Below are 576,716 nucleotides of genomic sequence, written 5' to 3'. Positions count from 1 at the left end.
AAAAACTAGGAATAGAAAGGGACCGCCTCAATTTGATAAGGATATTTATGGAAAACTACAGCTAACACCACCATGCTTAAGAGAGAAAAACTGCTCTTCAGTTAAGCCTGCATAAATGCTTAAGTAAAGTAACACCCAAGTTTTACTTTAAGTTAAAGTATAAATAAATACTAGTAAATGTCATTCTTTGAAATTTTTCCTCTTTTAGCTGAGTTAGACAAATTTGTTTGTGCTCTCCTGGCATTCTTCATTTATGGTTAGGCATTGACCTTATTATATAATTTTATAAGTAATTGTTAGTATATTTTTGCCTGACTACTGTGAGGTTCATGGGGGAATTGCATATTATTCATCTTGATGATTCTAACAGTACCAGGCACATAATGTAGATTCAACAATTATATATTGACCAAAGGGGCACCTCAGAGCTTTGCAATTCTGTTTTCTTCCATCCTTAAGATACTTTCTCAAGACACCAGTGTTTGTGAGAAAGTGGAGGCAAGATTTTAAGTTCTAAAAGCTCTATACACAACTATTCTAATACCTAAGAAAGACTATCTTTACCATTACTCTTTCTCCACATGCTGCACTCATGTTTTGTCTTGCAATATGATACGTAAGAAACAAGATATTGGGGATGTGTATGTGTGTTCATGTCTGTAAAGAGAAAAAGGAGAAAGGTGGAAAATGATTTGGCTTTGACTTTCAAGTTGAAGATATGCAAACCTCATGAGACAGCACTTCTAACTCTTACATGTCCACCACTAAGAGAATTATACCACACATGTACCAGACGCCATGCACAAACATATCACACTAGCATGACTGTAATAGCAAAAACTTAAAAAAATGTAAATTTTGTCAAGAGAAGAATGGGTAAATCAGTAGTAGCATATTCAGGCAGTAAAATAATCCATATCAATGAAACTTAATGAACTTCAGCTATACACTGCAACATAGTGCAATGGTTTTACAATGAATAACCTCAAGGTTGACTTTTAGGTTTATGGTCCTATCTCAAATGTAAAGGGGAAAAAAAAATATGCAAAACAAAAACAAGACCAAAAGGTGAAAAAAGGAGAAAAAGGCATAAGAGAAGGGTAACTAATTCTTTTCAGCTACTCCAAGGCTGTCTTCCCTGAGGCACTTATTTGGTTGATGGGATAAAACAAAGCAAATATAAAACTGAAAGTAGAAGCATTAAAAAAAAAAGTCAACTTCCTTATAGTCTAGAAACAAAGAATCTGGAATGAAAAATCTAGAAATATTTGTTAGTTTATTAATCCCCACTTGATGCTAATCCAGATTCTAGGGACGTGGGTGGTGGAGGGCTGGGATCGATGAAGAACAGCTAACCCTTCTTTGAAAAGGGCTATATTCATGAAGAACAGGAATAGAAAAAAGATAATGCCATGACTGAGAGAAGCCAACAAGGAAGGCCACTTGCTGTATGATTCCAACCTTGATGTTCTGGAAAAGGCAAAAACATGGAGACAGTAGAAAATCAGGGGTTGTCAGGGATTATGGTGTGGAAGGGAAGAGAGAATAGACAGCACAGAGGACTTTTAGGAGACAGAAGTTATTATTCTCTATGATATCATAATAGTGGATACATGTCATTATCCTTTTCTCAGAACTCATAGAATGTACAGCACCAAAAGTGGGCTCTAAAGTGAACTATGGACTGTGGTTAATAATAACATACTGGCATTGCCTCATTAGTTCTAACAAATGGACCACATTAATTCAAGATGTTAGAAATATGGGAAATTGAGGGGGCAGGCAAAGGAGGCACAAGGGAATCCTCTTTACTTTTCACTCAATTTTTTCTGTAAAGCTAAAACTGTTAAAAAAAAGTCTATTAATCTTTTTTTTTTTTGTAGATAATTATTTTTTATTGAAGGGTAGTTGACACACAGTATTACATTACATTAGTTTCAGGTGTACAATATAGTGATTCAACATTTATATACTAATGCCATTCCTTTCCTCTCCCCTTGCCCTCCTACCATCTCCTTTCTTCTCCACTTCCACACACCTGACCCTCTTAAAGTGGTCAGGGTTAATGCCTGATAGGAACAGAGTGGACAGAGACAGTTTTCAACCAATCAACAAATTAACTTTTTACTTCTTCTTAGGTATTATTAGCTCTTAAGCTAAACTCTAAAACACGCTAAGAAGCTCTCACAATTACATTCAAGTAAATTATTGTGTAATTAGGTATTAATGTAACCTCAATAAGAGCAGGGACCTAATAAATTTTATTCACTACTACGTATCTAGCACTGAGACAGTGCCTGCCACATAATAGATGCTCAACAAACATGTGGTTAATGAAGAAAAAATACAAAGAAGTCAAGGACTATCAATTCTTATAATGAAGAAAGGACAGAAAGAGTTGATTTTAAAAACATACTAATAAATCAAATAAATGATAAAGATTTTTACTTTGGGGCAGGAGGAGACAGAATTCCTGTATCTGAAATAGAAGCCTTTAGTAGCCACTCCTGGACACTACATGTTTACCTACCAGTTGTTCTTACTTGTACCTAGAAAGGGAGTACTGTGGGCATGTCAGTGTCTAGAACCTCATTGGCCAATACAGCAGCCGTTTGCCACATAAGGCTATTCAAATTTAAATTAATTAAATTAAAAAATTATTTAACTCATTTACATTAGCCACATTTGAAGTACCCAATAGCCACACAGTCTGACGGCTACAATATTGGACAGTAAAGATATAGAATGTTTCCATCATCATAGAAAATTCTATTGTACAGCTCTTTTCTACACAATGCTGCATTGAAATATTAAAGTAGACAGAATTTCATGAGAGTAGACACAGCTCACTCTTTCAACACACATGCACACACACAGTCAAACAAACTGTTCCACATCACAGCATCTAGAGGAGCCAGATCAGTTTTCTCATAAATCTTATTACCACCAAATATTTTCATTTATTAAGTTAGTACAGATAATGTATAATTAATACACATAGGTTTAGCAACCATTGTGCAACCCAGGCCACATTTGATACTATCAGCAAAGCCCAATACTATCTTATCAAGTGATTTATGCCAAATCCAGACATTTGTAGAGTTGTATATTCCTCTTATGGGCCCTGGTTGAAAACCTTGTAACTAGTTGACAATTTACCTTTAGAACTATCTCTGTGCTGGAATTTAGTGACACATCTGTCAAGCCACCATTACCAAGCCAAATTTACATTCTATTTCTAGATGCCCTCAGAAGCATTTTTACCCAAACTGGTAAGAGTCTCCATTATAAAGTTATTCCCAGGACTCTGCACTTCATGAAGTTACCTAATAGACAGAGATTGATTCACCAATTAGAAGAAATCTGCATTTTCCTAAATCAGTAAATAAGCTGGCTGAGAATGTTTTAGCTGGAAATCCTTTGTTAAATTATAAAAAGTGAGATATAAATAGGGCAAACACCATGGCATGATGACTAGTTACAAAAACAAATGACTTTATGTCAAAATAAAAGTTGATTAAAAACCTCGACTGGATGAAAAATAAAACAAAGCTTAAAATAGAAGAATTACACCAACTTATATAAATGTCCCGAGGTGTGCTATAACATCCAGGATTTGATAGCTCTATTAAATACAAAAGGTAAAAAGAGGCATGTTAAGTAAACTTGGAAATATTGGCATATCCTCTTTACCTTAACTCGTCCCTATTGTGGGTATCAAAGATTTCCCTCTTCTTCATAAGGATTATACAGGGCCAAGGAGATAAACTTTAGAGAAAATAGCACTGAATTATTTACAAACTCCCAAATTAAAAAGAGTAGAAGAGAGAGAACTCTATTTATGCAAGAGGTCAGTAGTTCCTTTGCAAACATGAACATTAAAGGACTTTAACAGGATTAGAAAATCCCTGACTATTAAAAATTCTCCTGAAAACCAAAATCCTTCAGTTTGCAGAAGAAACAGAGTGGCTGCTCTCAAGACACAAGAGATCACACTTTCAAATGGGCAATGTAATGAATGATACAATCACAGTTTTTCATGCCTCACTAATTTTGATGATAGAAGTCACATTTGATTAGTCTGGTTAAGTGTCCATTGCCAAGAGTAGCTTCAGTAGAGGGAAATGTCCTCTCTTGTGGCCAAACTGTTACTTAGATTTATTTAGAACCTCATCTATGTTTAAGGTTATCTTTTCAGGGTAAAAATTAACTGTTTTATAAAGGCCTCCCCAAAATGCCTAAATACTTGAAGGGAGCTTCAATATACCATTATTGCAATCAAAAAACAATTTTAGTAACTTATTTTCTGAAACTTTGACTCTGCATTTGTATCAAGAGGCAGAAGCAGGAACTTTTCCCCCAAAGATGTTTTGTTAAAAGACAGGACATGTGGAAAAAAAGATGGCAGAGTAGGAAGACAAGGAAGAACCCTCCTCCCAAAAACACATAAAAGAAAAAAATATGACAAATACAACTAAACCTGAAAATGACTTGAAGACTACAGAATAAATCATGTACACCTGAGGAATAAGAGAAGACCACACAGAAAAGGGTAAAGTGGCAGAGCAGAGATGGAGAGGGACCCAAGTCCTCCCCCCACCTCAGCCTAGAGGTGGGAAAAAGAGGAAGGGAGTAGAGAGGGGATAGGAGCCCAGGAGCACTGAACACCTGACCCTGGAGATCTGCTCCAGGAGCATGAGCCCACATTATATCAGGTTCTGGTGATTAGTGGGGCTGGAGACCAGGGACAGGCAGGCTGACTCTGGCTGCTTGTGGAAGACAGGCACGCTCTGCCAGTCCTGAGACCCAAAGCAGAAGTAGCAATTTGAAAGGCTCACCAGCAGTGGGAGGGGTGGCAGAGGAACAAGGGTTGGACAGGACACTCTCCTCAGGAGAAAGAGCAGATGGAAAATATCTTTCCAACCTTCCCTCAGCCCAACAGGTCAGGAACTCTCAGGATCCTCAGATGCTCCATCCCCCTTGTGGACAACACAGCCCCAAGCCACTTCCCTGTGCACACAGCTGGCAAGCCAACCCACTTGGCCCAGGAGCAATGTCAGATTTTGCTGCCGGCAGGCAGAGGGAGACTCCCTGATTTCTCAGGTCCACTTCAGCCAACTGGGGAGGTGCCTGCAGGAGCCAACCTGAGGGCTCCTTCCTCTCCATGGGTATCCAAGCCAAGGGCTGCACCTCTCACCCTGCCCCAGAGCCACACAACCACCCTACCAGCCCATTAACCCTGCCTCCCCGCCATTGGTGGGCAGGCAGTGGGTGGCCCTGTCCACAGCAAACCCAGAAGAGACTTCTGCTTTGAACACAAAGACAGCTGAAGTAAACTGTCAGCACTGCAGACTCAGACCACAACAGAAAACACACATAAAGGCAGCCCTGCCCACTGCACAACAGCAGCTCGGGCTCCTGAAAGCAGAACCAGACCCTGGAGAGTAAAGAGCCTTAGCTTCTGGGCAGCACAGGATGCCTCCTTCATAAAGCTATTGTTCTATAGGCCAGGAAGCATAGCAGAGCCATCTAATACAAAGGAAGAAACACAGAAACCCTGACAAAATGAGTAGGCAGAGGAATATGTTCCAAACAAAACTGCAGGACAGGACACCAGAAAGAGGGCTAAATGAGACAGAGATTACCAATCTTCTTGATAAAGATTACAAAATGAAGTCATGCTCACTGCTTTACAGAAAAACATTCAAGATTTCAGTGAGGGCTTTAACAAAGACACAGAAGACCTGAAAAATAGATAAACCCCTAGACAGATTTATCAAGAAAAAAAGTACACACATAGACAAAATCAGAAATGAAGAATGAATAATCACAATGGATACCACAGAAATACAAAGAATTATTAGAGATTACTATGAAAAATTATATGCCAATAAATTAGACAAGTTAGAAGAAATGGACAACTTCCTAGAAAAATACAACATTCCAAGACTGACCCAGGAAGAAACAGAAAATCTGAACAGACCAATTATTAGCAATGAAATTTAGTTGGTAATAAAAAAAAAACTTCCAAAAAAAAACAAAACTCCATATCCAGAGGCTTCATTGATGAATTCTACCAAACATTTAAAGAAGGGCTAATACCCATCACCCTTAAAGTGTTTCAAAAAGTAGAAGAGGAGGGAATACTTCCAAACTAATTTTATGAGGCCAGAATCATTCTAATACCAAAACCAGAAAAAGACACCACAAAAAAAGAAAATTACAGACTAATATCCCTAATGTACATACATGCAAAAATCCTTAACAAAATATTAGCAAACTGAATTCAAAACTACATCAAAAAGATCATCCATCATGACCAAGTCAGATTTATTCCAGGGATGCAAGGATGGTACAGTGTTTGCAAATCAATCATATCATACACCTCATTAACAAAAAGAAGGACAAAAATCACATGATCATCTCAATAGATGCTGAAAAAGCATTTGACAAAATTCAACATCCATTCATGATAAAAATTCTCAACAACACAGGTATAGAGGTTATGTACCTCAACATAATAAAGGCCATATATGACAAATTCACAGTCGATATTATACTTACTACCAAAAAGTTGAAAGCTTTTCCTCTAAGATTAGGAACAAGACAATAATGTCCACTCTCACCACTTTTATTCCACATAGTACTGGAGGTCCTAGCCATGGCGATCAGACAACACAGAAAAATAAAAGGAATACAAATTGGTAAAGAAGAAGTTAAATTGTCACTATTTGCAGATGACATGATATTTTACATAGAAAACCCTAAAGACTCCACCAAAAAACTGTTAGAACTAATACCTGAATTTGGCAAAGTTGCAGGATACAAAATTAATATACAGAAATCTGTTGCATTCCTATATACTAACAACAAACTAGCAGGAGAAATCTGGAAAACAACTCTATTTACAATTACATCAAAAAGAATAAAATACCTAGGAATAAACCTAACCAAGGAGATGAAAGACCTATACTCTGAAAACTGTAAGACACACATGAGATAAATTAAAGAAGACACCAAAAAATGAAAATCTATCCCATGCTCATGGACAGGAAGAATTAATATTATCAAAATGGTCATTATAACCAAAAGCAAAATTTACAGATTCAACCCAATCCCTATCAAAATACCAACAGCATTTGTCAATGAACTAGAACAAATAGTTCTAAAATTCATATAGAACCACAAAGACCCCAAATGGCCAAAGCAATCCTGAGAAAGAACAAAGCTGGGGGGATTACACTCCCTGACTTCAAGCTCTACTACAAAGCTATTGTAATCAAAACAGTTTGGTACTGGTATAAGAACAGACTCACAGATTAATGGATCAAAATAGAGAGCCCAGATATAAATCTATGTATATTGTCAATTAATATATGATAAAGGAGCCATGAATATACAATGGGGTAGAGATAGCCTCTTCAACAATTGGTGTTGGTGAAACTGGACAGCTAAGAGAATGAAATTGGATTATTGTCTAATTCCACACACAGAACTAAACTTGGAATGGATTAAAGGCCTGAATGTAAGTCATGAAACCATAAAACTCTTAGAAGAAAATATAGGCAAAAATCTCTTGAACATAAGAATGAGCAGTTTTTTCCTATACACATACCCTCAGATAAGGAAAACAAAACAAAAAATGAACAAATGGGACTATGTGAAACTAAAATGCTCTGTAGAGTAAAGGACACCATCAACAGAACAAAAAGGCATCAGACAGTATGGGAGAATATATTCATAAATGACTCATCTGATAAGGGGTTATCATCCAAAATATATAAAAAACCCATATGCCTCAACGCCAAAAAAAACACAAATAACTTGATTTAAAAATGCGTGGAGGACCTGTGACATTTCTCCAAAGAAGAAATACAAATGGCCAACAGTCATGTTACAAGATGCTCCACATCACTAATCATCAGGGAAATGCCGATTAAAACCCCAATGAGGTATCACCACATACCAGTTAGAATGGCCACTATACAAAAGACAAGAAATAACAGCTGTTGGCAAGGATGTGGAAAAAAGGGAACCCTCCTATACTGTTGCTTTGAATGTCAAGTGGCTCAACCACTGTGGAGAACAGTACGGGATTTCTTCAAAAAAACTAAGAATAGAAATACCATTCAATCCAGTAATTCCACTCCTAGGAATTTACCTGAAGAAAACAAAAATCCCTGATTCAAAAAGAAACACATGCATCCCTATATCTGTTGCCACACTATTTGCAATAACCAAGATATGGAAGCAGCCTAAGTGTCCATCAATAGATGAGTGGATAAAGATGTGTTACATATACACAATGGAATATTATTAAGCCATGAGAAGGAATCTTTGCCAATTGCAACAACATGGATGTATCTAGAGGTTCTTATGCTCAGTTAAATAAGCTTCTGTACAGCAAAGGACACTCACAAGGTGGAGAAAGACAAATACCATATGATTTCACTTATATGTGGAACATACAAACAAAGCAAAACAGAGGGAACAAAACAGCAGTAGACTCATAGGCACTGAGAAGTGACTAGTGGTTACCAAGGGGTGGGTTTGCAGCTGGTGAGGTGGAGGGTAAGGGGTATAAGGGAAACAATAATTCACAATCATAATGTAAGTTGGTCATAGGGATAGTAGTACTGCATGGAGAATATAGTCAATGATTCTGTAACATCTTCCTACATTGATAGTAACCACACTAGAGGGGGTGAGGATTTAATAATATGTGTAACTACTGAACCACTTTGCTGTATATTTGAAATCAATATATGATTGTATATGTTTACAATAGCCAAGATATGGAAGCAACCTAAGTGTCCATCAGTAGATGAATGGATAAAGAAGATATGGTAAATATAGACAATGGAATACTATTTAGCCATAAGAAAGAAACAAATCCTACCATTTGCAATAGCATGGATGGAGTTGGAGGATATTATGCTCAGTGAAATAAGCCAGGCAGAGAAAGACAAGTATCAAATGATTTCCCTCATTTGTGGAGTATAACAACGAAGCAAAACTGAAGGAACAAAACAGCAACAGACTCACAGAATCCAAGAAGGAACTAGCAGTTACCAAAGGGGAGGGGTAGGGGAAGGCAGGTGGGGAGGAAGGGAGAATGGGATTGAGGGGTATTGTGATTAGTACATTTGGTGCCGGGGAGATCATGGGGAATACAGTGTAACACAGAGAAGGCAAAAAGTGACTCTGTGGCTTCTTACTACACTGATGGACAGTGACTACAATAGGGCATGGGGGGACATGATAATATGGGTGAATGTAATAACCACATTGTTTTTTCATGTGAAAATTTCATAAAAGTGTATATCAATAATACCTTAATTTAAAAAAGATTGTATATGAACAACACTTTAATAAGAAAAATACAGAATGTGTTATTTTCCTGGCAATGGACCTACCTAGATGGCAGGGGAAAAGAAGTAACTAGACCTCCCGACATCCAATATTTGGATGCCAGTAAATATTACTGGCATATAATACAGTTTGATGCTTAATGCTCAACCACTAAAACAACTCAAAAATAATAACTACCATTCATAAGCAGTTAGTTTATGCCAGGCACTACACATTACATGTGTATATGCCATGCCATCATGCACATTACAAGTACAATTAACATCTGTAATAGATACTATTATTCCAATGTTCAGATGAAAATATAGAGACTCAGAGTTTCAAACATATGGCAAGTTTAAATCATTAAGAACCAGCAGACATTGGACTTTTAATCCAGTCACATCCTGACTCGCATGCTTGCATGTTTATATATTGCTTTTTATTTGGATGGAAAACAGATTTTTATTTCCCAGTTTTCTCACTTTTAAAAAGGTATTGCTATGGTCTTCTTTGATTGATTTACATAGTTGTTGTTGTACAAAAAACTGAAAGTAGATATGTAAACCTGCTTTGAAAATTAAGTTTCTTATAGATTTTCTGGAGGTCTTCTATTCTTCTTAATTCGCCTACAGGAACTGCTAACATTGGTCACCTCTAGGAGGGAACCAACTTGACGGTAGGAAAGGATAAAATGAAGAATTTTCATTACATACCCTTTTACTCTTTTGAACCATGTAACTACATTAACTTATCAAGTAAATAAAATTCAATTAAAAAATAATTATCTCCTCAAATGATCCATGTAGTAATGGATTATAGATGGAGATATCAGTATGAGTTCATGCTTAGCTGAATATAGATACACTGTGGTCTTCCTCCCAATAACACATAACCCAAGTCTTATTATGAGAAAAATATTAGTCAGACTCCAACAGTGCAATGTCCTACAAAACATCTGACCAGTACTTCTCAAAAGTGTCAAGTTCACCAAAAACAAAGAAAATCTAAGAAACTGCCATAGCCCAGAAACTGTCATAAAGAGACATGGCAACTAAGTGTAATATAGAATCCTGAATAAGACCCTAAAATAGAAAAAGCACATTAGGCAAAAACTAAAGAAATATAAATAAACTATGGACAATAGTTAGTAATAATGCATTAATGTCAGTTAATTACTATAAATATATTGTATTAACATATGATGTTAATAGAGGAAACAAGGTGTGGGGTATATGGGAACTCTCTGTACTGTCTTCTCAATTTTTCTGTAAATATAAAACTGTTCTAAACGAATAAAGTCTATTATATTAAAACATGAAAAACTATATAAAACAATGGTTTTCAGACATTGGAAAATAGTCATCACAGGCAGAGGTCTTTGACATAGGGTAAACAAATAGTGTGGACCCCAAGATTACCCCCAGCTCACTGCCTATACAGTATTTGCAAGCTGCAGCTCAGGAAGTGAGTCCCTAAACAAACCCAAAGATCCCCTGAGTTGAAGAGAGAAAGTTCAGAAATTGGGAACTCCAGGACAGCTAGGATTTACAGAGCAGATAATCATAGAAGAGTTGATAAAGAGAGCTCCAGATATCTGTAAAGGTTTGCCCTTGATTCATTAATTGTGTAGTGATTAGCACATGTGAGTAAGAAAACTACCCAGGGCCAGGGAAAGAACATAAGAAGGAAGTGGAATAATACTACCCAAAGCCATCTATAGATTGAGCACAATCACTATCACAGTTCCAAAGGATTTTTCACAGAAATAGAAAAAAAATCCTAAAATTCATATGGAATCACAAGAGACCCTGAAGAGCCCAAGCAATTCTGGGAAAGAAAAAGCTGGAAGCATCACACTTCCTGATTTCAAACAATATTAAAAAGCTACAGGAATGAATACACTATGATATTGTTGCAAAAATAGACACAGAGATCAATGGAGCAAAATTGAGAGCCTAGAAATAAATACATGTATATACAGTCAACTTACATTTGACAAGGGAGCCAAACATACTCAATGGGGAAAGTATAGTTTCCTAATAATTGGTGTTGAGAAAACTGGATATTCAGATACAAAAGAATGAAATTGGATCCCTTTCTTGAACCACTCACAAAAATTAACTCAAAATGGCTTAGGGACTTAAACATAAAATCTGAAGGTATAACACTCCTAGAAGAAAATGTAAGAGAAAAGCTCCTTGACATTGGCCATGGCAAATATTTTTTGGATAGGACATAAAAAGCACAAGTAACAAAAGCAAAAAACAAGCAAGTGGGACTACATCAGACTAAAATGCATCTGTAGAGCAAGAGAAACAATCAGCAAAATGAAAAGGCAACGTACTGGATGGGAGCATATACTTGCAAACTATGTATCTGATAATGGGCCAATATCCAAAATATATAAAGAATGCATACAACTCAATACCAAAAAGTCAAATAATCCAATTAAAAAATGGGCAAAGCACCCAAATAGATATTTTTCCAAAGACATAAAGATTGTCCATTAGACACATGAAAGATGATTAACATCATTAATTATGAGGGAAATGCAAATCAAAACCACAATGAGGCATCACCTCACACCATACAGAGTGGCTAATATCAACAAGACAAGAAATAACAATATTGGCAAGGATGTGGAGATAAGGGAATTTTCATACACTGCTGGTAGGAGTATAAACTGGTACAATCACTATGAAAAGCAGTATGGAGGTTTCTAATTAAATATAATTGCCATATGGCACTTCTGGAAATTTACACAAAGAAAAAAATCACTAATTCAAAAAGATTCCAGAACTACTGTGTTAAACACAGCATGATTTACAGTAGTCAAGATACGGAAGTAACCTAAGTCTCCACTGATAGCTGAGTGAATAGAGAAGAGATGGTACATATACACAATGCAATATAAATTAAATTACTCAGCCAAAAAAAAAAACAAAACCAGTAATCCTGCCATTTGTGACAATGGCACAATGGACCTAAAGGGTATTATGCTAAGTGAAATAAGTCAGACAGAAGAAAACAAACACCATATGACTTCATTCACATGTAGAATCTAAAATAAAATAGAAACAGACAAAAAGAGCTTCAGTAAATTCAAAAAAATTGAAATTCTACCAACCAACTTCTCAGACCACAGAAGTATAAAACTAGAAATAAATTGTACAAAGAAAGCAAAAAGGCTCATAAACACATGGAGCCTTAACAACATGCTCCTAAATAATCAATGGATAAACGACCAAATCAAAATAGAGATCAAGCAATACATGGAAACAAATGACAACAACAACACAAAGCCCCAACTTCTGAGGAACACAGCGAAAGCAGTTTTAAGGGGAAAGTATATAGCAATCCAGGCATATTTAAAGAAGGAAGAACAAACCCAAATGAATAGTCTGAAGACACAATTATCAAAACTGGAAAAAGAAGAACAAATGAGGCCTAAAGTCAGCAGAAGGAGGGACATAATAAAGATCAGAGAAGAAATAAATAAAATTGAGAAGAAGAAAAGAATAGAAAAAATCAATGAAACGAAGAGCTGGTTCTTCGAGAAAATAAACAAAATAGATAAGCCCCTAGCCAGACTTATAAGAAGAAAAAGAACACCTACACACATCAACAGAATCAGAAATGAGAAAGGAAAAATCACTACGGACACCACAGAAATACAAAGAATTATTAGAGAATACTATAAAAAACTATATGCTAACAAGCTGGAAAACCTAGAAGAAATGGACAACTTCCTAGAAAAAAATAACCTTCCAAGACTGACCAAGGAAGAAACAGAAAATCTAAACAGACCAATTGCCAGCAACACAATTGAAGCGGTAATCAAAAAATGACCCAAGAGCAAAACTCACAGGCCAGATGGATTTACCACGGAGTTTTATCAGACATACAGAGAAGACATAATACCCATTCTCCTTTAAGTTTTCCAAAAAGTAGAAGAAGAGGGACTACTTCCAGACTCATTTTATGAAGCCAGCATCACCCTAATACCACAACCAGGCAAAGACCCCACCAAAAAAGAAAATTACAGACCAATATCCCTGATGAATGTAGATCCAAAAATATTCAACAAAATATTAGCAAATTGAATTTAAAAATACATCAAGAGGATCATACACCATGATCAAATGGGATTCATCACAGGGATGCAAGGATGGTACAACATTCGAAAATCCATCAACATCATCCACCACATCAACAAAAAGAAAGACAAAATCCACATGATCATCTCCATAGATGCTGAATAAGCATTTGACAAAATTCAACGTCCATTCATGATAAAAATTCTCAGCAAAATGGGTATACAGGGCAAGTACTCCCACATAAAATAAAGGCCATATATGACAAACTTACAGCCAACATCATACTGAACAGCAAGAAGCTGAAAGCATTTCCTCTAAGACCGGGAACAAGACAGGGATGCCCACTCTCCCCACTGTTATTCAACATGGTACTGGAGGTCCTAGCCACGGCAATTAGACAAAACAAAGAAATACAATGAATCCAGATCGGTAAGAAGAAGTCAAACTGTCACTATTTGCAGATGCCATGATATTGTACATAAAAAACCCTAAAGCCTCCACTGCAAAACTACTAGAACTGATATCAGAATACAGCAAAGTTGCAGGATATAAAATTAATACACAGAAATCTGAAGCTCTCCTATACACTAACAATGAACTAACAGAAAGAGAAACCAGGAAAACAATTCCATTCATAATTGCATTAAAAAGAATAAAATACCTAGGAATAAACTTAATCAAGGAAGTGAAAGACCTATACCCCAAAAACTACAAGACATTCTTAAGAGAAATTAAAGAGGACACTAACAAATGGAAACTCATCCCATGCTCTTGGCAGGAAGAATTAATATTGTCAAAATGGCCATCCTGCCCAAAGCAATCTACCAATTCAATGCAATCCCTATCAAATTATCAACAGCATTCTTCAACGAACTGGAACAAATAGTTTAAAAATTCATATGGAACCATCAAAGATCCTGAATAGACAAAGCAATCCTGAGAAGGAAGAATGAAGTGGGAGGGATCTTGTTCCACAACTTCAAGCTCTACTACAAAGCCACAGTAATCAAGACAATTTGGTACTGGCACAAGAACAGAGGCACAGTCCAGTGAAACAGAATAGAGTCTCCAGACATTAACCCAAACATATATGGTCAATTAATACATGACAAAGGAGCCATGGACATACAATGGGGAAATGACAGCCTCTTCAACAGCTGGTGTTGGAAAAACTGGACAGCTACATGTAAAAGAATGAAACTGGATCATTGTCTAACCCCATACACAAAAGTAAATTCGAAGTGGATCAAAAACCTGAATGTAAGCCAGGAAACCATAAAAGTCTTAGGAAAAAACATAGGCAAAAATCTCTTGTACATTAACATGAGCAACTTCTTCATAAACATATATCCCCAGGCAAGGGAAACAAAAGCAAAAATGAACAAGTGGAACTATATCAAGCTGGGAAGCTTCTGTACAGCAAAGGACACCATTAACAGAACAAAAAGGTATCCTACAGTATGGGAGAATATATTCATAAATGACAGATCCGATAAAGGATGTCATAATGACATCCAAAATATATAAAGAGCTCATGCACCTCAACAAACAAAAAGTGAAAAATCCAATTAAAAAATGGGAAGTGGAGCTGAACAGACAGTTCTCCAAAGAAGAAATTCAGATGGCCAACAGACACATGAAAAGATGCTCCACATTGCTAGTCATCAGAGAAATGTAAATTAAAACCACAATGAGATATCACCTCACACCAGTAAGGATCGCCACCATCCAAAAGATAAACAACAACAAATGTTGGTGAGGTTGTGGAGAAAGGGGAACCCTCTTACACTGCTGGTGGGAATGTAAATTAGTTCAACCATTGTGGAAAGCAATATGGAGGTTCCTCAAAAAGCTCAAAATAGAAATACCATTTGACACAGGAATCCCACTTCTAGGAATTTACCCTAAGAATACAGCACTCCAGTTTGAAAAAGACAGATGCACCCCTATGTTTATCGCAGCACTATTTACAATAGCCAAGAAATGGAAGCAACTTAAGTGTCCATCAGTAGATGAATGGATAGAGAAGATGTGGTACATATACACAATGGAATATTATTCAGCCATAAGGAGAAAACAAATCCTACCATTAACAACAACATGGATGGAGCTGGAGGGTATAATGCTTAGTGAAATAAGCCAGGCAGAGAAAGACAAGTACCAAATGATTTCACTCATCTGTGGAGTATAACAACAAAGCAAAACTGAAGAAACAAAACAGCAGCAGAATCACAGAACCCAAGAAAGGTCTAACAGTTACCAAAGGGAAAGGGACTGGGCAGGATGGGTGGGAAGAGAGGGAGTAGGGGTGGAGGCAGAAGAAAGGGGGCCTTACAATTAGCATGTGTAATGTGGGGTGGGTGGCACAGGTAGGGCTGTGCAATACAGAGAAGACAAGCAGTGATTTTACAGCATCTCAGTACGCTGATGGACAGTGACTAATGGGGTATGTGGGGGCTACTTGGTAAAGGGGGGAGTCTAGTAAACATAATGTTCCTCATGTAATTGTAGATTAATGATACCAAAAAAATAAAATATAAATAGACTCAGATACAGAACAGATTAGTAGTTGCCATAGGTGAGGTGATTAGGGAGATGGGTGGAATAGGTGAAAGGGAAAGAAGAAAATTAAGATGTTTGATACCTTGATCTGGATGATGGCTACATGAGTGTATACACATATCAAAATACATTGAGCTGTACTCTAAGATTTGTTCATTTTATTACATATACCTCATGTGTGTGTATATGTGGAGTTCTCAAAGCGTAAAACAAACAAAGAAACATAGATAATGGAAACATTGGGGAGATGGAGAGGTGTTTATCTGGGTCCCATCCTAACCCACTGATGCATAAGCCAGCCAATACTTCCTAAATTCCTTGATGAACCTGGCCAAAAGGAAAAGGAATCAGCAGTACTCCTCCTGCCTGAGTCAGTGGGTAACAGCATTGTTACTGTTCAAAGTCCTTAAATACAACTGGTCCTTTTTTGAAAATTACTTGTGCAGCATTTCATGAAAAAGACGCATCATCTGTCGCTCTATCACTTAGATTCCAATGTCTAATTGCATTGTGTCCCTTATAGATTTAGCAACATCAACAAAACTTATTCCTTGTATGGACTTTCAAATGCTTGTGTCTCTGCAAAAATCCATGTTGAAACTCTAATCCCCAATGTGATGGTATTTGAAGGTGGGGTCTTTGGGAGGTAGGTAGATTAGGTCATGAGGGTGGGGCCCTCACTATGAGATTAGTTGGCTTATAAAATGAAGAAGAGACAGAGGATAGGCCACATGAACACACAGCAAAATGGTGGCCACATGAGTGGCCAGGAAGAGTCCTCACCAGCACTCTCCGTGCTGGCACCCTGATCTGGGACTTTTAGCCTCCAGAACTGAGAAAATAAATGCCTTTTGTGTAAACCACCAGTCTATGGTTTTTTTTATGGCAGCCTAAGCTAAACAAGCCATTCCTTTTCCCTCCTTCCTTTTCTGATTCAGGATTCAATTCAAGATCAAGTGTTGTTTAGCTAGAATGTCTCTTGGAATATTTCTCTGTCAGTATTATGAACCAATGAACTAGAAAGGAAACTACTACAAGGAAAGTTTTACAAAAAAGTCTTTTTATTTTAACTACAAAATAATAATAGTAATAATTATAAACAGAATAGTAATGGCATTTTTTTAAAAAAAGCACTAAGTACCAGCCAGTATGTTAAGGGGTGTAGAAGGTTTAAATCTAATTAGAGCCTCCCAACAATACATGAAGTGGGTTCTACTATTATTCCCACTCCCCTCATTTACTAAATGGCTTAGAGAAGTAAAGTTAGTTTTCAAAGTCATAGGAATATTTAAGCAGTAGAGCTAAGGAGAATTCTCTAGAATAATGCCTCTTAAATGTGCATACAAGTCACTGAAGGATCTCGTTAAAATGCAGATACTGATTCTGTATGTCTGAAAGAGGACTAAGATTCTGCATTTCTAATAAGCTCCCAGGTGATTCTATGCTGTTGTGTTCCATTAAACCACCTCTGAATAAGAATCCACTAAATGTACACAACAGCTAACTATGCCTGGCACACGAGTGCTCACTAGATATTTCTTGAATTATTAAACAAAGGGGAAGAAAAGAGAAAAAGATTGTAACTATGGGGAAAGGAATTCCTGGGACAAAAAACCAAAATCAGTCAAAGGGAGAAATAAAGTTTAAAACCCATTTATTGCTTATAGACTGCAGTCCGGGGCCATTTCTCTTTCCTGCTCTGGCAGAAGCAAGCCAGCCCTCCCCCTAACCTCTCAGGTTCATATAAGCCCTCAGTCACACAGGTAATTACCCATTGATATGGAGATGTACCACAGTTCTCAACCCCTGAGGAACACCTGTTGATATGCAGATGCATTAAAGCCAGGTGCAATATTCTGGAAATATTACAATTTTACCCACAAAGATGTTTAAAAATCTGTGGTTGACCTCACTCTTAATCAGAAAGTCTTGATTATTATGCCTTTTCTCCCGAAGGATGTTGTAAAATATTCATGGAAGATCTAGAAAATTTTCAGGCACAAAATGCTGCACAAGTACAGAGAAGTCAGTGGTAGAAAGCTAAGAACAGACCATCACCAGGTAGGTAACACTTTACCTGTAGGTGTATTTACTGAGTTGTAGCATAATTTCAGCAAGACTTTGTTCCTTTCTCCATCCTTCTTTATGTTGACCTGGCTGCTGAGAATATGATAAGTTAATGAACTGTCTCACCCTCTAACTGTCATATGAGGCTACAGGGGCTGTATAATTCCTATCAGGAAGAGAAGATGCAGGGGAACAAAAATGAAGGGCAATGCTGGTAGGGTATGTGGGTAGAAAATCTCCACATCAAAGCAAGTCACTGATAGGCAACTGCTTAACAGTGTTTTAAAGAATAAATTAAATACAGGTTAACGTGTAACAGCTTTCAGAAGAGATAAGTTTTGAGACTCCTAAATGCTCCTTTTAATAGTTACAGCCTTTTTAAAAATCACTTGAGGTATAATTGACATGCCATAAACTGTACAGCTTATATTTAAAGTGTACAAGATTGTAAGTTTGGGTAAAATTGTAGTATTTCCAGAATATCTTGCCTGGCTTTAGTGCATCTGCATATCAACAGGCATTCCTCAGGGGTGGAGAGAAGTGGTTCATCTCCATATCAATGGGTGATTACCTGGGCAATAGAGAACTGATCTGAACCTGAGAGGTTAGGGCGAGGGCTGGTTTTGCTTCTGCCAGAGCAGGAAAGAGAGATGGCCCCAGACTGCAGTTTGAAAGCAATAAATGGATTTTAAACTTTATTTCTCCCTTTGACTGATTTTGGTTTTAGAGGTATTTTGCCCTGTGATTTCCTTTCCCCAGAATTACAGTAAGTTTTGGCAAATGTGTACACACATGAAACTATCATCACAATCAAGATAATGAACAAATCTACACTTCACCCACCAAAAATTTCCTCATAACCCTTCATAATTCCACCCTACTTCCGTCCCAAGGCAACTGTAATTGCTTTCTATCACTGTGGATGAATTTGGGTTTTTGTATAAACTCTTTTGATCTGGTTTCCTTCACTTGGCATAATTATTTTGAGATTCATTCATGTTGTTGCATTACAAAGTAGTTCAACACTTTTATTGCTTAGTATTTTCCCATTATATGGATATTCCAAGATTGATCTATTTACCTGTTTATACATGTGGATATTTTCCCACTTTTTGGCTACAAATAAAGGCATTATGATAATGTCATTCTCATCTTTAGAAGTTCACTTTGGGTCTTTAAAAAAAAGGATACCTTCCATGAATCTATTTTACTATATTTCATATGATCAAAAATAAATTGCTTGTAACGTCCTTCTAATTTTTAATATGGTTCAACTGATTGATTTTTCTCATTTTGCACAGATTTTTTTCTTGTTTTATTCATGCCTGGAAAAAGAATTCTTTTGGTCCCACCTTGTTGGGTCCTGGATAGTTTTGTATGTCTTTTTTCCTTTTTTTTTTTAATTAGTTTTATTTTGGTATCATTAATCTACAATTACATGAAGAACATTACGTTTACTAGGCTCCCCCCTTCACCAAGTCCCCCCCACATAACCATTAACAGGCACTGTCCATCAACATAGTATGATGCTGTAAAATCACTACTTGTCTTCTCTGTGTTGCAAAGCCCTCCCCGTGCCACCCACACATACTTTACATGTTAATCTTAATGCCCCCTTTCTTTTTTCCCGCCCTTATCCCTCCCTTCCCAACTGTCCTCCCCAGTCCCTTTCCCATTGGTAACTGTTAGTCCATTCTTGGGTTCTGTGCTTCTGCTGCTGTTTTGTTCCTTCAGGTTTTCCTTTGTTCTTATACTCCACAGATGAGTGAAATCATTTGGTACTTGGCTTTCTCAGCCTGGCTTATTTCACTGAGCATAATACTCTCCAGCTCCATCCATGCTGTTGCAAATGGCAGAATTTGTTTTCTTCTTATGGCTGAGTAATATTCCACTGTGTATATGTACCACATCTTCTTTATCCATTCATCTACTGATGGACACTTAGGTTCTTCCATTTCTTGACTATTGTAAATAGTGCTGCGATAAACATAGGGGTGCATCTGTCTTTTCCAACTGGGCTGCTGCATTCTTAGGGTAAATTCCTAGAAGTGGAATTCCTGGGTCAAATGGTATTTCTATTTTGAGCTTTTTGAGGAACCTCCATACTGCTTTCCAAAATGGTTGAACTAGTTTACATTCCTCCCAGCAGTGTAGGAGGGTTCCCCTTTCTCCACAACCTCGTCAACATTTGTTGTTGTTTGTCTTTTGGATGGTGGCGATCCTTAACTGGTGTAAGGTGATATCTCATTGTGGTTTTAATTTGGATTTCTCTGATGACAAGCGATGTGGAGCATCTTTTCATGTGTCTGTTGGCCATCTGAATTTCTTCTTTGGAGAACTGTCTGTTCAGCTCCTCTGCCCATTTTTTAATTGGATTATTTGATTTTTGTTTGTTGAGGTGTGTGAGCTCTTTATATATTTTGGATGTCAACCCTTTATCAGATCTGTCATTTATGAATATATTCTCCCATACTGTAGGATACCTTTTTGTTCTATTGATTGTGTCCTTTGCTGTACAGAAGCTTTTCAGCTTGATATAGTCCCATTTGTTCATTTTTGCTTTTGTTTCCCTTGCCCGGGGAGATATGTTCAGGAAGAGGTCACTCATGTTTAGGTCTAAGAGATTTATGCCTATATTTTTTTCTAAGAGTTTTATGGTTCCATGACTTACATTCAAATCTTTGATCCATTCCGAATTTACTTTTGTGTATGGGGTTAGACAGTGATCCAGTTTCATTCTCTTACATGTAGCTGTCCAGTTTTGCCAGCACCATCTGTTGAAGAGACTGTCATTTCCCCATTGTATGTCCATGGCCCCTTTATCGAATATTAGTTAACCATATATGTTTGGGTTGTTTGGAGTCTCTATTCTGTTCCATTAGTCTGTGGCTCTGTTCTTGTGCCAGTACAAGATTGTCTTGATTACTGTGGCTTTGTAGTAGAGCTTGAAGTTGGGGAGTGAGATCCTCCCCCACCGCGTTATTCTTCCTTCTCAGGATTGCTTTAGCTATTCGGGGTCTTTGTTCTTTCCATATGAATTTTTGAACTATTTGTTCCAGTTCATTAAAGAAAGCTGTTGGTAATTTGATAGGGATTGCATCGAATCTGTATATTGCTTTGGGCAGGATGGCCATTTTGACAATATTAATTCTTCCTAGCCAGGAGCATGGGATGAGTTTCCATTTGTTAGTGACCTCTTTAATTTCTCCTAAGAGTGTCTTATAGTTTTCAGGTTATAGGTCTTTCACTTCCGTGGTTAGGTTTATTCCTAGGTATTTTATTCTTTTTGATGCTATTGTGAATGGAATTGTGTTCCTGATCTTTCTTTCTATTAGCTTACTGTTAGTGTATACGAAAGCCACAGAATTCTGTGTGTTAATTTTGTATCCTGCAACTTTGCTGAATTCCGATATTAGCTCTAGTAGTTTTGGAGTGGAGTGTTTAGGGTATTTTATGTACAATATCATGTCATCTGCAAATAGTGACAGTTTAACTTCTTCTTTACCAATCTGGATTCCTTGTATTTCTTTGTTTCGTCTAATTGCCATGGCTAGGACCTCCAGTACTATGTTAAATAACAGTGGGGAGAGAGGGCATCCCTGTCTTGCTCCCGATCTCAGAGGAAAAGCTTTCAGCTTCTCGCTGTTCAGTATGATGTTGGCTGTGGGTTTATCACGTATGGCCTTTATTATGTTGAGGTACTTGCCCTCTGTACCCATTTTGTTGAGAGTTTTAAACATGAATGGATGTTGAATTTTGTCGAATGCTTTTTCAGCATCTATGGAGATGATCATGTGGATTTTGTCTTTTTTTGTTGATGTGGTGGATGATGTTGATGGACTTTCGAATATTGTACCATCCTTGCATCCCTGGGATGAATCCCACTTGGTCATGGTGTATGATCCTTTTGACGTATTTTTGAATTTGGTTTGATAATATTTTGTTGAGTATTTTTGCATCTACGTTCATCAGGGATATTGGTCGGTAGTTTTCTTTTTTGGTGGGGTTTTTACCTGGTTTTGGAATTAGGGTGATGTTAGCTTCATAGAATGAGTTTGGGAGTATTCCCTCCTCTTCTATTTCTTGGAAAACTTTAAGGAGAATGGGTAATATGTCTTCTCTGTATGTCTGATAAAATTCCGAGGTAAATCCATCTGGCCCGGGGGTTTTGTTCTTGCTAGTTTTTTGATTACCGCTTCAATTTTGTTGCTGGTAATTGGTCTGTTTACATTTTCTGATTCTTTCTGGGTCAGTCTTGGAAGGTTGTGTTTTTCTAGGAAGTTGTCCATTTCTCCTAGGTTTCCCAGCTTGTTAGCATAGAGGTTTTCATAGTAGTCTCTAATAATTCTTTGTATTTCTGTGGGGTCCGTCGTGATTTTTCCTTTCTCTTTTCTGATTCTGTTGATTTGTGTTGACTCTCTTTTCCTCTTAATAAGTCTGGCTAGAGGCTTATCTATTTTGTTTATTTTCTCGAAGAACCAGCTCTTGGTTTCATTGATTTTTGCTATTGTTTTATTCTTCTCAATTTTATTTATTTCTTCTCTGATCTTTACTATGTCCCTCCTTCTGCAGACCTTAGGCCTCATTTGTTCTTCTTTTACCAATTTCAATAATTGTGACATTAGACCATTCATTTGGGATTTTTCTTCCTTCTTTAAATATGCCTGGATTGCTATATACTTTCCTCTTAAGACTGCTTTTGCTGTATCCCACAGTAGTTGGGGCTTTGTGTTGCTGTTGTCGTTTGTTTCCATATATTGCTGGATCTCCATTTTGATTTGGTCATTGATCCATTGATTATTTAGTAGCATGTTGTTAAGCCTCCATGTGTTTGTGAGACTTTTTGCTTTCTTTGTACAATTTATTTCTAGTTTTATACCTTTGTGGTCTGAAAAGTTGGTTGGTAGGATTTCAATCTTTTGGAATTTACTGAGGCTCTTTTTGTGGCTTAGTATGTGGTCTATTCTGGAGAACGTTCCATGTGCACTAGAGAAGAATGTGTATCCTGTTGCTTTTGGATGTAGAGTTCTATAGATGTCTATTAGGTCCATCTGTTCTAGTGTGTTGTTCAGTGCCTCTGTGTCCTTACTTATTTTCTGTCTGGTGGATCTGTCCTTTGGAGTGAGTGGTGTGTTGAAGTCTCCCAAAATGAATGCATTGCATTCTATTTCCTCCTTTAATTCTGTTATTATTTGTTTCACATATGTTGGTGCTCCTGTATTGGTTGCATATATATTTATAATGGTTATATCCTCTTGGTGGACTGAGCCCTTTTTCATTATGTAATGTCCTTCTTCATCTTTTGTTACTTTCTTTATTTTGAAGTCTATTTTGTCTGATACTAGTATTGCAACACCTGCTTTTTTCTCTCTGTTGTTTGCATGAAATCTCTTTTTCCATCCCTTGACTTTTAATCTGTGCATGTCTTTGGGTTTGAGGTGAGTCTCTTGTAAGCAGCATATGGATGGGTCTTTTTCTTTATCCATTCTATTACTCTGTGTCTTTTGATTGGTGCATTCAGTCCATTTACATTTAGGGTGATTATTGAAAGGTATGTACTTATTGCCATTGCAGGCTTTAAGTTTGTGGTTACCAAAGGTTTAGGGCAGCTTCTTTACTATCTTACTGTCTAACTTAACTCACTTGTTGAGATATTATAAACACAGTCTGATGATTCTTTATTTCTCTCCCTTCTTATTCCTCCTCCTCCCTTCTTCATATGTTGGGTGTTTTGTTCTGTGCTCTTTTTAGGAGTGCTCCCATCTAGAGCAGTCCCTGTAGGATGCCCTGTAGAGGTGGTTTGTGGGAGGCAAATTCCCTCAACTTTTGCTTCTCTGGGAATTGTTTAATCCCTCCTTCATATTTAAATGATATTCGTGCTGGATACAGTAGTCTTGGTTCGAGGCCCTTCTGTTTCATTGCATTAAGTATATCATGCCATTCTCTTCTGGCCTGTAGGGTTTCTGTTGAGAAGTCTGATGATAGCCTGATGGGTTTTCCTTTGTAGGTAACCTTTTTTTTCTCTCTGGCTGCCTTTAATACTTTGTCCTTGTCTTTGATCTTTGCCATTTTAATTATTATGTGTCTTGGTGTTGCCCTCCCTGGATCCCTTGTCATGGGAGTTCTGTGTACCTCTGTGGTCTAAGAGGCCATTTCCTCCCCTAGTTTGGGGAAGTTTTAAGCAATTATTTCTTCAAAGACACTTTCTATCCCTTTTTCTCTCTCTTCTTCTTCTGGTACCCCTATAATTCAGATATTGTTCCATTTCGATTGGTCACTCAATTCTCTTAAAATTCTTTCATTCCTGGAGATCCTTTTATCTCTCTCTGCATCAGCTTCTCTGCGTTCCTGTTCTCTGTTTTCTAGTCCATTAATGGTCTCTTGCATCTCGTCCATTCTGTTTTGAAGTCCTTCCAGAGTTTGTTTTACTTCTGTATTCTCCCTCCTTAGTTCTTGCATATTTCTCTGCAAGTCCATCAGCATGGTTATGACTTTTGTCTTGAATTCTTTTTCAGGAAGATTGGTTAAATCTATCTCCGCAGGTTCCTTCTCAGGGGAAGATGTAGAAGATGTTGAAGCTGTCTCTCTTAGTCTTGTCTGAATCAAATTTTTTTGCCTTTTCATGTTGATAGGTGCAGTGGTGTGCTATTAACTCATCTGTCAGCTGGGAGAGTCAAGTCTCTTTCCACTTGCTCCTGGCCTTTCTTTTCTGGGACAACTGTGAACCCTAGTGGCCTGTATTGGGCAATTGCATGTAGATTGGATCTCTGTATCTTGCCTGCCAGTACGGAGGAAGCTCCCTTGCTGTGGGCATGGCCATCCTCAGGTCGTTGCTCTGCTATCGCGGGGCCCAGAGGGGTAATGGATAGGGGGCTGTTTGGCTGTTCACCTCCGTGAGGGGTCTCAGAGCTGTTGCCCAGTGGGTTAGTGCACCCAGAGTTCCCTGGAATTTCCAGCTTCTGGACTGTGACCTGGGATGCTTCCAACCAGCTGTGGGGTCCCTGTCCCTTTAAGACTTTCAAAAAGCACTAACTTTTCTTTGTCTCAGAGGTGCCGGCTTCAGGACCTGCTCACAGGTCTTACTGTCCTGCTTCCCTTGTTTCCAGCACCCCACACATGCACTGTGTCTGCACTCTGGTGCGGATGTCTAGGGCTGGGTGTTTAGCAGTCCTGGGCTCCCTCTCCCTCCCCACTCTGACTCCTCTCCTCCCGCCTGGAGCTGGGGTGAGGGGCCTCAGGTCCTGCCGGGCTGAGGCTTGTATCTTACCTCTTTCACCAGGCGCTGGGTTCTCGCAGGTGTGGATGTAGTCTGGCTGTTGTCCTGTGTCTTCTGGTCTCTCTTTCAGGGATAGTTGTATTTGTTGTATTTTCAAAAGTATGTATGTTTTTGGGAGGAGATTCCCACTGTCCTACTCATGCCGCCATCTTGGCTCCGCCCTCCAAGACTCTCAGTTTTGTATTTCTTAAAATATCCTTGGGTTTTGTTTTGGGATGCCTCTCAGTTAACTTGGAAATGGTTGGGTCCTTGTTGGCACTGTTATTGAGATTTACTTGGAATGATCAGAGCTCTTTATTCTAAGGTTAATTACTTCCAGGCACTGAGTCAAAGTCCTCTGAATATTGTCACCAATACCCCAGGGTTTATGAGCTTTCCCAGCCTGGCTGGTGAGACAGGCACTTTTTCTAGCCCTGTGTGAGTGCTATGTTTTATTGTCCCCAATCCTTTCAGTGAGTTGTTTCCCCAGCCCTGGATCCTTGCCTTACATGCATGTGCTGACCAGTATTCCTTGGAATACTCAGGGGAATCCACCTGAAGATCCTGAGTTTTCTATGGGTGTAGCTCCTTCACTTCCAGCACTGTCCTGAGACTTCTAGCTGCCTTGATATTCCCACACTCTTGGCTCTGTCTCTTTACTGTCAAGTCTGCCAGGCTTTGCCACTACCTCAAATCTCAAATCAGTAAGTAAGGGCAATCAAAGGGCTCACCTCATTTATATCCTATTTTTCCAGGATTACTGTCCTTCATTGCTTGATGTCCAGTGTCATAAAAACTGTGTCATATATTTTTATCCAATTTTGTGTTCAGACAGGAAGATAAATCCAGTCCTTCTTACCCCATTTTAATAGAAGCCTTTGTTTATATCTTAAATGTATGCTGTGGATTAGGCTTCTGAGCTCAGACATTCAGATCCAGACTAATTCCCCCATTTCCTTAAAGGTCTGAGTTTAGCTCTACAGGGCCATTTCTCTAAGCCCTTAATAGTTAATAATTCCAAGCTCTTCTTTCTGATTCCCCATCCTTAGGAGTGTTATGGGATGAATTGTGTCTCCCCAAAATTTGTATGTTGAAATCTTAACCACAGTACTGTATTTGAATGTGACTGTATTTGGAGAGAGAGTCTTTAAGAGGTGATTAAGTCAAAATGAGGCCATTAGGATGGGCCCTAATCCAAAATGGGTGGTGTCTTTATAAGAAGAGAAAGTTTGGATATAGACAGGTACAGACGGAAAACCACATGGGGACAGGGAGAAGATGACAGTCTATAAACCAAGGAGAGAGACTGTTGATACCTTGATCTCAGATTTCTATGCTTCAGAATTAATAAATATCCACCATTTAAGCCACCCAGTCTGTGGTATTTTGTCATGGGAGCCCTAGCAGACTAACACAGAGGGGTTCCTCTGGTTGCTGTCTTTGTGTTATCTTAAAGTTTTTTTTTTTCCCATCTGTTTACTTAGTTACCTAGTTACCAACTTCATTCCCACCTAACAATTCTTTGTGTTCTTTTCCAATAACTGTTGTGGTTTCTGTCCCCTGACTGGGCCCTGACTAATACATGTGTAGAGCAGCCACCAGTGGCCTTCACTGCTATCACCTACCTGCTAGCAAAAAGAAAATGGACTGAGTTCATAGTAAGTATTCATTTTTCACTAAGGCATACATTCTCTCCCCAAACTACCTGAACCTCACTCTTCTCTGATGTGTGCACGAAAGTCAATGATCTATAGAAGTCCTCTTCATTTTCTTTTTATTGGGGGAAGAGTAGTACATCTTTTTCAGACTTTATATCAAGGTTTTGTGTTCTTCATAAAATGATTTGCAAGTTTTCCTTTTCTGTGCCCTGGAACTGTTTAATAGTCTATCAATTCCTTGTGATTTGCATATGTGCCCATGTGCGTGCATGCACACACACACACTGCTGTTTTACTCATCTTTTTCTTTTAAACAGAGAATACATTCAGTATCTGATTGTGGATGTTCACCAAAGGATCTAAGTAGGAAACTGAAGCATTTTATTTAGGAAACTCTACAGTTTTTGCCTATTGCTCATTTTAGTGTGCATATGGCCATATGGGGCTGTTATACTGAACCAAAACCATGAAGTTACAGTAGTGTAGCAAAACTAAGAAAACTGAGCAGGATCAGAAAATGGTTACAAAACTGGTAGTAACAGAACCTCAAGTCATGACTGTCTCAGGATCTCTACTCCCTGGTATAGAGAAAACACAAAAACCAATTTATATATGAGTTTTAAACATTATCATCAAAGTTGCTTAGAATCTAGAAATTAGAACCTAGAACCTAAAGTGCAGAAAATAGTAATGAAAATGTTGCCATAAAATTATAAATATGAGAACAAAGTATCCTTTTTGAATCCCCAAAACACCTACTCTTTGAGAACATCCAAAACCATCTAAAAGTAACCCAGAAGGAGTAAGTCTCAGAAACTTGAAATTATGTACTTAAAAATTTTTTTAATTTAGTTTAGGATTCTTATGATTGTCCTCTTATTTAAATAAAGTCATATATTTATGAAAAGCCACTGCCATAAGAAAAAATGATCTTTCATTTCAAAAAGTTTACTCAGAACCAAGTCACTGTACCTCCTTGAAAGATAAGTCCTGGTTGAAAGTACTTGAAAGGCTTAAAGCTGATGGATTTTTTTTAACTATTTGGGCAGGAGATAAAGTCAAATAGTAATATGTTTGCTTTGTGTCTAGCAACTGAAGTGCCCTCATTCAATGGACTGGAAAAGAACAAAAGGTTCTCTCTTTACCATTTAATAAAAATCTTCAAAAATAAAAGATGTGTGGAATAGAACATAACTCATAAAATGTCTTTCATTTTTAAGGAAACAAGGAAAGCTGGCTTAAGAAAGGTGACTAAATCAATTTCCTATCAATATTAAGTTCATCTTTGTCTTCAAACAATCCAAGTCTAGGAGATGACAACCACGTTGTATTATAGGTTTGCTGTGCACTGAACTGAGTCTCTCCAAAATTCAGTGCATGATGAACCTTCTGGGTTTCTGGAAATACTCTATAATTATATCTGAACTGTAGTTAAGGGGTATGTATATATGGTAAAAATTCATGGAACTCTTGTGGTTAATGTACTTTGTTGTACATATGATATAACTCAGAAGACAAAAAATGGTTATACATTTATTGTATAAAGTACACTATGGACTCCTGGGCTGGTTAGTGAACTCTGGAGCCTGCCAGTTTGTAGCTAAGAGGGTGGTGTTAGTGGACACACCCAGGACTTACCCCTGAGTGGAAGCAGCCATAGCTGCAGCCCAAACCTTCCCTGGATAAGTTCAGGGCCTACTTAAACCTCCCCCTCCTGCCTCACCCCACCCTTTCACCAAGACGAGATCATCTTGCCTGCAGCCAGAGCAGGAAGCAATACTACTGCCAGCACTAATCCAGGTACAAATTCTTACTCAGACAGAAAGGCTTTGAAGGATGGCAGTCATGATATATAACATGTTCTACAGAAGAGTAATCTCAACCTTCTCCCAATTTTCTGTACACTAGGCCTGACAACACCCCTCTCAGGAACATTCAACACAAAAGTAGGGAGTGTAGGTAGAAAGAAAGAAGGCATCGTGTAACTCTGGGGGGAAAATCCCAGGGCAAAATACCTTTGAACTGAAATAAGTCAAAGGGAGAAATAAAGTGGGAGAAACCGGTTTATTTCTTACAAGCAGTAGTTCTCTTCTGTTCTCCGGGGTCTCTGGTGACCTGGCTGCAGAAGAAGAGGCCCCACCCAGTCTCTATGTTCCAGATAAGCCCTCCTTCACCCATGTAATTACCTATTGATATGGAGATGCAGTAAGGCTAGGTGAGAGATTCTGAAAACAGCAATTTTACCCACACATCCATAAATATGTGCATGGATAAAAAAGATGTGATACATATGTGTAATGTAATATTAGCCAAAAAAAAAGAATGAAATCTTGCCATTTGTGACAACATAGTTGGACCTAGAGGATATTATGCGAAGTGAAATAAGTCAGATAGAAAAAAGACAAATACTGTATGATTTCACATATATGTGGAATCTAAAAAACAAAACAGAAATAGACTCAAACACAGAGAACTGGTTGACATAGGGAAGAAGGGTGGGAAGATGGGGGAAATTGTTGAAGAGGGGGCAAAATCAGTGAAATTTTAAAAATTTGTTTGATATCTTGACTTGGGTGACAGTCACATGAGTGTACACACATCAAAATTCATCAAACTGGGCGGAGCCAACATGGCGGCCTGAGTAGGACAGTGGGAATCTCCTCCCAAAAACATATATACTTTTGAAAATACAACAAACACAACTAGCCCTAAAAGAGAGACCAGAAGACGCAGGACAGTGGCCAGACTGCAGCTACACCAGCGAGAACCCAGCGCCTGGTGAAAGGGGTAAGATACAAGCCCCGGCCCGGCGGGACCCGAGCGCCCCTCCCCCCAGCTCCCGGCGGGAGAACAATAGGCAGAGCGGGAGGGAGACGGAGCCCAGGACTGCTGAACACCCAGCCCCAGCCATCCGGGCCAGAGCGCAGACACAGTACATGCCCAGGGGGCGCTGGATACTGGGGGAACAGGGCAGTAAAACCTCTGAGCGGGTGCCGAAGCTGATGCCCCTGTGACAAAGAAAAGCGGGGGCTTTTTGAAAGTCTTAAAGGGACAGGCACTCAACAGCTTGACGGAAACAACCCAGGTCACAGTACAGCAGCTGGAAATTACAGGGAAAACCAGGCGCACTAACCCCCTGGACAACAGCTCTGAGACCCCTCACGGAGGCAAACAGTCAAGCAGCCCCCCCATCCATCACCCCACCGGGCGCTGCGAAAGCAGAGAAGCAGCCTGAGACAAACTCCGCCCACAGAAAGGGAAATTTCTCCCTTCCGGCCAGGCAAGACACAAAGACCCACTCTACACGCAATTACCCAACACAAGCCAGTAGGGGTCGCAGTTGCCCCAGTAAAGAAAGGCCAGTAGTAAGTGAAAATTTTGGCCCTTCCAGCTGACAGTCAATAGCACCTGTCAACATGAAAAGGCAAAAAAATATGATCCAGACAAGACTAACTCAGACAGCTTCGGCATCTGCTACATCTTCCCCTGAGAAGGAATCTGGGGAGATAGATTTAGCCAGTCTTCCTGAAAAAGAATTCAAAACAAAAGTCATAACCATGCTGATGGACTTGCAGAGAAATATGCAAGAACTAAGGAAGGAGAATTCAGAAATAAAACAAGCTCTGGAAGGACTTCAAAATAGAATGGACGAGATGCAAGAGACCATTAATGGACTAGAAAACAGAGAACAGGAACGCAGAGAAGCTGATGCAGAGAGAGATAAAAGGATCTCCAGGAATTAAAGAATTTTAAGAGAGCTGAGTGACCAAACGAAAAGGAACAATATACGAATTATAGGTATTCCAGAAGAAGTAGAGAGAGAAAAGGGGATAGAAAATTTCTTTGAAGAAATAACTGCTGAAAACTTCCCCAAACTAGGGGAGGAAATGGCCTCTCAGACCACAGAGGTACAAAGAAATCCCATGACAAGGGATTCAAGGAGGGCAACACCAAGACACGTAATAATTAAAATGGCAAAGATCAAAGACAAGGACAAACTATTAAAGGCAGCCAGAGAGAAAAAAAAGGTGACCTACAAAGGAAAATCCATCAGGCTATCATCAGACTTCTCAACAGAAACCCTGCAGGCCAGAAGAGAATGGCATGATATACTTAATGCAATGAAACAGAAGGGCCTCGAACCAAGACTACTGTATCCAGCACGAATATCATTTAAATATGAAGGAGGGATTAAACAATTCCCAGAGAAGCAAAAGTTGAGGGAATTTGCCTCCCACAAACCACCTCTACAGGGCATCCTACAGGGACTGCTCTAGATGGGAGCACTCCTAAAAAGAGCACAGAACAAAACACCCAACATATGAAGAAGGGAGGAGGAGGAATAAGAAGGGAGAGAAATAAAGAATCATCAGACTGTGTTTATAATATCTCAACAAGTGAGTTAAGTTAGACAGTAAGATAGTAAAGAAGCTAACCCTAAACCTTTGGTAACCACAAACTTAAAGCCTGCAATGGCAATAAATTCATACCTTTCAATAATCACCCTAAATGTAAATGGACTGAATGCACCAATCAAAAGACACAGAGTAATAGAATGGATAAAAAAGCAAGATCCATCCATATGCTGCTTACAAGAGACTCACCTCAAACCCAAAGACGCGAACAGAATTAAAGTCAAGGGATGGAAAAAGATATTTGAAGCAAACAACCGAGAGAAGAAAGCAGGTATTGCAATTCTGGTATCAGACAAAACAGACTTCAAAATAAAGAAAGTAACAAAAGACAAAGAAGGACATTACATAATGATAAAGGGCTCAGTCCAACAAGAGGATATAACCATTATAAATATATATGAACCCAATACAGGAGCACCAACATACCTGAAACAAATATTAACAGAACTAAAGGAGGAAATAGAATGCAATGCATTCATTCTAGGAGACTTCAACACACCACTCACTCCAAAGGACAGATCCACCAGACAGAAAATAAGTAAGGACACAGAGGCACTGAACAACACACTAGAACAGATGGACCTAATAGACATCTACAGAACTCTACATCCAAAAGCAACAGGATACACATTCTTCTCAAGTGCACAAGGAACATTCTCCAGAAAAGACCACATACTAGGACACAAAAAGAGCCTCAGTAAATTCCAAAAGATTGAAATCCTACCAACCAACTTTTCAGACCACAAAGGCATTAAACGAGAAATAAACTGTTCAAAGAAAGCAAAAAGGCTCACAAACACATGGAGGCTAAACAACACGCTCCTAAATAATCAATGGATCAATGACCAAATCAAAACAGATATCCAGCAATATATGGTAACAAATGACAACAACAACACTAAGCCCCAACTTCTGTGGGACACAGCAAAAGCAGTCTTAAGAGGAAAGTATATAGCAATCCAAGCATATTTAAAAAAGGAAGCACAAGCCCAAATGAACGGTCTAATGTCACAATTATCGAAATTGGAAAAAGAAGAACAAATGAGGCCTAAGGTCAGCAAAAGGAGGGACATAATAAAGATCAGAGAATAAATAAATAAAATTGAGAAGAATAAAACAATAGCAAAAATCAATGAAACCAAGAGCTGGTTCTTCGAGAAAATAAAAAAATAGATAAGCCTCTAGCCAGACTTATTAAGAGGAAAAGAGAGTCAACACAAATCAACAGTATCAGAAACGAGAAAGGAAAAATCACGACGGACCCCGCAGAAATACAAAGAATTATTAGAGACTATTATGAAAACCTATATGCTAACAAGCTGGGAAACCTAGGAGAAATGGACAACTTCCTAGAAAAATACAACCTTCCAAGAATGATCCAAAAAGAAACAGAAAATCTAAACAGACCAATTACCAGCAACAAAATTGAAGCGGTAATCAAAAAACTACCAAAGAACAAAACCCCCAGGCCAGATGGATTTACCTTGGAATTTTATCAAACATACAGGGAAGACATAATACCCATTCTCCTTAGAGTTTTCCAAAAACTAGAAGAGGAGGGGATACTCCCAAACTCATTCTATGAAGCTAACATCACCCTAATACCAAAACCAGGCAAAGACACAACCAAAAAAGAAAACTACAGACCAATATCCCTGATGAACGTAGACACAAAAATACTCAGCAAAATTTTAGCAAACCGAATTCAAAAATACATCAAAACGATCGTACACCATGACCAAGTGGGATTCATCCCAGGGATGCAAGGACGGCACAACATTCGAAAGTCCATCAATATCATCCACCACATCAACAAAAAGAAAGACAAAAACCACATGATCATCTCCATAGATGCTGAAAAAGCATTTGACAAAGTTCAACATCCATTCATGACAAAAACTCTCAGCAAAATGGGAATAGAGGGCAAGTACCTCAACATAATAAAGGCCATCTATGAAAAACCCACAGCCAACATTATATTGAACAGCGAGAAGCTGAAAGCATTTCCGCTGAGATCGGGAACTAGACAGGGATGCCCACTCTCTACACTGTTATTTAACATAGTACTGGAGGTCCTAGCCACGGCAATCAGACAAAACAAAGAAGTACAAGGAATCCAGATTGGCAAAGAAGAAGTTAAACTGTCGCTATTTGCAGATGACATGATACTGTACATAAAAAACCCTAAAGACTCCACCCCAGAACTACTAGAACTGATATCGGAATACAGCAAAGTTGCAGGATACAAAATCAACACACAGAAATCTGTGGCTTTCCTATACACCAACAATGAACCAACAGAAAGAGAAATCAGGAAAACAACTCCATTCACAATTGCATCAAAAAAAATAAAATACCTAGGAATAAAGCTAACCAAAGAAGTGAAAGACTTATACTCTGAAAACTACAAGTCAATCTTAAGAGAAATTAAAGGGGACACTAACAGATGGAAACGCATCCCATGCTCATAGCTAGGAAGAATTAATATCGTCAAAATGGCCATCCTGCCCAAAACAATATACAGATTTAATGCAATCCCTATGAAACTACCAGCAACATTCTTCAATGAACTGGAACAAATAATTCAAAAATTCATATGGAACCACCAAAGACCCAGAATAGCCAAAGCAATCCTGAGAAAGAAGAATAAAGTAGGGGGGATCTCACTCCCCAACTTCAAGCTCTATGATAAAGCCATAGTAATCAAGACAATTTGGTACTGGCACAAGAACAGAGCCACAGACCAATGGAACAGACTAGACAATCCAGACATTAACCCAGACATATATGGTCAATTAATATTTGATAAAGGAGCCATGGACATACAATGGCGAAATGACAGTCTCCTCAACAGATGGTGCTGGCAAAACTGGACAGCTACATGTAGGAGAATGAAACTGGACCTTGTCTAACTCCATATACAAAAGTAAATTCAAAATGGATCAAAGACCTGAATGTAAGTCACGAAAACATTAAACTCTTTAAAGAAAACATAGGCAAAAACCTCTTAGACATAAACATGAGTGACCTCTTCTTGAACATATCTCCCTGGGCAAGGAAAACAACAGCAAAAATGAACAAGTGGACTATATTAAACTGAAAAGCTTCTGTACAGCAAAAGACACCATCAATAGAACAAAAAGGAACCCTACAGTATGGGAGAATATCTTTGAAAATGACACATCCGATAAAGGCTTGACGTCCAGAATATATAAAGAGCTCACATGCCTCAACAAACAAAAAACAAATAACCCAATTAAAAAATGGGCAGAAGAACTGAACAGACAGTTCTCCAAAAAAGAAATACAGATGGCCAACAGACACATGAAAAGATGCTCCACATCGCTAATTATCAGAGAAATGCAAATTAAAACTACAATGAGGTATCACCTCACACCAGTAAGGATGGCTGCCATCCAAAAGACAAACAACAACAAATGTTGGCGAAGCTGTGGAGAAAGGGGAACCCTCCTACACTGCTGGTGGGAATGTAAACTTGTTCAACCATTGTGGAAAGCAGTATGGAGGTACATCAAAATGCTCAAAATAGACATACCATTTGACCCAGGAATTGCACTCCTAGGAATTTACCCTAAGAATGCAGCAATCAAGTATGAGAAAGACCAATGTACCCCTATGTTTATCGCAGCACTATTTACAATAGCCAAGAATTGGAAGCAACCTAAATGTCCATCGATAGATGAATGGATAAAGAAGATGTGGTACATATACACAATGGAACACTACTCAGCCATAAGAAAAGGGCAAATCCAACCATTTGCAGCAACATGGATGGAGCTGGAGGGTATTATGCTCAGTGAAACAAGCCAAGCAGAGAAAGAGAAATACCAAATGATTTCACTCATCTGTGGAATATAAGTACAAAGGAAAAACTGAAGGAACAAAACAGCAGCAGAATCACAGAACTCAAGAATGGACTAACAGGTACCAAAGGGAAAGGGACTGGGGAGGATGGGGGGGTAGGGAGGGATGAGGGGGGTGAGAAAAAGAGGGGTATTAAGATTAGCATCCATAGCGGGGTGGGAGAAAGGGGAGGGCTGTACAACACAGAGAAGACAAGTAGTGATTCTACAACAGTTTGCTATGCTGATGGACAGTGACTGTAAAGGAGTATATAGGGGGGACCTGGTATAGGGGAAAGCCTAGTAAACAAAGTATTCGTCATGTAAGTGTAGATTAATGATAAAAAAAACAAAAAAGCAGTTCCTGTGTGGTGACCTCCAATGAGTTCTACACAATTATATAAAGGGCATATAAAAGTGTAGGCAGAGGGTCTGTTTGTGTTTATACAGAGGATCAAAGCCTAATTTGGCTACCCTGAAAATGAACTAAGATACGATATGAAAAAGAACTTCCAACATCAGCACTCTCGGGAAGACTCATGACAGAAGATGATCAGCAAAAAAAAAAAAAAAACCCCAACAAAGATCCACGCACTGCCACAGGTGTAGATACACTTATCCCACCAGTTCCTGGACTTGCCATGGGAATGAGGAAGGAGATATCTAAGCCGGCCTGTGCATACATTAAAACAACAAATTGGACTGGATCTATACTGTTGGAACTCAACCAAGAATTAAGAGAAGTGCAAATTGTAGCACTCCAAAATCTTACAACCACAGACTATTTACTGTTAAAAGAACATATGGGATGTGAACAGTCCCCAGGAATGGGTTGTTCTAATTTATCTGAATTCTCTCAGACTGTTCAAGTTCAGTTGGATAATATCCACCATATCATAGATAAGTTTTCACAAATGCCTAAGGTGCCTAACTGGTTTTCTTGGTTTCACTGGAGATGGCTGGTAATTACAAGTATGCTTTGGTTATGTAATTATATTCCTATTGTTAATGTGTGTGAACAATTTAATTAGTAGTTTAAAACATATCCATGCTGAAGTTACTCTACAAGAAGATATGTCAAAGAAATAATCAATCTTCCCAGGTTTTCTTCTGCCTGCTACTTCTATAGCTTTTCTTCTTCCTACCTAATCACAACCTTTAAATAGAACTCGTGCCACATGTCGAATTTACCGAGTATCATAATTCTTCCAAGTGGTAAAGACACCTCAAGACAAATGCTGGGCATAGAAGCCACAGGGCATAAATATGCAAAGAAGTAAAAAGCTAACCTTTTCAAACAATAAGGCTTCTTTCTCACTTACCAACTTTACATTTCCCTGTATAGCGCCAGAAGATGGCTGGTTAGCCAGAGATGGGTAAGATTCCTCAAGGGAGGAACAACCTAAGACAGGCACAGTCGCAGGGGGCCATCTGGTAAGAAAATGGGGAGCAGCAGAGGTGAGGCTTAGAACCTCCCCCCTCATGTTCTGAGAGAAATCTTCTGCATACATGGATGTTTATTGCCCTCGTCTAGCTCGGATTAACACATAGTCTACAGGCACACACCTGATCATCTACATTTGCTCTCTTACAACACTAAACTCTGTTTTCTACCTTTATCTCGTATCTACCTACCACTTCAGCATTTTATTAAAAATAATAATAATAGAGAAATGTGGTATCCACATATAAATCAAGTTTAAAAATCAAATGAGTATTCATATTTGAACTGACTGTTTATAGTTCATAATGCATGAACAAAACCGAAAGCTTCTGTGATGACTGCCCTTGTAATGTTCACCATGTAACTTATTCACTATGTAAGAATTTGTACTCCATGTAAGAACTTGTTCGTTATGCATCAGAAGATTGGAGACTGACGAAAATTAGGCTTGGGGTGGATTAACGATTGTGCATTGAGTATTGACCCCCCTATACAGAAATTTATTGTTGTTAACAACTATTTGATCAATAAATATGAGAGATGCCCTCACAAAAAAATATATATATATAAATACACTTCCAATTGTAAAATAAATAAGTAACCGGGATGTAATGTATAGCATATGGAATATAGTCAAAATATTGTAGCAACTTGGTATGGTGATACCTGGTACCTAGAATTATCATGTATATAAATGTTGAATCACTGTGTTGTACACCTGAAACTAATGTAATGTAATACTGTGTGTCAACTACCCTTCAATAAAAAAAAAATTCATCAAACTGTACACTAAGATTTATATATTACAGGTACCTCAAAAAAATTTTTTAAAGAAGGTATACCCCTTCAATACCTCCATTTTATGGTCCCTATGTTCCATCTGTTGAAGTCCACGTCCCTTTATGAGTGGAACAGGATAGTCTACACATGGCACAATCTTGCTACTTGTTCCTACTTTCTCCCAGGGCTTTTCTAATTTATAAAAGACACACTCTTTTCTCTGTTTCGCAGCTTGCCTTCTTTTGGTTCTTTCTATAATTCCTCCTTCAGGACTGTGGTGAAGGAAGGGTGGGGAATGTGGGAATAATAGAGATGCTAGAACAGCCCCAGAAGATGACCCAAAAATTGTACAAGTAACAGCTTTAAAGGAGAAAATTGTTCCCATTAATTTGAAGTTTATGGCTCTGCTATTCTCAGAGAGCATAATAAAACAAATGTAGTCATTTGCAAGAGAAATGATAGCAGTAAATCTCTGGAAAGGGTATTACAAACAAATCATCCTGCTTTAGTCACTGACGTGATGCCCAACTGACTCTTAACTCCCTGAGGACAGTCTGGAAATGATACCAACATCCTAATCTGAATATGGCCTTATGGTCCTGTAGGCTTTCAAAAATAGAGCCTCTAAGAACAAGCTTGAGAACTAGGAATGGCTCTGCACCACGTGTAGGGGCATTTATTACTCTCTTCTTTCTTAGGAGTCATCCCTCAACTCCAGTTTCATTTCCATTACTTCCCCTCTCTGAAGATTTGCCCTCTTCATCATTTCCTAACCACACCACTTTCCTTCTCCTGCCTCTGGCTTCTCAATGCCCCACCTTGCTTTTCACGTGAAGGGAGGCCTCAACATAGAACATTTGATTCCCTGTCTGGGCCTTGCCTGCCATGCCATAAGGATGAATCCAGCTGTTGACTAGCTGGTTAGCTGTAGGAAATCTCTTTAACCGCTGGAAGCCTCAGTGAACTCATCTAAAATGATAAGGATATGATTAAGATTTAGAATTACTGTAAGGTTTTTCTATTACTGCATTTAATCCTCACAACCATCCTATGAAGTAGGTATTCACAGATGAGGAAAGAAGCACAGAGAGGATAAGGACCTGCCCCAAGTCACACAGCTACACATTGACAGAGCTGGGATTTGGACAGGTCTGTTCCCAGGTACACAGTGCCTGAGTACAAACTTTTTCTCTCTCTGTTCTGTTGCTTTATATACTTACCCACTTAACATTGGCTATAATTTTTACTGCTTGGCAATTTAGAGCAGTGGTCAGATTGTAACTGAAGTAAGCTGTAGATAGGCCTGACGCTTATATAGAAAGAAAAGTAAATGAAGCTCCTGATCATCACGGGAGCATTTAATTCACTGATACATTCATTTAAGCAATATGAGGGCTAGCATTATTTAGGGGATGAATATGTAGTTGTGGATGAGAAAGTTTTGTGGCTTAATCTCTGCACCTTTTCACATGCTGCTCCTTTTGCCTGGAATGTATATACACACCCACATGCGTGCACGCACACACACACACACACACACACACACACAGAGTTTGGTGAGTCTTCACTTTTTCCCCTCTGTCTGGTAAAAGGTAGCGACTGCTTGGTGTAGTCTGGATTCCTACCTTCTGCACACATCTCAGATTCTGCAGTTAAACTCAGAGTAACAAAAGAGTGAAAGAAGAATGGGAAAAAAGGAGAAAGAAAAAGGATGAATTGGGGAGATGCCAAAGGAAAGAAACTAAAAACAAAAATCAGAGATTAAAACAGAGTATTAAAAGAGTGAAAAAGATGAGAAGAAGAGGCAATATAATAATAATTTTTAAAACCTGAAGGACTTTTACATGGATAATAATAATAGGCTCTTCTCCTTAGGGAGTTGTAAGGGAGGAAATCATTTTCAGTGAAAGTGATAGAGACAGAGTCAGCTAGCTTTTATTGGGCACTTACCTAGGCAGGGCATGATCACTACTATCAAGGGGCTTACAAGTTAACAGGAAAGACAGCTGTGCATAAAAAGATGACTTATAATCAATTTAATGGAACAGGTTACAAGAGCAATGAATTCAGAAAAGGGAGAGATCTCTATGAATTCATGAATTTTTTTCACATCCCCACTAGAACCTGTGCCAGGTTTAGCAAATCTCTTGTGTTGTATTTTTTTCTCTCCTCTTTCCACTGGATAATTATATCAACATTTGGTTTGTTCTCCTATCACCTAAAACACAAACACCAAACTACTTCTGCTCTAGTTATTGCCATTTTTCTCTCCTTTTTTCCTTTTCTTTTTTATGGGAAAATTCCCTGAAATCCTCCTCTACGCACCCTGTGCCCTGTCGCTCTCCTGGCACTCTCTAGATCCTACTGTAGTCAAGCCAACCTCCCACCGAAATACTCCCCTCAGGCCTCCAGCGACATTCAGATGGATAAATTCAGGGGTCAGTTCTCAGTTATCATAGTGATTTGACTCAGTGCCTCTTCTCCATGAAACTTCTTCTGACCTGGCTTTCAGAACACCACGCTCTACTCCCTTGATATTGTCACTCAGCGTCACTGCTTCAAATGCCATCTGTATACTGATGACTCCCACATTAATCTCCACCTTAATTATGTACATGTGTATCCAACTGCCTATCTGATGTTCAAATGCATCTCAGATTTGACATATCCAAAACATCAATCCTGATATTCCTCACTCTCTTCCCCAATTCTACTCCTTTCACAACTGTTCCCATTGTTATCCCTGATAAGCAGCTCTTTTTCAGTTGCTCATGCTAAGAAATCTTACAGTAATCACTGAACTCACATTACATCCAGTTCAGAAATCATGACAGCAGTCCTCAAAATATATCCAGAATTTGGATTTATTTTCAACACCTCTCCTACTACTACCTGAGTTTAAGACATTATCACTTCTTAGCTAGTTTGTTACAAACCTGCAACTTGGTCCTTCTGTTTCCACTCCTCCAGTCTATTCTCAACACAATAGCCAGAACATCTATGTAAAATGTCAATCAGACCAGGGTGCATCTCTGCCTAAGGCCTCCAGTGCCTTCCCATCCTACTCATAGGAGAACCAATGCCCTTTCTCTGACCTACAACACCCACACGATCTGCTCTGCCTGTTTTCCTTCTCGAACTTAGTCTAACACAGTCATATCTGTTGACCTTTGCCAACCCTCTGACCTCCTCCTGTTTTGAGAACACACCAGGCACTGTCCATGGGTCTTTGTCTTGCCATTTGTTCCCTCTGCCTCTCTCCACCTGGGTAGGTTTCTTTCTTTAGAGCTCTGCTTTTATGGCACCTTCTTAGAGAGGCCTTCCTTGGCCACCCGACCTAAAATATTTGAACCCTTTCCAAAACTTCCTATCCTCCATGCCTCTTTATTTTTCCCCTTTGCACTTACTAGTTATCATACAATAAAGCCCCTATTATCTATCCCATTAGAATCTAAGCTCCTCAATGACAAAGTTTTACTGTTGTGTCCCCAAGCACCTTGAATAGTAACCAGTAAATATTTTTTGAATGAGTGAATGTTGTCAAATATTCATCGTAGGCTTTACATAGTCGATAGAATGTCAATTCAGGAAGAAATTGTTTTATGTAGAGTATAGGCCACTTGAAATTGAAAAGTTTTGGTATTTTCTTTTTGTGGAGGAGACATCTTTTTTATTGTGTTTTGTAATCTGTTTTCTACATAATATATTGCAAATATTTTGTATTTCCTCTACAAACTGATTGATAGAAAACAGCATCTTGGTTAAGAATTATTGTAATTGTGCCTGCTTTCCAGCAAACACCGTTTTGAAAATACAATTTTGGGGGTTTTATTGATGTTTTTATTATTTATGATAGCATCTATTTAAAGTAGGTCTTGTTATTTTCCAAATTTGAATGATAAACATCTCCTAAACTCAATATTAAGAGTGTATTATTTCTTTTTTATCCACATACACCTTCAACTATAAAGGAAAATTTTAATGCATCTTAAGGCCACAAAAAGAATAACCCTTATATAACTTTATTGTTACATTCACATTAGTGCCCACTGAAAGTGATAGAATTTTGTATCATGCATTTCAAAAAGTCAGTGGTAATATGATGTTTATATTTCAATGGCTTTTGGTGATATAGTGCATATGGATAAGAAATTAACTGGATATGAAATTTGGAGAAATCTCTTCAAGAAAATAATCCACAGCATAATCCACATACTCTCAAGAATAATGATAGTGTATTAGATTAAATCTAAGGTGCCACCAATAGTACAGCTCACTATTATATTATATTAGCCACTTTTAAGATTAAAAAATACCACCTATTAAACTATAACAAAATGTTTTTCTATCACTTAGAATTTTTATTTTATGCCTAAGAAAAGAAATTTATGTCTAAATAAATCTGAAAGGGCTCTGTAATATATAACCCTTATACTTACATGAGGGAAAATAAAAGTGAAATAAGTCAATTAAGGTATTCCTAATACTTCACATTCAGAGGCTGATTGATATGAATCACTTCTCAACTCAGTCTCATTGATTCCGATGTTTTCTAACCACTTTTGTCCATTATGCTATCACAGCAAAAGAATACTCCGTGATCTCTGGGGCTTTTCTAATCTTACTCTAAAGTGTCAATGGATGGTTTCCAAACCACATATAGATTTAGTCTTTCTCAAATGTTTCTGAAATGGTCTGTTGATTGAAATTTTAAGGAGTCGCAATTTTTCAGTCATGCCACAAAGAAATAACAAGCTAGGAGTTTCATGTCCCAGCAATGGTAACTAGGTCATGTCTGCTCCCCTGGTCGGCAGGTATTATAAAATGCCCTAGATTGTAAGACACATCCCAATTTCAGAAATGTTGGATGTGCGAAAATGTGACTTCGAACTTACATGGTAACAGACTTCACCTGGGACAATCACTGGGAGGCTGCAACCCTCCCTGCTGAGGGCTCTGATACTACCCCATAGCATGGGAAGATTTTATTTTAGGCAATAGACCTCCAAACCAGTGTAGAGTCTGCTATCAGAAGTTAATAGAAGAAAGCTAAGGTCAGTCAGTAGGAACAGGAGCCCTGTTCAGGCTGGACCATGTGCAGAGAAAGTGGCAGAGGTTCAGTTAAGAAGCATGTTATGGGTCAATTTGATTTTGCTTGATCACTTGCAAATTTAAGATTTTGTGACTTTTCCAGATTTTTTCCTACTGAACTCAGTTATAAGAGTAAATGGCTAAGAGAGCCAAACTTTGGAATTAACAGTTTAAAATGCTTCTGTAAAGAAAAATCTCACCTTGGATAGATATCATAATTTATCATTTTTAAGTGCCTTAGATTTTATAACAGGTGTTGAGATATAGTATTAGAGGTAATCCTATAATCCTCAGGAAAAAATGTTGGCTATTTCAACGCTACTATGAAAAGAAGGGGCTGCCTATATAAGAAGTCAATTCACACTCTTAGAAAAACCATTAAAATAGCTGGATGTTATACTCAAATCTCTTAGACTCCATTGATACAAAATTAGGACTGGAAACCTGGCTATAGAGAATGTTTCAGACTTGTTCAAAGTTCAACTTACCTTTAAATTTGAGACTGTAAGAGTCTTCCCCTAGGGAAGAGAGCATTGCAATTTTTTTTTTCCTTCTAGCATAATAATGCTAAAACAAAGCAAGAAATAATAGTTAAAACAATTTATCTGACAAATAACTAAGTGCCTCTTGGTATTCCAGGAGAAGAAAAGAAACTAAAGATGAATAAGTGTCAGCATTCTGCTAGGCTTTTGACAAGGATCATCTAATTTTCAGAGTATACTTGTGAGGCAGGTGATTTTGGACAAGACCTGGGAAACCAAAGTAACATGCCTGAGATCACAAGGCTAGTGGAAGTGGAGGTGAAATTAGAACCCAGTCTGTTTACACCCTCACGCTTGCTAAAAGATTATTAGTCTACCCAAACTGATGATTTCTGCCTCTACGTAATCCTGGATTTTTCTAAAAAGAATCACTAAGAAAGAAGCCAGTCTACACGGAGACACAAGCAGAGATTTGGTTTTTATCTGCCTGGTAATAAGCTTAACAGTCTATTTACCAAACAGTTTCTAGAATGCTCTCTAGCTGCAGGTTATTTTATATACACCACTCCCAATCAAGACCATTTTGGAACCCTCAACTCTAACTCCCTCCTCCCCTACTCCTCTCTACACCCCTCCCCTCCACCTGTGCCTGTCCCCCTCTGTCTTCTCTAAAACTGGACGATTAGAAATAGAAAACCAAATGGAGAAGACAATATACCTGCCCCCTGGTTTCCTTGCCTGGAGTCCTGGAATTTACAATTGGGCTTTAATCTTGGAAAGATTAAGCAGCTTCCTGCAACTTCACCCATAACTATGAGGAGTCTTGCAACTGCAACCTGAATTCGGGGTGTTTTAACTACCATACACTCCACCAGACCCTGTGGCAGCCATGCTACCATAAAACAGCCCTTCATTTTTTTCCAGATGTAATTTTTTTTTCTTCTTTCTTTAAAGACCTTCTCATTCAATGAATTGAGACAGCAACAGGAAATCTTGCTTTCTTCTTGCCTCCCTGCTACTCTATTTATAGTGCCAAATGTTGCCAGGTGTCAGCAACAAAATTCAGGAGGGACCATTAAAATCTCTCCAAGCTGTTGTTGTTACTTAGGTGCATCTAATATTTTATATTAGCAAGTTGCAACCAGTTGCATTTATTCAAATATTCTGGACATTTTAAAGATGCTGAATGATTTACTCTTTTCCAGGCCCCAAACAAAGCCGCTCTCTGTACTTGCACATTTAAGCTGCTAATACCTAAAGAATTGAGCCTCGGGGAGTCATGATTCAAGTGGAAACCCTGCACCGAAAGTGCCTTTGCTAGCTGGAGTGTACTCAACTTCTTGTTGTGATAAAGCGGATTAAGTAGCTGTGCTTTAACACCAAAGAAATGGAGCAAGGGCTTAAGATGGTAATTCCCATGCCTTTAAAAGCAGGCATACATGTTCATCAACAGGTTCAACCCATTTATCCAGAAAATGGGAATGGTTTTAATTAAGAGATAACTTCTGGAGGAAAAAAAGACTGCTTTCTGTATTGTTCTTGCTTAATTAGCTTTATCATGAAAGAAAGCTAGAAACTCATAGCCTAAGTTTCATTATCACGGGGTGGATGTGTGGAAGGGTGGCATAGGGGGTGGGGGGGCATAGAACACAAAGCAGTTTTGCTGTATTTCTCATAATAACCCATTATGAACAAGGTTGTATTTTGACCACTGGGTTAATTAGGGAGATGAGACATATAACCAGGTGCTATCATCTCCTCCCAATCCTGCCAGTCAGTAGAAATAACAAGTAAAAAGAGAAAGAACCAAACCATAAAAAGTAACTGATTTTTCTTCCAAAGTATAAATGGTCACAAGAGCCTAATTATAATGGAGACAACATATTTGGAATTGAAATAACCAGATCTGGTTTGAAAGTTAGCATGACATTTGTAAGACCAAAAAATTGAGTGGGAGGAGGGGAGAAAGATGAGGAAACTAGATTTCTCTTCTACTGTTCACTTTGAGCAATTCTATGTGCTTTACAGTTAATTTTCACCAAACCCTTTGGGAGATAATTTCACACCAACTTAAAAGATGATGAAAATGGGGTATACAGAGGCTCTGAATTTGGTCAAACACAAATACAAGGCTAACTAATCCCAAAACCATATACTAACCATTATATGCAGGTGGAGTAGACAGTCAAACCCAAATGTGCCTAACTACAAAGCCTATGCTTTCCACTCTGCATGTTGAGTTTTGCTTTTTTTAATCACTATCCTAGGAAGCAAACACATTTAACCTGTATTAATGTTTGTGTATGTTTAGTTAAATGTGTTTCCAGTTCAAAAAATTATAGAAGTACTAATAGCAAAGAAGACATGACTGGATATCCAGGAATGAAAACAAATCAGGGCCCTTATGGATTGGAATCAGAAGAGACTCAAGATCATTTTGTGGCCCTTACAAAAATTATCAGTTTATCAAATTATCAATTTCCTTTACAGCATGACCAGAGACAGATGTCACCAGTTACTATTAAATATGCTCAGGTTCCCCCCACTGAAGCAGGAATTATAAAATCAAATACAATCTCTCTCACATATTCCAGCCCCCACCCACCCCAAGCTGAAAGTCCACTATCCAAGTCCACTTGCACCCACCCATTTTTGAGTAGCCAAGGCCACTGTTTAGTTCTCAAATTTCACTCAGCGGAGTATTAGCATAAACAGTGGCCTATCTAGAATCCAACGACATTTTAATTCCTCCAGCCTTAGCAACCCTGGGGCATTTTTCTATTCCTTTTTCATGGTGGTAGTGCTGTGGGTGTGGAAGAGGGCTATCAATGAAGGATGTTTCAAATGTGGAACTTTACAAAATTTTGGAATGCTTTTTTGAACAAAAAAAGATCTTTTAGACAAAATAATTTCATTGTCATGGTCCTGGGCTTTTTATAATTGAATTTTCTCATCTCCTTTACAGCTCCAATCAGTGTGTAAATACTTTTTACTAAAATGCAGATGATTTGTGCAGTTTGAGGCTTTTCAAGAACTTAGACAACAGGTTTATTTGCAGCTCTCTCATATTGATTTTTCTGTCCTCTTCAGGATTAATTTATTTGTTTCAAATAAGATTTCTGTACTATTGCATTAGAGGAAATTTCAAAACCTCGGTGGGGAACTTCAATAGTATATAGAAAGTATCAAAGCAAATATTTTCCTTTGAAAGTCATTCCAAAGAGACTTCTAAGGCATATGAATGAAACACACAATATGGGAATAAGCCAAAACCAACCAATGAGAAAAACAAAAGCTCTTCATTCAGAATTTGCTAAGGTATGTTGGATCCTAAACCGAGAGCTCCCTCGGATGAAATCTAAACCTGGACCCTGTAAACAGAGGGCAAGGAGACACTGAAGAGGCAGGCCACTCAAGATTGGAAGTTGGCAGGTTTAACAAGCAAGGGAACTTACCTAGGAGGCTTGTCTTGGTCTGCAAGACAAGACTCCTCCTCCACCCACCAGAATCTTAGAAGTTTATTCAGAGACCTTACCTGGCTTCAGTCACGTACTCAGTCCAGATGATCCCAATGCATTGCTCCTCAAGGCTGCATCCTTGAAAACGGCTCTGGCTGTGAGAAGAGTGTTCATTCCAAGGACGGGGATGGGAGGGAGGTGCCTCCAACTGCAGATCCATCTCTTGGGTCAACCTGTGGTCATGTCCTCTGGGTGACCTCCTCTACCCTCCACCTCCTGTGACCGGCTTTTACAATTTACAGGCCTCCCTCTTGTGCAATGTGCCCCAGCAATCAGTAAGAAGTAGAATTCACCTATAGAGGTTTATAGAGCTTGATTTTGTAAGGTATCAATGCCTAATATGTCCTCTGGTATTGGAGAGATAAAAATCTCCATTCCCAACTTTCAGTGTCAAAGGGACCTTTCTGACTGTAATTATTTGCCCTTCATAATCACTGCTGCACAAAGAGGGCCAGAGAGCTTCTGAGGGTTACCATGCACGAGAACAGATTCTGCTCCAGTATCAACCAGAAATATCACCTTTTATTTCTGGGGGATCAGTGAATAATAAGCTCAACACGAGGCCTCCAGTTGCCTCCAACAGCCCCCACCTGGAGGCAGTCTTGGCCAGCATCCTGTTCCAGAGTGTGAGAGACACCATCCTAAATGGACTGTAATGGGTGAGGCCTCCACTGGAGCAGATGGAGCATCCGAGGTGGTAGGAGGAGGTGGGGCAAGTGTGAGCTGTTGTTCATGTTTTAAGGCTTTCCATAGGCCAACCAACACAGAGGTGGATTGCTGATCTGTCTTTTCAGTTGGGGTCCTGGCAGCAATGCAGTCAAACAACATTAGCTTCTAGGTGACTTTTACCCAACACCTTACAGCTGATTGGAACAGCCTTTTGGCTTTCGAGCTTCCTCATTGTCTTAGGTTTTTCCCACAACCAATACCTGTGACTGGGATTTGTCAGTTTCCCCCAGATCAGCAATGGACTGCTGTCTAGCCAATGGGTTTCAGCCCCGAGCAAGTTCACTATGGATTCAATGTGACCAAAAATGACAGTAGGACGTTCTTGGAGTGAAACTTTATTTCCACAGTGTCGTGTCAGGTCAATCACTAAAATCCCGTTCACTCAGAGCAAGAGTACATGCAGTAAGCCAGTCTCCACCTCTGGGCCTCTCAACTGCACAGCCATCCTGTGGGCCTCTGTCCTCAGAGCTGCCACCACTCCAGGCTCTGCTCTGCTCTCCTGTAGCCTTGCAGCTGTGCCACCATGTCACCCAGAGCACTGGGCAGGGCTCTTTATATAGAGTCAGTAACAACGTATTGCCCACAGGTGTGCAGTGAGCTAGCCAGCCAGGGCCAGGTGAGAATCCTGGCCACAGGAACCTTCACTTTATCCACAACTGCCCAGCATCATAAATGTCTTGTCCCACAACTGGCTCAAGCATAGATATCAGCATCCCATACCAGGTGCTGGAGCAGACTGGAATATCTGGGCTTTCATTGCTGCAGTGAAAGTGGCCTGATCAGGGCCCTCAAAGACAAAAGGTATAGATTGCCTGTATCATTCCTAACTCCCTAAGGATTTATTATACCTCCTCTACAGATTTCCAGGGTGCCCTATACCCAGAGAGATTCCCCTCCTTGGGCCAAGCACCCCTGCAGACTGGGATAATCCAGTCTACAAGGAAGTGAGTCCCTTGAACCCTGAGCACCATGCAGGTGCTGCCCTAGGGCAGGGTGTAGGGTTCTGTCACTTGTATATTCTCTGCCTCCAACTGGTCAGAGAAATGCCATCACCCCCCGTTTGCACATACCCATTCATGGATGCTTTCCCTGGCCTTTGCTAGAAATTGGCAGCTATATCAAGAAACTCAGTGGGTATATGATCTCTCATCATGAATGTTTCCTGATCTGGGGGCTGCCCAGCTGGCTGGGGTTGCTCTTGCCATGCTTTTGCTATCCCTTGTATGAGGGGTGGGACAGCTTGGGCATCTATTTCACTGTCAATCACCACCACATCTTCCTCTTCACTCTCCTCACTTTGATTCCACCTCTTAGTGTCCCATCCAGGTAGCCTCCTTTCCCAGAAGTTGCTCTTTTAGCCAGACAAAGGAAGCTCCAAGAAGGGTTCTTTCTGAATCTATTCATCTCAAATGTCTTCAGCTTACAAAACTCTGGAGTTCCAAATGGGTCTCACAATGTATAGTAGGCTGGCTTCCTGAGCTCTTTATTATAAATAATGGGGTTGGTTTCATGGACAGGTTGCTGCAGCTTGTGAGTTAGAGTCCTATTTGTCTATGTGGTTCTGCCATTCTGTTTGTATATGGCTTTTTGCAGGGAAGGATGGACAGACCTTTTTCTCCTACTTTTCTTGTAAACCATATTGTCATGGATGTAAGCATATGTGTCTGAGGAATTCAGATTGAATGTGGAATACTTTCAGCATAGTCAGCTTATCCTTTTTGTTTCCATTTTAATTGTGCTTCAATTAGACTGTATCTGAGGAAGAACTGCATTGCTTAGCTAAAAACCACAAAGAAAATGTAATGGAGATGGATATAAAGGAACAAATCCTTTAGGCAAATGGAGACAGACTCAAGAGAAGGGGTCAGTGCTTTCATTGGGAAGGATTCTTACAGTGACTAGTTGGCTTTAACTCAAGAAAAGAGTTATGGGGATGCTCAGCAAGGTGACAGAAAGGGGAAAAGAGAAATAAGATAGATAGGAAAAGACAATTAGCATTTAACTTTTTAACCACCCAAAGTGGATAAAATAATCTTCATCTGCACAAATCAATGTCCTCTGTCTTTTCCTCTACAAACTCTAAATTGGGATTTTCTACAATTCTGGGACTAACCACAAGATCTTACCCTCATTAAGAGAAGGTACAGAGACAGGACAAAATCAGCTGACCCAAACAAAATAGTATATTGCAAAAAAAATACAAGGTAGATAGAAAATTAATGGTATCAGGAAAGACAACTGTGTTGAAGCTGTTGCCCTGTTTTCGCATGGAATACTCCATAACTAATATCTCTAAGTAGAAGTTTTCAAACCTTAATCATAACTTTTTTAAAAAGTAACTACAATGTAATTCATTTAATATGTACCATCTGTACCAACAGAGTGGCAGACAAGACTGTCTTGGGAAGAAAATGTTGAAATGTGCTTTAGATAGGGAGGGCTAATTGGCACCCAACTGAAAATATTTAAAAAATTAGCCCACACTGCCAAGCCATTAGCTCTTACTAAGAAACATTGGAAGACAGGGCATATGTGCTACATTTGAAAGGGCAGAAGCTATGTTCATTTTGGATGAAAAATTGTGATAGCCCTGCAAATTATAGACTATTCACCTTCACTTGGAATCCTCAAAATATAATGGATTTAATCTTCACATAATCAATGCAAAAATATCAACAATGCCAAATATGGAATAACGCTCAGCCTGACTCTGTGAAGAGAAATCTCGTCAAACTCATTTACTAGTCTATGACAGCCTGCCAGGCTATATAGAGAAGGTGAACACAACTGATGGAATATTGTGGACTTGAATTAAATTTTAATTTTATAATACCTGATTTTTTTGTCAACAAAAAGAAAGTTGTTATAGAGTTTGTAAAACTTAGGTAAAGGCTTATATTCAAAGGGCTCAGAAGCTTAAGACCTCAAATGTCCCAGAAGGATAGTTCAATGAGTACTCCACTTAAAGGCACGTCGTTTGTTTACCACGTGCAGCCTCCTGAAGCCCAGCCATGACTTGTCCATAAAAGGTACCTTTTTCCCCGGCAGACTGGCTGAATTTCAGTCCCTACTTAAGCCTCCCCAAACATCTATGTGCAGAACACAACTATACCAGCAGTTAGCTTGATGGCAATTCCCTCCACCCTCTGATCCTTTTCTCTGCTTTATTTTTCTCCACAGCATGTAGCAGCTTATAATATACTATATAAATTATTTTATATAGTATAATATTTAATTTTATAAATTACTATATAATTTATATGTATCTATTTTTGGTCTCACCCTAGAATATACGGTCCATGATGGCAAGGCTTTTTGTGAGTCTTTTTCACTGTTGTGTTACCAGCACCTGGTGTGCCTGAACAATCATGATAATGCTCAATAAATATCTGTTGAAGAAACGAGAGGAAATGAATCAGTTCTAATTAAATATAGGCAGCTAAAATAATATTTGAAGGCAAAAAAGAAGAGGATATCCTTGTTATCACCCGGCTTGTCAATAATGGCTTACCATGTTAGCCAAAGCCAAGAAATGATCAATAGGGACTCACTTCTCTAGACCTGAACACCAAGGCATAGCATTAAATCTTCCTTTTCCTGTCTTTGGCCTTCCGCTTTGCTCTGTCTGAATTTACCAATACGTATCCTATTTCTAAGGCAGTGTGACAAGTCTGCCCTCTAGTGACTCACCACTCTGCAAAAGTCTGACACCAGGATGAATTGGGGAGAATGGGCTCATCATTTCTCCTGGCTTAAAAGTAGCATCCTTGCTGAATGATTTTACAGAAATGCTCATAGCAAAAGTTAAAACTAAATACTACTATTTTGAGGGGAGGATGGGGAAGAGAGAGGTGATGGTTTGATTCAGGGAGTAACAAAGGAGCTACCACTTAATTCTGTGCCAGTCATCTTAGAATCTAAGCATGCCTATTCTAAAGTGTGCATTTTTCTTTTCTTTAGCAAAATAAACATTCTCAACTGTCCTCCATCTTTAAAAACATCAAAAAAAATTTTTTTCCTTGAGCTTGTACCCTACCAGCTTCCCCAATCTCTTGCCTTCCTTTCATAGCCACACATCAGGATGAATTGGCCTTGAGTCACTCATCTCCCCTTTCTAACCTCCAAATAATCTCCAGTTCAATTCACTTCAGTCTGGTTTCCAACCACACACATTCTCTCCTGGTTCTCCTTCTTTCTTTTAGGTTTTTCTTTCTTTAGCCTGTTGCTGGATCTTTTTGCTCGACTCTTAGATAGTGGTTGTCTCCTCTCAGCCCTCTTTATATTACTATTCTTGGACAATGACATCCACTCCTTTAAGTCAGCCCATGACCCCAGCCCACACCTCTCTGCAGAGCTTCAGATTAATATCTCATAAGTGGTCATCTCCTGGGTGGCCTTCAGTCACATCAAAATTAAAATTACAAAACTGAAGTCTTAAAGTCCAATACCACAACCTCTTGTTATATTTTCCCTCCCTATAAAAGGCTCCTCTTTTTTGTGCCTCCTACCCTATGAATGGCATCATCACCCACTAAGTCAAGGAAAACCATCTCAGAGTTGTCCCTGATCCCTGTTCTTGCCCTCAGCTCCTATATTCAAAATGTCACATTTGCAGGTTGAGTGTTCCAGGAAGCAGACTCTGAGATGGAGCTTAGTGTGCAGGAAGCTTATTAAGGAGTCCCCTTGGGAGCAACATCTGTAGAAGAAAGGTGAATGGAGCAAGATTAAGCATAAGGAAAGTGAAATCAGCTTTAAAGCAAGTCCAACAACTGTCTCAACTGACACCATGGGGAGCTCTGAAGCTAGAAGTAATTTTTCAGAGTTACCCTGCAATGGGCTTAAATGCCAAGGCCTTTATACTCACACATCAATACCAGCTCCATGATTTGCAGGGTCTAGTGCAGAATGAAAATGCAAGGCTCTTTATTTGATAATTAAGATTTCCAAGGGGGTGACAGTGGAGCATTAAACCAAGCACTAGGCCCCTTCTGTCATGGGGCACTGTGAGACTGCACAGGTTGCATGTACATGAAGCTGTACCTGTTCCTCATCAGTCACTGGATGTGGACAAGATCTTGCTACAACTGATACAATCCCTGAAGGGGCTGGTGGCAGTGGAAGACTGTTTGCCAATGGCACTCCCACGAACTGGAAAAACTGAACACCATTCAAGAGGGATTTGGGCATGGATCACTACCACCAAGCCTGTCAATTTTACCATCTTGAATTTCTTGCATCAATTCTGTCTTCTCAGTTGACCCTGCTATTCAACAGAATTAAGGTTCTCATCTCTTGCCTGAACTACTGAAGCAGACCCCTGTTATTTCTCTACTTTTCTTCTAGCCTTCACATCTGCCACAACTGGAAATGAAATTGTCATTCCCATTCTTAAAAATGGCTTCCCATTGCCCATAAGATTAAAATCTAAACCAAATTTTCCCTAACTGTTCCATAAAAGACAAGTCTTCAAAGGAAAAATATTTTTTCTGAACTATTTTTCAAACATTTCAGTTTGAGAAAAAGAAAAAGTCATTTTCAGAAAATAATTTTTCTGAACTATTTTTCAAACATTTTGAGTTCAAAAAAGAAGTCTTCAGAGTAAAAATAAAATATTTTCTGAAGTATTTTTAAAAATTTATGTAATAAAAACACTAAGCTATTTACAGTTGTTTCTTATTATTTCATGATCGATGAGTTATACCCCATAACTCCAGAAGTAGCAGGAAAAATCTCCTGATCAAAGAATGTGTTATTCAATCTGTTTTATTCAACTGACCCAGAAGCAGCATTTACTAACTGATGCATAGATATATATCTCTTGTTGATAATCACTAAGCATTTTTGTATGTTTATATCTAATTTTAATAATATCCATGATATTCTTCAATATTTTTTACTGTATACCTGGTTTTTATGAAATATTTTCCACATTGGATCTGTGGATTACAGAAGTTAGTCTGTCACTTCTTTTTAGGATCCACTTTTATTTTTTTAAGATCTTTTATTATTTTTATCTAATAAGCATTTAAATATTAATAACAGAAGTAGTACATGAAGAAAGATGCAGGCATCATAATTGTACAGGCTGATGAATTATCATAATGTAAACATGCAACAACCACCAAAATCAAGAAACAAAATCTTAGCATCTAACAGCCTCTCTTTGCCCTTATTAGTCACTACTTCTTTCCTCCTCCCCAAAGTCAAACACTACCCACCTCTACTTGAATGTCAGTTTGACGTACATGAGCTCCTGTTGACATTTCATTATTGTGCCAGTTAATGGGGGCACTGGGTTTCAAATGTGATTGTTTACTTATAAAGCCTATGCTTTTGCAATGTTCCTAACGGTTGTTTCCATTCCCTACTGACATATAAGAATTGCTAAGAAAAAGAAAGCATAATTATTTCTTCAAATTACAGAAGATCCTGCACTGTACCTTGACAGGGAAAAAAGTGTTCTTCACAAGCCAAGCAAAATTATCTGAATGAAGATTGTTTATTAAATAATGAAGTTACTAATGCTAACATCTTTGGATGGATGTAAGAACTGTATATAGGTGAGTGTGTGTGTGTGTGTGTGTGTGTGTGTGTGTGTGTGTGTGTGTGTGTGTGGAAACACATACATGTGTGTATATATATGAGCATATAATCCTGTATCTGCAATACAATAAAGTACATTTTCTAAGTTTGGCATAAACTTATTTGGCAGTAGCACCTGTCTTGAACCTATACAAGGCTAGATATATTGTTTAGTTATTTTGTAAATATAATTTATTATGTAAATAAATTTAAAAACATATTATGCTGGTGAAATGTTGATGTGTTTGCATAAGGTGTACCATCCTAGACCCCCTGGGCATGTTATGGAATATGGCATATGTATTATATTACCTGATTCCTACAATCAGATGATTTCTAAAATGAGATGATTTCTAATTTCTGAAACATCTGGCCCCAAAAGTTTGGGCAAAAGTTGAGGGATCTATACAATGAAGAACCTTGTCATTGGTATAACAAGTGAGTTCTCCTCTTCCCCCAGTCTACTTCAACCAAAAAAAAACAAAACAGAAAGAAAGAAAAAAGAGGGAAAACAAAAAAATCAGAAGAAATCTGGTAGTATATGCATTTTTATATTATTTTTAAAAATCCTAAAGGAAATGGAGGCCTGTTGAACTGTCACAGGCAAAAGAAAAGTAATGCAACCAATAACCTCTTCCACTAAGAAATGACTAAAAATTAAAATGTTGAATGGAAAACAATAACCTAAGTGGAAAAGCTATGAGATTTCATAGTTTAAAGCTGCCCTCTTTCATTATATCTCCCTAACAAAGTACTAAACAGAAATGTCATTGAAATACCATATACACTTGATGTTAAGTCATTTTTCACATTGAATCATTCTGAAATACAACTGTATCTTATAATTAATGTGTATACATTTAATGCATAAGAAAATAGCTATTAGTAAGTAAAGGATGGACTTTATATAGTTACAGATATCTAAAGAAATAACATGGCTTGTCATACTTAAAATATTCACCTGTTTCTACTAGTGTACCATGATTCAATAAAATTGCAGTGTCCCTTTCTTATACCATATACAAAAATAAGCTAAAAATTGATTAAAAACTTAAATGTAAGACCTGTAACCATAAAAGTCCTCAAAGAAAACATAGGCAGTTAACTCTTGGACATCAGGCTTAGCAATATTTTTTTGGATCTGTCTCTTCAGGCAAAAGGATATTTGCAAATTACATATCCAGTAAGGGGTTAATATCAAAACTATATAAAATTCATACAACTCAACCAAAAATGATGATAATAATAATAATAATCCAATTAAAAAATGGGTTGAGGAACCAATAGAAAATATTTCCAGAGAAGATATTCAGATGGCCAACAGACACAGGAAAAGATGCTCTGGAGATTATAGTCAATAGTTCTGTACTATCTTTCCATGTTGACAGATAGTAAATACACTAGTTGGGGTGAGGATTTAATAATGTAATCAAATCACTATGTTGTATACTCGAAACCAAGATAATATTGTATACCAACTATACTTCAATTAAAAATTTTTTTAAAAATAATAAGATGCTCCACACCACTAATCATCAGGGAAATGCAAACCAAAACCACATTAAGAATCACCTCACACCTGTCAAAATGGCTAATATCAAAAAGACAAGGAATAAGTGTTTTCAAGGATGTAGAGAAAAGGTAATCCTTGTGCACTGTTGGTAGGAATGTAAATTGGTACAGCCACTATGAAAAACTGTATGGAGTTTCCTCAAAAAATGAAAAAAAAGAAACACCGTACTGTCCAGCAATTCCACTCCTGGGTATTTATCTGAAGAAAATGAAAACAATAATCCAAAGATACATGCATGCCTATGTTCACTGTACCGTTATTTACAATAGTCAAGATGAGGAAGCAATCTGAGTGTCCATCAATTGATGAATGGATAAAGATGTGGCATATAGATACACAATGGAATATTACTCAGTTATAAAAAAAGAATGAAATTTTGCCATTTGCAACAACATGGATGCACCTACAGGGTATTATGCTAGTTGAACTAAGCCAGGTAGAGAAAGACAAAGATTGTTTGATTTCACTTATATGTATAATCTAAAAAACAGAAATCTGTTTTGTTTCAAACACAGGTACAGACTTACAAATACAGAGAACCAACTGGTGGGTGCCAGAGGGCAAAGGAGTCAGGATAGGAAAAACAGGAGAAGGAGATTAGGCAGTGCAAACTTTCAGTTATAAAATAAATAAGTCACAGGGATATAAAGTACAACACAGGGAATATAGTCTATAATATTGTAATAACTTTGTATGGTGACAGAAGGTAACTACACTGTGGTGATCTTTTAGTAATGTATATAAATGTCAAATCACTATGTTGTACACCTCAAACTAATATAATATTGTATGTCAACTATATTTCAATTTTAAAAAATTGCAGTGTCCATAGACACCCTGTCAAAGATGGTCACATAATTCCCAATTATGTGTTAGGGTCTAAGGATATAAAATCAGAGCCACACATCTATTCAGCAATCCTATCACAATGTATAAATTACTTTTAGAAGCAACTCTCTCAAGTTAGGAGACAAGGAAATACATTTATTCATTAAGCACACTGTTATATCATTGAAATATAAATATTTAAAAGATTAGATTAGATTGTGAAAATACCACAGTAAAGAGCACCTAATTTTTAATCATCAGATGATTATAAACATGAAATTATATATTTATAGACATAATATGTATATGTAAGTATATACATATATATGTAACATTATTATGAGGGTTTAAAAGGAAGATATTACAATGAGCACATCATTATGCAACTTGCTTTTTTAATTGCTGCATAGCATCCAAAGGGTGTCTATTCTACATCCACTTTTCCAAACTGATAGACATTTGATTGCTTCAGTTTTTTTCCTATTTCAGATGTGCTTCAGAATATCTCCACAATTGGTATATCCTGCTTACCCCTGTATAGAACAAACAACAGAACAGACAGGTGGGCTTGAGGACACTTACTTTTACCTGAACATCCTTTTATATTATTTGAATTTTTTCCATGTGACAATAGTAACTACATTTTTTAAATTTAAATAAAGCTTTAAATACAGTATCAGTACCGTGTAATTATTTAAAACAAAAAACAAAAAGGTAATGCTACAATGAACTTGCCTTTTTGGGGCATATTGTTTTGGTTACAATCCACCAGGCACTGTGTTAAGAGCTATTTATAGATAGCCTCATTTTTCCTCATTTAATCTTTATAGTACTCTTACAAGAGAGGTATTATTTTCCCCACCTCACTAATAAGGAAACAGTGTGAACAAGTTAATTTTCTTGAGTCACAGAAGAATGACAAAACCAAGATTTAAAACAGATCTTTCTGCCTCAAAACCCATGTTCTTGGCCACAGAGACAGTTTCCTCTCTGGAGACTTCCCCGAAACTCTACTGTCTCTGGCTGTGCCACAACTTTGAGAACCATTCGTAGAGTCCAGTGAATTAGGTTTCCTCGTGCTTCTGGGCTCTTGCACATCCCATCCCTCCTGTTCACATACCTCCCTCTCCTGGTTAATTCCTACCCATCTTTGGTGACCAACCCTTTTCATCTCCTCTTGTAATCTTTCCCTAAACCTCAGCCTGAGATTAATGCCTTTTGTCAAACTTTTGCCACATCCAGGGCTGCCAGTGTGTTCAAAAGCTATTAGATCACTTATGTGTCCCTCAGCCAACAAGTCTTTGGGTTCAGGAAATCTAAATAATCTTCTTATGAGCAGTCCCAGTACTATAATATTTAGCATATATTAGGCCTTCAATTATGATATTTTGAACACAAGTCAAAAACTAATACAAACAAAGTACAATTGTTAGAACCAATTCAAATTTTCCAACCCTGGCTGTACACCATAATCTCAGAAACTTTTAAAATAGATTATCTAGACTTACCCTTAAACTAATAAATCAGAATGTCTATATGAAGAGCTCTACAATCTGTTTTATTTAGAAGGCTTTCCAGGTGATACCAAGTTTGGGAATCTCTAATCTATTCTACTTGTCTCATTTTATGAAATACGGAGACTGAGACTTAAAGAAATTAATCACTGGTCAAGGTCATAAAGACCAAGGTAAAGACAGTATGACCAAGGTAAAGTCTTTTGACTCACATTTGCTTTACTTAATCACTCAAAAACTATTTTTTAAATGCCTCTTATGTGAAAGCATTGTGCTATGCACTAGAAATAAAGCAGTGGATAAACTAGACATGGTACCTGTGACAGAGCTTGCACTGTAATGGGAAAGACAGCATTAAGCACATGACCATGTAAGTAATTAACTCTGAATTTTTAAAGGAGTACCTTGTGGTACACATACATACAACTTGGCCACTTGACTTAGTTTTGGTGGTTGAATGTTGTCACATAAATCTTACTGAGCTGAGTCCTGAAGAGTACATATAAAAAAATAATTAGGCTTGTGTTTCCCAACCTCAGACATTCTTGGGCCTACAGGTTCTCTATGAGACTCTTTTTTATTTTGTATTTTCATTTTGATGATAACCTTAAAACAGAAACATTTTCTGCATTTCTTTTTATGAGTGCTGCCCAAACTTCAAAAGCTCATGTTGAACATGTGTGGTTTTGGCTGAGTTGTCCACAAGGAGCACAATTCTAACTGTCTAGGGCTAATGTGAAAAGAACAGAAACTGACTCAATATGTGTATGTTGTATTCCTGCCAAGGGAAGATCAAATGCCCACCATGAATGCCTCAAGAACGAAGGTTTCATGGTAGTTTACCATGAAAAGAGGGAAGTGGTAGGTGAAGTGTGTCATAGCACAGGACCTGTGGGCTGGCTGTGCTGGACTCAATGGAGCTCAATGGAACAGGCAGTGGGAGGCAGGGGCAGGCACAGTGTGCTTGTGATTTCAATAAAACATAATTTATCCCAGTAAGTTAATAATGTGAATTGTTATTTGAGAAAGAATGCAGCAAATGTGTATAAAAATAAAGAGTAAATAACCTACACATCTCTGTGTATATATACATACATTATATATTATACATATACATATATAGAGAGAGAGTTCCTTTTGAAAAGGGGAATTGTAAGACAGACAATGGGTGGGAGGGAAAATTATTTTTTATTATATATGCCTTTCATCCATTTTTAGTAATTACATGTGGTTCGTAATATAATTTTTACTTGGACAGTACTGAAATACAACCTTCATACTAGTATATGCCTAATTATGATTTTTTAAAATCATGAAATTCATGATATATACCTGGCATGATGGTAAATATTTTCACATGTGTTAATGCATCTAATCCTCAATAAATCTGATGAGACAGGCAATTATCATTATCCCATTTTGCACATTAACACATTGAAGCACTGTTGCTGCATAGAACATTTCTTGAAAGGTACAAAAGAAACAGACAACCTGGGGAGGAATTGGGGATTAAAGTGTTGAAATACAGTTCTAGGCCTAAAATGGAGCCACTCCTGCCAGGGGGCTGTGTCAGCAAACTAAAACTTAGGTAATATTCATGTCCGTGAAAGCGCTCCACTTGACCAAGATCACACGATGTCCACTCAGCCTATTCCAAACGCCACAACAGCTCCGGGCTCTGTACTTACTCCTTTGTTCCTTATTCTTTGTCTTCTAGAAGCTTCCTTCTTTCCACACCACATTTTGCAAGGTCTCTGCACCCTTAGGATAAGACCGCCTGCTTCATGAAGTGTGAAATAAAATAAAGTTTGTTTGTTTATATCACCTAAATTGTCTTCTTTAATCATTTTAAACAACAGTCAGGGATAAAAGGGAGATTGTCATATTTATCTTTATATTCATATGAGTTTTGTAATAATGTGAACACATCATCTGTTACCACTTCAATTTAAATATAAAAGTTAGACAATCTACAAAACCAGTGTTAAGAGCACAAACTCAAGTGCAATTAAGTACAATGAGTACTTACTCAATTCAGAGTAATTGAGAAAAGATTAGCTAGAAATCAAAACATAAAAACCATCTAAGTATTTGTACCTCCCAATCTGATCACAGACATGTCTTCATTACTTATTACCTGTAATCTGCCAAAGGGACTTTTGGTGAGAATTCAATTGGTCTAAGAGCCAAAATTTCACACAGGGAAGCCAGGCTCAGCAAATGCTTCCAGGGATAATAGTTTTCAACAAGACAAAAGGTCTGAAAAGAACATAAGTATCTTGCTTTAGTTTATGCCTGCAGTGTTTTTTCATAACTGGGTAATGTTCTCACTGTAAATGTGAATTCAGCTTCAGCAATGTGTATGAATTCATTAAAATTCTCCTAAAACCATGTATTAGAAGTCCTGTGTGCACCACAGTAAGGCACACAATGGTGAGTAGATGACCCCATTGTTTCAACGACACTTCTAATCACCAATTATCAGAAAAACCCAGATCATTATGATCATTATGATTTCTTAAGCAACAGCCTGTATTTACTGAAAATTTATTCTCTTGCTATATGTGTGTGTGCATATATATATGTATATATGGCTGATTTTCCCATCATCACTCATTTTCACTTTCTGTGTGTATGCATCCATCTATGCATCAGGTTCTTCCCAGGAGCTGGGAATGAAGAAGTGCCCTAGACTGACAGCAGCTTTTCTTTCATAGCTGATATTCTGGTGCAGGTGGACAGAAAAGCAATAAGCAAACACATCAGCAGACCAATTTCAAATAGCGATCACTGCTCTGCGGGGGCGCGGGATGGGAGTTAGGCTATAGGCGCAGGGAAGGTTGCTTATTTAGAATGGGTGATCCAAAAGGGCTAAGGATGTGAATTAATCTGAAGAGATAGCAGTCCCTGAGGCTACAGAGGGGGACGTAATCCAAGAGGCTTTGCACGGAGGATAGGTCTGGCCTGCTGCAGGAGCTGCAGGAGTCCGTGTCACATTAAAAGATCTGTGAGCCGTTGTAACTCATTTAGATTTTATTTGAAATTTAATGGGATTTTCAAGATTTATATTTTTAAAAGTCTGGAATTCAGATGTTGAGTACCAGCTTAAAGGTAGGCAAAAAAAATCATTGTGCAGAATCAGCTGTTGTCCAAAGTTAAGGTCACAGGCTTTCCTCCCACAGGCCCTGCCCCCGCGCACTGGGATGGCCTGGGAGCCGCAGAAAATGCGGAACCTCCGGCACTATTGCAGACACCCAGAATCCCAATCTGCATTTCAACAGGCTCCCTGGGGGATTCGAAAGCCGGTTGAATTGGAAAAGTGCTCCCTGAGGCAGGGGTCAAGACCTTGACTGCACCCTGCGACCACTTCGGGCTCTGGAAGAGACCCTCAGGGCTGAGTCGCCCCAGAGAGGCTGCTGGGATTGGTCTGCGGCGCCCACGGCATCAGAGTTCTGGAAGCCACTCCTCTTCCAAAGGCTGAAAACCACTACCCTAAAGTGGTAGCGGGCAGCCCGCAGCTTTTTCTCAGGCTCGCTGATCGCCTCTGCTCCGTCCCTCCTTATTCCAACGCCCCTTCCCCTCCCCAGGCAATTCCCAGGGATGGTCGCTGGCTTCTCTCCCTGGGGATTTTCAGAACTGACACCCCACTGAAAAAGCGTCTGACTGGCTCTGCACACGGACACACTGGCTTTTAATGTTAACGATTAACTGATCCCTGTACATACAAGGCCACCAACTGTCAAATAAAAGAACCCTGAACAAGTTACGAAACCCACAATATTCTTACAAAAGTGAACCTGAGTCTTAAGTTCCTAATGCCCTTCAAATGGGAGGCCTAGAACGAAAAACTCAGCTCTGTCAGTCCCCTGCTATTCAAGTTACCAGGCTTCTGGAAAGGCCTTTTCTTCAAAATGACTAAAGGTTTAGAAAAAGGACTGGTATTCCAGTTAATTTGCATCTCTGAGGACTTGGTTCCTCCCAAATCCCACCCAGCACTGGTATGAGCCCTCTAGGATTTTGTGTCAGCCCTCTAAGTCACTTTCTTGGCAGACTTCTAAAGCAGCCACTGAGGGTCCCCTGATCCCTACATGGCAGTAGGCAGCTTTCCGTCCCTTAATACAGTGATTTCTTTACACATTAAACTTCTCATATGGAGGATGGGTGTAAAGGAAAAGGGAAAGAGGCATTCCAAAGTTTCACACTGTCTTAGCCTCACAACAAAGATATAACTGGAATCACCTTTCTGAAGCATTGTAACTCTAAGAGGAACACTGAAAACGGCATCTCATTGTCTTTTTTGCTAAACTTTGGGCCTCAACAAGTAGTAGTTATTTTACATCTACCATTTGACTACTAGTCAGCAAAAGTATTGAAACCGCCTATGAAGGATCCATGTAGAATGATAAATAACTTCATGAACATGAAAACTTCACTCAAAATTACTAAAAATAATTAGGCTGGGAAGAAGATGGCAGTTCAAGACTTATTTCTCTTATGATAAATATTAATATTTGCTGACCAACACTGTAAAGAGAACTTAGACATTTTATGACATTTCTGCAGTGCTTTTTCAGGAGGCCTTTGCAAAGGGGAGAAGGGAGTCACCACAAGCCACAGCCTTTTACAGTGGTGATGTTAGTCTGCCTTCTTTCCGATATTCAGTGAAAAAATATTCCGCTCTGAGTCCATTTGGATCGTGTTCTTATGATGGCTTTGAGACTAGGCCAAGAGTTATGGGACCCAATTCAGGAACTCAGCTGGCTCATCCTGTGACATCTGGGCCTTTGTCAACCAGCCTTGCTTGTTCTTGCTGCCACATTAGGATCATCAGCATCACTCCTGGACACTTTGAATTTAATCCCCCTTCTAAGGTCTAGTATTTCTACTATTAGTACTGTCATCTTAAGCATTTAATGCAATCAGTAACTTCATTACAAATGCATTATATTTTCTATGTGTTGTCCCTGATCAAATCTGTTCCTGCCAGAGGGCTGTAGCACTAGCTCTGTCCTCTGCCTAGAATGTTCTTGCCTCAGCTCTTGGTATAACTGCCTCCTTCTTGTTATTTAATTTTCAGTTGCTATGCTCCCTCCTCAGAGAACTTCTGCCTGACCACCCCATCTAAAGTCCCCCTGACAGTCTGTATTGCATTTCCCTAGGTTCCTTTCCCCCAGCACTGGGCACTGCCTGAAATGATTTGGATGATTTCTTTGTCTCTTCTTCCACTAACACTAAACTTCCTGTGTTTGGGGTCCTTGTCTGTCTGCCTACAGCTATATCCCTAAGCACCTAAGATAGAATTATATCTGGGATATGGTGCACAATAAACATTGCTGACTGCTTTTCAGAAAAAAATGTTGCAGATTTGCTGTTACCAAGGAACTTGGAGTTGTCTGCACTTGCCTCCCAGGACCCTCTGGATCTTCTCCCATGATACTAAAAACATCACAGTTATAATACTGACATCCCATCATTAAAGGAAGACAGTTCTGCAGCTGATTAAATCAACTGGGATTATATCCTACTTCCAAATTCAGCTAGGCACCTTGAAGAGCTTTAGAGAAGATGTTTTTTTTTTTCTGAAGAATGCACATAGCTTAGGTATGCAAACTAAGAGCAAGTCAAGCTATACTAGCATCAATGAATGATGAAAGTATGTTTGTTTTAAAATCATTTCCCAAGCCCCAAAACCCATTGAAAGTATTTTAATATCATTAACAAATGATAACAAATGTCATTTAACTTAACTGTACTAGAAGAACCCATCATTTAAAAATTTATTTAGACAATATCCTTACTATTAGTTAATATCTCTTTTTACAGATGCTTCACCTGAGAGGCAAAGAAAGTAACTCCTGATTCACTAGAAGGACAGGAAAGAAAAACAATTATTTATATAACAATTGTTTACTGAGTGGTTACTATGTATCAGACTCTGTGTAAAGAGATTTACATTCACTATCTCTTCAAATCCTCTAAGGACCCTGAGGTAGATTATATATTAAGAGCTTTTAACAGGAAAGTAACCTGATAATTACTTTGCCCAAGGTCATATGGTAGATAAGCAAGGTAGGCAAAATTCTAAATAGATTATTAGGATGATGAAAATTTACTTCAAATTTGAACATTATAAAAAATTAGGATTAAGAGAAGAACAGCTTTGGAAGCTGCATTACTCTTATCAATATTTTTTATATTATGAAAACTTTTAAACACAAACTGAGGGAACACTATAACTCATTTCCATATACGCAGTATCTGGACACTACACTTACCAAACTTTTGTCACTTTCCTTCCTCTATTCTTTTTTTTCCTCTTTGTGAAACTATTTTAAAGCAAATTCTAGGTATTATTTTGTATCTACATATTTCAGCATGCATCTTTTAAAATGTGGCCATTTTTTTACTGACTGAAATATTAATATCAACCTAACAAAATTAAGAATGAAATTTTGGTGTTGGCTAATTAATACCCAGGCCGTGTATTTCCCTGTCTCAAAATTTTCTTCTTACATTTAGCTTGCTCAAACAAGGATCTAAGAAAAGGTCCACATATCACATTTGCTTGTTACATCCCTTAAATCTCTGAATCTAGAGTAGGCTACTCTAACTTTTTCCCCATGTCATCGATTTGTCCTAGAATATGCCATATTCTGTATGTGTCTGTGTTCTTCCTTTTGCTGTCACTTAATTTATTTTTCTCCCATAGGTTTTTTAAATGGAGGTGAACAGAGTCTTGATTAGATTCTGGCTCACCATATTTGGCAAGAATATTTAGTGTGTGGTGTTTCCATGGTGTCATATCAGGCACCACCATGTTGAACTGTTTCTCTGTACTTAAGGTTGATCAATAGATTTGTGTAATAACTGCTGAATCCCTCCATTGTAAAGACCACCATCAGCCTTTTACCTACTGGTTTAATCCATTGATGGTTGTTACCTGAATTACTACATTAGGAGATGCAATATAGTGACTTTCTCATTCTATTATTCTTTCCATATTCACTATCTGTAACTTTTCCATAGAGAACTTTCTGACACTGGGGCTATTGCTTAACTTGACATACCATTTGTACAAGGAAAGCTTAATTCTTTCCACTTAATTGAAAAATTTAGAAAAAAGTTGAAGGAAACCAGTGGTGTTCTGACTATGGATCAGAAGATTCTAGAATAAAAAGTTGATATATTAGCAACTACCAACGCTGATCAATGAGTTGAAGGAGATAAGGTTGGTGGGGACTGAGACTGGGGGTGGGAGTGAGGGGCTCTCTCCCTCTTGATAGTTCCATTATGAATTTATCATTCTCAATTAATAAATATACATCCATATCATTAATTTCAATGTCTAGTGTTCTACTGTTTGGCTACATTAATGGTTCTCCAAATGTGATCCCTGTACCAGCAGCATCAGTATGAGCTGGGAACTTAGTAGAAATGTAAATGTTCCTGCTCTGCTTCAGACCTACTAAATCAGAAACTTTGTGGGTGAAGCCCAGAGAGATGTTTTTTTAATAGACACTCAGGGTGTTTCCAGTAGGCACCAGTTTGAGAACCAGTGGGCTAAACCATACTTGAATTAACTTTTCATTTACTGTTGCTATCATAACCTTGCCTCACACCGCTTAGCCTCATCTGTTTCACTTTTGAGTGACAGATTGTTTTATTTCCTTTTCTAGTGAGCCCATGCTTGCATACTGGCTTTTTTTTTTTTTTTTGGCTTTGTTTTGTTGCTGTCTCCAATTTCAATGAACTCATCTCAGAGTTTGGCAAACTCAGTCTTAGTTCTTTTATTTTTCTTGCATAATTTCTAAGTTTTAGAATGTGAAATATTTATAATAATCATAAAAATAAGAATCCAATTTTCATGTAAGAAAATGTGATGCATTTATTTCTCAAACTGGAAGACAATGACAAGGGACAAGGAAGATGGAAAGAGTTCATTTGTACCTGCTGCTTTGTTCAGCAGTGAACTAAAAACTGTTGCTTCCCTAAGTGCTTTTAAAAACATGTATATAGAGGAACAATCTAAGACAGGCACAGTCGCAGGGGGCCATCTGGTAAGAAAATGGGGAGCAGCAGAGGTGAGGCTTAGAACCTCACCCCCCCCTGTTCTGAGAGAAATCTTCTGCATACGTGGATGTTTACTGCCCTTGTCTAGCTCGGATTAACACATAGTCTACAGGCACACACCTGATCATCTACATTTGCTCTCTTACAACACTAAACTCTGTTTTCTACCTTTATCTCGTATCTACCTACCACTTCAGCATTTTATTAAAAATAATAATAATAGAGAAATGTGGTATCCACATATAAATCAGGTTTAAAAATCAAATGAGTATTCATATTTGAACTGACTGTGTATAGTTCATAATGCATTAACAAAACCGAAAGTTTCTGTGATGACTGCCCTTGCACTGTTCACCATGTAACTTATTCACTATGTAAGAATTTGTACTCCATGTAAGAATTTGTTCGTTATGCATCAGAAGATTGGAGACTGACGAAAATTGGGCTTGGGGTGGATTAATGATTGTGCATTGAGTATTGACCCCCCTATACAGAGATTTGTTGTGGTTAACAACTATTTGATCAATAAATATGAGAGATGCCCTCACACACGCACACACACAATATGTATATATATATATATATATATAAACACACTTCCAATTGTAAAATAAATAAGTAACCGGGATGTAATGTATAGCATAAGGAATATAGTCAAAATATTGTAACAACTTGGTATGGTGATAGCTGGTACCTAGAATTATCATGTATATAAATGTTGAATCACTGTGTTGTACACCTGAAACTAATGTAATGTAATACTGTGTGTCAACTACCCTTCAATAAAAAAAACAAAAAACAAAACAAAACAAAAACATGTATATATGTAAAATAAACGACACATATTTAATTTTAATCTGTTTTTTTAACCAATGTGTTATTTGAGGTCACTGTCAAACCCAAAACAGATACTGTATCTACATTAGAATCACAAGGAAAGAGACTTGCTTCAGAATATTAAATATCAGTGTTGAAACTTTGCTGAACTTCACAATTACCAAGATGCCATTAAATTGAAAAAGAAATTGAATACATATCCTACAACTAGTAAAGACTCAAAGTTAATTTTTAGTAAGATTGAAACATTCTCCACATGAAATAGATGATTGTTGAGAAGAATAAAAAAAGAATGAGATCGATTTTTAGGTGAGATAGACTTTATTATGTGTTTCTTTAAAGTGTGGGAACTCTCTCAAAAACAAATAAAATTATAATGGGATATCATATAGCACTAAAAAGCAAGAAGGTTATTAAAGACTCACTGGGCACGCCAGCATGAGCTATAAGAGAACAGTGAAGACACCATGGATGGGATATCTTGCCCTCTAGGACTTGATGTTTGTATTTTACATCCCAACATTTAGCACAGTGCCTGTGTACATATTACCTCTTAGTTATAGGTATCTGAGAATTAGGAAAAGGAAAATCAAAATTTGATCAGAGTAACAGGGAAGTAGAAAGACACTAGAAATTAATGTACCTACTTAGATGTCTTCTATTTTACCTACATCCATCATCACAATTCCTTCTCCTGACCTCACACTACTGCCACCTCTGCCACTGTCACCACCACCTGCTAACCAAGCCCTGACTGTCACACATACCCAATATCAGAAGAGCCCACCCGCAGGAGCAATTTGAGACAATGGCCAGACGCCCAAGCTCAGTCTCAGCAGCAATACGGAGGACCAAATGGAATCCCTAGAGCATGCTGTTTGTTCATCTATTCAGTCATTTACTCATTACTTAGCCAATATTTGTGTGCTAGCCCTAAGACTAGGGCTGGGGATACAAAGTTAAGTAAGCATAGTCCTTTTAATCAAGGAACTGCCAATCTAGCAAGTAATTATACTATAGAATAAAAGTTGTGAACAATTTGTAAAACTCAAGAAGGGAAGAATTAGCTGGGATAAATTTGTCAGATAATTAACTAGGACATTTTATCAGGCTGGCTATACTTTGGACCACTAAATGGACTCCAAAATCTGCAATTCCAGGCTCTTTAATAAAGAAAGCTTTAGTATGGTTCTCTCCTCTATGCTGCCTCCAGAATCTTGGCCAAAGCCTGAGAGATACCTGTTTACATACCTTTGCAATCATTTTCTGCTACATTTGGGTCATGGTAGGAAGTAACACCTATCAAGAGTTTCAAAGTGCTACAATCCTTTAAGGCCATGATACATCTCTCATCCACATGTTCACTTTGGTTCAGATGTGGTGTTAGTAATTCCATCATCACCCTGGTACCAAAATTTAAGCCTCACTTTTTTTTTTAATTAAGGTATCATTGATATACACTCTTATGACGGTTTCATATGAAAAACATTGTAGTTACTACATTCACCCATATTATCAAATCCTCCCCACACCCCATTGCAGTCACTGTACATCAGCATAGCAAGAGGCCACAGAATCACTACTTGTCTTCTCTGTGCTATACAGCCTCTCCCGTGACCTCCATACACACCATGTGTGCCAATCATAATGTCCCTCGATCCCTTTCTCCCTCCCTCCCCACCCACCCTCCCCTACCTCTCCCCTTTGGTAATCGCTAGCCCCTTCTTGGAGCTGTGAGTCTGCTGCTGTTTTGTTTCTTCAGTTTTGCTTTGTTGTTGTACTCCACAAATGAGTGAAATCATTTGCTCCTTGTCTTTCTCTGCCTGGCTTATTTCACTGAGCATAATACCCTAGGTCCATCTACTATTGTTGAAAATGGTAGGATTTGTTTTCTTCTTATGGCTGAATAATACTCCTTAAGCCTCACTTTTATAATGAAATTCAAGCCCCCCATATCATATAAGTTCCATGTGATTCTACCTCTGCAATCTTCACACCACCTTCCTTGCCTATCCAGTGCCACCAACAACTGCCTCATCCTGGTCTTCACAGTCCCTAGGAGGCAGTCCCACAATATAAGTCCCACAGTCTTGCCAGAGTCACTCCCCTAAAGCTCAACTTCCATCATGCCTCTCTCAGGAACACAGCAGTGCTCATCAATAAATTCTCATCAGCACTGACACAAAAGGAGTCAATGTTTGTTAGAGGCAACCTCTGGCTCCTGCTAAAGAACTTCCCAAGGTGAGCAGAAGGGATTTAATATACTTAGTATCTGCTTCACTGTACTATCAAGGATAATTATACCTACTGGCTAGAATTTCTCTCTCAGTTGTAAATAAATTCAAGCACTAACATATTTTCGTTTTCTCCATCCTACTGTTTGGTTTAAAATAGGACATGACTACAAAGCCTCTCTTCAGTTCCCCAACTTTCAAACCAGATGACAATTTTAAGTTTACAGACTCTTTTACATTCATTGCATTTCAGGCTGGCTACTTCCTAAAGTGCCATCTTGTGAGGCAATTGCCTTTGAATCACATCAAATGAGTTATCATACCTATATGTTCTTACATGCTTCAGAAAAAGTATGTGTCCTGTCAGGAATTTTTGTGGCCTTTTACCAATTCATATCTAGGTCAATATTTGTGGGATTCATCTTACTATGCTTCAGAAGCACTGTTCACTGTCTATAAGGAATCATTTATATGTGTAAACAACCTAGTAACTGCATTTGGTATTGTGTGGCTAGTATCAGGGACATGTGGGTTGAATGCTCTCCTCTATTCTTTCTAAAACTACCTCTACACATAGAAAAAGTGGAAGCTTTCTGGATAATGTGTCCTACACAAGACAGCACTTACCCAATGTAGGTGAAACAGTTCTGCCCTAATTGTTGCTACATGATGTGTTAGTAGCACTCCTTACTGTTCAGGGATGATCTCAAAGAGAACCATAGTCCAGGATATAAGGAGACAATAGCTGTGCCATTCAACATAGTAGCCAGGAACCATTACGTGACTTTTAAAATTTTAATTAAAATAAATAAAATTTAAGATGTAGTTTCTCAGTCACACTAGCTGCATGTCAAATGTTTAGTAGCTACATGTGGCTAGTAGCTACCTTACTGAACACTGGATTGTATAAAACATTTCCATCATCCCAGAAAGTTCAGTTGGATAACTCTGCTCTATAACTTGAGGCATTAGTGTACTTTATTTTACTTTTTTTAAAGTTTTTAGCTTATTAATTCTCTCATGAAAAATCTGCACTAATACCACAGATAAAGCCCCTGGAGAATACTTCCTCCTTTTGCTGTCCAGTCTCTAGCTCACGGTTTGCCAGCACCAGCATGGGCCTTTCAGTTCCGTCATTCTTCATTCTGTTCCTATGCTCCTTTTGCTGTTTTCTTGAGGTCTTTTCTTCTCATACAGTCCATCTCTTGCAAGTCTATATTTGGGTTCATTTTTCTGTGCATAATCCAAAGAATCATAAATCATGCCAAAGCCAGTTGTCCCGCCACCACCAAAATGGGTTCCAAATCCAAATACAAAGATGACATTTGGTGCGGTCTGTACATTTGGCTAGATTTCCCAACTTTCTGTCTTAGATACTGTTGTCTTCCCAGGGTGAAGGATGTCAGTGACCGTTTGTTTCCACCCAAGTGGTCAGTTGGTCATGGACGTCCTGGTCCAGATAGTTGCCGAGTGTAGCTCCAGGATGAAGGGGGTTCCCAGCTCCCAGCAAGTTCACTCTGGATTCACTGAGACCAAAAAATGACAACAGAACTTTGGAGAGTAAAAGGGTTTCTACCAAGCTTCATCTCGTGGTGGCAGGTCAAGTGCTAGAGTCATGTCTGCCCAGGGCAGTCTGCAGGTAGCAAGTCATCTCCGTCTCTGCTCCAGCCTCTGCCTCAGGTCCAGGCTCTACTCTGCTCCAGGCTCTGCTCTCCTCTGCTCTTAGCACCCAGTGGAGCTCTTGTTATAGTAACACAGGTAGTAATAGCTAATTGTCAATAGGTATACAAGTATGCACCTGTGCAGTAGGCTAAATATTATATCATTGCATGAACATCAGGATCGGGTGAGAATTCTGAAAGTGGAACTTTCATTTTCCCTACACAATGTTGTTCATGATGGCAGTGGATCTTCAAATTGACATGGAGAAAAAGTCCATTAGTGTACTTTAAAATCACCGGCAGGATATTTTTAAAAATAGCTTTTTAGGCCCCAAAGTTTCTTATCCAGTAGATCTGGGGTACAGATGGAGAATTTGCATTTCTAATAAATTCACAGGTGACCTGCTGCTGCTAGTCCGAGTCCACATTTTGATAACTACTGGCTTAGGGCTGTAGGGTGCCAAGAGCAGACTGCCCCAAAATGTGCCACTTTGGCATACTACTTAGAATTGAAACAGCTGGAGAAACAGCCAACAGAGGAGCAATTCTCTGACCCTGCTTCTGTCCTCCTTGCCTGGAAACCAGGAAATAAATCTCCCACGTGGAATGTACCAACCCAGCCTCCGGAGCGCAGAAGGCATCCTTGTCATCAGATAGGGAAGTCAGAGCCAGGAAGGCTGCATAAACAAATCTTGCTCCTTTTTTACTAGTCTACTACCCCAGCCCAAATGCTTTTTTAGAATTGCTTTCTAACTGAAGCTCCCAAAGCTAACTTTTCTTTGTCCCATCAATTCCTCACAGATTTATGTTTCTTTGTCTAAAATGTATAAAAGCTGCCTGCCTTGGTCACTCCTTTGGGTCTCAATTTTGTTATTGGGCTTCCATATGTATGTAGTTAAACTTTGGTGTTTAATTCTGTTAATCATCTCATGTCAATTTGATTCTCAGATCAGCTAGAAGAACCTCCAGCAGTTGAGGAAAATTCTTCTTCCCCATCAGGGGTTAATAACATCTCAGGTTATGGAGAAAGAAACATCTGAGTTGGAATCTTAAACGCACCTCTCATTAACTGTATGACGACTGTTCAACCTTCTGATCATCAGTTTTCTCACCTGTAAACAGGAGTAATGATTTTAATGAGATAAGGTAAATATAACAGTTAGCACATAGGTGCTTAATAAATACTAGCTGCTATAGTTATCTATATATTTTTCCTATTACCTAATACATTCCCACACAAAGAGCATGACTAGAGGAAATCAGTCAAAAATCGGTTTTATGAATGAGTAGGAAGCAAGTAATAATGATCACTCTCAAGGTTCGCAGACTGATTCTTCAGAACAGTGCCTCTGTGTGTAAGATTCTGGGCTCTTGGGTGCTGCCTGTGTCACTGGGTAAAGAAGGTCAGAGGATCCCAGGCATGTCAGGGAGGATGGCAACACTGAATACAAACTACCAGGCTCCCCATTTCTGAGGCTGTCCCGACCTCTCATCCTGCCTGATGAATTGGATAGTTATGATTTCTTTTCTTTCACTCTACTGCACAATTGTTAAATGTTGTGCAGAATAAATTAAATTTCTTTTTAGTGTAGTTTGAATGTTAGGTGGTTATAATACTTTTAGGTAAAAATATACTCTATTGTAAAATGGAGTTTCAACACAGGAGACAGGGGGTAATCCTTTTTAATTTTTTTAACTAATTATAGAAATAGCACTAATTCCAAGAATTTCAAACATTATACAAATGTCTGACATTGCCAATAATCCTTTCTCCCATTCTCCACATAACTGCTGTATAAAAATGGTATCATAGTATGCACATTGCTCTGAAATTTTCTTTTTACTCCAACATATGCCTAAGTTTCTTCACTATGTAAGAATACATTACTCTAGCATTATTTTTACTGGCTGGAAAACGGTGCATTATATGAATGCATCACAAATTTACCTATCTAGTTGTTTATGGCTAGATATTTGGACTATTTGAAGTTTTTCACTATTTTATATTTTCTAAAGCCATTCCTATTTTGGAATATTTTTTATACGTTTTCTTTCCATGAAACTTTCACTTTTCAAATTGATGGTACTTTATGTCTTTGCGATGTATTATCTTTGAAAATACACTAATTTTCTTTTCAATATTCTGCATTTAAGACTTCATTCACTGAACTGATGTTATTCACTAAGTCTGATTGCAGGTGGAGTGTGAAGAACACAGAGGGAGCAAGCAGACTGCAGTCGCTGCCACTGGTGGATGACTTACGGGCACAGAAACCTAGGGCTTTATACTCCAGCTTGTAAACCTGGAAATCTGAATTCTTCAGCTCCAAGTGAATTATCTTAGTAAATAACATCATGGGAGACAGAGGCGTAAAACAGAATGATGCCAATTTGCAAGAACAAATATAATTCTCAAGTGAATCAATTAACTCCTTTGGGATGGGCCCTTTCTTTCTAGCCAAATGTTCATAGGAAGACAATATTTAATTGGAATGTAATTTGGTGAGTAAGAAAATGCAGCATGAAGAGTTAGATGGAGGTTCTCCAGGGTTCCTGTCATCAGGCCGTAACAGTAAACAGCACCCTTCTTTCCTTGCTGTGCAGCCTGGACTGTACTGGACAAACAGAAAAACACTCTCAAGAATCAGGAAATTGCATGGTTATAACACTCATCTGTCATTTTCAGTGTGTTCATCCTAGGCAGTTAAACAATATAGAAATATACAAAGTTAAGATCGAATACTTAGCCCCTACCCTTCTTTTTCATATTTCTCTCTTCTTTGCTCCTGTTTATATTCCTCCCTGAAACTCTCACTTCGTGCTGCTTTTCTTTTCCTGTTTAGTGTCTTTGAGTTTCTCTTGCTTTTCTTTCCATCTTCCCTCTCCCTTCATATTCCTTCCCTTTTGCTGATATTATTGAAATACATTCTGTAATTATGAGTAAGGGTTCTGTACCCCTTTCCACCCTGGAGGTGAGGGGGTGTTCCTCACACCAACAAACAACTCTCTGACACCAGCTGGGTGTCCCACAATTGAATTCAAATTTGACACCATCTTCTCAGAACTAGAGCATCAGATCTTACAGGTTAAATGCTCAGTCCTGCAGGACTGCTCCCCTCCCTACTACAGAGGCCAGTCACACATCCAGGTTGTCACCTGTGTTTCTGTTACAGGCTGAGATGCTGTTTTTCCCAGGATTGTGTCTTGGAGGCAACGAAGAATGAAGCCATCAGACAAGAGTATGGAGCAGCCAGCAAGGTTTTTATTGAGGAAAGAAAAGGAAAGAACAAGCTTCCCTCTAAACAGGAGGGGCTCCAAGAGTGGAGGCTGTTAGAGCAGCTCTTTAGGGTTTGTAAGCCAAAAGGAAGGAAGTTTACAGGGTTGGCAGGGGCTTGTTGCTAGGAAGACCCCTTTGTTTTTAAGCTGAATTCTCCAGATGTTCAGGATACAGCTGCTGATTTCTCTAGATGCCCAGGAGGTGGCTCCTTGTTTATTGCAAAGCCTTAACCCTAGTCCCCTCCTGACTTCCCCTTTCTGGGGCCATGAATTCTAAGGCTACCTGCATCCCCCTAATTCCTGCCTCACTTCTTACCTACCAGCTACAGATCAGGGATTCCAATGACCCACTCCTTGGATTTGATTAACGTGGCTGAATGGGTCACAGAACTCAGAGAATATTTCACTTATAGATCCCTAGTTTATTATAAAGGATATAAATCAGGATCAGTCAGATGGAAGAGATGCATCAAGCAAGGTATGGGGAAGGACATGGAGCTTCCATGCCCCTCAAGAACCTTCACATATTCACCAGCATGGAAGCTCTTCAAACACTTTCCTTGAGGGTTTTTATGCAGGCTTCATTACATAAGCACATTGATTAAATCGCTGGCCATTGGAGACTAGTTCAAGCTTCAGCCCCTCTCTCCTCCCCAAATATCAGGGTGGGACTTAAAGTTGCAACCCCCTAATCACATGGTTGGTTCCACTGGCAACCAGTCCCCATTCCTAGGTACTTTCTAAAAATCACCTCATTAGGTTAGCAAAAGACACCCTTACTGCTCTCATCACTTCAGAAATCTCAAGGATCTTAGAAGCTCTATTACAGATATATATTTCTTACTACAAATCACAATATCACCATTAGAAAGGCCCAAGAGACTTTCATTCTTTGACCTTCCATGTACATTAGAAAAAGAAGAAATGACAACATAAATCTAAAGAAAATGTTGCAGAAAACATTAATTTCTAACAAGGTCACATGAATGCCATATTTTTCTTTTAATCCTTATACTGTATTGATGGCTATATGGATAACCTCATTTGGAGATTATTTGAAATGTCTAAATGTAAGGCTATCTAAGAATGTGTAGTCTGGCCCTTTTGGTTCCTTTAATGGGAAGACTTGGTCTTACTTATCATGAAAATTTTAATTACCTTGGGAAAAAACTTATTGTTTACTTTTTGCTTGCTTACTTTATGTCTTCTGTAAGTGATTAACCTCAAAAAATGTACTTTTCCTATCTATTCAGAAATTTAGAGGCTCACTGTTTTAACTTCTTTCATGTCAGAGGTCAAAAATTCATGTGCCTTTAGAAAGGTATTAAAGAAACATTTCAAAGCCACCAAAAAAATACAGGGTTGCAACCTCACAATAAAAAGTGTGTAAAGAGGATCACAGCAATATATTTCTGGAAATTTCCACATCTACCATTAATATACAGAACATTTATAGTATAGAACACTTTTAGTAGTGTAATTCGGGGCTCTAATTGAAATAATTTCCATTTATACCGCTGAGCACATCCTGTACCTCTTTTGCAATGGCAAGAGAGACAGGCCAGCTCTCTGATGCGTTCTTGAAGTGTTTTTTAGCACCATGAGTGAATTGATTCTGGGGGGAGCAGGAATGTTCTATCTCTATCGCCATATCTACATTATTCAACCACAACTTTAAAATAGCTTAGAAAGATATCCATCCATCCCTTTTCATTATCTTTTTCTCCAATGATAGCAAACACTTCAAAGCCACAGAGCAGTGGTCCATCAATGCTTTTGCAACTTGGAGTTGATGTTAGAGAGGTAGAAAAAGAGAAACCTGTGCTCAAAATCAATACACATTGAATTCTGGAGATGCTTTAATTCAGTATCACATTTTAGAAGGGAAACACTCAGGAATAAGGAAATGACACAGTTGTAATTTTCAACCATAACACAGCGCCCGCTATGATTTGCCTGCCTTTGAGATACTCAGATGAAAGGCAGGCTTGTATGAATGCAAAGTGTTATTATCTACCTTCTCTTTGAGGTTGCCTTTAGTAATCATTCTCATTTAAGTTACTCTTACTGTTCCATGGATGGTTATGCATCTAGCTCAGGAGGAAAGCAATTTTTATCATAAAAATCTCCCTATTTCAGAGCCAGGTATAATTTAAAGCCATAAAAAAGTGAATCATATTTAACAAGAGTTAAGTCTTCTGAGCAAAAATGTATACATGCTACAGAATTAAATTAAACGTGCTTTTATAAACTCTCACTCCTGAATTCCTTGGATGGTTTATATAAAAAAGCCTCATGTACTCCTGTTTTCCATTTCCCAAGTCACTGGCACTAGAGCTGTAAGGACTACAGGGGGCGTCATTCACATCCTATCTTGTCCCCCAGAGGTGGATGCCCAACCTTGCAAATCAGGCCTCCTGTGGAGGATCCTTTGGAAGGGGGACACTGAATGAAGAGACATCAATAGGAGGCTATTATAGTGGTGCAGGTGAGAAGAAATGAGACCCTGAACGCAGGCTCTACCTGTGGTGAAGATGAGGAATCAGCACTACATAACATTCAGGAGGTACACTTGGTGGGTAATGAGGAAAAAGTAAGGATTCTGACCCTCACACTGGGAGCCAATGGAATGGTCTCGGTCACCACAGCTTGTATAATCTATGAGTTCTACTTCCTTTACTTTTAAGTAGGTCATCATAGCTAAGTTCTTTCGGTCACAGAAACTAGTACAGTGCCAGATATTTGTCCATTTTTGAATGAAATCAGTCCACTAAGGCCTGCAGGCTCCCAGCTGCCTCTCCCCTGGCCACACAGCCACAAACAACTTGGAAAGTGAACACTAATCAGTCCATAAGCACTGTCGGTTGCTTGGTGAAGAACAAACTTTGGGAAACATCAGTGTTCTCTATGGCAGTAATGAATCTCCTGGAGTGTTAATAGATATAATTTATCTTGGTTTCAAACATTTGAATTTGTACTCAATAACATATTTGAAATAACCTAGGGATACAGAGCTGCATCCCTAACTGTACAGGTTGTGGTCTCCATGTGGACACCCCAGAGAAAGGACATGAATTGAAGCTGAAAAAAAGCTCAGGAGCCACTTGCTGAGCCCTGTGACATCCTCACTAAGCTGCATATGCCTCCATGAAGTGGCAACTTTTTCCAAATTGTTTCACCTGAGTGGATGCTTTTTTGCAATCTGTCAGTCTCAGAGCGTCACCTTTTTGGAATGTTCACTGACTTTTATATGTGTCAGAGGAGGTCCTAGAACACAAAATGCTTTGGCATTTAGCACCTACAGGAGGATCAGAAGCTGGAAATCTAACAACTGAGGAATGGGAGTAGCTGGTAAGGTGAAGCATAGAGCAGAGCATATGGGTGAGATTTTTAAGGAATGTTAGTGTTTTCTACAAATATTTCAGTATTTACGTATTATCACTGGGGCAGATCTGTTGAGCCTGAAACTTATACAACTTTGGAGGTCCCTCTTCAAGAAAAAGAATATAAACACTATGAATGCAAGTTGCTAAGGCCCTCCCAGGAACCTGGTATGGGACATTAAAGGACCTGAAGCTTAAGCTTCAGTAGCCTCATGGAAAATATGCCCCTGATTAGCATGTCCCATTCTTGAAAGTACTAGATGTCTAGGGAAATCAGGCATGTAATTCAAAGTGACGGCACAGTTTGCTCACGTTTTTGAAACTCCTCCTAGTGTTAGGTAATTAAGAACTAAAACCACCTTTTTATCACTAGTGCCTGACATAATGGAAGGAGTGGAGGGAGACAGTTTATAAACAAACAGGCTGTGGGTTTTTTTTTCTTTTTGTTAGGCAGAAAGACAGAAATGAGCAGGATGAAAAGGAGAAAGGGCCCCCAAAGATGACTTAAGGAGTTGATCAAACAAAACCAGAAAGCTAAAAATGACTCAGAGAGTTAATCTGATGAAGCCACAGGGTCCAAGAGTGACTCAGGAAATGTCCAGGGTCCCCCACATAAGAAACATCAGAGGCACAGGCACAGCACAGCCCCTGTCCCTATTTCACTAATCAGAACAAGCCTAGAGAGCTGACAGCTGTCAATCAAGGACCTCTCTGCCCTGCCAAAAACCACCTAAAAGAAGCCTCAGATTGAGCACCCGGCCCTGTCTCACCTTAGGCAGGTCCGCTCTAGTACTCTCTGCAGAGTGCAGTAAAACTGACTTTGCTTTCTTGACTTTGGTCTCTCGTCTCATTGTATCTGACGTCCCTGCAATACTGAGCCAAGTCCTTTCCTTCCTAACACTTTCAATAAACTAGCTCCACAATCTACCTCCAACTTTTCTCTTTTTTAACCAGCGCTATTAACTAACCTGATAGGTGTGCTTACCTCTAATCTTTACTTCTAAAGATTTACTTTACCAAGATTTACTTCTAAAATTTACTTCTGTTTCTTAAAATAGCCCCGCAAAGCAATGATTTCCCACTACAGGAGATACTTAAAAATTAGATTATAATTAGTGTTCTTGTTAAGATACCAGACTCAGTTTTCATATGAAGAAAAAGGTGTTCTTATACACTGTTAAAAATTGGTAAAACATTCTGCATATGAATTGAACTATATTTAAACCTTAAATAAGCTTAGTAGGTTTTGACCCAGCCTTTCTAGGAATAAACAGTGCAGAGAGATTCAGACAAGTGCTCCACCCAGCCTCCGCAGTCACACCTCTTACCAAACTGCTCCATTCCATAAAGTATTTCTGTGTGACACAATCCTGGTTTTCTTTTGTAAATATAAAGTAATGACTTTGGAAGACTCATTACCAACTGAAAGCCTCATTAAGTCCAGCGACTTTGATTCCATGAAAACTTTTTTAGAGAAGAAAATGCACTCCAAAAACCAAGAAAAAGGAAAACCTGGCAGGAACACTCCACCTCTCTCAAGCCTGTCTTCTCTTCAGCACTCTAATAAGAGAAACATCCCTGAAAACACAGGCACTCATTTGAAATGGAGTGGGGAAACCCTGACGTAGGTGCTCTCATGCACGAACTACTCAGTGCAGCCTGCACAACTAGCAGGAAGAAGCCCCAAAGGAGGTCATTTTTCACACAGGAGTTTTATCTCCTGCTTTTGAGAAAAAACTCATCCCCGTCCCTTCCCAGCAATGATGTGCCAAGCCTGCTTGCAGCCATGAGCAGCCACAAGCTCGAGCTCTTGTTCTCCTCCAATAAACCTGTGATCAAAACAATCCTCCCCAGTTTCCTCTAAAAACTAATAAAGCCGACCTACTCTCTTCTGACTTGCCTATGGTCACCAAGCTTGCATGTTCCGAATTGCAATTTCTGTTAGTCCCGACTAAACTCTTTGTTTTTTACTTACATAAGATTGCTCTTTGCTCTGTTTCAAAGTTAACCATCTAACATCGATGCAACGTGCTGTTTATTCGGGACACTTGAGTGCCCATTTCACCACCCCCACAACCCCCTGAAAAGGGCTATTATTTCCATGACTCTCATTTTACAGGGGAGGAAAGGGAGAGACTTAAAGGTGTGAGATATCTTGCCTGAGGTCACACAGCTACTACAGGGGAAGTCAGGGTTCCAATGCAGCATGGATTTGGAGTCTGTGCTCTTACCCACAACTCTAGTTACCACTACGACTGCCAGTATCTCAGGCCTTAAACCGCCGCATTAACCTTCGCACTCACCTTTCTGTGACTGCCCACTTCTTTCTCTTCATGGCAGGTGAGACATCTTTACAAAATGCTCATCAGCATCCACCCAGCCCGAACTCCCACCCACACTTGAATTTTTCAGTAGCTTTCATTGCTCTCAGCCAGAAGTTCAAAGCCAACCTACCCAGACCCTGATTACACTTTCTCACCCGCCTCCTAGTGCCAGCCCCACAGCCCTTGTTTTTTAAGATTCTTACCTTGTTCTGAAGTCAGCAGATTTGGGGCTTGACGGATAGGATCAGGCTGAGCAAGATTTGATTTCTGGTTCTCTCGCTTCTGTGCCATTGAGCTGTAACCACCACAATTTTAAACATTGCCATCTATGATGAACAATAAAATAATGGCTATGAAATTTGAAATCTAGAGTTTGATACATGTACATACTAGACTTAAAATTATTAGTTGTCGGCAGAAGGAAAGCTGCTGGTTATTATTAGTATACGTGGAAATCTGGAGTTTTAATTGGTTGAGTGTCTTAAGAAATAAAATATGTGGTACTTGGAAACGGTTTTACTTTCTTTGAGCCATCAGTCTGGCCCTGGGATTCTATTTCCACAAATTCCATCATTAAAACCTTTCACACATCCTTTTCAGAAGTCTCTTGCAACTTTTGTTTTTCTCTTGGAATTTTTGAAGTTTTCAACTTCCCAGTGTGTCCTGAACCACACACACTGTAGATGATTATGTTAAAAAGCTCCCCAAAAAAGTAAGGAATGGTATTATTAATCCACAGATACATTAACCACCTCGTGAATAAGAAAGCCCAGAACCAGCATTCACAAGTTGTGGGGGAGGAAACAGGAGGAGAAAGCAGAGCGCCTTGGGTGCAGGAAGTGGGAGGAGACTTTAAAAGAGTGATCTTCAGCTTGGGGCCATTCCGGAAGTCAGATGAAATTTGTTTTTCTCAGCCTTGACTTGTTTTTGGAGTATGGAGAATGCAAGAGGCAAGAAGGTAAATACAATTATAGTGGGTTTGTTTTCTGTCTTCATGAATCTTCTCATGTTTCTCTCTCCCCCTGAGCACACTGGATCCTTCTTTTGAGGAGGAAAGAATGTGCCTTTGAATTTCCTACTCTTTACTTGTTTGAAAGAAAAAAGGAAAGTCCCGGATATGATTGCTGTCTGGTATACTGGAGTGAAAGTAAGAAATGGAGCTTTCTCTTTTGGTTTTGGAGACATGCTTTATCCTTAGAAGGGTCAAGCATTAGGGATGGAGGGAAATGGTAACAGGAGAAAATGAAAGACTTTGGGAAGAAGTAATTGATCTAATGTTGGAAAAGAATGCAAACATTTAATTTGCCTTTGACAGACAGAGGTCCAAAACCAAGGTGCTGCACTGGCCTTGTCCCTTCCGCAGAGTTCTTAGGACCAAGGAATAATCAGAAGCCAAACATGTTGACAAGTACAGCAGACAGAAACTAAGAGGTAGAGAAGCTTTGAGACTTGTTCAAGAAGAACTGAATCACCATATCAGGGAAGCCTGCGTGCTCTCCACTTTTTCCAAGAATGGGGTCATTTTCACTTTCTCAGTTTTAATACTTTCATGGATCCCCAAAGTGGGTACTTTGTGTAAGGGCTGTGGAAATGTTCAGATTGAATATATGAATGTAAAATTGCTACAGAGATGTAAAAATATCATACAAATGTAAATTTGCCTAGTTTGCCCACCTTGGGGATTTGAGAAAGGAATTAGATATGGGAGCAAATCTGAGATTTCTAAAATTCCTGTGTGCCATTTGTTATATAACTCTGAGCCTCAGTTTATGTAAAGTGATAAATTGTCACCATATTTGCTGTGAAGATTAAATGAAAGAAATAAGGAAGGTACCAAGCAATATATAAGATAGAGACTGAACAATTGTTAGCTTCTCTGTATCAAACAACTTGATCCCAATTGTTTGATTTATTGAGTGCTTAAAATGAAAGGGAAAGAAATTCTGCCCTGTGGAGTTTACAATCAAATGTAAAAATGCAATTGACAAGTGGTAGGAATGAGGCAATATGTCATATATCCCACTTTCTCTGTAAAGAAAGGATTGCTGGAGGAACTAAGTGACAGTTATGGAAGAAGGGCAAGATTTAAGAATGTAAATAGAAAAGGGTTGGGAGGGTGGAGCCGAGTGATATCCCCTCAGGCCAAAGTAACCAGGGTGGAAAGAAAAGGAATTCTGTGACAGGCTTGGGCCAATGGAAGGTACTTACTATGAGGAGAGGTCGGCTTGCTGGATTAAAGACATCTGTTTATGTTGGGGACTAGAGTAGTTCACCGCAAGATATTCCATTGTGAAGTACAAATTATTTTTAGCTGAAAACCATCAAGACCCAATAGACTTAGGAAGACACTTTGACCTCCTACTCCCAAACTGCAGAAAAAGCATTTAGATGGAGGAACTGCTCCCAGATAGTGTTGACCATAGACAGTTATAATCTAATGTAAACGAGGAGGTGACAGACAGGAAGGAATGTGATAAAGCCTAAATGTTAAAACCTCTCTCTCTGCCCTGTAATTTCTCTGTGGCCCATCAAGGATTTCGTTTATCAACAATTTACTCTTCACAGTTTTGCGAATTGCTTCCCCTTTCCTTTGAAGTTTCAGACCCCTACCCTCTTCTCCTTAGTTCAGGTTGACATGTATTCCTCATTCTCCCTGACTGACTTTGAGATCTATGTCTATGGATTCCCCTTACGAGCTTAAAATAAACTTTGGGGTTTTTCTCTGTTAATGTGTCTCTTCCCCACCCCCAACATTCATCTCCATATCATCATGCTACAAACAATAAACCATTGAATGGATAGATAGCATCCCACAGGCAATAATAAGGAGAGGTTAGGAAGAGGTCGAGAATAAAGTGATGGGAAGAAAATCTTTCAGGTAAGAGGTAATGAATGTAGTGGGTGGTATAAGGGCTTCCCTCCTGAGCAAAGCCTAATTTCTTTTCTTACACTTTCTGTCTTTTCTCATATTTTCAAGCTGGCCTTTCCCTATTTCCCTGTAATTGCTTCCCTATCTCATAAATCTGGATGTTAACATGATACCCAGGGAGAGTCCGCACTGCCAGTGGTGCCTTGTCTGTCACTTACCTCAAGGCAGGTTGGGTGCACTGTGGTGTCAGACACCAGAGGAATGACTGGGTGGCTCTTTATCCCCAGAAGAACTCCACAAAGCAGTCAGAGGGACCGCAGGCTTCTGGTGTACCAAATACACAAAGAACCTCAGGAAAGGGGACCAAACGAAAAAGTTCTGAGAAAGTCACTGAAGGTAAGAAGCCCCATATCCTCAGGTCTAGGAAGACAGGAATTTTCTGAAAGAGAAAAAGTAGGGAGGAGGTTTCTGTCCTATATTCTGCATATCCTATGCTTCCCTGGAGGCTTAGCTTAAATCTCACCTCCCTGAAGCTTTTTTTAGGTCACCTCTGTTAAAACCAATCTCCTGTCTCCAGACTCCCGCAGTATATTTAGTCTGATCATCATTTTGCCTTCCACTGACTGCTGGGAGGATCTCAGTGGGCAATGATTTGGAGAAAGCTGTAGACTTGAAATTCCATCCATGAAAACTTGACTTCCTGTTCTAAAAATTGAAGACAATACCTACCTTGCTAAGTGGGGTGGGGGAGGGGGGCGGAAGGTTGGTTGTGATGTACATAGAATGATTAGGTAAAACACCTACACCATACCTGACTAGTAATGTGCACGCAGTAACTGTTGGTGGTGGTGTGGGCAGCTGTGTCTGGAGGAGGTCTCCCTGGGCACTAGGTGAAACTTCAGCCTGAATGGGGGAGGTTTCTTGACTCTGAACGAGATTGAAATCTTGAGAGGTCAGATGAGTGTAGTAAGGAAAGAATTTATTCAAGCAAGAGTAGCAGCAAATGGCAGCTGCCATGCAGGCAGCAGAGAGCAGGGAAGGACAGAGTGAGGAAAGGGAAGCTCATTGAACTGTTCAGTGTAGGGCAAATCCCTTGCCAACTCCTAAAGCCAGGGTCACTGGCATCCAGTGTCTACTTAAATCTGCATGGCCTGGGAACTGAGCCCCTAACACCCCAGGATTGTGGGAAGCAGCAGAGCACTGGACGGAGTGAGACTACATTCTGAGAACTTCTACTTCCTACTGGTCTGAAATAAAACAGGGAGAGAGAAAAGGACGGTGTTAAGACTAGAAAGCTGAATGAGAGTGCAGAGTGACACGTTTACCACCAGAGGTGGAGGTTGGTGAATTCTTGTCTTTATCATGGAGAAGAGTTCAGAGACAATCATAATCGGTTTATGCAGCAAGAAAGTTTATGTGATACTAGACAGCACACACTCAGACAGGAATGCAAGCAACCTCAAAGAGGACGTGTGTGGAAGGGTTTGGGGTTTGGGGTTTTGTAAGGCTTTGGAGTAAGGTTCAGCATGAGGCAGGATGTATACAGGTGAATCATAATTCCTTTGAAGTTTTGTTTCAAGAATAGGATTATTTAGGGGACTGTGTTGACCTGGATCTCTGCATTCTTTATCCACATAGATTCATTTACACTTTGGAGGTCTATCTCATGTCCTGATTACAAAGCTACTTGATTGATTAAGGGGCTCTAAAAAGAGGAAGGACAACATATACATTGTGTTAAAGAATAAGCTGGGCCATTTTCTCAGGCCAAGTAGATTTTACAATGGCATGACCCTTGTCCCATGTCCCTGCCCTACCTCAGAGTCATAGTTAATGTCTGTCCTGGAGGTGTGGTCTGTAGGTCTTAACTGAATGGTGGGAGTGTGTCAGAGTCATAGCAGCAGGGGACCTGCCTGCAGTGCCCTGACAGGGCTGGGCTGAGTATCATGGGTACTAGTGGCTGTGAGTGCAGCAGTGCCAGGTGGTGTATTTTCTTCTGTGGTGAGAGTACAAGGCTCCCCTAGGAATTTACAATCTTGGGTCTACAGCTTCTATCATTCCTCTGGAATCGAAGTGTAATCTCTAGTAATCTCTAGTGCTACTTTCTTGGAGTCTGTGGGTCAAGATGCTCACAAAGAACAAGTGTGGGTGAGTAGTGGGGAGTTTTAGGAAGTAAAAACTGAGGAACTCAGAAGTATTGAGTCAGTCCTAGATTTAATGCTGTCCTTTAGAGGTGATGTGGTCTTTGGCAAATCAGTTGGTTATGGGCCAGGGGTTTGTTCTCCTCCATTCTTGTCCGCACCACAACAAAGAATTGAAGGGCAGAGACACAGAAAGAAGTTGAGTGAAAGTTTTATTTGAATACACTCCAAGGGAGGAGCAGGCCAGAGTCAAGGTAGACAAAGGCCCTGATCCATTAGGTGGGAGGCTTATATATTGCATTCTGGTTAGAGGTGCCTCTTTGACTAACAGGTGGGGTTATTTGATTGCCAGGTCCACCTATATAGCCATCGCTCTCAGTGACCATGTCCCTTCCCCACGCTGAAGTGGGATCTAGGCAGTTGTTAGTTCCTTTCAATTATGCCCACATTGGGGTCTGGTTGTGAAGGAAGTTATCTCCCTGCAAAACCTTTGTTGTTTTCACATGGGTCCCCCTCCCTGGGCAGAGTTTGGGCAGCTTTTTCTTTGAACATTATCTTCTCCTTTTCCAGCTGCTTGTCTTATCTTTCTACTTAACATTCCTAACAATTTAAGTCTAGCCTGGGAACTATACTGTGAGAACTAAAAGTGATGGTCCATTGGACATTTTAAAAAAGCTGCGCACAGTTTATTATTATTAATCTTTTCCCACTCTCTTTCAGCATCCTGTCCAAAAAGGAAGGTCCAAGGCCATGACAAAGTAAAACGTCTAAAGAAGAGAATTCCACCATTACCTCCCAAACTGCCACCCGTCAACCTGATTCACAGAGATACTATACGGGTCTGGTGCCAACAGTTAAAGTTGAGCACCAAAGGCCAGGTGAGGGCCCACAGTAGGAGACATGCTCCTGGGAGGAAGAGTAGGAATCTTACTTTGATTATTAACTTATTTTTCTCTTGTCTTAGAAATTAGATACATATAGGCGACTCTGTGAATATGCTTACCCTGATCAAAAGGTGAGTAATTTGTAGGGAATTTGGCAGTGGAAGGTTTAGTTTTCATCCCAATTATCTATTAGAGCATCAAAAAGTGAGTCAACAAGTTCCCTTGGCCCCTGTACCCCTCCCCCATCCACTCCCTGTTCTAAGGAGAAACAACATCCATCCCCTCTTCTCACTTTTCACCAACTCTGTACAAAGAGCAATAAAAATGAGGCTGCACTTCTAATAGTGCTTTAATCTTTTGAACTCTGTTTGTAGAACATTCCTGATACAGCAGAGGAGGCCAAGATGTTGTCCAAATCGCGGAGAAAACTCAAGATAAACAAAGGAGAAATACCCCCAGAAACTTTTGAAAACAAGATGTTTTCTGAAGGGACTGATCCTCCAGAAGTGGTTTCCCCACCTGAGTCTGGGACACCTGCCCTTGCAACATCTACTGCTTGCCTTGTGGGGGGTGGTACAGTTGTGGCGGCAACGTCCACCCCAGGTGCTGTGTTTGACTCCTGGGCCACAATGGCAGCCAAAGCCAGGAAGACGGCGGCAGTGGACTTGCCACGAGAGCCCTGTGGTAAGCCCCATGTTAAAGAGTTGGTTCTGGTCCTGATGAGGAAGTGAGTTGACCTCTTATTAACCTCTGACCAATTTTAGGGTATATAAGAATCACCTGAAGGATTCCTGGGCCCTACCCACAGTTTTTGATTTCTTATTTGGTTCTGAGGTGGGGCCTGGGAATTTACATTTCTAATAATTGTCCAGGCACTGATTATGTTGCTAGTCCAGGGTTCACACATAGAGAACTAACTGCACTAAATTACTGATGTCATCAGAAAGGGGTAGCAATATCTTTGGCTTCATTTCTTTCCCTTTCTTTAAGAAATTACAAGTAAATGCAGGCTCTAAAATCAACTCCCTGAGGTTTAAGCCCTGGAGCTTCCATTTGTAAGTGAATGACATTAACAATTTGTTCAGTCTAGTTTTCAATTTCCTCATAGGATAATAATACCTGCCTCATAACATTGTAAGAATTAAGGAGATACAGTTTTGAATAATCATAAACTGGTTAGCACAGCACACCTATCAAGAGTTGAGACCCCTGAACATATTTACGAAGGCCTTCCGAGACCGCATCAGCTTAGTCTTTTTATTGAAGGAAACCGTAATGTCACTCCAAAACATACCTCTTTGGCAAGAGATTTTTTTTTTGAGCTGAAGGCAATTGCAAAGCGCCAAACTCAGAAAGAGTTCCCCCTTTTCTGCCTGGAGATAGGTTATAATTCTCCTTCCATTAGCAGGGATGGCACCAGAGGGATGTGCAAACAAACCTACCCAATTAGTGCCTCCTGTTACCTGCCTACTGTTCACCAGCCTCGGGACCTAAAACTGCTTTCCTTTGTCCTCTCATTTCTCTACAAATTCATTGTTCTTTGTTTTAAGATGTTACACAAGCTGCAATTCTAAGGCTACAGTCTGAGTCCTTTCTCCCTGGCGGTTTCCTCTGCTTGCTGTGTGCGGCACACATTCATAACTTGTTTTTCTCCTATTAATCCTTTTGTGAGAGACCTGGGGTGAAGCAGGTAAAGCTTTGTCTCCCCTACACTATTACGTACCTGCTTGAAGCTATCCTATCTCCAACTAGATTTTTTTTATTTTCAAAGTTTTCACAGGAAACCATTTTGTATTATTTTCTAAGAGGCAACAGGATAGAGTAGGTTTGACATTCCATGTCTCGGAGCTGCCTCCTGTGAAACAGTAGAATCAAAGGCCACGTTGCAATATTGAACATTAGGATTCGGTAATGTGGCATTCATTCTTCTCTCTGCCTCTCCAGGCCTCCAGTGGTGTGTGGTCCATGGGAGAAGCCTCCCGGCAGACTCACAGGGTTGGGCTCGCCTGCAGTTTCACGCAGGACAAGCCTGGGTTCCTGACAAGCGAGGGAAAGTGTGTGCACTATTCTTGCTACCTGCCTGCAGTTTTCCACCCACACACCTGGAGGACAATATGCTGTGCCCCAAATGTGTTCATAGGTAATTATCTGGTGCTTTTCTACAAACTAAAGTGGCATGGGGTTGTTAGTTAAGGAGAGAGGGGAGATACATACTAATCTTAATTAGCACTGTATTTCAAGGACAAGTTGTCAATAAAGAGTTTCAAGAAAATTATTACTCAGATAAGTGTATTCCTAGAAAAAGTATTTATATGTCAGGGCTTAATGATTCTATCTTGGAGACCCATTACTCTGGAGATACAATTATAATTATATAGCAGTATGTAATTACTATATTACAAGTATATACACTACAGAGAAATAATGATCAGCCAAAAAAAAAAACACCTTTTAGTAGACTACAAGTCTATATGAATAACTAGTATTCAACAGTTAGAATACCACGTGGTGCCTGGTATTAAAGAAGAGGTTTCTTAAGGGAAGAATTGACTAAATGGAAAAAATTAGTAAGATCGTTTCTAAGGCTGAGTTTTCTCACTTATAAAATGGATGTGATAATGACTGTCTGAAGATATTGTGAGAATTAAATGGATTAATGTATATAAAGTTCTTAGCACTCTTAAGAACTTGGCACATAGCAAGCTTTCATAAAAATTATGGGTATTATTTTGGCCAATGGGATTAGTTTGAGCACAATCACAAAGATGGTACAGTGTATGCAAAAAGAAATATTGGCTCAAATTGGCCCTTACAAATTTGAGTAATTTCTTTAGTTTAGGATCAAATTATAGTCAGCTTTGAATGTTTAGAATTTACCTAGGAGCCAATGGTGTTCTTTTGTTTTTATTAGTTGTGTGATAATGATCAATGAAATATCTGTCCAATCACCAACAGCCAACTTAAGAAGCACTAATTGAAGAGAACATAAGGAAGGCTACAAAAGTTTTTCTCTCCAATTTAAGTTCCAAGCCAAATTGAAATCAATATATTAAAAAATAATAGGCTGATGAGGAACAGACCTGGGGAAAGGGCCTGATAAATTTGTTTTATGCATTAAATTATACTAGCTAATTAATTACGATTTTTATTTCTAAAGAGGAATGGGAAATACTTTTACTAAAATAAGCCATCAAATTTGGAAAATGGGGCAACAGTTAAGTATGGTTTTGAAGCAGCAGCAAGGAGAAAGTCCTACCAGCAACCACGTCAATAATGTTACACATTGCCACTTCACTTTTCTGGACCTGTTTCCACGTTTCTCATAAAAAGAGCCAGTTGGACCAGAGGGTGTGCAAAGGTCACCTCCAGTATTAAAACTAAGTCACCAGGAAGTTTTCATGCCTGTAAAGAAATTTGCATTCCCAAAGGCCATTCTGTTTACTTTTATGAACTCATTGAGGAAGCTTATGAGTAGCTTTAAAGAAAAATACATGTATATAAAATTTGGCAAATAATTTCTAGGAGGAAAGACAAGGTGTCTGAGGTCAGGCAGCTCTTCTCTGGGTAATGGGTCACTGAAAGGTTTTGAGGAGATAAATGGACTAAGGCTTACAGTGCTGAGAAGGGAAGGGTGTAAAATCTGTTAGAAGAATCTTGTGGGAAAATTCAGTGTTTAGTATTTTTAAAGGGCCTGGCACCCTCTCTAGGTGCCCAAAAAGAAATTTGACTTCTAGATAACCATTTGGTGGTGGTTTAAATATTGATAAGCATAATAGGAGTTTCATTGGGGCTGAGGACCGAGTTTCAAGGAACAGCAGTGTTTTACAGGACTATTAAAAGAGGTAGAAAATATACAAGGAGAAAAGCAAAAGTATGAAATCAGTGGGGAGAATTTACATGGGGAAATTGTCTTAAGTAATATCAAATGAAGCTGAAGAAGGTACAATTAATAGACTTGGTTGGATAGTAGAGAAGGTTGAAAGCAGTAAAGAGACTGTAGTTCGGTGTTGGTTTAATACAGGGAGGAGAGAAGGAGAGGCTGCAGTTTATTGGAGGTATTTTCTAAAAGTACAAGTGGAGAGGTGGAGCAGTAGGATGATTAAAGGAATTTTTGTTTGTTATGTATTGTAGAGGGTAAGACTAAGCAGGCCTCTGGGCTTCATTTGGGAGAGGTGCCTAAGGGAAGGGTGTATGGGAAGAAGATAGCCACTGAGTAGAGGGGCTTGGTGCAGCCCGCATGTGGCTCTCAGGGATCTGTCTCCCTACCCCTCAGTTGTCCAGGAACCATCCTGGCTCCATCTTAGGCTCTGTGTTGCTCTGCTAGGGGCCTACCTAGGGTGTCATGATTACTGAACACCAGAGGTCTACGACAGCTGGCAGAGAAAAGAAGCCTGAAGTGGGTGGGCCCCTGAGGCTACATTCCCCCTCCACAGCCCTGGGGTCTGCCCCCCTGGGCCTTGGCACAGTTCCCTTCTCCCACAGGAAGGAAGTATGTGGGTGTGCACTGGTCTTTCCTTCTGGCTATTGAAGGTCACTTTGGATAGCTTTAATGGTGTACTCTGATTGCAGACAAATGGTAAAGGCCTCTCCTGCCCATGGTCTGCACAAGACAAGAACATTACAGAGACGTGATCACTTGGCTGCTTGTCATTCCTTGATGGCATGGTCACTTCCCACCCACTATCCGAAAGTTTAAGGGCAAAATTATTGGCATTCCAGCAGTTGGTTTCTTGGCTCTTTTCAGGGATGCAACTTGATATTTCTTCTGTAAGTTCATCTTTTTTTAAACAAACATTTTATTTGCTATATAGAAATAAGGTGTTAATAAAAAGTCTCCAGTGAGCATTGCAAAACCAGGAAGAACGATACAGCTTTGAGGGAAAGGAGCTGCCATCAACACCATGTGCCACTGACACCTATACACCAGGCTACTCCATATCCACCGTGCTTCCTGCTCAGGGCGCGCAGGCTGCTGGGTTACAGCGTTACCCTCAGAACCCCAACAGTGCCCGCTGCTTCATGGGTTGGAATAAAGAGACTCTTATGTTTTAAATTGGAAAAGCAGTTCACAAATCACCGTTCCAGTTAATAATATAGAAAAAGTCTTTCATGCTACCAACTGTTTACCTCCTTGAAATAGAAGTGACACTAACAGCTCTTTCAAAGTGGGAGCCCGGGCTGAGCATTGTGGAGTGTTGAGTGAAGAAATGATAGTAGCTCCATGGATTTCCTTCAAAATTCAGACTCCTTGGGGGACTGATGCTGTCTTAAAGTTTAATGACTTCAAACTATTGATTATTTGTAAGCCAAAAGGAAAGCTGTAATTCTCTCCCCATCCTGAAATGCACAACTTTAAATACATAACACAATATTTTTGAAGTTTCCTCAATAACTTGAGACTGCTATGGTGTGTCTAAAATAAAAACACAGGACACTTTGCTGGTATTATTCCCACTTAGAACTATTTGTATATTTTAGCGCTTGAAAATGTTTAAGATTACATCTGAATCATGAATACATAATATGTTGAATCTTGAACATGTATATAAAATCATTTATTGTATCTGAAGGCCATATTCATTGCATGTACATTATTAATGTTCTTAACTCAGGATTAAGTCAAAAAGCATAATTTTCTTCTGCATGATTTTTTTAAACCAATTTATTGAGATATGATTGAGAATACAAAAAGCTGTCCATATTTAATGTACATAACTCGATGAAGTTGACTCATTTTTAATTTTTTGTTTACTTCCTAAATTTGTGGTCCTGTGAGTCTTGGGAAAGATCTGATGTTTTTCACTTGACTTGTATTTTCATGACAGTTTCCAACATTTTTTTATTATGGATTTTTGAATTGTGGGATTTTTTCTCCCCTTCCAAAGTGGACTAGAAGGAGTGATAGAGTTGCAAAGTGTAACCATCTTGATAGAGATTGATTTGGGCTAGAATCCTCAGTGAATGTTAAAAACTAGAGAGGAAAGTTTGTTGATAACAACATATATACATGTTCTTGTAGTGTTTCCACAGTAATTAACTCATTATGGTCAGAATTTTTCAGTTTAATAAATACATTGTATTCCTTATATCATTATTTTATTTTATTTTATTGTTTTAATAATCAAATGTACATCACAGTTGTTCAACACCCCTGCTCACTCCCCTCTGCCTTGGTAACCACTAGTCACTACTCAGTGTTTGTGAATCTAATGCTGTTTTGTTCCTTCTGTTTTGGTTTGTTTCTGTATTTCACAAATAAGTGAAATCATATGGTATTTGTCTTCCTCCACCTGGCTTATTTCACTGAGCATAATATCCTCTAGATTGATCCACATTGTCAAAAATGGCAGGATTTCTTCTTATGGCTGAATAATATTCCATTGTGTATATGTACCACATCTCCTTTTTCCATTCATCTATTGATGGACACTTAGGTTGCTTCCGTATCTTGGCTACTGCAAACAGTGCAGCAATAAACATAGGGGTGCATATGTCTTTTGGAATCAGGGATTTTGTTTTCTTCAGGTAAATTTCTAGGAGTGGAATTACTGGGTCAAATGACATTTCTGTTTTTAGTTTTTTGAGGAAACTGCCATACTACTTTCCACAGCTGTTGTACCAATTTGCAGTCCTACCAACAGTGTAAGAGGGTTCCTTTTTTCTCCACATCCTCACCAGCATCTGTTTCTTGTCTTTTAGATGTTGGCCATCCTAATTGGTGTGAGGTGATATCTCATTGTGGTTTTAATTTGCATTTTCCTGATGATAAGTGAGCTTGGCCATTTGTATTTCTTCATAGAAGTATCTGTTTAGGTCGTCTCCCCATTTTTTGATTGGGTTATTTTTTGGGTGTTAAGGTATTTGACTACTTGATATATTTTGAATGTTAATCCCTTATCAGGTGAGTCATTTACAAATATATTATCCCATACTCCTCAATGCCTTTTTGTTCTGCTGATGGTGTCCTTTGCTGTACAGAGCTTTTTAATTTTATGTAGTCCCACTTTTCATTTTTTATTTTCTTTCCCTTGCCAGAGGAGATGTGTCCAGGAAAAAACTGCTCATGCTTATTAAAGAGATTTTTGCCTATGTTTTCTTCTAAGAGTTTTAAGGTTTCATGACTTACATTCAGGTCTTTGATCCATTTTAGTTTGCTTTTATGTATTCCTTATATCTTGTATGTATGATATTCATTCTAATTTTGTTTACTTTTTAAACTTTTCCCTATTTCCCATTGATTGCTCAAGTTTCTATTCTATTTCCTTCCTCTCTCTTTTTAGTTAATTTGGGAATTTTACTTTGCTTTCCAATTCTGCCTAAAGCTCCCTTTTCCTAACGTACTTAAATAAGTTTAAAGTTCTCTCTGTATAAAATCAATTGTGTTCTACCACATAAAATGGTTAATTTTCCCCCTGCTTTCTGTCCCTGACAAAATGGAATCTCTCTCTAAAGGCACATTTATTCCCCAGCTCTCTAATTCCCTCAAGCCTCCCCCAAAAGTCCTATAAAGTTTTAACTATCCTACTCAATCCCCATTATTACTTTGTCCCTCCCATACTCCCAGAATACTATTATGAGGAAGAATGACAAGCTGAAGCTATTTATAACATACTGTGTGCCTCACATGAATTTCACTGCAAAGACCCTATGGTATGCTTGGTGTTTGTCAGGGAGCCAAGAGATGAAATTCCCAGTTTCCCACCTGGAAATTAAAGTAAGCCATGCAGAACTGTCTGTGCCTACAATGCATATGTGGTATGTGTTCACGTGTGTGTAAGGTGTGAGGTGAAATAGAAATGCTGTGAGAAATCTGGAGCCAGCCCTCCAAATTTCCCTTGGCTCCAAAGGGCCATGTAAGACTCTGAGAGTTGGCACTTCTTAGCTGTTGGTTGATTTGGAGTATCTGTTGCCTAAATGGCAGTGGTCATAATATTTATCTCATAGAATTTTAAGATTTGAGAAAAAATTTATAATACAAATCACAAATTGAAAGTCTGCTCAAATATTATTTATGACTGTTTCATTAGATTCTTAGCTTCTCTTCTTCAAAGTTAAGTTACTCCAAACAGAATATTCCCTGGCTGACCAGCCTGCTTCCCATGGATGGGCTATCTTGAGACTGTTTATGTATCTGGAACCAACAACAAAATTTGAGTTCTGATAGAAGGGTTAGCAGATTGGGAGTGTGTGCTCCTCAGAACAAGGATGTGAGTATAGGTCCTTTTATTAACTTATTTCCCTCTTGATCTCTGCAGAATAATTATGAGATACTGTGTAAACATACATATTGAAAAAAATCATTAGAAAGGTAGTCATGGTATAAAGTCATAATTACATTGAACAATTGTGCCTAAATTTGGTATGAAGCAAGGCCAGAGAAAGCAGCAGAGGGTTAGAGAAGGGGAGGACAGACATCATTCTTGGTCTCTACTCTCATACATTACTCCCTCCATACTCCATCCTTCTTTCAACTGTTTTGAATTATTGAAATAAGTAACATTCCCTTAAGATGGAGCAGTACCTCACTTTTGGATACTGACAATGAGACCTGTTTGCAGAATATATTCATCTCAGAAGAAATGATCTCAGAATTGTCAAATTCAAGAAGAGGCTTGTATTGGCCAATTGGGCAATGCCTCAGTGCACACCTAGAAGAGGGAAGTAGACTGAAGTGGCCATTACCCTTGACATGGCTAGAAGGCGTGTGATAAATAACAGACCAGAGGGCTGCACAATTATATTCAAGAAAAGGACAGACATCAGACAGCCTTATGGCAGTAGGCCTAGCTAGTGCTACCATTTCTGAGTCATGGACCCAAGAAGTGTCTGATAAGTAAGACTGATAATACTGCTAGTCAGAAATAGGGAAGCTCAATTTTAATTAGCTTCAAATGGAATGGAAGTGATGGATTAAGTCAGTTACCTGTAAGAGTATAGGCTGGAAAATGGTTTCCCATCAGATATCTCTCTGCTTGCTGTAACTCACTCACTACTGACAAATGTTAGTATTTTTCCTAAACTGATCTCTAAGCCAAGTGGTTTGCCCCTGTTCATTTACCATTGAGTATAATTATAATTTAAAGGAAAGTGTAAAGTGTTGATGTGCTCACAAGAGGAGTGCCACAACTTGAGTGTACCCTATTTTAATCCCCTTCAAGGCAGTCAGGTAAAATAAGTACAGTTGACCCTTAAGCAACATGAGGTTTAGGGGCACACCCACCATACAGTGGAAAATCTGAGTGTATATAATTTTGAGCCCTCAAAACCTTTTTACCAATAGCCCACTATTAACCAGGAGGCTTACCAAGAATATGAACAGTTGATTAACACATATTTTGTATATGTATTACATACTGTATTCTTAAATCATGGGGAATAAAATGTTTTTTCAAATTGTTGCAAATCTCCACAAAATTTTCCAATGCATTTATTGAAAAATATCTACATATAAGTCTACATGTGTAGTTCAAACCTGTGCTCAAAGATCAACTGTATAGCATTATGATGTGGTGAACGTGCAATGTACCTTTCATGTCTACCGCAGGGAGAGCAAATTGGTCAATGGCTTCAACTTCAACTTCACCATTACAAAGGCCAGGTTTATGCTGTAACTCCCATCTCGTATTCCCAGCCACTAAGGGGAAAAAGGATTCTAAGACGGGGCCATTCTTGTGTATGAAACTTGAGGACCCTTCATCAGCCTTGCTGAAGCTTTCTTAAAACCGCACTGTGGTCCAAGATTCTTCCCACCCAAACAGCTTTCCCTAGCTTTCACCGGGTTCATGCCTACATCATGTTCTGACATTTCTCACCTCTTTCTGGTCCCTTCTTATTTTCCTTCACAGTTGTTTTCCACAGTAAATCTTTTGCACACCCAATCCCATCTTGGTATCTGCTTCTTGGATGACATAAACAAATACATATGGTGCCAGTAGTAGAGAAAACAGGCAATAAGATGGGATTCTGGAACTCATTCCTTGACCTGCTGGTGAACACAAAAGGACACAATTCTGAGTGCTGTGTTAGGGATGGGTGACCCTAGCATACAAGAGTGCTCCAATTGCAAAAGATTTCAGTGGAAGTGAACTGGCAAAGTGTCCTGGGAGAGAGGAATGCCCTTGCAAATGGAATGATTCAGGCATTTGGAAAATGTAGGTGTTAAATGATCTGCAAAGATCGAGAGATTGACAGGTAATTGGTAAGTTGTAGTTGTATTAATTGTTCATCAGTGAGATAATGAAAAACTGAGGGTCCTTAAAAGCTTTGAAAGACTAAGCATAAGAGGCAAGAGCCAAAGAGCTTCTTACAGTTTACAGAGCCCCAGAATTTTTAGAAGAATGGACAGCTGAGTAGCAAACAGAATCTCTAAATAGAAGGTGCAGAGCCAAAGAGGCTTAAAATTTTAACAAAAGCAGGTCTGTTACACTAAAGTCAGCAACCTGCTTGGGAAAATCTTGGACCCTGAAACATCAGGGGTGGATATTGGAATGGATGTCCCTGAGAGTTTTGGCCCCATAGATCCATATAGTTCTCAGAACTCGCAGAGGTAATTTTCAGTTCCCTAGTAAGAGCTAGCACTACCACTGTGCTGGAAGATGTCACACAGGCCCTTCCCCATCAGGTAACAGATGCCTTCTTCAAAAATTCCTACAAATTCTTCTCCCAGCTACTAGGCCAAACTGAGAGTTAAATTCAAGCACAGCACAGCTGGGTGAGTGATGGGCCTGGCAAGTGAGGAAAGAATATACACCAGTTAGCAGATATTAGCCAACATGTACTGGCAGGAGTTGGGAGAAATTCTTGGGTTAGATTTTATGAGCAATTGATCAAAAGGACTGGAATACAATAGTCGATAAGCAAGAATTCATTGTCTTGGGGAGCACTTTCTCCTTGCAAAGGATTTAACATCCTAGCAAGGATCCTAAGAGATGGAACAAACTCATTGCCAGGATGATTCTTAGAAGCCTGGAGAGGGTGAGAGCCAGTACTGAGCAAAGTATGAATACCATTCAACTACATGATTACACACTGGGAAAGAGAAATGAGACATGTTGAAGCCCACTGGACATAGGGTCTGAATGGACATTGATCCTCATCATGTCAAATTATCATCATGATCACCCCCTCACCTTTGCTGGATTTGGGGCTAAAAGAGCCAAGTAATAATTGGAGTCCTGGCTAAAGTTTAGCTCAAAAAAGCCCACTGGTTTTATGAACATACACAGGGATCATATTCCCAGTACTTGGATGTTTAATTGGAATTGATATACTTCACAGTTAAAGTTAACTCCTGCATTGAGTCCTTGGCCAATGTGGTGGGAAGGCCAATTCAAAACCCCTGAAACTGCTTCCTATCCCACCCTTGTGTACATAGATGCTAAATTCCCTAGTTATGAAACTCAGCTTGCGGTAGCATATAATCAGCATTTTATAGCATCAAGAACTATCTGGCTAGGAGGTAATAAGACCAGTTAGAAATTTCAATAGCTGTTAGAGATGATTCCGACAAGAAATAAAGTGATAGCAGTAGAATTACAGGAGAGATAAAATCAAGTAAAATGTGTACATGTTTGACTCCATAGGACTTTGACCCTTTGGCATTTAAGGAGAAAGTGTATTTAAGGAAGTTGTTATGCTTCCATTTTTAGATGACTGGGTGATGATAATACATCTCAAAAGAGAAGAAATACCAAAGGAGATTGAAAGTTGGTGGGGAAGACAGTAAGTTAATTTTTTAAATATGTTTGAAGTACATAATAGGATATGCCAAAATTTGGGTCAGTAAAGCTGGTAAAAAGATTGGGCTAGAAATATATATATGAGAGTCATCAGCCTGTAGGCGGTAGTTGAAATTGGAGAAATGGATGAGGCTGCTGTATCTAGAATGAGGCATGAACCATGACCAAGTGCAGATAAATGAACCATATGGGACCTCAATGTTTTAAGAGTTAGGTGGGGAAATTTGGGGTGTGTGTGTGTGAATATTAGACCAGAGTGGAAAGGAGCTAGGTGGAGTAAGAAGGTAATGTTCAGAAAGTTGAACCATAAAAGGGGCAGAGAATAGTAGTTAAATAGAATGAGTCAAAGGAGGTGTGTGTGTGCATACATGTGTGTGTGTGTGTTTTGTTTTGAGTAAGACAAGCTTTGTGTGCTTCCAGAGAAGAATCTGCAAAGAGGGAGAGGTAGAAAACTCATGAAGGAACAAGTAACTGAAGGGGAAAAGAAGAGAGTAGCTTGAGTTTACTTTACATGGCCCGAGTCCCCCTCCTTCTTCATCCACAATCCTCAAATAGTAGGGCATTGCTCCAGAAGTCCAAAAAACTCTTAACACCAAGCTTCAGTCCCTGAAGAGGACAACATGAATTAAGCTTTCCAACTCCAACATGTTTTAACCCAGTGTCCATTTGTCTCATAGGAAATAGATCCTAATGAAGATGCAATATGCAGTTAGTATGAAGGAAGAAGATGAGGAAGGACTTGGTTTGACTAGCCAAGAACACCTGCTGGTAAGGTTATATACCTAAGTTTGAAACTTTTATTGGAGAACCTACAGTCACATCAATTCCCTGTCCTGTCATCAAAAGTTGCCCCCGCCACCTCATCTCCCCACAGTGGTCATGCTCTCTCCTTACCACATCCTCTGAGTTATACAGAACAGAGGAGGACAGACCTTACTAGTCTAGATTCTAATTTAAGATTCTTCTGATAGTGACTGTTCCTACATGATACAGAGGATTTTTTTTCAAGAGAAAAAAAAATTTTAGATGCCCATTTATTCTCAGACAGAAGGTGAGGATCTGTAACTATTGTTCTAAAGTAAAAATGAGTTCAATAGTCCTTTTAAGTGGGAATTTCTTAAAGGATGTAGCAAAGTTGGGAACATCCTGCAGTGCAATTTTCATCTTCCTCCTCAGAAAACCAAAGGACCATTAACCAATTATCCCTTCCACCTGGTAGTGATAGGGAACCAAAATTTTGAAATGATTTCTTAAGAATTTACAGCTCTGTGAGACATCTTAAAGGCTTTTATTCTCAGAGTTGTTTCACTTTTACCTACTATATATTGGTGAATCATAAACATTTATTCTTATACAGCGTGCTCCTCTGATTTAAATTTAAGAAAGATTTTGAAAAGCACTTATCTGAATAAGAAATACAAAGTATTTATATTTAACTTAGAGTAAATAAAATATATTTCAAATAGGTAATCCATTTTCATTTCAGAATTATTGGAATAAATTTTAGAATGCAAGCATTAGAATGCAGGATCAGATTCTGGATGTCTGGGTGGAGTCCTGTAATTTATTTTTCCAAGCAGTTCAATTTTTTCTTTTGCTTTAAAAAACTTCACCCTATAGCCTAGGTTATTATTTTTTTTTCCAGCTTAGCATCCTTTCGGTGGCTCCTTTTGAGTCTAAGGTGTATAATGAGTCCCAAACTTAAGTTGGTAAAATATGTAATATCATTTGCTGTACCTTATCAAGACCCTTCTCCGAACTAGGCGCCATGCTCAGCACCAGGAGATAATGATGAGTCTGAAAACTTCCGAGCGTCGCAGTATGGTAGGATAGAGCCATGTCAGTCTGTGATTCTGCATTTACCCCCTATCCTTTAGCTGTAGCGCAGAGAGGGACTTTACTCAAAAGGGGCTGGGTGAGTTGAGGGGGAAAGGTGGAGGCTGATGCAATCTGACTGACTAGCATTGATTGAGCCTCTGCTCCAAGCCAGACACAGGGCAAGGGTCTGGGTAGACCAATAGCAACCCAAGCACATCCTGCTGTTGTCCTCTGAACCTTGCTGGCTAACTGGGGAAATAAAGTTAAATAACTAAAATCCTAAATATATTACTCATTACATTATCTGAATTACACATTCAAGTGAATTCTGTGAAGGCAACGAGTGAGAGTAACAGAAGCAAACCCTCTTAGGGTGACTCCCAGAAACTGGCATTTAAACTTAAAGTGATACAGGTGCTGATGAGAGCTACAATGGCAATAGCATTACAATATGTAAGTGTATCAATGAATATCTTGTACACCTTACAGCTGCACAATGTTACATGTCAAATACACTTCAATTAAAAAAAAAGTTTAAAAAATGAGTCCCATGAATGAAGAGGGAGGGAAAGAGTGTTCTTGTTTAAGAAAAAAAAAAAAAAAGCCATCCCTGAATCTGATCACACCAATGTATAATAAATGCAGCAGATAGAAGAATTGGTTAAATGGAGGAACAAATGAAACTGGCAAAATCTAGATAGGAAGCTACAGAAAACTCACACAATTCTTTAGACAATAACATGAACAACAAAAATCATAAGGAAAAGAAAAGATGGGGGAGAATTTCAGATTGAAGATAATTTAAGGCACATATTGAATAATCACAATTTGTAGACGTAATTGAAAGAGTGTTTGAAAAAGAGAGAAAACATAAGAGACAATTGGATATTTAAATACTGCTGGATATTTGGATTGAATTGTTTGATAATATAAAATAATTACTTAAAATTATTTTTAGATATGAAGAAGATATTGTAATTACGGTTAGAAAAAGTCCTCTTTTATTTCTGAATTTATAAATGAAATTATATGAGACCTAGTATTTCCTTCTAAATAGCCCAGATAAGGGGGAATCGGTGATGTAGACAGAAAGCAGATTGGCTGTGAGTCAATAGTTATTGAAGCTGGATGCTAGATAAGTGAAGGATGGATATGTGTTTTTTTACGTTTGAACTTTCCCATAATACAATATTTTCAAAAAGCAGTGGAAAAACCCAAGAAAACAAATAAGATTATTATATTGTAATAAATGCTAAGAAGAAAAGTAAGTTACTACTGAAATGGTCTTCCCCCTTGAAGTTCTGTCATAGCCTAAGGCCTGGTATCTTTTCAGGATCCTAGGTCAGCTTGCCTGTAAATCATCCAGAGAAAGCTGTCATGGGGGGCCACACCCAAGTAGGTAGATGGAGTGCTTTCTTGGCTGAATTCCCATGGGGGGGGTTCAGTTTCTATCAAGAAAGGGAAGAGTCAGGATTCCAACTATTGTCTGCCTAATTCAAGACCATTTGGTCACACCCTGATCTGGCTGAGGCCTCTAGACTTTAGGTGGTGCATAAGAATTACCCTGAGGGCTTGTGGAAGCCGATTCCTGGGTCCTGCCCTCTAAGATCAGATTCTGGAGGTCTGGGTGGATTCTTGTAATTTATTTTTCCAAGTAGTTCAGTAAACTGGAGCTGTACCCTTGCCGACCTCCTTTTGAATATAGAATATGCTAAATTAAACTGACCTGGTCTCCCCGGGTCCTGGGACGGATGGACCAGACCATTTTCCTGGGGGCAGAGAGGCCCCTCATGAGACCAACTGGTGCTAGTGTTGCCATATTGTTTGTATTTTCCTTTAGTAGCTCTGGCTTCTTGGAGTGACTTATGAAAAAGTGTGACATCTCATGCATTTTCTCTTGTCACATCCTGCCTGCAACATTATGCTCCAGCAATTCTCAGTGCTTACAGTTCCCTCTCCTGTATTCATTAGCCCATCACTTGCCTTGGTGTTTTGACTCTTGCTGCTCCTGTTCTGAACAGCAAAACCCTTCCTTTCTACCCAGATCACCCATAATACAGGCTTAGTATTTGTGTTAGGAACTAAGTCTAAGAATAGTTACATTATCCAACCCTGACAATTTAAATGTGATCTCCCAGTAAGTGACACATCCACGGACATAAATTAATTATAAAGTATCTTTGAATCTTTTTTTCTATTCCCTCCATAATACTATTCAATCCATCACCAGTATTGTCCTAGAATTATTTAAAAGTATTTATTCATTCAATTGTAACTCGTCAGCAAGAGTCTGTCACTTCCAGTTTTCTCCCAAGCCTTACCTTAAAAAAATAAAGACAAAGATCTCACTAAAAAATATATATATGTTAGGAATGATGTTAACTGCCCAATAATTCAACCCTCACCTAATAAACAAGACGGCATAAAACTGATGATGTTATCACAGTGTCAGAAAATAAGGGAGGGGAAAAAAGAGGAGGAAGGAAAACAGCTCTTCTGGGAAGGAGAAGGAGACATTTGTTTATAAAAGGAGAAATCAGGCTAGAGCCCCTCAGGTTAAAAGGAGTAAACTGCAGGTATCTTTAACATTGCTGGCTGGCTTCGGTTTCCTCCGGGTGTTCCTGGAAATGGCATACTCAAACTGTGAAAGCAGCGAAAAGGTAAGTTTAGTTTGAATACAATTATTAATTTCCCACAGATTCATTTTTCAAAGTCTTCCTAGAGCTTGTTTATATTTCTTTCTTGTCACAAATCTTAATTTCTGTATGTTAAGAAATCTCTATCTTGGAATCTCCTCTTTGCAAGCAGATTATTACTTTCCTTTCATGTGACCGTGGTTCAGTGTTAAGAGCAGAGCAAAAAGGAGAAAGGAAGATTCCTGTTCCTAGTCCAAAGTAAGAGATTTATTGCATCCAGACATGTAGCTGAGCAAGATAATAATGGTGAAGAGATAAGGAGATAAGGTCAAGAGAAAGTGGAAAAGGGTAATGTGGATGAGCTCAGAGAGTGAAGTCACCAATTAATTGGTTTCTTTCGTCCGGGAGTAAGAAGTAACCTATTCCCAATGGCTTTACTACCAAATGAGTTTCAGACTAGGTTTGGGTAATCCTGGACTGGAGGAGAAAATAAATTGAGGAGGTTTCATAGGTGTTTGCAGGGAACGCTGTACCAGGCCAGGCTAGAGGGCTGAACCGACCAATATTAAGTATGTGATCGTGGGAGTGTCATGGAGTTGCTTTGACACCTCCCCCTTCCCCCTACTGATCTCTACAGGGGAGTAATAGTTCCCAGTGTCAGTTTTTTTTTTTTAAACTGACCCTTGAATGTGTGTGGCAGTGTTTTCAAAAAGTATACAAATGCAAAATCCCTAAATGGGAGCTAGGAATGTGAGAGCCCTGGAAAGCCACTTCAGGGATTTCAATAGGGGAAAGGGCCCGGCAACCTCAGGCTCCCTTGGCTGTTCTGGGAAGAGAGATACTTAAAGATGGTGGAGTTTATTCACACTTAGATATGAGAAGAAAAGCTAAATTCAGAAATTTGAGCTTTGATACTCTATGGCATCAGTCACTTAATTTCTGTGACTCAGCTGCCTAATCTGTAAAATAGGAAATCTACCTAAAATATTAGATGAGGATTAAATGAGAGAAATAAAGAAAACCCCTAGCACAGTGTATGTGCTGTACAAACCCAGTGATTAGCTCTTTCCTTCTTATCTCCTTTCGCTTTCATTCATGGGATCATTAAAGGATCATGGACCGCCTATTCTGAGATGAGCACTGTGTGTTGCTGTGATTGCAATGGAAAGTAAAGCAGATAGATTTGCCCCCCTCAGGTCATGGGGATGAAATAAGACCAGAATGGTTGGAGTTCAGAAAACTAAGAGGTCTTAAGCTGGAGTGACAGGCAGGAACAGACTGTTCAGGAAATTGTAGGTTACCTGAGGGAGTTTTGTCCTTAACCTAAATAGAAAAGAAAAGTCCTTGAAGTATTTTAAACAAGCAGGAGAGCAATCTGCAAACAGACTGGTGTTAGAATGGGTTTGGGAATAATAGGAGATAAATGCATTTGCCAGTGAGGGTTGATGATTGCTTGAATAAAGAATCATGATAGTAGATGGGAAGGCAAGAGCACATTCTCTATAGAGTTAGGAGATAAAATGAAAGTATTTGGTGTTTTAGCTGATGAAGAGGAAGACCGTGAGAGAAATGGCTTCCCCAAACCCACAGCCTACCCTTCCATTTCCTCTTTATCACTCACCTGTAAATCTGCTTTTGCTCATTTCATTGGTTGTTTCTTTTATCTAATAAAAGTTCTGTTAATCAACATCAAATTCCAGGAATCAAGTCTTATCTCCATCCACCTATTGTTTTGTTTTCATTAGTTGCACTTTGAGACTGAGCAGGTTCATTGGACGGCATCGAATACAAATCAGTGACTGACCCTTTCTTTCCCAGACTTTCTCTGAGGAGAAATTAGATGAAGAAAATGTGTTTCTCACATTGGTTCCAGTTAATGAGGAAGCTAATGAACATCAAATGGAACCAAGTGTTTCTTCAACCTCAGAGATGGACATAAAGATGCCTGTGACAAACAGTAAAGGTAAGAGGGTAGGGCTTGCTCGGTTTGCTGGACCTCCAGGGAAGCCTAGGAAAAAGATTTCTCTTCCCTGTCCTTAGACCATACAAACCCCAGCTAAAATCTCATTTGGTTCCCAGTGATAAAGGATTTCTCAGACTTCCATACTTTTCATTTGCTAAGCACTAAGAACTCTCTTGCTTTTAACACACAGAAACAGGCATGCCAAGTGCTTTGGACTGAGCATAGTCTTATTGGGGCAGCTAGATGTGAATTAAAAATTCCCAACCCATGGAGCTCAGTTTTCTCTTCATTTTGGTTAATACAAGCCTTATAAGTGTTATGAAGACTAAATTATTTTCCCCAGCTTTATTGAGATATAATTTACACATAACATTGTGTGATTTAAAGTGTACATGTGATTATTGATATATATATATTTCACTAATTTTTATATACACATATGCATAAAATAGTGAAATAATTACCAAAATAAAGTGAACTGACACATCTAACCTCACAGATCCCCGACCCACCCCCCGCCATGGGAATTTTTACGATTTACTGTCTTAGCAACTTTCAAACATACAACATAGTATTGTTAACCAGTCACTATACCATATGTCACATCCCCAGAACTTACCCTAAAACTGAAGATTTGTATCCTTTGATCAGCACCTCCCCTTTTCCTCCACCCTTCAGCAAATATCAATTTACTTTTTTCTGAGTTCAGCTTTTTTTAGATTCCACATAAGATCCTGTAATATATTGGAAGACTAAATAATTTTGAAAAACATCTAGTGTTTTTGCTCTGGGAGTAATTACTGATCAAATATTTAGCAGCTCTTAATATCATGTCCTTTAGTGTATGTTCTCAGTGCATAAAGGCATCTGATATGTATTTTTAGATTGATTCTGTTTTTCTGGGCCAACAACAGAGGACTTAAAGATGAAGTTAGACAGTGACAGGTTGGAACTAGCAGAGTGTGATGAGACAGGTGCTGTAGAGAAAAATTAGGTGGGCTGACAGAATGGAGAACCACTGTTGGTTAGGGTAGTTCCTTTGATTTCTGTAGGAACTGCTGATAACACGTGGTCCAAAATCTAGGTGTTTTGGAGGAGCAATCCACTACAATGTCCTATCCAGGTGGTTGCTTATGGTCACAAAAAACGACAGGTTGCTCTGTGTAGTGTATAAAACATGCAATTTAGAATTTCAAAATTGTTGAATTTGAGGTTTGAGTACCAGGTTTGCTCTTTTAATGGAGGTGTAATCTTGGTCAAGTCTTTTGTTTTCAGAGTCTATTACCTTATTTGTATTATGAGGAAAAATATGTGATAATGTATATGTGCAAATTGGGTTATGAGAAATAAGTGAGAGCTTCATGAAGTTAACAATGAATCTTATAAGCATTAAATTATTATTTGGTGCCCTTTTTTTTCAGTACATCTTCCTCAAACACATGAACAGTTCCAGACCTGCCCAAAACCTAGTCATACGAAACCACCCCTTCCCTTGCCAACCGTTTTGCCTCCAATCAGGAAAGTGAGGTGGGACACTTTGCAGAACTGGTGCCGACAATGCAGTTTGAGCACCGCTGGCCAGGTGAGTACTCTGATGGGACACTCAGCTGCTCAGAGCAAGGATGGGAAGTTTTGTCGACTTGTAACTTTTACTTCCTTTCTCAATCTCCTTAGAAAATGGAGGTTTATCTGAGGCTCCAGAAACATGCTTACTCTGAAAAAAAACAGGTGAGTGAGGAATGTGGTGACTGAACGCAAGTTCTGACGGTAAATCGTTCCTCTTTTCCCACCATCTTTATATACGTTGTACCTCAAAGGCAAGGTTTCTCAACCAAGACTATTGACCTTTGTGCCAAGTAATTTCCTTTGGAGGTTGTCCTTTGCATTTAGGGTGCTTATCAGCCTAAATGTCCCTGGCCTCTACCCACTAGGTATCAGTAGCTATACCCCTCCCCTCACCACACTAATTTTAACAATAACAAATTTCTCCCGTTTGAGAACCACTGCTCAAAAGGAACTAACATTCCTAAACCCTTCTCACACATTCATGGGTTGATGTATAAAGAATGATAAAGATGACACAAAAATCCTTAAGGCAGTAAGTAGCACTTCACTGAATACTCATTATGATTGCCGTTTGCAGAATATTCCTGAAACCACACAGGAGTACAGATCTGAGTCATGTACAAGGAAATTCAGAACGGCGGCCAAGAAAGCAGGGACTCGGAAACATAAGAGTAAGAGAGAGGAAGGGACTCACATCGTTGAAGTGGTAACTTCAGCTCAGGAAGCCTTGCTGGCAGCATGGGCAAGAATTGCTGTAAAAGCCAATCAACCTAAGTCTGCAAATTCACGTTCCATTGCTGCTTCCGCTGAGACCTTTCTGGTGGAAGCCTCTGGTAAGAGGATTTTGAAAGAGTACAATTCTAGGGGAAAAAAAGGTTAATGTATTAGTCTATACTGAAAGGTTGTAAAAGGGAAAGAGTTGAAATATCTATAGATTGGATATTAGGTTCAAATAGAGCTTGTCTTTGATTGATAGACACCTAAGTTTTGCCTGGATAGAGACTGATTGGTGACCGTTTCTCATCACAAAGCAGAAATCCAAGGTAGAAAGAAAGTATAATCTGATAATAATGGTCAGTCACAGCCTGAGATCTTCTCTTTTGTCTCTCTCCTCAGTCCATTAGTATTAGTTTTAGAATTGAACAGCCTTGGTTCAGATTTTTGTCTTAACTGATTTCCTAGGTGTGAGGCATCGACAAGTTACTTAGCTTAAGCACTGGTATCCTGATCTATAAAATGAAGATTACAACTATTCTATGTTGTAGAATGATCTGACAGTTATGAGATACAACTTGGCATGTTATAAAACTAGGCAGTAATAATGAAAACTTTTGGGGTTCCTATCCTCTTAGAAACCTAGAGAATAACTCAGCCCCCACCTTTCTCCTATTCTTTCTCCTTAATATTTTTGTTTTCATCTCCAGCACAGAGTTGCCCTCCCCTTTTTTTGGCTTCTTTTGAATGAATTCTTTTTCTCTCTCCACCCCATTGCCAGGACTGTTCTGGACACACTTTAATTCAGTGCTGTCCTGTATGGTAAGACCTGGTGTTCACTACAGAAGGAACCCAGCCAAACGGTGAACTTGGCTTACTCTCTGCTCCCCAAGGTGCACTCCCTTTTGTGAGGAAGAATGGACACCTTTTGCTAATAGGCAAAAGTACTGTCCAGTCTCAAAGCTCGCTCTTCTTCATTCAGCAGTTATTAAGTACCTACTGTGACCCGGGGTGTGCCTAGTCAGCCAGGTATACTGTGCTGAACATACATCATTTCCACTCTTGTTTTTAGTCTAACTGGGGAAATTTTAAAGATATTGAAACCGACAGTCACTGCTCCTTTCCCTTATTTTCAGACAACTGATATCTATAAGACTTACTGTGTTTCTCTCAAAAATCCCATCTCCCCAGTTAGATTATTCCTTAGACTTTGCAAGATCCTTTTGTCTGTTTTCTATAGTTGCAGAATAATGTGGTTAGGGAAATAGTCTCTGATCAGAATGTGTGAATCCATGTCCTAGTTCTGGGGAAATTATAGTTAACACCTTAGGCTTCCATTATACCTTACCTGTAAATAAGAAAAGTAAATAGAGGTGAATATTAACAGTGTTTTTAATTAAAGAGTACATACATTAATACATGTAAACCACTTAGCAAAATCCTGGACACAAAGCAAACATTCCAAAATGTTCATTGTTGTTATATAGTGTCTTTCAGTCTAATTGATTCATGCTTCTCATTCAGTAGATTCATAAACAGAATATAGGGCATAATCAAGGGACTTAGTGAGAGGTTGGACTGGGGTACAGTTACTTGATCTTACCTGTTTACGTTTGTTTCTCTTTCCCTCCCTAGGTGTCAGGTGGTGTGTGGTCCACGGCAGACCTCTCTTGGCAAAAAAAAAGGGTTGGGTACGCCTGCAGTTCCATGCAGGTCAGACCTGGGTGCCTGACACTCCCAAGAAGATGATCTCTCTCTTCCTGTTACCGGCCTGCACTTTCCCATCCCCAGACATGGAAGATAATATGTTATGCCCTGAATGTGTCAAGAGGTAGATTTCATGTATCTTCCTAGGAATGGCATACAGAAAGGGAGCTGTCTAATGGGTTCTTGAATAATTTAGTAGCAGAAGGCAGAGGGCAAACATGCTGTAATTTGCCATATAGATCAGTTAAAAATAGGAAGCAAAAAGAATTTAGTAGTGGATTAGAACTCAGAAAATCATAGTTTCTTCTTACCAACCTTAAAGTATCTGATAAGTTCTAATCTTAACTGCCTGTATTTTAGGGACCAGTTATAAGGAAAACAACAAAACATTAGAGTTCTTACTACATGTCAGATAGTTAGCTGGGGATAAAAAAATTAGACAAAATCCTCTAGCATGCTGGAATGAAAATGAAACATATGGGTAATACCTAAATAGGAGTATATTAAGGAAACTTTCCTCTACTGAGGAAGAGCATATCAGCTGGAAAGTAATTTGGGCATTTTGGTAGTGGAAACAGCCCAGACAAAACATGGAAATGAAAGAATATGACATTCTTACAAATTATGAATAGGTCAGTATGATTGAAACTTATACTGACAAATCTGGGAGATGGAGGAACAAATACTGAAGGTTTGGCATCTGTTATAATGGTCTCATATGTTACCCTATAGGTTATATAATGTCTCGGTCACTTCCGGGACACATACTCTGATGACTACATACCCTCCACCCACAAAAATACATACATTGGGTGTGCACAGGAGACTGCTTTATATTTCATATAGACCTTAGAACTAGTGTTTATCCAGGAGTATGAAATCCAGCCTTTGGTGATGGAAATGGGTGGAGGTGAGAGATGGGTGTGAAGAGATTCTCTTGAGGTTTTTTTTAGGAAGTAGATTGAAATCTTATAATAGATACTATATTGGTGAGCAAGTAAGAGATTACTATAATTCTGGAAAGATAATTTATGACCCTGGCAAAGAATTTAAAGAGGAATGGGACAAGTTTAAGAGCTATAAGAGTAAAAGGAACACGATGCTGTCTTGTTAGATGGACGAATGGTAGAAGTCCCATTGATTGGCGAAGAATATGGTATGTGGACATGCTTGACATGGGTCTAGAGTTCTGAGAGTATAGATTAGAGAGAAACATCTTTAGGAATCATTGTCATATACATTTTACATATAGTATAGAGGAATTAGAGCGAGCTGAGAAAACCCCTAAAGAGAAGCAGTATGTCATGGCAGGTGAACAATGGAGACTGAAAAGGTACAGTTAGAGGTTGGGAGAGAGGTGGGAAAAGGAAGCAATGGGCAGAGAGTCTCAGAAGGAAACAATTGGCAGGACAGTGCCTTCTAAGTTACCAATGCAATGCTTTTGGAAATATCACTGTAGGACGCCAGTGCTGGTTTTTTTGGGGCTAGGTTGAGGGTCAGTAGAAGCAGAAATGTGATGGTGGTAAATTGGAGTAGAGCCTGTGAAGGACTAAGAACAGGACACAATGATAATCTGTCCTGCTACAGAGGAGAGAGCAGTTAGTTGTGAAGTAATATCAAGGGGTTAAGTCCTTCCTGCATTCCTTCTTTGCTCTCTTTTTCTTTAATGGGAAAACCATGAGCATGTGTGAACAGAGAAGGGATGTGGGAAGGGAAGGGAAAAGTACAAAGAAAAAGGAAATAGAGTGATACTAAGTGGATAATTTTGTTCCTTTGTTTACTAAAATCTTTTTACCCACCATTCTTAAGGTGGTAGGGCAAACTGCTAAGGACCTCTAGAAGTAAATTCTTCATTTTGTTGGTCATTTCCAGGTGGTTCATAGAGAATGGTCCATCTTACTCTAACAGTTTTTTAACATTCTTTTCAAACTTGCTTTGCAGGAATAAGAAAATGATGAAAAGATTGATTATAATGAGGAGGCAGAAACAGCCTGGTTTGAACACGCCGGCATTGTTCCTTTTGGATAGGTCATATCTCAATAAAGAAGAAAAAGTGGAGAGTCCACCGCTAAACTGATTAATAATCCCAGTGATGTCTGTGTTCTGTCTTGGTCATCCTCAGTGTTGCCTGATACCTAAAGATGTGAATGTCTGTATTCTGTACTTGAGGTTTGCCAAAAAGTGACTGCCACAGCTGCTGCAACTCTTTAGCTAAGCTATATAGAACATAACTTGGTTTTGTATTAATAGGTTTTTTAATTCTCTTAGTAGTTTTAGGCTTTCAGAAAAATTCCATAAGTACAGAGTTCCCAAATACTGCCCCGCAGCCCCCAAACTTCCCATGGCTTGATGGTCACTTGTTTTTAGCGGTGAACAGCCCATTGTCTGGATGTACCATGACTTGTTTGTTTATCCAGTCCCATATTGAAGGCCATCTTGGTTGCTTCCAAGTTTTAGTCACGAACAAAGCTTTATCTAAGTAAACATCTAAAAATAAACATATAAACAAATGTTTATTTGTGTGCAGGGTTTTGTGTGGATGTAATAACATTTAAAAATCATTGAGGTAAATAGCAAGGAGCTTGATTTCTGGATCTTGCCGTAAGAGTGTGTTTAGTTTTGTAAGAAACTGCCAAACTGTCTTCCAAAGTGACTGTGCCATTTGCATTCTCACTAGGAATGAATGAAAGTTATTGTAGCACATCCTCACCAGCATTAGGTGTTGTCAATGCTTTGGATTTGGGTCATTCTAATAGGTATGTGCAGTAGTGTCTCATTGCTTGAATGAACAATTCCCTGATGACATATCATGTGGAGCATCTTTTCATGCTTTTTTGCTATTGTGTATCTTCAGTAAGGTGTCTGTTAGGTTCTTGGCCCATTTTTTTATCTTGTTATTTTTTCATTGAATTTTAAGATTTCTTTTTAATATTTTGGGTAATAGTCTTTTACCAGATTGATGAATTGCAAATATTTTTCTAATCTATGCCTTATCTTCTCATTCTCTTGATTAGTTGGTATATTTAGATCATTGATGTTTAAAGTGATTGAAATAGATGGATTATGATCCATACTTGTTTTCACTGCCTTCATCTTTTATTTCATTTTTTTTGTCTCTTCCCATCTCTGGTTTTAATTGAGCATTTTGTTATTCCATTTTTTCTCTCTTCAGCATATATATAATACTGCTTTACTTTTTTAACTGCTTGCCTGTGAGTTTGCAACATAGTTGCAAATAACCTTGTTCTCTTTCTAATGACCATACACCAAGTGATGTGTATTGAGAGTGCCTTGTAATATAGCATTCCCAATTCCTATTTTGTCCCTTAAAACACTGCTGTCATTTATTTCCCTTATCCATGAGCTATACTCATTTTTTTGAACAAACCTTATGTGTTAGAATAAAAAAAAGATTTATTTTAACATCATTTATTCCTTCTCTAAAATTCTTTTTCTAGAGCCAAATTTCTGACATCATTGTTCATTTATGGAGCTTTCGTTTAACATTCTAATATACTGGTAACCAATTTTCTCAGCTTTTTAATCTAAGAGAGTATTTCTCCACTTTTGAAGGAGAAATTTGCTGGACATAGAATTCTGTTGTTGTTTTTTTTCCTTTAGACACTTTGTCACTCCCCTCCCTTCTTGCTTGCATATTTTCTGAAGAGAAGTCACACATTTCCCCTTTTTCCAAACCTTTCATTATGGAAACATTAAATTGCAGAACTTAAAACATATATATTTTTCACCTAAATTCAGTGTTAATATTTTTCCATATTTGATATATTATTGTAACATATAAATGTATTTTCCACTAAATCATTTAAAAGTTATAGAGATAGAGATAATGCTATTTCACCAAGAAACATACATGCATTTCCTAAGAAAAAGATATCTTCATGTGAGCATAATACCATTATCACATTTTTTAAGAAAATAACAGATCCTAATATCAAAAAACCAGGCATCTTTCAGATCTTCATGATTATCCTAGATATTTCTAAGCAAAATCTAATCAGTGTCTACACATTTGTATTGCAACTTCCAGGGTCAGTTCTTCCATTATTTTTCCATTACAATATTCTTTTGAAGAGACTAAACCAATCTGGTAGAAGATCCTACATTCTGAATAAAAAGAGTTTCTTCCCTTTCCCTTGCTCTTTTATTCCTATTATAAAATAAAGTTGTGCTCAAATTCAGAAAAGAAGGGTAGAAAGTAAAGAGTATATACCCAGACTTTCCAAGAGACAATGAAGTAATTATGTATTACTGGTTGGGTTCACCACGAAGATAAAAAAAACGTGCACCCAATAAAGGATCTCCCAAACATGAAGCAAACAATTGAAAGGATAAATACAGTTCTATAATAGTTTGTGGCCAATACTCCACTTTAATAATGTATAGGAGACAAGATCAAGGAAGAAATAGGGAACTTGGACAGCTACATGCAAGAGAATCAAACTGGATTATTATCTATCCCCATACACAAAAGTAAACTCAAAATGTATCAAGAACCTGAATATAACTCATGAAACCATAAAACTCTTAGAAGAAAACATAGGCAAAAGTCTCTTAAATATAAACATGAGCAACTTTTTCCTGAATCCATCTCCTCGAGCAAGGGAAACAAAACAAAAAATGAACAAATGGGATTAAATCATGCTAAAAAGCTTCTGTACAGCGAAAAACACCATCAGCAGAACAAAAAGACATCTTACAGTATGGGAAAATATATTTGTAAATGACATATCTGACAAGGGATTAACATCCAAAATACATAAATAACTCACACACCTCAACATCCAAAAAGCAAATAACCCTACTCAAAAAGGGGGGAGGATATGAACAGACACCTAGAAAGATGCTCCACATCGCTAATTATCATGGAAATGCAAATTAAAACCACAATCAGATATCTCACACCAGTAAAGATGGCCAACATAGAAAAGACTAGGAACAACAAATGCTGACGAGGATGTGGAGAAAGGGGAACCCTCCTACACTGCTGGTGGGAATGTAAACTAGCTCACTCATTGCGGAAAACAGTATGGAGATTCCTCAAAAAACTAAAAATAGAAATACCATTTGACCCAGGAATTCCATTCCTAGGAGTTTACCCTAAGAATGCAGGATTCCAGTTTCAAAAAGACATATGCACCCCTATGTTTATTGCAGCACTTTTTACAATAGCCAAGAAATGGAAGCAACCTAAGTGTCTATCAGTAGATGAATGGATAAAGAAGAAGTGATACATACACACAATGGAATATTATTCAGCCATAAGAAAAAACAAATCCTACCATTTGCAACAACATGGATAGAGCTGGAGGGTATTATGCTCAGTGAAATAAGCCAGGTGGAGAAAGACAAGTACCAAATGATTTCAATCATCTGTGGAACATAAGAACAAAAACTGAAGAAACAATACAGCAGCAGACTCACAGAACCCAAGAATAAACTAACAGTTGCCAAAGGGAAAGGGACTGTGGAAGGTAGGTGGAGAGGGATGGATAAGGGGAATAAGGGGGCATTACAATTAGCACACAAAACAGTGGGGGGCGCAGGGAAGGCAAATAGTGACTCTATAACATCTTGCTACACTGATGGAACAGTGACTATAATGGGGTATGTGATGGGGACTTGATAATGTGGGAAATCTAACAACCACAGTGTCCCTCATGTGACTGTACATTAATGATACCAAAACAAAAATAATAAAATACACTTTATATTATAGAACTAAAAAAAAAAATAGGGAACTTAGACTATAAACCAACTAGATTGAACAGACATCTATAGAATATCCAACTACAGAATACATACTTTTGTCTAATGCATCTGGAACATTCTCCAGGATAAAAAGTATGGTGGCACAAAATCTTGGTACATTTAAAAGTATTGCAGTCATGCAAAATATTTTTGTTAACCAAAATAGAATGACAGAATAAATACAATCAATAATAGAAGGAAAAAAAATAACAGAAGGAAAACTAGAAAATGTGGAAATTAAACACACGTTATTTTTCTTAAATTTTTTTAATGAAGTCTAGTTCATATACAATGTTACATTGCTTTCAAATATACAAAATAGTGGTTCAATAGTTATCTTTATTATCAAGTGTTCACCCAAATAATACAATTACTACCTGTCAACATAGATGTTACAGAATTACTAACTATATTCTTTATGCTGTATTTTCATCCCCATGACTATATTATGACTGAGATTATCTGCCTCCTATCCTTTTCACCTATTTTACCCATCCACCCCAACCCTTTCCCCCTGTAACCATCAGTCACTTATGAGTGTCTATAAGTCTATTGCTATTTTGTTTGGTTTGCTTTGTTTTTTTTTAGATTCCACAAATAAGTGAAATTGTATTGCATTTGTCTTTCTCCACCTGGCTTATTTTGCTTAGCATAATACTTTCTAGGTCCATCTGTGTTGTCTCAAATGGCAGGATTTCTTTTCTGTGACTGAATAATATCCCATTGTATATAAGTACCACATCTTTTTCCACTCATCTATTGACGGACACTATGGTAGCTTCCATATCTTGGCTATTGTAAATAATGCATCAATAAACATAAGATGCATACATCTTTTCCAAACAGATTTTATTTTCTTTGGGTAATTTCCTAGAATGGGAATTACTGAGTCCCGTAGAATTTCTATTTTTAGTTTTTTGAGGAATCTTCTTATTGCTTTCCATAATATCTGCCCCAATTTACACTCACACCAACAGTGTGGGAGGGTTCCCTTTTCCCCACATTCTTGTCAACACTTGTTTCTTCTCTTTTGGGTAGTGGCCATTCTGACTGATGTGAGGTGATATCTCATTGTGGTTTAGATTCATATTTCCCTGATATGTGGAGTTAATTCCCTGGTTAGTGGAGCACCTTTTCATGTGCCTGTTGGCCATCTGTATGTATTCTTTAGAAAAATGTTCAGGTCCTCTGCCCATTTTTAATTGGATTATTTGTTTTTTGATTGAAGCAAATGAATTCTTTATATAATTTGGATGTTAACCCCTTATTGGATATATCATTTACAAATATATAATCCCATATTCTAGATTACCTTGTTCTGTTGATGGTTTTCTTTGCTGTACAGAAGTTTTTTAGATTGATGCAGCCTCACTTGTTTATTTTTGCTTTTGTTTCCCTTGCTTGTGAATATGTATCCAGAAAAAAATTACTCATGTTAATATTGAAGAGATTTTTGCGTATGTTTTCTTCTAAAAGTTTTATGGCTTCATATCTTATGTTTAGATCCTTAATTCATTGCAAGTTTACTTTTGTGCATGGTTTTAAGGAGTAATGAGTAATCCAGTTTCATTCTCTTGTATGTAGCTTTCCAGTTTTCCCAATGCCATTTATTGAAGAGACTGTCTTTTTTCCATATATTCTTGACTCCTTTGTCATACACTATTTACTATATAGGTGTGGGTTTACTTCTGGGCTCTCTATTTCTGTACCATTGATCAAAGACTCTTCTTATGCTAGTACCATGCTCTTTTGATTACTATAGCTTTTTAGTATAGCTTGAAATCAGGGAGTGTGGTATCCCAGCTTGCTTCTTCTTTCTCAAGATTGTTTTGACTATTCAGGGTCTTTTTTACTTGGTTCCATATAAATTTTAGGATTATTTTCTCTAGTTCATTGGAAAATGCCATTGGTATTTTGATAAGGATTGCACTGAATCTGTTAATTGCTTTGGGCAAGAGGGCCATTTTGATTTGATGATATTAATTCTTCCTGTCCATGATCATGGGATAGAGTTCCATTTATTTGTGTCTTCTCCAATTTCTTTCACTGGTGTCTTGTAGTTTCAGAATATAGGTTGTTCACCTCCTTGGTTAGCTTTATTCCTCAGTATTTTACTCTTTTTAATGCAATTATAAGTGGAATTGTTTTCTTGATTTTTCTTTCTGCTAATTCATTGTTAGTATATAGGAACAGAAAGGATTTCTGTATATTGATTTTGTGTCCTATGACCTTGCTGAATCCAGTTATTTGTTCTAATAGTTTTTTGGCAGAGTCTTTAGGATTTTGTATGTAAAATGTCATGTCATCAGCAAATAGTGACAATTTTACTTCTTCCTTACTTGTTTGGATGACTTTTATCTCTTTTTCTTGTCTGATTGCTGTAGCTAGGACTTTATGTATTATGTTGAATAAAAATTGTGAGAGTGGACATCCTTGTCTTAATTTTGATGTTAGAGGAAAAGCTTTCAGCTTTTTACCATTGAGTATAATGTTTGCTGTGGGTTTGTCATATATGGCCTTTATTATGTTGAGATATGCACCTTTTACACCCATTTTGCTGAGAGTTTTTATCATGACCAGATATCAAATTTTGTCAAATGCTTTTTCAGCACCTATTGAGATGATCACGTACTTTTAATCCTTTTTATTGTGGTGTAGCACATTGATTGATTTTTGAATATTGTACCATCCCCATCCTTGCATCTGTGGAATAAATCCCATTTGATTGTGATGGATGATCCTTTTGATGTATTTTTGAATTTTGTTTACTAGTATTTTGTTGAGGATTTTTGCATCTATGTTCAACAGGGATATTGATCTCTCATTTCCTTTTCTATAGTGTCTTTGGTTTGAATTTTAGAGTGATGCGGGCCTCCCAGAATTAGTTTGGAAGTATTTCCTCCTCTTCTATTCTGTGGAATACTTTTAGAAGCATAGGTATTAATTTTTTTAATGTTTGGTAGAATTTAGCTGTGAAGCCATCTGTTCCTGGAACTTTTGTTTTTTGGAGTTTTTTGGAGTTTTACCAGTTCAATTTCATTACTGGTAATCAGTCCGTTCAAATTTTCTGTGTCTTCCTAAGTCAGTCTTGGAAGAGTGTTTGTTTCTAAGAATTTGTCATTTCCTCTAGGTTGTCCAATTTATTGGCATATAATATTTCATAGAATTCTCTAATAACTCTTTGAGTTTCTATGATGTTAGTTGTAACTTCTTTTTTGTTTCTGATTTTTTACTTGTGTCTCTTTTTTTCTTGATAAGTCTGGCTATGGGTTTGTCTATTTTGTTTATCTTCTTGAAGAACCAGCTCTTGGTTTTGTTGATTTTTTCTATTGTTTTCTTATTCTCAATTCTATTTATTTCTTCTCTGGTGTTTAATATGTCCCTTCTTTTACTAACTTTGGGTTTCATTTGATCTTCTTTTTCTAGTTCCTTTAGTTGTGATTTAGATTGTTTATTTGAATTATTCTTGTTTCTTGTACTTTCCTCTTAGAACGACTTTTGTGGCATCCCACATATTTTGAACTATTGTGTTTTTATTTTCATTTATCTCCATGTATTGTTTGACTTCCTTTTTTTATTTGTTCATTGATCCATTGATTATTTAGAAGCATGTTGTCTAGTCTCCATGTATTTGTGTTTTTATTTTATTTTTGGCTTTCTTCATGTACTTGATTTCCAGGTTCATAACATGTGGTCTGAAAAGATGCTTGATACTATCTCAATCTTTCTGAATTTTTTGAGGCTCTTTTGATGTTGCAATATGTGATTTATCCTGGAGAATGTCCCATGTGCCCTTGAGAAGAATGTGTATTCTGCTGCTCTGGGGTGGAATGTTCTGTATATATCTGTTAAATCTATCTGATCTAATGTGTCATTGAATGCCTCCGTTTTCTTATTGACACTCTGGATGATCTATCCATTGATGTAAGTGGAGTGTTGAAATCCTCTAATATGATTGTGTTGCTGTCTAGTTCTCCCATTAAGTCTGTTAGTATTTGTTTTACATATTTAGGTGCTCCTATGTTGGGTGCATAGATATTTACAATTGTTATATCCTGTTGTTGGACAGATCCTCTTACCATTATGTAATGTCCTTCTTTTTCCCTAGTTATTTTCTTAGTTTGGAAGTCTATTTTGTCTGTCTGAGTACTGCTATTTTTGATATTTTCTCCCCATTATTTGCATGAAATATTTTTTTCCATCCTTTCACATTCAGTCTATGTATGTCTTTAGGTCTGAAATGAGTTGCTTATAGGCAGCATATAGATGGGTTTTGTTTCTTTATCGATTCTGCCACCCTAAGTCTTTTGATTGATGCATTCAGTTCATTTACATTTAAGGTAATTATTGATAGGTGTGTATTTATTGCCATTTTGTTAATTGTTTTCTGTTTGTTTTTATAGCTCCTCTCTTTTCCTTCCTCTCTTATACTCTTCTCCTGTGATTTGATGGTTTTCTTTAGTGTTATTCTGAGATTCCTTTTATTTATTTGTTTGTTTGTTTGCTTACTTACTTACTTACTTACTTTTGTGTGTGTATAGGCTTTAGATCTGTGGTTATCATAAGGTTTATAAATAGTTCCCTAAATATGTAAGTCTATATTATGTTCATGGTTACTCAATTTTTAGCACATTCTAAAGGTACTACTTTTTCATTGTTTTTCCTCCTCTACACTTACATAAGATGTCATAATCTATACCTTTTTTGTATCCCTTAAGTAATTTTGTGTATAGCTGATTTTACTACGCTTCTTTGTGTTTTGACTTCATACTTTCTTAGTAAGTAATTGGTCTACTATCTTTACTGTAGGTTTATTTTCACTGATAAAAATATTTAGGCTTAAGTACATTCCCTCTACAGAAATCCCTTTAACATATCTTGAGAGGGTGGTTTAATGGTGGTAAATTCTTTTAACTGGGAAACTGTTAATATTTCCTTCAATTCTGAATGATAATCTTGCTGGGTAGAGAATACTTGGCTGTAGGTTCTTCCCCTTCAATACATTAAATATTTAATGCAACTTCCTCCTGCTCTGTAATGTTCTGCTGAGAAATCTGCTGACAGCCTTATGGAGTTCCTCTTATAGGTAACGTCTGTCTCTCTCTTGTTGCTTTTAAGATTCTCTCTTTATCTTTAACCTCTGCCATTTTAATTATTATGTGTCTTGATCCTGTATTCCTAGGGTTCATCTTTTTAGGGGCTCTCTGTGCTTCTAGGACAAGGATATCAATTTCCTTCCCTAGATTTGGAAAATTTTCAGCTATTATTTCTTCAAAGAGACTTTCTACTCCTTTGTTTTTCACTTTCTTGAGCTCCTATTATGCAAACAGTTTTGTTTGGAGTTGTCACACAGCTCTCTTAGCATTTTCTCATTTTTAGAAATTCTTTTTTCTCTGTTTCTCAACTTGATTACTCTGCTATTCTCTATCTTCTGTCACACTGATTCTTTCCCTTACTTTCAGCAGTCTGATATTCATTCCCTCTAATGTATTTTTCATTTCAGTTATTGTGTTCTTCAGCTCTGAGTGGCTCTTTTACTTTTCTTTTCTTTATTAAAAAATTTTTTTATTAAGGTATGATTGATATACACTCTTATGAAGGTTTCACATGAAAAAACAATGCAGTTACTACATTTACCCATATTATCAAGTCCCCACCCATACCCCAATGCAGTCACTGACTTTCAGTGCAGCGAGATGTGAGTGGCTCTTTTTTATATTCTCTATCTCTCTGTTGATGTTTTCATTGAGATTGTCCTTTTCCCTGCTCAGTGAGCATCTTTATGATTGTTATTTGAATTTTTTTTTTTTTAGATAATTATTTTTTATTAAAGGATAGTTGACACACAGTATTACATTACATTAGTTTCAGGTGTACAACACAGTGATTCAACATTTATATACATGATAATTCTAGGTACCAGCTATCACCATACCAAGTTGTTACCATATTTTGACTATATTCCTTATGCTATACATTACATCCCGGTTACTTATTTATTTTGCAATTGGAAGTGTGTGCTTTTTTTGTTGTTGTTGTTGTTGTGAGGGCATCTCTCATATTTATTGATCAAATGGTTGTTAACAACAATAAAATTCTGTATAGGGGAGTCAATGCTCAATGCACAATCATTAATCCACCCCAAGCCTAATTTTCATCAGTCTCCAATCTTCTGAGGCATAACAAACAAGTTCTTACATGGAGAACAAATTCTTACATAATGAATAAGTTACATAGTGAACAGTACAAGGGCAGTCATCACAGAAACTTTTGGTTTTGCTCATGCATTATGAACTATAAACAGTTCAAATATGAATACTCATTTGATTTTTATACTTGATTTATATGTGGATACCACATTTCTCTCTTTATTATTACTATTTTTAATAAAATGCTGAAGTGGTAGGTAGATACAAGATCAAGGTAGAAAACATAGTTTAGTGTTGTAAGAGAGCAAATGTAGATGATCAGGTGTGTGCCTGTAGACTATGTGTTAATCCAAGATAGACACGGGCAATAAAACATCCACGTATGCAGAAGATTTCTCTCAGAAAAGTAGGGGGTGAGGTTCTAAGCCTCACCTCTGTTGATCCCCATTTTCTCACCTGATGGCCCCCCTGCAACTGTGCCTGTCTTAGGTTGTTCCTCCCTTGAGGAATCTTACCCGTCTCTGGCTAACCAGTCATCTTCCGGGGCCATACAGGGAAATGTAAAGTTGGTAAGTGAGAGAGAAGCCTTATTGTTTGAAAAGGTTAGCTTTTTACTTCTTTGCATATTTATGCCCTGTGGCTTCTATGCCCAGCATTTGTCTTGAGGTATCTTTACCACTTGGAAGAATTATGATACTCGGTAAATTTGATATGAGGCACGAATTCTATTTAAGGGTATTTGAATTTTTTATCAAGAAGATTGCTAATACCCATTTAATTTAGCCCTTTTTCTGATGTACTATCTTGTTCTTTTGTTTGGAGACTCTACCTGTTCATTTGTCTTGGTTTCTGTGTTTCTTCCTTTGTATTAGGTAGATCAGCTTTGCTTCCTGGTCTTGAGAGTAATGGCTTTATGAAGTGGGAATCCTGTGGTGCCCAGAAACTCAATGCTCTTTGCTCACCATGTCTTGGTTCTCTTTTGCAGCTGAACTGCAATTGCTGTTGCTGGCTGTGGGTGGGTGCTGCCTTATTGCCAGTCTTCTGGCAATTGGTGATCCCCACAGCTTAACCCTGTGTGATGTGAGGCACCTGTGCTGGGACTCACTGAGCAGGGCCATCCTCTGCCTGCTGGTCATCAATGGTTGACCTGGGCTGAGCCTACAGGGCAGGGAAGGCATGCTGAGGGGCACTGGGGTTGATCCAGTGGGGCAGGTGGAGAGTTTACAGCTGGATCCTGCAAATGTCTGGCCAGCTGAGCTGAGGGAGGGCCAGAAAAACTGGGAAATGTCATCTTTCTTTGGCCTGCCAGTCAGCAAAATCTGACCACTGCTGGGCTGAGTGTCCCAGGTGGCATGGGTACATAAGGGAGTGCCACTGCAGGGCTGAGCAGCCAGTGAGGGTGATGGAGAGTTTCAGAGCTGGCTCCCACAGGCTTCTGACCAGTTGGGCTGAGCGAGAGCCAGGAAATCTGGGAAATGTCATCTGCCCTCTGCTTGCCAATCAGCATGGTTGGACCACTGCTGGGCCTAGTGTCTGGACAGGGCAGGTACATAGGGGAGCACCTCTGTGAGGATAGGCAGCCAGAAATGAAGGTGGAGCATTTTGGAGCTGGCTCCCATGAACACCCAACCACCTGGGCTAAGGGATGGCTGAGAAAGTGTTGTTCCTCTTGCCCTTTCTCTTCTGGAGAGAGCACCCTCTGCCCCCCACACAACTGGCACACTTTCACTGCTGGTAAATCTTTCAAAGTGCTGCCTTTGTGTTGGGTCTCAGTGGGACCAACAGAGCATGCCTGTCCTCCATTGGTGATAGGAGTCTCAGCCCCCCAAAGTGTTCTAACTCTCCCTGGTGTCCAGCCACATTGATAGCCAAAGCCCAATGCAATGTTGACTCATATTCTTGGAGAAGATCTCCAGGGACAGGTGTGCCAGATTCCTGAGTGTTTATCCCCTCCTCACTCTATTCCTCTCTCTCTCATTTGTGGGCTGGGATGGGGGAAGGGACTGAGTCCTAATCAATCATGGCTCTGTGCCTTTACCATTCTCAGTGTGGTCTGCTCTTCTTCACCAGGTGTAGATGGTCTGCTCTGCAGTCTTCAGGTTATTTTCAGGGTTGGTTGCATTTGCTTTAATTGTTTCCTTGGTGTGTATGAGGGAAGAGGTTTTTGCTTTGCTGTCCTATTGTGCCATCTTTTCACTGCTCCTCCTAAGTGCACTTTAAAATAACCAATGGGTCAAAGAAGGAATCACAAAAAAAAATTAAAAATAGCTTAGAAATTAAACAAAATGCAACGTTTTAAAACTTCTGGAATGCAGCAGAAGCAGTGTTCATAGCAATAAATTCCTATTTTTATAAAGAAGAAAGATCTCAGTAATCTAATTACATATCTTTAATTAGAAAAGAACTAAACTTAAAGTTAGGAGATAAGAGGAAATAATGATTAAAGCAGTTATCAATGAAATAAAAAATAGAAAAACATCAGAATAAATGAAAGAAGAATTTTCTTTATTGAAAATAACAACAATATTGATAAACTTCTAGCTAGATTGAAAAAAAACTCAAGTTAGAAAAAGGGGATATTACTACAAACTTTACAGAAATAAAGATAATTATAAAGAGATTATGGACAGTTGTAGTCATATGTAAAGAAATCAGACAACCTGGCTGAAATGTAAAAATTTGTAGAAATCGATAAACTACCAAAACTTACAACAGAAATGCTGAATAAACCAACAATGAAGAGATGGAATCTGTAATCAAAGCCTTCCAACAAAGAAAATCTCAGGACCAGATGGCTTCACTGATGACTTCTACCCAACATTTAAAGAATCAACACGTCTTTCTCAAACTCATTTTGTAAGGTCAGCATTACCCTGATACCAGAGCCAAAACCACTGTTAAAAAACTATAGGCAAATATACCTTATGAATATATATATATACACACACACACACATATATATATATATGTATATGTATATATATATAAATTATCAACAAAATACTAACAAGCTTAATTTAAAAGGATTATGGGCCAAGTGAGATTTATCTTTAAAATACAAAGGTGGCTCAATGTGTAAAAATCAATGTAATACCTATGAATAGCGTGAAGGAAAAACGCATCTCAACTGATACAGAAAAAGCATTTAACAAAATCCAGCACCCTTTCATGAATGAAAGCATTCAATAAGCAAGGAATACAAGAAACTTCCTCAAAATGATAGAATTGATATGTGAAAAGCCCACAGCTAACATCATAATCAATAGTGAACTGCTGAAAGTTTTTCCCCGAAAACCAGGAACCAGACACGGATGCCCATTTTCACCACTTGTATTCAGCATGATATTAAAAGTTCTAGCCAGAGAAATTAGGCAAGGAAAATAAATGAGTGTTATCTGTATTGGGAAGGCAGAAGTAAAATTGTTTATATGTAGATTGACATGATATTACATATAGAAAACCCTAAATCATACCTCAAAAAATTGTAAGAACTAATTGACAAATACAACAAATTCACAGAATATAAATATCTATACAAATCAGTTGTATTTCTATAAACTGCCAATGATAATCTGAACAAGAAATTAATAAAATGATTCCACTTACAACAGAATAAAAAATACCATAAACTACTAAGGAGTAAACAACTAAGAAAGTACAAGACTTGTAGACTGAAGACAAAACAAACTGATGAAAGAAACTACTTTTCCCCTTTACATCATTAATGTGGTCAAAAACACTAATCAATTTCAAATGTAGAAACACATTCACATTTTTATACTGCTAGCTTATCATGATTCATTTTACTATTATACTTTATTTGAAAAATTTACACCAAAAAAAGTTGAAAGAATAGAAACAATTCATTATTTGTTAACATACTTGCCACATTCACTAAACCACTTTCCACTTGTTTTTTATCAGTTATCTGGCCAGATAGAGTAAGCAGGCACATTATTTGCCTCTAAATACTTCAGCAGGTACCTTCTAACAATAAGGACATTCTTCTAAATAATCACAGTATCATTGTCAAACCTAAGAAATAAACCATTATTTCATAATAGCATCTAATATATCTAGTTCATATTCAAGTATGCTTAATTGTCCAAAAAATATGTTTTGTACTTTTCTTTTGAAACTCCAAGATTCAGGAGAGTTTCAGGCACTCTGATTATAATATATTTCTAGTTACTTTTAATCAAGAGATCTGCTTTTGTCTTGTTTTGTTTTGTTTTTATGATATTGACTTTTGGAAGAGGAGAGGTCAGTTTTCTTGTACAATATACCACATTGTGGATTGTTTGTTTCCTTATGGTGTTCTTTGGCTAATTATTTATTTTTCCTGTAAACTTGAAATTTAAGACTGGAGGCTTGATTAAATTCAGATAAAATTTTTTGGCAAGAATACTTCATCTATGAGATTGAGGACTTTATAATGCATTTCATGAAAAGGCACATAATTCAGAGTGTCTCATCATTATATTAAAAATGTTATCACTTTATTGAGGTGATGCCCACCAGATTTCTCCAAGTTCTAGGTGAAGTTTTACTTTATAATTTATAATTACTCCCTAGGGTATTACTTTGACACCATGTGACAATCTTACCTCATTCCCACAACTCTTTACCAATGAATTTTATCATCCAATGGTCACCCGTGCCTGAATCAATTATTATATTGAGGGTTGCAAAACCTTATCAGTCTTTATTTGGTTTTTAGCTGGCATTTTACTGTAAAGATCTTTCCTCTCCTCTCTCCTTTGTAAGTACCATTATGACTTCTTGGATTAAAAAAGCCTTTTAAATTAATTATTTTTAATCTTAAAAACTGTTTTTCATTTTCACTTTTAATTATGTGCTATGACCAATTAATACTATTAAAATGCACTAAAGTACTTTTGTATTCAGTTTGCTCATATTTTATTTCAAATTGTTGCATTACATGAGTTACTACCTTTTTCACATCCTGACTTACCTGACTTTATAATATAGGTTGTACTGGTTTAATGAACAGAGTTTGGGAATGTTATCTCCTTTCTATTCTTCTGGAAAAAAATTGTATAATAAGGATATTATTTACCACTTGGAAGTTTGTGATATTCTTATTTAAAAATACCTAAGGCAAGGATTTATATTGAGGGGTTGAAGTATGTGATTATCATTTCAGTTTCTTTAATTGTTATTGGTTTTTTTCAAGTTTTCTACATACTTTTTTCATCTTACATTTTCCCAGAGCTTGCTTTCTTCCAAGGTTTCAAAGTTATCACACTTTTTTTGCCTGCTATCAATAACTTCTTTTTTAGAATCTGTATTTTCTTGATTTGACTTTTTTTATTTTCTTATTCAGTCTTGTTAAAGATTTACTCATTTTATTAATCTTTCCAGATTAATCTATAAAGAACAATGTCCAGATAGGGTTCCTCAGGAAGCAAACTGTGAGAAACAGTGTAGGTACCTACACTCACAGAAAGAAAGGGGAGAGGGAGAAATTGGACTGCTATACAAGCCAGAATCAAAACCTTGGCCATCTTCTGGAGCTAAAATGTAGGGATTTTCCCATCTTGGTTCAGATGTTTGTGTCTCCTGCACAAACACTAGCCCAGATAGACAGTAGTTGTAGGCTGCTCAGGGAAGGCCATGACCTTAGGCAAGAACATCCCTCTGCGACTGCTGGGCTCTCCGAGGGGCTGAGTGCTGGATGCTGTTTCCTGACAATACTCTCCTTCTGCAAAGCAGAATCTGGGCAACTCATATTTAGTCTATTACAGCTCATTCCGATTTTGGTCATTCTCTTCCTTGATGTTTTGTTTTCTACTTCCTTAATTTATGTTATTATCATTATATTTTTCCTTCCTTCACAGTTTTTTGAATTTATTCAGTTCTCTTCCTGGCCAACGTTATGATCTTCCTTGAATTAAATTATTGGTTGATTTGTATTTAATCCTTCTGTTTTCTGATCAATACATTTTTTGAAAATTTTTTAGTAAGTTATTATTGGTATACACTCTTATGAAGGTTTCACATGAAAAAACAACGTGGTTACTACATTTACCCATATTATCAAGCCCGCTCACATACCCTAATGCAGTCACTGTCTATCAGTGCAGCAAGTTGCCAGAGATCCACTATGTCTCTTCTCTGTGATACACTGTTCTCCCCGTGATCCCCCACACCATGTGTACTAAGCATAATACCCTTCAGTCCCCTTCTCCCTCCCCTCCCACCCGCCCTCCCACACCCCTCCCCTTTGGTAACCACTAGTTCCTTCTTGGAGTTTCTGAGTCTGCTGCTATTTTGTTCCTTCAGTTTTGCTTCATTGTTATACTCCACAAATGAGGGAAATCATTTGGTACTTGTCTTTCTCTGCCTGGCTAATTTCACTGACCATAATGTCCTCCAGCTCCATCCATGTTGTTGCAAATGGTAGGATTTGTTTCTTTCTTATGGCTGAATAGTATTCCATTTTGTATATGTACCACTTCTTTTTTATCCATTCATCTACTGATGGACACTTAGGTTGCTTCCATTTCTTGACTATTGTATAAAGTGCTGCAATAAACATAGGGATGCATATATCTTTTTGTATCTGTGAAGCTGTATCTTTGGGTAAATTCCAAGGAGTGGGATTTCAGGGTCAAATGGTGTTTCTATTTCTAGTTTTCTGAGGAACCTCCATATTGCTTTCCACAATGGTTGAACTAGCTTACATTCCCACCAGCAATGTCAGAGGGGTCCCCTTTCTCCACATCCTTGCCAGCATTTGTTGTTCTTAGTCTTTTCGATGCTGGCCATCTTTACTAGTGTGAGGTGATATCTCATTGTGGTTTTAATTTGCATTTGCCTGATGATTAGTGATGTGGAGCATCTTTTCATGTGTCTGTTGGCCATCTGAATTTCTTCTTTGGAGAACTGTCTTTTCATATCCTCTGCCCATTTTTTAATTGGGTTATTTGCTTTTTGGGTGTTGAGGCATGTAAGTTCTTTCTATATTTTGGATGTTAATCCCTTGTCAGATATGTCATTTACAAATATACTCTTCTATACTGTAGGATGCCTTTTTGTTCTGTTGATGGTGTCCTTTGCTGTACAGAAACTTTTTAGTTTGATGTAGTCCCATGAGTTCATTTTTGCTTTTGTTTCCTTTGCTCAAGGAGATGGGGTCAGGAAGAAGTTGCTCATGCTTATATTCAGGAGATTTTTGCCTATGTTGTCTTCTAAGAGTTTTATGGTTTCAAGACTTACATTCAGGTCTTTGATCCATTTTGAGTTTACTTTTGTGTATCAGGTCAAACAATAATCTGGTTTCATTCTCTTGCATGTATCTGTCCAGTTTTGCCAACACCAGCTGTTGTCATTTCCCCATTGTATGTCCATGGCTCCTTTATCATATATTAATTGACCATATATGATTGGGTTTATATCAGGGCTCTCTAGTCTATTCCATTGGTCTATGGGTCTGTTCTTGTGCCAGTACCAAATTGTCTTGATTACTGTGGCTTTGTAGAAGAGCTTGAAGTTGGGTAGTATAATCCCCCTAGCTTTATTCTTCCTTCTCAGTATTGCTTTGGCTATTTGGAGTCTTTTGTGGTTCCATAAGAATTTTAGAACTGTCTGCTCTACTTTGTTGAAGAATGCTGTTGGTATTTTGATAGGAATTGCATTGATTCTATAGATTGCTTTAGGCAGGATGGCCATTTTGACAATATTAATTCTTCCTATCCATGAGCATGGGATGTGTTTCCATTTATTGATATCTTCTTAATTTCTCTCATGAGTGTCTTATAGTTTTCAGAGTATAGGTCTTCCACTTCCTTGGTTAGGTTTATTCCTAGGTATTTTATTCTTTTTGAAGCAACTGTGAATGGAATTATTTTCCTGATTTCTCTCTCTGCTAGTTCATTGTTAGTGTATAGGAATGCCACAGATTTCTGTGTATTAATTTTGCATCCTGCAACTTTGCTGAATTCAGATATTAGATCTAATAGTTTTGGAGTGGATTCTTTAGGGTTTTTTATGTACAATATCATGTCATCTGCAAACAGGGACAGATTAACTTCTTCTTTGCCAATCTGGATGCCTTTTATTTCTTTGTACTGTCTGATTGCCATGGCTAGGACCTCCAGTACCATTTGAATAGAAGTGGGGAGAGTGGGCATCCTTGTCTTGTTCCAGATCTTAAAGGAATAGCTTTCAGCTTCTCACTGTTAAGTATAATGTTGGCTGTGGGTTTGTCATGCATGGCCTTTATTATGTTGAGGTACTTGCCCTCTGTACCCATTTTGTTGAGAGTTTTTATCATGAATGGATGTTGAATTTTGTCAAATGCTTTTTCAGCATCTATGGAGATGATCATGTTATGTGTGGGTGCACACACACACACACACACACACACACACACAACCACAGGTACCAAGAGAATCCACAGAAGAGAACCTAACTGTACCTCAGGTACCAGAGTAAGGAAGGACATTTCTTAGAGGGGAAGCCCTACAACCAAGTGGTATTTTGCATGGAAAGACAAATGGAAGGTGCTTTGATAGAGGCAACAGTGTACAGAAAGCATGAAAGTGAGAGGACTGTGATTTATTTTAGCAATTCTAGTATAACTGGAACCTGGTATAGAGTGGTAGTGGAAGGGTAAAGAAAATCATAAATGTCTTGTGGGCCAATTTAAAAATCATTTCTGGGACTTAAACCCCTTTTGATAATTTGATGAAATTTATATACTCTTTTGCAAAAAAAACAAATATACACTTTTGCACAAAATTTCTGTAGAGGCCGGCCTACGGCTAAGGCTGAGTCCCACTATGGCTGAACACCGCCCTTCCACTGTAGCTGACCAACGCCCTAAGATGGCGCCCACTTCCTGGGTGCCACCCTTCCTGGTTTGGTGGCATTAGCATAAGGAAGTTGCTCCTATAGGCTTGCCCCATGCTTCCGCGCTCGTGCTCAACTCATGCAGAAGGCATGCTACCAATCAGCTTAAAGGTCACGCATGATCTTGATCACCATAGGCCAGCTTCCTTTATATAAGGCATAAGCAGGAAAGAGAAGGAGACTCTCTCTCTCCTCTCATTCTTCCTCTCACTCGCTCCCTCCGGCTGTTGCTTCTTCTCACTCACCTTCTCCCGACCTTCCGAGCAACAATAAAGAACTGAAGTGAACCAGGTCTGTGTACGTATTGCTGTTGTCACCGCCACAAGGAGCGAACGAGATAATTTCGGCTTCTAAAGAACTTCTGTGCATCCTGCTTGTGACACTCAGCTACAGGTCTTAATAAAGGGTTAGGTGATTACAAGGGTGTAAATTAATTTGGCTTGCATTCTAGAGGAAGACTAGAAGAAATAAAAGAAAATCAGTTAGGGTATGGATAAAGTGAATCTTCACTCTATCCCCATTGATCAATTGAAAATAGATTACTGCTTCCACTCCCATAGACAATAAGCTATTATTGACTGAGTCACTATGTAAAGAGCTCTGCCCAGTGCTCTGGGTGGAGGCAAAGACAAGGAGGATTACAAGCCAGCAGATTGTTGGATACAGATATAATTCTAGTGTTCGACCTATCACAGGGAGAACAAGCCAGGTAATGAACCCTTTCACCACAAGAATGTTCCATTGTCATTCCTCAGTCTCACTGAATCCATAGTGAGGAATTGCCTAGGGGTGAAACCCAATGGCAAGACAGGGGGAATCAACTATTGAGGAATCCAAGTAAGGAATAATTTAGCGTCTAAACTAAGGAATATGGAAGGGATAAAATTTAGAATCACCAGACTTTTGACATACCAGGTGTGCAGCTGGGGCTGAGATGGCCTCATTCTAGGCTTAAGTGGTGTGGGTATGTGGATAAAATGAAAGTTCTTGTGGCCAGGATTTTCACCTGGCCCTAGTTGATTAAGTCACTACACACGTGTAGGCAATGCATTGATATTGACTCTATATAAAGAGCTCCGCCCAGTGCTCTGGGTGACACGGTGGCATGGTTGCAAGGCTGCAGGAGAGTAGAGCAGAGGCTGGAGTGGTGGCAGCACTGAAGACAGAGGCCCAGAGGAAGGCTGTGCATGCAGAAAGGCCCAGAGGCAGAGACAGGTTTGCTGCATGCATACTCGCTCTGAGTACATGAGATTTCAGTGATTGACCTGCCACCATGGAAATAAGGTTGGGTATAACACTTTCACCCCAAGAACATTCTACTGTCATTTCTTTGGTCACACTGAATCCATAGTGAACTTGTCTGGGGATGAAACTCAGTGGCAAGACAGGGTGGTTGTTACTATTTTTGAGATAGGAAATAGAGGCATAAAATCAGATTTGGTGAGAGGCACTGAATTCAAGTTCAGATCTATTGGAGGTAATTTGGTCTGGAACTGAGAAGAGAAGTTTGTGTTGAGCAGCCTTCTGGGAGATGCAGGCAAGTGCTGGTAGCTGACACTTGTGGAATGGATAGTATTACTTAGAAAGACCACACAGACAGGTTTTGTCCTAAGGAAAAAGTCTCCTCACCCCTGTAACTTAGAAGCAGGTGAGCAGAAGAGACTGAAAATGGATAGTGATAAAACTTGGAACTATGATTGTCTTAACAGTGGGTTTCAGCCCCGGACAAGTTCACTATGGATTCAATAAGACCAAAGAAATGACAGTGGAACGTTCTTGGGGTGAAAGGGTTTATTCCCAACTTTATTCCCATGGTGGCAGGTCAGTCACTAGAATGTTGTCCACTCACAGCGAGTCTGCATGCAGCACGCTGGTCTCTGCTCTCCTGCAGCTGTGCAGCAGCTGCACCACTGTCACCCAGGGCATTGGCGGAGCTCTTTATATTGAGTCAATAATCATGTATTGCTCACCAGGGGGCGTGTTTAGTGAACAAGTCGACCAGGGCCAGGCGAGAGTCCTGGCCATAGGAACCTTCACTCTATCCACAATGATCAATTGAGAATAGGTTTATCTTAATTTGGGCTGCCATAACTAAATACTATAGACTGGGTGGCTTATAAAAACAAATAGAAATTTATTTCTCCATGGTTCTGGTGCCTGGAAGTCTGAGATCAGGGTGTCAGTATGGTTGGGGTCTGGGGAGGCCCTCTTTCAGGTTACAGACAACTGACTTCTGCTGGTGTCTTGCCAATGGGTTTCAGCCCCAGGTAAGTTCACTATGGATTCAGTGTGACCAAAGAAATTGACAGCAAAACGTTCTTTGGGGTGAAAGGGTTTATTACCTGGCTTGTTCTCCCAGCGGTACATCGAGCACTAGCATCTCTGCCTCCATCTACAGCACTGGGCCGAGCTCTCTCTGTAGCACAATAATAGCTTAATGCCTAAAGATGTGGAGGCAGTAGCCTAGCAACAGGCCAGTTAAATCATCAGGTGGTTTAAGTTCAGTGAGGATCCTGGCCATAGGAACCCCAACTTCCCCACAGCTGGTAACCTCACATGGTGCAAAGAGAGTGAGTTAATTCCTTGACCTCTTCTTATGAGAGCACTAATGTCATGTGGGCTCTATCTTCATGACCTAATTACCTTCTAAAGGCTCATCTCCAAATATCATCACACTGGGGATTAGATTTCAACCTATGAATTTTGGAGGAACACAGATGTTCAGGCCATTAGAGTTAATGAAGATGTAGGAAAGGGCATCATCCATCCATAGTGGGGTAGGGCATGAGAACCCTGAGTGAAAAATATAAAAGGATTTCTCTCCTTTATTACATTCACCCCCTCCTTCCCCACCAACCACTCTCAGGTGTTGCTAAACAGCTCAAGGATCTCATAATTCTGTTTCTTATTTAACTGGTCACTTTCAAGAAAGAGACCTGCATAAAATGGTCCCACTGACTCTACTCTTCTTTAGCAAAACATGTCATTTGCCTCATAGGCCTCCTAGGTTAGTGGAAGTCCTCAGTCACTATAGATGAATGTGGATAAAATGAGAGTTTCTGTGGCCAGGATTCTCACCTGGCCCTGGTTGACTAGTTCACTGCACAGCTGTGGGCAATACAAGGCTGTTGAGTCAATATAAAGAGCTATGCCCGGTGCTCTGGGCAGGACATGGTGGCAGGGCTGGAAGGCTGCAGGAAAGCAGAGCAGAGGTGGTAGTGGTGGCAGCACTGAGGATAGAGGCCCAGAGGATGGCTGTGTGGACAGAGGGGCCCAGAGGCAGAGACTGGCTTGCTGTATGAAGACTCACTCTGAGTGAATGGGATTCTAGTGACCGACCTGCCACCTGGAAATAAAGTTGGGTATAACCCTTTCACCCCAAGAACATTTTGCTGTCAATTTCTTTTGTCACATTGAATCCATAGTGAACTTGCCCAGGGCTGAAACCCATTGGCAAGACAATTGGCAAAAGTTGCAGGGTTCATTGTTGACTAAGGAAAAAGACAGGCTTCCCTTATGGGAGGGGTGCTTCAGTGGGCTGCCTCTGTGAATGGGGAGACAGTGGATTGTCCCCCAATGGGTATGTGATCTAAGGTGGCTTGCCTCCTAGAGGTCTGGGCCACACCCCAGGACTGGAGGCAAGTGGAGGTGACACCTGGGCCAGTAGGGGTGGCCCTTGGTATACTAAGTAGATCCTTTGAGAAGCAGAGTGCCCAGGAGGCAGCAGGGACTGTGGGTTGGATGCTTCTCAGTCTTAAAAAGGTCTACAGAGGAGACCCAAGAAATGGCGGCATGAGAACGTGAGCTGCAAACTTCTGTGGATTCACTGAGGAGGGAAATGGCATTGATGCGAGAGGAGGCAGCACGAGAGTGCCGGCAGCAAGGTGCCATTGGAGATGAGACGGCAGCACTGCCACGTGTTCTGAAGGAGGAAGAGGCCATCAAGGAAAAAGACAAACTCCTGAGGGAAGCACAGGCGGAGGTAGTACAAGTACATCAGCTGCGAAGCATTGAGGTTAAGGTAAGAGAGCTTCTGAAGACTGAGCTGGCATTGTTGCGAGGCACTGCAGCAGAGGAGGCACTCGGGGGAGTGGAGAGAAAGGTGCCCTCAGCCCTAGAAATGGAGGAGCTGGGGAAGGATGAAGGGGTGGTGCCTGAGGCACTGGCCCCTCCTGTATTGAAAGCACACCCAGTGGTTGTAAAGAAAATAAAGACCCAGCAGCTGAAAGTTCCCCAAGGAGAGGAGAAGCCCCCTCCCCAGGTCCTGGAGCACTCTATGCTCCGCCCCAATACTCAGGCTGAGCTGGTGGCTGTGGGACTTAGGGGTGAATAGAATTGTTCTGTCGGGATCAGAGTTGGGAAAGCTGTCTTCCCTGACAGTGCAGCCCACCTTGAGGCAGTGATTACAAAATTTGAGATGACACATACAGTAGCTGAATCAATGAGAACCCAGAAGAAATAAGACCTGTTACAGGAGGAATTTGAGGGGCCCCATGAGGGTTATGAGGACCCAGATGTGGGTTGATTTGATACGGGCAGGAGTAGATGGAAGGAAATTAGACGGGAAGCCAAATAGGATCTTACTGGAGCTATGGCAACAACTGAAACCAGAGCAGCAGTTCCAGCCATTAAGACCAAAGAGGCAGAGGTCAGAGACAGAGCCACGAGTCTGGCCTGTGTGTCTGCAAGACTTTTTGCTGAAGAGGCTGGAGAACAATGTTAGAGTTTCCTTGCACAGGGACCATTGCAGAGGACTAAGGGCCCATGGATTGAGAGGAGAGAATCCTGGAGGGGTGGAGTGTGGATAAAATGAGAGTTCTTGTGGTCAGGATTCTCACCTGGCCCTGGCTGATGAGCTCACTGCACACCTGTGGGCAATACATGGCTGTTGAGTCTATATAAAGAGCTCCGCCCAGTACTCGGTGTGACATGGTGGCAGGGCTGCAGGAGAGCAGAGCAGAGGCTGGAGTGGTGGCAGCACTGAGGACAGGCCCAGAGGATGCCTGTGCAGACAGAGGGGCCCAGAGGCAGAGACCAGCTTGCTGCATGAAGACTCACTCTGAGTGAACAGGATTCTAGTGACTGACCTGCCACCTGGAAATAAAGTTGGGTATAACCCTTTCACCCCAAGAACGTTTTGCTGTCAATTTCTTTTGTCACATTGAATCCATAGTGAGCTTGCCCAGGGCTGAAACCCATTGGCAAGACAATGAGCAAGAGAAAGAATTGACAGAAATAGCCAAAAGCATTTCACTAGTGTAGAACCTTTGTCTAAATAAACTTTAGGTTTGTTGATCACAATTTTGTCTCAATCACAGCTGTGTATCTTGTCCTCACAAACTCATATTAAGTGGGAGAAAAGCTTTTAAAAATAGCTCCAAGATTTACTCAAATGTATTTTCTAAATGAATCTGAATACATATTGCAGATTTTATCAGTTAGCTTTTGCTGCTTAAACAAAACCAAAAACACAGTTTTTGGAAACAATTCCTGGGGAGTTATTTTGGTCTAAGTTCTTTAGGCTGAGTTGGGTGTCTAGGATGCCTAACTCACACCCTGAAGATGACAGGTTAGTTGGCTTACAGCAACCTACCACTCACAGATTTAGAGGTTGGCTCCATGTCAGGGGGACAATGTATACATAAGTTTCATCACCTAGCAGGCTCACCCAGGCTCCTTCCCTTGATGGCCAAGAGAAGGCAGGTCCCAAAGCAAAAGCACTTATCAACCTCAGCTTATATCATGTTTACCATTTGTCTTGCCAATGGGTTTCAGCCCCGGGAAAGTTCACTATGGATTCAGTGTGACCAAAGGAATGATGGTAGAACATTCTTGGGATGAAAGGGTTTATACCCAACTTTATTTCCAGGTGGCAGGTCAATCACTAAAATCTCATCCACTCAGAGCGAGTCTGCCCGCAGCAAGCCGGTCTTTGCCTCTGGGCCCCTCTGCCCACGCAGTCATCCTCTGGGCCTCTCTGCCATCACAGCTGTCCTCTGGGCCTCTGTTCTTGGCACTGCCACCACTCTAGCCTCTGCTTTGCTCTCCTGCAGATGTGCCACTGTGTTGCCCAGAGTACTGGGCGAAACTCTTTGTATAGAGTCAATAGCAACGTATTGCCCACATGTGTGTAGTGAGCTGGACAACCAGGGCCAGGTGAAAATCCTGGCCACAGGAACTTTCACTTTATCCACAGTGGCCTTCCTCTTTCCACCATTTTGTGAATTTTATTTTTATTTTGTATAATTAAAACAGAACTCTTTAAATCTAGATGTAAGAATTTTAATGCTACTGCAGTCCAGTATCAAAGACTACTTTATCAGCAGTTCAATCTGAAGGTGAGAATAGGAAAAACACATGATTTATTTATCTTTATTTTTATTTTTTGAGTGTAGAATTCATTCACAGAGTTCAAAATTCAAATGAAAAGCCTTTGTCCTTTTTCCAATGGGTCCTCTCTTTAGAGAGAATCAATATTGGGAGTCCTTTAAATGGCCTTTTAGAGATGATTTACATATATACATAGGAACATTTATATTAATTCCCTTTCAAATATGACTTTGAACTCTTCTTAGCCTAGTTCTCAATCAGGCTTTCAGGAAGTCATGAGAAGGAATGCAAAGTGCCTTATGGTCTGTCTTTTGAAAATTGACAAGTAATTGAAAATGAGTGTGACATCACAGTTGTGGTATTATTGGTCTGTAATAGGAGGCATGCACTATCAGGGAAAGAGATTAACAACTCAATGAAAACTCACCTGACCTGCTATTTATGATCTATTGTATGAAGGAAAATTCGTGGCTATATGGCCAAAATCATAAATTATCTAGCATTATTTGAAAGTGATTTTTTATTTAAAAAAGAAAAGGAGGCTTTCTAAAAAGCCCAAACACTTTCCTGTTAGTGAAACGTACTTTCTGAAACTAAATATAAGCAGCAAATGTTGCATAAAGTTTATATGTATTTTAAAAATTTCAAGTCAGAAAATGGTCTGTCAGGTAAGGAAACATACAGTTCCCTACTCTTTGCATATCAGTGTGTGTTACTGAGACATGTCAAGAATCTTCTCCACATTCCCCTTCATATTTGGATCTCTCATGACTAGTTGAAAGCAGATATTCAATAGCTATTTCCTTAATGAGTGAATGACTAGCTTATATATAAAAAAATCAAAGATGAGGTTTAAGGGGCTGGATTTCTTTTTTTTGTGTGTGAGGGCATCTCTCATATTTATTGATCAAATGGTTGTTAACAACAATAAAATTCTGTATAGGGGAGTCAATGCTCAATGCACAATCATTAATCCACCCCAAGCCTAATTTTCGTCAGTCTCCAATCTTCTGAAGCATAACGAACAAGTTCTTACATGGAGAACAAATTCTTACATAGTGAATAAGTTACATGGTGAACATTACAAGGGCAGTCATCACAGAAGCTTTCGGTTTTGCTCATGCATTATGAACTATAAACAGTCAGTTCAAATATGAATATTCATTTGATTTTTATACTTGATTTATATGTGGATACCACATTTCTCTCTTTATGATTATTATTTTTAATAAGATGCTGAAGTGGTAGGTAGATACAAGATAAAGGTAGAAAACATAGTTTAGTGTTGTAAGAGAGCAAATGTAGATGATCAGGTGTGTGCCTGTAGACTATGTGTTAATCCAAGCTAGACACGGGCAATAAAACTTCCAGGTATGCAGAAGATTTCTCTCAGAACGGGGGGGGGGTAGGTTCCAAGCCTCACCTCTGTTGATCCCCATTTTCTCACCTGATGGCCCCCCTGTGACTGTGCCTGTCTTAGGTTGTTCCTCCCTTGAGGAATCTTACCCGTCTCTGGCTAACCAGTCATCTTCCGGGGCCATACAGGGAAATGTTAAGTTGGTAAGTGAGAGAGAAACCTTATTGTTTGAAAAGGTTAGCTTTTTACTTCTTTGCATATTTATGCCCTGTGGCTTCTATGCCCAGCATTTGTCTTGAGGTGTCTTTAAGGGGGCTGGATTTCTAAGTTCATGTTTTCCTCAGCATTATGACTGACAGTGTCAGAAGAAGGTGCTGTGAAGATGTTTACTCCTTTCCTCTTCAGTTCCCCTGAATTTTAAAGGCATATAGTAGAAAGAGTATTGATAGTGCAGTTGAAGAGAGGAGTGGTCAAATTCTGGTTTCAGCATGTAACAGCTATGGGATACAGAGTGCCCCTTCCTCTTCTTCATTAGTAAAATGTTTCTTACCAGGCTGGGTAGTTTTGCGAGATAAAGAATGCCTACCAAACAAACTCCTTGCAAGAAACAGATCCTTAATAAATGGCAGCTAGTATTGTTATTCTGAGCAAGAAGAAGGTGTGGAAAAGGTAGGAGAACCTACACCAGTATTAGGCAGGATGGAAAATTATGAAGAGTGTATAGCAGGAACTGAGACAGCACTTTGTCTAGTACCCCTAGCAGCAGTTTTCTCCCAAATGTCCTGGCCACCAAATAAATAACCCTGAGCTTTTCTCCTCATTTGACTCTCCTGCTTGAAATCCCTCTTATCCCTCTCTGCCAATGTCTTAATAGGAAGTCCATGTCTGTTCATAACCCATTATTTTATTTCTTTCAAATATCCCAGTGCAAAATCTCTATTTCTGTTGACAGGCACTGCAGAAGGTCTTTCATCCACTTCTAGGCTTTAGTTGCAGCTAAGTCTTCATGTTTTATTCAGCATTATGACTAACAGGGACAGAAGTAGGTGTCGTGAAGATGTCTATCCCTTTCCTCCCTGTCCCCTTGCCCCGTCATCTCCACTTGCCATTCCTTGCCTCCGCCTCTCCAATATAAGGATCAAACAGCAGCACCTTCTCCACTGAAGAGTCGAGAGCTCCCTCTCTTGTTTTCTGCATTCTTATTGTATGTACTACCTTGTTGGAATTTAACTTTGCATTAGGACTGTCACTTGTCTTCAATAAGAGTGTTTCCTCAAGACAGTAATTGTACTGTTTTTTTGGTGCCCAACCAGGATGCTAATATGTGTAATTTATGTTCCTTTGAGAATTCTACAAAAGGAGTCTGCTGGTCCAATTACCTTTCACTGATAATTTTGATAATATGTTTAAGGAATTAGGACTTTCTTATCCAAAAACTGCATGGACCCGTGGTCCCTAAGCTTTTCCTGCCTAAAGTACTGTTTTCTCCCAGCGATTATTTCACTGAAAATTATTCTATTTTAGTAGCGCCCCCTATTGGGCAAGTGTCTGTTAGGTTTCATGTGCTACGTGGATTTTAGTGACAGCCTAATTTCTCTGTACCAAAGTATCAGTCTAGAAGCAAACACAGATGCTTAAAGCAGTGATGCAATCCAAGCGCAAGTAAATTAATGTTTTTTTTTCCTCCTGATCCAACTATGCCTCAATGGCTTTTGATGATTTTTAAAAGGGAACATTTCAAATAATGTCCTTGAAACACATGGATTCCTATCCTTGTTTAGTTATCTTGGCTTCAAAAGTTGATGCAAGTAAAGCCAGGATAGCATTCTTACACTGCACTTTCAGTCTCTTAGGAGTATACAGTCAATTAAGCTATACTTCCAGAAGTGCTAAATACTCATTACCATTCTTAATCATTTTTAAGATTTAAAGTACCAAAGATTTCCTCTGGGGAATTCAGTGTAGTGCTTTTGAGTGTTTGTTATATTGGGTCTGCTACAAAAACCTTTCCTATGGTTGCATCCTTCAGCTCTGTTAACAAATTTGCCAAAACTAAAATTTTCCTGTTGACGGAATGATGACTTCAGGTTTTAGGTACAGCTTTGTGACTTCATAAATCACTTGAGACTCAACATCTGGATGTGGTTCCATTTTAAACAAAATTACTTTAATCATAACTGAGCATAAAAATGATTAGTGACTATGGCTAGATTAAATCAGACAATAAGACACTCAATTGTTAAGAGCAGCAAACAGTCATATAGTCCTTCACACAACCCCTATTTTTCTGACAAGGAAACTGAAGCTCAAAGAAGTTAAGTAATTTACCCTGGGTCATCAAACTATAAACAGTAGCTGCAGGTCAAACACAGGACACTGTGAACCCAGAGTTATTTCTATTAAAGGTAAAGGGCATATCTGTGAGATAAAAGACCTCTGCAATTTAGCATGTACCATACAAAGGTAATATTGAAGCTATCAGCTCTGCCTCATCTTATGAACAGAGATTAAGTAGCTTCCTCTCTAAATAAACTGATTTAATTAAAGCATCTATTTTTGTTCATGGCCCTGCCTTTAAATATCTACAAATAAACGCATTCGAGTATATACATTTCTAGTAATTCCATGGAACCAGTGGTGAGGTTGCCTAAGTCTGTGAGTCCTCCCTCTCCTCCACACTCAATGCCAAATTAGCACAGGTTTCCCAGTTCTCACTCTAATGCTCTAAGTCAGATCTTAAGGCATGCAGAGTTTTGTAGATAATTTGCTTTTTGACACATCTAATTTCTGTATTTGTTTGCTAAATTAGTTTAGGAGATTATGGTAACTATAGTAACTTCTTGTTATTCATTTTCCCTTCTGTAGGAAGATTGTTTAGGAAATCATATTCCACTCTGTTACACTATAATATCATGCAGCCATTAAAAAATACTGAAGTATATAGATATACACCCTATTACCACTACCCACCTCCACCTCCACTACTGTGGTTACTAAGAGCACACACTTAATAAGGCATTTCCTTTGAGTTAGGCAATGTTCTAAGCACTTCACGTGTATTAACTCATTTACTCTGTAGGCTATCTCTAAAAGAATACACAAGAAACTGGTAATTTTGGTTCCCCTGGAAAGGGAGTCTAGAGCAAACAGCTGGCCTGGGAACTTGGTTTTTACTGTCTTCCTTTATATTGGTTTAAAATTGCACACATGTGTTGAATTTAATATTGAAATAATTTTAATGTAATAAAACTTCATTAGTATTAAAATAATATGGAAATAAAGGTAGAACACAGGCAAGTAGAAAGTAAACATCAAGCAGTGCATGTGCATTATGGCTGCAAATTTGTTAATTTTTTAAAAATAAATATATCACTCCTAGGAATTTACCCAAGAAAACAAGATCCCTGATTCAAAAAGACATATGTACCCCTATTTATAATTATAAATTATACAATTAACACTGCACTATTTATAATAGCCAAGATATGGAAGCAACCTAAATGTCCATCAAGAGATGAATAGTAAAAGAAGATGTGTTACATATACACAATGGAATATTATTCAGCCACAAAAAGAGAAGAAATCCTGCCATTTACAACAACATGGATGGGTCTAGAGGATATTATGCTCAGTGAAATAAGTGAAGTGGAGAAAGACAAATACCAAATGATTTCAGTCACTTGTGAAGTATAAAAATTAAGCAAAACAGAAGGAACAGAATACCAGTAGACTCATAGACACCAAGAACAGACTAGTGGTTACCAAAAGGGAGGAGTTAGGGAGGGTGGGGTGGGAGAGAGAAGGGGATTAAAGGGCACAATAATTCACAATCACAATATAGGTTGGTCATGGGGATGGTAGCACAGCTTGGAGAATACAATTAATGACTCTATAACATCTCATTACTTTGATAGACAGTGACCGCAATGGAGGGGGTGAGGACTTGATAATATGGGTGAATGTTGAACCACTGTGTTGTGTATTTGAAACCATGATAAGATTATATATCAATGACACTTTAATAAAAAAGAAATATGTCAACACAGAGATACAGCCCAAATCTCTCTTCCAGACTCACCAACCAGGTGCAAGGAGAGGATAGCTGATGGTCTCCAACTAGGTGTTCAGGCTGAGGTCATCCTCTTTCCAAGCCCCCTGCTGGTAATGGCTGAAGGAGGTGGTGGAGTGGGGCTGGGCCACATCCCCCCAGCATGAGATTCTTCCTCTCTTTGCTCCAGGACTCCACACTAGGCTGGGGGAGATTGCAGGCTCTGTGCAAAGGTCCAGGGGCTCTCTCAGTCAATCCTGAGCCTCCCACTCTATTTCCAGAGGTTTTCCTCCCCTAACCATCAGTGTCCCCACTTCGGACTCAGTTCTTGCTTTCCAAGAAACTGAGACAACAAATCATGGATGCAGAGAAGGAAAAATTCCCTCTTTTAAGAGCTCTGTCTGGGTCCAAGAATTAAACTGATATAAGACAGATTAACAGGAGAACAGCATACATTTTATTACATTTTTACATGTACATGGGGGCCATCATAAGAGAATGGAGCCCTGAAGATGTGACCAGAGTAGGAAGTTTTTATACCTTTTAGACAAAGAAAGAATGCATTTGAAGAAAATGACAGGACAAAGGAGTTTGGACTGGGGAAGAAAATTGATGATGTATGGAGGAGACCAAACTAGTGGAAGATGAGGGTTGTTTTACTCAGTTTGTTTGTACAAACCCACATCAAGGTTGATTCCAGTTTCTTGTGGTAAGAATGTTCATCTCTTCCTGGTACAGGGAAGGCACATTTCTCAGAAAAGTTTATGACCAGTTTTTAGGCAGAAAAGTGTGAGAAACTCCCTGCATCTGCTGTTTCTCAGTGCTTCAGCTTGAAATATGACAAGAGGCTTTTGGGGTGACATGTCTTGGACAAGGACAAGGACAGGACTGGAAGAAAATGTGCCCTCCCTGTACCAGGAAGAGATTTTAGCCTCCTATTGCTAATTAATCTCTGTATTGCTGTTTTTTTATTTTTCAGGTTAGACTTTACTGGTTTTCTACTATGAAAGAGAAGACTTTAGTTCTCCTCTCTCTCCCTGTCTTTCTTATGCATGAGCACCCTCCAAATATCCAGTATTTTAAATATCATTGTATCATGAAATTAGTTAGATCAATATTTAGTACTCATATTACTGTGTTTCTGAAAATGCCATTCACAGCACAACCATGTGAAAACTATATTTACTGTAGAATATTTCATTCTTTTTGTATATAATTACTATGGGCTTCCAAAAAAAAGTACACTATTCCTGATAGGTGGATGTTATGGTAAGTGCCTGTTTTTTTATCTTTCTCCCAAACTCTATCATATGGAATATTTATAATTTATTAAGCCTTTATTTTTGAGGTGATTAACACATATATTGTCTTATGCTGCATATGGCACTATGCTAGAGCTGTACAACAGAGCTTCTTAAACTTTAATGCACATTGAAATCATTTGGAGGTTTTTTTAAAATGCAGATGATTCAGTTGGGGGTGGGGCCTATGAATCTGCATTTCTAATAAGCTCCCAGGTGATGGCAGTGGTGTTGGTCTGTGAAGAACATGTTGAGTTTTTTGGCTGGGACGCCAAGAAGTGCACAAATCTGGCATCTGTTCTTAAGAGATTATACTATAGTCAGGGAAGAGTGCAATCATGAATAATTAAACACCCCAGATTCATGTGATTATCTCTCCTGTTTTAGTGTCCCTATAGTCCCATTCTCCTCACGGCCCCAATCTTTACCTACCCTCTTGGACAGCAGCAGCATGTACTCTGCTTTTCAACCTGCACCCCCTGAGTACACACTTCCTGAGGATTTTGCTATTTGAGAATTGATATATTAGTATATTACTTTAAAATGGGTTAACATCTATTCCCTTTCAGGAATTATAATGAAACTTGTACCAGTTGAATAAAATTTGGCCAATAGCTCATGGTGCATTTTTCAAAGGTTATGTGTTATCAAGCGACACAGCCAAGAGTGTTCCTGGTAGGAGAAATTATAAGGACTGGGCACATGCTGGAAAATAGATTGTGGCATAGTCTAGGAGTTGGGACAAATCTACCATGCAGTTTCATGATTAAATACTCAGGAGCTATATACATAACATCATCCCAGAATGGAAATATTTCTGAATGAGCAGGACTGTGGGCCTGAAAGACAAAGAACAAAGAATGCAAGAAAAGAGCTCTGTTAACCTCGAAATGGACTCGTGAAAGGATTAATCATCAGTGATAAATGTTCATGGTCCCCAAAGAGCTGAATGTGTTGTGCTATTCTGAGCAAATTCCATTCATCACTGTTGACCCATAATAGCTATCCATCTATTACACTGACTGGTAAGGATCTGCCCCCGATGAAGTCAGCTTTATGACTTGCTTGGTTCCAAATCACCACAGTGGCTGTCACACCGGCACTGTTACCAAGCATGCTTCCCTTCACCACGATTGCCAACACACAGATATACTCACTTACCTCTTCCTCATTCTAAGCAGAAAAGAGAAATAGCGTGGCATTTTTTTTTCTTTCCAGGTCTGCCTGCTAAATTTAACATAAAATATAGCCTTTCAAGTCTAATCAATTACTGAACATTGATTGAGCACTGACTTTGGAAAAGCATTCTGGTAGGTTCTTTGGGGAATATAAAGATGCATAAGACCTGGTTCCTATCTTCACAGAGCTTAATTCCACTTGTTCTGATAATACATCACCTTTTGAAAAATTGGCTGAATCAGTTGACCAGGTTTTATTCACCTTTGTGTTTTTCTACCTAGGAAAAGTGACTGGCAAATAGTAGGTGACCAAAGTGTGTACTGAAAAGTAAGAAGTAAATGATGAAATGAAGTAACAGTTTTAGGCAATAATGAAGAACTATCTCATGAAAATTAACTTCAAAATGAGCTGTGCGGACAATGATAGAGGAACAATGTTTCTCAAACTGGGTCTGGAGGTTTGCTTCGAGAATATTTTTTATTTTATAGATATATGACAGCCATACCCTTGAGGAATTTATGTCTGATTTCATGTTTCTATGTATTTAACCAGCAGTATAATTAAAATTATTTAAAGTAATGTTAGGAATCCTCAGAAATATCCTTTTAGCAGAAAATTATTCAATGCCATGTATGGATCTTACTTGAATTCCCTTTCAAACAAACTGCAAAATGTTTTTAGAAATCATGGTATGATAAGTGAAATCTAAATAATTACTGGGTAATTAATGTTCTTAAGAATTATCATTATTTTTTAGGTGTGATAATTTTCTTTTTAAAATGATACTTATGTTTTAAAAATACACACTGAAATAGCTGCTATAGATGAGATGATATGATGTCTGGGAATCGTTCTGAAATAATCCAGGGGGTAGGATGATAGTATGTGGAAATAGCGATTGTGGTAGACAGAATAGTGGCTCCTCAAAAACTTTCATGTCCTAATCCTCAGGAATTAAGGTAGCAGATGTAATTATGGTTGTTGATTGGTTTATCTTAAAATAAAGAGTTTCTCCTGGATTAACCATATGAGGCCAGTGTAATCGTAAAGGTGCTTCTGTGTGGAATAGGGAGGCAGTCAGAGTGATGCAATGTAAGACTTGATTGGCCGTTGTTAGTTTGAAGAGAGAAGAAATCCACTTCCATGTAAACTAAGGAATACGGGATGCCTCTGAAACCTGGGAAAGGAGGGTGAAGGGATTCTCCTCTACAGCCTGAAGGAAGGAAGGAAAGTCCTCCTGATGCTCTAACTTTAGCCCAGTGAGAACTATTTTGGGCTTCTGACTTCCAGTTTTAAGGCCAGCTTAACCATGATATTAAATTTAGAGTGTTTCCTCTATTATAACTATGCTTAGAGCTTTTGTTTTTTCTTTTCAATGATGAATAATTGCTGAATTTTGTCAACTATTTTTTCTACCTCTATTGACATCATAATTTTATCCACATTTTTTGTTATTTTGATTTTCAAGTGTTAAATCTTCCTTATATTCTTGGGATAACTCCAATTTGGACATCATATATTATCCTTTTTATACATTGCTGATTTTAATTCCATTGTAATTATTAAGGATTTTTCTGTGTGTGTTATGGGAGCATTATGTTGACCTCATAAAATGTGTTGGGACATGTTCCATCTTCCTCTATTTTTCTGGAACAGTTTATGTAAAACTAGTATATATCTTACTATGTAGTTGTTTAATCTGATGTTTCTGAGAGGGGGTGTGTGCTAGAAATTCCTATACGAACATCTTGCTAACATCACCCTCTTTTCTCTATTGGCTTTTAAAATACTTATTTCTATTTTATATTTTAGTAGTTGTTTAGGGTTTTCATTATATATATATAACTTGTCACAGTCTACCTTGAATTAATATATAACTTGTATGAAGTTACGTGTAATGTAAGAATGATATAACACTTTATTTCCACTTACCCACACCATCCTTTGTACTATTATCATCATATATTTTAAACTGACATATGTTGTCATCCCCCAGTTACAGTATTATAATATTTGCATTAAACAATTGGTTATCTTTTTAAAAAGAGCATTTTTAGGGCTCTTCATTTTATCTTCTAGAATTAAGTTTCTATCTGGTATCATTGCCCATCAGTCTGAACATTTTTCTTTAGCATTTCTTGTAGGACGGGTCTGCCCATAATGAATTCTTGTAGTTTTGTTTTCTGTTTTTGTTAATTCTCCAAATATAAGCTGACCACAAAATTTGGCCAAGGCACTAAATAATTTTCTAACATATTTTTCATAAGGAAAGTGGTTGTTTTTATTTTATTTGAAATTCTGTTTTAAAATACTTTGCTTCTAGTATAGACTGAAAAATAGCTATCAGCAAGTCAGTTTGAACTAAAATTATTTAAAAGCTATGTAAAAACCTTAAATTCAAATAATTTCATAGAAAAGAAAGGGAATTTATCCAAAGAAATGTAAGTAACAACAACAACAATTTGGGTTATTAACATCATCACTATCTCTATGCTTAGACTTTATGAATTAAAATTATAACAATTCTTTAACAAAGTTATTTGCTTTTTAAATAAGTTTTTTTAATTAAGGTATCATTGATACACTCTTGTGAAGGTTTCACATGAAAAACATTGTGGTTACTACATTCACCTTAAAAGTTATTTTCAAAAGAAAGCAGTAAGTAGCACTTGATTTAAGGGTAAAATGGCAGATGATTGGTTCAATATTTGTACAATTTAAAAATTCCTTAAACAGGTTCATATAAATACGATATAAGCAGAAATTTCAAATTGTGTGTGTGTATGAGAGAAAGAGACAGAGAGAGACTACTCCTCAAATGTGGAAGGGGCAAAAAATATCCCTCTAACACCTATGCCTACATTATGAAAATTGTGTGTATGTGTAAGTTTTAATGAACATATTTTTGCAAATTTTGGCTTTTGTGCCCTCCTAGTCACTGGAGAAAATGAACAAGCATGTAAGAGTCATAGCAGTCACTATCAATCTTTTTTGGCCTTATCAGTGTTTTCTTAAGGCAAGCCTGACACTATCTGTTATTTTATCTTGTCAGATATAATCCAGTTTGAGGAGGCATGGAAAAGGTTTATGATGCAAAAGTTTTATGATATATTAACCCCAAAATGCAGGCTCCTTGCCACTACAGAGAGTTTTAGGAATAAGAAGTGACTGGCTTGCACAAAGAAGGCAATAATATATAATGGGGAAAAGACAATCTCTTTAATAATTGGTGCTGGGAAAACTGGACAACTATATGTGAGAGAATGAAATTGGATCACTGTCTTATATCATACACAAAAATAAACTCAAAATGGGTTAAAGACCTAAATGTAAGACATGAAGCCATAAATCTCTTAGAAGAAAACACAGGTAGGACTCTCGATCATCAGCATTAGTAGTTTCTTTCTGGATACGTCTCCTCAGGCAAGGGAAACAAAAGCAAAAATTAAAAAGTGGCACTACATCAAACTGGAAGGCTTCTACACAGCAAAGGAAACCATTAATAAAACGAAAAGATAACCTACTATATGGGAGAATATATTTGCAAATGATATTTGATAAGGGGTTAATATCTAAAATATATATAAAGAACTCATACAACTCAGCACCAAAATAAAACTACTGTGATTAAAAAATGGACAGAGAACCTGAATAGACATTTTTCCAAAGAAAACATACAGATGGCCAACAGACCTATGATTAATTATCAGGGAAATGCACATTAAAACCAAACCTAACCCCAGTCAGAATGGCTAATATCAACAGGAGAAGAAATAACAAGTGCTGGTGAGGATGTGGAGGAAAGGGAAACCTCATACACTGCTGGTGGGATTGCAATTTGGTGCAGCCATTATGTAAAGCAATGAAGGTTTCTCAAAAAACTAAAAATAAACATACCATACAACCCAGCAATTCCACTTCTGGGAATTTACTTACAGAAAACAAAACCAGTAAATTGAAAAGATTATGCATCCCTATATTTACCTCAGCATTGTTTGCAATAGCCAATATATGGAAGCAACCAAAGTGTCCATCAATAGATGAATGGATAAAGAAGATGTGGTATACCACACACACATGCACACACCATACTGGAATATTACTTAGCCATAAAAAACAATGAACTTTTGCAACAACTTGGTTAGACTTAGAGATTATTATACTATGTGAAATAAGTCAGAAAAAGACCAATACCATATGATTTCACTTACATGTGGAATCTAAAAAGCAAATGAAAAAACAAAGATTTCTGTTTCTACAGAACAACTGGTGGTTGCCATAGGGGAATGGGATGGGGAGTTGGGTGGAACAGGTGAAGGGGGAAAAAATTAAGTGGGGGTGTTTGATATCTTGATCTGGGCGATGGCTAGTGTATGAGTACATACACATGTCAAAATTTATCAATCTGTGTACTGTGATTTCTGCATTTCATTGTATGTACCTGAATAGAAAAATAATAATTAAAATAACAATAAAATAAGAGGCTTAAAATTATGGTCAATAAGATTGTAAACTAAATTCATCAGTATCCAATAATCATAGACACATGTTTATTCATTCATTTATTTACAATGAAGTCTGAAGTTTTGGAAGTATCTTTTAAATTTCTCTCCTCATTTTTATGATCATCCAATTATCCATTCCATTATTCTTTTTGGAGCATGAATGTCGAAATCTGATTTTAATTTATATATAAAGACTGATCCTGAGTATTCAAATGGATGTGTCCTCTGACATGGGGATAAATTGTACCACATAGTGACTGAAAATAGAACTAATCCAGAAAGAGATTTTGACATACGATCTCATTTTTTTCAGTCCTAGGCTTTGAAGATGAGACAAAACAGCCCAGGGAATGGGTGGTGGCAGTGGTGGTGGTGTAATTTTTTTTTTTGAATTATTCAATAATTTTTATTGGTACAACTGGTTCACCATCTAGGGAAAAAAAATGTGTAAACCAGACTTCATCACAGTATGTTTCAAAAGACTCAACTATTTACATGTAAAAAATGAAAAACAAAAGTACTAAAAGAAACTGTGAAACAATTCTTATATATATCCAGAGCAGGAAAAGCTTTCCAACCATGATAAAAAAATCCAAGTCTTTATTAAAGGGTGAATAATTTTGTTAACATTAAAAAAAATTCTACATGAAAAAAACACACCATAATTAAAGATAAAAGACAAAGAACAAATTAAGGAAAATATTTTTCAACTCATAGAACAAAGGGCTAATTTCTATAATATATAAAGAGCTCTCACAAATCAATAAGAAATGAGAGCAATAACCAAATGGGAGAAGGGCAAAGTTCATAAAGAGTTCACAGAAAAGAAAATACAAGCTTATATAAAAGAATGTTCTACATTGTTCATAATAAGGAAAATGAAAATTACTACTACCCTCACCCCCCCAAAAAAAATCCTTTATCTCTCATTTTGGGAAATCAAAAATTTAACATGTCACTTTCATACACTATATTATATGTCCATTGAAGTGGAGTGCACTTCTGGGAATTTGTCTCACACATGTAAAAATATTCAGGAGTGAGATTATTTCAAGAATATCTCTAGTAACTTAAAAGTAGAAAAAAATGACATATTCACAGAAGATAGAGTTGACACATCCATGAAATGGAATGCTACAATCTCGTTAAAAATAAGGATGCTTTTTAATGTACTAACCTGGAAAAAAAATGTTTGACAAGATAAAAATTAAGTCTATAATGGGTGTTTATAATATGAGACCATTTTTTAAGAAATAGGTAGAAAAAAATATATATTTGCTCTATGGAAAGAAAACACTTTTAGAAGGATATATAAGAAAATAATAATGTTGCTTGAGGTAAGATGAGCTGGATGAAGAAAAGATTTTTGAAGTGTTTCGAAAAGATTCTTACATATTTTGAAACTTGACTATATTGTCTACTCGAAAAATTAAATACATAAAAAACTTCTACAGAATTATGTTCTAAGAGATCGATGAAAACACCATCCACCATCAGTATAAAGGCTCTGAGAAGTCCTGTAATGAATAAACTTGTTTAACTGTTCAATCCTGTGTTTTCCAAACACATTTGGCTCAGAAACTCTTCCCACTCAATAACTGTTCATATCCTATAGCACACACTATAGTAGGAAACACTGTTTCAAGGCCTTGAACTGCCCAGAGTTGCCCCAGACCCTATGTCGTAGATGGAGAACCCTACTCAAAGGACCCTATTCAAAGAAACTAACCTTTAGATGGAATCTTAATAGAGAGGGAACCAACTGTCATTTCATCTTAGCCTCTGAGTAATATGGGAGAAAATTTCCTTCTGTTCTCAACTCCATCTTTTCTGAATGAGCTCAGAATGTTCAGTTGTATTTTTTTTTAAGTGTAATTTACCAGATCATTTGAAAAGGAGGATGAACATCTAGCCTTTGGCCATGTGAGCTTACGCATGCAAAAGTAAGGCTGTTAAACAATAAACATTAAGTGGCCAGGTAACTTAAAGCTTTCTTATTTATTTATTTATTTACTTATTTATTTATTTATTTTTATTTTTTTGAAGAACATTATGTTTACTAGGCTCTTCCCTACCCCATACCCGCCACAAACCCCATTACAGTCACTGTCCATCAGCATAGTAAGATGTTCTGGAATCAGTACTTGTCTTCTCTGTGTTGCAAAGCCCTCCCCTTTCCCCCACCCCCTACATTATGCATGCTAGTCATAATACTCCCTTTCTTCTTCCCTGCCCTTATCCCTCCCTACCCTCCCATTCTCCCCAGTCTCTTGGTGGTGTAATTTTATACTGGATAAATTCTCCAGTATCCAGGAAGATCAGTGTTAGCGGGAACTTTTGAAAAATCAAATCATGTTTGTCAATCAACAGATATTTAATAAGCATCTCCTTTTTTGCCTGACACTGTTACAAATATTATGTCAAATACAAAAATATCTGTAAGACAAATAGAGGACCCGTATCCTGCTATAGAAACAGAAAGAATTACATGCTAAATTTTGTAGTAATATACTAATCATAGGTGCCATAAAGAGTGACCCTGTATATTGGAATAATTAATGAGATTTTACTGAAGAAATAGGGGAATCAACTGAAGGCTTATTAACCTAGGTTCTACTTTGGATGGGATGACTATGAAGCCAAAACAAGCAAACAAACACCCAGAGTTGTTGGTAGAAGTGACTTAGAAAATCTAAGTGATGCCGGGGTTCTTGTTCACAAAGCCGAAGACTGAGCTTCACAAACACTTAAGGTGGGAGAGCAAGGTACAGGTTTGTTTTTTTTTTACTGCAGACTTAATTCCCTTTATTTATTTATTTTTATTTTTATTTTTTTTATTTTTTAAATTTTTTATTCAGGTATGAATGATATATATTCTTATGTAGGTTTCATATGAAAAACAATGTGGTTACTACATTTACCCATATTATCAAGCCCCCACCCATACCCCAATGCAGTCACTGTCCATCAGTGCAGCAAGTTGCCAGATGTCCACTATGTCTCTTCTCTGCGATACACTGTCCCCGTGATCCCCCACACCATGTGTACTAAGCATAATACCCTTCAGTCCCCTTCTCCCTCACTCCCCACCAGCCCTCCCACACCCCTCCCCTTTGGCAACCACTAGTTCATTCTTGGAGTCTGTGAGTCTGCTGCTGTTTTGTTCCTTCAGTTTTGCTTCATTGTTATACTCCACAAATGAGGGAAATCATTTGGCATTTGTCTTTCTCCGCCTGGCTTATTTCAGTGAGCATAATGTCCTCCAGCTCCATCCATGTTGTTGCAAATGGTAGGATTTGTTTCTTTTTTATGACTGAATAGTATTCCATTGTATATATGTACCACATCTTCTTTATCCATTCATCTACAGATGGACACTTAGGTTCCTTCCATAACTTGGCTATTGTAAAAAGTGCTGCGATACACATAGGGGTGCATAGGTCTTTTTGAATCTGAAAAGTTGTATTCTTAGGGTAAATTCCAAGGAGTGGGATTCCAGGGTCAAAAGGTATTTCTATTTTTAGTTCTTAGAGGAAACTCCATATTGCTTTCTACAATGGTTGAACTAGCTTACATTCCCACCAGCAGTGTAGGAGGGTTCCCCTATCTCCGCATCCTCACTAGCATTTGTAGTTCTTAGTCTTTTTGATGCTGGCCATCCTTACTGCTGTGAGGTGATATCTCATTGTGGTTTTAATTTGCATTTCCCTGATTAGTGATGTGGAGCATCTTCTCATGTGTCTGATGGCCATCTGAATTTCTTCTTTGGAGAACTGTCTCTTCATATCCTCTGCCCATTTGTTAATCAGGTTATTTGTTTTTGGGTGTTGAGGTGTGTAAGTTCTTTCTATATTTTGGATGTTAACCCCTTGTTGGATATGTCATTTACAAATATATTCTCCCATACTGTAGGATGCTTTTTGTTTTGTTGATGATGTCCTCCACTGTACAAAACCTTTTTAGTTTGATGTAGTCCCATGAATTAATTTTTGCTTTTGTTTCCCTTTCTCAAGGAGATGCGTTCAGGAAGAAGTTGCTCATGCTTATATTCAGGAGATGTTTGCCTATGTTGTCTTCTGAGAGTGTTATGGTTTCATGACTTACATTCAATCTTTAATCAATTTCTAGTTTACTTTTGTGTATGGGGTTAAACAATAATCCAGTTTCATTCTCTTGCATGTAGCTGTCCAGTTTTGCCAACACCAGCTCTTGAAGAGACTGTCATTTCCCCATTGTATGTACATGGTTCCTTTATCATATATTAATTGACCATATATGTTGGGTTTATATCTGGGCTCTCTAGTCTGTTCCATTGGTCTATGGGTCTGTTCTTGTGCTAGTACCAAATTATCTTGATTACTGTCACTTTGTAGTAGAGCTTGAAGTTGGAGAGCGTAATTCCCCCTGCTTTATTCTTCCTTCTCAGAATTGCTTTGGCTATTCGAGGTCTTTTGTGATTCCATATGAATTTTAGGATGATTTTTCTCTAGTTTGTTGAAGAATGCTGTTGGTATTTTGATAGGAATTGCATTGAATCTATAGATTGTTTTAGGCAGGATGGCCATTTTGACAATATTAATACTTCCTATCCATGAGCATGGGATGTGTTTCCATTTATTGGTATCTTCTTTAATTTCTCTTATGAGTGTCTTGTAGTTTTCAGAGTATAGGTCTTTCACTTCCTTGGTTAGGTTTATTCCTTGATATTTTATTCTTTCTGATGCAATTGTGAATGGAATTGTTTTCCTGATTTCTCTCTCTGCTAGTTCATTGTTAGTGTATAGGAATGCCACAGATTTCTGTGTATTAATTTTGTATCCTGCAACTTTGCTGAATTCAGATATTAGATCTAGTAATTTTGGAGTGGATTCTTTAGTTTTTTTTTTTAGGTACAATATCATGTCATCTGCAAACAGGGACAGTTTAACTTCTTCCTTGCCAATCTGGATGACTTTTATTTCTTTGGGTTGTCTGATTGCCGTGGCTAGGACCTCCAGTACTATATAGAATAGAAATGGGGAGAGTGGGCATCCTTGTCTTGTTCCCCATCTTAAAGGAAAAGCTTTCAGCTTCTCGCTGTTAAGTATAATGTTGGCTATGGGTTTGTTATATATGGCCTTTATTATGTTGAGGTACTTGCCCTCTATACCCATTTTATTGAGAGTTTTTATCATGAATGGATGTTGAATTTGACAAATGCTTTTTCAGCATCAATGGAGATGTTCATGTTTTTTTTTCCTTCCTTTTATTGATGTGGTGGATGATGTTGATGGATTTTTGAATGTTGTACCATCCTTGCATCCCTGTAATGAATCCTACTAGATCATGATGGTTGATCTTTTTGATGTATTTTTGAATTTGGTTTTCTAATATTTTGTTGAGTATTTTTGCATCTATGTTCATCAAGGATATTGGTCTGTAATTTTCTTTTTTTGTGGTGTCCTTGCCCAGTTTTGGTATTAGAGTGATGCTAGCCTCATAGAATGAGTTTGGAAGTATTCCCTCCTCTTCTATTTTTTGGAAAACTTTAAGGAGAATGGGCATTAGGTCTTCACTAAATGTTTGATAAAATTCAGCGGTGAAGTCATCTGGTACAGGAGTTTTTTTCTTAGGTAGGTTTTGATTACTAGTTCAATTTCGTTGCTTGTAATTGGTCTGTTCAAATATTCTATTTCTTCCTTGGTCATCCTTGGATGTTGTATTTTTCTAGGAAGTTGTCCATTTCTTCTAGGTTATCCATTTTGTTAGCATATAATTTTTCATAGTATTCGCTAATAATTCTTTGTATTTCTATAGTGTCTAGTAATTTTTCCTTTCTCATTTCTCATTATGTTTATGTGTGTAGACTCTTGTTTTTTAAATAAGTCTGGCTAGGGGTTTATCTATTTTGTTTATTTTTTTGAAGAACCAGTTCTTGCTTTCATTGATTCTATTGTTTTATTCTTCTCCATTTTATTTATTACTGCTCTAATCTTTATTATGCCCCTCCTTCTACTGACTTTGGGCCTCATTTGTTGTACTTTTTGTAGTTTCATTAACTGTGAGTTTAGATTGCTTATATGGGATTGTTCTTTCTTGAGGTAGGCCAGTTTGCAATATACTTTCCTCTTAGCACAGCCTTTGCTGCATCCCACAGGTTTTAGTGGTGTTGAATTATTGTTGTAATTTCTCTCCATATATTGCTTGATCTCTGTTTTTTATTTGTTCATTGATCCATTGGTTATTTAGGAGCATGTTGTGAAGCCTCCATGTGTTTGTGGGATTTTTCATTTTCTTTGCATAATTTATTTCTAGTTTCATACCTTTGTGATCTGAGAAACTGGTTGGTACAATTTCAATGTTTTTAAATTTACTAAGGCTCTTTTTGTGTCCTAGTATATGATCTATTCTTGAAAATGTTCCATGTGCACTTGAGAAGAATGTGTATTCTGTTGCTTTTGGGTGTAGAGTTCTGTAGATGTCTGTTAGGTCCATCTGTTCTATTGTGTTGTTCAGTGCCTCTGTCTCCTTACTTATCTTCTGTTCTGGTTGATCTGTCCTTTAGAGTGAGTGGAGTGTTGAAGTCTCCTAGAATGAATGTATTGCATTCTATTTCCCTTTTAATTCTGTTAGCATTTGTTTCACATGTGTGGGTGCTCCTGTGTTGGGAGCATAGATATTTATAATGGTTTTTTATAGATATATATACTCCTTCTTTTTTCTCTCTGTTAGTTCCATGAAACATCTTCTTGTTGGATTGACCCCTTTATCATTATGTAATGTCCTTCTTTGTCTCTTGTTACTGTCTGTGTTTTGAAGTCTATTTTGTCTGATACAAGTACTGCAACTCCTGCTTTTTTCTCTCTGTTAGTTCCATGAAACATCTTTTTCCATCCCTTCACTTTTAGTCTGTGTATATCTTTGGCTTTAAAGTGAGTCTCTTGTAGGCAGCATATAGATGGGTCTTGTTTTTTTATCCATTCAGTGACTCTATGTTTTTTGATTGGTGCATTCAGTCCATTTACATTTAGGGTGATTATCAATAGGTATGTACTTATTGCCATTGCAGGCTTTAGATTCGTGGTTATCAAAGTTCAAGGTTAATGTCTTTACTGTCTAAGAGTCTAACTTAACTCACTTAATATGCTGTTAGAAACATAATCTAAAGGTCCTTTTCTTTTTCTCCTCCTTTTTCTTCCTCCTCCATTCTTTATATATTAGGTATCATATTTTGTATTCTTTGTCTATCCCTTGATTGACTTTGGGGGTAGTTAATTTAATTTTCCATTTGCTTCGTAAATAGCTGTTCTACTTCCTTTACTGTGGTTTTATTTCCTCTGGTGACAGCTATTAAACCTTAGGAACACTTCCATCTATAGCAGTCCCTCCAAAATATACTGTAGAGATGGTTTGTGGGAGGTAAAGTCTCTCAGCTTCTGCTTATCTGGAAATTGTTTAATCCCTCCTTCCAATTTAAATGATAATCTTGCTGGATAAAGTAATATTGGTTCCAGGCCCTTCTGCTTCATTGCATTCAATACATCATGCCACTGCCTTCTGGCCTTTAAGGTTTCTGCTGAGAAGTCTGATGTTAGCCTGATGGCTTTCCTTTGTATGTGATCTTATTCCTCTCTATGGCTGCTTTTAATAGTCTGTCCTTATCCTTGATCTTTGCCAATTTTATTATTATATGTCTTGGCATTGTCTTCCTTGGGTCCCTTGTGTTGGGAGATCTGTGGATCTCCATGGCCTGAGAGACTCTCCCCTTCCCCAGATTGGGGAAGTTTTCAGTAACTACCTCCTCAAAGATACTTTCTATCCCTTTCTCTCTCTCTTCTTCTTCTGGTTTCCCTATAATGTGAATATTGTTCCGTTTGGATTGGTCACACAGTTCTCTCAACATTCTCTCATTATTAGAGATCCTTTTTTCTCTCTGTGCCTCAGCATCTTTGTATTCCTCTTCTCTAATTTCTATTTCATTTATCATCTCCTCCACCATATCCAACCTGCTTTTAATACCCTCCATCATGCTCTTCAATGATTGGATCTCCAACCTGAATTCATTCCTGAGTTCTTGGATGTCTTTCCGTGCCTCCATTAGAATGTTGATGATTTTTATTTTGAAGTCCCTTTCAGGAAGAGTCACAAGGTCCATGTCATTTAAATCTTTGTTGGGAATTGTATTAATAATTTTATTCTGGACCAGGTTCCTTTAGCATTTCATATTTGTGTATGGCGCCCTCTACTCTCCAGAAGCTCTACTCTGGAGCTGCTCAGCCCCTGAAGCAATGTTGGGTGTCGCAGGAGAGCAGTGTTGGTGCTTGGGGGGAGGAAAGAGCTGTTTCCTGCTTCCTAGCCACTATGCCTATCTCCTCTGCCTGAACCAGTGGGCCGAGCTCACAGGTATAAGCTTTTATCCCAGAGCAGCTGGATATGGATCGCTGCTTTCCACAAGCAGCTGTATTCTCAGTCTCTCCAGGAATTCTGCCTGTATTAGCTTTCCAACCCCATAATCACATGAGTATCATGAAAGTACCATGAAATGTAGGTTTGTGCTCCCAGAGCAGATCTCTGGAGCTACATATTCAGCAGTCCTAGGCCTTCCACTCCCTGTCTGCTCCATTTCTCTTACTCCTGCCAGTGAGCTGGGGTGGTGGAAGGTCTTGGGTCCTGTCGGACCATGGCTCTGTTACATTACCCTGTTCTGTGAGGCCTGCTCTTTTCTTCAGGTGTGTGCAGTCTGGCACAGTCCTCTTTCCTATTGATCTCTCAGGATTAGTTGCACCAACTATATTTTCTAATTGCATATGGTTTTAGGAGGAAGACTGTCTCTCCTCTCATGCTGCCATCTTTAATCCTCCCCAACACTGGTACAGGCCTTTTATTTAGAGATAAAGTGAAAGGACCAAGCTTCTGGCTCACACCAGGAGGAGAGTGGTGCATTGTCTTGGGGTTTTATAGGCAGTTGAGGATCTTTGAGAACATGAAAAAAAGCTTAGGGGTGTGGACTTACTAAGTGGTCCCTGAATATTTAGAATTAACTTAACATAAGCAACTTCCTGCTCTGATGATTTCTTCCTGAGATACCAGCATCTTGGTCTGGGGGCATATGAAACAAGGCCACCTGCTCAGCCCCCAAGGTAGGCTAAGGTATTGTTTGCTAAAGAGTAAGTTAATTTCTAACACCTTAACTTCTTGGGTATTAAAATGCAATCTTATCTTTAAAGGTGTAATCCTTCTTTGCCTTTTACTGTGTTGTTTATGGCTGGACCTGCATGCTAAATTAGTTTGCCCAGTTTGCAAAGTCGAAACTTCATCAGATCTGAAGGAGTAAAGACAGCATATAGGCCTGGGCCTTTTAGCATGTTAAAGTGAATCTTACACATGATTATAAATGATTAGCATATTATAAACACATGCTACTCTTCTTTATCTGGGGTATATTAACTGATCTCACTGAAGAATGATGCTAGAGCTGAATGTTTAACACAGAGTTTTAGTAGGGGGTTTCCTTGCATGTAGTTACATTGCTCTGACTGCAAATATCTTGCCTTGCTTTTTCCAGAGGCCCTCACCCTACTCTGACTACATGCACGGTCCCTGTCACATAAGCAAAAATCTAAGTGGGGTCAGCATAAGTCTTAAGACCTCCATAGTAGAGTCACAGGATAAATCTCAAGAATATCTGATTTCTATTTCATTAAGATAGAAGAGGTGTTCAACAGATTAAATTCTGGTCTGTGCTGAGAGATTGCATTAGTTTTTTATTGCTTCATACAAATTACAACAATTGTATCAGTTTAAAATAGAACATATTTATTAGCTCATATCTTCTCTATTATGAGTCTGGGCACAACTTAGCTGAGCTCTCTGCTCAGCATTTCAAAAGGCTGCAATCAAAATGTTGACTAGGCTTCATTTTTGTCTGGAGGCTCAAGTAAGGATGTATCTATTTCCAAACTCATTTAGGTCATTGGTAGAATTCTACTCCTTGTGGCTGTATGACTGAGGACCCAGTTTTTTGTTGGCTGTTGTCTAGAAGCTGCCCTTAGGTCTAAGAGGACACTCATAACTCCCTGTTGCATAAATCATTCCATAGTAAGTCACGATATTGCAGTCAGGGGTCCTGTCCTTGGTCTACTAAGAGTCATGTAAATGTGTATATATGTGTGTGTGTATATATATATTTGTGAGGGACCTATGGCATACATATAGATAGATAGATAAGGTAACCTAACCATGGGAGTGACATCCTATCACCTTAGGCATACTCTTTTGGCTAAAACCAAGTCACAAGTTCTTCCTGCATTAAAAGAGAGGAGCCTGACTCCTTAGTTGTTACCCAACTTAGTTGTTACCCAAGTGTGTGTCCATTTAACTACTGAATATTCAATCATATGTTTATATTATATATTCATTAATTAAGAACTCAGAATTTTCATTTTTGATCTTAAACAATGTCTTTCTCTTTACTAAATCTCAGTGTTGGGAGACAATCCACCATGGGTCTTTCACATTTCTGTACATCTTCTAAGCAAGAAGCACTTACATCTTTGTTCTGTTCACATAAATGTTTGTATACCTAATATCTCCCTCCAAGGTAGATGAGATTTGTTTCCTGACCAGAGCTATAAGATAATTTTTCTCCCTGGAAAACATTAGGCAGGTTTGCTAGCATCCTCCCTATAAAACCAAGGGTTTCCCACTTAAGTTTTCTCAGTTGTGACACAGATCTACTGCATGTGCAGCAATCCATTAGACCTCATAGATTCCATGAGCCTTGGGAAAGCAATGGGATTCAATTTGGGTATGAAGTTCCTGTTACCTGCTGTGCCCTGAATACTGAAGTCCTTTGTCTCTGACCCAAGGTTCTTGGGTCTTCTGCTAGCCTATGTGAAACTGTCTGTAGGCTAATGCATTAACTTGCAAGTAGGGCAAAATCTCAGATCCCTCAGAATTCTTGACACTTAATTTAAGAGATTAGTGTAATAGTATTCCTAAGATATTTTGTTTAATCTTTGATTTTTCTAATACTCTAATTTGCATTGGCATTTTCATCATTGTTATAGAAGAATCAACCATTTTTGTACCCTTAAAGGGTATTTAATGGAATACTCAAGAATAGTCTGGAGATAGTCAAGATTATTTAAAACCACCTTTCGCAAAAAAAAAAAAGGAAATTAAACTGACTTTAATTTGCTGATACCACTGACATGATTCATCGAGCATTTGGGAAATAAATCTGTTAGGATACTGGTTTGATTGGGAGTCAGGTGCTCATCCCTTAGCTCATGCCTTTGTTGTAATTATTTTGTTTATGCCAATATTATGAAATTACATTCTTTGCATTTCTTTGAGTCATGTTTACATAGAGTCACTGTAATATCCCACATCTTGTAGTTTGTCAAACTTTTCCTTTCTCACACTTGCAAACATTAAATTGTCTGTTCTTGTTAATTAGCATTTCTTAATGGATCTTTTTTGTTTATCAGGAAAAAATGAAGAGCTTTGGCAGGAGACTGAATTGTGGTGAACCACAGAACAGAGTTGCGAACCTTACAGGGGATTCTGAAACAAAGTTGTCCAGGCAGGCAAAGTGCACAGATGTGACAAGTGATTTCCCAAAAGTCAGCAAAGGACTCATGATTGCAGGAGAGACCAGCTTGGTTTCACTATTTTGTTATTTTCTTCAGCTGTAATTGAAAGTAATAAGCTCAAAAGTTAACTTTTATTTGCATGAAACTAGCAAAAAGAGCTTATGTAACTTGCCCAAGTTCAAACAATTTTTAAGTAGTATCAGAACGTTATCCTAAGGATAAATAGCTTCTCAGTGGACTGGGAATTTTTTTTTCCAGTTAAGAGCCACACAAGACACAGAAAAACAACAAAACAAAACAAAACCCAGTTGAGGGTCAAATTAGTAAAATGAACCTAATTTAGATTTTGAGAAAGCGATTAAATATTCCACTCATCATTAATGTGGAACACTAGACAAAAGAAGAGGAAAAAATCATCAAAGAAAGAGAAGGTTGAACAGGGAGTGACAGAGACCATCTCAGACGCTTCTGCTCTGTCAGCTCAGTTTCAGCAGCATTCAGAATACCCAGCTCCTTTCTTGATTTAAACCCTCTCTCAGTGCACATCCCTCTTCAAATACCACACCACCACTCTGCTTCCTTTGCCAGAAAAAATTGTCCAAGGATGCCCATGCCGATGCCTATCTCTATCTCTTTTATCTCACACCAGCCAGGTTTACCATTGATACGCTGCTGAAACTGCCTTCAGCAAAGTCTTCAGTGATGTCCTTGTTGTCTTTATCCTAGATAATTTTGGTTCTTATCTTACTATACCCTTCACCATTATCTAACCAAGTTGGGTATCTTTTTGTTCATGAAATACTTCTCCCTTTCTTTGTAACTTCATCCTTGGCTGATTGGCCTACTTTCTTGCTGGTCTACCTTTCCCAGTTTCCTTTCCTGGCCTCTCCTCCATGAACAAACTCAAAACAAGTTTGTTCTCTTTATCTCTGTGCCCATCTCCATGCCGGGTCCATGAGAATATGGAATGAACGATCATATGGATGGTTAGATGAATTAGTTAATAAGTGCAATGTTACAGAAGTATGTAGGTAGGAAAGCTTTGCCTACGGCAGTCAGAAAAGTTTTTTCTGGAGAAGGAAATAATTGATCTGTCTTGAGAGGTGTGTTGAGATTTTTCTATTGAACAAATAGGCATTTGTTTCCAAAAACTTACAGTGCACCATTTCTTAGGAAGCTGTGGGAGAATGTATTATTCTGACAGGTACATGGAAATCCAGGTTAATTAAAAAAGGGATAGCTATTGAAAGTATGCAAAATAAAAAGTTGTACAAAAAGAAAAGGAGCATCATGACTCAGGTGTGGATAGTGTTTACATAGTCCTAATAATGAAAACAATGAGTATTTATTTTATTGAAATTATGTTTTCTCTCTACTGGGGGGATGGAAGAAAGGGAAAATCAATGTTTTGGGGAGGGAGAAGCATGAAAGAGAGCTAAATTCTCATGTTCTACAGAGGAAATTCACTATAAGTGGCTAAAACTAAAAAAACATTTCAGTAGTATTATCAATATATTACTGAGAAATGATGAGTTAAATGCTTAAAGAAAAAAACTGAGAGAAAAAGCCAAAATAGTTGGAAATGGCTGCCTCTATGGGAGAGAATAGGGGGGGTCAAGTAATTACTGCTTTTCATAGTAAACCATATAGAAGAACTTGGCATCAATTATACATTAAAAATGATGAAATTAGGCAGAAGGTTAAATAATGTCATTAAAATAAACAATCTAATCTTCAACACTGGTTTCTCAGTGTTGATGCCAAAACTTTTGCTTCAATGTGGGAAAGTATTAAAAAGAATTGGTGGAAAGGATGAGAGCTTTGTATTTAACAAATTTTTATTAAAATCATTGTCTGCTAATTGATGTAATCTCAGAAGGTGATGATGTGGCCATAGGCAGGTCTAACTGAGAGAATAGGGTCCCTGGGCCATAATAATCGGCAGTTGATGAATACCATAATACAGCTTTCAGGGTTATTTGCAATTGTCTCTTGGTGGTAAACTCAGAGTTCATATTCTTAGTCTAATCTGGTTCATAATAAACATGAATTGTGGTTATGGTCAAGCTTATTGTAGGAAAATGTGTTTTCTCTTACTGAAAGTCCTTTGAGGAAAATGATTCTTTCTCCAAAGAACTCTGTAATTCCCTAGCTCTTATGTTACAGAATTCATTTTTAATGAGGAAAAAGTCATCCAGCAGAGGTAACCTATTAAATAAAGTTATAACATACCTGGAAAACTGTGTCTGGTATTATTATAGATGTGTTGTCACAGGGCGATAGTAACACAGACCCAAGACTGTAAGCCCACAGACTAGATTTAAATGACTGCTCCCAGAGTCAGATCTTAGATATTAGTGTTGAAAATTCCTTCTGTTAAGAAAATGAAAGTGCAACATCAGACAGTTTGTACTTGGGCAGAAGTTAATTTTCCTATAGCCTGTTTATGTCTGTGTGGTTTATTTTGGAGATGAACTGAATTTGGATAGAGAAAATTATTCTGTGTAAAGAATCTTGCTTGGTTGAGTTTCTGCAGAGAAGAGCCTTGACAGGGAGCTAGGCACCCATTTCCAAAATGCTTCTATTCCTTTGTTGCATCCTAAAAGTCTTCTGGTTGCTCCCTTAAGAGCCTTGAAGCATGATTATTTGAGGAAAGAACCTTGCTTTCCAGCCAATCTTGTTGATTCTTCCTTGAGGGGAGGGAGAGCACAGACAGAACCTGTAGTGGGTTGAATGGTGTCCCTTAAAAGATACATCTGCTTGGAACCTGTGAATGTGACCTTATTTGGAAAAAGGGTCTTTTGGAGCTGTAACTGAGGTAAGGATCTGGAGATGAGATCATTCTGGATTCAGGTGGGCCCTAAATCCAATGCCATGTGTGTTTAGAAGAGAAGAGAAGGGAAGGAGATACTCAGGGGCAAAAGTCATGTGAAGACAGAGGCAGAGATTGGAGCATACAAAGCAAGGAGCTCCAAGGATTGCTGGCAGCCCCCGGGAGGCACGGAGAGTCTCCCAAAGTGCCTCCAGAGGCACAACCCTGCCGAGACCTTGATTTCAGACTTCTTCCCTCCAGGGCTGTGAAAACACAAATTTCCATTGTTTTAAGGCATCTAGTCTGTGGTAATTTCTGTGGTAATTCTTACAGCCACAGGAAATGCATACACAGAGCCCCTGCCTGGCTGGGACTGCCCTTTCCTGTGCCCAGTCCACTTCTCTTCAGGAGAGGGGAGAGCCAGCCAACAGTTAACACTCCCCTAGATGTGTATATGCTACAAAAATGCTTTGTATTTTTTCAGGCTTTCTCCCAATTTGACAAAGATTATTAATTCAATGAACATCTGTTGCAGTAGTTGCTTCATCCGAGGAAGAAACCAGATCCCAGGGAAGCCTGCAGCTAAGGCCCTGGGTGCTAACAATCAGAGGGAGATCAGGGATGCATATTCAGCTAATGTTTATTGTGGATCTGAGATGTACCAGGCACCAAGGGAGACTCAGGGGTAGCTCCTGCCTTCAGGTTATTGAGTTTTGTAAAGGAGGGAAGACAGGATCTTAAACAACTTTCAGGGCAGAAAGGCATTGATGTTATCAAGGACAAAAAAAGGTTCTATATGAAAGAACTTCTCCGATGGAGGCCATTACAAGGTTGCTTTGTGAAAGAAGTTTTGTTACCTATTTATTTATTTATTAACATTTCAGTTGACTCTTTAAGAGCCAGGTCAATCACGCTTTCCACCGGAAAGCCCTGTTGCCGGCTGATCAGTCTTCTATGACTTGAGATGTTGACGTTTCTCTCTTTGAGCAATTAGCACATTTGACCATGAGAATTTATTTGTACATCTTACTTCTCTCACTAGACTATGACTAAACCTTAAGTGTGTGTATGTGATTATTTTGTGTCTGGCACATAATTGCTACATTAACAAATAAAATAATGCTTGTTAGCATAGATGGTCAGAGGACAGGACAAATGAGATGGAAGAAATGGCATGAACACAGCACAGAGGGTGGGAGAGGAAATAGTTGTCCATACTGAACACTGTCATCTTTATGGTTTTGCTGGAGGCTGATTCCACTTAGAGATATATCATTAAAGATGCCCTTCGGTGGCAGGTACCAGAAGCCTAACACAGTGGCTTATAAAACAGGGAACTTTTTTCCCCCTTAAATGAGAGTCTAGATATAGACAGGTAGCTGAGGGCTGAGCCATCAATATCCCAGTCTCCCTTACTTTTTATTTCACCATCCTTATTGAGCAGCTTTACTTCAGGATGACTTCATGGTAATAGTCCAACTTCACATCTGCATTCTATGCAGCACATAGAAGAAAAAGGGGCAAAAGGAAGTCATGCCTATATCAGGAAACTAAAACTTTCCCCAACAATTTCTACCTGTGTGTCATTAATCAAAACTGTATACATGGCCACTTCTAGATGCAAGGGAGGCTAGGTATGTCCATTTTATGGTGGACACTTTGCATAAATATTATTGGAATGTTTGATGTGGAAAATGAACACTGGATAGGGCTAGCAGAGTCTGCTACTATGTGGATGGAAGGCAGTGAAAGAATTTCATTGTTGCCTAGGATCCCAGATCAAAGGCACCACTTATTTACCCCATCCCTGTTGGGACCAGTTGCCAATGCCTCTTGAACCCCCTGGCCTTACTTCTGCAGAATCAAGACTTTTTGACCCATTGGAGCTACTTTTTTTTTTCCCCCTCAATATCATGCATAACGGAATAGAATTATTGTGTTTCTTTTAAGGAAGTTTCTTCTAAACCGCCACACTACTGAACAGGAAACAGCACACAGACCAAAGTTGGAGGGAAGGATATAATCCCATGCACACTAAATTTCTCCAGTCTATCAGATGGATCACTATGTAATGACTGAATTTCCTGGCCACCACTAGGCTTCTGGTATTATTCAAGAAACTGAGTCATTACCTTAAATTTCCAGAATGGATCAGAAAACAGCTGATTTTCCAGATGTGGTATTATTAAGCTAGGGTAAACCTGGTTTCTCTGGTTTCTTGGTATCTGTTAAGTATTTTTTCTAAATTTAGAAAATTTGAGAGTCTTAGCATAAGGACTTTTGTTTATGGCACTGGAAAATTATTTTATTAATGAACTATGGGAAAATTCTAAAATAATTATAGAACCCTGAAAAATGTCAGAGATAATTATTTAGATATATTTTCCTTTACATACGTGGATTCTTGCCCTTGGATTCCATTATTCTTTAATAATTGTATTCCCTGTCTCTAGACAATATATATGGCCCTAGGAATCCTCCTAAGGCAGAAATTTATTCAAAGCAAGAATAGAGCAGTGGAAAAACAGAATTTGTTGTATTTCTCTCACAAGTGATACACTTCTCAGGATGATGCTGTAACATCACAAAAGTTTATCAAAATAATTGTAAAATGTAATGTCAGATTATATATATATTTTTGCTTTAATTTTTTTAGTCCTATTTATTTTTTATTAAGGTATCACTGATATACAATCTTATGAAGATTTCACATGAGCAACAATGTGGTTATTACATTCACCCATATCATCAAGTCCACCCACATATTTTTCTTTTTTTTAATTTTGGTTTTATTAATGTACAATTACATTAGCAACATGATGGTAACTAGACTCCCCTGTTATCAAGTCCCCACCACATACCCCATTATAGTGACTGTCCATCAGTGTAATAAGATGCTATAGAATCATTACTTGTCTTCTCTGTGTTGTACTGCCTTCCCCGTGTTCCCCCCGCCCCCCACCCCCTGGGCTACATTATGTGTGCTAATCGTAATACCCTTTATCCTTCCCTTCCCACCCATATTCCCCAGCCTTTTCCTTTTGGTAACTGTTAGTCCATTCTTGGGTTCTATGAGTCTGCTGCTGTTTTGTTCCTTCAGTTTTTGCTTTGTTCTTATACTCCACAGATGACTGAAATCATTTGATACTTGTCTTTCTCTGCCTGGCTTATTTCACTGAACATAATGCCCTCTGGCTCCATCCATGTTGTTGCAAATGGTAGGATTTGTTTTCTTCTTATGGCTGAATAATATTCCATTGTGTATATGTACCACAGCTTCTTTATCCATTCATCCACTGATGGACACTTAGGTTGCTTCCATTTCTTGGCTATTGTAAATAGTGCTGAGATAAACATAGGGGTGCATATGTCTTTTTCAAACTTGGCTGCTGCATTCTTAGGGTAAATTCCTAGGAGCGGAATTCCTGGGTCAAATGGTACTTCTATTTTGAGTCTTTTGAGGAACCTCCATACTGCTTTCCAAATGGTTGAACTAATTTACATTCCCACCAGCAGTGTAGGAGGGTTCCCCTTTCTCCACATCCTCACCAACATTTGTTGTTGTTTGTCTTTTGGATGGTGGCCATGCTAACTGGTGTGAGGTGATATCTCATTGCCGTCTCTAGCTGTTGTAGGTGGGGCCTCCCTCTGGCTGGCCTGAAGCCAGCGCAGTGTCTGCTGGTTTGCGATCCAGTGCCAGCAAGGAGGAAGGCGCAGCAGGCTGCATGTCACAGTGCGGGTGCCTCGGAGCTGAGTAGGCAGCCAGGGGGATGGAGCCCTGAAGCTCCTCAAAGTTCCCAATCTGCTGGGCAGAGTGTGCCGGGACAACCTTGTGCAGCTCTCCCCTCTCTTTCATAGCAAGCTCCGTGCAAACCCCGCCCCTTCAGCAGCCCTCTGGCTGTTGGGAAGCCTCTCAGTCTGCCTGCCTTTCCCTTGTCCCAGAGCAGCCAGGTGTGGATCCCCTCCTCCACAAATGGCTGGAATCTGTCTCTCAAGCCCTCTGCCTGTCCCAGCTCCCCAACCTCCAGAGCACCGCACAATGTAGGTTTCTGCTCTCAAAGCAGACCTCCAGGGCTGGGTGTTCAGCAGTCCCAGGCTTTCACCCTCTCCCAGCTCCATTTCTCTTCCTCCCACCTGTGAGCTGGGGTGGGGGAAGGGCTTGGATTCCCTCCCCATCAAGGTTTTCCTATGTTACCCTGTTTCGTGAGGTCTGTTCTGTTCGTGAGGTCTGTCTGGTGCAGCCTTCTTTCCTGTTGCTGTTTTAGCGTTAGTTGTATTGACTATATTTTCGCACTATCTGTAGTTTTGGGAGGAGTTCTCTGTCTCACCTCTCATGCTGCCATCATGAATATTCCTGTCAGATTATATTTTGAACAAAAATAACATCTAGATGTGCACTAGAGGACCTTGCCCAGCCTCAGCTGTACCTATGAATTCCAGCCATAGGTGTATGGTTTATCCTGCATTTTCAGTGGTGCTGCATCCATTCGTTCAGTAGAGCAAGCCTGAATTCCGAGGTCATCCTTGGCCTCTCTGTCATCCCCACATCTAATCAGTCACCAAATTATGATAATTCTGTTTCAATATCATTTGTATATATCTTTATATCCTTAAAACTCTTCTATGACTTTAAATAAGGGACTTATTTATTTCTTCCCTGGATTATAAGCTTCCTGTGTACAGTGTTTTTCTCTTCAAACCATCTCTATGTGGTAGCCAGTGTACAACATGAAGCTGATCCTTCCCACTTACCATCTGTCCACTCTTTCTCAGGACCTCTGGGATAAGGCCCAGTGCTCCTTTACAATCTCACCCCGGGCTATTTTTCCTGTCTCATCTCTTGCTCCTTCACCATTCATGCAGCCATGTGCTCTCACACACCATCTTTAGCCTATGCTGTTGTCTCCCTACACTGAACACAGTCACCCATCTTCTTTACTGGGTGAACCCTTATTTATTCTTCAATATTTAAATCATGTGCAATCTGATCCTTTAGATTTAGTTAGGCCTCTTTATTTTTGTTTCTTTGTTTCCTGTCATAATTCTTGGCAAAATCCTTTATTACAGGGAAAGGAGAGTTTTGTTGAGAATCTACTATGTGTCAGACATTAGGTTGGGTACTGTACAGACTATCTCATTTAATCCACACAACACTGTGCCATTAGAATTATTACATATAAATCCCATTTAGCACAGGGTGATTTCATTTGACATGGAAAGGATAACTAAATCTGGACTATATGGCATCTGTATAGCAAAGGGCTATAGGAATGTTTCTCCCAGTATACATAACTCTGGCAATCACCATTTGCTTCTTTTCAAATCAGAAGTTATAACATGTCTCCAGGCATAATTTCTGCAGGCTACTATACAAACAGCTGTTGATCACTGTCTCCAAGGCTATTTAAGTTGTCCTTCATATGTTAAAGTACCTCCACCAACCCCTGATTGACTGCTGAACTTTACCATTAGTTACCTCCATCAGTTTTTTGAAGGTGCTCAGTTACCATAAAATGTGCATTCTAACTTCCTTTGTCAAACTGTGAAACTCTGTGTAATGTCTTGCAGCATTTCCACCACTATCATTTTGTTTGTCATTCATCAGCCATTAAGAATTCACACTGCTCAACAAAACACGAAATAATAACAGAAAGAAAGATCATGTTAGCACAAGCAAATAAATTGGCTGGGAGCACATGATATTGCTTATTCTGTGTGTTGGTTGATGGATCATAAGAAAAATATATATTAATTTCACTGCTCAGTGGAGTAATAAATACATTCTTCTCTTAAAAAATATAAAACTCTTTCTGAAACAAACAGCCTATAACAATCCGGCACTATACAGGACAGAGCTAAATTAGGAATGTTGTGCTTAGAGGATATATAACTGAGTCAGAGAGATTAAGAACTGGCCCAAGGCCACTTTCCTAGTATCAGAGCCAGGATTTGAACCCCAGTCTGCCTTGCCCTGTGGTAGATGTGCTTTTCCATTATACCATCCTATCTATAGCACATGACTCATGCTGTTGTAATCATTACTTTTTTTTCAGCTATCTCCCTTTTTGAAGTTGATTGAGGAAATCTCGAATGTCAAAATTTTTATGGTTTCCAAAGATGTATTTTTTAACATCTGACCAGTCTATTTTTTTGTTGTTTCATTGTTGCGGGATTAGAGAGACTGTCTCCAGCTAGTCCAGAAGGTAGGATCATGGCCGAGAGGAGTAAAGGAGAGGTGCTGAACAAGTCCAATAAAAGACAGTTGTATTTTGGGCTACATGACAGCTGAACTGGCAGTTATAGCTTTCAGTTCCAACTGGTGCATTGAACCAGCACAACCTATGTTAGGGTCCAGGGCTCCGGGGTTTCCCCAGAGAACAAACCACACGGACACGGAGATGTAAATCCAAGCAAAGTCTTTATTCAGCCAGCTAGCTGGGGCCGACAGCACCTCCCCTGACACGCAGGCCGAGTCCGAGCTGCCGACCCCCAGGCAACTTTAGGTAGGGATTATATAGGGTTTTCACAGCCGTTGCACCGAAGCCCGCGCATTTCTACAACCAATAATTTTAAAACACATTCTATATATTCTATATTTTAACCAATGGAGTTGAAACGAGAACGCCCCGGTTACCTAACCGCTTCCCGTAATCTCTAGCTCACACAAGCGTGTCTACGTGACTTATCACGGGTTATGTCCCGAGGCTACTGCCCACCTCTGGTTATCTAACTTAGGGCAGGCGTGTTAGCTTCGGGCAGTTTCTACGAAAACTGGGTGGCTCTTGCTCTAGGGTTTAGCTAGGTTTTATTAGTTCTTTTTCCTGACTTTTGCTGCTCTTTGCACTTCTTGACACCTACAGGTTATAATGATAATTGATCTTCAATTAATGTACTGATCCATCTTTAATTGCTCCATTACATTTTCTTTTTGCAGCTGCTCCTTTCTCTTCCCCTAAATGAAATTTTGGTTGCACTAAAATATTTCTGGTCATTCATAGGTAATAAAGGTCATAAATTAAACATCCACTTTTATTTAATAGTACAAATTCCAAACTTGATTTAAAATCAAGGTTCTCCCCACTCCTGCTTGGGTTTGTTTCAGCAGGATGTCTAAAGTCAAGAAGAGATACATGGTTGGCTTGTTTTATCTTTTCTTATAGAATGCCTCTACCTTTCCATTACTCAGCTACATCCCTGGGGTTTTTGATCCCTGGGGACTGACAGAGGGTGAAGGAAAAGATATAAAGAGATAGAAAAGTTTGTATTTGATTAACCTCTCAAGGATGCGCTTCTAAGTCTATGGGGTCAGCTGTTATTCTACTTCCTTGAAGCTTATTTTTTGAATAACTTCATTGGTAATAATTAAAGTGCCAACTGCTGGTCTCTCACCCCCAAATCCCAAACAGAAGGATGTATACTTTAATCATGAACTCACAGCAATATTTCATATTCAAATTTAATAATATATTTTTTTTCTTAACTCATTTGATTTTATAATTGTGTCTTTTTTTGCTTGCACTGTAAATCTTACTAATTACATGAACAAATTATATAATTTGCTTTATCCTAAAACATAAAGAAAATTGTTTCAAACTGCAATACCAATGACAAGTCTATTGAGTGAAATTTAAGGTTTATTTACAGTTCTTTTTGTCCTTAGGTCACATCCCACTTGAGATGAAAAGACAGATTACTTTCTTTACAAAGTGACTTGGAATAATTTCCCTGTATGGTTATTTGACCAATTTAATGTAGAGTTGGGTTCATTCATTTTACTTTTGCCCACTGTAGAGCTTGCATTTTAAGTGTAATTGATTTTGTAAATATATAAAATCTTTACATAATTCAAAAGTCAGAATTTTATTATAGGGTATGCTTATTAAAGTCTTGCTTCCATCGTTATCCCCAACACCCCATTCTCCCCAACCTGAAGTGGGGAAAACATAAAAATGAATGTTTTTATTTTTGTTTATTCCTCAAATATTTGCTTTCTTTCCTTTATAAATTAAGTATATAATATATATATTCTTATTTCCCATCCTTTCTTATGGTACTATGCTTAGTGATTTGTAGTTTTAGCAAAAATGTAAAGCTTACTGTTCTTTTTCTTCTAAATTTCGTTTTGGAAAATTTCGATGATCTACAGTTATAGAATAGTTTATGAGTCTCTCTGTACTTTTTTATCATTACCAATTAATTGACAACCATTTTTTCCCTACTTCCCCGCCCCCCATATTCTTTTGAAGCAAATTCCATATGTATCATTTCATTAATAAATATTTCAGCATATTTCTCTACAAGTGGAGTCCTTTTAAAAACATATATAACCACAATATTTTCTTACTTAAAAATTGATTTCTTAATATGATCAAATATGCAGTCAATATTCAAATTTCTAATCATGTTGCTGATTCGGCCAATTGTGAGTACTTTGGAGTCCCCATCACAAGGGATCTCTCAGCTACGGTGCTTGATGGTAGTGCATCTCCACTTTATTGGTGGGTTTGTCCTTCCTCCAGCCACACAGAATCTGGTGATTCCTCCAGCTTCTCTTTGGTGAGGCCTGTTAGTTCCTCCAAAGACCTTCATAGACAGATTCTAAGATGACCCTGCACTGGTTCTATTGCACATGACCTATATCAGTTCCACAGGAAACACACCTGCATGTTTGCTGTGAAAATTTGGGCATTTTAGTCTAGATCTCTTACATCAATGCCAGATTCTCTTTGGCTTTTCCACTAGGCTCTAGACAGTGACCCCTCCCTACTTAGATTCCTCAGCTGAGAGTCTGGTACTAGTTCCTTGGGTTCCCCAAACTGCAGGGACATGTAATAGGCTCTCCAAGTGGTTCCTTGGAGCCTTCTCACCAGACTTGATTTGAGGAGACCAGTTTACACCTTTCATGTAAGTTTAGGAATATCTACACAGATTTTATTCTAGATATTACAGTCTGACCTGTTTCATAACTGTCTTTGTTATCTGATATCTCTTATCTGTCTTAAGTCTCAGCAGAAATTTCCATCTTAATATCCTCTTACAGACTCAACCACCAACTGGACAATTCAAAGCTTAAGTTAAATAAAGTGATATCTTCACTTTTCACTTCTGTGCACTGAAGTGGCCAAAACTGAAGACTGATACATTTTATATTCCCTTAAATTTTATAATCTTCAATTTATGATATGTGAGTTCTAGGAATTTGCAACAAAAATATTCAGCATTCATTAGAGCCCCTGTTAGATGGTTTTACACTTGATTTTGCTATTCAATCAAACTTTTCTCTTTCAAGTGGCTCAGAGACTGGCTGCAGTTTGCCCTGACACATGGGAACTTCAGTTGTTCAATCATGCACCTCATTCTTACACACTGAATTTCAGATCTCATGATAAGAGTTTTCTGTTTGGGTGAGGGGAGTCCTAATATTACATCTTCTTCCAGTTAAATGGAGATATTTTATTTTTACAAGATTAAGATTACTTTGTACAAAAATAACTTCCAAATGCATTGATAACTATGAGTCCTAGATAATTGTGAGGCCTCTCAGTACTGGTAAACTATGTCACTGCTTGTTTCAGCTTTACTTTCTGGTGGCATGAAGTTAACAGTTTCCACAGTATATCATTACAAGTGCTTATTAGCAATATTAGCAGCTTTCTTTTCCACTCATAGAAACACTCTAATATTTGCATTTTTTTGTAATGAGAATTAGTGTTGCTTAGAAGAGTTTTGCCTTTCAGAAAAAGCTTTTAACAGATTACCCATAAGGCAAGAGTGCAGTGCATAGAGAGAGAATTAGACCAGGACTCCAGAGACCTGGTTTAAAGTTAAGGAATGCTTGCAAGAAACCAGGAAACTGTTATTATCCTAATTCTTAATGTTAAGTTCAATGGTTTTAAAATATTTTTTCTACATAAGCATGTTCTCTTTCAGAGTATCTCAGAATTGTGAGGAATGTGATTCATCACTAAAACAAATAGATAATTCTGTAATTTATTTAAGGCTTTACAGTTTTCAAATAACATTTATAAATATAAAAACTAGAAATGTCATGTCTTTTTTTGGCACAGTATTTATAAATCACATCATCTTGGTTTAACAGTCTTTCTTTAGAAAAAAATCCAGTCAGAATTATTACAGAAATATTAACATTTCAGAAATATTACATAAAAGACAAAAATAATCTGTAGTCATTGTATTAACCACTGTTTCTAGTTTGGTGTGCCTTTCCCTGGTATCTATTTTTCTAAACATGTGCTTGTTGTGGTGATTTCCTCTTTAAACAAAGATAGGACCATATCATCCATGCTGTTTTACAACCTTTTTTCACATATCAACAGCTCTTGAAATATCTTCCCATGTTTGCATTATGTCAAATCTACTTCATCTTAAATTGCTGCACCATATTCTATAGTTCAGTCATCACTTATTGATAGACATGTAGATTGTTCCCAATGTTTCTCTAATATGAACAACACTGCAAGAATCTTCTCATCTATCTTTGGAACTTCTACAAGTACACTCAAAGGATACATTTCTGTTTAGGGTAGCTTCATCAAAGAATAAAAACATCTTCAAATTTAAAAGCCATTCCCAAATTGTCTTCCAGGAAAGGCTATACCAATTTCCACTCCCATCAATTGTATACTAAGAGTTTGGCAAATGAAGTATTTTCTTATTCTCTTTTCCAGATGTGTAAAATAAGTAGGCTGCAGCCTATACATTTATATTCTAATTGCCTGATTGTCTCCCACCACTGATGACAAACTCCTAAGGTCAGGCACTATGGCTGACTTAACATTATTCCTTAGTGGGTAGCACATTAACTGGCCCATAATCAGTCATCAGACAAATGCGTGGATCCTTCCCGGTCTTGTATTTTATGGTCCAGTAATGATATGATGTTGATGACATATTTTAGTATGCTTTCATGGATGGCATAATTTGAAGTATTATAAATTGCCAGCAATAGGTTATCAGGATATAATAATAGGAAAAAAATATATATATGGGTCTCTGCCTTTTATAATGACTCTTGTTGGGCTCCTGGATTAGGCTGGTCACCAGAAAATGCTTAGAATTTTTAGCCCAAATCCCATTCTCCAGAAAAGGGAGAAGGGGTGGAAATGGAGTTAATGACTAATCATGCTTACATGGTGAGGAATCCATAAAAACCCCTAAAGTACAGGTTTGGACAATTTACAGATTAGTGAGCACAAGAGATTTGGGGATTTAAGGAGACAGAGGAGAGTTGTCCTGCCGGAAGAGGGCCTGGGAGCTCTGCACCACCTCCCAAATATTTTGCCATATGCATCTCTTCCATCTGTATGTTCATCTGCATTCTTTATCATATCCTGATATTCTTCAACACAGATACCTATTCATCAAAGAATATGTGCTCAGTAAATGTTTGTTGAGTGAATGAATAGCATGTTTCAAGTGCTTGTCCAGTACTTCAAACATTGAAGACATTCAATAACTTGCTCCTGAATTCTCTTATAAATTTTTGTCCCTGAAGTTTTATCAAGGAAAAGATTTACCTCTTGCCCATGATGCTTTAAGTACTAAAATGAAGAAGGACGGTTTCTGGATCATTCTAGGTAATTAGATACACTGTGACAGACATGGTTGATGGAAGGTTAAGATTTATCAAACCTGATGAACTACAGGATGAAAATTGCTTCAGATCTTTAGCCATAGCCTATGCACATACATCCAGAAAAAAAATTAATTGACCTTTGTCCACATATTTTGTAAATATATGACTTGAGAGTGTCAATTTAGATTATCAAAGCAATAATGTGTCAGAGACCTTTTTGTATTTGTCTCAGCTAACTTATTTCATTGCCTTACAAATGATGTTAATTCTGTGCTTAATTATGCTTAACATAATATATATGCAACTCTGTGTTTATCAGTTGGACATAACAAAAATGCTGTTGTTTCTTCCCCTCTTCCTTCTGCTTATCAGTTGTTGATATTTGAAAGCAGCTGGAGTTGTTCCATGTGAATGGAAACAATTACAAAGCTGTATAATAAATGCTTTCTCTCTGGAAACCATCTTATATTAACTATAGTCTACTTTTTAAAGAGTTGGTACATTCTCATGCAAACTTTTAACCTCACTCAGAACAGAAGACATCCCACTTAGATTGAAAAAAAAGCTCATATTACCCAGAATTTTCCAAAAGCATGTGTATTTCATCCATTGAAACAGGAACTTCTGTATCTCCAAATTGACTGCCATAGTCCATTAGATACGTGTTGATTCATGTTATATAAAGACAATTTTAATATAAAGATTGAATATTTGTGGCTTACGTTCTTGTATTTGCAACTATCACATGAACTGCCAAGGGAGTAGCTTTTGGTTAGTATTTACTTTAAAATATTCATTTCAAATAGCTTGACCATAAAAGATGAAATTTTTAAAATGTTCTTTTAAATTTTTTTCAGTGGAAGATCAAAACTACAATTACATCATAAGTGTAAGGATTGGAAAACATTGTAGCATATGTGATTTTTTACCCCAAGAGTTCTAAGATTAAAATTCATGAAACATATTTTTGGTGGCTATCAACACTTATTAAAAATTAACATCATTTTGATATAGTTTTATAAGTTAAAGTCATCATAAAACATGACTTATGCTCTCATAATAATAATAGCTACATTTATTATGTAACTACTCTGCGTCAAGTGCTTTACATTATAATGATCTCATTTATTTCTCAGAACAAGCCACTTAAAAGGACAAGGACCAGAAAGTTAAGAATTTTATTTAAATTTAGTCATTGAAAGGTGCAGGATCAGAAGCCATGTTTGCCTGTGCAAAATTCCTGCTCTTCCTGTGTCTGTTATTTTGCACATCTTCCTTCACCCATTCTGCCATAAGGGGGGCCAGGAGATCAGCCAAAGGAAAGCTCTAGCCAAGTGCCCACTCTATTCTGAACAGTGCTGCCACCCTACATTTTTGCCATCTTTCCTTTAGTAAACAATGCATCTAGGAAGGAATTTTTGGGCTCACTTTGTTTCTTTCTTGTAACTATCTCTTTTTGTTCTAGCAAATTCTAAATGCTAAAAAGCCTCTTCCATTAAAGGTGGCAAGAACAATTAAGTGCCACAAATTCTTTCCTTTTTTCTCCTCTCTTCCCTTCTGATCCTCTTTCTTCTTTGTCCACACAGATTGCTTGGCATGTAATAGGTGCTCAGTAAACGGTGGCTGCTATTACTTTCCAGGTTCAGGGCTTCTCTTGGAAGAGATTTTTAATAATAATAATAATAATCTCAGCTTATATTTATTGCACACTATGTGTCAGAATCTCCTCCAAATACTTTAAATGCATGTGTTCTGTTATTATAATTATACTCTACCAAGCAAGGAAAAAGGTGAGGTTCAGAGAATGCATTACGTGTCCAAGATAACATGGACATCTGGTTGGCAGTGAGAGTTCTGGAGCTTAAGGTCCCCGATTTCTAGTCCTTTATTGACTCATGTGGTGCCCTCAGAAATGTGCTGCTCAAATCTCCTTCAAGAATCTGCTATAAGGAGCATAGTTTATGACATTTTCCAGCTGTCTGTCCTTCAGATCCATCAGCGTCTTACCAAGACTATACTTTCATCCTCTGGGATGCCCCCTAGACAATGACTGAGCACAGTAGGGATAATAGTACTGGCTTGTTCCAGCAATGGGAACATATTTCAACATTAACAACTCTGTGAATATAACTCACCTAGAGGGCAACAAATAATAGAAATCATGTAATCATACCAATATGAAGTGTTGAGAAAAGAAACCACAATAAACTAGGGACTGTATGGCAACATTTTAAACTAATAGTTACTATTTAAAGCCTGTATCATGTTTAGTGTAAATACAGTGGGAAAATCCCCATTAAAGCGAAGAACAAAACCCAAGTGTCCACTATAACTACTACTTTTTATACATGGTTCTGATGCTACTTGCCAATGAATAAATGAGGTATACATACTTGAGAGAGAACATAAAATTATCATTATGTGCAAATGTTATACTTGTTTACATGAATATACAAAAGAATAAACAGAAAATTTACAACAAATAATAGAGGAATTTATAAATGGCTGAGTACAATAATAAACAGTAATCAACACAATAAGTAAGGTAACAAGTACATAAATACAGACAATCACTAGTTTGAAGAATAATGGAGGAAGAGATCATATTTATGACAGCAAAAAAAATTTTATAGAAATAAATTTTAAAAGAAATATGCAAAATCTATACAAACAAGGAAAGCATACATTTTCTTAAATAACAGCCAATATTGTAATGATGTCAATTCTTCCTAATGTGAGTAATAAACTTAAATCTATGCTAATAAATACAGACAGGAAAAGTGTTATGTATTTATTCATTTGTTTTTTTTTGAACTAGAAAGGTTGATTCACATGGACAAATAGAAAAATATATTCAAGAAAATTCAGGGAAAAGAAGACTAACAAATTACAAGCTCTTACATATCTTAAAATATATAGTAATTACACTAGTATAATAATAATGAATGAATAGACATGCAGATAAATAGAACAGACAAGAAAGTCTGTAAATAGATCCAAATATGAACTGGATATTGGTGTATGACAAGACTGGCATTGCAAATTAATGGTTAAGTGATGAATTATTTAATACATGGTGTTAGGACAATTGGTAGTCATAAGGAAAAGAAAATTATTTTTGGATATTTACTTCATTACTTACACCAAATTCCAGATGTTTCAAAGATTTAAGTAGAAAAATTAAAATACAGGTCAGTTGGTAAGAGTTAGGTTTTGGTATCGCAGAGAAGCCAGAGTGAAACTGAAGTCAAGAAAGCAAGCAAGCAAGTATATACTACACTTTGTATCAGAGTGTCCTGACCTAATGTCTGACAGGCCCCCACTGTTCCAGGAGGGCTTGAGGTTTTAGGCCGAGAGATCTATGTTAACAAGCGCTGATTGATAGTTCAGTAGTTCTGTCTTCTTACTGGTTAGAGACACCTGTGGTTGTCCGACCCCTCCTCCTGCTAATGTCTAGCTTCCTGTCTAACAGGTATACTAGGAAAATACTATATTTGTTTGCACACAGATGTATTGTACATGTGTTTCTGTGTTTGTGATTCATTTTGAAATTGGGAAGACCTTGCTAAGGTTAATCTAAAACTAAGAAATCAGAACCGTAAAGATAGATTAATTTGACCATATAAAATTAAAATAAAAATTTCATGGTATTAAGACGTTGTATACAAATGACCACAAATGACAAACCAGGGAAAAATAGTTGTCAGCAACTCATGACATAGACCAAACGATGTGTTCCTCAGTTTATACAAATAAATATGTAAGAAAAAGACCAATAATCCTACAAAAAATGGATAAAGGATAAAAATAGTTCATATCAAAGGATACATAAATGGGTCCTATGTGAAAAGATATTCATTTTATATGTGAGAAAAATATTAATTAAAAAATTCAAACTACAATGAAATATCATTTTTCCTTGTCAGGTGGACAAAGATAAAAGAATATTGATAGTGTGCTGTAGTGAAAGGAGTATGAGAAAATAAGCATGTACTACACTGCTCTTGGAAATAGAATTGGTGTAAACTATAAAAAGCAATTTAGCAATACCTTATCAAATTTTCAAATGTACATATTCTTTGATTCTGTAATACTACTTTAAGAATTTATCCACAGATTTCTTCACCATGTCTTAAGTAACAAACATACAAGGATATTCATCATAGTATTCTTTGAAATAGCAAAAATGTTGGAAGTACAGCATAAAGATCTATATTAGGGTACTGGTTAAGTAAATTATGTACATGTATGTATGACATGGGATACTATGCAATCTTGTTAATGAATGAAGCTGTTCTATATGTACTGATTTTGGACAATTTCCAATATATAATGCTAAAACTATAAAATGAAGAATATCATGATAGTATGTGATTTTTTTTGTTTCACACATGTATTCAAAAGTTTTTTTTTATTGAAGCACAGCTGATATACAATGCTATATTGACTTCAAGTATACAACAGTGGTCCCATTGTTACCCATGTTATTAAATCCTCAACCCAGCTAGTGTGGGTGCTATCTGTCAACATAGGAAGATGTTACAGAATCATTAGCTATATTCTCAATACATGTATTCTTTTATATGCACTGAATATCTGTAAGTACGCAAAGTTACCTCTAGTAGATGAAACTAGGAAACTAAAGGAAAGGAGAAGTAAAATAGGCTAAGTATTTAATCTGTAATTTTTAAATTTTTTTATTGTGTGATGTATTATATATATGTCATACTCAATTACAACACTAAGCTTACTGTTCTGTTCAGCTGATCTGTTCTTGGTACAGAGACATTCTCAATGGAAAATGTAATGTTCATTATATATGGCACAAGCTTTTTTATCCTGGCAAATTATAAATTTGCCAAATGGCTGCTGGCCTGGATTGTTTCTGAGACAAGGCATTTATCCCTCTCCTTACTGGGACTCTGGTGACATGAACTGTGTTGGTGATGCTAGGGATGAAAACCTAGAGAGGACCAGGAGGGTGGGACTGGGAATTACAGTGGGTGAGGTGGACACAGCTGCTGGACTTTGGGATAAGGAGGTGAAACTTGCTAGCAACTTTCACTCCTTTTATTAAAGTATTTCTCTTGGATGGAAAAAGGCATTCCAGAGATTTACTTTGCAATCCACAGAAGTAGAAAATCATGCCAGAAAGTTAACCAGAACCTGAAGTTCTCTCTAGGGGAGGAAAAGGGCTAAGAAAGCATAACAATAATTTAATGTTTATAAAGAATGGACTGAAATAACTAAAGTATATCAAAAGCAAGTAACTGCTGAGGAAATTGGCATATTTTAATTTGGTTCAGACTATTTTTTACATGTTCTGGGTGTGCTGGAATGTACAAGTTTGTATGTAGAGCTTAAATGTATAATTAATATAGCTTTGAAGCTAGTTCTAGCTACATGATTAAAATTTATCATGGAATTAGCTTTCAAATAGAGACTTTTAACAAGTTTTCATGAATGCTATGAATTAGATCTTCTCTGATGAGCTCTGAATAAAGGATTATAACTTATTTCGGTGGTATTTTATTAGATATATTTTAATTGCTGTGGCAGGTGAAAAGCACCATCCAATATCTTGGCTAAACATTTTTGTTAATGACATCCTCCCAGCCCTGTTGGTGTAAAGAATATTCTGTTTTATTGAAGATGAACTAAAAGTCTTTATTCATTTTATACACATGATTCAGGATCACATTGAATACAAGGCAAATATACTTTGTGGGGAGTTTACTCCATAAAGGACAAAAGGAATTTCTTAACATTTGTGAAGGGAGTGATAGACTGTATCTTGTAAGTGGAAGTTAAAAGAGAGAAATTCTAAATTATCCTTCCGGTAATCAAAAAGTAGAGATCTGGGGATTGATTGCTGGTGAATAGATTATGGGTGTGGCATTTCTCTTGCTTCCCAATTATTTGTATCTTTTTAAAAAATCACTCAATATATACTTAAAAAAGTAAAAATTATAGAAATATGCAGTTTAAAATGTCTTCAATATTCCTTTCCCTAAGACATAATTGCTATTAACAGTTTGACATATCTTCTTCCAGAAATTTTCCAGGTTTTTTTTCTTCCTTAAAACTGTGGGTCTGTTGCCAACAATGTCTGAATTCTTCCTGTTCTGGCTGCTGTATTTTATCAAATTTGCCCACCCCTGCAGTTTCAATCACTTTGTTGGAATGACATATTTTATAAATGTAGCCCAAATGCCCAGTTTCTGGGCCTCAGAACAGATTCTGTGCCAATGCATCTGTGCCTAAGAGCAGAATTTGGATTGTGTGCCTGTCTCCAAGTAGGAGCTGGGTGCCAGTTCGTTCAAAGCCTAGCAGACTACAGGTGGCCACATGGAGTGAGGCTGTTTCTGCAGCTCCATTTCCTCTATCACAGACACGAGTACTGTGTCTTTATCACACTCCTCATGTTTGGTTCAGTGGATGAAGCAAGGTTTCTTAGTTCGATTTCGCCCTTGTCAAAATGATTACCAAGTTTCTTCCCTCTTGGGTGGTATGCTTCCCAGCTTCTAATAGATAATTTTTATGACTTAGCATTTGACCACTATTCAGTAGATATCAATGAGGTTTAAAAAGTGTCTTAGAAAACAATCTTTATTCAATGTGATCGGTCATTTGGAGTAAATATCCACCATTTAAAGAGGGGTTGAATTTAAAGTCTAAATGCTATGCTGTATTTAGTCTGTGATTGAATCTTAACATATCGAATAGATTTACTAAAACTTAATACAAAATTCTATGGATGTTAGAATGTTAATTCTGTGAAAGCTTGCATCAGAATGCCTCAGAAGCTGTTAAATGTCTTACTGGATTTTATAAATTTGCTCACCCTCCTTCATATGCCATCTTCAGAGTAGCAAAACAGGAAGTGTGCATAGTTAGGGAGGCCAAATCTGTGCCTCTAAATTATTTTTCAAGGCTGTCTGTGATGTTTCTTCTTCAGACAGAATTGGGGTAGAAAATTTGAAACACCAGCTTTTCCTGCTTTCTATTTTTTAAGGTTTTCTTTGCAATAGACACTTCACTAAGCATTCATGTGAGCTATATTACAGCCTATAAGCACCTTTACATATGATCAGTGTTTACAAAGTACTGGCAAGTCTTCTATTGAGATCCAGCACCCCGTTTTCATGTCAGGATAGGCAATGAAATATCACTCGGTTTTCCAAATGCAAGGGAGACAGGAAGACGACATTGTTATGATGAATTATTGATAACTCCTCTACCGCACTTGAAGGACTAAATTTGCCAGGAAGCTTCCAGGGACAGACTCCAGACTGTGGCTCTACATCTTGCCTGCCATTTAAATATTCATCTGATGGGATGTTCAGGAATCTCAAAATTTAGAGCTGGAAGGAACATAGATATTATCGTACTCATTTTATTAATGAAGAAACAGAAGGCCAGAGTAACTTGCTCATTCGTTTATGCATCCATTTCATTGTTATTTACTAAAAACAGTCTATAGGCGTGACTCTACTGGGTCCTGTGATCAAAAGTAAGTAAGTCATGGTTCCATCTAGTGTTCAGAATTTTGAAGCTGTTTCTTTTAGTGGGAGAAGTAGTAGAAGTAACACTGGGTCTGTTGCCATGGGATTGGGTTGAACCTTGATTCCACTGTGGGTAGAATCCATTATTCACCATTAGTTTTTTAAGTCTCCACTATGTGTCAGGCCTAGGAGAATACAGATTAAAGAAAATAGGTAAGGCCTCTGCTCTCAGTTTGCAGTCTAATTGAAGAGAAAGTTGAAAGGGAAGTAAAAAACGAATGAAAAAAATTACAAATTGTGCTGAATAAACAGGATGAAGTGGTAGAAAAATGAAATCAGTTTCCAATTAGGTGGTTTTTTTTTTTTTTGAGAAGATGTCATTGAAAAATGCTGAGACCAAATAATGAGAAGGACCAAGCCAGGGCTGGGATGTGATCTGGTATCTAGATTGTGACTGTGAAAAGTGTAGTGACCAGAGCAGGCAGAGCCTGAAAACTACTGCATGGAGTTGAAATTACATTTGAAAAGCAATGAGAAACCATCAAGGAGTGCATAGCAATGCGAGTGACATTATGTATTTTTAAAAGGACTTACTGCCTGCTGAATGGGTTAGAAGGGAGCAAGCATGAGAGTGGAACATGCAGTAAGGAGGTTCTTTGTAATAGTGCAGGTGAGAGATTACAGGTAGATGACAGTGGCATTGATGAACAGTGCATGAGTTGAGATATTTTGGAAACCATTTACCAGGACGTGTTCCTGGATTGAATGTAGAAAATGTGGAAATTTATCAAGGACGATAGCCAGTTCTCTGACTAAAACCTTATGGATGACAGTGTTGCTGAATTTACTGACATGTAGAAAATGGGGGGAGGATGGAGGCAGTTTGGGTCTTTAGTGGTCTCATACAATAAACGGCTGCATTGCTTTCTTTCTCTAAACATTATACAAAACGAAAATAATACTAAGTTTAACATAAATGAAAAGATATGTAAACAAGTCCTAACCCTGATGACTACCCATGTAGTTTTATTTTAAATTATTAAATTATTTCCTTAAATCTTTTTGAGTGATTCCCTTTGTTTGTTGTGCTTTATCCATAACTTTGGTCTTGTTCAATCACTAAGCCCTGGGAAAAATCAAGAGTTTGTTTTGTATGTTGAAATATATATAAAATGGCTAAGAAATGTTCAGCAGGTAGTTGGGTATACAACCATGGGGGCTCAGTGGGTGGAACAGATACATAAATTTGGAACTTGTCAGCATAGAGATGGTTTTAAAAGCTACATTAATAGATGCGATCACCCAAAGAAAATGTGTAGAGAGAAGAGAGGAGATCTGGGTGAATTTATAACATTTAGATGAGGAGCAGGCAAAGGAGACTGAAATGGGGTGGCCAGACTAGGAGAAGATGACGTCAGGGAAGCTAAAAGTTGAGTAATTCAAGCATGAGACAGATACAGGGGTGTCAGTGCTTCTGAGTGGTCAAGTAAGATGATGTCAGAGAGTAGATGTTATCAGTGACCTTTGCATGAACGAGTTCCAGGTTATTGTTGAGACTGAAGTAGGTTGAGAAGGTAATGGAAGGTGAAGAAGTAGAAATGATGTGTGCAGAAAATATTTATAACCTGTTTTACTGTAAAGGAGAAAAAGAGAATTGGTGCAGTAATTAGAGAAAATTATTAGGCCAGAGGGTGTTTATTTGATTTTGTTTTTAAGGATGAATGATAATAGTATATCTTTGCAATAAGAAGAATGATCTAGCAGGGAGGAAAGCTTGGTTGATGAGGCAGAGAGGAAAGTTAAGTGAAGTAGCAAAATTCTTGAGAGAATGAGACAGGAGGAGATTCAGAGCAGAGAAGTCAAAGATGGGATGCTTCCTATGCTATGCTTAAGAATGGGAAAAAAATACTTCAAAATATTCAATCTTTGTACTCCCCCCAGCCAATATCTTGTGTGAAATCTTTTCCTTGATCAGAGCATATATGTTTCCTTCAGAAAATAATAATTTTATAGCATCAATAAAATTCTAATAAATCATAAGGAGTCAAAAGGGAAGCCCTGAGGAAGGATACAGAATTTATGTCAGAAAGATGTACCCAGAGAGTAGATAATGAGTCCGAACTTTTTCCTGGGGGAAGCCACAAAGGCTTGAAGTCTGAGAGGAGGTCTGTGGGTAAGAGACAGGGGGAGGAGGAGACCTCAGAGAACCACACAAAAGAGGAACAGGTTAGAATTCCAGGACTGCTGAATGCCCTCTAGTAACTCAACATCAAAGTTTGAGGTCCCTAAAAACCTGGGTCCAGCCCTAAGAGGGAAAACTGAAGCCATGCCACAATGCAGAGGTAGACAGTTTCGAGTCTGAATAACCTAACGTCATTCTTACCTTGTTTTTTGCTTTTAATTTTAAACTAGAATTTCTCTATTTCTCTCAGTGACTCTGGGGTCATTTAGGAGGTAGATAACCTAGTATATATGCACCATTCTGGAAGGCCTGCTGAGTGTGTCATTACTTAGGAGAATGAACTCCAAATTGTTAGAAAGGCAAGTTCATAGTGTTAGCAGCAGGCAGACCTAGTCTAATTAGATGTACTTTTCTACACATATTTATTTGCTGCTATATAAAAAAAAAAAGAATGGACATGCTGGCCAGAGATATATACCATAATCCCTGCTTTCCTAATTAGAGTTGCATCCATAATATCTCCCAAATTAAAGCCAACATATTTAGGTTTTGAAGATTTCTCATTATCTAAAAAGGGTAAGGAGAGAGTATGAAGAAAGCTTTTTAAGATGAGCAATTTTTTTTGTTGAAGTCTCATTGATATACAATCTTATGATGGTTTCACATACATAATAGTGGTTCAACATTCACCCATATTTAAGATGAGCAATTTATGTCCTTTTATGAATGAGAAATATGTTATATTCAGAGTGACAAGAAAGAATAGAGCAAATATGTTCCACATCCTTTCCAGAAAGATTCTAGATAGGTTTTAAAGTATGAAACTAAACACAGTTGTGAGAAAATTAAAGAGTTATCCACCAGCAACATTGTATCCAAGTCCTAGAGTCTTATGTATGATCCAGCATGGTGGTATGAAAGAAATCTGGCAAAGCATAATTCCATGGATATGGCATTCTGAATAAGTGCATGAAAATAAATTAGTACTCTGTCCCTGGAGTTTGTGTCACCTTGAACCATCTGCCACGGAGACATTGGAGGTAATATATGGACTTGAGAAATAAGGATGATCAAATATCTATGGCTGAGGAGGACCAAGAAAAAATTGACTTCGTCTTCCCTGTGTTTGAAAAGGGGGTGGAATATCAATTTAAGACCATGCCCAAAAGTGTTTCCAGGGTCTCTGCCAGTTTTTAATGTTTAATGGAGAAGGTAATTGGCGGATATAAATTACCTAGAGGCATTTATCTATTTAGATGACATAATCAATTTTGGCAGAAGTCTGGAAAAACCCGAGCAAAGACTTCTTAAGGTCAGGAAGGGTAGGGTTGATGATGTTCCCTGATAAGGATTAATGCTGACAAATCTTCATGAATTATGATGAGCAATAAAGACACAGCAATGGTGTGCACTCTTCCTGAAAAATATCTGATTGCCCCAATAACATAAAATCAAAAATTTTCTTTGAGGTCAGAGATGACCACAGGACACTGTGAAGAGTATCCACTAATTGCGAAGCCATTTAAATGTGACAGATAACCCCATCAAAAGAAGGTCAAGGCAAGGAAGGTCATGGGCACCCAGTATGGGCCAATGTCCAGCGGATTGCAACTTGATGTATTACTCACACATGACTGTTTTCTGTCCCTAACATGGACCACTGCTGAAAATTTCAGTAATTTGTAAATGGGATATGTAAATAAAGTGGCTTTTGAGGACTAGCAGCAATATGCTTACATTCATGCTTGTTCAGGCCAACCTCAACTCCCTGGTGATGGGTGATCTAGCTGACAAATTCCAGTGTTTATCATAAATCAAGTCTTAGCATCAAGTTGTGTGGATGTACACCTCTAAAGATACTTTATATAGGATGGTAAAAGTATTGCTCAAAAAGGAGTCAAAGCAATTTATGATTCAGAAGGGGGCTGGAGGTCTTTTCAAAAGAGTATGGCCAAAATTTGGGTGCTTCTTCCCCTCCCTAATAGTTCAGTGTCGAAATCAAAATGTAACTATCGTGTTTAAGGTGGGTGGGGTGGAGAAAGTCACCAAGGGGTTCCAGTTCATCTCTAAGTGGGCCTTCAACATTTTCTGCCATCTAGACCAGAGAACTGTGGGGAGCCACACTGAGCACTGACTCTGCCCTAGCCAACGACAACCAAGACAAGTGGGGCATTGCTCCAGTTTTTGTTTGTTCTTTAAAAAATGTTTACTATTACAAAAGTAATATGTACTTGTTGTAGAAATTTAATACAGGTCGGCATAAATGAAAACTCCATTCCCTCCATCAAGAGGTCCTTTTGTAATATGTTAATGTCTGTCCTTTCAGAAATATATGCTTATGAAATATGTACATAGATACACTCATATATATATACAGTATACACTTCCATAATACACTCATACTGTGTACCTGCTTTCCTTTTTTAAATTTTACTTAGAAATAATTTCAAACTTACAGGAAAGTGGCAAAAATTAAAAACATAACAAATTTAATACCCATATACCCTTTACTCAGCATCACATATTGTTAATATTTTATTTCATTTGCTTTATAGTTTGTATTATCTACCTGTCTATCTAGATACCCCCTGCCACCCCCCCACCCACTGTGCAAACCACTTGAGGGTAGCTTTACACATCGTGGTCCTTCGTCCTTACGTACTTCCGAATGTACTTTCTAAGACTGCTCCCTGGTTTGAAAAGGTCTAGATGGCAGGTAGCTTGGATTATTGAGGAAGGAAAATACTTTAGAACTAATCTAGACTTGAGATAAAATGCCAGAAGACATTAAATTCAAAAGTAAGACTTGCAGTTTGCATCCTGCAAAAAGTCAGCCCATTCTGCTGCTTACCCAGAGACCATTCAAAGCAGGAAGCCACTGAAATCAGTGAGCAGGGATGACCTTCGACCCTAGTGCTGTAATCTGATGAAGGTGCTTGCTTTTTACAGGCTATTTTACCTGGGAACAAATATCATAACAAGAGTGCCTAAAGTCCAGGATATTTCAATTTCCTTTCTTAAAAGCAAACACTTCTTTCCAGCCTTTTAGACAAGGCAAGATCTAGAATGCTTCTTGGAAATAAAGAGGAAGGACACATTTACTTTGGGTAGTGAAAAAAGGAAGGAAGGAAGGGAGAAAAAAGGAAAAAAGGAAAGAAAAGGAAGAAGGGAGAGAGGGAGAAAGGAAGGGAAGGTAATGACATACAATATATATATATATATATGTACATATATAATTTCTAATTTTTTCCTAAATCAGTTTTTACAGTGTGCCTTTATTTTCTGATATCAAACACTAACTTCCCAAAAAGCCAGTTTCACAAAAGTAAATTAGCAATCCTTAAACCAAGTTGAAACTACTTTGATTATCTGTATTCTTAATTATGTCTGATCGTGCCAATAATCACAAGCTACAGAATGAAGGCAAGCTCAGATTCTTCAGCTGCAGAAAATAAGGCCCGGGAAAATGCAGCCCTTCAATTAAGGTCTCGTGGTGAATCAGTAATAAGGCTAAGAACAAAACGTTCATGTTCTAACTTCCAGTGTTAGGGTCACTAATGTATACTACTTTGCTTTTAATTAGCACTGATTATTTTTAAAATATAGAAGCTCTGCTTTTTCACCATGCTAAGCACACTGCTGCCTGAATTGTATTCATGGTATTACTGGTAGTAGAAATGAAAAAGTCCAATTAGGTCATCTTATCCACTTCCTGGAGACATGACTGTGTCTATTCAATTGCAATGGCTCTGCTGATGAAAATTTCATTGAGGGGTGAGAACTGATTGCAGTGGGAAAATCACGCTGAATAAGGGCTTATTAAAAAAAAAAAAACAGCAAAAGCAGATTGGGAGAACACCAGAGGGATAGATCATTTGCAAGACCACAACATTGTAAGTGACTGTTAAGGTCATAATTCATCTGTGGACAAGGTTATTGAGTTTATCCTAAATAGAAATGAGCAATATTGCCTGTCTTCCTTAGGAAGACCTTTCCACAGAGTTCCTGGAAGTCCCTGAAACCAGTTCTTTTTTGTTCTAATCTCATAGCCAACTTTCAAAGTAAAAAAATTCTAGTAGAAAATGGATTTTTTCTTAACATATAAGAAAATTTAGCTCTCTGATATTTGGGCAGCTTTTCACAACCTCATTCTGACAGTCGTCTTCAGCTTTTGTAACCTGTTAAGCCATTAGAAAAGACAGTTTATTAGTTTCCTGAAGGATCTGAGGGTAAATCCTCAGGTTTCACACCTTTGACCTTAACCCCTGCTCCCTTGTCTCCACTTTCTTCCAACTGTATTGGTCTCCTCACTGTTTCTCAAAGACATCAGGGACTGACATTGTGCTTGCCATTCCCTGGACCTTGGGACTGGAATGGCAAGTCTGGACCTACCTGGCGTGCTCTTCCTCTGGGTCACACCCCTCAGGTCACACTCTTCTCAGCGAGACCTTTCTGGGCCATCCTGGCTGCTGTTTTAATCTTCCTCTGCAATACCTACGATCCCTGGTCCCTGTAGTAATTTTTTCTTCTTAGTACTTATCACTGCCTCACACAGAATATGTAATTTACTTATTTATATTATTATCCGCTTCTCCCTACTAGAATATAAATTCCCTGAGGGTAGGAATTTTGATCTTTTTATTTTCATTCCATTTCCCAGAACCTGGGAGAATGGTTGGCACATGAAAGGCATTCAGTACACATTTATTGAATTAATGAATGGATGGATGGATGGGTGGAGTTGGCTTTATTGGGACCCCCATGGCTGGAAGGACCCTCTAACACCAATTCAACGGATTTGAATCCATTGAATTGAATCCATTGAATCACATGGAAGCCATGCGATTTTCTGGCCACAAATTTCTCCCCTCTCTAATCCATCCTCTCATCACACAGTTTCCTTAACATACCAGATTTAACAAGAACAGAAAAACCCTTGCAGAGAAATTCAATTGTAAATCTCAAGGAGAAAATGCTCGTAAGAAATACATATGGACTGAAAGTGCTGGAGTCTAGATTTAGGACACTAGTCTGGCAAGACACAAATGTCAACTCCCAAAATTTGGTCACAAGTAATCTACAAAATCTGAGTTTTATAACTAGAGACTCCGTGTTAAAACTTTATTTCAGATCTTTTCTAATAATGAGCAGAATGACAAATGTGAAGATAATCTATTAATCTCTTTGACATCTATTTGCATAATGTATTTTCCACCCAGCCGTACTGAATGAGCTAAACCATGTTTTTCTTAGGAGCTTCAACTTTTGGAAAATTGGCTTAATTAATCTGTTAGTCTGTTTACCCTATAACTTGTATGAATCCATTGCTTAGTTACTAAAACAAAAGGGTAACTTACACAATTTAAATAAAAGGGAAGGATCAACTAAATGTTTGTTGGATAGTTGCTCAGATGTCTTGCATGAGCCAATCACATCCTGGGATGTTGACATGAGTGAATACCTTTTGTCCAAGATGTCACCTAACACAGCACCTTGGGAATTTGTCTATTTTGTGAAATCATGAAATGATCTTCTTATAAAAGAGCCATGGACATCTGAAGTTCTCTGTTGCAATCTGTTCCTTTTGCAGGTGAGACTTGTGGAAGTTAAGTGATTTGCCTAATGTCACAAGACAAAGGTTAATAGTAGAGCTTGACCACAACCTGCCTCCTACAGTTTCCCAACTTCATCCTTGTTTTAGCTAACTCTGTGACCAACCACCAAGGAAAACTCAGGAACACCACTGGGAGGGGTCAGTTCATTCTACCTTAGAGCTATCTCCTGAACTAGTTACATCTTTTCCATCCTTATTGTTTCTACCCTTTCCTCACCCTTTGTCATCTGTTGTCTCAATTCTAGCAACAGTGAGGACATGATGAGAGATGATGGTTAGAGCTCCAGAAGCCATCTTGGGTTATGAGGTGTACTTAAGTATGGATGCATGTGATTTCCTTGCCACAAATTTCTCCCCTCTCTAACCCATCCTTGCATCACAGTTTCCAAAGAAGAAATTATGATCATTTCCCTTTTACAAGTAAAATCGTCCAAATCTCGTAGTAAAGCATCCCAAAATTAATCCATCTGCTTCCAGAATACCTATCTTTATTTTTTTACCATATCTTCCCCCAACTAACCATTATGAATGTTATATCATTTTTCCAGTGCAGGATGCCCTTTTAAGTCTCTGTCATTAGGATTAAACTTGGATTTATGGGAAAGGAAAAAATGTTATAAGTGACTTACCCAAGATATAAATTTAATTTCTATCACATAAAAGAAGTTGTGAGATAGGCAGTCCATGGATGGCATGGCAGCCCTGCATTTATCTCAGCCCCAGACTCCTGCCTTTCTGTTTTACAATATCAGTACCTAGCTCTGTCCTTCTTGAGTACACCTTGTAGCCCAAGATGGCTTCTGGAGCTCTAACCATTGTATTTGAGTTCCAGGCTGACATCAAAAGGCAGAAGAAAAACATTCATTCCTTCTCCTTGAGGAAACTTCTTGTAAGTCTCACATCATCTCCTCATATCTCATTGTATAAAACTTGGTCACATCACCATGCAAATCTGTTTGAGAAGCTGCAAAATGTAGATTTTGAGCTGGATATGTTGCCAAACCCCCATAAATATAAGGTTTCTGATAGATCATGATTCACTTAACTATTTATCTTGGCACCTAGCACAGAGTATCCCCTGAGAAATGTTGAATAAATGAGTACACACATGCAGAAATAAACCATGGCTTTGAGGATCTTGGATGAATGACGGAGTTACAGGAAACAGGGAAGGGACAGCATGCTAACCTGCAGAAACCAGAGACTGAATATCTCATCTTACCTCTTTCTTTTTCTCCTGGCCCCACTTAAGTGGACATTTATTTACATTTCAACTTCAGATTATAGGTACTTCCACCACTAAAGAACTAGAGATTATCACCTCCACTGGGGGAGCCAGAAATTTAAGTCAAAAGGGAAAGCATCTGGAAACACATGGAGTAACTGGACTGAGGTTGCAAGTGATTCCTTCTGGAACTGATTCTTAACTCAGAGGCACTAAGGGCAGCTGGAGAACCTGGAGACTGAGAGACAAATGCTAAGGGATGCAGGATCCCACATGGTGTGTGTGTTGTCCAGCCTGCAGTCTGGTGAGAGGAAAGGCTTTCTGCATTCTCTGTGCCTTCTTCTCTAGTGTTCACAACACTGTTGTGAGTCACCCATTGTTTTAGTGGGGCTGTGGAGTCCTGTGAGCCCCTGACCTCTGGAAGCTGTCCCCCCTCCGGCGCCCCCTGCCACACACTAGGAAGGTCACTGTATATACACTTGAGTTGTGTTGCTTGGGATTGTTTTCCCATCAGCACCTGAAGCAGATCTTCCTGGGTTCCTCCCTGGACACAGCACATTGTAAAACATGAGGATCAGTTATTTATTACCTGAAGCTTCCTCTCCAGGCGGCGGACTGATTTCCTGTTCTCCAGATGGCTCTCACAGGCCAGCCAAAGAAGGCACTGCTGGCCATCTGCTTCCTGTTGCCTTTTCAAGCTGGTTAGCCACTCAGCGAGGCTAGCAAAGCCCAGTGCACCAGCTGTCGATCTAGGCTGCCCCCGCTGGCCTTGCACCTTGCCACACTAGGCACAGTAGGGCAGGGGCCATGCAGAAATCAGTGTTTAACACTCATGAGGTGAGAAAGCTTCCTTCCAAACCTATGTCAGCCAGCCTCCCTGCTGGGAGATGTAAAAAGATGCCTGCCCTGGGACTTCCTCTCGACAGTGGAGCTTCCACTGACTTAATATGAGATTAAAGGGGATGCCTTAGGGTAGAGGAAAGGCAGTGTTTGTGGTCAACTGACAGGACAGAATGTAACATAATTCTAAATCCCATATGAGTCAAATTATTCAATCATAGTTTCTAATTTACACTCCCAGTTTTGTTTTGTTTTCTATTTTTTCTAATTAGATATTTGTTTATTTACTAACAGAGACAAAATAAACATTGGCTCATCACAGAAAATCTGTGAAGTGCTGCTGGAGATTAAAAAAAATCACCTATAATTCCATGAACCATTGAGACAACCACTATTTATTTTGTTGAATAACTGTTGTCTTTTTTTCCTCCTAGCAAAATTGAACTCACATTCCATATACAATTTTTCTATTTTGATTTTGAGGCTTAATGTTATAATATAAAAATTTGAAGTCCAACAAATAAAAATAATTAATCTTTATAAAAATATTTTTGGTGACAAATATTACAATGCATGGTATTATCTTTTTTTTTTTTCTGGATAATTACTTTTTATTGAAGGGTAGTTGACACACAGTATTACATTAGTTTCAGGTGTACAACACAGTGATTCAACATTTATATACATGATAATTCTAGGTACCAGCTATCACCATACCAAGTTGTTACAATATTTTGACTATATTCCTTATGCTATACATTACATCCCGGTTACTTATTTATTTTACAATTGGAAGTGTGTGTGTGTATATATATATATATATATATATACACACACACATATATATATATATTTTGTTTGATTTGTTTTTGATTTGTTTTTGTTTTTTTTGTGAGGGCATCTCTCATATTTATTAATCAAATGGTTGTTAACAACAATAAAATTCTGTATAGGGGGATCAATGCTTAATGCACAATCATTAATCCACCCCAAGCCTAATTTTCATAAGTCTCCAATCTTCTGAAGCATAACAAACAAGTTCTTACATGGAGTACAAATTCTTGCATAGTGAATAAGTTACATGGTGAACATTATAAGGGCAGTCATCACAGAAGCTTTCGGTTTTGCTCATGCATTATGAACTATAAACAGTCAGTTCAAATATGAATATTCATTTGATTTTTATACTTGGTTTATATGTGGATACCACATTTCTCTCTTTATTATTATTATTTTTAATAAAATGCTGAAGTGATAGGTAGATACAAGATAAAGGTAGAAAACATAGTTTAGTGTTGTAAGAGAGCAAATGTAGATGATCAGGTGTGTGCCTGTAGACTATGTGTTAATCCAAGCTAGACACGGGCAATAAAACATCCACGTATGCAGAAGATTTCTCTCAGAACAGGTGGGGGGAGGTTCTAAGCCTCACCTCTGTTGATCCCCATTTTTTCACCTGATGGCCCCCCTGCAACTGTGCCTGTCTTAGGTTGTTCCTCCCTTGAGGAATCTTACCCGTCTCTGGCTAACCAGTCATCTTCTGGGGCTATACAGGGAAATGTAAAGTTGGTAAGTGAGAGAGAAGCCTTATTGTTTGAAAACGTTAGCTTTTTACTTCTTTTCATATTTATGCCCTGTGGCTTCTATGCCCAGCATTTGTCTTGAGGTATCTTTACCACTTGGAAGAATTATGATACTCGGTAAATTTGATATGAGGCACGAATTCTATTTAAGGGTTGTAATTAGGAAGGAAGAAGAAAAGCTATAGAAGTAGCAGGCGGAAGAAAACATGGGAAGATTGATTATTTCTTTGACATATCTTCTTGTAGAGTAACTTCAGCATGTATAGGTTTTAAGCTACTACTTAAATTGCACACACACATTAACATAATAGGAGTATAGTTACATAACCAAAGCATACCTGTAATTACCAGCCATCTCCAGTGAAACCAAGAAAACCAATAAGGTACCTTAGGCATTTGTGAAAACTTATCTATGATATGGTAGATATTGTCCAACTGAACTTGAACAGTCTGAGAGAATTCAGATAAATTAAAACAACCCATTCCTGGGGACTGTTCACATCCCATATGTTCTTTTAACAGTAAATAGTCTGTAGTTGTAAGATTTTGGAGTGCTACAATTTGCACTTCTCCTAATTCTTGGTTGAATTCCAACAGTATAGAGCCAGTCAAATTTGTTGTTTTACTGTGTGCCCAGGTCAGCTTAGATACCTCCTTCTTCATTCCCATGGCAAGTCCAGGAACTGGTGGGATGTGTGCATCTACAGCTGTAGCAGTGCGTGGATCTTTGTTGGGGTTTTTTGATGATCATCTTCTGGCATGAGTCTTCCAGAGAGTGCTGATGTTGGAAGTTCTTTTTCATATCGTATCTTAGTTCATTTTCGGGGTAGCCCAATTAGGGTTTGATCTTCTGTATAAACACAAACAGACCCTTTGCCTACACTTTTATATACCCTTTATACTCTTGTGTAGAACTCATTGGAGGTCACCGCACAGGAACTGTTTTTTTTTTTATCATTAATCTACACTTACATGACGAATACTTTGTTTACTAGGCTCACCCCTATACCAGGTCCCCCCTATATATCCCTTTACAGTCACTGTCCATCAGCGTAGCAAAATGTTGTAGAATCACTACTTGTCTCTGTGTTGTACAGCCCTCCCCTTTCTCCCACCCCCCATGGATGCTAATCTTAATATCCCCTTTTTCTCCCCCCCCCTTATACCTCCCTACCCACCCATCCTCCCCAGTCCCTTTCCCTTTGGTACCTTTTAGTCCATTCTTGAGTTCTGTGATTCTGCTGCTGTTTTGTTCCTTCAGTTTTCCTTTGTTCTTATATTCCACAGATGAGTGAGATCATTTGGTATTTCTCTTTCTCCGCTTGGCTTGTTTCACTGAGCATAATACCCTCCAGCTCCATCCATGTTGCTGCAAATGGTTGGATTTGCCCTTTTCTTATGGCTGAGTAGTATTCCATTGTGTATGTGTACCACATCTTCTTTATCCATTCATCTATCGATGGACATTTAGGTTGCTTCCAATACTTGGCTATTGTAAATAGTGCTGTGATAAACATAGGGGTACATTGGTCTTTCTCATACTTGATTGCTGCATTCTTAGGGTAAATTTCTAGGAGTGCAATTCCTGGGTCAAATGGTATGTCTGTTTTGAGCATTTTGATGTACCTCCACACTGCTTTCCACAATGGTTGAACTAACTTACATTCCCACCAGCAGTGTAGGAGGGTTCCCCTTTCTCCACAGCCTCGCCAACATTTGTTGTTGTTTGTCTTTTGGATGGCAGCCATCCTTACTGGTGTGAGGTGATAACTCATTGTAGTTTTAATTTGCATTTCTCTGATAAATAGTGATGTGGAGCATCTTTTCATATGTCTGTTGGCCATATGTATTTCTTTTTTGGAGAACCGTCTGTTCAGTTCCTCTGCCCATTTTTTAATTGGGTTCTTTGTTTTTTGTTTGTTGAGGCGTGGATGCTCTTTATATATTCTGGACGTCAAGCCTTTACCGGATGTATCATTTTCAAATATATTCTCCCATACTGTAGGGTTCCTTTATGTTCTATTGATGGTGTCCTTTGCTGTACAGAAGCTTTTCAGCTCAATATAGTCTCACTTGTTCATTTTTGCTGTTGTTTTCCTTGCCCAGGAAGATATGTTCAAGAAGAGGTCACTCATGTTTATGTCTAAGAGGTTTTTGCCTATGTTTTTTTCCAAGAGTTTAATGGTTTTGTGACTTACATTCAGGTCTTTGATCCATTTTGAGTTTACTTTTGTATATGGGGTTAGACAATGGTCCAGTTTCATTCTCCTACATGTAGCTGTCCAGTTTTTCCAGCACCATCTGTTGAAGAGACTGTCATTTCGCCATTGTACGTCCATTGCTCCTTTATCAAATATTAATTGACCATATATGTCTGGGTTAATGTCTGGACTGTCTAGTCTGTTCCATTGGTCTGTGGCTCTGCTCTTGTGCCAGTACCAAATTGTCTTGATTACCATGGCTTTATAGTAGAGCTTGAAATTGGGGAGTGAGATCCCCCCTACTTTATTCTTCTTTCTCAGGATTGCTTTAGCTATTTGAGGTTTTTGGTGTTTCCATATGAATTTTTGAATTATTTGTTCCAGTTCATTGAAGAATGTTGCTGGTAGTTTAATAGGGATTGCATCAAATCTGTATATTGCTTTGGGCACGGTGGCCATTTTGACGATATTAATTCTTCCTAGCCACGAGCATGGGATGCGTTTCCATCTGTTAGTGTCCCCTTTAATTTCTCTTAAGAGTGACTTGTAGTTTTCAGAGTATAAGTCTTTCACTTCTTTAGTTAGGCTTATTCCTAGGTATTTTATTTTTTTTGATGCAATTGTGAATGGAGTTGTTTTCCTGATTTCTCTTTCTGTTGGTTCATTGTAAGCGTATAGGAAACCACAGATTTCTGTGTGTTGATTTTGCGTCCTGCAACTTTGCTGTATTCCGATATGAGTTCTAGTAGTTTTGGGGTGGAGTCTTTAGGGTTTTTTATGTACAGTATCATGTCATCTGCAAATAGTGACAGTTTAACTTCTTCTTTACCAATCTGGATTCCTTGTATATTTTTGTTTTGTCTGATTACCATGGCTAGGACCTCCAGTACTATGTAAAATAACAGTGGGGAGAGTGGGCATCCCTGTCTAGTTCCCGATCTCAGAGGAAAAGCTTTCAGCTTCTCGCTGTTCAATATAATGTTGGCTGTGGGTTTTTCATAGATGGCCTTTATTATGTTGAGGTACTTGCCCTCTATTCCCATTTTGCTGAGAGTTTTTATCACGAATGGATGTTGAACTTTGTCAAATGCTTTTTCAGCATCTATGGAGATGATCATGTGGTTTTTGTCTTTCTTTTTGTTGATGTGGTGGATGATGTTGATGGACTTTCGAATGTTGTGCCATCCTTGCATCCCTGGGATGAATCCCACTTGGTCATGGTGTCTGATCCTTTTGATGTATTTTTGAATTCGGTTTGCTAATATTTTGTTGAGTATTTTTGCATCTACGTTCATCAGGGATATTGGTCTGTAGTTTTCTTTTTTGGTGGTTTCTTTGCCTGGTTTTGGTATTAGGGTGATGTTAGCTTCATAGAATGATTTTGGGAGTATCCCCTCCTCTTCTATTTTTCAGAAAACTTTAAGGAGAATTGGTATTATGTTTTCCCTGTATGTCTGATAAAATTCCGACGTAAAGCCATCTGGCCCTGGGGTTTTGTTCTTTGGTAGTTTTTTGATTACTGCTTCAATTTCATTGCTGGTAATTGGTCTGTTTAGATTTTCTGTTTCTTTCAGGGTCAGTCTTGGAAGGTCGTATTTTCCTAGGAAGTTGTCCATTTCTCCTAGGTTTCCCAGCTTGTTAGCATATAGGTTTTCATAGTATTCTCTCATAATTCTTTGTATTTCTGTGGGGTCCGTCATGATTTTTCCTTTCTCGTTTCTGATACTGCTGATTTGTGTTGACTCTCTTTTCCTCTTAATAAGTCTGGCTAGAGGCTTATCTATTTTGTTTATTTTCTCGAAGAACCAGCTCTTGGCTTCATTGATTTTTGCTATTGTTTTATTCTTCTCAAATTTATATATTTCTTCTCTGATCTTTATTATGTCCCTCCTTCTGTTGACCTTACGCCTCATTTGTTCTACTTTTTCCAATTTTGATAATTGTGACATTAGACCATTCATTTGGGATTGTTCTTCCTTCTTTAAATATACCTGGATTGCTATATACTTTCCTCTTAAGACTGCTTTTGCTGTGTCCCACAGACGTTGGGGCTTAGTGTTGTTGTTGTCGTTTGTTTCCATATATTGCTGGATCTTCATTTTTATTTGGTCATTGATCCATTGATTATTTAGGAGCGTTTTGTTTAGCCTTCATGTGTTTGTGAGCCTTTTTTGCATTCTTTGTACAATTTATTTCTAGTTTTATGCCTTTATGGTCTGAAAAGTTGGTTGGTAGGATTTCAATCTTTTGGAATTTACTGAGGCTCTTTTTGTGTCCTAGTATGTGGTCTATTCTGGAGAATGTTCCATGTGCACTTGAGAAGAATGTGTATCCTGTTGCTTTTGGATGTAGAGTTCTGTAGATGTCTATTAGGTCCATCTGTTCTAGTGTGTTGTTCAGTGCCTCTGTGTCCTTACTTATTTTCTGTCTGGTGGATCTGTCCTTTGGAGTGAGTGGTGTGTTGAATTCTCCCAGAATGAATGCATTGCGTTCTATTTCCTCCTTTAGTTCTGTTAGTATTTGTTTCACATATGCTGGTGCTCCTGTATTGGGTGCATATATATTTATAATGGTTATATCCTCTTGTTGGACTGAGCCCTTTATCATTATGTAATGTCCTTCTTTGTCTTTTGTTACTTTCTTTATTTTGAAGTTTGTTTTGTCTGATACCAGAATCACAACACCTGCTTTCTTCTCTCTGTTGTTTACATGAAATATCTTTTTCCATCCCTTGACTTTAAGTCTGTGCATGTCTTTGGGTTTGAGGTGAGTCTCTTGTACTCAGCATATGGATGGATCTTGCTTTTTTATCCATTCTATTACTCTGTGTCTTTTGATTGGTGCATTCAGTCCATTTACATTTAGTGTGATTATTGAAAGGTATGAATTTATTGCCATTGCAGGCTTTAAGTTTGTGGTTACCAAAGGTTCAGGATTAGCTTCTTTACTATCTTACTGTCTTACTTGACTCACTTGTTGAGCTATTATTTCTCTCCCTTCTTATTTCTTCTCCTCCCTTGTTCATATGTTGTGTGTTTTTTTCTGTGCTCTTTTTAGGAGTGCTCCCATCTAGTGCAGTCCCAGTAGGATGCCCTGACTAGGTGGTTTGTGGGAGGCAAATTCCCTCAACTTTTGCTTGTGTGGGAATTGTTTAATCCCTCCTTCATATTTAAATGATATTCATGCTGGATACAGTAGTCTTGGTTCGAGGCCCTTCTGTTTCATTGCATTAAGTATATCATGCCATTCTCTTCTGGCCTGTAGGGTTTCTGTTGAGACATCTGATGATAGCCTGATGGGTTTTCCTTTGTAGGTAACCTTTTTTTTCTCTCTGGCTGCCTTTAATACTTTGTTCTTGTCTTTTATCTTTGCCATTTTAATTATTATGTGTCTTGGTGTTGCCCTCCTTGGATCCCTTGTCATGGGAGTTCTGTGTACCTCTGTGGTCTGAGAGGCCATTTCCTCCCCTAGTTTGGGCAAGTTTTCAGCAATTATTTCTTCAAAGACACTTTCTATCCCTTTTTCTGTCTCTTCTCCTTCTGGTATTCCTATAATGCGTATATTATTCCTTTTTGATTGGTCACTCAGCTCTCTTAAAATTCTTTCATTCCTGGAGATCCTTTTATCTCTCTCTGCATCAGCTTCTCTGCGTTCCTCTTCTCTGTTTTCTAGTCTATTAATGGTCTCTTGCATCTCGTTCATTCTGTTTTGAAGTCCTTCCAGAGCTTGTTTTATTTCTGTATTCTCCTTCCTTAGTTCTTGCATATTTCTCTCCAAGTCCATCAGCATGGTTATGACTTTTGTTTTGAATTCTTTTTCAGGAAGACTGGCTAAATCTATCTCCCCAGGTTCCTTCTCAGGGGAAGATGTAGCAGATGCCGAAGCTGTCTGAGTTAGTCTTGTCTGGATCATATTTTTTTGCCTTTTCATGTTGATAGGTGCTATTGACTGTCAGCTGGGAGGGCCAAACTTTTCACTTGCTACTGGCCTTTCTTTACTAGGACAACTGCGACCCCTAGTGGCTTGTGTTGGGTAATTGCGTGTAGACTGGGTCTTTGTGTCTTGCCTGGCTGGAATGGAGGCATTTCCCTTTCATGGGCGTGGTCTGCCTTGGGCTGCTTCTCTGCTTTCGCAGCGCCTGGAGGGGTAATGGATGGGGGGGCTGTTTGGCTGTTTACCTCCATGAGGGGTCTCAGAGCTGTTGCCCAGGTGGTTAGTGTGCCCGGTTTTCCCTGTATTTTCCAGCCACTGGGCTGTGACCTATGCTGTTTCCGTCTAGCTGTTAAATCCCTGTCCCTTTAAGACTTTCAAAAAGCCCCCGCTTTTCTTTGTCACAGGGGCATCAGCTTTGGCACCCGCTCAGAGGTCTTGCTGCCCTATTTCCCTAGTTTCCAGCCCTCCACGCATGCACTGTGTCTTCACTCTGGTGCGGGTGGCCGCGGCTGGGTGTTCAGCAGTCCTGGGCTCCGTCTCCCTCCCGCTCTGCCTATTCTTCTCCCGCTGGGAGCTGGGGGGAGGGGCGCTCGGGTCCCACCAGGCCGGGGCTTGTATCTTACCCCTTTCACCAGGCACTGGGTTCTCGCTGGTGTAGTTGTAGTCTGGCTGTTGTCCTGTGTCTTCTGGTCTCTCTTTTAGGATTCATTGTATTTGTTGTATTTTCAAAAATATATATGTTTTTTTGAGGAGATTCCCACTGTTCTACTCATGCTGCCATGTTGGCTCCACCTCCAGTATTATCTTAATTCACTTACCCATTCCCTAATTGCTGGACATTAAGATTTTTCCAACTTTTTACTATTTTAAATAATTCTATAATGAACATCTTTGTGTATAAAACTTATTTCTGTATTTTATATTATGTCCTTTGGATCATTTACTTGAGAGAGAATGCACCAATTTTAAGGAAAATTTACTATAGTGCCAAATTGCTATAAAAATGTATTCAGAGTGCTGGATTTAGTTCCTTTAGCACCAGGCATTTTCTTTTTTTCTTTTTGAAATTTCAGCTGATTTGGTATATTTCCAATCTCAAAACTGTAAGTATTAAACGATACGTATAGGCAGAGGCACAAAACTTGTTACATTGCCCCAGACCTTCATTTTACCAAGTTCCAAGCAGTGGACTTAGGAGGCTAACCTGAGAATTAATTTATAAGTAAAGATGTGTGATGAATCACTGCACCTGAAAGGGATCTGCTGTGCTCAGAGCTCCAGGGCAGTGCTCCTCTTTGAACAAGGCTTTCTCATTGGCTCACATCCATTAGCTGGCTCTGTGGCAGTCACTGATAACCCTGGGCCTTTTAATGGCTCCTTCCTGAGACCAGGTGGCCCTGCCGCAGGGAATAGCCCAAGTGCTCTGTGCAGGGGTGAGGCTGTTGGCGCCAGGCATGGTTCCATGGTTCCTGCCAGTGTCGGGGCCTTGTTCCGTCTGCCTGTGGCCTTCTCCTCTCCTGTATTTCACCAGCTTACTCTTCCTTGCCCTGCAGAGATCTTCACTCAAGGTAGCCTTTTCTGACCTACCTGAGTCCAATGTCCCTGTGTAGGGTCTCAGAATACTGCATGCTTCTCTTTGGTAGGCTTCATAACAGTTCACATTTCTACTTGTCTTTTCCAGAAGATTTAGGATTTCATAGATAGGATTTATAAGGGTTTTCACTCACCTTGAATCTGTGGTTCCAAGCACTGGTGATGACAACTGGTAGATACTCAATAAGTGTTTATTAAAGGAAGACAGAATGAAATAAATACATTTTTTTTCCATGAAGCCCTCATAGATCTTATAATAGTCCTTGGTACATATACATAGATTTGATAGTATTTGCTCACATCAAACTTCAAATTAGCCAACATCCATTTTATTCTGAAAAAATAGAATGTAGAACATCAAAAGAAGAAAAGCATGAGTTTCAGGAATGCAAGAGGCAATAATAATCCAAATACTTTTCTTTAGAGAGACAGCTGTGACTTTATACCTGCTGGGTGAGATACCCTGGGTCAGGTGCCAGGGGGGTAGTGATTAAGAAAGAGCATGGATTCCCCAAGACATTCAACACTTAGTTATCATATAAACCAGTAATTCCACTTCTAGGTGTATACCCAAAAGAAATAAAAATACGTGTCCCCACAAAAGCTTGCATATGAATTCACAGCAGCATTACTCATAATAGTCCAAAAGTAGTTCTTCAACTTATGAATGGATAAATAAAATGTGGGATAACCGTACAATCCAACAATAAGAAACAGAGTACTGATAGATAGTACAACATAGATGAACCTTGAAAACATTGTGAATGGTAAGTAAAAGAAGCCAGTCTTAAAAGAACACATATTGTATGATTCCATTTATTTGAAAGATCCAGAAGAGCTAAGTCCACAGAGATGGAAAGCAGATTAGAAAGTAGTTGCCTGAGCTGGAAAGCTCAGGGGGAATGTGGAGTTGTTGCCAGTCACTCTTCACGAGTGATGTAATGTTCTACAACTGATTGTGGTGATAGTTGTGCCACTCCACAAATATACTAAAAGACATTGAATAACACATTTTATAGGGGTGAATTTTTGTGGTATATGAACTATGTCTCAAAAAAGCTCTTATTAAAAAAACAAAGAACATGGGATCTGGAGCCAGGCTGTCTGGGTTCAGCTTCTGGTCCTTTGGCCTCTAATTAGTAATAAAATGCCGATTATATGGCCTTGGGAAGATTCCTTAATCTCTCTATTCCTCAGAGATAATATCTACTTGATTAGGGTATGGTGAGAATGAAGTAAATTAATACAAATAAAAGGCTTAGGTAAGGACCTGGTACATAGCAAATGTTCAATAAATGTAAACTTTTATTAATGCCTTTTTCTCACTACTCTAGGATTCCTCTGGAGGTGCTTAGATCATCAAATGTGCTCATTAGTTTTGAGCTACTGTGCCTGTGGAAAGGTTCATGCACCAGTGATAGCTTTTCTATTGTTTTTCTTGTTGGCGGCCAGTTTCCCTTTCCCCCTGTGTCTTAGCAGAAAATTCTCCCTTCTGATTTTAACCTAAAGTAGGTTTTCTCTGGTGCTATAACCCTCATTTATTAGGACATGGACCTCTGGAGGACATTTCCCCTCTCTCAGGGCTAGTTTATCTTTTTACACATGAGTCCACAACTACTCAGGAGATGGGGATCCAGAGATAACCCTGAGGGCTGAGTCATGTGTATATGGTGGCAGGATTAGTAGCACAATCAGAAAACTGCTGTGTGACAGTGAAATAAGAAATCAAGAGTCAGAGTACATTCCTCCTTCATCCAGCCTCAACTGCCTTTCCCTGGCCATTCAGGAAATGTATAAAGACTAAAGAGACTTGGGTGAAAAACTATTATGCCAATGATGTAATAATACTAAACATTTTCAGATATGAGCTCTCTCTAGGATTTACTTATCTCAGTATGCAATCATTTATGTTAACTTTGTTATACTATTTAACCTCTTTTTTTTTCTTCAGTCAGGCCCATCACAATTCTTAATGAACATTTCCAGATTCACATCTCCTGTGATAGACAAAAGTCTCTTGCTTAGCTTGCCTTCTTTTTTTCCCCCGGTTTATATTTCTCTTCCTTTCTTCTTTCTTTTAATAGATATATGCTGAGTGCAGGCACTGTTTGGGGACAAATTCCTACCATTATGGAATTTACCTTCTAGTTGAGAAGAGTCAGACCCCAAGTACATAAACAGGTGTATAGATATTATGTCAAATGGGAATAAATGCTAAGGAAAAAAACCCAAGGCAGACCAGGAGGACTGGGAGTGCTGGTGAATACTTGTTTTGCCTGTGCACTAGCAATGTGGAAGTGATCTACTTTTTCTGCATTCTTTCCAGCATTTGGTGTTGTCACTGTTTTGTTTTGTTTTTTAGCTATTCTGATAGGTAGGTAGTGATATCTCATTGCAGTTTTAATTTTCATTTCCCTTAAAAAAAACCTTAACAAAAAAGAATGACTGAAATGGAATTAGATGGTGATGATGGTTGCACAATCTCGTGAATATACTAACAAACACTGAGTTGTGGGCTTAAAAAGAGTGAATTTCATCACATGTGAATTATATCTCAACTGAAAACTAACAATTACTCTATTGTCAATTACCAAGAGAGGAAATACGGAGGCCAGGGAACCAGTTTGTGTAGAATGGATGAAGAGACTAGGAGTCGTAGACCCATTGCATTTGAGATGCCTTCTAGACAACTGTGTGGAAATGTTTAGTATGTAGTTGGATATATGAATCTGAAATCCCAGAGAAAGTGTCAGTTTGGGGATAGAAATTGGATATTGTCAGAATGTAGAAGGCATTTAAAGCCACAAGACTAAGCAAATAATGTAAATAGAGAAGAGAAAGACTTAGCCTGGGGCACTCCAACATTTAGAGGTCAGAGAAATGTGAAAAATCAGCAAAGGAGACTGAAGAAGAGGAATTGGTAAGATAGGAAGAGAACTTGATGCTCCAAATAACCAAATAAAGAACATTTTATGAAGCAGAAGTGATTGTATACTGCTGATGGGTCAAGTAAAAGAAGAATTGACAATTGACAATTCGATTTACAAACTGTTAACCAAGACAGGAACTATTTTAATGGTATTGAAGAGCAAAAACCCACTGGGGGTTTCATGGGTGAACGGGAGGAGAGGAATGGGGATTAATAAAAGCAGAGAAATGGGGGAGAGGGAGGGAGGGAAACACATATGAGAGAGGATTCTTTTTTTCTTTTGAAGTGGGAAAAATAAATGAGGTTATTAGGAAGAATCATAGAGGGAGGGAAAATTGATTCAGGAGCAAGAGAGACAGGAGAATGCCTCTAGTGATATCCTTGGATACAGAGGAAGAGGATGGGGTCCAATGACAAGTGGGGGGCTGTCTTTGCATAGGAGTCTAGAAAATTTATGCCTTGTCTAACAGGAGGGGTGTGAGTGTATAGGGCCATGGGGTTAAGTAGGCTGGTAGATATGATTACAAGTATGTAATTTTCTTCATATCAATTCTGTTTTCTGAGAGAAAGAGAAACCAAAGCCAACCAAACAGTGAGGGTGGAGGAGGAGATGGTGGAATTTTGTCAAAGGGGAAGGTACTGGAAGGAAGGGATTAGGGAAATGTAGTTGACTTTTTAGGCAGTGCCAAGAGCCCTTGTTATGAATTTAAACTGAGATCTGTCAGCACAGTTGTATGTGTTTTTTCCTGACTGCAGTATAGATACAGGTGTGGAATAAGCAGAGAGTAGGATAAGCACGTGGGGTGTTGTGGGCATGCATAAGAAGTGTTACAATGATGGATCATGGATCATGACCTCTAAGCCCAGTGAAGAGGGAAGGAAGGACCCGAGTGGAGGGAAGGACAGCAACAAGTGTTGGGCATACCGCCTCTGCTTCATCCCCATTTAAATCCAGCAGCACAAAATGGTCCAGTAACACCTCAAGTTCACTGAAATATCCTTCACGGAAACTCAAGTAATGATTCAAAGGTTTGAAATGTGAAAAATCCCTTTATACACTTTTTCTCTTATAGGGAGCAACAATTGAATGTGTGTTATCATTCCTCAGAGGCAAGAAAACAGCAGTAGTCTGTTCATGACTAAATGTGTCTGTGCTTAAAAATATTCCAAGAGTCAGTATTTAATTAATGAATTACCATGCTTATTTCACAGGCAGCATGATTTGAGAAGGTTATCTGTAGAATGAAGAATTATTGAATCTCTCTCAGCAAAGCATGGAAATTTAAAATATATGTATATAAATACCAATAATCAAAATCATAAACAGAAGAAATTTAAAAGATTGAGGAGCAGTCACTGGAAATATCCTTGTGTCAGATGATCTGAAAAAAAAAGCAGCTTACATAGAATGCAGACTTCTCTTCTGTGGTCTAAATCTGGAGTATAATAAAATATTTCATACACAGTAGGCATAAAACAAATATTTGTTCAATGAACTGAATGAGTGAATAAATAAATGATGATATTTAGTCATCTCTCCCACATGATGTTTGTATATACCAAGTTCTTTCGCACTTCACCTGCTGCACACAGGCTCAGTGTCTGGTTGGTAACCAGCGATGGTAGAATGACTGTTGAGAACGCAGAGGCCTGTGATTGTTCATGTGCCATGATTCCCCAGCCAGGCAATGCTTGAAGGTCACCAGATTGATGATCTTCCTTCACACCTGTGCCTTTGCAAATGCTATTCTCTCGGTCTGAAAATTGCTTGTTGTTAACACCCAATTGTCAGCCCCACAACCTCTCACCTACCTCCAGCTTGTCTATTTGGAAATTCCTTCTTTCTTTCCAGTAGCAATTCAAGCATAGCTTCCTCTGGGAAGCTTTTTCAATTCTGCCTTACTCCTCCTCTTTGGCCCCAATTTATGTACCTCTTCGGATTCCTTGACTTATCTACTTTGCAGGCTCAGTCAGTTGCTTAGTGGAGAGCACCTGCTATACTATCTCCCCAAGCCCTTACCTTGCCATTTTCCCTGAGCCTTGCCCAGGTGCAGGCTGGGCTCCAGCATAGCTCCATCACACCCACCATGGTGGCACCGCAAAGACCCGGTGTCCAGTCTTGAGCCACTGGCCCCCTGAGTTTCAGCTGCCCTAACCACTCCCAGAGTCAGATGAAGCACAGGGCAGCAGGTCTTGGTGTGGCCACTTCATGTAATCCCGAAATTCAGGGAAGGGATTCCCATTACAAGATGAACGTTGACCAGTGAGAGACAAGTAGATTCTTATCTCTTCCTCCCTGTGCCTATACCCCATTCAGACTCTTCTAAAGCCCAGAGGTGTCCATACAGTTGTCTGGAGATGTCCAGTGTGGCCAGGATATCAGCCATACTTTATTATGAATGCATTACCTTTGTTTATCCTCCTCTCCTTTTTGCTGCTCAATGGAATTAACACGAGGGCTTCAGCCTAGGTTCTGATTTCTACGGGTGTCTGTCCTCCACCTGTACCCGTGTTGGGATTGTTGGTTTGCTTTTAGAGAGACTCCAAGGGCAGAGACTTGCTTTCCCTGAGTAGTCTTATGACCTAGCACTGTTTGGAACATGGCAGGTGATTTAATAAACAAATGTTGGTTAATTAATGGCTTTACTATTAAACTATTGTATAACACACTTATAAAAAAAAAAGCTTCCATAGACATTTTTGTTTTAACTCCTTGGCATATGGAGGAACAAACCTGGGGTCAAAGGAAATCAAGAGACTTCTCCAAGGCCGTGAAGCTATTGAGTGGCATGACCAGAACCAGCACATCGGTGTCCTGGTCACATGGCACCACTCTGTTATTTGAAAATGATTATTTCCACTTGTGTGGAGGAAAACAACATGAGGACCAATTTGAAGGCCACTTAAAGCCTCTGGATAGGATATAAAATTGGCTAACACTAAGGAAGCAGGGTTTCTGTGGCTCTGCCCCCACTGTCTTATAAAGTTCCTGTGGCCTTTTTTTCTGACTGTTTCTAGGTTGTGTCTTACATGTGACTGTAAACACAGTGCTGCCATTTCCCACTTGGCACATGTCATTGCATTCCTCTTCTACTTCCATGCTAGCCTCATGTCCACAGCCCAGGCTTCCCAGATGCACATCTGCAGAGCCTCAAGTGGCTCCTCCTGCTGCGCACATCCCACCAGCACTTGTTGTGCCCCGTTTCCTTGAGTCCCCCGTGTGGAGCTGCAGTCACCAGCCTCAGTTGCGAGATGTAAGAGCAAAACAGGTCTTTATTGCTAGTTCCAACTAGGGTCCCAGCAGCCCATCAAAACACAGGACTTGGTCTGAGACCCTGAACAAAGTTCCCTTTTTGCTTTTATACTTTTGGAAATTGGGCCTGGCTTGAGCGGGAAACTCTCAAGATGGAGGACACAGAACAAAATGGAGGCACATAGTTATTCAAAATGGGGGACACTAAATGGAGGCACATAGTTATTCAAGATGGGGGACACAAAATGGAGGCAGGGTCCCACACACTGACCACTAATTCCTGCTGAGGCCTCCGTTTTTCCTCTGGATACCTGGACACTGGTCAGTCCCAGCTCAGGAACCAGTGTGTGTAGTCCCTGTTCTGACAGGAATCTGAAGTGGGGAAAATCTCCTGCACCTCCACAACTCTACCACCATGTCTGGACCTTGGGGGATAGAGCATTGCTGCCCAGGGCCCCTGGAGAGAAGCTGAGTTATCTGTTTATTCATTCTTAATCACAGCTCCAGGTCTCAGATATGAATCTCTGGGATTGGGTAAAGGCAGCCAGACAATCTAACCAAGAGTCATTAACCATGGAAGAGGGAGGATATAAGGTGTGAGGGAGGCATACTGAGCCCCCAGCTCCATCAGAATTCCTCCAAATACCCAATGTCCTAGCTCAGTGGTCAGCCCATGGTCTGTTTTGCTTGTCCTATAAGTTAAGAAATATTTTTACACCTTTAGAAAGTTATAAATGCAAAAACAAAGAATATGCTATAGAGACCCATGTGACACAAAGCCTAAAATATTTCCTATCTGTCCCTGTATAGAGTGTTGGATATTTTTGTCTCAGAGGGAAAACAAAATGCAATTAGAAATGGGAAATACAGCAATGCTCAATATTGTAACTATAAACTATAGTTTTATATGTATTGTAAACTACAAATCGGTTCTGTTTTGTTCTGCAATTGTTATTAAAATATTGCACTTTTCATTATGATGGGAACCAAAAGCAGAAAAGAGTTTGATCTGATGAGGATTTGTCACTGCCAATGGCTCTGCCTCCAGCCCTCATGACCTTAGTGCCTGACCTGGCGATGGAGGGAGACTCTGTCCTCTCACTTCCTGTTCCATTAGTCTTATTTTTAACATGTTTGTTTTCTGTAAATTTTCAGGGGAATGGTTGATCACATTGCTTTTCTATTTATTAATTGAATATAGTTGAAAACCAAAAAAGAGAAGATAAAAATCACAAATATCTCCATAGTCCAGAGATAACCCATGGCTATACATTATTTTCAAAGCGTGTTTCTATCCATATCACAGGTGTTTGTGTGTGATTTACATGTGTTCATATTTTCAATCCTACAGGCAGTTTAGTAAGTGGAGCTGTGGGAGCACCTAAACAGGGGCACACAGCAGCACCCAGCAGCACGCACATGGGGGAGAGCCAGGGTAGGCTAGCCTGGAAATGGGGGAGCAACCTCTGGGAGAGCTGGCTGTCCCATTTTTCTTTTTTTTCTTTTTTTTTTATAGATTAATAGATTTTATTAAGATTTTTATAGATATGTTAATAACATAACTTGCTGTAGACATTAATGTCTTCTATATACTAGCAATACATACAACAAAGCAATACACTTAATTTAATACTATTTGGCCATACTTTTGTATTCTTTTTTTTTTTTTTGTAGATAATTATTTTTTATTGAAGGGTAGTTGACACACAGTATTACATTACATTAGTTTCAGGTGTACAACATAGTGATTCAACATTTATATACATGACAATTCTAGGTACCAGCTATCATCATACCAAGCTGTTACAATATCTTGACTATATTCATTACATCCCGGTTACTTATTATTTTACAATTGGAAGTGTGTACTTTCTTTTTTTTTTTGTGAGGGCATCTCTCATATTTATTGATCAAATGGTTGTTAACGACAATAAAATTCTGTATAGGGGAGTCAATGCTCAATGCACAATCAATAATCCACCCCAAGCCTAATTTTCGTCAGTCTCCAATCTTCTGAGGCATAACAAACAAGTTCTTACATGGAGAACAAATTCTTACATAGTGAATAAGTTCTTACATGGTGAACAGTACAAGGGCAGCCATCACAGAAACCTTTGGTTTTGCTCATGCATTATGAACTATAAACAGTCAGTTCAAATATGAATACTCATTTGATTTTTATACTTGATTTATATGTGGATACCACATTTCTCTCTTTATTATTGTCCCATTTTTCTTGAACCCAAAGGAAACCTTCCTTAGAATGAGGAACCTCTCCTCTCAGAATAGGGGTCTTCAGGCTTGTCTGCAGACAGACTCTTAAGAGTGCCACAGATTCTTCAGCTCTGCCAAGACAGGAATGAATCTAAAGACACAGTTGAGACTCAAACTGAGGCCCCTGCTACACATGAAAATAGATTTGATTTCTGCTTAATTTCATCTCAATTTGGTTTCAAACAGACCAAAAGTATCAATATTTGCTTTCTTTTTGCTGCATATTTCCTGCCAGGCCTGACCTAAACATAAAATTTAATAAAAACTTCTTGGAAATGGGAGGATTATTATTTTTCATCTGTATTTTCTTTGCCTTTGAAATTTAAATTCCTGTGCCCTTTCTGCTGGTTGTTTGGTAGCTCATCATTGGCAGATGAAAGTTCTGAATGCCAGGAAATATTCCAGAGTGCCAGAAACAGAAGAAAAATTAGAACCCTGCCATGTGCTACTGGTTTATTTATTCATTTGAGTCTATCACTCATTTCTGTTTTCCAACTGTTAACTAAAAACAGCAACAAAGTGGAGCCAAGATGGCGGCATGAGTAGGACAGCGGGAATCTCCTCCCAAAAACATATATATTTTTGAAAATACAACAAATACAACTAATCCTAAAAGAGAGACCAGAAGACACAGGACAACAGTCAGACTACATCCACACCTGCGAGAGCCCAGCGCCTGGTGAAAGGGGTAAGATACCAGCCCCAGCCCAGCGGGATCTGAGCGCCCCTCACCCCAGCTCCCAGCGGGAGGAGTGGAGTTGGAGCGGGGAGGGAGAGGGAGCCCAGGACTGCTAAACACCCAGCCCCAGCCATCTGCACCAGAGCGCAGACACAGTGCATGCATGGAGGGCTGGAAACTAGGGAAACAGGACAGCAAGACCTCTGAGCGGGTCCTGAAGCCGATGCCCCTGTGACAAAGAAAAGCGAGTGCTTTTTGAAAGTCTTAAAGGGACAGGGACGCCACAGCTGGACGGAAACATCCCAGGTAACAGTCCAGCAGCTGGAAATTCCAGGGAAGTCCAGGAGCACTAAACCCCTGGGCAACAGCTCTGAGACCCCTCACGGAGGTAAACAGCCAAAAAGCCCCCATCCATTAATCCTCTGGGGCACCGCCAAAGCACAGAAGCAGCCTGAGGCTGGCCACGGCCTCAGCAAGGGAGCTTCCTCCATACCGGCGGGACAAGATACAAAGAGCCAGTCTACACGCAATTGCCCAACACAATCCACTAGGGGTCACAGTAGTCCCAGTAAAGAAAGGCCAGGAGCCAAGTGGAAAGCTGATAAATGCATCAATAGCACTCCACTACACCTATCAACATGAAAAGGCAAAAAAATTTGATCCAGACAAGACTAACCCAGACAGCTTCAGCATCTGCTACATCTTCCCCTGAGAAGGAACCTGGGGAGATAGATTTAACCAGTCTTCCTGAAAAATATTTCAAAACAAAAGTCATAACCATGCTGATGGACTAGCAGAGAAATATGCAAGAACTAAGGAGGGAGAAAACAGAAATAAAACAATCCCTGGAAGGACTTCAAAACAGAATGGACGAGATGCAAGAGACCATTAATGGACTAGAAAACAGAGAACAGGAACACAGAGAAGCTGATGCAGAGAGAGATAAAAGGATCTCCAGGAATGAAAGAATTCTAAGAGAGCTGAGTGACCAATCGAAACAGAACAATATCCGCATTATAGGGTACCAAAAGAAGAAGAGAGAGAAAAAGGGAAAGAAAGTGTCTTTGAAGAAATAATTGCTGAAAATTTCCCCAAACTAGGGGAGGAAATGGCCTCTCAGACCACAGAGGTACACAGAACTCCCATGACAAGGGATCCAAGGAAGGCAACACCAAGACACATAATAATTAAAATGGCAAAGATCAAAGACAAGGACAGAGTATTAAAGGCAGCCAGAGAGAAAAAAAAGGTCACCTACAAAGGAAAACCCATCAGGCTATCATCAGACTTCTCAACAGAAACCCTACAAGCCAGAAGAGAATGGCATGATATACTTAATGCAATGAAACAGAAGGGCCTCGAACCAAGAATACTGTATCCAGGACAATTATCATTTAAATATGAAGGAGGGACTAAACAATTCTCAGACAAGCAAAAGTTGAGGGAATTTGCCTCCCACAAACCACCTCTACAGGACATTTTACAGGGACTGCTCTAGATGAGAGCACTCCTAAAAAGAGCACAGAACAAAACACCCAACATATGAAGAAAGGAGGGGGAGGAATAAGAAGGGAGAGAAATAAAGAATGATCAGACGGTGTTTATAATAGCTCAATAAGGGAGTTAAGTTAGACAGTAAGAGAGTAAAGAAGCTAACCCTGAACCTTTGGTAACCACGAACTTAAAGCCTGCAATGGCAATAAATTCATACCTTTCAATAATCACACTAAATGTAAATGGACTGAATGCACCAATCAAAAGACACAGAGTAATAGAATGGATAAAAAAGCAAGATCCATCCATATGCTGAGTACAAGAGACTCACCTCAAACCCAAAGACATGCACAGACTTAAAGTCAAGGGATGGAAAAAGATATTTCATGTAAACAACAGAGAGAAAAAAGCAGGTGTTGCAATACTAGTATCAGACAAAATAGACTTCAAAATAAAGAAAGTAACAAAAGATAATGAAGGATATTACATAGTGATAAAGGGCTCAGTCCAACAAGAGGATATAACCATTATAAATATATATGCACCCAATACAGGAGCACCAACATACCTGAAACAAATACTAACAGAACTAAAGGAGGAAATAGAACGCAATGCATTCATTCTGGGAGAATTCAACACACCACTCACTCCAAAGGACAGATCCACCAGACAGAAAATAAGTAAGGACACAGAGGCACTGAACAACACACTAGAACAGGTGGACCTAATAGACATCTGCAGAACTCTACATCCAAAAGCAACAGGATACACATTCTTCTCAAGTGCACATGGAACATTCTCAGAGAAGAAATAAATAAAATTGAGAAGAATAAAACAATAGCAAAAATCAATGAAGCCAAGAGCTGGTTCTTCGAGAAAATAAACAAAATAGATAAGCCTCTAGCCAGACTTATTAAGAGGAAAAGAGAGACAACAAAAATCAACAGTATCAGAAACGAGAAAGGAAAAATCATGACGGACCCCACAGAAATACAAAGAATTATGAGAGAATACTATGAAAACCTATATGCTAACAAGCTTGGAAACCTAGGAGAAATGGACAACTTCCTAGAAAAATACAACCTTCCAAGACTGACCCAGAAAGAAACAGAAAATCTAAACAGACCAATTACCAGCAACGAAATTGAAGCGGTAATCAAAAAACTACCAAAGAACAAAACCCCCGGGCCAGATGGCTTTACGTCGGAATTTTATCAGACATACAGGGAAAACATAATACCCATTCTCCTTAGAGTTTTCCAAAAACTAGAAGAGGAGGGAATACTCCCAAACTCATTCTATGAAGCCAACATCACCCTAATAACAAAACCAGGCAAAGACCCCACCAAAAAAGAAAACTACAGACAATATCCCTGATGAATGTAGATGCAAAAATACTCAACAAAATATTAGCAAACCGAATTCAAAAACACATCAAAAGGATTGTACACCATGACCAAGTGGGATTCATCCCAGGGATGCAAGGATGGTACAACATTCGAAAATCCATCAACATCATCCACCACATCAACAAAAAGAAAGACAAAAACCACATGATCATCTCCATAGATGCTGAAAATGCATTTGACAAAATTCAACAACCTTTCATGATAAAAACTCTCAGCAAAATGGGTATAGAGGGCAAGTACCTCAACATAATAAAGGCCTTATATGATAAACCCACAGCCAACATCATACTGAACAGCGAGAAGTTGAAAGCTTTTCCTCTGCGTTCGGGAATAAGACAGGGATGCCCACTCTCCCCACTGTTATTCAACATAGTACTGGAGGTCCTAGCCATGGCAATTAGACAAAACAAAGAAATACAAGGAATTCAGATTGGTAAAGAAGAAGTTAAACTGTCACTATTTGCAGATGACATGATATTGTACAAAAAAAACCCTAAAGGCTCCACTCCAAAACTATTAGAGCTAATATCGGAATTCAGCAAAGTTGCAGGATACAAAATTAACACACAGAAATCCGTGGCTTTCCTATACACTAACAATAAACTATAGAAAGAGAAATCAGGAAGACAATTCCATTCACAATAGTATCAAAAATAATAAAATACCTAGGAATAAACCTAAACACGGAAGTGAAAGACCTATACCCTGAAAACTATAAGACACTCTTAAGAGAAATTAAAGAGGACACTAACAAATGGAAACTCATCCCATGCTCCTGGCTAGGAAGAATTAATATAATCAAAATGGCCATCCTGTTCAAAGCAATATACAGATTCGATGCAATCCCTATCAAATTACCAACAGCTTTCTTTAATGAACTGGAACAAATAGTTCAAAAATTCATATGGAAAGAACAAAGACCCCGAATAGCTAAAGCAATCCTGAGAAGGAAGAATAAAGTGGGGGGGGGGATCTCACTCCCCAACTTCAAGCTCTACTACAAAGCCACAGTAATCAAGACAATTTGGTACTGGCACAAGAACAGAGCCAACAGACCAATGGAACAGAATAGAGACTCCAAACATTAACACAAACATATATGGTCAACTAATATTCGATAAAGGGGCCATGGACATACAATGGGGAAATGACAGTCTCTTCAACAGTGCTGGCAAAACTGAACAGCTACATGTAAGAGAAAGAAAATGGATCACTGTCTTATCCCATACACAAAAGTAAATTCGAAATGGATCAAAGACTTGAATGTAAGTCATGAAACCATAAAACTCTTAGAAAAAAACATAGGCAAAAATCTCTTAGACATAAACATGAGTGACCTCTTCTTGAACATATCTCCCTGGGCAAGGGAAACAAATGCAAAAATGAACAAGTGGGACTATATCAAGGTGAAAAGCTTCTGTACAGCAAAGGACACCATCAATAGAACAAAAAGGTATCCTACAGTATGGGAGAATATATTAGAAAATGACAGATCTGATAAAGGGTTGACATCCAAAATATATAAAGAGCTCACACACCTCAACAAACAAAAAGCAAATAACCCAATTAAAAAATGGGCAGAGGAGCTGAATAGACAGTTTTTCTAAGGAAGAATTTCAGATGGCTAACAGGCACATGAAAAGATGCTCCACATCGCTTGTCATCAGAGAAATGCAAATTAAAACCACAATGAGATATCACCTCACACCAGTAAGGATTGCCATCATCGAAAAGACAAACAGTAACAAACGTTGGCGAGGTTGTGGAGAAAGGGGAACCCTCCTACACTGCTGGTGGGAATGTAAATTAGTTCAACCATTATGGAAAGCAGTATGGAGGTTCCTCAAAACGCTCAAAATAGAAATACCATTTGACCCAGGAATTCCACTTCTAGGAATTTACCCTAAGAATGCAGCACTCCAGTTTGAAAAAGACAGATGCACCCCTATGTTTATTGCTGCACTATTTACAATAGCCAAGATATGGAAGCAACCTAAATGTCCATGAGTAGATGAATAGATAAAGAAGAGGTGGTACATATACACAATGGAATATTACGCAGCTCTAAGATAAAAAGATATCCTACCATTCGCAAAAACATGGATGGAGCTAGAGGGTATTATGCTCAGTGAAATAAGCCAGGTGGAGAAAGACAAGTACCAAATGATCTCACTCATATGTGGAGTATAAGAACAAAAGAAAACTGAAGGAACAAAACAGCAGCAGAAGCACAGAACCCAAGAATGGACTAATAGTTACCAAAGGGAAAGGGACTGGGGAGGGCGGATTGGAAGGGAGGGATAAGGGCGGGAAGAAAAGAAAGGGGGCATTATGATTAGCATGTATAGTGTTGGGGGGGTGGCACGGGAAGGGCTGTGCAACACAGAGAATACAAGTAGTGATTCTACAACATCTTACTATGTTGATGGACCGTGACTGTGAACAGGAATGTGGGGGGAACTTGGTGAAGGGTGGAGCCTAGTAAACATAATGTCCTTCATGTAACTGTAGATTAATGATACCAAAGTAAAAAAAGAAAACAGCGACAAAGTAATGTCTTCTTTTGGTGTAGGAGAAAGGGGCTTCAACATTAATTCAATAAATACCTCTTAGTTTATTGATGTTAGATTAAAACAGTGATTGCAGCACCAATGTCACAGATATGCTTAACTTCGTCCATGTTTTTATTTTCCTGTCGTTTTTTGTAAGTGGAAAGAGGAGGAGTTTACATAAAAAAGTGTGTCTGTTGTCTGTGAACTCCTGTTGCCTCTGTGGTGGGGTCCCTAAATCAGCCAGTTTCCTCTCTGAGCCTGTTTCTTTTCTTATAAAAAGTAGCAGCAATCTGTCATTTATCTACTCCTTTTGGAGGAGATCTGAAGAGAAAATGAGATGCAATGTCTACAGTGTTTTATGTTTTATGTCTCTTGGAAAAAAGGTTCTTTGTAGCATTTTAAGGAAGTTTTCTAGAAGAACATGAGGATTCACCCTGCATAGTACAGGAAATGCCCCAGAGGAAAAAGATGGGGAAAATGAACCTGCCTAGGTGGTTGGTGGGCATAAACAACTCAAAGCCTTGTATTATTTGCTTTTCACCTCAAATATCTCTAGTGGTTCTTCAGCCACAATCCCATTTTAAATTTTAGGTGAAAAAGGAAACTTTATTTGATACAACTTTGATACTACAGATTTGGAACAACCACATCTCACAACAGTCCCTGTACCTTCCTTTCAGCTTTCTGGAGACCTACTTTTAACTTCTCCGACCTGTTCTGTAGTAGAAGTACTCCTATTTAAGCCCTATAGAACTTAAGAATAAATCAAACAGAAAAGAATCACATTGCAAGGTGTTTTCAAAAATAAGCAAACAAAAACTAGAGTGGAAGTTTTCTTAGGTGACTGGATGAAACAATGCTCATGAACCTTGTGTAATATATGCCAGATGATGCCCGCAGCCTGCTGAACACCCACTGTTCTCCACTATGCTGATATATTTCTACTTCTAGTTGTTATATTTACCAAGATTCTTCTGTTTTTACCTTCGAACTGGATTAGGCTGATTGTATTTGCTATTGCAATAATCTGATTTGACTAAAGTTTGCCAAAATGTTAAAATTATGTTTGAAAGAAAATTATTTCCCCTAAAAAAGCTGTGAATACTTGGGAAAGGAATACAAAATGAATCTCAAAAAATTATTGTTGAATTACATATGGGCAAGTAACTATAAAAGATTGAGGAGAAGTAACAAAAATTGGGGGTAATTTTGCACTCAGATCATTTGAAAACATCTTTAAGTTCTTGTTCCATTAAAAAAAACTAAGCCTGGAAATTGTAGAGGTCAATATTCAGTATGTTTTAAGAAAGAAAAACAATATGAAACTCTAGTCAATAGAACCATAATTTATTAAAGGAAATACCAGTAAAGGAATAAAAAAAGATATAAATAACTAGATATGCACACAGTAATGTTGTTGGATATTAAAAACATCATGCAGAATGAAGGAGCAACAAATGAATAATAACTGTAATACAATAGCACATACATAAATTTAAATTCATATACATGAAACAAAATACACATTTTTAAGAACCCAAAGAAACAAAAATATATGCATTAAACATACAAGGTATCACTGCCCTTGCAGAAAGAAGGCAAGAGAAGGGAATGGGAAAAGGATAGAAGAAAAATAAACATGCATGTAAAAAAATACAAGAGAAAACCCTTGTATTGGAAAATAACGTTGATGTATCATGCACCAGGAAATAAGATGAGTTCATCCCTCTTTAACAAATGTTCTTTTCTCTCCTCTTTCCCCAATACTCTAAAAAACTAGACAAGATAGGTGATGACAGCATTTAAGAGAGGCCTACTGAATTTTACCATTGGAAAAGCGGATGGATTAGGGTAGTAATTATCTTAGACCAGAAAAATTTGAACCATCAGTGCTTACAATGGGGGAAACTAACAAGAAACAAGCTGATTTTTGCTATAGAAGTTCAACAGACTCAACAATAGAAGATAGTAGGTGTGTCTGGAGGCAGGGGTGCAGGAACATTTGGAAATAGAACTGATTGAAATTCTGCTCAGGGACTAGTTAAAACCTTCAGCCCCTTTCTCTGACCTGTGCATCAGGCAGCTTCCCCTCTTTCACTGTCAGGGAAGTGAAGTTTACTTTTCAGAGTCGGGGACCAGATCTCAGGAGGACTGGGAAAAAGGAATCTGAAAATTGGTGAATAGAGAAAACTAGTCTATACTGAATGGTGCATCTCATTAGCTCCTCTTTTCCTCTTGTTTCCCAGATCCCTATCAACTAGGTTTATACTTACGCCTACCTCCCCAGTCAGGACATTGGAGATTCTGACAGACCAAGATAAAAGACCTCTGGATAGTGACAACTGGGTGTCCCTCAATGAAATGGTCAAGGTCTTGCCCTCCCATCTGCAGTGAGCAAGCCAGCTTGTTCTGGAAACACAGAGCTTTCGGTCAGCTTCTTGGCAGCTCACTCTTGTGTATGCATGGGCAGTGAAGGACCACCAGAAACCAGAAATCAGTTTTGAATAGTTATTTTGCATTAATAAAAATGGATTGTGAATTTTTTTGCTGTTTTGAATTATCCATGGGTTTGTCCTCTTTCCCTCATCTAAGAATTTTGCCTATGATCCTTAGATAAACAAGGACTTGGGCAACTCTTCATCACATTCCCTAATAATAAAGTGTCTTACATATAACTGGCTAAAAGGATCTCTAAAGTGTTTCCTCCAGGAGAAGAAAAATGGATTCCTTTGACTTCAGTTCTGTTACAGGTACCGTCAACTGGGCACCTCCTGTAACAATATGAGGCTTCTACTTGGACTGAAAGGGAAGAAAATTGCATTTGGTTCAGACAGTCCTGACTGGGATGTAGGTCAGAGTATTCTGTTATGCGCTGTTCTGAGTGTGGGTGCAGGTGTGTGTGTGTATGTACATGTGTGTATGTGTTTGTGCACCTATGTTTGCATACACACCCATGTCCCACTGCAAACCTGTGAACTTACCAAATTTTTTGAAAGGAAATGTGCCAGTCATTGGCTTTTCCTCCTGAGAAATGAAGAATTTGGCAAAGCACTCCGAACCCAGAGGAGATGCTCTGAATGCTAAACTCAGAACCATCTATGTGACCATCCAGCAGAAGCCTACCAGTTTTGTCATTAGCTAACATCTTGGTTGATAAATTAAAGCCTGTATACAATCTTGAGAGAGCATCTCTAGCTTTACTATAGGAAAAAGGGAGAGTGAGAGAAAGAGAGAAATGCTTAGAGAAGGACTTTCTTATCAGTACTTTTGGCTTTCCCATTAATCTTCCTCCTGTACCCATGATGCCCTTGTGCATTGTTATCTCAAGAGTGTAAGCTGGAGGTACTCTTGCAGTCTGATTGGATTGTCTAAATTGCCCTCTCTCAGCCTGCTATGGAAAGTACAAAGACAAATGTTCCTGCTGCAGACGAGGACAAAAACATTCTTGAGTTTCTTAGCAAGTGTACTGACCATGTCTTTTATTTTTGTGTTCTGATAACATTTGGGGCCTTGCTGACCCTGAAGGGACTTCCCTTTCAGGGCTAGCCAATTTCTAGACATGGTGAAAAACTTGTCCGTGAAAATACTTCTTAAATGCAAACTGACTAATCCAGAGCCCATATCCCCAGTCACCTCCTTTCTCAGGTTCTCAAACTCAGGTCACTATCCACCAGCCTAATCACCCCAGAGCCAGGCTCCAGACAATTAGGGATAGCCCTACACCCCAGAGTCCATTGGCGTTATTCAGTTTAGCCAGTACTATGCCTGCTTACTCTGTCTGTCTTCTTCCTTCCCATGGACAGCAGAATAAAGACTTGCTCATGGCTTCCCCCACTCCTTCACCTCCTGTCTGACTTGGTGCTTCTCCATGTGGCCTGCCACAATGTGGCACGCCCCCTCCTCTTGGGAACTGGAGGCAATAAACTATTGTTTCAATGGTGATTGTCTCCTGATCGGTTGGCCTTACCACACCTAAATAGTAATAAAACCAATTAAAACAGGGAAAGCATGCTATACTGAGTGACAAATCACAGGACGCTGTCCCTTGAAATGTGCTTCTTACACAAGACACTTCCTGACTTTGCCAGTTTTCAATGAACTTATCGCCTATGAACCAGCCTTATTGCCTATGACTCTCATTTAACACTTGGACATGTTACTTCGGAATAACATATGCCTGTTGTTTAAATTTCTTGTGTGTGATCTTGTTCTTCCAACTAAAAAAGAAATGTCCTCAGGGAATAATTTCTTAGGTGTATAATTCTCAATGCCTTCCAACAAGAACTAATTAATTAAGAATGAGTAAAAAGATGTAACTTACTAAATTTTACCCAAAACTCACAAAGGTCTTACTTTTTTTTCCTTTCTGAAATTTTCTCTGCAGATCACTTTATATGACTGTGATGAGCCCCAAATTGCAAACCTGGCTAAGAGTTTTCTTCTAATAAATACATTTATAAGCCTAATACTGAATTATTCCCTGGACTTATAATCACATACAATAAAAAAATTTTCTTCAGCATCCATACCTTATTTGCTGTCTGTAGGAACAGGAAAGCAATATTGGGTTCTGGTTAAAAGCCCTGTTTTTGATTCAGGCAGGCCTAAGTTAAGTATTAGCTCTATTACTCAGTTGTGTCTTTGGGCAAGTTAATTGACCTTTCAGATTCTCAATTTCTTCATCTATAAAATGAAGATACAAATACTTATCTTAATTTCATATGCATTACATATGTAAAGTCATTAGTGTAGTACTGGCAAATGGTAGATGTTCAGTAAATAGTATGACTGAGACACTGTTTATTCCTGTTTTTATAATTATCAACAGCACATTCTTTTCCCCCAAAGTTGTAAGTTCAGACAATAAATTGTCCTACCAATATATATTTAAATGTTTTATGCCTGTTATTACTTAAACATATATAAGATGACTATGTATTTATGAACAAATACATAATTATGTGTGCTGTAATCCTTTCTGATAAAGTCCACCCCATCCATTTGCCTCCATTGTTAAGAAGCAAAGTACAGTATACTGCCAAGAGCAAAGACCTAAGAGCCAGACAGCGTGGGCTTAAACCTTAGCTGTGCCACATTACCTGTGTAACCTTAGACAACCCACTTACCTAGTATGTTTCAGTTTCTCACCAGTAAAATGGGAACAATAAAAACAGTACTTTTATCACATGTTGTCATGAGGGCAAAAATCAGTACGTATATGTAAAAATGCTGACAGCAGTATATAGTGCATAGCATGCCCTCTGAAAATGTGAGCAGGGATTGACACTGCCTCTATGGCAGTGGCGCCTAAGCTGAAATCAGCTCAGTTCTGTTTCCTGTGACTTGTTACTGGTGTAGCCAGCAACCCTAAGACTGCATTCACTTCAGCTATCAGATCTGTGACTGTTTTAGAAGGTAAAGTCTTGGAGGAATTTATACAATAATATGTGTGATTCTTCAAGATGTAAGTGTATTTTGATAATGTTATGGACTGTATTGTGCTCCCCTAAATGTATATGTTGAAGCCCTAACTCCCAATGTGATAGTATTTGTAAACAGGGCCGCTGAGGAGGTAATGAAGGTGAAATGATGTCATAAGGGTGGGATCCCAATGTGATAGAACTGGTATCCTTATTAGAAGAGGAAGAGATACCAGCGATCTCTCTCTTTCTGTATGCGTGCACAGAGAAGAGGCCATGTGAGGACAGGGCAAGGAGGTGGCAGTCTACAAGCCAGGAGGAGAGCCCTCACCAGAAACCAACACTGACACCCCCTTGATCTTGGACTTCAAGCCTCCATAACTGTGAGAAAATACATTTTTGTTGTTTAAGCCTCCAAGTCTGTGGTATTTTGTTTTGGCAACCCAGGCAAATTAATACAGATAATAAAGATTTTGGTCAAAGATTAAGTGCAGAAAGAAAAAATCTTGTATAATTGGGCAATTGGACTAAAAACATTAAAGGAGCCCTTATTTATGAGAGAATTAGTAGGTCAAGTAATGCTAAATGAAAATGTGTTATTGTGAGTACATGAATCTGCTCAAGGGTGATGAAAGAGGGAATGGTGAGGACTGTGGCTGAACCACACAGTGCACATCCTGTTTCAGGACACTGGAATTCTAATTTTCTAAAGCCCTCATACAGACTAAAGAGAACACATCAATAGGACACTGGTCCTTTGTCCCTGCTCTAGCAAATGTCTTTGGAAATACAGGTGAACTGGATTGTCATCTAGAGAGCACCACGATGGGGTTTTGTGGGTGAAGAGAATCTACACAAGTAGAGAGATAAGGAAAGGGGGTTCTAGAAAGGAAGCATGAAATGGTGCAGGCTGCCAACAGAACTGACCTCTGGAGTTGCTGTGTGACACTGGTAGATCAATTTTGTTGAAGAAGAGGCACTATATGATCTCTAGAAAATAAGGATGGAAAGGTTCAGATTGCATTGGCTACAAATTCTGGACTGATAAATTTGGACAGCAGATGTTTCATTTGAGTGAGAGAAAATTATCATTAAGCAATATTTCCAAGTCAATTGCAGTTACTGTTTAGGATGTTTTAGAGGAAAAGGGGATTGGGATGAGTTCCTGTGACACACACACTCAAATTAAACCGATTTGCCACTTAGTTGGAAGAGGTATATTACAGCTAAGCAAATCACCTGGGGATCTTGTTAAATACAGACTCTTATTCAGCAGGTCAGAGATGAGGCCTGAGATTCTGCACTTTGAACAAACTGATAATGCTGATCCTGCTAGTCCCTACCCACACTGTAAGTTACAAGGAAATGACCTCTAAATTTACTTCAAACCTGTAGTTCCTTGATTTTACTATGTATCATGCTGAGAAAAAAGGCTGAAAATTTACATTCCATACCAGCTTGATTCATTCAGCTTGTCCCTCTTCGTGAAATCATGCATTCCAGCAATGCCAAGTCAAACCATGCAAAAAAAAGCATTATACACACCTCCTTGCCCTGTAATTACCTCACCACACACTGGAGTTAACAGGAACAAGGAGAAAATGAGTACAAGATTCTGAAAAGACTGAAACTAGACTTGAGTTTAGTGATAAAATAAAGTTTGAAATCTCCAGAAAGATATAAAGGGAAGAATTGGTGCACTTAATCATGGATTAGTTTTGTTTTATTGAAGAATGTAGTTTGGCTATGTGAAATCTAAAAAAAAAGGTCTAACTCATAGAAACAGAATAGAAAAGTGGTTTCCAGTAGGGGGGATAGGGAGAAGTTGGTAAGAGGATACAAACTTTCAACTGAGATGAAAGCTGATGAAAAGAATTACTCTTTTTTTTTGGCTGCTGATACCTTAATTAATTAATTTAAAATTGAGGTACAAGCAATAAAATGTACAAATCTCAGTATACTGCTTGATGAATTTTGACATGAGTATACACTCAAGGAAACATTACCTGGATCAATATATCAAACATTCTTGCTAATTTTTTTTCCCCTTTACCTATTTCACCTCCACCTCCAACCCCTATGGTAACTACTAGTCTGTTCTTTGTGTCTATGAGTTTATCTCTATGAAAATAATGACTCTTAATATGAAATATTAGGAAAGGGTCACTATAAAATAAAACATGGTGAAACTGACTTTTTTCAAACTCAAAAGGACATTGAATTTTAACAGTGGGAATAGGTCATGTGATTTTTGTATGTAAAGTAACTTGACTATAAAATAATGGAATTTAAGGAATGTAAAGTATTCTTTGAAATCATGTATTCCATTACCTTTATTGTATCAACAAGAAAACTAAAGTTCAGAGCATGGAAGTGATTTGACCATGATTACTCAGCATATTAAGAGAAGAGTTAGGAGCGCAGTTCTCTATGCAATACTAAGCAGTTTCCATATCATGCTGATATATTTCAGGTAATATCAGTACTACCAAGATTAAATTGTATCCCTGAACATGCCCTATCATTTTAGAGAGGAGACATGAGTGACATCTTTGTGTGTTCAGAGAAGATTTTATGGAGGAGGAAGGTTTAGTTTGTCCATAAAAAACTGGGTATCAAATGAATAAGCAGAAGGGCGAAGTAGGTGGCTATGTCAACTAAAGCCCCAGGTCACAAGTGGCAGGAGAATGTGGGGACCTGAGGATAGGGGCTAGTTAAAGAATTAAGCAGCAAAATTGGGTGATAAGTTAAGGCCAGCAATCAAAGATGTAGGAAAGCCAGGCAAGTTGTTCAACCTAATGCTAGAAGCTAGCACAGTATAGGGTGTGCTGGGAACCAGTTCAAACTTGCTCTGAGAGCCAATTACATGTTTCTGGTCCCAAATGGAGTTGAGTGATACTACAGCAGCAACTTGAAATTGGCTTTAAAATACAAGAAGCTATATCAGCAGCTTGAAATACGAGAGTATTTACACCATGGAAATCAACAAACACTACTAACAAGGAATTTTTTTCATCACAGAAAGCCAGTGGACCAGCATATCTAGACAAAATGAAAATCTCTGTTCCAGCAGCCGGTCTAGACCATGAAGGAGGGAGGAGGAATTGAGAGCAGAACTGAAGAGATGGGAACCTCCACCACCCAGCCTACTGCCAAGTTTTTAAGGTATGTTCTCCCACTCAGTTTTCTCAGTAAAGATTAAGTATATGTCCATGGCACCTTGCTTTGGAGAATTCAGAGCTCCCAACTCCCAGATCATGCAGTCTGGCACTCTACATAATACTGACATTTTTCAAACCCTGACTCAATTCCAAATTTCTTCGGGTGGGAAGAGAATGAGAATTCCCATCAGAAAAAGGGTAGGCTAAGAGAAAGAGAGTCCAAACACTGCAAATAAATTTGTGCTGCATTAATCTCTAGTTCACATCTGTCATGCCTAAGGCAAGGCAAGGTTTCCATCAAAAATTGCAGTTAATATTGACTCTGATAGGAGAGAAGGCTCTCAGCACACTTCACATCTTGATTTTCATCACCACCATCAACAAATCACCACTACCAGGAGCAACAGTGCTATCATTTACTGAACAGTTACTCTAAGCCAAGCCTTATGCAAGTCATTCAATGACTATTTATTTATTAAGTGGTTACTATGTGCCAGACTTATGCTAAGATTAGTAGTTCTCAGTTTTCTTAGTCCCAGGATCCCTTTATTCACTTAGAAATTGTTTAGGGCCTCAGAGACCTTTGATTATGTGGGTTATCACCATTGATATTTACTGTATTAGAAATTAAAACTGGAATATTTAAGAATATGTATTCACCAATTCAACAATAATAATACAAGTCCATTACATGTTAACATAAATACCATATTCTTTTTTTATTTTTTATTTTTTATTTAGATATCCTTAATATAAAATCACATGAGCAACATTGTGGTTACTAGATTTCCCCCATTATCAAGTCTTCACTACATACCCCATTACAGTCACTGTCCATCAGCATAGTAAAATGCTATAGAGTCACTATTTGTCTTCTCTGTGTTATACTGCCTTCCCTGTGCTCCTCACCCCACATTATGTGTGCTAATCATAATGCCCCTTTTTCCCCTTATCCCTCCCTTCCCACCCACCCTCCCCAGTCCCTTTCCCTTTGGTAACTGTTAGTTCATTTTTGGTTTCTGTGAGTCTGCTGCTGTTCTGTTCCTTCAGTTTTTGCTTTGTTCTTATGTTCCACAGAGGAGTGAAATCATTTGGTACTTGTCTTTCTCCACCTGGCTTATTTCACTGAGCATGATATCCTCTAGCTCCATCCATGTTGTTGCAAATGGTAGGATTTGTTTTCTCCTTATGGCTGAATAATATTCCATTGTGTATATGTACCACATCTTCTTTATACATTCATCTACTGATGGACACTTAGGTTGCTTCCATTTCTTGGCTATTGTAAATAGTGCTGTGAATACTGTATTTTTATGTAAAAGAACTGTTTTCCAAAACAAAAATAGTGAGAAGAGTGACATTGTTTTACAATTTTGCAAATTTCTTCAATGTCTGTTTTAATAGGAGACAGCTGCATTTCCTCATATCTTTTTTCTGCAATATATCTGCTGCAATATCTTTACATGTAGTTTCTGGGAAACTTCACTTTACACTTATGTGACAGTAAGAGTGAAAAAGTAAAATTATGTCCTAGTTATTTTTACAAAAATAGTTTTGACCTCATGGCTCCCTTGTCAGAGTCTTGGGGGACTCCTAGGAGTCGCTAGACCACACTTTTAAAACTGCTGTACTAAATTGGATATTTAAGACTGAAGTAAACCTCCCTCACCCTCATGGATCTTACATTATATGGCTGTCTCTTATGTGCATTATTTAAGGCCACAACAGCAATCTGAGAGAGCTACTTGATTGCTCCATTTTCCACGCAAGGAAACTGAGGAACAGAGAAATAATATTGAGTTATTCTTGGCAGAATTCACAGTGGCAGGGCTGGTACCCAGTCTTGGCTTGTATGATTTTGGCAATGATGCTAGTATCCACTGCACATCTGCCTCCTAAGACACCACACCAAAGCAAATTTCATTACCTGTTTTTTAAAAGTTCTTCCTTGTTAGGGAAGTTTAATCATCTCTTGACAAGATCCTTCACAAGACAACTTCCAATCCATTAGTTATTACTATTGTCCTGTGAAAACTGAAAACATTATCCCAAGGCAGGCCTTTCATTTTTGGAATGATGACAAGTGGCCCGGCTGGCTGAGGCACTCCAAGAATTTGGAAGCGAAGGAGAAGAGTGTGTACAGGAGATCTCTCCAAGAAATTGCAGTCTTGGAAATGAGCTCTTCTGTGTTGGGGGTGAAAAGGGAAAGTTTTGGTTTGGTGTTCCCAGTCAGCCAGAATAGTGAGCTGTCATGGCCCAGGGGACTCTCTCCTTCCCCACAAATTCCCTCCTGATGGCAGAGATGTGGTGGCACAAATTAATAGTTTTTCTCTGCTGAGATCAAACAGTAGATCTAGTTGCTGCCTATCACTGTACTGATGGGAAATAAAGGATTACAGATGTCAGTATTGTTAGATGACTCAGGGATCGAACAGACAATAGCTGACATCATCAAAATTAATTGAAATAAATTCCTCAGGAGTTTTATAAATATAAGTCTCTTTACATAAACTCTCTACTATCTACTAAGTCAGTACCATGCATATGAGTTTCTTAGGTGCAGCTGCTCTAGAATTCTTACAAAAATTACAAGGTCTGGAAAGAATGTCCAAAGATCACCTGACTTTTCTCCAGTATTCAAATACTACAGTAGTAGGAGCATGAGCTTTGGAGTCATAGAGATGAAGGTTTAATCTAAGGATCTGTCAGTGACTAACTGCCTGGTCTTGCGTAAATGAGCTTTTGAGCTTCAGTTTTTCCGTCTGTAAATTAGGGAAGGCATAATCATCCTCATGGGAACATTGTGAGGCTTAAATGAGACACCAAAGAAAGGGCATAGTCCAGTTCCTTGTATTCAAAGACTGGTGTTAATAAGATGTTATTAAGATGTACTTCTAAGTACAGTGACTGTGTAATTCATCATCCCAAATAGAACATTTTTGAGAACAAAGAGAAGTCCAGTTAATAATTATACCTGAACAAGCCAAAATAAACTGGGACATCCCAGGCAAACCAGGTGAATGATCACCCTTTCTCCAAGTTTTCCGGAAGGCAGATGGGTGGTGGCACTCATGTAGTTTTGCAAGATTGGAGTCATGGTATTTTTTTTTCCTTTCATTAAAAAAAATAATATACTTTATTTTTTAGAGCAGTTTTAAATTTATAGAAAATTGAGGAGCTAGTACATGGAGTTCCCATATACTACCACCCTTACACCACAATTTCCCCTATTAACATCTTGCATTAGTGTAGTACATTTGTTATATGTGATGCGCCATGTTGATACATTATTATTAACTACAGTACAGAGTTTACACTAAAATTATGTGTTGTACACTTCTATGACTTTTGACATATGCAATGTCATGTATCCATTATTATAGTATCATATGGAATAGTTTCACCCTCTGAAAATCCCCTGTGTTTCACCTATTTATTCCTCCCTGCCTCCAAACCTCTGGCAACCTTTTATTCTCTATAGAGTTTTGCATTTTCTAGAATGTTATATAGTTGGAATAACAATGTGTGGCCTCCTCACAGTGGCTTCTTTAACTTAGCAATATGCCCTTAAGGTTTTTCCGTGTCTTTTTGTGGCTTGGTGACTCATACATTTTTATTACTGAATAATATTCCACTATATGGATGCACCAAAGTTTGTTTATCCACCCACCCACTGAAGGATATCTTGGTTGCTTCTGATTTTTGGTGATTATGAATAATATTGCTATAAACACTCATATGCATATTTTCACATGGATGTAAGTTTTCAACTTAATTGCATAAATGCCTAGGAACATGATTGCTGGATCATATAATAAGAGAATGTTTAAGCTTTGTAAGAAACTGCCAAAGTGTCTTCCCAACATTGTACCATTTTATACTCCCAACAACAACAAATGGGTTCCTGTTGCTCTACATCTTTGCCAGCATTTAATATGGGCAGTTTTTTCATCCCTTTTGTTCCTTTCAGATCATCATTAATTCATGTAGACCTTAATATACAAACAGAATGTCTTTAGTTACATAAATCACTTGGTGCTTACGTCAAACTAGCTGAATTATCTTCCTCAGCTTGAGTCCCCTAAAAAGCATAAATTGTGATTAATCTCAAGAGACGGTCTTAAACAACAACAATAAGAAAAAAGGTCTTGATTACTTTTGGTCAGGTAAAGAATTACACAAAAATTTAGTGTTCTCTATGAAACTATCATTTTAAAATAATTTTTCTTCTACTGGAAAGTCATAGAATCTATAACTTTTAATATGTAAGTCATTGTGTGTCAAATGCCATTTTTTGTTATTTACCTGTTTGATGCTTTGTCTGCTTTGCTTTGCCAGATTAACACCAGCTGACTGTCTTTTTCATATAAAAATATTCACTTAGGAAGTGGGTCCATAATTTCCCAAACTTAACACTGTATGTGTACATGATATGATCTGGATAGAAAGTAGAGTCAGATGAGAATGAAGCTTGATATTAAAGGTTTAAAACCAAACACATCATCTCCCAACCTCGTGAACCTATTAGATTTCCCTGCTGTCATCTCTCTATTCTGTTTTTGAAAGCCTCATTACCCATGTCACCCACATTTGAAACTTTGATGTCATCTTTGACTCTCTTCTCTCTCTTACCACTTGGTTTTAAGCCCTCACTACAGTGTGTTTTGCTGTGTTTATACCATTTGTACAGTTGGAGCAAGTGAGGAAACGACACCTGAAATATCTTGCCGAATATAACTTTGAATGACATTGTTGACTGGAACACATAAAACTGCATCTCCCAGAATATTTTTTGTTTTTTAGAGCAGTGGGCTGCAGTGGGCTTTTATATAACCTATCCTCTCCTCTTAAAGAGTTCAAGAAAATGTTAAGAAGGCAGCCCAATATGCTTCCAAAAATCTTCTACACTTGCTAGGGAAAAGTATAAAATTATCTCAAGTGGTCAACTATTACAATGCACAGTACCTAGAGGGAAAGATGGATTTTTTACTAATAATTTTCTATTAACACTTTGGCATTCATTCATTTTTCAGATTAACCTGCTAAAATCTTGGAAGATAGGACAAAACTCTCTTCCCAGCCTTCTATTTGGCTTTCCTCCAAATAATTTTCTTTGACAATGACAACAGTAGCATAGTGTCTTCCTAAAGACAGAGCTAATCAAGTCACTCCTTCATGTAGAATCCTTCAGTGCTCTCATTACATGCAAGATGAAGTCTGAAAAGGTTTTGGTGATTTGGCTTTGATTCAGTTTTTCCAGCTTTTCTCATTTTTGGCCATTTCTTCAAAGGTGTGTTCTTCTACAGTGACTGCTCTCTCTTGCACTTGCTGAAAAATCCACTCCCTGATTTTCCACTCCCAAGGATCTCCTTGCCTATCTGTAAGACTTAATTTAGGCAGTATCTCCTCTCCAAAGCTTACACCAGTTATCAAAGTTGAGTTTATTTATTCATTTAACAACAATTAATTGAGTGCCTACATCAGCCACTCTAGGGGCTGGGGATGCTGCTGCAATTAAAGATCAAATTCTTATTCTCAAGATTGATTACAGAGTAGTGTAGGGGAAATACACAGAATGCGGGGGATTCATATTATGAAGAAATACACAATAACATGTAAATTATAAGAAATAAATAAGCAAGCGAATGTCACATAGTGCTATAAAATATAACAAGAAAAAATACAACAAAATAGAGAGAGACTAGGGGAGGGGTAGGTGTGGCAGGTAGGATAATGAGCCACAAAGATGTCTATATCCTAATCCTGGGAATCTGTGGGTATTTATCTCACATGGCAAGTGGGATTTTTCATGTGATTAGGGATAAGGACCTTGAGATGGGGAGATCCTGGTGGATCATTCAGGGGATCCAATCTAATCACAAGTTCTTAAAAAAGAAGTTTTCCACATTCTGGTCAGAGAGAAAGGATGATAGAACAAAGGGTAGAAGATGCAACAGTGCTGGTTTTGAAGATGGAAGAAAGGGACCATGAGTTAAGGAATGAAGTGTCCTAGAAGCTGGAAAAGGCAAGGGAACAGATTCTCATGAGGATTATCCCGAAGGAACACAGACAGCCCAGCTGACATTTGACACCTGTGAGACTGATGTCAGACTTCTAATCTACAGAACTGGATGATTATAAATTCATGTTGTCTAAGCAAGTTTGTAATAATTTGTTACAGCGGAAGGAGTAAACTAATACAGTAAGTTACTGAAGATCAGGTAGTCAGGGATGCTTTCTCTGAAGAGGAACATTTGAGCTGAGATGTAAATGACAGGTCAATCTTGTGAATTTCACAGGAAGAAGAGTCCAGGGGAAGTGTAAGTGTCTAAGGTTGGAGCAAACTTGGCACGCTTTAAAGTAATAGTGAAGGCAACTGTGACTGGGAAAGGTTAGTGACAGGGAGATCAGTCCAGGATGAAGTCAGACCTCCAGGCAGGCCCTGGGCCTTTGAGAGCCTTTTGTTGCCGTAATTTCCATTGTAGCACTTCTGTCATATATAATGAGCACATATGGAGCCCTCTCATTATGCTGTGAATCCTTTGGGGGCCATGGATAGAATGAAGGTTCCTGGGGCCAGGATTCTCACCTGGCCCTGGTCAGCTAGATCACTACACACGTGTGGGCAATACATTGCTATTGACTCTATAATAAAGAGCTCCGCCCAGTGGTCTGGCTGACATAGTGGCACTGCTGCAAGGCTGCAGGAGAACAGAGCAGAGGCTGGAGTGGTGGCAGCACCAAGGACAGAGGCCCAGACGACAGCTGTGTGGGACAACTGTGCAGGCAGAGAGGCCCAGAGGTCGGCTGTGAGGACAGAGGGTCCAGAGGCAGAGACAGGCTTGCTGCATGCAGACGCGCTCTGAGTGAACGGGATTTTAGTGATTGACCTGCCACTGTGGAAATAAAGTTGGGTACAACCCTTTCACCCCAAGAATGTTTTACTATCATTTCTTTGGTCACATTGAATCCATAGTGAACTTTCCTGGGGATGAAACCCATGGGCAAGACAGAGCCCAGAGAGCAGGGAATGGTCTCATTCAACTTTAACCCCCAACACAAATTAGCGCCCCAAATTTAGCAGGGCCACAAATATGTAGCTGTGGGGTTGATGTTTGTGATTCTTTAGAAAAACAGAACAATGGCAAGATTAACTTCTGTTACTTTGGAAATACCAATTTCTGGGAGGTCTCTGAATTTTAATTTCTTCCTGGGTGTCATCATTTAGGTAACTTCTTTATGGTATATTAAGGGAAAATGATTTATGGTATGGGAGTAAAAAAGCAGCAATTCAGATGACAAAATAAAATTGTTGACTGGGGTCCCTGGTGGAAATTTCAGCACTGCTTTCATGATAAGGCATATTTCTAGCAGTAAACAAAAAAGTAGTCCTTGGGTGTTTATAAGATGAAAAATTTCCCTACAGTTAAATCTGTTTTGGAAACCAAAGTAGGGTATGTCCATTCTATTACTAGAAGCAAGTATCTGTAGAGGGCCTATTGTGTGCCCGAAGCTCATTGCATGCAAGTGCCACTTCAATCATCAAAGAACCTCTTTTATTTTATTTTTAAAATTTTTATTGAATATACAATATTACATTGGTTTTGAGGATACAGCATAGTGATTTAACGGTTGTAGACATTACTAAATGCTCATTGCAACTAGGCTAGTTACCATCTGTCAACACAGAAGCTGTTACAGAATTATTGACTATATTCTCTATGCTGTACTTTCATCCTCATGACTAATTTATATTATGATTGAGATTTTGTACCTCTCTATCCCCTTCACCTATTTCATCCTTCCCACTGTGGTAACCACCAGTCACTTCTCAGTGTCTGAGTCTATTGCTGCTTTGTTCATTTTGTTTTGTTTTGTTTTTAGCTTCCACATAAAAGCAAAATCATATAATAATTGTCTTTCTCTGCCTGGCTCATTAACACTCTCTAGGTACATCTATGTTGTTGCAAATGGCAAGATTTTTTTTCTTTTTTACAATGGCAAATTTTTTGGCCCTTGGCAAATGGCAAAATTTTTTATGGCTGAATAATATTCCATTGTATACATGTACCACATCTTTTTTACCCATTCATCTGTTGATGGCCACTTCAGTTGCTTCCATACTAGGAATATAAATTGGTGCAGCAATATGGAAAACAGTAAGAAGTTTTCTCCAAAAACTAAAAATGGAAATACCATACACCCCAGTAATTCCACTTCTAAGAATTTACCTGAAGAAAACAAAATCTCTGATTCAAAAAGATATATACACTTCTCTATTTATTGCCACATTATTTACAAGAACCCCTTTTAAAATATACTTTTAATGGAGTAAAAGGAGGTAATGCTAAGAAGGCATGCCTTTCGTGAAATTACCTGTTAAAATTAATTTGTTTTCCAACATTATGATCAGAAGGAGAAAATGCTTGGCTTCTGTCACTGTGATGAATGGAATCAAATATTTTGAATTTAGATAATTTATTTAATTTTTACATTTGAACTGCCTTCCAAGACAGTTCCAATTTGTGATGTAATCTCTAGACATTCAATTTTGTTTCTAATTTGAAGAAGCCTGGCAATATCTTTGCTTCAGATTAGTAGTTTGTGTAGTTAACCAGTCAATGCTAAATTATGTTCAATAAAATTCGATCTTGGCTGTCACTATCATTGAAGATAACAGTATGAGATCTATATATATATTCTCTGCCTGGCTCAGTTGCTTGAGATGTTTTAGATCAATCTGAGGAAAATAAATTGAACAAGTAAAATCAACACATGAAAATAAATACCTTCAAATTAAATTTGGTCTATGAGTACAGTAATCCCAACTGTTAGTTATTCTGTTTAAATTATAATGAATTGGTATAGGAGGATGGATGTATTTTAAGATTGGGTCTGCTGTGTGGATAAAAACTAAGGACCAGAAATGAAAAAACATTATCTAGTTCTTATTCAGTTCTCTTATCAATTCACTGAAGAGCATGTGAGTAAATTATATCACATTTTTGTCCTGTGCCTGATATAAGGTATCTTAGTTTGTTTGGGCCACTATAAAAGAATACCATAGACTTGGTGGTTTATAAACAACAGAAATTTATTTCTTAGTTCTGGAACCTGGGAAGTCCAACATCAAGCTGCCATTAGATTCAGTGTTTGGTGAGAGCTTGCTTCCTGGTACACAGATGGCTGTCTTCTGGCTGTGTCTTCAAATGGTCGAAGGGTTGAGGAAATTCTCTCAGTCTTTTTCATATGGGCACTAATCCCATTCATGAGATTAGGGCTTTCTCTCATGACCTAACCATCAACCAGAGTTCCCACCTTCAAATACCATCACACTGGGGATTAGGTTACAACATATAAATTTGGGGGAGACAAACATTCAGTGTGTAGATGCTAAATATGTGGTACCTGGGTTTTTTAAATCCTAATAAACAAATTACTTTAAAAATCTGAATGCTCATCATTTCCTGCTCAGCTGTGTGGAAGTTTATCACTGGATTTCTAGATAAATTATTTTACATAAACTGAGGTTGTTTTTGGTGTGTTCGCTTTCTGATCACATATATTTCCAATAATTTCTCATAAAATTGTGTTTGGATAAGAAAGTTTCTTTCCATGCTTGTTTGATCATAACAACCTCGTAGTGGAACTGCTTCTTAGTGTTATCTAGTCAAAATCAACTTGGCAGCTAATACACAATTTCACATTAATAGTGGCCCACAATCCCCCCAGCTTCTTCCTTGTGTTATACTGAACAAAATGCATGAATTAAAGCCTTTTTCTTTTCTCCACCATATGTTACTTTGAATACAGTGTGTGTGTGTGTGTGTGTGTGTGTTTCAACTTAAACATGTAAAATAGGTTGTAATGGTTAATTTATGTGTCAATTAGTCTAGACCACTGTGACTAGGTGTATGGTCAAACATTATTCTGGGTGATTTTGTGAGAGTGTTTTTGGATGAGATTAACGTTTAAATTGGTAGTTGCGGTCTGTAATGAGGGTGGTCCTCATCCAATCAGTTGTAGGTCTGAATAAAATAAAAAAATGACCTCCCCCAAGAAGGGACTCTTCCAGCAGACGTCCTTAGCACTTGAACTGCAAGATCAGCTCTCCTCTGGTTTTCTAGCCTAATGACCTTTGGACTTGAGCTACAACATTGGTTCTTCTCTGGTTTCCAGCCTGCTAGTCTGCTCCACAGATTTTAGATTTATAAGCCTTATAATCTCATGAGCCAATTCCTGAAAACAAATCTCCTTAGACACACACACACACATTCTGTTGATCCTATTTCTCTAGAGAATCCTAACCAACATATAGGCATTTTCTATTTTTTTATTAAAGATCAAAGAGTGGAACTTTGTGGCAGCAAAATGTAGACTATTATTGAAACTCTGAAGCTACATAGAGAGAAATTGACTTTTGAAGACAAAAATTTCACTTATCTGTGATTTTGGTATGCAGTCTTGGTGATTGGTTACATCATCTCAGTACTTCTCAAACTAGAGTACTTAATGGTATTCCATGGTTATGTAAAATAATAGTATAAGTGTAGTCCACTGTTCCACAGAGTCAATTTTTCAGTTTTATTGGAAAAGATTAATAAGTGTACAGGGCCAGTAACTCAGAACCAGCATTTCATATTGAAATAAACATAAATATATTATGGACTAGAATGTAAAACTTGCACAAATTCAACAAAACTTATAAAGAAGTTTGCACTTACAGGTGAGTGGCTTCCAGTGAGTTCCTAGTCATGATCTTTTCCACCATGTGAGTTGATCTTAAAACAGATGGGATTCAGAAAGTGAAAAGGATTATAAGAAAGGAGAAGAGAACCAACTCCATTTCAGAGGTCCCTCTTCCTTTAATTAGAAAGTAAACTAACTCTCCCAAAGAAGAGGCAATAGACAACAAAAACCATGAACAGGGAATAGAAATGATGCCATCTTTTTGTTTTTTATTTCCTTTTCCCATAAAAGCCCCTTTCTGATAAAAGTTAGTACTGCAGTCTTTATTTTCAAGTTCTTGTTTTAAGACCTCCCATGTATTGTGAACTTCTAATTCTAGGTCTCTACATGCACTTTCACATGAGATAGACGTAATAAAGAATTGAGCAAATGGCCAGGACTTGCTACCAGGTCTGCAAAGACCATGGTTTTGGTACATTTCCATGTTGAATCCCATCATTTTTGCTCCCCTGATTTAGCCAGCAAAGCACGTTTACTGGGCAGTAAACATGTCAAAAGTGAAGGTACTCATGTCCAGATAATACTGTGCTGTTGTTCTCAAATTAGTCCATGTTTCACGAGCCTGCAACAAAAGGAAACTCAAGTCATGATCTCTGAGTATGTAAAGTAATTACATCAATTGTTTTGATGATCATATGGATATTTCCAAAAGACTGAGAGAAATACAGTGGAAGAATAGTACCAAGTAAGGTTTGGTTTTCACTCTTTTAGTCATCTGTTTACTTCAATGCTCAAATGTTTTGTCATATTTGTGAGATCACTGTAGGAACCCATGTGGTAGAGCTTTGTCTCATTACAGTGTCTATTAGTTGATCACAACATTGGCCCACAGTTATAGGCAGGAGTGTACTTGAAAATTTCAATATTTCAGAAAGAAAACACAGTCTACCAGCTTCTGTACCACTTAACTTGCCAAATAAACAAGTGCCTTGCTTTAATACCTCTAAATGATGCCTGTTAGAGAAAACAGGCATAAAACTGGATACATTATTCAAGCTGGTGGTTTTCACCAGCAAACACTGAGCAGAAACAAACCAATCCTTGTATACTGGTTAAAATTCAGCCACACAGAGTAAGAATAGGACCCAGGTCCAGGAAAGAGATTGCATTCAATTCTTTCAGACTTTATATAACCCTTGAGCTTGGTGATAGTGAGAGCCCATGCATGTGAAAAGAAAGAACAAACAAATCATTGAGGAATTAATTAATTAATTTGTTATACATTTTTGTTTTCTAAATTGCTAAATGTTAAGAGGGAAATCATGAATAATTGAAATCTTCAGATAATTCAGCAATTTCATTTGGCCCAGAATTTCAATGTCTTCTTCCAGCAAAAAAGTAAATATGGAATAAAACTGGCTAATAAAGTGTTCTTCTTTGTTTCTCTTGGAATGAGATTTACAAGTGAATAAGAAAATGTACAAAAGGCAAGCAAGGAATGACATCAGGGCTTGGGTAATTGTCACAGAGAAAAATGAATTCTGAACAACTTAGAGGGAACTAAAATGTGACCGCAATCCATCCATCCACCTACTGCCACATGTAATAATTTAGTGAGACTTGACTACATAACGGTCATTCTGCTAGGTCCTGAGAATAATGACCTTAATGGATAAGACATGCACCTTTGTAGTCTAAGCAAGGAGATTGGGTGCATGAGACAAATAATTTCAGTGTGACATTTACAGAGCTATTCATGTGTGAACAGCATGCAAAGAGGAGAAAATAAGGAAGGACAAATGTCGCCTTGTAAGAAAGGAGGACAGAAGGGAAAGACTTCAGAAAGGAGGGACATTTGACCAGAGTCTTGAAGGAAGACTGGAGTTTACCAGACAAAAGCCACGCTATGGAAAGGAAAGATCAGGGATAGCTCAGGGCAGCCAAAGAGGAAAAATCATGGGGTGGGCTGGAGGTGTGTTAAGCATAGATGGTGAAGGGGCATTTGTTCCTAATGCAAATACCTGATCAGTCAGCATGTTTCCCCACATATTTGGACTGTGATCTGGGTCCCAGTAATCCTGCAAATACATGTGTCTTTTGAGATGTAGGAACTGGTTTGCTGAGTCGTCCAGCGAAAATGGTGCTCCCAACACTCCTGTAATTCAGAGTCCAAGAGCACAGCGTCTTTTAGAGCATTAATTTACATCTCAGTGTTTCCTCTTTAAGAGACACAGCTGTGGTTTTTGGGAGACTGGCCCTGGAAAAGAAGGAAATCCTGGAAAAGCTATGCCCTGAGGGAGATGGCTGCTCCTTAGTCCTTTTGCCACCATTGTACTGTCACAACCTTATGTGACCTAGTATAGTACAGCATGAAAACCAGTGCTGTGTGGTGGATGGAGAGTATTTTCAGAGCTTCCATACATGTATAAGAGCCTGCAGACCTGGACTCAAATTCCAGCTCTATCACTTTTTTGGGCAATTTGCTTAATTTCTCTGAGCTCTAGTTTTCTTGCAGGTAAAGAGATATAATAATTACAAAGTAAAGATATATATTTATATATATAAAATCCTACATTATAATATTATTGTAAGGGTTGGATAAATCAGTGGCTACAAACTACCTGGCTCAAACCAGACAGTCAACAGGGTTATTCTTGCTTCCTTAGCCTTCCAAAATAGAACATATCTTTCAGTTGCATTTTAATGGATTAACAGGTCCATCCTTAAACTGAACAGGCTTGCATTTTGTATTTTCTTCTCATTTCAAGGATTAGGAAAAAAAGAGATAATGTATATATTTAAAAATTTTATCAAATGTACATCACAGTGGTTCAACAGTCCCTCTCCCCATCTTCCATCCCGACACACTCTCCTCCCTCTTGATAACCAGTAGTCACTTCTCAGTGTTTATGAGTCTAACGCTGTTTTATTCCTTTTGTTTTGCTTTGTTTTAATATTTCACAAATAAGTGAATTCATATGGTATTTGTCTTTCTCCACCTGCCTTATTTCACTGACATAATACCCTCTAGATTCATCCATGTTGTAGCAAACGGCAGGATTTCTTTTCATTTTATGGCTGAATAATATTCCATTGAGTATATGCACCACATCTTCTTCACTCATTCATCTACTGATGGACGCTTAGGTTACTTTACTGCAAACAATGTGGCAGTAAACATAGGGGTGCATATATCTTTTTAAATCAGGGATTTTGTTTTCTTCAGGTAAATTCCTAGGAGTGGAATTACTGGGTCAAATGGTATTTCTATTTTTAGCTTTTTGAGGAACCTGCATATTGTTTTCCACAGTGGTTGTACCAATTTGCAGTCTCACCAACAGTGTAGGGGGTTTCCTATTTCCCTCAACTCTCTCCAGCATTTGTTATTTCTTGTCTTTTGGAGAGTAGCCATTCTAGCTGGTGTGAGATAATATCTCATTGTGGTTTTAATTTGCATTTCCCTGATGATTAGTGATGTGAAGCATCTTTTCATGTGCCTGTTGGCCACTTATACTTCTTCTTTGGAGAAGTGTCTGTCCGAAATGATAATTTTCTAAGTGTAGACCTTCTAGTATTTGAAACTTTAGTAGTCTATATTGTGTTTTCACTCCTAAATAAAACACAGTCAGGTTCAGAGTTATAACTTGAATGAATGTAAAGGAAGAACACACTTCTGACCTATTTGTGGTACCGGTACAATCTATTCATTGCTTGTGATAAAGAAGCATTTATTATGAAATTTAATTGTAAGTAACATTACATTAGGTACTTCACAGCTTCATCATTAATAGGCTTCTATTGACCAATACTCTGTATGGACCGGGTTTACAGTGAACTATAAGATATGAAACCTCTCCTCTACAGGGGACGGGGATGAGGGATACAGGATAAAGCAAGACAACACAGAATTTGATTGTGCTAAGGGACTTCAGGAGAAGGTCTTGTTACTGAGCACTGGGGCCCTGAGACATAGCACTCCTTTTCATGGTCAGGGAGATGCTTGATCTATTCTTTGCAGAAAAGATGAAATAAAGCATAGCTGAATGGGAGAAGGGCACTACCTTTAATTTTCTGCTAGAGGAATGATGTGAGCATATAGCATTGGGAATCTATAAGACTGATGTCTGTAAACAATGGTTAGAGGTGACTGGATTATGTGTTTTTGTTTTTTGTTTTTTGTTTTTTTTTTAGATAATTATTTTTTATTGAAGGGTAGTTGACGCACAGTATTACATTACATTAGTTTCAAGTGTACAACACAGTGATAAAACATTTATATACATAATTCTAGGTTCCAGCTATCACCCTACCAAGCTGTTACAATATCTTGACTATATTCCTTATGCTATACATTACATCCCAGTTACTTATTTATTTTAACATTGGAAGTCTGTCCTTTTTTTTTTTTTTTTTTTTTTTTTTGTGAGGGCATCTCTCATATTTATTGATCAAATGGTTGTTAACGACAATAAAATTCTGTATAGGGGAGTCAATGCTCAATGCACAATCATTAATCCACGCCAAGCCTAATTTTCGTCAGTCTCCAATCTTCTGAGGCATAACAAACAAGTTCTTACATGGAGAACAAATTCTTACATAATGAATAAGTTACATAGTGAACAGTACAAGGGCAGCCATCACAGAAACTTTCGGTTTTGCTCATGCATTATGAACTATAAACAGTCAGTTCAAATATGAATACTCATTTGGTTTTTATACTTGATTTATATGTGGATGGATTATGTGTTTTTGTGTGTGTATGATATATTGTTAGTTAACATTTACTGAGCATCATGCTAAAGACTTTACCAGAATTACCTTCTTTAATACTCACAACAACCCTAAGTTGCGCTGTCAATCAGTTCATTTTGCAGTCAAGGATACTAAGTCACAGAAAAGTTAAATAATATGTTCAAGGACACACATCTAGTGGGAGGGGAAGATGGAATTCTCCCTTCAGAGCTACTGCACTACATTATAATTAAGAGACAGGAATGCTTGGGTTCAGGTTACAGTATTAATAATAATAAGTTTTCCGCACTTATAGAAAAAAAAAAAGGAAACAGTATTTACACATTCCCTGATCTCATGCTTTTCCAAGCTTGGCATTGAACTTTAAGAGTTCCAGTTATTAGCCCTGTTATTTATAGTTTAATTTACCAACTCAGTAAGTTTTATTTCTAAATGCTACCTATTAAAAATGAAAATCTCGGGAGTAGAGCCAAGATGGCAGTGTGAGTAGAGCAGTGGAAATCTCCTCCCAAAACCACATATATTTATGAAAATATAACAAAGACAACTCTTCCTAGAATAGAGACCAGAGGACACAGGACAACATCCAGACCACATCCACAACTGGGAGAACCCAGCACCTCACGAAGGGGTGCTTTTTGGAAGTCTTAAAGGGACAGGGACCCCAAAACCAGATGGAAGCATCCCAGGACACTTAGTCCAGAGGCAGGGAATCTGGGGATCTCTGAGCACTCTAACCCTCTGGGAAGCAGGGAGCATGGAGGCCCCACACGGAGATAAATAGCCTCTCGGCCGCTCCCCCTCCAACGCGGCTCCACCATTTTGAAGCAGCTGCCCGAGGCAGGCCCTGCCCACAGAAACAGCAGAGATAAACTCCATAGCAGCCGGGCAGGAAGCAGAAACCCTGTCTGCGCACAGTTGCCCAGCACAAGCCACTAGAGGCCGCTGTTCTCCCAGGAGAGGAGGGCCACAAACCAACAAGAAGGGAAGTCCTTCCAGGCGTCACTCGTCCCAGCTCTGCAAACTATTCCTGTCACCATGAAAAGGCAAAACTACAGGCAGACAAAGATCACAGAGACAACACCAGAGAAGGAGACAGACCTAACCAGTCTTCCTGAAAAAGAATTCAAAATAAAAATCATAAACATGCTGATGGAGATGCAGAGAAATATGCAAGAGCTAAGGGATGAAGTCCGGAGGGAGATCACAGATGCCAGGAAGGAGATTACAGAAATGAAACAAACTCTGGAAGGATTTATAAGAAGAATGGATAAGATGCAAGAGGCCATTGATGGAATAGAAACCAGAGAACAGGAATGCATAGAAGCTGACATAGAGAGAGATAAAAGGATCTCCAGGAATGAAACAATATTAAGAGAACTGTGTGACCAATCCAAAAGGAACAATATCCGTATTATAGGGGTCCCAGAAAAAGAAGAGAGAGGAAAAGAGATGGAAAGTATCTTAGAAGAAATAATTGCTGAAAACTTCCCCACACTGGGGGAGGAAGTAATCGAACAGACCACGGAAATACACAGAACTCCCAACAGAAAGGACCCAAGGAGGACAAAACCAAGACACATAATAATTAAAATGGCAAAGATCAAGGACAAGGAAAGAGTTTTAAAGGCAGCTAGAGATAAAAAGTTCACCTATAAAGGAAAACCCATCAGGCTATCAACAGACTTCTCGAAAGAAAACTTACAGGCCAGAAGAGAATGTCATGATATATTTAATGCAATGAAACAGAAGGGCCTTGAACCAAGGATACTGTATCCAGCACGATTATCATTTAAATATGATGGCAGGATTAAACAATTCCCAGATATGCAAAAGTTGAGGGAATTTGCTTCCCACAAACCACCTCTACAGGGCATCTTACAGGGACTGCTCTAGATGGGAGCACTCCTAAAAAGAGCACAGAACAAAACTCCCAACATATGAAGAATGGAGGGAGGAGGAATAAGAAGGGAGAGAAGAAAAGAATCTCCAGACAGTGTATATAACAGCTCAATAAGCGAGCTAAGTTAGGCAGTAAGATACTAAAGAGGCTAACCTTGAACCTTTGGTAACCACGAATTTAAAGCCTGCAATGGCAATAAGTGCATATCTTTCAATAGTCACCCTAAATGTAAATGGACTTAATGTACCAATCAAAATACAGAGTAATAGAATGGATAGAAAAGCAAGACCCATCTATATGCTGCTTACAAGAAACTCACCTCAAACCCAAAGACATGTACAGACTAAAAGTCAAGGGATGGAAAAACATATTTCAGGCAAACAACTGAGAGAAGAAAGCAGGGGTTGCAATACTAATATCAGACAAAATAGACTTCAAAACAAAGAAAGTAACAAGAGGTAAAGAAGGACACTACATAATGATAAAAGGCTCAGTCCAACAAGAGGATATAACCATTCTAAATATATATGCACCCAACACAGGAGTACCAGCATATGTGAAGCAAGTACTAACAGAACTAAAGGGGGAAATAGGCTGCAATGCATTCATTTTAGGAGACTTCAACACACCACTCCCCCCAAAGGATAGATCCACCGGGCAGAAAATAAGTAAGGACACAGAGGCACTGAACAACACAGTAGAGCAGATGGACCTAATAGACATCTATAGAACTCTACACCCAAAAGCAACAGGATATACATTCTTCTCAAGTGCACATGGAACATTCTCCAGAATAGACCACATACTAGCCCACAAAAAGAGCCTCAGTAAATTCCAAAATATTGAAATTGTACCAACCAACTTTTCAGACCACAAAGGTATAAAACAAGAAATAAATTCTACAAAGAAAACAAAAAGGCTCACAAACACATGGAGGCTTAACAACATGGTCATAAATAATCAATGGATCAACGAACAAATTAAAATAGACATCAAGGAATATATGGAAACAAATGACAAAAACAACACAAAGCCCAAAATTCTGTGGGACGCAGTGAAAGCAGTCTTAAGAGGAAAGTATATAGCGATACAGGCACACTTGAAGAAGGAAGAACGATCCCAAATGAATAGTCTAATGTCACAATTATTGAAACTGGAAAAAGAAGAACAAATGAGGCCTAAGGTCAGCAGACAGAGGGACATAATAAAGATCAGAGAAGAAATAAATAAATAAAATTGAGAAGAATAAAACAATAGAAATAATCAATGAAACCAAGAGCTGGTCCTTCAAGAAAATAAACAAAATAGATAAGCCTCTAGCCAGACATACTAAGAGAAAAAGACAATCTACACATGTCAACAAAATCAGAAATGACAACGGAAAAATCAATACAGACTCCACAGAAATACAAAGAATTATTAAAGACTACTATGAAAACCTATATGCCAATAAGCTGGAAAACCTAGAAGAAATGGACAACTTCCTAGAAAAATACAACCTTCCAAGACTGACCAAGGAAGAAACAGAAAAGTTAAACAAACCAATTATGAGCAAAGAAATTGAAAGAGTAATCAAAAAGCTACCCAAGAACAAAAGCCCCAGGCCAGACGGATTTATCTCGGAATTTTATCAGACATACAAAGAAGACATAATACCTATTCTCCTTAAAGTTTTCCAAAAATAGAACAGGAGGGAGTACTCCCAAACACATTCTATGAAGCCAACATCACCCTAATACCAAAACCAGGAAAAGACCCCACCAAAAAAGAAAATAACAGACCAATATCTCTGATGAATGTAGATGCAAAAATACTCAATAAAATATTAGCAAACCGAATTCAAAAATATATGAAAACTATCATGCACCATGACCAAGTGGGGTTCATCCCAGGGATGCAGGGATGGTACAACATTTGAACATCCATCAACATCATCCACCACATCAACAAAAAGAAAGACAAAAACCACATGATCATCTCCATAGATGCTGAAAAAGCATTCGACAAAATTCAACATCCATTCATGATAAAAACTCTCAGCAAAATGGGAATAGAGGACAAGTACCTCAACATAATAAAGGCCATATATGATAAAACCACAGCCAACATTATACTGAACAGCAAGAAGCTGAAAGCTTTTCCTCTGAGATCAGGAACTAGACAGGGATGCCCACTATCCCCACTGTTATTCAACACAGTACTGGAGGTCCTAGCCACAGCAATTAGACAAAACAAAGAAATACAAGGAATCCAGATTGGTAAAGAAGAATTTAAACTGTCACTATTTGCAGATGACATGATATTGTACATAAAAAAACCCCAAAGACTCCACTCCAAAACAACTAGAACTGATAGTGGAATACAGCAAAGTTGCAAGATACAAAATTAACACACAGAAATCTGTGGCTTTCCTATATACTAACAATGAACCAATAGAAAGAGAAATCAGGAAAACAACTCCATGCACAATTGCATCAAAAAGAATAAAATACCTATGAATAAATCTAACCAAAGAAGTGAAAGACCTATACCCTGAAAACTACAAGTAACTCTTAAGATAAATTAAAGGGGACACTAACAAATGGAAACTCATCCCATGCTCGTGGCTACGAAGAATTAATATCGTCAAAATGGCCATCCTGCCCAAAGCAATACACAGATTTGATGCAATCCCTATCAAATTACCAGCAACATTCTTCAACGAACTGGAACAAATAGTTCAAAAATTCATATGGAAACACCAAAGACCCGAATAGCCAAAGCAATCCTGAGAAAGAAGAATAAAGTAGGGGGGATCTCACTCCCCAACTTCAAGCTCTACTACAAAGCCATAGTAATCAAGACAATTTGGTACTGGCACAAGAACAGAGCCACAGACCAGTGGAACAGATTAGAGACTCCAGACATTAACCCAAACATATATGGTGAATTAATATTTGATAAAGGAGCCATGGACATACAATGGTGAAATGAAAGTCTCTTCAACAGATGGTGCTGGAAAAACTGGACAACTACATGTAGGAGAATGAAACTGGACCATTGTCTAACCCCATATACAAAAGTAAACTCAAAATGGATCAAAGACCTGAATGTAAGTCATGAAACCATTAAACTCTTGGAAGAAAACATAGGCAAAAACCTCTTAGACATAAACATGAGTGACCTCTTTTTGAACATATCTCCCCAGGCAAGGAAAACAACAGCAAAAATGAGTAAGTGGGACTATATTAAGCTGAAAAGCTTCTGTACAGCAAAAGACACCATCAATAGAACAAAAAGGATCCCTACAGTATGGGAGAATATATATGAAAATGACAGATCCAATAAAGGCTTGATGTCCAAAATATATAAGGAGCTCACCCACCTCAACAAACAAAAAACAAGTAATCTAATTAAAAAATGGGCAGAGGAACTGAACAGACAGTTCTCCAAAAAAGAAATACAGATGGCCAACAGACACATGAAAACATGCTCCACATCACTAATTATCAGAGAAATGCAAATTAAAACCACAATGAGGTATCACCTCACACCAGTAAGGATGGCTACCATCCAAAAGACAAACAACAAATGTTGGCAAGGTTGTGGAGAAAGGGGAACCCTCCTACACTGCTGGTGGGAATGTAAACTAGTTCAACCATTGTGGAAAGCAGTATGGAGGTTCCTCAAAAAACTCAAAATAGACTTACCATTTGACCCAGGAATTCCACTCCTAGGAATTTACCCTAAGAACGCAGCACTCAAGTTTGAAAAAGACAGATGCACCCCTATTTTTATCGCAGCACTATTTACAATAGCCAAGAACTGGAAGCAACCTAAGTGTCCATCAGTCGATGAATGGATAAAGAAGATGTGGTATATATACACAATGGAATATTACTCAGCCATAAGAAGAAAACAAATCCTACCATTTGCAACAACATGGATGGAGCTAGAGGGTATTATGCTCAGTGAAATAAGCCAAGGAGAGAAAGAGAAATACCAAATGATTTCACTCATCTGTGGAGTATAAGAACAAAGGAAAAACTAAAGGAACAAAACAGCAGCAGAATCACAGAACCCAAGAATGGACTAACATTTACCAAAGGGAAAGGGACTGGGGAGGATGGGTGGGTAGGGAGGGATAGGGGGGGAAGAAGAAAGGGGGTATTATGGTTAGCATGCATAATGGGGGGTGTGGGAGAAAGGGGAGTGCTGTGTAACACAGAGAAGACAAGTAGTGATTCTACAACATTTTGCTATGTCGATGGACAGTGACTGTAAAGGGGTTTGTTGGGAGGACCTGGTATAGGGGAGAGCCTAGTAAACATAATATTCTTCATGTAATTGTAGATTAACGAGAACAAAAAAAAAAGAAAAGAAAAGGGAGATTACTCCCTGATAGGATAAAACTAACTGTAAATCAATGATTAATGCATGCTTTAAATATCCTTAATGTTGATCATTTAAAAGGTGTCAGATGATCAGCTATGGAAATACATTTTTCTGATAATATTCCTTTCTCTTTAAAAAAAAAAAAAAGCAGTTCCTGTGTGGTGATCTCCAATAAGTTCTTCACAATGGTATAAAGGGCATATCAAAATGTGGGCAAAGGGTTTGTTTGTGTTTGTACAGAGGATCAAAGCCTAATTTGGCTACCCAGAAAAAGAATTAAGATACGATATGAAGAAGAACTTCCAACATCAACATTCTCTGGAAGAGTCATTCCAGAAGATGATCATCAAAAAACTTCAACAAAGATCCTGGCACTGTTGCAGTTGTAGCTGCCTTCATCCCACTGGTTCCTGGACTTACCATTGGAATGAAGAAGGAGATATCTAAGCTGGCCTGTGCATACAGTAAAACAACATATTTGACGGGATCTATACTATCAGAGCTCAACCAAGAATTAGGCGAAGTGCAAGTTGCAGCACTCCAAAATCTTGCGACTATAGATTATAGACTATCTATTATTAAAAGAACATATGGGATGTGAACAGTTCCCAGGAATGTGTTGTTTTAATTTGTCTGATTTTTCTCAAACTATTCAAATTCAGTTAGACAATATCCATCATATCATTGATAAGTTTTCACAAATGCCTAGGGTGCCTAACTGGTTTTTTTGGTTTCACTGGAGGTGGCTGGTAATTGTAGGTCTGCTTTTGTTATGTAGCTGTATTCCTATTATGTTAATGTATGTGCACAATATAATTAGTAGTTTAAAACCTATACATGCTTATGTTACTCTACAAGAAGATATGTCAAAGAAATAATCAATCTTCCCATGTTTTCTTCCATCTGCTACTTCTATAGCTTTTCTTCTTCCTTCCTAATTACAACCCTTAAGTAGAATTCGTGCCTCATATCGAAATTACCGAGTATCATAATTCTTCCAAGTGGTAAAGATACCTCAAGACAAATGCTGGGCATAGAAGCCACAGGGCATAAATCTGCAAAGAAGTAAAAAGCTAACCTTTTCAAACAATATTGCTTCTCTCTCACTTACCAACTTTACATTTCCCTGTATGGCCCCGGAAGATAACTGGTTAGCCAGAGACGGGTAAGATTCCTCAAGGGAGGAACAACCTAAGACAGGCACAGTCGCAGGGGGACCATCAGGAGAGAAATTGGGGACCAACAGAGGGGAGGCTTAGAACCTCACCCCCACTGTTTTGAGAGAAATCTTCTGCATCCGTGGATGTTTTGTTGCCCTTGTCTAGCTTGGATTAATACTTAGTCTTTAGGCACAGACCTGATCATCTACATTTGCCATCTTACAGCACTAAACTATGTTTTCTACCTTTATCTTGCATCTACCTACCACTTCAACATTTTATTTAAAAAAATAATAATAATAATGATAATAATAAGGGAGAAATGTGGGATTCACATATAAATCAAGTATAAAAATCAAACAAATACTCATATTTGGCCTGATTGTTTATAGTTTATAATGTGTGATCAAAACCAAAAGTTTCTGTGATATGACTGCCCTTGCACTGTTCACCATGTAAGAACTTATTCACTATGTAAGAATTTGCTCACCATGTAAGAACTTGTTCGTTATGCTTCAGAAGATTGGAGACTGTTGAGAACTAGGCTTGGGGTTGATTAATGATTGTGCATTGAGTCCCCTATACAGAATTTTATTGTTGTTAACAACCATTTGATCAATAAATATGAGAGATGCCCTCTCAAAAAAAAAAATGATGTTGTATACTATGACTATAATGGGCCAAGTCTCTATGAACTATCCAGAAAAGGACTCCAAATACATTGCTTGTTGGAATAAGCAATCAGGTTACAGTGCAAAATGAGAACAATCTCATTAAAAAAAAAGCAAAACTGAAATCTTATGTCTAGATCTGCACTAATATTTCTATATAAAAGTGAATTAGGAAACTGAAGAGGTGTTACCTCTAGAGCAGTCATTAGAATCAGTGATGGAAAGTAAGCAGCCATGAATAGAGACAGAACATTTTAACTTTATGGATTTTCATATTGTTTAAATTGCTTACAGTGAGTTTCATCTGTATATAACTTGTATGTATGTATGCATGTAAAGATAAATATAGAGAGTATGGAAGGTTGTCCTCAAGACAGCTTAAATTTATTTTAAATATTTATGCATGTAAAAATATAAATAAAATGTTATTTGAATAAAAAAAAATGACAATCTCTGTGGATATTATACATTAACTAGGCCGCTTCTGGTGCAAAACACTGTACTACTAATGGTAGAAAAAAAGTGACTCAGACAGATTCCCCATTAATAAGAAGTTAACAATTTTACTGATTTAAAAATAAAAGACAAGAGTCAACTTCAGAAGATATGAGGATGCCAGGAGTAATGGCCTGCAGCTAGTTAATCTAATTCAATGCAATCAAACCAGAATGTCTGCAGAAGCCACCCTCTAAGATGGCCCCCAAAGATCACTGTCTCCCCATTTTCGTATCCTGTGTGGTCCCCTCTGTCATTTAGTAGGTCTGACCTGTGTAGCTGTAGGATACTGTGAAAATGACAGTGTGTGATTTCTGTGGCTAAGACATAAAAAGACATGTAACTTCTGCCTTGCCCCTCTCTTAGATCCCTTGTTTAAGGGAAGTCACCTGCCATGTTGTGAGGACCCTCAAGCAGCCCTGAGGAGATGCCCACATGGTAAGGAACTGAAGCCTCCCACCAAAAGCCATAAAAAAGCCACTGGGAGCCTGATGCCTTTGTTCTAGTCAAGCCTTCAGGTGACTACAGCCTCCACTGAGATCTTTACTGCAACTTCGTGAGAGATCCTGACCCAAAATCACTGACCTAAGCCACTCCCAATTTCTTGACCTTCAGAAACTGTGAAATAATAAATACTTACTGCTTCAGCTGCTCAGGTTTGGGGAAATTAGTTATGTCATACTAGATAACTAACACAATGCATTCTCAGCATCTATTAATGTCAACATAACCTGCTAATCTTTAGAGTTGAGACTAGGATGAGGCAAGGGAGGACCCCAGGGCATAAAATATAAGAAGAAACTCATTCTCAGGGGTATGCAAACTTTGAACCGTAAGACCTCCCTTTGTCTCACCCTAGTCCTTGTTCTGGTTATCACTGTAACCCTTGCACTAAGGAACTCTCATTACATTCAGAATTCATAAACAATTATAAGAAGACATATTGTGGCCAGACCATTTGAAGAGGGAGGGATAAATTCTGATATTGGCATGGAGGCATAACAGAAAAATTGGTTTTGAGTTGACCTTGAAAGTATATATAACATTTCCAAGCCAGAAAGAAGGGAGTAGGAACAAAGAGCATGTATTCCAGGCTGAAGGAGATTGGAAGTCTGAGGAACAGAGGGCAAGTAAGGCTTGGGCTCAGTGACCCTCACTTTGCCACTGTGATTGCAAGGTAGGAGATGTGGTCAGTAACAGGTTGGAAAGAAAAGCTGGAGCTCAATTCTGAAGGATTATTACTGTCATACCAAGGAGTTTGGACTTTATTCTGTAAATAACTATCATTTCTGAACAAGAAAATGATAGGACCAGATTTATTTATTTTTGTTTTATTATGATAAAATGTACATAACAAAAAAACTTACCATTGAACTATTTTTAATTATACAATTCAGCGGCATCAATAACTTCACAATATTGTGCAACTATCACCACTATCTCCAGAACATTTTCATCATTCCAAATAGAAATTCTGTACCCTTTAAAAACAAAACTTTCATTATTGGAACTCCAGCCTTTGGTAACCACCCTTAACTTTCTATCTCTATGAACTTGCTTGTTCGATATTCCTCATATAAGAGGAATCATGTGATATTTGTCCCTTTGTGTCTGACTTAATAATATCTTCAAGGTTTATCCATGTTGTAACAAATGTCCCCAGTGCATTCCTTTTTAAGGGTGAATAATATTATATATTATATACCAACATTTTGTTTATCCATTCACAGATTCACTTTTGAAAACTCCTTTGTCAGTGGTGTGGAGGGCAGAGGGTAAAAGGAAGCTGAGTGAGAGACATGAGCTTGGAGATTCCTCTAATGGCTCAGATGAGAGAGAAGTAGGACCTGAATCAGGTAAGTGACAGCAGAATTGGATGATAGGATTGATTGGGAGAAAATGGGGAATTCTCATTGGTCTGGGCTGACTAATAAGGACTGACGAGCACTGAAGTTTTGGTTTTAGCTGAGATGTGTTAATAGGTGACTTTTTAGATTTCTCTTCATTTTCTTTGAAGAAAAGTTGTTAATTACGGTGTTACTTACTAATGTTTATTGTGTACTTTTCTGTCTTAAAAGAAGTGTTTTTCAAAATAAAGGGAGAGTGGGTAGGCAAAGTAGACCAATACCATAAATATCTAATAAAAATTTCTGAATAAATTACGTTGAGGATATATTTTATAGCTATGTAATGAAAGCACAGTAATTGCTTAAGAAAGTGTTACTTGGAATCATCCAAAAGTAAAATCAATATTCTGCATCATGATTATCCTGGTGCATGGTACAATCACTAAGAAAAAAATGCTATCACATAAATCTTGACAGAAAATCATGCTTTAGAATATAAACCATGCTATTTTAAGCTCTAATAATTCTGTCTTTTGTAAATGTCCTTTTTGCTCATGGGAAATGTTTCAGTGATACAGTTCCCCCTGCTCTCACCCAGAACAAAGCACCTACCTCAGCATTATGTGCCCAATAGGCATCCAATAAATATTAACTGTTTGTGATAATAACACCACTTATGAAAGTGACAGAAAATAGTATTTATTATCCTACTTTACAAATGAGAAAATTGACACACAGAGATGAAATGACTCACTCAAGGTCACATAGTAAGTCAGCGGCAGGCCTGGAAATAAAATGCAAGTAATACAGAAGGACAGGCTATTATCCTCTCTGCTTGAGAAATTTCTCCTTCCTTTGTCATTCTGCCTGATCAGCCTTGAAAGTTAGTGAGAGCAAGATCAGAGTTTTGTGTTTGTAAGCCTATGTAATACTGCTGGGGTTTGAAAACTGACCTCTCGATTTTATTACTATGTTGGTTTTCAAATGGCTGGCTTTTTAAAAATGTAGGCACTATCACCCAGGTTAATGTCTTTTTTAAACTTTATAATCATAAGCTATAAAAAAATCTTCCTCTTTTTCTTTCCAAGTCCCTGTACACCCTCCTTCCTTTCACTCCATATCATAGTTAGTTTTAATAGGATCTGTCAAGCTTAGTTCTCCTACCCAAATATTTCTTGAATATCATGTGCAGAAAATTCTGTACAGTAGAAATAAGGCAGACACTTCAGGGTACAGAGACATTCATGACCACAGCTCTCCCTCCACAAGCCAAGAAAGATCAGAGATTTGGTGTCTTATCCTGGCCCTGCCAGTGACTGACTAGGTCACCAGCCACTTCTTACTCCTGCACCTCCATTTCCTGTTCTGTAAAATGAGGCTGGCTCATATGATCTCTAAGGTCTCTCCAGCACTAATATTTTTAACTGAAATGTATTCATAACAAATAGGTCATTAAACAAAAATTACTTTCTCTGCATGGTATTATATCATTGGAAGCAAATCAAACATGCTAAGTGGACACAGCTCCTATGACCATCAAGGAGCTTACATACTGAGAAATTCAGCATAGAGACAAAAAAGTACAAGAGTAGTCAAAACAAACCTAGCCAATAATAAAAGCGAAACAGATAAAAATTTATTCATAGTATACATAGAGATGAGTGGGCAGGATGGGAGTATCAGAAGCTGTGTAATGAGAAATGCAGACTCCCTATTTTGCCATCAGCCAAGGAAGGTTGAAAGGAGTGTGTAAATTTGATACTGGAAAAATGACTGAATGGTCTACACTATGCACATGATCATGAAATTGATATTTGTGGTGGGAACCTATACACTAAAAAGAACAGAAAGCCTAATGTGAAACTTAAGGATTAAAGAACAGAGTCTAGTGACTGATTCCTATTTTCTTCCATGTTGAGGAAACTCATTTAGTTATCCCAGGCCTCTCTTTTCCCCTTTAGGTACTCTGCTCCTCAGGGCAGTGCCTCATTATTTGGTAAACCCAAGAAGCATAACTTGGCATGTCCTGTTAACTCTCCTTTCTTCCTCTTGAGAGTGAGCTGGTCTCAAGGGCACACTCTCTATCCTGGTTCTGCAATCTGCAATTGGATGTGAAATTTGCCAAATTCTGGGTCCAGTCCTTCAGGCCCTTTCCATCTTAAAATTATGTTTCATGTTCCAAGTTAGCTTTCCTCGGTAATAAAGGAAATGGGTTGCTTCCATAATCATCCTTGGATTACTTTTCAACTTGATCAAAACCGGGCTAAAAAGGGGATGCTACGTGTCAAAAGGTGGCTCAGAGAATCCAACAGGTCTGCTGTCTCAAAGCCTCACTAAGAAACAGGAAAAAGATACACAGACCAGGGCTTTCCAACCACTAGGAGCTCGTCATCCTTGGGCTGCCATGACTGTGAATTCCTTCCCTCATGTTACCTTCAATGTCTGTTGATCTGTGAAATAAACGTGGTAGGATTTAGTCGGGGTGGAAGACACAAAAATGTCTGGTACTTACACAGGACAGGCCCACAACTAGCTATTTCCTTTAGGGGCCGGCGATACTGACATGTATAGTGTTACCATGTACCTGGTACTGGAGATGTAGAATAAATACTATAGTTCTGTCACAAGTTCAAAAATTCTTAGGTATGAGATACCAAAAGAAAAGCATCTAGCACTGAGTATAAACAATTAAAGAGTAACATTTATTATTTACTACTTTTATTTGACTGAGTGCCTGTCTTTGCCCTTAAAATGTTTGTCTTAAAAAAAAAGATGAAATAAGTGCCTAGGCGATTATGTGTGCACACAAATTAAGTACTAAAACAAAGTATAAATGATTACTAGGAATTAAGTACAAAAGAGGGTCAGGAGATGTACAGACATCTTGGCAATATGGGGAAATTTTCAAAGGTTTCTAAATGTAGGAGAAAATCTATAATTTTGTGAGAGATCAAAATACTCATGTTTAGTTTCATATTTTGTAGACTTGAATATTTTATCCTCTGGGTTAAGTAACTAATTTTCTTTACAAATAGTGAAATAGTTGTTTTCTTCTTTCCAAACTTTGATTACTGAGCCAAGAATTAATGGTGGGGGATAGAAGGGTTCTTTTGGTTAAACGCATTCTCTCACTTTGCTGTAAAAATTAGTAAGAGAATGAGAGAAAAGAAATTTGCTTTGAGAAAAATAAATGTGAAGAAGAAAAAGAAGGAAGAAGGAAAAGACACTAGTCAAGAAAAGAAGTCAGAGGAAAAAGAGATGAAATAAGGGAGGCTGCAAAAGACAGAAAGTTAACATGTTGAAACGTCATGAAAAGGAACAGGGCAAATACTGGTGGGGAAAAGGCAGAGAGCAAGGGAGCAGATGGAAGAGAACTGGAAAAAAAGGGAAGAGACACTGACCTGGAGGACCAGCCCGCTGATCCCTGTCATTTTATTAGGCTGTCTGTTAATAAAATGCTTTCGTAACTGAACTTTTAACTTGGAAACCTCAGCTTCATTGATGCCACAATTGCTGATGTGTGAGTACTTTGAAAAGTAAACAAACTGGTATTACTTGAGTTTAACTTCAATCAACCTTTAAAACAACCTGCTCTCAACACCCTGCTGTATGCATCCCACATACACATTCCCACACACGGCCATGTAATTCTCCAGAACATACCTTTAGAACTGGTAGATCCTTTATTAGTTTTTAATCTTGTGGACAGAGATGTTTATAACTCATTGAGACAGCATTTTATTTGGTTCAAAGGTGATCTGGGTCACTGCCTATGTGAGTTGATGGAACTCCCACCTCTAGTGCCCTGGCCAGACATGCCACGTGGGTAGGAAAATAGTTTTCCCACAACATTCAGTGTGCTCAATGGATCTAGTCACAGACCCTGACACTTTTTATCCAACCAAGTTATTTCCCCGTGTATTTTCACTACCCACTTTCTTGAAAGCATCAGTCAATCACAAATCAAAGTGAATAGTAAAATTAAGAACAAAATCTTATAAACTAAACTAAACCTACATCTGGAAATACAGACTCTTCAAGGAATTGGAAGGAGACAGGGGTGACTGAGAAGGGCTGTTCCTTCTATGGCAGAGATGAAGGCAAAGAGGGAAGGATCTGAGGTCCTCACAGGCTCATGGGGAAGAAAAGGTGAGTTTAACAGCTCTTGTCAACAAACCAAATGAACAACAACATAAAAAACTTCAAGACCAGTTGGTCTTGGTTACTAACTGTGCAGTGAATTTTTCCCCATCCAGAACTAGAAGACATACTCATACTGTGTGGGTGATGGGCATGAACCACCACACTGTTTCATACATGGGTCCACTCCAAAGACTGGTTTACTTACTCAGGGAAACACTTTTCAAATATATGGATTTATCGTGTTTCTCCTTTATGTGAAATGGGGCTGTTTGATTTTTAAAAGTGCCTTATTGAGGTCAAAGGGAAGTCCTAAATGTCCCTTTGCCCTCAGCACAACTAGGAACTGTCATGGATGGTCCATGGTTACGTCCTGGTTTGGCTGTTTTCTCAGGTAAAGTTCTCAGCTCCCTAATTTCTGACTTTTTCTTGAACCAATGGCTGCAATATTGGCTGCATTATTTTTTCAGGAGGAGATCTTGATGTGTGCCTTGCTGCATATCCCATACCTAGTATTTCAGTGACAGAGGGGACAGTTTGTATAGCAGAGAGAAGAGTTTTGTTCTTGGAAGATGTGGATGTAGAATTTGGGTGTGAATCTGACATCGAGCATTGATTAACTGTGTAACTTAGTTATTTAGCTTCTCCAAGCCTCAGTTTCCTTTGTAAAATGGATATCATAATACCTGTTTTGAGAGTGATTATGAGAACTGAACGAAGATAACACATGGAAAGCCCATGACAATGAATAAAGACTTAAAATAGTAGTATTAATATTTGCTGGTTTTATTATGGAGAAGGCAATTCTTAATCTAAATGCTAAAGGGAGGGGTTTTTTGTGATGTTGTGTTGTATTGTTTTGTTTTTAATCAAATCATGACACTGGACTTCTAATACTCTGACCAGGAAATCAATTCCAATGTGTATAAATTACTATTTTGACAAAAATCAATAAAATAATCTGAGGACTCTGCTCATAAATTCAATTACTTGAGTAAGGCTCTTCATCTTTTCTGGCTTCAGCATTCCCATTAGAAAAATGGATAATGAGATCTTTCCCTACTTACTCAAAATTAAATTCTGGATAAAGGTAATTTGTTACACAATTAATTTGTAACAGAGAAAACTTTTTTTTTTAGTAATTGAAATGGTTGCTTTCTTATTCACCAGTGAAGTGCAGGTGAATACCCTGCATTCTTAAATGAAAGAGCAGAGGGGAAAGGAAAGAAAACTGATTTGAGCTATGATTTCCTATTTTGGAGCTGCATGATTTAGACAGTATCAACTAAGCTAGTTATTAGTGAAACAAATGTATCTTATTCTAAAGACTTCAGTCTCCTCAGCTCATAAGCAGTAAAAGACTTCTTTCTGAGATCTGAAGGGCTCACCCAGCAGCGTCAACATTCCTGTCCTTACCTTCTGATTCTCAACATGTTATTCCATGAACTTCAGAGACATCATCTTATTTAATTATCTATTTATGATGTGAAGTCAGTCAAACCAATTGTCTTTATAGAAAGACATTATTTCTCCAGTATCCAACTGGAGTTAAAATTAATTCCAACTTAGTTCTTAAGACAGTCTCTAAAAGTCGTTTTGCAGGAACGTTTTCCTTTTGCCAAGTATTTCTGCCCCTGCAGTGTTCACAGGTGAATGTGAGAGAGCGATAGAGTGCTTTTAGCCTCGCAGTCATACACTGCCACCCACTCTAAAGTCAATTGCATGGATCAGCAGCCAAGGCGAAGCATTATACTGGATTATAACCAGCCCATGACTTCAATTTATTGTGTGCCCCCAGATACTCACTTAAAGTGAACCAGTCTCACATTCTTCATCTGGAATGTGGGCTGTAACTGAGTGTGATCGTATATATATATATATATATATATATATGCCTTGATGATAATTGGTTAATAGTAACTTGGCTAAAATTTTCCAAGTCATTTATTTAAACATCCTAAATACAATATATACTATTAATTATTAAAACTCTTTAATAAAATTACACATATGCTAGGGAATTAAATGCTAATTATATGTACACACATATCTCGATTTATATTCTAGATATCTATCCCTGTGTGTGTGTGTCTCAAGCAGAATGCATAGGTTTTTTGCATGGGTCTCAAGTTTATCAGAAAAGTAGAAATTTATTCTAATTTAGGCATTTTCATCAGAAACACTGATACATTCTAGAGATTTAACTGTGAAAATAATTTAAAGCTTTGTAAGTATTTTCAGTTTGGGTTACCAGAAAATCAAATGACCTCTCAGTTCAATTCAGATACAAGCCTCTGAATTACTGGGTCGATTTGGCAGCAGATTATCTGGCCTCGGGTGCCTTCCTTGATCTGTCTTTAAAACAACACTTCTCTGAGCTACAGCTTGCCTTAAGGGTTAATGCATTCATACGCTCAAAATACCTTCAGGTCTCCACATAATGGTACTATGCACGTATTACAGTTTCTAAAAGGCATTTAATATTTTCTTTGTTCAAGGACATAAGAGCACTTCTTTGGAGGCAGCAGTTAAATAGACTTTTTAGCAGTAGTAATATGTTCATATATTAACACATAATTGGGATAAAATGATCACACACACAATTAATGGTAACACGTTCAAAACCACAGCATGACATAATATTTGGTTTTCCCAGCACTTTAGAAATGGTCTATGAATGAAACACATTTGTCCATTTCTTTGAAAAGTCAAAAGGGGTTATCTATCAATCTAATAATTATAAAACACATGATAACTTAAAAGAAATAAATTCTTACCTATAAGCAATGTTGAACACAGGGCCACTTGAAGCATTTTATAGGCCATGATCCTGTTTTGGAAAGAAAAGATTTATTTATTTACATTTAGACTGGGCAAAGCTTTAGGGCATATTAGGTATATTCCAGGGGTAAGAAGCACTTGTTGTATACCTAAAAGCCCTATGAGCTGAGGCAAGTCAGAGAGAGGCTGTTACTGAGATTTTTTTTTTTCAGATATAACTCCTGCCTGTTTACCCTTTGGACTTTTCGGAGTGACTTTTTACAAGCTGCTCTTATATGGCCTATGTACTTATTTACTAATTTTACTACCCACCCAGACTAAGGTAATGCTAAAAAAATAAAGGTAGAAAAACTGAATCATTCATACATTGATGGTAGGCATAGGGATGGTACAGTCAGTCTGAGCAATTTTTTATAAATCTGAGCATGCAATTATAGAACAACCCAGCAATTACATTACTGTGCATTTATTTATCTCAGAGAAATGAAGACTTTTGTTCATGCAACAATGTATGTAAGAGTATTCTATAGCAACTTTATTAGTAATAGGCAAAATCTGGAAATAAGCCAGATGTCCTTCAAATGTTAAACAAATTAAAGTATATCTATGCCATGGATTACCATTCAGCAATAATAATACAGTAAAAATTATTGATAGACACAACAACTAGGAGGAAATTCAAGGGACTTATGAGTGAAAATACCTAGTCCCAAGTGGCTACATATCTCTATGATTCCATTATTATAACATTCTTGAAATGATAAAATTATAGAAATGAAGAATAGATAGTAATTGCTAAGGGTTAAGGAGGGATGAGGGGAGGTGAGTGTGGTTATAAAAGAGCAATAAGAGGGACCCTTGTGGTGATAGGAGTGCTTTGTATCTTGACTCTGGTGTTGGTAGATATGTAAGCATAAATATGTGATCAAATTGCATAGAACTAAATACAGATATCTCATACACATACAGGTAAGTACACATAAAGCTGGGGAAATGTGAATCATATCAGTAGATTACATCAATGTCAATATCCCAATTGTGATGCTGTTCTATAGTTTTACAAGATGGTACTATTGGAGGTAGCTGGGTGAAGGGTACTTAGCATCTCTTTGTATTCTTTCTTATTAGCATCTCTTTGTATTCTTTCTTATAAGTGTGTGTGATTCTACATATCTCAAAACAAAAAGCTTAAGACAAAGGAATGTTAACTCCATTGTAAAATTTGTTTTGTTTCCAACAAATGTATATAAAAAATAAAACCAGAACCCTGTTTTTTCCATTTTGATTTTTTTAAACAATTACCCTTTTCAGTAGCATGATTTACAGTTAACTAAATAAATTCATCATCATAGAATTTATTCTTTATTTTAATTGACGTCTCATTGATATAAAATCTTTTACTGGTTTTAAGTATGCAACATGGTGGTTCAACAGTTACCTATGTTATTAAATCCTCCCCCCCACTAGTACAGTTACTATCTGTCAACATAGAAAGATGTTACAGAATCTTTGGCTGTATTCTCTATGCTGTACTACCATCCTGTGACCAACTTATATTATGATTGAGAATTTTTGTGCCCCTTTATTCCTCTCAGCCTCCCCACCCATCCAAATCCCTCCCCAGTGAAAATCATCAGTCACTTTTCAGTGGCTATGAGTCTGCTGCTATTTCATACAATTTATTCTCAGTAGAAAACTATGCATCTGTTAGCCAGTCCAATCATGATTATATAATCTGTAACGAGTATGTATAGAGATACAAAAGTGGTAGAAAATAACTTGTGTTTCTTTGAATTGCAGAGGGTGTTTAGAAACTTGAATCTACCTAGCTGGGTGTTATCAATCACTGGTAGAAGGCTTGGGAAGGCAGATGCCTGTAAACAGACATGGCAAAACCTAGGCAGCCTATCCCATGTGTTCATTTTGTTGGTGCAATATAGGAAATTTTGTTGGTGCAATAGCCATTGCCGCATTTCTATAATTCTTCCTTGTTTTTTAGTTGGTGGAGAGGTATAAATATGTAGTTATGTGATGGGCTAGAGAAAATCAAAGGGAAAATACTGCTTTGTTACTTGAAGTTCATAGAACCAAAGGAGAAATGCATCTGCTCCTCTTCTCCAACGTTCTTCAACTTCTGGACCAAAACTGAAGCTTGTCTGGAGCAGGGATGAGAGCATGGTTGCTTCTTATCCCTTTTACTTTACTTTTCTCATAAAATGGGTTATTAGTATGTTATTTTGAATGGGATGTATAATGCAAGTATAAAATAACAATAGCTCTTCCATGAAGTTTATATATATTGTCCCATTTAATCCTCATGACAATTCAATGATGAGGGTATTATCATTTTACAGAAGAATAAACCAGGGCTCAGAGAGGTTTTACAACTTTTCCAAGGCGCAGTCAGAAACTGCAGGGTGAAATTTTCAGTAGAAGTAGAGTGACTGCTTGTGCTTAGGGGTACAAACCAATGTGATGAAACAACTTAGGTCAACGTGACACCAATTTGGTCAGGCAAATGTGACCTGGAAAACTCAGTTTCACGGGGGAGGTAAAAGTATGATACAAGATTCTTCATGGGCAAGAAAATGTCCTTAAGTCAAATTTGGCTGTTCTTTCTTTCATCTGCATACCTTTAATACTTAAGCCATGTCTCCCTGTATTATGGTTATGTATGTACATTTCAGCGTTCCTGAGTAGGTGACAAGCTTTCTGAAGGCTGTTACTGTACCTTATACCTGTTTGGATGTCTTCAATGCCTAACACGTGCTTATCATATAATAGCCCTCAATAAACATGATTGAACTTAATTGAATCAACTGTTTCAAATTAAACTGATCTACATTAAATTGAATAGTATTTCCCAGTGCTGGTCTATCAGTGTACAGCCTTGTCTTACTGACTGCAAAAAAAATAAGCATAATATAGTAGTTTTTTTTTACATTGAAACTTGGGTGTTAAATAGTGTCTCCACAAATTTGTCCCTTTTTATGATCTATCAAAGAGAAAAGTTGGAGCCATAATAATTGGCAGTTTTTAATTAGAAAGTTAGAAATGAAATTGGAGTATCTATCTTTGAAAAAAAGATAGCTCAGTTGGTATGAATTAATGAAGCTCATCAATGAAGTCTTCTTACAACTTTGATGCTTAGTTAGAAATGATGACTTTGATATGATGGACCTTGGTAAGTTCACATGGTCTCTTTTACATCAGTGAAATATAAATGTTAGAAGAAAAACATGTGGAATTGGATCCAAAATTATTCTTAAAAATTTTAAAGAAGAAACAACTTTCTTCTACCAAGAAGCAAGTTGAACTTCGTTTCTGCTCTGAGTCATGACACCAGTGCAGACCTAATACATTGCAAAACTCTGGAGAATGCAGTGCTCATGTACAAAGGTCTGATAAGTGATGGAGGGCATGGTACAGCCTGGCATGATGACATCATCAGCATCAGTAAAAGGTGGAGGGTCAGACTATGTGTAGGAGGAGGACAGAGTATTAATCCTTATAGATATTGTACTGAACTTTCAACTGCATTCAACCTATTGAAAATAAGCTGGTGATAGCACTTATGTTTATGCAGTTATTTGAGATTCTTAAAGAATTGCTGTGTTGAGAACAAAATATTACCAAAGCACCTGGTAAGGGAGTCAGTTTTAAACTTATTTGACTGCAGACAGGTTTGCTGTAATTTAAATGCTAAGGTAGAGTATAACACGGCATCATTATCAGGTCAAACCTCTTGAGGGTACCATTTCCTCCTGGAACTGAGGTAATATTTCAATACACCCAGAGCAATTGTTAAGCAAAGAATGATACAGCAACTGCATCCTTGTCTGAGTAAGGGTTTCTGTAAAGTCTTGTGTTACATGCAGAAAGTATTGTTTAGTAAGGAGCAAGATCAGGCTCAGACCCTGTTGGTATAATGCAGAATGTACTTTTAAATTACTATAGAATATTGTTTTGCCTGTGAAGCTGGAGTTTTTGTTTTTATTTTATTTTTTTTCAGTTTATAGTTAAATAAGCCTAGCTAAGGGCAAACAGGAGGTATACTCTTTCTCTAATTTTTCCCTTCATCTAAGTGCACTGTTTTCTCTCTTACCATTATGACTACTGAGCCTCAGTGCTGCTGACATGGACCTGGGGGCACACACTCACCATCTATTAACAGTAGGAGCTGGAGTAATTGGAGAAATTAGCTAGAATGTTGGAGAAATGATTCTGATTATATATTATTTTTTAGTGTGACTGCTGGAGATTTAGAAACTTGGTGCAGCTTGAGATGCCTTGGGTTTCATGTGGCTTGGAAATGTAGTCTAAGGACTTGCACAATAGCCTTCTCTTTTACTAGATGTAGGCAGTTCAGGGTCTCTGAAAAACTGAACTGATCCTACCTGATTTGGGGAGAAGGGTGGCTGGGAGCTCACTGTCATCTTGAGTTCTAGGCCACCCACTTGTCCAGGGTTCCCTTCTGCCCCCTGTTTCCATTTATTTGCTAATTTTGTACATCTACCACAGAGAATTATATAAAGACAGAAAATGAGGAATTCACAGACTTATCCTTCAGTTTTTATTCATTCAGTCAATGGCTCTTTACTGGGCACTTCCTATGTTCTAGGCACTTTTCAAAATCCATCCATTTTGAACACTCAATATACATTCAATATATGTCATTTGAACTGGTAGAGTTACTGAAGAAATATCTAACATTGTTTCTTATGTGGGAGAAGTGAATTTGAAGGAAAGTTTTCCAGTGAGGTGAGTTGCTTTCCCTGAAGACAAATCTAGCTGGGGTGGGGGAAGAAAATTCCAGGAAAGGAAAGAGCATGGATAATGACTGAAGGGCTTGAATGGACAGGATATATTAGTCAGCCATCACGTGAGCCTATCACAGTAACTCTTGCGAATATTGTACTGGCCTGCTTTAAAAATTCTTTATCTAGTGATATTTAATAATTTCATTGATTTCTACTGGTTGTCAGTATAAACAAATTGGAGTAATTTAACACAAATGCATATGGTCTAGCAGTTTAAGTAAAAATGCCAGTCTGTTTTATGATGTGGTGTTAGAATCACACAACTTCTTGATTAAGCTTTGAGATAATGTGTGCCAAAGCATTTCCCTCATTAAATGCTGAATAATTGATAGTAAACAATATGTGACATTTATTGAGCATTAGCAATGTGCTAGCTAGTGTACAGGGAACAGAACTGTCAGAGGACCCTGCCCTACTGGCTCACTGTGAAAATGCAGTCTGCAACTTGTAAGTCTTCTGGGCCTCACTAAACTAAAAGCAAAGGGAACATTTCTGGAGATTCGCTGCAGAAGTGAATGGGGCCAGATTTTCTCTGCAGGTAGCTCTATGGGCTTTAGTATTAGTCCATAGGGAAGCAATCTGTTCCCATGGTTCTTGTAATCTCAGAAGATAAACTTGATGCTCTAGTATAGATTTGAAGTAAAGGCTGTTCTATCATTTTTTGATGCTTTCTCTGCAGCAATCTGTAATTGAGTCCTTACCAGTGTGACTATCTCAGGATCAAAATGTGAGTACATGTGTTTCACTCTAGTGCATATAAAAACAACAGAAAGATTCTCCAGGGAAAGATTTAGTTTTAAAGGATTTAAAGTATTGCTTGAAATTTCTGATACTCTGAGGAAAACAATGGGAGATTTTAGATAAAGAAGAGGGAAATGGAGAAAGACATATGAATTGAAATGCCATGGGTGGGTCGGAGAATTGGGAGAGTTAACTGAGAATTTTGAGTCCTGGGTTGGAAGTGGCAAGAGACAAAAAGGAGAACACAGGGATGACAGAGCGGCTGAATAAAAATGGCAGATAGTGCTTCACATTAATTGTTGTTGGGTAGCTGTGTCAGTCTGCTGGCGCTGCCATAACAAATACCACAAACTGGGTGGCTTAAACAATAGAAATTTGTTTCTCACTGTTCTGAGGGTAGAAATCCAAGATTAAGGTGTTGACAGCTTTGGTTTCCTCTGAGACCTATCTTCTTTTCTCTTTTTTTGGCCTTCCTCTTGATGGCCCTTCTCATGGACAGCCCTCTGTGCATGCGCACATCCCTGGTGTCTCTCTGTGTGTCCTATTTCCTCTTCTTGTAACTATACCAGTCAGATTGGCTTAGAGCACACCGTAACAACCTCACATAACTTCATTATCCCTTTAAAGGCCCTATCTCCAAATGTAGTCACATTCTGAGGTACGAGGGGTAAGGAATTAGGCGTTAGGCTCAGGGGTGTTCGAATTCAACGCATGAATTTTGGAGCGACACGGTTCAGTCCATGACAAGTAGCAGAGAAACTCTTCCAGTGTGGGTGGCTTTGCCTCTCCCAACTCCTGGTTCTCTGTAGGGAAGAGGAGTGTTTGGCAGGTTGATAGAGAATGAATATTGGAGGTGAGCAAGAGACCCTGTCAGGAACTGTCGGCTGATGATATTTTTGGTGAAATTGCCTTTCTCTTGTGGATAGAAGAGAGGTTTAAAGCCAGACAAGAAATGTTCTAGAATCCTCCCTCTTCATTTCCTCTCACTCAGTTTCCATTGCAGATCTGAAAAATCGTTAAATGATTTGTACCTCTGGGTCAGTGTGTTGAGGCTACTGTAAAATTTTAGTTTCCTCTCCCACTGAAGGTGACCTCAAAAATGGATTCTTTATTTATTATTTTCCCCATCAAGGAAGATGTACCAGGGCAGGTATAAATGGGCAAGGATGAGTTAGGGAGCTTGGCAAGAGGGCTTTTATACCATGGCAGTGTTGGTTTCATTTTTAGGAGGCCATTCAGATAGAATTTTTCATGAGCCTTAAAACCAGATTATTTGGTTTATTCCTGGTCATAAAAAAGGCATTAAATGCATTATTACAGCCCCTTTTTTTGTTATCCATTGTAATATATTTCTCAAGTAAATCTGAGAGTATTATTGGAAAATCAAATTTAGTGCATGTTCCAAGTCTCCTGAGAGTGTGAGTACTCCCACACAGAGGGTTCCTATGAGGAACAGAGATTTAACTTTTAATAGAGAAATAGTGTTATAGAATTTCAGCCTCTTTCAATGAACGCCCCTGTCCCTTTATGTTGATAAAGTAATGTGGGGCAAACTTTAACAAATGCCATCAGGTCTAACGAGTCCAGTCCCTTGAACTCCTTGACATGTGATGGCATGCCTCTTTCTAGGGAAAATCTTGCTAGGGGGAAGTTGATTGATAATAATAATTATCCATCCCCTTTGAGATTTATAGTGACTTTTACCTGTAAGAGTTGGTTGCAAGAGGAGAGGAAATACGACCATGGAGTGGCGAGAGTCACTCCAAATATCACTCTTCATTGGTGAGAGGCTGCTTAAGGAGGAGGGTCTCTTAAATGAAGGGTGCTTAGCTTTGGCAGGAGGTGATGTTCTGAATAGAGATAATAACCCAGTCTACCGATTCTGTGGTAGGAATGGGGAAGGACAAGTGGGGGAATTACAGAGAAAGAGATAGCCCCCTCAGAAGAAAGAAAGACTGAAAGAAGAGTGGTACAGAGACTGATGCAAAGTCAGGGATCCAGTGTAGCAAGGACTCGGGCTCTAAACAATGACTCATTCCCCATCCACCACTTCCCCGTGCCCCCCAAACCTGAATGATTTGGGGTGAAAAGGTATGGAATGTGAAAACCTGAGAGATGTGGACTTTCAGTCTCCACATGTACACTTCGTATCAAAGCCTGCTGGCATTTTTTGGTTGTTGTTGTTGATTTGATATTTTCTAGCACCAGGATGTGTTAAGTCACCAGCCCCAGGAAGATGCTCTGTCATTAATCACACCACCATGATAAGCTCTAAGAGCAAGTTTCCCCTTCTAGACAGTGTTCCAGTCCCCACCCAAGGTAAAGATACCCAGCAAATGCCTCTGAGCCAGAAGAAAAGTATAACCGCAGTGTTTCAACTTGTTATCATGAAACTAGCTATTTCTACATTCAGCCCACACTCAGTAATTCTCCCCCACACCACCCCATTATTTCTCCCAGCAGTATCTGTGAAATGAATGGCTTTATGTCTTGTTGAAGAAATTTCAGGCTTCAAATAAAAAAATGGTGAAGTGCTGCGCTGCTGGTAGAAGATCACATCATAGGCTCATTTTTTTACATGTTGGATTTTTTTCATTCCTTCCTTGTCATGTTATATTTATGGTGGAACAAAGATAATTCAAATTCAACAGTAAAATAAATAAAGCCAGAAACTATTCTAAAGTATTTGGCATCTTTGGCTGTAGACATAAGTGCCAGCTCTAAAAAATTTTCATTACAACATTCTTTGAACTTACCTCAAATAACAAGTCTGGCAAATAGACATGGGAGGGATACAATAATAGCAAATATATATATATATATATATCAGATAGTAAACTTTACATTACAAACCAAAGTTTATTGGAGTATCTAAAATATTCCAGGCATTGTCTGGACATTGTTGTGATATGAGATGAGAGAAAAATAATATAATTAAGGGCAAGAAAGGTCCCCAGATGGAAAACTGTCTGTTGGAGAACAGACACAGACACGTCAATTTGTTTCATTTCAAAGGTCTGCAGCTTGAGTTAGATAAGGAATTTTAAGATGGTGGTTCTTTTTGCCACAGCAGGAAAAATGTACTTACCTCTTCCTTTGGATTACCAGTGAGTCACTGCATGTCTGTTAAGTGTCGTGTGCAAAGGTCAGGGTACGAGTCTTCCTTACATGTGTTAGGTTTTTTCCACCTTTGAACTTTTAAAAAGACTGTTATTACAGAGTGCCCCAGAGATCACTGTCTTGTTTCATCACTTTGTATTCTAATAATATACTAAATTTGGCTATTTGCAGTGGCTTTTAAAAGGGTTTTGTTGAAAAAAGATGGCACAAGTTTGAGAGGGCTCTGAACATATTATTTTCCCTTCATTTCCTATGGACAAATCACAGGAAGTACAATTACAGAAAACACTGTCTTGTCTTTTCAGGTCAAGGCTAGTTTGTAATCCTTGGCAGCCTATTGAGTTGATATACAGTCCCTATTCAGAAAGTAAACGTTAGTATCTAAATGGGAGTTCTATAAAGAAAATTTTCTTTGCAGATTTTTTTGGGTCAATCTTGACAGATATTAACTTATCAAAATTTGCATTTCCCCATACATTTATATATGGTGTCTCTCTCATTCCTGATATCTTTAATAAAATTCTCCTATTCTTATAAGCTTTTCAACTGATTTCCGAGGCACATAAGGCTCAGTAACTTCACTAATACTTTCTGATAACACAAAATTATATTTTATTGACAAATGACAACCCATTGTTAGCTAACTCTACTGAAGACAGAAAAACCATGTATTTATTTAAAGTGCATTGACAGTTCTCTATTTGGATGTGCTATTCAATGCTATACCTTAATGTGACAGCAATGAACACATTCTCTTCTACCTTTCAAACTGGTAATTTTTTGACTGGCTCAGTACTGTCAAGGGCAATACCATCTCTCTAGGATTTCAAACTTAAAAGCATGGAGCAACTTTTGTCCTCTCTTTTCTGTTTCTCTCTGACCCCTGAAGAACTAGATTAAGCCACCCAAACTTGTATTTCCTTCCTGTATTCACTATTATTTGCTGTTCTCAATGACAAATGCCCCCTCCTGAGTTTTCCTAATCAAGACCTTTCATAGTCATCTCTTTCTCTGCATTGGTACCACTCCTGTACTCATCTCCATTGTGTCCTCCCCACTTTATTGCAAGTCTTCTGAGAGGACCTTTCCAGCTAACTAAGCTATCAGGGCATCTGGCTCATCTCTTTCCCCCTTAACATCAAGATTCCCCCAGTTCAGGAGTCTATTTCAAACGTTCTACGGCAACACTCTTGAAATGGGTCTTCTGCTGCTAGCCTTGAACTCCTCCAGTCTGGTATTCACATGCATCCTGAGTGATCCTTAAGAAGCATAAATTCATTCATGGCACTCCACCACTTAAGACCTGACTCTGCTTTCCCACTCCTTACAAGTGCATTTTAATTCTGCAGTATATATAGCCTTCAGGGCCCACTGTGATCTGAGTCTCAGTTCTTTTCCAGTCCTCTCGAAACGTACACCCCCTCCCTTGCTGCTCCACTTTGCATCCCACACTCCAGACATGATGAGCTACTTTTCCTTTTTTCCAACTGAACACTTGACATAGAATGCTAACCCCAATTCTGTTTACCTAGCAAATGCCAGCTCATCTTCAAGGCTCTGTGCAAACTTTGTTGCTTCTTTGAAATCTTTCCTAACCCACCCCACTCCTTGGAGCCTAGACTTCTCTCTAAGGACCCATAACACCTTAATGCACTCACTGATGCTTTAAAAGTCCATTAATGCAGTCGAAGCAGTATTTTATCTCCCTCAGTCTCCAGTTATAGAGAGATCAGAAACTATACTTAGACTAGAAAACTAGAAACTATACTTAGACATCTTAGCAGCCAAGCATCTGGATGTGAAAAACTGTTATTTTGCTGCTGCAATGCAGGACATGGAGTGTGAATGTGTTGAGCACCGGCCACCTTAGCATGCTAATATAGGGAAGCCGTCCTCATGAGTGACCAGAGGCATTTATAATAGGAGCACCAGCAGACTGCTGCCCTGTTCTGCAGCTTCATGGGGTGAGTCTGAGTTCAATTGTCCAGTGGTGGGCCCCTGATCTTTGCGGTTCTATCCCTTCCAGAGGTTTTGTAAATTCTGATTTCCCTGTGTCTGATGTACCTGGAATGGTTTCGTTTCCTACACTGAAGCCTGATACAGTCTGCCTCTATTGAACTCTAACACTTTAAAGGCAGAAACAAGGTGTTTTTATTTTTATGTTATTGGAACCTACTAAAGAGCTGGCTCTCACCAAATAAATGGTTGATTCACTGGATGAGCCAATAATGACTCCAAATTACATATCATACCAAACATAAACTTCACCCTGACACTCCAACTCCTCTTTAATGCTCTCCTTCATTATTTGGCCAACCTTGTCTCTTGCTGTGCCTTGGTATAATGATTCTGGTTATTATATTCTGTACATACACACACATGTCTTACCCCTTCCTCTATTTCTTTGTTCTGATGGCTGCTCCTGTCTGTTGTGTATTCCTTCCTCTGAACTCATATTTACCACCTCTGGCAGGAAAGGATAATAAATCATAGTCCATACTAAATAATCTGCTAATGCCCTATGATGGAAAGAAGGTCTGCTTCTGGTACTTCCTGGCTTTAAGCTTTCTCTCTATATATTGGTTTGGAATAATTTGGCTACAAGTAAAAGAAAACCCAATTATAATTACTTAAACTAATAAAGATTAATTTAAAATTTTGTTTTATAACAAACAATCTGGAGATGAGTGACTGCTGACTTTGGCTAAATAATTGAAGAATGTCTGGGACAGCTTAATGAGATTTTCCTCCTGACCTTTCCTTCATGGATACAAATGACACCTCAAAATCCAGGTATTGTGCCTGTGTTCAAGACAAGAAAGAAGAGATGGAGCCAGCCCTAACCATGTCTTTTATCAGGAGAGCAAAATCCTCCCTAGAAACCGCTCAGCATGCTGCTTCTATCTTATATGAAGACTGAGTCAGATGGCTACCTCTTGCTATAAGGTGAGTCCAGGAAGCTTTGATGGTGGAAAGAGGAAAGTTGAGAAAATAGTGGGTTAGCTAACCCAAAGTGGCTACTATATTTTCTAATTCATTTAATACCATCACTATTCTTTGCACAAGTTCTAGGTCTTATATTTTTTACAGTCTCCAGAAGTGCTTACTATAATGCTGTATACCTGATGTATAAAGACTGCCTGTTCTATGTATAACTGAGAATCAGTGTAAGGAATACCCCACCATTGTCTTACATGGAGTAGATGGCAAGAGATGAAAACATACTACCCAGGTTCAATCTTGCACAAAAGCAAGAAACAAGCAAGAAGGGTGGGAGTTGCTTTCAGAGACATTTCACTAGTATCAGTTGAGGGACATTAGTCTCTTTCATTATTAGCACCTTAACACAATTTGCTTTCTGTGTTTATTATAATATGAAAATTTCACTTCTTAATTATAGTTTTCAGGAAATGGCATACCGTTGTGCATGGTTGGTAGGTACAAACATTCATTTTTTATGTTTGTAAACTGTCTTGAGTTTAAATGTTTTTGTGAAGTGATGAAATGTTGGTTCATACAAAGTTATTTAAATGCAAGGGGGATAGTGTAGTTTGCAAAATTTGAGCTCATTTTGACAAGTACATGAATGTTGTAAAACTGAGATGCTAGAGTCTCTTATCCCAAATTGACTTTCCTTAAAATCAGGATCAACCATGAGATGAGCAGATGATGTTCTCATTTAAAATTTCCCCTCCATACTCTTTCCCCAGTATTTTTATTATGAAGTCATGTTAAAATGGATCTTGAGGCAGAGTTGAGGGAGGTGGCTAAGACAAGGAATCCTAAAGGGTACCCTGAAAAGGAACAAGATTTGCCTTTGTGGCTGGAGAGAGAATGAGCAGAGCAGAAATGGGGAAGAGGAAAAGGCTATGATGGATTGTGCACAATGACTCTCAAGCCTCTTTGTTAGTACCATCTAACAAACACCCTGTGTGCATATCATCCAGGCCAACTCGTACTGTCTAGTACTTTGGGGCTGGCCATTTACTGGAGGATGACTCTGTTCAGATTACTAGGAGTGCTTCTGTGATAATCACACCCTTCCTTATGGTAGAAATTACATATTACAGTCTTTACTAATTACAGGCTAGTGGCTCTGGTGCCCTCCCAATAGTAAATTGCTTTGAGATGGCAGCTGGAAATTGGAGTAGTAAAATAAACCCCAGAAGAGGCTTGTTAAGCTTTTCTTGCCCATAAAATGAAAATAAATATCAGAAGGAAAAATTGAAAAGATAGCTCAAGTTGCTTATGAGAGAGAATTTTGCTATCAAAACACCACCATATCAGGTGCTATTAAAACAAAAATGCTATCAGAAAATTACTTGAAATGTTTGTTTTCTTCCAGTTTTCAAATTAAAGTAGAGCATCAGGTTCCTTTGGGTTTTCATTAAAAATTTCTCTACCTCTCCTGATTCCTATAAATGCAGTAGCTGATAAGCTCCTTTCTTCAGAAGTAGAATAACTACTCCAAAACCGAGAAAAAAAAAATTTTTTTTTCTTTTCTGAGAAGCTCTTTGCTTGGATGGTATCTGGAAATCAACAACACTTCTAGTTCAAGTTCTTTACTCAATAGACACTCATTTCTGATTTTAAAACTATCATCTAAAATCTCTACTGAGTACTTTTGAAATATCTTGGTTTTCACATTATGTAGCTGTGTATTGCATGAGTTTAAAAATTTCTTATATGTTAACAAGGTCATCGAGTTTCTCATCTCAACCAGGACCTCTCCATACAGCAACCTTGACAAATTCTGTTCCAGCTTGGGTTTTGGTCAAGACTGGGTTCTCTGTGCTTTTTAAGTATCACCATTTGGACACCTGATTTCGCAGCCCTTCCTTGAATTTATTTCCAACCCCCTTCTCTCTGCCTTCCGTCTGTCTAGTCTATCTTTTGGAGCAATGCAGAGTGTTTGCACATCAAATAGCTGAATGTCAGCCGACTGGTGAAGAAGGTTCTCATAGAACTTAGCCCTCCACATTACAGTCCAAATTCTGTTCTGATTGCCTTTAGTTCTTCCTTTCTCTCTCTGGCTGTGTTCTTTCTTTCAAAGGGAGAAAACATGATCAACCCTAGATACAGGAATTAAGTTCTGGGGCTGGGACACAAAACACGCTTACCCTTGGTGCCTCCGAACAAAATGTGCAAGTAAAGGGTAACTACTGATTTTCCTTCCCTAAACTCCCCAACCTGGCCATCCGGATTCTTCACATTCTTCACACTCCTCCCAGCCAGGAAAAAGGTTCCATAAATCTGAACTGGCTCTTAAGACTAGCAACAAAAACTCAACTCATCTTTCCTGACACTTGGCCGACAGGGGAGGGCAGGCTTCGTGCTCCGGCCTCCAGGTGGGGCGCGCGTCCTCCCATGGCGGGTTCTTGCGCGCGGACGTGGGCGGGGCAAAGGCGTGGACGTGAGGGCGTGGGCGGAGCGAAAGCGTGGACGTGAGAGTGTGGGCGGGCATGGGCGCCTGCAGGACGGTTGCAGTGTGGTGTCTCCTAGGGCGCGCTGGTCGCGTTTGAGGAGATGGGTGGCAAGTACGATGGCATGGGTGGCAAGTACGCTGACCTGCAGCGGGCCCAGCTGCATCTGGATTTCATCCACGCCAACTCGTGAGTACCGGGTAGAGCCGAGCCGGGAGGGTCTCACACGTTAGAGAGGAATTTGGCATCTCACCTGGCTAGAGACCCAATCCAAAAAGTAATGAACTTGGTATCCTTGAGTTATGGAAATGTTGTTTTAAAAAAAGTGGTAAGGATATATATTCTGAGGCAGACTAAACCCTTTTGGTGTTCTTCAGTTAACACCCACTGCTGGGAGGGCCCCACATTTAACGTTTAACAAAGCTATTTAATTGTAGGTCAGAACCTTAATTCTACCAACCTGGCCCATCTCTGGATTTCTTTGACCAACACACTGACATTTTAGAGATTAAAGCTGCCCTTCAGAGAGTAATTTGTATTTGTTGATTCCAACCTTTCTGGCCTCTGGCATCTGTACAAAGAACAGACTTTCTGACGATAGAATTCTCACATTTTAGTTATTACTAGGACACTCTTGCTTCTCTCAGGCCCAACTGCCTTTAGGCTGCTCATTAGGTGTTATTTCAAATACTCTGATTGCAGAGGCAGATGACAGAGGTTTTCTGTTCCAGCTGTCATTTCCAACACTGTAAAGTGTAGTGTCATTCACAGTGGCATGTGGGTATTTTGGCATCTTTAGTAATTTGGTTTATTGAAAGACCAATTGATAAAAGGAATGCAACCAGATTTGAAACCACAGAAATGGAGATGTAAAGAAAGCCAAGGCCAGCCTTGCTGCATAGGACAAACTGTAACTTTTACAGAAAACAGAGTAAGATGGGCACTATTTAGCAGATGTTTAGTTTTTATTTCTGTGTCATGGAGAATATGTTTAAGCTGGACAGGATGGGATGAATGGTTAAAAGTTAGCTGAAGTGGAAGACAAAGCTGACTTCAGTTGTGATTAGTGCAAGTTTAAATTTCCAAAAAATGGATATGTATATATATGTATTTTTTAAAAATGAATTTTCAGCTCATGTCCTGTGTGGCCTGAAGTATTTGGAGTCATTAAGACATTGTAGATGATCCTTCCTCCTGTACAAATGGGCAGATGTTTCTTTTTATTAAGGTATCATTGATATACAATCTTATGAAGATTTCACAGGAGAAACATTGTGATTACTACATTCACCCATATTATCAATTCCCCCCCACACCCCATTGCAGTCACTGTCCATCAGTGTAGTAAGATGCTATAGAGTCACTACTTGTCTTCTCTGTGTGTAGGTGTGTTTTGATAAATGGATCTATCTTGCTTCTGCTACCTGTTTATTAAATATAAAAAGAAAATTGTATACTGATTCTTCCTTTAATGCTGTGACAAGGTTGTTGATCGAAATGTCCACATTAGAAAATGAAAAGCAAGTGTAGGACACTGAAGGCAGCCTGATTTCACCCATAGGTGAACATTCCACCTTAAAAGTGTAAATAGTGATGGCTATCTACTATATTCTATTCAGGACCTAACATGAGGAGTATAGAGGAGAGTGACTGCAGGTAATTCAGAAGCAAAAAGTTCCTACAGAAAAATACAAATTAGCGGATAATCAGGGGTCCCCTGCCAGTGTCTGTGCCTGCAGAATGAGTGGAGTCTTTAAGGCCTTTTAGTGGGCTAGGATTTTGATCAAGATTCTACAGATATAATTTGGCTATATGTAATACAATTTTACTGAAAATTTCTCTGAAAAAACTTGAATAAATGCTTATAAAACAATTTAAAAACATCACCATTTGCTTGCTCTATGTACAGTAAGGTCCTTGAAGTCTTTGTTTTATTACTCCGAGTAGACAGGGTATTTTGGCAGTTGTGTTCTTAGACCCCAGCTTTGTAATGGAGTGCATCTACTTCAGAATCTTGACCATGCTGAGAAAGCTGTTTCTAGAATAACTCCTTAATTGATTATCTGTCTAGAACTGAAGAACATTTGTCTGCAAGTATCTTAAACCTTTTACACTGATTACAGAGTTGGTTTAACTTTCGGTTTTCTTATTTCTTCATCAGCACCACTCACAGTTTTCTTTTTGGAGCACTGGCTGAACTGCTGGACAATGCAAGGTAGGGCTGATCTGTGAACACAGGTTATTGAGGGGAAGTCACTACATAAATCAAGTCTACTTACATTTAAAGATGAAAAGATAATGTCATTTTCCTTCACCAGAATATTTTGTGACTTAATTTCCTTCAAAATCAAGATACTATAAAAAAAAGAGCAGGTGAAAGGAGAAGTTATTCATCTTTATTCAGTGTGTATTTATGGTTAAACTTGAAATGCAGGTAAATTGGGTGTCTGTTCTTGAGTTAATAATCATGTAATAGCAGATATTCATTTAGATATTTTTTGAGTTACATATCAATGTATACTATGCTTTGAGAATTTAGATTTGGGTTTAGGCATTTATTGAAGAGTTCATGGAAGTGAATTGCATAGTTAAGGAGAAAATAACTAACTTGTTGATCTCCTAGGATGTATCAGACCCTGTTCTAAGTACTTTATCTATGAGTAGTGACTCATTCATCTTTACAACAACACTTTGAGGTGGGAGTCATTATGCCAGTTCTACGGATGTGGAAATTGATTCACAGAGGTTGGATGACTTATTCAAGGTTGTACAGTTAATATTTGGCAGAGCTGGAATTCAAATTCATGCCATCTGGCTGCACAACTCCTTTACCCCATTTTACTGTCTATGCCAAAGGTATTAATGTTTAAGGAAAGCTCTTTAACAATTTAAGGCCCACTCTGTAGTATATTTGTGGGGGCTTATGAGGGAATCAGTTTTTCAGCTACTTGAATATGGTATTTGATTTGTTTTATATTTGTATTTCCCTATAACAGAAGGTTTTTCCAACTTTTTCTGCAGAAAGCAAAGTTCACCCTATAAGTAGTATGTGGTGTTAAATCAGGGATCTCAGTAGGGAGACTTAAATTCTCTGCCATTGAATGATGACTGTATTTCAACATTTTTCACTACCCCAGCCCTATCCGTGGTCTTGAAGGCAGATGACTGAGTGTGACCACAAGATGTAGTTAATTAACTAGCCTTCCAGAACTTTCTGCACAGCAGTGTTCATCACTAAGTGAAAGTCATTAGCTTCCCCTTCTGTGAAACTCTCTCTGTAGAACTGATGGAATCACAGTTATCAGAGAATGAGAGGGAAGAGGAGAAAAAGAATAAAGTTGGTCAGGAGAGCTATGAACTCAACTTGAAAGGAGCTAACAAGGATGGGGCCCTAACATATGGATGTTCATGGTTAGTCTCTCTACCAGGGTTTCCACTGTGCTGCTCAAAGCTCTGAAGCAAGGCTCCTCCCGTGTCCATTAGTCCTACCTCCTACTAACTGCCAGTTTTAGTAACTCAACATCTATAACTCCGAAAGAATACATTTGTCTGTTTTTCCAACTGTCTTCTCTCTTCTGAAGTTGTTTCACTCATTCATTCAACAAAGGAAAGCAGGTCAAGTCAGAACATAGAAGAAATAGAACAATGGGAACAGTTTGTGTAGTAGAGAGTGACTGGGGTGATTGGCAAAGACAGATTGGCTTCTGAGTCAGGGGAGTGAGGGAAAGGTGATCAATGCAATTCTTCAAGCAGCATGTATAAACTGGCAGCCCCCTGACCAAGTCCAGCCTGTCTCATGTCTGTTTGACGCATAACCAAAGTTTGCAGTGTTTATAAAGAAAATGATGAAAAGAGTAATTGTTTATAAAATTTAAGAAACAGGAAGAGCCAAATAAAAAAAATTTGGATCCTCTTCTTTTTTTAAGATTAGAAGTAGCAACAACCTTGAGGTCACATTCCTCAGTGCGATAAGGTGCACAGCACATGCTTCTTGACATCAACCTGTGCCTTCAGCTTGGCCATTCCCAGTGTTCCCCATGGCTACTGTGAGCAACTCAGTTCCTCTGTCTTCAGTGGACACTTGGATTTGCCACCACTGCTTAGATGCTAATTCATATCAAATGAAGTTGGTTAACAGACTTCTGTAAGATGTGGTTGATTCTATGAAGAAAGCCTTTCAAAGTCTCCATGTTATTCTAAGAAATTATTTTGTATTATTATATTCAAGATTTGGGTGATTTCCTGTAGTTGTCAAAATTAGAACTGGAAAATGTTAAAAGAATGTGGTAGAGAGAGGTGGAAAGCATGTGGCAGTATAGGAAAGGATGGCTAAGGGTCTTCCTAGTACAACAGATGGTCATAGAGAAAGTACCTGGGCCAAAGTACAAAGCTTATTATAAAGTATATTAATAGCCTGTAAAGGTGGATGACTGTTCTATGCCTTATCCAATGGCACTTAGAATCTATGAAGAAACTATTTCTTTGAAAACTTCCACTTCAGTACAGTAGCATTTATTGATCACCTATTATGTACATGGTACTTTGTATAATGTGTAGTTATATAATATATATAAAGATATATCGTGTCATGAGATTGTAGTTAGGATTAGAATGAAAATACTTCATTCGGTGCTTGCTTGACACAGAGAAAATGCTCAAGAAATGGCAGGGATAATTTCAGAATTTATGTATAGGAAGAGCATAGAAGTAGCAATTGGCTAGAAGAAGGAGCTAAGGAGCCAATTTTGAAACTAGGATTTTAGAACAAGTGCAGTAGGTACACTTTTGTAGTTTTGGATTGGGACTAATGGGAACTTTGAGAAATACTCGGATTTCCCCATCAGAGTCCTGTTGGTTGTTATTATTCTGGAGCTTCTGTTAAGATCTCATTCCCTCAACATACCCACTTCCTCATCAGCTAAGACCTTCTTCCTGATTATCTTCCTTCCTTTAGAAGAAGATAATCCTTCCTCATCCCCTTTATATTGCAACCAGGATCTTCTGGCACTTTCCCCTTTCCTTTTTAAATTTTTACTTTAAAAATAATTTTTAAAAATGTATAAATAATATCTGAATTGTTGAAAACTGAGAAAATAAGAACAAAAGAAAAGTCACCAATAATTTCATCATATAGAGTAAGAGTTAGTAAACTTTTCTGTAAAAGACCAGATACTAAGTATTTTCACCTTTGTAAGCCATGCTTGACAGAGAAAATGCTCAAAAAACTGCTCAACTCTGCCATTGTAGCAGAGGCTGTAGTAGAAGCTGAACAGTTTTATTTTAAAAGTTATTGTAGAAGGTAGCTGTAGACAATAAGTGAATGACTGGGCGTGATTGTGTTCCAATAAAACTTTATTTACAGAAAACATCTGGTAGGCCAAATTTGGCCCAGGGGTCATAGTTTACCAACCCCTGGCTTAGAGAAAACCCCTGTTAATATTTTAATTTCTTTCCTTACAGATATGCACATGTTTATCAGATATGTTCTTTAAAAATATGATCGTACAGTACATATTACTTTGCAATTTGCTTTTTTTTCCTTTTTTTTTTTCCTCTTTGTACTCAAATATGTCAAGAAAATCTTTCTTTGACTTCTGGATTATTCTCCAACCAGCTCATTTTGTTGAGCTTTTTGTGTAATTACCTCTAAATAGCATCTCTTCAAGCTTCTGAGTCTCAGGCTTTGTAACATTCTCCAGTTATGCGTGATCATAGGTCTTAGAATGCAAAGTGAAACATTTTAGTACTTGTTTTTGAAGCAATTTAGGTGAATTTCTCTATTGTTTGCTGTCTGACAATAGGTTATACCTCACATAAGCAATTCAGATTAAAGTAAGTTTTAAAAACATAATTTTATATTGAAGCAATGATATTTTTGTATTGTTTCCAGAGATGCAGGGGCTGCAAGACTTGATGTGTTTTCAGGTGAGCAGATTTGCTTGCTTTTTTTTCTTTTCTTCTAATGGAAAGCCTGTAGTTATTTTCTTTAATTTTACTTCATATTATCAAATCACAATCTATGGATTTTTAATGTAATTTAAGTGCTTCATGAGTACAGTGACCCTGTGGGGAGCCAGGTTGAGAAAAGTACAAGCCGAAAGTGAAACTGTTCACTTGTTAGAGGACCCATTTACAGAATTTGATCTTCTAGAGTTCTGTGAAAGCATCAGAGTTGTTTGGAGTAGTCAGTTTGTCTGTCATGAGAAAACTAGTTTTATTTTAAAAGTCATATTAATTTAATGGTCATTCATAATTAAGTATATACCATTCCCAACTTATCATAGTTTAAAAATGCATACGTGAATGTGCAGTATGAATGTTTGAGGACTATAAAATTCAGACCCAATATGTTTTCTTCAGTGACTTCATTTTTAGTCACCAACTATTTATTGAATGGGTTAGTTCATTTCATTGAAATGGGATGCAAATGAAGTTAAGTTCTTTGATCTATTCCTGTAACTAGCACTACTTACAGAAATGGCTGCAGTGTTTAAAGTGATGATCCCTGACCCTGATTCTGTCAGGTCTCCTGCAAATATTGGCTGTTGATCACTCTCAAGGGGATATGATCTGTAATGTAAATCTATATCTGTATTTAAAAAGTAACTGAGTTCAATTCAATTTTCTAAGTGTTTAAGATCCTGGGTGGCAGGTGTTTCTGGTTCATGAGGGAGAAAGACATGGACATCTCAAGAGGTTTGCAGAAACATAATAAATGATACTTTTCTTCCCTTTCTACTCTTCACATTCTGAAAAGTTTGAGAAACAAAACAAGAGAGTCTTTATTAGTGATAAGTGCTAGGTTGGAGTATGGTGCTTGCTGTAAGATAGTGAGCAGATTTGCATAACTGTTTATAGAGTCTGTTATGCATGAGCTGAGCAATTTTTCTTGGTGCTGGGGATGGAGCAATGAGCAGAACGTTTGACAAGGTCTGTGTTCTCATGGGACATGCATTCTAGTGGAGAGAGAGAGACAATAAAGAAATAAAGAAGTAAATAATATACCAGGCAATGATAAGTGCTAAAAGGAAAAAAAATGAAATAAGAGAACAGAGAGCGATAGGAAGGATTTCCTATTTTTGATGGGTTGATCAGAGAAAGTTTTTCTAAGTGTATGCTGTACCAGCAAGACCTGAATGACTTGAGGGGCAGAGCCACATAGATAATTGGAGAGAAAGTATTCAGGGAACAAAGACTAGGCCAGGTTGACTAGAGCTAAGTATTAGAATGAAATGGATGAGCACCTTCAATACCACATTAAAGTTTTTTCTGCAGATAGTGGACTATTGAAGAATTTTAAACAGTGTCATTTGGCAAATTAGGAACATGCTCTTTTCTTTTTAAAGAAAGGTACTCCAGTCGTAGCCTGCAGGATCATCTGTAGATAGGCTTCAGAAGTGTGAAAGAAGGGTTGGCATAGAAGTAGGACAGTGGAAATGACCTATGCAACACATTGTGAGAATTTGAACTAGGGCAATGGTCCTAGAAATGGAGAACAGAGAAAAGATGTAAGTTGCATTTCATTCAGAACACATACTATTGATGAAGGGCTGAAGGGTTGAGAAGAATTATCTGGAATCACAAAGTAAAACAAATGTAACCAGAATCCACATATTATGTTCTTGTGGGTATATGGCAGATACCAGTAGGGCATGACAGTATTCACTCCCCACCCCCACTTTCTCTAGCACATGGCACTGTCACAAAAAATTAAAAAGAGCCTTTGCAATTTGAGTTGAGAATGGCACTTTCTTTACTTAGATTATATGGTTTTGTGAAAAATTGAATGTTTTGGTTTTAAATTACCTACTCATATTATAAAAATGTTTATTGTAGTAAAGCACAAATGGCTATCGACCCAGTAAACTGATTTTTCTTAAAAAAGTTAGACGAGGACCAGGGTTTATACATTGATAGAATTGGTATGGTGATGTACAATTAATCTAGGCATTGGGCTAGTTTTCAATTTACTGAGGCCTCTGAATTACTTCCTATTCTTAAGTTTTCTTCAAGTAATGTAAGGGTTATAGAATTCAACCTAAGTACGTTTAGTCATGGGTATTTTATCTGTCTGTGTGTATTAATTTTAGTAAACATGGATATGCATTCAGTACATTTTCTTGGTGCTTATCAAGTGGCAGGCAGGCACTGGGCTGAATACTGAATAACATAAGTTCCTGATTTTAAGGAACTGGCTCACTTGATGCTGGCCAGTTTGAAATCTGTAGGGTTGGAAATCCAGGTAAGAACTGATGTTGAGTCTTGAGTTCTATGTCTTTAGGGCAGGCCAAGAGCCTGGAAACTCATTCGTATGTTTCAGTCTTGTGGAAGAAAATTGGTGCTTCTTTGAGAACCTCAGTCTTTGTCTTTAAGACCTTCAGCTGATTGGATGAGGTCCATCCATATTATGGGGGTTTCTGCTTTACTTACAGTCAATTGATTGTAGTGTTAATTACATCCACAAATGCTTTCTTAGCAATATCTAGACTAATGTTTGACCGAACAGTTGGGCACCATAGCTTAGCCAAGTTGATACATAAAATTAATGATCACAGAGAGGTAGGAGAGCCAAGTCATGAGAGGCAAGCAAGATTTGTTAACTGGTTTGTGTTTCATCCTAAGGGCAGGGGGAAGCTATGCAAGAGTTATAAGCAGGAGAATAGTGAAATGTGCAGCTGGCTGCAGACAAGTCTACATTCTCTGATTTTAGTGGAAATAAGGAATTAGGGAGCTGCTGTTAAAATCTAGAAGAGACATGATGGTTTCTTGGACTAAGGTATTATTGTGGGGATGCAGAAAGTTGTCAGACTTGAGAGACACTAAAGAGATGGAACTGAGAAGACACGGCTGTATAGGGGCTGAGCAGATGGAACACTTGACGATCCTGAGGTCTTGACTTGGGCAGCTGAAACCTAATGGCAAAGTGATGTTTATTGATTAGGAAACACCAGGGGAGGAGTAAGTCTGAAGAGGGTGGTATTGTGGTTTGTTTTAGACATGCAGGCTTAAGAGATAATAGAAATCTATCTGAAATCCATGTACCAAGAGCTGCAACATCAATTGCTACAACTACACAGAACTGCCTGAGGCTTGGACCAGGTGGTTTCCAATCCTGAGAAACAGTAGGATGATGGGGGTAGCTTTTATTCCTGAATCCATCCAAGACCACTTAATTCAGACTATCTCCAGATGATTCAAATGTGCAGCCAAGGAGGTTGAGAACAACTGCACTGTGCACAGAGTGCAAGAAAAGTTGGATTCCCCTTGTTGATTAATGGAGGAATGTCCGCTTTAGTCAGAGGGAGGGCTGAACAGAGCAAATACTTAACTGGTGGTGCCAGGAGGGTGGGAGTGGTGAGGAGGGGGGGCACACTCTTTAACACAGAAGTTGAGATATGTAGACCATGGGACCAGAGAGAGAAGAACTGGGAAAATGAGAGGGTAGGTAAGATTCAAAGGATTTATAGACTGTGAGTGAATTGGAGAGAAGAGAGGGGATTAGATGTTGGCATATGACCATAAAATTATGAACCCAGAAAGTTTAGGTATGTTTTATAGATATTTATTTATAGATTATCTTGAACATTATTAAATTTTTAAAATGTGGATTAGAGTTGACCATTGAACACTGAGTTGACTTAACAAATGTGTTCAGATTGAAGCTATAAGGACAGAATTAACAATCATTAGCTACTCGGGGATGTGTGTGTTGGGGAGCAATGGGGCATGGAAGGGGCAGAAGGGAGAGACTACAGAGGGGCAGAAGGAAGCATCTGGGTGATGGGTATGTTTACTACTTTGATGTGGTGATAGTTACATGGGTATATGTCAATACTTATTAAATTTAAACATGCAGTTTTTTATGTGTAAGCTACTCCTCAATAAAACTATTATAAAAAAAAGAGATATGTGCTAGAACTCATGTATCTAAATGTTGAAATGTTTTTCAGAGTCAGATTACAAACATGCATTAAAATTACACTCATTTGGAAACAAAAGCAAAAATGAACAATTGGGACTATATCAAACTAAAAAGCTTCTGTACAGCAAAGGACACCATCAGTAGAACAAAAAGACATCCTACAGCATGGGAGAATATATTCATAAATGAAATATCTGATAAGGGGTTGACATCCAAATTATATAAAGAACTCACACACCTCAACAAACAAAAAGCAGATAAGCCAATTAAAAAATGGACAGAGGAGCTGAACAGACAGTTCTTCAAAGAAGAAATTCAGATGGTGAACAGGCACATGAAAAGATGCTCCACATCACTAGTCATCAGGGATATGCAAATTAAAACATCAATGAGATATCACCTTATACCAGTTAGGATGGCCACCATCCAAAAGACAAACAACAACAAATGTTGGCGAGGATGTGGAGAAAGGGGAACCCTCCTACACTGCTGGTGGGAATGTAAACTGGTTCAATCATTGTGGAAAGCAGTATGGAGGTTCCTCAAAAAACTAAAAATAGAAGTACCATTTGACCCAGGAATTCCACTCCTAGAAATTTACCCTAAGAATGCAGCAGCCCAGTTTGAAAAAGACAGATGCACCCCTATGTTTATCGCAGCACTATTTACAATAACCAAGAAATGGAAGCAACTTAAGTGTCCATCAGTAGATGAATGAATGAAGAAGATGTGGCATATATACACAATGGAATATTATTCAGCCATAAGAAGAAAAAAAATCCTACCATTTGCAACAACATAGATGGAGCTAGAGGGTATTATGCTCAGTGAAATAAGCCAGGTGGAGAAAGACAAGTACCAAATGATTTCACTCATCTGTGGAGCATAAGAACAAAGCAAAAACTGAAGGAACAAAACAGCAGCAGACTCACAGAACCCAAGAATGGACTAACAGTTACCAAAGGGAAAGGGATTGGGGAGGACAGGTGGAAAGGGAGGGATACGGGGGAAAATGGGGCATTAATTTAGCAGTGGGGGACACAGGAAAGGCAGTATATACAGAGAAGACAAGTAATGATTCTATAGCATCTTACTATGCTGATGGACAGTGACTGTAATGGGGTATGTGGGGGAGGACTTGATAATAGGGGGAGTCTAGTAACCATAATGTTGTTCAAGTAATTGTACATTAACAATATCCAAAAAAAAATTACGCTCATTAGTTTGTTACACCTTTAAGTTGTTTTTAAACAAGGGATTATATTATGTAACTTAATGATATCTCTTAATCATCAAAATTGATTCCAAGAAACTTAGCCATGTTAAAAAATCAAAATGCATTTCAAGAGGCAAATATTTGCTGCCACCCAGAAGCATGCACAAATGGCTCTTAAGGGAATTCATTACTCAGAAGAGTGCCTAATGAATTTAATAAGAATGGCCTGGATTGACTTTAGAAATTAGTACTTTGGTGAAAGGGCAAAAAGACCGATCAGTTTGACAGGGAGAACCTGGGGTCACATCACCTTATACCTTTATTCCTTCCCCAGGGAGAAAATACATGAAGTTTAAAGGACCACATTCCAGAACAGGGCATGTCATACTATATACATGATTTATTAATGTGTAGATGTTTTATGTTAATTTAAAACCTTTTTGTTACATGATTGTTTTACCTCTGCAGTTTCTTGTGAAACTGTAGCCAAGAACCCTTTCTGGCTCCATCATTGTGCCATAAGTCTGTCACCCAGTGGCCGCATTTGAGAAGGGTGAATAATTATGTGAGCAGCATAACTTTCTGATAAACAAATTAAGCCTAATATTTATTAGTAATAACTTCTTCTGTTACAGTGGATAATGAAAAACTGCAGGGTGGATTCATGTTATGCCTCCTGGATGATGGATGTGGTATGAGCCCTGGTAAGTTAATTATCTAGATAACTAACTGGCTGTTAGAGCAAACAGTCTAAAAACCCATAAAATAAATAAAAATAAATTGAGCTATCCATAAAAAAGCAGGCATGGAGCTATTAGGGAAAATAAACCCCGGACTTAACGTATTGTTGAACTTTTTAGATATAAGTATTCCAGCTAACAGAGTATATTCATTGTATAATCATCTAAACCAAGATAAAAGGTGAATATAAATAAATATTGCCAGAGAAATGAAAGGCAGAAGGTACCGATTACTTGTAAGAGAATCCATTTGGGAATGAATGGAAAATGAACAGTAACTGGATAGTCTCAGATTGTTTTTAGCCCACTTTTCAGGTATTGCTTGCAAGAACCCTGAGGCAGTTTCCTTTAAGCTATTTTTAAATTTTCTGCTTAACCTTGAGATAGAGGTCACCTCTTCTTGTTTTAGCGGTTTGTGTGTTTCATCTGCATGTTGAAGGGTTTAGTTGCTTCAGTTGAATGTTCTTATCATAATGAATACATCCATTATTCATTGCATGATTTATCTTTGTATCTTTAATGCTAACAGGAAGGCAGTAGGTATGTGCACAATACCAGTTCGCTGTGGACTTGAAATATTCCCTCTGATAAGGGCTTTGAGTGTTTTGGGTTAGCTTGTACCTGAATTAACACTTGTCTGTGTCCACAATTCAAGTGTTTTGACCACTAGGCTTAAAAAATGGTGAGGAAGTTCAAGTAATATGGAACTACTGTTCTGGTTCGTTCCACACCAGGGGAAAGAGTGATCATCAGTGTTGCAAATGCTAAGAATACAAAGTAAAGCAACTACCTTCTTCTGGGTCTTTGAAGCTCCCCCTTGGTATGAATAGTCAAATAATGCTTCTTAGCAAGTTTAAAAAGTGATCAAATAGCCTACTCAGTTCTTATTCTGAGTTTGTTTGAACACTTTTGATTTTTTCCAGGTCATCTAGATTAAAAGTATTGCTGGTTCCTTAATGTTTAACTAAGAGAAAGAAACAGAGTTTGAGAGAAAACTATTAATGAAAAAAAAGTTTTATTTTTCACTTCTACCTGAATGTTTAGTTCATTTTCCTGAATTCTTAAATAACAGAATATGTGATATATTCTAAGACATTTCCTTAACAAAGAAATGGTTCCACAGGCAAAATGATCAACAAAGTGACAAAAATTCAGATTTTCAGAAGAGCCTATACTTCTGTTGACATTTACAGTAGTAGTTTAAAAATACTCACCAGTGTTGAGAGAGCAATTCTTTATTAACATTTATTGGGAATCAAGTAATAAGTGAGAAGAAAGAGTTTATCTGATGACTGAAATATGATTTATCTGTCATCCACACTGAGCCAGGTCAATCTTGATCAGAGGATGACTACAGTAATTTCTTAACTCTTCACTTCCAGCCTTGCCCCATTACAGTCCAATTCCCACATAGCAATCCCAAGTGGATTTTTTAAAAATACAAATCATATGATATCCATTCCCCTGGCTTAAAACCCTTACTGGTTTTCCATTACTTCAGAATAAAATTCATACTTCCCAGTAATGCTTCCAAAATCTTGTGCTGTTTGGGCTTTGTTCACCTTTTTGACCTTTTCTGGCACCTTTCACTTCCTTGCTTATAGCACTCCAGCCACACATGGCTGGCCCTTCATCATTTGAGTCTCATCTCAGATGTCACCTTATGAAAGAGGTTTTCCCTGATGCCTCTATCTTCAGGCCACACTCCTCTTAATTCTCTGTCACACTACCCTGGTTTTGGTTCCTTCACTTAATACTCTCAGAAGTTATCTTCTTATTTGTCTGCTTTTAATCTCTTTCTCCTACCATGACATAAAGTTGAGGGCAGCGGTCATATCTATCCTGTTTAGTGTTCTGTCTCTATGCCTGGAACTCTGGCTGCTACGTATGGGAGTTTGTATGGTATGTGCTGAGAACCATGAGATATGATCTCTGATAACTCTGGATTGTAATCCTGGTGATAGCATTTATCAACTGGTGATAAATGTAAACTTGGGCAGTTTACATAAAGTCCTTAAACTTAAATTTCCTCATCTGTAACATACAGATCATAATAACAACATCTTCCTTATAGGTTTGTTAATAAGTATTAAACAGTGCATGCAAAGTATATGACATAGTACCTAGCACATATTAAACATTCAATAAATGCTAGCTAATATTGTCAATATGTATACCCTCACCTAATACCTGACCCCTTAAGAGAACATGTGACAGAATGTCTAGTTGGCTTCAGACAAGCAGTGTCTGGTAGCCTTTACATACCACATACCAGGTGCCACTGAACTATAATATGTCTGCACCTAGACTGACACAGGATACTCAGGACAGTTCGAGCATGTTTTCAGGTAGGGCAACTGGGAGATTCATTTCTATATTTTCCTGTTTCCTTGGGAGCATTCTTGTTTTTGGAGGTATGTATATTCTGAAGTTCAGAGGATTCTTATCTAGAATTCCAGAATACCCTGTGGAGGTCGGGAGGTTGACTCTGAGAGTCTGAAGTCCTTCTTTCCCAGCCAGTGTCAGACTAGAAGTCACTCTGCCCTTCTTAGTCTCACAGCGGGCTTGATAAGGGCCAAATTCATGGAAAATTGCTAGTGGTATAAATCATTGTAACACCTATAATTTAGAAACACTTATCAAATAGCACATACTGTGTTCAGGATTTCATAAATGCATCAACTAATATAATTTCTGTTCATTAACAACCCTATGATATAAGTATTAGTAGTTCACTTTCATAGATGAGGAAATTAAGGCTTAGATTTAAGCTCTGTTTATCCAAGGTCACACAGCTAGTCCTGTCTGACCACCTTAGAAATATTGCTATTAAGATCTTGGTCAGAGATTATGTATGGAGTCTGACCCTGGAGATACAGATTCATCCTTATGTCCTGAGATACATGTGACATCCTGACAACTCAACCTCCAACCAGCCAGTGTCAGTTACTCATAATTCCTAACTACTTGAATATCTCTGTTAATTACAGAGGAAGCTTCAGATATCATTTACTTTGGAGCATCCAAGAAACGATTGTCAACCTTGAAGTTTATTGGGCAATATGGCAATGGTCTTAAAAGGTGAGTTTTTTTTCCTTTAATTCATATATTATTGATATTGTGAACAATTTTTAGTTAAAGGCAATTTTATACAGAATGATGCAAATTTGTAAAGCTTAATAAAACCCCACAAAACTTGAGAGTCCTATCTTGTTTTAGAATCTCCATATCCTTAACTGACTTAGATCTTTACAGCATTTTAAAATTTAATTCTCAAATAGATGTTTGAATCATCTTTCAGAGATTGCTGAAGCACCACCCTATACTTTAGAGCTTTATTGCACCTCTATGTTCTGTTGTTTCTTGGAGCATAATTTAGCGTCGGTGAATATGTGTCCATAGCTTATTTTATCAGTCTGCCTCTATGAAAGGTGAGGACCCAAGGCTGCTATCACTTCTGTGGCAACTGCCAGGGACAGATGATCACTCTTTTCTTGAGCCCCAGACAGAACCTTACCTCCAGCAGTCATATCACAAGCCAGAGTATGGGGCTGGATTAGTTCAGATCTGTCTGTTCTACTGGGAGGGAAAAAAAACCTCTTAGAGATGGGTCAGAAAAACAGTGAAGCTATTTCTTTGAAAAGAAAAACCTGTTACAGTACATAGTATCATGGCTGCTGTTTTTTCTTTTTGGTATTTAAGATATATTATATTCTTGATTTTTAATATAGCGGATCCATGAGGATTGGGAAAGACTTTATTCTTTTTACAAAGAAGGAAGAAACGATGACCTGTGTGTTTTTTTCTCAGACATTCTGTGAAAGAGAAGGCCTTAGTGAGGTAAGAGTTGAGATTTTTCCTTCAGTTCCCATGGTAACATTTATTTACAATCTGAGGAGGTGAAGTCTATCATGGGTTCTTTCTGATTATGATTTCGAAATTTAGGAATATATTTGGGGAATGGAGAGAGATGGCTGGACATTCTGAGTTTCCTGGAGACCTGTCCTACTGATCTTTCCTTGAGTGGGTTTTTAGCTTATAGACACCTTTCAGAACTTAATCTTCATTATACATGTACCCTATCTCCTGGAATAAAGGCTCCCTTTGGCACAATGAGCCTTTTGGAAGAAGCCTGTAAAACATTTCCACCACTTGTACCATATGGGTTATCATTTAAAAAATACATAAAATATTGGGTTAAAAGTTTTGGAATACAAAATCTAAAGAAATTGAGTGCAAAATAGTTAAAAATCTAACTCTAGTGATTACAATTTTAAGTCCATTTCATGACTTAGAAACATTTCATCAATTTGTAGTGTCTGTTTTACTATTAACAGCATCAGTCAGTTAGAACTCAATACAGAAAATATATGTTGAGGTACTGTTGTCTGCCCAGCACTGGATAGACCCTGTGGAAGGTAGAAAACAAGCAGAGACAATCTGACCATCAAAGTGGTAACTGAATAGGGGAGACACATGCTAACTGGTAAATAACAAAATGAAGATGTTTAAAAAGAATGCTGTTCAATGAATATGTGTTCCTGCTATTACACAATTGTCAAAAGCAATGACATGGAGGGAGCAATCAGAGAGCCTTGAGTGACCAATGAGGGTTTTATGCAGAAGTACAACTTGTAGCTGGAAAGGCTGGTATCTGGAGAGAAATGGCATGAAGCAAGTATCAGGACTGGAGATTATGGGGTTTGGAAGGACAGTGAGGGGACACTGGCAGCAGTGGACTAGGCTGGGTAATAGGAACAGTCTATAGGCAACAGGGAGTAGCTGAGTGGGAGACTGACATGAGGCAAGACGATGCTGTAAGTATTTGTATTGCACTTTATGTATGTAAAGACATGAGAAATTGGACCAAAACTGAAGTCATAGCTTTCCTAAAATGGGCCATTTCCTTTTTTTTTCAAACAATCCCTCCCATTTCCACTTCCACAGAGGCAACGTCTTTCAACAGCATTAGCTGATTCTTTTCTTATTTTTGTGTGTATCTCTACATGTAACATACTTGCATTGTTACTTCTTGATTTGATTTAGGCATTATCTACTAACCTCACACTATAAAAGAGGACTTACCAATTTTTTCTCTGCTTCTATCACAAATACTCACCCTTCCAATTCTCTACCCTCAATATAGCTTGATTGTAATTTTGATTATGCTATTATTTACTATTTGTAGTAAAAGATTATGTAAACAGTATATTAGTCATAATTGTACATGTAATGAAGTATTATTTTTTCCTTTTCCACATGATTTTTTATTTTCCCTGGAGTTAATCATCTGCTGAGTGTTGTACATACTTGTGTTTGCTGGGTCTTCTGTGTGTATCATTTCATTGACCCCAGTCTCCAGCTTCACCTTCATCAGTTCCGCCTTCCTGAAGAACTCTGCTCTGGAGTCCCTCACACTTCTGCTCTTCATAGCTTCCATTTAGCTGCCCTCCTGAGGTCTTCCCTTGACATCTTCCTGGCGGGTCTCCTCACCTCTCTTCTCTGTCAGATCTCAGATCCTAAATATCCTGTCTTTTGTACCTTGCACCCTCTTTTTGGGGTAACATATCCTCCATTAGCTTTCTTAGCAAGCAAGCAGATGTAAAATATTTTGAGGACTTGCATGCATGGAAATTTTTTTATTTGAATATAGTTGCTATACAGTATTATATTGGCTTCAGATGTGCAACCAATAGTGACTTGATAATTGTATACATTACTAAATGCTTGTCACAGAAAGTGCAGTTACCCCCATTATGGTACCAAGATATTACAATATTGTTTGTTATAGTCTCTATGTTGTACTTCTATTCCTATTACTAATTTATTTTATAATTTGAAGTTTATATTTCTTTATCCCCTACACCTATTTTACCCATTCACCCATCCCCCTCCCTATGGTAACCAACAGTCTTTTGTCAGTATGTATGGGTTTGTTTATTTTGTTTGTTTTTTTGTTTTAGATTCTACATGTAACTGAAATCATGTGGTATTTGTCTTTCTCTATATGACTTATTTCATTTGGAATGAAACACTCTAGGTCTGTCCATGCTTTCACAAATGGCAAGATTTCCTTCTTTATAAGGCTGAATAAATATTCCATGGTATATATGTACCACATCTTCTTTATCCATTCATTTATCAATGGGCACTGGGGTTGCTTCCATATCTTGGCTAATAATGTGGCACTGAACATAGGTGTGCATGTATCTTTCTGAATTAGTGATCATGCTTTTCTTCAGGTAAATTCCCAGAAGTGAAATTGCTGAGTCATATGGTATTTCTAGTTTTAGTTTTTTGAGGAGCCTCCATATTGTTTTCCACAGTGGTTGGACCAATTTACATTCCTACCAAAAGTATAAAAGGGTTCCCTTTTCTCCACATCCTTGCAAATACTTGTTATTTCTTGTCTTTTGGATAGAAGCCATTCTGATTGCTGTGAGGTGATACGTCATTGTGGTTCTGATTTGCATTTCCCTGAGGATTAGTGATGGTGAGCATCTTTTCATGTGTCTTTTGGCCATCAGTATACCTTTTTTGGAAAAATGTCTATTCAGGTCCTCTGCCCATTTCTTAATTTGACTGTTTTTTGATGTTGAGTATATGAGTTCTCTATATATTTTGGATATTAACCACTTATTTGATATATCATGTGCAAATACTTTTTCCCATACAGAGATTGTCTTTTTTGTTTTGTTGTTATTGTCCTTTCCTGTGCAGAAGCTTTTTTATTGTGATGTAGTCCTACTTATTTATTTTTGTTTTTGTTTCCCTTGCCTGGGGAGACATATCCAGAAAAAAATTGTTTGTGTTGATGTTCACAAGATTCTTGCCCATGTTTTCTTCTAAGAGTTTTATGGTTTCATGTCTTACTTTTAGGTATTTAATCCATTTCGAATTCACTTTCCTGTATGGTATAAGACAGTGATCTGGTTTCATTGTCTTGCATGTAGCTGTCCAGTTTTTCCAACATCATTTACTAAAGAGACTGTCTTTTCCCGCTGTGTATTCTTGCCTCCATTGTCATATATTAATTGTGTGTGGGTTTACTTCCAGGCTTTTACTCTGTTCTATTGATCTATGTATCTATTCTTGCGCCAATACCATAGTTTTAATTACTGCAGCTTTATATGAGAGCTTGAAGTCACGGAGCATAATACCCCTAGCTTTGTTCTTTTTTCTCAGAATTGCTTTGGCTCTTTGGAGTCTTCTGTGGTCCCATATAAATTTTAGGATGATTTGCTCTAGTTTGTTGAAAAATGCCACTGGAATTTGATTGGAATTGCACTGATTCTGTAAAGTACTTTGGGCAGGGTGGTCATTTTGACAATATGAATTCTTCCTATCTAGGTGCATGGGATAGCTTCCATTTATTTGTGTCTTGTTCAGTTTCTTTCATCAGTGTTATATAGTTTTCAGAGCATAGGTCTTTCACTTCTTTGGTGCATGAAAATGTTTTTATCCTACTTGAACACTTCATGATAGTTGTATTTGCTTTTATTTTTAGGTTGGGGTGAATTTTTCTTCAGGACTTTGAAGTCATGCTCCATTATCTTCTAATTCCTAGTGTTGGTATTGAGAAGATTGAAGTCATTTTAACTCCTGAGTCCTGTATATGATCCATTCTTTTTACCCACCTGCCCCACCCTACTTTTTGACGGTCAGAAGAATCTTCTTTGTCCCCAGTCTGATTTCAGTTTTTTGCCTTTGGGTTGGTCTATTTTCATCTGTTATGTGGGACTCTTGTTATATGTTTTCAATCTGGAAATTCATGTCCTTCAATTCTGGGACATAAAATTTGATGAGTTTCTTCCATCCATAGTCTCTTTTCTCTCCTATTGCAACTCCTGTTCATGGCTCTTGAATGCCTGGAACTGATTCTTTAATTTTCTTATCTTTTCTTTCCAATTTTCTGTCCATTATACATTTTTGTTTTGTTTTCTGAGAGATATTTTTAACATCTGTGTTCCGACCATCTCAGATAAATATTTTTCTGTAATTATGTTCTTTATTTCCAAGAAGTTTTTAAAGCTTTTCTTAATGTTTCTTTTTGAAGGATAATATTGCTCTTGTTTCATGGATGCATATTTCCTCTTAGAGCACTGAGATATTAACAATGATTTTTTCCTCTGAAATTTTCTCCTTCTATGGTTTCTCTTTCCACTGAGTTGCTTTGTTGTGCTTGTTTATTTAGTCTCTATCATTGTCAAGGATTTTCTTAGACATTAGGCTATTAATCTGAATACTTTAAAGATTAATCCAATAAAATGCTGATTGGAAGCTTTAAGAATGTGGGTGGGGCTTGCAGTTCTGAGTGTCACAATAATGACATCTCACTTAGCTATTTATTGGGAAACCCTCAACATAATTTTCTTTATGTCTTTCACTCTGGGCTTGTCATATTTCTCAGAGAAGACTCCTACAGTTTTCTGCCTGAGTGCCTAGGCAGCAGCTTTCTTGGAGCTAAATGAGAGAAGATGCCTGGGTTTCTCAGCATCACTCAATCCTTCCTGTCTCAGTAAGGTCCCTCTGACAACTGTGGGTGCTATGTCCTGTAATCCAGAAATGCTTGGTTCCTCTCTTTCCAGAGAATAAATATCCAGTCCCTGTGGAAGTAGGGGAGGAGCTATTGCAAGGAATCTGGATACTACTTCCAGCTCTCTTCCCTTTTTTTTCCCACCTCCTGAGTTGACTCATGGCATTAATCTCTGAGCCTTCTAGGACATTCTGAATAGTAAACAGGCTGGTTCTTCCTTTTTCTGGCATGTGCTTCAGATTGGGTTTTTGGATATGCTGTCATTTCCTTTTCAACTTCTGAAATGCTGATAATGTTGTTCTCACTGCCGTTCTACCCATATTTTAATAGGAGGCTGAAGTAGATTCCATCTGTCCCCACATTCTACAGTGGAGCATTTTAGAATAAATGCAGAGTATACAGATTTAAATGCTGAGTGTACATATCTGTTATGTGTCTTTCTTATAAAATTGGAATACAGGGCAGGAAATAAATTTTTAACTTTCTATTTTGTAATTTGGCTGGATGAAGAATGCTGTAGATAAGGATCAGACAAAAGGATGATGGTTTTTATTTGTGTATTTAATAGTAAATTGATATGTGCTTTTTTTTTTTAGGTTGTGGTTCCAATACCCTCATGGCTAACAAGAACCAGAGAATCTGTCACAGATGATCCTCAAAAATTCTCAACGGAATTGTCTATAATTTATAAGTACTCTCCATTTAAAACTGAAGCTGAGTTGATGCAGCAGTTTGATGTCATTTATGGGAAATGTGGTAAGATCATCAAAACTCTGAAATTTTGATCAGAGTATTTTTCAGTGTTTTATGAAAGACATTTACATATGTTCTCATTTTTTTCTATTTATAATATATGAAATCTCACATGGGGGCAGTGATTTATTTTACCCATATGAATTTTGTCTTAAGTGAATCCACTTAAGCTCTAGAGAACTGGAGAAAGATTTGTACTTTTATGAGCTTGGTGAATCTGGATGAGAAGATGATACAGACTGTGGCCACAGGAAATCTATAATCCCTGCACCAGGTAGCAGAGTTAGGAGATGATACTGCTGTGTCTAAGGTTAGATGATCCCAGGCTTATGAGAAGGTCAGCAACTTATAACGTAATGAATCCAGGTTTCTGTGAAAGATCGTTAGCTAAAGCTTTGAAGATATACCTTTCCAAATGAACAAATCTTTTCATATTCTTTCAACCTTGACCAACTTCCTACTCAACATGTAGAATGACCTGCCTGCTAACATTTTCCAGTTTCTGTCTTTCTGTAGACTTCTACCACTTTTCATATCTAGAAGCAAAAAGGATCCTACTCTCTGGAAAGCTATGTGTATTCTGCTTTTTTCAACTATTTGATTTATGTAATGATTATAGTGATATTCTGAGAAATTGTTTCTGGTTTGGCCCATGTCACCTTCAAAAGTTCTCTATCTGTGGCATTTTGTTTAAAAGTAATGGTTTATGTCATCTCTCCCTTTCTCATAGTGGAAAAATACTGGCAATTAAATAAATATCATTTTATTAACATATACATAATATGCTTTTAGGAAAGTTAATCTAATCTCTTAACTGACTTCTAATTATGATATATTCAAATAAATACTAAAGAGGAATAAACTATTTCCTGAATTTTTTTCTAAATGCCTTGTAAAAATGAACTCTTTTAATCATCAGAACAACTCTCTTTTAGGCACCTCATGAACTCTGTTGTATTGATAAGAAAAACAGGTTCCAATAGGTTAGAAACTTATCTGAGTAGTAAATGGCAGTAAATGGTTCTTCCAGGATTTAGGCTCCCAAGTCCAAATTCTCAGTGACTATGCTGTTTACCCTTGTGTTTTAGTACTACCAAAAAAAGTATAATTGGTTGTTCCTTTAATTTCTTTGACAGTTCTGTTTGTCTTCATAGCATAATCCATTTTGTAAAGAATTTGGATTTTTTTGTTAACTTTGCTTTAGAATTGGAGCCAGCAAACTATAACCTGCAGAACAAATCTCGCCTTGAACCTGTTATTATAAATACAATTTTATTGGAATATAGCCACACTCATTCATTTATGTATTCTCTATGGCAGCTTTCATGCTACAGTGTTAGAGTTGAGTTGTGAATAGTTGTAACAGAGACCATATAACCTGCAAAGCCTGAAATATTTATTATCTGGCCTTTCACAAAAAAAGTTTGCCAACACTTGTTATAGAGTCTAAAAGCAATACTTATATTTGTACATACTGTTAAGACTTATCTTTTTCTCAATGTGTATTGATATCGGTTCCACCAATGAAAGCTTTACCTTTAATGCAAATTCAGCTCAGGAGCCTAACAATTTTCATAATGCAAATTATGATAAGAGTGCCAAAGTTTAAGAATCCACATTGAAAGACTTACAATGAATTCAATAGTATTAAGAAGCACTATACTGTAGAAACTCAACACTCTTTGGCAAAGAATGGAATTTGCTGTAAGACATATACTTTGGAACTTATCCAAGCATATTATTTACTGAAGTAAAAAGGAAGTTTGGTCTGTAGCAGGCTTCATTCCATATATAACATAATAGCACCATTACTCATATTTAGTGTGGTTAAAATATTGACAAGTCAAATACCTATTTTTTACTAGGTACTTTGCTGGTTATTTATAACCTGAAGCTTCTGCTTAGTGGAGAACCAGAGTTGGATGTTAAAACTGACAAGGAAGATATACTGGTGGCTGGAGATTCTGAGGAGTGAGTAATATGTGTGTTTGACAGAATGTCTCTCAACAATGGCAGTGGATTGGAGTTAGGAGCCTTGCATCCTGGTTCCAGGTCTGAGACTACTGGGCCACAACACTAGGACAATTCACTTTGCCTTAGTTACAGATAAAGTAAGTTAGGCTAGACCACTGATTCTCAAACCTGGCTGAGTCTTTGAGTGACCTGGGTTGCCTCTTAAGAAGTATAGGAGACTGTCTCATCCCAGACCGACTGAGTTGCAGTCTCAAGATACCAAGCCTAGAATCAATATTTTTTGTATGTTCCCCAGGTGATTCAAAAGTGCCAGCCTGTTTGGAGACCACTGGAATATAAGACTTCTAAGGTTCTCTAATTTCAAAATTATTCTATGAATATTAAAACTGAAAAAACCCCCACAGAGTTCAATATTTATTACAGATCATTAAAAATGGGCATCAGTATTGTGTGAAGTATAAATATGAATTGCATATTCTGAATGACCCTATGAACTGCATACTTGCAGTTTATAAATAAATAAATAGACACATTCATTTTTCTTGGCTGTTAGAGATCCACAGGAAACGATGAGAAAGCATTATGGGCCATGGTGGAAAAGTATGGAGAAATAATAAAATAGTGACTAAATGTAGGTTTCTCTAAAATAACTTTGCCTTTAAAACTTACTAGCTTGAGCCTACAGTCTCTTCTTTGTGTCAGAGCTCTAGAACTAGAAGGGATTTTAAAGGAATTTCATCTAATTTGATTAATTTTATATACCAGTATTGTCCAATAGAAATATAAGGAGAGCCATTAATAAGAACCACATGTTACCTTAAATTTTCTAGTAGTCACATTAATAAAAGTAAAGAAACAGGTGAAATTAATTTTGATATTGTTTTTATTTAATTCTGATATATATACAATATTCTAATTTCAATTTTATATGAAAAATACTAATGAGACATTTTTCATTCTTCTTTACATACTAAATCTTTGGACTCCTGTGTGTGTTTTCACATTTAGCACACATCAATTTGGACCAGTGCCCAATTGCACAGGTGGCCCGTAACTAGCATATTTGACAGTGTAGTTTTAGACTAAAATATTGGGATCCAAGTAAATATATCAGCTTAACAGAGAACTTCTTTTCCTTTTGCCTTTGAGGTGAAATTTAGAAGTCTCTTCTCTAGTTAGAAAATGTAACATACTTTTAGATTATCTTTTCTATTTTTTTTCTAATTTATATATTTTCCTCATTTCATTCCAAAACATGAAGTTCTTAATTTACACAGAACTGAAGGATTTGTTTTTTCTTTTGGAAAAGAAATATCCAGCCTAATTATTGTTTTACAAATACTGGGAACCCTTTGGCCAATATTAATATGCCAATGAGAAAGGAGGCCCAGAACTGTAACTGGCACCTCCAATACTATGTCCCACTTTTTCCCATTGGCCCTGGCCTTCTGCTTAACAGCTGGTTCTAAAATCAATACCTCATGCTATTTAAAAACTTTGAGCACAGATTTTCAAACAGAGTGTCTTGGCATTTCAGCACTAGCATCAAGAAACAATACATTATTAGAGTGATGATTTGACAGCTAATTGGTAAAAAGTTCTTACTCTTTCCAGAATTTTTAATGGAGTCAGAAACTTCTTAAGCCATTTAAGCAATTAAGTACAAAATAAATAAAATGCATTAGACCCAGGATATGTACAATTTCACTTTAGGACACTGACCACATTGGATTTTTTTAAATCTGTTTTGATTTTCAACAGAATTTTTCATAGTTTAATTATAAGAAAAGCCTTTTAAAAACAGGGCTGGGATTTTATGAGGAAGGATTATTGTACAGAGAAGACATAATTGTTGTACCAAGTATGTATACAGTTCATGTCTTCTGATATGAGTACCATGATGGTGCCAAAGAGGATCAGCAATACTGCATCCTGAGGAAAATAATGTCAGTATAGTTTTCTCTTGTAAGTCAGTTGGTTCTGACATTAACACCCAATTCCTACTCACTAAGGGGACAAAAAGCTTTAACTCTTGGGGCTGAAAGAATACTTCTTATCTAAGATGGATCTTTTCCTGACTCCTCTTTCATTTATGACTTCTGATACTTGAACTTCTAATCAAGTACAGTTTATATAATTTTGGTTTTGAGACCAAGTTTTCTGTACTATAAAAACTCTTCTATAATTTCTTTTTCTTGTGTTTATTATACCCACTTAAAGCCAGTGGGCATGATTCTATATCTATCCAAAACAATTTTCAAGCCTTGGATCTGTATAATTTTCACCTTTGGTCTTAGATGATTTGTTCCTGTTGATTCTGAAAATAATTTAATTTTCTACATAGGAATAGGAAAACTCAAGCTTTCATGCTTTTATTTGGCCTCAGAGAAGAGGTTTACTGATATGATTTATTTTCATCCAGTTTTATATAAATTACTGTAAAATCACAAGTGAAAAACAGTATTTAAAAAAATTTTAAGGAAATGAATTTATATATCATAACTGATTATTAATTTTTATTATTCCCTTTTAGGGTTTCTTAAGTGCAATTTCTCATTTGTCTTTTTTCATTTATGATCTGCTCCTAAACTTTGTTCTAAGTTATTATGTATTCCTCATAAGTCTCATTTCATAATGATTTCTTGGTAAGTGGCTTTACTATAGTCCATTTCATTGCTTCATCTTTTAATGGTTCCTGTGCTTTTGGATAGTAACATTGGTTCCAGTGTTTCACATTGTTTATGGATAATGTTGAAGTAAATGGTTTCATGCAGTTTTTTTTAATTCTTTTGAATTATTTTAAGACAAATGTCTAGGAAGGGAACTATTGAGTCAAAGGGTCTGAACTTCCATATAGTTCTTGTGAATATTTGGCATCCGTTTTAAATGTAGCAGTCAAAAACCTTTGTCATTCTGCCTTGGACTGAGGGCCTAACAGTAGTAATCTGACCATCGCTAGGGCCTTGTTTCAAGATGACAGCCTCTTGAAAATGTCATTTGGGGTGATGTTCAAGCACATGGTCAGTGCCATGTACTTTGGCAGCATCATTCTAAAGACAGCCTGTTTTCATTTAAATTTAAAAAAGTGTAGATAGATAACAGTCAACTCAGAATTTCAGATAAGGCAGGAGTTTGCATTTAACGTGTGACATATTAAATCAGATTTGTGATCTGTGAGAGTGCCAGGGAATCTCATATAGGTTCCAGGGTGATATGCAGAAAGTGGGTTGTATCTGTAGGAAAAGAATCACATTGAATTATATGTCATGTTAAACGTAAGCATAGTTCCCTGAAAGGGAAGATGACCTTAAAAATAACTGTGTAAGAAATGAAGAGAAAATCAAGAATTTGGAACAAAGAGGTAGGGGAAAGGGCTGTGAATACTGAATATTAAAGAAAATAAAAGTGAGCTAATAACAGAAAGCAGGGCTGGCTTAGATCATGTTTGTTTATTAATTTATGTTGTAGTAAATTTTGGAATTCTGGACAAAGCTCCATATCCTCAAACCTTGTAAATGTTTACTTCACCAAGTTGTATTTTTTTTCGCTTTGAAAAAGTCCATTTGTGCAAAACAAAATCAAGTTAATTCATTCCCTCCTCCTCAATGGTTGCTGTTAGTAACAGTCACTCACAGTGACACAGATTATTAAAATTTAGAGTTATTTTCAGAGGTCCTATATTGAGTGAGTGCAGTGGGACTGAGCAAATGGAAGATGATAAGATGCTGGAGGTTTTTAAAATGAGTCAGTGCCCATCAATCATTATGTCATTATGTGGTTAGTGTAAATTAGCATCTGCAAAATCTACAGGGTTGTAATTCTACTTCAGCATTGCTTACCCAGAGAGTTTATGTAAATACCAGGTAGGGAATTACAATTCTATAATTCAGATGTTTTTAATTTCATAGGACATAGAATTCTTTAAGTGGCTGTCAGTATGGAATTATAATTTAATAATTTAGATTTTGAAATTCTATAGAAGATATGCCACTGAGTCAGACCAAATGTTAGTTTTCTTTATTCTCTCTCATCTCTCACTCTTCCTAGTTGTACCTGGCTTTCCGGCATCTGTTTGGGGTAGAGGGTGAAGTGGGTGTGGAGGGAGGGGCTTCAAGTAGTTAGTACACAGATACTAATTTATTAAAAACGATTCCAACCTGCATAAATAAAGAAATCGGTGTAATAGTGCTTCGTTATTCTCTACCCAAGTTCCTGCAATCTCTCTTTTCCTACTGTAGAAATTATTCTGCAATTTGAGTTTTTAAATATGTCTAGTTTTCTCAGTATTTATCAGTTTCTGTTAGATTTAACTCATGCTTTTTCTCTTCTGAACTTTTTCTTTCGAAATAATTTAGACTTTTCAAAAGGTTTACAAAGATAGTACTAAGAATGCCAATGTCCTTTTGACTCTATCATTTGCTTCATCATTCATCCTTTCCTCCTCTTATGTATGGTATGCAGAGACAGATTCTTTCTATTCTAAGGGTTATAATCCATCACTAGCAATATTAATTTTGTAGCTATATAGTTGTCCTAGATTTGGCTAGTTGGGAGCCCGTTTCAAGGTGTATCTTGTGTTCCTTTGACATATGACACTCATTTTTGAGTATTTTTGTATTTTTAGCACCATAAAAATGTTCCAGGCTCATATTATGCTGCTCCTTATATATTATAATACAGCAATCAGCCATTTCTCCAAAAAGGGAACCCTGGTTCCTTTTATTGGGTAATGCTACACCTCATTTTCCTAAGTGACTCTTTCAAATGCTATGCCTCATTTTAAAGTGGCTGTATAATTGACCCAGTAATTCCGCTTCTGGGTATTTGCCCAAAGAAAACAAAAATACTAATTTAAAAAGATATATACACTCCCATTTTATTTTAGCATTATTTTCAATAGCCAAGATATGAATGCAACCTAAGTGTCCATCGACAGTGAATGGATAAAGAAGTGGTATGTATGTGTTATGTCTTGTGGTGTGTATGTTGTATGTGTATATGTGTTTGTATGTATAAACATTTTGTATTTACACATATATATACACATTATATACACATAAATATACACATTTTATAAATATAAAATGGATCTAGAAGGTACTATGCTAAATGAGGTAAGTTAGACAGAGAAAGACAAATGCCATATGACTTCACTTACATGTGGAATCCCAAAAAAATAAATGAAGAAACAAAACAGAAACAGACACATAAGTGCAGAGAACAAACGTAAGGGAGGGGTATGGTGTGATGGGCAAAATAGGTGAAGGGGATAAAGAGGTAAAAACTTCAGATTATAATTAGTCATGGGTATGAAATGTACAGCATATCGAATATAGTCAATAATATTGTAACTTTGATGACAGAGGGTAACTATCATTTATCATGGTGAGCATTTTATAATGTACAAAATTGTTGAATCACTATGTTGCATGCCTGAAATCAATACAATATTGTATATCAATTTCACTTCAATTAAAAAAAATAAATGGCTGTATAATTACTACACATTGGTATAAATTAACTTTTGCATCATCAGCTATTATATGTTGATATAATACATCAATACAGTATTGATATGCACTTACGTTGACTTCACTTTTTCACTATTTTAACAATGCTGATCATTATATTTTGGGGCATAAATTTTCCTTTAATATTGATTCTCAGAGATAATATTCCTCAGAGATAGTGCTAAACTACTATGCAAAAAGCTTAAACTATGCACCCAACCAATGGTCTAAACTTTCTCAATGCCCCCATTCTCACCAAGATTTGATATGATCATCTCTTAAACCTTTTGCTAATACATTAAATATTTTTCTGCACTTTAGTTTTCTAAAAAAATCAATAATCAGGTTTTCTCCTGATTATTGTCAATATTGAGTAATTTCTCATGTTTTTTGGACACTTACTTTGATTCCATAATTTCCTGTGTCTTTTGCTCATATTTGTATATTTCTATCATAAAGCTTTTCTTACTGATTTTTAGGAATTTTCTATTTAGTCTAGCTGTTATTACTTTGTATATAAATATGAGGAAGATATTTTCTCCAATCTGACACTTGACCTCTTTTTAATTGAAATTTTTATCAGGGTAATTTGAGACTCACGTGCAGTTGTGAGAAATAATACAGAGAGAACCCATGTACCCATATCCAGCTTCCCCATTGGCGGCATTTTGAAAAACGATTATATAGTATTCCAACCAGGATATTGACATTGATACAGTCCACCAAAGTTTGATGCAAACCCACCAGTGCATCAGCACATCCTTCCTGTTGCCTCTTTTAGCCACACACTTGACTCTTAACATTAATATGTCCTTTGTCTTAAAGAAATTTTGATTTTTTTGAGGTCAAATATGTCAATATTTTCCTTTCTGAGCTTCTTACTTTTGCATTTCTAAACTCATATAGGCCTTTCTTAGCCAAGTATGTTTCTTATGTCTTTCAGTATTTGTAGTTTATTTATATAGCTTTTTACTCTGTCTAGGATTAGTTTTTGAACATGACGTGAAGTGTGTGTGCATGGGGAGGAAGGTTAATATTTCCTAATGGATGTAGCATTTTTAAAAATAGTTCAGCCTTTCCTACTTGAAATGCATCACTAATATAAACTAAATTCCTATCATGCATGAATCTGTTTCTAGATGAACTGTTCCTTTACATGTATATTTTCTGTTCTTTTCCCATTAGTACTTTTTAATTGTCATAGCCTTTATCACGTGTTTGATATTTGGAAGGACAAGTACTCCTTCACTGCTCCTTAAAAATGTCATCAGTTATTCTTGCAGATGTTCTTTCCTGTATGAATTTTAAAACCAGCTTTTCAAGTTGTGTTAAAAGAGCATTTCTTAATGCTCTTGTGATTTTGATTGGCAGTCCACTGAGTTTAACATTTTCTGGGGGAGAACTGATGTATTTATGTGCTGGTTCTTATTCCAGTCTTCTTTTATAAGGTTGAGGGGAGTTTTACAACAACAGAGTATGTTAGTAACTAAGAACAAGGCTTTGGTGCTCAGACTGAATGCAATTTATAGTTCTACATACTGTGTTATTATGGGGAAGGTAGTTAACCTCCCAGAGCTTCAATTTACTCATCTGAAAATGGTAACAATATTAATATATCAGTGTTATTATTATTATATTATAAGGTCATTGTGAAGATTAAGTGATATAAGACATGAAAAGTGCTTGGAACATTACCTGGCATAATAGTTTGTATTCAATAATTGTTAGCTATTATTATTCATATAGGTCTTGTGTACATTTCTTGATCGGTTTATTCATAAGTATTTTATAGCTCTTGCATTCAAATAAGATTTTATTTTCCCCATTGCTTTTTCTAATTATTCATTAGTGTACAGATAAAACCATTGACTATTTTCTGTTTCTTTCATATCTCACCACTTGCTGAATTCTCTCATTCTAATAGTTTTCAGTTGTATTTTCTATAGAATATTTGCAAATAGTGATGGTTTTGTGTCTTCATTTCTATTACTCATACTTTTATGTCTTTTCTCTTGTTTTAACTAATTAGCTAGTTAAATAGAAGTGGTAATAACAGACGGTCTTTGTTTTGTTTTTGTCTTAATTGAATTCTTTCATCTTTGACCACTAAGTATGATATTGTTCTTATAAAAAGGTTATTATCCTTTTCATCAATGCCTTTTGTCAAACTGAGGAAGTAATTTTATTTCTAGTTTACTGAATGCCTTTTACTTACTTTTCATATCAGGGAGTGAGTATTAAAATTTGGCTAATGCGTTTTGACATCTGCTGTAGTGATTTAGTTTTGCTCCTTTATTCTGGTAAAGTAGTATATTATTTAATAGTTTATGATTTTAAACCATACTTGCATTCCTAACATAACTCAAGTAGTTCATGATGTATTATTCACTGTGTTAATTTTGTTAGTATTTTATTTAATTTTGTTTTGCCTTCATATTACACATCAGACTGGCTATAATTTCACTTTTTATACTTGCCAAGTTTAGTGCTTGCATATAGATTATAGTAGAATGAGTTGGGAAGTTATTCACCTCTTTTGTTGATTTGGAAGACCTATATAAAATGTGCCTTTTGTTTGCTTATAGGTTGGTAGAACTTCCCTGAAAAATTTGTGGTCTTGTTATTATTTCCCTTTTACCTTCATTACTTTTCAATTGTACTTTCACTGTTAATCCAGTCAGATTTTTAAATCTTGGGCCAAATTTGTCATTTTTATCTTATAAAAAATATTTTACTTAGATTTTTCAAATTTATTGATATGGAGTTTTACATAAAATATTCTTCTAAAATTTCTATTTTCCCCAATCCTATAGTTGTGTTCACTTTACTTTTTTTTTATTAAAGTATCATTGATATACAATATTATGATGGTTTCAAATACACACAGTGGTTCAGTATTCACCCATATTATCAAGTCCTCACCCCCTCCAGTGTGGTTACTGTCCATCAGTGTAGTAAGATGTTACAGAATCATTAATCGTGGTGTACGACCATCCCTGTGATGAACCTATATTGTGATTGTAAATTATTGTGCCCCTTAATTCCCTTCTCCCTCCCCCACCACCCTCCCCAACCTGTCCCCTTTGGTAACCACTAGTCCCTTCTTGGTGTCTGTGAGTCTGCTGCTATTTTGTTCCCTCTGTTTTGCCTGTTTTTATATTCCACAAAGAAGTGATATAATTTGGTATTTGTCTTTCTCTGCCTGGCTTATTGCACTGAGCATAATACCCTCTAGATTCATCCATGTTGTTGCAAATGGAAGGATTTCTTTTCTTTTTATGGCTGAATAATATTTCATTGATTTCATTGTTTATATGTACCACATCTTCTTTATCCATTCATCTTTTGATGGACACTTGAGTTGCTTCCATATCTTGGCTGTTGTAAATTGTGCAGCAATAAACATAGGTGTGCATATGTATTTTCAAATCAAGGTTCTTGTTTTCTTTGGGTAAATTCCTAGGAGTTAAATTCCTGTATCGAATGGTATTTCTGTTTCTGTTTTTGAGGAAACTCCATATTGCTTTCCACATGGTTGCACCAATTTACATGCCCACCGACAATGCAGGAAGGTTCCGCTTTCTCCGCATCCTTGCCAGCATTTGTTATTTCTTGTCTTTTGGATAGTAGTCATCCTAACTGGTGTGAGGTAATAGTTCACGGTGGTTTTAATTTGCATGATGATTAGTGATGTGAAGCATCTTTTCATGTGTCTGTTGGCCATCTGAGTTTCTTCTTTGGAGAAGTATCTGTTCAGGTCCTCCTCCCATTTTTTAATTGGGTCATTTGGTTTTTGAGTGTTGAGGCATATGAATTCTTGATATATTTTGGATGTTAACTACTTATTGGATAAATTGTTTACGAATATATTCTCCCATACTGTAGGGTGCCTTTGTCTGCTGATGGTTTCCTTTGCTGTACAGAAGCTTTTTAGTTTGATGTAGTCCCACTTGTACATTTTTTATTTTGTTTCCTACTTTTACTTCTTTTATCATGTCTTTATGCCATCTCTTTCTCTAGGCTAGAAGCATGTAATTGTATCAAGTGTCTTTAAAGATACAATAATTTGGATTCTATTTATTAATCCATTAGGTTTATATTAAGTTTTTATTTATTTTCTTCTATAGTCTTTGGACTTACTTTACTTTTTCCACATCCTTGAAATATATATATTGTTTACTTTCAATTTTATTTTCTAATCTAAACAATTAGCCTCCCTTGATCCCTCACTTTCTGAGTGCAGTACGTTAGTATCTCTTATAGTGCCTATGGTCGTCCATGTTTTTTGTATCTCTCCAAGTTTTTGTGGTATGTTTCTGAGTCATTAATTAAATTTGTGGCACATATATCGTTTTGTTTAAGTGAACCTTTTATTATGAAATATCCCCCTTTTTCTAGTTAATGTTTTCCAATAACATTGTTTCTATTTTTATCTAATATTGACCCATGTTTGTTTTCTTTTGGTTAACTTTTTCATACTATATATTTTGCCACTGCTTTATTTTCAGCAGTGCTGCTGTTTTTATTTGTCTCTTATAAATGATATTTAACTAGATTTTTGATTTAGTGTAAGTGCTTCTTTCTCTTTACAGGAAATTTATCTCGTTCACGTTTCTTACGACATCTGCTGTGGTTGGGCTTACTCTGCTTTATTTTGTTTTATATTTACTTTGCTTCTTTGGTTGTCATTTGTTGTGCTTGTTACATTTATTTATTTTGTTCTGCTTTTCCTTTTTCCCCCTTTGTAAGATTGGTTGTTATTATTTTTCTCTAAGGAGGAAAGTTCATTTTTTCCCATTCCGGAGTTTGAAAATTATTTGTTCCATCCTGTTCTTTCAGTGAACTACCTTTACATTTCAAACAAACATATCTAAACTTACAGTTATCTTACCAAAGTGTGGTGTTAATCAGTATCTGTATCATCTCACAAATGAGTCAAGCAAGGCCTCAGTATGCTTTTAATTCTCTTGACAGTTCCACCTTTTTTGATGATTTTATCTAAGATTCATTTACAAGTTCAATATTTTATGCACCTGCATAAATAATTATTCAGACTAAATTATAAGATTTATTACTTTCTTTGCCTACCACACTATTGTCCATCCTGTATCTTCTTCATTTATTTATTAGCTCATTGCTGGATTATGTCCTCAAATAATTATTTCAGAGTTAGAGGTAAACTTCTGGTACCTTTGTATCCTTACAAGTGTCTTTATTCTCCCCTTCCACCTTATTATTTGTTTAAATGGGTAAAGAAATACTGATTATAAAATAATTTCCCTTAGAACTTATTGCTCTTTCGACTTCTTGAATCTGTGTTGTTAATACGAAGTCTGATGTAGTTGTGATTACTGAATTTTTGTAAATTACTAATTTTTTCCCCCTTGGATAGCTTTAAGGATTTCCTCTTAACTTTTAAGAATTCCCACAATGTGTCTGTCTGTGGGTCTTGTCTTCTTCAAATTCTTCATACTCAGGACTCTTTTCCTAAGAACTCCTGTAGGATTCTTCTAACTTACTTATGTCTTATTGGCTCTGCCTTCAAAAAGCCAGATCCAGCCACTTACCCCCTGCTTTACTGCTGTGACCGTGCTCTCAGCCACCATTGTGTCTCACGTGGATTATTGCATAGTCCTCCCCCTGGTCCTTAGGTCTCCCTCCTTCCACTCATAGCCTTATAAAAACCATCCCACCCTTGCCCCTCTGTAGCAGCCAGAGCAGTCTTTTAAAAACTCTTGTACAAAATTATCCAATGATGTCCCATTTCACTCAGAGAAAAAGCCAAGGTCTTTACAATGTTCTTCAGATCCTACATGATAGAGTCACCTGCTCTCTCTCTGACCTTCCCCTTCCCTCATTCCTCTCTAGGCACACAGGCCTCCTTACCGTTCTTCCTTGGATTCCAGCAGGAGACTAATATGTGTCCTTAGTCTACTAACCTGATTATATACATGTCTTTGATGTTTAAAAAAATCCTTTACATAATGACATGGTCTGTCAGCAGAGAACTAGTGTTAATTACATTGTTGGGGGACATTTGCAGTCTCATGTCGTAGTTGTATTCTGTGTATAGGAAAGAATATACAGAATTAGAAAATGTGGACACCATTTCCTTGAATCTAGTTCTGTGGATTATATTGAAGGAAGAAGAACCTTAGGCTCACAGGCAGGTGGAGTCTGTGGTGGATGGAGTTGCGTGAGTTCATCCTTTAACTCTTACCATCCAAGTCACATTGCATTGTTGTGAATATAGAAAGAGTAGATTTTGTCTTTGCCTAGAACAGGTCTTAAATCCTGGTTTTTCCACTGAATCTGTCTGACTGTAGATGGACTCATTTTACATTCAGTCATTCAGTGGGTATTTATTGAGTGTCAGGACCTGTTTTAAGAGGTGAGCAAATGTCAAGGAATGAAAGAGACAAACATTTCTGTTCCTAGGTGGCTTGAATTCTGTTGAGATGGCTTTCATTCTAGTGATATTCTCTAGTCTCTGAGCCTCATTGGTCTCACCTATAAAATGAGGCTGTAACATCATCTACTTAATATGAATGCTTTGGAATAGAATAGTCACAGTATGTGGCATGTGGAAGTTCTCTATGTATTTTGGTTCCCTCAGTTCTACTTTTCCCTACAACACTTCTCACTAGCATTGTAATGCTCTGAAAGCTAACTCAGTGTCTGGTATGTAGAAAGCAATAAATGAGCTTAATCCAGGTAAACCAAACTTAATGCCAGTGTCAAGGTAATTTTCTAAGGATACTGCAGATACTTGGAAGGTGTTGGCACTCTCTGTAGTGGGTTCTGTTGTGCTCCATTCCTGAAGATCATCAGGGCTCTTTGTTAGGGTGAGAGAGGGAGTTTTAGGAAATTTTGTAAAGTGTTTCTGTTACCTTTAAAGTTTCTTTTGAATTCCAAACTTTCAAGGCTGGATCATTCTAATACCATTTTTCTTGATTACCTTTTTGGGTGTCAGGACCATGTGACCATTTCACCTGGTCTGTTATACATGTTACTTCCTTGTTGTTTATGTTGCTTTTTATAACTTATTATGTTTTTAAAGTTATAAATATTTTACATATTCAACTTCATGAGAAAATGGAAGAAAGCACAGAATCTAGTAAAACAAACATGTCATGGAATTTGCTATATCAGAGGGGTCTGTCATGTCCCTGGAATCCATCATGGCTTAGGATCTCAGGCAGCTAGAGGAACCCATCCAAAAACAGCTCAGAGTGATGTTATAATATGGAATAATGGAGTTGAAATTTTGTGCTAAGTAATGTTTTGAAATTAGGTGCCACATTGCCAGTGTGTTTCTAAATTGACAGTGATTGGGCGGCATTCCATAATGTCTCTAGTTTATGTCCTAACAGAACTGTCTGAGAGCACATCAAAAGTTACAGCTTCAAATAATATATGGGCTGTTTGCCATACAGTGGTTATGACAGAAACACTTTCATTACTTTCTAGAGCTTAGAATTTTTCTTTTAAATTGCCTCTTTGAACTGACATTTCTCTTAGGTATAATCTACCCTGAGATTAAATTTAGTATACCCCTTCACAGTTCATAATTTAGACTCATTAAAAATCTTTATGCACTTCATTACATTCAAGAGAATATTGTTAATTTCAATGTCAAGAAATCTTCAGAGATTTTGTAGAGATTTTAGCAATAAATTTAGAAAACAGTTTTGGTTATAATATACAGTATTTTCATGAATGAAAAAAATATGGCACTTCTGAGATATTCCAAAGGACTCTAATTAAGTCTAGTGCCTGGATTTTAGAGTTGTTTTTCCAACCATGGGCTTTATAAGGGCAGCTCAATCGTTGGGCTGGATGGGAGTCTGTTGTCTGTGTACCCAGTGTGGATGGATGTAGGGAGTGTCCTATGTCTAAACACCTGTGAGAGATTTAGCTCTGCTCCTCTCTTTTGGGCGACCTGCCTTACATACTACCCTGTACATTAGGTCTACTAGGCAGTGTTTCTCAAAAAATTTGCAGAGTTAAAGGTGTTACCTGGTAGCTTAAAAAATTTTTCATTCCAGGGCTCCAGGCACAGAGAATCTGAATTCATAGATAAAGGAGGTATGTCACTAGCCCCAGAGACCATCTTCTGGCCCTCTCTTGTCTTTAACACAGTTTGGTGACCACAGCACACCAAACCACGCATGTTATGCCTATTAGGGAACAACACTTAAAACAGCAACAAAACATTGTGGACAGATCAGGAAAAGAACGAGGGAGGCCACAGGCACAGCTGGAAGCTGAATTAGAGACTTTTTAAGAATACCTAGTGCTGAGCAGTGGAAAAATATGGCGACTACTCCATCTCCTTCTATTATGTAGACCACCACCAGGTTCTGCCTTAAAATCCTGTCCTCTTTCTCTATGTTCATCATGTGACTCTGTATGTATCTGGTGTGTATGTGTTGGGGGGGTTTTACTCTTTCTCTTCCTTTCTTTAGTTTATTATAGCCAGTTAAATAGAAAGTGAGACAAAAAAGATATAGAAAGGATACAGATATTTCTGACAAGGTTTAAAGTAGAAAAGAAAGACATTTAGGAGTAAATGAGAGAACACATCTTGAAAAAGATGTGCAGTAAGTCCTGACAGATGGAGAGTAACAGTATTTTTTCATTAAATCTTTTCAAGATACCCAGATTACTTAGTACATTTGTATTTCAGTTTTCAAAGTGAGTGGCTTCATTATAAAGACTGATAGTGCCATCATTGAAGATGATGAATCATTAGGAAGTATTTCTTGTATAGGGAACCCTCTGTTGTTCATTCCAAATTAAGCCAAGGAAGTCCTGAATAATTGTCTTTTATTCAACAAATATTTATTGATGAAGATCTTAGCCTCATGGACTATTTATAGTTGAGTAGCATTACAGATAAATGACATCACTAAGTGATGGGTGCTGTGATAGGGAGGTACAGGGAAGGAAGAGGAGAGTGCCAGAGGGGAGTGATTTGCCCAATCTTGGGATGTGAGGAAAGGCTTCAAGAGGAAGTTAGATCTCAAGTTTGGATCCTGAAGGGTGAAGAGGAGCTAACCGTAAATGGCCAAGGAATTGAATGCACCAAGGCTTGGGAGTAAGAAAGCATGACCCCGTATCTGGAGAGCTGAGAGTGGCCCTAAATACTAGACTAAACCTGGCAAGGGACAATGCTGAAGTCAAGTGGGGTTCAGATCATGAAGACTTCACGCATCATATATAAGAAATTCAAACGTTAGATTGGGTGACCCATTTCATAAACAGATTTTATATTTAGGCTTCTCTTTCTTTTTTTTTAAATCACAGACATCATGAAAACATGAGGTATGGCCATTCTGTTTGTCACAAATAAATAGGAACTTTCAAAAGTGGCATGTGTATAGAAAAGGATTAACAGAGAAGGCTTCTGTCCATAGAAGATCTTGCTTGCAAGGTTGGCCCCTTGGCTGGTCCTGGGAACTCAGCTGGTAAACAGTTCTTGACCCTGGTATAAAACTTTCCCTAACGAATAAGGGTGACTCACTACATCTGGGCTATGCAAACAAAGTGGTTTATGCTGAAAACCTACTTTCTTTCTGGGATCTGGGATTTTGACACATGTCAGGTGAAGGGTGCCTGTGTGACTAGCCTCCCATAAAAATCGTTGGTGCTGTGTCTCTGATGGGCTTTCCTGTGCAGAAACATCACACACACATTGCTGCATTTTCATAGCTGAGGAAGAGTGTGCTCTGGGTGACCCGTCATGAGAAGGAGAGAGCATGAGAAAGCTGCATGTGGATTCATCGGACTCCATGTGTCTTTCCTGTATAATCCACTGTGTATCTTTACTACATTGCTGTGATAAATCTTAGCTATGAGTTAAAATACATGCTAAGTCCCCTGAGACCTTCCAGCATGTTTCCTAAATAGAGGAGGTCTTGAGGATCCCCAACACATGTGCTATGATTATTTACCTACAAATATTTATGGAATGAGTAAAAAAACAGAGCTTTCACAGGGTAGAAGTATTTAGTGTCCTTATTTTGTGTTTGTATATATTTTTTTAACCAAAACTTGTCTAATCCAGTTTGATCTCTCACTGTATTTCTCAAATTCCCAGACTTGACTCTGAATTACTTTTGATTTTTATCATCAAATGGTGGAAATGTGTTAGTTTTGAGGAGAGTCAAAGGAAGAGCCACTAGCTCTAAAGACAATTTCAAATCAGGAGATCCAGAAAGGATTTGAATAATGACAAAAGCCCCTGGCATGTTTACAAATGTCGCCAGGTGATTTTTTCCCTCTTTTAACAGGTGGGGTCTTACTTGATTGTGCAGTGTACTGGTATATTAAAGGGCAACCACATTACTGGAGCACTACACCTAATCCAGACAGCCTGTCTGGTCACATTAGAGATGCACTAGTATTTATAGAATAATAGCCATGGGCTAAGTACTTTTATGTAATTTATAATGGGAAATTATACTCAAGTCTTATTTTAAAAGAACTTCTTTTTAAACAATTAAAAGACATCCTGACTTTTTAATGAGCTTCAGATCCTGCCTGAAGAAACTTCTAACCAACCAGGAAATCCTCGGGTTTAAAAAAAATTTTTTAATATTTTTTGGTATCATTAATATACACTTAACATGAACAACATTGTGGTTACTAGATTCCCCCCATTATCAAGTCCCCACCACATACCCCATTACAGTCACTGTCCATCAGCATAGTAAGATGCTATAGAATCACTACTTGTCTTCTCTGTGCTATATACTGCCTTCCCTGTGCACCCCCCATATGCTAATCATAATGCCCCTTTTTCCCTTTATCCCTTCCTTCGCATCCATCCTCCCCAGTCCCTTTCCCTTTGGTAACTGTTAGTCCATTCTTGGGTTCTGTGAGTTTGCTGCTGTTTTGTTCCATCAGTTTTTTCTTTGTTCTTATACTCCAGAGATGAGTGAAATCATTTGATACTTGTCTTTTTCCGCCTGGCTTATTTCACTGAGCATAATGCCCTCTAGCTCCATCCATGTTGTTGCAAATGGTAGGATTTGTTTTATGAATAGTATTCCATTGTGTTTATGTACCACATCTTCTTTATCCATTCATCTACTGACGGACACTTAGGTTGCTTCCATTTCATGGCTGTTTTAAATAGTGCTAGGATAAACATAGGGGTGCATATGTCTTTTTCAAACTGGGCTCCTGCATTCTTAGGGTAAATTCCTAGGAGTGGAATTCCTGGGACAAATGGTATTTCTATTCTGAGTATTTTGAGGAATCTCCATACTGCTTTCCACAATGGTCGAACTAATTTACATTCCCACCAGCAGTGTAGGAGGGTTCACCTTTCTCCACATCCTCGCCAACATTTGTTGTTGTTTGTCTTTTGGATGTTGGCCATCCTAACTGGTGTGAGGTGATATCTCATTGTGGTTTTAATTTGCATTTCTCTGATGATTAGCAATGTGGAGCATTTTTTCATGTGCCTGTTGGCCATCTGAATTTCTTCTTTGGAGAAGTGTCTGTTCAGATTTTCTGCCCATTTTTTTATTGGGTTATTTGCTTTTTGTTTGCTGAGGTACATTAGCTCTTTGTATATTTTGGATGTCAAACCTTTATTGCATATGTCTTTTATGAATATATTCTCCCATACTGTAAGATGCCTTTTTGTTCTACTGATGGTGTCTTTTTCTGTACAGAAGCTTTTTAGTTTGATATAGTCCCACTTGTTCATTTTTGCTTTTGTGGCCCTTGCCCATGGAGATATATTCATGAAGAAGTTGCTCATGTTTATATTCAAAAGAGTTTTGCCTATATTTTCTTCTAAGAGTTTTATGGTTTCATGACTTTCATTCATGTCTTTGATCCATTTTGAGTTTACTTTTGTGTATGGAGTTAGATAGTAGTACAGTTTCAGTCTCTTACATGTAGTTCTCCAGTTTTGCCAGCATCAGCTGTTGAAGAGGCTGTCATTTACCCATTCTATATCCATGGCTCCTTTATTGTATATTAATTGACCATATGTGCTTGGGTTAATATCTAGACTCTCTATTCTGTTCCACTGGTCTATGGGTCTGTTCTTGTGCCAGTACCAAATTGTCTTGATTACTGTGGCTTTGTAGTAGAGCTTGAAGTTGGAAAGTGAGATCCCCCTGCTTTTATTCTTCCTTTTCAGGATTGCTTTGGCTATTCAGGGTCTTTTGTGGTTCCATATGAATTTTAGAACTATTTGCTCTAGTTCATTGAAGAATATTGTCGGTGTTTTGATAGAGATTGCATTGAATCTGTAGATTGCTTTAGGCAGGATGGCCATTTTAACAATATTAATTCTTCCTACCCAAGAGCATGGGATGAATTTCTATTTATTAGTGTCCTCTTTAATTTACCTTAGGGGTGTCTTATAGTTTTCAGGATATGGGTCTTTCACTTCCTTGGTTAGGTTTATTCCTAGGTATTTTATTCTTTTTGATGCAATTGTGAATGGAATTGTTTTCCTGATTTCTGTTTCTGTTAGTTCATCATTAGTGTATAGAAATTCAACAGATTTCTGTGTATTAATTTTGTATCGTGCAACTTTGATGACTTCAGATATTAGATCTAGTAATAGTGGAGTGGATTATGTAGGGTTTTATATGTACAGTATCATGTCATCTTCAAACAGTGACAGTTTGACTTCTTCCTTACCAATCTGGATGCCTTTTATTTCTTTGTGTTGTCTGATTGCCATGGCTAGGACCTCCAGTACCATGTTGAATAAAAGCGGGGAGAGTGGGCACCCTTGTATTGTTCCCGATCTTAGAGGAAAAGCTTTCAGCTTCTCATTGTTAAGTATAATGTTGGCTGTGGGTTTGTTATATATGGCCTTTATTTTGTTGAGGTACTTGCCCTCTGTACCCATTTTGTTGAGAGTTTTAATCATGAATGGATGTTGAATTTTGTAGAATGCTTTTTCAGCATCTATGGAAATGATCATGTGGTTTTTGTCCTTCTTTTTGTTGATATGGTGGAGGATGTTGATGGATTTTCGAATGTTGTACCATCCTTGCATCCCTGGGATGAATCCCACTTGGTCATGGTGTATGATCCTCTTGATGTATTTTTGAATTTGGTTTGCTGATATTTTGTTGAGTATTTTTGCATCTATGTTCATCAGGGATGTTGGTCTGTAGTTTTCTTTTTTTGTGGTGTCTTTGCCTGGTTTTGGTATTAGAGTGATGCTGGCCTCATAGAATGAGTTTGGGAGTGTTCCCTCCTCTTCTATTTTTTGGAAAACTTTAAGGAGAATGGGTATTATGTCTTCTCTAAATGTCTGATAAAATTCAGTGGTGAATCCGTCTGGTCTGGGAGTTTTGTTCCTGGGTAGATTTTTGACTACCAATTCAATTTCATTGCTGGTATTGGTCTGTTTAGATTTTCTGTTTCTTTTGGTCAGTCTTGAAAGGTTGTATTTTCCTAGAAAGTTGTCCATTTCTTCTAGGTTATCCAGTTTGTTAACGTATAGATTTTCATAGTATTCTCTAATAATTCTTTGTATTTCTGTGGTTTCTGTCATGATTTTCCTTTCTCATTTCTAATTCTGTTTATGTGTGTAGATTCTCTTTTTTTCTTAATAAGTATGGCTAGGGGTTTATCTGTTTTGTTTATTTTCTCAAAGAACCGGCTCTTGGTTTTGTTAATTTTTTCTATTTTATTCTTCTCAGTTTCATTTATTTATTCTCTGATCTTTATTATGTTCCTCCTTCTGCTGACTTTGGGCTTCATTTGTTCTTCTTTTTCCAGTTTCAATAATTGTGAATTTAGACTACTATTCATTTGGGATTGTTCTTCCTTCTTTAAATATGCCTGGATTGCTATATACTTCCCTCTTAGAACTGCCTTCACTGTGTCCCACAGAAGTTGTGCATTGTGCTCTTGTTTTCATTTGTCTCTGTATATTGCTTGATCTCTGTTTTCATTTGGTCATTGACCCATTGCTTCTTTAGAAGCATGTTGTTAAGCCTCCATGTGTTTGTGAGCTGTTCTGTTTTCTTAGTAAAATTTATTTCTAGTTTTATACGCTTGTGATCTGAGAAGTTGGTTGGTACAATTTTAACCTTTTTAAATTTACTGAGGCTCTTTTTGTGGCCTAGTATGTGGTCTATTCTGGAAAATGTTCCATGTGTGCTTGAAAAGAATGTGTATCCTCCTGCTTTTGGGTAGAGAGTTCTGTAGATGTCAGTTAGGTCCATCTCTTCTAATGTGTTGTTCAATGCCTCTGTCTCCTTACTTATTTTCTGTCTGGTTGATCTGTCTTTTGGAGTTATTGGTGTGTTGAAGTCTTCTAGAATGAATGCATTACATTCTATTTCCCCTTTTAATTCTGTTAGTATTTGTTTCACATATGTGGTTGCTCCTGTGTTGGGAGCATATTTATTTATAATGGTTATATCCTCTTGTTGTATTGACCCCTTTATCATTATGTAATGTCCTTCTTTGTTTCTTCTGACTTTCTTTGTTTTGAAGTCTATTTTGTCTGATTCAAGTACTGCAACAACTGCTTTTTTCTCCCTATTAGTTGCATGAAATATGTTTTTCCATCTCTTCACTTTTTGTCTGTTTATGTCTGGGTTTGAAATGAGTCTCTTATAGGCAGCATATAGTTGGGTCTTGTTTTTTATCCATTCAGTTACTCTGTGTCTTTTGTTTGGTGCATTCAGATCATTTACATTGAGGGTGATTATTGATAAGTATGTACTTATTGCCACTATAGGCTTTAGATTTGTGGTTACCAAAGGTTCAAGGGTAACTTCCTAACTAAGAGTCTAACTTAACTCACTTAGTATGTTATTACAAGCACAATCTAAAGGTTCTTTTTTCTATTCCCTCCTTTTCTTCTTCCTCCATTCTTTATATATTAGGTATCATGTTCTGTACTCTTTGTCTATCCCTTTTTATTACCTCTGGTGACAGCTTAGGAACCTTAGGAATACTTCTTTCTATAGCAGTCCCTCCAAAATACACTGTAGAGATGGTTTGTGGGAGCTGAATTCTCTCAGCTTTTGCTTGTTTTATTTTGCAAATTTAAATTTGAAGGAGGGAAATTATTTAATCCCTCCTTCTAATTTAAATGATAATCTTGCCAGATAAAGTATTCTTGTTTTGAGGCCCTTCTGCTTCATTGTATTAAATATATCATGCCACTCCCTTCTGGCCTATAAGGTTTCTGCTGGGAAGTCTGATGATAACCTGATGGATTTTCCTTTGTATGTTATCTTATTTCTCTGTCTTTCTGCTTTTAATAGTCTATCCTTATCCTTGATCTTTGCCATTTTAATTATTATATGTCTTGGTGTTGTCCTCCTTGGGTCCCTTGTATTGGGAGATCTGTGCACCTCCATGGCCTGAGAGACTATCTCCTTCCCCTGATTGAGGAAGTTTTCAGCAGTTACTTTCTCAAAGACACTTTGTATCTGTTTTTCTCTCTCTTATTCATCTGGTACCCCTATAATATGAATATTGTTCCGTTTAGATTAGTCACACAGTTCTCTCAGTATTCTTTCATTCTTAGAGATCCTTTTTTCTCTCTGTGCCTCAGCTTCTTTGTATTCCTCTTTCTTAATTTCTATTTCATTTATCATCTCCTCCACCATATCTAATCTGTTGTTAATATCCTCCATTGCGTACTGCAGCAATTGGATCTCCATCCTAAATTCATTCCTGAGTTCTTGAATATTTTTCTGTACCTCCATGAGCACGTTAATGATTTTTATTTTGAACTCCCTTTCAGGAAGATTCATGAGGTTTATTTCATTTGAATCTTTCTCAGGTGTATTCATAATTTTGCTTTGACCCAGGTTCCTTTGACATTTCATAATTTGTTTGTGGTGCCCTCTAGTGCCCAGAATCTCTACTCTCAGGAGCTGCTTGGCCCCTGGAGCAATGTCGGGGGTCGCGGTGGAGTGATATTGGTGCTTGGGTGGAAGAAAGAGCTGTTCCTGCTTCCCAGCTGCTATGCCTGTCTCCACTGCCAGAACCAGCGGGCTGAACACACAGGTGTAAGCCTCTGTGCATTGTGTTTGTAGCTGCCATAGGTAGGGCTTCCCTCTGGCTGGCCTGATGCCAGGGCAGAGGTTGCCGGTTTGTGAGCCTGAGCCAGGTGCAGGCTAGTTGGGAGGAAGACACAACAGGCTGTGTATCATGGTGGGGGGCCTTGGAGCTGCATTGCCAGCCAGAGGGATGGAGCCTGAAGATCGTTTAAGCTCCCAACCTGCTGGGCAGAGTGCACCCAGACAATTCTGTCTACCTGTCCTTTCTCCTGATTAGAAAGCTCTGTATAATCCTTGCCCCTTTGGCAGCCCTCTCACTTTTAAAGTCTCTCAGACTGCCCGCCCAGATCAACTAGATATGAATCCCTATTTTCTACTAGCAGCTGGAATCTCCCTCTCTCCAGGTATTCCACCTATCTTAGCTTTCCAACTGCACTGAATCATCAGAGCACCATGCAATGTAGTTTCATGCTCCCAGAGTGGATCTCCAGGGCTAGGTGTTCAGCAGTCCCAGGCCTCCACTCACTCCCGGCTCTGTTTCCCTCCCTCCCACTGGTGAGCTGGGGTGGGGAAAGGGCTTGGACCCCCCTGGGTCACAGCTTTGGTACATTACCCTGTTCTGTGAGGTCTGCTCTTTTCTCCAGTTGTATGCAGTCTGGTGCAGCCTTCTTTCCTGTTGCTCTTTCAGGATTAGTTGTATTAAATTATATTTTCGTATTATATGTGGCTTTAGGAGGAAGTCTCTGTCTCACCTCTCACGCTGCCATCTTTTCCCTTTCTAATCTTCATTTTTTTTATGGGCTTCTTCTTCCTTTTTGTAAATCCCTTGTAGTTCTGCACTTTTTCTACTGAGTAACCAGCAGTGGTGTGTGACCCTGTTGCGCAGTCCCCCTTAAACACACTTTATATTTCCCTTCTATCTTTGTCTTCCTCTGGACTGAGGTAGGGTGTAAAAGAATGATGGGTTTACTGCTACCTACTCTCTCTTTGGCCTTGTAGCCCTTCATGGTAGCCTCTTCTGGGACCCAGTAGATGAATGCTAACTTCTTAAGTATGATGAGTTTGTTTCTTATCCTGATTGTCTAATTGGGGAGGATTTATAATTCATGAATGGATTTTAATATAGGAGATTTCTGGAGTTGTTATTAAACAGCAAAACAGTGATTTCCCAATAATGTAAAGTTTCACAATGGTGGTTTTCTTCATAGGCTGTGTATATTGTTTCTGTTTCTGTTTTATGGCCATCCCATCCTTTATTTTTCTCTTCACTCCTCTTTTTCACTTATCATGTCATCAGATTCCTCCCCTCAGCTGACCATGCATACTGACTGCACTTAAAGAATGAAGTTCTATGTTTATTGTTCACAGTTTTCAAAGCAAATGAAATATTTTTATTGTGTTTCTTTGTTTACAGTAATTCAATGGAAATGTATTTTATTCATGTGGGCCTAGATTCTTTTTATGTTTGAGCAGGGGAGGAAGTGTTTATTTCACTGGTTTTGTCCTTCTGGGTTAATAGTTTGAACGGAAAGTTTATGTTCCATTTCAATGTCAATCTACTTCAAATCAGTTAGTTGCCAACAAGAGTGCATTTCTAACCAAAGTGGCCTTTGCATTTAGACACCTGCTTAATTAAGTGTGTATATAGTATTGCAAGATTTGCTGCTGTTTTCTGTCCTTAGGTTTAGAAGAAAAGTTCCTGAAGTTGCAAACAGTACTCTGATAATCTTTTTTCCTTCTCAAACACGTCGTTCTTGTATCTTCTAAGTGCAACCTTTCATATTTTCTATTCTAGTTTTCCAGAGAGATGGTCATTCAGAGCCTACACATCTGTTCTCTATTTTAACCCTTGGATGAGGATATTCATTCAGGCCAAAAAAGTTAAAACAAAGCACCTGTATTACTGCCTCTACAAACCCAGGTAATTCACCTTCCCTTCAATTATCTTCATAGAATTTTATTTATAAAATCAGTATGTCCCCTCCTCCAAAATTGTCAGAGTGATTTGATAATAAGATTTTCACATTTGATAGAAGATTTTTACTACTTTAAATAAAATTCAAACTGAATTCTGGAAGGTTTGCTAAAGGGTACTCATGTGTTACAAATATTTGGCCATACTAGCAACACACCGCAGTGAACACTGTAAGTTAGATAATCAACTTAAGAAGGAATATGTTTTTAACTTCACTGAATTGTAGATGCTTTGATTAAGATAGGCCCCACTAAGAAAAAATCATAGTTCACTTATATTTGCTGTTTGCACAATATATTTGAAATGTTAAATAATATACATATATGTATGGATATTTTATGTAAACATTTATACATACACACTTGGTTTATTTGTATTTTATTTATTTATTCATTTAAATTAAGGTATCATTGGTGTACACTCTTATGCTCAGATTTCACATGAGGAACATTGTGGTTACTACATTCCCCCTATTATCTAGTCCCCACCATATATCCCATTACAGTCAGTGTCCATCAGCATAGTAAGATGCTATATTTTATTTCTATTTTATATTTTAGCATAAACTTTAAAAAAATTATCACCACAATAAGTCTAGTTGATATATCCATCACCACCATCCATAGTTAAAAATAATTTTTTTCATGTTGATGAGAACTTTTAAGAAATATTCTCCTAACAACTTCCAAATATATATGCAGTATTATTAACTACACAGTTACCTTGCTATACATTATGTTCTCATGACTTAGTTGTTTTTATTCTGGCATAAATAATTTTTAAGCCTAAATTTGCATATTATAAAACTTACATTGCCCAACTATGCAAGTAATCAGAACAGTCAATTTTGTGTGTGTGGTGGTCATTTTTATTTTGAGTGGTCATTTATTTACTCACCAAACATTTATCAAAGTCTTCTGTGAGTCTGAGACTGTGCTAGGTATGAAGCATAACAAAGGTAAGGTTAGTTTAAGGAGCTTAATATCTACTGTGAGAAATATTTAATGCTTATGTACTGTCCATATATATGTCTTTTTAAAATTGAAGTATAGTTAATATACAATATTATACTCAGGTGTATATGGCATTTTTAGAAGTGTGTTGCTAAGCCTCCATGTGTTTGTGAGCCTTTTGGCTTTCTTGGTACAATTTATTTCTAGGTTTATACCTTTGTGATCTGAAAAGTTGGTTGGTAGGATTTCAATCTTTTTGAATTTACTGAGGTTCTTTTTGTGCCTAGTATGTGGTCTATTCTGGAGAATGTTCCACGTGCACTTGAGAAGAATGTGTATCCTGTTGCTCTTGGGTGTAGAGTTCTATAGATGTCTATTAGGTCCATCTGTTCTAGTGTGTTGTTCAGTGCCTCTGTGTCCTTACTTATTTTCTGTCTGGTGGATCTGTCCTTTGGAGTGAATGGTGTGTTGAAGTCTCCTAAAGTGAATGTATTGCAGTCTATTTCTTCCTTTAGTTCTGTTAGTATTTGTTTCACATATGCTAGTGCTCCTGTATTGGGTGCATATATATTTATAATGGTTATATCCTATTGTTGGACTGACCCCTTTATCATTATGTAATGTCCTTCTTTATCTCTTGTTACTTTCTTTATTTTGAAGCCTATTTTGTCTGATACTAGTACCGCAACACCTGCTTTTTTCTCCCTATTGTTTGCATGAAATATCTTTTTCCAACCCTTGACTTTTAGTCTGTGCATGTCTTTGGGTTTGAGGTGAGTCTCTTGTAAGCAGCATATAGATGGGTCTTGTTTTTTTATCCATTCAGTGACTCTATGTCTTTTGATTGGTGCATTCAGTCCATTTACATTTAGGGTGATTATCGATAGGTATGTACTTATTGCCATTTCAGGCTTTAGATTCGTGATTACTAAAGGTTCCAGATTACTTTCCTTACTATCTAAGAGTCTAACTTAACTCACTTAGTATGCTGTTACAAACACAATCTAAAGGTTCTTTTCTATTTCTCCTCCTTTTTCTTCCTCCTTCATTCTTTATATATCAGGTATCAAATTCTGTATTTTTTGTCTATCACTTGATTGACTTTGGGAATAGTCAATTTAATTTTGCATTTGCCTCGCAATCAGCTGCTCCACCCTCCCTACCGTGATTTTACTACCTCTGGTGACAGTTATCCAACCCTAGGAACACTTCCATTTATAGCAGTCCCTCCAAAATAGACTGCAGAGATGGTGTGTGGGAGGTAAACTCTCTCAGCTTTTGCTTATCTGGAAAGTTTAATCCCTCCTTCAAATTTAAATGATAATGTTGCTGGATAAAGTAATCTTGGTTCCAGGCCCTTCTGCTTCATGGCATTAAATACATCATGCCACTCCCTTCTGGCCTGTAAGGTTTCTGCTGAGACGTCTGATGTTAGTCTGATGGGCTTCCCTTTGTATGTGATCTTATTTCTGCCTCTGGCTGCTTTTAATAGTCTGTCCTTATCCTTGATCTTTCCCATTTTAATTACTATGTGTCTTGGTGTTGTCTTCCTTGGGTCCCTTGTTTTGGGGGATCTGTGGATCTCCATGGCCTGAGAGACTATGTCCTTCCCCAGACTGGGAAAGTTTTCAGCAACTACCTCCTCAAAAACACTTTCCATCCCTTTCTCTCTCTTTTCTTCTTCTGATATCCCTATAATGCGAATATTGTTCCGCTTGGATTGGTCACACAGTTCTCTCAATATTCTTTCATTTTTAGAGATCCTTTTTTCTCTCTGTGCCTCAGCTTCTTTGTATTCCTCTTCTCTAGTTTCTATTTAATTTATTGTCTCCTCCACCATATCCAACCTGCTTTTAATACCCTCCATCGTGTTCTTTAACGATTGGATCTCTGACCTGAATTCATTCCTGAGTTCTTGGATATCTTTCCGTACCTCCATTAGGATGTTGATGATTTTTATTTTGAACTCCCTTTTAGAAAGAGTCACGAGGTCCATATCATTTAAATCTTTCTAGGGAGTTGTATTAACAATTTTACTCTGGACAAGGTTCCTTTGGCGTTTCATGTTTGTATATGGCGCCCTCTAGTGTCCAGAAGCTCTATTCTGGTGCTGCTCAGCCCTTGAAGCAATGTCGGGGGTCGCAGGGGAGCAGTACTGGTACCTGGGGGTAGGAAAGAGCTGTTCCCCACCTCCAGGCTGCTGTGCCTGTCTCCACTGCCTGAGCCAGTGGGCCGGGCACACAGGTATAAGTTTTTGTCCCAGAGAAGCCAGATATGGATCCCTGCTTTCCACAAGCAGCTGGAATCCCAGTCTCCCCAGGAACTCTGCCTGTATTAACTTTCCAACCCAGTAGTCATGCGAGTCTCATGAAAGTACCATGAAATGTAGGTTTGTGCTCCCAGCCCAGGACTCCAGAGCTAGGTATTCAGCAGTCCCAAGCCTTCCACTCCCTCCCTGCTCCATTTGTCTTCCTCCCACCGGTGAGCTTGGGTGGGGGAGGGGCTCGGGTCCTGCGGAGCCACAACTCTGGTACGTTACCCGGTTCACTGAGGTCTGCTCTTTTCTCCAGGTGTGTGCAGTCTGATGCCGTCCTCTTTCCTGTTACTCTCTCAGGATTAGTTGCGCCAATTAAATTTTCTAATTGTATCCAGATTTAGGAGGAAGCCGCTGTCTCTCCTCTCACTCCGCCATCTTTAATCCCCGTATATGGCTTTTTACATGCATTATTTTGTTTGTTTTTTGTAGTGACCCTCTGGGTTATGTTTTATTATCACCATTTTAGAGACAAGGAAATACCACAAGACTAGAACTCAAATCTAGCACCAAATTCTTTACCAATTTAAAATCCATGCTCCTTCCCTTATACCACACTACTCTTTGTAATAGACCTGCATTTGTTATGCTATCTTATTTTCAAGAAAAAATGCTCTTTGTTTTGGGGCCTTCCCATCACTCATATTAATATTAATATTAAAAAATAATAGATCTCTTAAATGTATGTCCTCACCACACACCAATGGATTCCTCAAATTTTTACTTTTTTATGTAATTGAAGTATACTTGATATAGTTTCAGGTATACATTATTAGTGATTTGATATTTTTATACATTACAAAAGGATCCCCACAGTAAGTCTGTTTCCATCTCTTACCATACAAATTATTGACTGTATTCTCTATGCTGTACATTGAATTCCATGACTTACACATTTTATAAATGGAAGTTTGTACCTCTTTTTTAAATCTTTTGTTTTTAAATTGAGGTATATACAATGAAATGCACAAATCTTAGTGCACAGCTTGATGAGTTTTGGCACATGTATACAATCATGTATACATCACCCAGATCAAGATATCAAACTTTCTCAGTAATTGTTTTCCCCCTTCCCCTATTACACCCATCCTTTCACTTTCTCCTCTGTGTCAACACCAGTTTGTTTCCTGTGTCTCTGAGTCTGTTTTCCTTCTTTGTTTTGTTTTTTAGATTCCACATATAAGTGAAATCATATGACATTTGTCTTTGTCTAACTTTTTTACTTTGCATGTATCCTGTAGGTCCCATCCTTGTCACAAATGTAAGATTTCATTCTTTTTTATGGCTGAGTACATTTCCATTGTGTGTGAATACACACACACACACACCATCTTTATCCATCCATCTATTGATGGACATTTAGGTTTCATCTAAAGTTTGACTATTGTAAATAATGCTGTGATAACATAGGATGCATATATCTTTTCAGATTAGTGATTTTGCTTTCTTCAGGTAAATTCCAAGAAGTAGAATTGCTAGGTCATATAGTATTTGTTTTTAGATTTTGAGAAACCTCCACACTGCTTTCAATAGTAGTTGCACCAATTTGCCATTCTACCAACAGTGTAGGAGGGTTTCCTTTTCTTCATATCCTTGCCAACATTTGTTATTTCTTGTCTTTTGGATAGAAGCCATTCTGACTGGTGTGAGGTAATACCTCTTTGTGGTTTTCATTTGTATTCTCTGGTAATAGTGATGTTGAGCATGTTTTCTGTGTCTGTTTACCATCTATATGTCTTCTTTGGTCTTTGTCTAATCATGTCCTCTACCCATTTTTTAATTGGATTTCTTTGGATTTTTTTATGGTGTTTGCATATGTTCTTTATGTATTTTGGATATTAGCCCCAATATCATTATTGGAAATAACATTTGCAAATAATCTCTACCATATAGTACTTTTCTTCTTGTTTATTGATTATTTCCTTTGCTGTGCAGTCTTTTTAGTTTTATGCAGTCCCACTTGTTTACTTTTGCTTTTGTTCTCCTTGCCTGGGAAGACATATCCAGAAAAAAAAATTACTAATGCTGATAAGCAGGAGTTTACTGCCTATGTTTTCTTCTAGGAGTTTTATGGTTTCAAGTGTTTAGTGCTTTAATCCATTTCAAGTTTATTTTTGTGTATAGTGTAGAGATTGATCAGTTTAATTCTTTTGCATGTATCTGTCCAGTTTTCCCAGCCCCATTTATTGAAGAGACTGTCATTTCCCCATTGTATGTTCTTACCTCCTTTGTCATATCTTAATTAACTGTATAGGTGTGGGTTTATTTCTGGGCTCTCTGTTCTGTTCCATTGGTCTGTTATCTGTTCTTGTGTGAGTACCATACTGTTTTGATTACTGTAAATTTGGCAAATAGTTTGAAATTAGGGCACATGATACTCCCAGCTTTGTTTTTCTTTCTCAAAATTGCTGTGGATATTTGGTGTTTTGGGCAGTTCCATTCAAATTTTAGGATTATTTGCTTAGTTCTTTGAAAAATGCCATTAGTATTTGATAGGGATTGCATTGAACCTGTAGATTGTCTTGGGTAGTCTGGCCATATTAACAATATTTTGTCTTCCTATCCATGAGCAAAGAATAGCTGCCATTTTTTTGTGTCTTTTTCAGTTTCTTTCATTAATGTCCTTTAGTTCTCAGAGTACAGGTCTTTCACCTCTTTGACTAAATTTATTCTAAATATTTTATTATTTTTTATGCAATTGTAAATGGGATTGTTTTCTGAATTTCCCTTTTTGTTAGTTCATTTTTTGTATATAGAAATGCAACATATTTCTGTACATTGATTTTATATACTGTGACTTTACCAAATTCATTCATTAATTCTAATAGTTTTATGGTAGAGTCTTTAGGATTTTCTATTTATAGTATCATGTTACCTGCAAATAGTGACAGTTTTACTTCTTCCTCACCAGTTTGGATGCCTTTTGTTAATTTTTCTTGTCTAATTGCTATGGCTAGTAATTCCAGTACTATGTTGAAGAAAAGTGCTGAGTGTGGGCATTCTTGTCTCATTCCTAATCTTAGAGGAAGGGTTTTCAGGTTTTTTTCATTGAGTATGGTATTAGCTGTGGGTTTGTCATATATGGCCTTTATTATGTTGGCTATGTTCCCTCTATACCCACTTTGTTGCGAGTTTTTATAGTGAATGGATGCTAAATTTTTCGAATGCTTTTTCAGCATATATTGAGATTATCACATGGTTTTTATCCTTCCTTTTGTTAATGTGGTAGATCACATTGATTTTATTCTGGATATTGAACTGGTTGCAAAATAGTGGGAATAAATCCCACTTGGTTGTGGTGAATGATCCTTTTAAAATATTTTTGAATTCAGTTTTCTAATATTTTATTGAGGATTTTTGTATCTATGTCCATCAGAGATACTGATCTGCAATTTTATTTTAATGTAGTGTCTTTGGTTTTGATATCAATATGACATTGGCCTCTTACAGAATGAATTTGGAAGCTTTCCTTGCTTTTAAATTTTTTTGGAATAGTTTGAGAAGGAGAAATATGAACTCTTCTTTAAATGTTTGGCAAAATTCTCCTGTAAGCCATCTGGTCAAAACTTTTGTTTTCTGGAAATATTTTGATTACCAGTTCAATCTCTTTACTAGTAATTGGTTTGTTCAGATTTTCTATTTCTTACTGGTTCAGTCTTGGGAGATTGCATATTTCTAGAAATTTATTCATTTCTTCCATCCTCTGTCCCATTTGTTGGCATGTAACTTTTCATAGTAACTTCTCATAATCATATTTATTTCTGTGGTGCCCATTGTTAAATTCTCCTCTTTTATTTCTGATTTTATTTATTTAAGACCTCTCTCTCTCTTTTGTTTTTTTTCATTAGCTTAGCTAGTAGTTTATCAGTCTGGTTTATCTTTTCAAAAAGCTCTTAGTTTCACTAATCTTTTGAGGTTTTTTTTTTAGATTATTTTTCATTTATTTCCACTCTTATCTTTATTATTTCCTTAATTCTACTAATTTTTGGGACTTATTTTTTCTTCTTCTATTTCATTTAAGTGTAGGCTCAGATTGTGCATCTGAGATTTTTTTTGTTTCTTGAGGTAAGCCTGCAACACTATAAATTTCCCTCTTAGACCTGCTTTTGCTACATCCCAAACATTTTGAACTGTGTTTCTATTTTCATTATTCTCCAATTTATTTTTTTATTTCCTCTTTGATTTCTTCATTGACATTTTGGTGGTTTAGTAGCATGCAGTTTAGCTTCCATGCGTTTGTGTTTTTTCCATTTTTTTTCTTGTCATTGATTTCCAGTTTCCTACTGTTGCCAGAAAAGATGCTTGGTGTAATTTATGTCTTCTTAAATTTATTAAGAGTTCTTTTGTGGCCTGACATGTGATCTGTCCTGGAGAATGTTCCATGTGTACTTGAAAAGAATACTACTAATGTTTTTGGCTATAATATCCTGTATATATCTATCAAGTCTATTTGTTTAATGTGTCACTCCAAGACATGGTTGCCTTATTGATTTTCTGTCTGGATGATCTATCCATTGGTGTAAGTGGTGAAATTTTGTAGTATGATTGTATTACTGTCAATTTCTCCCTTTATGTCTGTTAATATTTGCTTTATATATTTAGCTTCTGATGGGTGTATAGATATTTACAATTGTTGTATCTTCTTGCTGGTTTGAGCCCTTAATCATTATATAATGTCCTTTTTCATCTCTTATTACAGTCCTTGTTTTAAAATTAATTTTGTCTAAGTGATTCTACACCAGCACTTTTTTCATTTCTATTTGCATGGATTAATTTTTTCCATCCCTTCAGTTTTATTTTGTATGTGTCTTTAGGTCTGAAATGAGTTTCTTGTAGATATCATATAGATGAGTCTTGTTTTTTTTTTTCCATTCAGTCACTCTGTCTTTTGATTGGGGCATATAGTTCCTTTACATTTAAGTATTGATAGGTATTTACTTACTGCCAAAGTTTTCTGGATATTTTTGTTGTTCTTACGTGACCCTTCTCTTGCTTTCTTTCTTTGTGCATGATGACTTTCTTTAGTGTTACGATTGGACTCTTTTCTCTTTATTTTTTGTGTATCTAGTAGATAAGTTTTTGGTTTTTGGGGTTACCATGTAGTTTATATATGATATCTTGCATATATAGTAGCCTATGTTAAGTTGATGGCAGCTTAAGTTTGAATGCATCCTAATAATGCTATATTTTTAACTAACTCTCTTCCATGTAGCATATATATGATGCCTTCTTTGATAACTTTTTATTAGTTATTCCCTTAACTAATTTTGGAAGTCATTTATTTGGTTACTTTTGTCTTTAAACCTTTGTATTAGCTTTTAAGTGATTGGTCTATTACCTTTCCTACCTGTTTGCTTTCACCAGTGAAATTTTTCTTTTAATCATTTTTTTTCTTTTTTTTTTTTGCTTTTAGTTATTGCCTTTTCTTTCCCTCTTATAGAAGTGTCTGTAACATTTCTTGTAAGGCTGGTTTAGTGGTAATGAATACCTTTAACCTGTGTTTATCTGGAAAGCTCTTTATTTCTCCTTCAATTCTAAATGATAATCTTGCTGGGTAGATTATTCTTGGTTGTTGGTTTTTTTTTTTTTTCCCTTTCATCACTTTGAATACATAATGCTACTCTCTGTTGGTGTACAGAGTTTCCCCTGAAAAATCAGCTGATAGCCTTATGGGGTTTCCCTTGTAACTTAGCTGCTTTTCTCTCACTGCTTGTAAGATCCTCTCTGTCTTTCGTCTTTGACATCTTGATTGTTATATGTTTTGGTATAGACTTCTTTGGGTTCATCTTGTTTGGGGCTCTCTGTGATTCCTGGACCTGGATGTCTACTTCCTTCCCTAGGTTGGGAAGTTTTCACCTATTATTTTTTCAAATAAGTTTTCTACCCCTTTCTCTCTTTCCTTCTGGGACTCCTATAATGAGAATGTTTGGATGTTTGATATTGTTCTAGAGCTCCCTTAACCTATCCTCATTGTTTTTCCTTACAGTTTTTTTCATTAAGGTATTATTGATATACACTCTTATGAAGGTTTCACGTGAAAAACAATGTGGTTACTACATTCACCTATATTATCGAGTACCCCCTCCATACTCCATTGCAGTCACTGTCCATCAGTGTAGTAAGATGCCACAGAGTCACTACTTGTCTTCTTTGTGCTACACTTTCTTCCCCATACCATGTGTGCCAATCATAATACCCCTTAATCCCCTTCTCCCTCCCTCTCCACCTGCCCTCCTCCACCCCTACCCTTTGGTAACCACTAGTCCCTTCTTGGAGTTTCTGAGTCTTCTGCTGTTTTGTTCCTTCAGTTTTGCTTTGTTGTTATACTCCACAAATGAGGGAAATAATTTGGTACTTGTGTTTCTCTGCCTGGCTTATTTCACTGAGCGTAATACCCTCTAGCTCCATCCATGTTGTTGCAAATGGAAGGATTTCTTTTCTTTTTATGGCTGAATAATATTCCATTGTTTATATTTACTATATCTTCTTTATTCATCTACTGATGGATACTTGGGTTGCTTCCATATCTTGACTATTATAAATAGTGCTGCAATAAACATAGGGGTGCATACGTCTTTGAATCTGAGAACTTGTATTCTTTGGGTAAATTTCTAGGAGTGGAATTCCTGGGTCAAATGGTGTTTCTACTTTTAGTTTTTTGAGGAACCTCCATATTGCTTTCCACAATGGTTGCACTAGTTTACATTCCCACCAGCAGTGCAGGAGGGTTCCCCTTTCTCCACAGTCTCACCAGCATTTGATATTCTTAGTCTTTTTGATGCTGGCCATCCTAACTGGTGTGAGGTGCTATCTCATTGTGGTTTTAATTAGCATTTCCCTGATAATTAGTGATGTGGAGCCATCTGAATTTCTTCTTTGGAGAATTGTCTGTTCATATCCTATCCTCATTTCTTTTTATTATTTTTTCTTTTTGCTGTTCCCTTGAGTGCTTTCCATTACTGTGTCTTCCAAGTCATTTATTTTTTATTCTGAATCCTCTAATCTGCTGTTGATTCCTTCTAGGGTATTTTTCATTTACTTTATTCTTTATCTCTGACTGGTTCTCTTTTATATTTCCTATCTCTTTGTTGAGGCTCTCACTGAGTTCATCCACTCTTCTCTCAAGTGTTGAGCATCTTTATAAATATCCTTTAAACTCTTTATCAGGTAGAGTATTTAACTGTTTCATTCAGTACTTTCTCTGAAGTTTTGTCATGCATATTCCTGTTAGTTTTGTTTTTAAGCATATTCCTCTTTTTCCTCAAATTGTTTGACGTTCTGTATTTGTTTCTATAGTTTAGGTGAAAAGGCTACCTCACCAAGTCTTGGTGTGGCCTTGTGTAGGAATGTCCCCTGAACAGACTGTGTATAACTCTCAGTTTTAATTGGCTGGCTGGATGTGGGTGGGTGTGGGCTGGTGTCCCAGTGTTGATGCTCCCACAGCATGGGCTGGGAGTGTCTTGGTTGGGTGCCAGCTGGGGCCATGTTGGTGGGACAGCCAGTGTCTCAGAGGCACAGTCTGGGGGTCTCTCAGTTGGGCGTCAGGCTGGGGCTGCACAGATGGTACAGCTGAGGATTGGTGATGTAAGGGTAGGGTGATCTGTGTGAGTGTTTCATTAGTGCTGCCTTGGTGAGACTGCCAGATCTCTGAAAAGTGTGTTTGCATATGGACAGGGACTGTGATCTCTGGATCCGGTGTTTGAGCCTTGGCTTTAGTCCCATCAACAGTATCAATGTGCATGGAGAACATAAGCCACATTGCTCACTCTGCTCTCATGTGCACTAGCATTGTGTGGGAGAAATGTAAATGATAGCAGTCACTAGTACACTGTCTCTACTAGTAATGTGCAGGAAAAATGTAAATGATGTAGTTCACCCTCACTAGCAATGTTGAAGGGGATGTACACAGTGGCACTTACCAACACCATTAGTCCTAGAGAGAGTGCTAGCAGTTTCCCTGCTGTTTGGTGAGTGTTTTCATTCTGAAAAACAGCTTCTTTCAATTATCGTGGCTTTTTTTTCCCCCTGTGCCCCAGGGCAGGTGAATCTGTGCTCCAGTAGCTCATTGATATCCCTTCCTCTGCTCTGCAGGACCACATTGTGGGTAGGGCTCTCTCTGTTACCATGTCTCTGTTTCTGTTGCTTTTTTTTTTTAATGTGGTCTTTTTATCTCTCATTGTGCAGATGTTCACTAAGGCCTACTTTTTCCTCAGTATGAATTTTTCTGTGTGTAGGTGTAGATTTGGGTCTGTGTGGGAGGAGGTGGATTCAGGCTCTTTCTGTTCCACCATCTTGGACCTGCCTTGAGTCCCATAGGTTTTGGGGAGTTGTGTTTCCATTTTCTTTTATGTCAAGGTATTTTTTGATTTCCTCTGATTTCTTTGTTGACCCCACTCATTTTTTAGTAGAATGTTAGTAGATGGTGCCACAGTGGGGGCAGAGTTCCTGTCATTATCTTTTTTCCATCTCTGCTGCCCTTCTCTATGTGGTCCTTCTATTGTTTGTTGTGTAGAAGTTGTTCAATCAACCCTCAGTTCTTTTTCAGGAAGTATTGCTGTATATATAGGTATAGATTCAGTGTGTTTGTGGGAGGAAGTGAGTTCAGAGTCTTCCTATGTCACCATCTTGGGCCACCTGCCTGCTTTAATTTTAATTTCTGATTATATTGCAGATCCTATTTTGAAAAATGGAAGTATACCAAGCCTGAAGTGTTTTCTATATATTTGTTCCCTAATTCATATCAAAGTGATGCTTCCTTTTTATCATTCTTATTCTTCTGGAAAGTGCCAAAGGGCTCCTGTATCAATCAGTATAGCTGATATTTTTTAATTAAATTATTCCTTTCTTGATGAGTTTGGGTAAAAAGAAATGGCTTAAGCCAATGGAAAATGTGGATTTGTCTTTATTTTCGGAGGAAATTACAGTAAATTGAATTTCGTCTACCTAAATTGCTTATACAAAGTGATGACTGTTTCCCATTCTAGTCCCATTCTATTTTTTATTCACCTTTCAAAGTGACATATATTATTATCTATATATTAACAGGAATTATATATAATATAAATATTAATTTTGTTCCTTAAAAGCTATTTTAGGAGGCTTAAACCTTTGCCAGGTTTTATATGAGGTGCTGATAGACTATTAAATCTGATATTGGGTATTTGTGGTATGGACAGATTTAATCTTTTCATGGGCTTTCTTTAGGCTTATTTCTTTCTTGATTTTCCATATTTATTTTCATGTAATGTCCCTCACAGATTCTCTGGTGGCAAAAGTTTTGTGTAAGGAATTGTGGGGTCCCTCCATGTTATCCCTAGTGAGATAGCCCTCTCTGTATTTCCTTCCTAAAAGGCACTGTAGCTCTAGTGGCTACATCAGAACAAATTAAAAGCTGGGAATGGCTATATTTGACTAAAGTAGGGGCACTTAAAAGGTATTAAAAAGTGAATAAATACTCTATCCACCTGTCCATCCAGGCCCCAATAAACTAGAAATGAACACTAAAGTATTATTTATAAGAATGCCTGACTATAATTCATGGTCAGTTATTTTTCTTCATTTCTTTTGTAACAAATAGAAAAAAAGAGTACTGCATTTTAATCATGTGGGTAGGCTTGCAGTTGCTTTAACTACTTTATCCCAATGTATCTAAGAAGCACAGAGGAGAACTGGAGAGGAATTGGTGTCATGTCATTGGTTTGATCATATTCTGTTCAGTGTTCTTATCAGTAACTTGAATAAATAATACACATGTTTAAATTCATAGTTGACCCTGAATTAAGAGGAATATCTTATATTAGGCATAACAGAAACAAGATGTGAAAAAGTTGAAATCTGAAAGATAAATGTAATATAGATAACGCATAGACCTGAATTAAGATTAAAAGATCTATTGTGTAACTATAGACTTGACATGAATTACATGGAAAAAAAAGATCATGAATGTCTTAATTGATCCCAAGCTTAGTATAAGCTGATAGTGTGACAAAAATGCTAAAAATGTTTATGGAAGTTAGTGAGCAGAAAAAGATGGTGATAACCAATGAACTATATCCTGCTTGTACCATGTCTGGAGGGCAAAGTTCAAGGTAGAGATGCTTTAGGAGAGACATGGATTTACTAGCTCATAGGAACTTAACTTCTGGCAGAGGGTCAGTGATGTAATTGATAATCATTCCATGGATGAGAAAAAATTTAGGGCCTGCATGAAAATGTGAAAGGTTGTCATATGATAGTTAGAAATCCAGAAGGCAGAACTCTGATAGTTGGACAGAAGTAGAAGATAGTTGGAGCCAGTTCAACATCAGAGCATTAGGCTGTTATTTCTAGGAAGAGACACACAGATTATTTTTTCCCACTGCTGTTTAGTATAAGGACATTGAGAGGAGTTGTGTAGCAGAGAGCTGTCACAGCAGCCTCACCGTCACCTTTGAATCAGTGTTTCCATGACTGGAATGATTTGGAAAACTGCATCAGCTCAGTGTTGCTCAGGATACAGCTGGGCTCTCCTGAGCTGTCTGTCTTTGCTGGGTGTACCTAGCACCTGCTCCTCTAAGCATGGGTTTTTCCACCATCAAATTCAAAGCTTTCCTATTGGACATAGTTTAGGGGCAAGACACATCAGAGGAGTTTGGTTGCTCACATAACTTCTTTTGGTTGAACACCAGTCAGTTTCTGGTCCAGTTAGGAAATTTAATGTCCAGAATACTAAATTAGTGTGTCTGTGATGGCAAATTTAGTTTCTGCAGACACACATGGCACAAGATATGGCAATTCAGAGAATGCCACGAGTATGGCATCAGATTAATGAAGGTCATGCTCCTTAGCAGTGGAAGGCACTCCCACACAAGACAAGGATGAACTTGCCCCTGGAAGAGTCTAGATTATAGAAAGAATTATTACTTTTTGAAGAATTCCAGGTAGATGATCTCTAAGGTCTCTTTTAACTTCAAGATTTCATAAGTCTATAGTTCCTGGAGCCTTAAGTATTATTTATCTATATAATACAGACCAGTTAATATATGGCTATGTTACTTTCTTTTAGGCAGCAGACATGACTGATTTTCTTTGGCTTTGAATTCTTTAGCTTTAGTGGAGAAATAGCTCTCACATTTATACAGACATTAAATCATTGTACATTAGGATTAAAGATATAAAATAGTCACTTTTGAAAGCTCTTTAAGGGAGACAGAGCCAAAGTGTCTGTCTGAGGATCTTCATTCTTCATGAATGCTGCTTTGCTTTAGACCATAACACTGAAAAGGGCCCAGATGGCATGGTGTTGGAGTCCCCTTGCTTTCAGAGGAGCAGCATGGCTCTTCTTAAGCTTTTCAGGGACACTAAGTTTATGGCCTACTGTTGAATACTCTGCAGTACTCTGCTTCTAGGATAGACATTTCATTTTTTTAGGGATGCTCCCCACCTCCCCCATCCCACCCACTTAAAAAGACCCATAATGCGTGATCAAAACCGAAAGTTTCTGTGATGACTGCCCTTGCACTATTCACCATGTAAGAACTTATTCACTATGTAAGAATTTGTTCACCATGTAAGAACTTGTTCATTATGCTTCAGAAGATTGGAGACTGTTGAGAATTAGGCATGGGGTTGATTAATGATTGTGCATTGAGTCCCCTATACAGAATTTTATTGTTGTTAACAACCATATGATCAATAAATATGAGAGATGCCCTCTCAAAAAAAAAAAGACCCATAATGTTTGAAAACTATCTCTTTTCTAAACTGTGCTTTCTTCTGTATACCTTCATGAATCTGTACAACACTAAATTATTTAATCTTTCAATATAGATAGTACTTGAAAGAAAAATTTGGATCAGCCGAACCTGGATCTGAGTTCTGATTTTGTTACTGGTGTGAACCCTCGGCACTTACTTAAGCCTAACATTTCTCCACTGTGCATTGGGAATTCCTCTGCCACTTAAGGTTGTGTTGAAGATAAAATAAAAGTGTTTTATTTTAAATATAAAAATGCTCAGTATAGTTCCAGGCATGTTTGTAAATAAACAGTAGTTGTTACTTTGCCAGTGAATAGTAAGACGTGGATAGAATGCCCACCTAGTGCGAGGCAATCTTATAGGCATTCAGGATTCAGGACAAGCAACAGTGGAAAATTCCTGCCCTTACAAAGCTTCCATTCTGGTGAGGAAAAAGACAAAAAGTAGAAAAAAAGGTAATAAAATAATGGGTAATTCTAAGTGCTATGGAAAAAGAAAAACAAAGTAGGGCAACAAATAGAGACTTATGAGAAAGTGAGTGGATGACTATTTTAGGTAGGAAACCAAGGAGGAAATTACTTTTAAGTAAATAACTCTTGAGCAGAGAGCTGAATAAACTGAGAGAGTGAATATATTTTCTATCCCTGCATAGCACACTACCGTAAAATTTAGTAGCTTAATAATAAAAGTAGCATTTATTGATAAAGAAGATGTGATACATATACACAGTGGAATATTGTTCAGTCACTAAAAAAAAGATATTCTGACATTTGCAACAATGTGGATGGATCTAGAGGGTATTTTACTCAGTGAAATAATGCCGGTGGAGAATGAAAAATACCATATGAATTCACTTATTTGAAATATAAAAACAAAGCAAAATGAACAAAATAGCAGTAGACTCATAGACACTGAGAAGTTATTAGTGGTTACCATGGGGGGAGAGGTTGGAGTGGGAGAGATGGGAAGGGCGAGAAGGATAAAGGAGCACAAAAATTCTCAATCATAATATAAGTTGGCCACAGGGATGGTAGTACAGCATGGAGATTATAGCCAATGATTCTGTAACATCTTCCTGTGTTGACAGATAGTAACCGCACCAGTGGGGGTGAGGATTTAATAATATGAGTAACTGTTGAACCACCATGTTGTATATTTGAAACCAATATAAGATTGCATATCAATGGTATTTAAATAAAAAAATAGCCATTTGTTATCTTTTTAGTTTCTGTAGGTCAGTAATTTGAGAGGGCTCTGTTGGGTGGTTTGTCTTGGGATTTCTCATGAAGTTGCTGAGAGATTTTGGTTGGGGTTGCTGATAGCTTGATGGGAGCTAGAGGACACACTTCCAGGGTGGCCAACTGAGATGGCTGGCAGGTTCACCTTTGCAAAGGCCACTGCACAGGCCTACCTGAGTGTTTTAATGGCACAGGGACTAGATTTCACCAGACTGAGCAATTCAGGAGAACAAAGTAGAAACTGCAAACTTTCAGAACCTAGCCTTAACACTCGCATACCATCACTTCTACCATATTCTTTTGGTCACATAGGTTAGCCTGGATTGAGTGTGGGAGAACACTATACAAAAGCATGACTACTAGGAGATAATAACCATTAGAAGACAGGATGGAGGGTGGATACCAGACTGCATAGTGCAAGAATTTTATGGGAAGATCTTTCCAGGAAGAGAGGAGAGTAAGTGTAAGGGCAGAGTGAAAAGCTAGCTAGAGCACAGTGATTGGGAAATGATGTGGTAGAAGGGGGTAGATCCCATAGGGCCTTGAGCAACATGGCAAGAGGAAGTGGTTGTGTTGAGAATGTAAAGCCTATTGAGAGAAGTGATGTTATTGGATTGATGTTTTTAAAATACTGTTCTAGCTTCTGAGTAGAGAATTGATTTCATGGAACAAGAAGGGAAGAGGGATATTAGGTAGGACATCATTACTGTGTCTTGGGTGAGAAATCATTGAGGCTGGAGCTAGAGTGGTAGTGGTGGAAGTGATGAGAAGCATTCAGATTATAGACACACTACCAAGATGGAGCCAGCAAGGCTCGCTGATGGATTAGATGTGGGGCAGAGAGAAAATGGGGGGTCATGGATGTCTTAAGTGTTTTCCCTGAGTAAACTTAGGGATGATAGGGGAGGCACAGGTGTGGGGGTTAGGAGTAATGGTGAATGGAGTTCTCTCCACTCATTCTGGACATACTTAGTTTGAGAGGTCTATTTGACATCCAAGTCTAGCTATCAACATTATACTAACCAGAAAATTCTTGGTCATGCCTCATTATACATTTTAATGAATAATTAAGGACTATAACAATTCTACAGTATGACTGTACTAGGTGAGCTCTCAATTTAGAAAATAAAATATCATGTGAACTATATTTGCAGTATAGTTATTCATAACTGTGGGCTAATTTTTCTGCATAAGTAAAAGTTCAAAACTGTAGTTTTATTTGTAGTTTGTTTTTTCAACTTAAAAATTTTAAATATTATAGTTTATATTGGCCAAAATGTTTTAGACAAATTTTATAAATGTTATATTTATGTATTTAATATTTTATAAATATTAAATGCCAGTGAAAGTTCAGATTTCTGCAGGTGGTTCTGATCAAAACAGTCACTCAAAATGTATTATGCTACACTCATTACTTCTGTAGCATGGAATTTAAGTATTACACAAAAGTTTTTCATATTTTTATTTCTCTTGAAGGAGTGGAGTTGTTTTTCTCTGAAAATAGTAAAATTAATAAATCAAGTAATATACAGTTAAATATTGGAAAAAAATGAAATAACTAAAAGTCTCCTTTACTACTTGTCATTTACTCTGCTCTGTCAATCCATAATCTCCCCAAAGAGGAACCTCTGCTAAGAGTTTAATAAATTCTCTTCCAGATTGTCTTCTGCACAGTCACACACACACACACACACCACACGCACATATATAGAGTTCTTTTTTAAAACAAAAATATATGAAACTTGCTCTTTTGATTAATAAATTATCTTTGGAGATCTTTCCCTGTCATTGTTAAACATATTGTATAGTAACTTATGGTTTATTTAACTGTTTCTTTGTTGATGTATATTTAGGATTTTTAGAGTGCTTATTGTTGCAATGCTAAACTGGACATCACTGAACATATGTATATTTATGCTAATATGCAATTATTTCTTATAGAACAGATTATAGAAACACATTTCTGAGTCAGAAGATAGGTATACCATTCATTTTAATGGGTGCTGTTAATTTGTCCACCCAGAACTAGATACCAATTCATTTTTACACCAAGTGCCCTTTTTTCTGGTTCTAAATCCATACTTGCTATTAACAGTATTTTCTTTTTTTTCATTTCTACCATTCTAAGGAGCAAAACTTTTATATTGTTTTCATATCCAGTTTCCTCAGTACTTATCATTGACCTTATTTTTCTTTTTTTAATTCTTCTAGAAAGAAAGATTCAATAAATTGTTTTATGTAGAAAGTGAAGACAAGTAAAATATCTTAATGCAATTTCATTAATGGAAAAGAGTTGGAGGTAGAAGGTAGTGTGTGGGGAAGAGTGGCCTAATATAATATGGTGAAACAAGGCAGAATTTAGAGAGAAGGCAAACAAAGTGTGGAGGTGGGGGCTGCCGTCTAGGGTTGTAGGCAGAAGTAAAGTCAATGCAAGGTTTGGAAAGTGGGTTTGGAAAAAGATGATCTAACAACTGAGGAACTGGAGGCCCTGTCTTAGAGGGGACACCGGTCCCTTGCCCTCACTGGCAAGAACTGAGAAGCAGGCAGAACTGGATGGGTTCTCTCCCTTGTTCTCCAGGGGCTGCATTACTCTGGCTCTCAAAGGCATTTTTATCTGCAAGAGTCCACAACATTCAAAGTGTCAGGCTGATGTAGGTTCCAGATTATGGATGGAGATTGGATCAAAAATTCTTTCTGTTATGAGATTGGGTAGACTCATTACACTGGATTTATAAAAATGCATGTATTTCTTAGCTTTCTATACTCTTTATGAAGAATTGTAAAATTAAAATTGTAAGAATATACAGTTCACCTGGAACCAGGTTATCTCAATGAAGCAGACTACAAAGAGAGCACATTTTTGGTCTTTGTTGTTTAAAAGTAAAACTAAAACAATGTCTGTAGAAATGCTTGAGAAGTTTAAGTCATATCATCTTTGAAGGATTACTTCATTGTTCAAGCAGTTTCTCTTTGATTTTGAAAAAAAATCATTTGTTTTAAAATGCATGATTACAACTAGGTTAATTATGTCATTAGTATGTGATTTTTTTTTTAAATGGTAATTCCAGGATATAGATACCAATAATTTTCTACTTTAAAACTTAGGTCTTACTGTTCTCTAAATGTTATGGAGATTAATTGGAGTTAAATCTAGGTTATGCCTTAATGAATAATGTTCATTGTAAAAGAAAATCAAGGGAACAAACTGAGAATTATTTTACCTTAGATTTTATGGGTATTCCTTTCCCATGGTTAACTGTATAACCTTACTGGAAAATGAATATTGGTTAGCAGTAGAGATACAAAGTTAGTTATTAGAGCTTGAATTATTCATTAAACCATTGAAATAGATGAATATAGGATAACATTGGATTATTTTTTAACATTAGTCCTTTTCATGTAGGTAACTGGGCAAACTTCTGTAAATACTTCAGATTCTAAAAAGAGAAGAAATTTATACAGCTACTCATTTCGCTTACTCATTCCCAGTGTATTATCCCCTTAAAACACAGATTTAGGGAGTAAATACTTAATATGTGTTATTATTATCTATTATCTAGTATTATGAAAACATATTATAGATAATAACAACCGGTATAAAGTACTTACCCCAAACCAACATTGTTTTAAGCTCCTTAGCTATAGTGACACCTTTAATTCTCCTAAGAACCTTCTGGATAGATACCATTGTTATCATCCTCATTTATACTTAAGCAATGAGAATAACGGAAAATGAAGTAATCTGCTTAGTCTTACTACTAGTAATGGATGCATGTAGGCTTTTAACCCAGGCAGATGAGCTTCAGGCAGTCAAACTCTTAACATGCTTAATCACGAAGGTGGTCTGTCTTAAGTGTATCTGTACTGCTTCTGTAGAGACAATGGACGAGAGTCTTAAACAACCTATAAATGGACTCCAAGCTAACAAACATTTAAATTATGTGTGACCTGTTTGTATAGTGAATACTTTGCATTACCTCATATAGCACTTAAAAGTCAACATATAAAGGCATTCTAAATCAGTTATCATTTAGCCATTGTTATTAGCATAGATTCCAGGGTTTGGCAGACCTCTTCTGTTAAGGGCCTGATAATGAATATCTGGTCACATTCTGTATCTTGCATATACTTATTTTTTCCTTTACATATATTTTTACAAGCCTTTACAAATGAAACAAAAAAAAAACCATTCTCAGGTGCTAGGCTGTATCAAAAACAAGCTTCTGGCCCAGTTTGGTTCATGGACTGTATTTTGCCTGTCCCTTGCATAGGCTCATTGAGGACCATAGATTAGACTCTCCTCTCTGCCTGAGCAAATGCCTCTTTTTATGTATCTTAAGACATTTTGCCTTCCAGAGATGATCTACACGTCTCCACCTGCCTCTCACTGAAAGTTTGATACCTTTTCTAAACACTGACGGTATCAGAAAATGGTGAGCTCCTGAGTCTATAGGGGTATGAGGCAGAAGTTATAGAATAAAATTTACAGAGCTCTGAGTAGTCTCAAACCAAATATTGTTCTGGAATTCTGCTCTCCATGATGCTTTAAACAAGCATTTAAAATCCTGGGTTCCAGGAGTCCTCTATAGCAGACATACATAGTTTCAGTTGTATTCAGAGAACCTCTGGTCTATAGAGCTTTTCTCACCTATACTTTGCTCACTTTGAGTTATGTATATTTTTGTTCTAGAGTGTCTTTGCTGTCACTAAAACAACCTTGAAAACAGGCTTCTTGTGCAATAAAGTAGAATATGTGTTTTAGTAGTTTCAAATGATAATGATGTATGTTTGTGAGCATTTCAGTTAGAGATAATTGTTTGGGGACTGGGAGAAGCAGTTTATCCAGTCAGTGATGATCTGGGTAAAAGGGTGGTGTATATTAACCAGAAACTTTGAAAATGGAGCAGCTGCATAGAAATTTATCTTTTTAAGAAAATTTTCCTGTTTTATATGTTTAAGTGAACATTGTGTGAGCAGAGATTTTATCTTTCTTCTGAAGTTCCCTTATAAAAGCAAAATCACTGAGTATTAAAAGGTAAGAAATTTCTTCTTAGGTTTAAAGATTGCTAATTTTTCAGCTGGATGCATCTTATATCATGAATCTTTCTTAATAATTATGTATATCTGGAGTAGATGGTCTTCCTAAAGAGTATTCTCAAATTATGTACTTTAAAATGATAATCTAACTTGATTATGTTCTTTCTTTTTTCTTTTCAGAAAGTATCTGTATGTCACATCTTCTTTTAAAGGAGCATTTAAGAATGAAGTTAAAAAGGCAGAAGAAGAAGTAAAGATTGGTATGTAATTACCTATGGCCTACGTCATATTGTTCATTCATTTAGCAAATACGAATTGTGCACTTATTCTATGACATACACTGTTCTAGGCATTGTAGGAATAACTGCAGTTAATCAAATGTAGTTCTTGCCTCTAAAGAACTTCATAATACATTGTTTACATCTCTGGTTTTTTAAAATTATGATGTTATCTTTTTATAATATATATTATAATTTTTTATTATTTATTTTTATTCTAAGTACACAGTTGGAATGAGATTGATATGTATTAGAAACCCTGGTTCTCATGATGCTGAGTTAGATCATTTTAGAGACTAGTGTTGCATTCATGTGAAGAAGGATTCACTTAAATGATTCCACACTCTCTTCTCCACCAGCAAGGACAAAGCCACCCATTCCAGTGACCAGGAGTGAGGAGTAGCCCCATAAACATATTTCATAGATTTTAGAGCGTTTCAGTCAGCCATTCAGTCATGATTTTTGAGTGTATGTATATATTTATGCCCTATAAGCTGTCATGCCTAAGAGGAAGCCTAGGATGGCCACCCTGATTTGGAATGCCTAATAGCTATGGAAGGAATATAGGAGATTCTGAGATTATTATCTGTAAGCTGTTCTCACTGGTCATGATGCTCTCTCCCTGTATACATAATGTACACCTAATATTGCTTGAAAGAATTTCATTGTGCTATAATTGCTTTGCTTCTAGCTGAATTTGTATTGAAAGAAGCACAAATCACAGTAAACCAGCCTAATACAACTTCCTTGTCCTCTCCTGCCAAGGTAATAATATATCTATATATGATATATAGAGTAAACTTCTCAAATAGCAAACAGTGTCATTTTCTATTTCCTCTACATAATTGTCTCTTATCATTTACCTCTGAAGCTTTTAAACACAGACACACTCAGAAGATTAAGCTGATTTTAACACAGGTAAACAGAACAGATTAATGCAAAGAAAGGAGAGAAAATTCAGCAAGTGGGAGGAAGGCTGAGACTGAGAGCAAAGATGGGGTGAATCCAGAACAGTGGGAAGAGCATCAGAGCTCATTTCTTTAAAATGAAAGTAATATGAGAAAAGTAGAAAATAATGAAAAGCCAGCAGAAAAACTAGCCTATCAAATCTCCTTGAAAATATCTTTTCAAATTATTGCTCCCTATGGGCCTAAATAAATGGGGAGAACAAGAAGACAACTAATAAGCCATCTTTCTTTCTAGTGCTAGGAATTATGTACTGTAATTATGAATATTAATAACAGTGCTTCTAGCTTACAAAGCTCTTTCCTTATGAGTATCTCTACACAGTTCATAAACATTCTCTGTAATCCTTGCATTATGCCCATGAATAAGATAAGTTATAGAGTACTATTATTATTAATTTTATTGCATGGCAACTAAGAGGAAAAGAATGTTGCTGAAGAACATGTAAGTTTGCTAACTTTTCCCAAAAATACAGCACAAAACTTTCTACCATGATGAATCAGTAAGAGACATATTCATTTGCTTGCATACAGAGGGATAAAAAGGTATACGGAGAAAAACAAGCTTCACTTCACTTTTCCTTCACCTCTTCCACAGACTCAGTATAATCCTTTCCATGATCTGCCTTAAAATTTTTAAGGGCCAGGGCTGTGTCTGATAAAGAGCTCTGAACAGGGGATGAAGTCAAAGAGTAGCATATGATAATGCCCCAAAGCTATCTGTGGCTTTCCCCAAATTCTCTTACTTTTTTCTTTTTGTTTGTTTGTTTGTTTGTTTGTTTTTGAGAGGGCATCTCTCATATTTATTGATCAAATGGTTGTTAACAACAATAAAATTCTGTATAGGGGACTCAATGCACAGACATTAATCAACCCCATGCCTATTTCTCAACAGTCTCCAATCTTCTGAAGCATAATGAACAAGTTCTTACATGGTGAACAAGTTCTTACATAGTGAATAAGTTCTTACATGGTGAACTGTTTGTTTGTTTTTAAGTTAAAAGAAGAACTCTGTTTTTGTTATCGATTTTTAAAGAAAAGTTTAAGTTTTTTTTTTAAGTATGTGCTTAAGAAATCAATTTCCTTGGCTTTATGTATTTGAGAGACAAGAGAAACAGAGTCTTTCTAATGGGTCACGACCTTGCTTTCTTCTTGCCTTAACCCATTACCTCTTGCTGCCTCTCTGCTCTGTGCTCTGACTATACACGGACAGGAAGGGCGGAGAAGGCTTTGACCAGTTGGCTTTGTTGCTCTGATGCATGCTAGTTTCTTCAGCTCAGAGACGAGAGCAAAACAGATGACCTCCACTTTTGACCTCTTAAATTCCTCTAGGCTGTTGAGTAGTTAATTTGGAAGTGGAATACTTACCAATCATTTACTACTTTCTTTTATTTTAAAGTTGGTGAAAACTGTGTTCAGTCAGTGGTGTACTATCAAATGAGATACCCATCTTTCAGATCAGGTGGATGGAGCACATTAGTAGTCTATTATTATTTGTGAAACAATAATAATGTATTTTTTCTTTCTGCCTGGTTAGAGGAAGCATGCTAGAGTAGGGTAGTTAATAAGCCAATATATTACATGAAAAGAAGTGATAAGAGGGACAGATAGGCACTGGTACTGAGGCACTCAAAAGGGAGGAAGCTAAGGATGGGATCTCCCATAAAGGGAAACATTGGGGAATATTAGGGTATCTGGGACTTGATAGAAAGGAGATCTTTTTTGGGGGTACTGACAAAATTTTTTAATAGTAATTTTTTTCCTGAAAGAAGCCTTAGTGGTTGATCATGTGATTCAGAATTTTCTTTCTTCATAGACAAAAGTGAGAGTCTAGGGACATTGAGTGACTTTCCCTGTCTTTCACATTAGTGGGCCTTTTTGTGTGAATTAATTGTGTGAAAGCCACTGCAACACTCCAGGGAGTAATGGCTCTTTCTCTGAAAGGCAGAGAGGTCATCGGAATATGTGCAAAAGGAACTGTAGGCTAGAATTTGGTTGGTCTTCTTACCTCCTGGAACCTAATTGTTTACCAAGTATTTACTGAGTACATACCATGGTAGATGCATTAGGCAGTGTGACCTATCACTGTTACTTTGTAAAACATTTGGGTAATAGGATAGCAAATAATAAGCTCAGTTTTTGTTAATTTAATAATAGCATTGTGTTCTTTCCTGACAATTGTACTTCTCCAGGATATATTACAGAAAGCTATGGAAGATGTAGAAGCAAAGTGTAAGATTCTTAGAGAGAAACAGAGGTAAGATGTAAGATTTTCTGTTTGCCAGAATCCTCCGCACTGTGTTAAAACAAATTCTGATTTATGAGTAGGCAGATTGGGTGGTTACTGTGACAATTTCTCTTTCTCATCCTGTGACATTTTATGAGATGAAGCATAGTATGGTCAAAAACCCCAACCAGCATAATCAGTGTAAAATATTTGAAAATATATTTGCATGTACACATGTTTACATCCTGTGAAAACTTCTGAATACAGAGTGAAAATTTAGTTCTGTGTCTGATTGGATTGAAGAACTGAACTGCCTAGGGGATCAACTGACTTTTCCTGTGTCCCTTGCCATTTAAACTCTGGAGGGTTGGTCCCAACTTCTTCTCTATTCTAGTACTGCTTAAAATTTAAGATAGAAATATTTCAAGTAAATGTATCATTTACATTAAATAAAAAATAGCAAGGCTATATAACAGAATTGTTATTTACATTTGTAAGGTTGACTTGCTGTCTAGCTCAGGTGTTAAGTTAAACCAAAAATAATTGCTATTGTTCAAGTAATGTCAGACTTTGAAAACTGTGATAACTTTGAGAAACAAATTTTTAGCAAAGTGTTACTAGTTTTCGGCATCTTTTTGGTGAACCATGAAGTGCTGTATAATCATAACTTTCCTCAAAACTTAAATTTGAAATGTTAATCATGCATTTATAAAAATAAATATTAAATAAATATCAAGGAAATCTTCATTGAAAAGCAAAGACCTCTTTGAAGTCTTCAGAAAGAAAAGGCTGGTTGATGACCTGTTTATAGTCACGATGATATGCATGCAAGGTGACCAACCTATATTTGATTAATAATGCTGCCAGCTGATGTGAGCTTGTTTTTGTAGCAAACTACTTAAAAAAAAAATTTGGAAGACAGTCAGTAAAGTATGCCACTTAATATCGCAGAGTGATTATGTCATCTTTTATCACTCCTTTTTGGAACCGTTACAAACTCAGTATTCATTTTTGTTGAAGAGGGACATCTAATTACTAAATAGGCATTTTGAGAAAAAGTTCGAATCATATATATTTAACCTTACCTGTACATGCATTTAAAAAATGCATGATATATTAATCCATGTCAGTAACTTACTCAGAAAGTCTGATGTACTATCCACAGAGAAAGACTGCTAGAACTTTATCATTGTCCTTTAATTATATATATATATATATATATATATATATATATATATATAAAATCAATCTAGTAGGTATGTTATGTCAGTTGTAATGACACATGGTCATGAATTTGAAAAGAAAAAGCTGTTTTTGTGGGATGAGGAGCTATAAGATGGGTGGAGGGGAAGAATTACATTTGGCACCATTCTTTGTTGGGAAAGGAAAACAACATTTGTTATTTATTACAGGTTTGTATGTTATATTTAACATTATCTCTTTTAGCCCTCACAGCATTCCGAGTGGCTAGGTAGGTATTATTCTTGCTTTTCAGATAAGACAGAAATTAAAGTGATTTATCCATAGTCAGACAGTTATTCCAAAGACAAGCTTGAATTTGGAGCCAGGTCCATGTTTCTGGTTGTCACATCCAGGTACTTTTCAGAGCTCCAAGCAGCCTCTTGTTACTGTGATTGTTTCTATCATACTCTGCTATGTCTCAATTTCAATTTTTATACTATTAATAGAAAAGTCACATAAAACATAGTGCAGCAGGACAGAGTCAGAAAAATAGGAGCTTACATCTGCTGCCCTTGTAAACTTACTTTATTAACTTTGATTTTAGAAAAAGAAACCTAAAGAATGTCTTTTGTCACATTCTGATCTATGTAGGATATTTGGAGGCCTGAGACCATGCTGAAAGTTAGAGAACACACCCAATGTTAGAAATATCCAAATTTTAAAATAGCCAAATAATCACTTTTTAGAATGCTGCAATGTACATAGTAGACCAGTTCACATTTCACAACTCTTTGGGCATTTTCTAGTTATTATAAATTGAAATTGGCAACTTGCTTTTGGATTGAGGAATGTTTGTGTTTGACTGATACAGTTGTGGGTCATCATGTTTAAGCAAAATACTTGCTATCCAGAGATACTCAGTGTAGGGACTTGGTTTTGCAGAATACCTGGATATTTTATATGTAATTCCTTTGATGTATACCTTCGAGTTAAATTATTAGCAGTTTGTAAACTGTATATTTTATTTAATAAAACCTTTTTTTAAAACTTTTCTAAATATAATGCTAGAGAATTAAGAAAAGCAAGGACACTTTCCCTGTTCTTTGGAGTGAACATAGAAAACCGAAGCCAAGCTGGGATGTTCATTTACAATAATAACCGCTTGATCAAAATGCATGAGAAAGTGGGCCCACAGTTGAAACTGAAGTCCTTGTAAGTATGTTTTTGTTTTCAGAGACATAGGCAGGACAAGGGAGGTTGTACTAAGATTGTGGAGTTAGATGAATGACTAATCATAATGGGAGCAGGTGTCATATCCTCCGTTTACCCTTCCCATCAAGGTGCAGGCATTAATCTGCCTGATTTATAGTATCAGTAGAGCTGCATGCCTGCTCTAAGAAAAAAGCACAGTTCCGGAAATATTTTCAGAGCAGTTCCTGAGCAGTTTGATGTTTTACCATTCCTTGTGTCACCTACTTGGATTAAGTTTTAAATATTTTACCAATTGAAAAATAATACAAGAATAGTAAAGGAATTTTAGAAAAGAAAAGCCCATAGTCTTGTAAAGCAACCCTGTTAAGATTTTGTGCAGCACTATGTGTATGAGTTCTTGCTAGTTACCTGCCTGAGTGTATATTATTAACACTCCAGCCTATTTATATTCCAGAGTAATACATTCTGGTGCGTTTCCAGTGGTCTGAAACTCTACAAGCTGCTTTCATGAATTATGTAGAGTCTTGAGGAAAGACCTAGAAAGTTAGAGTCAGGATAACTGTGACAGGTAGAATGGATCAGAGGACCATATTTCATCTTGCTTTCTCACTTCCAAACAATTAGTAGTTCATTCACTTATTCATTCAGTAAGCACTTACATTGCAGTATCATGGGTCAGGCATTGTACTAAGCTCTAAAGACAAGATGGTGAAGACCTACTGCCCTTTGCTAAGAAGCTTACACTCCAGTGAAAAGACAAATGTATAAATACGTATTTTTTATATTGTGTGGAAACAGCAATAATGATCTTTTAAAACAAAAATTAGTTTACTCTTTTAAAATTCCAGTGCATATAAAAATAGAACTGGTTACCACAGTCATGCAGTGATCTAGCCTCTGCCTGGCTTTGTGACATCTTCTGTCCCTCTCACTGCCTTTCCTTCCCACCCCCAGCTTCCTGTTTCTCAGACACCCTAGACTGGTTCCTGCCTTACAGCCTGGCACTTGCCATTCTCTCTGCCTTGAACCTTCTGTCCTCAGTTCTTACTGCTGGTCCTCCTAGCATGGTACTCAGGTACTGCCTCTAAAGTCCCCTCCACAGGAAAGTCTTCCTGGCCTACCTATTTAAAATTAGCCCCTGCTGTTACCCTCCCTCCACCTTATTACTCTTCACTTATTATAGCATCTGCTTTATTTCTTCATACCACTTAGCACCACCTGAAATGATCTTGTCTCCCTTAATGCCTGACACCTTCAACAGAAGAGAAACTTCATTATCAGGGATGTTGTCTTTCTTGTTCATTACTGTATTCCTAGTTCTTGGGATAGATCTGGATGCTGAGCATGAATGAATGAATGAATGAGTATTAGAGTCAAGCATCAGGTGAAAAAAGAGCATTTTGGAGAGGCAGTAAACCATACTACGGGAAGTTAAGTCATTCCTAGGAGAAATGTTGCCCAGATTTAGATTTATAGAATGAATAGTGAACGGAGAGCAGGGTAGAAGGGGAAGGTGGAAAAAAACATGATAAGCAGCAGCCCCAAATTAGGAAGGCTTGATTTATATGCCATGCTAAGGGCAATGGGGAACCACTGAAAAGCTAGACTCCTAGATGTTCTTTCCCAAAACAGGTTATGACACTGAGTAGAATATCCCAGCTACATATGTCATGAGCTGCTAAATATGTGGAAAAATACCCAAATTTGTTCATCAGGCTAACAGGAAGATTACCTGTTAATTTCTGGGATAACCTGGCCCTTATATTCCCTTGGTGGAATTGACTGAGTACCCTCTGTATCTCTGCAATGATAGGGAGACACCCAGCCTGACAGATGAAATGAAGATAAAGAAAGTGTCTTTTCCAGCCAATATCATTAAGAGGATCATGTCAGTTTTATTGCATCAAGGCATTGTTTGTGGTGTTTAATGCTAAAAGGCCTTCTCTTCCCACCCACCCTGACTCCCTATGTAAGGTTATTGGTTTAGAAAATGAAATATATTAATTCAGTAATGATGTATTAGTAAGAGGTTTTGCATTACAGGACCAAACATACCTGGAATTGCCATAGATTTAACAAAATATAATTATAAGATAACTTGTTAAACTTTGACAGAATCCAGACCAAGTGAATGAATTTTTTTTTAAATTGATTTTAAAAGACCTGGGTATATTTGCTGTTTCTTTTTCCTTAGCTAAATTTCACAAAATTTATGAGTGTATCTGTTCCCCTAGACTTGGTGACGGTGTGGTTGGAATTGTTAATATACCCTTGGAGATCATGGAGCCATCCCATAATAAGCAGGGATTTTTCAATGTCCAAGAATATAATCACCTACTAAAAGTCATGGGACAGTACTTGGTCCAGTACTGTAAGGACACTGGAATCAGTGAGTATTCAATAATCTTAGTAAGAGATGGTCAATGGGGCATCCACCTGTGTGTGCTTTTTTTAAGCTGGAATGATTGTACTGCTTCAGGTAACCAGTAAGCCAAGGCCCTGGTAGAGAGTTCCCACAGTAGGAAAAAAAAAAAAAGAAAATGAGAAGGAAGCCAGTCTCAGATATTTCTCAGAATATTATGTGAAAAATAAAGAAGCAGATAAAAAAACGTCAAGAGGAGGGCAGTCAGAGAGCAGTATGACATGGCAGCCGATCACTGAGGAATGAGGCAGAAGCTTGTTCTAAATAGGCTGAGAAACCCTCAAAGGACACTCTGAGACTCTATCTGATAGTCCCACATAGACCTGAGTAGCTCCTATAGCTTTGTTATTATACCATGCCATAGAATAATCATTGTTGTCCCTGGATAATTGTGGAGATGTCAAACTTTGTTTTGTGTAACTAGCAAGTCTTGAATATGTTAATTCCAGAAAGATTACAATTAAAAATCACTAAAATAAATATGTTTGGAAACTTAAAAAGATAAACTTCAGTTATCTGGAAAATTTGGCTTATTCAGATGACCTCACCCTCTGGAGATACCTGAACAATAAGATGAAGTGCTGTGTATTAATGCAACAAACTTCTTTTAAGCTGTGCAGACATAGGGCTTCACTGATGGAAAGAAATAGACAAGCTACTGTGTATTTGTTTAGTGATTTGCATGAAGTATGTATAATTCATGCATATCAAAAATTATATCTCTACCCTTGAGACAACTTAAAATCTTATTACTCCACTTGAAGTTGTAATTTTAGAATATTTTCTTCTGTAGCCACTCTGCTTGGTCCTAAAATTTTCTCATTCCAGTGAAACAGAAAAGAGTGCAGGAACTCAGGAAAAAAATAAAGGTGGGAATGAGGTGAAGGTACAGGTTTACTGGCAAAGCTGGATTTTCATGTCATGGTGTAAAACCTACTCAGAGTGTGATCTGTGGAGGCATCCTCAGCGTCGCCTGAGAGATTGGTAGAAATGCAGAATCTCAGGCCCCACCCAAGACCTAGTGGATTAAAAGCTGCCTGTTATCAAGATCTCCACATGATTTGTTTGCATGTTAAAGTGGGAGAAAACACTGTTGTGAAGAGTGCATCCATGTAGTTTTTGCTTAGCATAGACATATTTTGTTCACATTTATTTATTTATATATTTTTTATTAAGGTATCGCTGATATACACTCTTATGAAGGTTTCACATGAAAACCATTGTGGTTACTACATTCACCCATATTATCAAGTACCCCCCATACCCCATTGCAGTCACTGTTCATCAGTGCAGTAAGATGCCATAGAGTTACTACTTGTCTTCTCTGTGCTACACTGTCTTCCCTGTGACCCCCCCACCCCCACACCATGTTCACATTTATTTTTGTCTCAGAGACATGTTTGAAGCTATACTAAGCATAGGAATGACTACATTATTTGGCAGGGTTTGCTTAAAGCTGTAGAAAACAAAGGAATATGCTGAGTGAAGTATAAACAAGGAACTGCTGCCTGGTCTCTGAGTGTTAGTGTGACAGGGTACAAAAAGAAAACATTACGCATTTGAAAATTGTGGAACTTCCTCATTCTCCTCATGTTTTCTCTGTAATCCCTCCCTTGTTTTGTTCATCCTTAAAATAAGGAATTAAGTACTCAAGAAGAGTTAGGCATTAAATTTAAAGGTGACCGTAATTGCCTCCACCCAGCCCACACTTACTGAGGACAGCTATAGTCAGTACTGTTTGTGTGGATAGCTCTCCCGAAGTTCCTTTCCTGGTGTGTGGGGCCTCTCTCAGCAACTGTACTCTGAACTCTAGGATGTCACTTGCCAGCCTTCCCCCTCTTTAACTCCATGTCCTTATCTTATCTACCTAATTTTTTTCCGAAGCAGTCTTACTAGATGAGATAAGATTAAAAATAAATGTTATATTTGTATTTTAATTATAACTAGTTAATAACACACAGTTTTCCTAATTCCATAATCGTCTGTGAATTGATTTAAAGCTAGAGTATATTCTCACAAAGAATGTTTCTCTGGAAGGAAAGCAGAGAGTGGAGAATGGATAGTGAGCATGTGTATTTGTTCACATCTCACAACCTCATCCCCAAACTTCATAGTCAAACTGAATCAAGTAATCAAAGTTGAAATTGGTATTCTCTGGTACTGTGCTGATGGTCAAGGTCTTCGCTTATTAATCTCCACAGAAATAATCAAAGTTATGTAATGCTTGACTAATACTCTGAAAGCCAGTATTACAGGACACACAATTTTAATGAAAAGTATTTGGGCAGATATTTTGCCTTATAAATAAAAGATGCAATTTTTGTATTTGCTGCAAATCTGATCTGTTTCTATGAAAAATCAGGCCCTTGTAGAAATCGAATCTGTGGAAAGGGAAATGGAGAGGTAATGACTCTGTGTCATTTATCAAATCTGCATTTACTTTTGGCACAGTTGATTCTAAGAATCTCAGAAATATTTTTCTCTGAGTCTGACCTCACTCAGTCTCCTATGTTTTCTGAAGCTTAGGCATCCTTACAGTAAAATGGAAGTATTAATCATTGGCTTTTTGGAATAGGGAGAGCAGGAGAAGGAAAAGATAGAAACATCAAATGAGATTTGGGTTTGAACAGAGGCAATTAGGTATAAGTTTATGACTAAACTTTTCCAAAATGGATCAGAATACAACTGAAGTGCTAAAATGAAATCTAATGTGTAACAAGAATAACCTTTCCCAGCAGAACTCATAGGGGCTAGGTTGAAATCATTTTAAAAAGTCACCCCCCTGATGCTTCAAGCCCCTCTACCTCACTCACCCCTGCTCTAGGCAAGTGGGCTGCCATTTTAAGCCTGAGCAAGAGTTTCCCATGAAATAAAAATAGCTATTTCTTGAGGTAGTCCATGAATCTCTGCACAACTGTATTGGGGTATACATTTTTTCATATTAATGTCAAATCTATTTCTCATGTGTTCTTTCATTCATTCACCTGTGTTAAGCATGGAGTGTTGTAGGACTAACAAATTATATGTGGTCCACCCTCTCCAGAAATTTGCAGTCTAGCAGAGCTAGCCATTTGATAATTAGAAATAGGATTGGTGCCTAACAATGGGTGCTACGGAGGCCAGTGATCAGAAACTCACTGTCTAGACCAGAGAAGGTCTCCTTTAGAATGTGATATTTCCTGAAGGATAAGGAGGAGTTAGCCATGCCAACTTAATTTTTCCCCTTTAGGGCCATGAAGGACAGGTCTAAAGGCTTTCCAAATGACAGCCCTCCAGATATTTGAAGATTAGCTTTCTGTCTCTCTTCATCTTGTTTTACCCTAACATTTCCAAGTTCTGTTGCTGTTCTTCATTTGACATGGCATTAAATATATTCACCATTTTAACATTATACTTTATAAAAGTATATCATCTAGAAACAAAAATTCCAGATGAAGCCTGAACAGTCTTGAATAAATAGGATCATCATCTCTTCTAAATCATTGTAATTCTATGGATGTGATCTAACATAGTGACTCTCAGTAAGCATATTATTGACCCTCAGTGTCTTTATTACCAATTAAAATTCTTAATAACATTTTTAGTATGTGTTCTTATTAAGCCATGCCTCTCATTTTTTCTTGTGTTTTTGGACCCTAGTATGGAATCATACATTTATTTTTATTATATAATATCACCTTATTATGCCCTTTCTTTCATGTTGTCAGGACCTTTTTTTGGATCTAATGTTGACTCTAAGTAATGTGTTATTTTCCCAGATAAGCTTGGCCAGTACTTTCTCTATAATTTCATTTAAATCCTGTTCAAAAGTTTTAAAATAAAAATCAAACACTTGACCTTCCACCTATGACTTCCACTGAGGTAGAAATGGAACTCCGGGTGAGGACAATTAACCAAATTACACATCTTCCTAATTATCCTAACCTAACACATATTGATTGCCAATATTTGTGTATAATTTTGAAGGTAAGGGATTATATTTTTGGATGAATAGTTCCTTTTAAAAATAGATAATTTTTATGTCTGGTCACTTTGGGCTGCTGTAACAAAATACCATACTGGGTAGCTAATGATAGCATAAATTTTTTTCTTACAGTTCTGGAGGCTGGAAGTTCAAAATCAGAGTGCCAGTATGGTTGAGTTCTGATGATAACCATCTTCCAGTTTGCAAACTGCTTGTATCCTCACATAGTAGCAGGAGAGAGAAATAACTCTCTGGCCTCTTCTTTTTATAAGACTACTAATTCCATCATGAAGATCTCCATTCTTATGGCCTAATTACCTTCCGAAGTCTCCACTTCCAAGTATCAATACATTGGGGATTAAGTTTCAACACCTGAATTTTAGTGGGGGACACAAAACATAACATTCAGTCCATAACATTCTAGTAGCTAATATGGCTAGTTGCTCATAACAAATTTTATTTCCCTTACGATGTACTTCAGTCTCTAAGATCTTAGAAAGTCACTACAGGAAAGATAAATAAAACAAAATAAATACAACATCTGCTAGGGATACGCATTTAGTGAGGAAATCTATTTAAATATTAAAAAGTGAGACAATGAGACACATTTATTTGAAGATGTAGGCTGAGAGACAATTCACCTCTTTTGTAATTCGATTTTTGTAGTTACAGAGTTTGTGTTATTTTACTTTAAAAATATTGTATTTTTAATATTTCATTTTATTTAAAAATTTTTCATTATGGTGTGATGGCTGAATTGTGTTTCCTCTGAATTCATATGTTTTAATTCTAACTCCCAGTACCTCAGAATATGACTGTATTTGGAGATAGGACTTTAAAAGAGGTAATTATGTTCAAATGGTACTGTTGGTTCAGGTGGGCCCTAATCCAGTCTGACTGGTGTTCTGATATGAAGAGGAAATTTGGATCCACAAAGAGACACCAGGGACGGGGGGGCATAGGGAGAAAAACCTGGGAGGGCACAGCAGGAAGGTGGCTGTCCACAAGCCAAGGAGAGAGGCCTCAAGAAAAAAATAGATCTTCTGACGCCTTAATCTTGGACTTGCAGTCTTCAGAACTATGAGAAAATGAACTTCTATTGTGTAAGCTACCCAGTCTGTGGTATTTTTGTTATGGCAGCCATAGAAAACTAATCTATATGGAAAATTACAAAATTAGAAACAAAGAGAAAATTACAGTGAAACTCATAAACCCATCATCCTACCTCAACTATTACCTCAACTTCTGGGCAAACTGGTTTCACCCATACTCCTCCAGAATTAAATTATGAAGGAAATTCCAGACCCTGTATGATTATGTCCAGATGTATTTTACCATGTATTTCTAAAAAGAAAGAACTCTGTTTAAAAATATAACCACAGTACAAATATCTCATGTAAAAAATTATCAGTACTTCCTTAGTATCATAAAATATATGATCTATTGTTATATTTCTATTTATCTCCTGTCATAAAATAATTCATAGACCTTCTCCCCAATCCCCGTATTTCTCTCTGTTGTTTTTCCTTTACACTTTATTTGTAGAAAAACTGGGATGGTTGTTTTGTAGTTTTCATATAATCTACATATTGCTCACTGCATTACTGGGTGTAGTTTCACAGATTATTTCATTGTGTTAATTTTTCTGTGAACTGTTAAAATCTAGCAGCTTGACCGAATTCAGATGTGTCTTTTTTGTCAAGATGCATAATAAGTGATAGCACGTTCTTCCAGTACAAGGCACGTATTATCTGATTCTTTCTCTTTTAATGACATTAACAATTAATGATCAATGCTCAGATCCCTTAAGAGTTCCAAAATCTTATATTCTATCATGTTTCCATTATTTATTATCTCTAATAGTTCTATTAAAAATAAAGCTTTCTTTCACTTACTATTTGGTTACTTATGTTAGTTGCTAATTTTACTGTTTAAGAGAAGCAAGAGTAGAATTCTATACTGCTAAAAAAAACTGCAGTAGATAAAAGCTTGATGTGAGAGGAATTAGAGAGAAAATTAAAACATTAAAAAAAAGGTATAGACCTTTTGCCTAACTGATTTACAAGGCATAAATATATACTCTTTTTAAAATTGTTACTTTGTGCTGGCTCCCAGCAAATAGTAGGATGGTTCAGGAGTTCATTGGATTGACTTTTGTTTTTAAAAATAGTGTTCTTAAATTTTATCCATTCACACTCCTTTCAGCTAGAAATCCAAATTATGATCATTGCAGCACTTATGCTTCCTTTTGTTCCTGACAGTACGTGTATTATTATTATCATGGTAATGATACTTTTTACATCTATAATGAAGTTTCTTGCTAAATATCTCAGAGGATCCCACCTATATTACAAATAAAATACTAAGAAACCTAGCATCCTTGTTCTGTCTGGAGTTAAAGACATCTTTGATTCTTAACAGTTCGATTTTTTTTCCTGCCAGACCAGAAGACTTCAAACCTTTCTCCATTAGCCTGCTTATGTGTAACTTAGTAAAGAATAATAAGTTGTATCTAATGACTCGGTATTAAAAGCAACCCAGAATTAAACATAAGCTGTATTAACAACAAAAAAATATGGATCTTCGGACTTTTGAGAACATTAAGTCAGTTAGCCGGTTTTGTAGAAGTCTGCATAAACCATGAGGACTTTACCCTTTGTCTTCAGTCCCCAGTGCACAGAATGATATAGTTTCAAACCAGGAACTAGGGAGCCCTATGGGACCTCAGGGTACGGCTTGGAATCCTTGGACCTCGCCTACCAAGAATTGTCTAAAATGGCATTAGGTCTCATCCGTACGTATGTTACAGGCTTTCAAATATGTAAAATCACACAGGTGTGATTAAATTCATAGTTTACTTTTTTGTCATCATGCATTTTCTCAGGTTGGGGGTGGTGGTTCTGAAATTACTTTCCACCTTAAGGAGATCCTCACAATAACCACTGATATGGGCCGAGAGGAAATGATGCTACACTTCCAGGTAAAGTAATGAAGTTGATGCTGGGAGCGAGTGGGACCAACTTTGCAGATTCCTCGAGTTTTGCTGTGGAGCTTTCTGTGTCACAGTAGAAGTGAAGACATTCTAACCGCAGTGCCACCAACTTCTGCCATTGACTGTGCCCTAATGTGAGACTCACGCAGCCCTACTCTGCCACACCAAGGGGCCGAGAGAGAAAGACTGCAGCTGCAAGCAGCTTCACCACCACTGGAGACTCTTGCCTTGCTTTCCTGCACTTCAAATGGAGTACTTGGAGAAGTGACTATATAGGAAGGAGTTCCTCATCACAGGCACCACAGGCTCACTAAGCCATTATGGCAGTTCTTCCTGATAAGTGACCATTGGCTTCATGATCCTTCTCAAGAGTGGGCAGACATTACTACCAACTGATTGGAGTTGTCATATCGAGGGAAGCCCGTTTGCCATCCTTAACCTTGACATTCCTTCAAGAATACAGATGACAAACAGTCACACCACAGATCAGCTTAGGTAGGACCTGATGTCTGGCTTAACCAGGAATGAGAAGGGGTAACGACAAATAGGACACTATTTAACGGAGTAGGAGGCATGACTTACAGTCCTCCAAGAATGGATGTGTAATTTCTATCTCAGGAGGTCTTTAAAAATACAGTGTAATCATCTTTTTAGATGCAGACCTACCTAAAGGCAGGGGCCCCATTAAACACCTTCTCCATCTTACGATTTGCTGTGATTTCATAAACAGTCTTTGGCTTCCTTATTTTGACTGAAACCACCAAAGCTTTGCTTTGGTAGGTTTTTACTGAATTTTATTACTTCTCCCCTTGGCTAATTGATTCCCTGGATGTCACTGTACATTCTGTGAATAAATATGAAGCTGACATCTAGGATGATGTTATATTTTTCCTCATTTTAAGGGACAAAAATCTGTGTGAACTGTTCTTTTAGTTACTGATTTTTGACAAATTTTTAGTAAGTTATTGCCATAGTTCCCTTTATTTTTTCCTGGCTCCTGAAAATTTAATCAGCTGAACTTAAACAGTAGGAATCTTCTGAGTAAAGTACTCCATACATAGCTAGTACTAAACTAAATTTTCAGTTTTTCTCAGATACTTGTTCTGGAAATTAGGACTTTAATTCTGTGTGCATTACTCCCTGATTATTCCGTAAACAAGCTTCTTGGTTATCCAAACCAAAGTCTTGCGATGTGTATTCTTTCATAATTTTAAACATTACCTGTATGCTTGCAGCCATTTCCTATAAACTGAATTTTAAAATTGGAATACCTTATGTTAATATAATTTTGTACTTAATACATTTTGAGCTATCTACATACTACATCATAGGTGGGTGAATATTTAAGATATTTAAGGTTCCTAAATATAAAAATAAAATACTTTTTCAAGTTTTGAAATTTGACTTCTTTGTTCTTAATTGATGTGTAGATGAAAGAGGAATTTAAAAACCTTCATTAAGACACATTAACAAAAACACATTACCAAAACCATTTATTAAAAATATCCTTAAGTATATATACTACTCCGTTAAGTCAAGGCCAACCTAATGTAATGAACTGCTATTATTGTTACTACTTTTACTATTCCTTGCCAGACTAGGAAAGACAAGAATTCTTTTTTCAGTTGTTTTGGGGTTTAACCAAAAAATTATATATACTTAAAATGTACATGATTCGATACACATATACTTGTGAAATGTTTACCACAAACAAGTTAATTGACATGTCCATCACCCCAGGTACCTTTTTGTATGTTTGGGCCTGGGAATGCCTAAGATCTGTTCTATTAGCAAATGTCAAGTGTACAATACAGTGTTATTAACTGTAATAGTCACACTGTCTAAGATGAGTCACATACAGTGTTGTTAATGTAATAGTCATGATCTAATGCCATACATTAGATCCTCAGAAGTTACTCATCTTTTAGCTGAAGTTTGTACCCTTTGACCAACATCTCCCTATTCCATCTATTCCAGAGCCTCTGGCAACCACCATTCTACTTTCTGTTTCTGTGAGTTCAACTTTCTTTATTTTAGATTCCACGTATAAGTAATATCATACAATATTTATTTTTGTTGGGCTTATTTCACCTAGCATAATGTTCTCCAGGTTCATTCATGATGCAAATGGCAGAATCTTTAACTTTTCTATGTCTGAAGAATAAAGTATTGTCTATCACCTGTCTCACCTTTTTGTAACCATTCATCCATCAGCGCTTAGGTTGTTTGCATGTTTCCATGTCTTGGCTGTCACATGGGAGTGCATTTCTCTCTTCAAGATATTTCCTTTGGATATATACCCAGAATTGGGATTTCTGAATCACATAGTAGTTCTATTTTAAATTTTTTGAGGAACCTCTGTATTGTTTTCCATATGGTTATATCAATTTACATTCCCACCAACAGTGCACAAGTGTTACTGTTTCTAACACATAATTATCTCTTCTCTTTTTGATAATAGCCATTCTAACAAGTGTGAGGTGACATTTCACTGTGGTTTTGATTTGCATTTCTCTGGTGATTAGTGATGTTTAATGCCTGTTCATCTACTTATTGGCCATTTGTATGTCTTTTTTAGAAAACTGCCTATTCTGATCCCTTGTCCATTTTTAAATCAGAGTGTTTTTTTGCTATTGAATTGTATGAGTTCCTTGTATATTTTACATATTACCCTTATAAAATAGATGATTTGGAAACATTCTCTTCCTTGTTGTGTGTTGCCTTTTCATTTTGCTGATCATTTCCTTTGCCATTCAGAAGCTCTGAAGTTTGATATAGTCACATTTGTTTTGTTGTGCTTTTGTGCTTTTGGTGTTATATCCAAAAAAGTCATTGCCAAGATCAATGTTAAGGAGCTTTTCACCTATGTGCTTTTCTAGGAATTTTGTGGCTTTAAAATCTTACATTTACAGGGCCTAGTTTTACTCTTTCATATGTGTGTATCCTGCTTTCCCAACACCATTTACTGAAGAGACTCTTTTTCCCATTGTGTGTTTTTGGTGCTCTTGTCAAAGACATTTCACTGTGGTTTTGATTTGCATTTATACGTGTGGGTTTATTTCTGGGCTTTCTATTCTGTTCCACTGGTCAGTGTGTCTGTTTTATGCCAGTACCATACTGTTATGATTACTGTAGTTTTGTTATATCATTTGAATCAGGAAGTGTTGTGGCTCTAGGTTTGTTCTTTTCAAGATAGTTTTGGTTATTCAGGCTATTCATCCTTGAACATCCTTGTGTTTCCAAACAAATTTTAGGATTATTTTTTGTACTTTTGTGAAAAATGCCATAGGAATTTTTATGGGGATTGCATTGAATTTGTAGGTGACTTTGAGTATTGTGGACACTTAAAAAATGTTAATTCTTCTAATACAAGAACACAGGGTATCTTTCTATTTATTCATGTATTCTTTAATTTCTTTCATTAGTGTCTTTGTTTTCAGTATATAGGTGTTTAATCTCCTTGGTTAGATTTAGTCCTAAGCATTTTATTATTTTTGATACTATTATAAATAAGATTGCTTTTTAAATTTCTTCTTCTTATTATTACATTACTAAATTGTTAGTAACAGAAATGTAACTGATTTTTACCTGTTGATTTTGTATCCTGCAACTTTACTGAATTCATTGATTAGTTCAAATAGTTTTCTGGTGAAATCTTTAGGTTTTCCATATATATATATATTATTATGTCATCTGTAAACAGAAAATTTTACTTCTTCTTTTCTGATTTTAAGGCCTTTTATTTCTTTTTTCATATTGAATTGCTCTGGTTAGTTAGGACTTACAGTACAGTGCTGAAGAGAAGTGGATATAGTGGGTGTCATTGTCTTATTCCCCATCTTGAAGAAAAGCTTTCAACTTTTTACTGTTGAGTATGATGTTAACTGTGGGTTTGTTATGTACAGCCTTTATTATGTTGAGCTATATCCCTTCTAAACCTAATTGGTTAATAGCTTTTATCATGAAAGATGTGGAATTTTGTCAAGTGCTCTTTCTGCTTCTGTTGAGATGATCATATGATTTTTATCCTTCATTTCAATGTGGCATATCATGTTTATTGATTTCTGTATGTTGAACCATCCTTATTTCCAGGGATCGATTCCACTTGAACATGGTATATGATCTTTGTATTGTGCTATTGAACTGGTTTGCTTCGTGTTTTGTTGTGGATTTTTGCATCTCTATTCATCAGTGATAGTAGCCTGTACCTTTCTTTCCTTCTAGTCCTTATCTGGTTTTGGAAAAACGGTAATGCCGGCCTTGTAAAATGAGTTTGGAAGTGTTCCTCTTCTCTAGTTTTTTGGAAGAGTTTGAGAAAGGTAGGCAATAGGCATTAATTCTTTAAATCTTTGATAGAGTTCTCCATTAAAGCCATCTGATCCTGGGGTTTTTTCGTTAGGAGATTTTTGATTATTGAAATCTCCTTGCAAGTTATAGGTTTTTCAGATTTTCTGTTTCTTCATAGTTAAGTCTTGGTAGTTTGTATGTTTCTAGGAATTTATCCATTTCTTCTAGGTTATACAATTTGTTGGCATATAATTATTATAGTCACTACTGATCCTTTGTGTTTCTGTGGTATCAGATGTAATGTCTCCTCTTTCATTTCTGTTTCTATTTATTTGAGTCTTCACTCTTTTAGTCTAATTTAGAGTTTATCAATTTTTTTTTTATCTTTTCAAAAAGCAACTCTAGTTCTATTGATCTCTCATTTTTCTAGTCTCTGTTTCATCTATTTCTGCTCTGATCTCTGTCGTTTCCCGCCTTTCGCTAACTTTGGGCTAAATTTGTTATTTTTTTAGTCCCTTGAGGTGTAAAGTTAGGATGGTTGTTTGAGATTGTTCCTGTTGCTTTATGTAGGTGTTTATCACTATAAGCTTTCGTTTATCTCGGTATGTTTTTAAATTTCGCTCTAGATTTTTTTTCTTTGATCCACTGGTTGTTCAAGAGTGTGTTGTTAATCTCTGCATATTTGTGAATTTTCCATCTTTCCTCCTGTTATTAATTTCTAGTTTTATACTATTATGGTCAGAAAAGCTACTTGATAGGATTTCAATTTTTGTGAACTTGTTAAGAATTGTTTTGTGATTTCTTAACAACATATGATCTATCCTGGAGAATGTGCCATGTGAGCTTGAGCAGAATGTGTATTTGGCTGCTTTTAGATGAAATATTGTGTGAATGTCTATTAGGTTCATTTGATCTAAAGTATGGTTCAAGCCCATTATTTCCTTATGATTTTCTCTCTGGATGATCTATCCATTGTTGAAAGTGGAATAATGAAAACCCCTACTATTATTGCATTTCTGTCTATTTCTGCCTTCATATTTGTTAATATTAATATATTTAGTTGCTCTGATGTTGGGTGTACATATATATTTACAATCAGTATATTCTCTTGATGAATTGACTCCTTTATCATTATACAGTTGACCCTTGCACAACATGAGTTTGAACTGTGTGGGTTCACTTATATGTGCATTTTTTTCAATAAATACATTGGAAAATTTTTTGGAGATTTTCCTGAATGGGTTCTATATTTTCATATTTTCAAGTTATTAATTAGTGTCCTCTCACTTAAGCTTGAAGAATGCCCTTTAGCATTTCTTGTAGGTAGGTCTAGTGGTAATGAACTCCCTCGACTTTTCTTTATTCGGAAGATTTTTTATGTCGCCTTCATTTCTGAAGGACAGCTGTTGCTGGGGCAAGTACTCTTGGTTGGCAGGACTTTTTTTTCTTTCAGCACTTTGATTATATCTTCTCTCTGTCTCCTGACCTGCAAGGTTTCTGCTCGTAGTCTGGTGGGGGTTCCCATGTATTGGAGGAATTTTTTCTCAGAGGAGCTATATAAATCTCTGCAGACTAATACATAAAAAAAAGGAAGAAAAAAACTAACATGATATGATTCCTTCCACTGCTGTCCCTTTGGCCTACTTACTTATGTACTTGCTGAAGCATCTACCTAGTGTTCAGGCTCTACACCATGGAGATTTTAACATGTTGTAAGTTGTGATTGTTGTGGTAGCTCCTATCTGAAGGAAAAAGTTGAAGTTCCATTAGCAGTTAGGAAAAGTAATTTCTGACCCAGAGAATGAATAACTCTGGTGGTTTTCTTTGTCCTGTTATCTACCTTAAATAGCACAACATATTTTATCAGTCCTGGTCATTAAATCACTGCACTACTGATTGTTCTCATTTCTGCCTTTGATAACCAGTAGTTCTTTAGTAGTATTTAGTCTTATATGTAAACATTAAGCTCTATGTATCAGCTACTGAAAACAAGTTCCTAAACATAGCCACCGTGTTCAAGGATTTCACTATCCAGTGGGAAAAATAAGCATAAAGTGTACTAAAATGTGATGTGTAAGTATTTGTAAGCGTGGTGTGATCACAGAGCAGATATCATCCCACCCTTGAGAGGTGTGTGCCTATGTTTCTAACATCCTAGTAGTTTTACCACTTTTAAAATATTTATATTGGGGTTCACAGTTGATACTCATTTTAAAGTTAGTTGGGTTGTATTAACTGTGTTTAGTTAATGTTTTCAGGGAGAGACATTATTTCACCTTCATTTTACCCAAACAACACATTAATGAGGTATTTTGTCAAGAGTAGTAGCAACATTTTTTGAGGGCTTGATAGGTGTAGAATGCTGAGCTCTGTGTTGAGGGCATGCAAAGTTATAAAGCACAATTCCTCATTTGAAAAGGTACAGTCTCCTTGGGGAATTAACATTTAGAAAGAGGACAAATACTATAGAGCAGCAACTTAAGTTTCTGAAAACACTGTTTTTAATGCATCTTCACATTTATTCTTTATAATAACCCTGTAAGGCAAGTTATTGTAAATACCATATGGATAAGAAAATTTAGTGGCTTCCCATAATTATACAACTAATGTGTGGCAGAGACAGCACTTGAAACCACCTGACTTTACAGCATGTCCTGCCTTGACATAGGTGGAACTGAGTAGTTCATATAGAAATCCAAGAACAGGCCTCACAAGCCCTGCCAGAGACCAAAGCACATGTCAGGATCAAGTGTGCAGTGAAGAAGTGAAGACACAGCTGGGCCAATACCAAATGCTGAGCAAAGAGCAGAAAACCAAAAGTCTGAAATGAGAAAAACCCAACAAGCAGAAACCAAAGGGAATTTTGAGGGAGGTACTGCTAGGGATTTTGTGAAGATATAAAAGAACTGGGAGTCAGTCAGGGCAGCTTTTAGCCCAGTGCAATGGCAAAATCCCTTTCAAAGACTGAGTTTCCTGCTGGTTGTAAAAATACATACCATTCTGAACCTAAATTTTAACAGGCATGGTAAGGTGTAAGGACATTTATTTGTATTTTGCATGAATTACACAGTCATATATTAAGGTGAATGTAAGGCTGGCTATATTACACATATTTCATTTCCAAGGTTTGTATTCAAGAATCTCACTTTTTAAACTTTACACATGGGTAAAATGTTCTTCATCTGCCACATTTCAAGTGCTCAGTAACCACATGTGGCTAGTGGTCACCATATTGGGCAGAATGGTAAACATGGATTCTTTTTATTTTTTTACTCATTTTTATTAAGGTATGATTGATATACACTCTTATGAAGGTTTCACATGAAAAACAATGTGGTTACTACATTTACCCATATTATCAAGTCCCCACCCATACCCCAATGCAGTCACTGTCCATCAGTGTAGTAACAGATCCACTATGTGCCTTCTTTGTGCTACACTGTTTTCGTGTGATCCCCCACACCATATGTACTAAACATAATACCCTTCCATCCCCTTCTCCCTCCCTCCCCACCCGCCCTCCCACACCCCTCCCCTTTGGTAACCAATAGTTCATTCTTGGAGTCTCCGAGTCTGCTGCTTTCTGTTCCTTCAGTTTTGCTTCATTGTTATACTCCACAAATGAGGGACATCTTTTGGCACTTGTCTTTCTCCCCCTGGCTTATTTCACTGAGCATGTCCTCCAGCTCCATCCATGTGGTTGCAAATGGTAGAATCTGTTTCTTTCTTACTGCCAAATAGTATTCCATTGTGTATATGTACCACATCTTCTTTATCCATTCATCTACTGACGGACACTTAGGTTGCTCCATATCTTGGCTATTGTAAAAAGTGCTGCGATAAACATAGGGGTGCATATGTCTTCTTGAATCTGACAAGTCATATTCTTTGGGTAAATTCCAAGGAGTGGGATTCCCGGGTCAAATGGTATTCCTATTTTTAGTTTTTTGAGGAACCTCCATATCGCTTCCCACAATGGTTGAACTAGCTTACATTCCCACCAGCAGTGTAGGAGGGTTCCCCTTTCTCCGCATCCTTGCCAGCATTTGTTGTTCTTAGTCTTTTCAATGCTGGCCATCCTTACTGGTATGAGATCATATCTCATTGTGGTTTTAATTTGCATTTCCCTGATGAGTAGTGATGATGAGCATCTTTTCATATGTCTGTTTGCCATCTGAATTTCTTCTTTGGAGAACTGTCTCTTCATATCCTCTGCCCATTTTTTAATCAGGTTATTTGCTATCTGGGTGTTGAGGTATGTAAGCTCTTTATATATTTTGGATGTCAACCCTTTGTCAGATATCTCATTTACAAATATATTCTCCCATACTGTAGGATGCCTTTTTGTTCTGTTGATGGAGTCCTTTGCTGTACAGAAACATTTTAGTTTGATGTAGTCCCATGAGTTCATCATTTTTGCTTTAAACATGGATTCTTTTTCTAAAAAAAATATTTTTGAAGTAATACATGCACATAAAAATATTCACAGTGCTCAGAAAGTAAAAAATGGAAAGTAAAATTATCATCCCTGCTTCCTTCTCAACCCCTGTTCCTTTCTCCAATGATACCAACTGTTAAACTTTCTATTGTATCCATTCAGGAAAAGAAAATTGTGTCTATCAAAATTTTAAATATTTTATATATATATATATATATATATATATATATATATAATAAGTTACAAAAATTGATTATAATTGGTATGCTGGTATACATCTGTATTTTATAAATATTTTTTTCAATTAAAACTGTCATCTTGGAGATCTTGACACACAATACATTTAGCTCTAACTCCCCTGTTTTAAAGGCTGTCTAGTGTTCCCTCATTTAGAAATGGTATTTATCAGTTTCCTAGTCTAGGCTTTTAAGTTGTTTCCAATTTTTTTGCTATTCAAACAGTGCTATAATACATATGGCCTTTGTTTTGTATGTTTCTAGGGAAAATTCTTAGTAATGCAATTGCTTGATCAAAGGATAAGAACATAGCCTTTAAAGGAGGACTCCCTAATGGTCCTCCATGATAAGTACTGTTTTTACCAGGAGGGAGTATAGGATCCGAGGCAAGGATAGGGCATAAACAATAAAGGGTGGAAAGAGAAGAAACCAGAGATAAAAGAAAGGTAAAAACTTTGCCTGTGAGACAAGATGATAAATATTTGTATCAGTAGTCTTAAGGGTGGCCTTTAAGTGTAATCAGTACAGTCCCTTCTGAGAGTAATTAAGAAAAAAGTTTAAAGTCGATGTGTTCTATTGTAAGAATAAAAATATATATATTTTTTATAACTGCTATTTAGTTTTATAAATATATTGCATATTTATTATATGTAGTTTAGAAAATGCAAGACAGTATAAAACAAAATAAATTTCAGCCATATTCAGAGAAAACCAATATTAATATTTTAATCTTACTTCTGTATATGTATGAGTTTTTACATAGTGGAGATCACACTATATAGACGTGTTTATAGCCAAACTTGCCTTCATGTACACCTTGATCTTGCTGATTTTTTTCTTTCAATACTCTTTGCCTGCTTTTTTCTTTTTAGGTAATAGAAATCTAACATTGTTTTGGAATGAATTTGGGTACCAGAATAACAAGGACATGGAGACGTCTTTAGAATCTATTCAGCACCAAAGAAAACAAGCCATGGCCATCCCATTCATCATTCAGTGTGGTGAGTGTTGAACTCCATTCTAATTAGCAAGTATTTAGTGAGTTCCTAATAAGCAATTCTTAACACAATGGTGTTAAAAAATGGGGTATGAGGCAGACCAAGGTGGGTAGGACAGGGTTCCTGCTTTCAAGGTTAGGGTCTTGGGGAGAGGTGAAAATAAGCATGGCAATAATTAGAACTGAAAAAATAAAAAGTGATGTAAAAGGGGTTGAGAAAGGAGAGAAAGAGAGCAGGAGGTTGAGGCAAGGCTTCATGGCAGAGGTAGCCTTTGCCACGGTGTTGAAAATAGAATTTTGATAGACAGAGATGTAGCAGGAAATGTGTATTAATACCATGTGTTTATTTAATTTGTGGTGGAATAATAGAAACAGTCACTTTTTCTATGTTTAATACCTAGTATTGTGTTAAACATATAGTAGGACTTAGTAACTGACACCTGAATGAACAACATTAAATAATAAAAGACAACATGTTAGAGGGCCTTGAATTCCAGTGTAAGAAGTTTTTACTCTAATAAGCAATGGAGAAGCACTGGAAGGTTTTCAGGAGAAGAATAGCATCACTGAAGCATTGCGCACTTACTGTGTGCCTGATACATCTTCCAGCCACTATACAAAGGGTTTGCGAATTAGAGACACTCTCCACTATCTGCAAGGAATCTGATGTCTAGTGGGAAAGGCAGCCAAGCAAACAAAAAAGCACTCTGTAGTGTTTAAATGTTGTAATTATTCACCACAGTGCCGAGAGAATACCTCCCTAACTTGGGCCTGGTGAGCCAAAGTGACCTGACTGGTCAGATGTAACTTGTAATAAGGTTGTTCTGACAGCTTAGTGAAGGGTGATTTGGAGAAGAGTTAGAGCAAAGGTTGGGGTCAGGCCTCTGAGGAGACTACGGCTATAATCCAGCATCCAGGTAAGAAATTGTAAGTGTCTGAATAAAAGTATGACAGAGAGATTTAAGAGGAATCTACATGACATATTTAGAAGGTATAATTGAGCAAGTTGGTGACACTCATGTAACAACCTATTGGATGATGATGATGATGGCTAAAAATTACAGCGTGTCTTTGATGTGTGCAAGGTGCTCTCAGAATCCAATCTCCAGTACCTGACAGCTGTATGAGATTAGGCAAATTCATTAACTTCTTTTAGTCTCAGTTTCCTTACTTATAAAATGACATTAGTATTTGTAGCTACATCTACAGTTTTCTGAAAATAAAATGAATTAACACATGTAAAGTTTATTAAATGCTTAATATAGTGTATTAGGGTTCTCCAGAGTAAGAGAACTGATAGGATAGATGGATGGATGGATGGATGGATGGATGGATGGATGGATGGATGGATGAATGGATGGATGAATGGATGGGTGGATAGATAAATACTAATTATAGAGAATTGGACTACATGAGTATGGAGGCTAAAATGTCAGCAAGCTGGGGACCCAGAAGAGCCATTGATTTAATTCCAGTTTGAGTCTGAAGGCCTGAGAACCAGGAGACCTAATGATGTAGTTTCAGTCTGAATGGTGATGGGCTCAATATGCAGGAAGAACTCATGTTTTAGTTTGACTCTGAAGGCAGGAAAAAACTGATGTCCCCGCTCAAGACAGGCAGGAAGAAGAAGTTCCTTCTTACTTACATGAGGGTCCACCTATATGTTCTAGACAGATTTCAATTGATTGAACGAGGCTCACCCACATTAGGAAGGGCAATGTGGTTTACTCAGTTTACTGCTTCAAATGTTAATCTCATCCAAAACACCATTACAGACACATTCAAAATAATGTTTGACCAAACATCTAGACACCCCATGGACCAATCAAATTGACACATAAAATTAACTACCACAGATAATATCTGGTGATGTTAGGTCTATCATTATTATGTCATTTAATCTTCAATCACCCTTTTAGGTAAGTATTAATATTAGTTGCCATTCACATAAGATGATACTGAAACAGAGAAAAGTAATTTGTCCAAGATCATAGAGGTGGTAAGTGGTAGAGCTATTCAGGTTCTTAATCACTGTGTGAACTGCCTGCATCCTAGATGAACAGAGAGAAATATTTACCTAAGAGCCATTAGCAGTGTGTCTGGAGGGAATTCAAATTAAAGTTAAGAATAACCTAGAAAGAGTGGAGTGCCTTGGTCTTAAAGGCTAGAGGGCCTATAAGGGACAAATGTACAAAAAAGTCAGAAACTACAGGTTGGAGAATAGGATAAGAGCAGAAAGAAAAGTGCAGAACAAGGAACTCTATAAATGGTTCAGAGAGGTGGATTTCCCTTGTGAGGTTAGTCATGTGGTTGAAGATGGCAAGTGGTATTGTCAGCAAATAACAGGTCAGAGGAAATGGGGGAGTCACATCACTGGAAGTCTTCATGTGGTTTATGAAGAGGTGTAAAGGGACCTATTGAGATTCTTTTGGCTAAAAGTAGCAGAAACCAACTAGAAAGAGCATAGGCGATCATAACAACAACAGCATTAACAGTAATAATAATTTATTGGTGGTGTCCTGGCAAAGCTTATAAATCCCAGACTAGTTGTGCCGTAAGACGTAATGGTATATGCTCAAGGATTAATTTGTCTTTAGTTTGAAAGATACCTCATACTTTTGTTATAGGCAGTGTGACATCTTACCATGGTAGATTAACTTCTGATTGCGGTCTTTTTTGTGTGTGATTTTGTTTTGATTATTAGATCTTTGCCTTAAATGGAGAGTCTTGCCGCCTTCTGTTAATTTTCAGGAAAAAGACTTTTTTGACATCTGGATTTGTGCTAATAATCCTAACCACTTGGAAAACAGGTAGTTTTCATGGTTTTCTAAAATTATCCATTTTTTATTTCCTAAAATACATATGAACCTGGAAAATGTCAGATACAGATACATTTTAGCTTAGTAGCTATAATCTTGTTGAACTCTTTCTAGTCCCTTGCCACCTGTGGAGAGATACTTGTCAGTGAGCTTTTCTATCAAGAGAGACCTGGATGTCGATGTCACTATTTGCAGACTGGTGTGTGCAGCTCTGTGGTTCAACTGGCAGGAGACTGTGACCCAGTGTTTAAGAGTTCTGCCTTCCAGTTCTTTTTCACATAACATGCAACCTTATTGTAAAGGACTCTTATCCAGAGGGTGTCTCTTGGGGCATTAAACTGTTAGGCCTTGTGCTTTTTCTATTTAAGTCCCATATTGATTTCATTGCTTTGTGCTCTTGGTGGAAGAAATTCAGACTAAAACAGGAAAGAGACCAATTAAATATTGATAAATGTCACTGTTATTACAAGCTTTTTTAGACTGGCATTGTTTTCCTTTGCAGGGAAGAGTTAGTACACCCCTTAAACAAAAGCGCCTCGAAGTCAAGCGTTGCTTTTTCTTGGAGTTTGTTCTTTCTGAGTCCTTTGGCCTGAATAAGGGGATCAATATTGCTCATGCAGTCATTAGAGTGATAACTCGTGTTTATTTTTATTCAGCCCCAGAAAAAAGAAAAGAGCAAGTAAAAAAAAATTAAAAGGAAAAAAATGTTCAGAAGTGGCTACTGTACCCCTTCTACCTATAGTCGCCAGGTGAATCATAGTTAGAGACTAAGGAAACATGTCCGAGGTGGCAAGGGCTCTTTGACTTTTCATGTTCTGGTTTTTCAGTCTCCCTTTCTTGGTTTGCAGCAGAATCTGTTACTTTATCCAAATAAACTTTGTCTTAGACCTCAAATATATAAAATAGGTGATTGCAGAACTGTTCCAATTGAATTGAAGGTTGGGAATCAGAGGGCCACAGAGAGCCACTTCTCATTTCCATTCCCTATGATCTGCAGAAAGCCTGGAGCTCTAGGGAGCATGATTATAAAACACCCAGTGAGTCTGGCTTCATTCTAGAGAAGTGAAAAGTCAAGCCCAAATGTGGGCAAAGAACATGTTCATGAAGCCACTGGCCAAGGTCTCTGACTCCCAACTGTATTCCAGTCTAAACTTGAAATGTAAATATCTCCCAAATAGAAATAATGTATTGGCTCAATTTCAGTATTAAGAACTTCTTAAAGTAAAGTGAGTAAAAAATTAATACTGATAACTTGTGAGCTAAAATCTTTTCGTATAGTGCAGGATAGTGTTTAGAGTTCAGACTCTGGGGCCAGACTGCCTGGGTTTTAATCCTGGCTCCCTTAGCTATGAAACTTTGGACTTATGATATAACCTCTCTGTAAGTCAGCTTCCCATTACTTAGAATGGGGTGTAATAATAGTACCTTTTGCATCTTCTCTGGGTCCAGCTGAGCTCCTTGTAAGGACAATCTTCTAAGTCCCTGGTTACTGGGGACCCCTTGATAACAAGACATGAGAATTTAGGCCCCTCCCCACACATGTAACCATACACCTATGACTTCTTAGGCCAGTCTGAGCATTACTGGACAGACTGAAACTGGGAATCTGTCTCTACAACTTCCCTTATCTCCAATTGACCATTATCCTTGAATTGGCACACTCTCACCCTCTTCTCCTTGAAAAGTGGTAATGCCATCACAGTTTTGTAAAATTAGTTTCAAAGCTACATTAATTCTGTTTCTTTTACACATCAAAGCAGTGCCAGTTGTGATGACAGGCAAGATAAATTTAGCCATGTTGATAGAAAACTGAGGGACCTTAAATGCTTAACATGCAAAAATCTTTTATTTATAATTTCTTAAGTCCTCGATTCTCTAAATATACTGACATAATTTTGGCCATCTGTGTTTCATTTATACTGAAAAGATTAGGAAAAAAAATATGTTGACAGAAAGAAATTTAGGGGAGATATAAAGAAAACTCCTGATTACAAGGGCAGTTACTTGAGGGTTGATAATTTCTTTTATGGAGGATCATTAACAGGGATGTAGATATGAAGATTCCTCGGGGAAGATAAATTAATCCGAAGACCTTACTCAATCCTCTGATTCAATATAGTAAGACAGACTGTGCACACCTTGAGAATATATGAAATAGTAAAACTCTGATATATATATGTGCCATTGGATTTGAACAGAATCACATAAAATAAGTTTATTAAAGTGATGAGTAGTGAAGCATAGTTATTAGGCAACATTCAATGAGTAGAAGGACAAGTAAAGAGATAAAAAGTGACATTGTTTATATTTACATAAAATATAGTTTAGTGTCAGCAGTTACCAGTTGTTAGCATTTTTAATGCCATTGAACAGCATTTGGATGAACATGTCTGTGTACAGAGTTTGAGCAGGAAACATAATAGCTCTTTCACATCTCAATTACATATGTTATCTGATTTTGTCTTTACAATAACCATATGAACTGTCATCATTTCTCAAAGGAGAAAACAGTGAATCTAAGAGAGGTCCAATGACTTGTCCAGGATTCCTCCATAGAACTGTAACTTGAAGCCAAGGATTTTGATATAAAACCTGCACTCTTTATGCCTTACCATACCTGCTTTTCAAAGGCATCTTTTTACATTTCAAGAAACCTGATTTATTCAAATACTTTATGATGACCTATTGCAGCATTTCACAAATGGTAATACCCAGAATTGGTGACTGAGGCAGGGTAAAATGGAGCCATGCCTTTTTTAGACCACCAAAGCTTCTTTTTGTTTTCCACTTTCAGCACAGAGGGAGGCTAGACCTTTTTATCACAGTACCTAAGAAATAGATATCAGTACATTTCCATTACATTCATGCTATGCACACATCTGCATTGAAAATAGGGATCACCAGCAGGTAAAACTGATGCCTATCATTGGAACCAAAAAAATCTGAATTTTGAAAAGGATGTTAAAAAAATATCTGTGTGGTTATATTGTATATTAAAATTTAATTTGTTTCCAAAAATCTTTAAATACAACTGAATGGATTGCATTTTAATAAAAATATTTGAGATTTTTCTTTTCCAAATAAAAACTTAATGTTGCCATAAGATTCTTTTCTCAAATGAAATAGAAACATATATAGGTACTACCCCACAGATGTCTTCACTTCAACACTGCAGGTGGCTATATATATAGTAGATGGCTCCTGATTTGTTTATCTGCCACCTTTCTTTGAAAATAGCAATGACAACATATACCATATGTGGGTGGACTTAAGTGTTTTTGGACACTAGCACTTGAATTTGATTGTAGTTTCTCACTGTTGGTAGAGGACAAGAAAAATGTATGCTGCAGCCCTGAGAAGCAGAGAAATTGTGAGATTGATCTGCTTCACTTTCCCTGCACTGTTTCATATGGGAGAAGGCATTCTCTCTGCTCTCAACTCCTCCTTCCTCTACTAGCTTAATACACATTTACTGCCTATAAATTTTGTCCCTTCCCCCCCCTTTTGGTACCTACCAGTAATAGAAAAACCCTTGTGTGAAGCAGGCTCCAAGATTTGACCTCAACATTTTGCCCCATTCCTGCACATCCCAGCCATGTGCTGAATCCAAGTCATGCCCAGTGGGAGTTGAACTTCTTATCCTTGCTGAGTCTCAATATCAAGGTAAACAATACAATACCTCAGTTTTTCAACAGGTTGGCTAACTCAGCTTCCCACAGCACAGTTATGAACACAAAAGTAGGAAAAAAAAGTCTCAAATTTTCCACACAAGGTGTCTCAAAAGTCCTTAGTATTTTTTGTAACTGTAACAAGGGACACTCTCATCCTCAGCCTGTTCATTGTTCATTTACACACTATTCTATTTGATTATATAATACATGTATTAGTCCACTAGTGATTCAGAACAGCACATTGGTAAGATTGGGAAGTAGAGAGACTTCCAGAAACAGACACACTGACAGCAGCAGGGAGAGAAGGATGTTGGGATGCTGCTGGCGGGGTCATGGAGGGCTAATTGGTGAAGGGCTCAGTAACCCCCGAGGTTGTCCCTGAGCTGCTACATCACATTGCAGGAATCGCTGATCTTCAGCAGTGACCCTTAGTTATCAAACAAAGGATCCATGTGTTTCAGAAGCAGAGTTATTTGGTGTGTTGTAAAGAGACATGGATCTCCATCCCAAATTTTTTGTGAAAATGTTTGGCAGTAATGGGATATGCTTCAAATATCTAAAAACATTTTTGCAAAAGGCCTCATTTCATGATAATGCAGGACAAATAAAGCATTTGTAAAACAATGAATATTTCTGCATTCTTGTAAATATTACTACCTTCCACATTTTTCATTCAGCTCTTTTTTCCTCACAAATTGGAGACTTAAGGTCACGTATTACCTTAAATTATCAATATGATGCTTTTCAAATTTTGGATATAAAACAAAGACTAGCTCCTTGTAGGAGTAAATCATCTTTTATAGACAGTAAAGAGTTTTGTATTTCCTCTGATCTTATCTCTTGTACTTGTTGATTGTGAAGTTGTAATAAAACAGAACGCCTACCTCTCATCCCCTTGGGCAACATGAACACAGTGCTACCATCAAAAAATGAGAAAGAGAAGCAACTTCAAGAGTCAGTCCAGAGGTACCACAATCGACTGGCTGAACAGCATCCACAGGTGAGCTACTCCTATTTCTTCCCCAAATCTACCTGGACTTGGAGCCATTGTGTCATGGGTGCAAACTGGCTAATGTGGTTTATCCAAGTGAATTGTGTAGCCTCTTTTTTCCATCCTTTTTGACACCTCTTCTTAATTTTGGACTGTTACAATGCTCCAGGGCTCCAGAAAGGAAGGAGAGTTCTTCAAAAAATACCAGACATGTGGTATCTAGGTCCATCTACACAACAGTGCTTGTGAGAAATGGAGGAATTTATTTCCATTCTAGAGATGCACATAGAGGCTTGTGGAGGTCACCCAGTCAAGACTGGGACGCAAATCTGTATAACTCCAAAAGCTGGGCTCTTTTAATATCGTTAGGGTTCTTCCCTGGGGATGGATTTTTAGGTAGAGAGTTGTTTTATTAAAAAAATACACTAGCTTATTAATGCAGAAACTCAGTGATATGTAATTGTTAAGAAAATCCAGTAAATAATTTCAAGTGATAGAAAAAGTAGCATGCAGAAGTACTGTTTGAATCTCTTCACTAATACAATAATTAGATTTCTATTTGCTGTATGGATACAACCCACAAATTCAGCATTTTTTGTTTGTGTATCCTGTCAACTTCCTCAAATAGAACTTGAGGGGTTCACAGCAGCTTATGTCCTAATGTGTTGACTCCTTTGTAGATGTTAGAAGATAAAATGCTCAGTTGAATAGGAAATTCTCATATGGAGCGAGAGTAAAGACCCCTAGGCTTAACACATTATTATTATTATGTGTATCCCCGGGCTCTGAGAAGATAAACGTTCTTTCCTACCCTGGTTCATCTTCCTACTTTCCCACCTTGCTAGGGATCTGCCATACAAAACAGCTACTACCTGGACTGGCAGTAAAGAAACCTGACCTTCATTTTAAGCCTGGAGTCTCAGGGTTTCTCTTGGGAAGATGCTGAGTCCTGTGGAGACACACCCTTCTTAAGCATTCCCCATCCCTCTGCAGTGGTACAGCTTTCTACAGTTCATGGAGCTTCTCATGTGGCCTTGATAGCAGAGGTCAGAAGTAAAGGTATAATAGTCTGCAGTTTTTAAATAAACAGGTAGAGTCAGATCTTTCCAATATGGAATGTCTTAATTTTGTTTTTTCTTACTTGTTTACCACTCCTTGTAGATTTGTGATGGCAGTCAGTATAACCTGAATTGATTCCATCTTCATTTCAGTCTTTGGGTATGTTTTTCCTCTGCTATAGAGGTCAGAGCTGACTCTAGGATAGTAGTAGTGCCAATTACAAAGTATTAATTACCTTTTTGTTTGTTTAAGATGGGATGTTTAATTCATCCCTGAGGCAGAGATTTTGATGGTAGCTGTTGGGATAATAGATCTGCACCATCCATTCTGCTTATTCTTTCTTGTTAGTTATATTTTTTCATAAAATTGAGACACATTTATATATTTAGTCTGTTTCAAATATAAACAGAGAAGTTTAGCAGTACTTAAATAGGAACTTACTCCCATCAGTTCAAATGACATATGAATCCTCCCCCGCATCCTTTTGTGAAAATAATCCTAGCATCTTGAACACACTTTCCAGCACTGATGCCCTTAACTGACCCTGTTTTTGTGGTAGTCAAGGAAAGCATTGCTTAGGGCTCCAGTTAACTCTGAGGTAAACTGAGCACATACTTACCCATCAGTCAGTTCCATGCTAGGCATTATGGGAAAAACAGTAACTCTAATATCAGAATGGAAGCTCCATGAGTGCAGGGATAGCCTTAGTTTTGTTTACTATAAATGTGTATTACCTAAAACTGTGCATGGCATGTAGTTGGTACTCAATAAGTAATTGTTGAACCAATGAATAAAACACATCCTCAGATAATACACAGTCCTTTTGTGGACCAAGTCTAATAGCTATTTAAAAAGCTGTAACCACTAAAAGATCTGGTTTAGTACTACTGTGATCATAACTGAAGCTATAATGAAAGTTTATTACAAGGAGATAGTGAGAGCATCATCAGTCAAAAAAGGTTTCATAAGGAAAGTAGCACTTGTGTCTTGAAGTCTATTTAGGGTAAATAGAGGGAAAGGACAGGACATTCCAGGTAAGTAAAACATTACAAATGAAGACTTGGAGGTAAACACTGATTGTTCCTTCATGGAACCAATCTTTTTAACATACTAACCTTATGTATTAAAAAAAATAAACTCAGCATCTGTGTGACATGTCTATCTTTTAAAAACTGTGTAACTTATTACAAAATATGGTAATTGTTAAATAGAAGACCTTTGAAAAGTGACTCCCATTCCCTGTTCATGAAATATAATTTCACAAAAGAATCTGTGAAGGTATTTAAAAACTATTTTGGTTATAAAGCTACCTGATGTGAGAAACAAAGCTCAAAATCATCCAATGTCCAGTGTTAATTTATTCTCATTATGCCTTTTAGAAGAAGTGCTGCTAGAATATGAAACAGGAAAACAGGGTGTTGGGTCCTTTCAGGTCCAGTGCAGACATGATTCAGGTGTAGGGCAGACACCACCAGAAGGTTGAGAACTGGATAGTGTGTTACCATGAGTCACTGTGTCTGTTGGTGGTGCCATTCTCTCAGTATCAGGAAATAATAAGATGTGTGCAATGCAGTTATGGTTTGCCCACCTCCTGTTCTGTCTTCCTGTCTCCCACTACCAGGGCCCACATATCCATTGACCAGACCTGGGGAGCAAATATAAAAATAACCAAATGTGCACATCCCATTTCTTACTATCCTGTATTTCAGCTTTAATGGCTGAAGGCATCCTGATCTTGAAAATGAATAGTTGCCTAGGTGGATTAAAGACCTTTCTGGATCTTAGATTCTGTGGTTCTGGGTTTTGTGTCACTGACAACCAGAAGGAATAGAATAATGGTGGGGAAGGTAGTATTATGGTACTAGTGTCAGAAGTCAGTAGCTATATCCTCTTCTCCACCCCTCATACACCCTACTGATGTATAGAGTAACAGTCTTCTAGGAGCACCACTTAAATTCTCGTTAGAGAATACTTAGAGTGAGTCAGAAAACTATTCTGGTACGAGAGGTATTCCAATGGTTAGATCTTGTCCTCTAAGAGAAAATGAAGTAGCTAGGTCCAAAACTGTCATTTCCATAAATGGCATCTTGTTTAATCTCCATAACATTCCAGCTGATGATAAAAATGATAACAAAAGGTAAGTGAAGTTCAAAGAAGTTAAATAAATTGAATCAAGTCATACATCTTTAAATGGTGGAGTTGAATTCCTTTCTTTTTTGCCTAATTCCAGCACAGATATGCTCATGGTAGCATAGGATAAATTCAGACAGAAAGGACATCAGAACATTTACAAAGGCAACAAACATATTGTAAATAGTATTTGTTAAGGGAAATACCTAAGTTCAATAACCTAACAGGAGAGCTCAAATTCAGGATGTAATTGGTAAGTGTGTCAGCAAGCCAAGGCCCTCTTTATAAACTGTGCTTCTGAAAAAGGCCATTCCACTTTCTTCTTTATGAATAGATGAATGAGAAATTTGTTCCTAACTCCACGTTTCAAGTTCATTCCTCCTGACCTGCTTTTTTTCTATACTGAGTGACAAGTGCCACCTGCTGGCCAAACAATGAAGCATTTTCATTTTTCTTGTGTCACTGGTAATAAATAGCTCAGCTACCAAGTGGAATATTATCTAGATAATTGTTGATTCATTTTTCAGTACCTAGACAATAATTTTTAAATGATAAATTATAGTTACCAAATCAATTCCTCTGCATTTGAGGACTTTCCAGTCCTCAGATTTGCCCCTATTTCAGTCTTGACTCACAATTTAGAATCTTGTGTACCTTCTGTCATATGACAAGGGCTATGTCATAATCATGCACATGGAACTTAGCTTTAGGTATATTTCATTCAGAGTTTTTTGGTATCACTTTAAATGCACTTTATGCCCACAATCATTATAAGATCATAACCTAAGTCCTTGAATAATGCCCACCTACTCCATATTTACACATTTGCACCTAAGTAATGTTAATGGATAGTACATTTATACAAATATACTTGTGCAGCATGTATTGTATTGCTTATATATTTCTAGGTCTTTCTGGGTTAGCATTTCCTTATTAATATTAATTTCTTATTCTACAGTCTCAGCTCTGTCTAATCTGGTACTAGTTGCCTTTCTGGCATTAATTGCTTCCCATCTGCAGGATTCTCCTGCTGAGCTGTGCCATGTGCCTTGTGCATGCTCACCACGGCCTTGCTGCTCTGAATGCCATTTTGTCTGGAGTGGCCTCTTCTCCTTCCCTGGTTCTTCAAGACCCAAAACTAATAGCATTCCTTTATGAAGTCTTTTCTCATTTCCCTACCTATAAAAATGTCTCCTCCCTTCCAGTTTTCTCTGTCCTTGATGTGTCTGTCTTCGAGCATGTTTTATTTTCTATCTTGGTATTTTAATTCTTTGTGTAACTGATCTGCTTCCTGTATTAGACTGTAAGCTTTTAGGAAGAAGGGACCATTTTTATTCATCTTTACATTCCCAATAACACTTAGGCCTGGACCTTTCACATAATTGATATTTTCCAAACAATAAGTGAAGGATTGAAGGAATAATTAGATTTGTGCAGAATACTTCACAAATAGGTATAAAAATAAATGTCTTTTCATTTGGTTGAGTTAGTTGACCCTGTGTAGGTTAGACCTAACACCTTTTGAGTATATATTGGAGACCAGAATATTCTTATACTTGGTCACAATAAGGTGTGGCATTTGGATGGGAGTACAGAGACTGCATTTGGATTTCATTTGTAATATTCACAGTCTGCATCAAATGAATAGCCTTTGTAAAATCCCAAGCCTGTTGAAAAGGAACTCCAGCAAGAGCATTCTATTCTTTTATAGTGCTCACGTGGACACAAAAAATGAAATAGTATAATCCATTAATTCCCACATTGCTTTCTTAGTAGTAAATGTAGAGCAATGAAAACTTTCTGAACTTTAGCTGTGTTTTTCAAATTGAAATGGCATATCTGAGTACAACTTTGTAATGTGGAATGTGAATGCACATTCCCATTTAGAAGTTAATCTTCTTAATATGTCATTATTGTATAGGATGCTAAGATTTCAAACCTGTGTGACTACAGAGACAGATGCCTTAGAAAATATATTTATTCATCAAGAGTACTTTTCAGCCTCCTTACATAAACTGGCATGATCTAAAATTTATAACACCTAAAGACCCTTGTCAAACAAGAGGCTATTATACTCACTGTAGTTGAAATATTTTACTTTATTACTCTTGCTACAGAGATCTCATTTCTTTATAGTGATGCATTGCTTCTCCAAAAGGGATAATGCAAAATATATTCACCCTTGTGGACTTTTTCACAGCATAGCAGATGAGATGTTAAACACATTGTTTATGATGAACTAGTTTAGAAGTTCCTCGAGGGCAGTTATCACATGTTCTTTTTCTTGTGCACCTCCTACAACCACAGCTGTCTCAGTTTTGAGCACAATAGCTGCATAATAGTACCTCTTCAACTTCCTTAACTTGAATTGCTTGTCCAAATTATTTTCTAACTCATCCTTTCCTGACAGAATAGCTTTGTATTTTACTAAACACACTGAGACGATACCAGTATTTAGAGGGCTTCAGGGCCTAGTGTGGTGCGGGGGTCCCGGGAGAGTCTCTGCTCCTGGCTTCAGAGATTCCCTTCTGTCCTGCAGGTTGGAACTGAGGAATACCACCCATTGTTGTCTGCTCCTGGCTTTCACAGAAGTGACCAGACACAGATGCTGAGGGCCAATAGGAATGGCAGTCCAGAGGGAACTCTTCCTTCCTCTGAGAAGGACAGAAGTAGCTTTGATAGTGGCGGGCAGTCTTACTACATTACATCCCTCTTTGCATGTCAATCAGTCATTCCTGTTTACATCTACACAGATGGAGAAAGAAGTAGAGATTCAAGCATGTTGCCTGAAACAACTTTCACTGGAAGGAATACTAATTTGGGCTTCACTGCAAATATACCTATTTGATCTCTGCCCTACAAAAATTCCTTAAGCTTAAGCTTCAGAACCCCTCCCTTACAAAAGGCCCCTGCCGTGTCCCCATCCCTAACTTCATTGAAGGAGGGTCCCAAAAATTGTGTAAAATTCAGGCTCCAAAAAATCTAGATCTATTCTTGTTCAGAAGCATTTTAGATATCACTTACCTATCTACTCAAATGGCTAGAATTATTAGTGGTGGCCATGGTGACCTTTCTGCAGATTCTCTAACTAGAGGAAGGAGGAGTCCATGCCACTCTGAAGTAGTCATGGACAAATATCAGTTCTCTGGGGCAGACTGGGACTCCCTCCCACGTGTCAAGCGGCCTCACACCCTATGTTAGAAGGCTGGGTCTGGCCAAGCAAGACTAATGGAAGGAGGGAGAACTTCTTTAAAGCACTTGCTCATAAAGGACAAGGTGGGAAGTAGAAGTCAAATGGGATTAAGTTTGAATTTTACCCAACCCTACAGGAGTTAGGATAGAGAAAGGAACCAGATTCAGACAAAGAAGATAATCAGGAGGCAAAGGATTAACAAGATTAAATCAAGAGGCACAAGATGTGGGGTTTGAGTTTAATATCAGAACAGTCATTGAAGTATTCCTTAAAGTGAATTTGACATGGAAAGTTGGGTCCTGAGTGAGAGGGCAGAATAAGTCTAAACAGATGAGAAATACAATTCAAGCTCAGAGCAGAGAATGGGAGAGGGCTGGTCTCACAGGTACAAGCTCTCATGGCATAGGGTCCTTTAGAGGGGATCAATTCCTGTACCAGAAACAAGCCAAGTACCTGTACCTTACTCTGAACAGAGTCAGGGAACAGGACCTGCAGTACATCCAGGATACCAGGCAGCCTCTGGTTATCCCTGATTAGCATCCACACTAATTGAGAACTGGTTTTACGTATGGTTCAGGGGGAGGAATCACATTATGAATGCAGAATAGACTTGTGGCAGTGTTTCAACTATGGAAGAGTAGAACAATGGGCCCTGGGGCCATCTTTTATCCTGTACATCATCAACGTTTTATTGAATACCTATGAAATGCTAAACATTGTGCTAGGTACTGCAGGTAAAAAAATAAGCTTGGAAGTTCACAATCTATTGAGAGAGACACACATGTTAATATATAACTATAAGATTATACATAGCTCAATACACATATGATACATAGCATATATACATATGTGATATATAGCATGATAAAGTTAAGTAGTGTTCTAGGAGATTTCTGGTGTAAATATGCCTATGTAGCCTTAGCATCTTCCCATTCTTTCTGGAATTCTGGAACTCTTCTAAGAGCAGCAGGGAAAACAAAACAAAAGTATGAACTCAAATTTCAAACTAGAAGACATTTGCAAAAATATTGCTCAGGGCTGCTAAAATATAATGCAGGACTCTACAGGAGGAAGAGGAGAGAAATGGAAGAAAAGGCCATCAATAGCACATCCAAAGAATCAATAAAAATACACTTACTGAGGAAGGGTACATGTGGAGATGGAAAAGCTATAGTCATCGGCTGCAATAGGAAAGAGGAACAGGGACCTCCAGACCTTCTTTGGTTCACAGAAGTAGATGTGGAATGCACATGAAAGTATTTTTTTAAAACCCATATTTGCAAAAGCAGTGTTTTGTTTGTAGAGATGAGAAGAAAGGAGGTTTTGCACGTGTATTGGAAGATGGGGAACCAAACTTAACCTGGAATCTTATCCTTTACTTACCCTTCCTGTACAAAACTCTGTCAAAAAGCTAGTCCCAGACAACCTAACTCTTTAAATGGTGTGTTTGAGAAATGAACTAGTATAGCAGCTAAACAAGATTCATACCAGAAGAGGAAAAAAATTCCAGTGAAATATGAAAGAGACACCACATAAATATATCACATAAATAAGATACCACAAGAAAGGGAAAAAAACCCAGTGACATATAAGTGAACACCACAAAAAAAAAGCAACTACATCTGTTTCTGATAAAAACTCATAGCAAATCAGGAACAGAAGAAAAGTCCCTCAATTTGATAAAGAGCATCTACAAGTACACAGCTAAAATTGTATTTAATAGTGGAAGACTAAATTCTCTTTCCCTAAGAATTAAGTGAGGAGGTTTGCTCTCACCACTCCAACGCAACATTGTACAGGAGGTTCTAGACAGTGTGAGAAAGAAACAAAAAGAAATAAAAGGCATTCAGATTTCAAAGGAAGAGGTGAAACTTTTTCTTTTAGATGTAATAGTCTATGTAGAAAATCAGGTGGAATCTATTTTTAAAAGTTACTAGAACTGGTGATACGAGCATAGCAAAGTTTGCAGAGTACAAAATCAGTATAAAAGCTATTTCTACACATTGGCAGCACACAATTGGAAACTGAAATTAAAACACAACACTGTTTCCAATAGCATTAAAACACTTAGGAATAAATTACAAAACATCTGCAAGACCTGTATACTGAAAACTACAAAATGTTGCTGAAAAATTAAGTGAAATGAATAAATGGAGAGACAACCTATGTTCATGGGTTTGAAGACTCACTGTTGTTAAGCGGTCAGTTCTCCCCAAATGTTCTATAGATTTATCCCAACCTTAGTCAAAATTCAAGCAAGTTTTTTGGTAGAAATTGAAAACTCTTCCTAAAACTTAATGGGATGCAGAAGATTTAGAATAGTCAGAATAATGTTGAAAAAGAACAAAGTTGTGAATTGACACTATCTAATTTCAAAGCTTATTATAAACCTACAGTAATAAAGACAGTGTGGTATTAGTGTAAAAAGAGACAAACAGAGCAATGGAACAGAATGAGTCCAGAAATAGGCACACACACATGGTCAGTTTTTTTTTTCCAACAAAGAAAACACACACATACATATATTCTCAGTTCTTTTTTTAACATAACGTTTCAGTGAGAGAATCTTTCAACAAATGATATCAAGACATTTGGACAGAAATATGTTCCCCAAAATAATCACCCTTGACTCTCAACTTCAATACAAAAATTACCTTGAAATACATTGTAGGCCTAAATATAAAACCTAAAATGATTAACCATGTAGAAGAAAATATAGGAAGAAATTTTAGTGACCTAGGGTTTGGCAAATATTTCTTAAATATGATATAAAAAGTATAAGCTATAAAAGAAAATATAAAAATTTTGACTTCTTTAAAGTTAAAAAGGACACAATTAAGATATTGAAATTGGGAGGAAATATTTAAAAAATAATGTCTAATACTGGACTTGTATCTAGAATATGTAAAGAACTTTAAAAATTCATTAAGAAGTCAAACAATACAATTAAAAAATCAAACATTTGAACAGACACTTCACCAAAGGAGACATATACACAGCAAATGAATGTATGAATATGAGCATATGTCTTCACAAAAGCTTGCACTTACATGCTCACTGTAATAGCCAAAAACTGGAAGCCATCCAAATGACCACCAATAAGTGAAAGGGAGAACTAGTATCTCCAATCAGTGGAATACTACTCTTCATTAAAGGGGAATAAACTATTGAACTACAGAGGAATGTGGATTAATTTTAAAATAATTCTTAGTGAAAGAAACTAGACAAAAAGTATTGCATACTGTATGATTTCACTTAATATAAACTTCTAGAAAATGCAGATAATTTATAGTAGGCAAAAGGAGGTCAGTGGGTTGCCCATGGATGGGAGGAGAGTAGGAAGAGGTATAGAAAGGAATTGCAAAGGAGCACAAGGAAACTTTTGGAGATGATCAATCTGTTTATTATTTTGATGATTATTATGGGTATATATATATATGTATATATGTGTATATGTCAAAAAATCAAATTACATATTTGAATTATGTGCAGTGAATTGATGCCAGTTATATCTCAATACAGCTGGAAATTAATAAAAGAAAAAATTGTTGACACATCAGAAGGAAACCATACACGTTTAAAGATGATTTTTTTTAAACAACGAAAAACGTTATTTATATGAAGGAAGACCTCAAAGAAGAAGTATAAGAATTTGGGTAGAGATGTTAAAATAGCAGGACACAATGAAAATGAAAAATTATTTGGTTGAACTAAAGAAAGAAATAGAAGAAATATATGAAATCATTCAATTGTAAAAAATACAAGTGCAAGTTATCACTCTGGTAAACACAGTGGAAATACAGAGCAGGGGTCAGCAAACTACTACCATTGGCCAAATCTAGCTCCCACCAATTCATGTATGGCTCTCACACTAAAAAATTATCTTTACATCATTGGATGGTTAAAAAAAAAGAAGAATATGCAACAGAAACTGTTCATTTGCCTGAACAGTCTAAAATAGCTACTATCTAGCTCTTTACAGAAAAAGTCTGTTGTCCCCTGCTATAGGGGATAAAAGTAAAAAATCAAATAAAATGGATAGAAGTTAGGAAGAAATTGCTTATAGTTACAAAAATAATGGCAATAGAAATAGGAAAAGGAGATCCAATATTTGTATAATTGGGATATCCAAAGAAACAAGGGGAGAACACATATTTAAAGACATAAATCTGTAAAATTGTTCACACAAAAAATAAAACTTGAAGCTTCATATTTGAAACAGTATACTATGTGATAGAGAAAACTTCCCCAGAGCAGCAATAAGATATATCCTAGTAAAATTTCTCAACTTACAGTTGAGTAGGAAAAAAAATCCTTTGATGAATAAGCATAAAGATCAAATCAGTTACAGAGACAAAAAAATTTGTATTAGTTTTCTTCAAGGAAAGGAGGTATAAGCCAACAATTTTATATTTACCATGCCATTCTTCAAATAAAAAGCCTGCAAATAAATGGTTTTGAAAATAGGAAATAACTCAGGAAATATTATTCTCATGATCCATTTTTGAGGAAACAAAGATCAAACTTCAACCAGCTGAGAGATATCTAAAAATTTCACAGCCAAGAAAGGTCAATAAGCATTGACTATTTTTAACTATAGAACTAAGACTAAAACATGTGACATTAGGTACTAAACTGAATTAAAGCCCCTGGCAATGTAGAAATAGTTCAACTAAAAAAAAAAAAAGAGTTCAAGAATGAAAGAAGGTGAAAGGTAATTTGTTTGCAGCATCTGTAACAGGAAAGCAAGAGGGATCATTTAAGCAATTTAGGATAACTTTTTGGTACTAATACAAACACTGAGAAAGAAAACATAATATCTGCCTAAAAATAGAACTAAGAAAAAGTATTATATAAAGTCATATAAAATATAACTAAAAAGTAGTAGTCACCAGGAAAAAAAAAACCCTGCATAATATCAGAAGTACACACACAAAACAAAGAAAATGGACTATATTATTAAAAACTTAAGAGAAATCATAAAAACAAAGCAATATGATGACTAATACCAGAAACAAATATATCAATTTATGTGTGAATAAATATAAATGGTCTCAGCTTACCTTAATAAAGGATAAGAACTTCATATTATATCACAAAGTGAAGACTAAGCCTGGATTATATATGACACCCATCTAAAATGGTAATTCGGAAAGACTGAAAATATTATTTTAGACAAACATACAAAAATAAAACAGATGTCCAACCTAATTGTCAGACAAGTTGAAATTCAAGGGAAAAAGCCTTAAGCAGTTCAAGCAAGGGCATTTAATTAGTTTTCAGTTCACAATGAGGATGTACCAATTACAAACCCCTCACATCAGGCAATGTATTGTTGAGTTTCATAAAGCAGAACCTACAAATGATATACAGAAAAAGAGATAATCATACTAGTAATAGTAAACTTTAATTTGCTCTCAGCCCAGGAATACCTAAATAACCAATAAAAATAACATTGCATATAAAGTTTCAAAATAGAAAATATGTAAACCAAGTGTTCTCAGAATATTCACAAGAATGACAAATGCTGGACCTTCAGAAAGCCTGGTGGAGACATTTTAGCAGTGTTTATCAAAGTTTCAAATACATATACCTTATTACTTGAAGTTTCACTTTCAGAAATTGATACATAGGCATACCCAAATATGAAATTACCTACTTGCAAAATTACTTGTTTTACAAGTCATTGCAAAATATTTTGTCTAGAAAAATATTGAGAAAACCTAAATGTCAATCAACAAGTATAGTTAAATGCAATTTTGTACAGCAACAATACATTAGAATCCAATTCAGCTGTAAAAGGGCATGAATAAGCTTTTTAAGTACTGATAGTGAAAGATCTCTGGGATAGATCCTTAAGTGAAAAAGCAAGATACAGACTGTGTGTATAATATAAAGCCATTTTTTTCTGCCTCAAAAAGGGAAATGTATGTATGTTCATACAGTGTATAAACAAATCTCTAGAAAAATAAACAAAAAAGTAGCAGCAGTGGTTGTTAGTGGAATGTGAAGTGGACAATAGAATGGACTAGTAAGGAGACTTAAAAAATATACTTCTTAAAATGTATGTTGTTCCATGTAAATATATTATCTATATTGACATCTAAAAAGGACTACTGCAGTGAGGCCATAGAAGATAAAGTAAATAATTATCTTAGGGGGATTGGGAAAGGAACTCTGAGTGGGTAATATTTGAACCGAGACTTGAAGGAGGAGTGAAATTTGACAAATGGATAATATTGGAAAGATCATTACAGGCAAAGAAAGCAGGTTAAACAGACATGAGAACATGGAAGTGAACCTGTGGAATGGTAAAGGAGACTGGGTGTTAAGTCATTGAGGGCAGCAGCAGGTGTCAGAGGATAGAAAATGGCTCAGAAGAGGAATTTAGAAAGTTAAGGTGTAACTATTTGAAAGTAGCTTGTAGGTCAACCTAGGTGCTTTTTGGTTCCAGAATAAAGTTAAGTTGTATGTCTGCTTTGTGCCATTCCATGTGCTAGTTGCTGCAGAAATGCAACTCTGTCTTCTAGGCTAGGGGTTTGCAATCCTGACTGCATACTAGAATCACTAGGGGAGTTTTAAAAAACACTGATATCAGGATCCATCCTACACAACTAAATTGAAATTTTAGGGTGTAAGGATTTGGCATCTATTTTTTTAAAGGCTTACCAAGTGATTCTAATCACATATGTCCCATTTTGAAAATGCCTTCCCCCTTCTTTCCTTCTCCTCTTCCTTATTTTAATGAAGAAAATAATATGTGTAGAAAGTGGTTTTAACATAGGTCTACAGAAATCTGAACTAGAAGCAAGAAAATGAGATTATAGACAGTACTTCAATCAAAAGATGATAAAAGGCCTTTAAAAAGCATAGTGACTTGATGTGAGTGCAAAGTTTAAAATTTAAGGGAGGTTTAAGTGGAGAATCCACAGGGCTTGATCACTGAGTATGTGGATGGAATTGAGACTGATGATGAGCCAAGGATAACCTAGCTCAGATCTGGGTGTTGGGTGATGTCACCAGGCAAAAGGTGAAATGTACCAGGAGATACTGGTTGGGGCTGGGTACAGGTGCAGAGGTGAAGTAATTCCATTTGGAAGGGTTACCTTAAAGATACCTGCAGCTTGAAAGATGCACCAAGGGGCTTTTGGATCTCAGGAGAGAGGAAAAGACACAATTTCAGAAGTTTTCATCAGACAACAGATCCAACTCTCAGAGTCAGGACTCCAATTTGTAAATAAGTACACTTGCTTCTAAGAGCAAGGTAAATTTCTGCCCTAGAGAATCTGGACAGTGAGCTGGATACCATGATGTTGTCAGTGGCGCGGTAAAAGATTATGTGCACTATAAAGGAGGTGCAAGCAGGCCCCTGATCAGGGTCTCATCCCAAGCGGAGTGAACCTGGGACTGGGGTGTAGGGCCTGCATTATTCTTTATCTTCTCTCTGTGTATTTTATTAACATCTCTTTTTAGTGTTAACAATGATCACTTCAAAATATTAACTTAAAAGGCACCTTTTTTCAGGAAGAGTAAATGTTTCCTCTCTAGATATGCCTCTGAGTACATGGCAACTGCTGGACTTGGGGGATAAGATAGCATCCAGTTATAAGGGACTCAGTTAAGGCCACTCTGTGCTAAGAATTCCCTGAAACTCAGGTCCTGAGCTGTGAAATAGTTGGAGCTTTTGTTGGTCAGATTAATTCCATATGCTGGGAAATGCAAATGGTGAACAAAGCTTCTCCAGAGAGGGGAGATGAGGGCTGTGGAGACACTGTTTGATACACTGGCACCCTCAGATTGCTCATAGGACATTTGATCTGTAATGCTTCAAAAAACCATTGGATTATTTTGTACTGTCCAGTCACCACTAACTGGAACATTGTTACGCTGTATCTTAACTGAAAGGGACCCCTTAAATAATTATCAGTGAGGGTAGGCAATCTTGAAACATCTTTAAGAAATGAGGAATATTGAACTTGTAATATGCCAATTGAAAGTTATTTTTATTTACTTTTGTTTAATGATTTTTTCCATAAAAGCCTCAGTTTGTACCGGTAAGTAGGATCACTGAGTTCACTGCCATCCGCCAAACTTCAGAATCTAAGGTGAGTAAAGTAGGATTGACCCATTTGTGTCATATTTCCTATATGAATGATAAAATTTGTGAACACAGGTTAAAATGTCATCATGGTTTATGGGGTTCAGAAAGTGAAGCACTAATAAATTTTTTTAATTGCCATCATTCTTTGTCTTATTGGAGTGGTAATTGTTCATTAGAGAAAACATAAATAAGAAAATTTAAGTCACCCATTGTCTTACTGATGACCACTTAAAATATGTTAAATATTTCTTTCCAATGTTTTCTATGGATGTATTTTAGAGGAAGGGAGAGAGACATTGATTCAATCTATGGATGTATATTTGCCTAGAAATATGTTGTATATGAAATTCCTACATTGGTTTTCATACTTGCTGTCATATTACATTATATTCCTCAAATGTCTGTTATCTAAAATTCAAAGTTTAGAGAGAATATTCTTGAACTTTTAGAGTGTTTCAGTTAGACCAATCATATATAAAAAAAATATGGAAAAGAACAATTTTAGTTACTCTCATTTCTTAACAGTTAGATGATGGGATTGATAAACCCCAGCCAACCTTTAGATAAATAGATTACTGGTATATATATATGCACTAGGGATTCAAAGGCAAGTAAATCTCTGTTGGGAAGAAGTGAGGAAGCACACTATGCTCTTGTCTTGGGGTCTTCTGTTCCTCCAAAATCGTATTTCTTGACTCAGCCCAGCTCTGCTGGAACAAATTCTGAATGAGTCATTACAATAGTATATATTTGTTGAAACCTATTTTCTGAGGCTCTGCTCTTTAAAGTTTTTATTAGTAGTAAATGTCACCTAATGTCATAAGGATTTGAGGGAAATGATAATTAATTACAAATAAAATGGCAACCAGAGACTAAAAACATGTTCTTTGTTATATAAGGAAAATACAAAAACTCAGAAAATCAGGCCTTTGGATGATGACTTGAAGCATGAATCTGTTGCATCCTTTGAGCTTTTGGCCAACCACAGAGGCCTGAAAAGAAACACAGAAGCAACAGACTCTGATGTAGAGTACATTTCAGAGACTAAGATTATGAAGAAGTCTGTACAGAAGAAAGCGAAACCTCAACAACAGAGACACCCAGCAGCCCTGCAGGAGAATGCCAGACTAGCTGAGAGATCCCAGGTGGGGTCTTTTTCTTATTCACAAAATGTGTAATAATTCACTTATTCCAGAAATAGCATTTGGTAAAGGTTTAGCTTCATTTTCACTTTTTAAAAATACAATTATAGCATACACATTGTAATCTGAGTTTCCTGGACAAGGTTCCAATTTCTACTTTTTCCTTCTGTATTCTCTCTTTTTGGAGATTGCTGATATCAGCATATCAGCCCAGTGTGTGGAGAGCACAACCAACTGAAGGGCCCCAAAGAATGCCTGGATGGAAAAAGGACTTAAATTTGTATATAAGAAGGAAACATTCATGTAAGATAATACTGTAATCTTGAGGATTTTGCATTCAATTCTTTATAGCAAAAATTCTCAGCCTGATTCTACAGTAGGTAGTTACCCCTATTGTCAAGGTTGGCGCATGCAAACTACCATGAAACACAACAACAAAATAGTATAGTGTCAGTAATATGGCTAAGCGTTGAGAGTGATTTTAACAAATGTTCTATCCCAGGATTTCTATGAATTCAAATAAGTTTGTTTCTTTTGAAAGAATGACTACACTTTGATTCTTACAATGTCCCCCTTTTTAAATTCCTTTTTGAGAATCTGTCCTCAGATTCAGTTTATAATAATAAAAATATTTATGGTTAAGTGGACATTTTTTACCCTGTGCCAGAGTCCATGCTAAGCGATTACAGATATTATCTCACTACTATTTAAATCTTTTATAAGCCAAAATTTATTGCCTAGTTTATCTGTTTTGTTCATCAAATTTGACTTCAAATGCCTTTTTTTGCTGTTTCCAAAAATTAAATTCACCCTTAAATGGTGGATATGGGCCACCATAGCAATATTGAAATTGCCATAGGCTCTGAAAGCTAGTTTGATCAAGCAAGTATCTACTAAACTATGGCTCTGTCTGAGATTCTTACTGTGTTCAGCATTGAGGGAGACAAGATATTTCAGGCATGTGCTCTTTCAGAAGGAATTATTCTGAACAGCAGTATTATAATATGGAAATATCTCACACATTCCTTTGTAATATCTTAAGTCCAGTTCCCTATAATTTTGAAGGTTGGGCCCTAAATTTTTCTTTAGGACTATAGAAGTCAAGCTGAATTGGTCTACCATTGTCAAAATTTTCCTTTAATTATGTATCATATACCTACAAGTTCATATATTCAGAAGATATTTATTCATTACTTGCTTGCTATTTCCCAAATACTGCATGTTTGTAATATAAAAAAGTAGTTTTGTCACTTTATAGTCATATCTCCTTGAACCCTGATTTCTACCCATTAACTGTGCAGTTTTAAGATTAGTGATTTGTTGTGTTTTATGGTAGGCTGCATACTCCCAAAACATACAAGTAATTGAGAAGTTGAAGTGTGCCCAGGTATCAAAATAACACATTTTAAACTTTAAACATAGAGATTTACTTAGCATAGTATGTATACAAATATGTCCATCTATTTTTGCCATTCAGGATGCCAGCTACTAGGGATTCAACTATGAACAAATCACATACAGTTCCTGCCACCATTGAACTTACGTGGAGACAAACAATCCAATAATTATAGAGATGTGTAAACTGCTCCTGTGGCAGTTTTTATGACTTAGTAGCATGAGTACTTATAATAGGGGATTGGACTGTCTAGGAAGACAAGGAAATCTTCCCTGAAAAATGTGATGACTGAACTTTTAGGATTGAATTCCAATTATTAAATTGGTAAAAGGAAAGGAAGAACATTTTCCAGCACTGTGAACATTTACTCACGAGGGAACATGGTAAATACAAGTACCTTAAGGAGCCAACTAGCTCTGGAGAGACAGAGGGATTGAAAGGGAGGTGAGTAGGGAGTAAACAGAAACATACACATCCTATAGCCTTTGATAAGGGCTTTTGCATTTATTCTAAAAGCAGTGGGAAACTGGAGCATGAGTTCAGCTTACACAGTTGGTGACTCCCAAGAGGACATTGCAAGTAAGAAGTAAGAGTAAGAAGAAAAGAAGGACTAGACAGAAACTTGAGGGATTTTTAGCGTGTTAACTCTAGCTGTTGGAGAATAAATGTGCACTGGTGATTATGAAAAAATGGCCAAGCAGTAGTAGGAGGAACCAGGAATTTGTTTTAGCATTAAAGCTAGGAGAGGAAAAAAAGGGAGGCTAAATTTTGTTGTGAGGCCAAAGGGCCAAAAAAGTCTATTGACTTAATGACTTAGAGGTAATAGGGATGATCTCAGATAGAATTTTATTGTTTTTTGTTTGAATGAAGAAGGTAGAAACTAGATTAGAACGGGCTGATTAGCAAGTTAAAGGTGAAGAAATGGAGACAGGTTGTACATCAACTGTTCAAAAGGTATGATAATTTCACCTCAGAAGATAATCTGTACTTAGGAAAATCTAGAAGTGAGTTGGAAGCAAGAGAAGACAAATTCTTTTCAAGCATTTGAACAATGAATTCAGGTTTTAAACTGCAATTGAAACAACTTTCAGTTACTTGAGAATTATTTGCACTAAATTTCTAATATTCTGCCCAATAAACACAACACTAGGCATTACCACTACCAGAGGAGATGCAGTAATCAATTTTAATGTTAGCCTAAGTAGATGGAATTAGGAAGGCAGATATGCCCTGAGTGAATCTTAACATGTGCTCTAAAAGCTTGGTAAAAATGGCTCTGGAATTAGCTAATGTTTTAGCTTTTATGTACACAGTTCAGCTCTCTCTATTAATACAAGCAATTAATGAACTCTTCTCCTTTGAGAATCATTTTTACCACATCCTTGTGTTTCTCAAAAGATTCCACATTCTTTATCCTAAACAACTTCCCCCATTTACTGAAAATCAGGCTCCCAATAAAAATAATATATTTATTGTTTCCTACATCTGCAACTTTTAATTCTTTTGAATTTTCCTCTAATGCCCTTTGTTAATTCATTTCACTCAACAAACATACATTAAGCATTTACTCTGGGCCAGGGGCCGAGGACTCAGAGATTGACATAATTCTTGCCCTCAAAAATCTAACGCCCTAGACCATTCTAATCAAAGTAGACCTTTCCCTGTATCATAAATTTTCCACTCCAGTGGTTTCCCACTTTTTATATTTTAGAACTTCTCAATATCAAAAAATGACTGTAGACATCTCACATAATAGCAGGTATGTCTAGTATCCACTGATTAAGAACTACATAGTAAGAGAAAGTCATCATAGATATTTTGAAATAACTGTATGTGTTATTTCCCCAGAAACATCTACAAAAATTTTAAGAATGATGTATATATACTTATGAAACAGTATTTTTTCAGTATATGGGCAGTAATTCACACATATTCTTTACAAAATACTGTAGGCCCTTTGATACATTGTTGAGCACCATAGTTTACACCACTCATTTCACACTTAATTTGCCTTATTATTTTTTTTTATTGTTGCGTATTGTTAGTTAACCTTTATCTGTGTTTACCTAAGTCACATGCTTCTTCAGGGCAAAAATCAAAAACTGAATTTCCTCTGTTTATCCTACAGAAGTCTGCTTCTGTACAGAAGTTATTAGAGGTGGAATGAAGGTGGTTTAGTGTGTACAATTGATTGCTACTAATCCTTGTATATTTTTTGTTAATACCTTGCTATAGGCCTCTTCTTGGGAAATGAAAAAGAAGCAGAGTCAAAACCTTGTGCACAAATGTAAAGCTTTGATTGAAGCTGAAACCAGCAACAGCAGCCCAGACGTAATCCTGGTGAGATAAACTTTACCAACTAAATGGAGTTTATTCACATATGTAAAGATTAGAGGAATCCAAAAACTATTTCACATTAGTGCTTCAAAGTAACTGAAACATTTAATTGAACACCTAGTTTTTAGGTGAAGAAACAAGACTCAAAAATGTTAGTTACTTATATAGTCCAAGGCTATACAAACTAGTAAAAATATAACTGGGAATTATGCCTCCTGATTGCTAGTCCATGATGCCTTACATTTTAGTTATTGGGGTGAGAAAGCTTTAATATTATGTAAATATATACAAATTATATACACACACATGTGTGCATATGTGTGTGTGTGTGCATATATATATATATATATGAAATTTGAAAGTCATCTGCAAATCTGCATGCCTAAATCCAGAGCGTATAATCTTTCTGTAATTTGTAATAGGAATTCTTATCAGAAAGTGTAATTCTGAATTGACTTAAGTTAGGCCCGTGCCAAAAGCTCTGCTGAGAGAAGTCTATTCCAGAAATATGGACATAGTATCTGCTTACTCCCCTAGATTAAGTATCCCTGATTCTAACTTGGTAGTTGAAATCAAAGAGCTGCATACCTGAACTACTGTACCATACATCCCAGGAGAGTTGCTTGCCCTCACTGAACCAAGTGTAAAAACCCTTGGCATTTAAGAAGAATTAACTCAAGGACTGGCCATGTGAGGAACCCTTCATCTATGAAGTCATATTAAAGACATTGTCTATTATGTTATTATGTTCTTTGTGCTATAATAAAAAAGTTCACTTAGATGTTAAAACTTAAGGTCAAGAAAAAAATATTCGGTATTTTCTTTTGTCAGAATATGGATTTTATTACTAATAGTTCTCTTTTTACCTTGGTTGCCAAGAAGCTTATAGCTAAACTTGAAAAACTATAGTCACCTAGATGGTTGCTGTATTTTGACATGATAATGTAAGTGAGAGTAATTAGGAAAGAGCCTGGCCTCGTTGTACATGTCTTTAGGATAGGTACCTCAAAATGCTATTTGGAATTGTAGATTCGGTTCTAATTACAACTTAGCCAATAAGGAACATAAGTGACTTCTGACTTTAGCCTAATTTCTGTGCCCTTCAGCAGAAAATCATTGTCATAAAGTACATAGTATAACAATAATGGGTTTTATTTTTAAAAACTTTCATTATGGAAAATTCAAACACAGTACAATCAACTCCTTTGTGCCCATTTCCAAGCTCTCCAACAATGAGCAGCTTATGGCCAGTCTTGTTTCATCCATATCCCCTCTCTGTCCATATTGGTCCTGGCTTCATGTCACCTCATCCATAATTGTAATTGTTTTATGAAACCAACTGAAAGGATGTTGAAAACGTCTAGGAGTGATTTGTGAAAGCGAGCAGGGAAAAACCTTCATGTTGGCAATAAGAAACAACTAAATCCAGGATGTGAAGAAAGGGAACGCCAAAGAATTTTAAAAGGAAAAGGGTCAAAATTTAATCAGAAGCCAGAAAAGAAGAGAAAACTGATACTAGCCTTGTAAATAACGCCACCTCTACTTATGTCTGAAGCCAAATAGGATACAGCTGTATCTGTGAACAGTGCCAGCCACCACCTGGTTTGCAGAGTCTTTAACATCCTGGTGTGTTTTTCATGTATCCATTGCCCTGTTACTTTGCTAGTCTTTGCATGCAGGTTTTAGCAAGTGCTTTTTCATAAATTAGGTATGACACTTACATTAAAATTGTTGTTGTCTTTTTATGTAATATTTCTCCAGTTCTGGTGCTACTTGTGTGTATGTGTGTGGTGTGGTTATTTGTGTCCCTGTGATCTTAGCAGGAAGTCTGCTTTCAAACTCATGGTGTCTAATTAATTTGAGTAAATATGCGTTATCCAAAGATGCACATTAATTTATCTGTTGGGCTGTAGTTGAGTAAAGCCAGTAGGAAATTATTTCTTCTGAATGGTTGTCTGTCTGTACTTTCTTAAATTTGGAAATTATATAAAATGATTCTTCTTAAACCCCTGGGCTCCTTTCCCATTATCTTCTTTCCTGTCTGTCTTCCTTCTAATAGGACCTGTATGTGTACGTATATGGGCACATGCTTTAATTCTGACTCTGTACCTGTCAAATGTAAAAAGGAAGGCATTCAAGGCTTACAGTGCTACTAGAGATGATCACTTAAGGAAGACTGATTAGCTTCCACGCGGGTCACTCTCCCACCCTCTTGAAGACAGGTGGTTTTTATTATTTTGGTGAATTTATTGGAGCACAGAGCCAAAACCTCAGGTGTAATGGCCTCAGAAATATATGTTCAGCACACCACAGGAAGTCCGTCTCATAGGGATGATTTCACATTATCCAAACCCATGAAATTGTTGTGTGATACCATAATGGCCGGACAGGCATTAAAGGTAAACATAGCCTCAGTGCCCTTGGGACACACACTGCCTAGAGCCCGGCATTCTCTCCCTAGTGTATGTCAGTCTGCGTGGGCTGCCCACTTACACTCTGGCAGCAGCTGGTGAGCTCTGTGCCTGAATATTTAAAAGGCTTCCCCCTAAGATGAGCTGCTATGTCCATCTCCCCAAAACAGATGACAGGGATGGGCACTTCTTTTTACTGTCTTCCAGGTTTTGAGCACACCTCACTCTGGCTGTGGCACTGATAGTTGTGTGATTTCAAGTGGAATGATTATATGGATTATCTTTCAGATTAATACTGAATCTGACCACTAAAGTGGCCCTGGCCCAGCACCCTCGCCCTGTGTCTACCTGTACACCCATGAGAGCCCTTTTTCCACGTTGTATGGAGAACAATTCCATTCAGTGCATTTTTTTATTTTGCTGTGTTACTAATGTCAGGCTACCTTTTGAAAGGATGTTTGTCATTTTAGGGCACTTCTTTTTACTGTCTTCCAGGTTTTGAGCACACCTCACTCTGGCTTGTGGTACTGATACTTGTGTGATTTCAAGTGGAATGATTATATGGATTATCTTTCAGATTAATACTGAATCTGACCATTGCTGATTATCTCAGCCATGTTTTAATTCATTCCCCAAAATCACCTCATCTGCTGTGGCTCAGGGTTTTAATAGTTTGGTGTTTTCCTAAATTCTACCACCTCCCATTCCCCCTAATTCCTGATTGAATGCTCTTTAAATTTCTTTTTCTCCAAGACCTACATTTGTGGAAGCTATTTTTTGAAAAACACATCTTTTGTTTTTTCCTTTTCCCAGTGGAATAATTGTTATTTTCTAGTTATTTTTTTAAATGTTTGTCTCTTTGTTCTATCCAGTGTATCACATTTAACATGCTCCCAAATCATTCACATGTCCTTGGACTTCATTTTCTTTGTCTCTAGTCATTTCTGATCACATAGTTTGCAGGTGTTACTTGTGTAGCAATTTTCCTTTTTGATATTAACTTATGGTTGGCCTTTCAGCCAGCACAGGCCATTCATTTCAAAGTCCATGCAGTGAGTGTGTTCTTGGTTAGACCTTGCATGCCATTTGGAGCTGTGGAAGACTACAACTGGGATTCAGTAAAAACTCCAGGCATTTTCTAGAGATTAAAAAACTGCCATGGAAATAATGAGGAATTTATTTAAAGAACATCTTAATCCTCTTCAAAATGCCCTAGATAGCCTCCCAGTTGGACCTTTGGAGATGTTATGTATGGTGCAATCAGTCTGCACTGCAGCAAATTTCTTTCATTATTTTTCACAGTCTTGTCAGCACAGCTACAAGATTTCCTCTACCAATTCAGGGTAATTAGTGTGATCCAGATTTATTATCTCTGCCCCTGTAAAACTGTATTTTTCTCAAATTCTGCAGGGAGTGTGCATGCATGAGTGTTTCAGTGGAGTTAGCCTTACTCTTCTATGTGGTTATGATGAAATTCAGGGATGGTACCTCACATGTATCATCTCATCTAATCTTTTTAATAATCTGAGGGTAAATTCTCTTACAGATGAGGAAAATAAACTTGCTCCGGGTCTCACTGCCAGGAAGCAGTCACCTTGAACCTTAGCCATTCGACTTCAGGTCCCACTTTCTTAACCACTCCTCATTATGACGCCTCTCTTTAGCATCCATATTAATACACTGTCCCCACAGCAATTCAGCCAGCCCATTCCAGGCAGGTTGGTTGGAGCACATGAATACACTTTGCTCAAGGGTGAGGATTTCAAGGTATAAATAAATACTGCACTGGTGAACAGTCAGCATGTTCACTTAGACAGGTTTCCAGGTTTCCGTAGATAGGCATTCTCCAGTCAAGAGTCTTGCATTCATTAAAAAAATCAGTCCATCATCTACTCTTTGCCAAAATTAAGTCAACTTCCCTTTAGCCTGTTTCTCCCCTTATCCACCCTAAATATGACCAATACAATACAGTTCTTTTCTGCTGAACATCTGGCTCTTCTCTTTCCGGTCAACTTAGGGTCACACAGTAATTATTAATTAGGATCATCATCACAGGGATGATTCCTGGAAAGGGGAATCTTCTCCTTGCTCAAGATTATCACTCTAGTATAGTTGACCCTTGACTAGCGTGGGGGTTAGAGGCAGAGATTCTCCCATGTGGTAAAAAATCCACATATAGCTTTTGATTCCCATAAAAGTTAACTACAAGTAGCCTACTATTAAGCAGAAGCCTTACCGATAACATAAACAGTTGATTAACACATATTGTGTGCGCTAAATGTATTATAACTGTATTCTTGCAATAAAGTAAGCTAAAGAAAATGTTTTTTTCAAATTGTTGCATATCTCCAAAATATTTTCTAATATATTTATTGAAAAAAATCTGTGTTTAAGTGGATCTGTACAGTTCACACCTTTGTTGTTAAGAAGTCATCTGTAATACGGATGTGGTCATAACCTTACCAACACCTACCATGAGATGGGGTCATCTGACCTTTGGCCTCCAGAAAATTCCATTATTTCTAATCTTTCATGCTCAAATCACATTTCCTGTCTTCTCTTTAATGAATACGAATATTCTGAACTGCTTCTGTCTCATGCATTTCCAAACTCATGTGTAAAGATCAGATTTATCCCAGTTAACCCCAGATGGGAAATAGTAGAAATTGTTTTATAGCACCTCTCGTAGACATACCAGTTTCTCTTGGGGGAGTCCATGTCTGAGTGAAAGTTACTACTGTTTTGCACATTGGAGCATTGCCCTGTGGTACTGTTAGTAATTAATGGTTTGTCTAAGTTCAGTTAAAAATTCCAGTGCACTTCTATGTGATAAACTGATGGTTCAGTTTTACTTCATGCAAAAATGTGGCATATGAGCTCTATACCGCCCCAGTGTTCCTCAAAGTGATGCACTCTGATCAGCTAGCTGCACCATTGCTTAATAGAAGCAATAAAAATGCAAATAAAGCAGTGGGACTCCATTGCCAAGCACCCTATCAAAGAGTACGCAGTCTCAAAGCTTTGACACCAGATGAGATAGAAGTGACTATATAGATTTGATGTCCTGGGGGATCTGCTCTGAAAGCCGACTGAGAGAACTAGGTTGCCATTCTTAACAGATGCTCAGGAAAGCAAATAATCTATTTGAAGAAAGCTTCAAAACTCAGGAACACGGGGTGATTTAAATTACCAATGCCAATGCTAAGTTAGGGAACTTGAGGAGGAATGATTGTCTGAGACTCAAGTCAGAGTGATAGAAGCAGTCTTTTTGTTACACATGTGCATACTTCTGTTCATCTTGGTGGAGCACGTACAACATTATGCAAATTTTCTCTTATATGAAGCAGCATTTACTTTTTCCCTAAATACTGCTATTTGTTGTTTTCCCATATTTTTAATAATTTTACTATTATTATATATAATATATGTAATATATTATATACTAGTTATATGTAATAAAGTTATTACTCTGAATTTCAGTGGCAAACCCAGACTGTGAAGACAGTCAGAGAGTATCTATTGGCGTGGTTACTTTAAGTTAGGTCAAGCCTGCCCTTTTTAATAGCCAGAAGCCATACCACCTTTTTTGGCTGGATTGACTTCAGCTCTTTTGTCCTCTGTGTTCATTTAGGTCTTTTTTGGCTTGTACCTGGCCTCAAGAGCAGACTGGCAGATGGAATCATTTCATTTTGCAAACATTTAAAAAAAAACCTGATGTCCAGCTCACCAATGACAGATGTATTTTAAGAGCTTGGCAGTGGATTATCTGGTATTTAGTACAAAAGATAACCTCTCCTGTAGCTAGCTGGGAGTGTGGCACTTTCTGGGGCTCAAGAAAGATACATGGATAAAAGAATGAATGGATGAAACTATCTTCCTGTCTCAGAACTAAGTGCTTTACCAATTGCACCTGGTTAGCAGTATGGCGTATTCCAAAGAGTCTGATTCCAGCTCAGGAAATCTACTCAGGAAACCTCAGCATCAACCTGCCCTGAATCCCAAAGGTCACTGGCAGGGTCTCTGTGGTATGTTGTAAAAGCTGAGGAACATCTGGAAGAGCTGACGTGTTTCCAGTGTCTAGGCTTATGCTCTGTGGTAGCCAAAACAAACAAACAAGAAAGAAAGAAAGAAAAAAAAATGAAAACACCTAAATCCACAGCTGCAAATACTCCATTTTGGCATCAGTGCTATCTGACAACAAAACTGAAAAGATTACTTAGTAACCCAAAAACAGATTTAAAAAAGAGAAAAAGCTAATAAGCTGCATAGCTAGTCCCTAAATCAGCTGCATTCACCCTAAAATACACATCATGTTTTTGACTCCTACCAGAACATTTGTTAAGGGGAAACTGCACTGGTTTTGCAATAACATAATCTCAGATGATTGAAGTTGCCTTAATTCCCAAAGCAGGCCACTTCTTAGTTTCCCTGGTTGATGATGTTACCACCCACTCTGTAGGAACCTGTATGATGCTGAGGTTGTTACTAACCCTATCAGAAATTTCTCAGGCAGAGTCAGCCCCTTTCCAAGATACAAACCAGAGTGCCCCAAGGGCTTTGGAGGAGAAGTTGCCTGTATCTTCTGTCCATAACAACTCACCAACAGACTTACAGACAGACACAAAAACAATATGTATCACAGCCCCTGACTTAAGGAAAATTTTGCGGGAAACTTATAATGAATCTAAATATTCAAGTGCCAGTGTGTGAACTACCAGCAACCATGTACCAATTAAGACAAATTTATTGAACAATACTGTGTTAGAAATTTTGAGGACACCACCAAATAACATATAATCCTTGCCCTAAAGGAGCAAGAAAATTGAAAGACAATTTTACAGAACCACAGGTTAGCACTGTTTTATGGAAAGTTGACAGGCTCTGCAGCCTTGACAGACCAGCAGAGGTTCCAATTCAGACCTGCATGCTGGTTGACAGTTGTAACTTACAGTCTTCTGTTTTCTTATCTATAAAATGGGAACAATAATATTAGCTACTCTCAGGGTTGTTATAATGATGGGATAATTTTTGGCAGAGTGAAAGTAATTCTTTGTGTTTTAAAAAATATTTCTTAAAACTACCTTCTGTAATTCTAAAGAGGGCAAATTCCACCTTTATTGGGTGGGCCAGGATATGGATGTGAAGAATGAAAATTGAAAGAGTGAAATTGCTTTGTTGAGGGTGATCCTGCAGGTGTGAGGGGGTGGGGGCAGGAAAGGGGGAAGGAGAAGGGTAATCTCAGAAGCAGAAAAACCTGGTACTGTTTAATTGGCGAGGCCGGGGAGGAATGTGTGGAGAGACATAAGGCAGGTAGCACTTGAAGAAGTTGAAATAGAGGTGTTTAATGGTAATTTTAAATAGATTTTTGCCAAATGTAACCCTTTCCTCTATTTCTCAATACAATCATCAGTAAAATCTGCATACTAATTAATGATTTATAGAATTGGATTTGTTTTTGGGAGATGGGCCCAAGAATTGAATTCTGCTTTGAAGTGTCATGGCAAGAACCAAGGTTGCTGCAGATCCAGTCACATAGATAAGATGCTTGGCTATTAATAATAATGAAGACTGCTTGTAATTTACTATGAATAGTTTTTCAGAGAAAGGAAGATATCAATATGTGGTGGAGTAAATAAACAAGATATCTGGAAAGAATAAGATTTATGCATATCTTAAAAAGTGGGAAAGGCTTGTAAGATGGAAAGAGAAAAGCATTCAGGCAGAGAAAATGCATGGGCAAAGGTGTGGAGGCAGAAGTATACATAATGCTTACAGGGAAATCTCAAGAGAACCTTATTGTAACAGAGGCTGTTTATTAGGAAATACTGAAATTATGTCCACATAACTTAGAATCACTCTGAGAATGATAGAAGACCGATAAAGGGTGTGTGCTTAAAGTAGTAAATAGATCCTGTGGGAAGGTTTTTAAAAGAACATTTTATCATGGATATTTTGTTTAAAAAAATTATTTGAGTTATGATAATGGTCTGTACTGGAAAGAGAAACAGAAGACCAAAAAATCAAGTAGCATGCTGCTGCCTGAAGGTTATAGTATAGGGAGACAAGTAAAATTGAAATGTTTTGAAGGAAAAATAGCCCAACGTGGTAAAAGAGTATGAAACACTAAATAATGGAAACAGTTTTGAGATGGCAACTTAAAATGAAATGTTGCTGTAAATAGTAAAAGGAGAGTGGACCAATGGAATCTAAGTGGGCAAAGATGGGGTTGAGGATTTGCAGTTTCAGCAAAATATGTAAATGTCCTGAAGCCAGTTGGAAATAACTAGAGCAAAGATGGAAAGTTAGGGTTGATGATGCCATTGTTTGTGTACTTTAACTTGAAATTTTAATAGATTCATTGAGGTTTTGAGTGTAGAAGGAAAAATAATAATTACCCAAGGAGACTAAGGACAAAGAAGGTCATAGAAATCAAGGGAAGAAAGAATTCCAAGAGACTTCTTCAAGCTTTCTCATCTCAATAAATGGCACTAGCATTCACGGTTACTCAGGCCAAAACTTGGGAGTCATCCTGAATTTCTCTTCTCCTTTCACACTCAACCCATCAGACAGTCTTGCCAAATCAGCTTTTAAACATACACCCTGTTCTGCGGCCTCCACAGCTGCCGCCCTGGCTAATTCACCAGCATCTCTTACCTGGGCTACAGCAAGAACCATGTAAATGATTTCACTGTTTCTCTTGTACTCCACAGTCTAAAAATATAAGCGTTTCATTTGAAATATAAGTCAGATCATGCCAGAACCCTCTAATGTCTTCTACTCACCCTTAGAAAACAGTTCCGTTCCTGCTTCACCCTCCAAGGCCCTAGATGACCTGGCCTGACTTTTTGGGCACCTCACCCCTACTGCTCATCTCTTTTTCACTCCACTATAGCCACCCTGACCTTCCTGGGCCTCCAACAGCCTAAGCTTATGTTTGCTTCCCTGCCTTTTGCTTTGCTGTTCATAATGTCTGGACTCCATTACAGCCCCCCTCCACCCCCCAGCCCACCCCCAGCCACATAGCCATATTTTCCTGTCTTTCTTTGTCACCGTTTTTTATTCTGCAAGGGCTGTCCTAGACTTAGCAGATACAGTAAGAGGAAGAATACACAGGGCTTCCTGACCTCATGGTGCTTCCATACTAGTGGGGGATCAGACAGTAAACACACAAATAGAATATGTTGCATGGTAGGTAAGGTAAGTACTAGGGAGAAGCAGCAGAGGAAGGGGATGGTGCCTGTGTTGGGTGTGCTGAGGGTGAGTGACGTTTCACGTAGAGCTGGCAAGGGAGGCCTAACACGGGATGTTTGAAGATGGACTAGACAAAAGTCGGGGGGCAAACAAACAGTTAGCAACCAGTCAAAGACCCGGAAAGAGGGCCCCACCTGGCACGTCTGTGGAAAAGCGGAGAGAGAGATGGAGGATGTGGAGCAAGAACAGCGAGGCCCAGGGAGTCAGCCTGGCTCACATGTGCAGGAACTGCTCTTACTCTCTTACCTGTGTTATTTTTCTTCACAGAACATATGTTATCTTGGATTTTATTACAGATCTATCTTTTTATTTATATCTCTTTCTCTCTCACCAGAAAATAAGCTCCTTAAAGGCAGAACTTTGTATTCTTCACCACAACAGCATCTGACCCATACTGGGAACTCAATTTTATTGACTAAATTAATGGATGAAAGGGATGAGCCTAGAGCAGAATGCTAACTATGGAATAGTGACAACAGAAAGGGCCCTTCAGTTTGGCAGGAAATTATTCACTGGTCTGGTAGCCTTTACGGGCCCTTGATAATAATAAATGCTTGGGGCGCAGGCAGCCAGGCAAACATGTAGAAAGAAAGAAACCAGATAAATTGGCACCAGCAAAGTGCGGCTTCCTTCACAGGTGAATTAGATAAACGTTACACCACTGAGTGCAGTGTATCCTGTTTCCTCTGACGTATACATGATTTATTTATCCTCTTAAATAGATACTTCATGAAACCAAGCATGTGGTGTTATGCTGATCCATAGCTTTCCTTGGAGAACTGACAAATTCCACTCTGCTAATTGTTAACGTAATTTTCACTAAAGTATCTGAAACCCCACGTTAAGACTTAACTGTGATCTCCTTTACTGTGTGGGAGGTGTTACCTGTTTCATACTGAGGTAAAATCTTAGGAAAGAGATATCCCCACATTGCAGAGTATGAAATACAGTTAGGACTAAGTGACTGGAGGACATTTCTATAATGAAATGAAGTAATGTACGTGAAAGAGGTTTGTAAGTAGTATCAAAATATACACATGTCACTGAAAATACATCTTTGCATCCTCATGTCTCAGCTTGAAAAAAATTGAGAGCTTTAAAGCTACAAGTGCATTGTAAGAGAAGGGAGCATCCTATGAACTCAGATGTTTACACAGTGTTATTTAAAAGGAAACACTGTAGGCTGTGAATTTTTCCAAAATCTTTTAGATACTACTATGCCAAAGAATAAAGAAAATGCAATATAGAAAAAGAAAAGAAGAAAATATCTTCTCCGGTAGAGATGTCCAAGCTTAGTATAAGCAACATTTGTGGTGTGAGGGGACATACCTGATCCTCATGGATGCAGCCCCTACAAAGCAGAGTTCAAAGCAGACAACTAAACAACAAAATGCAAAAATAATTTCATGATGCTGTGTTAATAATAACACCAACAGAAGTTCCCTGCTGGGACTTTGGTCATTTGTGTTACTCTCAGATTCTTCCATCTTGTCTGATTTTCATTCTGAAGAGGAGCTACCCAAGAAAATAAACACATCCTGAGTAGGATCATCATGGATTACAACAAAGTGGTTATAACTAAAAGTGTTAAATAGTTTATCTTGGATGCTTATCTTGTGGTTGCTGTTAACTATTGTGGGGAATAGTCTATGCTTCCCTAAACTGGTCAAAAAAAATGTAGTTCAAAGTTAGAGGCACTTAAAGTATGTAGATTTTCCTTAATATCAGCATATCAGAAGAAAACTTTACATTTTATAACACATCAAATAAATAAGACATTTCAAGGTCATTTTCTTTACTTCCTGGAGCATAGATTTATAGTATAAGTATAGAAATATTTTGACATTGATGAAAGTATCTTAGAATCAGTTTTATTTATTTTCCATTACTTACTGGCTTTTCTGTCTCTTGATTTGGGTAAAATAGAAAATGGCAATGATGGATAGATGCACAGTTTTTTTGTTGCTAGGCTACACGTGTGCCCATTTAACCTGCATCCTGACAGCAGTTTCCAGAATGCCATGTAAAATATACAGCTGTGTTTCCTGGAGAGGAGAAAAGGAGGGTTGGTAAAATCTCCCTACCACATTCATTCAGCAGGCTAGAGGGGTGTGACAGGCAAAGGATATATACACAATGGGTTTGTGCCAGAAAACTTCTACCAGGTAACAGAAGTGGGGAACATTGTTGTGTCTCAGTGCATGTTTGGGGGTCTTCAGATCAAGGAACAGACAGGAGCTTTTGCCTTCTCCGTTCTCCTTTTACTGCCTGTTCCCTACCTTCTCACTAATTTACAAAATACACAGAGGAAGCATTCTGGGTCTGTTCTCCTGAAGGGCATGCATTAACACTTCCTGATTGAGAGAAGTGCATTCCCCAAGTGTAAGTTTGTAGTGTGTGAGCCTTGTAAATGGGTCTTAACAGGATTCCCAAGCAATGGTAGACCTGGCCTTTTTTAGAATGGCATACTCCACCTCTCAGCACTCCCAACTCCCCTCACCCCTACCCCTGGCATCACACACACACATGCGCCCCCACTCTCAGGAGCCACCAACTCTCCTGGCTCCCGCATTCAATATATTAAGGCTCTGCAACCCCTTTCAGGCAGTTTTCCTGGGCTTCTGTCAAATGATTAGGTATCCCTTCCCTCACCATTCCAGGTGTGCCCCCCGTTCCCATCCCCATCTTCTTCCCCATCATGCATTGGGGCTCCAGGCCACAACCTCTCCCAGGTTTTCCTTGCACTGATGATGAGCTCATACTCTGTGTCTCCTCTGTAGCGACCAGGGGTGTGGATAAGCCATCTCAACACAGCAGAGGTGTTATGGCTGTTCCTGGTCAACCAAATATTTGGCTCATTTGTTGGAGTCTTTGTTACATCCATGTAAAAATATCTGTGCAAATATTTGTAGAAATGTGAATATTCTTTTAAAGAAATGATAGAAGTACATATGCCAATTATAATGCAGTCATCCTTGAGATGTATGCCAGTATAACCTTCTATAGCATGTGTAGAAGTATGTTTTCTTCATAATGTGTGCATAAATTGTACTTCTGACAACTTTATGGCCACTCTCCTCTGATACAGGCACTGATATTGGAGTCATTTTCATATCATTTAATATGTCCTATTTTTTGTACAGCTTTAAATGAAGGGCTTGTTTTCCAGGTTTTAGATGAAGGTGACACTGATGTTTCATTGAAACAAGAAAAAAATGAAGTTTCTTTTATGAAAAAAGGTAAAAAAAAATATTCAGTTTACATATATTGGCTGTAATGTTTGAGTTGTTTTCAAGATGACTTATGTGACGTATCTTATGTGGGCTATAGGTCAGACGTTTGGCAGCAGTTTGAATCTTTAAAGTTAAAATTTGTTGTTCCAGTAGAAGAGGAAGGGTGGGTAGAGAATGAGCCACCAACCTCATGCGTTTCAAAGGGGCAGAGAGACCCTTCCTTCCTGAGACTAGTGCCCCAATACATCCACACTGCCTGCAATTCCCAGCAGTAGGTCCAAGACGCCCTCTGCATGGAATTCTACTTAGAAATTTGCCAAGGATTGATATGAGGTCTTTAATTTTCAGAATTCGTTTTTACAATTGTAATGACGTTCTCCTGTTTTCAATAATTTAATCTTTTTCTGCATTTATGATTCCCCTAAACATGATTCTGAAACAGTTTCCATCTTTAATATTCAACTCAAAAGACAGTTTACCTACATAGAGAAACTGGAAACCACTGGACTCAGAAAATTCTATTTTCTTAGTGTCCATTGATTATTATTAATTCTTTTATTGTGTATTATATTATTATTATGCCATTCTCTCTTTATAATTATGCCATTGGGCCAAGCACAAGTCCGTTATTATCATTGTCATCTTTGTATTCTGAAATAAGTTTAAAGCTTTTTTTAGACTCCTTAGCAACACTGAGCTAATTTTGGCTTCATTATTTCCAATCCTTTGTGTGTGGATCCATGCCATCATTTTATGCTCACTTTTGGTTGTAAGTGCTCCCTTCCTTCATACTTTGTTGCTTAGGTAACCTAATCAGTCTTTCATTCACATCTTTGTATTTGAACCTATTAGTGAGGTCCCTAAGAAATCACACTTTCTTTTTCATCTTAATTAGGATAATTTGCAAATCCACAATCAAGATTTCTTCTGTAAGGGTCCCTTCATTTTAAAGTCAATCTTTTTAAAGAGTTTCCAACTATTAATATGACTTCAAGTGTCTGTTGGATTTCCAAATTGTAATGCAAAAATTGTTAATACAATTTTGATCCAAAAATTAATATTTAATTTCAAATACTTTTATCCTGGGTTTGGAAGGAACAAATTGTGAAATATTTTTAAATGACTATAATTATGGATTAGTTGGCTGTTGGGTTAAAAAATTTCACTTTGTATGCAAGTCAGTGAATAAAACTAACTGTGCCTGCAGTGCGCTTGGAAAAACTGTCTGTTCCCTTTTATAGTTCCTTAAAGGAGTCAGGCAGATCCTCAGCCATTTACCCACCATCCAAAGCTTTCCTTGTTGCTGTCCTGTTCCATTTGGCCTACAGTGGCCCTAAACTTGTTGGCAAGGGTTTATTTACTTGGTGGAACAATAAATTTGGAGAGTTATCACAAAGAATTATAGAGATAGATGGAAGAAGGACACACTGACTTATTACTTAACTGTCCCTAAGAATCTCTAAAAAATCAGTCCAGGACGATCAAAGCCTTTCTGCATCTCTGTGGACTAAACAAATCATAACCTTTCTGTACCTACGATTCTGAGGTTCTCTGAGAAGACCAACTAGACGTCTCCAGGTCTCTTCCTGCTCTAAGTTTGACTCTCCTGTGGGGACGTATTTCTGCTGGGATCTGTCAGGATGTCTTTGAACCTAAATGCAAAGTGAACAGAGTGTGGCACTACGGGGAAGACAGGTGATTGCCTGGGCAGAGGCTGGTGACAGAAGGAAATCTGAACAGTCCCAATCAGGCACCCCATACATACCAATAGCAGATAATAAACATCATTAAAAATAAATTACAAAAAACAAGTTACAGAGGCCTTTGAATTATTATATATACTATCTACACTTCATTAAAAGATTATTATAAATTGCCTTAAGAACATATTGGTGTAATTTTAACAAAAGAGTGTTTGAATACAAAGCCAAATTATATACGAGTAGTTAATGAAGTACGAACACTCCTTGCAGTTCACTTTATTGTGCGATCATAAAAATGCAATTGTCTTCATTTTGTCTATGTTCTTTGGAAGAAAAACAGGAACTGTGCAGTGATACTCCAGAAATAGAGAGAAACTCTTCATCGCTTAACTGGGAAAGGTGAGTTTACTGCAGTTATACAAATTCCAAGTGACTGAAATTATACTGTTGAAAAGTAATTATCAATGCTTAAATACAAGAAGAAAGAAAATAATAGCAATAAGCAAAGGCAATTAAGAATGGAACCAGATTTTACAAAGGAAGCAAGAAAGATCAGAATGTACTAGATGTCTCACCTTTTCCCCAAACCTTTTCATTTTCTTCTGTGAGGATTTTGGAATAATGAAATGGAACAAACTTAACTTTGTACTCACAGCAAGCAACTAATTCATATTACTGTAATGTAGTCAAAGAACTAAAAATGTCATGCACACATATATACGGCTATGAAATCATGGCCCATTTTTTGTGGTTGGCCCATTATCTCCTTGTCATATATATAGATGTAATTATAATAATCATTGCATGCTCGAATTTTCTTGACTTGAGACTTTTGTCACTTTTAAAATAAAATCAGCTGAATGTTTTGGATGCCCAATAGAACGAAAAGAATATTTTCAAGGAAGCCAGTTCTTATCTCACTCACTACCTACCTGTCTAAGCTGCTTTCCAGGCAATCAGACACACCGTCTCTGAATCTAAATCCTGTGCTGTTTTTTTGTAAAAGCACAGTGAATTAAGTGTAAGACAAAACAGAGGAGAGCTTTTATTTACCTGCACTAGCTGACAGAATAGTCACTCTAACATGAAATCCCATGACTTCACTCTTCTACTCAAAAACCTTTCCTAGCCATGTCACTTTTAAAATAAGTTACAAAGTCCTCTTCACTCCCACCTCTCTCTTTTGCCCCCATGTTTCTGTTCAGAGTTTCTAAATTACTAATAGTTCTCTTTTATCATGTACTGCCACCTCCGCCCACACTAGTTCTTTGCTTGAATGCCCTCTGAAACTTGCATATCAGTCTGTACCCTTTCATTCAAGTTTCAGTTCAAGTATTCTTTCCTTTGGGGTCCCCCAACTCTCCCATGCAAATTCAGGTATTCACAGAGTCTGCAGTGCAGTGATCATATTGCATCATAATTCATTCAGCTTCGGTAATTACTTGTGAAATACCAGCTATGTTCTGACACACAATGGTGAACAATGCTTCACAGTCCAGTGGAACTGTCTGTCTCTCTTCCCATTGCATATAAGCTTCATTAGGAACAGAGGCCATATCTTTCCTTCCTCATAACTCTAAGCCTCTGAGAGGTCTTCCTTGACTACTCCATCTAAAATAGTCCACCCCAATTCTGACAAGGCTCACTATCAAGTTGCATATCCTGTTTTAATTTTTTTCAGAGCGTCTGCTACTATTTTAAAGTATCTCATTCAATCATTTACATCTTTTCAGAGTTTACACTCTGGTTTGCTTATTTTCTGTATTTTTCACTAGATGTTAACCCACTCCATGAGAGCAGGGGCTCTCTTGCTTACTTCTGCATCCTTAGAGTCCAGAAAAGCACCTGACTCAAAGTCAGCATTCTGTAATATTTGTTGATTGAATAAATGATGCTGTTTTTTTCCAGGGCTGTTGCTACTAAGTTTTAGGGATAATACTTTAACCTAGAGTTATTTATTAAAATTTGAGTTAAAATTTAAGATCCATCCCAAAACTAAAACATTGTGTATGTTTTTGTCTATTATTTAATTAATATTACTTAAAATTTAAGATCCATCCAAAAACTAAAACATTGTGTATGTTTTTGTCTATTATTTAATTAATATTACTTCTAGGCTTTTATGAGGTTGTTTTATTTTCATCATTTTTGAATTGTAACTACAATATGAATGTTAGAACTATGGTCCAGTTAGAACAATCTTAATGGAAGAATCTTGTCAAATGATATCACTAGTGATAGTGATAATAAAGATGATCATAACAATAATAATTAAGTACTATTTAATGAGCACCTACCAATAGTAAGCATTGAGCTAAATTCTTTATATTTCTTGTTTAATCCTTAGCATGGCTTTGTGAGGTAGGCACTACTTTTTGGCAGAAGGAGAAACAGGTTCAGCCTGGAATCTCTGTGCTCTGGTGTAGTGCAATTTACCCTCCACCCCCAACACCATTGTGAATTCCCACATCCCCAAAATGCTAAAAAAAAAAAAAAATGTAAAGACATCTTTAATAAAATTTCAGCACAAAGGAGATTATAATTAATGGACTTCAGACATTGTGCAAGTATTCCTTAACAGACAATTAAGCATTAGTTATAATGCTCTTAATCTTAAACAAATATCAGCTGAAGTTAGACAGTATAATTAATGCTAAATAACTGTGAAAGCAGAAGTACATTCTATTTGACATAAACTATTATCCAATTTTTAAAAGGCTCATACAGTGTAAACTTCTAAAACTCACTAGGGCTGCAGTCTTAATTTACAGACATTAGCATAAAAAGACTACAAAAATCTCCTTATTACTTGGCAAACAGAACCCTGGGTGATCTCACCCTACTTCCCACCTGGCTTTGTCTCCTATATTGCATATACTCCAGCCCTCTCAAACTTTTTTGTTCCTACCATACTGAAAGCTTTGGGTCTCATCAATACCATGTCACTTTATGCATCTTCATTGCCAGTTATTCTCTGTGCTATAGCCGGTTTTCCTTTTAAAATACGAATCAGATCCCCTTGTTTCCACATAAGAAACCCTGCAGTGGGGGTGCCTGCTTTGCTCAGTAAATAATAATAAATAGAGAACCAACTCCAGCCCCCATCCCATGGCCCAAGTGCCAGCCTCTGCTCTTCTTTCTCTCTCTCTCTCCTTTGTGCTCAGTCCTCCCCAAGAGCGCTGTCTTCTCTTTCTCTAAACAGCCCTTCCTCATTTTGATCCCATATCATTACACCTCACTTGAACACTCTTCTTCTTCCAGATCTTGGCTAAATAGTTCTTTCAACTGACTTTGACCCTTTTTTGTTTTATTTCTGTATGTACCTTCCCCCAGGCTAATATAGAACTTTAGTTTAAAAGCGTCTTTCAGCAAATAATAAATAGTGTATGACTGCTTTTGTTAAGAATAAATTACTGCCAATTCTTCTTAATTGTGGCTACACAAAACTTTGAAACAAGATTTGTCAGAAATAAATAGTAATTCTTCTAATTGAGAATTGATTTTGTATAACTATGTAACTGGCAATTTCATCATTACATTTTATGGCCTTGCTTCATTTGTTCTTAACTAACATTTCATCTGTCATATGTTAATTTTCTGAATTTATTGGTAGTTAAGAAGATTCCTACTTTGAAATGATAAACCTCAGCTTATTTTTGTGCAGTGTGCCCACGGAAGATTTAAGTCCAAGTTCTGGACACAAAACAGAAGTTTCTGTGAGTGGTGGTTGTGAAGTTGCCTCTTCCCTGGCAAAGTTGTCTCACAGCACATCTGTCAAGGAGACAGTAAGAAAACTGACGTCTAATTTAAGGTAAAGATATATGCTAACATGTGTCCATAGGCTTTGTTGCACTTTCAGGCAGTGACAATGTCTGATGTTTTCCCTTTGAGTGGTAATGTTACTGAGGAATTCAGCAGAATGACTTTATGACTTGTCTCTGTAACTACATGGATTTAGATGTACCACAGGTTAAATGTCCCTTGAAACAGAGTAACAGCCACTAACTGCCCATTGTTACATGGTCTGGCTATATGGTGATATTTGTCTTCTCTTGAATGTTATGAAGAATTCTTACTGAATTTGCCTTACTGAATTCCTTTCTTTCTCTCTTTCTCTTTCTTTTTTTCTTTCTCCCTCCCACTCTCTTTCTTTTTCATTCTCTTCCTTTCTTTCTCTTTCTTATTTTTTGCCTCACAAAGACCCTCATGGCATTTGTATGGCCTTCTAGAAAGTCACTTTTGCAACTTGAGATACTAAACCAACTGGGGGAAACTGAGTTTTACTCTTTGGTTCGATGGAGAATGGTAACATTAGTTAATAAGGAGTGTAGACGTTTGGATCTCAGGCCTCAAAGGATGGAGACAAGAGAGGGTAAATTCCGGGATTCAGAGTTTTTCCAAATAGGACCCATGATAGAAGGGGCTTTATGGTGAAGCCAAAGAAGTTAGTATACAGCAGAGTGCTCTGAAACAGGTGTCCCATGTGTGGGTGAGAGGCAGAAACAGTAATACCACCAAATCAGCACAGCCAATTGGTTTATTTGGGGTTCACAGACTGTAAGGGGCCTGTGTAAAGTAAAAGACTTTCAGACAAGAATACACAACATACCCTGGCTGGAATAGTACTTCTCCTTAGGAAAATCTGGCTTTCTGATCAGTGACCAACAAAATCGTCCTGAAGAAGACAGTTGGCAAAGAATAGAAGCAGGTAAGAAGAAAGAGAAAGGTAGAGGTGGGGCATGTATCTAGGGGATGATAGCTTCTATTCAGGCCCAGGGTATGGTCCTGTGTGTGAAAGTAGGTTCAAACCACTGTAAGGAACTAGTTCTGCAGTTGTCTTGGGCTCTCTAGGTGTGTGGCAGAATCCAGGGCCGTGGGGCTGTGCTTACATGGGGATGAAGGACGCACCTGCTCACCTTGAGGAGCACAATCCTAACACCATCCTGCCCAGGAGAAAGGAGGAAGCATTCCCCATTATGTGAAGGTGGCTCTGTCTTGAACTTTGCATGAAGACCCACTTTCACTAATTATAATAGGAAACCAGAGACATTGTTGACCAATTGCTACATTCCTGATCACTAAGCTCTGACCACCACATCTGCCATAGTGTCTGGGTTGGCAAGCCCACACACAGCCAGGGAACAGGACAGAAGCAGGCCAGACCTCGGTCTTGTAAAGATATTATGAGGTTGAAAAAGGCTACTTGTTCTGGATGGATGTCAGTCTCATACTGCCATGGCCTCCAGTGTAATCCCAAAAGAATGGGATTCTCCAACCAGTTTCTTACCTTTTGTCAGTATCTGTCCAGAAGTAACATGTAATAAGATCCCCAGCTTTGAAGTAGGGTAGCCATAAATTTTAGTCTTGGTTTGTTATTTACAAGTTCCAAGATTCAGGCATATCAGTTGGTTACTAAGCCATGGTAATATGCAATCAATTATATGTGTATGTGCCTGTGTATATCTGAATAAATATGTGCATATTATTAAAAATGTATGGTAGGACCACATGCCAATGATCACGATATTGTTTCAAATAAACCAGGCCTTCCTGATAATAGTATCAATCATTTTTGAGTCAGTATTATAGTTTAGGCATTCACCCTGTTTCTTTGTGTACATTAGCTCCTTATTCCCACGAATTAACAAGGTTGGTGTTATTTAAAAAAATACCAAAGCTCAGAGAAGCAAAGTACCACACTCAAAGTCACAAGTACAGTCACACAGCTACAAAGGACAGGGCTGGGTTTAAGGCCAGGCTCTCTGATTTGGAATCTATCCATTTTTCCCTAGTTTTCACTTAGGTAATTTTTGTTCTGCACCTAAGTGTATCATTACTTCTAATTTTAATGTTACTTGTGATCAAAAAGGAGATGATCTGATTGATTGTACTAAGACTTTAAAGTACATCGACTTCTTTAATTGTCAATAGAAAATTAAAATTTCCCAGAAACTGTCTCCCTAATGAGTAGGTAGACTCTTTAGTGCTTGAATCATCATACTATTATCAGTTGAACACTCTGAAAGCCAAATGAATCAGCTCTTTTCTGTAGCAGCTTGAATTTTTTGTGGTGATTGTTTTATAAAGATATTCAGTGGAAAAAGAACTGTACAGTACACAAAACTCTAACTGGAATGAGCTCCTCATTTACCAGTTTTCTCTTCTGCCTTTAGCAGCATGTGGTATGTTTTCTCACATTTCACCAGTGAAAACAGATTTCTTGTCTTCTTTGTTGTTTTCTTTTCTATACCACACTATCCTATATCTGGTGCACGTTATTCCTTGTGTTAACAAGACTTTAAATCCCTCAAGGCATAAAGATTGTGTCTGGCTGTGTACACTGTGGAGGGCACCAGGGTCTTCACATTCACAGTTATTCACCAGATATGACTTGCTTGTCACATGATAAACGGAAGGGTCAGCACCCTTTTAAGTGTATGGAGTGTTCCCTCCACTTGGTTCCCTTTGGATGTGACATTGTCCTTATTCCTTTCCACACTACCATTCAGGCCATCTCTGTTTAGTTCATACTAATGGAATAAACTAATAAAACATAGTAGTTTTCACTGCCCATTTTCATCACCTGATTTTGCTCAGCTTAGCATTTTCCTGTCTTTTATTATTTTTTGTTTTATATATATTAGTTTATTTAATCTCCAAATACAGTAACTTCTTTGAAAGAACAGATTGGATTTTTCACACTGTGTCTCACATAATAGAGATATTCAAAGAATGCTTTTAATTAAATTGAAAGAGACTAATGTAAAAAGTAGTGAATAATATTGCTAGATAAGAAAATATTCAATAATGGGGTATAACTGAGTATGTTAAGTTTGAAATAAATAAGCTAAACTGAGATCTAGACTGTTAAATTTTATCAGATACTCCTAAATATTGGAGCAGTATAACCTCTCAAGTCACTTCCAATAATAATAATAAAAATATATTGTTATGTACTTACCATGTGCCAGGCACTGTCCTAAAGGCTTTGCATATGTAAACTCACTTAAACCTTACAGCTTCCCTATGAAGAGATAGTTTTATTATCCTCATGTAACCGATGAGAAAATTGAGGTATGTAGATGTTAAGTAATTTGCCCATACAAATTACTTGGGTGGCAGAACTGGAATATAAATCCTGGCAGTTTGGTCTCATAGTCCTTGCTTTTAACTGCTAACCCTATAAACCTTGTTTCAGTTTATTGTTTCTATGGTCACTTGGTAATTAGGCAGACTTCATTTATTTAAACTCTACAGAAGCTCAGACATTCTTTAGGTTGTCTTAAATTTTAAAAATACTAAAAATAAGTTTTAAAAAGAAAGTCACATTTTACAGGTTGCTGTCAGTTACTGAAGCAAAAGGTCACAAAAATAAATATACTAGCAACTGAGGTCTGTTAAAAACCATAACCTGATTCCAGTATTAGAAAGTGGAACCCTGCCATTTCCATTTTGCCCTTGTCTTTCTCTCTGACCGGGTTGAAGAAGAGAGTTTTGGTCTGCCTAAAGGAGGGGGCTTGCTCTTCTCTGCAGCCAAGACCAGGCTTGTTAGCTAGGTTGCTGTTTAAAAGAACAGCTGGAAGGCCAGGGGCCTCTGTGTTTTCCTGCTAATGTCTAGAAAGAGTGGAACTGCATTAGTGCAAGATATTTTTCTTAAGGAAGAATTACTGTTGAGGAAGGAATGCAGCTGTGGAGTGAAAAGGAAATGACCCTTAGCTGAACGTTTTCAGAGTCTGGCCATGATGTAGAAGAACCAGTATTGAGTTAGTACATCAATTTTATAGTTGAACTCTATAAAAATTTCCAGTTCGAAGTTGCAAAGAGGGATATGAGTTCTGTAGGAATTCAACTGAGATGGGACCATAGCCAAGGACCTGCTCTGGTCCTGGATGCAAGTCATAGCTCTGGAGTATCTTTAGGATATTTATTTCTTAAATTCTTGAGAAGACAGACAGTGTCAAAGACAAATTCCTGATTTTATTATCAAGTCTCGGGGTAGAATTCTGAGTAAATGCTCCAAAAGAAAAAGGGTTGTTCCTGGTGGGACAAAAGTCCCATAGAAATGGCAGCACTTAGTTCATGAATCCCACAGTATGCATAGCATCCACTTGATTGAGTGGACACTCATTTATTCCTATAGGTTTGCACTGAGCACCTCCTGACACACCTCCTTGAAGGACCTTTCAAGAATTATAGAATCACCAAGTCTGCCCTAAAGGAAACCTGAAGTTTGAGGGTGGAGAAAGGTTTGATTAAAATATGCTGTCAGGAACAGAAGAAAGTATCATTGAAGAATATTATTAAAGAAAGGGACTTGAGGCAGTAAATGGATGAATTTTCTAAAGCACTCTTAAACATTTTCATTCAGCCCCTGCATTTGTGGTTTTTGATATCTTACAGTTTTTTAAATGGTATCTAGTAGTTTTCCTGAATTAATGTTTCAGGAAAAAGAAAAAGAAAATTTCTGTGTATTTGTGCTTGGAAACTGCAGGAGCTGGATAATTTGTCTTCTTCTCCAGTCAGTCTTGCAGGACAGAATTTCCAAGGGAAAAGCTATCTAACAGCAGCTCTATGGAGGCTAGAGTAAAAGGCTGAATACCAGGGATCCTGGAGGGAGAGAGACAAAGAAGGAAAGTAGGGAACCTGCTTGGGTCTGATGGTGGGAGTGGGTGGGGGTCTTTAATAACCAGGAAACCAGAGAGCTCCAAAATAAGAATAACACCTGAATCAAGAGCTTCCATAAAGATCACATCAAGTTGCTTATATAAAGCATAGAGCAACACTTGGCACATTTCTAGCACTTTATAAGAGTGACTAAATCTGACCAGGGAGCTCGATACCATCGGGAAATAGTTCTCCAACATGTAGTGCAGTTGGCTTGGAATGCTTCCTTCATGTGCTCTCCCCATCCCAGGACCCCCTCCTCCCCAGCTAGGTAAGTCCTACCTTTCTTTGGGGCTCCCGTACTATGGCTTAGGGCCTCTCCTCTCTGTATGCACGGTACTGCACTCCCATTCTCACCCCAGCACTCCTCACACTGTCAGAATGGCTTGCTTCCTTGTCTGTATGCTCCACCACCCTGAATTCAGTGTAATAACAATGTGTTGAGTTCCTAGCATAAGGCACAATGCCAGGCTCTGAAGGTGCCCCTGGGTAAAGGCTGTGTTTTGGTAAGGGTTCAGGGAATATTAGTGAAATTAATGATCTTGAGTATATTGAAAAAATATGACATGGCAAAAGCTATTGTGATTCCAGTAAAACCTTTATGTAAAGTTGTGTTTCATTTTAAAATAGTTAAATTTCTATCTATCTATAGAAATTATGGTACATATGGGTGGGGCAGTATTCTGACTATAGATGGTGTTTGGTGTAAATTTTGATGTAGAGATTCCACAAATTAAGAACTAATCCAGAATTTTTTCTCTTCCTGACCTTTTACTTCACCCTGTCCCACTTTTCACCAATGCCATCACCACCTGACACTTGTTTTTCTAGAAGTACCTCCTTAGAAGATTGCTGATTTGCTCTACATCTAATTTATGCGCACCATGAAAAGCACCAATGCTCAGAAAGATTTTCAACCCTGTGTTGGAGAAAAAGTATCTAGATTTAGGGAGACAGTGGGCTGGTTTGTATAAAAGGCCTCTCACCCCATCCACGCCACCAAACCAGCCACATCGCAGGTCCCCTTCCCCAGAGACTCTGGTTGCAGCTTTGTTTTCTATACCATCTGATTTCTGCTCATCTCAAATACCTGGAAGTCCCTTTTCATCCTTTACTCACCCTACTCATCTTCCTATTAGCCAGGAAAATAATTTGGAGGAGTGTGTGTATATGGGCGATATTTAATGTTGTGCAGTGCTGAGGACTTTTTGCTCTTTGGATTGAGTCTCCTGAAAACTATAAATGAATATTAACACAAGTTATATATGCTTAAAATACTGGTAATGTAAATTATATAAGAAACAGCTGTTTTATCTTTTACGTACCATATTATTTTACAATCGAAAAGTTTTGTGAATCCCTTGGATAATATACATGAAGTTCTTAGAACATGTCAACATAAAAGCACTCTAACCATACACTTTTAAGATGTAGTAGCTGTAAATTTCTAGATTTCATATTCTTCCAGGAATGAAATATGTGTTATGTAGGTGATTAATCCTAGAAAAGCCATCACACTAGAAGGATGGGGTCCTACTGCCTTTTGGCAAAATGAAGCACCAGTCAGAACAATGGCCATCACTTCTTAGGAAGATTAGGGTCCACATGTAATTTCTAAGTGTAGTCCTGGAGGCCCGGATGAAAGGAATCACTATGTAGAGTTCAATTCTTTGATTTTCTTAAGGAAAAAGTATGTAAGCCTGTAGTTAGCCTCTTTCCTCCAGGATTTTACATGCTGAGTTCTCTGCTGAGAATGCTCAAGTAGGTACAAGGTTTTCCTGGGCTACTTGGTTATAAACAGGCACTGTGAGCCCGTACTTGTTTCTTCCCTCCCTACCTCCCAAAAGTTTTTATTTTAAGATAATTAAAGATTCACATGCAGTTGTAAGAAATAATACTGAGAGATACTTTGTAGCCTTTCCAGTTTCTCCCAACGACAACATCTCGCAAAACTGTAGAACATCATCACAATTAGGATATTGGCCTTGACACACTCGAGATACAGAATCATTCCATCTTCCTGTTGCCGTTTTATAGCCATACCCACCTCCCTCTCCCAGGCCTATGGTTTTTGAAGAACACTTTGATGCCAGAGGTGTAAACAGGCTGTTTGGTGGGTATGTATGTTCACCTTTGCCAGGATGTTTAACACACGGGAAACAGAGCCGTTTCTGACAGGTGAGGGCTGTGTTTCTTGTCCTGGTGTACTGCCATCTCTGCTGTGTTTATATTGTAGGGAGATTCTTCTGCATTTTTTTCCTGAGTATCAGCTACCACCAGACTTTGGCTATACATCTTTGGAGGAACTCATAGCAAGTTCTGAGGTAAGCCGGCTCTTTGGAATTTTGAGGGAATATCCTGCATTTAATCCTTAGAGGAGAAAAAATGTAAAGCATTATAAGTAAAAGGACCTAGAATGGCTTAAGTGAACAAAAGTGGGCATCTTTATACCAAATGGATGACTCCAAATTAAAGCTGCATTTAAAGCCCGTAAGGCTAAGGTTTAAATAAACCTTGGGAAGATCTTACAGACTTAGAGCCTGGCTGGTTAGAGGTTGTAGAAATGAAAAGAAGTAGGACGTAGTCCTTGACTTCTCGCCTGCACACCAAAAATATCTTCTATCCCTTAGATACACTTCCTGGGCTACCTTCATGAGGAGCTGAGGTGAGGATTCAGTGGGTTAGCCATATTAGGTGCCCAGAGCACCAATCTTACTGGAATCACTGAGACAAAGCAGGGAAAGATGAAGTATATTCACCAAATGTCCTCTCAGGGACAATACCATATACATTCCATGGAAAACTTTGATCAGCTCCCTGGGGTGCATGAGGTGAGCCTCATACTGGCTCGCAAGGGGTAGTTCCCCAGCAGCTAGGTCCCCTCGGGCTGTGGTGAAGCTGAGTCAGGTGCTAGCCTGAGGCTGCCACAGCTGCTTGCAGGAGTGGAGAAGAGCCTGCAGGGTGCAGGAGGGTGGTAGGGCTCCTCCTCAGCCCCCATACTCAGCATTGCTACTGGAAAGTGTGGCTACCCATGGAAAGGCTGCCAGTGAAAAGAGCACCAAATGATTAGTTAGTTCAACAGCGGTGCCACTGTGTTAATCTGATCCTGGATGAAAACTTTAATTTTCTAGTCTATAATCATTGTTTCTGATTCTACTCTTGCCTTCTCCTCTCCCTTTGGGCTTCTTACTTCACTGGGACTCTCTTGTGAAGCCACCAGTGACCACTGTGCTCACAAAGGCAGGAGTCACTTCTTATCTTACCTGACCACTCAGGAGGCCTCCCACCCAGCTGACTGCTTCTAGCTTTATGTAACCTCCATAACACACTTCTATTTTCTTTCTTCCCTCTGTTCTTGCCTTCTTTGCTGGCAACTCCTTCTATTCAGTTTTTAAATGTCGTCATGTCGGAGGGCTCATTCCAGGACACTTCCTTCACTCTGTTAGATGATGTTGCTAGACGACCTCAGCTAGTCTCTGACTTTAAATACCATTTCTTATGCCAGGGACTCCTACTCTATTACTGTGGCATTCCCATCCAAGACACTGAGATTCCCAACTACCTTCCTGATAGCTTTTTGAATATTTATTAACATTTGCTTTCCCTTCACTTTGATTTTTTATCTGCAAATTTTGTTAATGATATTATGTTAATTATATAAGCTTTTGTAATCTTTTTTTGGAATGAAATGAGGTATGCTTTAGTTTATTAATTTAACTAGACCCCAGCCTAAAAGGCCCACAGTACCAATGTCGGCCAATTCTAGGCTTTGATGCTTTTTATACTAGACACTTGCATGTTTTAACTGTGTTACAGACAGCTCATTCTCTAAAAGTTAATTTCGTGTTCTACTATCATTTACAAAAACAGCTGGAGCAATGCCCAGAGCAGACAAACAAAAAGCTGAAAATGGTTTTCAATCAGGTAAGCTTCCTTTCAGTGTAGTCATTTATATTCTAAATGATCCCGTATTCCAAAGGAGAAATAATATACATTTTCAAATGTTAGGTTTGGAAGGAAATCAAATTTGCATTCACTTATCAAAACTAAGATTAATGTGTATGATATCAGATGTCACAAAGCAACATCTTTTTGAATTTTAAAATGCAAATGTTTCCACAGCAGAAAGCTTATGAAGCACTTGGAGTAGGACTATATTTTGAACAGGAAACATGACATTCTCAGTCTTTGAGAAAGAGATTCACTGAATTATGGAGACATCAGACTAAATGAGAAATTATTTGGGGATTAAAGTTTTTAATTATTTAGGATAATTTGATATCTCTCTGTTTTATTTTTTTTTTAGTATCCTATCAACAGTTATTTAAATTTTTTTTCATTATAAAAGTAGTTATAAAAATAATTAATGCTAATAAAAGAAAGTTAAGAATTCATCCAAAGTCCCAAACTGCCCCAAAATCACTGCCATTAATATTGTGATATATTTCATTACAGCCTTTCTCTCTCTCTAGGTAGATTGTTTTACTTTTGTTTTACAGTTTTCAAATAATACGGTATATCTAGTTCTTAAATATTTCCTGGTGGGGAAAAGAGTCCAAAGAGTCTTCACTTCTATTAGAGAAATATCTCATAAATCATATGCCCTCAACTCCATTAATTTACACTTAAAGGAACTGAGATTCCAAGAACTTGGGGAGTTGGTGAACTTGGCCAAGCTAATAGAGGAGTCAGGACAACCACTGAGCTTCCCATATTCATCATAGAGGCCACAACTGTCTAGAACTTTTCATGACACCAAGGTCAACACTGAGATGTTAGGTCTTCACTGCCACTTTACCTGTGTTTGCTCAAACTGCTACATCAACTCTATCACTAGCACATATTCTAGCATCTTCTTCCAAGTGTTTATGCTTACAGCCATCTTTTGGAAAACTGTCATAAAAACATTCAAATCTATGAAGGCTAGCAGGTGAATGGTACTCCTGAAACTGTGCAAAGCACAGCTATAAGCAGAGGCAATGCCTCATTTTTTGGAGGGAATGGAGTTTATTTGTTCCTGTTTTTATAAATGAAATAGAATTGTGAATCAGTCCCCAAAGACATATGACTAGGCAAACTTGAAATGAAATTAGAACCTAAACCACATTCCTTCTTAGGAAGGCTGCATCACAAAGTATTTAAATCTTAGAGTGTGCCTAAATTTAACATCCTTGTTGATATATTTGCTTCTGATATTTCTGAATGAGTGCCTACTGGAATGTGATAAGCAACTGGAAATGAAGGAGTATTGTAGTTCTTAGTTTCCCATGATTGTTTAACTGAAACATGAGTTTATTTTCTAAATGTTTTGTTTAAAAGGGAGTAATGGAATATTTTCAGCTTGAAGACATGTCATTGTTTCCTAATTACAGTAAACACAGTTTTCTTTCAATATAATTTTTACCCTATCCCAGCTCTACTATTTTTCATTAACAATTATAACACTATGATTGATCAAAAGCCACTAGAGCCAGGAGTTAAACTAGTCATTTTATATGCAGTTCCTCATTTAACTCTCACAACTTTGGTAGGTAGGTGCCCTGTTAGTAATGAGGAAATGGAGAATCAGATAATGTCCCAATGCCCTGATGCAAATTTAAGTAGCAGATTCAGGATCGGAACCCAGATTTGTCCCATTCCAAAGCTCTTTTCACTACACCACTTTCTTACAACTTAATCTTATTCCAAACTGTAATACTTTATCCTTGTGATAGTTAGCATGTATTACTTATAGTAAGCCTACTATAGCTTCTCAGCCTGTTGATATAAAAGAATTATTGTTTACTTACTAGAGAGCTTGACATTACATGATTACATGTTTATTGGGGAGGTGAAATTGTCAGGGGATATGTGGTAGGCAAACTGTTTAGTGTCCCACCAGAAACTGTCCCAACTGTAAGTCTGTGGCAGCTAGCTTGGAGAATTACCAGGAAGACTCTTGGATCTTCCCACAGATCTTCATCTCCTGGTTAGGGAACTCTGATTTAAATGTTTACACTATAAAACTAGGAAGTTGCTAATAATTAGATTGTCATACACCTTAGTTTATCCAAGCTTAAAATATGTCCTTCATGTCTGTCTCTAAGTGATGTATTTCCAATGTCTGCACTATCAGTAATGGAGCCAGATTGTTGAGTCTTGGAGGCCAGACTGAATAAGATAAGTATTCATGCAAGGTGAGCAGTGTTAGCATAGACAACGAGTAGAGTCCTCTTAATATTTGGGGCAAGTGGAATTGAAAGAATCAAAGCAAGATGAACAGTCAGGAAATCATGAGTTTCTCTTGGAACTAAGATATTGCAAGCAAAATGCAGAACAATACAGATCAGCTTCCCTAACATGAAACTTCATGATCTTAAGGACTTTATTAATGATTGGTAGTTTTAGGTGGATGCTTTCAAAAGCTATTAAAAATCATTTCTTGAAATCCATGTAGAGGGCAAATTTATGCAGCTTGCTTTGGTGTGTACTTCAAATAGAGCCACGTCAAAGCCCTTAATAAGTTACAGGCTTCTTTGTTCATCTCACCCTGACCACATCAGTGGTTTTCATAACTACTATTAGAGTAGTGAATGATTCATGACTTTTGCTGTACATGCTGACCAGAACCACTGTATTTTTATTCTTTCTTCTCACAAGCCAAATTGGAGCTGGCTCCAGCCTACTGGACTCACCTACCTCCTTGTCTTTTTCCTAGCTTTTCCCCAGGTTCCTCAGAATACTCTTACCTACTCTCCCAATCCACAGTTGGCTTCTTGAAACCCTGTCTACCCTATGTAGAGCCTGGCTATTTCTATCTTCTAAATCTAGCCTGCTTCACTTAGTATTGTAGTAAGCCTTCTTTAGCTTCTCAGCCTGTTGATATAAAAGAATTATTGTTTACTTACTAGAGAACTTGACATTACATGATTACATGTTTATTGGGGAGGTGAAAATAATCTTGACTTCATGTGTCTGAGAAAACTGCAGAACCCTATTTTAGCATTCATTAAATTTTCTGCTTAGTATTGTAGTAATTTGCTGTATTTTATTTTCTCTCCAACTAGAGAATTCTTGAAGTTAGCAATCTTGTAAATTCTGTGTCCTGGTAGCATTCAGTCGGTACCTTTGAATGCATCTGGACCTTACTGTTTGTGCATTGAATCAAAGTTGTTCCTGCAGTTTTTGCCTGTCCTCATGGACACTCACTACACATCCCTCTAAGTAGGGTACAAACTCCATAGATCTTATAGACTTGCCTTACTTCATGTAAACTAGTTAAAATTTTGGAGCTCCAGAGCTGCTAGAGCTCTAACTTTAAGAATTTAAGGCAGAAAATGAAAATCTCAGTTGAATGTCCTTTCTTTCAAATCCTAATCCCATTCTAAATTAGTGGAGGTTGGGAAGAATTCAATTTTTGATCCACCACAAATACCTCTAAAGAGTAGGTTTAACCAGCAGAATGAAGCCTCTCATCTCATTACAATTCTCTACTCACCTTTATTAAAATGTTAATTCTATCTAAAGTTCTTTTACATTGAAATTTAAAAGCTGTCAGAAATGCTGCCATTTATAGAAACAACCTGGAGATGTTAGCTGAGAAATGCAAAAGAATAAATCTGGAAATGGGATGGTGGTGTTTAAACAGAATATAGCTGGTTACAAAATAGCAAACTTTGAGATTAAATATGACTTTGAATATGTAGTGTGCTACATTAACATTATTAATGTACTGTATTAACAATGTTGTCTTATGAACTTTTTATTTTGAAATACTTACAGACACACAGGAAATCACAAAATAGTAGAGAGGTCCAATGTGCCCTTCACCCAATTTCCTCAGTGCATATGTCTTACATAATTATAGTACAATATCTAAACCAGGAAATTGAAATTGGTAAAATGTGTCTCATTTTATCATATGTGTAGATTTGTGCTACCACCGCCCAAAACAGGATACAGAGCTCCCATTATCACAGAGACCTCCCTGTGCATCCCTTTATAATCTCCCCCCTACTACCCGCCATCGCCCTCCCCAACACAGACACCCTTAACCCCAGGCACCCATTAACCTGTTCTCCATCTCTGCAATTTTTGTCACTTCAGGAATGTTATAGATAGGGAGTCATAGCATAAAAGTATGTCTCTTTATGATTGGGCTTTACTCAGCACAATGCCCTTTGAATCCATTCAAGTATATCAAAAGTGTGTTCCCATTGCTGATGAACAATACTATTTTTCTTGTAATAATGTAGATATTTTATATTTCTGTTTAATTTTAATTTTATTGTTGTTGCTTTTACAAAAAAGTATTTCCTGTCTATTATTCAGGATGGCAAAAGCTATACAATTCTAGAGTTCTGAAAACTAAGACCTAGGTGGCTGGTGACACCTGAACTGTCTGTGACCTTGTCCTTCTCACTCCAGCAGAGCAGAAGGTGTCACTCTCTGGATCTAACACCAAGCTCCCTGGGTAGTTGTTGCCTTAATATAAGTTATCAACTTCTTATTGGTTGAATTGAAGATATTTGAAAGTGGATTCCCTCCAAGAACTCAGAATAGAGCCTGGATTTCAAGGCAGGATAGGTCCACATGTTTGAAATGCCTTTGCTGTGAATGTCACACATCTGCTCTCCTAAAACTCCACTAGTTAGTGCTTACTGTGTGGCAGGCATTGGAAATACTGAGCTCATCAAAATCAATTTTGTTTTACATTGAGGTTACATTGTAGAGGGAAAGATAATAAACAATCAAAACACAATGCAATATCACATAATAGATGCTAAATATTTAAGTAAACAGACACATAATGTGATGTGCCATAAAGTGATTGTAAAGGGCCAGGGAATAGTGATGGTTTGTTGGTGAAGGTGGAGGCTATTTTAGATACGGTAAACAAGGAATGTCTGAGCCATATTTCAACACAGATTTGAGGCAAGAAGTGAGCCTTTTGTAGATACCAGGTTGAATTTAACCAGAGAAAGGAGTAAGGCTGAACAGCCTGAGGCAGGAAAGAATGAGTATATTCCTGGAAGAATGAGGCCTATAACTCACAAACAGGCTCAGCCAGCTCAAGGATTTCACAGTTTAATTAGCATCCAGGCCATTTAAGACTGAAAAGCTAAGATTTCTTTACATGGTGCTCTGCAAACCTCACAACTAAGTCTCACATTTAATAGAACACACATACAGGGCCCATGTTTGATACTATAGAGTTGTATTTGGGGCCCTTAACCCAAATACTCCCCTCAGTTTACATCACATGAAAGCATAAATAATTGGAGGGTAAATTCCTGATGTAAATCTAAGTCAGGTACTTTAAAATGGGACTCTAATGCTCTTTAATTTAATAGAAAATCCACACCCTTCCCTCAATTCCAGTAATATCTGTGCCTTAATTGGGGCACAGTGCACTGTCTCCCATAAGATACAGTATTTGCATACTTGTATTTCCTCATACTATAGACTAGAAGCTTGAGGACAAAGACTGAACCTTATGTATCTTTGTATCACCTATAATAAAATTCGATGCATTGAATTTAGGAAATAATGAATTAAAGAGAACTCAATATATGTAGGGTTTTGTTTGTTTAAAGGATTTTACATAGAAAGAGGAGAAATTTATGGGGTCAGTGAATGCTTAAAGGGGGTGATGTGGACAATGTCTGGCAAGGGCCTGTATGTAGTAATGAGTGTGGTAGAGGATGGGACGGTGGGGAAGGGTAGACTCAGAAGATAAACAAGGCTACCTACCATTTTCCTGGCATCCAAGTTATATTAGAAGCCTGAAATTTCCTTATTAAAGAATCATCAAATGTTTGTCAAAACAAGATTTCCTCTATATCTCTTTTCTCAGAATGTCCCCTGGCCCTCTCTAAATGTTGATACAAGCAATTAATGCAATTTTGAAATTGAGGCATTTGGCCTCTGTATTACCTCTTTTTGCTCTGAGAGCCTCAGGCACAACATGAGCTCATGGAAAACAACCAAGACTCTTGAATTAGCAAGGGTCATATGCCTAAGTATATGTCCATACTCTGCATATCAGCAGAAGTGACAGAACAGGAATTCTTACTGGAGCTTCTATGCCTTCCATATGCTACAGACTTGAGTTCTGGGTAACCAGACATCATCTTCCAGGAAAGCCCCAAGGTACTGGCCATTTGGTCATTGCCTCTGAATTCCTAGTGCTGTGCAAAGGGGGCAGCAGGCACCACCTGCCCTCTGTGCCCTGAATAATCTGGTATCACTAGTGGGAAGACAAAATCTTTACTGGGTTCTTTCTTCATTCCAAAGCAAGGGTCTCCAAGCCCACTTATGTGCCTCTTTCATCCTTATGTTATAGTTAGTGGACCGTTACACATTTTTCCTCCTCTCCCTTCCTCTTCCGTCAGATTGTAAGTTCCATAAGGGTATCAACATGTCTTCAATTTAGACCACTTACAGTACATACACATACAGAGCTGAGACTTTGTGCATTGTGCAGAATTAGAGTATGAAATTGCTTTCTGATAGTAGGGAGAACAGTAATATTTTACAAATACCCTAGAACTGCTTTTAAAATCATTCGCAGATGCAGAATATTTACATGATCCAATATGAAAAAAAACTAAAGAAAAAAATGCTGTCCATTATCTGTGATGCAAATAGAAGAGGAGTGGTTAATGAAATATCTGTGGGACAATATGAAAGAAAAAGAAAAGTTACTGAAGATAAACTTAATAATCTTCGTGTAAAACTGACTGTATTGTTGGAGAAACTTCAGCTGGTAAGTAATGAAATTTTATTTGAGTTATAAGAATGTAATTCTGTGGAAAGAGAACTCAGCTAACTTCCTCTCCTGGCATCGTATGCACTTACTGACTTGGCACAAGTCACTTAACCTAGCTGTTTCTCTCCCTATGAATATATGGAACTCATAAATGAACTTGGAAAGTATATATTAGAAAAAATTTTAAGGGCCTATTATTTTTTCGCTTAAAAATATCAGATATTTTGCTTGTGCTATTGGTATAGTTTGATCACCCTGTCTCCTCCTAGCATACTTCCAGTAGAAAATTTTTTTCCTAATTTTTTCAGACAACAAAAATATGTTAATTTTTACCCCAATACATAAATAAAAATGGATTAGGATTGTTCTAATCTTAGAGGAGAGGTTGGAGAGGCCAGGAAACACTGTGTAAGTATGAATGACTCTCCATCTTGTTTGTATATTTGAATATGTAAGGAACTGGGCCTTATTATAGATTGAGCTAATGAAGAAAGGTCCATCTTCTATAGCACATAGAAATGCTGGATAAAATAAAATATGTAAAAAATTAAAATATTAAAATATAAATATGTGAAGTTGAAAAGTCTTTTCATAGATGCTAGGAATAAATTGAGCCTAGGAAGCACATGGCATTTTGTACGCAGACATAGCCCTGAGCCTGGGGCAGGAGACAGGGCCCTCCTTGACCATGCAGGTTGAGCAGGCAGGAGTTCAGTGCTCTGCAGGGGCCCTTGACGGGAGGATTGGAGGACTGGAGGACTGGAGGACTGCCCTCCCTGTGAAGGGGGTGGGGAGAGACCAAGAAACTCCACGAACATCAGTGTACTGTGTGACGAGGATGGACTGTGAAGCCGGACCGCTTCGGTTTCAAATCTATTCCTCCTTCAAAAAATATGTGTCTTTTGTTTTCCCTTATATAAAATATGAAATAAAACACAGAAAATACTTTTGCTTAAGTATATAGCCAAAGAGAGGCTCCCTCCCAGTTTGGGTAGTCTCGGTAAGAGTTAAAATGTTTTCATTATTAAATTAAAAAAGGATGAGTATTGCTGACTGTTTTCCCATAATGGTAATTATATTTGTGCTCCTGTCAACAATACTACCTAAGCTAATTTTTCAAGTTTGTTTATTGCTGTACAAGTGGGATTTGAGTGGAGCTCCTTTTTGTCCTTGCGTCTATACATGGTGGCAAGTGTTAAGTGTACAAGGCCTGGCGTGGAGCCTGGCACCTGGTAGAGTTTCAGTGATGGTTGGTGGTTTACTAACAAGAAAAGCTAGAGGGACCAAAGGGATTCTTTATTCTAGAAATCAAATACCACTGTCTAGCTGAAAAGTTCATAAAAATTTGGTTCTCCTAATAGCAAACTTGTGTTTGATTAGGAGAAAAATAAAAGAATAATTATTTACTCTTCCCTCTACCAAACCCCTGGGTACCCAAAATAATTCTATTAATTTAATTTGCTTTATTTACAAAGCTTGGTAAGGAGTAGAAGGGCTTACTAGAGCAGAGATGAAATGCTTATTCTAGTATCATTGGAGAGGCACCAAAGGGCTCCTGCCCAAATATATTTACTCTCATCCCAAACTTGAAATTTCCATTTTCATTGCCTCTGACTGCTAGAACAACTGCAGCAGAATAGGGCAGAGACGTGAGATGAGGCAACCCCCAGGAAGGTGGATGGGGCAGCCTCAGGAGGAAGCTGGGGGCAGACCCAACCTGAAGACCTAGGAGGAAGTCTATAGTGTCTTTCATGCAGGGAGCAGTAGGCAAAGGATTCGACTAGGCTGAACAGCCTGAGAGCGATCAGTGTTAGAAAGGGTCACACCAGGCATCCCTCAGCATCGGTGTATGTCCATATATGGAAACCTGTCTTCAGGAGCAGGGTCCCTGTCACAAAGCTGGGACTCTGTACAACTCAGCCTGGTTAGGGGACTGAGCAAATCTAGGGCAGAGGGAGCAAAGGAGAATGACATTTAGCAGAACCAGATAACAGATGGAGAAACTAGGATAGTGGCACCAGACACGGGAATTTGTCCATCTGTTCATGTATCAAGAAGCCCAGGGAAGGAGAGCATGAAATTACCCCAGTAGAGAACTGGGGGAAAGAGAGAAACAGGGACAGATCATGGCAGCAAGCCTAGGGTTGTGGGAAAAGATGCTTCAGAGGAAAGAGGAGAAATAGAGAAGTAAAAATGTGCCTAGTCATCTCTTTACCTACAAAGCTAGAGATTTATGAATTTTAAAATGGGAGATGAGGGCCTGTAACAGAGAAGAATGAGCTGGAGGTTGAAGGCGGGCTTTAGAAATATGACGAGTAATTAAACAGAAGGAAAACCCCAGTTGAACTAACCTCCACTAAAGAAAATAAAATGATCCAAGTTCTAAACCACTTTTAAGCATAAAATGAGGTTAAATGCACAAACATTTTGAAAGGTTAAAAACATCATTCAGATGCAAGGTAGGCTTTGTTGCCACATGAATCATAGGGAGCACTGTCCCGAAGTTGCCCAGATTACAGGAATAAACGTGTAGCAGCTTCTCTTGCTATGATTGCTGCTTCTCTTTTTCAGGGTGGTCCAACAGGAGACCTGGAGCAGATTGACAGTTATTTAGAAGCTTTGCTTAAAGAAGACAATCTCCTTTCTCACAACACTTTAAGTAAAGTAACTATGGATACAGGACTGGAAAACAGCGGTTTTCAAAATTAATATACAAAAGACTACTGAATCACCTAATCTTGCAACTTGTGATGAAAAAGACAGACCTGCCCTTTCTCTAGTATAGCCACCACTCAGTAAGGCAGAAAATATAAATCCTTAAAAAACTTTGAGGCATAGTTTATATGATAATTTTATTGTTAAAGAACAAATCTAAGTTTAATGTGAACACATTATACATATATAAGAATTGTGTTTTTATATTTTCCTTGATAACTGATTATTTTATTTGTTCAGATATGTCTGCAACTTTGGACAGAAAACAATAAAACATTTAATATTTGTGTGTGGAATGATATAATTTTAATTTAATGTATGTATACGTATTACAAAATTGCAAACAGGTAAAATGGCACAATAAAACATTTAATATTTGTGTGTGGAATGATATAATTTTAATTTAATGTATGTACACATATTACAAAATTGCAAACAGGTAAAATGGCACATGGTGAAAAGTCTTAACCCTGCGCTCACCTCAGCCACTTACTCTTTTCAGGAGGCATGCCTTCACCTGTTCCTTGTGAATCCATCCAGGAACAATCAATGTGTATAAAACCATATAAATCATTATTTAGACATAAATATGGATATAGTTGCATCCAGAAGATGCTGTTGCTTTTTCCACTTACTGTACCTGCAGGATCATCCCTATTAGTATCAGTACCTGTGGAGCTCTTCATTATCATTAACTGTTCCTTATTATTCTATTCTATGGACATACCAAATTTATGTAACCATTTTTTTCTCAATGGACATTAAAATTTTTTTCCCATTCTTTTGGGTTTATACACACGCAACAGTGAATATGCTTGTAATTATGTTCATCTTGCGCATGTGAAATTATATGTGTTAAATAAAAGGTGAATGGCTGGTTTAAAGCGTGTGTACACTTTATTAATAGATAACTGCCTAATAGGAGCCCACAAAAATTTGATTAATATACACTCTACAGCCACATATGGAAGCCTGTTTCCTCACACCTTTGCTTAGCCAGTGAATTATCAAAGTTTCTCAGCATGCTCATCAAATAGGTGAAAAGTGGTATATCCTTGTAACATAATGTTTCTTATATTATGATTAAGGTTGAACATCTTTTCATGTTTAAAATACATTTGAATTTTTTATTTGGCCTTTTCCACTTTTCTATTTGGTGGTAAGCATTTTCTTACTGATTTTTAGGGACTATTTTCATATTAGGTAAGGTATCTTTTTATACTATATGTATCACAAGTGTTTTCTCATAATTTTTCATTTGTAAAGTTTTTTTGGCATTTTGAGCCATATAGGATTAAAATTTTTTAATTTAATTTCCTTTTGTTTTATAGCTTCTGAGTTCTGTGGTCATATTTAGAGAGCTTTTTCCAATGTTAAAAGTATAAAGAAAATATGTACCTTGTTTTCTTAAAATGATTTTAGTAATTATACTTTTAAATCTTTGATTCATCTAACATTTATTTTAGTGTAAGGAGTAAGTTGAAAATCCAACTGTGTGTGTGTGTGTGTGTGTGTGTTTCTAGATACTCATAGTACTGTCCCAGAATTATGAACTGAATAATCTATTTTTCCCTACTGACATGCAGTGCCACCTTTATTATTTTTTCTTTTTTTAAATTAAAGTATCATTGATATACAATCTTATGAAAATTTCACATGAACAACACTGTGGTTTCTACAGTCACACATATTATCAAGTCTTCCCAACCCCCATTGCAGCCACTGTCCCTCAGCCTAGTAAAATGCTATAGAGTCACTACTTGCCTTCTCCATGCTATACTGCCTTCCCTGTGAGCCACCTACATTATGTGTGCTAATCATAATGCCCCTTAATCCCCTTCTGTTTCCCTCCCTCCCCACCCCCCATCCCCCACCCCTCCCCTTTGGTAACTGCTAGTCCCTTCCTGGAGTCTGTGAGTCTGCTGCTGTTTTGTTCCTCAATTTTGCTTTATTGTTATACTCCACAGATGAGGGAAATCATTTGGTCGTTGTCTCACTGTGCATAATATACTCTAGCTCCATCCATGTTGTTGCAAATGGTAGGATTTGTTTTCTTCTTATGGCTGAATAATATTCCATTGTATATATGTACCACATCTTCTTTATCCATTCATCTACTGATGGACACTTGGGTTGCTTCCATATCTTGGCTATTGTAAGTAGTGCTGCAGTAAACATAGGGGTACATATATCTTTTTGAATTAGGGATCTTTCTTTTCTTTGCATAAATTCCTAGGAGTGGAATTCCTGGGTCAAATGGTATTCCTATTTTTAGTTTTTTGAGGAACCTCCATATTATTTTCCACAATGCTTGAACTAGCTTACATTCCCACCAGCAGTGCGTCCTCACCAACATTTGTTGTTTCTTGTCTTTTGCATGTTGGCATCCTAACTGGTGTGAGGTGATCTCTCTTTGTGGTTTTAATTTGCATTTCCCTGATAATTAGTGATGTGGAGCATCTTTTCATGTGCCTCCTGCCCATCTGAATTCATTATTTGGAGAAGTGTCTGTTCAGATCCTCCACCCGTTTTTTAACTGGGTTATTTGCTTTTTGGGTGTTGAGGAGTGTGAGCTCTTTATATATTTTGAATGTGAACCCTTATTGGATAAGTCAATTACAAATATATTCTCCCATACTGTGTGATGCCTTTTTACTCTGCTGATGGTGTCCATTGCTGTACTGGAGCTTTTTAGTTTGATGTAGTCCCATTTGTTCATTTTTGCTTTTGTTTCCCTTGCCCGAGGAGATGTGTTCAAGAAAAAAGTTGCTCATGTTTATATTCAAGAAATTTTTGCCTATGTTTTCCTCTATGAGTTTTATGGTTTCATTCTCTTACATGTAACTGTCCAATTTTGCCATCTTTATTATTTTTGTGTATTATTTATTTATTTAAATATTGTTGGTATACAATTTTGGTTTTTAGGTGAACAGTTATTAATTATATATGTTACTAAATGCTTAGCATGATATGTGTACTTACTGTCTGTCAACAAAGATACTACAATGTCTTGATTGTATCCCTGTGACTAATTTATTTCATAATTGGATGTTTGTGCCTTTTTACCCCCCTTCGTATGGCAACCACTAGTCTGTTCTTTGTATTATGAGTCTATTTCTGTTTTGTTTGTTCATTTATTTTGTTTTTTAGTTTCTGAATATAAGTGAAATCATATGGTATCTGTATTTCTCTATCTGACTTATTTCACTTAGCATAATACTCTCTAGGTCCATTCATATTGTCACAATGGCATGATTTCATTATTTTTTCTGGCTGAATAATAGTCTGTTACATATTTGCCACATCTTTTTTATTCATTCACCTATCGATGGACACTTGGGTTGTTTCCATATCTTGGCTATTGTGAATAATACTGCAATGAATATAGCAGTGCTTATATCATATTGAATTAGTGATTTTGTTTTCTTTGGAAAATTCCCAGAAATGGAATTACTGGGTAATATGGTATTTCTCCTTTTAGTTTTCTGAGACTTCATACTACTTTCCATAGCTACTGTACCAATTTACATTCCCACCAATACTCTACAAGGGTTCTCTTTTCTCCACATGTTCATCAACATTTGTAATTTCTTTTCTTTTGGATAGCAACCATTCTGACTGGTGTGAGGGTGGTATCTCATTGTAGTTTTGATATATGTTTCCCAGATGATTAGTGATGTTGAGCATCTTTTCATGTGTCTGTTGGCCATCTGTATGCTTTGGAAAAATGTCCATTTCATGGTTTCCTTTACTGTGCAGAAGCTTTTTAGTTTGATATAGTCCCACTTGCTTACTTTTACTTTTGTTTCCTTTGCTTGGAGAAACATATCCAAAAAAATTACTAATGCTAATGCTCATTATCTATGTTTTCTTCTAGGAGTTTTATGATATCAAGTTTTATATTTAGGTATTTAATCCATTTTGGGTTTATTTTTGTGTATAATATAAGACAGTGATTAGGTTTCATTACTTTACATGTAGCTGTCCAGTTTTCACCAGTATACATTCTTTCTTTAATCTAAAAGTTGTTGATTAATAAATGTTAATGGTGATAAGATGTCAGTGCTTTTGAGTATCCTTCTGACAGACATTTAGAAAGAGTCTGAAGAACGACTTCCCCAGAGAATGTTTTTTGAAGATTCTAACAGGATAATTCTCATGTTTCATAACTGAATAATCCCCAGAACTGAATCTTCATTCTCTCATCTTTTTTTTTACTCCATATAAGAAATCTCATGTTTTAGTGGTTTCCAGTAATACTTCCAAATGAATGAATGCCAAATTTGTATGACCTTATTGAACACCTATTATTTGACTTTAAGTATGAAATACAAATTTTCGATTTAAAGTCTACATTGGTTGCGCCGTCCAGCAGTGCGTGGGTTACGACCAAAGGCAGGCTGGGACTGATAGTTCACTCAAGCTCTTTATTTATTCAGCATTACAGCATAAGCAAGCAAGCTAGCTCTAATCTCTCTCTAACTTTTCTCTGCTTCTCCTTCTACTCTCTCTCCGCCGCCTCTTCTCATACCGTCCTTATCCCCTCCAGTCTCTCTGGGGCGAGATTCTACATCAAAGCCTAAGGAAGCTCTGTCAGGTGGATTCCAGGCACACTCTCACAACACAGGACTTTTCTGGGAATGGAAGAATGGAAGAATGGCCTGGAGTGCAGTTGCAGCTGGTCAGAGATGACTCACTGCTCTGGCTGGTTGGGCACGGCTCCCAACAATTGGTATTTTGAAACAAAATTATATTTACCCTAACTATCTCCCACTCCTGTCAAAGTAGTTCTTTTTGGCTGTAGTGGCTCTAGTTCTTAGGGAACCTGAGGTTTTAAACAGATCATCAGCACTAAGGAATAGGGTCTAAGGCAGAGACCAGACTTAAAAACTGAGTCAATATGGGAATTGGGGAAAAAAATGAAATAAAGTTAAGAGAGGAGAACCATACTTGGGATCAGATGACCTTAGGTGTAAATAATGTAATTCTGTTACTCCCAAATAAGGTTGGTAGCAAGATGGCTTGAGAACCACATGGGGCCATTCATTTCCAGTACTGGACCATTGATACAGTTCTGAGGCCCGTTCACTGAGTTCTCAGGTCCCTTCCAATGGGGGCCTGACTCAGCCAAGTTTAGCTTGGCAACCGGAGTGGAATAAAACAAGCAGGCAGAGGACATGGGTAGATAAGACTTGATAGAAAAGACAGAAACAGCAAAAAAAAAGGGAAAAAAAGGCAAGAACAATGCAACAGGTACAGCCCAATGTGTTCCTTTATCTGCAGACCATGCTTTCTGTGTACTACTTCTACATTTTTACTACTAATTATGTGGTTGTCTCTACCCATTTCCCTCTTTTATATGTAGACTTCCTTTTAATTTAACAGTACTCAGAATGTATAATATTCCCATGGTTTCAAAAATGTTCTTTACCTAAATTTACCTTCACAATATTCAAGTGTAAAAGGGCAAATACTCTTATTATCTTACAGATGGGGAAACTGATAGTGGAGAACCTAAGGAATGTTTCAATGTAGTTATTGGTAAGTGATGAACAAAGCCTCAAATTCAGGCTCCCTGATAGCAACTCAGAAGTTCCTTCCATGAGACCCACTGTACCACTCCATGATGTAGGCATGATTGATGGCTAACAATGTGGCCAGGATTACCCTCTCTAAAATATTAACTCAGCCCTTCACAGAAAACTGTCTCTCTTAATGATGGTAAACACAAACCCATCAGTTAGGGGGGAATGACCTAGTCTTAAACTGCACAGACGGGTTAATTTCAATGGCTTTCTATTCTTATTTTGCCTACAGCTGAAGGTGTTTGGAGTAGCTTTCTAAGGACATGTTAGCCTCAAGTCTTAGTGAAGAGTGAGGGACTAAATCTGGAGAGAAATCCCATGAAATAACCTGACCAAAATCTTACACTGTGAATCACAATGGGAAATAGTGTATAGCTGGTGGTTGGACAGAAATTCCTGCTGAGGAGACCTATGTGTGGTATAGAAAATTTTTGATGGAATTTACATCTGGCCTTCAAACACTGCATGAATTTAAGACACTCTTGGGTCTGTAAAGTCTAAATTAAAAGGCCAATTAATATGTTGATCAAATCTATAATAACTTTGACATGAACAAAGTAAGACATTTTACTTTCCATTTGGCTATGGTTCTGTATTTTCTCCTTTTTAAAAATATAAAACAGCCTGAAGTAAAATTCGTATGTCCCACTGAACAGGAAGGTCTTTGGAGAACCCACAGCTTGTAGGTAAGTGAGTCATTAAACACATTTAGCACTGATGGCATGAAAATAATTGGGAACTAGCTTCTCTCCGCCCTTGGAAATGTTCTGCATGTAGGGAGTTATTTTAAAACCAAATTAAATCTCAGCATGGAATTCTAATGCTATCGTTTAAACAAATCTAATAAGTGCAGATTGATTTACAAAGACTGTTTTCAAAGTATTTAATGCCTTGGTGACATTTTATAGAAAAGCAAATTATAGGAATCTGCCTTTAAAAGTGTGATTGCATCTAGACTGGCAGATAAGATCAATACAAATTAGCCAACATGGTGTTTGTACTGAAATCAAAAGTTGGAATCCTTTATAATACTTTTTTTCATATCTGACCAATTTGATTTTAGGAAAAACAAAACAATTTACAGTTTTACATTCAGATAAATTTTAGTTTCTAAAGATTGTTACTTAACTATTTGTCTTGAATTTCCTCATTCCTGAAGAGTTGCAGCACATTTAATACCATGTCTTGAAAAAATATAAAGGTGAGGAGATAAATGAAAATACAGAATAGGAAAGTATCTGAACTGTCAGGCTCAAGTTTTTCCTTCCTGCTTTTTTTTGTGCATTTCAGTTATTATACCTGTAGATCTATATGTTTCAATATGTGCTGATGCCATCTAGATGAAAGAGGAAGGGGAAGTACTACTCAGAAAAATAGATTACTTTAGAAGGCTGTACATGACAATAGAAGAGAAAGAAAGTGTAATTTCAATACCGTTAAAACAACGGATCAGAATGTATGGAATCTAGCACAGCCCTCTGAACCCTTTACAGAAGCCAAAAACAAACAAAAAACCCAGAGGACCCAACAGGAGCTAATGTCCAGGAAGTGGGGACATTAAACTTGCAAAATTAACAACTATTTCAGTCCTTATAGCAATGTCATGAACAAATTTCTTTTAGGACATTGTTGTCCTTTGCTCTTTGTTATCAAACATGAATTAAGCACTGCCTGTTCAGCATGACAACATTTTCCTTCTCATAAATTTTAACTTGGTGTAGATGCAAGCAAACAGAACTCTGCCTCCAAGGAGCTTACAGATCAGTGGGAAAATGAGACAGATTCTGCTTTTGTTCTTAACTGAAATGTGTTCTGGATATGCTCTAGGATGAATGTTTGTTTCAAACATCTCAAATTCGTATGCTGAAATCAACCCCAATTCTTTGGAAGGTGATTAGGTCATGAGGGGAGACCTTTATGAATGGGATTAGTGCCCTTATAAAGAGACCTCAGAGAGTTCCCTTGCCTCTGCTTCCAAGTGAGGACACAGAAGATTGTGAACCAGAAAGTGGGTCCTCACCAGACACCTTGATCTTGGACTTCCCTGCCTAAAGAACTGTAAGAAACTTCTGTTGTTTAAAGAACACAGTTCATGGTGTTTTTATTACATACTAAGATGAGATACTATGTGCATGTTGGCATGTTGTGTGTATCTGTGCCTACATACATCTCTCTCAGCTCGCTGTCATTCTCTTATGTTTCCCTCTGTGCAGCTTCTGTGTCCCACTGTAAGCAGCCCAATTTGACGACAATGGAGGTCTGTTGCTCTGGACAGCAGCTTCTCAGGCTTTAACAGTCTCTGGAGAGGTTAGAAGAACAGCTACTGTCAAGTTCTTTATTCTCCAAGGTGCTGATGTCAAATCCCATGCCTGCCATCCTGTTGTTATCCCAGTGTTTGTGAAGGCACCGTGCCTGTCAGCGATCCACGTGTAGGAAGGAAATAGGTGAGAAAAAGTGCTGGGAAGAAGCAAGCAAGTGCTATTGGAATGAGGCCCGCTGACCAGGAAGCAAGGACAGACAGTGTCCGAACAGGCAGCCTTGGGCTAGGTGCTGCTGGAATGAGATCTTTTCAGTGACAATTGTGGGATGGTCAAGACAATCTCAGGACTTAAATGACTTGGAAGTTTTGCTGGTATTCAGGATTTATCATAGACGTTTTACATTTGCTTAGGAAACAGGTGAGCCTAGGCAGCGACTAAAACCATGACAGGATCTCTACAGGTCAAATAAAATCAGGTTGCAATATGAAAAGAGTAAGAATTATTCATCATCAAGTGATAGTAAGAAGTGATATGCAATTACGTATAGGAAAACAAAAAACTCATATAGTTTATTAGATCCATAAAGCTATCAGCTGTCCAGGATCCCAGAATATTTACCTCCCTTGGAGCTCCTCTGCAGTTTTAATATTTTGGTGGAAAACATCCTAAAATGCACTTCATACTTCTTGCCTCCTCAAAATGCAAGTAAAACATTTTCTTGATGTCAGAGTCATTATTATGAACTTTAGTTTTTACATCTATGAAATACCATGAAGGACCCATGCCTGTTGAAATTGCTAGGGCTAAGTTTCATAATGTTAAAAGTCCTGCACTTTTTTCATGTATGCTCTTTTTTGTATTTCTTTTTACCTGCTGTCAAATACACCTTTTCTGGTTTTATGATTGTTATAATGCTAATAAGTTTTCAATATCTTTTTACTCTGCCATTTCTAACCTGGCTTTGGCGTGTATTCAAGTTAATCAAGTATTAGAACAGTACTTAAAGTAAAAGTAAATAGATCCTGAAGTTGGGAGCAATATTTTTCTTTGGCTATTCCCACACCCTCGCAGGCTTCTCTTTGGCACTCACTGTAATTAGTGCTTTCTGAGTGCTTATGATTTTCCTGATACTATTCTAGGCACAGTACATAGACTAAGGCATCCATCAAAATGATAATAGTACCTACTTTACATAGTGTCATGAGGTTGGCACCTCACACCTCTGGGGAAGGTAATTGAGTAGGGTCCTGGATTCATCACTTAGAAATCCATCACTGTGCTTTCACTGAGTCTGTGCCTGGGTTTAGATTACCACCAGTGATTGAGTGCAGCAGAAATAATAAGGCCAACCCACTCCTAAGAGACAGGGGACTCCTTTGTTAGCTGGCTTTGGCTCAATGATTGCCTGGCAGCTTCACTGAACTGTCAGTTTCAGAAATGTCTAGGTTATTTCCACCCAACTTTCTCTCAATCTCTTCTTCACCTGGATGAGGTTAGCATCCTGGTCTGACAGCTTGTCCAACCTGCCCTGACTGCCTGTTTCCTTCCACACAGCATCTCTCCAAAGAAAAATCCTTAAATTGGGATTAATAGATCCAATATCCTATGAATTAGTCACAGAAAAAGAGCCCAGAGAAAATGTAAGATTATAATAAAACCAGAAAACTTTCACAGACCTATCAGATCCATGTTTCACAAGGGCCCAGCACAATAAATAGAGATCACTCCATAGTATACGCTGAGAAAGTTGTAACAACAGGAATAGAAGATCTAAAATCTTCAAAAAAGGGAAAAAAACAGCAAACAAAATGGAAATCAAATAAGCATTGAGCTTTTTAATACCTACACTGGATGCGAGATGTAAATGAAGAAATTCCTCCATAATTCTGAGGGGAAAAGTATCAAGCCAAATCAAATGTGAAGAGAGAATAAAGATGTCCAAGGACTAAAAAATTTACTTCACACTTATTTTTTTTTCTTAGGAAGCCACTGGAGCAGGTACTCAGCAAAATGAGGAAATATATCAACCAAGAAGGAGAAAGTGAATCCAACGTAGGAAAACAGATACAGACAGTCCAGGATCACAAAGAAGAAAAGTCCAAATCAACAACTTTGCAGAAAGCCCAATGTGCTGATAACCCACTGAGAAGGAAGAAAGGGTATTCAGGGAGGAAGAACCCCCCAAAAATGACAATGATAGATTATCTATGAGGATTTCAGAAGTAATATTTATTGGTTGATATTTAATCATTCTGATGGTACATTTGAAAAAAAATTAAGAAAGCTAAGTACAAAGAAAACTATTGGGTATGGAGATTTTACTGATTTGAATGCTGAGGGTCTAGCTTGACCCAAACTTGGTAGTGAGCAAAATATGAAGTCTCCATTAAAAAAAAAAAACAATGAAAGTGTGTGGATCTTGTGGTCAGTGTTAAACCCACACAGAGTGAGATGGTGGGACTTGAAGTTAATGGGCTCCAAGGACTGACAAGTGCCACCACCACTTTAATAGTTCCTCAACCACCTATGCCACTGACATTTATGCTATTGATTTACTAAGAAAAGAGTGTCATTGCCTGATGACTCATGGCCTAAATAGAAGCTGATGAAAGGCTGAGCATTACAGCTGAGTCTGGGATGGCACAAATATTCCAAAAATAAGAGACACTGAAATTGAAAATTTTTAAGTATATTTTATTCATGTTCTGTTAGAAATTTCAGCTCACACAAGCATTCAAGAAACATAACTTTAGACTTCTAAGAAGGTGGCAGAGTGAGCTTGAACCCACCTCCTCCCACTTACAAATGAAACTACACTTATATACAGAGCAATTCATCTTGAGGAAGAACTGAGGACTGGGTGAACACCTGCACAATGAAGAATAGATCACATAAAAAATGGCAGGAGAGACGGAAACACAGTAAGGGAGGGATATTGCTGAGAGACCAGGACACAGATTCTCTGCCCTGGGGCATAGGAAAAAGAACCATGCTTTAAGGTGCATCTAGACCATAAGTGAAAAAAAACAATTTTTATAACTCAAGTGCCTGCCATTTGGCAGGGAAATGGCTAGAACTCTCTCCATATTGGAAGTCTGGTGAGTGCCATCATTTGTGCTCTTTCCCCACACTGGTACTGACTGGGGATCTGGGTCAGAGCACACATGCCCATTTCATACTTGGTCTAGGAGGCTTCTTAGCCCCTGCCCACACCTAGACATGTCAGTTGGAGAGCACATAGATGCCACAGTCGCCCCAAGGGCACAAAGCCTGTTGCTGATGCCTGGAGAGTGCACCCTGGCCACCACTGAAACGTGTAACCACTGGGTCAGTCACAGGTACTAGCCAGTAGCTGTGGAGTCAGGGCTTCCCTGGAGCTGGTGGTCACTGTACACTCGAGCTGCTGCTGTACCAGCGACATGAAGCCAGAAGCTGCAAAGTGAGGCTGACCTGGGGTTTGGGCCTGGGCCTGGGGCTGTATTGTGGGTACTACCTACCCCTCAAGAGTGCACCTGAGCCTGTGGTGCAGAGCCAGTAGCTGCAGAGGAGGGCTTTCCTGGAGACCATCCCTGGGGCCACTGCCTCCCCACTAGCATGGACCCCATTGGTATCCATTCAGGAGCCCCACTGATTGGGCCCCTTGGACCATGACCCTCTCCAACCATGCCCTGTGAACCCTGAAATAAGGACACCCTCACCTCATGCTCACTAGGCCTCCAGCCTACCAGCCAAAGCCGCCAGGCATATGCAGTCTATCCAGGAGACCTTCTCTATACAAGGACAATCCTTCAAGACTGGGAGAGGTAGCCCTGTCTTCTAATTCATAGAATCATACACAGAAAATCAAGCAAAATAAGAAGACAGAGGAAAATTCTTGAAATAATAGAACATGACAAAAGTACTAAGTGAAACAGAATTAAGCAATCTACCAGATAAGAGTTCAAGTTAATGATTATAAAGATGCTCACCAGACTTGAAAGAACTTAGGGGAAAAACTCAGAACCTCTATGAAGAGATAGAAAATAAAGAACAGAACTAATCAGAAATGAAACATGCAATAAATGAAATGAAAAATACACTGGAGGCAATCAAAAATAGATTAGACGATGCAGAAGAATGAGCCTGTGATTTGGAAAACAGTAATGGAAAATGTTCAAGCTGAACAATAGAAAGAAAAATAATAATAAAAGGAAAGGATAAGTTAAATGAGCTCTGGGAGAATATCAAATGTCTATTCCCATTATAGGAGGCCCAGAAGAAGAGAGAGAAGGGAGTAGAAAACTTAATTGAGGAAGTAATACTGCCCTAACCTAGGAAAGGAAACAGACATCCAGGTCCAAGAAGCAGAGAGAGCACCAAACAAGATAAACACAAGGCAGTCCACACTAAGACACATAATGATTAAAATGTCAATCTACCACAAAAAGAGAATCTTAAAAACAAGAGAAAAGCAATGAGTTACCTACAAAGGAAACCTCACAAAGCTATTAGCCAGTTTTTCAGCAGAAACTCTACATGCCAGAAGAGAATGGCATGACATATTCAAAGTGCTGAAAGGAAAAAAACCTTTAACCAAGAATACTCTGTCCAATAAGGTCATCATTCAGAATGGGAAGGGAAATAAAGAGCTGCATAGATAAACATAAGTTAAAAGAATTCACCAGCACTAAATTGGCCTTACAAGAAATGTTAAAGGGCCTTCTTTAAGAGGAAAAGAAAAAGATCCTAACTAGAAAAATATAAAAGTGAGAATTTCACTGATAAAACCAAAGTTATACTGAAGTAGTAGGTTAATAATTTAAAAGCTCATATTAAGGTCAAAAAGGAAAAAGTAGTATAATTAATGATATCTAAAAGTTAGTTAAGGGAATCACTAAATAAAAAGGTAAAAAAAAACTAGGTATTATATACAAATTGGAAGGGGGAGTAAAAAAATGTAGTGTTGTTAGAATGTGTTCAAACTTAAGTGACAATCAACTTATAGATTGCTATAAATGTGGGGTGTCGTACAAGAACCCCATACTAAAATGGGTACAGACAAAAAATGAAGGGAATCCAAACATAACACTAGAGAAAGTCTTAATGTACAAGAGGAAGGGAAGAAAGGATTGAAAAAGAACAACAAAAACAACCAAGAACATTGTTAAAATGGCAGTAAGTACATATCTATCAGTAATTACTTTAAATGTAAATGGACTAAATATGCTAATCAAAAGACATGGGGTGACTGAATGGATAAAAAAGCAATACCTATGTATCTGCTGCCTATAAGAGACTCACTTTAGACCTATGGACACACACAGACTGAAAGTGAAGGGATGGAAAAGATATTCCATGCAAATAGAAATGGAAAAAGAAATGGAGTAGTTTTATATTAGATAAAACAGACTTTAAAAAAATATTGTAACAAGAGACAAGGACAAAATATAATAATTAAGAGTACAATCCAGTAAGAAGATATAACAATTGTAAATTTCTATGCACCTATCAGAGGAGAACCTAAATATATAAAAACAAATATTAACAGACAAAGGGAAAGATTGACAGTAATACGATAAAAGTAGAGGACTTTAACAACCCACTACATCAATAGAGAGATTATACAGGCAGGAAATAAGTAAACAGTGGATTTGAATGACACATTAGGCTATATGGAATTAACAGACATATATGGAACATCACATCCCAAAACAGAATACACATTCTTTTCAAGTGCACATGGAACATTTTCCAGAATAGATCATATTAAGCCACAAAACACATCTCAGTAAATTTATGAAGACTGAAGTCATATCAAGCATCTTTTTCAACCACAGTAGTATGAAACTGGAAATCAATTAAAAGAAAAAGTTAGAAGAAGCACAAACAGTGGAGGCTAAACAGCACGCTTCTAAACAACCAACGAAGTCATCAAAAAGCTGAAGAAATAAAAAATATTTAGAGAATAATGAAAATAGAAATACAATGATTCAAAATATTTGGGCTGCAGGAAAGCAGTTCTAAGGGGAAGTTGTTAGTGATACAAGCCTACTTCAAGAAGTAAGAAATATCTCAGTTACACAGCTTGACACTTAAAGGAACTAGAAAAAGAGAACAAACAGCTAAAGTTAGTAGAAGAAAAGAAAAGATCATAATGGAAGTACATGATATAGGGACTAAAAATACAAAAGATGAATGAAACTAAGAACTGGTTCTTTGAAAAGATAAAATTGATAAACTTTTAGCTAGACTCATCAAGAAAAACTACTCAAATCAGAAATGAGAAGTTAATGACCAACACCACAGAAATATAAACAATTTTATGAAAAAAATATTCCAGCATATTGGGCAACTTAGAAGAAATGGGTTAATTCCTAGAAGTACAATCTTCTGGGTCTGAAGCAGGAAGAAATAGAAAATTTAACAGATAATTCATAGTAATAAAATTTAATCAGTAATCAAAAACTCCCAACAAACAAAATTCCAGGAGTAGATGGCTTCACAAGTGAATTTTACTAGGCATTTAAAGAAGAGTTAATATTCATCCTTCTCAAACTATTCCAAAAAATTGAACAGCAAGGAAAGCTTCCAAATTCATTCTAAGAGGTCAACATCACCTTCATACCAAAACCAAAGAAATTACAAAACAGAAAATTGCAGACCAGTATTCCTGATGAACACAGATGCAAAAATCCTCAACAAAATATTCAAAATTCATGAAAAAGATCATTCACCATGATAAAGTAGGATTTATTCCAGGGATGCAAGGATGGTTCAACATCCACAAATCAATCAATGTGATATACTACATTAACAGAAGGAAGGATAAAAGCAAATGATCATCTCAATAGATGCTGAAAAAGCATTTGACAAAGTTCAACATCCATTCATGATAAAAACTCTCAACAAAATTGTTATAGAGGGCACATATCTCAACACAATGAAGTCCATATATGACAAATCCACAGCTAACATACTCAGTGGCAAAAAGTTGAAAACTTTTTCTTTAAGGGCAAGGAAAAGACAAGGATGCCCACTCTTGCCACTTTTATTCAATATAGTCCTAGAAGTTCTAGCCACAGCAGTCAGATAAGAAAAAGAAACAAAAGCACCTAAATTAGTAAGAATAATAGTGTCACTGTTTGCAGATGATACTACATATAGAAGACCCTAGAATCCACCAAAATACTATTAAAATTAATAAATGAATTCAGGATAGTCACAGGATACAAAATCAGTGACTAATCTATTGCATTTCTATTCATAAATAATGAACTAGGAGAAAGAGAAATTAAGAAAACAATCCCACTTGCTATTGCATCAAAAAGAATAAAATACCTAGGAATAAATATTTAAGCAAGGAAGTGAAAGACCTGCACTCTGAAAACTATAAAATATGAGATAAAAGAAATTGAAGACACCACAAATAAATGGAAAGCTATTCCATGCTCATGGATAGGAAGAGTTAAGATTGTCAAAATGACCATACTGGCCAAAGCAATTTACAGATTCAGAGGAATCCCATTTTTAGATTGGCAATGGCATTTTTTCACTAAACTAGAGTGAATAATCTTAAGATTTATATGGAACCCCAAACAACCAAAGCATTCTTGAGAAAGAATAAAAAAGGAAAAAGGTGGGGGCATCATGCTCACTGATGTCAAACTATATGACAAAGCTTCAGTAATCAAAACAGTATGATACTGGCACAAGAACAGATACATAGACAAATGGAACAGAATAGAGAGCCCAGAAATAAACCCAGGCATATATGGTCAATTAACCTATGGCAAAGCAGGCAAGAATATACAATGGGGAAAAGACAGCCTCTTTAAGATATGCTTTTGGGAAAACAGGACAATCTTATACACAAAAATAAACTCAAAATGGATTAAAGACCTAAATATAAAACCTGAAAACATAACATTTCTAGAAGAAAACATAGGCAGTAAACTCTTGAATGTAAACATTAGAACTTTTTTTCTGTATATGTCTCCCCAGGCAAGAGAAACAAAAGCAAAAATAAGCAAGTGGGACTACATCAAACTTAAAAGCTTTTGCATAGCCAAGGAAACCATCAGCAAAACCAAAAGACAACCTACTGTATGGGAGAATATATTTGCAAGTGATAGGTCTGCTAAGGGGTTAATATCTAAAATACGTAAAGAACTCATACAACTCAAAACCAAAAATAAAAATCTGATTAAATACTGGGCAAAAGAGCTGAATAGACATTTCCCAGATGGCCAACAGACATATGGAAAGATGCTCAACATCACTAATCATCAGGGAAATGCAAATCAAAACCACAACTTGATATCATCTAATACCAATCAGAATGGCTAGCTAGTATAAACAAGACAAGAAATAACAAGTGTTGGTGAGTATGTGGAGAAAAAGGAATCCTTGTATGCTATTGGTGAGATGGCAAATTGGTGCAGCCACGATGTAAAGCAGTATGAAGGTTTCTAAAAAAATGAAAATAGAAATACCACATGACCTAGCAATTCCACTACTGGGAAGCTACCCAAAGAAAATGAAATCATTAATTCAAAAAGATACATGCACTTCTATGTTTATTTCAGCTTTATCTACAATAGTCAGAATATGGTAACAACCAAAATATCAATGGATGAATGGATAAAGATGTGGTACATATATACAATGGAATATTAGTCAGCCATAAGAAGAAAGAAATCTTGTAAATTCTGACAACACGATGGACCTAGAGATTAAGTGAAATAAGTCAGAGAAAGATGAACACCATATGTCTTCATTTATATGAGGAATCTGAAAAACAAAAACAAAATAGAAATAGACTAATAAACATAGAGAAATGGGCAGTTGTTTACCATGTGGGGGTTTAAATAAGTGAAGGGGCTTATAACACTGGAGGGGAGTGGTGAGGAGGAAATGCCAGGGCAAAATACCTTTGAAACTGAAATCAGTCAAAGGGATAAACAAAGTGAGAGAAACCCATTTATTTCTCTCTTGCGACCCAGCTGCAGCAGAAGAGGCCCCACCCAGCATCTCAGATCCACATATGCCCTCACTTGCCCTTGTAATTACCTATTGATACAGAGATGGACTACTGCTCTCCACTCCTTGGAAACACCTGTTGATATGCACCTATGGAGATGCACTAAAGCCAGGCAAGATATTCTAAAAATATTGCAATTTTACCCACAGGAATAAAGAGGTACAAACATCATATAATAAAATAATTTAGTCACAGAGATGGAAGTATATAGCCTAGGGAATATAGCTCATAATATTGTAATATCTTTGTATGGTGTCAGATGGTAACTACATTTGTTATGGTGAGCATTTAGTAATGTATGTAACTGATGAATTCCTAAGTTCATCTGAAACCAGTATCATATTTATATAAACTGTATTTGAGTAAAAAAATAGATGTTAAAAAAGTACAAAAAAAATGTGACTTCATTTTCCACAATGAGGTTAATTTATATTTTGAGTTCCCATTTTACCAAGGAGAGCTCTCCATGCACTTCCCCTTGGGTGCATATAAACCTCACAGTTTTAAGAAAGGTCAGAGAAGCAATTGTCTACACTGGCATCGGCGGAGACAGCATCTCTCCCCATCTCTTGCTTCACTGAGAAAGCTGCTGTCTCTGCACAGCTAGGCTTTCTGTGCCAGATTCTCTCTTTGCTACTTTATACTCCTCGGCATGGAAGCCTCTTAGGCTGGCTCAGTATTGTCTGACCAGATACTCCTTATAGCCTTTCCTTCCATGCTATGTCAGGTTCAGGGGAACCTGGTGAGTTTCTATCCATTCAGTGATTCACAGGTGCTTCTGCTCTGACATCTGCCAGTCTCCCCTGGCATCTCCAGCACCTATCCCTTCCACCATTCTTGTCCCTCACAAAGCAGTGCCTCGACCTCTCCTTCCCCATCCCGCAGTGTCTTGCAATTCTCCCTTCCTTCCCTATTCCACACCTCCTCAGCCTATGGAATCTTAATCTAGTTTGGAAGAAGCCAGGAGAAACAAGAGAAACTGGCTCTAATTATATATTCGTCTAAATCTTTTATTTACAGCATAAATTTAATGCACTTAATCCTAGATGAATTAAACTATTAAAAGTCAAAAGCTAAGAATGAACTTAGTTTCTACTTTTCTGCTACAGTGACTTCTCTCTCAGGTGATGAATGTCTCCACTTGAAGTAAGTGAGCTGGATGATGGAAGGGATCACCAGGAGCAAAGTCACATCCTTAGTATACCATATTATCATTCTGTATTATTCACAAACATTTATCAGGCTCCTGGAGGCACGGTGGCAGAAGGGTAGGCACAAAGATGAAAAGGAATTGGTCCCTGTCCTCAAGTGAGTTTGCAATGTAGCACGATGACAAATGCATCCTCAAAAAATAAAAGGTAGTAATAAAAAATCAAAGATTTTTTTTTTGAGAGGGCACCTCTCATATTTATTGATCAAATGGTTGTTTACAACAATAAAATTCTGTATAGGGAACTCAATGCACAATTATTAATCAACCCCAAGCCTAACTCTCAACAGTCTCCAATCTTCTGAAGCATAACGAACAAGTTCTTACATGGTGAACAAGTTCTTACATAGTGAATAAGTTCTTACATGGTGAACAGTGCAAGGGCAGTCATATCACAGAAACCTTTGGTTTTGATCACGCATCATGAGCTATAAACAATCAAGTCAGATATGATTATTCATTTGATTTTTATACTTGATTTATATGTGAATCCCACATTTCTCCCTTATTGTTTTTTTTTAAATAAAATGCTGAAGTGGTAGGTAGATGCAAGATAAAGATTGAGAGAAGGCAAAGCATTGGACTAACTCTCTAGTTTCAAGGTTTCAGCTGGGCCTGGAGGATTACAGTGCTGTTTTTAAGCCCTGCCCAATAATGTGACAGATGTGCCTCTTCCTAGGCCAGCAGGCTGAATGGAAGGACCACGGGAACCCTCAATCCCATCCCAGCAGGGCAGGTTATAACAGAAAAATCACATTCAAATTTTAGAAGGGGATGGGGATGGGGATGAATAGGTAGGTGGAAGACAGTTTATGATGCAGTTGAAGATAAAAGTTAGGTCAAGATTAAATGCCCAAAGAATAAAATAAGGCAGTATCATATGACAAACTACAGCAGAACTGGTCAAGGTACATTTATGGGGATCACAAAATGAAATAAAAACTAAGTTGTAGAGTTACTTGGGAGAGGCCTTTTGGAAAAGTTAAGGGATTTGGAGATCTTGAAAGAAGTAGAGAACTTGAATTACTACTAATAAAAGCTGAACATTACTGTACCAGTCATTGTTTTAAGCACTTTATTATCTCAAAGATTCCTCCAACAATAACTATTTTTATCATTCTCATTTTACAGATGAAGAAACTGAGGCACAGAGAAAATATAACTTGCCTTAAACTACACAGAAAATTGGAATGATGGCAGTATGATTCCAAGGGCTGTAAGTTAAATTGCTATGGTCCACGCTTAGCAAAGGAGCTTAGAATTTCAATGAAAAGAACAGCTCAGATTCAAGTACAAGGTAGGAGAGAGAAGGGTCTGTGGGGCCTAACTAAGGCAGAGGGTTACTGCTAGTGCATAATGGGACCACACACTCTAGGTGCCTCGCCTCTGTCTTTTGCCCCCTATGGATAACCAGCCTGGTGCTAGAACCGCTTTTATTCTCATAGCTGAGAAATGTACTCAGAGCACTGAGAGGCTAGTAGTGACTCATCTGGGGAATCACAGAACCCTCTGGCTCCTGATCCAAATTCTTGCTGCTATATAGGTGTGAATAAATATTTATTTATTTATTATTATAGTAAGTTAAACATACATTATTTGTTTATGCCTAGGGCCACACCTAAGCATCTGGGTTTTAGCCAGAGTGCCACTGTCAGCTCTTAAACCAGATCAAACGTGCTCTAAGAATAATGATTTGTCAGATATGTATGAACAGGAAATCAGGAATGAGGCCATTTCTAATGAGCAGAAATGGGGTATTAAAAGCCTAATTACTGGTGCAGAAGGAATAGAAAGAGAAAAATGGACCTAAAAGACTTGTTGGAAGATTTGCTTTTTTTACAAGGGAGATAAAATAATTTCTCTGAATTCATGATTTTGGAACTCAACTATAAATGGAGTGATGGTTTGAGCCATAAAAACAGTTCTTAGCACTGGAATACATCTAAACACTAGGATAAAACAAAACAACTGAAACAAGGTCTCAGGTTATGAATTAGCCACCTTAGATAAATCCTGAGAATCAAGAGTGAGGGAATAGTGGGTGAACTCTTAGAAGAGTGTGATTAATCTGTTACAGAAGGAAAAGTGAGGATGAGTGGCCAAGCTGTGGCATTTCATAGATGATTACTACCATATATGTAATAGTTTACCTATAAATATCTTCCCAAATCAAAGCTTAACTTTAATGTATCAGAAGTCTTTGCTATTTTTAAATGAGCCCTTTGGTGAATCTTTATGATGTGAATCACCAAGGCCCCCAGGGGTCAGTGGACGAAGCACCCCAGGAAAAGTAGTTTGCTGGGCTCCTGTCTCACTTTGCCCCTCATTGCTGGGTATAGTCTCAGATGAGGCTCATAACCTCTCTGTGTCAAAGTCTTTAATTCTAAAATGAAGACCTATCCTGCCTACATTATCACTGAGCTCATGTGAAATAATCTAAAATCTTAAAAAAAAAATGTGACATGCAGCCCATAGAAGGATTGTATGTTTATCTGTCAAATGCAGATAATTCTAACCTCAGCCCCCACAGGTTTGAGAATAGTGAAGATTAACTCAACTTTTGATCAATCTCAAATTGTATTTCCAAATGAAAGGATGTGCCTACAAGTGGGTGTGGTTTTTCCTACCATTTCTATCCTTAATCTGAGTGTTTTAGACATTGATTTATGCTGTTGCAGTGATTACTGGTCATAGAGTAACATTAATAAAATTAATTAAATGGGAATCAACTTAGAGTTTCAACTGTCTTCTTAATCCAACCCAGAACAGCTGAATGGGGTCCCCAGCTGTACTTGAAATTCAGAAGTGACCTTTGGTTTTCTGATTCCTTAGTTTCTCTTTGTGAGAGAGCCTTTAAAAATTGGAGCAGGCAACCTGGCTTTAACTGCTGTTGTTTGTTAACCCCCAGCTGCCCTGCAACCTGTAACACTGCATTGGATTTTCTGGTTTACAGGATGACTGCAATTACTGCCGCTGTTCGTAAGACTCATTTACTGGAAACAAATGACCATCTATTAGATTTTAAACTAGGCTTCAGTCCCTTAAGGGTAAAGACCAAGGCTACTAACTTCAGAACTACCAGCATAGATGCTCTCAGGAAACATTTTTTGGACATAATAAAACACCTTCTGTTTGTTTAGTACTTCATAACTTGCAAAGCATTTTTATATATACCATCAATTATCAACATTTTGGCTGAACCTCTTACAGGATTTTTACTTGTTAAAGATATCAGTTGTACTTGCTGATGTGCATTTAAACTTAAGCTGTTGGAACTCATGTATTTTAACAAAATCTGTTGGAAATCTAGCTCTTGATTTTGGCTACATATTAGAAACCTTGGGGGATTATTAAAAATGCCAGTGGCTTGTGTTCCCACCTCAGTCCAAATGAATTAAACAATGTTTTGCTTTGTTTGTTTTAAGCTGCCAGGTGGTTCAAGTGTACAGCTGGGTATGACCACAGCAGCTATACCAGAAAGACCACAGTCAAAATGGCAGAAAACTGGATACTAGGCACATTTCTGCCACCAAAGAGCCAGGTACCATAAACATATAAAACAGTGTGGGGAAAATGGAAGTGCCTATGGCCAGGACCCTCACCTGACCCTAAACAACTTGATGATGTAACTGGCCTACTGCTAGGCTAATGCTTCCACACCCACAGGCAATAAGCTATTATTGCCTGAGTCACTATATAAAGAGCTCTGCCCAGTGCTCTGGATGGAGACAGAGATGGAGGTGGATTACTGACCTGCAGACTGCTGGATGCAGACGTGAGTCTAGTGCTCGACCTACTGCTGGGAGAATAAAGCCAGGTATAAACCCTTTGACCCTAAGGACATGGAGTTGCCATTTCTCAGTCTCACTGAATCCATAGTGAACTTGTCTGGGGCTGAAACCCTCAGGAAAGACAAACAGAGATTCTGGGTCCCAAACTATTTATTCAGAAGCAGTTCCTCTGATTGTTCTTTTTGTTACAGTCATATTAAAGAAAAAAAAACATCTGGAAGCAAGTAATTATGGATGTAAACATTCCACCATGTATTCTGCCATTTTCTATATCCTTTGTTCATTTTTTCTGTACATTAAAGAACAAGGATTTGGGCTTTTCCATGGGAAACAAGACACTCTTAGGAGGCAGGCTGACTGAATTAGGGTAAGGCTGGATTTCCTTTCGTCTGTTGCAGTACTGGTTTAGGGAGACAGGTGCCTGTACGAGGAAGCCCACACTGCCTGAGGAAGTTCCTGGAGGCTGCCACTGCTGTAGTCCTGGGCGGGCCCTCTGCGGTTGACTCATTCAGAAGTGATCAAAGTTGGACAATTGTCTTTCCTTCCCCAAACACATCTGAGACTTGCTTCTATCTAGTTCACAGTGGGCTGGACACCTGCTGAGCTGGCTTCATTCTGGGGGCAGATGGTCAGGGCTTCCTGATATCCAGGAAGCCTATTAATCACAAGCTTGTTTGATAAATATTTTGAGAAGTGCTTCGTCCCAGAACACTTAAATTTTGTGCAGTCATGGTCAAGTCAAGACTAACCATGTCTGATCTGCATGAAGATCACATTATAGAACCAATTTACAGAGATGAGTCTCCTCAGGACATTGCAGCAATTCTGTGGCTGATAGAGACGATGTTTGATGTTAATGTAAGAGTCTGTAGGTGAAATTGGGCTAGGTCATAAATGGTAGAGATAATGTTTCCCTTACAAATTTTACAAATTCACAAAAGTATTTAAAAAGTATTCACCTGTATTTGACATGATAGAGGGGACCCCTATATTGCCTACTTTATTTGCAGTTCCTAAAATGCAAATTAAATATCATTAACGATTGTTGTCAACCATATAATGTGCTTATACTGGAACTACAGGTTTCCTTACATCTGACTATCTGAATAACCATTTTCAGAAAGATGTTTCAATTCATATGTTGCTATTGACCCACCATAGCTGGTAAAATGTCATTGAAAAGTGTCACATATAAAAGAATTGAAAACATCTTAGTGTCTTCATTTTAGGGGCTCTGATGATTCATGAATTTTTCACAGACAGTGATTCTGTGAAAAGTAGCAGAAAGTTAATGCTGTGGGAAGATATAGGTTTAATCTGAGGCTATAGTTTGGTGATTTTTGTTGGATTTGGACTATTTTGTTTTCCTGAATATGAGGGTACACTAGTACAAATGTAGCTTTATCACTAGTTATTGTAATAATCATTTCAATTTCCATGTCTTCGTGTTACTCAAACATAGGATGCTATGCTTCTTGGTTAGTACTATGTAGGGCTTTGTTAGGGGTAAATAATTCATATGCGTAAAGCACAATGCCTGACCCAATATGTATAGCCATTATTACATCAACACCAATAGTCATCATTGTGTCATCATGATTATTATAACTGTAATTATGACTAGCCCTTTTCTCATCTGCAAAATGAAGGACTATTTCCAGAACTGAAGTTCTATGGCTTGAATCAATGGAGTGAAGCCAAGTTCCCTTAATGATACCCAGTTTATAAATTCATGGCTCCATCATTGGGACAAAACACAAAAGCAGATGTCCCCCTGATACACACTGAGATGATATTTCAGTATCTGTTACTAAGGGCCATTCAGGAAAACAGAGAGTGATGGTGGGACCATGTGGAGCATATCAGATGATATCTACAGTCAGATTTTATCCAGGGATGTTACAGGGCGGGGGGAATGGAGGGACGAGTGGGGGCTGTAATGCGAGTGTGAGGCCCCGAGGAGGGAGAGAGGCTGAGCCAAAGCAACAACCACTTGCACAGGAGAGAGAGAGGCTTATAGTCTCCTAGCCAAACTGTGGTGAAGGCTAAGAACAGGATCTTCTGAAGCAGGACCAGTGTGTATGCTTCAGGTTCTGGAGGGGAGGCTGAGAAAATTTCCTGGGGAAACTGTAGGTGGGGAGAAGCTTTGTTTATGGGGTGCTGGAGGCTAAACTCATGAGCAAGGAGAGAGGGGCTAAGGATCCCAAAATGGATAGAAAAAATGTTCATCACTCCAGGGAGGTAGAGAGGGCAAGGGGAGAATGAATGCTTCCTGTTCTGCTGAGCCAGATAGTCATGGGGGCTAGGTGAGGGGGAGCCTGGGAGTGGTGGCCCCAAGAGCCCCTGGGCTCACACGTCTCCTGAGGCTAAGCAGTTTATAGCACGCAGGCCAGGTCACCATGGGCTGCAGCAGTGAGGAGGGGAGCATAGGCCCCAGGCAGAGCCTTCAGATGCTCACTTTATATCAACGTTTTACCACATAGGAATCCAGAACACACTGTGCTGAACATGTTCCATCTATTCATGTCTATGAACAGCTCTTCCAGAAGAATTCATCCATAGTGAGCTTTGAGTGCAATACTGAGTGTTACGAAGAACAAAAGTCTGAGAGTAAAGCTGGTTTTGTTATTTTAGCCAGTTTACTTGACCTCTCTGAAAATCAGTTGTCTCCTCTATGAAATAAGAATAATATGGTTACCTGCAAGGTTGCTGTTAGAATTAGGGATAATGCTTGGAAATTAGCACAGTGCTTGGGATATGGGCTTTTTTCCTTAAAAAAAAAAACTATATATATATATATATATATATATATATATATAAATGGTAGCTCTTATACTTAGTAATAAAAAATAAAATAATTATTTTCATATATATAAGGTTTATGATTTAACTTTTTACCCACATTTCACATCAGTCATAGTCTGAAAACTATGATTCATGGCAGATCATAAACACTGCCTGGAAACCATATATTCCACCTGTGGATTTTCTCTTGGACAATACCAGCGCAGGATCTTGTTTTCCTTTATTGTTTTTTAATATTAGACTTCTAAGGTAGAAAAAAAAAGCATACATTTTTTCAATCTTTTCATACTTCCTCTGTAGATATAAAAAGTATGTCTTTTAATTCCCACACATTTTGAGACTGTGAGAAAGCGTAAATTTAAAGTAATCATATATTTTGTATCTCTCTCTTGTTTTAACCCCCATCTAAAACATGAGTTATAACATATTAATAGAGCCAAACTATCATGTTCCATACCTTGACCCCTGTTTAACTCTTCCCTGTAACCCACTACATCCTAAGAACATGATTCATAAGTCTGTACATGTATTGGGTTTAAAATCAGCTTTGCTTTGTGCTCCCACACTCTCCCTTCCCGAGGCTCCCTAGAATGGCTTTGTGGGCATCCAGTTCCTCCCCTCCCTCAACTTGAAAGGAGGATCCTGCCATTGCCAAACTGATATTTTAGGATGTTGTGCTGCAGATTTATGAGAGGAATTGGTGGAGTAAAAGGACAACGTGTTCTCCTGCTAGAGCTGGCAGTGAGGGACCAGGCAGTGGAGAACGACTGAGCAGCAGGGTGTATGTGGAGGAGCAGATGGGAGAGGAAGGGGCTGTTGTGAAGAAATCCATAAATGTCTTGCAACTCGTGTTTGTTCCAGAAATGAAAGTAAAGACTTGCTGTTATTTTGAAATCAGTTTTTGATTGCTGGAGTATATTTCTGTGATGATGTCATTATTCTGAGACTGAACCATGTGGATCATAATTTTTCTAATTAGTCTTAATAGAGTGACATAAATTCAAGTGAGAATAAGTCACAATTACAACTTGGAGAGATGCCTAGATGATAGCATTGCCTACAAAGAAAGACACGGATAAGATAAATAGCCCTGGTCCGTGGTTTCCAAATCTTAGGATACATAATGCTCACCTGGAGAGTATTTTAAAATACAGACTCTTGGATCCCATCCCAAGTAATTTTGATACTGTTGTTTGGGGTTGGAGTCTAGGAATCTGCATATTTCATTGTCCCCATGTGACTTTGATGCAGGGAGCTTATGAACCCTATTCTGGCTCCAGGACATTAGGAGGCAGACATATCCCAACAGTCTGTGTGCCACGGGGGCACCAGCAGCTCAACTGCAGAAATATGAACTTCACACTGTTCCTTTGGATTGCCCCAAAGAAATGTCCATGGACATCCTCTATGGATTCTTCCCAGTCACATTTGCAGGGACATCTCCTCACCCTCTTTGTGATTCTTATTCCCATCTCCCATCCTTGAAGTCTATAGATTAACTGAAGACAATAATTATTTTTTCCTCTGATAAGCATTTGCCTAAAACTCTTTCCAACACTGACACAAGCTCTGACATCATCCACTGGAGTTGTCTCATCAAGGCAAATTTCTACAAAATCTTAACAGAAGGATAATAAGAGTTGGAAATAAGAGTTGGCTGTAGATTTTAAGGATTAATTTGCCTGACTACAAAACAGAAGGCTGAAGTGAAACATGTTTTGCTTGCCAGGGCTTTTGAACAAGGCTGCACTTGTCTAAGTAGGAAGATTTCCTCACCCACAATCAACTTTGGCTGTAGGTGAGCCAGGTTGTCCATTTAAAAACCAGAGAATGAAAATATCTATGCTCATCTCCTGGCAGGGTTTGCCCAGAGCTTTCAGAGCCTGAGTTGGAAGGTGTTAGGGCCACCTGCCCACTGTGCCCCATCCTAAGATGCCAAATGTTCTGAAGGCAGCATTGCTCAATCACCATGCAGGTGACACTGAAAACTGATCACTGAAGTAGGACTTGTAAAGTGAAACAAGCTCTCATGAAATCTAAGCTTTTTATGGAAACACTAGACTCAAGCCAGCTCAGTCTTGGCAGGGAGAGTGGTCTGTGGCCTTTTGGTAAACATGCACACCAGCTGCCCAGGAAGCCGCTGTACTCATTGGTCTGCCCTAGAGCACAGGAGGAGACCTAGGCGCACGTGTGCCCATGTTTACAGCTTCTATACCTGCCAGTCCTGTTTCTACAAAATAATGGGTGTGTCCCACCAAACCTGAAGGTATAATACCTTGATGTCTTCTTAAATAATTTTCAACTCTATTATAATTCATTTCCTTTGTCTTAACCATAGCTATGCTGGGATTAACAAGGTGAAGTGGTGACATGCAGTAGTGAAGGCAGCTGGAGGAAAGGTAAAACTGCTCACATTTTTATATATTCAGGCAGATTTCCTTTAGGAGACCCATTCAACCAGACTCCTATCATTTAGTAGATATCTTCTCTAATTAGAAGTATTAAAGTTATCCATGGGATAAAGACCCCTAAGTTGTAAAATGCAAAAATCCAATACTTGATGTAGTGAAATGATTTTAAAATATTTTCTTGTTCTCTTCTGACTGTTAGAGGTAAAAACATCCAGAGTGCAGAAAATTAAAAAGTGTTATACATTTTTTAAGACAATGCTGTAGTGATGAGCAAACTGATTTTCAACATCTAAGATACTGTCGTTGTCTTAAAAAAAACAAACAAACAAAAAAGCCATTAACCAGCCAAACCAGCTTTGCTTCACATCCAGAATGCCAGAACTACTAGTGATTTTGATTTCTCAGTTGCTTTTCCTTACAGACTTACTGGAACTACTTACAAAAGCTTAAGGCTCAAAGCAAACAGCTATCACTTTATAAACCAGTAAGTCTAAAGCCCTTTATTTCCAAGGGAAAGGGATACTTTATGTCACACCCTGTTTTGTAACTAGGACTTGACATCCCAGATATTCCAAAGAGAATGCCACTGATGTTCTGTTTTCTTGGCCTGGGTGTGCTGTCCCTGGTATCTGAACTCACATGGGAAATAGCAGAGAGGGGCTCACACCTCCCTGGAGCTGGCCACCTTTCTTACGATGGCTGAGCATTTGGCTACGTAAGGTTTGAAGTGTGTGATTCTTAAGAATGATGCAGACTGTTTCTGTTTAGACTGAGAATGGTTTGCCAATTTAAAACAGGATGAGGGAAACTACCTAAGCCTGCAATCCTTTACAGTCTTTTCCAAGATTGACTAATACAATGAAATCCTAAATGAACAAGAGGCTCATAAATTTTGATTTGTACTGAAAATGCTGCCCCTGGAGTTTAGCAGCCCAGGAAGATCAGCCAGCTTCTCTAAAAAGGAATATAGAATTTAGCTACTTGGTGTGTTTTTCTTCTATTAAAAGTTGGTACCTGGGTGGGAGATCACGGGGAGAACAGTGTAGCACAGAGAAGGCACATAGTGGATCTCTGGCAACTTGCTGCACTGATGGTCAGTGACTGCATTGGGGTATGGGTGGGGACTTGATAATGTGGGTAAATGTAGTACCCACATTGTTTTTTCATGTGAAACCTTCATTAGAGTGTATATCAATCATACCTTAATAAAAAATTTTTTTTTAAAAGTTGGTACCTGGTCTTCTCTCTAACTGTAGGACAAAACCTGAAGATATTTAGAAGATGACTACTGTTGGGTGCTCAGTGATGAGGCCTCAGCCTTCCATGATGGCATTTCAGACCCTTTTTTTGGGGCATAAGTATTAATTTTCTCTAAAAAGGCACTTACCCATGTATTTAAAGTTATTTGTTTCCATACGCATTACCTTTTTTTTTTTTTTGATGAAGCACTAGGGAAAAGTCTATGCTGAAATCTTGTGTGAAATATTAAATTATACTAAAGGTCCTATTCATGAATGATGACTTCTCAGATAAAAAACAATTGTTCTTCTCAAATATTTATTTCCCTTTTGAACTTGCTTTCCATAGGTGGATTTATTGACTTTGTGGAGTTTATTACTGCGGTAAATCTAGTTGTACAAAGAAAAATGGAACAAAAATTTAAATGGTATTTTAAGCTGTATGATGCTGATAGAAATGATTCTATTGACCAAAAAGGAACAACTGAGTATATTCTTGGTAAGTGAAGCAGGCAAGTAGCCTTTGAAGGACATTGTGTTGTTAATTCAGTTTTCCTCTCTATGGACTCGGTGACAGATCTATGTAGTCAGATATTCTTGAGAAATACATTTGAAATCAGTTTTCTCTGTGCTATTGGCTACTGAATGTGCAACTATAAATCAGCATTTTCTTCTTGGTGCAGCCCATTCTGAAGTTCAAAAATTAAGCAGAGTTTAAGATGAAAAATGAAATAAACATGATGTTCGAAAACAACTTATCTTTTTCTTTGCCTCAGTGCAGGAAGTTTTGCAGGGAGCAACTAAAACACTAGACGGTTTATATAGCAACAGACAAGGGCTAAGAATAAAGGTACCTGTGGACTAATCTTTCTTGAGCTGGACTGAAGTATTTCTAGTAGATAACTCAAGGATCTCAGATACTTTCTATCTCTGAAGTTTAATGAGTCCCTTTGTAGATCTCACCTCTCCCTTCCACCAATGGAGTGGGGATGATTATCATGGTATGAGATTAAATGGATCCCAGAGTAAAAGATGAGTAAAGGTGACATTATATCTAAAAATGAAGACATGAAGTTAAGTGAGCATTATGAATTCAATACACCGAATTTGTGACATTGATGTCTTAGAAATGATCTGATCCAAATTCTTTCCTTTATAGGTGGAGTTGAGTTACAAACATAACACATAGTAGAAATACTAACAGAAATGCATGAAAAAAATAAGCGGGTAGAACTACAATTACAATTAAACACCTCAACAAATGGACACAGCTGTTAAAATTTAAAACTGTTCATCAAATGTAGAGTTAAGCAACATAGGGTAAGAATTCAGGAATATGATAATATTCTTCTACTTTAATCCCACATAGATCATTTATAAAAGTATTGAGATGCACTTTGTAACTGAAGTTTGTAAGCAATAAAATTCACGAATTTTGCTTACATATTATGTCTTGCAACACAAAATTAGGAATCTAAAATCTTCTATAGGGAGTACCTAACCCCATGTAGATTTTAAAATATCCTCTCAAATAAATATGCTCAAATGTATTTTTTAAACATTGTGTATGTGATACAGTATACAAATACTAAGGCATGCTGCCAAAGCAGTATTTGGAGTGGGGTTCTTCTCCTAGGATCTGTGGATCTATGGTTTCCCAAATCCTTGAAGCCCTTGAAATTGAGGGATAATTTTTGCCTTTCTGTTATCCATTCTAAGGGGTAATCTCAAAAGAATTGGGAAGAACAAAAGGATAAAAGTGATTTTTTTTTCTACATCTACAGGAAACTTTTACACATATTTTCATTAGTTGAAATGTGTAACTTATGTTCCTGAGCCAAGGGAAAAGAAGCACTAAGTAACTGATAGAGTTTTTCTCTAACGTGTTTAGAAAGTAAACAAAAAGAAAGTAGAGAAACTGAAAAAATAAAAGCCCAGAGAAGAAGTTAATAATTGTCTCTGAATAATTAATAAAGATTAAAAACAGTAAGATGTAATTCTGGTAAGGGCACTATGAGAAGAACACCCTTCCACACTGTGGAGAGAGTATAAATGGATATCACTTCTTGGAAATCTGGTAATCTGCATCAAGAGGCTAAAAGTCTATCTTTGATTTAGACTCGATATTTTTGGTTAGAAAAAACAATGGTAAATGTCACCAAAGATAAAAGCTCTATGATTTACATCACTGACTCACTTAAGATAGTAAAAATAAAAATTTAAAGAAGGAAATGTTTAAATAAGTTAATGCAGTAGAATATGTACTTACAGAGAATTAGTGGTCCACAAACATACTTTCTATATAATGACACATGAAAAAAAAAGCAGGGTAAAGAACAATACATACTGTATAATGTAAGTTCTCTCAACACATGGTAACAGGATGTTAAAATGGAATTCAGCTCAGGCATCAAGAGATCTCATAAATGTAGTAGACTATAAGGCCAGTTTCACAGAGGAAGTAGTTACATCTTAATCTTACTTCAGGGATATAAAAGGGTCAAGAAGAGGGTTTTTTGAGAAGGATTATTAGAGAGGATTTCTTGGGTAAGAGCCCTCAAGTCAATAGCATGGTGATTTAAGACACTGAGATGTGGATGGACCCTTCAGTGTTGAGTATCTGAGTCATACCTGACAAGTCTAAAGAAGCTGACCGTGGCAGCTGAGTAGAAGGATGAAGTTTCGGGAGTATCTGCATTCCTAGAACTTGTCAGGATAAAGGATGCTCAGGTTTTCCCATTGTCAGCTATAGGCCACTGTGAGAGGGAATAACATTGAACCATCTCAGATCTTGTCCAGCTGAACCACTTGAAGAAGTGAGGGAACCTCAGAAGGAAGAAAACTGAAGGTACATCTAGACAGTGCTTCTCAAGCAGGAGGAATTTCTCTCCTGCTCCAGGGGACTTTTGTAAGACATTTTGGCTGTCAGCTGGGAAGTGGCAAAGGGTACAGTGATACCACTATTTATTGTTTAGAGAACAGGGATGCTGCTAAACATTGTACAATACACAGGACAATCCTAAACAAGGAAGTATTGTCTAGTCCAAAGGGTCAATTGTGCGGATGTTGAGAAACCCAGACCTGCCTGAAGAAGGTGCCTTGAGGGATCAGCTGGAATCAAAATGCATGATGCACGTCAAGGGAATTGCAGAAGAGAAGTAATGAAAAGGTGGGAGGGGGTGTCTCACAGAAAGAGTGGACTTCAAACATCTGCCATCTAAAGAGCTCTGAGACAGGGTAGCCATGACAGTACCTGCCAAGTTAGAGCTTTCCTGCTCCCCTTTCTCTCCTACTTCTTCCTGCTTCCACTCAGAGAGTGGCCAGGGAAGGGCTTAGCAAAATGCTGGAGCAGATGTGCTAAATGAGGAAGGAAAGAAAGAACCAAACCATGTTTCCTTGCCTATCTCCCCACTACCCTTCTTCTATAAGAAGAGGAAAACAAGGCACACTGACAACCCTCTCCAATATATTACCCCTCAGATATTATTTTAATATTTTAATCAGGCCTTGTCAATCTTTCATTCATATTTATATTGCCAGGAAATGGGTAATGGATAAATCCTAGAAATTTCATAATCTTTTATTGTGACTTATACATGTGGTTTAATATCACTTCACGATGTGGGAATACTGGAAGCTTAACCAAATTTTCTAGGTTTTGGGGGCCTCTGCAAAGACACTTTTTTGCCCTACAAGTATTCATCTAATAGGATGTTGCATGTATGTAACCATTACTCTAAGTATTAATCCATGTTTAACATGAGATCTTGACTTGCTAAGGCCAGGAGTTGAGACTTACCACTGTTTATTATGACTAACCCTGGATTCAGTATTAGTAATGCTTAGAAAGCAGTATTATATTTAAGACCATGCCCCTAATTGAAATATGTGGCCAGCAGTTTTCTAAAGATCCCTTCATGTTCAATCAAGATAGTTATCTTTAAATTCCCAGATGACTAATTCATCCTCTCTCTCTCTCTGTCTGTCTGTCTTTCATTTTATTATGAATCTCTACATCAAATATGTGTCATTTGATTTAATCATCTGGTGGGGGGAAGGGAAAGGGTGGCTAAATCTTCCCCCTAGGAAAGCCTGAAATGTCATTTTCCCTGAGTACCTGACAGCTTTCATGATGAAAGGTACTGTCAGCGTGTGAGAGAAATTTAGTGTTCTTCCAGGGCATACATATCTGTCTTCCCAGTCAATCACTCTACAAAAGGGCAAAAAGAACCAGGGGTGTCACTGTCAGAAGCCAGAATGGAGGCCTTAGATGCTTACAGAATGTTCTTTTATGTTCATCTGTAAGATCAAAGATAGTTGGTCTGAGATTGAGAACATTGTCTAAATTCTTGTACAGTGACCACTACAATTTTTCTCCAGAGAGCTCTTTGCATCTTTTGTGACCTAATATGTTGAGTGGATCCCTTTGTGTTCTTTAAAATCAAACTTCAGACTATATCCAGTTAATTTCCAAGCCTCATTATCTAGAACTGACATACAATTTTTTTAAGTTACTTTTAACAACAAAAACAGGTTGGGTAGCAAAACTGACATCAACACATTCCCAGTTCCATCACATTGGGGTTGAAATGTTACAAAGTATATTTGCTTCCAGCAATGTTGAACTCTCTAATTTAATTTTTCCTTGCAGGCTGTACAAACCCTCAATGGCCAGCAAACCCTGAGTCCTAAAGAATTCGCCAACTTGGTGTTTCCTAAGATCGATACAAACAATGATGGTAAGGCAGCTACTCTCCTCTGGCTCACTTTTCCTTACAAAGTAGGAAATGGTGGTGGTGGTGGTGGGAGGGCCATTTAGGCAAAAGCATAAACAGTTCAAGAAAACCCTAGTTGTGATATCATTTGGGTTTCATAATTTGGCCAGCCTAGTGCTCTCCAGGCAATACAATTCAATTGAATAAATATTTATTAACTACATTTATATTCAGTGCATGGTGCTTAACACTGGGATATACGAAGAAGAGTAAAGGGAGATACAAGGAAAGAAAGGTAGGAGAATATGATATGGAAGACCTGCTGTTTGCTCTGTGACATATTCTAGTAATTAGTTTCTTTCTCCTGGAGGTTTATCATCAATTTACAAATAAACTTAAGTTTTGCCTACTGTAGAAATCATTCAATATGCTATCTTTCTCTACGATTAGACTTTTCTGTCCCTTTGATTACACATTTCTGGAAAGAGTTGTCCATACTTGTTTCTGTTTCTTCTCTTTCTACCTGTTCTTTCTTTCTTTATTTTTAAAAAATATTTCCACGTTTTCAACATTTCTACTCTTTCTGTTCATTCTTCATCTGCTATTTCAACCCTAAAATCTGAGTCCCCCTTTAGCTCATAGAATTCTTACGTAGATGCAGGAGTGAAAAGGGAAGACACAGACATTCCAGGAGAAGGGAGAGTACTTAAACCAATTGGTTTTGATCTCAGTCAATGGACAGGTGAGCATACTGATTTGAGATTGAGGCAGCGTATCTAGGAATGGCCCCTGAAAAACAAAGTTTGGCATTGTGGAAAATATGATGTTGATGAGAGATTTAAAAAAAACAACGATGGATTTTATGTATTGGGACTCTAGCTTGTCATCTATCCAAAATGATGTTTTCCTCAGACTCAACCTGCCTGCTGTGGGTCACTTCTTCTAGTGGACACTAGAGGGTAGTAGAGACCCGTTTTGAGTTGGCAGTTTGCTCTAGGCCAGTGTGTCGAGCTGACGCCGACAGGATGGGACAGTGAGACTGGGGTCATGTGAAATCACCATTGTGAATGAGCCAAACAATTGGACAATACAAGGGTGTCATTCTCAGAAATACGATTTGGAAATGTATCAATAGCACCGATCCTCCTCTCAAGGACCCAGTCCTAGATCTGTCCCACCTCAGGTTCATGTCAGTATGTTCACTTGCTAGTTAACCGAGATCAGGGCCATTTGGTGTGATCACTCATATTTGGGTCTGTATGGATAGAGAATAAAATAAATCAGTTCATGAGAAATCTTGCAAGGAACAGATTCAGGCTAGTTAGAGTTGATAAGGAAGCTAAACAAAGCTAGAAAAAGGCCAGAGAAATGAAGAGTGGAAGGTATTATGAAGCCAATAAAAACCTTATTTGGAATATGCAGCCACAAATCTTGATCACCAAACATGAGCAATGCTATTATTTTTCTTCCTGTTCTCTTTAAATTTTTAATCTTAGAAGTACTGAAGCATAGCAGGGATTGGAGTGGAGAGAATAAACTATTTCATCCTGGGGCTGAAATTAAGTTCAAAGGATGAGTATTCTGAAAGTAGATGGGACATTACAGATGTTTAATACTTGGTATATACAGTGAATTTCAGAAGGGCAGGTCAACAATATTTGAAATTAAGCATACCGACATGTTCAATTAAGCATACCAGAATAGTGCTGACTATCGTATATATTTTTTTGATTTCTCAAAATAAAAAGTAAGCACACCACTGACAGCTGATGATCCAATGAATATTGAAACCAAAAATAAAGAAGGTACAACACTCCAAGATACAACCAAAGAAAATTCCAGGAACATATATGAGATCCTAATTTGACTGTAAATTGTTTGCAACATTATGACCAACATCAAATATTTTGGGACAGAAAAATATCCAACAGCTATGAAATATTCTAATGATAATTATCATGGTAGTTAGGAAATAAAAGTTAGAAGATTAATCAAAAGAGAGGTATAAGATTAATGCTAAGAAAATAAAAAGATGAAGAGCTATGAGCTCCGTGAGGGCAAGAACTCTTTGTTTTATGTACTTTGGCATTTCCCATGCTCTCACACTTCCTGGCATATATTAGGTACTCTATAAATAGTTGTAAGATGAGTAAGTGTCTGATAAAAAGTCATATGAAAAGCAAAGGAAGAAACAAATAAGAAATAAGTGCAACATGCAATCCTATCTGTAGGAAGGCACAGAAGACTCTTTTGAAAATTAACATATGTATGCATATGCATTGCAAACTTCATAAAACATGGACTTAGAAGCAGAAGTCAGTTACCAATGGGAAGTGGAGCTGGGGACCAGAGAGAGGTTATAGGGGGATTCTTTCTTTTCATTGTACCTTTCTGTAGTGTTTGGAATTTTACCATGAACATGTATTATTGTTATAATTCAACACGTTATTTTTATTTTTATATTATGAACCAAGGCATCTAGGAAGACAAGCCTAAAGAGAATCAAAAGACAGAAGATTAAAGCTTAACGTAAAATATTATTTGAAAACAGAGAGGACAGCAAGACAAATCAGGATGAATCCTAATGCAAGAAATTCTGCAGCCTTTACTACATATGGGAGGATGACTGATCCACACCTACTGCGCACTGCTTAGGAGTCCTCTTGATGCATGTAGGACAACTTACACATGCTGTTCAGAGCATCAAGTGCAGAAAGTGCCCAGGCAAGCTTAACATAGAGCCAAACAGTGCAGGGACAAAGGAGACTTAAGTGCCTCAGAGCAATAAACTCTGAAAGTGAAAAGAGACAGAACAAGGCCAAAGAAGAAATGAAAGAGGTTGATTATTGGGCAGCTATTTTGGGTTAAAGGAACAGAATGTAAAGAAAGATCTTTTACTGAGCGACTGACCAGAAAGACCAGTGGTTTAGCTTAGAACAGAGTGGTAAGCCACGAGGAAACTGAATCAAACTAGGAAACGGAGAACTACCAGGAGATAAGAGGCAGTCAAGTCCTCACATAAGAGAAGAAACTAACTGCTGCACTTACAACTCTATAAATGCTGCCATAAAATGCTGCTGAATGCCTCTATTGCCATCTTGCTAATGGGCACAAAACTCGAGTTGTTTAAAATCTTCCCCAGCACGCTCTCTTGAAAACCTGGTTATTTTCATCGAAGACTCTCCATTTCCACCTTTGATAATATCCTAGCCCTAGCACAAGTTTTCATGAAGTTCTAATTTAAAAGAAGTAAAAAGAATTGAAAAAAAAAATTCCTTCGCATAGGCTGTTTGTTTTTTTAAACCAGGCTGACTTCTTTAGAGCAAAAATGCTAGTGTGGACATGCACGGTAAATTTTGGCTTTTTTGAGTGGTTGGGGGAGCAGGGTTATGTTAATGGGAAGAAATAGATGAGATGACCCAGGAATATCAACAGATGACCAGATTGCAGAACAGGATTAAAGAAAGTATTCAGGGGTAGTGAATCTGCTGAAACTGGTAGTGAGAGATGGAAGATCACCCATAAATAACACTGTCCTGCAGAGTCCCCGCGAGTGGAGAATGTGTCCACCAGCACAGCAAACAATTCTAGATAACGCAGATATAAATTATGTATATAAGCATAGTTCAACATATAAATAAAATTGTGCACTTTCTGAATTTTGTCTGATAAAAATTGAAATGTATTTTTAAATATAAACAAAATTCAAAAATTCAAAAATCAGTTTAGATCTGAGTCCTGTGATCTCCGGCTCAATCACATCTTCCTGGCTTTGGCTTTTTACTGGTAGAGGTTTTGATGCAAAGCTTCTAGACCTGCACAGTGATCCCTTCTAGGCAGCCCAAAAACCATCCTTTTAATTTAGGAACAAATCCACAGGCAAATTAAGAGGATTAGGAAGCAATGGTTAAGAACATCAGATAAAGGAAAGCAATTCTTGACTGTGTTTACTGAGCACTTGCCATGTTTACGTCAGTGTAGTAGAGGAAATGGGGATTGTAGTTAGGGCTCAATAAATGTTTGATGAATAAATGAATGCTACATGCAAGAGGGAAGAATGAAGAAAATGTCAAAATGAGTACTTTAGATAGAAAGTGTAAACATTTTAAGTTGCTATAGGCAGAGGCTGGCTTAATTTGGAAAAAAAAGAACTTTTGTAAGTGGTTAGGTAACATGACAAAAATAAATATGCGGAGTTCACAGGTGTTTTGACAAGAGTGAGAAAACAGCAGTGAAGAAGTACATCTTTGAAGTTGCAAAGAAAGTAGTTCTTAAAAAGTTCTCTTCACACAAAAAAACTTGCAACTATATGAAGCGATGGATGTTAACTACACTTACTGTGGTAATCATTTCACAATATGTGCATATATCAAACACTGTGCTGTAACACAAAACTAATACAAGATTATATGTCAGTTCTATCAATAAATTTTTTTTAAAAAGGAATTCCATCTTTTCTCTTTTTTCCATGTCAGTAACCTGCGTTGCCTTTCAACCAACACTGCAGCTAAACCCAGTATCTTCAGATGCAGCTGCCCTCACTGCCAGCAACACAGAAGGGTTACAACTGAGTGGTCAAAAACAACTTCAGCTTCCCCATCTCGACCCCCACTTTTCTTTTGGCCATGCTGAACCCCTGGAAATTTGAAAAATCTTTTGCATTGAGAATTTGGAGGCTGTGATTTCCTTTGAAACAAACGGGTGGTTATTCTTTTGTTACTTACGGTCACCCGTGCCCACCACCTTGCACCCATGTGACCTTCCCCACCCACACACTTACCACTCCTTTTTTATTTTCAGTTTATTCTACTTCATTTTGTTTTACCCCACCCCTGTACTTGCCCTTTGAGACGGAGGATTCTACTCCTACCCGCTGTTAATTGGGGTTTTATGCAAACTTCCTTAGAATAAGGAAAACATAATGAACAAAGACAAAATTTTCCTCTAAAAAATGTATTTTACTATTTGCCATCAACAACAACAAAAAAGTATCTTACGGGAATGTGATAAGTCACACTTATTTATATTTGAATCACTATTAGGGTGCTTTAGATTTGTCTCATCCCCTAAAAAGTAGTGGTTCTCTGACACCTGAGATCAGTTCCTGGTGACTCTCTGGCACAGGTGCACATTCTCTAGTTGCTGAATGTACTTGACTTGTCCTTGGCCAGGCTTAAATCCAGCCACAAGCCCTATGGGGTACAATCTCTTTGAGATCAGGAACTGTATCTGTGCCCTTAAACTTGAATATACCCATAATTACAACCCAAGTGATTTAAGTCAATAGAGAAGTCCATTCCATCCACCCAAAAATGTTGAAAAGTTGTCTTGTAGGACGACGCTGTGGAAAAACACGGCCCCCAGTCCACAGGGTGGAAGGCAATAGTTTTATAGAAATGGATGACTGGCCAGCACAGGCCTAAGTCTTAAGTTAAGGGACTAAAATTAGGAATCACAAATCAGAAAAGGAGGGGAGACCTAGTAACTAATAATTATATGTGGAGTGAATAATATTTAGCCTTTCTCACAGCTTTTGGACAGCCTCAGAGAGAATAATATTGAAAACAGCCTTGCAAAATGTAATTTCCTCCTGATCTTAGACATCTTCAATCTTCATGCTCCTATGACGTGGTCATATCTTCAAGATTCAAGGTAAAGTAATCAATACTGTGTAGAGGTGTAAAGTGTGTATGTGGACACAGGCGTAGCACTTCACCTCATGTTCTCAGCTCAGTATAAGAATAGACTGTATTCATCAACCTTATTTTCATGGGCAACCCTACCAATGTATCCTTTCTACATAAGGATATTTAAAGAATTTAGTCTGGTTGGGGCGAAATGATATCAAAAGAAGAATATCAATAAAAATACCTATGAATATATTGTATATGCCAGTGAGTGGTATGGACAGTCTCTTGTTAATTGTTCAATTATTATTTATAGGAGAGTCGACTTTAGAAGAATTTATCAATTGCATGGAAAAAGATCAGTATATTCTGGAGATTGTCTCCAAGAGCTCCATGGAATGTGCTGGAAGTAATCTTTAATGAGAAGCAGTCGGACACCGAGGTAGTCTTCCTCCGAACCATCTGACAAGGTGGTCTAGGGAAGGTGAAAATAAAGTTGCGGTAAGAATGACTCCCAGCTCTCAGTGGACACAAAGCTTCCATTTGAGAAGAAGTTTTCTCCGTGCACATCCTCTTCATTTCAGGTTTTTATTATAATTGGTATCAGCCTGTGAATATATCACTGAAGTCCCACAGAGACTTCCATAAAGATCCTAGACAGAAGGATTGTTCCTTTTCTGTTTATACTTCAGTGCTCTCTCTTCAGATTAGAACATGATTAAACTGAAGGATTCTCTATCAGTTCAAAAAAGAGCTCATATGTATGTTTCCTTGCACAGCTAAATGAATCTGCATCTAAAAATAGAATTATCTGGACAGTGTCTTCACAGTTTAGCATTCTTCTTAGGTTAAACATGCATTCAGCAAATGTGTTCACTGCCTCTTGGCTCTTGTTGCATCTGTATATTATAAATGACTGAGTTCTGGTCTATTGAGAAACTGTTTTTGCCCTTCTTTCTCATTCCTTACCCTGAATGCTGCCTCGAATTGGTAATAATGTTCTGCTCTAAAGGAAAAGTCTTAAGCTGTGTACTAAAAGGAGATTTCAGGCTGGGCAATGAGAGTGTTTCCATCTGATTTGTTATAAATCTGGGTCCAGTTGTGCATGAAAATGTGATGCATCATCTGTAATTATTATGCCAGTTGGAGGTTTGATCAGAACAGCAGACAACCAGGCTATGCAACAACAAGCACTTGACATTTTAAACGGTCCTGACATTATAGCTCTGACATTTCATTTTTCATATCCTTTCCAAAAAATGAAATGATGAATGGGATTTCTTGATGGGTTAGAACTTTTTAAGTTTTGGGTTCTATATCACAGGCCCATTAGTATCTCTGTCAATGCAAGACCTTCTTAAGGAAACACCATGGAGACTGCTGAACAGTTGGACACTGTCTTTATGTTAACAGCTCCTTAATTATGCTTTCATATTCAAATTTGGATAAAAAACACACAACGGAAACTACAGAGACAGAGTTGGACTCTCCCTGTCTTTGTCATAATTACAGGTATGGGTAAAGGTGTAGGGAGAGGTATGGAGGAGACGGAAAATGCAGTAGAAATGGAGGTAGGGAAGTTGTAGATGAATGTATAGATGAAGACACAGATGGAGGTAGAAGTATCCTGGGGTTTCCAAATGATTCTAAAGAGATTCACAGAATATTCAATATATGTTGAAATAAATATATCACAGACAAAGTGAGGTGAGAAAAGTCACTGCAGCCATAATGACACAAAGTTCTCATTTGCCAAAAGTGAGGTACCCACTGGACTCTGATTTCCTAGCAGTAGAAGTGAAAAGGAAAACATCGTCACAGTGGCACCCCAGGAGCAGCCCCACCCTGGCAGTGGCAGTGATTTCACTGTGCCTCCGTGTTCCTCTGAGGCACCTGGTGTCCTTTGCACTGGAAACTGGGCTCCTGCTCCCTGATCTAAGCTTCCATGTCGTAACTTCAGCCTCTTCCCGGTATCCTCCCAGCCTAGGACGGCAGCTGCTCCCTGCCCATTCTGTGTTACTTGGGGGACCTCCCTTTGCTCATTTAGCCCTCCAATGTCTTTTTAGCTAGTTCCTTATAGTTAACTCTCTCTGTTAAAGTAACCAGTGTGGTTTCTGTTTCCCAGCCTGGATCCTCACTGGTTCTGGTCCCTGACTGACTGAAGCGTCAGTCCTGTCTAGGTGGGGAGCCCCCAGCTCCTTTCCCTACCTGCACTGAGGACTCACTCAGGAACTGCACTCAGTGGGCTTGTGTAATCCCAACAGTCCAGTGATGTGCCTGTTATCTCCACTCAATGTCTGGTAGCTGAAATTCAAAGAAATTCTAAGTAATTTCCCAGTTACTGCCTGGTGGTATGCTTCTAGCACCCCCTTGGGCTGAACCTAACAGGAAAACAGTTGACAAAGGGACAAGGCAGAGTCAGTAGGATCCCAGCCCAGCACCATGGAGCGGAATGCAGAGGGATGAGTTTGGAGCTGAGAATTTTTAGCTTAATTACCAGCACAGATGGGATAGGAAGGAAGAGACAGGTAGACACTTTAAGGACACCTCACCACTCATAGGTCCCAAATTGAAAGCATTCAAGCTCTGCTTTACTCTGGACCCCACTTCCCACTTGATGCTTTGGACCCTGTAGTTCTCATATGACTTCCCCAGGCTCTAGTTGCCATGTTGCCTTTTACCTTGATCCTCCCCCATCCATCACAGCCTTTGGAACCATGCCTGGTTTGTCTAAGTTACCCAGGTTTGGTTTCAGTTTTTCCCTGGCTGCTGCCTTTTAGATATCTAAGCTCTGTTCCATGCATATGCACTTCCTATGCTCACCCCAGGTCTACCTCCTCCAAAGTTGACCCCAGGGTGCATGGAGGAGAAATGAAAGCAGTACCTCCTTCATTTTCCAAAGAGTGTTTTATCTGTGAGGAGGGCAGGTAGGTCCACATAGTTCACTCTTGTCAGCTTCATAGGAAAATGAGTTTCTGGGTACCAAGAATGTGAAGATACCAGTGGTTTGTCATAGACAACAGATCACAAAATAATATCTACACAGTTTTGCTGAGGGTGATCCTAAGAAGGAGATGAATCTGAAATTCAGGTACAAAAGGAGTAGATTAATTCATGGTTAGGTGAGTTGGAAAAAAAAAAAAGGTTGGAAAAACAAAACCACATTCTTTCCTTTAAGTCTTCATCTCTTAAGGTCATATCTCCCCAGAGTTAGGTTCCTCCTCCATGCTTTCTTTTGCAACTTCGCATCATGCATCTAGTCCAGGGAAGTAGCCCTAATCTGCATATAAAGTCATGTTACTCTAATAAACTAGATATTTCAAAGTAAATTGCTTCCTCTTCCAGATGATAAACTTTAAGCAGAGCCCACTGCCCAGTGATTTATTTTTAAAATCTGCAGTTTTTTTAAAAGAATTTAACTGGAGTTCCATGTTTCCCCTCTTATGGTTTTATAGTCAAAATTTAAGTAAGGGACTCCATGAGTGGTAAGGCCTGGTGTGTGAAGAACCTCAACAACTTTAATTAATTTCTGAGACTGTGACTCCCATTTACCAAAGAGCAGTGGCGCAACCAGAAATATAACCATCTGATGAGAACCTAGATCTTTCAACTTATTTTTCTCTTATTTTCATATAATTCCTAGATGCTTTTAAGAAAAGATACTGTTTTAAAAAGATGAAAGGGAAGATATTAAAGGTCTAGTAATTTTTACTTTATAAAAATAACTCTTCTAAAAATAAAGGATTAGATCATATACGTCTCTCTATAGAGCTGAAGATGCACTAGGAAGTTGGCCTGATTCTTTGGTCCAAAATATTGAAAAAGAAATGGATGGAAATAGAGAAAGAGATGAGGGGCAGCTGGTCCAGGATGAGAACAAATTCTAATAGGATTTCTCTTCTTTCTCCTCAAGTAAGTGGCTGGTGATTAGCTGCTCCTTCAATTAAGCCCTGGTTCTTTTGGGCACAAGGAACATTCCACCTCAAGAAGTGTCTACTGGCATTGAACTGTGTTTAAAGCAGAAGACTGACCATGGGAGCAGAAGAATGGTTAAGGTGGGCCAAATATTCCCTTCCTTTTCTTTCTAAAATGTGTTGGCATAAATGTAATGAGAAAATAAATAAGAACAAAAAAGTAAGTGTATGGCTGAGAGGCAAATGAAGACATCTAAAGGAAGGGTTAGTGCACTAAAAAAACAATATGGAAGACAAAATAAAGAAATACAAGGAATCCAGATTGGTAAAGAAGAAGTTAAACTGTCACTATTTGCAGATGACATGATACTGTACATAAAAAACCCTAAAGACTCCACCCCAAAACTACTAGAACTGATATCGGAATACAGCAAAGTTGCAGGATACAAAATCAACACACAGAAATCTGTGGCTTTCCTATATACTAACAATGAACCAACAGAGAGAGAAATCAGGAAAACAACTCCATTCACAATTGCATCAAAAAAAATAAAATACCTAGGAATAAACCTAACCAAAGAAGTGAAAGACTTATACTCTGAAAACTACAAGTCACTCTTAAGAGAAATTAAAGGGGACACTAACAGATGGAAACTCATCCCATGCTCGTGGCTAGGAAGAATTAATATCGTCAAAATGGCCATCCTGCCCAAAGCAATATACAGATTTGATGCAATCCCTATGAAACTACCAGCAACATTCTTCAATGAACTGGAACAAATAATTCAAGAATTCATATGGAAACACCAAAGACCCCGAATAGCCAAAGCAATCCTGAGAAAGAAGAATAAAGTAGGGGGGATCTCACTCCCCAACTTCAAGCTCTACTATAAAGCCATAGTAATCAAGACAATTTGGTACTGGCACAAGAGCAGAGCCACAGACCAATGGAACAGACTAGAGAATCCAGACATTAACCCAGACATATATGGTCAATTAATATTTGATAAAGGAGCCATGGACATACAATGGCGAAATGACAGTCTCTTCAACAGATGGTGCTGGCAAAACTGGACAGCTACATGTAGGAGAATGAAACTGGACCATTGTCTAACCCCATATACAAAAGTAAACTCAAAATGGATCAAAGACCTGAATGTAAGCCATGAAACCATTAAACTCTTGGAAGAAAACATAGGCGAAAACCTCTTAGACATAAACATGAGTGACCTCTTCTTGAACATATCTCCCCGGGCAAGGAAAACAACAGCAAAAATGAGTAAGTGGGACTATATTAAGCTGAAAAGCTTCTGTACAGCAAAAGACACCATCAATAGAACAAGAAGGATCCCTACAGTATGGGAGAATATATTTGAAAATGACACATCCGATAAAGGCTTGACGTCCAGAATATATAAGGAGCTCTCACGCCTCAACAAACAAAAAACAAATAACCCAATTAAAAAATGGGCAGAGGAACTGAACAGACAGTTCTCCAAAAAAGAAATACAGATGGCCAACAGACACATGAAAAGATGCTCCACATCACTAATTATCAGAGAAATGCAAATTAAAACTACAATGAGGTATCACCTCACACCAGTAAGGATGGCTGCCATCCAAAAGACAAACAACAACAAATGTTGGCGAGGCTGTGGAGAAAGGGGAACCCTCCTACACTGCTGGTGGGAATGTAAGTTAGTTCAACCATTGTGGAAAGCAGTATGGAGGTACATCAAAATGCTCAAAACAGACTTACCATTTGACCCAGGAATTGCACTCCTAGGAATTTACCCTAAGAATGCAGCAATCAAGTTTGAGAAAGACAGATGCACCCCTATGTTTATTGCAGCACTATTTACAATAGCCAAGAATTGGAAGCAACCTAAATGTCCATCAATAGATGAATGGATAAAGAAGATGTGGTACATATACACAATGGAATACTACTCAGCTATAAGAAAAGGGCAAATCCAATCATTTGCAGCAACATGGATGGAGCTGGAGGGTATTATGCTCAGTGAAACAAGCCAAGCGGAGAAAGAGAAATAACAAATGATTTCACTTATCTGTGGAATATAAGAACAAAGGAAAAACTGAAGGAACAAAACAGCAGCAGAATCACAGAACTCAAGAATGGACTAACAGGTACCAAAGGGAAAGGGACTGGGGAGGATGGGTGGGTAGGGAGGGAAAAGGGGGGGAGAAGTAGGGGGGTATTAAGATTAACATGCATGGGGGGGTAGGAGAAAAGGGAGGGCTGTACAACACAGAGAAGGCAAGTAGTGATTCTACAACATTTTGCTATGCTGATGGACAGTGACTGTAAAGGGGTTTATAGGGGAGACCTGGTATAGGGGAGAGCCTAGTAAACATAATATTCGTCAAGTAAGTGTAGATTAGTGATAGCAAAAAAAAAAAAAAAAAAAAAAAGGGCAGTTCCTGTGTGGTAACCTCCAACGAGTTCTACACAAGGGTATAAAGGGCATATAAAAGTGTAGGCAAAGGGTCTGTTTGTGTTTATACAGAGGATCAAAGCCTAATTGGGCTACCCCGAAAATGAACTAAGATACGATATGAAAAAGAACTTCCAACATCTGCACCCTCTGGAAGACTCATGCCAGAAGATGATCATCAAAAAACCCCAACAAAGATCCACGCACTGCTACAGCTGTAGATGCACTCATCCCACCAGTTCCTGGACCTGCCATGGGAATGAGGAAGGAGATATCTAAGCTGGCCTGTACATACAGTAAAACAACAAAATTGGACTGGATCTATACTGTTGGAACTCAACCAAGAATTTGGAGAAGTGCAAATTGTAGCGCTCCAAAGTCTTACAACTACAAACTATTTATTGTTAAAAGAACATATGGCATGTGAACAGTCCCCAGGAATGGGTTGTTTTAATTTGTCTGATTTCTCTCAGACTGTTCAAGTTCATTTGGACAATATCCACCATATCATAGATAAGTTTTCACAAATGCCTAAGGTGCCTAACTGGTTTTCTTGGTTTCACTGCAGATGGCTGGTAATTACAGATATGCTTTGGTTATGTAACTATACTCCTATTATGTTAATGTGTGTGTGCAATTTAAGTAGTAGCTTAAAATCTATACATGCTGAAGTTACTCTACAAGAAGATATATCAAAGAAATAATCAATCTTCCCATGTTTTCTTCCGCCTGCTACTTCTATAGCTTTTCTTCTTCCTTCCTAATTACTACCCTTAAATAGAATTCGTGCCTCATATCAAATTTACCGAGTATCATAATTCTTCCAAGTGGTAAAGATACCTCAAGACAAATGCTGGGCATAGAAGCCACAGGGCATAAATATGCAAAGAAGTAAAAAGCTAACTTTTTCAAACAATAAGGCTTCTCTCTCACTTACCAACTTCACATTTCCCTGTATGGCCCCGGAAGATGACTGGTTAGCCAGAGACGGGTAAGATTCCTCAAGGGAGGAACAACCTAAGACAGGCACAGTCGCAGGGGGGCCATCAGGTGAGAAATTGGGGATCAACAGAGGTGAGGCTTAGAACCTCACCCCCCCGTTCTGAGAGAAATCTTCTGCATACGTGGATGTTTTATTGCCCTGGTCTAGCTTGGATTAGCACATAGTCTACAGGCACACACCTGATCATCTACATGTGCTCTCTTACAACACTAAACTATGTTTTCTACCTTTATCTTGTATCTACCTACCACTTCAGCATTTTATTAAAAATAATAATAATAAAGAGAGAAATGTGGTATCCACATATAAATCAAGTATAAAAACCAAATGAGTATTCATATTTGAACTGACTGTTTAGAGTTCATAATGCATGAGCAAAACCGAAAGTTTCTGTGATGACTGCCCTTGTACTGTTCACTATGTAACTTACTCATTATGTAAGAATTTGTTCTACATGTAAAAACTTGTTTGTTATGCCTCAGAAGATTGGAGACTGACAAAAATTAGGCTTGGGGTGGAATAATGATTGTGCATTGAGCATTGACTCCCCTATACAGAATTTTATTGTCGTTAACAACCATTTGATCAATAAATATGAGAGATGCCCTCACAAAAAAAAAAAAAAAAAAAAAAGGACAGACTTCCAATGGTAAAATAAATTAGTAACCGGGATGTAAGGTATAGCATAAGGAATATAGTCAAGATATTGTAACAGCCTGGTAGGGTGATAGCTGGAACCTAGAATTATGTATATAAATGTTCTACCACTGTGTTGTACACTTGAAACTCATGTAATGTAATACTGTGCGTCAACTACCCTTCAAAAAAAAAAAAAAAAAAAAAAAAAACAATATGGAGAGAGCCTTCTTGCTCTGCTTCCCACCCCCCCCTCAAATTAGAATAACCTTTGAAAATGAAAATGAAATAGAGAAAAGTCCTGACATTTAAAACCAAGCAAGGGTCTTATGCTTGCTGAAGAAATCTAAATCTTTAAAACTGTGGGGTCAGGAAACAGCTTTTTCAATACTTAGAGTTTGTTCCTGGGGAGAGCTGTAGGTAGGCAAAACTGGACATTCAAATTAAACCCAGGGAATAACAAGTTTTATCAGTAGGATGACTGACAACATTGAGAGAACTATTTAGAGTCAGAATTGCTTGGTGGAAAGAGCACCAGACTAAGACTGAGGTCTGGATTCTTGTGACCTTGACAAGCCCCTTAGTCTTGGTGTCCTCAGCTTTCAAGAGAGGGGACCAGTCTCTGAGGCTCCTTCTACCTCTGGCTTTCTATGAGTCCATGAAATCTTCACAGGTTGGGATTGAAACTTCAGTACTTCAAAAAAATCAGTTGCTTTGAAACAAAACTTAAGAAAAATTATTTTTAGACAAGTTCAAGAAGTCCAGATTTTCTAAGACTTATGATGAGTTTCAGGTTGCCGCCTATGAGCTCTATGTCTTTGCTACATTCGTCCCTACCCCTCATGCTGGGTTGCTCTGCATCATGGATAGAATGTCCCTGATAGCCCTGGTGATTCTAATGCATGGCTAGGTGTGGAAAGCACAACTGTTCACATCTTTGTGAGGAACTCTTCCCCATGATCATCCTGGAAAAGGCAAAGAGTTTTGGCTGTTTGGTTTGTTAGCTTATCTCCAGCCCTTAAGATAGAGCCTGGCACACAACAAGTGCTCAGCAAATGTGTTGAATGATCAGAGGAATTATAAAAGTTGCTAGTGCTTGTGCACCTTGATGGCAACGGGCCAGGGGAGCTCTTCTGACTCTGTTTGCAGAGGCTTCTGTTCTGCATGTTCCTTTATTATGTCACAGAAGTCATAATGGGGAAATAATTTGTTCTATGATCTTTCAAGTTAGTTTCCAAGGGGCTCATATAATCCAACTTATGTTGCCATTTTTCAAAAATGCTTTGGAAGTGTCTTTTAAGCAATTTCTTGACACAAGAAAAATTGTAATGTCATCATATTATCATCATTGTTGCCTGATGATTTTGTTTCTTTGGTTTGTCCATTTTCTTACCGAAATGATATTTCTTTACCTGATTTGACTATGAATGGTTTCTGGCTCTTTTCAGAATTCACAATATGTTCTCAAAGAGTGAATGGTGTGTCGCCACTGATAGCAAAATGGTTCTCAAAATACAAATAGATTTGTGAATATTTAAAAATCTAAAAAATACTAAACTGTTGGATTAAAAATTAAAAGACAAATAAGCTGAAATTCTTGGTACAAGTATGACGTAGGACAAGCATATTTAAAATATAAAAGTTCAGACAAATTTTCAAGAAAAACACTGTGATTCCAAAGATGGGGAAATAACCGGGATAAAACATTTACAAAGGTGCGAGTATAACTGATTCCTGAATGAGAAACACAAAGAAAAGGTTTCAAGATCACAGACAATAGGAAAAAATCCCACCACAAATGTAAATAAAACTTAGAAACAATTACACATGGCAAGTTTAAAGTTTCTTTTAAAAATCTGTCTTAAGTGGCAATATTAGTGGAAGTGAAATAACAGATATGAGGGAATTCTTTGTATTATTTTTGCAACTTTGCTGTAAATCTAAAATAAGTTCAAAAAGTTAAGAAAAAAGAATGGGTATTCTGTTCTGTTTCATTGTTCTATTTGTCTAACCCTGCATCCATTTCATACTCTCTTCATTTCTGGAGTGTTACAGTAGTCTTGATATCTGGTATCTGCTTTCTTTGTATTTGTCTCAGCTACTCTTGACCCTTGGTTTTCCCATATAAAATGTAAAATCAGCTTGTCAGTTTCTACAAAATCACTGCTGGGATTTACCATTAGGATTACACTGAATTTAAGGTCAGTTTGGGGAGAATTAATAGTGAAAGACAGGGACTGTTAACAACAAAACGGTGTGCAGATCTCCCTCTGTTCATGTTCCCTGAACTTTTCTCCCGCATCCTGTGTATCAAGGTAAAACGGGACCTGATCAGAGCTCGGATCCCTCCAGATTTACTGTTTTATCTGATGGGTATACAGCCTATTTTTCCACTTGGATTATTTCCTTATGATAACATTTTAATCTGGTGTGGAAAATAAAACTTGCCTCCCTATCTTCTAAACGAAGTCCTCTTTTAGTAGGTGTATGTATTATGGTTTAAAGTAAATTGATGACTCTGCTTATACCAATTTAGAAGTAGACCCTGCAGGTTAATTCCAGTGTAGTAGTCAACAGCAGAAACCTAGCTCAAAATAGTTTAAAGGGGAATCTAGTCACCTAAATAGGCAGCTGGTATAGGGCTCAAAGAATTTTACCAGCTTTCTGGATCTCTCATCTCTGTCTGTCTGTGTATATTCTCTGAGGCTGGGGCAGATGGCCATAAATGAATCTTACCTAAATTATTCTTACAATTCTCTCTTCCAAGGAAGGGGGCCCCTTCCTCTCTTACTCCTCTCCCCAGATCCCATATATTAAATATGAGGGAAGACTGTCCTGCTTGTGCTATTGCCTGCATTAATCATTGTGGCCAGGAGGATGAAGGGTTGGCTAGCCTTACTCAAGCACCCACCCCCTGTAAATTGGTATATATTGAGGGGCAGGCGGTGTTCATGCCCTATCAGCCTGGAATTCCTCATTTCTGAACTTACTCTGGAGAAATATTCACACACACGTACAGGGACACATATACACAGATGCTTTACACAGCTTTATTTGGAGGGGGAAAGTCAAAAAAAATTGTCTATTAATTTGGAAATAGGTAAATAAACTGTGGTAACTTGCATTAGTTAGGGATTGCTTCCTGGTACACATAATAGTTAACTCAACTTGAAATGCCTTGATCAAATGGATGATTTTTTTTCTCACATTGAAAAATTTGGAGGTAGTTGGTTCAGGACTAGTACAGCAGATACACCATATCATCAATGCAGGCTCCTTCTATCTTTCCACTCTTCTGTCCTTGAGTCTTGCTTTCATACATTTGGTCTCGAGGAGGTTCCTGACGCCTCCCCGTGAGCATCACAGCTGTGTTCCAAAAGCCCCGGGGGAGAGACAGTGGCAGGAGGATGTTCATGATGGCTGAGTCAGCAGCATTTGAAGAGCTTTCCTGGAAGCCTCATGTAGTGACTAACACTTCCATGTCCTGGCCAGAACTGAGTCATGTATCCCTCTGGCCTACAAAGAGCCTGGAAAATGTAGCATTTTATCTGGGCACACTGCTACCTTAAATAACATCAGGAGCAAGGGTAGAACAGATACTTGATTGGAAAAATAGCAATCCCTTCAACAATACTCACATAAAGAATATTATTAGGGATATGCTAGATCCAAAAGAATCAGAGCTGATAGATATCCCAGTCATATTGGCAAATGACAAAGTTAGAGAATGAAACTTTTGGTATAATGAAGGCTGTTTACATGTTCACATATATGCACACAGAGACAGAGGAAACAGTGATGCACATAAGAAGGTCTGGAAAGATACACACCCAAATCCTAGGAATGATTAATTGTGGAGGTGGGCATTGGTAGTCTAGTTTTGTTTATAACTTAGTATATGGTGGACATAAATATTGCCCAGATTCTCTCTTCAAGGAAGGACTTGTTGCCCCAGCTTCTGAGTGTCATCAGGACACAGCCTCAAGTTGTCAGTCCTTTCTGGAATTGCTTCAACTGCAGAGAGTTGCCTTATTCAAGGTCGCACTCCTAGTGATAGGATTGGGTGGCCCATATTCAGTAACTGATTAAGGGTGGAGCATAAAGTCCCAGCCATTTTGGACCAATAATGAGCATTCTAATGATCACTTCAGCTCCAGGGTCACCCATGGGCTTGGCTAAGGCTGTTCAGCCTGCATCATAGCTGGCTTCTCTTTCTGCCCAGCTTCTTTTTCTTCCCTTTCACAGGTGTTGTTCAAGGGTCCTCTGTAATAGACATTCTGCACACTGAACTGTCACAGAGTCTGCCTTCCAGAGAACCCAACCAGTGCCAGTGGTCTTTGTTTTAAAGTGGTATGTGTATTCTTATGAAGCCACATGTTCTGCAAAATTACATGGAAGAAAATAACCAGCCTTGTAGGAAAAATAGGATTAGGGGAAATTGTTCAAACCAATTCAGTTGTGTAAGTAAAGCACCAATAAAACCAATAATAATTGTAATAAAAATACTAACCAGGTAAATCTCCCATCACAGTCAGTAGATCCCTGTAGCCTTAAACCCTGAGTCACATACTTGAGAATGAATAACCTTGACAGTGTCTGCTTCCAGTAGAGGCTAACCTTATAAAAATTAAAAATAAGGAGTAGCCTTCTTCATCTATCACTTTTTTTTAACCAAGGAGAAAATATATCCTTCACAGCATCTTTATCCACATGCCCAGCTTCACCAGGTAGCCTAGAAGTGTGGAAATTGAGGCAGTTTAGTCATTACTTTGTCTACAGGAAGGCATTCCTGCAAAATTTTTCAATTTTCCTTTTTTCTGCCAAGGTCTTCATATATGGCTAAAGTTCTCTCTTTAATTGTAAGAAAGTTTGCCCTGATGACTTCAAAATACTAATGAGATGGAAAATTTTGTGTAGAAACCAGTGTGGATACTGTGTTATACTTATATCAATCCCTGATTCTCATTGTAAATACAAGACTGGAAAAAGGTAAGACTGATGGTGTCAGATTTTGAAAAAGGGAGCTCTATATAGTTATTATCTATATTAAAAATTATAAAGTGTATCTGTGTGAAGGAGAAATCCTAAAGAAAGGGAAACTAAGTATAAGAATGATCATTTGGTACAAACTTGGATCATAGACTTACAATTTTTTCAAGTTCCTGTGCCTCTTTTGAACTCTAATCTCTGTAATTAGAATTGTTCTTTTCTATCCATTTATTGTTGTTTGTAGGTTTGCTGATCTGCCATCAGCTGAGTTAGTTTTACCTACTATTCTGGTATTCTCTATCCATTTGGTGATACGCTGTACACCAGCAGAGTGAGGATTCTATTCTACGGGGCTTCCAACAATTGCTTCAGCATCCCACATTGCAGAACATGATTAAAGGCATTTTGGTGCAGTAGAAATATCCTTGATTTGAAGTCAGAAGAATTGGATTCTGTTCCTAGCTCTGCCGCCTACAGTGTGGCCTTAAGGGGAAAGTAAATAACATATATGGAATTAGCAAGATTGATTAATGCAACTTCTGTGGCCCCCTGACCACCAACACACTGTCCTCTTGAAATGCCAGCCTCATCAATATTTATTTTAACTTCTGCAGTTTATTCCCATATTTCTTTCCCTAGTACTTACCTGTAAGACAATAAATATTAAAAATGGTTGAAGTATTCATCAGGGACCAGCCAGATGTAAATAAATTGATGTGTGTACCTGCTTTGGTGATGTGTTTTTGTTGAAATGGTTCTGACAGTTGGGCTCAGAGGCAGGAGACAGCTTTCCAATGTTCTCTGACTTAAAGTGACTGTAGTTGATTTTAAAAAGGATCACATTTAGGCTGTTCTACTCTAGTGAGCAGTTCATTAGTTTTGAGATGCCTGTGAGAATTGGGCTATTTCTTTGGTGGAAACTTTATATAAAACAAACAACATCCTTGCTGAGTCTTGACATCTAAGTGATATTTACCAGGAGAATCCTTAAGCTGATTGGGTTCTCTGTTTTTGTTGTCACTTAATTCTATATATTTATATTTCAAACTAATTTTACTCTTGGATAAGATAATTTTTTCGTCTCCTCAGGGAAAGTGATTATTGTTTTAGATAATAAGGTTCTGACTTAACATTACCTGTGTCATTCACAAAAAGTGAATGAAAAACCTGTTTATAGCAACTATTTCATGTTGCTATAAACTCTGGGGAGTGTGCGTATAAAATGTTCACTTATATATAATATAATGCACATTCAGATATATAAAATATATTATATATATATATATATATATATATATATATATATATATGTTATATATAGGACTCTTAGTCCACATAGTCAGGTATGTAGGGAGTGTAACATCATTTTTCTTAAACTGAACTCAAATTTTATTTTGAGGTAGACACTAGTCTTCTGGTTAATGGAAATGTAATCTCAATTTAGGAACTCTTTTCCATTCTTTCTTTCACCTGTTTAGGGAACTTACTGAATACCAGTAGTATATGGGAAGATGAGATCTGGTGTGTATGTTGCAGTATGTCCAGTTGACTTCTGTAGTGATCAGAGATAATCATCAAAATAAACTTAAAAAGATAATATCATAAAAACTAATTGTACATCAAAACAGCATAGGCACAGATGATCAAAGTGAATGTCTGCAGTAATTAGTACAAGTGAACAGCCCTTCCGGTCTTCAACTATTGATTCACCCAAATCATTTTTTGAACCCTTGGAAAAACCTTTTCAAGTTTCTGTCCCATATTTAAGAGCTTCCCAGGAGCATTAAATTAATTATATTATTCTGTCCCACTTTGGTCCTTAGAAACTATATCTTCTCTATGCTACTGCGTCTTAGGACATGCTCTTGATTTCCCTTTCCTGATCAAGGCTTACATTGGGTTTAGATCAGGTGAGAAGTAGTGATCAGAACCAGAAGTGACCAGAGTAGATAATTTTCAGAACTCGATATCTAACTTCAGTATTTTATATTAAACTCTCTGCTCCTAAAGATTCTAAAGAATCTTTATTTAATAGGGGCACTGTAGTCTGGCTTGTCAAATATATTCCCAAAATTTTGTTATGACAAAATTTTTATGGTCTGAGTCCTTCAAGGCTCTTCCCTTGGCTTTTGACAATTAAGGGTCATTTTCTACTGTTTTGTTGTTTTATAGCCACTGAGGCAACAAATGTTGCCTATTAAACAAGAGAATGTTTGCAGCAGAGTAAAGATTATCAGAAATAGCTAACTTACTGGCTACTGAATACTTAAAAATCAATCCACTATATCTGTTTTAGGTATCTGACCCATCTGCTGAGTCTGTACATAAACATCTCAAGCAGAAGAACAGTCTTTCTCCTTGAAGGCCCATCCAGTCTTTGGGCCACTCTATTAGAAAGTTATTTGAATAATGATCTGAAATCTGTATTTGTATAACTTTCCTAAGAATATTAAAAAGAAAAAAGACCACTCTTGTATTATTGCTTCTCTCCAGACCTCCCTTCAGATATCCTGCTCTGTTCAATACTTTAATAAGCTAAAGGCAGGACCCCATGCCAGTGTGCAGAACGGAAAGGTGACTTTTTGGAACCAGTATCTTATGTAGCTATGCTGCAGCCAAATTCCTTCCCAAGATCCCTGAATTGCATTCTGGGCAATCAACTCTTGACCAATATGCCTTATCTTCCAATGAAAGGATTTCAGGCCCATTGGCACATGTTTGAGGGTGGTAACACATTGGTCATTGGAACTCAAAACCCTCCACAGGTCATCAATCTGAGGCTCTCTAGGGCTCTACGTCATCCTGCTCCGTCCGTGCCGCCAGACTCGGCTCAGCCTGCGATTCCCCAGAGCTGTCACCATTCTGACGTCATGTTCTTTGGTCGGTTTCCCTTCACCGTGCTTCCTGTTGTCACAGGCCTTTGCTCTGCTGTACCCACTCTCAGAACATATATTTCTGGTATTTATCCAGCATTACCTTCCTTCAGATTTTAGCACAAATGATATATCCTTGGGAAGTTTCCCCACGTCCCCTTGCTTCTCTTTTTTTAGGTGCTGGTTTACATTTCTTTGTATGATTATTTATTTCCCTCGTTCTGTCTTTATGGTTTGTCATGGAGCCAGCACAGGTAGGCGCTGCACAAGCAGTTTTTGAGTGAATGAACGTGAAGGTCAGACCTCTCCATGAAACACTAGACCTGGGTCCGTTTACTCAGCATGTCTTTCTCCACTCTCTCCTCCATTTTTTCTTTTTATCTCTACATGTTTCCTTTTCCTCTTTAATTGCAGTGCCTGTGTCCAGCAAGCACTAGAATCAAATAGATGGATAAATGTGTGTATTTTTTTTCCTTAAGGCCAATTAGAGGCTATGGTAATGAGCAACATGAATCTGTAGGGAAATACTATTTTGCAGGGTTTTTGAGTCAGATTGCAACAAAGAGGGCTGGAAAAAAAAAAGGCGGAAGAAGGAAAGAAATCCAGTAACAATTTTTTTCCAAATGTCATTTATACTGCTTTATAACAGTATATCATATCTTATCATTAATTCAACCAGTTAATGGGGAAAATAGCAGGATGTTCTCCAAAAGTTCATAATAACAAACTCTGCTCTTGTTCATATTCTCTATTTAATATGTAGCGTGACTTCAGATTAGATGTGACTACAAATCCTTTAATTTACAAATTCCATTCCAATGTAGCCCACTAGGATATACAAAAAATTACTGAAATATGTCCTCATTTTTCATGGGAATCAGATATGCCAATTTGAACATCTGAGGCAGGCTTAAACAAATGCCTGATTAAGTTTTTATGACTGGTGATGTTTTCTCAGTTTCTTTTCAGAAGCACATTTAAAAACCCTACGAATATTCAGAGCTAATATTCAGGGCATATTTATTCTGACCAGTTCCTTCTTTTTGAAAGGTATCATTAGAGGTTCTGTTAGCACAATTTTAAATGATAATCTTGTTATATTGCTCACAAAAAAGAAATGAGACAAAAAAACTTTAAGCCTAAAATATGATGTCAATTTGGATATAGCAATTTGTTTTTGCCAATCCAAACTTCTTTTCCTGCGGCTATAATCAAAGCTGTTAAAGCTAAGGAATAAGACATACATTTAAAGCAAGATGGCTTAAAGTAGGCCAAAAAATAGTTTATTTGAAACTGAACAAGAAAAAAATAGTGCGGCAGATATTTTATTTATGATGCAGACATTTTTTTTATGATAACACAATCTGTATTACCAAGAATCCACATACAAATGTGCATATGGAAAACTTTCAGCAAATAGTTTAATTATACAAACATGAATTGAAAAGGCATAAAATCACCATCTGAAGAATAGATCACTTTAATCTTTTTCCAATACTGCTCATTTGAAGAAAAGCCTGTTTTGGTGGTTTATTTTATTTTAAGCAAAAAAAAAGAAAAAAAGTGTGAAACATTATATAAAGAAGATATGGCAATTTGTTCAGTGATTTTGTTCAGTGATAATTTGAGGTTACCATTGAAAGCAAAACAGTTTGATATCACAATATTCTTTCTGTTACTTGGATTTTTCCTGAAATAATCTGTAAAGGTAGTATGTGATCCAACCACGAATTTTGAGTGCCTAAATGTACCACATCCTTTATAAAAAAATCTATCCTCCAATTTATTATAAGGTGAGTTAGGACAGGTGATCAAGGTTAAGACCAAAAGTAGGTTTTTGAGGTGAGGGACATTAGGAAGATTAGAGGGAACACTGATAATCAAGGAAGTTGCATAAGAAATGCAATTCCTGAATAAAAACACTAAATTGGTGTTTCTCCCTGTTGTTTGTTTCCAGGGTCCCTGTTTTGAAAAAAATGTGGAATTTGTGCACTAGTAGTGACTGCCCAACATAATTAACATATCACAGCTAGTTCAATAACCTCTGTATAAAATAATTGTAATCTATACAGATGATAATAAGTTCCTCTCTACACTGCTTTCTGCTGTGATTATAGGTTGGGAAATGTATTATTTTTTCTGTATAGGGCAAGACTGTCCATGAAAACACTTTTTGCTAGATATCTATTTTTAAAATTACTCCGTATTCTTTCATCAGAAATACATTTCAAACAAAACTAGTGTGGTCACAGCTAGTCTATCTTGTATACAGACTGAATAGCAATTTAAAATGCTAAGGTTGTATCAACTGGGAAAAATAGAATGTGTGACTGGTTTTGGATCATGAAACATTAAAATGTAGGAAGTATATTAAAAGATCGATTATTTTCTCTGTGATTTGTTAGGCTGACCTTTTTGACAGAAGAAGTCATAAGGAAATCCAGACTCATGACCTTGTAGCTCAAACAGGCAATCTCTAAATCTAAATTACAGGAACTAAGGTACAAAGTTTTTTTGCACAATTGCATTGTTTCTAGCTGAATGGATATTAGGTTTTTTCCCCCATTTGTATCATTTTTTAATCACTCCTAGTAGGAATAGGAGGCAGTATTTATCAGCCTCCTAATAGCAGCCATTACCCCAGGTAGAACTGCATACCCCTTAAACTGATGAACTGAATGAAGTGAGAAAGATGCATCCACATCTATCTAACCACAGCCCCCACTGAGCCTACTGCCCAGTGAATTCTCTAGGCAGAAAGATAGTCCCTGAGGCTCTGTGTTGCTAGAAGAGTGGAATTGATGAAGTGGCAGAGACAGAAAGAGTCATTCATTAATTCACTTTTTAATTAATAAAATATCTATTATAGACCTATTATCCACCAGACTCTGAGATAGACACCCAGGAGACAAAGTTAATAAGAGTAGGCATGGATAAGCCCTCTTGGAGTTTACAGGCCAGTAGGAATTATTAACCAAATAAATTGCATTACAAGTATAAGATTGCAGTTCTTGACAAGCACTGTGAAAGAAAGCAAGGTCAGTTCCGCTCAGGATTTTATAAGCAGTAGTAATTCAATTACTAGTTCAACGGACATGAAGGACATTGGCCACACTCAGTACAATTCTGAGATCTTGGAAAGGGTCGGTCTATGTCATTGCCTTTCTTTGTTTCTGTAAAGGCTGTGTGATTGAATTAGTGTGAAAGTACAAGGATGTGGAATAATAAACTTCTTTATTCTGAAATAATTGTAGATTCACAATCAATCATAAGGAAATACAGAAAGATCCTGGGTACTCTTTACTCAGTTTCCTCAATGGTAACATCTTACAAAATAATAGTATAATAACACGACTGGTACATTGACACTGTTTCATTCAAGCTACAGAGTATTTAGGCCACCACAGGACCTCTCTTCTTGCCCATTTATAGTCTTACCCACTTCTTACCTGCCTTCCACTCTCCTTAATCCTTGGGAACCACTAATCTGTTCTCTAGTCCCATCATTTTGCCATTATCAGAATATTACATAAATGGAATCATGTAATATGTTAGGACTGGCTTTTAAAACTCAGCACAATTATTTGGAGATTCATTAAGGTTGTTGAGTGTATTAATAGTTATTTAGTACAGAGTAGTATTCCATAATATGGTTACACTGCAGTTTGCTTACCCATTTACCCATTAAAGGCCATCTGAGTTGTTCCCAGTTTTAGGTGATTATTAGTAAAGCTTCTAGCTATAAACATTCAAGTAAAGGTGTGGGTAAAATCGCAATATTTCCAGAATCTCTTGCCTGGCCTTAGTGCATCTCCGTATCAATAGGTGTTTACAAGGGGTGGGTGGGGAGGCGAGCGTGCGCCCAGATGGGAGAGGAATGGGCAAGTGAGAGTGACAGCTAAGGCGGCGAGCGGAGCCAGGCCTCCAAATACAAGGTTTTTTCCCCTTGACTGATTTTGGCTTCACAGATCCAAAGTTTTCTGTCTTGCTAGGTGCCCCTTTCCTGGTCCTTTGATTAGAGAGAGCAGGCTCTTATTTTCCCATGCTTGTTGGTGTTTTGAGGTTGCTGACTTCTTCAGTTTCAAGTATGGGGCATATGAGGTAGAAAGAAAACCCAGGCTACTCACTACTTAGTTGTTTCTTGGGACTCTAGGTCTCCTGCTTCCTCTCCCCAACTTGAAAATCATTTTATGTTGTCTTAGAGATAATGCTCAGAGGGCTCAGCTGTACTTAGTGGAGAAATAGGGAAAAGTATGTCTTTCCCATCTTCATGGGAGTGGAAGTGAAGAAATATTTTTTGATTAATGCATTTTTATTCAACAAATGCCCTCTTCTTGAGTTCAATAAATAAGAGTCTAACTGATTCAGAAAGGGACATAGACACACTCAAAATATATATCCAAAATTCAAACTTTTCACCTTCATCACTGCTACCAGTGGTGGGCCAAACCATCACCACCTCCCATATGAATTATTACAGTATCTCAATTGCCTCTTCCCTTTGTCCTCTGCTATTTCTATTCAATACAGCTTCTACAGAGACTCTGTTAAAACATTAGTCGGATCACTGTGCTCAAAATCTTTCAAGGGCTCCCCATCACTAAAGCCAAAAATCCATACAAGGCTCTACACAATCTGTAGCCGCTTTACCTCTTTTGATTCATTTCCTCCATTCTCCCTTCAGTCACTCTGCAGCCATGGTGGCCTCCGTGCTATTCTTCTCACATGTTGGGTGTATTCCCATCTTAGGACCATCACAGTTGCTTTTCCCTTCATCTGGAACATTCTCGCCCTGTATATTCTCATGGATGACTCTTTTACCTCCTGCAGATCTTGGCCTGCCTGATTTCCATATTTAAAACTGCAACTACACAACACTGTCCCTACTCCCTATGTCCCTCTTCTTACTTTATTTTCTCCATAGCAATTTCCCTTTAATATACTGTACAATTTACTAATTTATTTTATTTGCTACCTCTCTCCACTAAAATATAAGCCCCATGAGGGACATGGTATCTTGTCTGCTATTTCACTTCTGTGTTGTCCACATCAAGAACAGAGCCTGACATATACCAAGTGATCAATAAGTATCTATTGAATGAGTAAATGACCTACATAGCCAGGCTTCCTTGGGGAGACTGAAATATCTTCATGACAATGCAACAGCTCTGCTGGTCTGATTGAAAGCAGCTCTGGTGACACAAGATGGTCTCTAGTAGATGTTTCTTTAGCAGCATTTATACATGGATCCTTTTCTAGTGTTATTTCTTAGATATTCTTTCTCTATCTGCTTCTTTCTGCCTTTTCCATTGTAGACCCACTACTGATTAAATGGTTTTCTCAAAAATATCCAGCCTAAAAAATAACAAGATTGAATCTGATCAGTCCAGAGAATTGTCATCATGCCCCACAATACCTTTGGGAGTTCTTGGAGGTTGAGGGGATATTCTGTGTCTCAGATCTAATGGTTCTACTGCAGTGCTTTTCTGAGCTCTCTTAGAAGTATACATAAATGAAGGAGAAATGTTAGAACCAGTGGCTGCCCAGCATGACAGGTAAAGGACAGCAGTTTGCGATCTGTGTGGATTTTGGATTTTTGGTAGGAATTTTGTTTTTGGTACTACTCAGGGAAAAACTTTCCACCACACAGACCATAATTAGATGTATTATATAATCACTCACTTTTTATATAACATGATAAATATATTAAAACGAAACTGTTCCATGACAAGCAGCTTTCAAAACACAACTAAAAAATGAGATCAATAATATTAAACATATCTTCTTCCTTAGGAAATGTCTATCACATCCAACAGCTGTTTGTTGTTATGTTGTTTATTGGGCTTTCCCCCCCATATCTGGAGATGAAAGGAAAGAGCTATTATGAATATCATAATAAAATTACTGAAGCCCAAGAACCAGTGGAATGATTTAATATGAGTGTATTTAGCTTTGGAGAAATGGCACCAGTTTCAAATTTCAACAGAGGCTTTTGTTTTCACTTTTCTTCAGATTCATTTCCTTTTCCTTGCTGAACACAAGTTATTGATTATTAAGCAAACATTTATTTACTTTTCATTGACCACCTCTAAAAGTAGAGCCAAAGAGTTTGCCTTTTGTTGGTGACATGTTAGGAGGTGCTATGAAGCAGAACACATATAACATAACTCAGCCTTTTCTGTTCTCCACCTACCTTATGGAACATTCCTTTGTAACTGAGCAAGCTTTTAATTCCCCTGATTAGAGTGCAACATTACCCAGATTGAAAGCAGCTGGGTTAAATAGCGTGTCTGAGCTAAATGAATTATCTGCTGATGAGAAGAGGATGACAAGCGAACACCATGCTTTTTTCATCTTTATGTGCCCAATTGTCTTTACTTGTTTAATTATCTTGGAAGAGCAAATGAAGCCAATAAAGTTTTCAAGACAGAAATTTGTATCATTTATACAGCTAATATTGATAAACAGCAAATAAATAACAAAAAATCAGGACACAACAATATGAAGCATTTAAAAAGTAGGGTTTATTATATTACTTTGTTGATATGGTATTTGAAGGGCCCCCACCCATAAGATGGCGAACCTCCTGCGTCTCTTCCGGGTCCTTGGTTCCCGCCGGCGCCACCTGAAGCCCAATCACCTCTCCCCACTCCCAATCCCAGCACCTAGCCAATAGCCACCAGCCCCGTAGAAGTAACACCACAATCACCCCATGCCCCTTCCTATATAACCCAGCACCTTTCCCTAATAAAGCGGAATTCTCCAGTGAATTGCTGCTGTGTGTCGCTCCTTTCCTTTCAGTATTCAGTGCACTTCCTGTGTCATGGTAAATCTGGGCAATCATTAAACAAAAGCCTTGAAAGATGTTGTGCTCCGTATTTTTGCCTTTCTCCCATCACTCTGGCTCTAATAATACCTCAAGGCTATAAATTCCTGAGAAATGAAACACCAACTTGGCCTGCAGTTGGAATAAGAGGAAAAATGCAACTCTGCCAACGTCTGCTAATGAAGGAACCAAAGCTTCTTAGACACAATTTGGCAATGCAGAGTGTATGGTACTGCACTGAATCTGGAGCTCCTGGAGAGCAGAGAATGTATAATCCATCCCTCCTCATAACCCAGTGCCTACAACTGTGCCTGCCACACTGTAGGCAAATAAATGAGTGTTGGCAAAAGTGAATGTATGTAGGAATGAGTCCTATTTCTCATTCTACATTATAATATTCAGTCTTCTTTTCTGTTATCTTTCCTCAGTCAAGAAAGTCTTATTTTATATCAGTTCTCTGGTATAAAACCAGAGGGCTAGAAAACAGGGCAGTGGTAAGAAAGCATGTGGTGTCACTTATTTCTGCAAGAAAAGCCCTATTCATTTTGGGTTGATATTTCTGAGCACAACAAATGGTCTAAATATGCGTCTTTGCAGGCAGTAACAAGTAACACCTCCATGCTCCTAAGTAAAATATGAACCTCTCTTACTCTCGTTTCTTATTTGTACACTCCAAAAGAGGTATGGTCTTTGTAAGATAAATTTTAGCCAAAATAAGCAGGCGAAGAGAGGCAACAAAGGGCCAGGTAGTTTATTTGAACGCAAATTCTCAGGCGAGGTTTCTCAGTCTACAGAAATGGAGGCTGGGAAAACCTCGCCCAGCAGGGCAGACAGCAAGTTTTTAGAGAAGGTAGGGGGAGGGAGAACTTAGATTTACAGCGGCGCGAGAATTGGCTAGCCTAAGGCACATTTTTCAGGTTGAGAGGGGGCAGCAGCCAGGGACTTTGGCACATCATCAGTGTCTGACGTGCTTATCCCTCCCCTCAGTGCCTTCAACCTTACAGTCTTCAAATAAGATAATGTAAAGACAATCAATTATTGAAAATGCTAGTGCACCACTGTAGTACAGAAGATATTAGTCTGCTTTACAACACTCCAGGACAAGAAAAGGTACAATGCTTTATTCAAGTAAATCAAATTAATTCTAGCTTCATACTTTCACATGTCAAGGATGTATGAAACTCAATTCTGAGCATGTTTTTAGAGGGCCTCTCCACCTCCCTAGAGGAAATCTTTTATCATAGTCATACAAATGCAAATAAATGCAAATATATGTATATTCTTGTTTCTCCACCCATGACTTTCTTACACAAAAGGCAGCAAACGTTATACACTGTGCTTTTAAAAGTGCTTTAACATATATCCTGAGACCTTTCTACCTCAATGTATAGAGCATGTCCTCATTCTTTATGACCTCATCTTACACAACTTAGTGGCCATCCCAGAATTCATTTAACAAGATTCCTACTGTTTTCAAACTATTGCTATGCAAATAAAGCTGCATTGTGCTATGTAGAAATATCATTTCATATATATACATGAACGTATCTACAGAATAAATTCTTAAAAATGAGAGTGTTGTGTCCAAGAGCAATTGAATTTGCCATTTTTATGAATAACATCTCATTGTCCTCTACTGTGTCCTCTACTGCACTCTTGAACAGCACATAGGAGCACATCTGTTTTCAATAGGAAAATTGCAAATTTTTGAGTCAATTTCTTTAACAGTTATAGACTCTTTTAGTTTTTCTTTTTTCGTGAGTTTTTTCTGCTTAATTTTTATTTTTCTAGGAATTAATGAATTTTGTCCAAGTATTTACCCATTTTTGCAAATATTTGTTATTATCTTTCTTAATCTCACTGTATTTGTGGATGTGGCCCTCTTTTTGTTTCTAATATATACTAATGGCTTATCTTCTCTATTCTTAATCCATCTATGTAGACAGGGTTTCCTAAGGCTGACACTATGAGTCAGAAGAATCTTGTCAGAGGGGCGTCATGTGCATTGTAAGATGTTTAGCGGCATCTCTGGACTGCCCACTGCATGGCCCCCACCACCACCACCACAATATGTCTCCAGACATTGCCAAATGCCTCCTGGGAGAGAAAGGTTGGAGAGAGGGCAGCTAAATTGTTCTTAGTGGAAAGCCACAGATTTAGAAGTTTGGTGGTAGTAGGCCTTTTTGAAGCATGATCTTTACCTTTGTAAATTCTATTTTTTTTTTCAACTTAATTGCTGCTCATACCTTTTTTTCTTTCTCTGTTTAGGCTAACTGGTGTTTGTTTTCCAACATTTTATGACTGATATTTAACACTTCACTTTGCAACCTATCTTAGTTTTTCTAACATGAACATTTAAGGCTATACATTTCTTTCTAAGCACCACTTAATTACAATCTACAAGTAGATGGAATTATAGTTCGGTATTAACTTTCAGTTTTAACTTTAATTATTTCTTCTTTTATCCATGAGTTATATAAAAATGTTAGAGTTTGCAGATTAATGGATTTTTAGCTTATTTTCTAAAAATTGATTTGTAACTTAATTTAATTGTCAAGAAATCTGTGCAATTCTGATCCATTGACATCCATTGAAACTTATTTATGACTTAGAATGTGGTTGATAATTTTCATAAATGTTGCATGTGTTCTGGACAATAATATCTGTTTACTGAATACAGTTGTCTGTACAAGCCCCTTATCCCTGTTCTTCTCAAACATTTTCAGATCATGTCTTGCTGGGGTAAGTGAATGAGGTTGTCTGAGGTTAGATGAGACTGATGTGTTAAGGCTTAAGACACCCAGCCCACTCACTGTCAGCTATCCCTAGGAACAGATGAAATTCAGATCTGGGTAACCCTTTCATGGTATCACAGTTCAGTTTGTCAGAGCACAGCAGCTTGTAAGTTTTGTATTGGGTCAGTATTAACTATGATTTTCAAATCTTCCAAATCCTTATTGATTTCATTGTGTTTTATTAATCTGTTAATTACAGAAAAAGTTGTGTTTAAGTTTTTTTATTTTTATACTTTCTCTTTGTGTTTCTATAAACCTTGGCTTTATACATGATATTAAGTACATACAAATTAGAATTGTTTTATATTCTTAGTGCATGTTAACTTATTAATTGCAATGACCCTCTTTATCTCTAGTATTGCTATTTTCATGTCTATTTTGCCTAACATTAATATAGTTATGCCACCTTTCTTTTATGTTATTTGCTTACTATATTTATTCTATGTTTTATTTTGCAACTTTTTTATTCTTACGTTGTAGATATATTACTTGTAGGCAGCGTTTGGGGGATTATTCCTCTATTTTCATCATATTTGTGAAATATTACTCCTGAAATATTAGTTGACTCAATCTCCTTGTTAAAACAAGAAAAGTTGATGTCATAGGCTTTAACTTTTTTCCATTATTCCTGCCACAGAAGAAAATGCCAGTGATTCTTTTCTGATATGAGGTACTAATCTTACAAGTATTTATATTGTTTTAAAACACTGATATATCCATTACAATAATACTACCATTCAGGTAAGATAACCCATCAGAATTACAAGTTTCTTTTGGTTATTGTTACAGGACATGGCAACAATGTCTAAAGTCTTCAAAGTCTTACAAGAATCTTTCCTTCAAATGATACTTCCAAGGACAAATATACATACATACATATATATATATATATATAAATACACAGAATGGTGCAAATTGGTATCCGTTATGAATATTCACACGTCTCCATGTTGCAGAGGAAGCAAGACTGATATTCTTGCAAATGTTCTTAATTTAATATCTTATCAAATCAGAGTACTTCAATATGTTTTCTGATGCAGACATCTCTATCTCTGTAACTTCAAGAGCAAAGGGACATCTCATCTATTTTAGACCTCTTTTGTTCATTGTAAAGACTTGTACTATTTTTAAAGTGAGGCTCTGTTAATTTCATTAACTTAGCATAAGAAGTAAAAAGCAGGCCTAAGATCTCATTTTTAACTTGCAGAAGTGAAGTAAGGAATGAATAGGATTTTACTTATTAACAGTGAAATAAGGTGCAATATAGCATTAATTTCCCACATTCTGATTTTGCAGATGAGGAATGTGCTATTCCTCATTGAATGCAAAGAATGCAAATATGGTGACATTGACAAAAGATATCAGTAGAACAGGCAAAATGATTCCTTCCTTAAGGTAACCAAAGTTTAAAAACTTACAGAGCAGGGGACACTGCAGCCTTCATGGCTAGAGGAGCAAGTTTCCTTGCTCACCTAAGTCCCCTACAATAGACTGGACTTCTGCCTCCTAATTAGAATCTGATCTCCCATTTCTCTGTTCCTTTCTGCTAACCTGTATCAGCATTGAACTTTGCATGCCACTTGGTTTATATCTTTTCTGGGACCTTGAATTCCAGTGTCTCCTACCTTAAGTCAATTAGGTCAGCTTGAATTATCGACTTGGTGATTAAAAATACAGCAAATGATATTGTCCTAAACAATTTGATAATAAGACTTAAGGAGTGGATTAAGTATAAATAACCAAGAGATTAATTGTTGGTCTTTTAAAAATGGGTTAATGTTTATTTAAAATATCTGTTAACATCTCACCAAATATTTTCTTTTAAGTGATCTTAGGGCACAATTTTATTCTTTTGAACTTGTGAATTTCCTCTGAACTTGTGAGTATAATAATCTGATAACTGTGTAAATTTACTTTTCATATTCATATGTAAAATATCCTGAATTTTAATGGAGATGAGACAAGTTTATGTATTTGTGAGGAATTTCAGTATTCATCTTCCTGAAACTTTTTTCAAAAATCTGTAAGAATATACTGAGTGCTGGGGAGGAGATACAGTCCATGAAAAAATACCAACAGATCTCACTCTGCCAACCCCACCTTATCCCAAATGACACCATTTTAGCATTTCTTATTACCTCTTGGAGAAAAGCTAACTAAAACATGAAACCAAGGTATTTGTGGATGTATTATGTTAGGTCCACCTGCAAGTGATAAAAATCTCAAATTAACAATGGCTTAAGTAAAACAGATAATTCTCCATCATAGTAAGGAAGCTGGAGATAGTCGGTCCACAGTCTGGAGGAGTGTGCCATGCACTAGGGGCTCAGGCTCTCACACTGTTCCTCTGCCATCCTCAGCCCGTGGCTTCCATCCTGTGATCTCATATGGCTGCTCAAATTCAGTCCTCATCTTTATTCTAGCTGGAGGGAATAAGGGCCAAAGAAGGCTACACTAAGCTTCAGGGGGAACATCGTTTCAGAAGCTATGTATTCAATGTCAGTTGCACTGGACAAAATTAAATAGGCAAAGAAGACTTTATTCAATACTATTGCAATAGAGGAAGGAGACTCAACTCAACTCCCCTGAAACAAGGGTCACCGCTGCCTTATTCTGGTGTTCATGATTGATTAACTTGTTTTTCTAGGCCTTACCCAGTTCCAGTTCACACACACTCAGAAAATGGCTTCTAGGCCCTTAAGATGGCTACTCTTATGCTAACCTATTTCTATTCTTACAAAACAAAGGACCAAAGAGCTTTTTAAGAGCTGGGTGGGGTAATTGGCCACCTGTGCTTGCTTATTCACCTTACCCAAGGAAAAGTAAATGTCCTCCATCTCCACGACAGAAGGTAGTCTTACAGCTTGGAGCTAGGTACCCAACAGGGTTAAGCTTTAACCTCCCAAGGAGAAACTAGGAAATAGTGGCACTGTTTCCTTTGATAATTAGATTTCAAAAAGATGATTCCCAGGTCCTTGAGAAACACATTCCCTGAGTCATCAAACTACCAAGAGGCTTTTAAGGAATTTATATACATTTCAAAAGGCAGCTGAGAAATAATTAGCAATGACAAGTGTTTTAAAGTAAATACTCTAGGAAAAGGGAGGTCAGGGGCCTATAGTCAGGAAGAAATCCATCTAAAGTTTGTCAGGCTGAGGAGAATGTTAAAGTCCCCTTAGTTATTAGTTAAAAATCAAGATTCTGTACTAAAAAAGAATAGGAAAATGGATATTGGATGGTGTGGAAAAAATGAGAGTTCCTGTGGCCAGGATTCTCACCTGGCCCTGGTTGAATAGCCCACTACACACCTCTGGGCAATTTGACTCTATAAAAAGAGCCCCGCCTAGTGCTCTGGGCATAACATGGTGGCAGGGCTGCAAGGCTGCAGGAGAGCAGAGCAGAGGCTGGAGTGGTGGCAGCGCTGAGGACAGAGGCCCAGAGGATGACTGTGTGGGACGACTGTGCAGAGAGGCTCAGAGGATGGCTATGCGGACAGAGGGGCCCAGAGGCAGAGACTGGCTTGCTGCCTGCAGACTCACTCTGAATGAATGGGATACTAGTGACTGACCTGCCACCTGGAAATAAACCTGGGTGTAACCCTTTCACCCCAAGAACATTTTGCTGTCAATTTCTTTGGTCACACGGAATCCATAGTGAACTTGCCCGGGGCTGAAACCCATTGGGAAGACAATTGGCATAGTTGGCAGGGTTCAGTGTTTGCCAAGGGAAAAGACAGGCTGCCCTTATTATGGGAGGGGTGCTTCAGCAGGCTGCCCCTGTGAATGGGGAGACAGTGGATTGTCCCCCAATGGGTACGTGGTCTTGATGCTGGGGTTCTTGTTCACGAAGCCGAAGAATGAGCTTCACAAACACTCAAGGTAGGAGAGCAAAGTACAGGCTTTTATTTAGAAATAAAGTGAGAGAATAGAGCTCCTGGCTCACACCAGGAGGGGACAAGAGAGCCCATAGTGGTGCATTGTCTAGGGGGTTTTATAGGCAGTTGAGGATTTTTCAAGAACATGCTGATACCCTTGCAGAACACTCAAACATTGCAGGCCAAGTTAATTCTGGCCTTTTGACCTTTAACTGTTCTCACTGAAGATGTCTATATTCTTAGGTATCTTTCCCTAGAGAATTAGTGTGACCTTGACTTTGCATAATGCTTAACAGAGTTTCAATGGGGACTTCTTTGCCCATTGTTACATTGCTCTGACTGTAAATATTCCGCCCTGCTTCCCCCCCCACCCCCACCCAGGACTTCACCCTACTCTGACTACACCCACCATCCCTGTCTCAGTCTGAGGTGGCTTGTCTCCTAGAGGACTGGGCCCCACCTCAGGACTGGAGGCAAGTGGAGGTGACACCTGAGGCAGTAGGGGTGGCTCTTAATATAGTAAGCAGATCCTTTGCGAAGCAGAGTGCCTAGGAGGCAGTGGGGACTCTGGGTTGGCTGCTTCTCACAGTCTTAAAAATGTCTACAGAGGAGACTCAAGAAATGGTGGCATGAGAACGCGAGCTGCAAACTTCAGTAGATTCCCTGAGGAGGGAAGTGGCATTGTTGCAAGAGGTGGCATGAGAACGCAAGCTGCAGACCTCTGTGGATGCCCTGAGGAGGGAAATGGTATTGATGCGGGAGGAGGCGGCATGAGAATGCGAACTGCAAGCCTCTGTGGAGTCCCTGAGGAAGGAGATGGCGTGGATGCGGGAGGAGGCAGCTCGAGAGCGCCGGCAGCAAGGTGCCATTGGAGATGAGACAGTAGTGCTGCTGGGTGTTCTGAAGGAGGAAGAGGCCATCAAGGAGAAGGACGAACTCCTGAGGGAAGCACAGGCAGAGGTGGCACGAGAATGTCAACTGCGCAGCATTGAGCTGAAGGTAAGAGACCTTCTGAAGACTAAGCTGGCATTGTTGCAAGGCACTGCAGCAGAGGAGGCACCTGGGGGAGGGGAGAGAAAGGTGCCATCAGCCCCAGAAATGGAGGAGCTGGGGAAGGATGAAGGGGTGGTGCCAGAGGCACTGGCCCCTCCTGTATAGAAAGCATGCCCAGTGGTTGTAAAGAAAATAAAGACCCAGCAGCTGAAAGTTCCCCAAGGAGAGGAGCAGCCCCCTCTCCAGGTCGTGGAGCACTCTATGGTCCGCCCCTATACTCAGGCTGAGCCGGTGGCTGTGGGACTTAGGGGTGGATGGAATTGTTCTGTTGGGATCAGAGATAGGAAGCTGTCTTCCCTGACAGTGCAGCCCACCTTGAGGCAGTGATTACAAATTGCACATAAGACCCCAGAGAGTCACCCCCTCCTTCATTGACTTATGGCTGCACTTTATGCTGTGTGGCCCAATCTGGGTGATCTGCCATCCTCTCCTGTTAGATGGCAGACATATGCTGAACTCCAACAGGTGCTACGAGAGCTAGGCATAAGAAATGCCATCTATAGTCCAGACAATTATAACCCTGATGAAGAGATTTTCACTACTGGGATGAGAAATACTGTACTTCAAATGGCTCCCACATCCCTCCTTGGGTCTCTAGTGGCCATTCTTTCCCCTCACTTAGGGCATCCCATAAGTGAGGTGACATGTACAGTAGCAGACTTACAAGAGGCAGAAGCAGCGAGAATCCAGAAAGAAATGGGACCTGTTACTCACAAGAGGAATTTACAGGACCCCGTGAGGGTTACGAGGACCCAGATGTGGGTTGATTTGATACTGGCAGGAATAGATGGAAGGAAATTAGATGGGAAGTCAAATAGGATCTTACTCGAGCTATGACAACAACTGAAACCAGAGCAGCAGTTCCAGCCATTAAGACCAAAGAGGCAGAGGTCAGAGACAGAGCCACGAGTCTGGCCTGTGTGTCTGCAATACTTTTTTCTGGAGAGGCTGGAGAACAATGTTTGAGCTTACTTGCACAGGGACCATTGCAGAGGACTAAGGGCACATAGATTGAGAGGAGAGAATCCTGGAGGGGTGGAGTGTGGATAAAATGAGAGTTCCTGTGGCCAGGATTCTCACCTGGCCCTGGTTTATTAGCCCACAGCACACCTGTGGACAATCTGACTCTATAAAAAGAGCTCCACCCAGTGCTCTGGGCACAACATGGTGGCAGGGCTGCAAGGCTGCAGGAGAGCAGAGCCGAGGCTGGAGTGGTGGCAGTGCTGAGGACAGAGGCCCAGAGGATGGCTGTGCAGGATGACTGTGCAGAGAGGCCCGGAGGACGGCTGTGAGGACAGAGGGGCCCAGAAGCAGAGACTGGCTTGCTGCCTGCACACTTGCTCTGAGTGAATGGGATTCGAGTGACTGACCTGCCACCTGGAAATAAACCTGGGTATAACCCTTTCACCCCAAGAACATTTTGCTGTCAATTTCTTTGGTCACATTGAATCCATAGCGAACTTGCCCAGGGTTGAAACCCATTGGCAAGACAGATGGCAACTGGTAATTTGCCCAGGTTGGTTCATTAGTTTTCCCTCAATTCTTTGAAGAAAGAATGCAAAACAAAATAATGTTTAATTCAGTAGTTATTGAGTAGAATCTTATTGGTAGACCGTCAGGTTCTATTATTGCTTATACAGTAAAGATTTTATGATTATGAGAAACCTTCCCAGTTTTCTAAAATTTCATTCTATGATGTTAACTTGGATTTGTAAAGTAGATTTGTTAAATGATCTCCACTCATGTGAGCCACTCTCCCTTCTGTAAACATGGTAACTTCTGACCACATGAAAATGCTCAAGCCAATGGATCACTCCCCTATTACCTTCAGCAGGTCTGAGGGTTGTAGGCTTCCCAAGAGCCAGTGGTGTTTGTCTCTAAAGTTGATTATACTAGTTATACTTGTTTTTGTAATTACATAAAATAATTAATTTGTATGTGTCTTAATGAAATATGGGTAAAAATAGAGCTCTTTCTATGATAATTAAGTTCAGTGTTTTGCAAAGAATCAATAAACATGCTTAAATTGCTTTAAAATTGCTGCCAATTTAGATGGGGGCAAAATGCCTATAAACATCTTGGAAGAAAAGTCCAAAATCTAGCACTATTCTGTACTAAGATTTCAATCACAAGTGTTTTTAAGACTTATTTCACTTTAAAGAAAGTAAAAGTAGGGCTATAGGCAGTATTTTATGGACAATGAGATTTATGTAAGAAAGATGTCATGGAATTCCCGTCATAGATCTACTGAAGAAAAGGTCTTGGCTCTAAGTTCAAAAGTTAGTGAACAAATATTTATACATTTTACGTTAAAATATTTATGGTACTTTTTTATTATTTAACTCTTGGACCAATTATTTAAATTAATCTACCTACTACTGTCTAAATCGATTAAATAAAAATAAAACAAAACTCTACCAACTCTCAAGTTTTATGATGGATACTAGCATGATAAGAGAGTTGTCCATTCCATCCAAGGTGGGTAAGGACATTATGATTGAAACTTTACTCCATTCTCCTTCCGTTTTGGTTTAAATACCAAAGGTTTCTCTAATTCTAAATGGAATAACTTTCATCTCCCACAGACAAAATTGAACACAAAGTAAGGTTTAGCTGTAACATTGGAATGTTTTTGTAAGTTAGTTTTGAATTTCTTTTTTAGAATAGTAAACATGGCTTTAGCATCTGAAATCACCGAAATGATAACTTCTATTTTTTTATCCCATACAATTGGATGGCGGTCTGATAAAGAAAACCTAAGGTATTTTAAAGCAAGCAGCACTGATAAAATACTTGCCTACAAAACACTAATATGAACATGCGATATATATATTAATGTTTATTGAAAGCAAGAGATACCATTTAAGTGGATTTGTCCTAAACCACAGAAGCTTTTTAGTGTGTGAAAGCTACTGTAAATTGTCATTCTTTTTCAACACTTTAAAGAAATTTTAAATTTGTTTTAGTTAGCCTCTGTGCATTTTAAATAACAGAAAGTCAGTTACAGTCTTTTAATTTTAAATAATAGAAACCCAGTCAGTCTACTTAAAGGAGAGCTTTTATGACTAAATAGGCAGGTGTAGGACAATCCAAAAATAGGTCCAAAGGTGTTTGCAACCAGCTATTGGATCAGTTCTTCTACAGAGCCTGCTCTGGACCCAGACTGCATTGTCAAAACCTGAATCTACAGTTTATTTGTGCAACATTAAATTAATCTTTGTCAGTCGGTTTTTTTCAGTTATAAGATTAGGATTATAATAGCACCATCTTTCAGGGTTTATGTGATTAAATCAGGTATGCAGATAAGCACTTAGCCCAGTGTCTTGAGCTTAGCAAGCTTTAATAAACATGAGTTGTTTTTGTTATGATGGTTATCTGATTAGTAGGAGTAGTTCTGGAATCTGGAACTCTATTCTCTACCAGCTGCCTTCTTGTGCTCACTTAGTTTCTGCCTCCTGTAATTGTGCCTTGCATCTCCGCGCCCCGATTCTACTTTACGATATCCTTACAACTCTGCCCCCAGTGGTCGCTGTCCCATCTCCTGCACATAGATTGATTTAGGAGATAAATGGACTGTCCTGATTCAACTTTAATTCACTTTTGATCCAGTTAGCCATGACTTCTTAGGTAGTAGGAGCTGTAAGTGGGTAAGGTGTTTTCCCTTACAGCAGGTTAAAGGAATGGTAAGCAGCATTAGGAGAGCATCTCTCTTGAATTTGTATTCTTTCTTGTTCCCTTCTCTAAATTTTGGTGTTTCCTGTTTGTACTGTCTAAATATAAATGTTCTGTTAATCAAATGAAGGCAAAAAACCTCGGAGAGAGATTTAAAGTATATTAAACCAGCTGAATTTATGGAACTAAGAACTAAATTGTCTGAGATTAAAAATGCCAACTGGTATTACTGTCAGATAAATATTTTAGGAGAAAAGATTAGTGACGTTTAAGACATAGCAAGAGAAACTATCCAAAATGAAACACAGATAAAAGACTGAAATAACTTGATCACTGAAATATGGAATAATTTACAAGTAATTGAAAACCTTAAAATTGGGATGGGAGTACAGAAAAAATATGTAAAGAATTATTGTTATTTTTTCCCCCAGAATTAGATGAACACTACAAAGACACAGATTCAGGAAGCTCAACAATCTCCATACACAAGATATACACACTTACAAACTACACTGACGCATATTTGTTTAAAGTCAGTGCTTAAAAAGAAATCTTCAAATCCAAAAAAAGAAATATACAGAGGGACAAAGACAAGTATGACACCAGATTTTCCTTCAGGAAACAATACAACTGAGAGAGAGTGAAGCAGTTTCTTTAAATTACTGAAAGAAACATATAGTTGAAATATTTTTACCCAGTGAAAATATATTTCAAAAAGTAAAGCAAATAAAGACTTTTTGAGAAAAATAAAAGCTGAGGAGATTCACCACCAGCAGACCTGACCTCAAATAAATGTTAAAGGCTTTCATCTAGTGAGGAAGCCTGGAGCTACAGAGAGGATTGAAGAATTCTGTAGATATTAGCCACAGGGATAGATATGGAAACCTCTTTTAAAATTATTATTTAAATCTTTAAAAAAAGATAATTGGCTTTTTAAAGGAAAAATAATACCAATTTATAAAATATATAAACTCCAGAGCATAAAGGTGAGAAGAGGAGAAATAAAAGTACACTGTTTTAAGGTTCTTGTACTATACAAAGTAGTATTATATCATTTAAATGTAGACTGGGATAAGTTACAAGATGTTATTATAAACCCTAAACAATCACTGAAGTGACACAATATAGATTTATAGCTAATAATCCAACAATGAGGATAAAATAGAATCATAAGAAAAAATTGGTATAATCCAGAAAGTCATAAAAAAGGAGTAAAAATGGATGAAGAACAGATGGGACAAATAGAAAACAGATATGAAGAGCATTTTCTGAACTCAACCATATCAATAATTGCATTAAATGAAAATGATTTAAATACCCCCAATTAAATGGCAGAGATTTTCAGATTGGATTTAAAAAGAGCAAAACAAACTATATGCTACCTACAAAAAATGGATTTTAAATATAAAGATGTAAATAAGTTAAAAGATGATATAAAAATATGTAAACAGGTTTAAAAGAATATTAAAAGATATGCCAACATTAATCAAAAGAGCTGTAGTGACAATATTAATATCAGGCAAAGTAGATTTCAGAGAAAGTAATACAGTTAAGGATAAAACAGCCATTTCATAATGATAAAGGAATCAATTCTTCAAGAAAACATAACACTTCTAAACATTTATGTACTTAATAATAGAACTTCAAAATACATGAAACCAAAACATAGAATTGCATGGAGAAATAGACAAATGTACCATCTCAAAGATTTCAACATTCCCCTCTCAATAACTGCTAGAACAAGTAGGCAAATTCATTAAGGATATAGAATCACTGAAAAGCTTTATAAGCAAATTAACCTAGTTGTCACTTATAGAACACTGTACCAAACAACAATAGAATATGCATTCTTCTCAAGTGCATACCATCACCCACAAAGACTATATTCTGGGCAATAAAGGAATGACAAATTATAAATCCTCTGACAACAGTGGATTTCAATTAGAAATCAATAAAGAGATCTGGAAACTCCTCAAATATTTGGAAACTAAATAACACACTTCTAAATAACCTATGGGTCAAAGAAGAAATCAAAGGGAAATTGGAAATACTTAAAATGAATAAAAGTGAAAACAATATATCAAAATTTAGGGGATATCTATAAAACTATGTTATTTTAGGCAAGAAGAAAGGTTTTATATTGATCTTAGCTTCCATCTTAAGTAGCTAAAAAAAGAGGAACAAATGAAACATACTTAACAGAAGAGAGTATGTAATATAGATCAGAGAGCCAACCAATGAAATGGAAAATATAAAAACAATAGAAAAATCATCTTAACAGCAACTGGTTCTTTGAGGGAATCAAAAAAATTGATAAATCTCTAACCAGACAGATCAGGAAATAAAACAAATTACCAATATCAAAGAGAAGGGAAATCATTGTAGGTTCTACAGATACTGAAAAGATAAAACAGAATATTTTGAACAACTTTTTGCCAATAAATTTAAAAACATAGATGAGAGGGACAAATTCCTAGAAAGACATGAACTATCAAATTCATGCAACAATAAAGGGCAACAATAAAGATAAATTTGGCATTAGTATTTTATTTTATACAGATTCATAATAAAAAATAGATATTGACAGAAGTAGGTACTTCCAAACATGGATAAAATTGTTATACAACACACTTTCTTCTTTTCTCTTTACATAGATGGGTCCTTTTTGTTCAGTTCCCAGAATTAAAATTTCCTCTTCAGAGACTCTGCTCTCTCATTTTTATGTTTTCTTAATTGCCTTTTTTACTAGTAGCTACACTTTTCTTTGTTAACCTGATACTCATCTTTTCTACTCATGTGTAAGTTCCAAGGGAGAAGGGTCTCTTTATTGTCCTTCCTCACTGTTGTACACTGGTGTATAAATGTCTAAACTACAGTTGGAGCTCAACAAAAATTGAAGAGAGAATGAATAAAATCCGCTGACCTCTGGTCAGAGGACAGGAGAGACAGCTGACATGTATAATTTTCTTGGTCAGTGATGATTTGAGAACCAATTAAGCTCCTATTCCAAATGGAGAAAGATAACAAAGTTTTTTTTAAATAACTTTTTGGAGAGAAGTTTAGGAGTATTTATCAGAATTTAAATTGAATACACTTTGTCCAAACTCTTGACCTTTCAGAAATACATTCTATAGATGCACACTTTTTAAAGCAACAATTCCTTTTTTAGACATTTAACCTAAAGAAGTCAGAAAAGTACTCAAACACGTGTGGGGATGCATTCTCATTACAAAATTATTTGTAAAAGCAAAAATCTGAATTTGGAAATGAGCTAAATGTACTTCAAAATTATTTGAATAAATTCTTTTGTAGCCATCAATGAGATGCTATGCATTAAAATTATGTAAGTATAGTTATAGTTCAAAATAACAATAAAAATAAAACCACAATATATTGTTAAGTGAAAAAGTTTAAATAATATGTATAAAATAATCACTCCTCTTTTTTCTGGTAAGAAAAACAAACAGAAGAAACAACTGATGTATGTACATGGACATGCCTAGAAAAATATCTAAAAAGATATATAGAAAGTTGCTCATAGTGATTAGCTCTGGCTAGTGGAATATCTAAATGTTTTTTGATACTTCTGTATTGTTACAAGGTGCATGCATTGGTTTTATAATAATTTTAAAGCTAATAAATATATTACCATTTGTGAGAAATATTTAAGATTATCCCATTTCTCTTAGAAACATATTTTAATGTCTGCTATGCCTTTCAGTCAGAAATTTCTTCCAATGATGGGGTGTTTTACATTGGCAAGAGAAGAAAAATGTGTAAAAAAAAACCCACTGACATTTATTTTTCTTTCAACATGCTCCAGAGCACACTTATGTCTAAAACATTTTTTTGTTGTTTTATTTCACTGAGTACTAAGTATTGTTGGTGAACTTGTGACTTTGTTATCAGGCTCAACTTGCAAACTTGATTTTATTTTACATTTTACTACTTAGGCATTTTTTTAAGTGAATTCTAATAACCAATTCAAATAAGTAATTTTCACAGCATCACATTTGGTGTGTGTGCATGTAAGCTCTGGATAAGAGATAAGCCGCCATACCACCAACAAATAACCATCAGATTTTCACCCTGTCAAGCCATTCAGTGTCATACGGAGATTTTGTTTTCTTCAACAATCATCTCCAGTACGAGCTGACTCACTGAGCCAGATCATACTCTAGCAGGTCTGTAGGTTCTTTCTTTGCACGAATCAATCCGAACAGTCTGATGGGATCATCGTGAATATTTTCCTCTACTGCCTGGCTCTCCAGTGGGACACTGTCTACCAAAGTGGTCTTAGATGGGCTGGCATCCATTGAACATAATTGCTCACCTTCATTCTTGACTGGCAAATAAGCAATCTGATTCCTGGGCTTTCTGCACTTCTCCTCATAGCTGTGATTTAGTGAAGCATAAAACATCTGTGTTTCATTCATGGCCTGAAAAGAAAGGGTGTTAATTTCTCACTGTTAGCCCATTCTTTGACTCTGGTGACTTCTGGAACTTCTAAGGTCTATGAAAAACAGCAGCTTGTTTTCAGGGTTTCCGATACCTTGTTTGCAAAATTTGAATGGATGACAACAAAAACAGTCAACTCAAGACTTTTGAGTGGAAAAAAACTCTTAGATGAATTTTTGGTGTGTATTTTACTTTCTTATACTCAAATACACATAAACATTTTAGATGGACTCTTAACTTTCTTCTCCTTCTGCCTTCCCTTTAGGTAGCTCTTCCCCTATATTGTTCCTTCCAAGTAATAATACTCCAATTTGTGAAACTGGGAACAAGCATGATTGGAAGGAATTTAATAAATCATGAAGTTCACTTTACATATGTTTAATAATTGGTCATTTGATGACCATCAAAGTCTCCAATTTTTCTATACTCTTGAGGTTCAGAAGTATAAGGATAACTGTTCATTGATATGACTGGCTTCCACAATAATTGTATTTCCCATCTTTCCCTTCTTGCCTGCCTGCCCCAAGATCCTCTGAGTTTAGGTTAGTCTTGGAGATACTCATTCTCATCCAAGAGGGGCTTGTGGTCCTCTTTGGCCTAGACCTGTGTCCATACTAGAATAAGTAGGACAGGACACTAGGGAAAATTGGCAAGATCTCGAAGATGGTGCTGGAAAGCCCAGAATTGCATCCCAGCTCTGTAATACAGTGATGGGATCTTGGAAAAATTTTAAAAACTGTTTTGAGCCTCAATTTTCTTGCTTATAAAACAAGAGTACCCTTCTTACAGAGTTCTGAGTAAATACAGCCCATACATGTAGAAGCTATAACTACAACCAAAAGTAGGGTGTGAGATTATAATTATTAGAAGTTGTAGGCTAAAACTTAAGGACAACCATTGAATAAATCAAAAATTTCTGTATGAAGGGTTCACCAAAATTGTATCAATTTGTGGGGGTAGAGGGTAAGGAAGCAACATTTAGATGAACAAAACCCTTAAAATCTCCCTGTTGAACTTATTTTCATATTAAGTTAAATGTCTTATATCTGCCACCAGACAAAAGAAATGGTCCTATTTACAACCTCTCTAACATCTTTTTCTGACTTTTTATTCCTAAAATAATCATTTCAGGAAAACTACATTGCAATAGCTGCCTCACTGGTATCCTGGCTCTAGTCTCTTTCCTCTGCCAGTTAGCCTGTATGCTGTTTTCAGATTATCTTCCTAAGGCACTGTTTTCATATTGTTACCATGATGTGTCCAAAAATTTTAGCCTATAGACTAAAGCCTGAATTTAATACCCTGACTTTCAAGGTTTTGCATGTTTGTATGCCACCTGTTCGGTTTCAGTTCCCAGTACCCTAAATGAGCTCCATATTCCAGACCAGATGGGCAGTCCCCTGCTTCCTGCACACACCTTCTGCTTCTACCTGCTTTGTTTTTGCCCAGGCAGACAGAGGAGGAGGTGGCAGTGATGTCCAGAAATAACTAGAAGGCACTCAGTAATTCAAAGGGCCGGATACCTTTTTTGCTTGTCAACACTGTGTTCTATCCTTTTTCTTTGATGAAGTCCCCATTTTCCATTAGGAAATTTTCTATGCTTTATCTGATCCCAGAGAGGCTACCAATTACAGAACCCAACACAGGAACAAGCACGTTACCTACACTGGAACCAGTCATAACACCCATCTCCTTGGCAACAGAAGTTGGCCCCAAAATGGACATGTGACTTCAGCAGAGCCAACTGTATGGCATATTTGGGATAGATATGTAGATGCAAGAATAGAAAAATTGTTTTTCCTGGGGCTGGGAGGATGAAAATCTGGCTCTGCCAGTGGCTTGCCCAGCCTCAGTGGGAGAGTCTATTAGTAATAAAAGAGAATGAAGTCAGTAACAAAGTAGCAAGAAGGAGAAATAGAGAGAGCCCTCATATTTAGTCATCTCAAAAACAAAATATATCCTTACATCTCCCAGTTACATGAGCCAGTAATTTCCCATTTCTACTAAAGTGGTGTGAGTTGGTTTCTGCACTTAACCAAAAAACATTCCAAGTAATGTACCTCTGATCAATAGTTGGTCAACTTTACCAAGTGCTGTGGAGTTCAAAGAAGGTGAGTCCTGAGAAAAGGCCCTAAACTGTACATGCAGTAGTCACTTGTGACTTCCAGAGTATTGTTTCAGTTGAGTGGATGAGTGGAGAAGATAAAGATGGGGTAAAAGAATCTGTATCTTTGAAAAGAAATGGAAACAATAGAGGAAAATAAGAGTCAGTTTAAGAATTAGAAAAACAGGATGAAGCATTTGTATAATTTTGTTTGTTTTTATTTTTAAATATATTGGGATGATTTGTGCATATTGGTAGGTAAATAGGCTTCATTTAAAGAAAGCAATTGAAGGTGTAAGACCTTGGAAGCAATAGGAAAAATCAGGAGCGTAAGTGGGAGTGTTGGCTTTGGAAAGGACAGAGGATGCTTCTGGCATAGGAGGGATAAGAGATTGGTGAGAGATTTTTGACATGAAGAAAGAAAAGAGGAGCAAAGCTCACATTTATATCCCTCAATTTTTTTTAGTATTTGGGCTCTCTTGTGTACTCATTTTATTATTAGGTTTCCTGATGAACTTTCCTAATTAATAGAAGACTTAGTTACCAAAATCACAACTTTTGCTCTGACCCATCATTTTCAAAGGGCAAAGTAGCTTATTTCTTTTTCCAACAAACACTTTATCCATCAAACCTCATGCACAATATTACAGTCTCCTTATGTTTTCATAACTGACCAGAGTAACAGTGTTCATATTGTAGCAGTAAACTTGGTAGTGTTTCTGATGATAATGATCATTCTAATAAAATGGAATTGAGCAGATATAAAGAGATTGTATTTCTAATTTGTGAAACTAAATTTGCGAGTAGGGTGTAATAGAATAAGGACTAATTGCCTTAGAAGTGTCTTTAAATACATAATCTATACAATAGCATATTTTTAAAGACATGGTAAAATTTTGCACAATTTCCACTTGAGTAAAAAAACAGACGCAGCCTAAATAAAGTTGGCTTGTTCAACTAATCTGTATTAAATAGCAACTTCTATTCAGGATTCTCACTGTTTTGCAATTAAGGTGCTGTGAATGTCTACATTTCAGATGGTAAGGTTATCTTTCAACCTTCTTTAAGAGGTTTTCTTTTTACTATTGTGGATTTATCAGATCACATTATAACATGAAGTTTTCATATCTTTTATCTAGAAATATGATTTTACAATTAATTGAACATCAGCTGACAAATTTGTCCATCAGAGGCTGACTTTACATTTTGCTTAAGTCCTCACCACATCTTGGTTTCTTAATAAAAATTTCAGCCATTTTTATATCTTGGGATTCATATAAAGAGAGAGAGAAAAATTCTACCTTAAATGGAAAACTTTTTAGATGGGACCCCTCTTAGGTAGGAGACTATTTTCTGCTGGACAGGACTAAGTTTAGATTCTGCCTTCCCATTTAGTACCTGAGTGCTCTAGGGCAAGTTTTTCACCCTTTGCAAGTTTCAGAGGGGAATAATAATGCTGCCTCCCTCATAGAAATCTAAAATAACACATACAAAGCACATAATACAAGGTCTGGTCCATAGTAACGTGTAGGCAATGCTGGCCCTCTAACTATTTCCAGGGAGTAGCAAGAGAGCACATAAGTGAAGGGACAAGATCTGGGAGGAGAAGCAAGAACTATTTTAACTGAAATTTATAGCACTTTAGCAGCATGTAGGCTAACGATTGTGAATGGCTTTTGATGAGGTCAAGGGCAATATCTGAGGAGGCTGAACTGATTATGGGAGGAAAGGAGAAACTATCCATTTGTGTTTGATGTTTCTGCTTAGGCTTGTATCCTGACTATTCCCACACCTGTCCTAAGACCACAGCCATAGTACTTGTATTTAAATTTATATTTATTTGCATCATAAAATAGAAGTACAGTATTTTATATCCAGCTAGTTAATCTTTTAACCTAAGTTCTCATTCTCTCTCTCTCTTTCTCTCCCTGTCCCCTCATGAATCCTGGAATCTAGGTACTGTGACCATTATACATGTGTCAACTTTTATATTTATCTCTGTGATGCACATAATTTTTTCAAGCTGAAAGAAAAAGCTTATTTGATTATTTAGGAAGACAATCCACTTTTCCTTTCAAATCTATTGCCTCTGTAATTGTGTACAATTTTGATGCTTCAAGTGAGATTCTGAGAACCGTTGACTTGCCTTTGAGTTTCCATTTAGAGCTCAGGTCCCAGAACTTTAAACTGATTGAGACTGAAAAATTTCTAACAGGCTGCTTCAGATGTGCATCAGAATTCACTACTTTAATGCTCTTGAAACATGTAGCAGGGTTGTATCAAGGCTGAACTTTACCCTTGATTCAGAAAACATAACTTACCTGTGCAGGTGGAATGGCTTCTTGAGGTTCATTCACAGATCTGTTTGGTCGAGCTTTCATTTGTTCATAGCAGTTTTCATCCATTGGTTCTTGGGAGTTGAAAATATCATGATTTACATTGGAAAAGTGAAAAATGCTGGCACAAATGAAAATACATGACCCAAACAACATTTAGCTGTACATGAGAAACCCCCAGGAATAATCTGACTAGTTTTTTTCATGGAGATGCAAAGAGGTAAGGAAGCACAAACTGTTCTATAGACCAGAATAGAAAAGTCTTTTGACTTACAGTATTAGCTAAAAGGCAAAAGGTCATTTGGGATAAATACTAAATCATATATATTTTTTTTTATGTCATCACAAGACATGACAGTCCCAACTTAAACTACCATTTAGATGTTGTAGAGATTCATGAGTTAAAGGATTGCTTGTGTTCGCTCCTATGTAGGTATGATTGTACATGGTATGTACTGGTGTAAAGCACAGTACATATACATTGATAATTAAAATTTGGTAATTTTTCCAAAGAGTAAGTTTTCCTTGGGGGTATTTTAAGCCTTACATTATATTTTTGTAAAAGAGGGTTTAGATTATGGTTTTTTGTTAAAAATCAGTGACAGGATAGTTCAGCCAGGCTGTTCTGAGGGCCTGAGTCCTAATTACTTGGAGTTTCTGTGTATGTCCCACAGCCAGCAGATGTACCCTCATTACACCCTTGGAGATAGGCTTCTTGAATCATCTGTACCTTTCTTCACCCAGATATACCCATTTTAAAGGGAGAGGAAAGAATGATAGTGACTTGTAGGATGACTAGTAACCTGGCAGAAATGTGGGTTGTACCAAATTGGCCCCACAGAGAAAAAAGATATATTTACTATAATACTGGGTATCTCATAATCATTCAACCCTCTCTGAAAAGCAACACAGAAAGGTCTGTAAGGTGTTTTGCAAAGTATGGTCCATGGAAAACATGCAGGAGAATCACCAGGTGGCTTTGTTAAGTAGCAGATTCCTAAACCCTATCCTGGACCTGCTAACTCACACCTGTGGGGGTGACACCTGTGCTCACCTGAACATGTAAATTACAGATATGGTGGGTTTTGAGCCACCAGAAACATAAGAATTTAAAATTTCAAATATTACAAGGGGGCACCACAATTCTGCAAGGTAAAACAGGAAGGCAAATTGTTTTTAAGAATATATTCCTGAAGAATTGTTTCTAATTCCTCAGAGTGCAGAAATTAGAGGACGCTTTACAATGGAAGGACAAAACTAAATAAATTCTTGAATCCTTTAAAATTCTCACATTCTATACTTTAGAAGAATTCCATACTGTTTTGACATAGGGAGGTTTGGATAAATTTAGTTGGTTACTGGAATTCTGTGTGTTCAAGACTCAGAAATGAGTAGGAGTTAACTTCCAACTCTACTGCATGAGTCAAGTAAAGTGTTTGCAGGGCAACGATGAGGTTAAATGCTAGCTTCACTCTCACGGCTCCTCCCATACGAGCCCTGGGATCAGACCACAGCGGTCTGTTTTAAAGATTTAGTGGCATTTTGGTTTGGGGTAGTTGGAATATTTCAAGTACAGGCATAGCTTGGAGATATTGCAGGTTCCCATCCAGACCACTACACTAAGGTGAATATCACATTAAAGCAAGTCAAATGAATTTTTTTGTTTCCCAGTGCACATAAAAACTATGTTTATATAGTATTGTAGTCTGTTAAGTGCACAATGGAATTATGTCTAAAAAACATTATTAAAAATAGTACTAAAAAATGCTAACCATCATCTGAGCTTTCAGAGTCATAATCACTGATCTCAGATCACCATAACAAATATAAAATCAAATGAAAAAGTTTTAAATATTGCAGAGCACTACCAGAATGTGACACAGAGACATGATGTGAACAAATGTCATCGGAAAAATGGCAGTGATAGACTTGCTCAATCCAGGATTGCCACAAACCTTCAATTTTTTTTTTCAAAAAAAAGCAGTATCTGTAAAGTGCAATAAAGCAAAGTCCAATAAAACAAGCTATGCCTGTATTAAGGGATGCTGGGAATTGAAGTTACATAAAAACAAAACAGTATAACCTGCTCTATGATGATTTAGCTCTTCTCTCCCAATTTGTCATTAAGGTAGCCCTAGGTTTTCTGCTTATGAAAGAACGAGTTAAAACGAGGGAAACCAGAGAACATGTTCATTGTTCCAGATTAGTCACTGTAGATTTGCTTTTGTATACAGAGCACAAAGCACTGTTTCCCTGGACCATTTTCTGTTCTGGAAATAGCTTTATTTCATAGAATTCTGCATGTGTCAAAATTCACCGTAATAAAATCTTCCTGTATTCTCATTACTGCCAGAGGGAAATGAAGAGGACATAGAGAAACAGGATGTTGATTTACACTGAATGTAGCAATACAATTTACAATACAGAGCTTTGGAACTATATACTAAAAAATATGCTAAATATATTTGAATTTATGGTTACCATTGGGATATTTAAATGAAATGTGATTGTGACCAAAAATAAACTATCTTGAATTCTTTGTGGAATTAAGTGGAGAGTATTAATTTATAGATAAATTTAATTTCCAGAAAAATAAAACTTACCTGGGATCACATTATCTAAGTTACCATAAATTGGTGTATCTTCGATATAATACTCATCCTCCCTATAATAAAAAAAAGAAATTTACCTTATTAGAATCCACTTTATACATTGTTTTAAATTAATTCCTCAGCTATTCAAAATCAGGTAAACTATGGTATGTTCTTGTTCAGCCTCAGGCAACCAAGGTAGATATATTTATGTGTCAGAGAGTGGGTGAATGCCAGTGTTCATGCATGCCTGCATCCACGTGTGTATATAAATTCGAAAAGTTGTTTTTTGGATCTTCTTTCAAGGAATAACAAGAGCAAATACTTAGCACTTACTGTTTGTCAGATCCTACATTTTATATATTCATTCATTTAAATCTCATAACAATCAGACCAGATAGGCACTATCGAAGCCCATTTTACAGATAAAGAATCTGAGGCACAAAGAGGTATAATTTGCTGCAGTTCACAAGACTTGTAAGTGGTTGAGGCAGAATTAGAACCTAGTTTATCTGTGCTCATAAGTGCTTACTTGTCCAGAATATCACCCTGAACAATCCTCTAAAACTATGTTCACTAAGTAAATATTGATCATGGTGTTTAAAAAATTAAAAGGCCATAGAAATATTGTAGACCCAGTGTGGCAGATGCAGTAAAATGACTGATCGCATTACCTCTAGATGCTGTGCTGTTTTATATATATTATATCAAAGACCCAGGGAAATTCTGCAAAAATATTATTCCCCCAGTTTATAGATGAAAAGTCTGAGATTCAGAGAGATTAACGTGTTTTCCTTAGTCTTATGTATAATATCATAAATAACTATCGATGAAAACTTTTCTTTATGGCAGTGCTCATTCAACCCTCAGAACAACCCTATGAGATGCATTTTTTTAATCCCCACTGTGCATATAAAGAATTTGCAACTCAGAGAGGTAGGTTGTCCAAAATATACAGACAATAACTGGCAGTTCTCAAATTGTAATGCAAAGCTGGTTCTAAAGCCCTAAATACTATTTGCTCGTGATGTTTGATTAAATTTCCTTACAACCTTATTTTAGTAATCCTATTAGGATTACAGAAGACATCCTACCATTGTCACCAGACAGTGATGCTGGCTCTGGTGACTATCTTTCACAATGGCAGTCTGGGAATAGAGAAACATAGCAGGCAGTGAGAGTGGCATTTCGTAAAATAGTAGCAACTGCTTTAACTTTGAGATGACATATCACTGAGAGCTGGAGAGAATTGCATCAAAGAAAAAAGAACTCTTATCTCAAGACATACACCTATATTAGTCCCTGTGCTTCTGAAAGAGGACATGGTATATTTAAATAGCACATAGATGTCCTTAAAAATAATAGCAGATCAAATGATATCTGTATGAAATGGTTTGAAAAGTCCAGATGCTGGCATATATTTTGCTTATCTGATAACAAAGGAACTCATCTGTAACCTTTCTTTGCATTGGTAATTCAATACAGCTCAATATTGGGATACAAAGTAGTCCTGGCTCATGGTTTTTCTCTGACTATGCAGAGACTATAATAGCAATTGATGAAGAGTTTTTAATAAGACAATCCATCCATTTTCCTAGCCCACACAGATGGCAGATACAACCTGCAAATGATAAATCATGTCCAAAAAATGAATATCATTTTATTCCCTATGAATGAAAATAAGCTATGATTTATGATGCAGGGCCCTTTATCTACAGGCCTGTATCTACAGTTCTCAAATGATTAATCATCTCAAATAAACTATTCTAAAGGAGCAGTTGCCTAACCAACAAATTAAAAAATATATTTTTACTTAGTAATGCCAAATAGCTCCAGCCTATTGCAAGTATCTAATAAACTTCCAGCACAACATTTTGATAGTGTTTTATGTGGAAGATTAATTTTTTTAAGGATACATTAATAAATAAGCCCATATCCCAGAAGCTACTGCACATCTGGTTTGGGACCAGATCAGATTTTCCATTGCTGTGAACATAACTGAAATAGTCCTCTAACCAGTAAGCATATTTACTGATGCTCCAAAATTTAAAATAATATGAATTGTGTCTTATACTAGGGTCCAAATTTTCTACTTTCTGATATATTTTCCCTAGTCTCTATTTTTAAAGTTTTATTTGATCATTATCTTATTATGAAGTCCTTTTTAGAAAAATGCCTCAAATAATTCATTATCTAAGTAGATTACATAAGTGAATTTAATTTTAAAAAATCATTACTTCTACCTGGGAGACTTTGGACATAAATTCTCTAAGTTTCAATTTCCTTATTTAGAAAACTAGGATATTAAACTATTTAATCACTGTTATTCTTTTCAGCTCCCAAATTCAATGATATAAATATAGGGTTCTAATATTCAAATAAAAAATGAAAGACATTTCTACAAAACAAAATAAACCTACTTTAATGGGCTGAAAGTTTTCAGATTAAAGAAAGAGCAAGTTTAGTGGTCTCTCAGAAGTTGGCTTTGTGTGTCAACTTGATTTGCTTTCTTTGAATGGACAGATATATAAATTTGGGCTCCATCAGTGTATACATGTTAAAGCTAGGAGAGAGGGTGAAGTCACTTATAGAATGATTATAAATAGAGTAGAAGTTCACAGGAAAGACTTGACACTCTGATGTCTACAGTCTAGGAACCAGTGATGAGAAAATCCAGAAACAGGGTGGCCCAGAGCCTAGAGAAGCAAGTGTCTCAAGAAGTAGAGAATGGCAACGTGTCTGACGTTACAGATGGACTGCATACCATGGGGTGAAGATTAAGCCATGTGGATTTTGCTGGTGACCTTGCCAAGAGCTGTACTGGTGGATTATTGAGGACAGAAGGTTGAATTTAGTAGGTTCAAGAAAGAAGAGGAAGAGAGGAAGAAAAGTCAGTGAATACAGAGTATAGATGGAACTTTTAAGTTTTGCTTTAAAGCTTGTAGAACAATGGAAAGAGAACTATCATTAATGTAGCATCAAAAGAGCTATCCTTTTCCTTTTTAAAAAATAAGATATGGAAAATACTGTCTGTTTATATACTGACAGGAAAAACAATGATATAGGAGCGAAAAGGGAAAGTTGGTGGAGCAACGTGTTCCTGAGTACATGCTTACTACTTTTGTCAGCAGGGACTGTGCAATGGATGTGAGTGTTCTTCAGGGGTGAGACGACACCAAAGATAGACCCCTGGTCCAGGGGAAGAATGTTCACCTCAGCAAGGTTTTGTGTGGCTGGAGACTAGGGAGCAAATCCAGTAGTATTCCCTATGAGGGTGAGGGTGAGTGGAGAAAGCTAAATGTCTAAAGCTAAGTTTTTGTTCTCTTAATCAGTGTTTTCGAATTCACTTCTAATATGCCCACTTCTTTGTAAAGTCCTCTACACACTAGGAGCTTATATTGCCAGAGCTTCGGAGCACTGAAAAAGAAGGATCTTTTGCCAAAGTTTGAGGGAAAGTGGACTGGAAAGATTTGCCAGCATGAAGCATCGTAAGAGATGGGGAAGGCATCCAAAAGCAGAGATACAGCTGGCCATGACAGAAGGGCAAGCAAGAATAAGATTTTTGGAACTTTTATGCACTTGTCAGGGATTCCCAGATGCGCTTAGGAAGGGACTGGGCTTCTTGCAGTCACACATGGTGGGAGCTTGGGTTATGGTTTTTGTTTACATTAAAACCAATAAACAGAAGGTTGGAAAACTTGGAAATATTTTGGTTACAAGTGTGGCAGTTACCATAGTGAGGACCTTTTCTGCATATCCACTTGGAAGTCTGAGATGTCAGGAAGGCTACCCAGGGGTCTGTCATCTCTGAGGCCTGGTAAAGAGTATAGCTAAGACTAGAGATCTGCTCCAGGGAATACTAGGTTAGTATAGTTAGCAAAGAGGGAAAGCAAAGGGGGATCCCCCACCAGAAACCCAAGATACTATCTTAAGGCAGAAGAAAAGCTGAGATGAGATGTGTTTTGTGATTAAAAGCGCTTTTCAGTGCCACCCGGGAGCAGAGCATGCAGAAGCTGCTGGAAATTTGTTCAAAGGTTTTGAGAGAAACTCTGAAACCGGGGAGTCATTATGAGATTAAAGTAATTATAAACCTAAACTGCTTTCCTAAATTAGTGAATGTACTGCAAATGGGTAGAATTTTCTTAGACCTTAATTTTCACCCAATAAAGTAGCATTTTTTTAATCAACTAGCCTTTGAAAGGAAAGTATTACATTACAACCTGTATTTCTCAAAAGATACAACTGAAGTTCACCAATGCTTGTTTTCCTAAGACTACGAACATAGTAATTACAGGAGTTTGATTAAAATCCAGAATTGCCAAGATCTCAAATCTATGATATTTTCACTGAATTATCTCCTAACACAGATAAAAAGACAAGAACTGTGTAGAATAATATTCTAGAGGAAAAATAAAGTAGCCCAAGGGTAAATTCCAGGAAATGTGTATTTGACTTTCTGTTAGATATAGATGTTATGCTGTCTTTGAAGTGATTATATTTCTGACCTGCCAGTTCAGGAAGGGCAGGGATTTGATAAGATCAGAGAAGCAAATGTATTTCCCTTCTAGCATAGCTTCCTGCCTAGACCAGTGTTGGTACAAGCAGGGAGAGGGTGAATGGAGGACGCTAGCCTCAAACTATTAAGAACTGAGGAGGCATCAGTAATTTTATCTGATTCTATCCTTAATGAAGATAGTCCTCATTTCCATTTGCTGTTTCAATGTTTGCATTTTAATGGCTGGAGATAATTTTGCACTATTTTATAAAAACATTTTCTATTGAGGTACATACATAAAATGCACAAATCTTAGTGTCCAGCTTGATGAATTTTGGCATGTGTGTACACTCACCTAGATGTATGTAATCATTGCCTAGATTAAGATATCAAATATTCTCACTAAGATTTCCCCCCTTACAACTGCTTTTTCTTCTGGAGCCTCCATGCCCCTCTTACAAAGGTGATTTTGGCTCCCAAACTACATAATCAGAAATAGACAAGGTGCAAAGTACATACGTAAGCTTGTGAATTAACATGCCAAACACTTTTTAATACATAAAATCTGCACTGTATATTCAAATTTTGCCTAAATTGAGATTTATTACAGTAGATAACAGATTATTAAATCCTTGAGAGAAGTCTCTGCATGTTTCTATCTTTGTATCTCTGTTGTCTAAAACAGTATCTGTTGATTGAATATTTATTGAATGAATGAACATTGTAAGTGAACCAGTCTCTCTTCCATGTTTGCCTCACTGCTAAGAGCCTGCCTACTTTGAGATGGGTATTTTAACCAACTTTCCCTCTGACTCTAACTATCCTAATCCAAAATTTACCAACTCCATCTTTATTTAGCAGCATGATCAATTCATAAGACTTTCTTTCACATTGCATATTGTCTTACAAATGACAACTATCCAATCAGTCATCAAAGTGATTAACTTCTTACATGGTTATATAGGATTTTCTTTGTCATATTGTTTGTTGTAACCAAATGAGCAAATCTCTCTTGATATGAGCTAATGAGTTGAAAAGTATTTCATGTTAGAGAATCCAATACTAAGAGTAGTCATAAAAATAAAGATTTTCTTTTTTGTGTGGGTCTGCCTGCAGCCTAGATCCTGAATCTGCCAGAGATATTTCCACATGGAAAAGAATAAAAATAAGACCTTTGAGAGGCCAACAAAAAGCTTATAATCTCATCCTACCCAGTGAGAAAGCTCTGTGTTTTTGAAAGACCTTTCAGCCTTTCAGTCTACCATTTGAGAAAGGTCTTGAAGAGACCTCTAGGAAATTCTCTATATTTAGATTTTTTTTATCCTAAAAGAGAAATCTCCTATCTAATGACACATTTGGGTCAGAATATACTGTCCAAGAAAATGAAACTTCTTTACTGTGATCCATGCCATAAACCTTCTTTTAAAAAAATGTATCCTACTATACAAATTTCTCTGCAACTAGCTCAATAAGAATTAAAGGGAATCAATTATATCTCTAGCCACATATTATTTTAATTTATCACATTTCCCCCTTTATTGACATTACCCTTAAAAACAGCACACCAGGGAGCATCCTTGTCTATGCAGGTATGTATACATATCTTCAGTTTTATGAGGTATTGCCAGATTTCTTTCTATGCTGGATTCTTAAGGTGACATGATTCCATATGTAATTAGACTGCATCCTTATAATCTAATCTGAGTCATAATCTAGTAAATCTCCTTCTGAAATTGATGAGAATTCTATAGATACCAGGTTAGAGTCCCATTTCAACCCTTACCCAGCTCTCTCACTAACTCTGTATGAGTAAGTAACTAGGGCAGATAATAATATTACAGTTTTAATCTTCAGATAGGAGTAAAAGCAATTAAAACTCACTTTTCCTTTTTTTTTTACCCAAATGCAACATCTCTGAGTCAAGCCTATAGGCAATATAACACTTGTTCCTTTCTCTTATTACTTGGCAACCATAATACATATAACTCATTTTCTACATACCTGGGAATGTAGTCATCAGAGTACCTGTATATGTTATCTGAAAGATATTAAAATAGACAAATTAAATGAAATTTTGATTTGCATTTGCTAAATCATCTGAAGAGTGTGTTAACTCAGTGTCAGTTAACGTCTTTCATCCATCCACTCAGCTACCACCACCAGATAGAAAGATCTCTGATTTGGGCCAGTCATAGTCTCTCCTGGTAATTTGCAATGGAAACACAGCAGAGCTTGTAAGTGCTGGAGAGCCTGGATGTATTATCATTTTATGCAGGGAAACACCAACCAGAGAACACTGGCCCTTCTGTCCCTGCCTTCCCATCTGATTCTAGTCCACATGGGGCATGTCTGTACTTTCTGTCTTTGGGTTTCATGAAACACATCTGCCTCCTTCTGACAAATTTCCATCTCTGCTCTTGCTGGTTTGAATAGGTTTTTCTTCCTTACAAAACAAAACAAACCTGAAGACTCATTTACCTATCTCTCTGTCTCTCTATCTATCTATCATCATCTATCTAGCTATCATCTATCTAGCTATCATCTATCTTTCTATCTATCTACCTATCTAAGTCTATCTATCATCTATCTATTTTTGAAGTGTCTGTTAACGTTTCTTGGCCTATGAACAACATCATAAAAATGGTGTTCAGGAAGTTGCTCTAGTTGTGATTCCATTCTGTCCACGTGGTGCAAATAGAAGCAAGGAGAGATGAGGGTTCTAGGGAGAAGAGATCTGGGAAGAGTTTGGAACACAGGCTCTAAAATTTATCAAGAGAGTTGAATGGCTTTTAAAAGAAATAGTACATTGGTCTGCAGTAACAAGACTGGAGATTTGATGTAGGACTGTAAAACCATGAAAAAATTATGTGCCACATGGTAGAAAGTGACCCACTGTTGAACCTTTGTTCAAAGTCAAATAAAAGGAAGTATTTTTACTTCAAATTACATATGTGTATTCAAAATTGGAAAAAATAGTTTCAAGATTTTTTAAATGAAACAATAGATACATAAATAATTTTTGAGGAAGAATAAGGGAAAGTCAGTGCAGTTTTAATAATTAGGGTCAATATTATTAAGAAGGCTTTAATATCTGTTCAATAAGGTCTTTTTTTACTATGAACTAGATGGATGTATATAGTATAATATTTATTATGTTTTTGTTGTATATTGTTTAACTTGGCATTAAATAAAAGCCAAAATCATGCAAAAGCTATTCCCATACATGAGTACCAGTATTATGTAAGTCTGACAATGAATGAGAGACAATAGTAACCAAATGGTGATCTTTCAGTTTTAACATGTAAAAACTACTGTGTATTTGTAAGGAACTAGCAAAAACATTTCCAAATAATTGAGAAAGTCACCAAATAACTACAGAGGTTATTTTTAGTTAGATTTATGTGCAATAAAGTTGAGCTATTCTCCAGAGAGGTCATTAACTGTTAGAAAAACATCACTGGAACAAATTATTAAAATAATCACACTGGAGGATGAATTGGACATGTCACATGTCAATATGCTTGGGAAAATTCTGTGAAGGACTAAACGTGGGAGGTTTTTGCAGAACATAATCACCAAGCAGCTGTGGAATAAAAAATGGTTAATGTAATCCATTGGGATATCCAAAATACCCTTCTTCTAGCCCACAGGAAATACCCTACCATGAACTGCAAATAAAAGATGCAGATATTTTCCACTACCTCCAGATTAATCTTGTGAATAAAAATGCACATGGATGTTGGAATAAGCCTAGAGAAGTCTATTGTTGCATGTAGCCACAAGTTAAGGGAAGCACAACAAAATCAGATAGCTTAAGAAACATAAATAATATCCTAAAATGTAAGAATAAAAATTAGTTAATATAGATCAGAAAATTATAAACTGGAAAATAAATATGTGTTGATTTATTTTTATTATGATGTAAATTTATACTCATATTATAATTATTCAGATTAGCCAAGAATTAAAATGCATGAAGCAAAAATTTAGTCAAAATGTTGCCTGATGTATCAAGGAAAAACTTCAGGGTGAGAAATCAGAAGACATTGGATTTGGGTAGCAACTCTTCAATGAATTTGCCATGTGACAATGTGCAAGTCACTTTAAAACTCTGATTATCTGTTTATCCATAAAGTAGGAGTAATAATGCCTTTATCACGTGAGTTAATGTGGAAGATAAATGAAATCATTCTTGTAAAAACATTTTAGAAAATGACAAAGTTGATTTTCAGTATTATAAATTCTAAATCCATACCCTATACAAAGCCACAATGTAATTGTGCTGATTCGAATTGGGCAGTTTCATCATTAAGTGGATTAGCTGAAAACAAGCTGATATGATGAAGACGCTAGTAAAGATTTGTAAGTAGGGCTTGATTTAGAATGAAATAACCAAATCTCATGTTTGGCAACAGGATTGTTACCAAATGATTGTTAAAGAAAAGATTGAAAACAAAGAACTTAAAAACAAAAATAGTGGTGTTAGCTGACTAGAAAAAGAAAAATATAGGTATGGCATCAAAATGCTTCCCTAAACAGACTAAAATTTTTAAAAGATAATGTGGATTTTTCCAGTTGGAGGTACTTGGCGTATGAAGGTTGGTGCTTGGAAAGTGTACTAATGTAATGTGTGAAAGGGAAGTTCTATAGAAAGAAAATATAGATGGATGTGTTGTCAGCAGATAAAAGTAAAAAAAAAAAGTTTTAGACCAAAAAGCTTTGTGGAAAAGGAAGTAGAAGCAACTATATAAAGAATAGAGTATAATAATGTGATACCTGGGTGGAAGGAAAGGGAACTAAAACAATGTGAAGAAGAAAGTAAGCTCAAGGACACTGCATTCCACACTGCTCTTAGAATTTAAATTTGTAATCTGGAGCTGGATGATCACTATGTGTGTGGTTTTAATTTTATAATCCTCATTATAAGAAGTGTGATAGAAGGTGATCTCTTTAAATAAGGGAGTCATAATCAAAAGTCTAGAAGTTATAGCTAAGAAAGGTCAGCAAGCTCAGGCTCCTGAAAAAAAGTTTGCTTTATTATAAGGGTTTATTAGTTCGTTTAAAAATAAATAGCATGATTTAAAAGCTACTTAATCATCTCAATGGTATTTACTAAAATGAAAAGCAGTGTTTATTTTGCTATAAAAGAATTACATTTGCAAGACTGTGTGAGAATTGCTGGGTGAATTTTCATAATCCTCTCCTGTGATTCAGACACAAACAGTTGTGATCAGGTTCATGGTTGAGAAGGTGTGAGCACACATTTGTTTTTATGTTTTCCCTTTATGATGTTCACCCTTCCACACACAATTTGGCTTAAACTCCATAATAAAATTATTTGGTACATTTTTAATGTGAAAAATGTGTCATAATTTTTAGTGAATAGGAGATATACTGATAGGACTTCGATGTATGAACAGACCATATACATGTTTATCCTTCTCAAAATAGAGAAGAAAGGTTGGATAAAGAATTTTTTGGGGGGTTCAAAGGAGGAGGACAAAGCTAATGCATTCCTATCATGAAAAGAAAAAATATAATCCTTCTAAAGAACAGATTTGGACAAAGAATCACATTAAAATGAAAGATTTATTTTGGAGGGAGAACTCCATTTCAATGTTTTGACCTAGCACTGCTACAGAAAACATCAAAAGGAGGCTTATCTTGCCTATCTGATTGAAGGTGTAGATATTGTATTGTTACTGGGATAAACATTGTCTTTTGTAAGCTTTTTAATACACCAGCAAAACTTATTTACTGACTGTTTCCCAAGGTGGAGTCATATCTTGCAAGTTCTTAGCCACAAAGAATAGCACAAAGATGCAAAAAATAGCACAAAGATGCAAAAAAATTAAAGGTTCCATGAGATCAGATATAGGGGCATTGTGTTCGCCAAGCAGGTGGCAGAAAAGCTGGCTAATTTGATGGAATTCCTTCTAGTCTGTCTGTCTGGGAGAAACAAAGCAAGGCGGACTTTTCAGTAGGTCTGGAAAGGACTCAGTCTGGAGAGCGAATCCCTAGTTCCTGGAATTTCTGGGTGAGAAAGAAAGACAGTGCTATTTGCTTCCTTGGAATAGAAAAAATGGCTGTTACTACTAATACGTGAGAAAAGATGTCAGGAAACATTTGGGTGGCTGGGAAGGGGCTACAGAGAGAAACAAGGGTGGTAGAATGAGAACGAAAGGTATTCTTTTGGCATCAGGGAACACTGTTCCAAGGTTAATTGTAGGCTTGCCTGCTAATAAAGTGCAAGGTTGTGTGCTTCACCAAATGAGGGCACGTTACTGCTTAAATAAAATCTTCTGTGATAGATTAATATTTGGAACCAATTTTTGAAGGCCTACAGTAAACTCTGTAAAATAAATCTGTATGTAACTTAAATGAACACAACAGTTATTGCTGAAACTCAGGTTATTGTACAAACATGTTAGGTAATACAGAGATGGGGGCAGGAATTGACATGGCAGCTGGAGAGGGTGTAGAGAGTCTAGGAACGGGGCAGCAGTGGAGAAACCAGAGCAGCTGATGTTCACTGAAATTACAGACACTAAAATAAAATAGGATAACATGCAGCCATGGTAAGCCCTTAACAAATATTTGTAGAATCAGGGAAGGAAACAGCAGGGGCACCAAGAATGGTGATGTGGTCTGTATCTGTCCAAGCCTGACCTACTCAGACCCCAGCACTGTGCTAAGGTGTCTATAGAATCCTCACAAGAATCCTATGGTCTAGAATTTTCCACATTTTGTAGATAAGGAAACTGAAACCCAGAGAAGTTACATTACTTGTATAAGACGTCTCAGCTACAGATTGAAAGCAGAGTTCTAATTCACATCAGACTGAGTTCAAAAGCCAAGATGTTAGAAACAATCAGGGGAACTGAAATTGTTTTTTTAAGTACATCTATTAGTATAATTTATTATTTCCTGTTTTTTAAAAAATGTTATTTTCCACCATACTGCTTTTAGGCAATAGGAGTCATTTAATTCCAATACACAAACTACCAAAAGTGGGAATTGGAAATCCCACTTGTTCCTTGGCCCCACATAAATCTCCAGAGGATTGCCGCTGGAATCAATGAAAAAGTAAAGTACTAGTTCAGAGGATTATTTTCCATCTTAAATTATTTCACCTCGATAACTCTCAATTCACCTTTTCTAATTTATGTGACAATATTATCTGCATTCATAAAATATTTTAGTGAAGAAATTAAAATATAGTCATTTTAAGCTGTTCTGTAGAGAAAAGTGCTACTCTAAGCTCATTCTTTTTCTATAAAGGAAAAACTTTTAGAAGATGTCTGGTAATAGGTCATTCACGCATCTGACTAATAACGTTTATAAAATATTTGATTTAAAAAATAATTACTGAAGTCATTGCTAATGAAAAAGCATTGCTTACCTGGAATTTCATCTTAGACATAGAAATAATATAGAGATCTTAAAGAGCGTTGGGTTTTTGGCTGAGGGCATTTGGTCAACAATGTAAAAGCAGCATGTGCTGGTGAAAACCACTTTGGACAAAGAATTAGAGGCATTATCTTTGATTTTGTTACTGAATAGATGCGTGAATATTTCACTATGCCACTTCATTTTCTAATGCTTCTCATCTTCTTTTTTTCAAACCCAGATGATGATAATGTTTTCCTCTTCCTATTTTATATTAACATTATCAATACTCAAGAAAACACTCCAAAGAAGATCAAGGACTGTCCTCAGAATCTGACCATTGTTCTAAATTAGCTTCATGTGGTTTTTCTTAATCACCAGGTGTCTAACTTAGTTTTGTTAGCTTCGCTTTCTTTCTTTTTATCTGTTAAAAGAAAATGTATTTATTATTTTTCTTTTCTATTCATTTATTACCTCTGAAATGCCCTGTCCCCAGTAGATTTTTAGTTCTAGAATATTAAGACCCCACCCAGGAATTCTTGAACTTTGATTCTTACATCCATCCACCCATGTATTCAACATACATATATTGAATGCCTACAGTGCGCAAAGATTGTGCCAGTTGCTAGACATGATACTATTTCAATCATGCACATGAGGATGAAACCAAGTGATGAAAACTGCTGCCCAGTTTGGAAAAGAAAAGCTGACAGTGGCAGCATTTTGCTAGGATAATTCCTTCCTACTCTGTACCCTAAGGCAGAGATACAGTAAGATTGGGAGTCTGTTTACATTTCTAATATGATTACATTCTTAAATTAAGAGGACCCTCAGGGTGAAAAAAAGTATCAAATAGATTTTCTATAGATAAAAATATCCTATTGGATGACATTTCATAAAATTGTCTTCTGTAGGTTTTCCAATGACTCAGTCTCCATTCAAGCAGGTACCATATGACTATTTCCCAAAATGCCTTACCTTGTCGATGTTTTTCTACATAGTGGAAAACATTGAAGATGAGCGATATAACCAGAGCTAAACCCAAAAAGGCAAGAATTGCCCAGACATAAAACTGGCATTCAGGGGTTCCTGGAAAAAAAGCAGACACATCCATAATATAGTAGCTGCTTGCCAATTCGTTTGACTCGGGTATTCTGACGATTAAAATCATTGTATTTATTCATAATAAAGAACAGATCCTTTGGTAGGAAATTCATTATCACTGACAGCCAGTGTTCTTACAAACTTCAGAATGGGTATTGGTGACAACTCCCTGCATTCAAAGCAAGCAAAATGGACAAGTTTCACGCATTCTTAGTGTTGATGAAATGAAAGACATTTTCAATCTAGTTAATAAAATTTGACAACTGATGACTGATTATAAAAACTTTGATTATCAAAATTAAAAACATCCAAATTACGCAGAATCATAATTTGCTATACTTTCCCCTTTATTTAATCCTCAGATTATAATGACACACGGAAAATGAGTTATCCCTTCTGTTAATCCCAGTAGTGTAGGACACTGTATGTCATAATAAAACAAAAATTCTGGAATCACAGTAACCCAGTTTTGTCAAGACTGGCCATAAGGAACTTTTCTCATACAATTTAGAGCCCCATAAATGGATAATGGAGAGTTAATTATGCTTTTTTTTCACATCTGTGAAAGCCTCTTTTTTCATTTCTGAGCCGTAAGGGGTTTTTGTGGGATATTGACTGTCAGTTGCCCTTGATTATTTATGGCAATCGTTATACATATATGAGTGACTAAGATAATTAGCCTGGTTATATAAATATTTAACATATTTATTTTATTTGTATATATAATGTATATACTTACATATTAAATATATTTATTATAAATTTATATAATCAGGCTGATTTCTTAGTACTCATATACCATGTGAATGCCAACTCCAGACAAATAACTTGTGATCCCATGCAAGTATAATAAGTATTAATCAGACATCTCTTCTGTGCTAGGAATTATGCCCTATATTAGGGAAACAAAAGAAAACAGAATATTTGTCCTCAAGGAACTGTTTAGTTGGGGATGCAGACGTGTAAGTGCTTATTAGAGATGCAATGTAGAAACAGCGACAACAGGGATTGTGTTCCTTTATAGTCCCAGCTCTCTCTCTGTGGGACTTGCCCCAAATCAGACTTCAAAAAAATCCAAATACCACAGTGTTAAACACAATTAACAGAACAGGCAGACCCTTAAGGGGAGAGAAATTAGTTTTGCTTCCCTAACCTGTCTTTAAAGCATCAAATGAAGAATCCCTGAACCAAAATGTTCTTTGTGCTGCTGTCTTTTACTTATTTTCTGTATCTGAAATTTGACACTTGAATTGTTCATTGTTTTCTTTGAATACTTGTTGACATTGCAGTGGTTATTGAACTGCCATCGTGGTCCTGTGGATTTGAACTGGTTTCCTTCCTTGGCATCATTTAATTTTAGGCATATAGATTATTAAATATATAAAATATATATATGTATTTATGATACAACTGTACATATACATATTGCATATCATTTATTCACATATACATTGCTTTTGTTTGAACTAGTCTGTAGTTCTTTTAACACCAGTAAACCTGTCTATTAACATGTGCTACCTCCTCTTGAATTTTTTATCATGTTATAGAGATGTTCAAAATACTCTATATTTTGTAGTTATGGAGATGTAAGCTCCATAGAGAATAGAACCATTTCTGTCTTCTACTCTGCAGTGCCAGACACATTGTACATGATTTATAAAAATATTTCAAGAATTAATTAATGGGAAAAGTTAACTGGTAATCATAATGAAATGTATGGATTTATTTTCTTTAAGGAATTTTTTTGTTTCATAAAATATAAGAAAATAAGAATACTTGAATAGTCTTTTATCCTTTGCAGTAAGCCTATCAATTAATTTAATTAAAAACACTTAGGTTTGGAGGGTTCTAATTTATTTATCATTAACATAATCTCACAAATATTTATGAGAATTCACCCCATGATAATTATTAACTATTTTAAATATATTAGAAGTTCTATGTACTGCATGATACTGCATATATTTCTAGATTTACTTGATTTTTATGTTTAATTGTTTATGAAATAAACACAAGTGCCTGCTGAGTGTAAATTTTTAAAATTCCCACAACACTAAAATATAGAATAACATGTAAGGTCCTCTATTAAAACATAAATGGGCACTAGTATACTGATTACTTTTAGTATTAACTTACCAGTGTGTTTGGGAAGATTTTTACCATGTTAATATGCTATTTTGAGTGGCTGCATAGAATTCCACTGTGTTGCTATAAAATAATTCATCTACCCATTTCTTTAAATGGATATTCTGATTTTTTCAAAAGTTTTTCTCTTTCAAACAATGACGCAAAAAACTCCACTGGACAGACATTTTGTCCATATGTAGGTTTATCTGTAGAAGAGGTTCCTCGGAGTAAACTTACTGGGTCAAAGGGAATTTTTAAGGCAAGCTTTCCAAAAGCTTGGAGGTGGTTCTCCACCTCCCTTTGAGAATAATCCTTTCAGGTGGTTGATTTAACCGCAGTGTGGAGAACAGGGCAGTAAGCTGTCTCACTTACCTGATGCCTCCCAGTTTCCCTCTTTGCTGTCATGATACAGAGGTATTAATTTCTCATTTCTGTTATCAAATTAATGATTAATTAATGATTTTGTTATTAAAGACTTTTCCTTTTTTCTTCCTCTTGTATGTCACTTAAGGACCCACAGTCTAGGTGCAGCTCTAAGTTCTTGTACATTTTAATGCATGAGGGCACAGCCCATATCTTCTATGGAGATACTCCACAGACATCATCTCAGGTGACTCAGTCTGCCAGGCGTGGCCTCTGATCGCTCACCCTGTACGGTCGCTGTGCTTGCCGGCAACTAAATGAACTTGAATTTTTACACAGAGGTCAGACTTACTATACGCATCATCCATGTTCAACGTTATAAACAATTAGTAAACTCAGATAAGCAAAAACAAAAAGATAAGAATCAACTACAATCCTATTATCAAAGGACAATCAGTGTGAATGCCTTGGTTAACACTTCCAAACTTATTTTCCTCTGTGTGGAAATTGTTAGGGACAGAGATGTAGGGTTCAATTATACTGATTATACTGTTATGTACTTTCCTCCAGAGATTTTATAGTGTACTTTTTTCCCTATAAACAAGACATGCTTCCATTTTTTTTAGCTGCCCTGTATTCTATTGTATGGATTTTCCATAATTATTTAAGCATCCTTTTTATTAGACATTTAAGTTGCTTATACATTTTAGATGTAAAAGCAATGTTGTTATGAATATTGTTAGCTACAACTATTCATCCAGCCTTAGTTGTTGTTTTTTTTAGGTAAAAATTCTTGAAGATGAATTTCTGGATCAAAGGCTATATACATCTTAAAGAATTCTGATATCCTAATGGCTCAGGTTTTAAAACACAATACTAAGCAGACCTTCTCAGGGTTCTATTCCTGTTTGTTCAGTTGGCCCTTACTTTATGTTTACGGCTCGCTCAGTTAATCCACTCTGCATTAACCACCATTCCTGATTTAGCTACTATCTTACCACACACTGCCCCATATTTTCCTTCCTCTGTGGTTTCTTGGAGAAAGTTGTTACTTTGTCTTTCCTCTGGAGCTTGTGCTGTGAGTCATGCAGAAGAGGACCCTAAACACAGAGGCATCACACTTTTCTCTCCTTACCATGCACTATTTCCACAAAATATTACTTGAAGTTTCTGCCTGTCTTTTAGGACTTTTCTGCTATACTTGCCCGCCACCCCAATAATATACCATGATCATGATCCAGTCATTCTGAAGCATTTGCTATTTTCACTTACTTATACTTATCATTTCATGTTATATCTGTCTGTATATTTGCTCCTTTGCCTGAAATATCTTTCTCCCTTAACCATTTGACAAATTCCTAAACTTCATTCAAGACTACCTTCTCTTTAAAGCACTCACTCAATGCTGCCTGTCTCCCACCAAGTGACATCTCATATATCTGTCTAAATTTCAACAAGTACTAAGATAATCATTTATGTATAAAAATCTCTCCCCCACTAGACTGTGAACTTCTCAAAGGACAGAGCTGTCATACGCATCTTCATCTTCATGCCTCAGTTTCCTCACTGTACCTATTGTTATGAGGACTGAGTTAAGACATGCTTGTCTCTAAAACTATTAAGAAAGGAGCTGCCTCCCAACAGCTAAGAAACAGACCTTGTGAGAAGAGTAACTCATTAGGCTGCTGTAGCTTTGGTAAAAATACCCATCACAATATCCTAATTCTCTCTGCCCTGAATCTGTATTTATCTAAAACCCTACAGATTATTAATTTGTTTCCCAGGAAACTTAATACAAGGAAAGTTGCTAACAGCTAGCTATCTGACTAGACTAATGGGGGTGTCCACTATAATAAATGTAAAATTTTATTTTATTGTTTAAAAATCAGTCTTTGGGGAATTTGATTAGTGTTGGTAAAATCTCTGGGAAAAGGAATTTAGAAAATACTTCTAGTCAACGTAAGCTGTATGAACCAGAACTCAACACTAGGAAATATATGCTTGCATAAAACTGGCAGGTTAATATCATAAGAGTCAAGGTGAGCAGGAACAATCTCCTCACAGACCACAAAATAATTTTGAGAAGCATGAAGTGGGGATGTGAGTTCATTCTCTTCAACTTTTATCTTCAAAACCTAATATGTTTATTTTTGCCTATTAAATGCACACCCTCCCACTATGCAAAGAGAGAAATGGATGTTTTCCTAGATGCTGATAACATGGTTCTACCTTCATAAACCAAGAGTGGCCTTATGAAATAGTTGCTCTGTCTACTTACTGTTACAGAAAGAGCAGCTGAAGAGTACTTAAAATTCAAGCTGTTTTTGACCAAGGTCTGTCATTATGTTTTTTCAGCCTAGTAATTATATGCTGTGATATAGTATAGGCTACCTAAGAACACACTGTTCATAGCTAATTTATTATAGAGTTGACCAGAAAGCTGAATTGCTAAAATTAATCATTTAATAGAAGGATTGATAAGTTACCTTTGACCAAATTGGGTAACTTGTGACTTTGCTTTAGAAACAGTCCAGTCTAGAATAATTGCATTGAATCCCTAGGCCATGTACTTTGGGACCCTGCTCATTCACTTACACACATGTTACAAGAGTGTGAAACTGATTTTGGAAGGAAATTTTGACCATGGCTATAGATTCTCCCTGCATCTACCTCTCAATGGAGGTAGAAGAAACTTTGGTGACTTTGTATTCTGGGACACATCCCAGTTAATGTTTCCAAAATTTCTCAAGAGAACATTCAAACTACTTCCATCTCAGCTGACAATCAGCCCTAAAATGGCAACAGGGAACTGAACTTCAGGTTGTAGTCAAAAAATAAATATCAAAATTGTGTGTTGTTCTTTTCCTCTTCCATTTTCTACACTTTTATCAGGGCAAAATAAATTGCGTTTTAAGGAAAACAACCAAGTGTATGAAATTTTCCATTAACTAGACATTCTATGGACTAGAAGATGCTATTTAGTACATTATTTGTTCCTCTGGTATAAAAATCTGGGAATTTCCTCCAGAATTAGCATATTTTTACTCACAGTCCATAAAAATATTGTCCCTGATCATTGGCCTGTATTTGTGTATCATTTGATACATAATCTTAAGCAAATCTCTAGGATTATATGATACTCATTTTTTGTGAACTAATTGTATCCTTGCTTCTTATTTTTCTGTCTTAAATGGCTATCCTTTATACTGTACTATATACTTCTAATGCCTCTTTCTGGGGAAGGTGTAAGACAGCAAGTAAATACATAGAAAATAATAGTAAATCTCTAGAATTTATCATTGAGAGAATTAATAAAATTAATCTCCTTCCCTGTTAGTGCTTTTTCTCTTTCAAATTTCTCACAACATTTAGTAATTGGTATATACTCAATAAATAGTTGTGGTTTGAGTAAATAAAACATAGCATAGTATAAAAAGGCATACTTCAAGGCATTAAGCAGAAAGCCCTAATCTTATGTTGAAAATTACACTGATTCTAGCTTTAAATTATCCTATTAATGGCACAAAATTAAATTTTACTCCGAAGTTTCTTTTTCTCTTTTTTAATTAAAGGAAGCACTGAAAATGTTCCATTAGTCCATTAATTGCTACAAGAAGATATTTCACTCTCAGCTACAAGGAAACAACCAAATCAAATCACGAGCCTACATTTTATATAAAAGCTTTAAGGGAAATCCGAATAACTTTCATGAAAGTATGTCAGTAATACTAAGAGAAGAAACTGGACCACACTGTAGATTTCTTTAGGGCTGGATTTTGTTATTTACAGTAACAGGAATCTTGTTTCACATAACCAATCAGGGGCCTTTAAAGCACAGGCTAAATTCTAATGTGTGGGGTTACATTAGCATGGTGTCCAGTTTCCTCTGATTTCAGGAGTCCATAATTCCTATCTAACTCTTCTGTCTTCTAAGACTTTTTTCTCTTTGTAATGTGATCTGAGCTTTAAACAGGAAGGTTTTCACTTATAAACTGTATTTAGGACATTCTTGATATCCTTGATAATTTTTTGATTGCCAAGAGTAAATGCTCCCATTTTGAAAAACAAAACACACAGAGATAAGATGAGAAGATATTGAGTATCCAAATGGTGGAGATTTGCAACTAAAATGGCAGACCTGTATAAATGTTTACACACACAAACATACTTCATACCTCCCCTGACCCAGTTATTCTCCATATGCAGTATGAATCTCTCCAGACCCATGCAACTATCTATTCAGTGCAGTGTCTCTTATAATAATGGTTGCACAAAGTACCTAAAAATTCTTGCCCAACAAATGCAATCATTAGTATCATTATTCATTAATTATAATTACTTTTATTTATACAGCTTTCATTAACTTGAAAAGAACTCCCACACAATTTGAATTTAGCTATTTACACTGTTAAAAAGCCAAAGGCCTTGAGAAGTTATTAGTGAGGCCATGACAGCTAGGAAACAATGATTTAAGCTTCTGACTAGCTTTCAACTGCCAGAGGCTAATTGTAGTAGGTTTGATTATATGACCTCTGACTTCCATAACACCCATGGTATTTGGCAGGCGTTGTATTTGGAATTCACAATTACATATGCTTTAGAAGGAAACACAGCTAAGTATATGAAATGTCTTCCTGCTGAAAGGTTTGATTCATACAGAAGCCTATACTTACACAATAAACAACAGAAAAGCAATAAATACAGTGTCTTGTTTCTCCTTGAGGGAGTCTGTAGTTGAAACAAGTGTAACAGCTTATAGTGTATAGGATATGACTTCTCTTGATTCTTCTCTTCCTTGGTTGGCGAACACTGTCAGAGCAGTGACCGTCTCCTCTTTGCATTCCATGAATGTGGATATTTGCCTTAGGCTCCCCAGAAAGGTCAAATAAAAAGTTCTTCTATAACAATCCCCATGAATTCTATTTATAAAATGAGTTTTTTTTACTGTGGTGATGATTTGATAACAAACTAGGCACATTCTTCATGACTCTTAGAATGTGACATTGTCACTATCCACCCCTCCCCCCACCATCCATCACCCCATCAATAAAAGGCATTTGAGTTGTAGGTAGGGGGCACTGGAAGGGATTTTCAAATGCAGTCCCAGGTTCTTGAGTAAAAAAGACTGTTTTTAATGCAAAACTTGAAACCTGTCAGCCTTAAATGAATGTCTATTATAAATGGAGAGTTGTTCAAGAAGTGAAGACTGTGTGTCAGAGAGGTGCGGTGCAGAGAGGCAGCAGCAGTGTGGGGCATGGGCATGTCCATTCACAGTGAGGAGACGGAGACGGAGCGTAGTCACTCACTCCCTGTGGGGCTTTCTGTCCATCACTGGACCTCACCAAGCCAGTCCTAAAACTAGAATTCAGCTCCCCTTCTGTGTGACATCAAGGTCTCTCTTTCTAGTATATCATGATTGCTCTTCACCAATACTTACCAAATCTAACTGAGGAAACATACGGGAGTGAGGTGGAAAGTAGACTTAAAGTCTTAAGAACAGTGTGTCATGGTTCCCTCAGCACTAGACTCCTTGTCAGTTGTGTAATTAAACGTTGGCTGGGAAATCCTACCGGGATCGAAGTGGTGCCCTAACCCCTGAGGTGGGTGAGTCTGTCTTTACCCACATTCAGCTGCCCCACTTACACAGGGGTTTATTGCTTCCTGCCGGAGAAGCACCTTGGTGTGACCCTCTGAAGACTGCATGGGTGTGGGGATACTTTCACCCAAAAAAACACTTCAACATCTATGTTTTTTTAATGTTTTAAGAAGCTCTGTTAATTTTTCTCTCCTTTTAAAATCAGGAATGCAGAGTAGATTATATGAAATTTTAAAAAATGCCTGAGAAAGTGACCAGTAATGATATTTATTTTTAATTAGAAATTTGTGGACATTTATTTCTGAGAGCTGTAACCTTTAAGTAACACCTTTCCTAGATTGACTCTCCTTAAATCGTTGCCAGACATTACCTAAATTAAATGATGAAACACATAGTTTTCAACTTATCTTCAATTTAAAGAGCATCTGAGTTTAAAAGATGATTCCTGAATTTGTCATACCTAATCTCTAAGAGAAAGGCCTTCCTTGTTCTAAAAAACGTGATCAAGGATCCAGGGAAAAGAAAATTTAATACAATAATACAATGAGAATCCTTTTTTTAAAAAATGAGTAACTAAATGGCAAATCATTGTTTAAACTAAATTAATGGTAGCCAAGAGGAGTTGTTTTCACCATTTGATTCAGCTAATATTGATCTTATGTAAATGCAGAAACACAGTAGGAATTCTGACACTGGCCCCTTTATTGATGCAGTACTGTTAAGAGTAGGTAGATAGCTAGACATAAGCAGGGAGACAGAAGGGGACAGGGGCTACAGGGCAGAGGGGCAGGAGAAAAGAGAAGATTTGGGGTTTTCTTTTCATATATTATTTTACTTAACCAGGAATAATTTCACTTTTTTGTTTTGTTCATATTTATCTTCTTTTTTACTTCACCTGTCTAAATATAAAACATACTAATGACTGATTCTCTTCATTCACATTAAGGTTTTTTGGTTTTTTGTTTTGTTTTGTTTTTTGTTTTAAGATCGATGAGGCTTTAATGGCAAATGCTTTATATTTTTATCTCTCCTGTGGACTTGTAAGAGGTTATAACTGACAGTAGAGGAGCCCCCTATATTACAATCTGAAGGGAGAATCTAAACTATGAAGTGGTATGGGGGAAATTTTGTCATATCCCTTATAAAACTAGAGTGAGTTATTCCTGGAAATAGTTGAATGTCATATTCACTGTCTTTGGCCTTCCCACCCTTCCTGAATTCCCCATTGTCCTCAGCCCATGGCAGCTGTTCACAGTGCAGCTATGTCCATTTCTTACAGGGCACTTGCAATATTGGAACGATTGCTTTTGTTTTTTGCTAAACTATCAACCTGGAAAAGATAAAAAGCTATGTGAAAATCATATGTCAGCTTATGCTCCTTGTGTTATTAATCCAATATATTGGTTTTAAAATCCAGCAAACAAAATGCTGGGAAGAATTCACAGAAATTATATGACATCTTTGTAAATGGCTCATATAACTTGACATTAAAAGTCCTATAAACACAAAATTAAGCAAAAGATGTAACCAGACAATTCACAAATGGTAGAATTATAAACAGTTAAAAAAACAGTGGCAAAATGTTCAACCTCATTATAATCAAAGCAATGCATATTAAACAATGGGTTAGCATGTTGTGCTTTTTATTAGTGAATTTTTTTTTTTTTAATGAGGCCAGCCTGTTAAGGAGAAACACTACTAGGATGAGAGTGAATTGGCATCAATCTCAGAAAAGCAATTCGGTAATAATGAGAAATAAAATGGTACATAACCTCTAATTCAGTAATTCCAATTCTAGGAATCTTCCCTAAGAAAATAACCTTAATATAGAAAAAGCAATAAGATGTTCATCTTTCTGCCATTTAAAATACAAAAAATTAGATACACCATAAATGTCCAATAATAAACAACTGAGTAAACTATAATTAACCCAATAGATATAATTTTGTGCATTCCTTTAAAATGATTTAGGCAAAAGTTATCATAAAAAGGGAATGATTATGTTACAGTTTTGGTGAAAGAAGCTGGATTTATGATTTTAGGTATGTTATTATTTCACTTATGAAAGCTAGCCATGTAGAATGCATAGATGTAAAAGTTGGAGGGAAATATAATATCTAGTATTTTTTAAGACAATGTGAACTATGTACAATTGTTCCTTTTTCAGTTTTACTGAAATGTATATTTCAGTTTTACTCCTTTACATAATATGCATGTTTTCTCTTACAACCAAAAGATGTGTATTAAAGAAATAAAAAGTACACAAAAGAATAAAAGAGGAATGAACCATAAAAGTGGAGCAGACACTTGACTAATCAATGTGGAGTCAGCCCTCACAACCCATTCTCCAAGCAATTGAATTTTTACTGGCCTTTGCACAATTATCATCTCTAGAAATGTTGATAATTGGATTGATTTCTGGGAAAATAATATATTTCCCAAACTCTAAAAAATTAGAATGTGGCTACTCTTAATCTGCTTTATAACTAAACTAAAGAAGACTATGCATGGTCAATGAAGGTTTATTGAAAAACACTTTAAATGACATAATTATCAACGAACACTTACTGAACATCTATGATTAGCTTTACAGTATAAAACACTTCCCAATTTTTTTCTTTTAAGAGAAAATAGTTATATTCATTATGTTTACTCATTAACATATTTTAAAATAGGTACTCATTATATTAAAGGTTATATCATATTTTAAAAATAATGTGTAACCCAATTTGCTTTCCAAATATTAAGTGTCTTTGTTGGAGACTTGAAAAGTATTAAGTGAATTTCTAGGCATAGGATTGAAACAAAAGAATTAAAAATACCACTTACCTGACATGCTTCTTTTCTCAGAGAAATCCTTACGCAGCCATAAGGCAAATGTGTGGATTAAAAATACTCCCACAACCTTTTTTCTAAGTAATGTTGCTCTGTTATGTTAGAAGCAGTGTGGTAGTAAGACTTATCTTTATCTGCAACTCAGTTTTTTCTCTCTTCTGTCTCTTCAATCTTTTGTGTGTACTTTGTTCAGTTACAAACAGGAAATGTGGTGATGGAGGCTTCGAGAGTTTTGATCTGAAACAAGTAGGCTCTTAAATTTCTGTGTAACATGAGAAGAAAAATCCCACAAGCCTCTGTACTCTAGTATTTGCATTTTTATCAATACCTGAATCTAATTTAAAAATAAATAATGAAATCAAGATATGAATTCAACTAGGAGGGATTTCCCATCTCTCTGGAGAGAATCCAGGGATCTCCTCACATGTCAATTAACATGAAAACAAAATAAAATACACTAAAGTGGAGAGGAAACAGCAAGAAGCCTCCAGGTGTGCTCAGCTGTTGGTTGTGTTTTCTTTGTGGCATGACAGATGGAAGGGATTAACACTGTTTGAACACTATTCTGTATCAGGTGCCTTCTTTTATCATCCCACCAAGAGTTCAGGGGCCTGGTCTCTTCCCCACCAACCCTCCAGCCAATGCGAGTCCCTCTGTCCAACCCAGGGCCACTTGGCAATGAGCTCCCACTCCCAACCCCCAGCCCAGAGTCTCAACAGTCAGGAATTCTTAAATGGTAGGTGCATGTGGCCTGGCACTAGTTTAACATGAATGTTCCTCCGCCCAACTGAGTCAGACCGTTTGGAGTGGAGGTCAGGAATCTTCACTTTTCACAAACACCCCTTGGTTATTTTAATATTTTATAGGTATTCTGAAAAATTTTCTGAGAAACTCATGTATTTGTCAATGATAGTATTTTACTAGTCAGATAAAGATTGTCTCAGTACTATCTGTGTATATGGTGTATGTGTTCCTGTGTGTGTATATCTGCTGATATTGTGGACCTATGCATATTTGCTTCTATACTCTGCCAGTTTTACTTAATTATAGAAGAACAACAACCCTGAATCCAGTTTCCTACAAAAGATGTTCTTAAACTTTAAGAATTTAAACTTAAAGGAAACAAAAATGAGATTCTTTTGCACAGACTCAAAGCAAAGATATTAAATGGCTTGCAGGATATTTTCCTTGACATGATTTCTCTAAGATTCTTGAAAGCAGGGAAAGTACTGATCTTGCCCATCATTAAAACTACAGCATCAAGAATAATGTCTGGCATATTGTAGGTCTCAATAAAATTCTTACGATTGGATAAATAAAAGAATCTCAGGCTTCTGCTTTCTCCTCTTTCCATTATAGAAAACAACTCCCTAGAAACCAAAATACAGTGCATCTTTATTCTTCGGACAGTTTACTAAACACTAACAGATTTTTTCACTTCAATCATTTTCCAAAAAATATTTCATGTGAATCATTGAATCAGAATCTGTAAAACTGAAAGACCATGGAGACTCCCTAGTCTAATATTCTGTAGACCACTAGGCCTTCAATGCTCCCTCAACAAAAATATTTTGAAAAACTATTATTTGTACCTTTATGGATGTATGTTAATGTCTTGGGTAAGTCTTACGAAAAGGAAACATGAATAACCATCTTAACAGAGCTTTTGTGAACCTATTTGGCCAGAGAACTTTTTATTCAGCTGCCTTCCATTGGCAGGGTGACAGATTGTATGAAGCAGGCTGGTTGCCCACAGGCCAAGAGCACAGGGGGACAGAAGTCTCAGGTCCATGTAGGAACCAGAGGGCAGCGAAGAATCAGCAGGATCCATCCGACGATTAGGTGGAACACAAGAAGGGAAACTGCTGAAGAACAAAATCCCCCACTTCCAGGTAGGTTTGGACATCAGTTCAAAAGGAAGGGGGCCCAGCTATGGGGTCGCTTTGAGGGGCTAAGCTTTGTTCCTAAAAGAGGATAACTGGCAAAGAGGATTGAAATCCCAGATGCAAAATGGAACTGAAGAGATCACCTAAGTAGGACCTTGAAACATGGACAAAGGAGTTGCCCATTCATATCAACTGGGGTGTACAGAGGACATGGGAGGGAGAAGGGGTATTAGGACAGAAAATGTAAGTGCAGGCAATTAGGAGCAGTTCAGAGATGGAAAAGGAGGGAATGAGAATGCCCCCATCCGGGCTGATCCGTAAAGCACAAATCCAGAAACAATAAGGGTATTCTGTAGTTGGCTTTGAGTACAGAGGTCAGAGTCATCAAGAATGATTCAGGTAAAAATGCAGGAATTCTATGGTTACCCAGGAGGTGTGCCTCTCAGGACAGCCCTAGGGGGAGAGGGGCTCAAGCCAAACCTACTAGTTGGGGCAGCACCTGAAGCACAATCAGGGCTTCCCTACCTCAAGTCTGTGACCCGGCACATACAAGTCTGCAGAAATCCAGGAAAGGCAAGAGCAGAGGAGACAGGCAGAGACTGAGGATAGTACACTCCCCCTGGTCAGGTCAGTAAGGCAGCCTGCGGGACATGCCGAGTGATTACCTAATGGCTTGAAAGAGTTAATGAACATGGTGCATGATTGGCATCTCCAAAACAGTAAAACTTAGGCTGATAAATCCGAATCACTTCACAATTTCTAATTATTATAATATTTTTGAAAAATCATATGCATTACAGTGTTCCCCATTCCATAGATTTATATAATCAGAAGGTAGAGCAAGATTATCCAAGGTCACACAGAAAGTCCGTGTCTGTGCATTGGATAGCTCCACAGATGTTTGAAATTTGCCGGGGGGGAAAATGATAGTTTTTCATTAAATATAGATGGCTGAGCACATGGAGACATTATCAGAGTATAAAAAAGCCTGTAGATACATGTTTGTTATGAAATAGAGGGTGTACTCAGAGATTTGAATGATGGCTTCAGGAGCCATCGTTCAAATAATAAATAAACATGAGGTTTCAGGAGTGCCTTAGCATGGGATGGGTGATCAAATGAAGCCTAGAAGATGGCTAGACTAAGCAGAATGGTCCCAGCAAGCTTGGAGCAGTTAGAATGCTGTAGGAAATCTAGGGGGAAGATACGTGGTTTTGATGGGCACCTGTCAAGAAATGAGAATTCTAAGGCTTCGTTAGCTTAGAATTGAGGTATTGTTGCCAAAAGAAAATGAAAAACATGCCAAAATGGCAACTGCTATTCAGAGTTAGTTCCACACTCAGAAAAATGGGTCACAGAGTATAGAAAGAGGCCCAGTTTTCTCATCTCTTTTTTTTATGAATATCTATTATTTTTATAATTAATCCCTATCATTAGAGTATAGTTATCTGTATATAAATACATACAAAAATATATATATTATACACAGACATACCCATATATATTTTCTGAGTCTGAAGAGTTCCAAACAGGAGGATTACCTGGGAATTTTGCTTTACATTTTATATATTGATCTATTGTTTAAATCATTTACAGTAGTATGTCCTACTTTTACAGTTAGAATAAAAGATGCTTCATTATTTTATGGGCTCTTTGGAATATCTTTGTTTTATAGAAACAGAACTTATCTTTCTGTGTGACTTTTCTTTATTCTGGTGAATCATTATTCAGCAAGACTGAGGTTAGTACAAAGCAAGCAAACGACGTTATAAAAGACAGGAGGGGTGGGGCCCCGATGCTTCTAATTATGCTGTTTTAAAATGAAATCATTCAGAATTAATTACGGTGTTATGATTACATTTGATTATACTATACTGATTATTCATATTTTCATTGCCTTTACATGGTAAGATCCTTCAGAAAACATGATTATTCAGATGGAAAAGAAAAACAAGTTAAAAGCAATACAACAATGCATGGATTTGGCATAAGCTTCTTAGATCTTTTTATCATACTTTTTTATAACACTTATTATAGCCCTACATTTAGTCCTACATCAAAGCCCTATATTTCAAGAATATTTGAAAAATCAAACACTAAACTGAAAAAGGTAGAAAACAAAAATTATAAGCAAGACGGAAATGGCTAGTGGTTGATACAGTTTGTCTTCTTACATGTGAAAGGCTTATGCATTCAAATTTTCTAGAAGAAAACAATTTGCCCCCTTACAAAGAATTCTATGTGATGCCTTTGAGGGAGTGCTACTAGCAAAGTTAACGTGTTCTGAGAAATTTTATTCTTATTTGAAATACAACTGGCTCAAACAAAGTAAAACCAGTTTATTTACTACAGGATTTCCCATAGCTTTAGTGAGCTAATAATATCTATTCTCAATAGCAAGTTATGTTATGCAGTATTTCCAAAAATTATTACACCAGAGGACCATCCCATTAATTTTTTTCAGAGCATTTTGAAGAGCTGTTGTTCTGAAAAATGTTATTCTGGGGAACCTAGGGTCAAACAACTTTTCTTCCTGTTGAACTGGCTTTTACCTTCTCACCTCCTTCCCTATTTGGGGCTTGGCTTACTTAAGGGACATCACAGATATCGACTTTACTACCTATACATGGATGTCCATGTCTAGAAATGTTTTGCCTGAGATTATAAAGGAATGAACCCCTAAAATTCAAATGCCCCTGCACAGGTAACACATTAGCATCCTCAGAATAGTTTGCACAGGAAGACTAGTATAATCCCCCAACAAATAAGACATATGGTAGATCAAATTTTAATCAAAATAAAGAGATTTGGGGCTAGGCCATTTCTAGAAGGTAAGCCCTAGTCAGAGGAACGTGTGGACTACCCAAACAGTGGAAGCTGGAACACGGAGAAGTGATGTACAAGTCAGTGTCCTGGCTGGAAAGAGAAGCAACATCAAAAGGAGTCATTAAGTGAATTTAATGAAGGGACCATTTACAAAGGTGCAGGCAAGGCTAAGGGGAAAAACAAGGGATGAAGCAGCACTTCCAGGTTAACAACAGAGGCCCATGACAGCTCCTGGGCTTGAAGATATTAGAGGAGTATCAGCTAGTGGAACCCCGTGAAAGGTATATATACACACACACACATATATAGATATCAAGATATCCCTTCTTAGTACACTGAGAAGTATTTTTCTGCTATTGTGATAAATGCAAAGCTTTAGTCAATCATGAAGAAATATCAGACAAGCCCAAACTGAGAGGCATACTATAAAACAACTGGCCCATAGACCTGGAAAACATCAAGGTCAAGAAAGACAAAGAAATGCTAATGAACTGTTCCAGATTACAGCAGACTAAGGAGACATGACAAGTAACGGCAACACACGATCCCACATTTGATCCCAGGTTTTGGAAAAAAATAAGTATGAAGGATGTATGAGGATAATTGTTTAAATTTTCATAGGTACGGTCAATTAGGTAATGGTATTGTACCAATGTTAACTTTACTGATTTTGACAATAGCACTGTGGTTATGAAATAGAAAGGCCTTGATCTTAGGAAATAACACTAAGGTATTTAGAAATAAAAGGCATAATATCTGCAGTTTACAATCAATTTACAAAGCCATGTGCAGAGAGAGAGAGAAAGAGCAATCAAGTGATAAACATACAGCAAAAGGAGGAAAATAATAACAGTTGGTGTATTTGGATAAAGGGCATGTGAGATTTCCTTGTGCTGTCCACTTATGGGCTACAGTTTAACTAGTGCCCAGAAGAAAATGGATAACCTTAAGCCATTAATAAACAAAAAAAATAAATGACTAAAAACTCAAATCAAAAAGTTGTTACATAACTATAAAATATAAATCCAAGAAAATTAATATAGAAATTAGTTAAGATAAAAGCAATAAATAATACTTTAGGAAACCAAAAAATAGCATAAAAAATAGATCTAAAGGCTAGTTCTTTGAAACTTCAATATTGAAATAGGCAAATTATTGCCTACCCAAATCTAGTTATAATGGAGAAAGTATGAATATACAAAATAAGAAATAAGAATGGGAAAACAACATAAATATAGAGGAAATTGACAGAATTACAAGGAGTACTTTAACTTCAGGCAAAAATGTTTGAAGACCTAGTTGAAAGATGATTTTCTAGAGAAACATAAATTTCCAAAACTGATCCCTGAAGAGCCATCTCAACAGGTAAATTCTCAAGGAATTGAAAAAAATAGTATCTACCATAAAAAAGTGATAACCCTTTACTATTGGGAATGTATCTAGTTTCCCTTTACTGTTGGGAATGTTTCAACACTGAACAGTATACTGATTTGGTTTGAGATAGAGGTATAGGAATATATTTAGATACAGATTAAATAATACAGACAAATATGTAAAAACATAGGTATATTATTATGTTAAGGAACTAGCCTTTGAACACTCTGATTCTCTTTTTATCAAAATCACACATGTGTATTGTTTTAAAAGTCAAATGGAGGGAGACCTTCTGGTAACAGTGACAAGAAGAACTTACGGAGTTTGCACTGTGCAAAGAAACAAGTATAAAGCAACTAGAAATGTAAGAAAAAAATGTCTAAAACCACCATCTGAAAATAAAGAAATGCATATTTTTGGAAAATTGCTGTCATTTCAGGTGAGAATGGCAGCAGTTCATGGTCTTCTGGACTTGGCTGCTCTCATGATTCTTCACATTCTGTTTCTTGGAAATGACAACAAAAAACTAACAGCTTTAAAGCCAGAGGTAGCAGACCTGACTGGTGTTGGTCGGGGAATGAAGACAACAAGAGGTAAGGATGGGTGCGAAAACTTCATACGCTGCTGGCCAAAAGTGGCAGCCTCATTTCAGAATGAAGAGGGAAAGACCACAACTTTGCTAGTCCAAGGCTGCAGGCCTGGTTTAGGACAAATGACCTGCCAGATGCAAGTTTAATGGTGAGAACCATAATAGCACTGAGATAAGCTTTCCATTCCTCCTTGCCTGACTGCTAAACCATGCAAGGTGTCAGAGAGACCTCAGGGCACCTGGGAAAAATGAATGCCAAGATACATTTGAGAAATGGCTGCAAATTTGACACACAACTCACTTGGCAATGTCTGGGGAAGTGTTGGAGAATTAGGGTGTCTGCCCAAATCACTGACTGACTACTGAACTATGCAGACAGAGAGGATCTCTGAGGAATACTAAAGAATGCTAAGAAATTAAAACACACACACGCACAAAACTAAGCAGACACATTGTCAGCTTCAGAAGAAAGATTCTGTGGAATAAATTTAGACAAGTCACTAAAACAAAGAAACAAACAACAGTAACTCACAAAACAATAAACCTTAGAAAAATAGAATACATAGGTGCTATAACATACTACCCCAAATTTTTATTTTCATGGAACTATCACAAGACATGCTAAGAAATAGAAGAGTGTAACCTATACTCAAGGAAGGGAAAGAAAAGAAGTCAATAGAAATTGATTCTTCAGAACCCAGATGTAAGAACCAAATGGAAATTCCAGAATTGAAAAGTACAATAACTGAAATAAAAAATTCAATGGCAGATTCAAAATAGAAGAAGCTTGAGTGACTTAGAATATAGATCTACAGTAATTATCTAATTCAAAAGATAAAAATAAAGGAGACTGAAAAAAAGGAAATAAAGTCTCAAAGGTCTGTACGACAATTTTCAGAATTCCAGCAAATATTGATTGGGAGTCATGACAGGAGGGGAGAAAAAGGGACAGAAAATTATTTTAAGGTATAATGGCTGAAAAACTGTTTTGTTGAAAACCTCCCATGTATTTCCAGACCCAGAAAACTCAATGAACACCAAATAGATACACACATGCAAAAGAAAACTCATTTAGACACATATTAAAATTCCTCAAAGCCAAAGAAAAGAGAAAATCTTGAAAGCAGTAAGAGAAAAACCATTATATAGATGAGAACAACAATGTGATTAATGGTTAACTTCTCATAAGAAACTAAGGAGGCCATAAGAGAGGAATGAGATATTCAAAATGCTGAAAGGAAAAATAAGTCAACCAAGAATTCTATAGCCTAGTGAAATTATCCTTTTAAAAAAAGCAAAATAAAGACATTCCTACATAAAGAAAAACTAATAGAATTCATGCTAGCAGACCTGACATATAGGGAAAAACAAGTCCTTCGGACTGAAGGAATTGACATCAGGCCAGTAACTCAGGTCCATAGGAAGGAAGGGAGGTGATCAGAAATATATGAGTAAAGGAAAAGACTATGTGTGTGTATATGTAATTTTGTCCTTTTACTTCTTTAATTTCTTAACACCAGAAGATTATTAAAGCCATAATTCTAAAACAGTATTACAAATTTATAATATATATGAAGATTTTATATACATGACAATAACCCAAAGGAACAGGGAGAGAAAAAATGGAGCTTTACTAGTATACTATATTTTACTGAAATTAAGTCTGTGCTAACTTTAAGTGAATTGTGGAAGATGAATATTGAAATCCCTAGAGCAAGTAAACTAAAAAAAAAAAAACAAAGAGTACAGCTAAAATACCATGGAATTAAAATGGTATCAAAAAGGTTTTGTTTAACACAAAAGACAGTGGAGGGATAGAAGAACAAAAAGAAGTGAGATATATAGAAATCAAACAACAAATGGCAGATATAACTTAAAATTTAAAGATATAAATAGGTGAGGGTAAAAGGATAGGAAAAATGCATGCATACAGTAACCATAACAGACTTAGATTGGCTATATTTATATGAGATGAAATAGACCTCAAGACAGCATTACTAGAGATGATTTTGTTGGTAATTTCATAATGATAAAGGGTCAATATATCAGAAAGATAAAATAATTATAAATATGTGCTCATAAAAATAGATATCCAAAACAAATGAGGCAAAAACTGACAGATTTTAAGTAGCAGTAGAACATACATCAGCCATGGTTGGGAAATTTAGCTACTCCTATCTCAGTAATTGATATAAGTAGAGAGAAAAATGAGTAAGGATATAGGAACCTTCAACAGTACCATTAACCAAAAGGACCCAACTGATATTTAAAGAGTACCACATCACAACAGCAAAATACTTTTCAAGCACACATGGAAAATTCTTCAGGATAGACTATCTTGTTATCCCATAAAGCAAGGCTCAAAAAAAAAAAAATTAAAAGGATTTAAATAATACAAAGTATTTTTCATCATAACAATGAAATTAGAAATCAAAAATAGTAAAATTTGGAAATCCCCAATATTTTGAAAATAAAAGACAGACTTCTAAATAACTGATGGTTAGAAAAGAACGAAGGGAAACTGCAAAATACTTCAAACTGAAAGAAAATTAAAAACACAACATATCAGAATGTATGGGGTTTGGCTAAAGCAATGCTTAGAAGGAAATATAGGTCATAAAATGCTTACATAATTAAAGAAGAAAAGTGTAAATAATCTTATCTTCTACCTTGACAAGCAAGAAAAAGAGAGCAAACTTCAAGTAGAAAAAAGGAAATAATAAAGATCATACCAGAAATCAATGGAGTAGAAACATAAAAACATAAGAAAATATCAATGGGACTCAAAGCTGGTTCTTTCCCAAGATTCACAAAATTGATGAGCATAAGTACAGACCCTATAGGAATTTTAAAAATTATAAGGGAATATGAAAAATTTATATGTCTACAAATTTAATGCTTACATGAAATAGAAAATCCTAGACAGACACAAATTACCAAAACTGATCTGATAAGTAATAGGAAACCCGAAAAGACCTCTGCAAAATAATGAAATTAAATTAGCAATTAAAACTAAAGGAAAGGGAGACTGCAGGGAATCAGAGGTTACTTTATAAAATCCTATGGTATTGGAATCTTTTACAGTGAAAATGTAGTCCTGAATTATTTGTGTGATAATACAAAAAATGTCTGTTTCTGCCAGCTATAGTTGTTAAGGGTTCAGCCTAACAATTAAACTCATAGGACATAGTAGGCTTCACTCAGCACCAAGTTTATTTAGTTTTAAGGAAGCAAACAGGAAATAACCTGGTACACTCAACAACATACCTGTGGTCATGTGCCTCCCACACATAGCTTGCAATGTTCCTGCCATGCTGCTTGGAGAGCATGCATGGTCATGAAGAATGAAGCTGAAAATGTGTAGATACTGTGGCTCAGGGAACCATCAGCTCCGTGGTCCCTTAAGCTCATATTCCTAGTTAGTCACACTGGTCTCTCAGATGTACACGAATAGCCCCATTCCCTGGAGCAGCTGCACCTCCCAAATACCAGTTATTTATTACTCCACCTCAATAATGAAATATGATTTGGCTTTGTACCTAGTCCATGGCCAGATTCTCCTTTAATATGGATCTGCTCTAATTGAATTCCTAAAAATTCTTTTAGTTAATATTAAAGGTGGATTGAACATAGGCCAGATCCTCAGACTTCCTTGAGACTAAAGGAAAAGTCAGACAGCTGTTAACTTCTTTTGATAGTCTGGCCAAATATCACTCAAAGATTAATAACAGATATATGTTAAGACTACAGATGATTTTTTCTTTCTTATTTAAATGCTCATTGTTTTTGTAATTTTACAATGAGCAGTAATTAATCTTATATTCAGAAAAATAAAACAATTTTGAAAAACTATAGTGTGATAAACAAAATCAAGTGTTTGCTCAATTGAGGAAATGAACAGTTGGTGTAGATGGCAAACATTTTCACAGTTGCCAATGTTGAAATGACAAAGAATTTTACTGGCATGTGGCAGTCTTAAAAATTACATTTTAACTTTAATAACTCTAGTTTTTTAAAAATTACTTCTAACAATTCCAAATTAACTTTAAAACTGAAGTAGGAAAAAAGAGCATGTTTTGAATACAATTTCTAGTTCTACTTTTGTAGCAGGTTGAGTTCTCTAGGAAGGAGGCTGTGAGATGGACATTAGCTTGCAGGAGGTTTACTAAGAGTGCACCTGGGATCAAACACATTTGTGGAAGACAAGGAAGAAAGCACAATTGAGCAGAGGGAAAAGTTAGGCGCCAATGCAATCTTATTTGATGATGTAACTGGCCTCCTGCTAGGCTAATGCTGCCACATCTGTAGGCCATAAGCTATTATTAACTGGGTCACTATGTACAGAGCTCTGCCCAGTACTCTGGGCTGAGGCAGAGATGAAGGAGGATTCTAGAACTGCAGACTGCTGGATGCAGACGTAATTCTAGTGCTCGACCTCTCTCCGGGAGAACAAGCTAGATAATAAACCCTTTTACTCCAGGAAGGTTCCATTGCCATTCCTCAGTCCCACTGAATCCATAGTGAACTTGCCCAGGGCTGAAACCCATTGGAAGACAGTGTCTAAACCAGTTATGAGAACCCTCTTCTTTGCTTTCCTAGAGTCTCCCCCTGCTTCCCATCCTTGGCAGGAGTTAGCTGTGGTCATGTAGCCTGATGATGATATGATAAATGGACCCAAGGAAATGTCTGCTACAGGAATTCTGAAAAACATTTTGTTGCCCTTTGTAAAAGGAACAAATGAAGCTGAAATCCCCTCACCTCTAGTCCCCTCTTCCTTTTCTTGTACACAGCTATGGTACTTGTAGCTGCAGAAGGTATCTTGCATTTGAGAGGAAAAGGTCAAAAGAATTTTTATAAGTTGGTTCTGATATTCGTGAACCACTGAATAAAGCCACAAACCTACCTCTGAGTTTCTGGCTCTTTAAGGACAATAACCCTAATGGTTTAAGTAGCTAAAATTGGATATTCTTTTGTCTTGCTGAGTGTTTCAGCCCCGGGCAGGTTCACTATGGATTCAGTGAGACAGAGAAATTACAATGGAACATTCTTGGGGTAAAAGGGTTTATACCCATCTTGTTCTCCCAGAGATACAATCATGTCTGCATCCAGCAGTCTGCAGGCCTGTAATCCACCTCCATCTCTGACTCCGTCCAGAGCACTGGGCAGAGCTCTTTATATAGTGACTCAGTCAATAATAGCTTATTGTCTAAGGGTATAGAAGCAGTAGCCTAGCAGTAGGCCAATCATATCGTCAAGTAGTTCAGGGTCAGGTGAGGATCCTGGCCATACTTCTATTATCCCCACACAGTCACTGGCAGCAAGGTCTCAATCCAAACTGAGATAAAACTTTTAAGATAGGATGACTCTGTTGAATATGTATAACTGATACATGTAATGTTATGTATGTGTGTGTGTGTTCCAAATTATGGTGTATTTTCAGTAAGTTTGGAAACACCAAATAAAAAAACACTGATTATCTTCCTTCTAGGGTTTCATACTGCATATTAGCATGAATGATATTAATTATGAACATTAATATGTTCTGCCATAAATAAACCTATTTCAGTGAAGTTTACATTTCTTAGGCATATTGGATGAAAAATACCTATTAAAACTTCATCTACTAATATGGAATGAACTGGAAGACATTTAGCGTGTGTTCTAACCCATGGTCCATTAGCTTATGCCCTATAGCTATGATTATTTTCTGCAGCAGTATTTCTAGGAGCATCCACCTTAAGTTGAATTAAGCAAAAGCAGTAAAACATAGTTACTTTTTTTTCCCCTATGCCTATGTGAGATTACTCAAGCAAGCAAACTGGCTCTGAAATGTTGACATATTGAATTGTGTTTAAGGATGTGGTCAAAGCCCAACAGAGAAATGTGTGTAACAGCACATTTGCAGGTCATAACTAACCTGCAAACTTCGTTTGCCGGTCACAATTGACATCCTGTGCCTCTCTACACCAGTTATTTTTATCTGCCTGCAATCTGCTCCCTTTCACTGCTGGGAGGGCTTGCTTATTGACAGTGTAGAAACAGACACACGCTGCTTCCTATGCTGAAGAAGGAGATCGTCCTCTATTTTGACACAGGAAATAATGGTTGTAGCTCCTTTAACTAAAGTCCTAAATTGCATGTGGTCAGGTAGCCTCAGATCCCAGCATCTATGCCGGCAGTGATGGTGCACACCTTCCAAAGGCATTCTAGTGTGAATGACTAGGTACTGGCCTTGCTTCTTTCTCTGACCTGCTTCAAAAATGGTTCAGTTTTCCTTGCAACTTTTTCAGGCATTCTTTCTCTGAAAGATAACTCAGAATATCTCACAAACATGTCAGACTATTTCTGACACTGAATTTCTGATTCCTTCTCCATCTTCCACATTTTGATAATGGCACTATTCTAATTAGAAACCCAGTTCCAACCAGAAACCTGGAACTCACCCTTCCTGTCTTTCTGTGTTTCCGACCCTCACATCCCATCTGTTTTCATGTCCTGACAAAAAGATTGATTCACATCTCTCTGCTGCCCCCTGTAGGCCAAGCATCATGACCGCTTGCTTAAACTATTGCACGGAGCCTCCCTGCTTCTCTGTACTGATGGCTTTTATGATCTATTTCCTACAAAGCATCCAGAATAGTATTTTTAAAACTAAATTAGACCAAGTTACTCTCTTGCTTGGTGGGAACCATAAATGGCTTTACACTGCACCGAGACTAAAATTCAATTCTTTGCTGTGTGCCCTCAGACCCCATATGGTCTGGACCCTTCACAGTTTTCCAATTTCACCATGTTAACACTTTTCCTTTTGCTTTATAGTCTAGAGCAGGGCAAACTACAGCCCATTGGCCAAATCCACCCATCACCTGTTTTCTCAAATAACGTCTTATGAAACTCAGCCTGTGGGATTAATGGGATTAATACATAAATCAAGTAATATAGAAATCAAATGTACAAATGCATATGACCTGATTGTTTCTCCTACAACTCCTGATGCATGATCAATAACAAAATGAGTAAAGACAAAACAGTTCCTACAGCTCGTGGCCGCCCTCACATGGTTTCGGTGTCCTTGAGGAGCATCACGCCCTAGGGCTGGACTCAAGGTCAGATAATGATTGCGTGTTGATCATGTGTTGAACCCCCTACTCAAAATTCTTTGGATGTTTGTGTTCATTTGCTCAATAAATATAAGGAGTGCCTTTTCGGCATTACTCTTGTATTACGCCTTGAGTCCCCTGGCTGGCTTTTTCAGGTCTTCGATGTCCCATCGCGTCTCCTCCCTTATCTGCAGGACAGAGGCAGGGAGGGGACCGACATAGCCACACTCATTTGTTTACTTATACCTATGGCTGCTTTTGTGCAGCAAAGCAGAGTTGAGTAATTTTGACAGGGAATATATGGCCCCAAAGACTAAAATTTACTGTCAGACCCTTTAGAAGAAGAATGTACCACCTCCTCCTCTAGAGCTTCACTAGCCTCCTTTCACCCCTTGATCAATATAAACTATTACTTCCAACCTTTGCATTTTCCCTTCTTCTGCTTGGAGGGGTAAAATGTTGCTTTACAAAGCTTCCTCTGTCTTCTCCTCAATGATTTAGCTCTAACTTAAATATTCAGAACAGCCTTCACGTCTAGCACTAACTGAAGAAAGGCACCCATCTCTATCATACATGCCACACTCTCATATCCTGTCTCCTGTACTACATTAAAATAGAATTATTTTGCTTATGCTTTTGGTTATGGTCTACTTTGCTCCACAAGACACTAAGCTCCAGGCAGTCAGGACCCTTGTCTATCTTCTTCAGTACTGCTTTCTCAATATCTAGAAAATGACTTCATATAATAAGTGCTCTGCAAATATTTGTTGTTTTTTTTTAAGTAATTATTATAGTCAACTTTCCTGAATGGCATTGAATCACTTGTTTCACACCCAATGCAAATTTCCCATAGGAAACAGCGCTTTTCCTCTCCCTTCAAAACAGAATACATGGGAGGATAACAACTTTGTGATGCAGCATCCAGAGGTAGTGGAGATGCTCTTTGGATTTTTCATTCAAATATTTATTGGTCACCGTCTGTGAGAAGTGTAGGCCAAGACATGTTTTAATAGGCTTGTCCATTGGGCAGAAGTGTGGCTATCATTGTCTTAATGTGACTAAAATATTTTGAAAGTTAAAGGGACACTCCTCTGAGATTTTCCTAACCCACCACCCTACTCATCCAGAACCACTGCCCAAAGACTCAGCAAAAATATTCCACTGTTAACCCCAGGATGAGAAGAGCCAATATTGGTCTTACAAGTCCCAGGGGAAACTGCTCTGTAGAACTCAGCATGGGTAGATAGATGTGGATGAAGCATTCTATAAGCAGGGATAAAGTAACTGGTGTTTCTTCTAGTGATTGTGAGTCTGGTTGGTTATGGAAAGGGAGTAGCAGTTTGGGATGGAGGACTGTTTTGGGGCTCAGTAATATTGGGCGTGGATATGGCTCTGCAGCAGAGGGCTTTCAACAATGTTGTCCCTGTGTATTTGTGGAGGTAGACAAAATGTTATCTGACAGCTAAGGATGCAGTGGAGAAAAGAGCAAAAAGAATAATTTTACTACCTTGCATATATAACAATTGCTCCATCTACCACTACAAATCATTTAATCACTTCTCTTTGGTCATGCCTACCTGCAGGGTCTGGCCTTACTTACCAGTATCTTTATAGCTCTCAAAGTGCTTAACTCAGAGACTTTCACGTAGTATTCTCTTAAATATTTGCTAAATTGAATAGCAAGTTTACTTTGAAAGAAAGGTTTTCACTATGATTCATCCATAATAAGAGCACCAAAAGCACTTGAATGATTTTTACTAGAATAAGACAGGTGTTTCACAGTTGGCTAATACAATCAGCTTCTGAAACTCTTTGTGAACTGTATGGATAAATTTGCAATAGTAAAAATAGACCTAAGGGCTTTTGGGGTTACAAGGCAAAGCTGCCTGATACTTGCCATCCTGTTTGGAAATGGCAAATGGTGGCTTTCAGAATGATTAGTAAGTAAGCTGTAGTCTCATTAACCTGCCCTTGAAGTCAGTGTTACCACAAGATGCAAGATGAATTTCCTGCGGGAAACCACCAGTCTTCTTTAAACCCTCCTCTTTCCACCACTGAGTCTTAACTGGCATCATTTTCAAGGAAGTTCTGCAGACTTAGCAAATAATAATAATAATAATATTAATAAATAAATGATTATTTTTAAGCTTCTGCTTTTCTAGACAAAAAAGGGAGATGAAGGCATGAGCCTGTAAGTGTTAGGTAACAGTTTCTATATATTTAGTCTTACTAAAGTGCTTTGCGTACATTGCATAAACCCTTTCAACTTAACCTGTTCTCACTATGGAGAGCATTAAATTTCTAAAAAGGCTCTGTGACGTGTTTTGTTTTTCATACTTGAGAGCTCCTTTTGCTAAATTATCCTAGTAAATATTCATACATATTGCTCCTCTTCACCATTTTCCGTCTTATGTTAGTGAAGGTTTTGTATTAGAAATATCAAAACAAATAGCTAGCAATCTGTGATTATCCAAAAAGCTCAGTATTGACCTGTTATTTGAAACCAAAAAGCTGCCAGATTGAAGCACTTAAGACCATCCAGATAAAACAAAAGGCTAATAAATCATTTTGAGAATCATGGATAAGGAGAAATATTGGAGTTTCACTGTTCTTTTGGGAACTTCCACATATTTGAACAACACTAAATTAATAATGTCCCAAAGAAAAATAAGAAAATAGTTTTAGTCAGGTGAGAAAATGTAGAAAACTTTTTAAAAATTAAAAAACAGTCTTGTTAGCTCAATGCCCACTGAACTATGGTGAGGTTGGGAAGAAATCAATACTGTTTCTCCATAACAGGTAAAACACAAACTCACTGTCCAGCGAAACCCTGTGAGGCAAAGGTCCAACTTACTGACTGACTCTGTATATACTGATTGGTATGTATAAAAAAATATGGGTTTTTAGGAAAGGGTAAATGTTGTAGAAGTTGTACATAAGTGTTTAAAGGCCTTTAAAGTGTTTTATGTAACCCGATCTTAGGGCAGAGACTTTTTTTTAAATGTGTTTTTTTTTTATTGAAGTATAGTTGATATACAGTATCGTATTGGTTTCTAGTATACAATGGTTCAACAGTTACCCATATTATTAAATTTCTGTGTGATAATTCCACTAGTGCAAATACTGTCAACATAGGAAGATTTGACAGAGCCCTTGGCTATATTTTCCGTCCTACTTCCATCCCTGTGACCAACTTATATTATGATTGAGACTTCTGACGGCAGAAACTATTTCTTATGCATTTTTGTGATTCTCCACAATGCCTAGAATAGTTCCACAAACATGGGAGATGCCCAATGTTTATTTGCTAACAGAATGGGTTTAGTGCTAAAGCAAACTGGTAAACTAGACCGTCCTAAATTATACAGCAACTTATCCTTATTCTCTACTTAAATATTGTAAAGGAGTTTATTTTGTCACATATTTAGAGTCTTTATTTCTCCTGAAATTCAAATGTACATAAATGGATAAATTCCTATCAGTTATTAGTGAACAAAAAACAGATTTTCACAGGAGACTGGTTTTTGAAATATTTATTTTATCAGCCTAATATATGGTCACCATTCATCATTTAGAGCAGCATGCCATGCTAGAGAGATGCTGTGATCTTTGAGATGCAAATTTCAAGGCAACTTCTTTTTTTTTTAATTCAGTTATTTATTAACCACCTATTTGTTTAAACTTTTAATTTTAGGACACTTTCAGATTTACAGGATTATGAGGAATGTATCACAGAGAGTTCCTATATGCCTCACACCCAGTTTCCCCTACATGAATGTCCTATGTTACATTGGTACATTTATCACAATTAATAATCACTAGTTTCATATATATTTCTATATTCCTTTTAACCTTTCAGTATCTTTACATTTAAAATGTTTTCTTGTAGACCACATATTGTTTGGTATTATTTTTTAATCTACCCAGACAACCTCTGTTTTTTAATTAGTGCATTTAAACCATTCATACTGAAAGTGCTAATTGATACATTTGGATTAATATCAACCAATTTTGGAACTGTTTTCAACTAATTATCAGAGGCTTCTGTTGCTGCCTTCTCTGCTTCAAACTGAGCATTTTATAAGATTGCATGTTTCCCTCCTTTCTTAGTATGTCAATAATATTTTTTAAAAACAAAATTTACTTTTTGTCCTAGAGTTTGCAGTATCTCTATTTTAAGTAAATCCACCTTCAATAAAACTATTCCATTTCATGCGTAGTGGAGTAGCTTTATAACAGAGTATTCCCAGTTCTTCCCATGTGACATTGCTGTCATTCATTCATTTATCCATAATGTTATAATCACCCAATACATTACTACTGTTAATGATTTAAATAGCTATTTTTAGATCAGTCAAGAATAAGAAAATATTTTAATTTACCTACATTTATTCCTTCTCTAAAACTTTTACTTTCTATAGGTAAATCCAAATTTCTGACTTTTATCATTTTCCTTCTGCCTGGAAAAAGTTTTTGAACATTTCTTGCACAATAGGTGGTGATGAATTCACTCCATTTTTATTTGTCTGAGGAAGTTTTCATTTCTCCTTCACTTTTGAAGGATAATTTCACCACATATAGAATTCTTGGTTGGTGGATATTTTTTCCTTCAACACTTTGAATATTTCATCACAATTTCTTCAGGCTTGCCTCTTTTCTGACAAATGTTGTGCTGTCATTCACATCCTTGTTCTTCTCAAGGTAAGATGTTTTTGTTTGTTTTCTTCCTGCTGGCTTCTTTCAAGATTTTTCTTATTGTCTTTGGTTTGCAGCAGTAAGACTATGATTTAGCTAGGTGTATTTTTTTGGTATTTATTATATTGTGTGTCCTCTGGGCTTCCTGGATTTATGGCTTGGTATCTTCCATTAATTTTAGAAAGTTTTTAGTGATGCTATTTCAACTATTTATTCTATTCCTTTCTCTCTTTTCCCTCTGGTGTTCCAATTACATATATGTTATATCCTCTGAATCTGTCTTATAGTTCTTTAGTGTTCTATTCCATTTTCTTCATTCTATATTCTCTTTGCACTTCCATTTGGGGATTTTCTCTTAACCTGTCTTCAGGCACACTGATTCTTTCTTCAGCCATGTCAGGTCATTCTAGCATTTTCTGCTGATTCTTAGAATTTCCATCTCTCTGCTTTATGTTCCATCTATTCTTGCATGTTGTTCACATTTTCCATTAGATGCGTTAACATATTCACCATAGTTATTCTATGATTTTCTGTCTGATAATTCCAACATCTGTGTCATATTAGAGTCTGATTCTGATGATTTGTCTTTCTAGACAAATTTTTTTTCAAATTGTTTTTTCCTGCCTTTTGTCCTGCCTTGCTGAAAGTCAGATGTGTTTACTGGGAAATAGGAACTCAGCTGAATAGGTCCCCCGTGTGAGGATTTATATTAATCTGGCTGGGAGTTGGACTTTGTTTAGTGTTTTCTGTAACTATAGGTGACAGAGGCTTCAAATTCTCTAATGTCCACGTTTTTGCCTCCCATCTTGATGCTGGGTTTTCTGAGTCCTTCTCTTCAGACAGAATCTGCATCTTGTGGGTGGGTCTTTCAGCTCTAATCCACTACTGTTATACTGGAACTGTGTTGTGTGCTGGTATGATGTGTGTGTGTTGGGTGGGGGGGGGGGCTTTTATAATCCTCCAATTAAATCTTAGCCTTTTATGGGGCCTGTGTCTCTGGAGTGAGATATTCACAAGTGGTTCTTCTTCTGGAGCTTCCTCCCAACCACTCCCTTGGTTGGTGAGGCAGAAGAGCGAGATGGGACTGGAGTGAGGGGAATGCCTTTCTTCCATAGCTTGGAACGAGGCTCTGATAAAGTTTTCCTAGGTGAGAAGTAGGCCTTTGTTAAGAATAGGGCTCTAGGTAGGTGTCTTTCACAATAATTGGTCTTTCCCTTCTCCTACCAGAGCCCAAAGGGCTATGTTTCTCAGGTCTTTCCCAATGAGAACTTGTTATGTTACCTGAAGGTAAAAGTCCATAAAAGTGAGATGCTTCCTAAAACGTAGACTCCCAGGAGTTACTCATTCTCATACCAGTCCATAGGCAACCTTTAGCAACTCATCAAAATTACCATAGAAGTATTGCTATTAGTTTATGCCTTCAGTGGCCTCCACTCTAGGTAAGCAGATCTCACTGGGACACTGGACTTTACTGTCTCTCCAGATTTTAGAGCAATGTTTTGCACTGCAACTCAGTTCTCTGATGGGTCCAAGAACAGGTGTTGATTTTCATTTTGTACAACTTTTTCTTGTAAGCTTGGTATGATGACTTCTAAGCCCTATAAATGTTGGAGCTGAAACCTGCATTTCACTTTCATTGGCTGCCTTTTGCAGATGAAAGTTTCATACTTAAATCTTAAAAATGTTTGTGCTTTACTTCTTGACATTACATCAACTACCATTGATTTAGATTTTATCACCAGCAATGAAAAGGACACCGAACCATTTTATATCTTATGCTGCATGTTTTGCATGTACAGTGCTTCCTTTCATTTTGCTGAGAATGCCTGGCTTTATATTTATAGCCTTAAGCCACAAATCTCAAATCTACAAATGAACATAAATTACATCAAATAGCCTTTTTAAATGTATGTCTGTGTGGTTCCCTTATATTACATTTTTTACTTCTCTATTGTGAAATGCACATTCAAAAGAGTGTACAAAACACATAAGTACAATTTAGAGAATGATTATAAAATCATTACCCCTGTAGCCACCCACATTAATAGTGTTACCAGCTAGAAACTTCCAATATAATGCCAAAAAATAACAGAAAGGGTAGGCATCCTTGTCTTGTCCCTAACCTTATTGGAAAATGCTTTTTATCATCTTAAGGAAGCATCTCAATTACTATTTTATTGAGTGCTTTTATAAGAAAGAGTTGTCCTTTTTTTTCCCCCAAAATCTTTCAATATGTATAGAGACATTCAAATGATTTTAAACCTATTAACATAGTGAATTGCACTCTCTTTGATCTATTAATATGATGAATTAAATTAACAAATGTCCTAATATTGAATGATCCTTATATTCTGAGGAAAAATCCAACTTGAGAATGATGTCTTTTTTTTTATTAGTTGAATTTTATGAAGTCAACTAATTATATCATTTAAAGAGGTAATTAAGGCAAAATGAGGTCTTGAGTGGGCCCTAATCCAGTATGACCAGTGTCCTTATAAGAAGAGATTAGGACACAGACCTGTGCAGACGGAGGACCATCTGAAGACACAAGGAGAGCCACCTGTAAACTGAGGAGTGAGGCTTCAGAAGAAACCAAGTGCCAACACCTTTACTTCTACTCTCTAAAATGTGAGGAAATAAATACCTGTTGCTTAAGCCACCCATCTGTGACACTTTACGGCAGTCCCCACAAACTAATACAATACACAACAGTATTGTCCAGTGCTTATAAACAAGGTCAGGAAAATCATGATAGTGTGATGTCCAGGATTCTAAAGAACAAAGATCTGAGGCAACTGGTAACAGAAATTTGGATTGTACATTTGTACCAAGAAGTCAGTTTGCCTTTGTCATATGATGGGTTAAGAGAGATGCTCATTTTTGATCCATTGATCACTCTATTTTAATTTTTCAAAGAAGTATTTTTCAACAGATTTTTTTTCAGCTAAGAAAGATGACTAATGGTAGTATCCATTTTTTTAATTCAACCCTGTAAATGAAATAAGAGTACCAAATAATCCATTTACTCTACTATCAAAACTCTCACCAACCCTTAAATGTTTTCCTGTTTGTATTTTTGTCTTGTACCACTACATATTTACAGTGCACTCCTCAAGTTATATATTGAAGGTTCAGCCTTGAGAAATTACCTGCTAAGTAGGCTAAATTTATGAGTGACTATTTATCCTTAAAATGAGAAATAAATTCATGTACTTTTCCCAGTTTTACTCTTTGCCCTAGTGGCTTTTCCTTTTATTAATGAAGAAAAAAATAACAATTCACCCTCAGTTTAAAAACTCAGACCAGCAACTTTCCCAGGTAAAAAAAAATGTATATCTTTGTGCCAAAATACTTTTTTTTTTTTAAATAATTATTTTTTATTGAAGGGTAGTTGATGCACAGTGTTACATTACATTAGTTTCAAGTGTACAACACAGTGATAAAACATTTATATACATAATTCTAGGTTCCAGCTATCACCCTACCAAGCTGTTACAATATCTTGACTATATTCCTTATGCTATACATTACATCCCAGTTACTTATTTATTTTACCATTGGAAGTCTGTCCCGTTTATTTTATTTTATTATTTTTTTTTGTGAGGGCATCTCTCATATTTATTGATCAAATGGTTGTTAACGACGATAAAATTCTGTATAGGGGAGTCAATGCTCAATGCACAGTCATTAATCCACCCCAAGCCTAATTTTCGTCAGTCTCCAATCTTCTGAGGCATAACAAACAAGTTCTTACATGTAGAACAAATTCTTACACAATGAATAAGTTACATAGTGAACAGTACAAGGGCAGTCATCACAGAAACTTTCGGGTTTGCTCATGCATTATGAACTATAAACAGTCAGTTCAAATATGAATACTCATTTGGTTTTTATACTTGATTTATATGTGGATACCACATTTCTCTCTTTATTATTATTATTTTTAATAAAATGCTGAAGTGGTAGGTAGATACAAGATAAAGGTAGAAAACATAGTTTAGTGTTGTAAGAGAGCAAATGTAGATGATCAGGTGTGTGCCTGTAGACTATGTGTTAATCCAAGCTAGACCAGGGCAATAAAACATCCACGTATGCAGAAGATTTCTCTCAGAACAGGGGGGGTGAGCAAAATACTTTTTTTAAAAGTTATATATGAGTTTTTAAAACTTATTTTCCCCCTCTGTTGAACATAACAAAGGCAGACTTCGAAGTAAAGTACCTTACTGCTACATTCAGGAGTCTTAGTGGCCATGTGAGCATCCACTTTGGAAATTTTGTTCCTTGTAGATCTGGGGCTAACTTTCCTCACATCCATATATATGTTCCATTCAATAATATGCTCAATGCAACTCTGGTTGAAAATTTTATCCATGATTTACTATCAAGAACATTAGAAATTAACCTGACTTCATATGTTACTTTTGTAAATGTATAGTGAACAAAAATGACAAAGTGACCAAATCATTAATATCTATATTTTCAACCAGTTGCATAGTAAAGTCAGGTTAACCTTTGTCTTTCAGCTACTGGTTCAAGTCCAGCCTTATCTACAACATAGTGCTTATCAAAATTTCTTCTCTTGTGTGAGGTCCATCTTCTACAGTTATCCTAAAATTGAGCTTAAGGAGAACTAGCAGACAATTTTATTCTCTTTTTTGATTGTGCATTTCATTATATGACTCCTCATCAAGATTTTTTTAAATTTCAAGATAGAAATATTATTAATGAACAAATGGTTAATTCATGCACATTCACAATTTCTACCCACTCTCAAGAAGTCCAAAGATTTTTGTACTTCTTGTGCACTCCTTGGTTCTAAAGAAATGGGTGATGGGGAGAGAATACTGAGGAAGCCCAAGAACTGACCATTAGCACGTCTTATAGGGAACTAAAGTGAAACTAGGTTTTGTGCATTTGGAGGAAGCTCTGGGAGTTGGGAAGGGAGGAACTGGGAGAGTTGAGCATGATAAAGAGAACATTAAAGGGAGCAGACACTTTTTGGGTAGAAGATCCAAAGGACAGGGTGATGGTGAAAGATTTGTAAAGATGCTTGCTTTGCTTTAAAATAGAATTTCCTCTTACATGGTCCACGGAGAGACTGATTAAATTATTAAATCTTTTAAATTACCTTTTAGCTGTCAAAACCAGACAACATGGGCTCTGGGTCTGGATTGATTTATACCAGATTGATTTTTAAATGTCACCTCAGAAGGGATTTCTTGAGGCATTTATTGCTCAGGGCTTTTCCACACAAGAATCGCAACAAAGAAGAACAGAAAATGATGAAAAACAAACTCTTCCCATGGATATGATTTGGCTGTGGCCTGATTCTTCACCAGCTTGTTTCCCTTTGGCTGTACCAAACCACCGCACTCCTTAGTGTTCCATTAGACGGCTCCATGAAGCTTTTCCTGAAAAAACCTTCCCAGAGAAACTCAGGAAGAGTTCATGACAAGTAGGCCCTCCCTCTTCGATGGATCAATGAATTTAAATTTATATTCATCTGCCTTTTGTTATCATGTTTACCCCATTCATTTTCCTTCTGTTTTATATCAGTTTCATAGTAAGATTCTTCATAAAAATTCCTATCTGTTACCACCTTGATAAAATAGGGAGAGCAGGAGGTAATTACGGTGCCCATACCTGGGAGATGATTTAAACTTGGAGCAGCTTAAGAAGAGAAGTGGCTCTCTTCCTTTCACAGTGACAAGTTGCATCTCAGAAGCCCTTCCAAAATCAGGGTGCTAACTGCAGCCAGCAAGGCTTCAGGGGGCATTTCCCCAGCCCCACAGCTTCACTGTGCTGTGCTGGAAGGGCAGGATTCAAGCCACGTGCGTGCATAGATAGGACACCCTCTGCTCCGTTTCCTAAAGGGCAGCAGTGGTGTTGCGCCAGCTGGCTCTCAGCTGCGTGGAGCAGCTCTTCAGAAGTGGGTGTGGGCAGAAGCACCTCAGACCATAGTGGTGTGTGGGGGAGAGGCTGTGTGTGCTCAAGTGCCTGAGCGGTTTGTCTGGATGCTGTGCTTTAGTCAGGAGGGGGATAACACTGTGCTCTGTGGTTGGGCCTGTATATACCCGTTCCTAGCACCTCGTTACCCCCAATCTTGAAATATCTTGACCTCACTACATTCTCCACTCAGTTGCTCTTAACTTTGATCTCTGATGCTATTTCCTTCACAGATGGGAAATGATAGAACACTTGAGGTACATGTGCTATTTGGAGAAGGAATTAAATATCTCAGAATGACAGGCCCACAATGGATTAGAGAGCAAGCCAGTGAGCAGACTGTGACTTCTCCCTGGATATTCCTTGCCTCTGTTAATAAGCCATAGCAGGTGAGAGAGAATGTTCTTAATGTTGCACCCACTTTCCACTGATAAAACGGGCTGTAACTTCATTGTCATGCTACCCTTTCTTTCAACATTTATTGTCTGAGTACCCACAGCCACTGTGTATTATGTGAAACACTGAGGATACAAATATGAGAAGATTACTACTGCCCTTCATAATCTACCAGCAATCAGACAGGAAAATAATAGTCAAACTATGCAATAAGCTTATTTAACCAGGACAAAGACATACATAAGATGCAAGAGTTTGAGGCGGAGCCAAGATGGCGGCGTGAGTAGAGCAGCGGAAATCTCCTCCCAAAACCACATACATTTTTGAAAATACAACAAAGACAACTCTTCCTAAAAGATGCAAGGCTTAAACCTGGTGACAAGGAGACATCACTGAGAAATTAGCATTTGAGAAAGGACTTAAAAATGAGTAGATGAAGAAGGCAGGAAAAGACTTTCTGAACTAATAGAAGAGTGTAACTTAAAGCAAAGGGGCATTAAGAACAAGGCATCTAAATTCTCTGTATATGTGTGCTTAAACAATTGGGTTAACTGTTTTTCAAATCTTTTATATCCTTATTATCATTATTATTATTATTTCATTATTTGAAATATCAACCTCTGACAGAGAAGTGTCTCCTTGAAGTATGGTGTTCTTTTCCCATTTTTCCTTCTATTTCTATTAATTTTTAAATTTTATGTATTTTTATGCTATGTTATTCAGTAAGCTTTCATCACTATTTTATCTTTCTTGATGGATTACATTTTTATGAATATAAATGAAATTAGTCATCTTTGAGCATTTTTGGCTTAAAATTTCACTTTGTCTAATTTATTAAATTACTTTCATTAAATAAGTACTTGAATCTACAATAATTGGACCCCATTCTTCTGCCTGAGCCTTCAGAAGAAATAAGACAATGAGAGATGAGCCCAGTCTCTGATATTTCAGCCTGGAGAGTCGTGATCAGTGAAGATATAGTTTTGGTGTGTAGGAACCAGGGAAATAGAAGAGGGAAAAATCTGTAAAAGTTCTGTCTTGGACACACACCAGAGCCAATACAGATAATGCACATTCATTTCTTTTATATGCTCCTTGGAAAGTTAATCTCGCTCCTGGAGAGTTGAACTGTTGTCCAGGATAAACTATTAACACTTCCCGGATGTCCAGTAAGCTACATGTTCTCCCAAGGTAAAGAATGTTCCTTCAATGAAACCATCCTATCATGGAACCACAGATGGGAAAACGAGAGGAAAGGGAGCTGGGTGTACTTTATCTTTGTTCATAAATAAATAAGCTTCTTTATCATTTTGGTTGAATCCTGTAGGCTAAGAAGAAGTGTTAGTTGATTTAAGTAGGCCAGAAGACACTCATTTTTACTCCTGCCTGAGATAACTGGGTAGGAGGGCAGTAAGTTCCCACTGAGTACATCTGGGATGGTGGGCAGCCAAGATACAAGAGGTGCCGTGAGGGGCCCAGAGTAGGAGACAAGCACTCCACACAGTGCACCCAGAGGAAGGGGCAGCATTAAACATCCACCAGCCCCAGAGGACAAAAACGTTCTTAGGACAGTACTAGACATAAACATTCTGACCCCTTTTTCTTTCTTCCTGCCTGCACTCTCACTGTAGCAGGCTTAGGTGAACAGCAGCTGGAGGAATGAGGCAGGACAGCAGGAGATACAGAGGCTAGAAAAGAACTGTTGTTAAGTTCTACCTGAAGAACTGCACCAAGAGCTGAGCAGCCTTACCCTCCCCTGGACTTGATGTCAGTGGTAAGATCTGGATTTGGAGCTGATAAGACTAAGAGTGTTTGCATTTTGCATGTAAGAGGGGTATGAACTCTTGTGTCCAGATAGGAGACTGTGACAAATTGAATTTTCGAAAGATGGAGGTAATAGATCTGCCCTCTTACTAGCCCCCTCTTGCTTGCTCTATACAGCCAGCATACTGTTTTGTAATGTGTCCTTGTCATTCTCTGTCAGTTTCCCACTCTTGAATCTGGTTTGACCTTAATGACTTACTTGACTAATAGAAGGTGGTGGAAGTGATACAAAGCATTTTTAAGACTAGTCAAAGTCCTGCAGTTTCCTTCTGAGTCTCTTAGAAGCTTGCTCTTGTGAAACCCCTTTTGCAAATACAGCCACCATGCTAAGGGAAGCCCAGGCTTATGAAGGATATGCAGTGTTGCAGTTAGCAGCCTCATCTAAGATCCTAGCCAATGGCCAGCAATGCAACTGAGCTCTCTTGAGCATTCAACCCAGTTGAGCCTTCAGATGCCAATATCTGGCTGCAACTGCTGAACAACCACAAATGAGAGCCATCTAGTTGAACCCACACAGCATAGTGAACCATGAGAAATAGTAATGAAAGTAGCTGGTATTCTTAGGCCATAGACATAATACAGGGTTTGTGGCCCCACAGATGATGAAACTGTCACAAACTTAATCTGTCTTTCCTGTTCCTTTTCTGAACATTGAAAGTACCAGAAATAAGTTTGTTCTTTTTCCATCCCTTTTCCTCCCACCTTCCTTTCCTAGACACTTGATTTCTGACACTCAAAGATGGTTTTCACTATCTGTGGTTTCTGTTTACCTTTAGATTCTTGTTTAGTTTCCCTGTTTGTAAGAATTCACTGAGGAAAGATGTCTTTTTTAATAATGTTTTTCATCATACGGCTTTGCAAAATTCAAGAATTGAGCCCCCAAACTCACTTATTTCTCAGTAATACAATATAAAGGGAGAACAGTGGGTGGAATCCAAGTGAATTTGTCTTTACATTTTGTGTCCTGAATATCAAGAACTTACACAAGCACTACAATAGAGAAAAGATTCAAATTATTTTATACATATAGGCAATATGGATTGGATATCAGCATAACTTTTACCAGAAAAAGAAAAAGCAGAAAAGTGGGATGGAGATTTAAAATTCTCGTTCTTATTTGGTAATTATTTATAGAAGATATTTTCTATTCCACATTAGGCTTCTGTTCAACCCACAATCAATTAATCATGGGTATTTGACAAGGATTCAGTCCATTCACACAATTTTTTGGTGACATTATATAACGAATACTACACATGCCCAATTTAATGAGAAAGGATACTTTAAAACTAAAATGTATTGATAAATTGAACATTTCCCTCACTTATTAGAAATGCACCTTGACAAAGTGTTCAGTCTCATTTAGTGAGTTACATGATGGACAGTTTGTATACAGTTTACCTAAATGTAGGATGTGGTTTAGACAATGGAAAAGTATTTTGAAAAATTGATTTAGAGACTTAGTCACCAGGGACTAAGATGTAATATCAGAGTAAATGGTCTCATGAGGAAATATAGAAAAACTTGGCACTGAAGTAAGTACTCTCATGAGGACATATATAGAAAATTGGTATGTCCAACTTTCCAGGAAGTGTTCTGCAAGTACAAGTTATTCAAGTTGAAGTACTACTTCCTAACCAAATTCATACTTTTCACTATTTTTTGATAGACTAACCGCAAACATAAAATCTAGCCAATTATAAATAATATGCCTCTGAGTATACCATTAACTAATCATTTGGGGTGTTTAATTTTAATACAGAATTCTGTAGTAATGGCCTGACTGTTCTTACCTTACCTGAAGATCTCATCTTTATTTTTATAGCAACAAACAGATTTGGAAAGCTTCTTTGGAGAAACGTTCAGCAATTTTGAACAGCCACAGAGAGCATATGAATTTAACAACTAAACTATTTTGTTGGGTAGATTTTGTGGGGGCTTTGCATAAATCAAAGAGCCCTTTGAGACTGTTTCCTCATTTTTAAATTGGGATGAGGCCCCATCTACTCTGAAAAATTAATTGATATACATAGCATGCTCCAAGTTGTGCATCCCCATCCCTTCTGACCCCACGGGGTCAGGTATCTCTCTATGCCCTTCATGAGCACCCAGTAGCCAACTCATTGTCTAGTGTTCCATTTGGCTGGTGAGTTATTAGCGAACATGTTCCTTGAGGGTGGGAGCTGTATCTTTGCCATCTTATAACCAGTGCCTAACCACATTACCTGGGACAAACTAGGCTCTCAGCAAATACTGAATAAATGAATGAATGAAAGAATGAATGAGACACTGAAGGCTGGCTCACTTCTCTCTGAATTTGGACATCACAGATGTTATAGAACATTTCCATCATCACAGAAAGTTCTATTGAACAGTGCTACACTAGATGTGACATTAAACAGTAAGCATCATAGTTTGGAACAGTGCAAGAATTGCATGTTCTGTTTGTTTAAATATGTGACAATTCTCTTTTGGGAATGCTGCACACCCATCTTGATGTGACTGACTTTAATACAGTGGCACAATATGCAAATCCTATCTGGTTGCCATCAGTAACAGTGAATCACCTTTAGGGTGATTATTAGGTTTTTTTAGGTTTATAAAGGGTGATGTGACCCAACCAAGACCTAGAACAAGTTGAATTGTAGTACAAACACAGTGATAAATATGACTGACTGCTCAGAGAGCTCTAGCTGGTCTTCTAAAATCTCTACTTGTGAATAACTTTAAATCAGGACAGGGCTGGCCTAAAATGGTGATGTCTCAGAGAAAGAGATACAAAAATATTCTTCTAGGAGAGGAGGCAGACATTGAACTTGATGTTCAGATGTTTTGATAATGTTGATTCCTTTTAAGTAGTCAGAAAAGGCTCTCCCACAGGTGAAAGGATGTGAGATCATTGGAAATAAAGATGGAATTCTTTTCAGTTTCTGAGAATATTGGTTGCAGAAGTGGGCTTCTCAACTCCCATCCCCTTGTCAGTACCTGTATCATCACACAAGTCCTGGCCTCATTGAAATTTAGAGGACAATACTCATTCAATATAAACAGTTTATCATTTTATCTTCTAAGATTTGAAACAGTAGTGAAAGAATATTTATATCAGCAAATGAAACATTCTTCTAATTTGTTTTCCCATTCCAAGCAAGGTTGTTCCCCTTTTGACAACTAACTTGTCTGCTGTTCTTGCTGTCATAATTTTTCCTGCTTCTGCATTCAAAACAAACTGTTATATAATTTTATTAAAGTGTTTCACTGAAACTATTGTCACAATACATTATGAAAACAAAATACTTCATTCAAAAAGTTACATAATGAGTTGCTTGCCTGGATGCCCCATCTAATCAATAGCAAATATTACTTTTTGATAGAAACACGTTACCTTCTGCTTTCTCCTCAGAGTGGTATCATGAGCCAAATTGTGTCCCCTCACCCACCAAATTCATAGGTTGAAGTCCTAGCCTTCAATATTTCAGAATATGACTGTGTTTGGAAATAGAGTCTTTAAAGAGATAATTAAGGTAAAATTAGGTCATATGGGTGGGCATCCAATCTGACTGGTGTCCTTATAAAAAGAGAAGATTAGGGCACAAAGACAAACAAAGGGAAGATCAGGTGGAGACACAATGAGAAGACAAACATCTACCAGACAGAGAGAACGGCCTAAGGAGAAAGAGCCCTTCCTCTTCGTGATCACAGACTTCACTCTCCAAACTGCGATAGAGTAAGTTTCTGTAGTTGAAACCACCCAACCTGTGGTACTTTGTTATGACAGCCCAACCAAACTAATAAAGGAATCAATAAACAGAAATAGGTATCATTTCTGACTGCAGAGTTGAGACCTAGACTAGAATTAAACATGTGAGCCCAAATTTGTTATTTTTTTATTTCATTTAATTTTATATTTTAAGCTTTTTTAATTAAGGTGCATACAATAAAATGCACAAGTCCTAGTGACAGCTCAATACATTTTGATATGTGATGTAGCCATTCCCCAAATCAAAATATCAAACATTCTCACTAATTTTTTCTCCTTTTCACCCATCCTCTTACCACCCTCCCATATGGCAACCACCAGTCTATTCTCTGTGTCTATGAGTCTACTTCTATTTTGTTTACTCATTTGTCTTGCTTTTTTAGATTCCATATATAAGTGAAATCATATGGTATTTTTCTTTTTTGACTTATTTCACTTAGTACAACACCCTCTAGATGCATCAATTTTGTCACCAATGCAAGATTTCATTCTTTTTTATGGCTGAGTAATATTCTGTTGTATATATGTGCCACATCTTTTTTATCGATCTATTGGACATTTAGGTTGCTTCCATATTTTACTATTATAAATAATGCTGCAATAAACATAGGAGTGCATAAATCTTTTCAGTTTAGTGATTTCATTTTTCTCAGGTAAATTCCTAGAAGTAGAATTGCTAGGTCATATTGTATTTCTGTTTTTCATTTTTTGAGAAACCTCTGTACTGCTTTCTGTAGTGGCTGTGCCCATTTACAATACAGTAGCATACAAGGGTTCTCTTTCCTCCTTGCCAACACTTGTTATTTCTTGTCTTGTTGATATTTTTGATTTGCATTTCTCTGATGATTAGTGATATTGAACATCTTTACATGTGTCTTATGGCCATCTGTACTTCTTGGAAAAACATCTATTCAAGTCCTCTGCTCATTTTTTAATTGGATTGTTTGATATTTTGGTGTTGAGTTGTATGGGCTATTTATATCTTTCAGATATTAGCACATAATTGTATAATCATTTGTAAATATATTCTGTCATTAGTAGATTGCCATTTAATTTGTTGATAGTTTACTTTGCTGTGCAGAAGTTTTTTAGTTTGATGCACTCACATTTGTTTATTTTTGTTTTTGTTTCCCTTGCCTGGGGAGATGTAGCCATAAAGAAATGTCTCATATTGATGTTCATCATATACTTGCCTGAGTTTTTCTAAGAGTTTTATGGTTTCAGGTCTTATATTTAGGTCTTTAACCCATTTTGAGTTTATTTTTGTGTATGGTGTAAGAGAGTGGTCCAGTTTCATTCTTGCATGTAGCTGTCCAGTTTCCCCAGCACCATTTATCAAAGAGACTATTTTTCCCCATTTTATATTTTTGTCTCCTTTATTATATATTAATTAACCATATAAGTATGGGTTTATTTCTGGATTCTGTTCTGTTCTATTGATCTATGTATCTATTTTTGTGCTAGTACCATAACATTTTGATTACTGTAGCTTTGCAGTACAGTTTGAAATCAGGCGATACCTTCCAGCTTTGCTCTTCTTTCTCAAGATTGCTTTGGATATTCAGGGTCTTTTGTGGTTCCATACAAATTTTTGGATTATTTTCTCTAAATCAGTGAAAATGCTATTGGTATTTGATAGGAATTGCATTGACTCTATAGATTGTTTTGGGCAGTATATCCATTTTGACAACTGGACATAACAATATGTCCGTTTTGATTCTTCCTATTCATGAGAATGGAATAGTTTTTCATTTATTTCTGTCTCCTTCCATTTCTTTCATCAATGTCACTTACTTTTCAGAGTACAGGTTTTCCACCTTTTTTGGTTATATTTATTCCATCTTTTTGATGCTATTGTACTGTGATTGATTTTTAAAATTCTCTTACTGTTAGTTCATTATTTGTATATAGAAACACAACAGATTTCTTTATATTGATTTTTGCACCCTGTAACTTTACTGAATTAATTAATTTTATTTTAATAGTATTTTGGTGAAGTCTTTAGGGTTTTCAATATACTGTGTCATGTCATCTGCAAATAGTGGCAATTTTACTTTTTCCTTAACAGTTTGAATGCCTTTTATTTCTTTTTCTTATCTGATTGCTATGGCTAGGCTAGGAATTCTAATACAATATTGAATACAAGTGGTGATAATGTGCATCCTTGTCTTGTTCCTGCTCTTAGACGAAAAACTTTAAGCTTTTCATCATTCAGTATTATGTTATCTGTGGATATGTTGTATATGACCTTTATTATGCTGAGTTATATTCCCTCTATACCCATTTTGTTGAGAGTTTTTATCATAAATTGATACCAAATTTTGTCAAAAGCTTTTTCAGCATCTATTGAGATGATCACATGTTTTACTTTTCTTCCTTTTGTTAATATGGCATATCACACTGATTTGCAGATACTGAATCATCCTTACATCCATGAAATAAATCCCACTTGGTTGTGGTGAGTGATCCTTTAACGTATTTTTGAATTATGTTTGCTAATATTTTCTTGCATGTATCTTCTTTTATACCTTTTTTCTTTGGTGGTTCCCTTAACTAATTTTTAGAAGTGGTTGATTTTTTTCCTATTGTATTTTAACCTTCATATTAACTTTTAAGTTTAAACACCAACCTCGAATGACTACATGGCTGCCCACCACCCTATCACACATTTGAAGAACCTGCCTTCGTAAACCTAGTAAAAACAAGAAAGGAAGGAATCGAACCTCCAAACAATGGTTTCAAGCCAACATCATAACCTCTATGTCTCTCTCAATTACAGAAGTATTAGTAAAATTTACATAACTTTGTCAAAGTTAAATTATACGTTTAAGTCCTTTATACTTCTATGGCATACCCCCTCCAACTAGGCTTTCAAGATGCCACATCTCCAATTATAGAAGAACTACTCCACTTTCATGACCACACACTAATAATCATATTCTTAATCAGCTCTCTAGTACTATACATTATCTCTCTCATGTTAACAACCAAACTTACTCATACAAGTACAATAGATGCTCAAGAGGTAGAGACCATCTGAACTGTTTTACCCTCAATCATCTTAATCCTAATCGCTCTACCCTCCCTACGCATCCTTTATATAATAGACAAAATCAACAACCCTTCCTTAACCGTAAAAACAATAGGTCATCAATGATACTAAAGCTACAAATATACAGACTACGAAGATCTAAGTTTCGACTCATACATAATCCCAACTCAAGACTTAAAGCCTGGAGAGCTTCGACTTCTAGAAGTAGACAACTGACTTGTACTACCCATGGAAATAACTATCCGCATGCTAATTTCATCTGAAGACGTCCTACACTCCTGAGCCGTCCCATCCTTAGGCCTAAAAACAGATGCTATCCCCAGACGTCTAAACCAGACAACCTTAATATCAACTCAACCCGGCTTATTCTACGGACAATGTTCAGAAATCTGCGGCTCAAATCATAGCTTCATGCCAATCGTCCTCGAACTAGTACCCCTAAAAACATTTGAAAGCTGAAATGCATCTATACTGTAAATCATTAAGAAGCTAGTAGCACTAACCTTTTAAGTTAGAGACAGAGAGAACACCTCTCCTTAATGACATGCCTCAACTAGATACCACAACATGATCTATCACAATCATATCCATGATCTTAACTCTCTTCATTCTATTTCAATTAAAAATCTCTAAACACTACTATCCTCACGACGCAGAAACTTCAACAAAACTATATCACAAAACACCCACCCCTTGAGAAAAAAAATGAACGAAAATCTATTCACCTCTTTCATTACCCCAGTAATAATAGGAATCCCTATTGTCACAATCATTATTATATTCCCAATAATCCTCTTCCCAACATCAAAACGACTAATTAACAACCGTGTCGTATCCATCCAACAATGACTCCTAAAACAAACATCCAAACAAATAATAAGCATCCACAACTACAAAGGACAAACCTGAACCCTGATGTTAGTAACACTAATCATTTTCATTGCATCCACAAACCTACTAGGCCTATTACCCCATTCATTCACACCCACGACCCAATTATCAATAAACCTAAGCATAGCCATTCCCTTATGAGCAGCTACTGTGGTTACAGGATTCCGACACAAGACAAAAACATCTCTAGCCCATTTTCTACCCCAAGGCACACCAACCCTTCTTATCCCAATACTAGTGATCATTGAAACAATCAGCCTATTAATCCAACCCATGGCACTCGCAGTACGACTAACCGCCAACATTACTGCTGGCCACTTACTAATGTACTTAATTGGAAGCGCAACCCTCGCCCTAATATCAATCAACCTTACTGTAGCTACAACTACTTTCATCGTCCTAGTCCTACTCACAGTCCTTGAATTCGCAGTTGCACTCATTCAAGCATATGTATTTACTCTTTTAGTTAGTCTTTACTTACACGACAACACATAATGACCCAACAAATCCACTCCTACCACATAGTAAATCCAAGCCCTTGACCCCTAACCGGAGCCCTATCTGCCCTCCTAATAACATCAGGTTTAGCAATATGATTCCACTTCAACTCCACAAAACTGCTACTCCTGGGACTAACAACAAACTTCTTAACAATATATCAATGATGACGCGACATTGTATGAGAATGCACCTTCCAAGGTCCCCCATACGCCTACAGTCCAAAAAGGACTCCGATATGGTATAATCCTCTTTATTATCTCAGAAGAATTCTTCTTCGCTGGCTTTTTCTGAGCATTCTACCACTCAAGCCTAGCTCCCACTCCCGAACTAGGGGGATGTTGACCTTCTACTGGCATCAACCTACTAAACCCACTAGAAGTCCCTCTGCTCAACACATCCGTTCTCCTAGCCTCAGGAGTATCAATTACTTGAGCACATCATAGCTTAATAGAAGGCAATCGAAGCCACATAACCCAGGCATTACTGATCACAATTCTCCTAGGTATTTACTTCACATTACTACAAATTTCAGAATACTATGAAGCACCATTCACAATTTCTGACGGCGTCTACGGTTCCACCTTCTTTGTAGCAACCGGATTCCACGGCTTACATGTCATTATTGGTACCTCTTTCCTAATTGTGTGTATACTACGACAACTAAAATACCACTTCACATCAAACCACCACTTCGGATTTGAAGCTGCTGCCTGATACTGACACTTCGTAGACGTAGTATGATTATTCCTGTATGTCTCTATCTACTGATGAGGTTCCTGTTTTCTAAGTATGTACAGTACAGTTGACTTCCAATTAACAAGCTCTGGTTACAACCCAGAAGAAAATAATAAACCTCCTCTTAGTAATAATAACCAATACCATGCTAGCATCCCTACTTATATTAATTGCCTTCTGACTTCCCCAACTAAATACATACTCAGAAAAAATCACTCCATACGAATGCGGGTTTGACCCCATAGGATCAGCACGACTACCATTCTCCATAAAATTTTTTCTAATTGCTATCACATTCTTACTATTTGACCTAGAAATCGCACTACTCCTACCACTCCCATGAGCATCACAAACAACCTAAACACTATACTCACAGTAGCCCTAATACTCATCTCACTATTAGCAATCAGCCTAGCCTATGAATGAACACAAAAAGGCCTAGAATGAACTGAATATGATAGCTAGTTTACACAAAATAAATGATTTCGACTCATTAGATTATGATTTACTCATAGCTATCAAATGTCCCTAATCTACATCAACACAATATTAGCATTCACCATCTCCCTAGTAGGAATACTAATATATCGATCACACTTAATATCATCACTACTATGTCTAGAAGGCATAATACTATCCCTATTCGTAATAATTACCATCACAATCCTAACTAACCACTTCACGCTAGCTAACATAGTACCCATCATCCTCCTCGTACTAGCAGCATGCGAAGCCGCCCTAGGTCTCTCTCTACTAGTACTCGTATCTAATACATACGGCACAGACTACGTACAAAACCTAAACCTACTACAATGCTAAAACTAATTGTCCCTACAACCATACTAATCCCCCTGACATGACTATCAAACAAAAGCATACTATGAATCAATGTCACGTCATACAGCATACTAATCAGCTTAGCATCCTTAAGCATCCTGGGCCAACACAACCATGATAGCATAAACTTTTCAACTACCTTTTTTTCAGATTCCCTATCAGCACCTTTAATTGTACTGACAACATGACTCCTCCCCCTAATATTAATAGCCAGCCAGACCCACATCTCTAACGAACCTTTAAACTGAAAAAAACTATACATCACCATACTAATCACCCTTCAAGCACTACTAATCATAACATTCACCTCTTCCGAATTCATCTTATTCTACATCCTATTTGAGGCGACACTCGTACCAACCCTAATCATCATCACACGATGAGGAAACCAAGCAGAACGACTAAATGCGGGATCCTACTTCCTCTTCTACACAATAGCAGGTTCACTCCCCCTTCTAGTAGTGCTTATATACACCCAAAACATAACAGGAACTCTCAATATACTAGTACTACAACACTGAGCAAAACCCATAAATGACTCTTGATCGAACATACTAATTTGACTAGCATGCATAATGGCATTCATAGTAAAAATACCCCTATATAGACTACACCTCTGACTACCAAAAGCTCACGTAGAGGCTCCCATTGCAGGCTCCATAGTACTTGCAGCCGTACTACTTAAACTAGGCGGATACGGCATAATACGCATCACTGTCATACTCGAGCCAATAACAACATCCATAGCGTACCCTTTTCTAATACTATCCCTATGAGGGATAATCATAACAAGCTCTATTTGCCTCCGCCAAACCAACTTAAAATCACTAATCGCTTACTCCTCTGTAAGCCACATGGCACTAGTAATCGTTGCAATCCTAATCCAAACCCCATGAAGTTACAAAGGAGCCACTGCTCTCATGATCGCCCACGGTCTAACATCATCTATACTATTCTGCCTAGCAAATACAAACTATGAACGAATTCACAGCCAAACTATAATACTAGCATGAGGACTACAAACCCTCCTACCCTTAATAGCTGCTTGATGGCTCTTAGCAAGCCTAACTAACCTGGCCCTACCACCTAGCATCAACCTAATCGGAGAACTGTTCATAGTAGTATCAACATTCTCATGAGCCAACACTACCATTATGCTCACCGGAATAAATATCATCATTACAGCCATCTACTCCTTATACATATTAATATCTACTCAACGAAGCAAATACACCCACCATATCAACAACATCAACCCCTCCTTTACTCGAGAAAACACCCTAATATCCCTCCACATACTACCCCTTCTACTACTATCAATCAACCCCAAAATCATCCTAGGATCCCTCTACTGTAAGTATAGTTTAACAAAACATCAGATTGTGAATCTGATAATAGAAGACCCTAACTTCTTACTTACCAAAAAAGTATGCAAGAACTGCTAACTCCTGCCTCCATACATAAAAATATGGCTTTTTTAAACTTTTAGAGGATGACAGACATCCATTGGTCTTAGGAACCAAAAAATTTGGTGCAACTCCAAGTAAAAGTAATTAACATTTTAACGTGCTCCTCCCTCATAACACTAACAGTATTAATTATACCAATCATAATCACCCCCACAAATATCTATGTAAACAAAAACTACCCCTCCCACGTAAAAAACATAGTTGCACTAGCCTTTATCATCAGCATAATCCCTGCAATAATATTTATTTACTCAAACAAAGAAGCAACCATCTTCAACTGACACTGAATAAGAATCCAAACAATAAAACTAACAATAAGCTTCAAATTAGACTACTTCTCTATAACATTCATACCAGTAGCCCTATTTGTAACATGATCTATCATAGAATTCTCTCTGATATATAAAATCAGATCCCTACATCAACCAATTCTTCAAATATCTACTAATCTTCCTAATCACAATAATAATTCTAGTATCATCCAACAACATGTTCCAACTTTTCATCAGATGAGAAGGCGTAGGCATCATATCTTTTCTCCTAATTGGCTGATGATACGGACGGACGGATGCAAACACAGCAGCCATACAAGCCATTCTATACAACCGCATTGGAGATATCGGACTCATCATATCAATAGCATGATTCCTTACAAACCTAAACTCATGAGACCTCCAACAGATCTTCATACTAAACCCCGAAAACACAAACATCCCTCTAATAGGCCTATTACTGGCAGCCACCGGAAAATCCGCACAATTTGGACTACACCCCTGACTCCCTTCCGCCATAGAAGGGCCAACTACAGTATCAGCCCTACTCCATTCCAGCACAATAGTAGTCGCCGGAGTGTTCCTACTAATCCGATTTCACCCCTTAATAGAAAACAACAAAACAATTCAAACAGCAACCCTACGCTTAGGAGCTATTACAAGTCTATTCACAGCTATCTGTGCTCTCACCCAAAACGATATCAAAAAGATCGTAGCCTTCTCAACCTCAATCCAACTTGGCCTTATAATAGTCACCATCGGCATCAACCAACCCCACTTGGCCTTCATGCATATCTGCACCCACGCCTTCTTTAAAGCTATACTCTTTATATGCTCCGGATCCATCATCCACAGCCTAAACGATGAACAAGACATCCGTAAAATAGGAGGACTGTTCCACATTCTTCCCACCACCACCTCCGCCCTCATCATCGGCAGTCTCGCCTTAACAGGAACTCCTTTCCTAACAGGCTTCTACTCTAAAGACCTAATTATCGAAACCACTAATATATCCTACACAAATGCCTGAGCCTTAGTTACTACATTGCCAGCCACCTCCTTAACAGCTGCCTACAGCACATGAATCATCTTTTTCATACTACTAGGACAGCCCCGATTCAACACCCTTGCCAACATCAATGAAAATAACCCCCTACTAATCAACCCAATCAAACGCCTAATACTAGGAAGTATCTTCGCTGGTTTTCTATTATTCAACAATGTACCCCTCAACATCCACACCCCAAACAACTATACCACACTACCTAAAATATACCGCCCTAATTATCACAATCCTGGGCTTCACACTAGCCCTAGAACTATGCAACTTAACCATAAATCTACACCACAAAAATCCCTCAAATGCCTTCAAATTCTCAAACCTACTAGGCTACTTTCCCACAATCATACACCGCTCCTGACCACTATGAACACTAACAACCAACCAAAAACTAGCATCACTTATTCTAGACCTAATCTGACTAGAAAACATCCTACCAAAATCAACCTCACACTTCCACATAAAAGCCTCCCTAATAACATCCAACCAAAAAGGCCTAATCAAACTCTACTTCCTGTCATTTGCAACAACAATTGCCCTAATCCTCATGCTAGTCTATTACCCTGAGTAATTTCTATAACAATAACAACACAAATAAACAAGGACCATCCAGTTACAACCACAAATCAAACACCATAACTATAAAGAGCAGCAATACCCGCAACTTCTTCACCAAAAAACTCAGATCCTCCAACATCATATGCCACCCAATCACCTTGATTACTAAAATCAAAAGCAACACTTAACCCCTCACCCTTCAGCATATACAACACTAGAACTAACTCCATTACCACACCAAAAACAAAAGCACCAAACACAACCACATTAGATGCCCAAATTAGACACTCAGGATACTCTTCAATAGCTATAGCTGCTGTATAACCATAAACAACTAACATCCCCCCAAGATAAATCAAGAAGACCATCAAACCTAAAAAAGACCCACCAAAATTAACTACAATCCCACAACCAACCCCACCAGCCACAACCAAACTAAATCTCCCATAAATTGGAGAAGGTTTTGAAGAAAACCCAAAAAAACTGACCACAAAAATAACACAAAATAAACACAACATATGTCATTATTCCCACATGGACTCAAAACATGACCTATGACATGAAAAATCATTGTTGTAATTAAACTATGGAAACCTAATGACAAATATTCGAAAAACGCATCCCCTACTCAAAATTGTTAACGACTCCTTTATTGATCTACCTACTCCCTCTAACATCTCAGCATGATGAAACTTCGGATCCCTACTAGGAGCTTGCCTAATCCTACAAATCCTCACGGGCTTATTCTTAGCCATACACTACACAGCAGACACATCCACTGCATTCTCATCAGTCACCCACATCTGTCGAGATGTCAACTATGAATGAGTCATCCGATACATACACGCTAACGGAGCCTCCATATTCTTCATCTGCCTGTTTATATACATTGGACGAGGCATCTATTACGGATCCTACGCCTACAAAGAAACATGAAACATCGGCATCCTACTTCTATTCGCAGTAATAGCAACCGCCTTCATAGGCTATGTCCTACCATGAGGACAAATATCCTTCTGAGGTGCCACAGTAATCACAAACCTTTTATCCGCAATCCCTTACATCGGGTCTAGCCTAGTAGAATGAATCTGCGGAGGATTCTCAGTAGACAAAGCAACTCTTACTCAATTCTTCGCCTTCCACTTCATCCTCCCCTTCGTAATTCTCGACCTAGCACTAGTACACCTCCTATTCCTACACGAAACTGGATCCAACAACCCAATAGGAATTGTATCCAACTCAGACAAAATCCCATTCCACCCATACTACACAACCAAAGACATTTTAGGCCTATTCATTATAATCATAATACTAATAGGACTAGCCCTCTTTTTCCCTGACCTACTAGGAGACCCAGACAACTACACACCAGCAAACCCCCTAAACACACCACCCCATATCAAACCAGAATGATACTTTCTATTTGCATATGCAATCCTACGCTCAATCCCTAATAAACTAGGAGGAGTACTAGCCCTAATCCTATCCATCCTCGTACTAGCACTCATCCCATTATTACATACATCAAAACAACGAACCATAATATTCCGACCCCTAAGCCAAACTATCTTCTGACTCCTAGTAGCTGATCTCCTAGTCCTAACTTGAATCGGAGGACAACCCGTAGAACACCCTTTCATCCTAATTGGACAAGTAGCCTCCGTTCTCTATTTCACACTAATCCTAGTAGCAATACCAATCACAGGTATCATCGAAAACAATCTCATAAAATGAAGAGTCTTTGTAGTATATATAAATACACTGGTCTTGTAAACCAGCAAAGGAACTAACCCTCCCCAAGACTCAGGAAGAAGACAAAAGCCCTACCGTCAGCACCCAAAGCTGAAATTCTCCATAAACTACTTCCTGCAATGTAATTAAAGTCCAACAAGCATTATATAGTATATGCTATGTATAATCGTGCATTAATGGTTTTAGCCCATGCATATAAGCAAGTACATTATATTATAGTACATAGGACATACTATGTATAATCGTGCATTAGTGATCTAGTACATGCATATAAGCAGGTACATAATATCCTTAGAGTACATAGTACATACTATTATTGATCGGACATAGCACATCAAGTCAAATCATTTCCAGTCAACATGCGTATCCCTACCACTGAAGGCCGCTTAATCACCATGCCGCATGAAATCATCAACACTCTCACAATCATGTCCCTCTTCTCGCTCCGGGCCCATTCGGACTGTGGGG

The 576,716-nt window shown here is 37.6% G+C and overlaps 6 protein-coding genes across 7 annotated transcripts; 4 read left to right on the top strand and 2 right to left on the bottom strand.

The window, feature by feature from the left end:
* The first annotated feature begins 80,471 nt into the window (after positions 1 to 80,471).
* On the top strand, positions 80,472 to 91,536 carry DPPA4 (developmental pluripotency associated 4). Of its 2 annotated transcripts, none has more exons than XM_036933123.2 (7): positions 80,472 to 80,555; positions 82,754 to 82,862; positions 85,328 to 85,485; positions 85,572 to 85,622; positions 85,866 to 86,175; positions 87,436 to 87,631; positions 90,303 to 91,536. In XM_036933123.2, exons 1-7 carry the CDS (start codon positions 80,532 to 80,534, stop codon positions 90,331 to 90,333), a joined length of 879 nt encoding a protein of 292 aa, XP_036789018.1. In that variant the 5' UTR covers positions 80,472 to 80,531; the 3' UTR covers positions 90,334 to 91,536. The 2 variants fall into 2 exon arrangements, with proteins under 2 accessions (XP_036789018.1, XP_036789019.1); XM_036933124.2 differs by having other exon boundaries at positions 80,500 to 80,555; positions 82,757 to 82,862.
* Positions 91,537 to 101,674: 10,138 nt separating this feature from the next.
* Positions 101,675 to 109,983, top strand: DPPA2 (developmental pluripotency associated 2). Its single transcript, XM_057488610.1, has 8 exons — positions 101,675 to 101,707; positions 103,502 to 103,646; positions 105,068 to 105,228; positions 105,321 to 105,374; positions 105,790 to 106,045; positions 107,562 to 107,757; positions 109,575 to 109,661; positions 109,884 to 109,983. Exons 1-8 carry the CDS (start codon positions 101,675 to 101,677, stop codon positions 109,981 to 109,983), a joined length of 1,032 nt encoding a protein of 343 aa, XP_057344593.1.
* Positions 109,984 to 233,643: 123,660 nt separating this feature from the next.
* C1H3orf85 (chromosome 1 C3orf85 homolog) lies at positions 233,644 to 255,993 on the bottom strand. The gene is made up of 4 exons (XM_057502459.1): positions 255,941 to 255,993; positions 255,788 to 255,840; positions 235,690 to 235,823; positions 233,644 to 234,290 (listed from the first exon to the last, which is right to left on the bottom strand). The coding sequence occupies exons 2-4, from the start codon at positions 255,834 to 255,836 to the stop codon at positions 234,201 to 234,203; spliced, it is 273 nt and encodes a 90-aa protein (XP_057358442.1). The 5' UTR covers positions 255,837 to 255,840; positions 255,941 to 255,993; the 3' UTR covers positions 233,644 to 234,200.
* Positions 255,994 to 271,522: 15,529 nt separating this feature from the next.
* MORC1 (MORC family CW-type zinc finger 1) lies at positions 271,523 to 426,782 on the top strand. The gene is made up of 28 exons (XM_057488608.1): positions 271,523 to 271,551; positions 272,057 to 272,110; positions 275,786 to 275,820; positions 281,669 to 281,737; positions 284,764 to 284,854; positions 285,505 to 285,613; positions 290,906 to 291,065; positions 292,928 to 293,033; positions 316,355 to 316,480; positions 337,992 to 338,071; positions 338,781 to 338,854; positions 341,247 to 341,311; positions 343,532 to 343,675; positions 345,910 to 346,064; positions 362,887 to 363,015; positions 365,716 to 365,821; positions 370,363 to 370,501; positions 370,670 to 370,704; positions 371,704 to 371,734; positions 385,875 to 386,120; positions 389,749 to 389,853; positions 402,682 to 402,751; positions 404,781 to 404,847; positions 408,113 to 408,259; positions 415,349 to 415,436; positions 416,983 to 417,036; positions 423,665 to 423,859; positions 426,434 to 426,782. The coding sequence occupies exons 1-28, from the start codon at positions 271,523 to 271,525 to the stop codon at positions 426,569 to 426,571; spliced, it is 2,847 nt and encodes a 948-aa protein (XP_057344591.1). The 3' UTR covers positions 426,572 to 426,782.
* Positions 426,783 to 431,225: 4,443 nt separating this feature from the next.
* Positions 431,226 to 467,173, top strand: GUCA1C (guanylate cyclase activator 1C). Its single transcript, XM_057488607.1, is given in 9 exon segments — positions 431,226 to 431,309; positions 432,531 to 432,719; positions 450,927 to 451,053; positions 455,247 to 455,368; positions 455,370 to 455,396; positions 459,549 to 459,636; positions 465,556 to 465,631; positions 465,633 to 465,740; positions 467,029 to 467,173. Coding segments are annotated over 9 exon segments (966 nt in total).
* A 34,684-nt stretch (positions 467,174 to 501,857) lies between these two features.
* LOC118934874 (T-cell receptor-associated transmembrane adapter 1) lies at positions 501,858 to 535,102 on the bottom strand. The gene is made up of 6 exons (XM_036930798.2): positions 534,723 to 535,102; positions 523,682 to 523,792; positions 517,316 to 517,352; positions 510,832 to 510,893; positions 508,214 to 508,302; positions 501,858 to 503,769 (listed from the first exon to the last, which is right to left on the bottom strand). The coding sequence occupies exons 1-6, from the start codon at positions 534,727 to 534,729 to the stop codon at positions 503,488 to 503,490; spliced, it is 588 nt and encodes a 195-aa protein (XP_036786693.2). The 5' UTR covers positions 534,730 to 535,102; the 3' UTR covers positions 501,858 to 503,487.
* Between the last annotated feature and the right edge of the window lie 41,614 nt (positions 535,103 to 576,716).

Source organism: Manis pentadactyla, chromosome 1 (genome assembly GCF_030020395.1).
Source record: "Manis pentadactyla isolate mManPen7 chromosome 1, mManPen7.hap1, whole genome shotgun sequence".
Classification (NCBI taxonomy): domain Eukaryota; kingdom Metazoa; phylum Chordata; class Mammalia; order Pholidota; family Manidae; genus Manis; species Manis pentadactyla.
This window is presented reverse-complemented; position numbering and strand designations above follow the sequence as displayed.

What these genes read in the sequence shown, in the direction of transcription:
- DPPA4 (XM_036933123.2), top strand. Translation starts at nt 80,532, where the DNA reads ATGGAGAATGCAAGAGGCAAGAAG. An exon ending in AGAATGCAAGAGGCAAGAAG is followed by an intron (nt 80,556 to 82,753) that starts GTAAATACAATT and finishes CTTTATCCCCAG; the next exon opens with AAGAACTCCACAAAGCAGTC. An exon ending in AGTTGAGCACCAAAGGCCAG is followed by an intron (nt 85,486 to 85,571) that starts GTGAGGGCCCAC and finishes CTCTTGTCTTAG; the next exon opens with AAATTAGATACATATAGGCG.
- DPPA2 (XM_057488610.1), top strand. Translation starts at nt 101,675, where the DNA reads ATGGCATACTCAAACTGTGAAAGCAGCGAAAAG. An exon ending in GCCTGTGACAAACAGTAAAG is followed by an intron (nt 103,647 to 105,067) that starts GTAAGAGGGTAG and finishes CTTTTTTTTCAG; the next exon opens with TACATCTTCCTCAAACACAT. An exon ending in GCATTGTTCCTTTTGGATAG is followed by an intron (nt 109,662 to 109,883) that starts GTCATATCTCAA and finishes TTGTATTAATAG; the next exon opens with GTTTTTTAATTCTCTTAGTA.
- C1H3orf85 (XM_057502459.1), bottom strand. Translation starts at nt 255,836, where the DNA reads ATGGCCTATAAAATGCTTCAAGTGGCCCTGTGTTCAACATTGCTTATA. An exon ending in GTGTTCAACATTGCTTATAG is followed by an intron (nt 235,824 to 255,787) that starts GTAAGAATTTAT and finishes TCTGAATTACAG; the next exon opens with GAGTGTTGGGAGCACCATTT. An exon ending in GAAACATGCTGACTGATCAG is followed by an intron (nt 234,291 to 235,689) that starts GTATTTGCATTA and finishes CTTTTGTTGCAG; the next exon opens with GCTCGTGAAACATGGACTAA.
- MORC1 (XM_057488608.1), top strand. Translation starts at nt 271,523, where the DNA reads ATGAGGAGTATAGAGGAGAGTGACTGCAG. An exon ending in TATGGCAATGGTCTTAAAAG is followed by an intron (nt 284,855 to 285,504) that starts GTGAGTTTTTTT and finishes TTTTTAATATAG; the next exon opens with CGGATCCATGAGGATTGGGA. An exon ending in TGTTGGAGAAACTTCAGCTG is followed by an intron (nt 423,860 to 426,433) that starts GTAAGTAATGAA and finishes TCTCTTTTTCAG; the next exon opens with GGTGGTCCAACAGGAGACCT.
- LOC118934874 (XM_036930798.2), bottom strand. An exon ending in TGTAGAAAAACATCGACAAG is followed by an intron (nt 517,353 to 523,681) that starts GTAAGGCATTTT and finishes AATATCTTTCAG; the next exon opens with ATAACATATACAGGTACTCT. An exon ending in CTTAGATAATGTGATCCCAG is followed by an intron (nt 508,303 to 510,831) that starts GTAAGTTTTATT and finishes TCAACTCCCAAG; the next exon opens with AACCAATGGATGAAAACTGC.